Source organism: Mya arenaria, chromosome 4, assembly GCF_026914265.1.
Source record: "Mya arenaria isolate MELC-2E11 chromosome 4, ASM2691426v1".
NCBI classification, from domain to species: Eukaryota; Metazoa; Mollusca; class Bivalvia; order Myida; family Myidae; genus Mya; species Mya arenaria.
The window spans coordinates 64148169-64713874 of NC_069125.1; the positions used below are offsets into that span (position 1 = coordinate 64148169).

Here is a 565706-nt window from a genome sequence, read left to right on the forward strand (position 1 = left end):
TGTTGGCAAACGATTTACGAAATAATCACGCAAAATATGCTTCTTTAGACTGTACAATGCAATCGGCTTTATTCATATGTCTGTGCAATGTCAATATAAAGAATGGATGCCAAAATCATCAAATTACAGTCTAGGGAAGTGATAAGCTTAAATAATAACTTAAGGTGAGGAATGATGATGCTTTTTAACCAAAATGTCGTAACATACGTAATAGTAATTAATAAGATGATTTAATATCGGCCGAGTTATTTGCCCTCGGTCAGCAGTATTGGCCTTCGACAAGACCAATATGAAATCACCTAATTAATATTATAACATTATAGTTTTAAATTAAGTTATAAAAAATGCGCCTAAATCTCAAACACAATGAGATAACCAAACATAAAAGAATCTCAATAAAGTTAAAACTATATATACTTGTTATTTTAAGGATGAGTTTTAATTGCATCTAACATGAGATTATTGATAAAATAAATGTCCTTCCGGAGAATATATGAACATGTTATAAAAGCAAATAAAATGGATGGATATGTATATAGAACAAAAATGAAAAAGCACCTAAACATGGACCTTTATGGTACTGTTCGTTTCAAACTCAACAAATTGTTGACATTTGGATTATGAGAATTACCTAGGTATGTTTGCACAGTACAGAACTAGGGTCAGCAAAAGACTGCACGTTTTGCTACTGAACTTGCTTGATTGGTTGTCAATTAAGAAGAGGATAAGGAAGAAAGGTAAATGCTTAAATTGCATTTGAATATTGTCACATACATATTTTAATTGTATACTGAAAAGTTATCATTACGATTTGATAGCTATTTACATATCCATGTACAATTCTTTTTCATTTACCACTCTTTAGCACTCACCAATCATTCACTATGTGTGCGTTTTCAGCTTTTAAATACACGGTTACAATCTTGTTATCAGTTATTAATAGTTTCAATAAATGTACTCTTTAGTAAGTTTTTAAAGGTTTATCACGCAAAATTCATGTCTGTTATACATGTATTTATATTGATACGAGTATCACTTTAAATTATTTCCTGAAAGTGTAAGTATAAACGAATTCTACACAATATTATATTGCAAACTGTTTCAGTCTAACGTGCACTATCCATAATTTGGTGGTCCTGTTTCAAAATCGTTCAAACTTGGTATTTTGATGCAATGGCACCGATGGCACGAATCAACTGGCTAGTATAAAGGCCCCATTTTATAAGGTCTGGTCGCCATACTGAACTTTGTATGTGTTCTATCTATAAATAGCAATGATTTCTATTCACTACTGGCGTTTACTTGTTATTTATACAGTTTTATACTGTTAAACCACTTTATTCATTGATACAAACGCACTTGCATCCTAGAACTCGCTGCACTCTATGAATTGTCAGTGTAATGCTATCCCTATAACTATAGCTGCTCTTTTATATCGCCATATTAATAATACGTATAAATATATATACTACTGTCATAAGTGTTTCTCTTGCATGGCACATTTCATACTTCAAATATTCCGTCTAAAATACGTTGTTTTAAACATATAAACATAGACACCGAAAATTTCTATTTTACATCGTGATTTCCATATCACAAAGTTGCATGGGAAATTCTACTTGTTCAATGCTACGCCAAAGAACTAGGACGTTTGTCGTCGAATTGAAATGTTTTTGTAATGAAACTTTAGTGTGTTATTGTTGGTTTTTAGACTTATATTGTGTGGAATTAATGAATTGTATTACTTCTCATTGTTTGCGTAAACATACTTTTGCGATATGGACTTTACACTAGCAACTATCAAAGTTATATAACCCCGGAGAGCAACCGACTAACGTAATATCCCTGTAGTCTCCCTGCTAAGTGTATTTTACATGCACATTTTGATTACTATCTATATCAAAATATTCTGACATGAATAACAAACAAACATACATAACAAAACAATACATAACAATGAATTGGTGACCTGGTATTAAAACATACAGTTTTATATTACATTAAAAAGAAAGAAAGTTTATACAAGGAAATATTACACACAATATATATTTGAAAATTGATCAAATCCATATAGAATAAAATTGCTTACGTTAACAAACTACGAGCATGTATACTATAAACAAGTATATGAGATTTTGTATCATAGTATTAACAATTGTATTTATAGAATTCGATATACAAATCATAAGTTATAAATGAATTATACTATAAACAAGTATACTTATATAAAAGCATAAACAACTGTATCTATTGTATTTGATCAACATATCATAAGTGACTCATGTGCACTATATATATGCACTGAATAACTTAAGGACAATATTTCGATGGTTTTCAGTGATAATAAGTATTTTAAACGAAGTTAATATTATACACGTCATGCAAAACAACTTAAATTAGTAATGATATCTCACATATTGTGACTTAACAATTCTGTCAACATTATACAATAACATAGCCATGCAATGAATGTGATATATTTTCTTCTTTTAAAAAAAATACTACTAATGGGCTATCTTACTAGAATTACATACTTGACTTACCTTTCTAAGCTTGTCACATTCCCTAAATGCGAAAACGAAAAATTAGAAGGGTTTAGCAGTGTTGTTTTGGGTACCATTTTTTATGCATGGCTGTATTTTTAAGAAACTTTTTACATACGATTGCACACAGCTTTTTAACTCGCTAGATATCTATGCTGAAACATTTGGTTTTCTTATTTCAAATGCATTAAATGTATATACAGCTATTTTTATGATGTTAGCATTGCAGAGAAACTCCTTTAAACATGCCCCCTTTAGTAGTTCTTATAATGATATGTAATATATTTAAATCGTATGTTTTTATACAAAAGACATTCAAATAATTTGTGGTACTCATCTTCTTACTTATTGCATGCTCCGCATAAACGTTCTTCTCTTGTAATATTCGTCCATCTTCCGGCATCAACCGAGAGTCGGTATGATGGTAGTTGTAATTATGTTAATGCTATTTTATATCTCTTCATGCTGACATTCTTCAGATATGCCTGCATTTCAAAATTTGCAAAAACTCTATAAAAGACAGAGTTATATAATCCAGTAATCAAGTTTTGGATAAAAATATCCTTAACTCGAGCCTAAAAAAAAATAAACTCCTTGGGCAATCCAGACTTCATGAAAACCATAATTCATAATAAATATTTTTTAAACATTTACTGCCCAGTTGTTTTTTCTTGGGTTATAGCTTCATTTGACATCGTTTTAAACATAATCATTGAATTATTTCTTTCATTGCAATGTAATATTTTGAACTAATATTTTAAAATATATGTCATTCCTATAGACTACAAATCTATTCTTCCTAGTTCACCATATTCAAAATTAATTGTGTCGAGGTTTTAACCCTAATAAATTGTTACAAAACACTGTACGTATTATTTCTATATTGCTAGCACGGAAACAAACAACCTCACAAAAGATCGGCTTAACTAATCAAATAGATCTAGCACATGTTCCGTTGATATGTTTACAAAAATTTGAAGATACTTTTTTCAGTTGAAAAAGAGCGTTACTTGCCTAACCTGATAGTGTTTTATAATATAGTTAAATTGCAAACTGGAAAAAATATTTAACAAAAAAAATCTAATTATATTCATGCAGACAATTACAAAAAGTAAGATGAAATAGAGCCCTGTTTGAAATTTGAAATGATAACATCAACTAATGTTCACGCTTGTGCGGCAATTCCACACAAGCACGGTTCCACTTGATTACACACTCCTGGGAATTTGGTTGTTCCTCCAAGAGAATAAACAGTATACATTTAAGCAGCAAAGTTGTGAGTAACAGTATGTACATGAGAATTACAGCATGGTATACTAATGTGTAGTTGGTAAATAAATGTAAGTAAAGATTTTATTTGTTTACGTTAGCTTGCTGGAACAAAGTGTACAAAGACATGGTTGCTTCTATGGTTAGGTCAATCCCTACCTCCAGTTAACCATCCCTACCCGGCCACTGTCCTGACAATATCAGCACTTACCACAGTGTAAAAATGTTATTAAAAACTAGCCAAAAACACACTGTGAGTTGTATGCGTCCGATAGATGTTTATGCTATATAAATTTGAAACAAAACAAAAAATTAACATTACCTCTTGTTATTTAATTTTGATAAGTATTATTTATATTCAAAATGTCCGCTGCAATCCTTTCTAATATTTCATACCACTTCTTCGTCCAGGGGATGTAAGCTATCCTACTGAAAACAGAACTCCTTTTCCGATATTAAAGATAAAGGATAAGAGATATTTTGTGATATACCTCATAATTCTCAGGCTTAACTTATTTGTATGCTTATTGGCAAACACATACTACTATTGATGTATAATTAAGTTAGCTTTCAATGGTCTTATTTATTATATAATGATTATTTTAAGTACTAGAAGTAGTTGTAGTTGTGAATTTTTATAAACACAAAAGTCAATTAAAAGTTGTCACTTGACATATGGCATTAATCATTTAGACGAAGGCACTAAGCAATAAATTGAAGGCAATTAAAAGTTGTGCACATAGACAGATGCGGTAGTCAATGACGAATATGCACAAAGCAATTGCATGTAGGCACTTACCATTTAGACAATATGCAAACAAAGATGAGAAGCATGCCATTAAGAAGCATGCATTAACTGGTGGATAACCCCTTCCATGCATGTAACAAAAATGGCATTTTGGATTAAGTGCATATCCTGTATAGAATGATAAAGAGCACATATTAAGGATTATACGGATTTTCAACTTGTTATATCAGACGCGAGCTCATTGATTAGTGGGGGAATTGAGTTGTCAGTGTGGTTTTTTTGAGAAAAAAACGTAATTGTAGAAGGTTGTTTGTCTGCTTGAGACAAAAAAAACAAACAAATGTTTTGATATTTCCTTTCTTGACTGGAATGGAATTTAAAAAAGACCTAGCAATGCTACTTGATTTCACTTGCAAGTTGTATATTGTCTGTCCTTCTTGATATCGTACTTTATGAGAACATTCAGAAAAGAACGGCAATGCAGACGACAACACATTTTGTATATCTTGCAAAAACAATTATTTAACGGCTAATTGCAACTTGATCTTTGCGAAAATCAAATATAAAAAGCAAATATCAAAACAACGACCTGCTAATAATCTTGAATGGCCTTAATGTTATAACACATTATAACACATCATTGCGGCATTATATTTGGGGCGATATCTTATTAATTGTTTTCGTGTCTGAAATTTACCTGTTCATCGTTTCGCATGTTGCTGACGTCACTGACTTGCTATTATAATACGCAATCAATTGAAAATGAATCATAACCTGATGGAATCATATCAACGTTTGGACTTTTATAGACACGAGAAGTGTCAATACTTTAGTCAAATTTTACGATCCTTTTCATTTTAGATTGTTTCAATTTAATTTCAATTTATAGCATGTATATATCGATATGATTTTGCTTGATCGAGATCCATTTTCTATAAGGCCTACAAAAAATACATTAGGTTCGGGTAACCCGACCCTACCTACGGAATAGGCGCCGACCCTACCGTTTAATAGTCAATTTGAAAAAAAAAGACTTAAAAAAAATAAAATAATAATAATAATAATAATAATAATAATAATAATAATAATAATAATAAAATGCTATTCAATATGTAGTTTAAAACCTTAAATGCTAATACAGAAGATAACTTTAACACCATTCTCCAATGATGAAAATTACATTCTTATATAAAGCCTTATAAAAAAGCCTACCTACCCTACCTTTTTTTGAAAAGGATGTTTCCCTAACCAAACAATTATTTTTTTAAGCCTAAACAACCTGATATATGACAACTTAGCTATCATTGAAGGTCCACATGAACAGTATTCTTATCAATACGCATATACATGGAACAACCTATGAATAAACTTCCTTTCTGAATTGTTATTATTGTCATTATTATTTATAACATTATTTCATTTCATAGAGCTTTTTAAGTATCTCTTAGTAGTTTTTACTAGCTCTTCAGTCTTGGGAGTTAGCTTTTATAATAATAGAAAATACTTAAACTTCACATATTTGTGATAAATCGTTGTGGTCTAATGGAATTGCATGTATCGAATCAGGGTTGTAGCAATATCCAATCCTACATTTTTTGCCATTAAGGTACATGACATCGTTTTAAAATTGGCCGATTTGACTAAGATAATTATCTTTGTGGAAGGGACGCAACTCTAATTTTGCACCGCCATATTTGGAGAATATCACGGAAATTGTCATAAATTCTCAATGTTTCCTTAAAGAATTCAGATATAATGGCAAACGTTCAAGACTTCGATCCAAATGACAAAACCAGGTAATACAAAGCAGTTTAAATATTGCTTAATTTGTCAATGCACCCGCTCTAAACTTCAATATTTTTCTAACTTCCTTTTCCTTTTCTGAACTACATTGAAGACCTAAATCACTATTTGACTCGTTCTGCCTGTTCATAGAGTTAAATAATTAGCATCTAAATATTTTCAATTTTAAACCACTTTGAAATAACTGCAAGTTTTTGTCAGAATCATCAAATTAAACCCTTGTGCTAAGAATCTTCACTTACACTTTGAGCGAAGAAGAGTCTTAAACATGTTAAAAGCATTGAATAATGAACTTGCAGATGTATGGTGTGACATGTATTATCGTTATAAGCTGGTGTGGTGCTAACACCCATGACTGACAAAACACAAGCACAGTGCTCTGAATCCGTGTCAACTCTGGTCGGCCCATTTACTTTTCTGTCTGGTCTTGTCAGCCCAATCACCATATATAGGCCTGGTCTTTTTCGGCCCAATTACCATATCTGCCTGGTCTATTTAGGCCTACTTTGGTAATATCATTATTAAAAATACCCAAAATTAACAGTGACATTTTTATCTTTATGTCACCATCGGTCCTATATGACATTGCCTCTTTATAGACTATTTTACAGACATCTTGTTTCATTGTTTTCAACCTACAGATTTGGATTGAAAAATCCAACATAGTTAATGATTTATTTATTTATTATACATCTTACTATGCCTATTGTACAGGGGCTTGGAAATCCCTGAAAAATATTGTTGTTTATACATGTATTACTATTAAAAATTACTTCTTAAAATACATACTGAACTCTAACATGGACTTTAGACTAAAAATACAAGTTGCTGCAGCAATATTGAAGTGAAATCCTGTTTCTGGAATGAAAGTAACTAAGCAACAATCTTGTTCAGGTATATAATGTTACTGTTTGCACAAATCGATGCTAGAGGTATCTTTTTTATAACAATATCAATTGATATTCAAGACAAAAAAGAATGCCAGAAAAGGTGATAATTTTATTGTTATTCGAAGAAAAGGTATATTAGCAAACATTTTTTTCAGCCCTCTCATCTACTTTTATAAATATATCGGGTGCTCATTAAAAACTGCCTACGAACAATTGCCTAAATGCATAATATTATTTTTTTAACCACATTTTTATATTGCGCATTATTTTTACTCATTATTCTATTTTATACTATATCCTTACAATCGGCAATAATTAGTTATTTGAATTTAAAAACAATTTTCATTACCTTTGAAAATTTTCAATTATCAAAAGTGTTTCTGTGCTGACTTTGAAAACTAACGGATCTGATTTATCCATGAATTAGGTGTAAACAACACAATACCAGCATCTGCATTCCACAGGCACAATTCCTTTCAGAAGTAGGCCAAAATGGACTAGGTCCAATTAGACCAAGTCTAAAGGGTAATTGGGCGGAGTTGACACCGAGCATGTGGCTTTAACCAACTAAGCTAACCTGGCAGCTTGTTCTTACCCACACACTCAACATGCCAAAGCAAAGATCTAGCCACCTTAATGAAGGTTAAGGGTGCAGATTAGGGGGAAATCATAGCGACTATAGGTCTGACTATGAAATATAATAAATCATTAACACAGGCAAAAATGCAAGTTGTTATTCAAGTGGCATGTTGAATGGCTGTCCTGCACCGGGATAATTCAATCAATGGAGGGATGCCACTAGTCTTCAAAAACAAACATTGGTAAAGACTCCTGGCATCTATTTTTATGTACTAGGCAACAATTGGGAATGAATCTGAAGCTGAAAAAATACCAAATAACAAGCACCAAAAGATAACTGCTTATAAATTAAGTGTTTTTACAGTGAGAGGGCATTATGTCCTTTGTTGAAAATGATTTTGTTCAATATTCCATGCTTTTTAGACTCTTCTTCGCTCATAAAGTTCAATTGTGACTCACTGGTAGGTTTAGTAGTGTAGTGTGTGTGGGTAAGTAATAGCTAACTGGTTAGCTCAACCAGTTAGAGTGCCTTGCAGGTGTTCCCAGATTATTTCACCTTCTTAAGCAGAGGCCGAAAATCGACTACTTTCCAATAGAAAGGTTTTTTATTTTCCCCAATTTTCGATATTTGTTTCCCAATATAAAAAAAACAAAGATGGAATTATTGTTCTCATGTTAAAGTTATTTCTGTTTGTTTCTAATATATGTCAGTCTTCCATTATTTTGAATGAATGAGCTTGAAGCATTTACAAGTTCATTTTTTTCCAATTTGAACAATTTGCATGTAAAAAATATAGAAAGGCCTCTTCGCATCTTTTGCTTAAAAAACCCTGTATACTGGTACTTGATTTCAATCCCAACCTGATGTGAGGAGTACCATAAAAGGCTAGTATGTCTGGATTAGCCTAAAAGTTAAATGGGGGAGGAGTGTAGTGTGTGTGCGTGCATGCGCGCCATGGACAGACCAAAGTAAAAGTGATTGAGTTTTCTTTAATAAGATAAAATTTACGCAAATTAATGTTTGGTTGTCCATTTATTTTTCTAAGGTTTCCTATATTGCATTTGAGAAAATATTCATGGTATCTTTCAGTTGGTACTTTGGTCCATTGAGCCGAGACGAATCGAATGCCAAACTTGATGATGTGAGAACAAATGGTGTATTTCTTGTTAGAGAAAGCCAGTCAATAAAAGGGGATTATGTTCTTGTAGTAAGGTAAGGACATTTAACCAAATTTCAATAAATATACAGTGCAAGTCTTACGTCAGCTTTTTTCCTTCATTTATTGACATTGTTAACACAAGAACATTATACTTGTATGTCTTTCATGTGTTTAAAATAACCATTAAAAACCTTCAATGTATTGTTTCTTTGGCCGAAACTCATTGTTACCAAATTTAAAAAGTAAGGTCCACTTGGTCTTTATTCACCTGTACGATTGATGATTTTCTGTTGTTATTGATGCTATTGTCATTTTCAAATCCAGTCTATTTATTGTATATATTATGTATATTTTTCAGGGAAGACAATAAAATAAGTCATTATATTATTAACCGTATTCAAGTTGGAGGCAATGAGATGTTCAGAATAGGCGACCAACAATTTCCAGATATTCCTGCACTCTTAAACTTCTACAAAACTCATTATCTGGATACCACAGCTTTAACCTTTCCAGTAAGTGATTGATTGTATAACAACTTTATATGTATAAAAATACCTTAGGCTTCGATTATTAACTTACATGTACATGTATACTAATCTATATGCATATTTTGACACCTTCTTTAAAAACTATGGAGGTCTTTTGCTTAGCCATCAAATTTATATTTGTATTATACATGTAACATTGTTTGCATGGTTAAACTTCATTATAATTTGTTTTGCTAAAGTGCTTTTAAAATTGCAATTTTTGGACACATGTTGTGGCAAATACTGTTATTATTGAAATACAAAATGTATGTATTTATGTACCAGTATGACAATCTTTTTTTCCATTATTTCAGGCACCAAGAGATAAAGTTATTGGAAAATATGCTTTCCCTGGAAACGTAAGATACTTTTTTATGAATGGACAGGGACAGTTTATGTTCAAATTAAGAGAAAACAGCTTGTTTGGTCTAGAATAGGACACCGATTAGTGATACCAAGTATGTATCAAAAATCGTTGCATTTTGTTCCGGTACTGTACCAGTACTGGTATTTCAAATACATTGTGTGTGGTAAAAAAATAAAACCAAAATTTGAACGTTAAAAGCTTTAAACTTTCACAAAATTATCTCTAATCACTTGTACGAGGTTTCTCCTTTTTATAAATATGTGAACATTTCTTCAGTACGATGATTTCTTAAGTGTGATATTGATTTCAATTTTACTGTCTCTTTGTTAAATAACAGTCTTTTTTTAATTAAACACAAACATCACACTTAAGTTGAATCATTAAGATCAAACTGTAACCTATGTTAATTTGCATATTCCAACTACTACTGAATTTGTTTCTAAATCACACAAAAAATGGCATCCATATTGTTTGGATTGTTTGTATATAAAATTCTTAATCAAAACATTTAGAAGTCATTAGTAAATGATGTTGCGCAAGTGCTTGGGGTTTTTTTCCAGGTTAATTTGAATTAATTCTGTGTGCATTTTTTGTCACCTCTGCATAGTTTTGAACAAGATAGAGTTCAAAGTATATTATTTGCAATAACAGCTAAAAGATGACTTTTTTGGTTGTTATCGTCTGCATAGGTCCTTAAATGGTTCACAGCCCTATGGCTTTGCACCCAGGCTGTAAATCATATTGCGGTCCTGTTCCTATGGTTAAGATCTCAATAAAAAGGTGTACTTACCATAGTTTAATCTCATTTATACATTGGAATGCATAATGACACTTTTTTACCCCAATGATCCCAATATTATCTACCGGTATTGAAAACAATATTTACAAGTTATTTGTATTGAGATGTAAAAATAAAAATTAAAAGGAACAGGTTTTGACAAGTATCATAAATTGTAACTATGATTTCCCTTCTTAAGGACCCTGAAGATTTACCATTCAAGAAGGGCGAGGTACTCGAGCTGATCTCTAAGGACGAGGACAAATGGTGGTGTGCCAAAAATAGTGCGGGACGCACGGGTCAGATCCCCGTTCCCTACATAGCACCTGTATGTATGGTTTATGAACATATGATTTCTTTCATAAAAATGTATGTACATTGTCAATTTAGCTGTACAATGGCACTTTAGTTGATGTGTATGAGAATGTAACATGGGCCCTGGGCTGTCTTGCAGCTTTAGGGGAATGCATGGGGCTTGAGCCCTTCCAAACTGGAAATTTTGCCAGGAAGAGGCGATTTGGAGTAAACACAAATAACTCATATTCTAGAGAGTGGATTGTTATGTCATATAGACAATCACTCTAAGAAATAGTAATACATTTGTAACTGAATACTATTTGGCATATTGCCAAAACCTGAATTGAAAAACTGCATAAGGTTGGCTATATTTGGACTGATTCTGATCAAACACAATTATTCATCAACAGGAAACCCAAAAGGGGAATTTTGAGACAACATTTAGGAAATATATATACTTTTTAAGGTGCGGAAGGGAGTTGGGGCTGATTTTCTACCCTAAAATCATTTGAAAAACAGCCTTTTGGCTGTAGGGTAAAAAAGGGTGGGAGTGAATATCTCACCTTGCATTATCACATTTGAAAGATATATAATTTTGGAGATTACAAGATGTTTTTGTTGTTTTCTGAGATTAATAATTGCATTGCTATGGATTGTAAGGTTATTCCTTTCCATGCAAATATTGTTTAGGTAATTGTTGCCCTGATGTTTCTAAACAGTTTAATCTTTAGCATTTGCCAGTGGTCTTGACAAAAAGTACATATTTTTTTCACTGTGTGTATTAATTAAGGTTTCTATGATTTGAAAATTCAAGTAGTAATGTTTTTAGGATTTAAAAACTTTGCTAGATACAGAACATGAAAAGTGTTGATAAATGATCATTTTCAGTATCCTGGCAAAATTCCTGAAGTACCAAAACCGGTAATTACATGCAGGGCTTCCATTAAGCATTTGCCACAGGAAGTGTAAACTTCCTAGTCATCAAGTTTTTCTCCCAAACATGGAAGTTCAAGTTCCTCAGAAACCAAATATTTCTGAACTAATGTTCAACTTTACTGATAAAATATGAAATAATTTTCGACTTAAAGTGTAGTTACATCCGTTTTTGATATTTTCAACTTCCAAGCTTTCATCTTTGGAAGTTTTGAAAATGATGGCAGTTTTAATACTTCCAAGTACTCTTTGGAAGTATTAAGCAATTTCTAGAGGGTTATATACATCCCTTTAATGGAAGTCCTGTACATGTGGATTACAGTATTTGTTACAAGAATATCATTGTCTATGTGTTAAGGTCTCAAAAATTCTTACTTATTTTACATTTAATGGTATGCTGCTGCATTATAAAAACTCTTAATGTAGGGATAGGTGCAAGCTTTTCATTAACACTTCATGTAATGGGCTGATTGTTTAGAATTTTGTTTAAGTTCACAACATTATTAACGACATCATTGTAAACATGAAATATTTGAAGATGTGCTAACACATTTTAAATTGAAAATAATCAAGAACAGCTGAAACAGTTCTTTCCAATCTTGTTAGGTATGCAGTAGATCACAAGTGTATCTATTATACATGTACTTTCAGAGTAGTTATGATTTGGAAGTTAACAACAATTACATTAACAATGTTGTTAACTTTCACAAAGTTCTGAACAATCGGCCAACTCCAGTACAAGTGATAACAAAATGAGACATGCTGGTTGAGAAGCAGTTTCCAACAAATCACTTTTTTGCGTACTTTCTTTAGGTCTTCATAAAAAAGGTACTGTAATATAATATCATAGTAATCATATGGTTACTTGGCAATCTGAAGTTGGAGTTCTTACCGAGACACGTAAGCAACTATTATTATTATTCAATGTTTATTTTTCATTTTGTACACAAATTCACAAGTGGGGGATCGTCATGTGCCGTGTATTGCGCATGCGTGTGAACCTAATTTGCATATCTATGAATAGCAACAAGGCTTTCCTAAGTTGCTTACAAAATGATGATCATTCATACTTGTAAACACTTTTGTCATAGTTTAACACCCACATGCACAAAAATGTAAACAAACACAAGTTAATACCAGAAATGTATCAAAAAATATCATCGTCTTGAGTGTCTGCCTGATTCGAGAATGAATTGACTGTTGTAAAGTTTAGAGTTTAAATTTTTGGTCAATGCTGAAAATAAAATATTTCTTATATTTAGTATATTAAATAAACATATAAAAAAACACACAAAAGGCACCTAAAATCTGTTGCGTATTTGACATTGTCGGAAACTGCTACTCATCACCAGCTAATCAGAACAGTGTAAGTACCCTCTTAGTGCCCCTTAGTTCACACATGTGAAAAAAATATCGAAACTAGCAACTTGAGCTGTAGTTATCTAAAATGTGAACAATTTTAGTAGGGATTTAAACTCTTTGAATAATTTAATAAAAACTTGTAAAAACTGTCGGAAACTGCTTCTCAACCAGTATACATGTAATTCTTTTTTAGCTCACCTGTCACTTTGTGACAAGGTGAGCTTTTGTGATCACCTTTTGTCCGGAGTCCGTCATGCGGCGTGCGGCGTCCGTCAACAATTTACTTAAAAGACATCTCCTCCTTAACCGCTGGGCCAATATTAATAAAACTTCATAGGGATGTTCCTTGGGTGGTCTTCTATCAAAGTTGTTCAAAGAATTCAATTCCATGCAGAACTCTGGTTGCCATGGCAACCAAAAGGAAAAACTTTAAAAATCTTCTTCTCCCAAACCACAAGGCTTAGGCCGTTGATATATGGTAGGTAGGATTACCAAATGGTCCTCTACCAAGAATGTTCAAATTATGGCCCTTGGGTCAAAATTGGCCCCGCCCCGGTGGGTCATGGGTTTTCTCTATATGTTTATAGTGAAAACTTCAAAAATCTTCCTCTCTGAACTTACTTGGACTAGAGCTTAGATATTTGGCATGATTCATCGTCTATTGGACCACTACAAAGTTTGTTCAAATTATGGCCTTGGGGTCAAAATTGGCCCCGGCCCGGGGGGTCATGGGTATTCTCTATATGTTTATAGTTAAAACTTCAAAAATCTTCTCCTCTGAACTTACTTGGACTAGAGCTTAGATATTTGGCATGATTCATCGTCTAGTGGACCTTTACAAAGATTGTTCAAATTATGGCCTTGGGGTCAAAATTGGCCCCGCCCCGGGGGGGTCATGGGTTTTCTCTGTATGTTTATAGTGAAAACTTGAAAAATCTTCTCCTTTGAACTTACTTGGACTAGAGCTTAGATATTTGGCATGATTCATCGTCTAGTGGACCTCTACAAAGATTGTTCAAATTATGGCCTTGGGGTCAAAATTTTTGAAGATTTTTGAAGTTTTAACTATAAACATATCAAGTATACCCATGACCCCCCGGGGCGGGGCCATGGGTATACTTGATATGTTTATAGTTAAAACTTCAAAAATCTTCTCCTCTTAACTTACTTGGACTAGAGCTTAGATATTTGGCATGATTCATCGTCTAGTGGACCTCTACAAAATTGGCCACACCCCAGGGCTGATGGGTTTTCTCTATATGTGTTATAGTGAAAACTTAAAAAATCTTCTCTGAACTCACAAAGACAAGTAACGTCTTAATTTAAACTGGATAACATATTTAGTACACATACCAATTTTCAATATGGGCCACATACAACAATTAATAACAAATATACATATACAGATACACCCGTAAAATCAAGTAGTGACAAGAGCTTAGATATTTGGCATGATATATCATCTAGTTGACTTGTACCAATATTGTTCAATCTTTGGCCCTGGGGTCAAAAAATGGCCCCACCCGGGCGGTCATGGGTTTCCTTATATATGTATATGATGAAAACTTAAAAAATCTTCTTCTCCGAAACCAAAAGGCGAAGGCCTTAGATATTTGGTATGAAGCATCGTTTATTGGACCACTATTAAGATTGTTCAAACTTTAGCCCTGGGGTCAAAATTGGCCACGTTCCGTGTTCATAGGCTTAGGTTTTCAATATTTATATATAGTAGAAGCATTAAAAAATTCTCTCCGAATTCACAAGGACTAGAGCTATTTGGCATAATACATCATTAAGTGGACCTCTACCTTTATTGTCCAAACTTTGGCATTGGGGTAAAAAATGACCCAGACTTCTAAAAAACCTTAACTACTTTGAACCATCCAGATTTCTTATCAAACCAATGTGCAATATATGACAGGTGAGCGATTCAGGGCCATTTGGCCCTCTTGTTAATATTTCTTGGCTGATGCTTTTTTATTTTATATTTACACCTCAACTTCCATTATTTAAATGAACTGCCTTTCTGCAATTGCGGTTATCATCCGATGAATGTTTGAAATATTCTAAGTTTAAAAGTGATATCAAGTGGTTGATCTTTTCCCGCGTTATTGTGACGTCATTTGATAAAATGTTTCGGGTTACAGTCGGGTCATTCCATTTACAGAATGTGTACGAAAGGATTAATGAATGGTTTTCGTAAATGAAATGAAGTATTGTTTTAACAATTCTTGAATGAAATAATGATCTAGTGGTGTAAATATAAGGAATGAATTGGGGGTTTGATGTCATTATTTGGATATGTATGCAGTTGTGCTGGTCAAAGTATGCGTTGGGTCCTGGGGACTCCACACACTTTGACCAGCCCAATTGTGTTCATACCCCGATTATGACATCAACCCCCCAATTCATTCCATAAATGGTTCACTATTTGCTTTAATTGTCAATATTGTATTAGTTCACACTTTGACAAATCATCTGATAAATCATCTGTATGATTTTCCATAAACTATATTTCAATCATAATCGTTACCATGAAATATCTGACGACAGAGGATAGAAGAAAAAAACTTACTATTTCTTGATATTGTATCTCTGCCATTTCCCATATGCTAGTATAGTGTCCAGTGTTGGTATCATGTTGTGTGTATTTTCAGTACAAGCCCGACCCAAGCCCGATAGCCAAGCTCGCTTCAAATGGAGGCTCTAACAGCACACAAGAGGAAAACCCACAGACTGTAGGCCAAAATAATTGTTTTTCGTACTATCTGATCCTGATATGGTTTATTTCGCAATTACAATTCTTATTGTATACGGTGGTTGTTCATGATTAAATATCTTGAGGCAGAATATCTTTCATTGAACATATGAAGTTTTAATATATATAACTTTCAACCATAGAGGCAAAATGATCAGATTTGCATCATTCAGGTTTGTTTCATACTGTGAAGAAAATTAGTTATATCAATGATTTTTATTCGCATGTCTTAAAAAAAGCTATAGTTAAACCTGCCAGACTGTTGGCAACCAGTTGTTGTCCACTCAATAACTAAAGAAGCCTTTGTCCAATCATCACCAAATCAAGTCAGATTGTGTATCGACATAATATCTTGGACAAGTTTGATAACCAGCCATATCGCTCTGGTCACTAGGGTGTTAACACCCTTTAGTTATAGAAATTACCTAAAACTGGTCTTGTACGCTCAGTTACTTTAGAAACCTTTGTCCAATCATTACGGTAATACCAAATTTTGTCAGAATGTGTATTAGAATAATATCTGGAACAGCTTTGTTAACCAGCCATATCCCTTTTATTACTCAAGGGTAATTGCCCTTTTATTATTGAAATTACCTGAAATCAGTCTTGTCCGATTAATACCTTCAGAAATCATTGTCCAATCATCAGCAAATTTAGTCAGAATGTGTATGGGCTTAATATCTCGGACACTTTGGATAACCAGCCAAAAGGCCACTCAAGAGATATTGTCCTTTAATAATAGAAATTATCTAAAATTGGTCTTGTCCGCTCATTAACTTAAGAAGCTTTTGTCTAATCCGACTTGGGTCAGAATATGTATTTGCATAATATCTCAGACAAGTTCAATAACCAGCCATATTATTAGTCAGTCAAGAGTCATTTTCGAATAACCTTAATTTGTTCTTGTCCTAAAAATAACTTTAGTAGCCTTTTTCCTATTTATAATTATATCTTGTTGCAAGTCATGTCCGGTCAGTCACTCAAGAGTTATGACCCTTTAATGGCAACCCTGTTTAAACTCATCGCTTCCCTCTCTAAATTTGGCTTTACAAACAACCACTAATTACCAAACCTGGGTGTCCTTAATTAAGGATGGGTGTTTTTTGTGACATTTGGCACTCTTGTTGTATATGACAGTAACACGCTTTATATTTATATGATATCACTCCCATCAAATGTGACAGGGTCGGAGCACATCGAAAGTGGGTGGTGATATCAACACACAGATCCACTTACCCCAGCTACCCGCTGAGGCGGTAGTTATAAAGGGTAGAGTGCCTAACTTGTTTGACAAAACTCAGTTGAAGTTGAATGTAAGTACAGTTGAATGAGGTGTACATGTAGACACATCACCATGTATGGTCTTGGTTGCATGCTGTACAGTAGATTTGGAAAATCATGACAAAGCTTGAAAATTCAGTTGGAAGTAGAACTAGTTTTGGTAAAAAATCCCGGAAAAAAAAAAGATAAAACTACAGGCCAGAGGAAATGGTTTTTACCTTTTCATCAATATTTTTAGCTCACCAAATCATGTAGTGCTTAGGGTCACAGTGAGCTTTTCCAATTGCCCAGCCTTCAACAATTGCTTCAAATGACATCTCCTGAACTGCCAGGCTAATTTAAATAAAACTTTACTTGGATGTTCCTAGGATGGTGCTCTTTCAAATTGTTCAAAGAAACAAATTCCATGTAGAACTCTGGTTGCCATGGCAACATAAAGGAAAAACTTATTGCTTAGATTTTCACAATGAATATTTAACCATGTGTAAAGTATTAAAAATAAATATGTGCTCGAATGGCCTTGACTGTGACCTTTTGTCCTTTCTTAATTTTTGAAGCTACAGCAATGACTTTTGGGCCATGGGTACAGTTTTGAAAACAAATATCAATGTTGTTGTCCTCTGATGAGCTATATTGTGACATTTTGACCTACTTTCTTATTTTTGAAGCTACAATATAAAGTTTGGACCATGTGTTCAATTTTGCAAATAAATAGCAATGTTGTGCTTGGGTGACCCTGGCCATTCCATGTTTGACAATACTTGATTTTAGTTTAATCCTAGTTGCTTTGCCATAAACCAATAAACTCATTTATTTTCATAAAAGAACAAAGGTCTAAAACTTTCACTCAGGTGAGCAATTTATGGTACACTCTTGTTTTAAATGGAGTGGAAGTCATTTGGTGAGTTAAAATTTTGGTGCAGTTTCCATGGTTTGAGACCATTTCTTTGAGGTCAAATTACTGCGCAAGTCCAATAAAAAAACAGGTTTTGTTCGACATGTGAGAAGCGGTGATGAGATTCTAAACAAATAGACTTTCTTTAGGTTAAACAAAAATCCTAGCTTTATGCCTTTGGCCTGATGAGTTTTGGGCATACTTTAATAGTTTAATAGATTGAAAAAAAAAATTCTGTCCTTGATTTTCCAAACTTGTGTGCACTAATATAGAAAACTTATTCTTGCACTTCACTTTATGTATACTGTCTATATTTTCAGGATCCCTTTCATCTGCCTAAGCAGCTGCCAGCCAAAGCCATTGTTATACAAACTCGTATACCAAGTCTTTATGACAAATCACAATTAAAACTAAGTGTGAGTACAGTCTCTGTTGAAAGAGCGATTTGTTTTCGTTTTAGATTTCACCTGAAAGCACAAACCTGATTGTAACTTTCGGTCAATGAGACTGTACTACGGTAACTAACAACACATTTATTAATTTGAAGATGTATGATTTATAAGGTACAGAGTAAAGACAGAGATTAAAATATTAACACTTATATTTAACCTTTTAAGAGGCATTCTTTTCTCTTATCATCCTAAATGTCAAAAGACTTATTTGCTAAAAAATGAATGATACATTTTTACACCGAACGTTTTCATTGGCTATGATGGCATCATATGACTAAACAAAGAAAGAGATATACATTGGATATAAGTGATTTTTTTTTTTTTAAAAACAGAATGCATAGACTTTCTTCAGCAATGGCATTATAAAGAATAAGGATTGTGTTAGAAAGTTTATAACAAAAAGCATATCATATAACATGCACTTATGATAGAGGTCAATCTGATGGAGCACAAACAGTTAACATGTAGTTGCCAAATGCTTTAATAACAGGACAGTTTGCATGTTGTATACATGTGGCAATGTTGATTATTATACGTCACAGGACTTGTCCATCTTAAATTCTCATAAACTGGTACCCATAATGGGCAATTTCATACTGCCACACACTTGAAGTACATTTTTGACCAGTTAACATGATATTGTCAAATAGCACTCGCAACAAAAAAATGGCATTTTTGGTTTCCGAAGACTGAGGTAGAAAGATTTTTTAGAATTTAGAATTTTTTAATCTGTAACTTCTTGTGTTTGCAACTTTCCCAAACTTTTTCAATAGCATTTGATGTGTATCAATTCTGTCTTTGTTACATTTTTAGACTTCTATCAATTGTTTCAGTAATAATTATTTGAAATTTGTGTAGTGGTGAAAGAAGTTCTTTCAAAGAACTAAATGTCATTGTTTTTGGTATAATAAAATAAATGTTGCATGTCTATCAGTGTGACAGTTACATATTGTCAACATTCGGGTAAATACTGATGCGCTCGGTTTCGCCTCGGATGACAGTATTCCCTCATGTTGACTATGTGTAATGTCGCACTGCAAATGCGATAATTATATAATGACACATGGTATACACAATTAGCAAATGTTGTATAGTAAACGACAGGTTTAGCCATTAACAACAAATGTTATATTGTAAATTACATGTTTAGCCATAAACAACAATTCTTGTATGGCAAATGACTAGTTTAACCATCAACAACAAATGTTGTATGGTAATCAAGAGGTTTAGCCATTAACAACAATTGTTGTATGGTAAATGACCGGTTGATCCATTAACAACAAATGTTGTATGGTAAATGACAGGTTTAGCCATGAACAAAAAAAGTTGTATGGTAAATGACAGGTTTAGCCATGAACAAAAAAGTTGTATGGAAAATGGCAGGTTTAGCCATGAACATAAAAAGTTGTATGGTAAATGGCAGGTTTAGCCATGAACAATAATTGTTATATTGTAAATGACAGCTTTAGCTATTTACTATTGGCACATTTTATCACCAGTATGAGCAAGTCTTAATTTATTTTTGTTGTTTTTATGTGGCAGTTTCATTTTAAGAAAGGTGATGAGGCATGTTTCTGAACAGTTGTCATCAAGAATATTTATATCTGAAATATGTTAAACATACTTTAAACTTAATGTAGAGACATGTACATTTATTGCATGGCTGATATCTTCGATGATGTAACTGATGTGAAAAGCCTAAGGAAGACTTAGGGCTGCTGATGTTTAATATCACTTGAAGACTTCCAAAAAAAATAAGAAATAAGAAATGCAAGATACCATTTACGTCTCACTGAACAGATAGATATTGAAATTATTTCAGAATTCAAAGTTTACTGCTAGCTCGAGACATGACACATTAACTAACCTATGGAAATTTTATAATAGGACGTCTGACATCATTTTTTATGTCGAGTTCAGTGTGTAAGCATGAATATTTATAAACCACACAAGACATGATACAGATTGTCAGAAGAGCATTCTATTATAATATTCCTTTTATTACATGTCAGATATGATTAATGGCTTGTAGTTAAAACCAACAAAACTTCAATAAGATTTTACAGAATTTCCATTCTGGAAATGATGTCAGATATCAAATTCAATTGCATTAATGATTTAGTGCACTTTCTTCAATAAACACAAAAAAGCAGTTGAATTATTTCAAGATATTTTCTAAGAAACTACAGTGCGTTCCTGAAAGTATATTTACTTTTGGATATGAAAACCAAAATTGATGGGCATATAATATATAAACATATTCTTCTGCTTTTTATTGTGAAAAAAACCTTTTAATGCTTCTTTAGAAAAACAGAATTGAAATACCGTTCAAAAGATCTGTTGGTATTGTGTAGTTCCACCTACCAGGTACTTTTTATCTTTAAAAAAACAGCATGTATGAACAATCATTACATTTAGTATGATAGTTTGTATCGCATGACCTATGCTTCATATTCAGGTGAACTCAAACTAAACATAAGTTCAAAATAAATTCTCTCTGGCTCTGGATCATGACATCATATTGCCTTTAAAATGCCATAAACATATGAAATAATCACAAAAATATCACAAAGACTTATAGCTCCTTTTAGTGTTTTTTGTCAAGATGAAAAGCTTACCCGGTACTAGCTTATTAAAATAAAACATATTTATGATTTCAGGAAGGCGATATAGTGACTGTTACAAGAATAAATGCAAATGGACAATGGGAAGGTCAAATTGGTGAAAAAAACGGGTTCTTCCCTTTTACACATGTTAAATTTTTGGACGACAATTCCTAGTTTATAGGAGAATCAAAGACATTCATATAGACAGAGGCTGTAATGGAGGAGTTACAGAAAATAATTGTGCTGAGTTCTAGATGTGAGCAGACATCATTATTTCACCACCTGCACATCCTTTCCTAGTGTACATGTTGCCAGAGTTGGTTGCCCAGGCTAGGAAGAATGAGAGTTGTATGTCAGTTCGTGTTCTGTTGTGCAAGGAGTCTCTCTCTACTCATCAACTTTTCTTCATACAAAAAGGAAGTGATCTGCAAAGATGTTGTCATGTTGTCTTAAGATTGAAATGAACATAATTGGTTTAATTATTATTAAAACTGAACTGTATAATTTTCTGTTTAACATTACGATTCATTTGGTATTGTTAACTATTCCCTATTTTTAAAGACAAAATAATTTTACATAAGTCATATTATTATAATTTGGACCCTTTGGTTAAACATGGGTCAAAACTAGGCAAAATTTTGTTGTTGGTCCTGCATCAGATCAATCTTCTCATCATTGCATTAGTTTCTCTGCTTAAAATGTTAATTGTCAATTTCATTTTGCATTAACAAAGAAAACTACCCATTGTAAATTGAATAATTATGCTATGAAAATTTCAACTTACACAATGTGAAACAGGCATAGTAGAGTAAATGATGGACTGATGTGGTTAAGAAAACACATAGTACTGCTAAATAAGTGTATTCATTTTTGTGTTGTTACTTTAGGAATTCACATACATTGTTATTCAAGTAGTTCATATAACTTTAATGATATTTATTAAATGAAGAGCAACTCAGTATTAGCATTTAAATATATATAAGTTATGTATTCAGTTTTTATAGTGCTATTGTTGAAGCTTATTTGCAGTAAAATGAGTTAAACTGATTAGACTCCGCTTTTCTCCCGGAATTGAAGGAACCGGAGACATACTGGAAATTCAGAGGTAGAAAGTTAGGCCCCTGTTCTAAAAATCAGTATGATACAATTAATGATGTATGCTTATTGGAAGAAGGAATTCATGTGCCAAACATTCAATTTTCTGAAATGGCATTGTACTGTACCAATATTTTGCCCACTCTAGAAAATTGACATTGACAAAATCTCAAAAAAAATGTTTGACAGCTAATTATTATATATATTTCTACTTTCTATCAAAAAGAACATGTTGCTATGTTTAACGAGTGTTCTGGAATGAAATACTTCCATGTTTTAGGGTGGTAAAAATCAAAAATCCCCTGATTTGCACATAATGCACTTAGTAAAAGATTCTTACCATAATATTTATTGAATACTGTGTAGATTTTCAACTGACTTAGTAAAAGATTCTTACCATAATATCTTTTTGAATACTGTGTAGATTTTCAACTGTATGTACTACTCAATTGTCTAGCAATTGTTGACAACATAATGATGTATTATTTTTGTAAACTGCTTAATGAATCTGTCAGGCAAGTGAAATTTAAAAGATTCTTCTGCACGTGCACTCACATTTTAAGTATTGATCAAATTGTCTTCCATTTGTTATCGCTTTTCATTGTCAGGAGATTTCTGTTGTTGATGTGCTTAAGCGAATGAAAAAATGGAATTTATATGTAAAGAGTGTTTCAGACTCTATCTTATCACTTATTTCCATACAGTTTAGGAAACTGCTTATTCTTGTTTGTTCGTAATTTCTATATAAAGAGCTTTATAGTGTTCACTTAATGGCTGTATGCATTATAAACTAAGCTGAGAAACTTGTTCAGTTTTTTTAACGTTGTACCTTTACGCTGTAGGGAGAGAATCTGTGTTTAACGAGGGTAAATTCATGGACCATTTGCGTTATAATTATTTTGATATACTGTTTTTGCAATAATATGTTTCAATGAAACTAAATATTCTAAGGATAATGCTAATAAAAGTGGGAGATTTGATGTCTTTTCGAAGCTTTACATGCAATCATATACCTCAAATGTGTTCACTGTGGGTTTTTTTTGCAGTAATTAGAAGATAATTCTATGTTGAGTAGTTCACCTACTGTAGAACCAAGGTCTTTCAGTGAAAAATATTTGTTTTACAATACTTCAAAATGAAATTTGGAGGAAATATTTAATGTTTATCTTGCACCGTACACAAAAAGAAATAATATATTTAAAAGCAAAAAATCATGCAAAGTCTCAATTAATAAAAAATCAAATAAAAAGGAAACCACTTATTGTCAATTATCCTAAAAGATTGAGACATTTTATCTTACTGTTTTGGAGAAATTTATATTTTTGTTATGTTTACGATGCAAAATGGTGGCTGGATTCCCTATTAAAATCAACTTTTGAGTTCCTCAAACAGAATATTTATCACCAGCTATCCTGGTTCTACAGTATGTGAAAGGCTCAACAGTTCTGTCTAAGAGGTTATTTATTTGCCTGCTTGCTGGTCTAACAGTTATGATTAAAAGACCAAGTGTTGGCAGTATATTCTGGTTTTCGTTGAATAATCAAACTCCAACTGACAAGATACATTTCAATCCTTCATGAACCCCACTTTTCTTTGTAATGTGACGAATGAACTGATTGCATGTTGTATAAATGCTTGTAGGCAATAGTGTAGTACAGAGGCAAAAATCACTAACCATGCAAGATGTGTTCAGTTATTTAATTTTACCATATTCCACTTTTCATTTAGCCTACATGTATGTGCACACGCTGTTATTAGACACATGCACAAAAGTACAGCTGGAGTGTGTATTTCCCTGTATATATCATTGTTGTGTAAATCAGGACCAGATTTTTGATGGTTTACTTTTTGATCATTTTGCTACCAAATGTGTGGAACACATTGATTTTATCAGACTTTATTCATCATGCATTTGTTGAAACTACACTGCTTGTGGCTTTTCTTTATGATTTTAATAATGGTTTTGTTTCATACTCATGTTTTGTTAGTATTTGTTATTGTGTAAATTGTTTTATTCAGCAAGAACTCTTTCACTAGTTTATTCAGTAATCAAAATCAATTGCTTCAGGCTTGGAACACAGAGATAAGCGATCAGAATTTATATTCAGTACATTGTAGCTATTCAGATATTTATCACTTGCTAGTATTGTCTTGTACATTTTCAGAATTAGATAATTTATCATACACTTGTATTATAGATGACAGTTAAATTAGACATTAAATGAATTTGAACTAAACTGCTTCCTATTTTATACCCACACCACTTGGTGGTGGGGGCAATATAGAAACCATCTTGTCCCGTCCACTTGTAGGTCAGTCAGTCCGTTTGTCCTGGGACATATTAAGTCTTCTTTTCTCCATAGCTCAAATTTATTTTGAGGTATTGACTTCAAACCTAATACACATATTGACTGAGTTGAAATGCTGTACAAAAGAAACAGTATTTAGTTTATGATATTTTTAGAGTTATCGCACTTAGATTATTTTTATACTTATCCTTTTACCATAATTCCATATGTTTGAGGTATTGACTTGTGTGCGTTGCAAAAAAATACAGTATTTTGTGTATATAATTTTTAAAGTTATTGCCCTTCAATTTTTTTCTTTTCATTTTTTTTACCCGTTTCCATAACTGGTATGTTTTTAAGATATTGACTTCAAACTTTATACAACATTGACTGTATTAAGGAGAAGTGCTGTGCAAAAGAAGAAATGTATGGTAGTTCAATTTAAATAGAATACCGGAGATATAAACTCAATGGCCAAACACTTTCACATGGCCTTTTGACAGAAGATGAACAACCAATACAAATAGTGTTGATCTACGACGTAATGTATGTTTCATATAATTTTAACCTGATCTCACTGCATATTGCAAAATAAATTAATGGTTAAACACAGAGGTTTGGAAAGTTCATTTTAATTTGGAATTTCCCTAAATTTGTAAAACCAGCCTCCATTTTGAATGGTTGAATTGCTTCAAGTGTATGAAAGAACTTACTTGAATTTTGAAATGCTGAAAGGGTATTTCCTCAAAACCATGGTCCTTGTGAAACATGATAATATTGCAGTTACAAATGTTTTAGACTAATACATTGGCCCGATGATTCTATGTGAGTTTGAGGACTTTTATATGCACACACTCAATAATACTTAGTTTAAACATATTTTATTCAGTTCGTATATGTATACAAAAATAACAGTACAGCAATAGTATGATGAAATGGATCGGAAAACAAGCAATGTAATTGCATATACCAATTCCTTTCCATGTAGCAGTGTACAGTTACGAATTGCATAGAAAAGTCAGTGTATGATATGAACAGTATGACGATATTAGTTTAATAACTGTTCAAACTATTTTTTACATTTAATTTGAATGTTTTGGAATAACAAGATAAATATAAAAAAGACAAATAAATAAAAAGAAAAAAAACGCAAAAATATTCTGTCACACACACTGTCGCGATGAAAAGCGATCGATACACCAATGGGGTCGACTGTTATGGAATCGAAACGCTTTGATGCTGCAATGAATCTCTGGACTTTTAAAAACAAGCTTGAATTGTCATCAAGGGTAAGGCGATCATTACCGAAAACAAGATTTTCTACAGTAGCAGCACAAGGTAAATCATGAATAAAACGGTCACGCATTAATTGATATCTAGGCTGAGTGAGATAATGTGACACAGTTTCAACGGCACCACAAGCATAAAGGGGAGAAGGAATAATATTTCTTCTGTGAAGGTCATAATTTAATGAGCTACTTCCTAATCGCAGACGAGCATGATTAACTTGATGTTGTCTGTTTCCTACATTATACAGGAGTTGTGATTTCTTTGGTTTCGTGTTAAGTTGTGATTTAAACTCGCTGAAAGTAGGTGTATGTCTGATATCTTCAGGAAGTGAGTTCCACTGGCGAATAGTCAAGTGTAGAAATTAAGTAGCATAGGCTTGAGTTTTACAAGTGATGACTGGAACTTCTGAGCGATTTCATAGGGCATATGGCTGAGCTCTCGGCTGAGGAATAAGATTTGTAAGATGCTCTAGAGAAAGACCATTTTTCATTTTAAAGAACATAATGAGGCGATGTTTGCGTCTCCTTTCCGCAAGTGTATCGCAGTTAACGTCAGCCGTAAGCCGCTCAATACTACAAAGTTTGGTAGTAACGGTTACAATTCTAGCCGCCTCGTGTTGGACAGCTTCGATATCATTTTTTAATTCATTACTACTATTGTCCCAGACAACATCGGCATACTCGAGTAAAGGTCTAATAAAAGTGACATACATTTTGTCCAAGGCTGCACGGGAAATTACAAACTTTAACGTTCTAAGAATACCAATTCTCTGCCATGCCTTGTTGACGTTTAAAGATATGTGGGATTGCCATTTGCCATCTGAAGAGAAGGTTACCCCAAGATGTTTATGAGTGCTGAATTGAGATATGGGTACATTGTCGAGATAAAGTGGGGGTTGATTTTGTTGTTGACGTTTACGAGAAAAGAGAACAGATTCTGTCTTGGATGGATTAAAAGTTACTAGCCATTTCTTCGACCAAGATGATATTTGAGATAGGTCATGGTTAAGGACAGCTGCAGAAGATACGGGGTCTTCGACAATAATGTAAAGACCGTTGTCATCTGCGAATAAGCGTATGTTTGCCTTAATGTCATCGACAATGTCATTAATGAAAATAAGGAAGAGCAAAGGTCCAATGATAGGTCCTTTAGGAACACCAGCGTTGATAGTGAGGATTCCTGATGCAGAGTTGGATAGGACTACCCGTTGTTTGCGGTCAGAAAGATAAAAGGAAGACCAATGAAGAAGTGAGCCACTTATACCGATGGATGACAGCTTATGAATAAGGCCATGATGTCAGACTCGGTCGAACGCCTTTGAAACGTCAAAAAGACAGCCCTTACTTCTTTCCCTTCATCTTAGGCTTTGCTGACGTCGTTGTAAAAGAAAGCTAACTGGTTGACGCTAGAATTGCCTTTGATGAAACCAGATGGGAAGGATGTAAGTATTTTATTCGAGATGACGTAGTTGTAGAGGTATTTGTGGATACAGTGCTCCATGAGTTTACCAATACAACTTAGAAGTGATATTGGTACATAATTGCAGGGACTAGATGGATCAGATTTTTTGAAAATGGGGCAGACGTTCGCCAACTTCCATGGATAAGGGAAGGTAGAGTTTGCCAACAATCTGTTAAAATATTTCGAGAAAGGTGCAGCAAGTTCGTCTTTGCCCTCTTTAATAAGTGTAGGCCTAATCGGGTCAGGACCACTGGCTTTACTAGGATCAATACAGAAAATCGCATCTCTAACGTCCTGGCTTGTCAATAATATTTTTGAGAGGAAAGTGGATGGAACGTTCTCAACTGTAAAAGGGGGATGTTGCTGGGGTTCTATGGTTGATTGTTTGCTGAAGTATGAGTTTAGAAGGTCTGCCTTTTCTTCATCGGAATCTGCCTTAATTGTTCCTCAATAAGAGTTGGAATTGGTGAAGATGTTTGTTTTTGAGTTAGTTGTTTAGCTAGTTTGAACCATACTTTAGTTGTTATGTTATCGGAGTTAATTTTGTTTATTATTTTATGTTCGTATACCTTTTTAAATTTTCGAATTATATTTTTTGTTTCGTTGCGATAGTTTGTGAATTATTCCCAAGCCAGTGCATTATTTGAAAGTTTAGCTTTTCGGTGTAATCCTTTCACAAGAAAACAGAGGCAGAATTGATAGACATTCGAATTTTTTTTTGATAAATGTTAGGGTTACCGTTATTCTCACACTTGTCCCAGCATTTACAGGGCATTTGATTAAAGCTGACTGTCTGTGATGCATGCACACTTTCATCTGGGTTTTGTTCCTGTATGTTAGAAATTTATCATCTGAACTTCAACAGTAAAGATCGGTTTAAGATAGCTGCTACATTTATTGTCAAAGTGCTATACATGTACATAAATATTGTCTGAGTCTCAAAGCATCGGAATAATTTTCTAATGGTATATGTTTAAGGCACTGATAAAGAATTATTTAAATTAAATTTTCTAAATCAAGAGAATACATGCGATTGTTAGGCATAATTTCATTTTACTTGAAATTACACCACGACCTTTTTTAATGGACAAGGGAATTATCATACATAAAACAGAAAAATGCCCTTTCTTAGTCATAATACTAAATACACATAATACGGTATAATACACTCCCTTCAACATTTTCAATATCTTAAACCATTTTTTTGCAGATCTACTTTATCATGCACCCAACATGAATGGTGCAACGTCATTGGTCCAGAACTATTCAAGTGGTGACCCAATATTTTACATAATGGGTCAATAATCTGTATTTCGTACCAAAATAGCGTCTATTTTTCGGTACTGATAAATAAATGAAACGTTTCCCGTAACTGAACTACAACGTGTTAGATGACAAGATGTATAATATATATGTTAGATGACCCAATCTTTGAAAATACGGGGTATATATCGGGTAACCTACTAACACTGAAACTTAAATAATTATCTTACGGCAACAAAATGCTTCACAGCCATATATTATTGTGGCCATCTTTTATACTTGATAGACCAGCTTTATACATGCAAAGTTCCATAAGTATCATTAACGAAGCTCCATTAACGTAAGTCAACTTCTTACGGACGTGTTTTAATTGACAGTGCAATTTGATTTTTAATTAGAAAAAAATGCCTCCTTCATTACACCATTTACCAGTCATATGGACAAAACTTGGCCACTACAGCACTTTAAGCGACCAGTTTATCATACACTGTCATTGCTTATTAGATTCGTACTCGTACTTTATGAATTGACAGAGCGTAGCAAAACTTACAAAAATACAAAATTCCTTAAAACATCGATCTCTGTTTATGGTAAAGGGAGTTAACCACTGTGTTGGGTTTGGCGTTCTCATCAAGCTTTAACTGTTGCCTGCAACCATCACAAAATGGCTGTCCCCCTATATGTTGTCAAATATTACATCCAAGAACACTCAAGATTTTCAATTTTTCTTTCTATATTGCTTCTTATTACACTTTTATTTTATAGGTAATGCATTTTGATTCATTTAATTTATCGTTACTAGTTTCAATGTTCTCTTAAATGCCTTTTGTTGGATATTATCGGATTCGGACTAATTAATTTCGGATGGAGTAGTTGCTATGTCTGCATGATTCACATTTTCATTGCTGATTTATATGATAATTAATGACATTTCGTTGGTTAGAATTGAATTTTGAATATGTGTGCTTCCTGTTCATGCTACAGGAGTAGGGTGTGTGATGATGCCACGCCCAACCCTCCCCTCATTATGAAAATTACGTACATATTAACCATATGTCTGTATCAAAATCACAAAAAATATACCTAGGTGTATAAAGAACCATGGGGAAACTGTATCTCATACTAAATAACATTCAGGAACTCCAATTTGAAGATATTATAAATATATGATTTATATTGAAATGGAAAGGGCTTGCCCCAATGTTTATCATAGACACAATTGTTCCAAACGCAAGACATTTCGCCTTAACTTGCTGAGTAACAACCAGTCTTTAAGATAATGTACAAGTTAACTGCACAGGTCTTGTAATAAAAAAATAGTCTTCGGTCACTTGCCCTGCACAGAAATTACTTGCCCTACTAATTTAACAAATTTTTAGTACAACATCAGGCTACATTGATTAAACATTAGGTAGTTAGTTTTGCAGCCACTCAAATTTACCTTTAAAGACGTGAAACTTTCATACGTCCGATTATAGTAACATGGTTCCTTGACCTAATCATCCGGCATCTTACTTGTGCCCAATTCAATGGAGACCAGATCATCTTTTACCAGCTGATAACCAATTGTCTTTTATTTAAAACATTTTAATAATTAATTTTATAGTAATGAGATATTTAACTTTTTATAGTTTATCATTAAGTTTCTTTCATTCCCTTAAAAATTATCTACAACATGCAACATACAATCATTTCAACAGTCTCCAACATGCAACATACAATCAATAAAACAGTCTCGTTTGACCATGTGCATTCGATCAAAAATGAGGTCACATTTTATATTTGACTATGTACATCTGGTGCTTGGTTGGCGGGCTTGTGCCAATGTGTTGGTAGTAACCATGTGATTTTGATAGTGATGTAAGAAGTTGTTTACAAACAGAAACCAATACATCAGTGTTGGCTATGTTTTTTACATAAAAACAACTGGAACAGCATTTTTGTCATATGAATTGTTCTATCTAAGATATTTTCTTACAGGTATATTTTATTTACCTTATTGGTATGGTCGTTTGTGCTGGGAATAATTACAGCTTATTCTGTGATCAGGTAGGAAGCTCCTAAGATAGTATTTACACTGCCATGATTTTAGAATCTGTTCATTGATAAATTTTAAACTTTTAACTTTTGATCCAGTAAAAGATTTGTAAAAGTAAAACAAATTACTTGTCATGATGAAGTTCAGAATAATCAAAAGAGTCATTGTTTACTATAACAGATAATGATGTAACAGTTTGTGATAAATTCTTTCAGCTTGATTGTGACAAAAGCTGATAGGTTATACTGTCATGCTGAGTAAAAACCAATACTGATGTCTCTTTTGAGAGCCCATGAGAAAGTTTCCGGTCTGGGGGTCAAACTTACACAATGATAACATTTTTCTTTTTCTTGCAGTAAGGACTTTATGCTGCCAAACTTGCTGCCATATTTGAAATTCATCAAGAAGTCAAAAGTATGCTTTGTGTATTATTAAATCATACAATTCAAAAATTATGATTGCTTATTACATGCATTTAAATTTAACTTGATGTTTACAGAATTTTCTGCAATGAGCTGATTGAAATTAAAAGTAAATGTGTTTGTAGATTAGATATACATGATATGGTGTCTTGGAATAAATTGCAGCTTGTGTTTATTCTAAATTATTAGTTTATAATTACAAGTAGAGAGTTTTACTTGCTGTCATATAAATAATATTTTTCGGATTAGTCTCTTAAAATTACAATTATGTTAAATGTGATTTGTATTAATTGAGGACGTAATTTACGATACTTATGCTAAATGTAATGTTTTTCTGGTTGTCATTTACCAGGATGGTGAGGGTGACGATGAGTTCACATTGCTCAAGTCTGTGTGCACAGTCTGTGGCCAGAGGCGATGTCCCCGCCACAGGTATCAAGTGTTGACAATTTTATCTCTTGATTTGTGGTTTGATGTGATAATCAGTATTTTATGTATATTTATGTAGTCCAAGTACAATTTTGGAACCAGACAGCTTAATTCAGGCATTGGTGTAGAGGTAAAAGAAACAAACAAAAATGTATTTTGATGAGCTTATTGTGTTTAGTGGATGATGGTTTACTTCAAACTGTTTTATACACCCGTCTGTGTGTATTTATTGCAGACCTGAGCTGAACATTCTTGCCTTCCAACCATGGACTGGACTGGACATTCATGAGTCTGTGGACCAGGCTTTTGAAGAGGTAAGCTCTACCTGCAACAATGTACTCAAAGATTTGTTGCCAAGTTATCATATAGATTTTGTCATTGCCTAATAAGAAAAAAATCTAATTTACATGTAGATACGTTTACAGAGTAGTTTGCCAGTTTATATTAATTTCTGTTAGCCTGATTGTAATGAAAGGCAATAGCTTATATAATCATGCTTGAGTCTGTATCCTGGGTAGGAACAAGTACTGATGGCATTAAGAAGATTGGCCCGCTGGGCATCAAACCAATGACCTTTATGTGAGCGGCAGCACCTAGTCGGGCAATATACCTAAAACCTCCTTGATGAGCAGCAACACCTATACCACAAGACCACTCTCATCCTCATTTAAAATATTAATCGCGCATCTTGAATATTTGTTTGAAAGATCAGATGAACTTGACTGCTAATTTATAAAAGCATCCATTTAGTATTGTAATGTACGGTAGTATTTTGCTTCTTTCTTGCAGTTCCTGAGTATAGTGCTGAATGAGTTTGTGTACACATGGTATAGGTTGGTACTTATGATTTTCTTACCTAACCCAAGTTTAACTATTATACTTATATCTAGTGCATGAATGCATTCCTTTGTCCAGTATAAGCTAAACATATAATGAAAATAAGCCTGATAGATATGTCGTAAAATGATATGATACTTGAAATTATAAAAAAATGGATGTACATGTATGTCTTATATTTCTTGTAATTAATTTGAGATATTTATAAATGTAAACCTTATTTGAACAAAGATGGTTGTCTTTATTGTCACAAATTACGTACCAATATGATAATGCCCTCTGCTACCATTTACAGGAAGGTAAGTCCAGATGAGGAGTTTGTGGATGAGCTGCGGACCTCCATACGGTTCCTCTTCTCTGTTCTGCTCAGGAGAGGGAAAAAGGTAGCAATGCATGCAACAGTCGTTTGTGACATTTTCATAAGAACTGTAAATTGAATTAGCTGAATAACTTCTATGATATATTTTGTAAATACAAATATCTTTTAGAATAAAGCATAATGATCTGTACATAAAAATGGAACAATTAACACCTCACCTGGTTTAAACTATTGTTTTCGTAATAGTATGAATCAAACAACAAAGTTTCTTTATAGACACAGTAATTGTTACAAATGCCACACTATTGTGCCTCTATCAGGTGGACGTTCCACGCCTGGTGACGGAGAAGTTGATGAGGGCTGGGCTGCAACACCTACATGCCTGTCTACAGGCCCGGGCTCAAGGTGGGAAGTCTTTAGTGAACTTGATCACTTTGTTTTATTTGTTCAGATTGCCATACCTTTTTGACATGAACAGTGTTTGAGGTATTTTTTGGCCTTCTTTTGACTTACATTTACATTATACACTACAATAAACGTGTATTACACAAGTATCAGATGAAATGATCATTTGATAAAGAATTTTTTTGACAACTTCATCAATAAATCTGTTTCATGTGTTTGGCAGCTAAGGAAGGGGAGGACCTTCAGGATGCCACATTAGCCTTTCTTGGCCCTAACCTTCATTATGCCATGTCATCACGCAAGGCTGAACAGGAATACATACGTAGACTCGTCGAGAAAATATTCCCATACGTGTTAAGACCTCAGGCCCTGCAGTCCAAGTATGCATGATCTGGGTTTTTTTTAATAATTGTGCTAGTTATTCATTTATACCTATAAATGTTTATCTTTCTATGAGTTCTTGGAATACTATCATGTTGTTTAGCATACACTCGAGACAAGAGAAATTACACATTTTGCAATAGACATTATATTGTCTTAATCACTGATTGATCGGGGTTGAAAATCAGAGAAAAATCATAATCGATCATCGATGATAGAAGGACAAGCTGTATTGATCAATCATTATAATATAATTTAAACTGAAAATAGTGAATTAATTGTAAAATGTATTCGTGGACATACTGATTTGATTCAAACATGATAAGTATATATTAATAATTTGATTTGCTCTTTGTATTATGTATGGTTAATCTTTTTAGATAAACTAGGAAGAGATTACTAACTACTGACAAAATAAATGTACAAAACTCTTACTAGAAAACTGTTTTTCAGGGGCCAACAACTTTTATTTTGCTATTATTACATGATTGTAGGGCTATGTGCGCATTACTGAGGGAGATCCTAGCGGCGTCTGTCATCATGCCAGCGATGGATGCTATTGCAAACCCAGTTAGTATTCTTGCAAACTGTAATTCAAAATAAATATAAAAAGTAATGAAATTTATCTGAAGGTCATACAATAACATATCATGTCCATTGCCATTAAATCTTTTAAGTTGTTTGTTTATCATACAATTAAATAGTAATCTGTTTGGTACTCTTTCAGGATATGGTGAACAATATGATCCTGATATTTTTGGATGACACCCCTGTAAGTGGTATTTTTTTCCAGTAAATATTTGTTTTATATAAATCCAGATTATACAAGCATTTCCAAGTGTGGACGACTTTTTTTAAAAACCAGCCGTTGTCAAAAACATTGTTTTGTGCGCTTTTTTCAAATATATGATATTTTAAAAGATAATAACTTTTAAAACAAATATAGCTAATTAATACTTAAATAATGTATAAAATCTGAAAACCATCTCTCTATCACATGTTATTTCAGCCTCCCCCACCCCCAGCTGTGCCCTCCCCGAAGGTCTCATTCCTGGCCAACTTCAGCAGGCAGTGCCGCTCCTTCAGTGACCCAGAACAACCACCCAAACTCAGCAAGTCTGTATGTACATAGCCAAGTGGAGAGTTGTATTCTTTATTAGTTTGGGCGAAAATATGTAATGGTCTGACTTTTAAAAATTAAAGATTCTGAGTAAGATCAATAGTGAGTAAATCGTGTATTATAGTGATATGTGCATCATAAAACAACATAAATACAGTTTGATAACATTTGAGACTTAAAGCCTAATAAGCTTGTACATATGTGTAGCTATGAATATAAGTATTGTTTATTCCAAATATCACTTCTCTTCTGAATTAGATTTACCAACCATTCTTAACCCTGTTGTTATCCGAGTCATACATGAATGTAAAATGACTTGATTCATTAAAATCAAGAACTATATAAAAAAGTATATTCAGAATGGCATATTTCCCCAAGTATTGATTGTAGCACATCATGAAATCCCTACCTGTGTGTTTTAGAGCCTGCGGTTTGTGCTTGGTGATGTGATGGACCCAGACCACCCGAAAATGCTCTACCCGTTCATGCAGTTCCTGAAGTCTGAGGCCGCCGTGAATGTCCTGCAGTTTGCACTTTCATGTGGTAAGATCTGTGTATCTTTTGCCTTCATGTACCATAGAATTTGATATTTTAATATTGTGTTCTGATTAAAGGTATTATTTAAATTCAATTTATATGTGTGTCAGGTTTGCCGCTCCATTAGTTTTAATGATTAAGCTTTCAAAAAATAGTTATAATATGTATACATTCAGAGTATACCATATACTTGTACCATATCACTGGTGTGTCAGCAGCACAAAACAAACACAAGTTCAGTGTAATGTTAGATATGACTTTCCAACAGTTTTTGATGTATACAAGAGGCATTGTGAAATGTTTACAATTCACATGTGTAGCCTCTTCCATCACTCTGGCTAAATATTTCTTGAGTTATACCCTTTACAGGGGAGAAAATATGCTGAGCCTTGGAATTATTATGCAGTCAACTGTCCATTTACTTTTATGTTCCCCTTAAACAGAGGATTTCAACAAGAAGATCCTGGACCCTGAGTTGAGCCAGCAGGACCTGGAGAAGTTGCATGCGTCTGTGCGTGAATTGTACAGGAACTACCTTGCCCCAAATGCCCCTGATAAAATCAAACTGGATGAGAGCATTGTTACAGAACTACAGGAGAGTAGGTTGCAAACATTTCTTGTATTGTTTTCTGGTGGTGGAATTATTAGTTCTGTATTGCTTCTAATATTTGTTCTGGATTGACTTGCTCATTTGATCCTTTTTCACTGGCAATGTCAGTATTGTTCTATTTAAAAAAAAAGAACATGTGCATCAAATACTATACTTTATGTATTACAGTCTAGTAAGGGTCACACATTCTAAGCTTAATATTAATTCTTTCAAGAACCTAGATTAATGCAATAACTTGATCCAGTTTCGCATTAAACTGTCAATATTAGAATGTTTCCTTCTGTTGTTTCAGTTGTGGACGGTGACCCAGAGGATGTGATCCAGCTGCGCCGCTCAACCCCCATGTTCCGGGCATATGAACATGTATATAACCTCCTCAACCATACATTCCTACCACTCTTCCATCAGAGCGAAGAGGTAAACATAACTATGGTAGATTACTGTGGCCAGATTCATTTCCGTACCTCATATAGAAGCTAGCTTATAATATCCAACTCACAAAATTACTTCCTAAGTTCCTATCACTGTGATTATTTCTAAGGGAAAATTTCCGTACAAATATTTCACTTTCTCTTTTCAAGATAACATTTTAGCCTAAAAGCCTTAATACATACATTAACAAAAAAATATAGTTACATTTGCATGGCAATACCGGTATATAAAATGACTTCATACAGGTAAGACATAGTCATATAAAAGTGCGCTAAAATTATTATTTTGTGAATATTTTAATAGTGGCCTTTGCATAAATGTCATGTAAAAGGGTGAAACTTCCACATAATTCCTACTGTTTCACCAGAGCACAGTTACTTGACATTCGTAATGGATTTTGTTAATTTTTGTTCTTAATGATATCAAACGTCTTTCCTCTGAAAGCTTAAAATAGATATATTCTAGTTTTTAGGTTAACACTTCAGTTGAATTTAATACTGATGAAGTGTCTATTGATCTTTTTGTGATACACAACACATTATATATATATATATATATATATTCTAGTACTACAAGATGATTATTGGAGACAGATTGGCCTCGCAGACATCAAAGGCTGCAACAAATACATCTTGGTATGTCTTCTTGTGATTCCCACAAAGTGATTCTGGGTATGGAGTCTACAAGAATTGCAAGATATTTATCCACGCTTGTATTTGGCTTCTCATGACCAAGTCCAATATTTCTAGGCTATTTTTTTAAGCCTACATGTTAATCTTTGTTCAAAGCTCCAGTTAAGAGGAAAAAAGAGTAAATGCTTTGCACACACATAAACATGGTAATGTCCACAATTATAAACATGGTAATGTACACAATTATAAACATGGTAATGTCCACAATTATAAACATGGTAATGTCCACAATTATAAACATGGTAATGTCCACAATTATAAACATGGTAATGTCCACAATTATAAACATGGTAATGTACACACTTATAAACATGGTAATGTCCACAATTATAAACATGGTAATGTCCACAATTATAAACATGGTAATGTACACAATTATAAACATGGTAATGTACACACTACTCCTCATTAAAAGAAAAATAATGTGCCGAACCCTTAAGAAGGATTCTTACACTCCAATTACATCGATTACTTTACCACATATATGGATAATCTTTCCTATTGGTCCTTTCATGCCTTTGTTGTTGTAAAAAAATGAATGGGAAATTTTATGTAAATATACGTTTCTTTCATCCAGTTCATTGAACGGGACATATTGTAATTTTACCTGCAGTGTATGAGCTAATGGGCAAGCAGCGTCCAGTATGATGTCAGACCATAAACTTAAGAAGCCTTTGTCCAAACATCACTGAATTTGTATGGGCATAAAAGCCATAATATTTTGGACTATTTGGATAACCAATGATATGTTTAATCAGTCAAGAGTTATTGTCCTTTAATTATAGAAATTACTTACTATACCTCATACCTGCAAGTTCAATTACCAGTGGTATTGCTTGAATCATTTGAGAGTTAATTGCTCTTTTATTTATAGAAATAACGTAAGATTGGTAATGTTTGATCATTTACCTCAAAAGCCTTTGTCCAATCATCACCAAATTTGGTCAGAATGTGAAATTTATCTTGGACAAGTTTGTTAACCAGCCATATTGCTTGAGTCCTTCAAGAGTCATCATCCTTTAATTATAGAAATTACCCAAAATCGGTCTCTTCCAATCAATCACTTTAGAATTCTTTGTCAAATCATCACTAAATTTTGTCAGAATGTTTTTAAGCAGAATATCTCAAGTCAAGTTTGATAACCACTCACTCTAGAGTTGTGAATCTTGAATAGGTGAAAACTGTACTTACAGTGTCCGTTCTCTAAATTTGGTTTGAGGTAAAACCACTTATCATCAAACTGGGTGTCCTAAATTAAAGTTTGGCATATTTTGTGAAAGTTGGCGCTTTTGTTTTATCTAAGTTGAGAAAGATTGAATTTTTCTTGGCCTTTCTTGGTTAATATTATGATATTATGGTTAATACTGTCTAACATGGGTAGAGATTTCAATTGTTTTTGCTAGCAGAATTATACACCATACTTGCACTTTCAACTTTGACTTCATTTAATTAAGCCAAAATTGGAAAGATTCGTTGTGCTGTTATTTTTCTAAATAAACCAATTATGTTTGTTTAACATTACAGGAAACAAAAGCCTGTGGGAATAGGTTCCAGAATCACCAAGGTCTTCAAACCTTCAGGTATCTCTTTGCTGTCACTTCTTACATATCTGTCCATAAAGAATTACCACTGAATTCAGTTGTAGAATAACATAAGCTGCATGTTTACTTTTTCTGTATTAAGCACCGACATGGATTATGATAGCATATTGTTATTTTAGTAGGATATGTTCTGTCGTTTTATTTTGTGGACACGGCATTTGAGTTTATAAGAAATAAAGTAAACAATTGCCTTCATTTATTTTAGTAGACAAATCTGACACTAAATCAGTATCATCACTGGATCTAGTGGACGGGGAGAACAATGATGAGGCCGACACAATCACTGTCCCTGTAAGTTTGGCAATTCTTATTATTTTGCATTTAACAGAGACCCCATTTTTATGGGTGCATATAGTCACTGCTTTGTCCATCTGTCTTTTCATCTTCTTTTAATTTCCATTCTTTTGTCACACCCTTGTCCGCAGAATAACTTAAAAACTACTAATGAGGATTGAAATGAAAAAAGGTTTATAAATGAATGGCAATGAGAGGATTTGCAGCACACATGAACCATAATTTTATCATCCTATTTAGTTTTCTCCCCTTAACCATTTTTTCATAATCGGTACTTGTCCTGGCTATGTCTTGGAAAGTGCAGAAATGAAACTTAAAAAATGGAAAGAAAGATGGTGAGAGGAAGTGCAGTGCACAAGAACCATTATCCTGCCCCACATATACTATTTAGTTATCTCCCTTCAACAAAAATTTGTTTCATGGGTGCTTGTTCAAGCCATATTTTGGAAAATAGTAAAGCCTAAAGGGATTAAAATGAATCTTGATTTGTAGATAACTTGATAATGCTGAAATCATTCACCTTCTACCAGCTCATTGTTTTACACTTTCTGCCTTTTCATAGTATAAGAGCATTTGTGGAGCATCTAGTGCCTCCAGCAATACTCCTGTTCCTCATTGGTTGGTTATGAAGACTGGTTGTGAAATGAATCATTTCAATTTTGACAAATTTACAATCAGGCACTTTTAGTATTTTAAGCCAATATTTGACAGAACGTTTTTAAGATTTTATATACCATGGCAACAATTGTATATAACACTTTTATTTGTTGTATATAACTTAGCACACTTGATGCATAGATATTCACTCTTTTGAGGTCATCATATCATCCTAGACCCCATAGCTCTGCACCATAAAGAAGCTGTTGCATATTTATGCATCAAACAATTTAAAAAAACATATTCAACATTTGGTCATTTATCAAGTGGACTTAACACTAGGGATGGAAACCGGATACCAAATCGGTATCCAGATATACGTATCAAGTATTCGAATACTATCCGGATACTCGTATCAAATTGTTTTCATAGTAAGTAAATTTCCTATTATATGTCACCCACCTTCTGTTATTTGACACAAGTGTCCACTTAATTTATAATTCGTCATATGGCAATTTCACTTTTTCATTCATTCTTTCTCAGTCTTAATAATTTATAATGTATTAATCAAAGCTAAACAACTCATTTTACATCATAAAACTCATGATGAATACCACATAAACACCTCGCGAATTTGATAGTCACTTCGGCCGAGGTTGTTGCTTGGTTACTGCCACGTGCTTTCGAGTTTGTTATTTATCAGCAGGTTTCATGTTAAATGACGCTTTGATTATTTGATTAGTCGATTGTAATTTTATTTCATTATATTGTTTGATTTAATGCAATACCTACAATTTCTGCGGTGTTTTTTGATGAAGGATATAATTGCGGAAAAGATAAGAAGACAAAAAGATGATCTGATTTTTCTTTATTTACCTGCGTGTACTTTTTTATTTATCAATAAACTAAACATGTTTACATATCGTATAAAAAAAAGAAAGAGTGGACATGGTGACGTCAAGAGTTGTCTGCCTCATGGTGGACTTTGAAGGCATAGTCGGTGGACTGCATACGGTGTGTTTTTTCATGTGATTTCTAAAATTTGAAGTTCCGCCACAATATACCAGTTTAACATTACACAGTTGACACACAACACTTTTACCATCCTCAGATTTTGTGAAATACTTCCAAAAACTTGAAGTCAATGTTGGAGGCATATTTCCGTTGTCATGATACAGGAATAACGATTAATAATTCAAAACACAATTACAAGATGCAAAATAATGGAAATTTGATTGAAAAGTGAAAAGATAAACAAATTTGTTTTTATATTTATTGTTCAGATAGCAATAATTTCTTTATGCATATTCATCAAAAATACGATTGGTCATTAATAGCTTTGATTGCACGACCCTTATCTTGTGATTGGACGATCAATTCCTGCGGATTAATGATCAATCCGTTTAATATCAACTAGTGCCAATTAGTGTCAATTAAGCACATCTGATATCATAAAACAACACTTGTCATTGTAAACAAGGTCATAGAACTTCACAGGGTGCTGCACAAGGACACAATATCACGCCTTGTACAAACACCAAATTAGCAGACGATTTGTGACACATACCCACTTCGCGACAGACACTGTTGATCACCTGAAATATTTCATCTGAAAAGTTTTATAACAATTGCTATGTCTCTGCTAAGCTATTTCATTGAAATTTTAATTCTTAACGAATATTCGAATACCCATTTTGGTATCCGAATACTTGCGTGCTATCCGGATATCCGGATACTCGGATATTCGCTTCCATCCCTACTTAACACTGATACTAAAACTCAGTCAACCTGTATACATGAGCCATACAATTAAGAGATAATTGCAGTTTTAACGTAAATCATAAAAACAAAGAGTATTTTCAACTTCTAATAGAGCAGTCTTCCACATTTTTAAAAATACTCTTTGTATGTATCACAAAATTCTGAAACTAAATATAGTTGTTAGCTCGACTATTCGAAGAATAAGGGGAGCTATACTACTCACCCAAGTATCGGCGTCGGCGTCACACCTTGGTTAAGGTTTTGCGTGCAAGCACAGATAGGTTAATATCTCAGCAACTACTTGAGGTATTGCATTGAGACTTGATACAATGGTACTCAACCAACCTACTTAATTAACCAAGTTAGATAACTCTAGTTCACATTTAATGCAAATAATTGCCCTTTATTATTCAACTTAGAAATTCTGGTTAAGGTTTTGCATGTTACCACATTTAAGTCAATATCTCAGCAAATATACCAAGTTAGATAACTGTATTTTGCCAATTATTGCCCTTTATTATTAGACTTAAAAATTCTGGTTAAAATTGTCCATGTAACCAAATTTATGTTAATATCTCAGCACATCATGTATTGCATTTAAATCTAATTTAACTTTTCAATCCTTACACTGAAAAGCGGCAGAAATGTCTCTGTGACAGCTGTTGTTTTTCTGACAATAATTGTATGTAATCTTCAAACATATCGATGGCCTCTTTTCCAAATGTCGAAGCTACAAAATCCCATGTTTTCAGTAGCAACTTTTTAGTATTTAATCTTGGTAAATTGATCACACATTTTTTTTCAAAATGCCGAAGATACAATTTTTGTAGTTACGGTACAATTTCTGAAGGTTCGGCTTTTTCATCTCTGTGAGATGTCCAATCATTGCTTGACATTTTGATCACATGATACAACACCATTTTCTCATTGGACTATTTACTCAGCATTTTGCAGTTGGATGTGTCTCGCCTTAATGATTTTAATGATACAAAAATTCCAAAACAGAAAAACAGCAGCTTCTCCATTTTGAAGTGAGGCCATCGCTATGTAAAAACAAACTACCGGTAACAGTACTTGGTGGTAACTATATGCCATTGACATTCTTTTCCAAAATAGTAACAACTTTGTCAATAAAAAAGGAAAATAATATTTGATTTGCAACAACCCTGCTTAAATCAGAGCTTATAAAATCACTACGACTATCGTTGCATTTTATACAATCATGTTTTATGAAATTTCACATACTGAGTAAATATTATTAAATTTATTTTGACTCCTTTGGGGCTAAATACATACATGCGAAAAGTGGCTTTTATCAATACACTGAAAACAATATTGGAAATCAACACTTCATACTTTATCTTTCCACTATTTCTTCACATATTCAGTCTGCAAGTTCGCTAGAGGGCGGGGAGAATGAGGTGACAGACCTGGATCTTGCCATGGAGACATTCCAGCCCCACGACCTCTCCACCTGGCGGGTCACAATCCCCCGCCTCGGCAACAGACCCGACCCAGAAAACAACAAGAAGAGCTTTTTTGTGTTCATTGTAGATGTCCGGAGGGTGGATGTGCCGGATGGTAAATGTTGTTGGACAATCCGTTGTACAATTTGTTTAAGATACATGTATAGAGCATAAAGGTTCTAAATGACATTAATCACAGAAACAGAGAACAATTCCTCCTTCTCCCTTTGAATTCTGTATAAATTTATACATTTATCAATTGTACTTGTAATTTTTGCTTGATAAAAAGGAAAAAAAATATATCTTAAATTGTTGACAAAATTAATGATCTCATATGTGCTCTTCCCAAAATAAACACATTATTGCAAATTCTCACATCCTAACTGCTCTTGAACATCCATGGTCACATTGGTGATTTACAGCATTTCTAAAACGAGTTGAGACAAACGTTTCAACTGTATTTGTTTTATTAAAATATGTGTATTTATGAGAATATCATTGATGCCGTAAATCATATTGTTAGCATAAACAATGTTCAAAGCAATCTGCCCTAGATCTGATAATAGACATGTGTGCAATATTTATTTTCAGAGGGGAGAGCCATGTGGGTTGTGGCGAGAAGATACCACGAGTTCTACATTCTGGAACAGAAACTGAAAGAGTTCCATGGTAATCACTTTTACATTGAAACAATGTGACCTTGAATATATATAATCAGATCTTGTCATCCATGATTGTGCACATGGGATGCTTGCAGCTTCTTGATTTTTTTACATAAATTCAAAACAAGCTCAGGCTAGCAATTACGATGCTTTATAGGCAATTATTATTCATTAAAGTATACTCTGAAGTTTAGACATGCCTTGTTATTATTCAGGTGAGTTGGAGAAGTGCAGCCTGCCAGAGAAGAAAATGTTTGGAACAAAAAACCAGGACTTCATAGATGGAAAAAGGGAACCATTTGAACAGTACCTACAGGTAAGAGAAAAATTGCACGATCTTGTGATATGTGACTTCAGTAGCATTCCTTTGTTAACAGCCTCAATAAAGTGGACCTTATTGGAATTGATAGAACGTTTGATTTATGCAAAACATTTCATCTTTGATCAAGAAATATTCAGTCTGATGCCAATGGCTTAAAATTAAATTCATTAACATTCTGATTTCTCTGTTTACTTCTTTTTCTTTGCAAGCGCTTGTGTACCTAAGACATATTATAACTAAAGCTGTCACTCTTACCTCTACCCTCAGCGACTGTTGACCCTGCCTCACCTGAAAGGCAGCCAGCTTCTCTACAACTTCCTCACATCAGAGAAGCCTTTTGAGTTTGGACTGGACATTAACATTGGTAGGATTGCATGTATACTTAAAGTTATTGCCATTCAGTCATTTTCTTAGAGCTGTTATTCTTTTAATATCTTAATTGGATTATTACCGGTAGCTTGATGTTGAACTGTTCAAGATTATTTGCGGATAGAGTTGCACATGTTATGTGTTTCTCCATACCCTTAGTTTTTGTGCTTTTATGTTTTAGGTCGAGCTTTGAACAAAATTCCCAGGAAACTTGTAAAAGAGGTAATGGTACTGATTCTGAGACGACTGACATATTTAGTTGTATTTTATAGTTTATATATTTTGAATGTCTTTGTGATAAGATAATTATTCTGAATTTGCCTATATATACTATTCATATTTCATTATACCCATACAGAGTACACATTGATACAAGTTATACTGTCTTGAATAATTGTAATTGAAAGGAGTATTTTTCATCTTTAGAAAGGGCAACATTTGGATTCTTTCCTGCACAACTTTGAAAAGAGTATTGAACCATCTAAACCATTGCCATGGTAAGAGAGAAATATTGTCCACACATAAGTGAACATTCACTACATTACTGTAGACACAGGATCCACATATGGAAACTGAACACAAATCAGATTACATCTTTAGAACAATAAACAACAACATAGTATATAATCTATGCATTGAAAATAATAAGTAAAAATGTAATCACCCATGGATGTGATTATTATGTCTCCCCCTCTCTGGGGGAGACATATTGTTTTTGCCCTGTCCGTCAGTCCGGTAGTCCGGTAGTCCGTCAGTCCGTCAGTCCGTCAGTCCGTCAGTCCGTCAGTCCGTCCGTACGTCACACTTCGTTTCCGATCGATAACTGGAAAACCGCATGACCTAGGATCACCAAACTTGGTAGGGAGGTTGGTCATGAGGTGTAGAAGATCCCTATTGTTTTTGGGGTCACTAGGTCAAAGGTCAAGGTCGCGGCGACCCCCAATGTAAAAAACATTTCCGCTCAATATCTTGACAATGGTTTGACCTAGGTTCACCAAACTTGGTAGGGAGGTTGGTCGTGAGGTGTAGAGGATCCCTATTGTTTTTGGGGTCACTAGGTCAAAGGTCAAGGTCGCGGCGACCCCCAATGTAAAAAACATTTCCGCTCAATTTCTTGAGAATGGTTTGACCTAGGTTCACCAAACTTGGTAGGGAGGTTGGTCGTGAGGTGTAGAGGATCCCTATTGTTTTTGGGGTCACTAGGTCAAAGGTCAAGGTCGCGGCGACCCCCAATGTAAAAAACATTTCCGCTCAATATCTTGAGAATGGTTTGACCTAGGTTCACCAAACTTGGTAAGGAGGTTGGTCGCGAGGTGTAGAGGATCCCTATTGTTTTTGGGGTCACTAGGTCAAAGGTCAAGGTCGCGGCGACCCCCAATGTAAAAAACATTTCCGCTCAATATCTTGAGAATGGTTTGACCTAGGTTCACCAAACTTGGTAGGGAGGTTGGTCGTGAGGTGTAGAGGATCCCTATTGTTTTTGGGGTCACTAGGTCAAAGGTCAAGGTCGCGGCGACCCCCAATGTAAAAAACATTTCCGCTCAATATCTTGAGAATGGTTTGACCTAGGTTCACCAAACTTGGTAGGGAGGTTGGTCGTGAGGTGTAGAGGATCCCTATTGTTTTTGGGGTCACTAGGTCAAAGGTCAAGGTCGCGGCGACCCCCAATATAAAAAACATTTCTGCTCAAAATCTTGAGAACGGTTTGACCTAGGTTCACCAAACTTGGTAGGGAGGTTGGTCATGAGGTGTAGAAGATCCCTATTGTTTTTGGGGTCACTAGGTCAAAGGTCAAGGTCGCGGCGACCCCCAATGTAAAAAACATTTCCGCTCAATATCTTGAGAATGGTTTGACCTAGGTTCACCAAACTTGGTAGGGAGGTTGATCATGAGGTTTAGAAAACTCCTATATTTTGGGGGGTCACAAGGTCAAAGGTCAACGTCGCTGTGACCTCTAATGTAAAAAAATATTTCCGTGCAATATCAGGAGAATGCTTTGATCTAGGTTCACCAAACTTTGAAGTGAGGTTGGTCATGATGTCTAGTTGATTTTGCAATCAGTTGGTCAAAGGTCAAGGTCACTGACCTTGAGGTGAAGAACCGGTTTCTGCTCAATAACTCAAGAACGTTTACACCCAGGAACTTCATACTTGGTATGCCAGTTAGTCATGACTAGTTGATGGCCCCTATTGATTTTGGGATCCATCATTGATTATTTCTCACCTACGACCACACAATGGGGGAGACATGCGCTTTTTCGAAAAAGCAATCTCTAGTTGTTTATTGACTATTAACCTTCATGGGTTTCTCCACAGTAAAATGGAGCGCAGGGATTCGTCAGCCTCACTGCTGTCAACCTCCAGTTTAAAGGTACAGTATGTCTTTATTCACACACTCTTCAAGTATGTATTATTTCCGTGAATATTGACAGAGAAACGCTTCACTGATGGTTATCAAATGAGTAAAATTGTTAGAAGAAAACTAAATATGAGTGACAGATTTACGATTCTATTACGGTACATATTTTAGTATTTGCCAAATGTCATTGAAGAAAGATTTGCATTAAAATACATAAATGAAGAAACCAAGTCCATGCTGTTAAATTTCTATGTTTATCATCTAGACACACCTTGGTTTTCAGGTATTCAAAGAAAAACAAACTTTTTCTTCATTGGAAAAAATTGTGTCATGCAATGCATTTTGACGTTGGATGTTGTTGTATTTTAAAATCATATTTAACATCCTAATACTCTAACTATATAAAAGTAAGTGTTTTTTTGGTAGCTAGGTGTTAAAATAAGTGTTGATGATGAATAAACATCTAACAGTGCGGCATAACAAAACCTTGGGTTGTTAAATGTCTTACCATGTTATTCAATAGTTGTCCCAGACGATATATGAGAACAATGCGAGTGGGCTGGAACAGCGTGACAGAGTACAGGGAGACCTGCTGACGGAGAGGAGAAACGTTGAGGGGGTCTATGATACAATCATCTATATAGGTATAGTGTTAATGTCCTCATCCTGTGCTGCAATCACCACTCTTATGATTGTACGGAGTATAAATTGGTCCATTGCTATAATAGCAATGTCCAATTTTAGAGAAAGTAGCCACATGATTATCAATGTCTGTTGTTCTTGTTGTTTTAAAAGTTGAGGTACTAGAACCATTTATTATATTTATATAAAACTTTGGATGTGTACATGTGTTACCATTGCAATGTATACAATACATGTAACTGTTGAGATATACCCTTAGTTAACTGAAAACTGAAACTGAAGTAGAGAAATGGACAAGCGTGTAAAATTCTTATTATATACTTGTGACAGTTATGATGTTGTAATCCAAAATTACTTGTAAGTTCTTTAATTGTAAGTTCTTTCTCATGAAGGGATGCCACTGTATAATCAACAGTAGGTTTGGAATAACCACATAGCTTTGTGTCTTTTCCACAGCCCGGTATGTGTTTGAGGTGCCGGTATGGCTACACCACTGCCTGTACACTGCCCGAATGTTCATGAAGGAGACGCTGGAGGGATATCTAGACTGGTACATTGAACACAAGGTCGCCATGGTTACCCAGGAACACAGGCTTGTCAGCCTCATACACCTGCTCAGAGGTAGGTGCATGGTGATTACAGTGTAGCTCTCACCTGGGACAACATGTGAAGTACTCTTATTCAGTTCAGTTCTTTTTACAAATAATTACTATGTACCTTTAAATTCAATTTGTTTAAATGCATTTTGTTGGTCTATCATGATAGCAGTCGCATTTTGGTTACAGTAAAAGAAATATGTTGATGTTTTATTCCACTGTAAAACATGAAAGCACTAAAAAGCATTGTGCCGAGTGAAGAGGGAGCATATTATGATGTCACTTTTTGTTTATCTTATACGTTACTACTGAGCAAAATCTAGTGCAAGATTGTTTTCGATGATTTTGGTGTGTTATCTTGTTTCTTTGTCCATTAAAACATAACTCCAGACTGTGTTTTATTGGAATACAAACACACTTACACCTCTATCATTTCAGTTTCAAAACTTCAGATGTTGGAGAGAAACATATATCAAATTATTTCTTTAATTACATCTACATTTGTACCGGTATGTAATATGTCTGGTAAATTTATACTTACCTGTAAACACCACTGAGTTATGACTATGATGTTGTTGTTTTTCAGATGTGCTGTTTTTTGACACTGATCCACCTAGGTAAGTATGTTAGCCTAGTCTTCTTGCTTGATATAGTATGTTTTTTAATAGTGTTTTAGCCAGGAATTAAAAAGGGCAGGGTGGGCCAAAAAAAGGGCAGGGTGGGCTAAAATAGGGGCATGGTGCTTTCTTAAATGGGAAAACAATGCGCACAATATTAGCTTTGCATTGTTGTAAAACGATCATGTACCTTATCAAAGCACATGCATGTTCATGCACACATTGTAGTAATATCCCTACTGAATACTCTTAATTCTTTTTTCTTGTTCATTTTCACTTCAGACACTTTCTTTACCATCTCGGGTTGTTGTCACCAGAGCTCTCACAAGGCTGATTTTTTGGGGAAGTCACTTCTCCCACCAGTCAAATTAGGGAGAAGTGGGGAGACGAGATACTTATCTTTAAACCTGAGATAAATATTGTACCATGCCACAAAACTTTAAATTCACATTTACTTTGATTGCTTTTACTAGATGGAATGTTAAAAAAAGTGTTCTTGTTTAGCCTATCAAAAGTGTACTTGTCTATAGTTTCCTTTTTGCAATGTAAAGTTTACCTCCAAAAAAGTGTATAAAAAAAACAAAGACAGTTAAAAAAAAATACCATTACAAAAAATCAGAATGGCCTTATATATGAGCTGTTAAAAACATTTAAGTGCAGGGGGCGAATCTTGTTTTGGTACGATCAGGATAGGGTACGAATGTCACATTCAGCTTTGCTGTTGTTTACTTGTCTTTGGTTAAATAAATTTTAATATGCTGACATTTTAAAACAAAATGACATTTAAAATCTCTATCCTTCATGAAAAACTCACTAATACTTAATAATAGAACTAGAAAATCGAAAAATAAACTCCGAAAAATGTTATGACAAAATGGCGGTGACTCGCCGAATCTTCTACTTTTAAACATCGTACAAATGAGGAAAATACTGTAAGTAAAAGCTATATAAACCAAATAAAAAAGTTTTGAGATATCAAAACAAATTTTCATTACGAACATTCAACACAAAAACTATCAAATATTGGTCATGAAGTCAAGTATTTGATTTTCTTAGGCTAATAGCGCCACCGTCTGTTTTTCAATGACCGTCTGCTTCAAACGAAACACTGTTCTAAAAAGTGTGCCTTGTTTTTACACTGCAAGTATCAATTGTTTACTAATACTTGACAGCATTTTTCATCCTTTCTTCGCGTTTTCTATCGCAATTTAACAAACTTTTAATCATTTGACCAGTGTCTTCTCTGATTGGTTAAAATGGGACGTTTCAATAATTGGATGATAGACGACCCAATTGTGTGATTAGGAGATTACCGATTATAAATTGCTAAATTAATTAAATTTGTAACAACATCGGCATCAAAGATCGACATTTAGAGGTATAACTTCGATGTCTCAGACAAGGAATAATGTGTCATAATGAACATCAATTAGCACCCTGATTATAAGCGCGAACTACCGTTAATCAGACCCGCGGTGATGACGGTCATGTGCCTTAGAACGCACTGATCTGTGACAGATTAGGAAACGGCGACATTGACCAATGAAATAGTTTTAGGGCGTAACTTTATGATAAACAACGATCTGAATGGCCAGAAGGGCGCAAGGGGGCGGGAAAAATATGACAGGGCGTGTAAAAAGGGGCAACGGGGCGGGGTCAAAAAAGGGCAGGGCGGGCCGCCCTTCCATTCCGCTTTAGCTAAAACACATTGTAAGTCAGAAACATTTGAGGATATTTTCAGATTTAATGGTTATATTTGAAATATTTTCACACACTTTTTTTCCTTTAATATACAGGATACCTAATAACAGTTCTCATTCCAATGTTGCTTGTTATTTCAGGACAGATGATGAGAAGAGACAGAGATACGATGAGGTTGTTCAAGGATGTCTCGATTTTCTGCCAAGTGAGTTACTATATTTCATTGCAAGATACGCCATTACTATTATGAAATTTTATATTAAATATGTTTTATGGTCAATCAATCTTTAGATTTAAAAAATCACAGTGCAGAGCATATATTAAGTAATTTCATGCATAATCAAAGGAGTAAAGCAATATGTTACAAAATAAATTATGCTCATCTTTGAGCAGTAAGACTTATACACTTTTTCAGATTGATAGTCGAATTTGGCTGAAGGATTTTCAATTTTTACTCTTGAACATCATAGACATATATATTACATTTGCAGAAACTGTATAGGCCTTGATCTGATTTACTGGATGTTATTTATCATCTGTATGGGGGATCTGTGGGAGCCTATATGTGTGTTTTACCATGAAGATGTGAGTTATATTTTGGATGTTTTGTAGAGGGCGCTGTGTTGGCGATGGGGGAGGAGAAACACCGGGCCGGCTCCCTGACTGTAGTCCACTGTCTACAGCAGCCCAAACTCAACAAACAGGTACCAAAGGCACCAATGATAAGATGCAATGAATTGTAATAATTGGCGAGATTTACTCCTTTTTGAAAAAAAGTTGGTATTGTAGATTTATTTGTCTAATGATTGGTCAGATTCAATGATTGGTCAGATTCAATGATTGGTCAGATTCTTAAACATGAAATTTTATCAAATTGAATAAAGTTTACAATACTAATGTACATTCCATTTCATTTACAGTTAAGTTATGTCTTCCTGGACATCCTGATGACAGAGCTGTTTCCCGAGATAACAAACAATAAGCCAATCAGCGTATGATATCCTGTCATTTATTATGAGGAGCAGGAGTGCAGTGATGTCATGAAATCATTAGATTTTAGAAAGAACATTCCAGCTTGATCTCATTATAAATACGCATATTAATATGTATTTTTATTAGCTGTGCAATATTTCTATGTATTTCAAACATTATTTGCGTTTTGACAATAATCAACAAGATAATCTAAATGCACTAGTGGAAACGAAATATTCATCTTTTACCTCTTCTGTTTTTTTTAAGAAAAAAAAATAAGTGGTATTGTCATAGACTTGGTGCCATCGTCTTTGTTATGCAAAAACTTAAATCTTGGACATAACTAATAATCATGTTGCCAGAAACAATACATACTTGTACTTACATATCGAGGCTGTGGCCCTGACTTTTTAAAAAATGTTGAGTTATGTCTTTAGTTTTTGACTGAAAAAAACAACAAAAACAGACCGACATGTGCATCAGCTCTGCACCACTCTTGTTATTTAAAAGATGATTATGTGATGTAATTACATATACGGTATTACATTCTGATAGATTTGGTTACTAAGTTATATATATATGCTTGTATGCTTTCATTATGACAATAATGTTATAATTAATCTGTTTATTAATGAGTTGCCTGTGATAGATTTTCATACTTAAATGTCTTAGAAGTTTTTTTAATAGCAGTCAACACAAAGTTGCACTACTTTCTAAACATTCTAAATGTGGTGGTTTGTTTCATATCACTGTCTAAAATATCTAATTGACACTTTTTATTGGATTATAGGAGATTACATGTTGTAATTGAGTTTTTGTCTGTTATACGAATTCAAGACAACATCTTTATATTAAATTTTACAAACTGCTTTGTGTTTTTGTGAACTCTAAAAAATAAATTCACTTTAAATGGCAAAATGAGAGCCTTTCAGACATAATGCTCTTCCATGCTAGTGCAACACAGAGTAACATGAAGTTGAACAATACATGAACCTGTGACACACCACTTCAGCATGGTGAACTTCCATGCAAGTTTTTTGAAAATTCTACTATGCTTGGTAAAGATACAGCCCGGATAAGTCACAGTCCAGACCAGAACTATCAACAGTACTTATCTTGACATTTAACATCGTGTGACCTGACATTTTTGAGGTACAAATCTTTGTCTTGTGTGAGACATGCCATCTGGTCATGGTGAATCTTCCAACGCAATTATTTTGCAAGCCTGACCTTGAACTTCATACACAGATCAATCATATTTAGAAGAGCAGTGCCCTTTGGTCTCTTTCATTCTTAATTTTTTGTCCAGAGCAGTCATAAAGGTATTGATATTAAACTTCATATTCAGATAGATCTTAACAAGAAGTTCACATGAACTGCAACTCTGGATTTTTTTTAATCATGTGGGTTTTTGTTTGTTTTGATCATTCGTGTCAAATTCCTTAAATATGATCATTCCTTAAAATTTTAAAAAAACACAAGAGGGCAGTGCCAACTGTCACAAAATAAGCTGGTCTTAATTTTAGGACATTAATTCGTTGACAAGTGGTTGTATGTTAAGCCAAATTAAGAGAGCGGACATTGTAAATACAGCTTTTGTCAATTCAATATATCAAACCTGACTGAAATATTCTGCCTATACACATTCTGACCTGATTTGGTGATGACTGGACAATGGTTTCTGTAAGTTATTGATCGGACATGACAGATTTTAGGTTAATTTCTATGATGAAGGGCAATAACGCCGAGTGACTAATGATATGGTTGGTTAATTAACTTGTACAAGATATTACTCCCATACACATTCTGACCAAATTTGGTGATGATTTTGACAAAGGCTTCATTAGCTCTTGATTGGACAAAATCAATTTTAGGTGGTGTATAATTGAATTCTTAAGTATTTGTTTTATTTAAACAATGAAATGACTCGAGCAATATGGCTCTGCTGGTTATCATTCTTGTCCCAAGATACAATGCCCAAACACATTCTGACCTAAACTGGTTATGATTGGACAAAGGCTTCTCTAGTTATTGATCAGACAAGACCGCTCTTTATGTTATGATTGGACAAAGGCTTCTCTAGTTATTGATCAGACAAGACCTCTCTTTATGTCTCCCCCATTCATGGGGAGACATTTTGTTTTTGCCCTGTCCGTCAGTCAGTCCATTAGTCCGTCAGTCAGTCTGTACATCACACTTCGTTTCCGCTCAATAACTATAGAACGCTTAGACCCAGGAACCTTACACTTGGTATGCTAGTTGGTCATGACTAGTATGGTCAAGGTCACCATGACCTTGAGGGCAAGGTCACCATGACCTTGAGGTGGAGAAACAGTTTCCGCTCAATAAGTAGAGATTCTTTGGGTCCAGGAACTTACTTGGTATGCTAGTTGTTCATGACTAGTAGATGACCCCAATTGAATTTAAGATCAAAAGGTCAAAGGTCAAGGTAACCTTCAGGTAAAACATGATATGTTGGCGGTGACCTTAAGCTTAAAAATGGTTTCTGCTCAATCACAAAAATGGTTTCTGCTCAATCACTAAAGAACACTTGCACCCAGGAACTTCATACTTTGTATGCTAGTTGGTCATGACTAGTAGATGACCCCTATTGATTTTGAGATCACTAGGTCAAAGGTCAAGGTCACTGTGACCTTGAGGTGAAAAAACGGTTTCCGCTCAATAACTAAAGATCCTTTGAGTCCAGGAACTTCATACTTGGTATGTTTGTTGTTCATGACGAGAAGATGACCCCTATTGATTTTGATATCAAAAGGTCATAGGTCAAGGTTACCTTCAGGTAAAAAAACGATATATGTTGGCAGCTTAACAAGAACTGTCATAAGACAGCGGGCTCGACTACGCCGCTTTGACTTAGAATACAATAACGATGTAATAATACCAAATTTGGTCTCTTGATGTCAAACGTGACTAAAATTATTCGATACATAAGGTGACTTTGATGCTGCCCTACCACCAGCCCGCCCAAACAATGACGCAAGTCATTCAAATAACTTGATTTCCCAATATGAAAATGTGGTTAAGAATATACAAATTAGGGATGCACCGATACGCTCAGTATCGATACAATATCGATACAGAGTGCTGGCGATACGTAATCGATACACAAGCCGAGCGTATCGATACGAAAACACGTGTTCGGCAAAAACGTTTACTGTCCCATTATTCAGTAAAACGCTCGCTGATTGGATGCTATAAACGGTGTAACCAATCAACTTGCGTAAAACAGATCGATGTTCGTCGTTAGTCGCAACATGGCGGACGGTGAAGAAGCATTTGTATCGGGAGGTGGAGAAATACCGCTCTGAGATTGCATCTCCATTGGACACTGACCCCCAGGTAAAGTTGTGCAAATAAATATGTGTATGTATGAACAGAAGTATATTGTAGATTACTTGCATGAATCAGGGTATAAATGAGTAAAGGTATTATTATAAAATTGTAGTGTTGTTATAAATTCAGTCAAAATGTCTGCAAAATAACATATTACTATTATACATTTTACTTGTGTTATTAAAATATTCTAAAAAATAATAATTCCAGGTATGGTGGAGGAGTCATGAGAATGACTATCCTAATCTGAGCAGACTGGCCAAGCACACCCTTCATATTCCAGCCACATCTGTTGCAAGCGAGAGGGTCTTCAGTGAAGCCGGTGATGTTGTGACTGCCACCCGAAACAGACTGGCCCCAGACATGGTGGACATACTAGTGTACCTAAAGCATAACTTGTGAAGTTTTGAACTTTCCTGTCATCACGCAGCACGTTTGGTTTAGTTATAATACAGTGTTTGGTTAATTAACATTATGACTTATAAAGTTATGGCAATGGTATGCCATTATGTGTTAGACTCTTGTAAAACAGAAGCATTTTAAGTGTTGTGACTTTTATTATAAAGTAACATGCCATGTTGAATTGTTGACAGTTAAACTAATGTATATAAGTTAATGTGCTAGATTGCTAGTAGCCTAGTTCCAGTAAATGAGACAGTGTACTGTGTAGTGTTTGCAAACTTTGCATAATATTTACATTTTAAATGATTAACCTTACAAAGATGTGCCACACTCTTAATGTGTTTTGTCTAGTCACTTGTAAGTTGATGTTTTCTAGTCATTTGTTTAAGTTTCTTACCTAATTAATATATTTGACAGTTAAAATAAATATAAACCCAAACAGTTTGCTTAGTAGTAGTGTATAATTAACTTTATTCAATATCACATTATGTATCGTATTGGAAAATATCGTATCGGCCACTCTTCGTATCGATACGTATCGTATCGCGTGATGGCCGTATCGGTGCAACCCTAATACAAATATGCCTTTCAAAGGAAATAAAAAAAAATGTATATAAAAAATCAAGGGCCATAATTTGAATTTAGGCTAAAAATGGAGTTATGTTTCTTGTTGTAAGATGGTCGTAAATAATTTTGAATTTTTAAGTGCATTTAATGAACGGTAGAAAAGTTTTTTTATTAAAACCCCAACTTGCCCTTAACTTTTACTTGCCTAAAACATTAACCTAAGTCAATCAGGGGCCATAACTTGTATTAAGGATATGGAGTTATGTAACCTCATTGGGTGATGGTCCTAAACAATTGTGTGAAGTATTAAGTCAATTGAATGAAGGGTATAGAAGTTATTAAACAATATCCCAACCTGCCTTAAAACTTTAACCTAAGTTCCATAGTCAATCAGGGGCCATAATTTGTATAAAAGATAATATGGAGTTATCTAACCTCATTATGTGATGGCTCTGAACATCTGTGTGAAGTATTAAGTCAATTGAATGAATGGTATTGGAGTTTTAAGTTAAAATCCCAACTTGCCCTAGAACTTATACCTGCCCTAAAACTTTAACCTAAGTCAATCAGGGGCCATAACTTGTATTTAGGATAATATGGAGTTCTGTAACCTCATTGTGTGATGGTCCTGAAAAACTGTGTGAAGTATTAAGTCAATTGAACAAAGGATATAGAAGTTATTAATAAATATTCCAACTTGCCCTAAAACTTTAACCTAAGTTCCATAGTCAACCAGGGGCCATAATCTGTGTAAAGAATAAAATGGAGTTATCTAACCTCATCATGTGATGGCCCTGAACAACTGCATGAAGTATTAAGTCAATTGAATGTAGGGTATTGGACTTATAAGTGAAAATCCCAACTTGCCCTAAAACTTAAAACGGCACCAACGCCGACGCGAGTAGTATAGCCCACCTATTCTTCGAATAGTCGAGCTAAAAATGGTTTCTGCTCAATAACTAAAGAACGCTTGTACCCAGGAACTAAATACTTGGTATGCTAGTTAGTCATGAATTGTAGATGACTCCTATTGATTTTGAGATCAGTAGGTCAAAGGTCAAGGTCACCATGACCTTGAGGTGAAGAAGCGGTTTCCGCTCAATAACTTAAGAACAATTGCACCCAGGAACTATATACGTTGTATGCTAGTTGGTCAGGACTAGTAGATGAACCTTATTGATTTTGAGATGACTAGTTCAAAGGTCAAGGTCGCCGTAACCTAGAGGTGAAGAAACGGTTACCGTTCAGTAACTTAAGAACACTTGCACCCAGGAACTTCATACTTGGTATGCAAGCTGGTCATGACTAGTGACTAGAAGATGACCCCATTGATTTTGTGATCAGTCTGTGAGTCAAGCAGACTGCACGTCACACTTCGTTTCCGCTCAATAGATAAAGAATGCTTGCACCCAGGAACTTTATACTTGGTATGCTAGTCATATGACTAGAAGATGACCCCTATTGATTTGATATCAGTAGGTCAAAGGTCAAGGTTGCTGTGACCTCGAGGTGAAAAAACGGTACCGCTAAGTAAATAAAGAACACTTGCACCCAAGAACTTAATACTCTGTATGCAAGTTGGTCATGTAAATGATCCCGAATGATTTTGAGACCAGTAGGTCAAAGGTCAAGATCACCGTGACCTTGAGGTGAAGAAACACTTACCGCTCAGTAACTAAAGAACACTTGCACCCAGAACTTAATACTTGATATGCAAGCTGGTCATGACTAGTAGATGACCCCTATTGATTTTGTGATCAGTCTGTTAAAGGTCAAGGTTGCCGTGACCTTGAGGTGAAGAATTGAATAATGCTTGCAAACAGGAACTTCATACAATGCACTTTTTTTTCTCTTCACTATTCAGTACGTCACACTTTTTTCCACTAGTCTTTCATCACTAGTAGATGACCCCTATTGATTTTGAGATCAGTAGGTCAAAGGTCAAGGTTGCCGTGACCTTGAGGTGAAGAATTGAATAATGCTTGCAAACAGGAACTTCATACAATGCACTTTTTTTCTCTTCACTATTTAATACAGGTGAATAAACCATTCTTTACTGTTGGTTTATCTCCAGTCCAAAATATGTAAATTACAAATTTTATGTAAATCATTTTTTTCTCAGCTACGACCACACAATAGGCGAGACCAGCGCTTTTTCAAAAAAAGCAATCTCTAGTTGGTAATTTATGTAATTAAAAGGTGACTACATGCAAGTTACTCCACCAATATGGCTGGTTATCAAACTTGTCAAAGGAACTATGTCCATACACATTATGACCAAATTTGGTGATGATTAAAAAGGCTTCTGAATTAATTGACCAGACATGCAAATTTAAGATCATAAATTAAAGGAAAATAACTCTCGAGTGACTAAAGCGATATGGCTGGTTACTGCAATTGTCAAAGATATCCTGCCCATACACTTTATGACCAAATTTGGTGATGATTGGACAAAGCCTTATAAGTTATAAATCGACCATCATATTGGACACTGCCTGCCCGAACACCACAGGTACAACTAAAATATGTCCCAGTCATTGAAATTGTGAAAAAAATAATTTTGCATCAACCATTCTTTTGTGCCTTAAAAATGTGTACAAACCTTAGAATAGTAATTAATCAACTTAACTTCTATATCAAACTTGTCCATGAGTCTTTTTTAATTGTACTAGAATTCTGCAAATCAGATCTGTTGCCTGACAGGAATACCCATCATTGTTTTACTGAAAATCACCTATATCCTCACTGACCAAACAGCAATGCTTTCAATATTATTCTTAAAAAGTGGAACAGTAAAAATACTTCAGATATTTTTTCTTTTATTTTTTCCCCCTCAAATACAGTCTATGCGACAAGAACACATGCGCCACCAGCCTGTCGGATCTTCTTCTGGGCAGACTGGCTGAAAAACTTGGCCTTGACAATCACAGGCTGCTTGGGGAGGTGGCCCTTGCCCAGAACCTTGTAGTAACCCTACAAAAAAGCCAATACAGTATAGGGGCTCAGCCAAATGACAACATTGAGGTATGTTCCTAGTGTCTGTTCAATAAGAAGTATATTTTTCTTCAATACCAAAGTGGCTGGATTGTTTTCAGCCACTGCTCAAGAAGGTAAAAAGGCCCGGAATATTGATACAATATAATGTCATAATGATGATGTAGAAGAGTTGCAGTAAGTTGCAAATAGGTGCCTAGAAAATATGATCCGGGGATGCAGGTTTTTACGTCAGGCGATTTCCCTGCATAATCTGCTCTTTGAGAGGATTTAATTGCAATAGTTGGGCCCATTGACTAACATGATCACAGGGACTTCTGATGAGAAAGTTATCAATATAATTGCATCAGAATAGGTTTTTATCACCATGTAACTGTATGACAGGGATAACTAGTCAACATCATTGCAATCTGGTATTGACAACTTTTTTAATTCTATTGTATATCAAAAGAGTATTTTTTTACTTGAGGGATTGCTATAGCAATATATCATATTAGCATCTTTAAATGATTCATGTCAACAACAGCAGCTTGTGCATTCTCTGTGTCGACAGTAAACTGTTTTGCTAACATACACTTCAACTTGGAAGTTGACCAAGGGACATGCCAAATAAGTATAAAAGCATGTATGATGCACTTGCAAGTTGTGTACATATGAATAATTGTTTTAAAATCCTTACAAAATTTCAACTTTAAAGTTATGGCCAACAGGGCAGTGTTTTGCCTGATGCCCAAAAGTCAACTATGGCTTATCATTATTTCACATTCAATTTCCAAAAAGCAGACAAGCTTAAAAAGGAAAAACAGATATGTGCAAAGCTCAGAGAAGGTACATCAAATGCAGTGTAAATACTAAAATAATCTATAAATCTTTCAATACAAATCAGTACATAAACTATTGCTTTAGAGGTAGGTTTTTGTCACCAGACTAACTGTATGACAGGAATAACTAGTCAACATCATAAGCAATCTGGAATTGGATTTCAAATACACATTTAAATAACTGCACAATAATGCCAATGAATCCACGGCTACTATAAAAATGTGAATATCTTAGAATTTTCTTTCTAAACATAAACAACACCACAATTTAAATAAATTGAAAAGCATTTACCATGCATAGCTTCAGACTTGAATATTAATTGGATATACATAATAAATTAGTAATAAGTCTTTAATTCTTCGTTATAATTGCTTCAGAGTAGGTTTCTGTCACCATGAAACTGTATGACAGGGATAACTATTTGACATCATAAGCAATCTGGTAATGGTCTCTCTTAATGATGTTAAAGTAATGCAAAATAACTAGTGCTTGACTTAAGTACGTACTGATCTGACTACATCAATGACGGGGGCCTTGTCTGTAGAATTGGCGTATTTCTCGCGGGTCTGTTCTGACACAAGGGACCAAAGTTTGTCCAGGTTCAGTGTAGGGCAGAAGAACTTGTTCTGTGTCTTGTGGAAATACCTCATACCAACTTTACCGAAGTATCCAGGATGGCTGAAATACATGGAAATATCTACATTTATTCAGTTTACACAATGAGTCCTTTTACGTTGTTTAAACTTTCAAAAATGTCTGGACGTAAGAGGTAGACTTAAGCAAGAGTGCCTAAACTCCGAAGACAATCCACATTGCTTTACCACTGCTTCATATGAATACAGAGTCAAAGGACCGAGCATCCCAAGCAAAGAAGTGGAATGTCAAGATCACTGCTTCTGCTTTTAAGTGTACAAACATTGCCTCAGCCTGACGTGCTGTTTTCACCATAGTATAGTATGACAGCAATAAATTGTTACATCAAAGGCAATACTTATACTTTATTTGACATTAACATGATGGCAATCACAGCATCACCACTCCATATTAAAACTTCATAGAATAAGATGTTGCATGCATTACCTTCCATGCACTACCAAAGATACTGCAGACATTCATCACAGATATTTTAACAGTGTTCGACACTAACAGGATCCAGAAAATCCCAAAGTTCAAGGAGGAACTACTTAGGCTAAACAGGAATTTCTATGGAATGCAACAGATATCCATTTAATGTATCTAAAACAATATTACTTCACATGGAAACTGGACAATTCTAACCACTAAGATAAAATAATAGGAAATGTCTGGACGTAAGAGGTAGACTTAAGCAAGAGAGCCTAAACTCCGAAGACAGTCCACATTGCTTTACCACTGCTTCATATGAATACAGAGTCAAAGGACCAAGCATCCCAAGCAAAGCAGGGAACACAATATGGACAAGAAGGTGATACCATTCTTTGAACATCTACAAGGTAAATCTTGATAATCGTTCTATTCCATGCCCCAGCCTGACGCGCTGTTTCCACCACATAACAATATGACAGAGTTAACTTGTTACATCATTGGCATTGAAATCCAACATCCACAGACTAACCAAGGACAGTTATGGTTGAATGAACAATGTCCTATTTTGTTCTGGTCACTAAAAATGAGTTTTAAAAAGACATTTATAAAATATTTCAGTACTATTTTTTAGTCCTTTTACCTGAATTTCCAAGAACTTGAGAAAAATATCCACTAAATGTATCTATAACAATATTTCCTATAACAGTGGGGAAACTGGACAATTCTAACAAAGTAGATCAAATAGAAGGAAATGTCTGGACATAAGAGGTAGACTTAAGCAAGAGTGCCTAAACTCCGAAGACAGTCCACATTGCTTTACCACTGCTTCATATGAATACAGAGTCAAAGGACCAAGCATCCCAAGCAAAGAAGTGGAATGTCAAGAGCAATTTTATGTGTACAAACATTGCCTCAGCCTGACGTGCTGTTTTCACCATAGTACAGTATGACAGCAATAAGTTGTTACATCAAAGGCAAACTTCACTGTATTTGACATTAACATGACCGCAAACACAGCATCACCACTCCATATTAAAACTTCATTAAAAGATGTTGCATGCATTTCCTTCCATGCACTACCAAAGATACTGCAGACATTCATCAGAGATATTTCAACAGTGTTCAACACTAAAAACAGGATCCAGAAAATCCCAAAGTTGAAGGAGGGACTCCTCGACGGGAATTCCTGTGGAGTGCAATCAATATCCATTCAAAGCATCTAAAACAATATTACGATAGTGTGGAAACTGGACAATTCTAACCACCAAGATAAAATAGAAGGAAATGTCTGGACTTAAAGAGGTAGACTTAAGAAGCAAGAGTCCCTAAACTCCGAAGACGGTCCACATTGCTTTACCACTGCTTCATATGAATACAGAGTCAAAGGACCAAGCATCCCAAGCAAAGCAGGGGACACAATATGGACATTGAAGAAGGTGATACCATTCTTTTAACATCTACAAGGTAAATCTTGATAATCGTTCTATTCCATGCCCCAGCCTGACGCGCTGTTTTCACCACATAACAATATGACAGAGTTTACTTGTTACATCATTGGCATTGAAATCCAACATCCACAGACTAACCAAGGACAGTTATGGTTGAATGAACAATGTCCTATTTTGTTTTGGTCACTTAAAATGAGTAAAAGACATTTATAAAATATTTTCACTACTATTTTTTATTCCTTTTACCTGAATTTCCAAGAACTTGAGAAAAATATCCACTAAATCTATGACAATATTTCCTATAAAAATGAGGAACCTGGACAATTCTAACAAAGTAGATCAAATAGAAGGAAATGTCTGGACATAAGAGGTAGACTTAAGCAAGAGTGCCTAAACTCCGAAGACAGTCCACATTGCTTTACCACTGCTTCATATGAATACAGAGTCAAAGGACCAAGCATCCCAAGCAAAGCAGTGGAATGTCAAGAGCAATTTTATGTGTACAAACATTGCCTCAGCCTGACGTGCTGTTTTCACCATAGTACAGTATGACAGCAATAAGTTGTTACATCAAAGGCAATACTTCACTGTATTTGACATTAACATGACCGCAAACACAGCATCACCACATTGTATTAAAACTTCATTATAAGATGTTGCATGCATTTCCTTCCATGCACTACCAAAGATACTGCAGACATTCATCAGAGATATTTCAACAGTGTTCAACACTAAAAACAGGATCCAGAAAATCCCAAAGTTGAAGGAGGGACTCCTCGACGGGAATTCCTGTGGAGTGCAATCAATATCCATTCAAAGCATCTAAAACAATATTACGATAGTGTGGAAACTGGACAATTCTAACCACCAAGATAAAATAGAAGGAAATGTCTGGACTTAAAGAGGTAGACTTAAGAAGCAAGAGTCCCTAAACTCCGAAGACGGTCCACATTGCTTTACCACTGCTTCATATGAATACAGAGTCAAAGGACCAAGCATCCCAAGCAAAGCAGGGGACACAATATGGACATTGAAGAAGGTGATACCATTCTTTTAACATCTACAAGGTAAATCTTGATAATCGTTCTATTCCATGCCCCAGCCTGACGCGCTGTTTTCACCACATAACAATATGACAGAGTTTACTTGTTACATCATTGGCATTGAAATCCAACATCCACAGACTAACCAAGGACAGTTATGGTTGAATGAACAATGTCCTATTTTGTTTTGGTCACTTAAAATGAGTAAAAGACATTTATAAAATATTTTCACTACTATTTTTTATTCCTTTTACCTGAATTTCCAAGAACTTGAGAAAAATATCCACTAAATCTATGACAATATTTCCTATAACAATGAGGAACCTGGACAATTCTAACAAAGTAGATCAAATAGAAGGAAATGTCTGGACATAAGAGGTAGACTTAAGCAAGAGTGCCTAAACTCCGAAGACAGTCCACATTGCTTTTCACTGCTTCATATGAATACAGAGTCAAAGGACCAAGCATCCCAAGCAAAGCAGTGGAATGTCAAGAGCAATTTTATGTGTACAAACATTGCCTCAGCCTGACGTGCTGTTTTCACCATAGTACAGTATGACAGCAATAAGTTGTTACATCAAAGGCAATACTTCACTGTATTTGACATTAACATGACGGCAAACACAGCATCACCACATTGTATTAAAACTTCATTATAAGATGTTGCATGCATTTCCTTCCATGCACTACCAAAGATACTGCAGACATTCATCACAGATATTTCAACAGTGTCCATCACTAAAAACAGGATCCAAAAAATCCCAAAGTTCAAGGAGGGACTCCTAGACGGGAATTCCTGTGGAATGCAATCAATATCCATTCAATGCATCTAAAACAATATTACGATAGTGTGGAAACTGGACAATTCTAACCACCAAGATAAAATAGAAGGAAATGTCTGGACGTAAGAGGTAGACTTAAGCAAGAGTGCCTAAACTCCGAAGACGGTCCACATTGCTTTACCACTGCTTCATATGAATACAGAGTCAAAGGACCAAGCATCCCAAGCAAAGCAGGGGACACAATATGGACAAGAAGGTGATACCATTCTTTTAACATCTACAAGGTAAATCTTGATAATCGTTCTATTCCATGCCTCAGCCTGACGTGCTGTTTTCACCACATAACAATATGACAGAGTTAACTTGTTACATCATTGGCATTAAATCCAACATCCACAGACTAACCAAGGACAGATATGGTTGAAGGAACAATGCCCTATTTTGTTCTGGTCAGTAAAAATGAAAAAGACAACATTTACAGTACAATTTTTTTATTCCTTTACCTTAATTTTCACAAACTTGTAAAAATATCCATTAAGTGCATCTATAACAATATTACCTGGACAGTGTGGAAACTGCACAGTTCTAACATCTTTGATAAAATAGAAGGAAATGTCTGGACATAAGAGGTAGACTTAAGCAAGAGTGCCTAAACTCCGAAGACAGTCCACATTGCTTTACCACTGCTTCATATGAATACAGAGTCAAAGGACCAAGCATCCCAAGCAAAGCAGGGGACACAATATGGACATTGAAGAAGGTGATACCATTCTTTTAACATCTACAAGGTAAATCTTGATAATCGTTCTATTCCATGCCTCAGCCTGACGTGCTGTTTTCACCACATAACAATATGACAGAGTTAACTTGTTACATCATTGGCATTAAATCCAACATCCACAGACTAACCAAGGACAGATATGGTTGAAGGAACAATGCCCTATTTTGTTCTGGTCAGCAAATATGAAAAAGACAACATTTACAGTACAATTTTTTATTCCTGTACCTTAATTTTCACAAACTTGTAAAAATATCCATTAAGTGCATCTATAACAATATTACCTGGACAGTGTGGAAACTGCACAGTTCTAACATCTTTGATAAAATAGAAGGAAATGTCTGGACATAAGAGGTAGACTTAAGCAAGAGTGCCTAAACTCCGAAGACAGTCCACATTGCTTTACCACTGCTTCATATGAATACAGAGTCAAAGGACCAAGCATCCCAAGCAAAGCAGTGGAAAGTCAAGAGCAATTTTATGTGTACAATTGCTTCAGCCTGACCTGCTGTTTTCACCATAGTACAGTATTAAGTTGCTACATTGCAAAGGCAATACTTCACTGTATTTGACAGCAACTTGATGGCTAGTTCTGGCTTCCATAACTTTAATGTTGATATTTATTTTTTTGATGTTTACAACACATTAAAGTTAAGGCGTAACCCCCATAGTAAAGTCAACCAGAATCAATTGTGTGTGATTATTCAATGCAATCACATGTACATGATGACGTCGATGGATTCTATTTATAGCATCGGATTCACATTGTTCATTTAGTTGAATCCAATTTCAGTAAGGCTGAAAATATCTTTTCATAAGTAAAAACAATTTATTTATTCCAAATTTGTTATTAGTTATTTACTTTATAACAGCAAAATAAACACTACATTTGTGAGGTCAAATATAGGTCACATGGGTATTTTCTGAAAATCTTGGGGTCACGTGATTAAATTTGAACACAACTATGACCTAGTTAAGGAATGCTTGTAATAGGATTTATTAAAATGCTAAATCAACTATCTTTAAAGCGTTTTTTGGTTTTGAAAATGTGTTTGTGAACTACATTTTACTTCATTTACCTGAGGATACAGTTATTTTGTCTGTACAATGCATACAAGTGAAATAACAGCGTGACATAAAAATGTCACGAATTCTGGGAGGGTTTGGATATGGCGTTCTCTTCAGCGAACACATCCAAAAAGGTAATATATAACGTGTTCGCTGAAGATTTTTAGCTACTTGATGGCCAAAACAACATTTTTTCTCCACATTAAAACTAAAAGCAAAAATGTTGCACATATTTCCTTCCATGCACTAAGTAAGTTACTTCAGACATCCAACACAAACATTTCATTTCCCAATGAATTATGCAATTAATATTAAATATGAAAAGATGACAGAATTACACAGCATCACTATGTGTTCACAGATATGTGCTGCACAACCAACTCATCTTTCCGTTGCATATTTTCCATAACGGCAAAAAAATGGCGCAGTTTACTCACTATTTATCAAAGTTGATTCTGTGATGGTGCTGGCCACCAGCGTTACCACGACCACCAGGATGTTTCCTGTGTTTACCTGTAAGTAACAATTCTTAGTTTTATATTTAATTTAAAGTAATTTTATTATTCTGTTTCGAAATAAATAAAGAAATGGTGCTTTTCACTCATAAAAGCACACCAATATTAATATAGCACAGACATCCTGTCCATCTTCACAATTAAACTGAAATGAAAATCAGTACCAACTTCATTTGAATGGCGGCTTTATTCCATTGACTAAACAGGCAACTTAGCATCGGCACTATATGTTGCATTTCAATTCTTCAGAGCAGTTAAAGAGCAAGTTTCAAGCCATGCTTGTAAAATGCACTACAAACTCGGGATAGGATCTCAAATAATCTATTCAATGAATTGTCCCAAGTATTAACAGTCGCTTATTTGTGAAATTACTGTTTACATGCTCATATTCAACATAAGGACGATGATGAATATTTTATCATTAATGCAGAACATTATTATAGAAACGCGCTTTCAGTATTTAATTTGTCCAACAATGATTAAAAATATGTCAACAGAAAAATGTATTTCATTGGAGGCTTTTCTTACAACGGGTAGAACAATTATAAATGTAGAAATCACATACCAATACGTCCGTGGCCATGACTTACATGACCACGAAGCTTTCTGGTCTTCTTTTTACTTGTGGTCTGAAAAAGAAACACTAGCTGTCACCTTTACAACACTGCACTGAAGGACCAAAATTCAAATACATTATATTAACATTTAAGATGTATAACAAGTACTATAACTTTAGAGGCAATATAGATTAATACAATGTGTGTCTTTAATTTGAATAAAATATAAAAAATATCATTAAATAAAGCAGATTCATATCGATTTTAGTCACGTTTAGTATTTTAGCAGCTCACCATTTTGTATACAGGAAGTAAGAGACCGGAAGTAGATGTGCCGGTGAACGAATAAATTTTGTCCCGTTAATTTATGTACTAGGAAGTGAATCACTCACCTAAATATTTTGTTTGTGTAACATTGATTGTACCCTTATAAACTATTAAGCAGTGTTTACCACTATTGATGACAAAGTTTGGCCTCGGACCTAAATGTTAATTGTTTGGCAAGAACTGCCACTGCCAAAGCATCTACCTTATCAGTAACTCGGTGAGTAAAAGTAAAAATAGTGAAATGAAAATCTTAAATCAATTTCTAATCATTTAAAAAAATAAAAATAAGAATGTATGCCATTTTAAGCGTGACTATACGAAGGATATGGAGAGCTATATTACTCACCCTGCACTGATGTAGGTGTCAAGCTTTTGCATGTAAGCGCACCTTTAAAGTTTTTACTTTTCTTTTCACTTTTGTCTCAGAATCAGCTGATTTGGGCACCAAATGCCTTCAGTTGAGTCATATAAGATACTTCGAAATAGAACAGATCTAAATTATTTGGGAAACTATCAAAAAACTAATGTTACCTTAAGCGTAAAGCTTTTAGCCATAAAACATCAATTTTTGAAAGTAAATTTATGTTAAAAATTGGGATTTGATCTTTTGTTAGCAGTCTTATACCACTGGTTTCCGGACACATAGGTTAATATCCTAGCAACAGTACTTTATGTATTGCATTGAGATGTTATACAAGGATACTCATTAACTTAACCATCAAACAGATTTGAATAACCTTGTATGATTACTCTCTTTTGCAGTTAATGTAAATTATTGGCCTTGATTGTCCAACTTAAAAAATCTGGTTAAGGTTTTGCATATATCCACATTTAGTCAATATCTCAGCAAGTTCATCATGTATTGCATTGAAACACACGTGTTCCCAACATTCAAACCTACTTAATTAATCATAGAAGATGTAAATTAATATCTTCCATGGCCGAGAGTATAAGATAGGTTCATCCCAACCCTCGCGCAGGGTTATTAAGACTTTATTTAGGTTATTTAGGGTCAGGTAGACCATGTTTCCACAAAACACCCTACACTCCGGTCGGGATGAACCTATCTTACACTTTCAGCCATGGTAGATGCTTTTTCTCCCACCTCAGTTAAACAAAATTAAGTAAAACAATATTTTTTGCTGGAGTTCTTTTGTGCTTATTGAAAAAAAAATGTGTATTGAAATGTGATAATTCATGGTTGTCATGGATATGCGCGCAGTGTTTCAGATAACGTTAATAGTCAAATCAGTGTTTAAAGCTGCACTCTCATAGATTTACCATTTTTACAACTTTTTTATTTTTTGTCTAGGAAAGAGCAAATTTTTGTGTAAATATCTGCAAACCAGTGATATAAGATTGCTGTCAAAAGATCAGCTTGCAGATTTTCATAATTCTGTTTGAAAATAAATGTTTTATGGCTTAAACAGTTACTATCAGTCTAAGAAAAATGCATAAAACATTAATTTTTGAACTTAAATATAAAAATCAGTGATCTAATTTTTTGTCAGCAGGCTTATATAACTGGTTTCCATGTATTTTCGCAAAATTTGGCTCATTTCAAGACAAAAAATTAAAAAATTGTCAAAACGTTTAATCTGTGAGAATACAGCTTTAAATAGTTCTAAGGAGTGTAAAGCATTATTTCTTGAAAGGTGCGTGAAAACTTTTTTATGGTGACATTTGAAGCGAGAAATGATTAATTAGCATTCTAAATATTGCCACAAGATAAGGTTTCTATGATGCTCAAGATGACAGTCTTCATCAAGGGAGGTAATTACAATGTGATGACCATTAAAAAGGAGTTTAATACGGGTACTTACTTTATCTTTGCCCGTGGGCAATATAAGAATTTCTAGCATGGTTGAATTTTTGGATCTTCTTATCTGAGGTGGGAGAAAACTCTATCTTACATTTCTATCAGAAATTTAGGTTGAAGTTTGCATGTAATCACACATATAGGTTAATACAGCAACTATGTGATATATTGCACTGAGACTTAATACAACGGTACTCAAACATCAAATGAACTTAAAAAATCTAGTAAGATAACTCTATTTTGCATATGATGCACTTTATTAATCGACTTAGAAAATCTGGTAAGGTTTTAAATGTAGGCACATATAAGTCAATAACTCAACAACTTCCTGGTGTATTGAATTGAAACTGTAAACAATCCAGTATGATAACTCTATCTTGTATTGAATGAAAAATGTGCACCTTTATTATTTGACTTCGAAATTCTGGTTAAGGCTTTACATGTAAGCACACATAAGCCAATACCTCAGCAACTTTTTCATGTATTGCATTCAAACTTTACACATGGGTTCTCAACCATCCACCTTTTTGATTAATTGTGTAAGATTACTCTTTTTTGCATGTAATGCAAAATAACGGCTGTGTATTATTCAACTAAGAAATTCTTGTTAAGGTTTTGCATGTAATATAATTTTTCAGTGATCTATGCATGTTTCATTAAAATTTTGCAATCCTTAAACTTTCAAGCGGAAGAATAGTCAAGCACACTGTTTCTGTGACAGCTCTTGTTATATATTCAAATGGATGATTTTAGAGAATCCATAGAATTCCTCACAAGTAAATTATTTTATATTAATTAATGCCACGCACATATAAATGATGATAGCTTATATTTCTGTGTCAATGATAAGGAAATGTTAGTTTAATTCTGGTTATATTTAATTTAAATGATTGGAATTAAATAAACCAAAATGTTACTGATTTAAACGTTGGATAAAAATAATTGTAACTTTAATAAATTATCTGACTTGTTCCCATTTATTTTCAGCAAAATAGTATCAAAAAGGTCAGAATGAACGTTTCTGCACATACTGAAATGGTGAAGTATGAACGACGATCTACCTAAAGGGAGTGTAAGAAGCCTTCCTAAGGGTAAGCTTCAAGAATTTAAAAGATTATTCAATCAAGCTGCTGAAAGTGGATCATGTGATCTTTTGCAGGAGGAGACAAAAAGTTCAAATGTAGATGACAATCAGGGTATGGCTTCCCCTATTAGAAGATGGCGAGAACCTTTAAAGCCCCCTGTCACAAAGCATACAGAAGTGACACCAGGCAGTGGCCTTTTACCAACTCCATCACCTAGAAACTCGATAAAAAAAGGACATGCTGCTCTTACTAGTGAAAACAGTTCAAATTTAACACCTGATATAAGTTCTACAAGTGACACAACCACTGCAGGTCAGGTCAGCAAAGTGAAAGATAGATTTGAACAACATCTTGTTGTAGGTGCTGGTAATAAGGATGGTGAACGTATTAGTGCCAAAGTTCATTTAAAGCCAAGAAATCCTAGTCCTAGAAAACAATCACCAAGCCCTGTACGAGAAGCATCCCCAAGGAGGTCTCCTTTGCTTGTGCGGAGGCAAAAGGAGTTTGAAGAAGTGAGAGATGAAAATACTTACTCATGTATATGGAAACATGATGAAAAACCAACCCCACCTAGTCAACAAGACAAACCCAGACCTGCCACAGTGTTTGAAAAATCAAAGCTTTTCGAGAATTTATCTCATTCCTCCAGTCCACCAGCAAAATCCCAATCAAAACCAGAAAAACCACCTCCACCAGCTAGACAAAGGTCTATTTCAGATGCAACTGGGTCTGAAATAAACTCTGCTGGGAAAACCAGGCCTCCAAGGCCACCTTTCAGACAGAGGTCCTTTATAGACAGAATAGTGAATAAGGCAAATGAATCAGAGAGTAAAAAAGAACCTTTAAGTAATCCAGTAAAGAAGCCACCTGGTCCACCGTCCAAGCCTCCACGAACAGGGGCCCATGATGATTATGTTCGAGTGAAACTAGAAAAAGAAACAGTTGAAAACAGAGTTAATTTGGAATGTGAACAAAATGGTAACAAAGCACAAGAAAGTCAAACAAACATTACTGAAGAAAAAACTAGAGAATTCTTAAAAAAACTTAAACCATTACGTCCACCACCACCTAGGAAAAAGGTACCTAGACCTTTTTCCATTGCTACAGACAGTATAAGTGACTTTAGTCCCTTAGCAAGTGACTCTTCTTCAGACTCTGATGAACTTGCAAGGTCATTAGATAATGATGATAATCCCTTTTATGAGAGTCTTCCCACTTTGGAAGAAGTACAAGATGCAAATGTGAGTTTAGACTCAGTGAAGCATTGGGACTTACCTAGAATGCTCCACCCCGAGCCAAAAACCATGCGGAGGAGTCGCAGTGCTGAATGTATCCAGAAGGCTGTGGATGATGAAGGTACGATTGTGCGCTAAGTTATGTATCTAGAGTACTAGCATTTGAAGTATGGAATCAATGAAACGGTAATGCATGCATAATATTACAATTGACATGTACATGGTATTTTCCAATTTATCAACAATTTCTTTTGAAGGAGTCATCTGGACTCCTCTGCAATTTTAAGAATGACTTCCTTTATTGCGCAATTAAATCCATTTGTTACATGTAATTATATAAGTATGATAGGGACCATAAGAAGCGTATGTCAAAATATCATAACATCAAGAATTTAAATTGGTATTACAACTACTCTGAAATTTTTATTTGAAAAAGCCAATATTATAACTTACAGGGTTAGTAGATGACCCGATATGAGATATATAGGGCAAAGGAAACCATATCAGGTGAGAGCAAACCCGAATATGGTTTCCTGCACCCATTTATCCCATATCAGGTCACCTACTAACTCTGTAACATTTTTATCACATCAACAAACAGTTTACTACATGTTTAAATGTTTCATTTATTTATCGGCAGCAGAAAATAGATGCCATTTTGGTATGATATAAATTTGGTGACCCAATATGGGAAAATATGGGGTCACCATGTGACCAGTCCTGGACCAATGGCGTTGTGTCATTTATGTTGGAGGAGTTATATACATATATATGTGTGTAGATAGGATGGTCCGTATGTGTTAAAATTTCTAAAATGTTATTTATTTATATGTAAACAAGTTTGAACTGAACAAATGTATGATGATTTATTGCTGGTATAAGTGGTTATGTAATTCTGCTTTTCTCTAGTTACATTGATGTTTTCCTGGTTACAGGCAATATGGTGTACATGGATCCAGATAACCTTCACATTAATGACAGCTCCCAGCCTGGCTATGATATTTACGTGGACGTCGAAGGATATGCTGTTCCCAATAGACTTGTTAAGCGCAATGCTTATGATGAATCAGAGGTAATGTAAAGAGCTTAAGATCTATCAAATTTGCTGTTTACGTGAAAATAATATGAACTTTTTTTTTACAATTCCTAGTTTGAGTAAAGTGGGTGGAGGATTTTCTGCATGAGCTAATGAGTCACTATAAATAGTTTTGACATATAGAGTACATTGTGTACATGCTACATACATACTACAAGCAAAACTGTTTTGCACTCAGCTTTATTCTTACACATGACATCCACATTTTAGCTTGCTTGCTGTCTTTAATGTTACAGAACAGCCGTCATATTGGTGATCGTTTCAAATCCAAGATGCGGAGGTTCAAGAACCTTTTCACAGACCAGGACAAGCCCAGCAAGCCCACCAGCCCGGTCACTAGGTGCAGCCAGAAAGAGAGGCTTAACAAGGTAACAGAGATAGAAGTTCACAACAAGATGGTGTTTATTGATTAAAGGATACAAAACTGATCTTAGCAACTATAATTTTTTTATTATAGTAAAAAAGGGAATAAAAGAATTAAAAAGCACGATAAAAGTTGCATAAACAAGTTTTTACAGGTTTATTTTATGCACACAATTGTAACTTTTATACATGGTAATTCTTCTTGTTAATCTTTGAATACTTGCATACTTGTATCACTTCCAAGCTTAAGTTACATGCCTCCACAATACACTTGCATTCATTCATACTTGTCAGATTCGTGCGAAGGTTGATCAGGCATATGAGGTTCTACATGACAGCTTTAGAAAGAAGGACATTGAAGACGTTGACACTCATGATATACTGGAAGAAAATCTCTCTAGTGAGTCATCTTTCATGCTGTTTATTGAATCAACTGTTGATTCGGCAGGTTTGTTGATGGTTGCTGATTTTGGTTCCACATGCTAATGCACATTTAAAAATGTACAGACTTTATTTTACAAAGTTTATATATTTCAGTTTATGTTGATATTGTGATAACTAATGATAATTGTTATAACATGTAGGCTGTATAATGCTAAGAATATAAGTATCTTTCATGTTTATGTAGGGCAGATCAAAATATCTGACATGAGGGCACAGCCAGAAGTTGTAAGTTGTAAGTGCGCTTTAAATCTCACCAGCAAGTGTGTACGCACTAAAACAAAAGTATATTGTTCAAAAATAATTTTGCATGCTTAATTTAAAATGCAATTTGTACTAAAAAGTGTTTTTATAAATATACTCAACAGTGTTTTTATAAATAATTCCCATATTAGATGACTCTGAGTCGCGGGTGGATGACCATGAGATACGCAAGAGGGTTGAGTACTCCCGCAGTGTCCGCATTAAAACGGTACCTTTTGTTTTAGTGATAAAGATCGGAACTTTAATTTCAAATAATTTATTTGCAATTTCAAATTCACGTGCAGGACTGCAATGCTTTTTCGATAGTGAATCAATGGGGTCTGACGATACTTAATTTATTTAATAATGTTTTATGTGTAATATGTACTATAACTGTAGAGTGATTTTATGTATTTCATTGAAAATTCTGAATGCTTGCATTATTTGTTGATTGGTCTTATCTTATATGGTTCTTGTTGATATATGATAAATTATCAGTGAAATAACCACAGTGAAAATACTTGAAATACCAAAAAGGTGTTCAATGGCATCGCACATGTAGTCATAAATTGTTCAAACAACTTCTTTGTAGAGAATTGTTAAAAGAAGACGGTTCTTAAATCGTCAAAATAAGAACTTATTCTTCAGTTAATAGACTATCCCATTGTTTGAAATAAAACTAGAATCAATTATGAACAAATACAATTGGAGAACTTTGTGGCATGTGTGACAAGTGATTTTCTGTTAGATATAGGTTTGGGTGGGAGGCTTAGAAACAAATATCCTCTATTTATTGTCTTTATCAATGATGAATTCTTACAGCAACAAAGTATTGGCCCCGTATACAAGCTGCAAAGAAGGATCTACCCTCAAATGTTCGAGCATGCCATGATAGTGGGCCTACATCTCAACACAGAGTCCAGCATCTACGAACCTTATGTCATCTATAAGTTCCCAGAAATTGTAAGTACATCTCAAGAAAAACTATTGTTATCTGTAGAAAAACATATTTGTTAATATACTCTTGTGGCCTGTGAAGATACACAGATGGTAATACACATTTGTGAACAGTGAAAGTAAACATTTGGTCAGTTGCATGTGAAGATACACATGTGGTAGTATACCTGTGAAGATACACATGTGGTTAAACATACTTATAACCTGTGAAAGTACACATTTGGTAATGTGCTTGTGAAGATTCACATGTAGTTAAATACTCTTGAGACCTGTGAAGATTAACATGTGGTTAAACACACTTATAATCAGTAAAAGTACACATTTGGTCATGTGCATGTGAAGATACACATTGGGTAATGTGCTTGCTAAGATACACAGGTGGTAATACACACTTGTGACCAGTGAAGGTACACATTTGGTCATGTGCATGTGAAGATACACATTGGGTCATGTGCATGTGAAGATACACATGTGGTAGTAAACCTGTGAAGATACACATGTGATAATGTGCATGTACAGATACTCATGTTGAAATGTGCATAAGAAGATACACATGTGGCAATGTGCATATGAAGGTAATGTGCATATGAATATACACATGTGGTAATGTGCATGTGAAGATACACATGTGGTAATGTGCATGTGAAGATACACATGTGGTAATGTGCATGTGAAGATAATACGAGATTATGACATTCAATTTTCAAACTGGACTAACAATCAGCTCAAATCCTAAGATTGATGAATCTGTTGACTCTCAATCTAATGTATACAAATTAATTTCACTTGCACTTTTAATTTAAGAGTGTGTTTTCTTGAAGTGTACCATGTAGACCCCTTTGTGTGAGTTTTCATTTTTTGCTTTTTAAAAAGATCTGCTTGTAATTTTTTATTATATCCAGGATTATATTTCAGAGAGGGAGAACATGTAAAAAAGCATATGTAGAATAACAAACTCATACTCACATATATTCATATTCATGACAACTCATATTTCATTGTAGCGCAATTATAAGCTTACAATGGAAGGGAAGCTTTATCCATGCTCTGAGTCGGTAAGGGATTTTAGCATGGTAGAAACATGCTCCTAGTGTAGTGCACCCTTTGTTGTTATGTATTGTTTCAACTTGTTTATCTGTTTTTGTGCATTCAGAAAATGTTCAGAATCCTTTTTCGCTGAATTTTTGATCAGAATGCTTTTCTCTTACAAATAAGACTTTATGAATCATCATTAATAGTATTAAATAAACAAAGTAGACCATATGTAATTGGTATACAAGGATGGTTGTACTTATTAGCTTGTTGGATTTTCAATGAAAGGTAAGGTAATGCTACAGGGGTTCTGTCATCGGCACAGGAAATAAAGAACATTGTGTTACAAAAAAAGGCTGATAACTCTGGTTTAAGTGGTTCCTGGCAAGTGAAAAAACAGACAAGCATTGACATTCACTTAATGTGCTCTTTGATTTTGTCTTATTTCATTTGGTATGTTTGCTTTTCTTTTGTTACAAGCACAAATCTATATTTTTGAAATATGAGTATTTAGGTGCAGCTTTTAGGAAAATAAATTGCTTAATGCTCTATTGTAACTTGTTAGCATACTTCCTCATACCATGGCCTCACTGCATTAAACTAAATCGCTATATGCATACTTAAAAAGCTTAAAGCTATGCAGTTAGTGATCCATCCTTGCTTAAGGCATGGCTTTGAGTTCATGCCATGTTTTACCTTAGGCAGTATGTGAATTGCATGTTGACTAACAGTCTAGTTTAAGATTATCTTATTCATGTATATCCTCTGCTAGATTACTACATATAGTTATTTGTCATTACAGTGAACTCTGTATGAATTCATAGAAACTGTTTTGTGTTTAATTTGTTTTATTTTGGTTATACATGTATACATATTTCATATCAACTTCCCCTTTCATGATCCACTTGTTCGTCAGTACTGGGATCTTGTGGGAATTTACAATACTTTTAATACTGTGAAATCATTAACATTTGTGGGCTTGAAATTTCGTGGTTTTGCGAAAAAGGACTATTTCATGGGTTCTTTAATTTGTGGATAAATTAAAATTGCAAGTGCAGATACCCATGTTAATTATCGCCTAATCTGTAAATTAAGGGTGATAAATAAAGATGCACCCATATAAGATTATCTGATAGTGAAGCTATTGAATTTCAATTACAGGTAAGTATTTTTGCAAACTGAAAATATAGTAAAAGTGTTTAATTTAATTGATTAAAAATTTGATCAAAGAAATAAAATCAAGTGGGAGGTTAATATTCAGCACGTTTTACATGTGACGCATAGGCGGTTGATAATCAGCTTGCTCTAATGTTGCGACAATTTCGTACAAAAAAAATGTATTCAAGATCTAATAATTGACTTTAATTTATTATCATACAGGTTAAGTTATATAAAAGTGAAATAAACAATGATTTGCTTACATGTACTTACAAGTTGTTAACCGCACCCATGTACAGTCGAAACTCGTTGGCTCGATATCTCATGGCTCGATATTCTCATTGGCTCGAACTAGATTGAAAGGACTGATTCTTTTTACTCTATGTTCATATAAAATTTGATCAGATGGCTTGATATCTTTAGGGTCGATGTTTCTCCACGCTCGATGTCATTTTCGCGGTCCCAAGTTCACACTTTGTTTTGTTTGCTTGGGTCGATGTCATTTTCATGGTAAGAATTCAATTTGTGTGCTTGGCTTCAATAAGTACAAGAAGCTAATCGATTAAAATTGCTTGATTCGTTTTATTATAATTATTTAAGGAATGAATTGCGGGGTTGATGTCATTATCGGGTATGAACGCAATTGGGTTGGTCAATGTGTGTGGAGTCCAAAGGACTCCACGCGTACTTTGACCAACCCAATTGCGTTCATATCCCCGATAATGACATCAACCCCGCAATTCATTCCTTATATTTACACCAATAGTTCATTATTTCATTCAAGAATTGTTAAAAAAAATCTTCATTTCATTTAAGAAAACCTTTAAGTAATCCGTTCTTACCCATTCTGTAAATAGAACGACCCGACTATAACCGGAAACATTTTTTTCAAATGACGTCACAATAATGCGGGAAAAGATCAACCACTTGAAATCACTTTAAAACGTAAAATTGAAACACTTCTGGTACCATTATATTTAAAATATAATAAACTAACACTTTTAAAAATGTGATCTATATTTTACGGGACCTGCAGACACAATACAACCAATAACAAGATCAATAGCTTTCATGTATATTGTTATGCAATGAATTACGATCCGAACATATCCGAAGATGTTGCGTTCATCGATTGATGAACGCAATTGCCGAAAGGCAGTTCATTTAAGGAATGGAAGTTGAGGTGTAAATATTGATTTATGATGAAATGGTTGAACAGTTTGAGCAAACATGCCATCTGACTATAATTGGTATCCATGTATAAAATTTTAATAAGGCGAAATACAACGTATGTATGGTATTTATGTCCAATAAATACAATAGATTGCATAGCAAATAACAATCGAGGTAAACAAGACTTTGTAATGTATCAAATAAAACATCACCTTCTGTGTGGAATCCCGCTTGGCTCGATATTCTCGAGGCTCGAAGTATTTTGGCAAGTCCCTAGAATATCGAGCCATCAAGTTTTGACTGTATATACATGTGAATACATGTATACCCTTTCAAATAGACAGTATGATTTCAGACTTAACAGTCAAATTTTCATTGGGATCTTGAATTCATGGAAAAGCCAACCCACGAAATGAAAATTAATGTCCCACAAATATTTATGATTTCACAGTATTTATTCAAGTATATTTATCAGCAGATCTTAACCGCTTTGAAATTAGAAATTTAAACTAATTAAAAACTTGTTTGATGGAAAAATGATACGTTTAGCTAATTGAAACTTGTAACATAATTACCACACCAAAACTTATATAAATATGAAATTAACTTGCATTGAATATAATGGTAGGAAACTGTATACATCATTACCTTATCTAGTGTGGATAACCCGTAGAACCCAACTGTTTAACAAGTCTACCCCTGCCTGTGGATATTTCAGAAAGACAGTAACGTGTCAGTGCCCCTGTTCTGTTTCCCCGACGCTGCCAACTTCAAAACCACTTCCTCATCCAGGACCAAAAGGTGTGTAAGCTCACATTGCTGCAGGTTGCACAGAAATCAGCCAAACAAGTTATCTTGATTATTCAACTTATTATTCATTGTGCTCTATCCTTTAGTTTGGTTTATTATAATTATTTTAGCTCCTTTGTCAGTTATAAGCTTACATGAATCACTCTTGAGTCGATTTCCTGGATAGAAACCAGTACTGGTGTTATTTTTGAGAGGGAAGGAAATGTACTCCTGGTGGGGCTCAAACCCACAACCTGTGAGTGAGAGGCAGACACCTTAACCACATGCACTAGACCAATCTCGCCCTTATCGACCCATTGTGATCAGTATAGTTCTTATCATATTCCTAAAAATGTTTCTTGTACGAAGTAGTTTATTTCTTAAATCTATTCATGTTTTCAGATTTTAAATCTGTAGTTTTCTCAATGAAATTTCATTTATTAATGATAATAGAATTACATCTCTTGCTGTCTAATTGACATGATATTAAAACTTCTGCTTTTGTTTTTATTGAGTGAGTGGTGTTTAGTAAATATGAAATGAAACAATAATTACTATCATGTATCATGAGTATCCTAGATTTTATGTTAGTTTACACATTACTGTCAGAGTTGTAAACCAGAGATGAGAGATATGGGTTTTTTTTCCTTTTTGTAGTCAATCATACAACTTTGTGCTGACCAATATAGATGGAGGCCGTGTGTACGGCTACTGTCGTAGGCTCGTGGTGAGTTTTTTATTAATATCTTGTATGTTCTTCATACTTTTTAGTTATAATAAATGCACTTACCGGGTAGTGATTATTGTAAATCATTAGTCATTATATCAGACATTCTTGCAATTTTGAAACAATTTTTCTTTTGCCTGACATTATTTTGTAATTCTGTCTTACTTCTGATATTTACAGTTTGCGTAGCCATATCGCTGGTCCCTTAACTCTGCATAAACAATTGTGTTATAATGTATCATATGCATGATTGAAGTGTCATTGCTTTTTCAGCCCCCTAAGTCCAAGATACCAGAAGTGATCTGTATCATCAGCCCAGTGGAAGCTTTCTCCATGTATAATGAGGTCAGTTAGTGGCAACATTCATTTACAGATTCAATAGAATTGTTTATGTTTGTACTTTAATAAATTACAGTTCAAGTGTTGCTATGTAAGCAGCTGCATATAAGCATAGAGTTTTTCAATGCTGATACTTAAAAAATGATGATCTAGTGTGTTATAACATTAATATAATGGAATTTGACCAATAAATAAGCTGGCTTTGTGATAGTTATTGATGTTAAATGTTGATGTTTGTTGACCATGTATACTTAAGTATCATATCATTGGAAAGGTGTGTGATGTCTGATTACTTATATGTAGTATGAATGACCAAAAGTACATTGTACATACAGATGTTACAGTTTTTGTATATTTGCTCTTTATTTCAATTAAAGTTTGATTTAAAATTAGCTTTTTATGATTCTTTGAAGGCCCCAAAAGCTTCTTAAATATTATATTTTTTGCTATTTTATATATTTTTCCTTTTTCTCGCTTAAATCCCTTTAAAATGATAGTAAAATAATAAGGGGTCACCAGGCATTAAAAATTCACATTTATGCCAGTTGGATTCCGTAAGTCTCAATGTATGTATGGTTGTTCTTGTTTTCAGCTTTTGAAGCACATTGAGGAGAAAAGACAAGAGTCCCTGGACTCTGCCCAGGAGCTGATTGCTGCTGCCTTTGGCCGGCCCCTTCCTCAACCCGGACAGACAGAGACCATCAGAACACTGGTACAATTACATTAACAAAAATTGAGAATACAGCTTACGCTGTACATTTGAGAATTTTGTTAATGTTAAATGATTTAACCCTTTAGCACCAAATATATGATTAAAAGTGCATACCATACTGTTTTATTCACAATTTTGCAACATAGATGGCTTCTTAGGCGGTCATATTATATTTGAGACTGCAGCGCAGAAAGTGTTAAATAAAATGTTTCTCCAAAAGCACATTTCATACCAGCGAGGAGGATTCATGGTGTTGTACAGCAGCCTTCGGCTCAATTTTTCAAGCAAAGGGTTAAGGAATGGCCATAACACGTAACTAAAGATTCCAAACAAGTAAACCAAAAAAGGCAAATGTTTCCATAAAATCAGTAACTTTATTTATGTTATTATATTTCCAGGATGAAGAAGGAGAGCTCGAGACATTATTCCTGACCAGAGATGCAGAAAACAGATTTGACAATGTAAGTCAATAATGTTCTTCTGTAAGTTTTACACTTATAAAAGAATTAACACCAAAATATAAATATAATTAATAACATGATGATTTTGTCTTTTCCATGCCCATAAATAAGTATGTTAAACCCTTTAAAGATTAATTTTAAACCTGATATACTTATATGAAATTGCTGCTAGCTTTGCTTGGCTTGGATATGCTGCTCAAAGCACATAGTATTACAAAAGCATTGTATGAAGTGTGAGTATCAAACACATTTATAACTGTACTTTTAAACTCCACAGACTAATGTTGAGTGCCTCCTACACCTGCTCGGCTCAGACAAACTGCTCAAAGTGTTCTCCACCATTCTGCTGGAGAGGAGCGTCCTCTTTTCTGCCAAACACCTCAGGTAAGGTGTTCTTGCATCACATCATTTGTCGTTGTTCACTCTCTTGAAGGTGTCATGGTCATGGTATATCCAGCAATACTGGTATATAACCATAATGAAGTGATACAAGTTTTAGTTTTAGTTTAGCATAATCACAGACCTATAAACCTGGTTTATAGGTCTGTGGTTTAAGTAATAAAATTATATTTAATCAAAACACAAAAACAATGAGGAGAACAGCACGTTATTTATGTAAATATGTTTCACAAATGTAAGTGTTTGTTCTTTTAGCACATTATCCTCAACAATCCATGCGATAGTGTCACTGCTGTACCCATTTTCCTGGCAGCACACATTCATACCTGTGTTGCCGGCGGCCATGGTGGATGTTGTGTGCTCCCCTACCCCGTATGTGATGGGCATCACAGCGCCTCTTGTCAGCCATGTTCTTACTTTACCACTGGATGAGGTAACCTGCAAATACTTACAATGACACAAAAAGGATTAAATGTATAGTTATGAAAATAAGTTTATGAGCTTATGATTGCTCTTCAAGCCACTGAGGTATCCCATACACAAATAGGTGAATTTTGAACCTCCATATTATTTTGGTATCATTTAAAAAAGTTAAATGTGCAAAAAGGGAAATAAAAAAATGACAAACAATTCCCTCAAACAAACTCTCTTTTTGATTGTTGCTCAAAGTCTCTTGGCGCAGATGTGTTAATCTAGCTGCTGGTTAAAACAGCATGCTGGTTGAAACGATCTTCCATCTCTCTTGGCGCAGATGTGTTAATCTAGCTGCTGGTTGAAACAGTATGCTGGTTGAAATGATCTCCCATCTCTCTTGACGCAGATATGTTTACTTAGCTGCAAGTAGAAACGTTTTCCCATCTCTCTTGACGCAGATGTGTTCACCTAGCTGCTGGTAGAAACATTATGCCATCTCCTTGACGCAGATGTGTTTACCTAGCTGCTGGTTAAAACGTTCTGCCATCTCTCTTGACACAGATGTGTCTACGTGGCTACTGTTAGAAATATTCTGCCATCTCTCTAGGCGCAGATGTGTCTACCTAACTGCGTTAAGAAATGTTCTGCCAGTCCTCTCTAGATCCATCTATCTTGGCGCAGATGTGTTTACCCTAGCTATTGGTTGAAACATTCTGCCATCTCTCTTAAAGCAGATGTTTTTACCTTACATGCTAGTAGAAATGTTCTGCCATCCCTTCTAAATGTTGTTTTCTGAGTTTGCTCTTCTTTGCTTGTTCTATTTTGTAGAGCACAAAGGCATGCATGACATCCATGTACTTGTCTACATACATGTACTAATATAGCTGTGTGTATATGTGGTTTATAACACTAGTAATGTGAAGCTTATTGTTTGTTTTCCCAGAATGTGTTGGTGATAGACATAGACAAGCGGACATTTGTTCGTTGCCAGGGCGATGAAGGAACTCTTCTCCCAAAAAAGATTGAAAAGGCCCTGAAAACCTCCCTCAATATGTGCAGAATTGATGCAGGTATGACATATAGCTGACACAGGTAAAATCTCAACATGTAGAATGAAAAATAATTTGTAAAAGGTGCAGCCGTTTATTGAAGGGCTGCAGCATTTTATTACCGTAGAATAAAAACATGCAAAGAAATAGATAAAGAAAATACCAGATAACTGAATTGTCAACTTCAAAATAGTCAGTTTAAAACCATTTGATAACTAAAACAAGGTTTAAACAGGTACCAGCCATCTGCTGTTTTTCCATATGATTGACGAGAAATTTGACAGAAGTCTTTGGAACAAAACATACTTTTATTTATCACTGTACTGTCAAATCATGTTCTGATGAGATGTATTGATGTTGTAAGATGTCTAATGACAATTCATTGCAGCCTAATACATACATTAGACCAGGAATGAAATATGATTAATTGCTTGATTTAAAAAAAAAGGAAATATAATTTAATGTGAAATTCTACTATTTTTTACTATAGATTAGAATATTTGTTAAAACAAAGTTGTAAAGTTCTAAATAGAATGTTTATATTTCTAACATGTTAAGACAACTGTAGCTAAATAGCAATGACTAAAAAAAACATTGCAAACAATTTAAACCAATGTCTACACCTTTGCATTGACTATCAAATTAAACAAAAAAAGGTAAAGTGGCAGCTAATGATTGCTACACCTTTATCTGTACTGATCTGCATTGTTATCATACAATGAGGCTTTATTCACTCCACGGCTTTATCACAACGCCTAGGGGAGAAAACCTGTATTCAACATGCCAAGTGCCATGTGGCGGTTATCTATAAACTATAAATAGAACCATACACGAAGAATGATCAAGTATCTATTAATAAATAGGAATAGCTACTTTATTTTATAAACCCATGAATTTCTTGTTAAGTGCTGTATGGAAAATATTTAAAAGTACACATTCATAAAATAAATTATAATTTACAAGTAAATCTTTAAATGAACTAAAAGATACCTGCATTGGGCATTTATTAATAATAAATATCTACTACTATAACCATTACATCGTATTGTCTCAACTAAAAACTTGGTTATACTGAGGTAGTATAAAGCCAGGAGCTAACCTGGCTTAAGCATACTTACCTGGTACAGGGGATACCGTGATCATGAAGGCGGTTCCCCCAGGAAGAGGCCCTCCCATTGCACTTCGGTTGGGCTGACGCCTGCGATAGCCACAAATGTTGGTTACTCGGGTACGTAATTTATTGGTGTGGGGACTGCGTTCGCGCTGTCCCTTAAAAATCTCAATCAACTCTCCTGTTTTGGAAAGGAATATTCAAAGCAGTTCTGTAGCCAAAATGATCAGTTTTAAGTTATTGAGCTTTTTGTTGCATTTTTATGTAAAGCATTAAAAGAAGTGAAAGCTCTTAGTTCAACTTAGACAAAGAGTTTTTCCTCAACAAGCATTATGCGTGTTGAAAAAAGAGTTGTAGCATTCAAAAAATAAAAATATCAAGTCAAATTCTTACCTCTTTTTTCCTTACATAAAAATGCTTCGTACATCAATTAATCAAAGCGCAAGGCGCTGAAAGACTATCTGCGGGCAAATATGTGAGAACTTCAGCAATAATTCCATTCAAGATGCACAGCTTATCACTTAAGGCGACATATCCCCATGTATTTAAAGTCACAATCAGAAGCGTAGCCAGACTTTACCGAATGTTACGCACTAAAGGGGGATGTGGGATGGGGATTATCCCTGTAGCCCGTTGGGGGTTCGGGGGGGGGGGGGTCTACCCAGTGGAAAACAATGGAAAATGGAACGAACATGTTGAGCTCTGAGTTGTATTTGGAGGTTTGGAGGGATAAATAGGTTCGAGGCCGCCAACTTTGTAGTTACCAAGTGATTGATTTCTGCTAAGAAAGCTATCTATCACAGGGAAGCAACGTTTACTTTGGCTGCTCTTCCTTTTATTCTGATATCAATTTTTAGCTTAGCCCTCGCCTTTCATTTTTCAAATTAATGTTACGCACATGCGTAAGTGCGTAATGATGGCTACGCCCCTGACAATGCATGCCCCTTTCAATCGCCTCTTAAGATTTTCAGTGCTTTGATGAGATATCATATGTTATGCAAGTTTTATGAACATACACGTTTTAATTAGTTAAGGACAATGATTTTATTTTTACAAATAACTTTAGCAATAATTCCTATCAAAATGCAGAGCTTATCAGATTGTCGTTTTCCCGCGATGAGGGCAAACATGTGGTCAGTTAATGTATGTAGAAACTATTTTTTGAAAATCAGTCAGTTAATGTAGTTGAAACTATTTCTAGATTATCGGAAATTGTCTGTTCTAAGAATGGGAATATGATTGTGCCTTTTCAAGTATTATTAATAAATAAAAGTTTTTTATGTTTTATGTAAGTATCTGTGTAGAAATAATACTAGTGCTGTTAAGAATGCTTCGCACGCTTTAATTGTGTGTTTTACAGGTTAAATACGAACTACTTTGCTTCATCAAAAGTATGCATAACTCACTGTCGTATCAGGGCAAGTGTGTTAGAATAAATTGAAAGGCTAATGTCCAAAACTACACACCGGAACGAAGCTTTTACGCAAAAAATGTAAACATCTTATTAGAAAAGTATACGCCTAAAAATCATAGAATGAATAGTATTTTGTTATTGTATAGCAGGCAAATCATAGTATTTGAAGCATTAGCAACGCGAAACCTGGGATACAACTATTTTGATTTTCAGACAATCATTTTAGTTTCTTAATTCATAAAAGTAATATCAGAAATACACCCTTACAAATGCGTGCTTCATGGCCACACCAGGTTTTAATAACAAACCCTGCAGGCGATGGTACACTTGCGGTTGGTAATAATTTCTAAAGCATCTTGGGCTGAACTCAGAGTTTATATCAATATGTTAACTTCCTACCAGAGCATCTATTATCTTGACCCACACTTATCTGATAAATATAACAATCTATAAATAGTAATATTCCACTAAAAATAAAACGCCGGAATACAGAAATACAGCGCGGAAATAGCCGAACAACCAAGAACTTGTACTCGGATAATCTATTTTTATGGTTTCGACGTCATTCTGCTACTAAACATAGAGCGCATTGAGACAAAAAATAGGTTAAAACGACATGAATAGAAGTAGTTCTTTGGAGTTTGCGGTCTTAAGACTACCTGTGCGCATACGCAGATAGTCTAAAAACCCTTTTATGAACAAATTAATGAAAGAAAGGCCTTAGTTAACCCAATACTCACAAAAAACATGTCATTTATATATTGAATAAAAAAAAATAGGACAAATGCACATTTTAACTCTTACATTTTTGTTCAATCACCTTTCTGCATAAAACTCTTGGAATTAATGTTTTGACTTATATAGCGTTCATACTATTGTTCTTTCAACGGCATCCTGTATCCAGTCAGAAAATCAAGCACAAATGATTTTGAGCTAAAGGTCATAAACAGTTGATGGTGATTTTAATTAAGCAGTTTTCATTTAAATCAAGAATAAGATTAAAAATTCTTTAGACATTATTATGGTTTCCTTTGTTATTTCTTTTTCACCATAAGAATTTACAAAGTAAGCAAAACATCATTATCTTTTACAGAAGCTAAGATGTCGGCCAACTTGATGATCTCGGAGGCGTTTCTTCGGTTCTTTGTTGAGGCCATCGGTCACTATGGCCAATACATTATCAACCAGGCTGATGGGACGAGAGTTTTCCAGAAAGAGCAGTTTATACATGGTAAGCCTAGAAATATTACAAGAGGAGTGCGCCCTGGAGGTCTATGCTGGATTTGTAAGTGCCTGCATTGATATTGAGGTAACACTGCTGGCCAGAATTTCTTGAACAGTCTAAAGCTCTTTATAACAGGAATTAACGTTTTGATATGAATTATGTAACTTTCTCGTATTAACGAGTTTTCTGACTTTTATAGGAACTTACTTAGATAATCATAATAAACTATGTTTTGGTTTATAAAATAATGTTGAGGCAAGTGATTCGTCCTAATGAGTTAAGTACTTATCCTGTTATGATTTTAAATTAAGATTTTTCGTGAAATTGAGGTTAGAATAAGAAAAAAATGTCATAAAGATGATAATACCAAACTGTTATTTCCATGCTTTGGAAAAGTGTATGTTGATGAAGTGCTGTTGACATTCTCCTATATCTTTTGACTAAATAAAAAAGTCATATTCTTCAATGTTTTTTTAAAGGGACAAAGTCGTCTAGCATGCAGCAATTGCTTGAATGGTTGGTGGAGACTCAGATGTTTGAAGTGTTCATGACCCGGCAACTGGAGAGGAAGGACGATGGTCATACCATAGGTGAGTGGGAAATGGGTAGGAAAGATTGTGGAATAGAAAAGTATCATTCAAATGTTTGGACCAGGAACATGTATTAAGTGACTGTCATTGGGGTTTATAGAGATCAAACAGGTGCAAAGATCTGTGATCATGATCCAACATGATACAAAGATTGGTGATCATGATCAAACAGGTGCAAAGATTGGTGATCATGATCCAGCAAAAATTGGCAATCATGATCCAACAAAGATTGATGATAAAATTTTGCTTCTACTCAAATCTGTGAACTTTTGAAACAATGGTATTCACTTTAAGTGTCTTTAATTATTTTAGAAATTTTTCAATTAATTGGAATGGATGTAAAGTCCCTCATGTGAAGTGTAAAATGGACAGGTACAGTACACAAATTCTCTTAGTCATATGGCATAAATATTTTGTATTTTTATGATAGTGAAAAGTTCAGGGTTTCATTTACACCATGCGATAGTCTGCAGTGTAAGTTGTAAGTATGAAGGTATTATTAATAATCAAATGGAAACCATGGTTTGATAGTTCCTGGGGAATGAGGTGCATGTTTTTAAATGATAATTAACGTTATACTCTCTATTAGATTGGAACGAATGAGAGAGTAATTTATTAATGGATGCAAAAACTGGTAGACATTGGTACAGGCTACACCTCTTCATTTGTCAAAGTTTTAAAACACATTCCTAGCCTTGGATAATGGAAAGTAAATATGTCATTATTGTAAGCTATTGTGCCACCCATTACCTAAAAATTGTAGTTTCATTGTTGGTTTTGTTAGAAAAAAAGTAAATAGAAAGGATGAGTTATTTAGCTTAATTATTTCTTATTAATCTTTCGAGTGATGGATTGTTTGGTGCAGGCTTTAAGTCATGTTGGTCTTTGCAATTCAGCAAAGCTTTAAATATTAAACCATTCTTACATAGGGACCTAGTCACCCTCAAATAATACTCACTACGGCAAACTTTGAGCAATCATAGAATGGTTTAGTTTGAGAGCAACACACAATTATCGATGATTTTCGGAAATAATCAATGCAGATCATTCAACCACCTTAACTTACAGTTGTAGGCTTAGTGTGACTTGAGCTGATTATGTCAAAGCTGTTTGTCATTAAAGAAATTCAATACTGGTATAAAACTATGGTTGCCAGTCCTAAGGTAACAAACAATCAATTTTATCAATTTTTAAACCAAACATTATAGTTGTGTTGTTGATGAAATTAATGTTCATGTATAACCAAACTGTTCCAGCATATTTTATAACCTTGCAGAAGAGTTCCAGAGCCTAGTACATGAGCAGCTGGGACTCAAGCGGAGGCTTGGCAAAAAATTATCTTGAACAATGTCAATAGAACTTAAAGGAATGACTGTGAGGCGTTCTTGCAACAGCCCTACAGCATTGTGTGAAATAAATGGAACATTGGCAGCTGGTAGCATAAGGATTTATATGAGAAAAGGTTCTCTCATACTACTGCATGCAATCAAAAGCTTCGGTATAAAATTGTTATAGGATTCTCTTTTATTTTAACTAACAAACATAAATGTCAAACCAAATAATGACAAAATTTAGACGATGCATGACACATGTATTTTCCCATGTATTTCCATGCATGTATATTCTCAACCCATCACACACACATGTGGATACTTGCTGTAGATAAAGACAAATGTAAGGCTATAATTACATCACAACATGTTCACCAAACATTATCTTTGATTACATTTGGATGTAAGTTTTCCTATGATATTGTCACATTTTAAGATCTTCCATGGATATTGTCTCAATAGTCAGATCTGTATATCAGGCCTATTTACCTAAATTTTGAAGTATGTGCAGTGAAAATTTTAGCCATGTTGTGTATTTTTTTATTTATGAATCATCTATTCCATTTCTGTGGCTCATATACATTATTGTTTCGTTTTGTGGAGGTATATCTTCTTGTGCAATAAATGTTTTGAATCATAATGCAAAAATTTCCCTCCTATATTTAGACATTTTTTGTGTCAACTAACAGAAAAAAAATGTAATACATGTAGTTAGTATGTAATTGAATTTTATTCAACATCTCTAGTATTGTTACGACATATGTGTATGACTAAGTATAAGTAAGCAAGTATGTTTTATAAATAATGCATGGCTTTGTATAATTTCTCTTTAAAACTGAATGAGGTTGGTTGTTTTATTCAGAAAATGTTAAGAAATCTCTTGAGAGCATTCACTGTTTGGTTTTAATTGTACAACTCTTTTAAAGTATGGTGATATTGACATGTACAGGTCTTAAAATTTCTTTGGCCAGCTTCAATAAAAGGATTTAAGTAGCAACTTTAATAATCTTGAAACTGTATAAACATTACAAATGGCAACATATTGATTTTGTTCCCTTAACTTATTGGTCATTTTTAATACTGACTTTAGTTAACATCTATTCACTTTTGTCGCAAAATAAAGAAAATATGAAGTTAATTTCAATTTACAACTAAAATTTACTAAGATTTTGATTGAACCAGGTCCTGGACTAAAATTTAATTAAAATCAATCTAGAAGAAGCGTCTCTTTATGGTATGGCTTACATCTAGTGTAGCGTCTCTTGATGGTAAGGCATACATCTAGTGTAGCGTCTCTTGATGGTAAGGCATACATCTAGTGTAGCGTCTCTTGATGGTAAGGCATACATCTAGTGTAGCGTCTCTTTATGGTATGGCATTCATCTAGTCTAGTGTCTCTTTATGGTATGGCATACATCATGTGTAGCGTCTCTTTATGGTATGGCATACATCATGTGTAGCGTTTCTTTATGGTATGGCATACATCTAGTGTAGCGTCTCTTTATGGTATGGCATACATCTAGTTTAGCGTCTTGTTATGGTATGGCATACATCTAGTGTTGTGTCTATGGTATGGCATACATCTAGTGTAGCGTCTCTTTATGGTATGGCATACATCTAGTGAAGCGTCTCTTTATGGTATGGCATACATCTGGTGTAGCGTCTCTTTATGGTATGGCATACATCTAGTGAAGCGTCTCTTTATGGTATGGCATACATCTAGTGAAGCGTCTCTTTATGGTATGGCATACATCTAGTGTTGTGTCTATGGTATGGCATACATCTAGTGTAGCGTCTCTTGATGGTATGGCATACATCTAGTGTAGCATCTAGTTATGGTATGGAATACATCTAGTGTAGCGTCTCTTTATGGTATGGCATACATCTAGTGTAGCGTCTTTTTATGGTATGGAATACATCTAGTGTAGCGTCTAGTTATGGTTTGGAATACATCTAGTGTAGCGTCTCTTTATGGTATGGAATACATCTAGTGTAGCATCTAGTTATGGTATGGCATACATGTAGTGTAGCGTCTCTTTATGGTATGGCATACATCTAGTGTAGCGTCTCTTTATGGTATGGCATACATCTAGTGTAGCGTCTCTTTATGGTATGGAATACATCTAGTGTAGCGTCTCTTTATGGTATGGCATACATCTAGTGTAGCGTCTTGTTATGATATGGAATTCATCTAGTGTAGAGTCTCCTTATGTATGGTTTTCATGACAGCTGTAGCGTCTGGATATGGTATCTTACACATCAGATGTAAGCATTCAAACTGATTTCAGATGAAATTACTGTGTTTGGACTCAATTCAATACATTGTTTAAATTCACTTGATGGTTTCATGAAGGAATGAATTTGAATTTTGTAGCATGTTGATGCTTTCAAATTATCATCATTCCATATCATTGTTTTGTTTCAAATTGAGACAATGAAATAATAAAGTAATTATATATTTATAGTTTTTAAGAATATATGTCTATATAGTGTTTTTGCCAATTTTGTTACCTCATTTACATTTTGTAGATATAACAATTCTATATTCTATATGTTTAATATCCAGGATATCCCCATTTGCTCACTATGAGCTACAATCTAGTTCATGCTTTTGACAAAAGATATATTTGTTGTAGTTTTTATCAATTTGATGCAAATAGGAGTGTTGCATATTTTTTAAAAAAAATTAGCTCATTATTTGCAGTGTATTTTTCTTTTGTCATTTTTTTATAATTCAAAGTGTAAACGATTATAAAACAAAGATGTCATATTTGATGTTATTCGTACACAATTGTACAGGCTTTCAAGCGGTGTCTACTTAAATAGGATATTTTCAGTGTGTTGGATAAAAAACCAAAGTGTGAAAGTAAGCCAATTAAAACAATCCTTTTTGTCAATTTTTTTTTTATTTCGTAGCTCTTTTTTTGCAGTGTATTTTTCTTTTGTCATTTTTTTATCATTCAAAGTGTACACAATTATAAAATTAAGATGTCATATTTGATGTTATTCTTTGTACAGGCTTTCAAGTGGAGGCTACTTTTCCCTCCTCTGTTTTCTTGGAAAGTCCTTATATCCCTATTTGTTTGTGAAAATAGTTTGAGAAATAATAGTGTTCTAAATGAAATAATAGTATACTATTCTAAAATGAACATAAGAATGGCATACAATGCAAGAAATAAAGTGCTCAATTTCAGGGTTGTGGATGGGGTCTTACCTAGCCAGTTACTTTCAGACTAAGACCAGTACTAGTTCAACAAGGTACGATAGTCATTATTTGCTCCTAAAGGTAAAGACCCTACAATCCCTACCTTTTGCCCTTAAAATCTCTACTTTTTCATTATAATGCTCCTACAAGTATCCCTTCTTATTTGTTAATGGTCACTTGAAGGCTACATGGGAAATTTCCATGTACTTGCATTGCATAACAGCTATGTATCATTGGTTGAATGTTTTGATACAAAATGGATGAATTTAGTATTGTGTTATGGTATTGTTGATATTGTTAGTATTATATATGTTACAGTAGCATAATTTTGTTAAATTTGTTGTTTATATCAGCATTTTATTACCTAATAAAGAAAAACAAAGCAAATGTAATTCAGTTTTATTTTGCAAGCCTATCTTAAAGACCTGTAATAATAAGTTATTTAACAAAATAATCTGATGAAACATTTATCATGGCTTTTCATTTACTTAGCCTTTGAAGTAAATTATTTATATTGTTACTGGTGAATTTGGCTGATAGTGATAATATATCTCCTCTATGTTCTCACCTATAAGGTCATTGATCAAGCCCTACAAGTGGCTTTTTAGCTTGCTTGTTCAATGAACAAGGAGGGTTTTTACACTCAATCCTTGGTGTCTGTGTTGCAGTCAGCATCCGGATAAAGTTTGAGGGCAAGTTTGGATTTTAACTCATGTCGAAAACTGTTTGATTGTTTTTTTGGGGGCATGTTTGCATTTTTTACCATACCTTAAAAAACATCATACAACCTTCATTCAATTGACTAGATACATGTTGGGTTCAAAAACTTTAGCATGTTGGGGCTGTTGATCATATCCCAAAACTCTTGTATCAAAGGGATATGATACTTCAAGTGTTTAAGGCTGCAAGACAATGGCATTAGTTAATTTCATATGATCCGCTATACAAGTTACCTGTAAAGCACCTATTTTTGACATGCACATGTCAAAAACAATGCATGCAAGTCAGTTATATCTCACAGACAAAAGTGGCATAAAGTCAAGCTGATGCCTTATAACAGCTCTTGTTACATGGCTGTTCACATTGGACACATGTTATGGTTTCACTTTACATCAGCTCTTGTTACATGGCTGTTCACATTGGACACATGCTATGGCTTCACCTTACACCAGCTCTTATTTCATGGCTGTTCACATTGGACACATGCTATGGCTTCACCTTACACCAGCTCTTGTTACATAGCTGTTCACATTGGACACATGTTATGGCTTCACCTTACACCAGCTCTTGTTACATAGCTGTTCACATTGGACACATGTTATGGTTCCACCTTACACCAGCTCTTGTTACATGGCAGTTCACATTGGACACATGTTATGGTTCCACCTTACACCAGCTCTTGTTACATGGCAGTTCACATTGGACACATGTTATGGTTCCACCTTACACCAGCTCTTGTTACATAGCTGTTCACATTGGACACATGTTATGGTTCCACCATACACCAGCTCTTGTTACATAGCTGTTCACATTGGACACATGTTATGGCTTCACCTTACACCAGCTCTTGTTACATAGCTGTTCACATTGGACACATGTTATGGCTTCACCTTACATCAGCTCTTGTTACATAGCTGTTCACATTGGACACATGTTATGGTTCCACCTTACACCAGCTCTTGTTACATAGCTGTTCACATTGGACACATGTTATGGTTTCACCTTACACCAGCTCTTGTTACATAGCTGTTCACATTGGACACATGTTATGGTTCCGCCTTACACCAGCTCTTGTTACATAGCTGTTCACATTGGACACATGTTATGGTTTCACCTTACACCAGCTCTTGTTACATAGCTGTTCACATTGGACACATGTTATGGTTTCACCTTACACCAGCTCTTGTTACATAGCTGTTCACATTGGACACATGTTATGGTTCCACCTTACACCAGCTCTTGTTACATAGCTGTTCACATTGGACACATGTTATGGTTCCACCTTACACCAGCTCTTGTTACATAGCTGTTCACATTGGACACATGTTATGGTTCACCTTACACCAGCTCTTGTTACATAGCTGTTCACATTGGACACATGTTATGGTTCCACCTTACACCAGCTCTTGTTACATAGCTGTTCACATTGGACACATGTTATGGTTCCACCTTACATCAGCTCTTGTTACATAGCTGTTCACATTGGACACATGTTATGGTTCCACCTAACATCAGCTCTTGTTACATAGCTGTTCACATTGGACACATGTTATGGTTCCACCTTACACCAGCTCTTGTTACATAGCTGTTCACATTGGACACATGTTATGGTTCCACCTTACACCAGCTCTTGTTATATAGCTGTTCACATTGGACACATGTTATGGTTCCACCTTACACCAGCTCTTGTTACATAGCTGTTCACATTGGACACATGTTATGGTTTTACCTTACACCAGCTCTTGTTACATAGCTGTTCACATTGGACACATGTTATGGTTCAACCTTACACCAGCTCTTGTTACATAGCTGTTCACATTGGACACATGTTATGGTTCCACCTTACATCAGCTCTTGTTACATGGCTGTTCACATTGGACACATGCTATGGCTTCACCTTACACCAGCTCTTATTTCATGGCTGTTCACATTGGACACATGTTATGGCTTCACCTTACACCAGCTCTTGTTACATAGCTGTTCACATTGGACACATGTTATGGTTCCACCTTACACCAGCTCTTGTTACATGGCTGTTCACATTGGACACATGTTATGGTTTCACCTTACACCAGCTCTTGTTACATGGCTGTTCACATTGGGCACATGCTATGGTTTCACCTTACACCAGCTCTTGTTACATGGCTGTTCACATTGGACACATGTTATGGTGGCTGTTCACATTGGACACATGTTATGGTTCCATCTTACACCAGCTCTTGTTACATGGCTGTTCACATTGGACACATGTTATGGTTCCACCTTACACCAGCTCTTGTTACATGGCTGTTCACATTGGACACATGTTATGGCTTCACCTTACACCAGCTCTTGTTACATAGCTGTTCACATTGGACACATGTTATGGTTCCACCTTACACCAGCTCTTGTTACATAGCTGTTCACATTGGACACATGTTATGGCTTCACCTTACACCAGCTCTTGTTACATAGCTGTTCACATTGGACACATGTTATGGCTTCACCTTACACCAGCTCTTGTTACATAGTTGTTCACATTGGACACATGTTATGGTTCCACCTTACACCAGCTCTTGTTACATAGCTGTTCACATTGGACACATGTTATGGCTTCACCTTACACCAGCTCTTGTTACATAGCTGTTCACATTGGACACATGTTATGGTTCCACCTTACACCAGCTCTTGTTACAAAGCTGTTCACATTGGACACATGTTATGGTTCCACCTTACATCAGCTCTTGTTACATAGCTGTTCACATTGGACACATGTTATGGTTCCACCTTACACCAGCTCTTGTTACATAGCTGTTCACATTGGACACATGTTATGGCTTCACCTTACACCAGCTCTTGTTACATAGCTGTTCACATTGGACACATGTTATGGTTCCACCTTACACCAGCTCTTGTTACATAGCTGTTCACATCGGACACATGTTATGGTTCCACCTTACACCAGCTCTTGTTACATGGCTGTTCACATTGGACACATGTTATGGCTTCACCTTACACCAGCTCTTGTTATATTGCTGTTCACGTTGGACCCGTTCACCTTTCAACAGCTCTGGTTACATGGCTGTTCACATTGGACACATGTTATGATTTCACTTTACTATAGCTCATGATCTTTTCTTTGCAATCAAGATGAAAAAATTAGTGTGACCATTTTGGACTTAAACAGTGTAAACCATTCAAGGTTGACTAATGAATACTGAATAACATTTCATCTCATTGTTTTGGCATATCATTATTACTGATTGGTTATACAAGACCAGCATACTAAACCACAGTGACTTTGGACTAACAAGAAAGTCATTAGATACAAAAAACAACAACATAGCTTTCATTATTACATTATTCCATTGCATAAACAAATGAATTCCTAAAGGAATGATTTAGACTTCTTATCTCTTTTTCATTGGTTAAATATACTTATAACAAAAGAAAGTTTTAATATTGGCTGTTGCTTTCATTATTATTTGGTTCTTGGAGTATTCTATGAAAGCTCTTCCTATGCGGTACTTGTCCCCGATATAAAAAAACAGTACAAAGTGACTTCCTTTCTTTTATTTTCCTAGATATACATCTGTATAAAGGGTTAAGCTCATCATGTATAAAATATAATTCTTTTAACAGTTAATGAATAAAACTGTAAATCGTAACATGAAAATACATACATAGAAACATTAAAATGGAATCAAAGATCTCCTTAAAGTAAATAATATCACCTGTACGACATTCTTTGCATAGCTCTTTTAATATTTACACTTGAAACATCAACATATGTCTGATGTCATGTTACAACATAATGTCTGATGTCATGTTACAACATAATGTCTGATGTCATGTTACAACATAATGTCTGATGTCATGTTACAACATAATGTCTGATGTCATGTTACAACATAATGTCTGATGTCATGTTACAACATAATGTCTGATGTCATGTTACAACATAGTTTACTAATGATCATGATGATCATTATAAGGATGAGGATGATAATGAACAACAGATCTCGTACAATTAATATGAAGAAATATAAATCTGATATTCATACAAATGATCCACATGTAAACAATGGAAACAGATATTGCCACAAAAAATATTTATAAATAACCAGTATCAAAATTATAACAATTACATGCTAGAGTTACTAATGAAAAAAAGGCTTTTTGTAAATGTTCGTTTTGTTTATCACATAAAAATCAAAATCATACATGTTATCAGAAGGGAGCCCAAATATATCGGGGCAATCTTATCAACGAGCATTAAACAGATTATTATTAGATCCAGATTTTCAGTTAAAATATCATATCATGTCCATGTTACAATTTAATTGAACATTTGAATTGCAAATGATATTAAAGTTTATCTGAACTGACAAAAACAAAACAAAAGAACATTATTACCAATCAGCAATAAATCATCAAAAAAGTGATCATACGCTAGATTTGTTGATAATATGGGGCATTGTCATGTAATGAAAGAAGTCTTATGAAGTACTAATTGAATACATAATTGTATGACGGGTTGAAAGGAGAGAACAAATCTTATTGAAGCTTACTTCCATTCTTAATGTTCATCTCAATATTTAGTTTCGACACTAAAGCTACATGTATAAAATAATCCTAAAATATACTGACCAACAAATGATATTAAAACTTTAATATATCAACCAAAAACAATAAAATACGAAATGATAAAAGCTCTTTAAAAGCTGTAAGCTTCTGTAAGCTTATTCAAGCTAAATAATGGCATTTAAATACATCATGTATAATATAAAACTGTTTTTATCAGACAATTATAATACACATGAGTTCAAATCCCAAAGTACAAATATATGATTGTATAAACAATCATATCCTATTTGTTCCAATCAGTGTTCATAAAATTTATAAAAGAACTATATCATATTAATGAAAAGAAATACATAAAATATAAAAAAAAAATACAACAAATAAAAAATATAATTTTTAGCCAAAGAACTCTTGGCATTCTAATACAATTTAATAACCTTTTCAGCACATTTATATTACAATTTCTTAATATCTACAAATGACCTGCTGCATAATATATATCTGATTAAATTTTGAAATTAGGTCTGTCTGCATATGAGGTAGAAGTGAACATGTTATGTGAATATCCGCTAGACTGACCACCACCTTCGTATCTATCCGAGTTATCTCCTCTTGAATACTCCTCCACACCTTCTCCACTATACTGATTATTGTATGGGTTGTCCTCCCTTGAGTACTCATTTCCATTGTAATGGCCACTCAAATTCTCATTACCATAACTATCAGCATAACTATTTTCATCTTTACGAGGGCTACTTTTGTCATAGTAACTATTTATAGGACTTGTATAGCTAATGTTGTTGGTGCTCAAGTAGCTGTTGCTGTTTGGTGTTGAGTTCTTGGGGTCGAGAGGGCTTCTGGTGTGTTTAGGGTTGGGGGACAGGAACGAGTTGTTGTTGTCGTCGCCCTGTTTCTCCGTGTCGCTCTCCGCGAGGTGCTCTGAGGTATTCATGTCTTGCTTGTTGGTTGAGCCTGACCACGTCTTCCTACGCTCAGCTGTAAGCAGATGGTCACATGTGGGTACAATATGTATGGTACATATATGTCTTAAAAATGTTGTTGTTGTACTTTGAAATGCAGATCCTTAATATCAATTCAACTACATCTGAACCTTTACTTAATGAATTTGACCCTATTTAAGTAAAAACAATTTTTTTTTAAAAATGTTATCGTTAATAAATACAGCAATTAAACTCAATATCATATCATCTGTATTAAAAAACATAATGTACTGCTTATAGCAGTTTTAATAATAAATTCAGTTACTGCGGTTAATAAAGATGATATTAAAGCATCTAAATTTGATTATTATCATTTTATATAATGTTCAGCTTTAGTGGTTGAAATTAAATTTTGTCCAATTTTCGAATTCATGTGACATTTATTTTGGTAATCAGCAGTCAGCCATTCTTGATTTAAACCAGATACACAAGTTGATTGAACCAGTCTGTGGCCCGGGAAGTAGACAAGATATAATTTCAAACACTACAGCAGTAAATGATTGTTAAAATGCATTTATCAACCAGCTGCACCATTAAATGCACATTAACAAACACTAACCTAAACTTAATGATTGTAAATAAATGGGTAAAGTGTTAAAGTACTCATTTAACTGGGATAGACCACCACATATTAACAAATGAGAAAAAAAATAATATTTAAAATCTATTAAAAATGTTGAATTTATTAATGTTATGTTAATAGGAAGTTTGAAAAGAGTAAATTAAAGCGGGTTGATCATGGTCCACACTACACACTTACTCCTGGCCAAAAGACACTAAATTCAAATCAAAGAAAATTGAAACATGTCACATAGAATGTTATACTTAGAAATACTACTGAAAGTTGAAAACTAGCCATAACAACACCTATCTGGCTATATACCTATACATGTGTTCACTGCAACAATTTCTCATTTCCTATGTAAAACATAGTCAAATAGTTATCAGATGTTTTAATAAAGTTTATTTCCAATCAGACATACATATTGATTCTATATATTTTCTGTAATGGAAAGTCACATTCCTATGTCATCAGAAACCTTAATATTTTTTAAGTGGCTTCTGATGTTCAAGTGCTCAGGAGCGTCAAAGAGTCAACGCCAAATGTTGTCTGTTATTGGTTTTTATCAGTCAAACAAACAAACAAACTTAACACTTATCAAAACCAGAGTTATGGACCTTGCTACACATGTGCATATTGTCTCTGGCAAACAAGTGCACTTGCCAAGAACAACATCTCTGCCACATAATAATCAATAATGCCTTTTATCCTATTGCATAAATAATTTATTATATCTGCCTACCTGCGTACTGCAGTGACTTGCGTTTGACCTGTTCTGCAAGCTCCTGGTTGATACCGAGCAGCAGCGCGCGCTTCTCTTTTTCGCGCTCCACTCTCTCGTGCACCTCCCCTGCCACCTTGCTCACGTCGGGCTGTGACAGGGAGTGAACGCTGAAATATACATATAACCGGAAGCTGGATTAACCGTGAACGTATACTTTGTCTTAGAAAGGTGCTTTACATTGCTTCTATTATACATGTAGCAATTAAGTGTGTTCAAGGTATAGCATATTGTGCAATGGATAATAGTTTTACTATCATTAATATAATTTTCCACATCATACTGAGATTGATTATTAGAAATAATAAGAATGACATTTATAGTTATACTTATATAAATTGCTATCATTTGTTTTAATTCATAATTTCATTGAAAACCGTTTAATCATTTATGCAGATAATTTTCTAATTAAGATGTATTTAAAACCATAATCTTTTAACTTTTAAGTGATATATTTTTGTGGTATATGGCCACTCTATAAAACAGGTAACAATACTGAATGTTTATCCTTAACCCAGCAAACTAATTTAACTCATGCAGTAACAGTATTAATGTGAAACTTGTTGAATTCCATCTTTATCAATGTTTATTTTAAAACATTGGTTTTTGATGCGATGCATAACATGCAGTTTGACTCAACATGCTTCAGTCCGCGCTGTGGGGAAACACAAGGACCATTCCAAGTTCTTCAGATATTTACTGCAATAAGTAATATAACCCTATGTTCATGTAAGATTATTTTACATCATTACTGAATAAAGCATTTCAATCATTAGTCAGGTGCCATTATGTTGAAAATATGCAAGCTTTTTATTATCTAAGTATTTGTTATTGCTTTTCTTTGCTTTTTTAAACCATGATAAGCTGGGCACAGCCCCACTGCTGAATTTCATGATCTGCTAAGTGTTGGCGCAAAAGTCTCTATTACTAGCCAGCGCGCAAGTGCAAACTGTTAAACTCAAATTATACAACCAATGAGCTCCTTAATGAAATTTGGTGGTTGTTCCTGTCAGAGGCTTTCTAATTTATGATCAAATCAGAATCCTTGCAAAGACACTAGTGTAAACACTGAAGTTAATTAATTGAAATGCAGTTAATCTTTTGACTAGAAGAAAGCTTGAAGACCAGTAGCTTTAGATGTATATACACATAAACTTTTACTGTTATACACTTTGATACAGAGAGACAAAGATGGAGAGAGAAGTAACTCTGATAACAAACAAGTGAAAACTGTGTAATCAAGTACAACACACATTCATAACAGTGACTCTGCCCTTGACCTTGGTTACCATAGCAACACATTGTACACACTTACCAGTTGCTAGAAATGAGGAATTGAGAAAGGAGTGTTATTGAATAAGTTGTCATTTACATTAAAACAGACATAGGGACTCTATATTTCCAATACAAAGATGAGAATTTATAGTAAATGTAGAAAAATTGTATCCAAGAGTGACCTAGAAATAATATATATGTATGGATGCAACATAATGAAACCAAAGTCCACAGCACTGTTAAAGGCACTTTAAATTTAGTTATGTTAGTAATTACAAATCAAATCAAAGATATTGTATAATAAGCATATCATTCAAACATTATTTACAAAATTATTACCGGTATGATATACAATTACAAATCACAACATTATAATATAAATAATACTAGATTTAATATTAATTAAATTTTGAATGAATCAACAACAATGTGGATGATTCAGTATGTAACTACAAACGTTCACTCCAATGGCATGTTTCTGACCCTGGTTTAATAGAAAGCATGGACATGGTATAGCATCACAAATCACAATAATGTAGCTCTACATAAAACTCCACCCGATTAACCATTTTGTCAACATTTTATTCTTTGTCTTGGAATCAGTCAATGTTTGCGTAAATGTCTGGAAACCAGTGATTTAAGACTGCTAACAAAAAATCAGATTCCGGCTTTTAATATTTATGTTGAAAAATTGATGTACATTTTCTAAAAGCATTTGTAATGCTTTTACCCATAAAACATTAAATTTCTACCATAAATATAATAACTGTAATGTAATCTTTTGTCAGCAGTCTTATATCACTGTTTTTTAGACATTTACGCAAAAATTGGTTCAATCCAAGACAAAAAATAGAAAAAAGTTGTAAAAACGATCAATCTGCGAGAGTGCAGCTTTAAAACACCAAAATGTTCCTCAACTAATATAAGCATGCAGTCATGTAAGTTATTTCAATGGAACGTTCAAACTAAATTTTGCATATATATCTTTGCACATCAACGTCAGAAACAGCCTCAGCTGCACCCTATGGACATGATGCAATACTGTGTTATATTGTTTCATCATACAGCATGCCAAACTTACCTCTAAAGGAGGGTAACGATAGTGACTTTGAGAAAGATGCATTCACAGTTCAATTACATGCTTATCACTAACTGTTATTATATAATTACAATAACATTACAACTTTTTAAAGGAAGTTCCATTCTACATTTATGACATAGCAATAAGAAGGGATACCATAGACTAATCAATTAAAAAATGAAGAGGTAGCAGCTTTAAACCATTCCCTTTAATAATAAGCAAGATAAAATCCTTTAATAGTGGATGTCTATAATAAAATCCCTTGAGAAAAATTACAAAAGCTACATACTGGACAGTAGTTTAAAAGAAATGACATTCTAAAGCAAGGTTCTACATAAATAAAATATACTAAACAAAAAGGGAAGGGATGGGGAATGGATTAAAAATCACACAGCTTCACCTCACATGGTGTATTATTTATAATTTTAAAGTACTGGTAAATCCTTTTCTGGTCACTATTACGTACATCTGAACACAAAACCACATGCTTTTGACAACTTAAGCGAGATAATCGAAGAAACTATGAGTGCAGGTGTGATTTTTCCTCCCATAACATGAATTATATATTCAAAACTTAATCCCTGCTCACCTCTGTTGAGTAAGGATGCGTTTGATCTTGTCAGCCTTTTCTCTCCTTGCGGCCTTCTCATCCTCAGTGACGCTCTCGTCATCCGAGTCTGGCATGTATCGCTCAGGAATCGTAACTTTCTCAGGGAAATACAACTGTAAAAATAGTTGCAGATTTGAATACTGTTATGAATACTTCAATCAAATTATAATATACCGCAATATGATTTCTGCCCACACCAAGGCTCCTGTAGGCTGCAGCAGGGTTCATACAGCCAGACCGGCAAAAATCAAATAATTTTCAAGGAGATTTTAAGAATCTTTACTCCATTTTCAAGGACTATCTTAAATAAAAATGTTTTAATATTTTCAAGACTATGTGGGATTTCAGGGCAGACTCGCCCATTAAGCTGATGGCAATAACTTTTATGTAATTTTGACACATTGCTTTGTGTTCATCTTCATGGTCAACCAGACAAGGATAAGCAAAAAAAACAAACAACTTTTTGTTGAAAACGCAAGACATTCACATCAAAAACAAAACTGGAAATGGAAATCCGAAATAGAGTAAAGCGATGCTCATGTATATTGTATCACTTGAGTCAAATTCCTGTACCACACGCACCCCTTAAGATTTGAATAGCAAAAAGTTACGGTACTAGCAAATCCTCCTAACTTTTTTTGTTAACATTGACCTTTTTTATTACAGACATTCTTTTGGACAAGAACAAGGAAATTTAAGGACTATTTCATGAAAATACAAGCATTTTTTAAGCAGTTTCCAGACAAATATATACTCAAGTAGTTTTAAGGATTCTTTTGCAAATGTAAGAACTTTTCATCCAGCAGTCTAAAATTCAAGTCCTTTTTAAGTCTGTGCAAACCCTGTGTAGTGTATTTTGCAACAAAGACAATAAGAACAGTGAATCTTCCATAGTTCAACAATGTGTTTTTATAGGCCAAACAGTTACAAAGACTAGAATAGTTTCAACAGTGTCTGTTTTAAATGTATGCAAAATTCACTGTTTTTCTGATGTGTATATTGGGACAATCCAATCATAAGGAAGACAAAGGCACTTACAATCTCTCTCTCAATGGTGCGCTCATCAATTTGTTCATCCCGTGCACGAGAGCTCTTCACAATGTCAGGAACATCCATCTGTAAAACACACAACACCATCTTAACTCATAATCCAAACAAGCTCTAGTGGTGTATACTCAAACACCTTGACATAGTGTTATTATTTTTTTGATAATATGTACATGATACAAAATAACTAAAATACCACATATTACATGACAAAAACATCACTAACATGGTTAAACATTACCACAGAAAGACAAAACAATTTCTATTATATGAATTAATTTGACAATATCAATATACTCCATTTTCTTTTTATCACTTACTGAAGAAATGAGATCCCCAGCCTGGCTGTGGAGTTTAGGTGACTGTGGTGAGCTCTTCTCTAGTTTCACTGGCTCTGAACTCGATATTGTCATATAGCGACCTTTGTTCAATGCTCGGTTGTTCTTGCCTTTCTTCAGTATAGAAGGTACAGGGGGGTCAAAGTTTCTGTTTGTAGGAGATTTTGCAAAAAGGTCCTGGAAACTCTGTGGATTCACCTCAGATGTTCTATATCTACTGGAGTCTCTCACTGGTGGAGGAGGTGGGGTCTTGTTTGTATGCTGCATTTTGATTGGCTCTGTGGGTTTATAAGTTGCGTTTGATTGGCTCTTTTCAAAATTCATAGTTTCAAATGAAGGCTGTGATTGGCTTAACTGAGTATTATGATTAAGTAAAGGTGCATCTGTTTGGGGAAGAATCTGGCTTGCAGTAGAGAAAGATGTATATACACTAGTGAAAGGAGTAGGTTTACTGTTCAAAGAAAAAGGTTTAGGAGTCATTAAGTGCAGATTAGATCTTCTTCTTTGAGTGCCGGAGGGGTTTGCCACATCTGTATTCACAGATGGTGCCCATGGCTTTTTCTCTTCTGTATCATCTGCAGGTGCTGTCTTCTGCTGGGGAAGGTTTTCATATACATGGTTGACGGAGTCACTATAATCTGAGGGAATAACGCCAACACGAAGCGGGGGTGGATCTACAATAAGAGGAACGGGCGATCGGGAATATGACATGATACACTGGTTAGATATATGTACACTGAAAGCATGCATTTAGCAGGAATGTCACTGTACAATAACATGATAACATACAAAACATTTAAAAACTAGTAAGATATTTTTATAGTCCTGACTGACATAAATATGACATTTCTGCATAGGATATCCTAACACATCACTGCATGCTTTGTTTACCACTTTCTGCTCCTAGCTGATTACATACAATAAGATTGAAGATGTTGAAGTGACAGTATATACTAATTAGCATCCTGTATGTATAGCTTATGAATTAGACAGGAGTCTTGTGAAGACACATGCAAAAGTGAGAGTTTGCAGAATATTTTCCAAGTTTAATTGATTTGTGTTTTAAACATAATAAACTGTTCAGTTTCTCTCTTTCCAAAGACAGATAATTTATGCCAAACTTGGAAAATAGATTTACATATCTTGTAACATGCTGCATTTTATGTACCAGATAGAGATTATACAAATAGTGTATACCAGTATGCTGACGACTATTTGAGAACATCACACTTTTCACATTGATATCATTGATATAAATGTTAAAATGTACAAGATTAACTTGATACTGTGTGGATATAGCGAATACCTAGGGCAATTTTCAAACCATGATTTCTATAAAAGAACAAATCACAGACTATATTACAGTCACTGATATCTTTTACTCAACTGAACAGCAATTCAGAGTGTAATTAAAACTAATGGCATTAAAATTATCTAATTATTAAAAGAAAGGAAAACAGTCCAACATATGACACAATGCACACAAAGCTCACAGCATTGACCACCTACCATCTTCCTTCTTTTTCCGGGCCTCAGCATTCCTCTTCACATCTCTCACAGTTTGCTGTTTTGGCAGATTCTTTGGTATCAACCCTAGAATGTCATTATTGTCATTAACATCTCTTACATTAGATGCTTACATTACAAGGAGTAGCTGTTATCACATACTTTCATCAGTATAAAGAAGCAACCTGCAATCATTATATATTCAGGTTCTTTATGGTTTTAAGCAGCATTTATGTAAAACACACACCTCAAGTCTAATATGCAACAATGTGAGTTTACCGAAGAATCTCTTGGTGTTGTCGTCGGCATCTCCGATGTCCCACTGGTTGGGGGAGCCATCCATCTCCACATTTGTCTGAAACACGAGGTTGTATAAAACACAGATGTGTCATCTAGGTATACTCATTTGTATGACCAAAACCAAAATCTATCCAAATCATCAAAAGTATCCAGAATGAAACATTTACTAGAGTATGCTCCTATTTATGATAGGATACAATTTCAGACAGCACTGCTTTTTATGGACTTCTTTTCAAACTTAAGGTAACTGAATGTGTTTTTACAAGCATTCAAATTTTCCTAATAAAATATAGAGATTAAAATATTGTTATTTGTAATTATCGTCTAAACAAACATCTGGAGGCTATACTGTACCTCTAGTTGTTGTTGGGTGGCTGCCTGAATGGTCGCCTGGACAGGGGAGGCTCGCACTGGGGAGGCATGGACAGGGGAGGCCTGGACAGGGGAGGCATGGAATGTTCTCTCAACATCTCGGCTTGATGGGCTCTATATCATACAAAATATTATACTTTTTATAAGACCATCATGTTTTCAGTGCTGCACTAATATTACCTGCTCTGAAATCATGATTCCCTATCAAGCTAAAACAGGATAATCTGCACAAGGGCAAATCCTTTTCAAAAATTAGATCGGATAAGATATTTTTTAAGTATTGTTGGGAAATAAAGGGCCCTAACTCCTAAATGATTAAAGCGATTTCCATGGCTATCGAACTTGATCAAGGTATTATGGTCACAAACATGTGTTAAAAGTTTGGTGAGGATTGGACAAACAGTTTTCAAGAATTAGATCGGAAACAATCTTCTGGGACGTATTTTTCAAGTCTTTTTTTGCAAATAAAGGGCCGTAACTCCTAAATGACAAAAGCGATTTCCATGGCTATCGAACTTGATCAAGATATTATGGTCACAATCATGTATGTAAAGTTTGGTGAGGATTGGACACATACTTTTCAAGAATTAGATTGGAAACATATATTTTTGAAGTATTTTTGGCAAAAAAGGGCCGTAACTCCTAAATGACCAAAGCGATTTCCATGACTATCGAACTTAATCAAGATATTATGGTCACAAACATGTGTTTAAAGTTTGGTGAGGATTGGACAAACGGTTTTCAAGAATTAGATCGGAAACAATCTTCGGGACGTACGTACGTACAGACAGACAGACGTACGTACGGACAAGGGCAACCCTATATGCCGCCACTTTGTGGGGGCATAAGAATAATCCATCAGAATTTCCTATTTACAGTACAACCAATATTTTATAATGAATGCTATGGAAACCAAAGTTATCAGTTCTCACCACTGTTCTGAATGCGCTGGTCCCCTGCTCAACACTGGAAGGTGGACTGCTGATGCCCGGGGACTGACCTGCCCGTGGAAATGAGGCAAGGAGGGCTGTTACCTGCCCAAGGTCCTTTGATTCCCCAGAGTCAAGGTCTGTCTCAAAGTATGTTGATCCCTCCCTGCCTTGTTGTCTCCCAGAGTCCTGCTGATCCTGTCCCTGTGCTACAATTAACATTCAGGCATTTCTTTCTTTGGTGTACAAGTTTAGACGAAAAGCCAACTTCTGTAATTACATTTACACACAACTGACAACTGCAGATAAGTTCCAATAATAAATGATTCAATTTATCAAAAATTTAAAAATAAAACAGAAATAAACAAATAAGAATTCTAAACATCTGACAAGCAGGATCCCCAAACCCACTCACATGAGGCTATGCCCGGTTCTCCGGGTCTGGGCTTCTTGAGTGTTGAGATCATCTCCTGAAGGCGGGCTCCTTCCTGGGAGAGCCCTGCCATGATGTTCTTCACCCGGGCAAGATCCTTCTCCATCTTCATCTTCGTACGCAGAGACTCGCTCGACTAGAATGGACAAAAAATAAGGTCATTAAAATGATGAATTATAACATCAGATATCATGCTAAAAATGTTTACAAAAAGTGCTACTTTTGAAGTTATATTGGAGTGCTATGTGTACATCTGTATACAATTGTTTAATCAAAAGCTTCTTTCCAGGAAAGGTGAGTAACTTGCCTTAATATTTTTCTATCTGAAATTTTAAACACTACACATGTAATCTTCCTTTACTATGGCTCTTATGCAGCTATGTTGCTTTATTATATTGATAACAATATACAATATAAGTACTAGCAGACTGTCAACTAAATGAAAGTGTCAGCATACCAGTGCAGGAGCACTCTTGCTGCGTGAGACGTTGCCGTGCACCTTGGACCTGAGCAAGGCAACTTCGTGTTCCAACTTGTTGTTCTCAGCCGTCGTCTCCTCCAGCTCCTGGAATACATAAGCAAGTGTGATAACCATTTGTGAAGGGAAATTGTTTACATTTATAAGCACAACAAAATTTCTGTTGTTGTTTTTCATTTGTTCTTATCATACTTTATTACCAACCAAATATTCAATCATTTTTATTGTCAACATTGCTTATGTATGCAGAACAAACCAAGGGATTAAAGTTCTATGGGCTTTCTAGCTTTAATATCTCCTGGACCTTTTTTGCATTCACCTCTAAAAAATGATAGTCACTTTGAAACCATAGAACTATGATCTAAAATCGATTTTATTGATAAACAGGCATATTGCGATACTAAACAGAAATGGTACTGCCATATACTGATGAAATTTCTAGATATACTTTGGGATGCACTGATAGAATATCATGATATTCATTGCGATACAATGATAAAATATCATGCTTCATCCCTCATAATAGTACCACAAAGAGAGTGTATGTTTTAACCTTGGAAGCCTCAGCCAGCTGTTGAAGGACACGGGAGAGTTCCCTCTCAATGGTTTTCTGCTGCTGTATAAGGACGTCCAGCTCACGAGGGTTCGTGCAGTGCTGGTCCTGCTTCTTCAACAGGCCGCCCAACGCCTTCTCTAGCATCTCCTGGGAATTCATAAAGGAGCTTTGTAAATTGAGGCAGAATTGCTGTACCCTATGTCTAAGCTCACCCAAAATATGGATTGATACTTCAAATATTTTTAAGCTGAACAAAACAGGATTACAAACATGCTGTAAAGTTACAAGAGTGCAATGGATAAAACACAAATGCTTGTCTAATTTTTTAGTGTAACTCAACAAAAATTAAAGCCTTCGGGGAGGTGACCTGAAATGATTGATCCTGCATCACTTGGTCAAGAATGTACAGATCCCCTCCTCCCTCGCCCACCCCCATAATATATAAGTGATAATGTTCTCACCCTGTCCTCCTTGAGGGAGGTGACCTGGAAGGATTGGTCCTGCATCACTCGGTCAAGACTGTACAGCCGCTCCAGCTTCTCCTGAACATACATGAACACATGAAATAAAATAATTGTATAATTTATCTAACACTATTTATCCTCTCAACTTCAATCCACAGAATTTGAATGCCAAATTACCATGTAATTGTTAATAACAGAAGTATCATTTCCTTTATCAGCATATCTAAGAACGCAAAAGAGATCATTAATGAGATATATTATTTCCTAACAATTCTTATAGCTAAGACATCTTAGTTATCTTATCATTATTTAACATGAAAAGTCTGTAGTTAAAAGCTCTGGTATAGGTATGATTCTCATAAGAAATGTGAAGAAAAATCATAATACTAGTAGTCAATTTTTTAGATTTAGAACAAATTGCCAAATTTAATATTATTAAACAAGATCAATATCAAAGGAAACAAAACACAGACCCAAAAGTAATGGCTAAAGTTGAACTGACCTGTATTTCATGGCATTTAACATGTGCACGGAAAATTATTTAAATGGATCAACACTTCCAGACACCGAGTTTTTACAAGTTGAAAAGGGCCATAACTCTGTCACAAATTGGTCGTTTGTAACAAAAGTCAACTTGATCTATATTTTACGGTGTTAAATATGTGAACCATTATTATTAAAATCCAACTTCCCTTTCATGAGTTCTCATTTGGACAAAACCAACAGACTAACAGACCAACATGCTCACTCCTGTATACCCTGCCAAGCTTTGTCTTGTGGGGGTATAATGAGGAAAATTAAAATCAATATGACTGTTCTACACCGTGTAAAAATAAAATGAAGAAAAGTAAAAAGACTGTTTTACCATTATACATGCCAACAAATAGTAATAGCACAACAATAATACAAAAAATATTACAGCTACAAAAATTCAATTCATTGCTAGCCTGAACCTTTTATGTGTCTGAACTTTCATTTCTTGAGCTTTTTGAACCTCTGCCTTCTTTTTTTATAAATAAATATTGTACGAATCTAGATTGTTCTTTTTTTAATTTCTAAATCAGCAGTTAATTCAAAAACAAACAGCATGAAACTCTGTCACAGCCAGGGAGCAGCTGCTGTATGGGTTATGGCACGAATAGCATGAAACTATGTCACAGTCAGGGAACCGCTGCTTTACGGGTTATGGCACGAATAGCATGAAACTATGTCACAGTCAGGGAACAGCTGCTGTACGGGTTATGGCACAAATAGCATGAAACTATGTCACAGTCAGGGAACAGCTGCTATACGGGTTATGACACAAATAGCATGAAACTATGTCACAGTCAGGGAACCGCTGCTTTAGGGGTTATGGCACAAATAGCATGAAACTATGTCACAGTCAGGGAACAGCTGCTGTACGGGTTATGGCACGAATAGCATGAAACTGTGTCACAGTCAGGGAACAGCTGCTGTTCGGGTTATGGCACGAATAGCATGAAACTGTGTCACAGTCAGGGAACAGATCCTGTATGGGTTATGGCACAAATAGCATGAAACAATGTCACAGTCAGGGAACAGCTGCTGTACGGGTTATGGCACGAATAGCATGAAACTATGTCATAGTCAGGGAACAGCTGCTGTATGGGTTATGGCACGAATAGCATGAAACTATTTCACAGTCAGGGAGCAGGTTATGGAAAATTATAAAGCATTAACATCCTTGTAAACAACAAAGAGACAAAGGTTATTTCTAGTGTTTAAATGAACACAAGTTACATCCAATTATACAATTTTGTTCTCACTCTTTAAGAGGAAATGAATTCATATAAATATTTTCTAAAAAAAGTATTACTCCTTAACTTATGAATCACACTTTATTGTGAAATGAGTTTTGGTGAAAAAGCTACATGAGGTGAACTAGAGTGAGGACAAACATATGATTTTAACATTAAGATTTTCTTTTTGTACGAACAGCACCTCTGTAACCTGACCTGCATTTATATATGTTCATGAATATGAAACAAACAGTTTACATTTATTATTTATTATATAATTTGTGGTCACCCTTGGACACATGTCCCTCCATCCACACCCCATTCCCTACCCAGCAGGTCAGGTCACAGGTGTATAAAACAAACCCATCACCCTCATTCTACGAGCTAACAGTTGAGATGTGTGAGCCAAGTCTATAACAAACCTCCAACTCTTTACTCTGCAATGTGAGTATGTAGTTTGAATAGGTATTGAGTGTTTTCTATTTTAAAATGAGTTTAATTTCAATAACAAGCTGCAATATGTCTACAATAGACATTTTTTGATGACCAACACATACATATTATATTGTATGCAATAAACTAAAAGTACTATCACTGATCGTTTATGGCAAACAAGACTTTTATGAACCTCTCTAACTGATGACAAGTAAAGAAATATGTGCCACAAAATTGCATTGAATGTGACATTAGACCCACTGTGTCCTTGTGCATGGTCTCACCTTCAGAGAAACCTTTGTTGCCTGTTTTATGTACAATAACATTAAGAGGTTAACACTTTAAACAACAGTCAGCCACCATCTATATGAACAGTTACCCACACCAGCAGGCAACATGTTTTAACACACTTTTAAACATGCAATAGTGTGTTTCTTCTTTGTAAGTCAACAATCATATTATGATATATAAATATATCTCACAGACAAATTCTGTCACCACAAATAAACATTATTTTCTTTATCCTTTTAATTTGGCATAAGAACACATATATTTTGAAATGTTTACATTTTGTTCTGTTAGCAATGCCCATATCCATTCATTACCATTAAAACAACAGATTATCTGACTAAACTAGTTACAAACCAATATAAAAGGGTGTTTGGGTATGTTTGCACCCCATGAGAATTGTCAATGTTGAAGTCCCCACCCCCTATTTGTACCTCTAAGTCAGCCTGTTCCTCGGTGAGGTGCCTCACATCTTCCTCTATCCCCTTAACGATCTGCTCCTCCTGGTTACGCCGTGAAAACTCTAGCATCTTCTTTGGAGGAGAGTACTGCTCCGGGGACAGCAAGTGCTGGTGAAGGATTGAGAAATTATGGGTAAAAATAAAGCGCAACATTGCTATGTACATTTTCTTCTTTTTGAAATAATATTGGAGCCTCTTTGTGATCAATCTTTGTTCAAAGAAATTTGTTGTTTTTGAGAGACATGTTTTTACGTTCAGATAAATATTATGATATTCGGTTAGATTTTCATATTTCAAGTGTTACTACATAAACAATTTAAAAATAAAGTAAGTGACCATTCATGTACATGTAAGTCTGCACAATACACCAATATATTTCCTTTTGCCTGTGCATAAAACTATCTCTCATTCAGCAGCCATCTTACCTTCCTGTATTCTGTTGCAAGCATGAAGTTGTCGCCACCGTACAGACTGCCCATGGTGACCATGTTACATACCAGGTTTACCAGTGGCTTGTACACCTCCAGCTACAACATACATCCATAATCTTATATATAGAGCAGAAATGAATGTAGTTTATATTAAATTTTATCTTCTTTGCAAAATATGAAGCATGCAGTAACTAATCAAGATTGTTTTTCTTATCACTGTATGTGTGTTCACTATTTTGACTAAAAGTAGAAGTATTTACATTTGTATGTGTAAAATAAATTATCAACATTTTAAGTTTTATAAAATAACCTCACAGAATTTTCTTTGTTGACTCTACCTTATATCATCAATATCCACCATCCGACCTCTATCCTACACCTACCATCAATATCCACCATCCGACCTCTATCCTACACCTACCATCAATATCCACCATCCGACCTCTATCCTACACCTACCATCAATATCCACCATCCGACCTCTATCCTACACCTACCATCAATATCCACCATCCGACCTCTATCCTACACCTACCATCAATATCCACCATCCGACCTCTATCCTACACCTACCATCAATATCCACCATCCGACCTCTATCCTACACCTACCATCAATATCCACCATCCGACCTCTATCCTACACCTACCATCAATATCCACCATCCGACCTCTATCCTACACCTACCATCAATATCCACCATCCGACCTCTATCCTACACCTACCATCAATATCCACCATCCGACCTCTATCCTACACCTACCTTATATCATCAATATCCACCATCCGACCGCTATCCTACACCTACCTTATATCATCAATATCCACCATCCGACCTCTATCCTACACCTACCTTTTTCTCAACATCCTCGAGTTTGTGTTTCGTATCCTGGTACTGCCGGTGCTGTGCCTCTTTCTCCCCATCCATAGCACGACCCTCCTCCAGCCTGCAACAACACATACAAATAGTACTGTTACCTTTCATGCAATTATTGCAAGTATTATCTAGTTATAAAACACTCCTGGGATTTATCTACTAAAGATCCTCTCCTTCACTTTTTATCGCAAATATAATGCTTCTTGAGTCATATCATATATAATCCTTCTTATTGCCGTATAATTGTTTATCTCAGGATATAACCCTTCTAATTACATATATCTTGTAGAAAAGAGTGTTTTATAAGTTAATGCACACATATAAAGCCTATAAATGCCACCCCCACTCACATCTTCCTGTAGTAGAACTCAGCAGGTCTGTTCTGCTCATTGATTTTCCTGATGGAATCACGCTGCTCGGTCAGGTCGGCCTTGTCACGGCGTAGCTGGATCAGTAGCAGTACCAGCTCATCATGCTGAAATACACAACCAGAAAGGAAAGATGGGTCATGGATGTACACTGTATTGTTTCGATATTTTTGTTAATATACAAGAACAGTATTTAAGCGGTAAAAGTACAGTATCAGTCTTTCTACAGAAAATTTCTTAAGTTTATCTCCAATACATGTCTATACAGACACAATGTGCCACAGGTTACAGTCCTCAAAATTAAACATATTCTTTTAAACTAAATGAATGATAAATATACTTTACAGACAAATTGCTGAACATTATCACTATTGTTTCGGAACTTACAGTTTTTCCCAGCAGGTCTGTTGCTGATATACTCATTCTTAGTCTTGGACCATCCAGCAGGAAGTTACGCTTCGGAAGATCTGTTTGCTGTAATAGAAAGATTCCAAAGCTGATCCAGAGTTTACTGCATAATCCTTATTCATGCATATGCATGGCTAGAGAATAGAAATGCTAATACAATCAAACAGTCTTTTTCTCATAAATTGTAAGCATCAGATATACTTTTTAAACCTTTTACACATATCATGATGTTTTACAAGTGCATACATCACTATTACTATCTAAATGACTTCTGTATGCTCTTGACAGGATGGTACAAACACAAGATAAGCATATCACACGTGAATGACGGCTCTTACGAGAATTTGTGAGTCGGGCATTTCTGCCCATGAAGTTGACCCCACTTATCAGAACCTGAGAGTCTGGCATATCTGTCCATGTAGTTGACCCCACATACCAGAACCTGTGAGTCTGGCATATCTGTCCATGTTGTTTACCCTACATACCAGAACCTGAGAGTCTGGCATATCTGTCCATGTAGTTGACCCCACTTACCAGAACCTGTGAGTCTGGCATATCTGTCCATGTAGTTGACCCCACTTACCAGAACCTGAGAGTCTGGCATATCTGTCCATGTTGTTGACCCCACTTACCAGAACCTGAGAGTCTGGCATATCTGCCCATGTTGTTGACCCCACTTACCAGAACCTGTGAGTCTGGCATATCTGCCCATGTTTTTGACCCCACTTATCAGAACCTGAGAGTCTGGCATATCTGTCCATGTAGTTGACCCCACTTACCAGAACTTGTGAGTCTGGCATATCTGCCCATGTTGTTGACCCCACATACCAGAACCTGTGAGTCTGGCATATCTGTCCATGTAGTTGACCCCACTTACCAGAACTTGTGAGTCTGGCATATCTGCCCATGTTGTTGACCCCACATACCAGAACCTGTGAGTCTGGCATATCTGCCCATGTATTTGACCCCACTTATCAGAACCTGAGAGTCTGGCATATCTGTCCATGTAGTTGACCCCGCTTACCAGAACTTGTGAGTCTGGCATATCTGTCCATGTAGTTGACCCCACATACCAGAACCTGTGAGTCTGGCATATCTGTCCATGTTGTTGACCCCAGATACTATAACCTGTGAGTCTGGCATATCTGTCCATGTTGTTGACCCCAGATACTAGAACCTGTGAGTCTGGCATATCTGCCCATGTTGTTGACCCCACTTAACAGAACCTGAGAGTCTGGCATATCTGTCCATGTAGTTGACCCCACTTATCAGAACCTGAGAGTCTGGCATATATGTCCATGTTGTTGACCCCACATACCAGAACCTGTGAGTCTGGCATATCTGTCCATGTTGTTGACCCCACATACCAGAACCTGTGAGTCTGGCATATCTGTCCATGTTGTTGACCCCACATACCAGAACCTGTGAGTCTGGCATATCTGTCCATGTAGTTGACCCCACTTACCAGAACCTGTGAGTCTGGCATATCTGCCCATGTTGTTGACCCCACATACCAGAACCTGTGAGTCTAACATATCTGTCCATGTAGTTGACCCCGCTTACCAGAACTTGTGAGTCTGGCATATCTGTCCATGTTGTTGACCCCACATACCAGAACCTGTGAGTCTGGCATATCTGCCCATGTTGTTGACCCCACTTACCAGAACCTGAGAGTCTGGCATATCTGTCCATGTAGTTGACCCCACATACCAGAACCTGTGAGTCTGGCATATCTGCCCATGTTGTTGACCCCACTTACCAGAACCTGAGAGTCTGGCATATCTGCCCATGTAGTTGACCCCGCTTACCAGAACTTGTGAGTCTGGCATTTCTGCCCATGAAGTTGACCCCACTTACCAGAACTTGTGAGTCTGGCATATCTGCCCATGTTTTTGACCCCACATACCAGAACCTGTGAGTCTGGCATATCTGTCCATGTAGTTGACCCCACTTACCAAAACTTGTGAGTCTGGCAAATCTGCCCATGTTGTTGACCCCGCTTATGAGTCTAGCATATATGCCCATGTTGTTGACCCCACTTATGAATCTGGCATATCTGCCAGTGTTGTTAACCCTACTTACCAGGACTTGTGAGTCTGGCATATCTGGCTCCTCCTTCACAGTCTGTATAGGAGCAGCTGATCGTTTACCCTTCTGACCTTGACCGCCCGTGAAGCCTGGTGCCACTGGGCCATTTGGCTTTCTTTGTTGTGTATCTACAGACAGACAAACTCACATTCTCATCAAGTACTGGAGTTAACTATGTTTCCATTTTTATCAGAATAATGCTGTAGGTATATCATACCTTTGCCTTTAAATCATTTCAACACTTTATTGATTTAGTTATATAATTATGCAGATCCATTTTATTAATTCTTGTACTTCCCTAAAGTTTTAATGTATTGCTTAGTTCTTGTTTCAGGGATTTCACTTTTGTGACTAAAATTGACTTTTGTTACTAGAGTGCTAAGCCTATTTCAGAAGTCAAACCAATCATTTTTTTAACTTGAACAGTTTAAACATAACAAACAGAACGATTTAAAAAAAACATAATTGGTCTGTTAACTCAGTTTTTGTATAACTAAAACTTCAAACAAAAATCTTCTAATCTATACTATACTAGGGTTACACAAGTTATTCTACAACCAATTAAAAACAGTTAGACACAGCAAATAAAAGAAAGGAGAATAATGCAGGAAGCAAACTGTTGCATTTGAGTTAAATGCCACTATGCCGTTAACCCAGTGCTGTGCTGTGCAATATAGTTAAACAGGGACAAAAGTGGACATTAACTTTACCTTGTTTCCATGGATATTTATTCTGAGACATCTGCGAGCTTGCAGGCATTGCCTTTTGAGGCTGTATGTATTCCTGATCAGGGTAGCGCTGTGATTTACTGTAATCTCCTGAGTGACCAAGACTAGGGTAGCCACTGGACATGGACCCCATGTCTCCACTGGGAATGCGCTGGAGAGAATTGCTGCCGGAGGAGGAAAGGCGTCGGAATGCAGACTTTCTCTCCGTATTCTCGTCAGATCTGCTCATAGATGGGTCCTCTGACACATGACTGGTGTTAGGGGTCAGGTTCATGTAACTGTTGATCACCTGGTTCCGGTCAGATACAACTATCGAAAGGGGCTGCTGCTCATGGTACAAAGCAGGCATGGACTGGACGTGGTCAGGTAGACTTCTGAGTCGGAAATCCTTCTCTCCTGTCACTCCTGATATTGGCTGAGATGGCAGAGTGTTCGCTCGCACATCCATGTCAGACATGAATCGATTCTTGTCTTTTCTATTGTCTGCATTCTTTGGATTGTACTTTCCTAAACCATAGAACTCACTGATTTTGTCATTACGTTCATCTTCATTTGTTAAAGTGGCATCACTTCCATCTAAGTGACCTGAGAGCATGGCACTATCTTTATGGTCATACATGTGGCTGTGTTGTGGTTTTATATAGGGGTCATTCACATTGTAGTGCCCTTGGTTTTCTGGCAAACTAGACACACCACCTAAATCTACAACAAAAACACAGCAAACCAGTTAAGTGACAGTCCAGCCTATGAAATCACCAAGAAATTCTGAATATGTTCCCAAACACCTACACATAAAGAACTAGCTACATTGTATGCATAGAACAGAGAAATCTGGTGAGAAATTTTCCATATTTTTTTTCTTGATAATAATTATTTGACATATACTGTTTTGGAAAAAAATATTGTCTGTATATATATTTAATTGTCTGTATATTTTTTCAATTTAAATTTACATTTGGATGTCAAAGACTGCTGTTGGACAAAGCTGAAACTGTCCACGCCCCTGTTTGTGTTATGGAAATTACACTGATAGTTAAGATGTTACACCAATCACCCTATGAAGCGTGCGTAATACATGTATCAAGCTGCAGAAAGTTTTGTTAGCACTAAAACTGAGATGGTTGCAGATATTTTTCAAGCTAGAATTCAAAAGTTTTGTTTTTTTTGCTAACTGCAATGATCAAAGTTAACTACTTGTATAAGATGTAAGAAAATGTCTCATCGTAATTTTAAATGAACACTTTGCACTTAATTTTAGAGGTATATGTAAATAAGAATGCGCAACAACTATACTGATCATATTGTAATTAAAAAAAATACCCACTTATATTAAGTTATAAGATACTGTTGTAATATAATTTTCAGCTCACTATTATGCACAGCTTCATAGGGTTTGTTAACATCAAACAACATTGTGGTATATAGTGGTTTATATAAAATTATATTGAGGTTTGGAATGTAAATGTTCATCCTGAAAAAACCATTCTACTTTGTATACTATAATTATGAACAAATTACATGTGTATTTATGAAACAATCACTGTGCAGAAACATCTATATATAGTGTCTTTAAATGACACTTTATCTACCAACAATGGGTGTATATTTTGGGTGTCTCATGCAGTATCTAGCCTAATCTATGATTCAGTATCTTTGCTTAAGTATGACATTCGAAAAGAAATTTTATTAACCAATGGAGTGAACAAACAAGTAGAAAACATGTTGAAAACGTTTATAATTTGAAAACCACTCAATCAGCAATAAGACAAAACCAATCAAACTGTTAACTTGTTTTTACTGACCTGGTCGCTGTGGCAATGAGGGCTGCTGTGACCTTTGCTCATTTGACCTCTGTGACCTTTGGGAATACTGGGACCGTGGACTGTCCTATAAGTTGCAAAATTAAAGACTAATATTAATGTGACAAAATTATTACAAAAAATATTAAAGAAAACAATCATTTATTTACTTTTGCATCTTTTTTTACAATCCTTTCTATTTTGAAATTAAATTAAGTGCATGTTTGAAGCATTAAGTATCAAGTATCCCACCTGGTTTTGCGGGAAAGCAGGGAGAGATTCACGAGTTGGTGTTGGGTAATTGAAGAATGATGGCTGTTGCATGCGGGTTTCCAGGTTGCGTTCTGCCATAAGCATCTCCTTCTGTGTGTTAGGAGAACGAGAACTGGCGATGTCTTCTACGAGTTTGGGTCTCATCTCTACAGGCAGGGGTGGGCGGGACGGCAGCTCAGGGGGCTGGTCTGAAAACACAACAGTCAGTTTTAGGCATGTGTTTGTGTATTATTAATGCCAGTGTTTAAAGGGTATTTCATCATGGTTGTGTATTCTGAAATAATATAAATATACAATAAACCATAATAAAACACTTCCCAAGCAAGTCAACAGCAATATACTTCATAAGCTGATATAGACCTAATGCCATTGACATCAAATTCTTATTCCAAGAAAAACATTGCACAAGTTTCTACAATCATTGGAAATGATAATCACATTATCAGAACCTGAATCCACAGCTTAAAAAGCAAAAAAAATAAATAAATAAATATGTTATAATACTAACCTCTGTTCCTGACTTGTGACTCGTCGTACACGTTGACGTACGTATGTGGGACGTCAACGTAAAGGTCAGGCCTCCTCTGCTGGGTTGGTGACAGTACAGGCTGGTCTTCCTCACGATCAATTGGGGCCTCAACACCTGGTCTGTCCGACAACTGCTGATCTAAACGTATATGGACAGTGTTGGAATGGTGAAAAAGCATAGAATGGTGAATGTTTCCTGTTAGCTGTATTGATCAACCAGGCTTATTTTGAATCTTGAGTAATACGCAATTTTGCACATTTTTCAGTGTATTCAGTAGCCAGCGTCAAGTATAAATATGCCTAATAAGAATATCTGCACAGGTCAAGCGTTTTCTTAACAAAATACCAGACACAGCTGTTCAATACTAATCTTCTTAACTTATGGAGACAAATCAAATACAGTGATTAGCAAACCATCAACAAACAGCTGTAATTCAATATAAATACTTTCTTCAGCACTGCAACAGCCTACGATTACAAAACTTATAAATCAATCTAGTCCAGTGGGGAACTTACTGGGCCATTTTTCTCTAATGCGTGTGAGACTTGCGTAGTCACCTCCCCCTGAACGTCCTTTTTCTTTTAACGGCTCCGGAGGTGGTTCCTGTGGTAGGGGTCGGTTACTGTGTTTAAGGGGGTCCATTTTCCTACAAAAGTAAAATGGCATTGTTGAATATCAAGTCATTTAGCCATACAATGCATTTTAGAACACAGAATCAGATATGTATTCAAATCCAAATTACTGAATGAGTGTCAGGTTCAATCTTATTCAAAACAAAAAACGCCACAATGCAAACAAAACAGGTTTTTATTATTGATAGTAAGATATGATTCAGTAGAAAACATGTTTATATTATACAGACAGTTACAAGGTTTAGCTATAATAAATTAACTGTAACTAAAGATATTCAGTTTTAACAGGAAGAACAGTTTTCTATTTTTAGTAACAGTGACATTGACCTTGACCCTAGGGTCTAGTCTCCATAAACTGTTATATACCAAGTTTGGTCACAATTTGTCAACCATAACTAGAGATATTCAGTTTCATAGGCGAGGTTGACGCGGAGTGCCCGCACATACAAACAACGATGTAGGTCATTCTAATAACCCAGTTTCACTATGTGAAAACCTGGTTCATGAAATTAAACCTACACAGTCATCCATTTATCATAACAGTTAATGATAAAGTGACAGTGTGGCAACTTGACTTTCAATAGTTTCTTCAGCCTACCTCTCATTTCTTTGTTGGCTATGAGGGGTCATCATCATGTAGGGGTTGTCTTCCTTCCCCTTCATGGCAGTTTGGTTTGGGGGTGGTTGTCTTGGTGATGAGTGCCCATATGGCCTGTCCTGACCCTCAATTGGAGGACCTAACTGTGACCTTGAGTCTCTAGGCAGGGAGTTGTAACCTTGACTTCTCTGTGACCCTACACTTCTCATACTCGAATCCAGCTGGTTTGGCCTCACACTATTATCAAACTGATTTGGCCTCATGTTCCGTGGCATTGTATTTGATGGGTATTGATTTGATCTTTGACTTGACATTGATCTTTGGTCATCGTGCACACTGTGACCTTGGCTAAGATTTGACCTCTGAGACCCTCTGTTTCTGTCCATTCTATCAGGAGGGTATCTCGGGTCACTTGGTCCATAACCATTAGTGGACCTGGGTCCTTGACCCTGCCCTCTATCGTTGCGTGGGAATGTCCCAAACCCATTACCAGGTCTGTAGTCATTTTGTTGGCCTTGACCTTGGTATGGGTCCCCATAATTCTGGAGGTTTAGGCTAGGCTGTAATGACTGCCTGTCCTGGAAGCTAGAGTCCATGTCTGGCCCCCTGCGTTTAGATGTCTCACCATGGTTACCAGAGAATGGGTACTGTTGCATATCTGGCGGGGAAATACCAGGACTGTCTACATCATCATCCCAGCTCATGATCGGTGATTTAGGGATCAGCTTTGGCAAGTGTCCTGACCTAAAAAAACAATAACTTTTCAAACATCAGAAGGAAACTGATAGTAATGTGCTGAATCAAAGATTGAAGATAATAAAAAGGAATAAAAAACAAACATTTAAACATTAATCTAAACACAGTTTATCCGAACTTTTTGATTTTATTCTTTGGTCCAGATTTTTCCAAAAGTTTAATAAAAGTTTCCATCATTACACTGATATTTGCTATTTCGATTTTATCACTTTTTCGAAGGCAAGTTACAGTCCCGATTCGATATTTCACACATATTTATCAATCATTTTTACAAATTCGAAACTGACCTCTTAAATAGTACCTATGTCATTTCATATTGTTCACACCATACTGTGGTAGCATGCTGGCTGAGGTGATAACACAGCACAATTAGTGCTTGTTAAAGAATGACAATGAGGATGCATGTTGACAAACATCAATGTTTTTTTTGGTGTTGTAGTTTGTATTTAATTTACGTTGTATTAATAAAAGTATAACAACAAATAATCAAATTTTATTTAACAACACTTTCTACATATATTATCGGAGGAGATAATGTAGCACAATTATTGATCATTCAAACAATAGGTAACAGGTAAATTTGTCTATCAAGAGTTTAAATAAATTGGAAAGAGTTTGATTCCCATATTATATAACAATGATTGTATAAAACATCACTTTATCAACAAGATCTACAATTCAAACTCTTACCCTGGGGCCCTCTGAACCAGTGAGGCCATTCTGAGAGCCTCAACCCATTTGTCCATTTCCACCTGGTTATCCGCAGCAAAGTAAAACGTCTTCATGTTTTCATGCTCGGCCTTGAAGGCGAATTTCTTGTTCACTTCGTTGGCCTTGCACTGTTTGATGTCATAGCTGGGCAGCAGGATAGAGCCTATACAGTTGGACTCACCCTCGTCCTTGTAGAAGAACAGGCCAAAGTCTGCTAACACACACCATTTCTTTTTCCACAGTTTTAAAGCTCCACTATCCTGTAAATGGGAGTTTAAAAATGGGGGCTGGTACACAGTGTTTAATGCAACAACTGATCATCCTGGTAAGCATTTATAATTGGCAAATTTGAATAATTTTTAACATTTTCTTGATATACGTGTACAAGTGCCTTGACAGCGAGTGCAAAAAATGACAATATTCCTTATTACCGGTATCATAAAAGAAAATCTATAGTAATTATACTATATTTGAATGCTTGAAAACTTATCAAAGGGCGTGAGAAATTATCTTTTTCTTTCCATGAATACATTACACATAATTATCAGAGAATGTCTGTTGTAAGTTCCCTTGCATAGTTTTCTGTCTGTCTGAATATAATTTGAAATAAAAGTGCTCATAAAAGTCTCCTATTGATGAGCATAATATCCCATGTGAAATAGAGATCATTGGAATTAATGCTCATCAAATTTTAAAGACGCTATTTCATATTGATTTAAACATGTTTTTGATTGCTTCAAGACCAAATTACAAGCACTTTTTATTGCTACTTACATCAATCAAATATGTTCCACTTTCCTACATTTGAAATAAATCCAGGAGAAAATTACTTAAACAGCACATCAATACATACACACTGTATCAGAAATCCATTCATTTTCATGTGGAAATAGAAGTTTTCAGTTTTGACAAACTACTGTAACATTTAAAATGTCTTCACATCAGAAGATTGTGTCTGAAACTATAATAAATCTTTTTTTAAGAAACATCAATTAGGAACTGTACAGTGTGACACTGGAAACATACTGTCCATCTCGCAGATCAGACCCAAGATGTCCCCAGAGGCTCAATGCCTCAATCCCTGTGGTCAAAGATAGCACAAGCCCAGTACAACCCCTATACTCGTTCTTTACTTTCTGCTGGATTTTATAAACCAGGGTTTGTTATTTTTTTTACATCAAGCTCTATAGTATATAAATTCGGGCATGTTAATCCAAATGTCAAATTTTGATTCAACAATTATACCTTGTCTAACAATGAACATAAAATAAGTATCTTTCCAAAACACTTAAGCTATTGGCTTGCATCAAAACTTATCGTAAAATGAATGAACAAATTCATGGAGACCACTGTTTGTACCTGTTTCTGGAGCCACCCTCGCAGAATGACCTTTGAGTTTTCACCGCGGGCTGCCGATGGGGTCTTAATGCCACGAGCCTTTCCACTCCCCTTGCGAGCAGGGCCACCCATTCCCGGGCTAATCAGAGTCCCAAACCTGTCCCCACTTTTCATGAGGGGCTGCCCTGTGATTGGGTGGTCAAATGTTGTTACACGCCGGTTGTGACTGAAAAATAACCAAACAAAAAAAAATAATTATGACTTTGATTTATTTTAACTCAAGAAAGTATAAGGTTCTCCACTGTTTTTCATAGCTGCCAACGTCAAAATTTTAACTCAAGAAAGTATAAGGTTCTCCACTGTTTTTCATAGCTGCCAACGTCATAAAGTAGAAATTTTCCTCATGTTCATGTTAACATTCCCGATGAATTGTTAATGAAACATTTTGCTAAAGATTGATCGGAATTAAAGCTTTCTCCTCATTCAATAAGAAATCAATTTTATACATAAAAGCAAGCTTTATTAAAATGTCAACATAATTTGCCATAAAAACCTACACTGTAAACATTGCGATGGTTATAATATAGCTTCGAGCCAGTGAGTGCTCGCTTATCAATTTCTGATGCAAAACTTAAGTATGTTGAATACTCAATCATATGAAAAGAATGTATAAAATGCAGTCCCGTTTCTTAAAAAGTAAATAAAGATAATAATTTTATCAAATTCAATGAAGTCATGGTTAATCTCACTTAAACAGTATCAAATTTTAGTGAAAGCAGGGCCTTTTGAATAATACTTTGAAACATTATAGTATGTCATAGGACATAAACATAATTTACATAATATTTGTAGTTAACTCAAACTACAAACATATGCATAATTAACTTGACACTGCATACAAATTATTTGTGCAAACTTTTTTCAATAGGCTTAAAAGTTGAATTTGTCAGTTCAATGAAATAAGATGAATAAATATTTTCTCTCGGCTACATGAAAGACATCGGCAGTGTTAAATTTCAACTACCAGTATTAATTTGTTACTTCCACAAAAGCAAACCATCCAATTTTCTCACGTTTTGGTTAAGAATGATAAAATCAAGAGTTTTTTTCCCACAAATAAATAGGTAAAGAGATCAATTTTGTCCAGAATAGTGATGTAGTGATGTATGTGGTTCACAGTGTAGATTTTCGATAAGCAGCAATTTGACAAAATGTACCGTAATCAATTTGTTTCAAATTATTCAAATACAGTAAAATAGAAAACTTAAGTGACCTCCTTACTAATAAGAATATACTTAAACATCAAGTAAGATAACAAAAAAATGTATATAAACCAGGGCCAGTATTCACCGATATTGTGCGTCTTAGTTTAAGACCAAATCACCAAAAGCAAAATCATAAATGTTGCAAAATATCTTTAGTGTCAATAATATTGACAAATGATGAATACAAAGTTTAAAACAAAGTTATTTGGAACAGATACTGTAACTTTTACTACTATTACTCTTCAAATAGCAATTTCACATTGAACTTCACCATTTTGAGTGTGGGTCACAAGTTTTATTCTAGACTCAGAGTCAGAAAAGCACCTTTATTTAATAAAACAAATCTTCTTTTTACCATTTGTTTTTCAAAAATAAAGGTAAGTTATCTAAAATAGTAATAAAATTCATCAAACTTTCTCATAAATAAAATGTACTCAACTAGAAGGAAAGTTAAAATGAAATGAAGATTTGCAGTTTTGCCATGTGAGTCTGAACTCAGACTCGAGAGTCGAGACTGTTCGTAACCATGGCTTCTGGGGCCTGTTTATGAACAGTCTCAATTCCAAGTCTAGACTCAGACTCTGAAAAGCACATTTATCAAATTGCAAAGAATCATCTTTATTCTATTTGTTTTACAATGATAAATGTGATTTATTGTACAGTTTCGAATAATAATATCTTTTTAGGAAATTTCATCATCAAAACTCAACTAGTAAAAAAGTTACAACGTATTAAAGATTTGCAGTTTTGTCACTTTAGTCTGAACTCAGACTGTTTGTTATCATGGCCCCTGGAGTGTAAAACTCATACTCAATATGTTTGTGAAAATGGGCAGACTTTTTTATAAATATTATATTTCTCCTGGTACAAGAGAACTGAGGAAATGATACTAATATGGAAACATTTATTTTATGCTTGCCTGTACTTCAAAGACATAGGACATTTACTTATATAAAGTAAATTGGTATGCTTTTGGACAAATGAACTCAAAAAAAATGAATTGACAAGGTGCATAAACTGAGTCTTGTAATGTAACCATTACAGAATATTACAAGCGACAGACTAAATTAACGCTTAACATTTCAGGCATTTTAGTGAAACACAATCAGCAAATCAAATCTGCGCGAAAATTTACAACAATATCCTGAAGGAATAGACACTATTATTGAACATCATTACTGTACAGTTACAGAAATGTTTAAATAGATTCATTAAGGTAAATTAAGGCAATTCAAATATCTTCAGGGCAAATAATACACACGCATCATTTACCCAGGCATAATGGACATGGCAACATGAAACTCATGTACAAGTGTCTCTGTATATTATAATTACCATCATTTCCGTACGAGCTATTGTATTCCAAACATAATAAAACTTGAAAAATATATAAAAAATGAGAACAATGCTGCAAAAGACATACAATGTGTTTTATAATGCATCCTCAAAGCAATAAATATAGGAAATCACATTATCTCATGATAGTAACAGTATAATTTATAATTCTTATAGCATAAGACTTGCAAACCCCATCCATTTTAATTTAGCCAGACCTAACTAAAACAGAAAGAAGCCATTAGGCATGAACAGAATGTTGGAAATATGTGCCCCTTGACAAAATCTATAGTTTATGAATGAAGGAAAGAAATACTGTACTTTACAATGTAATCATCCTGTTGAATCCTATCTGATGCTCACGGGATTCATGCTTTAGTTCAAATGGTTAACTTTTCGATACAATCAAGCACATGGAACTTGAGATGCAATAAATTATGGATGTTTGTGTCCGTTTGGCAACTAAATATGTACTTTTGAACTTTAACTACTTTTCAGAACCATTGACCAAAAACAAACAGACCATGCCCTCTTAATTGCCAATTTCAGCTTTTGATCAGTGGCGTGTTGATCGATTCATCATGGACTACAAAACATAAGGGGTTTTATAAGTAATCATTAGCGAAATGAACATTATAAATAAATGAGAAACATTGTAAATACTGTTAAGCTTCTGTAATTGGCAGTGTTTGCATGACCGCATAAGGCAATTACTGCATGCAATCATTAAATTTTTATTAGAAACCTAACCTAGTGAAATTGTATACAAACTGAACACAGTAAATTTAAAGAAAAAAAAATGTCACCAAAGACTGTCATTGATATTGTATTGAACCGCAGTTAAAATGACAAAGCAATAACATCGATTGATCACTTTGTCAAGTTTTTGATTAAAAATAAATAAATAATATATATATATTTTTTAAGTTTTAAATACAAACTGGTAAATAATTAAAATATAAATTGCTGTCAACACATACCTTGCCATTAATAAATGAATGCACGATTACATAACTTTATGTCTCCTTTCATAATGTTCAACATGCATAAAGTTTGTCAACAGAAGAATAGACATTCAAATTGGACTGATAAATGCATATCTGAAATGCCAAGTGCCAAATTCCCTGTTTCACAGTCATCCAACAATGTTTTGCTAGCATTTATATCAAGTCTGGCAACATAACATCTCTGGGTCTAGTTAAATCATTCATGATATTCACAATTTACATTTATGTGGACATCCTTAGCAAGTTTCATCTAGATTGAAAAAAACACATAGCTCACACCTTAAATAAATAAAAAAAATAAGTTGTTACTAAATTGTACATACAAAAAAAATTAATGCCTTTAATTAAAATGACTGGTATTGTAAAATGAGTTTTGATTGGGAGTTTATGTGGTGTGTTGTTATGTTGAACCCATGAACATGTTACTGTAATCCCACTGTAAACATGATCAAAATCATTCCTTTTCATCCTACAAGAGGTTTCAAAGTTTACTTTCTGGATATGTAAATTATTTATCAGACAGATACTTGTGAGCAGTGTCCATCACTGCTGTATTCCATACACTGGAATTTGTACAATTAATCTCTAACAATGTTATCTCACTTTCTGGTCTGGTAAAAGTTCGAAGACAATAATATGATAGCCATCATGATCAGGATGAACCTGTATTTTGGATCTAGCCAATTTTAACAGACAAGAAGTGGCTTTCAACTTTGCCCTTTTTATTCTTTTTTAATTGTCTTTTAAACCCATATTTCTATGACCATAAAGAAAACCATGAAAATTCTTTTCAACCAAACAATCAATGCAGCTCATGGGGTCATTTTCAAAATGCCTTTCATAAAATCATAAAGAGCAAAATACAAAAAAGAACTAATTGTTTTTCAATTGACAGCACTTACTCTAGGTAATACACTGTACCATCGATGGTAAGCGCCTGCTCCCAGCCAGCTGGTAGATCTGAAAATATATAAAACATTATGATGAAACACAACAAAACAACAACCTTGCAATGCTGTGAGATATTAGAATGATACGAATCCAAAAGAACTTATGACACTCAAAATGGACACACAACTGATATCTATCCATGATACAACGACTGCATGGTTTCAATATCCACAAAACAACGACTGCTTTCTATCTACAAAACAACGACTGCTTTCTATCCACAAAACAACGACTGCTTTCTATCTACAAAACAACGACTGCTTTCTATCCACAAAACAACGACTGCTTTCTATCAACAAAACAACGACTGCTTTCTATCTACAAAACAACGACTGCTTTCTATCCACAAAACAACGACTGCTTTCTATCCACAAAACAACGACTACTTTCTATCTACAAAACAACGACTGCTTTCTATCCACAAAACAACGACTGCTTTCTATCTACAAAACAACGACTGCTTTCTATCTACAAAACACATCTGCTTTCTATCCACAAAACAACGACTGCTTTCTATCTACAAAACAACGACTGCTTTCTATCTACAAAACAACGACTGCTTTCTATCTACAAAACAACGACTGCTTTCTATCTACAAAACACATCTGCTTTCTATCCACAAAACAACGACTGCTTTCTATCTACAAAACAACGACTGCTTTCTATCCACAAAACAACGACTACTTTCTATCTACAAAACAACGACTGCTTTCTATCCACAAAACAACGACTGCTTTCTATCCACAAAACAACGACTGCTTTCTATCCACAAAACAACGACTGCTTTCTATCTACAAAACAACGACTGCATGGTTTCAATATCCACAAAACAACGACTGCATGGTTTCAATATCCACAAAACGAACACTGCTTTCTACCCAAGATACAACAACTGCTTTCTATTCAAGAAACCAAGACTGCTTTCAATTCAAGAAACAATGACTGCACGGTTTCTATCCAAGATGGACCGACTGCTAATTTCTATCCAGGAATCAACGACTGCTTTCTATCCAAGATGCAAACATTACTTGCAACGCCTGCTTTCCATCAAAAATGCAACAACCGCTTTCTTATAATCCAAAAAACAACCAAAATGCAATGCCTGGTCTCTATCCAAGAAATAACGATTGGTTTCTTTCCAAGAAACAAACTAGAGATCAGTTTTTGTCACAATCCACCTAAATAAAGTCAACAAACATTCCATCCAACCAAAGTTTCTAAACATACATAAAGCTTCCTTTATGCCGGTTTTCCATTTGTGTAGCATAAATGCTTCTTAAAAAATGTATCTATGTATTATAGTGGTAATTATATATAGTAAACTTACAGTCTATTCTTTTCTAGAATGTCATCAGTATGTACATGTTCAGTAAATGCTATTATTCAATGTGCAACATAATTATATGTACAACATTGTGAAAATGTAACTGAGTGTGGTTTTGAAGTAATAAATATGGTTAACGTCACGGTAAAACAATACCACTCCCTTTATTTAACAAAGCCAGCTGTGTGAATCATATTCCATAATTTTACATTATGATGTAAGTCTCCTTTGATGATATAAACAATAGTCCATTCACACTCTTGTTTCATAGGTATGATTATAGCAAATCCAAAATCATAATACCTTTTGTAAATTAAGGCAAAATTCCAATGATTTTCACAAAGCCTAACACCAACTGTAAACAAATTGAGACTAAAAAGACAATGTTTTCAGTCTGTCCAGCAATAAAATGCACAAAATAACAGTATAAATCACTTAAAACTCCAACACAAATTGATAAGAAGTTGCATGTATCTTATACTTGTTATAGACCCGTAGATCTGTAATCGCACTTGTCTATTTAACAACTCTCAGAATGAATAACGTATATAGATGTCATTTGTATATCTAAACTCATCTGCTGACCTTTCAAAGTGTTCAATGACTTGGACTCGTGTACGAGGCTAATACCGTTACTTCTCAATAGTTTTTGGTTAAATCTGCAGATAGGAGTATTTAATGATGAAAATACGAAGATCTAAATATAGTGATAAATTTGGTTCAATACCGGTCTATGTGTTGGCTTTTTACAATAAAATTTATATCTTTATTGCTTTTAATCAACATACATTTATGCCCCATGATCTGTGTTTTACATGCGGGCGTGTTATTTGCAATATGAATTCTAAATTGGCCTTATTTTACAACCACAAATATTTTGTTAATTTAGTCAATTTAAATGCCATAGTAAAGGCTTATATACCGGTACATGTATGTATATATTATCAAATATTTCAAAACTGTAATTGGCTATATTAAGTGTGTTAATCAATGAAGTTGTTATCAAAACTAATGATTAATACCTATACACCAACTGAAATAGATCTGGCAAAAAACAAGGATGAAAAAAGAGCTTTAAACTTGAAAAATAAAACAAACAAACACAATACAAATTCAAAACCCTGTTGAGTGTGTATGTAATCTATGAATTTATAATTCTCTAAGAAAAAGGTTCTCATTTTCATATTTTCCAAGTTAGTTGCTATGATACTTTTCTTTATTATGATAATGATGAACACTATTGAGGTTTAGTATAAATAAACTGTCAAATCCTAAATTGTTCATGCATTTAACTATGGTGCACTTGTCTATCAGACATTAAAAGGGTTCAAACTCACATAAATGGCCCACAAACCTGACAAGCCTTAAACCTGGGCAAGAGCCTGTACAGTGACTATAGGTGGTCGCCAATATGACTAGTAGTGAAATTATGACCATAATATGGTCATCACGACTCTACCTGTGTCCCCTTACCCCCAGGCCATGGTCTTGTCATATAGTGAAATCATCAAACTGTGTGTATCTGATGAATTTTCAAATAATGCCCCCTGTCTTTATCTCTGTTGTCTCCCTTTATATGTTTACATAATAGTGTATTGCGCTCTTTCATGTGCGTTTTAAGTATGGGCAGGGGATTTTTCAACTACCACCAGCATCATCAGCTTTTTTTTTGCCTGAAATATGCAGTTTAGACTCTCTGGATTAGGTATAAACAACATTCTAGAGTGGCCTCTATGATGACCTCACCCCTATTGTCAATATTTTAGTTACATGTCATGACAACCATTCAGTAAGAACCACTTACTAGTATTCCGTAACATTTTGACCTCCAACAGTTCAAGGTCATGAGGAAGGTCATCAAGGTCACTGTCTTCATCCTCATCATCAGGAAACACAATGTCCTTAGGCTTAATATCATAGTAACTGGTTAGCTCTTTTGACTGGCTGAACCCCATTTTCAGAAAGTCGAGCACAGCAATCAAGTTACAATCATTAATAATCCTCACATGATTTATATAAATCCATGTGAAATTTCTATGTTTTTTGGTCAATAATGTTCAATTCCAGCACAAAACTTCACTGTGACCTTCTAGAAAGTATTTTATCCTGATAAATGGGTTATTTATATAATTCTCAGCACAGATCTCAGCAAAAACTTCACAGGAAAGGTAAATTAGATTCCTGAAATGGCACACACACCCTATAACTACGAACAAAAGAAAGCCTGTCTTCATGAATGTATCATAATTCTGATACAAGTGTTCACCTGGTTTTATAAGACATCAGCGCTGCTTTAAGATAATAGTGAGTTTTATGATAATAGGATACTATTGTTACAGATATGCCAAAAAATAAACAATTTAGAAGTGGCCTACTTGCATGTAACAACATGATAGATCTGGCCAACTCAGGATATTTTTTTTATCAATTTCCTACTATCTTCATCTTAAAAATATTCAAGTACCTTAACTACCTGTATGTTTTCATAACATGTTACTATAGTTTAATATGTCACCATTAGTACTGTAGTCACCATTACTACCATTTTTTCATTATCCCTGTCATAAGTATCATAAGCTACAGAAGCACAAGCCCTTTAAATCACCAACACCATTACAAACAGACTCACTTTTGGAGATGTCAGATCAAATGTAACAACTGTTTTTTGTCTCTGATAAAAAGCAGCTATCAGGCGAAATGGCAAGGAAGGAGGATGGCAGAAGGAAATGAATTGTTGCTTGATACTTTCCACTAAACAGTTCAAAACTCAAAATCAATAGAAAGTCTCCAAGATGCTCTACCCATCTGTCAGTACCATGGAAATAGTTTAGTGAGCTTCGGACAGTGCTTCCATAAAGTGCTGACAGCACTAGCACTCATCTGTTTAAAAAATGTTACAGGTAAACTTGTGCATATTGAACCTGACAGCATTTCAATAGTTAGCAGATTTTAATTATTCAGAACAAATTGTATAGATTTTTATTATTGATAATGCCTGTCACAATGCAGTACTTAAATTGCATCTTTATTTGATATGCACAGAAAAAGTACATTTGACTATCACAAAAGTGCAATAGAAGTATTCATATATAAAATCAAAATGCCCTGATGCATGAGGGCTCCTTCTTAACACCCATGACATTTCTAGAGACTTACCAGGAAGTGTTGAGTAGCCAGTCTGGACTGGTTCTCCAGTTAAAGGGTGAACCCAGGTTGTCTGTCGGGACTGGTCACTGAAAAACAGGGAAAACATTCACTAATGTATGCCTGACACTGAAGGCTTCTGTCATAAAACTTGATGGTGAAAAGTGCACAGCAGCAGGGAATAATTTAAGATTTCAAAACTTCATTTGTTATGATACCACAGTAATCGTCTGGCAATATGCATACAGTCTTGTGCACAGTGGTCAGAAATTGTCTCAGGGAGAGCAATATTTGATATGCATATAGAGAGCTGACTTTTCTACATTTTGTACCATGTGCAGAGGAATGCATGTACAAATTTTAAAGCAAGATTCAAGGGCCTTTTTCCATGTACATATTGTCATACTCTCACTGATACCACATTTATTGTTTAATGTATGTGTTTTAGTTATGACCAGGATACGGCAACCTTAGTTCTACAAAATATTAACTTATTGATTTGCATTATTGAAATAATTGTGAAAAACTACCAAAATTTGGCAAAGTTATGGAATTTTTAATATCTCCTGCAGAAGGCGAGCATTTAAAGTGGTTATGAGTCGCAGCCTCTCTACTAAATATGCATCAATTAAATGTCTCTTCATTAGTTAACAATGTTAAATATCAACATTTCTCTGTGATAAAAGCATTCCATTTAAGGAATGAATTGTGGGGTTGATGTCATTATCGGGGTATGAACGCAATTGGGTTGGTCAATGTGTGTGGAGTCCTTCGGACTCCACACATACTTTGACCAACCCAATTGCGTTCATATCCCCGATAATGACATCAACCCCGCAATTCATTCCTTATATTTACACCAATAGTTCATTATTTCATTCAAGAATTGTTAAAAAAATACTTTATTTCATTTAAGAAAACCTTTCAGTAGTCTGTTCTTACCCATTCTGTAAATAGAATGACCCGATTATAACCGGAAACATTTTTTTCAAATGACGTCACAATAATGCGGGAAAAGATCAACCACTTGAAATCACTTTAAAACGTAAAATTGAAACACTTCTGGTACCAATATATTTAAAATATAATAAACTAACACTTTTAAAAATGTTGATCTATATTTTACCGGACCTGCCGACACAATACAACCAATAACAAGATCAACGGCTTTCATGTATATTGTTAAGCAATGAATTATGATCCGAACATATCCGAAGATGTTGCATTCATCGATTGATGAACGCAATTGCCGAAAGGCAGTTCATTTAAGGAATGGAAGTTGAGGTGTAAATATATACTATTAAATAATGAGGTTTAGAGTGCAAACAAGTATATTTCAGTAATATTATTATACTATAAGACTTTATTCTTTATTTTATTTTTCATGAACCACCAACATCCACTGCCAAATTAGGAGGGGGAAAAAAATAATTGAAAACAGCATTTTATTTTTTTCTGCAGCAGGCATCACCTTCTTATTCCTCTTCACTTTTGCTGTGGTACAGAATATTTTAAAAGAAACGTTAAAATCAGCAAAAAACAGTGACATTATAATTAGATTCATAAATTTTCGCAATGAGGGTGTTAGATACTCACCTATAGCCTCACCAACTGTAACATGAGGTCTATTTCACTTGAATAAAACTAAAAAAATTGCTAGGGACAGAGGGTCCTGGAATCTCCTGGAATGAAGCTTTCTACAACCTGTGAGTAGGATATGCTATTGATCCCAGTTATAACACATTTCTAAGCATCTCCTGACATTAGTTTTAACGGTTTCAAAGGCTGTTGGATATTTTATGCTCTGGTAGGTTAGAAAAAATCCACAAAACATATCAGCAAATGCAAGAATCAGAGGATATTAAAGACTTTGCTCATATTTCTGTCAATATATTATAAAAATTATGTCCAATGAATGTTGCATCAACATCATGGAATACTTATTGATTTGATTTTAGCAGGCTGTTCATGCTGATCATTACCTACTGGTAGGAATTTTATTGATAAATAAATGATTTACAAAAACTAACACCCATCACTTTCTTATTTTTGATGGATTTGAAAAAGTATTTCAGCTTTTGAAGATCAGAACAAATCAGGATTGCAGTTTCCTTCAATGTTTTTGCGCCATGCGTCTCATCAAAGATGTGTCAAAATGTCAAAAAAACAAAAGCTTTAAATGAAGTTATTTTTCTATATCAAAGAAATCTTACAAGAACTTAATTACATGTCTCAAAAAAATCAAATTTTACTTTGGCCCTTTTCCCACAGTGTGTGTTTCCATTAACTTGAGGAAGCTTGAATATTCCTATTCGTGGATGGGTGTCATCGTTGGCACCAACAGGCAACAGTCCACATTCTGTTTACACTGCATAAGTACTGTTTAATTGACTCACAGTTTCTGATTTTGGTGAGATTCAAACCTACCACACAAAATTCTTTGTGCTCCTCAGACAGTAGCGCTATCGAGGACTTGAAAAGTTTGCGCTACAGCGCAAGATGTTAAATTCCACAGAGATGACTAAATTTTACCAGTCAATTGTTCAAATGTACATGGTAAAATGCAAAGCGTAATTGAGTACCAGCACAGGTTTTTGTCCAAATGCTTTAGTTTTGTCAGTATTTGGTTTAAAATGAATTTAATACATCATTTCCGACCAAACAATGAGTCAAATACCAGGGGTAACTGATGATGGTACAGTATATTACTTCTGGACAGAATTGAAGTTACATATGATCACCATTGATGTTGTAATGTTTTTATCATAATATTATATAGATCTGTCATGTAAAAAAGGCACACAAAAGCACCATTGCAATTTTATATACGTAATATTCGTATGCATTTAAATGTAATACAGGTGGGGTTTTCTATACACAGTCAAATAAAATTGTCGACTTGAATGAAAGACAATTTCATTATACAGTTGAAATACACACTATCACATCATGATATATCTAACAGTCACAATCCGACTGTCACTGTCAGTATGTATGAACATTTTTTTAATGTTACACATGCATGATGCAACGTAAACATAAAATAATACTAAAACATCTAGATCTTTAGTACAGCAAAATAACTCACTCAATAAAGAATATTCTTCCATCTCTTGTTACTCCATAACTCCATTGAGGAGGAAGGCGCTCCCCTAATAATTTGGCAGCCATTTTGTGGATATTCAATTACTGTCAACTTAACTGTCCCAACACAGAATTTCAACAAAATGCATGCTACCAGCTTCTAAAACTGTGTTTGTTCTGTACAATAAAATCACATTGAATACACTTTAAAAGTAAATCACACATGATCCATTATTAATTAAAGTTTAAAACTTGATTAAAGTCGACGTTCCGCTTCACCTGTGCGAGAAATTTCACAGGTAGGTTTTAGCCGTCACACAGTGTAAACAATTATAGTCTGTTTCAAGTATAGCCAATGCATTCCTGTGCTATTTAACTATAGTCTTTTTCAACGTTTGTTAGTGTAATTACCTTGTTGTTTTTAAATTGTCATAATAACACAGCTTGTCATTTTTTAACAAACATTCTCAAATACTACGGGTTTTTTTTTACTTTTGTAATTTATGTACTTAGTGAACCAAACGAAAGAAATCGTGAAATGCACGAGAAATGCGTGTTTTATTTAAAACGGCAAAAATCAAAACGGCAAACGAGCGTTTGAGGTGTTGACCGTGTTGCACTCCTCCTAGTGGGCGCACACAAAGGGGATTTAAACAAGCTACACATGTTGGTGTCTAAATCCCATCCATGGAGCATGGAGATTGAAAACGATCATCGATCCTGAGAAGTTTAAGACATCACAAATTAACATTATTCAACTTACAAACCATTCGCCTATTATTCCATATGAATAAAATTATCGTATCAAGGGGCGGTTCCAGGATTTGACGTTAGATAGGGCGAAGCATAGGGGCGCATGCCCCCATCCCTTCAAGCTTCACTCTCACAGATTTGCCGTTTTTACAACTTTTTTTGTCTTGGAATGAGCAATTTTTGCGTAATTATCTGCAAACTAATGATAAAGACTGCTGACAAAAGATCAGATCTCATATTTTCATATTTATGTTCGAAAATTAATGTTTCATGGATTAAACCGTTACTAACGGTTTATGAAAAATGCATAAAACATCAATTTTTGAACTTAAATATAAAAATCTGCGATCTATTTTTTTTGTCAGCAGTAATATATAACTTGTTTCAATGGATTTTCCCAAAAATTAGCTCGTTCCAAGACAAAAAAATAAAGTAGTTGTCAAAACGTTAAATATGTGAGAGTGCAGCTTTAAAACCGAAGAATTTATATTGCTTAAAACTTTAAATGTGTATAGGGATGGGGTTTTTGGTTCTCCACCAAGAAAACTCTGGCTTCTTTTGGTCTGAAATGGTGTATTTTTGTATATTTAATTAAAATCTCGTATATTCATAAATTGCTTAAAATATACTTGGACAATTCCTTAGTCCGCTGGAGAGATCAAAATTGGATTTACATGGAATAACATACATATGCATGTTAAAGTTTAATCGTGTAACGTAATCAATAGTGGGATGAACAGTTTGTCCACAAGACTGACAAGCCCAGCTGCCAAATAGTTCTACAAAAACAACAACAACTACGAAAACAAACTTTTGGAACAACTACAAGACACACACACACGCCCGCACTCAATTTACACGTATATATATAATATGCATGTGCAGATTGATTCGTTTATAAACCGTTGGGAATTGCGCGCTGAAGCAGAGATATTTGAGGGAGGGAAATGTTGACCGCATTTGGGGCACTAATCCTCACTCGTGTTCCAACATTAATGAACATATGCTCAAAGAGCACGCACCACATATATTGTATATCACAGGCAAGAACAAGAACATTACAGCGACAGGAACTCTTGAATATCTGGCAGGTAAATTGTAGTTCATTTTGTTATAACTCTTATGTTGAATAAGTGGTTGAAACACTTAGAACATTACGGCATGGGTAATAACTAATAAACCGATTGTTGGCACTCAGTCTCACACTCTAATATTTATCTATCCAAATAGTGTATGGTGGTCATATTTCGGGAATTAGTGTTCACTCATGTACACCAACAGCAACTTCACGGTGGACACTCTCTGAAAACCATTTCAACAGGATTCTTCAATGAGAAGGGTCTGTGATTAGCAGCCTGTATTCCTTTATACGTTGAGCGCAAGAGGGCGTCCAAACTACCATACCGGTATGTACATGTATCTATTCGCCGTATTACTTCTCTATGGGATATTCTGCAAAGTCTTCAATTCTATACTTTGAGCATGCAAGCTACTGGTCCAAGACGAGCCTTCCAAAAGGGTCTGACGGTTCCCTTTTTAATTGTTTGAGGGGAAAAGACGAATGTAAATCACAGTTACATTATTTTTTTCACCACTGAAGCTAAAAATCTGTTTTTCAAAAGCTCTCGAAAACAAAACTTTGTATTTATATATAAAGTCGGGCTAGTTGCTAGTTGGAAATAAATTATGTCGTCGCAAACCTTAGTTGCTTCCGTCTCTTCCCAGCCCTATACCCTACGGTGTACAACCAAAAGAAATCAACTGTGTTGGATATCAGGTAGAACTAGCGATGTCGAATGCCGCTATTAAACAGAAACGTGGCATAGTTTGATAGAGGGCTAAATGACATCTTTACAATGTGAAATAAAGGACAAACCCAATACTGAAAACCTACTAAAATTTTGTGGGTTGTATCATGTTTTGGAACTCCCGCCATCCCACTGGACTGATCTACATATACACATATGTAGGTTTCCATTCATATGACAACTTTGTTGCAGAATAAAAATGCTGCCACCTGAGACCCTATGAAAAACTGCCATGCGTGCGGTCACAGTGTTGCATTGTGACAAAGGCAATCTCTTCTTAATAGATAATTCTGTTTAATAAACTAAACTTTTTTTTAACTTATGCATTTGTTTCAGGATTTATTCCTATTCTGTGTGTGCAGAATGCAAGCATAAGCATTCAAATAAATGTACGTTATACTGTTTTACAAGGATATTACCTGCATGGGTGGGATTGAAACTCACGGAACATCAATGAGACGTTATTTTTATTTCAACAATGAGAATCCTTAATGACGTTGATGTGCCGGTAGAATCATTTCAGAGGTTGTACCAAACAATAAACATCGTCAGAGAAAATGATTAACGTTATCCAAATGGGGCCAGTTAATCATATGTTAAAAATCTAAATCAGTCATCTTTCATGCAGTCTTATAACTATATGGAAATGTTAGCCCAATTGTTAGGTGGTAATCCAAATTGTTTGATTTTGCAACGGTCGCGGAAAAGCGTGTGTATTATCAAAATTTTAAAAACAAAAACGCTTAAGATTGATTGGAAATGCTAAAAAAAATAAGCAATGTGATGAAAAAGAATGATGATGTGGCGAATAAGAGGCATGCTACGTCAAAAACACGTGAGATATTTGCTTTGATCCAGCGTATAAGAGATATATCGGTTGCTATTTTAGGACTTACTCTTACTGTACTCAAAGACAAATCACCGGAACCGTAGTTGAATGTGCTATTTCTTTCATAACGCACAAGACCACGAGATCGGACGATCTCGGACAACGAGTCCGATACATTGAAAAATGAAACTCAGTTAAAGACCTGTGTACAATCACGGCAATTGCGTCCATTAAAAATAAAGTGGGAATCTGTCCGTTGGAGAATGCGAAGCATCATCATCGAGCACAATCTACAGGTCAAGGACCTTGTAATTTTTATTTTGTGACAGCTACAGCACCATTGCATTTTTATGTCCGATTTTTATTTTTTGTTTATGTTGATAATCAGTAAAATTTAGGCCGATTGAAATTTAAAGGAGTGCAATAATGTTATCAATTACATAAATTACCTTCATTGCGTAGACGATCAAAATGTCGCAACAGCAATATAATTGCTGCAAACTTGGCACTCCCGCCTTGTTTGTATTTTTTCATGGTAAAACCGATGTATTTATTTGAGGCGAAGAATACATCAAGAGTCGCTTCATAAAATTTAATAATAGTTGTTAACGTTTAAAAAGAATTAAGAAGAAAACCAGAAAATTGCAATTGATACTTTGAGGACTTTAAATTGTTCAGCTTTTTCAACAGCATATTTATCATTGTGAATAAAAGACACATGCTCAACATTGGACAACTCTTGTGTTATTAAGTATGTGTTCGTGCGTCAGTTATATGCGTCAATGGTATCCAAGTGGATTAAAAAAAAGATTGTCCACTCGGTTCTGGTTATCTAACATAACGAAGTAAAAACGATCTTCTTTAAAATCGCTTTATATTTCTTTAATTATATCTGTGTGTAAACAAAATATTTGCTTTTATATTACTGTTGTGGAACAAGAAGGGGAACTGCATGGGTTCCCTCTCAAGATCAATGTTAGAGTGACGACAATGGAAACACACTAGTTTCCGTTGTTCCGCTATTAAATGAGTATTGGGAAATTATCAGGCATTCCAAAATGGTAAAATTAGCAATTACATGAACACTATAAGGCCCTATTTGCAGACAATTATTTATGAATTATTGTGCATATACCAATTAGAGCATGTTGTGTGTTTATCAACACTTACAGGAAATAAAACATTAAGATACACAGTGTGTTGCTCACAAGTATTAGATATATATCAGCGGATACTGCTTAAGTGGATGTTGTATTCCTTAACCGGATTTAAATATAACACTGTAGTAATAATACTGGAATTTCGTTACGTAACAGTTCTAAACTTGGCACAGTACTGTCTTTCGTGGAAGTTAAATGTGATCATGGATCAGTATTCGACTGAACAGAGACGTAACATACCGAAACACCATCTCAAGTGGCTTAATCAAAGTGTCTGAATAGTGATTAATTACGTGCTTTGTAAGTATTTTACTGTACCTTTTCCTATAACGCATTTGCTTCAGCTACATCGTAGTTAAATTAATTATTACCATCTTTATAAAAACGTATTCAAAATACATAATAAAGCTTTTAATATCAATATTCTCTAACATGTGGTATTGAACATATTGCTTTTAAATATTGATGTTTGATGTTTATTAATCTTACGTTGAACGAATATATTAATATTAATTACCGTATGTATCTATTTGTACATAGTTTATCGTGTTTGTTTTTCTCTTCAGGTATCGAACAGCACCATGGATCCCTTTTACAAGAAAGTTCTCCAGCGAAACCACACATTGCTAATAAACGATGTTAACCTCCGGAGCACCAATATCCTCGACCTGTTGAGAGAAGATAGTCTACTCAGTTCCAACGAGGAAGAGACTATCATGTCAGAAAGAAACACTCGAACCCAGAATACAAAACTTCTCAACATTCTTAAAAAGCGGGATCCTTCATTGAAACCTTACGATAGATTTAAGCAAGCTTTGCAAAATGATTATGACTTTATTGTATGCAGACTTGAAAAAAGTGAAACTGATTTGATAGACGCCATATCCTCCTCTGAAGTAGAAAATGTTTGTATCCACTGCCAGCTTACAAAGAATCTCATGCCCTCGGACATATCGCATACTCTCTATGAAAGTGAAGTGCTTACAGATGATGATTTGGATGATCTCAATAATGAAAATGTGCCTAGAATAGAACGAGTAAATAGATTACTTCGAGTGCTGCAAGGAAAGAGGGACCAATACGGAACACTGGTGCACTTAAAGCGAAGTTTGTCGTCGAAATATAAATACTTGGTACGAGATAGCGATTCGATGGATTTAAATACATACACTCTCTGCAAGTGCCCTAAAACAATTAATCAGCCAAATCTTATTCCTCACCAAACAAACGTATGTACTCGCACAGACTTACAGTTTCCATCAGTGCATCACAACGTATTTGCTCAGAATCTGAATGATTTGAGCAGGACTAGATTCAGCGTACAGAAAACGCACAGTTCTGGCGAGCAACGTAATATATCACTTGAAATTAATACTCCTGTTATAAGAACGGAATGCTTGGAGAACACAGAAATTGATATTGCCAATTCAAGTCTTACTGACAACGTACCTCCATTTTCGGACATACAAAGTTTGGTCACAATGGAGGATTCTGTACGGCAACGCCTGATAACACGTAAGTCAATTGCGCATGAACAGTGCTGTTGTGAAATCATATGTGGTAATACAATCGTCTCTAGAGGAACCGCTGCCGATCGTGCTTGTGAATGCAGTTGGATCGGGCAATTTCCTGATGAAAATAAGTCGATTACAAATGAAGAATCTGTCAAGTTTATAAACATGTTTAGGGAGGCTTGTAATAATGAACCTTCAAAAAATGCGTTCGTCGAAAAACAATGTCCTCTTGATAAAGTAAAACAGCCTTGCAGTAATTTTAAAGTATTCTGTAAAGATAATAGAGAACACAAAAAGGTGAAACGAAAGAGGTCGAAAACCCAAGCGCAGGCTCTTGATTTTGTGGATGGAAATCCTGATGAAACTAAACCAAACGATAGCGGGTCCGAAAAAAAATCACCGACACATGAACTCCATTTAAATAACCAGAAACGGTTAGGTGAACTATCTATTGCTCAACATGTTGTGAGAGCTCTTCCGAACAATAAACGGCTTTTGAAAAAATGTTCAAAGCTATGGGACCAATTATTCTTTCTCCGAGAAAAAGGGGAATGGTCAACATTTAATCTTGTGACTAAAAAAGCATTTGAAAAGTTTAGTGACAATCCAGATATTGTGGTCTTATTATTTCGCAGTGAAATGTGTATTTCAACATTTTATAAAAATGATCAAACAAAAGCTTTGGAGATGTTTGAAAAAGCTATGGAACATTTGCCAAAAACCGAAATGCCGAACTGGCATTTAACCCGGATTTTGCCCTTAAAAGTGGAACTTTGCACACGTTCAAATAAGTTTGAAGAAGCCTCAAGCTTGTTAGAAGACGCAAAGCAAGCCATGCAGTCATTAGGGCCATGTCTCTCTACGGGGGCCGTGTACTTTTTCGAGGCCATTTATTTGGGAAGCATTCTCCAGTGTACAAGAAGTGACACAAAGGCAGCCGCCGGCATAACCCAGCAGGTGAAGCAATGTTTCCTCACAGCAATAGAGCATTACCAACAGGAGGAGGTGTTTGCAATTAAATCATTTTTGAACCAGGTGTATTTGTTTCTAGCACTGTTTTCACTTGGGGTAGACTTTCGAAAGATTAAATATATCCAGTTACTTGACGTCAAAAGGGAAGACATTTCACTTGCTGAACATTACTTGAATATCTTTGAGAACAATTGTTGGGAGAACTCCACGACCTGGTCACGAATGTTGTTTTACATTGGTCGTGGGGAACAACATAAGCAGCTCACTAACCTAGAAAGAAGTGTCGACTACTTTAAGCAAGCTAAGGCCTGCTCAGAAAATGGAAAGTTCGGCGAACATGTGAGGTTTATAGAAACAAACATTGATGCATTGGGTGCAAAATTAGAAGAACGCGTCCAGTTGCAAACCCTTCTGGCGGGATCCATGACTGCCGATGAAATTTTGCAAAGATTGCTTGAAAGTTCAAGCGATTCCGGGACGTCGTCTTAATTTCTGTACTGAAGTGTATGCTGGATTTGCACAGCAATTGCTTAAACAGGTGGATACCGTTTACGTGCCAACACACTTGTTTGGTTGCAAATCAACTGTTACCTGCTGTCTTCATTGCTGCAGTTATACTTACTTAACATTTTGTGCGCACTATAGCTTTTATGTGGTTAAAATGTGATCTCAATACCGTGTATCTGTCAGCATTTTGTGATATATAGACATGCATGACAGTTTTGCACTGCTGTACTTTAATATTTCTAGTAACAACAAGTTATGTGTATGACTACAGAAATTCATTTTTTTTAATTCTATATTTAAAACATTTCTCTGAACGATTAAGAAATTCAAGTTTCTGAAAACAACAACAGTTTCTATCTAATTTAACGCGTTCCAGGAAGAGTATAAACAGCGTCTGTTTACACCGGATAATAAGTTTTTTGGCATTGCGTACCAAGGCGGCTTTGCAGACCAATGTATGTCCTTTTTGTTAAATTTATTGTTATCAATAAATATGGAAAAAAAGGTCGTAAATCGGTATAATACACACGTAACTACCGTATTTCCCCGACTAAAAGGCGGTTTGCTTATAAGACGACCCTCTAACCTTGACCCTTAAGTCTGGTCGATTTTTAAAGCAAACCCGGCACTAATTTCTCCAAATCTGTGATAATGTTCAAGCTGAGTATGTTTTGGCCAGACGATTCCAGGGCAGGACCCCATATATAAATTATAGCGTTTAAAGTATTTATCTATTATGTGCCTGTTGTCTCGGTGAGCGTCTTTTGGGCATTGATCATCGTCTCTTCAGCTAATTGCATTCTCTGTAAAAGCTAACACACGTGGAGTTTGTGTCTGCAGGCCATTGGGTCTTATTTCTTGGAAGTCAAAAGAAAAACTACTGTATACGTGTATAGTTTGTGCATCTTATATTGATTATTTATATATAATATTATCTTTGTCTATTTTCAATTTGTTTATGTTGATTGTTTATATTTGTCATCATTTTTATCTATTCGTAATGTGTTCAATTGTTTTAATTATATATCAAATAGTGTAGACCTGCGAAAAGCAAAAGTAAGTCTTTTTTTAGTATTATAAGTCCGATATAATAGTATGTTTCTGAGGAGTTTTAGGAGCATGTCCCAATTTTATTAGATTTATTCCAGAATTTTTAATTTCTGGAGTAGACTAGTCAGTGGTAAACAAGACGAAGTACGTACAATTGTATATCGAACTATGTTTAATTTACTTGATAAAGGTATAGCATTTAATGTTGTCATTATTTCCAGTTTTACAGAGACAGAGAACGGTAGTCTTTAGTTTAGATAATCTTAGACCCAGTGCCATTAAACCGGGTTTATGTTTAAACTTTTTGATACTGAGCTTGTTTCTGTAGTTTTTCGCATAAATAATGCCAAGAAAAAAATATGTACAATTTTTTCAGAGTATTTGATAATGCAGAATATACATTTTTTTTTAATTTTAATACTAAAATGAAATCATCATTGTATGATCAGTATGTTAAAAATTGGAGAAGTAATGTTTATGAATCAGTAAAGGGTTTTGATTATATAGACTTAATACGGCTGAATTGAAACTAGAGTATTATTAATTATGTTTACTTAAACACTTGGCTGTTGTTCTTTGCTTTTAGATGTCTTAATTCTAGTTTACGAATAGAAAGCGGTCGTAAGTGTTCTGTTGACAGATAAATTAGACTGTGGACATTGGGCAATAGGCAAGATATAGGTGATTGGTTTCAATACCTTTAAATTGTAGTCATTCTATAAATGAAAGACTTAGATATTTAAATCATACTTTGTAATTTTAATCGTTATCAGAAAAAATCTGAAAACAAAACAAAAATTGTATATGCAGATTATATGAATATTACTGCAACAGCAACAATGTATTGATATACAATTGTGTTGGGCCACAAATTATAAGCAACGTTTGAAATCGGCCCACCTCGCAGTTTCCATAAAAATGTATGGATTGAAACGTTACGATAATTATTGCATACGCATAAATAGAATACAGTTGAAACAGTACAGCATAATTAATGAAAAAATATAGTGTAGTGCTGATAAAACGTAATGCGGATTGTTAATTGAGTCGTGTTCTGTAACTTCTGTTTCATTTGTGTTATCTATTGATCAAGTTGTGCATATGTTGTAATCTTTCTTAAACGTTCTATATCATTATAAGTATTGATTAAGCTGTATATACGTTAACTTATATTTTGTTTGATTTTGCTGTTGATAAGTTGAACATACATGTTTTATTATATTCCCTGTTTTACGATAAGCTGTTGTTGTCGTTTTTATCTCTCATACACATGTGAGCCACAACTATAAATAAAACTTGAATACATGAATCTTAATTTATCATGAAAATACTCACGACCTTTAAAACATATCAAGCTATGGATGCCGTCATTCTACTCAACTTTACTCAACTCAAAAGTCGTGATATTACTATTGTATTATTCAGGCAACGTAGATATCCAACATCATGAATATGATATATATAGAACACATGTTAATTAATGCCAATCGGGTCAAGTAATCTTGAACATTCATCAGAGATAAGAAGTGTTCAAACGTAAAAAATAACCTCTTATATGCAGTAATAAAAAGGTTAGCAGGACCTCCGTTATTTTATGCTGTTTTTAAAGTGGAGCAGTATTGCAGGGCACCAACTGCAGAAAAAAGCGGTATTAGACACCAGAGGCTCTGTTTGGTCAAGGTAAAGTTTCAAATATATGTCTAGTACACTAGCGCCTCTCGGGATGGGGGGGGGGGGGGGGGGGGGGGGGGCAAACTGCAATGGCCGTATAATAAAACCTAAACAATCTGTTAAATATCTTGGAAGTATACTGGGCAATGATCTCAGTGCTGCATCTATTGTTAACAATATTGTCAGTAAAGTTAATTCTAGGTTAATTTTTTATATAGACAAAATCGTTTTTTAGAATCTAAGAAGATTGTTATGTAACTCCTTAATACAATGTCATTTTGACTTCATCGACATCTTGGTACAGTGGTATATCTAAACAATTCAAGAACAGATTACAAGTGTCATATGGTTTTAACAGTCGGTTGCATTATAACTGTAAAAGAAGTTCGATCACAAACATTTAATCATTCTTTAACTGGTCAAGGGTACATGCATGTTATTTTTGTATAAGAAAACCCAATTTAAACAGCTTACAACTAAGATCTTGGCAAATAATTATATTTGTCATAAGGACCCCATTGGAAATAAGTTGAATAACTTTAATGGGTTATCCTGTGTTATATATTTGTCACATTGAATTAAATCTTTATTAACGCACGTATGTATCCAAAGCATTCTAATGATGTTGTGCTTTAGCATAAATATCACCACTAATACTTAGTTAATCAGTCTGTGTTATAACTTTATGAGATAATTGGTTTGTTACTATGACATATATATATATATATATATATATATATATATATATATATATATATATATATATATATATATATATATATATATATATACACGAATAAATCTATCTATCTAACCGACCCCTCACAACACACAAGTTTAATTTTTATTTTAATATAAGAGGGGGGGGGGGGGGGTAATAAAGTACACCCATATTGCACCATTTCGGATTACACATTATTAAAACTGCTTAGGGAGTGCACTAAAAAAACTCCCTTTAAATGAATTCGGTTCTACGAGAAGGGGCGCAAGTCCGAAAAGGTTACACACCTAGGTTTCGCCCATCGAACGTCAGTACGTTATTTCACTGAATATTGATATACGACGTAACAAATATAAGCTATTCTTTGATATAAACGTATGTTGTCGGTTACATTTTTTTTTAAGCTAATTTACAGAAGTTACTAATTTTTAATCATAATGAATACTTATTTAAAATGTAAATCATAAGTATTGATCGCATTTTTTCTTGCGTGTATGCGGTATGAACTCAGTGAGGCAAGCGAGCAAATCACCAAGAAGTGCTAGCGCACTTTATTAAATTTGATCGCGTGCCTTACTGTGTTCAAAAAGTATACACGCAAGAAAAAATGCGATCAACGATCAATCTTTAATTTAAAAAAATATTTCATAAAGGGAGATAACTGCGTTTAAATACCCGTTTCCCTTACTCACCGTTTTGAACATATTCACTAAGGACGGATTACTCCCCCTTTTCACCTGGGCAAGGTAGCGTTTCCGGTAGCGCTCGGGCCAAATACAGTAATTGGAATAGCCTGTTTAGAACCTTTAATTTTGACAATAAAACGAAAACCAGTAATCTCAAATTTCATTCATCGTTTGAAATATATTTGATATTATTCATTTTTTTGTATATATATATGTTTTATATTCGTACATAACGTTATAAATTGAAATCAAACATGAAATATAGTTGTAAATACGATCGATGGAATAGCCAAAATTCGCCGGATGTTGTGTTTACTAATCAAAAATTGTGATTTCTTCACCTGATAGGTAAAACCTTTACGGTCTCTGTTTAGTTTGAGATCCTATATATATCTGTTAGACACTCCCTGCCATTTAAACCTTAAATGATATTCTTCTGAGTCTTAGTCCCAAGTTAAAAAAAAAACCGAACTATTTTTGGAATTTCGTGATTAATTTATCTTATGCCAAGTTATGGGGGTCGGTGGAATTACCGAAAACCCGAAAATCCCCGTAAATACCGAAAATCCCTTCCATTCTCTGAGGTATATAGCGTTTTCTTTAATACGCCCGGATATACTACTTTATTGTGTTCGAATGTTGTATGCCGTAATTGTTGGAGGTTGGAGAGGGGTGGGGAAGCCTAGGGAGGGTGGGGATGGGGGTCGTGGTGACTAAAACCCGGGACCCCCTTTCATTTTACATCGAGTGTGCGAGGTGGTTTGTACGCCGGGAGTAATTACTTATTATTAGTGTCATCGCTTGTATGCCATAGTTGGTTGTAGAGAGGGGAAGGGGAGTCGGTGGAGGGGTGTTGGGGTGACTTAAACGTAATCAAAACCAACGAACTATGATAACAAGATTTATTCATTCAGTTTCGTTTATGAAAATTGTACTGTATTGGATGACACCGCACAGCAAGACACTTAAATGTGTGATCTGATAAGACAGCAGACGGTAATAAAGATACACAGAAGTTGTGTACTTTACATGGGGGGAGTTATTTTGTTATCGTAGATATTGATATTTAATGTTTCAACTTCAAACTAGTAATTCAATTGATATCACATTATATTTTTTTTATTGATTTTCTGATTTTTAATATGTCGTACATTGATTGTTTAATAGCTTTTGTATTGATATTGCTTGTAATTAGTTTATATTGTTGAAAGCGCCTTTGAACGTGTATATAGAAATGGTGCTGTATAAGTTAATCAATAAATAATAATTAATTGTGTATTGTGAACAAGTTGTGTGTCGAGAAAGGTGAATAACTGGTATCAAGCGGGAGTTGATTATACAATTGTCCTTATGTGTATCATAACGAATTGTATGTGTCTCAACTGTTATGTGGAATCGCTTGGTATGTTTCATTGCACAATCTCGTGAAGAAAGAAATGCAAATTGTACAATTTCACTTAAATACCATCACTGCACCTAAATACGAATCATCAACATCATATTAACATTGGTCATGATAGGAAAGTGTTATTAATGAATAAAAGCATAATCTAATATTTTATATCGTAAAGCATACCGTTTAAATACTTACATGCAATACTCGTCTCAATATCGATATGGACATGCCATTGTGAGATATTGGTCCATGTCTGATATCTATCAGTAATGACACCCCGCTGTGACAGATTTTTATCGTGCGGTCAGTACCTGGAACCATGCTGTCACTGATGACTATAATACGATGTGTATTGAACCCCAATCAATGGCGTTCTGGTTCAAAACGGAATGCTCCTGTGAACCAGAAATTAAATCTTGTATTTACACGGAGGTAACAAGTAAGAGTACGCGGTGTATGAAATAAACATCGGAAGTCTGAATATTTATTTCTTAGTGTAATGCAGTTCAAGAGTACGTTGCACGTCAGTGTTTACGATATTAAAGAAATTTAATATAATACACCACTGAGGGCCATATGACATAATAAGGACAGGCCATTTACCCATCGAAAGTGTATATGGACCGAGGCGTAAGCCGAGGTCTGTTCACCTTCGGGGGCTGAGTAGGCGGTTATTATAATGCCATATGTCCCGAAGAGGTATATTATATGAAAGAGGATGATCTTAAGCGAAGTGATATTGCTAATTTTCGACCATATGAGAGCGTTCAGTTATGGCAGGATGAATGTGGACTTGAATTGGACCAAAGATTTGTATTATATATATATTTTTTTCTAATTTAGATGAAAAACAGATTGTTCATTCACCGTGCCATATTCAGGCAACACCACGAGGAGGCGCTCTCGTCATGGCCCATCCCCCACCCCCACCCAAAACCTACCCTCATTTAGTTGAAGAAGTTTCAACACATTCCTAATTTGTTACGTACTACAGCTTCAGAGAACATTGAAATGCAACAGCATTTTCAAAAAATCATAAAAAATTGGTCTTATTGCAAATAACCTCCCTCCCTTATGGACTTTTATTTCGTATTATTTTAAGACGGACTGCTTATGCAATGTTAAAAATATTCATCAATTAATCCCGAAAGAAATCGATACTTATTTTGAAATAATCATCCTATTCTGCGAAAACAGTTAGGTTGCCGAAACATTCACGGGAATGACCGTAAAGTGATATGTTCGAATTGAAGGTAATTAACAACCGTCTTGCCACTATGACAGTACTCGTGAACTGTACCTTGTTTGTTATATAGACCTATCTAGCTCACAAACATTTTTCTATAAACCTTAATATCCCGTTTTAGAACTATTCACATAAAGGCATACCAGCATTTAAATGGGTTAGTAATCATACAGAAATGCAATGTTTTAAGTCCACGTAAGAGAGCTATGTAATGGCTCTCTTCAGCAGCAATGTAGCACTAACGCGCAAGGGTTGTGGCAAATGTAAAGCATGTATAATAATAGAAGTTAAATACACATATGATAGCCTGAACAGTCAGTGTATAAAACAAAATAAATAAAACATATGTACAAGATGTAAAACTGAGTTGACAAAACAGTTGTATAATGACTGTCAATTATCAATCAAAGCATACAAAGAACCCATGGCTAGAAAGATAGGTATAATGGTGTGACATTGTTGGCAGTACTGTTGAATGTCACGTCAATGCATATGTCTCAGCTTTCCCTAAAGGGGGACATAAACTGAAAACATATGCACCCTTTTTTCATTTTTTAAGTACAGTTGTTACTTCATGCGTACCTCAAAGACTCGAAAGCGAAACGCGAGGAAAATATGCCTGTAACATGTCATGTTGTCGAGCAAGTTCGAACTCTTCATGAACTTTTCCTGAACTATTTTTATTTATTTGTTGTTGATGCGATATAGAGAAATATTTTATCATAAAGCGATGATTAAGGAATAATCCATCCCAGTAAATGTAGTCGACATCAGCTAACCGTATTTATTGCTGGCCGTTTACAAAAGGAGTAATTGCATTTGCGACGTGAGTTGCGCTGAGAGATATGCCACCTCAGTGAGACTGAAGTTTCCCTACAATGGGATTCACGGCGGGTCTCTGCAGCAACAAACTCACGAGCTTAAATGGGTTTCACCGATTGTCTAGCTCTGACATAAATGGTACACCCCAAAATTGAATTTACCATGTATATCGTTTGACATAAAAGTGCATGTTGACATCAGCTAGCCGCTATTATTGCTTATTATTGGCGGATGGTTTTCGACGACGACAAAAGGTTAACGCAATTTGGAAAAAGGAGTAGTTGCACTTGCGACGCGAGTTGCGCTGAGAGATATGCCACCTCAGTGCGACTGAAGTTTCCCTACAATGGGATTCACGGCGGGTCTCTGTAGCAACAAACTCACGCGCAAGCACTTCAAAGGGTATGACATGTTTTCCAGAGTAGACACAGCATGGCACGAGCAAAAATGATACAAAATGTTACACAATTCAAAAACACATTATATGAACAAAAAGACATACAATAAAACACATAACATCTAAAATGACATTTTTTTTTGTACCGGACAATGGCGCACAGTAAATCCACAACAAACAATTGAATGCGCCTATGCATGAATTTGATGTTACTCCATATAATGGGAAATTTTCGTTTGGTAATTTTCAAGCTGGACATGATGAAGGCAACGACATCAGCATTTACGTAGTTTCAATTAATCTAGATGTTCCTGTACATAACGAATGTTCTGGTCTTACCGAGCGCCATATCCGGTGATCTTATATATATATCGAAACAATTAACACACATAATTACAACACAACTGAGAAGCACAATTAAGGCGTTTTCGAAGCACAGCTAGACAAACTGATACATGACATAGGTCTTTAATATATTTAAATGTCCGCTGACTGGATTGAAATGTATGTTTTTTTAATTTCTTTGCCATTTTGCTTTCATCTATATTTGTTTTAATCGGTGGTAGCTGTGTGAATTATTTTGTTGTATTATTTTCATTTTAAAGAAGGATTTTGAAAAGTTATCTGCATTTCATACAGCGCCCTTAACTGACTGTGAACACAAGTGGAGGTTACACAATTTCTACAAACAGTAAAAAACGGGGACCAAGTGACAGTTGAAAAGATGGAAATAAACTGGGCAAAAGAAACGCGAAATTATACACCAATAGATTAAGTTTGGTAAAATGTGGCAAATATCACAACAACACAAGCATGACATGGACATAAATAATGGTTGCATAGAAGTATTCATGATGAGCTCCATTTTTTCGAGAACAACCTCAGTTAAGAAGGTCCGTAAATTCTACATTATATAATGAAAAAAATGTGTAGATTTAAGTTGAAAATAGTTGCCCGTTAATTTTATAAAATTGCAAACATAAGTACAGCTGCTTAATTCAAAGTGTACCGATTTCTTACTTTGTAAACCGTTCATAGACATTTGAGGTTGTTTTCGTAGGAAATGGCCAAGGTGCTCCGAATGAAAACATCGGCGTACATGCATAAATAGATTGCATAGATTATAAATATAACAAAGTGACCACGAAAAAAATATTCCACGCTCCCCAATCTCCAACACCAGGATGGTAGATACACCACTGTCAAGGAAGTCCTGGGCAATGTGAAGTACGGCCGCCACTATGTCCTTCGGTACGGATGTAGTTGTGATATCATTGCCGCCCAAACTCACTACCACCAAGTCCGCCCCGTACATCTTCACCTGTTTCAAAAGTCCTGGTTTGGGTTTGAAAGCTTTCATCCCGCCCGCACCAAAGAAACGCACCTCCATAGGCACCTAAAAGAATACATTTAATATTGTAAATGGCTTCACAGTCGTTGCCTTTGTAATATTCTTTTCAATTATCACCTCATTGCAACATTGTTGTAATAATTGTCATCCGTATATATTCAATTGAAGTAAAACATAATATATACAAAACAGAATATATATGCGGCCTTTCAATTATAGAATTACTACACAACTTATGACTGTAACATTTCACAGTGTGCAAAGTGCTTAAACATCACATATGAATACATAATATATCATTGTACATTCAGACCTAATATTTAGTACGCTTAATTAGGTTGAGTCATTAAATCGTGACAGTAGGTGTTTACAAAAAGTCTACAAGCTGCACTCTCACAGATTGACCATCCTAAAACTTTTTAGTACGAGTATATTGGCATGTCGTTATATGACAACTAGAAACAAACACGTATAAATCGCCGATGTAAGCTAACTAAATAGGAAGTTAGGTTTTACTGTACATAGTGAGTGAACATGAAAAAACAACGCACCTTGAGGTCCTCATTGCAGAATGCGTCTAGTCGCCAGACGTGACTGACCCCGAAAATTGCAACTTTCTTCATTTTTAATAACAAGAGTGAACACAACATACATGCAATATATTTGAACACACCTTTATATATACTGACAATCTGACGATTGTGCTCAAGCCGTGCCAAGGTGTTAATTCTGCTACAAACACTCATTACACGGTTCTAACTTTGATATATCAACAAGAGCTTTCATTAGGTACTGCGAATTCACACCCTTTTACCAAACACGTGAAATTTAACATATCACGTTCTCAAGGTGTTCCGACTTTAATTAGCCAATTTTAAAATCCATATTCGCTTTCAACTATTCCCCAAATATTCCTCGCCTTTCTTTTTAAAAGCAAATGCTTACAACGCTTTTCCTAAAATGTATTCACTAAATCTATATTGTACTATTATTATACCAAGAACAATACGAATATAATTGATAAAACATACATATATATATAAATAGAAACACTGACGTGCAATGTACTCTTGAACTGCATTGCATTAAGAAATAAATATTCCGACTTCAGATGTTTCTCTCATACACCGTGTACTCTTACTTGTTACCTTCGTGTAAATAAAACAGAACAGATATTTTATTAAGACTTGTACAACGTACATCATCTTCTTAACCACAAATGAATAATAAATAAACAAACACATGGTATGACATAGGTTATACATAATATGAAATAGAATCATAAATACATTCCAAAAAATATTCACATCAGGTGAGGATGAACAAAACTATTATAATTATAAGTGAATATTTAAAGTTTATCTTCAAATACTCCTTTGTGTAAATACAAGATTTAATTTCTGGTTCACAGGAGCATCCCGTTTTGAACCTGACCGCCATTGGGGTTCAATACACATCGTATTATAGTCATCAGTGACAGCATGGTTCCAAGTACTGACCGCACGATAAGAATCTGTCACAGCGGGGTGTCATTACTGATAGGTATCAGACATGGACCAATATCTCACAATGACATGTCCATATCGATATTGAGACGAATATTTCATGTATGAATTTAAATAGTATGCTTTATGATATTAAATCTTATATTAAGCCTTTATTCATTAAATACACTTTCCTATCATTGTCATTACAAATGTTAAAATATGTTGATGATTCTTATTTAGGTACAGTGATGGTATTTATGTGAAATTGTGCAATTTGCATTTCTTTCTTCGCGAGATTGTGCAATGAAACATACCAAGCGATTCCACATAACAGTTGAGACACATACAAATCGTTATGATACACATAAGAACAATTGTATAAATTAGGCACACAATTGTTAGATATTCTTTTTCTTATGTACAAGTGATTCAAAGGTAATATTTCTACTATTGATACAACCTTATTCATTGTGATTTGACTATAATGTTTTCTGGCTTCATGTAAATGACCGTCCGATACTCGTATTGGGTATCATATGAATTGTAGTTAGAAATTTACATTATATCTGCCGCCATGTATATATGTTTTGTATAGGACCTCATTTGCCATGTTTATGGTATGAGAGAATAAACCGTGTTTGACTTTGACTTGGAATATAATCAACTCCCGCTTGATACCAATTATTCACCTTTCTCGACACACAACTTGTTCACAATACGCAATTATTATTTATCGATTAACTTATACAGCACCATTTTTAACCACACGTTCAAAGGCGCTTTACAACGAAATAAACGGATAACTTATTACAGGAAATATCAATAACAAATAATACACCTTTAAAACATTCAATATACGATATACTTAAAATACGAATAGCAACCAAACACAATGAAATGTGATATTGAACTAGTCGTTAAAACATTAACATATATGAAATTAAAAGGACTTCCCGGGATTTAGCCATCCCCCTCGTCCGACTTCCACACACCCCTCCACCCACCAACAACTTTGGCATACAGGACGACCAAAATGAAGTATTAAATATCGGCGTACACACCCTCGCATACTTTTTTGTATACGGTAAGGTACGACCCTACCCTCCCTTACCTCTACAATTTGAAATGAGATATGTGAAAGTAGTATTTGAGACTTCTTCGTAGCCACCACCCCCTCCTCCGACTCCCCCACCACTCTCCAACCAACCTCAACCACGACATACAACCCACTTAAACACAATACAGTTTTAAACCATACTGCATACTCTTGTGTATGTACTTAGAAATATGAATGGGGTTCCCGGGGTTTAATCACTCCCTGCCCCACCCCAACTACTCCGACGACCCCACCCCTCTCCAACCACCAAGATATACAGCATACAACCCACTAAAACACAATGCAGTTTTGAAGGAACGGCGTAAGAACCTCCTCGCATACTCTTCTTTTGTACGAACTTTTGAAAATGAAAGGGGGTCCCGGGTTTTAGTCCCCACGACCCCCATCCCCACCCTCCCCAGGCTTCCCCACCCCTCTCCAACCTCCAACAATTACGGCATACAACATTCGAACACAATAAAGTAGTAAATCCGGGCGTATTAAAGAAAACGCTATATACCTCAGAGAATGGAAGGGATTTTCGGTATTTACGGGGATTTTCGGTATTTACGGGGATTTTCGGGTTTTCGGTAATTCCACCGACCGAAGTTATGGTTCATAAATAGCTACAATACTGACCGATCAGGGATACTTTTTTTATTATTTTGACATTTCTTGTTTATCCCAGTAACGCTACAACTCCACCATTTATCACTCTGCATAAGAATATATAGTAATATTATGAATCGATGTTGAAATAATCACAAAATTGCTCAATATATACCTGACAGTGATCTAAACTGGTTTGAATTTGTCATTAGAGTTGTTATTTAACATAAACCAATGATATTTTTGTAAACATTTGAATTCTTAACGGAGATAATTTCAAAATTGTGGCCGCGATGATTCTGTGCCCAAGGACTGTTCGTTACTTTTTGCTGGGATGGTGGAAGTCACGAGTTTGCCATAGTAAAAAAATCGTCAATAGACTTGTTGACAGCCATTTTGGTTGACTAGGTTCATAAACAGTTCAATTTTAGTCTTATTGAAGACATTCTTCCGGGAAAGGTTCAAAGGGTTCATTTGTACCAAAGATAAAACAATAAATGCAAGTTCGGAACGGTACCTATTAGCGATGTTCAATGATACTGTATTAGAAAATAGATGGTTGGCCTGAAATTGGTGACAATTAATTGTGTACATCACATAAAGGTTTTGGGTGGTCTGGGGGTATTGATACCCATTTGGCCAATTTTCTCTTAGTTCAGTCATGCATTCAGAAGTGTTTAGTTGTTATCGTTATGTTTATGAACCATAACTCATTCAAAAGTGTTTAGTTGTTAACATTATGTTTATTAACCATAACTCTGTGCGTAAAGGCGATATGTCTGGTGCAAGACTCACGTCCCTACCTCAAAGGTCAAAGTCTTGTCATACTTACAGGTTTATCATTATGTAATGGTTTAAGGCTGTAAATTTGTCATGCAGGGGGGAATTTTGAGATTACTTGGCACTTGTATTTGTATTAAGACGACATGCCTCATACTGATTTTTTATTTTTGGTTTTGGACACCAGGATTGTTTTTTACATTGACACCTTTCATGTAATAAACAGTTGTATTAAATGTGAAGTCTGCAGATGCTTGGAAACAAAAAGATCATGTTTAATTGGACTATGTAGATCATGCGGTCATATTAGTTTACGAAGGTGTCGTTAAATTATGTGATTGGGAATGTAGTAAATTTTGTCAATGCTAGTTATTTATAGTAATTAAATAGTAATTTGTTCGTATTTCTGTTTTAAATTTAATTTTTTTTTTTTATAAAGAATAAACATAACTTTTGGCTAAAAAATAAAAATACCATACTTACGGTATCTTATATAATGGCATCGAAGGATGACATTATGAATATGATCATTATGTAGCATTTTTGTTTATTTTCAAAATATATTGTTGGGCACTGAAAAAAATCAAGTTGCAGTAAATTTTTGGTTATATGTCTCATTGATTTATAGAAAAATGAAGTTTCTATTTAAAATGTTTTTACACTTACTCACTCAGATGATTTTGGGAGGTGATAGAATTTCGATTGTGATTGGATGATATGCCATCATGAAAGCAGCAAAGCTTATAATTATCAATGTCGATAAGAGTTTTGATAGGGCTTGTAACACTAACAGTTCGGACACAAATGATTATATTAGAAATTAATTTGTTTTGCAAATCTTATTTCCATACACCCATATAAGGTTCATATACATATTAGTGAATTCAAAGTTTTTGGCCATGATTTAAAGGTTCTCAGACAACGATTATGAATTATTATTTTTCCGATCCTCTGGAATTGTCAAACCAGCCTAGACACAAACGGGTAAAAAATGATAGTTTGTTAAGGTTGACCTTAAAGATGCACTCTTACTCCCAAATAAGATTTACTACAATTGATGATATTGTTTTAATATTCCAAAAAGGATGAATAAATGTCAAACACAATGGTTCTTATGAGGGATACCAAGTTTAGTTTGAAAGAAAATAAGCATAAAACACTGTATTTCTACCTTATGAGACTATAGTAGACCACAGTAAATCATTTAGCATACACCAATCATCTCATATTTTTGCGCTTTCTGATATTAAATATACAGTTACAATCTTGTTTTCAGTAAGTATTATTTTCCATTAATGCATTATTTAGTAAGTAGTTAAAGGATTATCAGTCAAAATTTATGTTTGTTATACATGTGTATGTATTGATTTTGAATAAGAGTGTCATTTTAATTTAATAATGAATTGGATTCTTTTTCCTTATTTTCAGACTGATTTTCTTCACGGAGAATGATAAGCTTGGAGTTCTGATTTTCGCATCATGGAATTGTGAATATCTAGAATATGCAAAGTGACATTACATATGAACGATACAATGATTACTTCAAACAAGGCCAATCGAATGGAACAGATTTCAACTACAATATCAAGGATAATATTTTGAAGTCAGTCAGAGAACAGGTACAGATAAATCTCTTTTTGTCATTAATTACTTCAATCAAGCCAATTAGAGTGAAGTATTTCGTGCACTCTATCTTGGTGATCGGTGTACAGGATTGAGTTTGGGCAACAATGAACTACTTAGTAATCTACTTACCTGAGTGTCAATGATTCAATGATGAACTTAAGTCTGTGATAGATCACATATTATATAAAAATAAACTTATTCATTTGGTGACTGTCACTCCCTTGTTTACAAATTTGTTTAGGTTGTGATACACAAACTCTAACTTATATACTTAAAATAGATATAATTTTGGTGCGTTACGTGCATTCAATATAAATGCTTGCAGTTGAAAATGAATATAAAATCCTTCTGATTAAAAAAGATCATAAATTTGGTTTCTGGTTTCATGACATTATAGACAGACAGTCGTTCTGTAGGACCTGCAGCCTCTAGTAAAATAAAGATGGATTTTGACTCATCTATTGTACAACAGTACAGGAAATATATCCTTAAAGCTATAGAGGTACATTTCAAAGTATGAACGTTACACATAACTAACATATGTCATTCATATCATCACGACGATTTGAGCGATATTGCACAGGCAAGACAACTCATGGATTTAAAGGCTGGTTCACTTAGCCTTTGACATAGTCATTTAATTGTACCGAAAATAATTGAAATTTGTTTGATGTCACTTGTCTAATAGCCAGTTAATGTAAAATTACGTGGACCCTACGGTATGTCACTTATTGACATATGGCACTTGTATTGTGTATCATCATCAAGTTCACGCACCTGGCATTAGGGGCCAACCATTGGCAAAAGGTTTATTATTTCATTTATTCTACAAAAAATATTGTGTATCATCATCAAGTTCACGCATCTGGCAATGGTTGGCAAAAGATTTATTATTTCATTTATTCACCAAAGAATATCAAATATTCAAATAACGCTTTGAATACCACATGTTTGATCGAATATTCGGATATTCCTTTGCATCCTTAAGTTTTACAAATTTCCAATGTCTGCACTAGAACATTCCCAATTTGAAGTTATGGGTTATCTTCCCAACATTGTCAGAAAAAGACTGTTTAACTTTAGGTAATGATGAATTTTGCATCATTTAAGCTTATGTGGCGTACGCTTTATATAACTGGTATCATGTTTGTGCTACCTGTTTTCTAGGAAGCCCAGTTTGAGAGACTGACCCGTGAGCTGGAAGAGGAAAGAGCTAAAGTTGCACACAGAGTAAAACAGGTAAAAATGTTAAAAGCCAGCGGAAAATTTAACACAAGAACGTATACACCCTGTCCTTCCACCACCACAGGCAGGAAATGTTCATTATTTACACTATACAGACAATAATGATAACAAGCTAATCATATCATACTATCAAACAGTTTTTGTTTGTCCTATTCTATTTTCAACTATTTTTTTAAAACGTATGTCCTTGCTTTTGAACATACTAATGATTACCTAGAATAATATAATAGAATGGTTTATTATTTAATAATAAACCATTCTATTATATTATTCTAGGTAATCATATTTGTTGTTACGTCATGTTATTGATTTTCTTAGCGCCACCTTGCCGATGGCCCGAGATGGCTATGACCGTCTGCTTCAAAAACAACAATGTTTAAAATGTCTTGCATTGTTTGTTCAATACATATATCAATTACTTTTTAACTTCTTTAATGCTTGACAAGATTTTTCATAATTATGTTGCCTTATCAATCTGATTAAGACGAACTTATATCATTTGATCAGGGACTTTTCAATGTACATTCTGATTGGTTGACCATCAATAGCTCCGCCTACTGGCAATGTTTTGTAATTGGATGGCACGGCCCAATTATCGGATTAGGAGATCACCTAATTTTATGAATGGCTAATTGGGGTGTTTTGACTAATGTGACAGTGGTCAAATACTCGCTGATTGACAGATTTACAATGTGTTAATTTTTTCGGCGAAGTCAATGTCGCTTTGATGATACAAAAGGGCAAAGTCTTGGGATTTTAGGCGACAACTTCGCCCAAGTCGCTCCCTCGCCAGAGCCCTGTATTATAGCAGTTCGCATTAATTTTGTAAGCACAAAGTCTTCATAATGCACAAAAGCATGTTGCCTGTTTGCAGTCTTTCATCAAGTTTGACTTACTAACAACCCAGTTGCCAGCACAGAGTCCCACTATGTAAAGTTTGCATCTATTTGGCTGCTGTAAGGTAAATGTGATAATCTCTGGCATATATCATGTTGCTGTTTTTTTTACAAATTCAGTGTCAGAGAGCAGCACATGTATCTTTCATGGAACACAATTGAAAAATAAATTAATTCCCACTAAAAGCTGGAATATCTTTTATTTATATGTAAAAACTGAGGTTTTTATAGAGTCTGCTGAAACTTTTCAATTCTAAATTCTAAAATTGAGTCCAATAACATTGCAAATTATGCATTTAATTTTTTGGGGGCCTAAAACAGTACCTATATAGACTAATTTAACAATCAAAGTCTTTAAACAAATATTTTTACTTAAGTAGACTGCATGGAGCTTAAAGATCAATTCAATGATCATACTTTAGAATTTGTCTGATAAGGCAATTATTAATCTCATTATACGTTAATGCTGACTTCGAGTGGTGTTAAAACCTTTTTATGCCTCCGAAGGTGGGCATATTAAAATCGCACCGTCTGTCCGTCCGTCCGTCCGTCCATCCGTCCTTCCGTCCGTCCGTGTGTCCGGCCGGCTCAATAACTCGTGTCCGGGCTGTAACTTTCCCTGGTATGGACAGATTTTAAAATAACTTGCCACATGTGTTCCACATACCAAGACGACGTGTCGCGTGCAAGACCCGTGCCCCTACCTCTAAGGTCAAGGTCAAACTTGGGTCTATATTCACAATGGAGTACTGCATATAGGACATAGAGTATAAGTTGTCATGTCCGGGCTGTAACTTTCCCTTGTATGGACAGATTTTAAAATAACTTGCCACATGTGTTCCACATACCAAGACGAGGTGTCTCGTGCAAGACCCGTGCTCCTACCTCTAAGGTCAAGGTCACACTTAGTGTTTATTCACAATGGAGTGCTGCATATAGGACATAGAGTATAGGTTGTCATGTCAGGGCTGTTACTTTCCCATGTATTGACAGATTTTAAAATAACTTGCCACATGTGTTCCACATACCAAGACGACGTGTCACGTGCACGACCCGTGTCCCTACCTCTAAGGTCAAGGTCACACTTAGTCTTTATTCACAATGGAGTGCTGCATATAAGGACATAGAGTATAGGTGGTTGTGTCCGGGCTGTAACTTTCCCTTGTATGGACAGATTTTTAAATAACTTGCCACATGTGTTCCACATACCAAGACGACGTGTGGCGTGCAAGAACCGTGTCCCTATCTCTAAGGTCAGGGTCACACTTGGGTGTTTATTCACAATGGAATGCTGCATATATAAGGACTTAACAGTGTCGGTTGTCAAGTATGGGTGGTATTTTTTATGTTTAGAGGCAATTTAAAATAACTTGCCATATGTATTTGACATGTAAAGGCAAGATCAACTTTTCATGTACTGACCTTGTTCATAGGTCAATGTCACAATCGGGGGCATTCGTCACATACTGTGACAGCTCTTGTTTGATTAAATGCAATTGCAGTTAACATTTAAAAATGCATTGTAGTCAATTTTATTACACAGTAGTTTTGATTTGATTTTCAACACATAAACTTGAACACCAGAACAAAGTTATTCAGTGGATTTGTACCCTTTAAAGTCTTGCTGAAGAGCCATATTATCTAAGATCTGAAACAATTTGTTACGCATAACATACCAAACCTTAAACCTAACGTGCCTGAATGTTTTGTATGTGGGCTGTACTATGAAATACAAGCATTTTTCAATGGGCATAATTAAGTTGTAGAGTATTTCAATCAATCTTTATGTTGACAATTACGTATCGGGCTTTGCGCATGCTTTTGAAGTATTGAATTGAGCTATGCTAGTGACTTGAGTATATAGTGTTTCAATTATCTCTGTTGTGGGCTCAAATGTATAAAATGTATTTTAAATCAAGGAGATAGTCCGGCTGATAGGTGTTGCCATTTTTTCAATTTAAATAGCAGTATTTTGTGATTATGAACTGTCCATATTAGGTTTCAACCCTTTATGATAGTCAGTTATTTCTACAAATTCCATACATACATGTATTGTTAGATTGAAATGTTTCAAGACAATGCATTTTCTTTAAATTTTGATATTTATTTAAAATGTTTTAAAGGCATAGTATGCTAAATGCTTCAAATGTTTTTCATATTGCCACTGTCGTCCATGTGTTACTGTGCTTGTATATATGTTTGTGAAGGTCATGTTTTTACTGGAAGTAAAATGATTATACTCTCTTTCCAAGCAAGAACCTCAATATCGATCGTGTGTGTTTTGTTTTCATGTTTGAAATTCTTTAAATGTGGATTATCATTTCCTTTTTAAAAGAAAAGAATTGAGCTTTATATCCGACCTTGCACAACATCATATCTCTTGGATCCAAGACAAGTCATTGGACATCAGTTATGCTGAGGAAAGGTAGCAAGAGTTCCAGCCTGGCCAGCATCCATGGGAAGATTCAGGCCTCCCTAATTGATCATAAGATCGGGCAGCTCACTGACTGTCTGTATGCTGAAGAGTACAAACTGATCAAAGCTGGACAGGTACTGGACAATAGGCTGTGTTCAAGCACTACAAGGCTACTTGTTGTATGCTCATCTGGAATGTTGGAAATGTGTTTCATTATGTTGGTGAAACTTGGAATATGTATGAAATGATAACATGTTGAAGTTGTTGATATAATTGGATGGCAAATGGGTCTAATAATACTTGATGTTTTGCTCTTTTGCTGATGCAGAAATGTATTTGTTGTGTTTCATTGTTATCAGTACTAAAACATCTTCTGTGATCAATGTCACAACCATCTATCTGTGATGTGTTAATCTTCAGGGATTTTGTTGTCAGAGTAAATGGTATTTAAACTCTTCATGATGGCATGGACCTGAAAAATGTTTTATCTCTATCTCCACTGGCATTCTCTGCAAAATAAAGAGAGATGAAGAAATTCTTTCCTTTTGTCATGGCTCAAGTTTTGTTCTTTGACTCTTTGAACAGAGCGATTATTTTCCATTGAAATAAACTGTTTTTAAAATGTTTTGATACTATGTTGTGAGCTCTTTTTGATTTTAAACCATAATACGACTTTGTAACTGGGCTAGTCCCTGTAGTTTTTCATTGTATTATTGATACAAGTGGTATGTTAATGGGGTTTCTTGCTCATTCCATAGGCAATTGGCCCATGGAGGCGTGTGGCTGAGCTTATCAGTAACCCTGTCGATAAAATGAAGTGAAAACAGTTCCTATCATGAATGTTGATAGGTTTAATTGCATGATTTCTGGATGAGTAACATCTGTAAATATAAAATATAATTCGTTTAAAGCCTGTATCCACAGAGAACCACAAAAGTTTCTTTCTTTGTGAAATTGTGTTCTGGTATACCAGCTTCAGGTAATGGTATTTAAGTGCTGTGCATTCTCATAATTGTCCCTGGTTCTTGGAAAAATTGCATGGCCATTAGTGTGCTGCAGTGGACAGACTCATTCCTTTGACCAATTGGCCACTGCATTGATTATTGACTTAGCCCTCAAGCTGCTGCTGAAATTGAGAGTGTGAAATCACTGCTAATTTTATCCTAATTTCCAAAGGATTTTATGGACGTGCCAGAATTTGGAGAATTTGCAGTTTTTTATTCTGTAGGAATTATTTGTTCAGTGTTCACAGTCTTGAGCGGTTTGTTTACTTGAATCTTTATTTTAACCAATACAGGCATTATGGTTAAATTGGATGTCACTTTAGATACCCAGATATGGAGATTGTTTGTTGAAAGCCTTAATGTACATAAGTCTTTCACAGTTGTAAAGAAGTGTAAATAATGTACACACTTTCCTAACATGTTTTGGTCAATAAAACTTAAGATTTAAAGGTAGATTAAACTTGTTTGCATTCTCACTAGAGTTTAAAAAGATATACATGTTTTTGTGACTCAGCCGTGTGCAATTTCTTAAATATAGAGTTTTTACCCATCTTTTGTATCATGCATTGTATACCAGTACCTTGCATTATTGTAAAGTTGGGTAGAATTTCACTTCAAGAATCACAGCAGTGCATTGTCATAGTGTTTCTCCTTTCAACGTAAACATCAGACATCATCTCTGTATTGCTGGTTTCCATGCTGAATGTAATGCAGGTGTTTTCTGTTTTAATGACTAATATATTTAATGATTAGCAATTATGAATTGATATATATATGTAAGATTTTATGCGGCTTAATAAAAGACAAATGTTTATGATTTTGACATTCTCCTTTTTTGTATGATCACTTATGTCTGTAAACAAGTTTACATCATAAAGACAAATGTTTATGATTTTGACATTCTCCTTTTTTGTATGATCACTTATGTCTGTAAACAAGTTTACATCATAAATGGTATTTCATTATTTAATGGGCAAAGAATTGAATGACATGCATGGTTGGACGGTGTGTAATTAGCCTGCAGCAGAATTTGTATGTGTAGCCTCTCGCCTCATTACTTTGAATGCTCACTCAACCGTTATGTTGTTGATATGTTTTGCATCATATATTTGGGCTTGTAATAATCCACATACATTGTACGTCTTTATGCACCAGTTTTAGTTCCATTGGTTGATTTGATGCTGGCCTATCGGGAACCTGTTCTTAATTTTGAAAATCTTGTCAATTTTGTTTTTCAATACATACACTGAAAAAGTTTGACCTGTGTTACTATAAAAAAAATGTACCCTGTTTTTTTATATTTAAACTTTTTTTTATCCGAAAAAAATGTTTGTTTCAAATAAGTTTTTATTTGACATATTTTGACAGATCAGTGGTCCATAGTAACTGTTGTAATGATAGTTGACAAGTTTGACTTATATCCATTTTAACTGAAACTTGCCTTCAGGGTCATGGCTGTCGAAATCTAAATAATATTTTTCCCATGTCTCATAATGTGGAGTATACTGTAGGATTGACCATTTCAATACACTCATGTTTGTAGTTTGTTCATTGTGGTGGACTGGATATTACTAATTTTGTGTCTGTTCAGTCAGAGGATAATTTGTATTGTATTGTCAAAAGATTGGATTTATTGAAAGCTGAAATGTTTTATACTTAGGGAAAAAAAATAAGGTATGTTTCTCCTAAAAAACCTAATGTTCATGAGGTTGGTGTAATGTTCTTGGTTTAGGGCGTATAGGGTTATTGTAACAGAAACAAAACAGCCATTTCAGTGTTGTGTTTTATGTTTATGGTTCTTTCTTTATACGGCTATGGGTTGTTTTGTGGTGTCATAAAATGCAAGCATGGAATGTAAATGCTTCATGGCTCTTGTAAATTGTCTTCTTTCCAGGACAAAAACAACTAAAAAGCTTAAATAAGCTTTTATTATGCCAAACAGAACTTATTGTTATGTTGCTGGTTTAGTATATTCAAAGTATCTTGCAATGCAAATGAATTTTATTTGGACAATGGCGTAAGCATGTTTGAGTGCATGAGAACATTGGTACCTCATACTTTCATAATAATCATTATATCTATGGTTGTGGCTAGAACCTCTTCCTTTCGCATTAATAACAAGCCTACCATATTATTACTGTATTAATCCTATTATTCTCTATTCATATTGGCCCAATTGTTCAGAATGTTGTAGTTAAAGTTAAAAAATATTGTTAACATCATCGTTGTTAACTTTCAAATCTTGACTGCGGTGAAAGTTTTATACAGTAGATACGCTTGTGATCAGCTGTATTTTCACAACATTTGAGACAACTGTTGCAGCTGTACTTGATTTATTTAAATATATTAGCACGTCATAAAACATTTTACCTTTAAATGTTAACAACGATGTTGTTAATTATGTTGCTAACTTTAACAAAGTTCTGAATAATTGTCTCATTGTGTGCTTTTTTTCAATCACGATAGTGTCATTTTCCATGTTTCACTTTATACATTGCAGTATAGAATAGGGTCAGAGACTGAAAGCATGAATAGCATAAGTAGTACAGATGATACATTCCAATGGGGTGGTCCCCAGGATGAGTCTCTCCGATACGGAGACGAGTCACACGGGCTCGTGGACTCCTGTCTGTGAGTATCTACTCGGAAAACTAACCCTCTAACCACCCATGTACCCGGTGCCTAACTAGCTTAATTTGGCTGCTTCTTGTGTACCTGTTCACATAATGAGTGGCACTACATGACTGTAGTATGTCTTGCTTGTGTATGACAGACGCTGTTGCTAACAATCATGTCTTTTAGCTGCTGGTAACATAGCTGTTGCTAACAACCATGCCTTTTAGCTGCTGGTAACATAGCTGTTGCTAACAACCATGTCTTTTAGCTGCTGGTAACATAGCTGTTGCTAACAACCATGCCTTTTAGCTGCTGGTAACATAGCTGTTGCTAACAACCATGCCTTTTAGCTGCTGGTAATATAGCTGTTGCTAACAACCATGCCTTCTAGCTGCTGGTAACATAGCTGTTGCTAACAATCATGTCTTTTAGCTGCTGGTAACATAGCTGTTGCTTACAATTATGTCTTAGGTTGTAGTGTGTGTTTAGTTTGTACCAATTGAAATTAGAATGATGTACAGGCCGTGGCTGACAGTGACTTCAAAGAGCTACAGCAGTGGCTTCAAATGTGCCAGTTCTTGTTTGTTATTGCTGAACGTTGAAACACAAACTTACAATTTCATAAATTAATCTAATGATCAAGGAAATTAAAATCCGAAATTTGGCTGTAAAGTTCATTGTTTCATTCATGTTAGGAATAAACAGTTAATAATTCTTCAACATTTCCGTATTATATATTGATCATGTTAGTGTTTAGACAAAAATAAATACCCTGTGAGTTTATCTTAGATAGTGAAATACCTTGTGCTCAAACTTTCATGGCATTGTTTACTTTTCGTGACCTTTAAAGGTGTCGAGTGAAAATGACTACATTTGGACGCATGATTAACAGCGTGGTATTTTGATTGGCAGCTTATTAATTACCTCCATAGAGAGTTATTTACTGTAAATAATGAGACAAAAGATTAAGTTTGAATTAATTATATATTGTGTGCGCTTTAAATACACAAACTCACAAGAACAAGAAAGTGTTGATAATTTCAATCAAGTGAATATAACATTATTTGCAATTTTGTGGTTTTATTGACTTTTGTTATTCGGAGTGTTTAACTATCCCAGATAACCCATGGAATGCATACATTCAATTATTTTGACTTCAGTCTTAATATATACCAGCAAGATTATAAGTTTAGCTGCAGTTCTGCTTTGTGTTTTGATCTAAATTTAGCACTGGCTTCGGATGAATGCATGAGAAAACTGTCTGGTTTAGTCCATATACAGTTGCAATATATTACCTGTGCTGACATATTGAGTGGAGAAAGACTGTAAAAAGTCGGGCCTTAAGTGTTTATTGTGTTTCAGGATTACATGAACTTGTTTCGTATGAAACTAGTGTTTTAGTACTTTTATGTTGACGGAATATAACATCAGTTTTGTGTGTGGTAATCAAATTGAATTGGTGAATAACATTTCATTCTATGTGAAACTGTGGCCTTATTTCGATCAAAATGGTAAGCAAATGGTTATCTTCAGCAAAAATCATTTAATCTTGGCAGTGTGTTCATGTTCGGTTTGTCCCACTTGTAAACGATGACCCAAATTCCAGATGTATTGGGCTTTCAAGACCAAGTGTAGATTGAGTTGTAGTGCTTATATTCATTGCAGGATTTACAGAAATGCAATTTTGCTAAGTTATTTTACATTTTGTTTTAAATGTAATCTTGGTTCAAAAAGTGTAGGATTAAATGTTACTTGGGTCATAAGCTCAATGACTAATAGTTATTGTGTAAGTAGAACTAAAGAATATTTAAGTATTTTGTCTACAGAATTTGTTAAGCACTCTAAACATAAAACGCCAATAGTTATCAATTTATGTCATTTATGCCACTGTTGTTTTAAGACAGAGTGCTTTCTGTTTGAGTTTCCACTGCGCTTTTCATTTCTTCAATAAACGAGAAATAAATTATAAAGTATTTCAATAAAAAACTATATCACATAGATGTAGCAGACTGATGAATGATACCTCTTATTGTATTGAGTATCCCCCATAATTCATTCTATTTTCTGCATAACTGTCTGGTATTGACATTTCTGGGAAAAGATGAGTTTCTGCAGCAGCCCTTCATGTGTTATTATTTCCATTTTTTTTTTTTATAAGAAACCAGTTTTATGTATAGGAATGTTTACCCTCAAGGTGGTGGATTAAAAGTGTTTTTGTTATCAGAGAGAGTGGAAGAGAACAATGAACAACACACCTTGTGGTATTATTTTGTAGGTAGAACCATCATCATACTTGATGAAATCATTTGATCTCAACTTCACAATAAAACAAAGAATCTTGTTTTCGAAATGGACAAAGGAGTTAGTGTAGGATACATGAAACTAGAGATAGCTGGAGGATGTCTGGATATATAAGGCGAAGACTGATTTTTCATTGCTTTCATTATTGTTGTCAGAGTACTTTCTCTTGATAATGTCTACTTGAGTATTATCTGGGTAGAGTCACAACTGTAATTACATCCAACATGACCATAGCTGCTTCAGAATTGCCCTTGTACTGGGGGGCGTCACTTCTGTTAGTGTTCACGTAGTTTGATTGAACAGAGTTTTGGGGATTATAATCCACACACTGCTTCGCTTTACAAGTTAACTGTTGACCAAAACTTTGATCTTAAATTAAAGTGAAGCACTAGGTATTTGCCCTTCTTTATGGTACTCATCCTCAATATATAAGGTATAAGGAGCTAGATATATATTGTTTACTTTCTTTCTCTACACACTAAGGAAAATTGTTCAGTTCATCTTCACAAAGCCTGTACAGTCATTCTTTCGACATGGCTTGATGCATGTCACCTTGTTCAAAACCAGCCTTTGTGGTTTTACTTTCTTTGATTGTGTGCAAAGTTGGTAATTCTATATCATTTAGAGGTTATTTAATTTTTGATGAATCATTTTCACTGGTTCACTGCAGATTTTGATTTGGATTGTTTTGTTTTGGTTTTGACACCAAAGGCTGTTTGCAATTTATCATGGGCAATATATTGAAAATGTCAAATCATTTTTTCAATCTTGTTTTGAAATTATGTTTTATTGCAAATAGAACATTACATGTCTGTTTGTAATGTTATAACATGTCTGTTAATAATGTTGCACTTGATCGACTTGAATCACTCAGCTCTTTGATGAGTATTTCAAAGATATTGTAGGAATTATTATATACAATTCATACAACTTTGATTGTGGTCTGATTGTTTTGACATACCGGTAATAAAACTATTCTGTGACAAGTGCTTTTTTTTTTGTACTAGTCAATTTCTATGGAGATTTTTCAAATTCAAGCTGGAATCATTTATCTATGGTTGTTTGGTTGCTTAAGATGTCTCTGGTATTTATTCATTGGAGACATTCTAGAGATTACCATGCAATAACACAGAACACCAATAGCCTCATTGCTGGACCAATAATTATTACAAAAAGCTTTTTCTTGTCTCCTATTGTGGTTTTAGGGGTCGATACTAATGGTATATTTGCCCATTGTCTAGAAAAGTGTGGTTGTTGGACTGTTGATTTCAGATTATTTATGGAGTAAATATTGAAACAATTAGTACAGGTATGCTAAGAGCTTTTGTTTGAATATTTAATATTGCCATTTCTAGACTCAGTTCGGCTAGGTGAGCAGACTTGTCAACTTCCTAGGAACTATATTGCAGTGTTTTGTAGGTATTGGCCAATTCTGCCCGCATTTATTTTGCAGTAAAAAACATTGTTTATTAACTTTCAAGAATATTGAACTCTGTTTAATATAATGAATTAGCTACATTTGAAAGCAATCCATAGGCAATATTGATGAGCCATTGATAGGTATGTCACATACAGGTATTATGAGGAAGTGAATTATTGATGACCTTTCATTGCTTGTATTGTCCCATTGGCAACTCCAGTAGCTTCAGCAGCAGCCAATGTTATGAGAAGGTAACTCATTTAAGACTTGAAATGGTCCTAAATTGCTTAAGATGAATACTGCATAACTCTTGACAGATGTAGTACCTATTTGTGTCATTTATTATGATTATTCAGGTAGATTCTGCTGATGTTTATGCTGTAAATATTGCAAAACCTTTTTATTCTGTAGAAATTCAGGTTTTATCTGACAGTTTAATGTCTGTAGAAAATAACGTTTCCAGTAACCTATTTTTTCATTAGTGTTTTCATTAATGTCTTTCATCTTTGCCAAGTTTGGTACTTATTGATACATCATCATTAGATTAATGACTAATGTTACGGACAGAAGTGAACATAGTCATGAGGATCAAGGCAAGGGTGCAAGAGTTTGTGCAGTAGCTGCTTTGTGTTTTTTCCCCCTATAAAATTGCTGACTTTAATATATGGATGCATATTAAATTTATTTAATTACCATGTGTGCATGATTTGAAATGAATTTTAATTTATGTCATAAACTTATCTTGAAGACATCATGAATGCTGCTTGGTGAAGCAAAAATGGTAAACAGTTGGCAAAAAATAAGTTTCTCTGAGTTGAAATGGTATTGATTTTGTGGGAGAGAAATGTTACTTAAGTAATCCAGAAGGGTGCACATGGTTATTTACATTATTAACTACTATTGGAAATATCGGAGTTATAAATATTTCAAATATTGAATCTTGCAGATTTGAAAAGAAGTGTAGATTTATGGGATAAAAATGTGATTGTCATGTTATCGCTTAAGCCTGGTTGTGGGAAAGTTTACAAGTGATAGTGGAATGCAATGGTTGTGACCGGCTGTGAATATTTTAGCCAGCGTGGAATGTAAATGGATACCTAGTCATCTTTTTGCCAGGAGATATTTTTGGTTGAAAATTGGTGATTTCTATTTATTCTGGATCTTTTTTTCTGAAACAGGATCGTTTAAACTGAAACAGTGAAAATATATATGATGCAGGTAAAAGACAAATCAAATTATTTTTTTCATATAATGCTTTATGAGCCTTCAATTATTCAAATTTTTTATTACTTGAGAGAAATATATTTTGTCAGGGAATGGTATGGTATGTATTGACATGACTTAGATGCTAATTTTATCTTAATCTTAAAAGCTTAATCAGATTTTAATTGTCTGCATCAGGAATATTGTTCAGCTCCAGGAATTTCTGTCATCTCAAGGATTTTCTGTCAGCTCCAGGAATATCTGTCAGCTCCAGGAATATCTGTCAGCTCCAGGAATACCTGTCAGTGCCAGGAATATCTATCAGCGCCATGAATATCTGTCAGCTCCAGGAATTTCTGTCAGCTCTTGTTACTGATGTCATGTCAATTATTTTTTATCAGCTCATGGAATTTCTGTCAGCTCAAGATATAGTCAGCTTCTGGATTTTCTGTCAGCTCAAGAAATTTCTGTCAGATCATGTTTTTCCTGTCAGCTCATGGTTTTTCTGTCGGCTCATGGAATTTATAGTCAGCTCATGGACTATCTGTCTGCTCAAGGAATATATTGTTTGCGCGTTAACTTTCTTACAGTTTTAGGAATTTCTGTTGGCTCATGGACTTCTTGTCAAATTACTGTATGTTTAGAAAAATCTAGTGTCTACCCTGTAGCAACATTCCTTACAATGCTAGTCATTTTGTATGTTATCGGAACACTCAACATAATGATTATTAATGTGTATTATGTTATCTATATTTATTGATTGTTAGATAAGTGGACACATTCTTATTTACAAACTGATCAATCAGGTTTGTTTGACAAGTCATATATAGCCAGGCCAAGCTCAGGTTATACCCAAAGCTTTTCAAGTAGTCACTACTTAGGTTTCAGTGGTAAGTGGTATTCTGCTTTCTCTGTAAACCCTTCCTGTTTGTACTGTCCTGCTGGGTTGACAGCAGTTGACCTCATGACTTCAGTAGTGTTGTGAACAAAGGCTTCCTAGTCAAATAGCCCCCAAGTCAAATAGCCCCCATTTTGGTCAAATAGCCCCCACTCACATTTTAAAATTGGTCAAATAGCCCCCAAAAAACGCCCCCACTTTTAAAAAAAAATTATATGTAGGTATGCATGCTTATTTTATTCCAAAATATTTTTAAACCTTTATTTTACAGAATGAAGTGCAATTAACATTATTTGTATATTAATAAATCTGACAATTTTACCAAGTAAAATCAAACGTTTTAAAATATTACTTATAAATAATATATTAATATATAAAATCTACATTTAAACTACAGTTTTTTGTGTTTTTTTCTTGATTTTAATATTTATTACGCATCGAAATTAAGTAACAACAAGAAATTTTATAATTAAACTTTTTTAACCAGGTTTTCACATAGTGAAACCTGGTTATTAGAATGGCGAACATCGTTGTTCGGGCGGGCGGCCGGGCGGCATCAAACTCACCTATGAAACTGAATAACTTGAGTAAGGGTTGACATATCTTGACCAAACTTGGTCTTTAGAAAGAGTTTATGGGTACCTTTCATGTGATTGCGTCTGTGGTACCTACGGTCAAGGTCAAGGTCACTGTTACTAAAGTTAGAAAAACGGTTGAAACTGAATAACTTTAGTTAGAGATGACATATCTTGATAGCTCTAGTTATGTATTCTTTTGAAATTATTGCACCATGTTCTTTTTAAAGTAAATTAATAATTGTTATTTCCAGGTTGTTTGTTGTTGTTTTTTGTCATTTTTGTGAGTAAAATTTGATGATTGAAGTAAAATACAGGCTGTACCAGTATGCAGTGATTGTGGCAAGCATAAAGTCTTACAAGCACGTGCCATGTTTTGACATTTGAACATGAGAAACTTTAAATGATAGCAGTATTTGAAATACTTACCGGAGAATTGTGTTCTTTGGAACTTGTATCTAAGGCAAGCGTCTGTATTAATTAAACTCGTAAATAAACTGATCTTGATCGAAAAAAACAACACTTTTATAATGGGTGTTCCATAATAAGTTACTGTTCCAATTTAGGTACTCACCCAGTATGTATGTCTTGTAATACTCAATAACAATCCATAGATCTTTTTTCCAATTTACATCCTGGAAAACAATGTTCCATTTGGCCAAACAGGTTGGAGTATCCTTATTTTTTATCAATTCATTATAAACTTTTTACTTACTTTGGTTTCAAGCAAAATATCCTAATTTGAACATTTGATAAAATATCCTAATTTGGGGCGTTTTGACCAAATTGGGGGCGTTTTGACCAATTTTTTCCAAGTGGGGGCTATTTGACCAAAAGTGTGGGGGCTATTTGACCAAAATGGGGGCTATTTGACTTGGGGGCTATTTGACTGCAGAGCTTCTGTCCCTCTGAATGTGTTATGAACATAAGCCATTTTTTCAAGATCATTATCGTTTAAATTCAAACACTGTCAAAGAGTTTGCTGATGCAAAAGATGGGAAAAGGAAAATTAGATAATAATTATTTATATAAGAAATAATCTTTTTGTGTTATCAATTATGCCCATTTTATGAGGATCTAAAAAAAGAGTCGTGCTTTGTAAACAAATTATAGTTGTATAGTATTTGCTGTGTAGCATAAATGAAATAGAGATTATGCTTGTTGGACTGCAGGGGCTGTATCCACTTATGTCTAGAGTCTGAGTTGGAGACTTGAGACTCGCTGCTGCAAATCTTTATTTCATTGAAAAATAGCTGCTTGAAAAGCAATATTGGTAAAAATTGCTGCATATGTTTCAAATGACAGTTTATAATTTCAACATATTTTGTCAAGAATAATTGCATAAAAGATGTTTTGTAACACTATATGGGCCAGCGTCAGGAGACTTGGAAATGCACATTTTCATTTTATTGTAAAATTACTCTTAGACAAGAGCAATAATTCTAAAAAAATTGTTTATCTTTTTAAAATAAACTGTTCTACAATTAGGCTCCCATCTTTTGTTAAAAAAATGGTTATATTAACAACTTTTTGAAACATTTTCGAATTCATTTTTCTGAGCCTTCTATATGGGCTCTCAGTGAGTAGATGTGTGCTGGATCGTGATGATGGGAGTCTGTTCTTCTCCTTGAAAGATCTCATGATGAATTATTTTGTTATTCTAATTATCATATCACTTAAATTCTGTGCAAAACTCAAATATTTACACTCAAATTCCCACATAGGAGCTATACATTATCTTTCAAACTGTATATTGACTGAAGTAATATTGAGAGAAGATTCCCTTCTTTTGAAATGTGCCAGCTTTTCAAAAAAGAAACTTAATACTAAAATTGACAACAAGTGGCGAGAAGTGTAGGGCACACTGATAGAATAATTACAGGACTTATTTTCTTCTCTCAAATGAGAAGTTTAAATAGCTGATAATCTACATTCAAATTAGAAAATGAATGCATTGGGAAAAAGTTTTAAGATTTATTATCAAGATTATAAGTTATATTTTATTTTATAAACCAAGAAATTTGAAAATTAACAAGCAAATTAAAATTTTATAAAATTGCTGATTCATTTCGGTATCGAATAAATAATGATTTATTTTAGTGTTCAAATTTACCAAACTATTGTCTGCTGGTAGTCAGTAATGTATTGCTATAAAAAAACAGCATATTTCTCCATGAAGTGTTCTCAATTTCACAATGAAAAATAGAACATAACATTATATCTGGATTATTTACAGTTTTGCTACCCGTAATTACGAACATGTGCTGTTGTTGGAAGGTGCAACATTGGCTTGAACACTGCCGGATTTCATACATATTGAATGGAAAATGAATCTAGCACACAATTCAGGTTGAAATATTCCAATGTGTGTTGAAAGTAAATCTGGTGTTTTGGTTAGCTGGTTGAGCTTAGTATGTTAGAATGGAAAAAATCTGTGTTTTAGCGTGGGTAGGGATTGATAATGGATCATGTAAGATTTTGACTTAAGTGGTTTACCTTTTTAAAAGTGTTTTCATTCTGTATTTTCAGACACGAATTAGAAAACCGTGGTACAATGCAATTTGGGTAAGTTTGTAAATGTGTTAATTTTAACTTATTACATAACAACGATTGTGAAACAGTTGTTACAATATTATATAAATCACTCTTGTTGGCACGATGTTCTGGGAGAGTGTGGTCTTGTGTTGTGGGGGAAACCAGAGTACCCAGAGAAAACAACCCACTTCCTGGCTTGGTGACCACAAACCAAACTCACATGTTAATGTGTTGTCTACTATTATGTTCATTATGTGCATTGGAAACCAATCATGGCATTAAGAATTCAACTAAAAAATAATTTGGGGTGCAATATTTTCGTAATCTTAGAGACAACTCTGGAAAAGTAAATACACCTGAAAATATCAAATTCTACGTTCCATGCCAGAACCTTGGTCTGTTTTATAACAAAAACAATTTGAACATGCATGATTCATTGTTAAATTATGTACAGCTATGTTTAATTGAGGTATATATTTAATGACGATTACGTAATTGAAATGGCATCCTGGTTGACAAATTTTCGGGAGATAAGATTGAAAGCTTTATTAACAAATATAATCTTCTAGTCTGGATTTTTAATAAAACTAAATTTGAAAATGCCTAAAAAGGGTAGGGTATTGCAGAGAAGGAACGGAATTATAAGGGCACATTGTATTACTTGAATTTTTATGGATGTGTCAATAATGTTAAAACTGAGTTTAATTGTATTTGTTTTGGGTTTTAACAGTCAGACAAAGTTTGTATGTATTTATTATCGTATAATGTGATATCATTTAAGTTTTTGGCATGAAATTTCATTGTTTTTTAAATAAAGGACAATTTCGTTGTAACTTCAGTTCATACATTTTCATTTTTTAAATAAAAAAAAATAAAAACTGCAATCCCTTATTGTTTAAAATAAACCGTGCGCCGATCTCGTGCTATCTGTCAACTAGCTTTATAACACTTGCTACTGTGGTACATTATGCCAATTCGGTTAGCGCGCTATGTTAATTATTGATTGATTGGTAAATCAAGGGGCATAAATGCACCCACTTCAAGGATATAAAATAGTGAAGCCATTGAATTTCAATTAAGCATTTTTGCAAACTGTGAAAACACAGAAAGGGAGTAGCTCGAAAATAATCGACTAAATATATACCATAGAACAAAGTCAAGTGCCGTAGCTCAAATACAGGAGGTTAATAATAAGCATGTTTTACATGTTCCTGCACAGGAGGTTAATAATCAGCTCTTTTTAATGTTCCTGCAATGTCATACAAAAAATCTTCGATTGCAAGTATACAATATTTGTGTGGATCTTGAATCCGTCGATTACCGAACCCATGGAAACCATGAAAATGTTAGTCCAATGAATAATAACGATTTTACAGTAATAATTTTATAAATAAAACGGAGGCAATATCTACTCATAAGCTTTAACCTAAATGTACGAGTATTATAATATATGGGCAGATTTTAACATTCAGGAAACTAACAGGCACTGATGTATATAAACAGGACATGCTGTGTTCACAAATCACAAATTCTAAATAACGCTCTCTTTCTCTCCCTGCACAGTGAAGTAAATATGAACTACATGGATGACCAGTACGGAGAAGGGCGGGGCGGGCCATATAGCGGAGACTACAACTCGTACAATGGGGGCCCTCACCATGATCCCTATCCTGGCGCCCCCCAACATGACACCTCCATGCACTCTTCACATGTCTCCCTACAGAGCACAGGCAGCAACAGAAACAACCCTCGCGCTCAGGTAGGCATTGGGATAAAATTTGTCAGTGCCCAGTCTTCATGTTAACTACTGACCAGCTCCTATGTTTGTGCCCAATCTTCATGTTAACTACTGACCAGCTGTGATGTATGTGCCCAGTCTTCATGTTAAGTACTGACCAGCTCTTATGTTTGTGCCCAGACTTCATGTTAAGTACTGACCAGCTCTTATGTTTGTGCCCAGTCCTCATGTTAACTACTGACCAGCTCCTATGTTTGTGCCCAGTCTTCATGTTAACTACTGACCAGCTCTTATGTTTGTGCCCAGTCTTCATGTTAACTACTGACCAGCTCTTATGTTTGTGCCCAGTCTTCATGTTAACTACTGACCAGCTCCTATGTCTGGGCCCAGTCTTCATGTTAACTACTGACCAGCTCTTATGTTTGTGCCCAGTCTTCATGTTAACTACTGACCAGCTCTTATGTTTGTGCCCAGTCTTCATGTTAACTACTGACCAGCTCCTATGTCTGGGCCCAGTCTTCGTGTTAACGACTGACCAGCTCCTATGTCTGGGCCCAGTCTTCATGTTAACCACTGACCAGCTGTTATGTGAGTGCCCAGTCTTCATGTTAACTACTGACCAGCTGTTATATTTGTGCCCAGTCTTCATGTTAACTACTGATCAGCTCTTATGTTTGTGCCCAGTCTTCATGTTAACTACTGATCAGCTCCTAAATAATGTTCTCAAGAGGCAGAATGGTGGAAAGGCTGTAAAACAAGTATCACCAATGTAGAAGCATTTCATATTACAGTTGAACACTTATTCCGAAATCGTAGGGACCCAACAAATTATTTCGGAATAGCGATGTTTTGGATTATCAATTATCTGCAAATGACAGCGTTTGCAAATTATAGATGACGTGAAATACTAAGTGGTGAAGATTGCAATGTTGGTTACACTGACTAATACGATTCACTCGGTTTGAGTTATCTTTCGTATACAAAAATATATGTTGATTTAATGTTTAATAATTGTCAAATAATTTGTTATTATACTTCTTTATTAAAACAACATAAAACATTTAAAACAAAGATTTTGCTGTCATTTGTTGATGAACAACTTCAAAACTGCTGATTCTACTTCCGGAAACTTGGCACCGCGAGATTTTTTGCGTGCAGGTTCAATACCTCAGGAGAGATATAGCGACTTTAAGTCTCTCTTTGTTTGAGCCATGTGGAAAGTGTGCTCATCGGTATGCCAAATGCTTCGGCGATTTTTGTTTTGGATTTCATTCCACCCTCCACTTCTTTTATTGCGTCATACTTCTCCTAGTAGCTTTTCGAATTGTGGCGCCGTTTGGAACCCTTCCCTTTTATTACCGATCCAGATATCCTCCCAGGTTAGTTACCAGGCCCTTCTCGATAGCGGGTCAAGTGAGCAATGGGGTGATCAAATTTGATGAGATAGACATTTTCGAATGATATTCAGATTGTGATACTCAGCAATTATATACACACTACATCACCCAAATGAATCCCCTTTTTATGACATCGATGTTTGTAACATACGCATGCTCAATGTCATTCTTTAACAAGCGCTTATTGTGCTCCATTGTCACCTTAAGCCGATACCTGAGTGCATTCGCAGTATGGTGTGAAAAACTAAGACATGATCGAGTTCGAAATAAGAATGGATAAATAGGTGTGAAATACCAAATCGGGACCGTTATTTTAACTTCAGAATAGAGATTATTTCGGACTAGCGATTTCGGATTAAAGACCAAAATTTAAGTTAAACAAAGAAGGTGTAAAATCGGGACCGAAAAATATTTTCGAAATAGCGATAATTTCGGATAGACGGTGTTCGGAATAGCGGTGTTCAACTGTATAATATCTTTATATTATTATCTTTCCATGAATGTTTTCTAATGTATGAACTCAGCTTATGAATAAGTATAGACTAAACAATTGAAGTGAAAAATAAAAGTATGTGTATTTGTTTCTTGCAGCTGAAGTTAAGCAATCAGAATCTTGGCAGTCGATCATCAATTCCCCTTGACCAACACAATGACAACTATGCGCCCTACTCAAGTCTTCCGCAGCGTAACTACGAGGAGTATCCGGGCGCCACAATCCCCTCTAATGGTTCCCCGCGGGGTCCAGGCACCCCCACAAGGTTCAATAACAACAACTATTACGATGATTATGGTAGCAATTATCGTAATAGTCCCCTAGCTTTTGAACCTAACACGCCAGTCGGTTATGGTGAGCCTGAGGGCTATGGTGAGCCTGAAGGCTATGGTGAGCCTGAGGGCTATGGTGAGCCAGGTCCCATGCAGCAGTTTCAACAGCCAGACACCTCATTTCACAATGATTCATTTTCTAGGTACACACATTTTGATTCTAGATCTGAATTAAAGTCCGCATTTGTGCACTTGTTCTTTCGAATTATGAAATTTTTGAGAGACACTTAGTTGATTGTTTAGCCTGGAGTTTCTAATTGCAATTTAACTGTTTGTTTGCAAAAGTCCATTATATCTGTTACCTGCTAAATTACACCTGTTCTGTACATGTAGGTAGAATATTAACAATGTTTTGAGAAGAATGTGTCTGGTTGAATGAGAGAGAAAGGTAGGGTAAGCTTTGCTGCATTGGATTCTGTGGACACATTTGTCAAGCATTTGCATAACAAAAATAAAACTATGAATATTGGATGATAGTATTAATGGTTGAATAAATGCCTTGAAGTCAATTTGTAGAAATATTTGACCTAATCAATGAAATCTCTTTTGATCTTTAAAATATGTTATAATTTACTTTGGTTATTACAAGCTAATGTTGTTTTTTTCTCAAATTTATGTGAAAATGTTTACTTTTCACTGTTTATTTTATTTTCTATAAAAAATAAAGGCATGTGAGAAAAATGTGTCCATATATGCTGTCTTCATGCATGCATGCATAATAGTATATGTTCTCAGAGATGGTGTAAAACTGGGAAACAATCCAGAGGTGCTTTTTTACTAACATTCTAAATTACAAGATTTGATGAATAACAATCTGGGAGGAACATTATTTCATATCATGTTTGCACTAAAAGAACCTGATTGGATTAAAATGTCAATACAATAAATGATGTACTCTTGGCATGGATAAATGTTAAAAATTGAAATGCCCTTTTGGAAAAGGAGCCTAATTATATAAAAGTTGGTGGAATGTATGTGTGTAGCAGAATGGCGTAGTTGTGTATGTCTAAATCTGGTAATGATTATTATATTTTATGATATAAGTCATAGTTAGAATGATGCTTTACTAACTAGAGGTAATGTGTGTTTGCACTTAATGTATGGAATGTGCAAGTAGAAGCCTCATCAAGATGGAATGCCTATTAATGACTTAATTTGCAATTTATGAAATAATTTTCATGATCAATGAAAAAAACTTGTCTTGGAAAATTAAATGATACATTTGATTTTCTTGATGAGGTTTCAAGCATTAATGCTAGGGTTAGTTGGAATGCACAGACATATATTTTTGTTGTTGATGTTCTTGTTGTTTTGACAAAGATTTATGTTTTTCATTTTTGATATTTTATTTATCAAGTTCTATATAACTTTATACGTACTTGTAGGACTATTTATTAATAAATATAGCCTATGCCACATACATGTAGTCTTCATTCACGAATTTATTTACATGTAGCTATAAAATAGCCAATACTAAAAAAGTTTAGTTTTTGTTTAATAAAGTAGAACTTTAATTACCCCCAGTATTTTATTTATCATAAGAAAGCTTTTATTTGAGCACATTGATCACCTATGAACATCCCCAATCAGGGCTCCACCTGTAGATGACCGGTACGGAGGTGGGCCGGTAGAGGACAGTTTCTACAGGCAGTCCCCGATGTTGGAACGTCAGTATGCGGGAGGGGCACCTCCACAGGAGGGCAACTACATGGACAGTCCCCTGGGTGGGGTAAAGCCCCCCTACGCGGATGATAGCTTCCAGGGTGAACCAGACAGTTTCCATGCTCAGCCGGACGGCTACCAGGGTCAACCCAATGGTTACCAAGTTCAACCTAATTACTCTGGCTCTCAACAGATGATTGACAGGTACATTTATATAACATTTTGCAGAACTTCCTTCTGAAAATGGTCTATTAAATACTGTTTGATGGAGAGAATCTAGTTAAGTTTATGTTTGTCATCTTTTCTTGAAATGTTCTTACAGTGAACAGTACAGTCAAACCTATATTAAGTAGCCACCTTTGAGAAAATGTCAGACTGGCTGCTTAAGACAGGTGGCCACTTAATCCATTTAGGAAAGTGCTGCCGCTTAAGCTTTGTTCAAACTGAGGTCTATTATATATTATTTAAATGAAAAATGACTGGATCTTCAACCACCCCCACCACCCCACACCACCACCATTAGCACCATCATTAAAGGGAACAAACACCAGATGGTCCAAAAAACGGCAAATACAGTATTTCCTCAAAACAAGCCTAGACATGGCAAAACGAGCTAGTATGTGGCCGATGATGCATCATTTTACATGATTTAAAGAATAAACAACTGAGTTTCCCTGTTTAAAAATAGCATGGAATGGCCTTCCGATTTAGAAAAGCGGTGAATATTTTTTCCGAACACCATGCATTGTTTCACACACTAGCCTGTCAATAAATGTTTAAGCCAACTTGGTCATTTTCAGCAGTGTTAATCTCTTTCAAAAGTTTCCATCAAGCAATTTTATCACTGCTGTTCATCTGTCAGGCTCTGTGTCTACATTGTTTTGCAGCAGTTTCTGCTTCCTTGTATGTGATGAGTGCTAATACATATACGAGGGCTGTCCAGAAAGTCCGTGCACACGATCTATAAATATGCCTGCTATGCTAATTGTGAAACATGATCTACATGGTTTAAAACAACAAATATATTTGCACCAATCAAGAAAATTTTATTTATTTTCGTTGATAAGCATAGAAATAACACTGTAACAAAGTCACCAATAAACGCATGGACGGCGCACTTTGATCATAACATTGACGTCACGCGACGTGAAGAAGGCGTTTTATATATTGCTCGTGTTCATTCCTTCTCGAAATATTCGCCCCTATGTGCGATACATTTCCTATGCCTCTCAACCAACTTGCTGAAAATACTCCAGTACCAGGTTTGATCGTATGATCTTACAATAGATTTTCATATCTGTTTCCGCGTAAGTCTGCTTTAAGCCTAGGGAAGACTGCAAAGTCCATGGGTGCAAGATCCGGATTGTATGGAGCGTGTTGAAGTCTGTTAAAACCCAGAAAATTGATTGTGAGTAGAGTTTCCGGACAGCGGTGCGCTGGTGCATTATCTTGGTGAAATAACATAGCATCCAAATTCATCTAGGACCTTTTCTTTCAAAGTGCATCCATCAAATCCGCAAAAGAAACTGTTCGCCTTCACACTGAAACTGGCGCAGAAATTCACCCGACAAATACACTCGCTTTTCTTTTTCTTCAGGTTTTAGCAAACGTGGCATCCACTTTACACACACTTTGTTTATTTGAAGTTCAGATATTAGAATATTGTGAATCACAGAACGCCCTAAACCCAGTATGTCACTTATTTCGCATACTGTGCGCCAATGGTCGTCGTTAATAAGGGTAGCGACCTGCTGTACAGTGGCGGCATCAGTAGATTTAGGCCGTCCGCTTCTTGGCATATCAGCAACGTTCGTCTCACCGTGTCTCAACGGTCGTGCCACTTAAATACAAGGCGTCGGCTACAGGTACTGCCTGTATTTCCACTGCAAATTAACTTCCATGTGTCAGTAGGAGTCATTCCGGCGTTTACACAGATCTTTATGACACTACGCTACTCCGTACGATCATTCGTTACTGCAAAAAAACAAAGTAGTAGTAGGAAGGGTGGGGTTGTGATGCCAACAGAAATATAGCAACTAATTTTAATTCATAATTTTATTTTGGTTTGACTTTAAGGGTAGATTTTAAATTATTTATAGGTGAATTTTTAAGACGATCACTACAATATGATTATCATATTTATCCTTGTGCACGGACTTTTCGGACAGCCCTTGTAAGAACACTTTTTTTAAACTTACTGGGAATACTACCTGGTAGATTTTTGAATTTTAAAAATACACAAAAAATAAGTTGATCGCAAAAATGATAATGGCAAAAACAAAAATATTTCTCCAAATATATATCCATGAATGCATACATAACTACATTAACTAGTTCAATTTTTAAAGAAACAAAATTAGATTGAAAGCACGCATAATACCAAGGAGCTGTAAAACAAGTGGTTCATGGGTCTGTGACAATGAATGGTAAATGTTCATTTGAAAATAATAGAAATCTGTGCACTTTGAAAATCAAAATTAAAATGAATACAAATCTTAACTTATTTTTTCCCTTTAAGTAACAATGCAAACTGTAAATCAATAATAACTGATGTTCTTTGTTGGTATTTGATCATACATTTGTAATAAATAATGTTTATTTAAGTACCTATTCATTAATTTTGTTAATTATGATCAAAACATTCCCCAATGTCTTTTCAACATGCTTCCTCAATGAGTAAGCACGAGGGCCAAGCATGTGATGTGATATGCATTTTGATTTGATGATGGAAATATCGGAGGCTGTTATACTTTTTCTTCAACGTCGGTATATAATTATAGCTGTGTATTGGACAATTTATTAGTGGAAGTGTCAATGACAGGGGATAAGTGGCCAATAACAAGTGTTTATATGGCTTCAGGGGATCAAAAATTAATGACTTGGGCCACGATAGTCAATTGGCTGCTTAATGCATGTACGTGAACTTTATTTAGAAAAAATGTACAGGATTAATTTGGAGTGGCGGGATAATACAGGTGGTCTATTAAAACAGGTGGCCATACAACTAGGTTTGACTTTATCAAGCAACATGTGATGTCTGTGTTCAGGTATGCTGAACCAGTAAACGACAGTTACCAGGATGAACCGCCGAGAGAGCTGCGTCACCCTGACGATGGCAGGTACCCGGAGGATGACAGTTACCAGGGACAAGATGACAGCTTCAGAGGACCAGCTCCACAAGAGGACAGGTACACTGATGTTGACAGTGGCTTATAAATATGTGTGATAACATTACCATTAAAAGTGTATAATAATACTTTTACCAACCTTGTTTTTTAATTAATGTAGAATGTAATAAATATTACATATTTGATGTTTGTATTAATTATTTTATAAATCACTCTCCAGATACAGAGGGTATCCAGATGACAGCTACAGAGGTGACCCAAATGATCGCTATGACGACCAACCAACCAATCAGAGCTTCCAGCAAAACCATCCAGGCAACATGCCATATGGTGATGAATTTTATCCAGAAGAGGTAGGTGCATGATTTTTCGTGTTTTCCCAATCTCTTTATCTTTTGTTGAAACTTTTAGTATGTCAAATAGATTATTTTGTAGCGTTAGATTAAAATCACTTGGTTCTTGTGATGTATAATAAAAAAACAAAGAAGACATAACTTGTATCTCTTATGTACTTGTTACAAACTTTCATAAAATCTGTCATTAAATTAAACTACAGGACACAAGGCGACACGAGGGCCTGCCACAAGTTCAGGATGACCCATTTGCGGATGATCCCTTCCGACAGAAGCAGCGGAGCCTTCAGCACCTTCAACAGGCGGAGGACCCTTACCCCCGCGGCCCCTCCCCTGGGGCAGGTAGTGACCGCATGGGTAAGGGCAGCATCCTGATGCCTTAATACTGTTGTTAAAAAGGCTCATGCAACAATTATCACTTATTTTTATGCCTAAATGCTGAACAGAAAAGTCTTTCATAAAAATTATGTGGGCTGTTGATGACTTAAATCTTGTAAAACTGATAATCTACTTAAGTCTATTGATTTCTTTAGAAACAAGTATGGTTTTGTTCCACTTCATTGGGGTTTTCCATTTATATGTACAGGTCCAAGCAGTTTACATGACAGGCCACCTGGCTATGACCATATGGACAATCCGGAGCCCCCTGGTCGCTACTTTGATGATGGTCTGGGTCAGCCACAGATGAATGGATACCCTGAGGATGAACAGGGGCCACCATCAATCAATGATGGATGTAAGTGAAAAGACAGAAAATTGAAATGTTGTATAAATGTGATATTCAGTCATATTTACTTGATGCTGACATTAAACTTATATTTAAAAATCTACTATTAATTTACATTTTTCCTGTCCTGTGATCCAGCAATGCGTTGGCGATCCCCAGACCTTCAGGAGGTGATTGACTACTTGAGTCACCCGAGTGATGCAATAAAGTCCAACGCTGCAGGGTACCTGACCCACCTGAGCTACATGGATGACACCGTCAAAAAGAAGATACGGGGACTCGACGGAATTCCGCTCCTGGTGGACCTATTGAACAGCGAGTACCATGAGGTTCATAAAAATGCCTGTGGGGCCCTGAAGAACCTCTCCTACGGTAGACTGAATGATGAAAACAAGGTAAACTTATCAAGTAGAGAATGTGTTCACCTTGTAAAGACATATCACAAGTTTAACAACATATTTATGCTTTATAAACATAACTGAATGATATTTAGGCTCGAACTTGAAATATGTAGTAAATTCAATGCTGCCGGTTTGTAAAATAGAAGCCTATTTAAGAGCTATTCATGTGTTTCAAGTTTACCACATATTCTAATGTATTTTGGACTTCAGAGGGCAGTGAGGAATGCGGGAGGAATCCCGGCGCTGGTGCGACTACTGAGGAAGACGCAGGATGAGGATGTGAAGGATTCTGTCTCGGGAGTACTCTGGAACCTGTCATCATGTGATGTAGGTGATCATTAATACATAAAAATTGTAGAAGATTTCACCAATGATTTTTGCGTGCAGAATTATTAAAAGAATATGTATAAGTCTTAGGTAACTATTAAATATTATTGATTCATTACCCATTGTCCCACTATTTGAAATGTTGAAATATTTTACTCATAAAAAGGTTCAATAAAGTTAATGCTGTATTGTATAATTGGAAAATGGTGTTATTGAAGGCAATCTGTGTTCTTTCTCATTTCGACCAAGAGCAATCAACTTCAACATTTTAAAATGTTATATGTTTGTTAAAGAAGGCCCAAATGTATATCAGCCACTGTTATTTCGCAGGAGCTGAAGAAGCCTATAATTGACGATGGTCTGGCGGTGCTGGTGAACGTGGTGATCATCCCGCAGTCAGGCTGGGAGAAGCGCGGTCTGTCCCCCTACCAGGCACAGGACTCCTGGACAACCACCTTCAGAAACGCCACAGGTGTTCTCAGGTATTCGGAGTTCATATACATTTCTGTAAGATTATTGTCCAAGATCAACAAGGGTTTCGTTGATTTGGATCAATGTTTACATGGGTTTGAAATAATCCCTGGGATGTGATGTGCTTCACAGTTTAAGTCCACTTGACTAAATTCTACAAACTCCTCGGTTTAGATCAGTGGTGCATTTAGCTTATACAGTTAGAACTTATTTCTTGAAACAAAAGCTGCTAATTTAAAGTCAAAATTTGTTCACTAATTGATGTGATTATTTAAATAAAAAAATTCAATATTTGTACTTTTACAATTACTTGATTGTTGTAAATGCTTTACAGGAATGTGAGTTCTGCAGGGGAGGAAGCGCGAAGAAAATTACGCGAGTGTCAAGGACTTGTTGATTCATTAGTTCACACATTACGGACTGCTATAGATCAAAACAATGTGGACACTAAACCAGTGCAGAATTGTGTGTGTACATTACGGAATTTAGCATTCAGAATACAGGAAGTCGAGGACCCAGACTTTTACAAAAAGCGTGACGCAACATTGAGAAGACAGAAGAAACAAGAAAAAGGCAGTATGTGCGATTTCTATGCCTTGTTGGGTTAAATGATTCCTCATATAGAAATGGTTGCAGATTCAGGCATGGTTGGAGAGTGAATTTATTGGAAGAATTATTCCATTTTATGAATCTTGTCTGTATTGCATTGAAACTTACTCTTCAAATCTTCAAGGGGCATTATGTTAAAAAAAAGCTCAATTGTTTAGTGTGCTTTTAAGGAAAAGAGTTTCAAGTTGTGTCAAAACTGTGTGGTGGTGGTTGTTGTTGCATTATCATGGAATCTCTTGTACACAGAGTCACAATAGCCTCATGTATATGTGAATCAAGTCCCATCACTGTCACTAAATAACCTTGATTTATTTTTCTTGGTAAACTAAGAAAAATGGATGAAAGGCATCCGCTGCAGAGCACTTTTGAAGAACATAGAACTTGTGGCGGTGTAAGGGTTTGTAATTATAGTAGATATAATTGAATATAGTTTTGAGCATATTTTATTATTTTTCAGCAACGACAGGGTGCTTTGGTGGAGGAGGAAAGAAAAAAGCAGGACAGAAAAACAAACCAATCATTGATGACATGTAAGTTTCAATAACTTCCCTGTGTATTTTTCTTAGAAGCATGTGTTTATCATCTGATAATGAGTGTAAGGATACTTTCTGAATGAATCATGAAACTGGCTTTAAGGAAATTGCAAACCTTACTTAGCTAACCTAACTTTTAAAAGGTCTTTTGTTAAACCTCGCCATTACTTACGTGTAGGGACCAACCAAAGCTGCCACCAACAGCGAACAACTACCGTGGTCTGTGGGGTGTAGATGCCGTGCGCTACTTCCTGCAGCTTCTCACAGGCTCCAACCCCACCATGTTAGAGGCTGCGTGTGGAGCCATACAGAACCTCGCTGCTTGTGACTGGAAGGTAAGCATTTGTATGTGATAGGTTGAACTGTAGTGTTGTGGTATTAGGTATCTAGTAACATGCCATGTATGGTACTTGTCACACTCTTGTAAATGCAGCTTTGGATTTAATTCAGGCTGTGAAATACCAATGTGTTAGATATGTAGTTTAATAAATTAATCAAGTATGCTACCTTTCCTCTCATTTCAGAAACTTTTGGCATACAACAGGGTCCTTTCCCAAAAATAATACAAAGAGTCAATCTGATTTTGAAATACAGAGTTACAATATTTGTTTTATACTGCAGCCTGCGACAGAGATCCGGGCCCTGGTTCGTAAGGAGAAGGGACTTCCCAGCCTTGTGGATCTACTTACTTTCGAGGAGGAGCGTGTTGTGGGAGCCGCGGCAACCGCACTAAGGAACCTCTCCATAGACGAGCGGAACAAGGAACTTGTTGGTGAGTACATCAGTAGTGTTATATAATTATCCTTAATGTTATAGAATGGATCCTGTTTTGTATAAGATTTATAAGAGTTGATGTTGTTAAGGCTGAGTTTATTACATGCATGTTTATAACTGTTTCGTGTTAATTAGTTATACATAATTGGTTTCTGGTTATATATACCAATGTGAATATGATCATTGGTTTGAAATTATTGAAATTTTGTTGGCATTACTTTGTAAACTATCTATGTACCAGTGTATGGTCACTATCTAAGCTTAAGTGTATGGCAGATCATGTGTTCATATCAGAAGTGCCAAAAACCAGGTGATACGTGATACATTTACGTGATGCTTGCAGGCAAATATGCCATGAAGCAGTTGATCAGCAACCTTCCCCAGGCGAACAAGCCACGAGAGGTGACTGATGAAACTGTGGCTGCTGTTCTCGCGTGCCTTGATGAGGTCATACAGCATAATGTAGACTTTGCCAGGTAAGTCATAGCTCAATTTGTGTCATTAAGTTTCATCTTGTTGAAAATCTTGCTTCACTTCTTATTTCTAAAGTGATTGTCATTGACTGGGTAACTGATTATTGCTTAACATTGGGGGCCAAAGAATAGAATGGTGAATTTTGAATATCAGAAAATTGATCATTTACATTATAACATCACTAATGTGTTTGTGTTTATGTATATTGTAGTACGCCAAAAAAGCGATAAGTTACAGTTATTTAAACGGCATTTTATTGATAATTAGTCTTAATAATGTGTCCCCTACAGGTCATTCTGCATAGAGGCAGGCCTACCCAGGTTGATGTTCTTGTTACGAAACCAAGAAGCATTCCAACCCAGGCCGAGGAAGTTTGCCATTGCTGTTAGTATACCGTTTTCTTGTGTTTAGCAAAATGTAACTTCCAATTTTTGTGTATTCTTAATAGAAGTACAATATAATTTATTTAAGTTTTTTCTAAACAACATTATGGTAAGCAGGCAAAAAATATACATGTTAATTTATTGACATTATGCTCAGTATTTTAGTGTTAAAACCATTATGTTGCCATTTCTTTAACAGTCACAGTTGTTACTTGTTAAATGGGGAATCACAAACACAGAAACATTAATGTAAATCATCTTTGTTTCAGGTTGCAAAGACACTTTGGAAGTTTAAGGTGTTACATTCAGAGTACCAGCAGAAGGGTTACTCAGAGAAGGACTTCAACCCAACCCCCATTACTGGCTCCCAGCCTGTGAGTAACTACAGCACTTTTAACAGGCAAAACCAGGGCTACGATGACACCACAATGACGTCACGCAGGGGGAATGGTTACCCTACCAACCATATGGCTGGTAGCAACCAGAGACTCCACCAGGGACACAGCAACCAAGCACTCGATCAAAGAGGTAAAGACATGTTTCTTTGAATATATACATGTATTTATTGAAAAAATTACACATAGGCAAAGATCTTAATGAATAACAGTATAATTTTGTTTATCTGGTGAGGTTTTTTTAGCTCTTCTGGCCTTTTTTATGCGATGGTAATGTGTACGTAGTATGTGCGTTTGTGCGTCCATGCGTCTGTAAACAATTGCTTGTGAACACGAAATAGTCTTCAGTTTTGATTGTATCTCGATGAAACGTGTACAGTATTTAGATATCCATTAGAGCTGGTTCCTTTCGAAAACCAGCCAGATCCGCCCATGCATGCCTAGATTATGGGCCTTGAAAGTATAAAAAAATGCTATTGTGTAAGCAATCGCTTGTGAACACGATACAGTTTTCAGTTTTGATTGTATCTCGATGAAACTTGTACAGTATTTAGATATCCATTAAAGCTTGGTTCCTTTTGAAACTAGCAAGACCCGCCCATGCATGCCTATATTATGGGTCTTGAAAGTATAAAAAACATCCTATTTTTAGCTAAGTCTATTTTTAGCCAAGTCTACATGAGCGCAGTCTATTTTTAGGGATTTTTGGGAAATGTTGAAAACCTTTTTGTCTGAAACAGCTATGCAGATCCTTGCTATTTTGAACAAGGCTTAATTTAGTGGTCCACTACTATGGTTGTTTGTGTTTTCAAAATCTTCTTGTTTCACACCACAAGGCCCATACCTTTGATATTTGTTGTGGAGCATCATATGATGACCGTCTAGCAAAACATTTGAAATAATGCCCCTTGGGCAAAAGCTGGCCACACCCCTTTTGACTTACTTTTTAATTTTTAAAGCTACAGCAATGAAATTTTGACAGTGTGTTCAGTTTTGCAAACGAGCATCAATGTTGTCCTCGGATGTCCTTGACTTTGACCTTTTGACTTTTTTATTTTTAAAGCTACAGAAATTAAATTTTGACATTGAGTACAGTTTTGAAAGCCAATAGCCAATATGTTTTACCCTCAGATTACCTTTACTTGGCACATATTCAAATAATTTATGCACCTAATCTGCTTACAACACTTTCTGTTTTCAGATGTTGAACATACAGCGTTTTCAGCTAACCCAAACACAAAAAGTGAACTATATATTTGTTGCGTATTACTCATACGTACATGCTCTGGATTGAAAATGACCACAAGAGCCATGCCAGTAGAGCATAGGCCCTCTTGGACCTCTTGTTTCTAGAATGAGAAACAATTTATTTTCAGCTGAAGTTTATTTACCGGTAACATTTGGCAGAATATTTTACAGCAAACCGTATGTGTTTAATTTATGAACTTTTCAAACTGAATTTATACAAGTGGTAAATTTTTTCTAATTTTCTCCTTTGTAGACATGTATGGCAGTAAGCAGGCAATTCCAATGAATGACATCAGCCCGCCAGTTGGATATGCACCGATAGATGAACAGGACCACCGGAGAAAACCACCGGCCGGAGCAGTTCCACTCTTCCCCAATATGATGCCGGTCAGTGAACCTTAGGTTATTATTCAAACATTGAATGGAATAATGATAAAATCATTGTTGAAAATAGTCAGATGAAAACCATGATAAACAATTGAGCTATGTGAGCTACTGTCACAAAATATATAGATGATAATATTTATTGTTTGTTTCAGTGTAAGATAACAATATTTTACAAAATAAGCACCAAAAGTTATATTTCATGATGGATATTGCTACAAGTGAAATATTTACTTTTAGTGTTTACGATTTGAAATATATTGCAATCTTACACTGAAACCATTTTTATTTCTTTTTCATGCTTATACTTGATTGATATTAAATTGGAAATCATGTTGAGTTTAAGCCAAATTATTTTGTATCGGAAAATTCCAATATGACATCATTGAATGAGTGAAACAGTGCAATGATATGCCGATAAACTCACTGTTTCAAATGGCAAGTTTTTTAAAAGGCATTAAATAATTCAAAATTATCGAATTGTTCACTTACATGAATATACAAATGCTACTAAAGTGCATAGCCTCTAACAAGCAAACAATCCTGTTCTTTCAGGGTGAGCAGTCTGAACCTCTCTATGCAAAGGTGGTGAAGAATCGAGGCCATGACGACATGGGGGGTCCCCCGAGCCCCAACCACATGATGGGGCAGCAGGACGGGGGTCCAGAAGGGGCTGACTCCTGGGTATAGCAGAAGCCCAGGGGCCTCCAGGGGGCCATACTGAGGAGGACAGCAGTTGTGATCTAGTGATTCATAAATGGAATAACTCACTGACATTGTACACAAAACACTTTTGCTGGAATACTTCTTGGATTGTGATAGCAATTTTTACAAAACCATGTAGTTTGTATGTATGCGCTTGGTGCCAAAGTTGCCATCTTTGCATGAAAAAACTCTGTGCATTCATTTAAAAAAATGCCGTAGAATCTTTTATGTGAAGCCACCATAAAAAGGGTTAAAAGTTGCTGATGAAGCACATGTGTCTCATTTTATCAAACATAAAATTGCTAACAAAGAAAACTCTGATATTACAAGAGATTGATCTGTTGAAAATTATGAGCAGAAATAGCTTGTGTTGGCCAAGAGAACCGCAAAGGACAGTAGAGAGATGATAATAGCCATATCAGGCTTCGCTCTGGCCGCAAGGATTCAAGGTGTGCAATGCTGAGTTAACGACATAGCTCAAAATCATGGTGAAAATTACATAGATTTTGTTTAGTACATAATAACTGTATAGATTCTTACATTCTGATTTCATTGTATACATGGAAATATATATATATGTATATTCTCAGACCATTTTGTAACCCATACATCAAAACATTACTCTCTTGAAAAAGAAATTCATTTTGTTTAGCATTTTTTTCTATTTCGGTTGTGTTGTGAAAAAGTTATATGTTACCAATCTTTACAATGGCTTTGAATGTATATTAGTAGCTTAGAGGGCTATTTAGGCTGTGTTTACCATAAATGTGGCTTTAAATAACTGCTGCATTGTACTGTCACACATATTTATTGCTAAATGTTTGTTAAGCAGCTAGAACTATGAGTATACAGTGTATAGAGTGAACAAAGACAGGACATAGCTTTATCCTGTGCTCTATTTCACCCATGTAGAAACACTTTTGAGAGTGTTTTTCTTTGTTTTTGTCTATACATTAACTTCCATATCAAAACAGTACAAAGTATGCAGAGCTTTACCATGCTATAACAATAGTGCGCTATTCACTTATACCTCAGGTTAGTTATTAAAAGAAGTCCTTGACATCAACAGTCGCCCGATACCCTCACGTCAGATTGAAATAATACTCACAAGCTATAGCTCTCTGACTTGTGTTGAATTTCAAAAATTCGGGTAATTGATGCAGTATTACAAATTTGAAAATATTTTGGTAAATGATAAATGTGTAATCAGAATGCATATCTATTGTGCATGTATTCAGAACATTTTGTCTTACATTTTGGCTAATATCAAAACAAATTTGTAATCTCTGCTGTCTTGAATGCCTTTAAACATAGGTTAGTGGTAAAATGTTTGGCTTTTATTTCGAAGATTACTGCTAACAACTCCAAAATAGTGAAGAAATAAATAGCAGATAAAGTTTATTTTAGTATGTTAGTATTCAAATACATTCCATTTGCTTGATTTTATATTAAGTGTTAATACTACTTTATTCATAAAGGAAGTTCTGTGTTTGTATAGTACTAAAATTAAACCCAAATGAGAATCTCATTTTGCATGGGAAATTACTGGCCTAAAGATTAGTCTTCTAAGATTGTCCATTGATGTTCTTCACAGATTATGGAGAAGCAATCATTTTTGTGATTTAAGACATCATTATGCAAGTATAAGTATTTTATTGTTTCATTGTGTATGTTTGTACATAAATGTATATCAGATCAGAATTTTAGTTTTCATAGATAAGATTTATTGGTGTTTGTATATTTTTCTATGTAAAGCTAAGCATGTAGAAAAAATTGTATACAAAAATAAAATAATAACCTTTCTTCTTCATAATTTATGCTTGTAATATGTCATATCATACATACATTTTGATAAAACATTGTCTATTATACACCATGTTTTAAACAATAAAAGAGAGGCAAATATAGTCCTGTTGGTTTTATAGATGATGTAGAGAAGATTGGGTCTTCCAATTCTCCAGTATTGTACTCACTACTGCATGAATAGTGCAATCACCATGTGCCTTTATGTTCACACGTTTTGTATGCACAGTATTCACTCAATAAGCTTGCAGAAATTTGTTACACCAAGTACAAACAAATCTGTAGAGGGTATGTGTGACGGGCAAAACTTGATTTTCCATCTCAATAGTCCGCCATGCTTGATATGTGGGGTATCAGACTGAGCCCACAGATTCATTTGTCTCTTATCTACAAAGCCTATTCAGATCCCCCCCCCCCCCAAAAAAAAAAGCCCCACTTGTATTAAGGCTTGAATATGCTACAAAAAAGGAATAAAGATGTGCATATTAAGATTGTTTCTTGGACCCAATCCCCTAAGACCGGTATTTCATATGCACGCTGTCCAGTTCCATCATACCCATCTTCATTTTGAATGGAAATCACATTCCATGTGTCCATGAATGGAATACTGATATGGTGTTTGAATGTAGAAATAACATCTGATAATTGAAGTGAGTTCATTTAAATAATTGCAATTGTTTTTCACATTAACAGATACAAACGTTTGATATTCAATAATATAATGGGCTTTATTAAGATGTTCCATTTCCAAGAAAAATATAAATATTCAAAAGTTTCGTCTCCCAATATTTTGCTTTATGAAACGTTTATATGCATTCAAGTTTTTCATTTAGCATGAAATAGAGTTTAGCCATGGCCGTTAATGTGTCCGGCCAGATTCAGGTAATCGTTGAATATTAGTAAAAAAAAAATGTCATCAGTTTTTCGCCATTTGTAAAAAATCTGCCCGCATACAAATCTTTTTGCTTAATGTTAAAAAAATCTCAGGAAACTAGTGATGTATTAAAAGTAACTTGTAAATCATCTTTCTTAATCTTAGGTCGCTTTTCATCATGCTAGGGTAACTTTATTTGCAATTCACTCGGTACAATTCTAAAATTGCGCTATTTATTATACCCCTGACAAACGGACTCACCTTGTGGTTGGTCGGTTGGTCGTCTGTTGCAATTTTCTTTGTCCGGAGGATAAATTGACTTCTCGATGGAATTTAATTCAACTTCAAACACGTAATCAGAGGAATTGCAACTTTATTTCAGCTAATTACAGAGTTATTGCCCTTGTTACTTTTTTCTTGACCGCAGCATAACTTCAAAACTATGAAGTGGAATTTAATTAAACTGCATGCAATGCTAAAGGACAATGAGTGCAATTTATAAGAACCAAAACTCTTATTTACCCTATTACATAGTTATTGCTCTTTGTAACTTTTCCTTGTCCAGACCATAACTTGACGTCTAATAAATGGAATTAAATTAAACTTCATTAAACGATCATGCACAATGAATGAAGGCTTAGTGCTGTGTACACAAACAATAACTTTATTTTAGCTAATTATAGAGTTATTGCCCTTTTTTATTTTTTCTTGGCAGCAGCGTACCTTCTCAATTACTCAATGGATTTTAATTAAACAACATACTTTGGTCAAGCATGATGAGTGGAAATGCAGCGTACAATAACCACAGAGTTCTGGATACTTTTCAAAGAAACAATTCGCCATTCCTGTGTCCAGGCGTCATTCGGGTGTATTTGTCACTCCTGTGACAGCTCTAGTTTAACCTGATCTTATCATACTACAGTTAAAGATGTTTGTTTATATAATATTTTAGGCTCAAATTATATATTAATCAAACAAGTGCATTATCACTTTAATAAATTGGCCTTAATCGTATGTTCCATTGTCGCCAAGTTATATTATTCCTCACAAAATGGTGTCCTTTGCGCTACAGAAAACACATTTAAGCTTTCTCTTAGACCTTGAAGTAAATGCCGTGACAACAAAATGAAAAAAATACCCTAAACTTGTCAACATAACATGTATGTTTTGTTTTCTTACTGCATTAAACACATTTTGTCCCATTTTCTGATGTTACTACTAAATGCTATTTTTCTTTGATGTTTTGGACATACAGATGTATGTAATGAACGAATATAAAAAGGGTACAGGTAATCAAAAATATCTAACTAATTAGTTCTGCAAATTCTCAGTGTGACGGTCAGCTACAAGAATAAGTTAATAAAAAAGAGAGATTGAACAATAAGCATTGTTTTCTGTAGCATTCACCGCAATGATTGTTACAGTCATGGACCTATAAACCATGGTTTATTGGTCCGTGTTACAGTATATTGCATTCCATGTTTCACATTTAGTTTGTGATAGCCATACTTTTCAAACAATAATTGCGTTAACATGAACAGCATGTGTTAACATGAACAGCATGTGTTAACATGAACAGCATGTGTTAACATGAACAGCATGTGTTAACATGAACAGCATGTGTTAACATGAACAGCATGTTATCGAGTCTCAAAAATTCGAGCCAAACGGAATTGCTTACATTCAGTATAAAGAAATCAGTCCTTTAAATTAAGACCGAGCCAACGAGGAATTCGAGCCAACGAGGTTAGACTGTTAGCCCAATAATACAATTATGAAATCCCGTTGAATTTATAAAGAAAACAATTTGACATATTTTGAAATACATATATTAATCAGAGGCGGCAGTTATGTTGACAGGACCCAGCTATGGCCATCCCTCCACCCACAAAAAATGAGTCTTTTTTAAACACCCAACATGATTAGAACATAATCATTTATCACAAAAACCTATATTTCAACCAAAAATTCCAAGAAACAACAACAACAACAACCACTTTTACAATTATAACATAGTTAAGGTTAACACGTGACGGTCCTCGTATGGACGATGGTGTTTCTGTAACGCTCGTAACTTACTTATTTTTCAAACAATTGTCACCAAATAACTTGCATTCGTCATAAAACATAATAAAGTTTCAGAAAATGCATAACTTCAATACAATTTTATTATCTACACGGACATTTTTAGCCCAAATTTCGAGAAAGCCCGACGGGCAAGCAATTTATAATGACCATCAGAATCTGTGTTTTCAACATTAATTTGCTCGTTTCGTCAAATAAAACTAATGAGAGACTACTGGGATTTGTTGATTGATATTAGTTTTTGTGATAAATGCCCATGTGCCAGTCAGTTCTTGTGTTCATGAAAATATTTTATTTTTTAGGGTCACGGGAGCGGGCGTAGCCATAGGGTGTGTCCTATAGACGTAACTGCCGCCTGTGATATTAATTGATAAAAAGTTGTGCAGAACTCAGAACAAAAACAGGTTTTGGTTAATAACACGAGAGAAGGACATGAATCACATATATGTAATATAAATTGTTAAACAATGATAAGGATAGACCGGCTTCACACGTAGACGATATAACTATATCTCTGGTTGATTGTAATTTTCACAAAGTATTTTTGACTAACCCGGAAGTAATTACCTGCGTTACCTGTGAAATCAATAAAGATTATGTTTTGACTTACCTTGGTCGTACATATCAATGACAAGGCCTAACAATGTTATTTTTTAGTTATATGTTTCCATCTTTCATTTTTCTAGTCAGTTTTATTGAAAGAATATCAAGCGACGGAATTGAATGCCCATGCCAACAAAAATGTGGACAAGTAACTGGTCAGTTGACGGACCACGGGACGAAAAAAGAGGTAACATTTCGTACAGTTTATGTATCAAGTCAAGACAAGTCAAGTTGTGTTAGTTACATGTCGTTACATAACAAGTAAAATCTCGACTGAGCTTTTTACACCGACTCTTTTAATGTAGAGTGATATTATTTTATATGCCAAGGTGTACATGTCAGACACAGGTCATAGAAAAATTATTCTGTTTATCAATCATTACGAGTCTCTTTAGTCTCTGTTAGGAGTCATTTACCTGGTCTGCTCTGAACTTGACCATTTTTGTGTTGTCTGCGTTGATGGAGTCACACTTCTATTTCATTATTTTTTTTAACAAAACTCAAATGTTTTGAGAATATGTCAGACATGAAGAACCTTGCTATGATCACCTGCATTTTTTTTTTTTAAAGGTCCGGTCAAACTCCTACCAAAATTTAATGTGACTTAATGAGAAACTTTATGCAGTTTGTTTCTTGATTTACATATTGAAATACAGTGGTCGAAATTAGCCCAAGCCCGTAAGCGCAGCAATGGTAAAATGTCTTCCAATATTGCTTGAATTTAGAATTTATATTGCAGGGCTTGTTCAAGAATTTGATGCTAAGCAATATTATAAGAATTCAGTCTTTTTCATCCAAAAGTCTAATTTTGATGACTAGAAATATAAATAATAAATTTACAAACGTTCAACATTTATGTTGAAATAAAAAATATTGAATGAAAATAAATAATAATCACAAATATAAACAAAACTTATGTCTATCATGTTATTTCTCAAACAGGTAATGATCATTGGGGACAGCGACAATGATGTAAATACAGTCGGGATGTGGAAGTGGCAGTCCTTCTCCCATCTGCTCGACACAAACCCTGAAATTGACATCAACAGCACCTCTGTCATGTGTACAACACATCAAAAAAACAAGAAATATGGCTTCTATGGTAGGCACTTGTGTGTGTTTTGTTCATTGAGATTATATTAACTTAGGTATTTTGAAAGTTGACTATACAGAGGCAACTTGCATAGCAGAAAAAATATATTGTTTGGAGGGTTTACTTGATAAGCAAGTTATTACTCTATAGACTGTCATTTTTAGTTTGACTATTCAAAGAATAAGGAGACTGTACAACTCACCCTGGCTTTGGCATCTGGTTCAAGTTGGCATTTTCATTTATAACTCCAATACCCTTCATTATAACCTTCAATTAATTCACTTAATTCTTCACACATTTGTTCAGGACCATCAAACAATGAGATAACATAACTCTGTATTACCCTTAATACAAATTATGGCTGTTGATTAACTTAAAAAGTTTGGTTAAAGTTTTTTTGCAACTTTGGGTTTTAACTCAGATCTCAAATACTGTTCATTAAATGGCCTTCATAATTTACACAGTAGCTCATCCACCCTCCACAAAGAAACATTTTTTTAAACTTTTTTATTGATTTTGACTGGCACATTTTTTAAATTTTAGATTAGATTTTTATATTATCAGAATGAAGTAGTCAATGCTTGTGCGGGCTGCCATGAGGGTGGCATCAAACTCACCTATGGTATCGAATAATTTTAGTTTTGACATATAGTGACCAAACTTGTTATATAGGAAGATTTTATGAAGACCTTTCATTGGATTGCATTTGGGGCCCTTAGAGTAAAGGTCAAGGTATTAAACTGTTACTAATTTTTTTTTTTTATTGGTACTGAATAATTTTAGCTAGAGATGACATATTTTGACCAAACATGGTACATAAGAAGAGTTCATATGGACAATTTATGGGATTATGTTTGGGACCCCTAGAGACATGGTCAAGGTCAAGGTATCTGTTTCTAAAAATAGAAAAATGGTTAGTACTGAATAACTTTCGATACGATTTTCATATTGTGACCAAACTTGGTATACTGGAAGAGTTTATGGACACCTTTCACAGGTTTGCATTCAGGGCTCCTAGGGTCAAGGTCACTGTTACCTAAAATAGATAAGCGATTGGTACTAAATAACTTAAGTTAGGGTTGACATATTGTGACCAAATTTGGTTTGTAGGAGGAGTTTATGGAGGACTTCCAATGAATTGCTTTTGGGACCCCTAGGGTCAAGGTCACTTTCTCTAAAAATGGAAAAAAAGAGATTAAACGGAATCTCATAATGAAGTTAACATGAAGTTGTGACATTTTTTGTTTAGTTTTCAATTGCTTTTGACAGGAACATACTTCATCATTACTGTACTCAATTCTAAGACAAAGCAGGGTATAGTCAAACAGCTGTCCTACGACAGCTCTTGTTATATAATCTGTTTTATATTCAGTCTCATTCTGTGTATATTTGATATGGCTTCAACCTGTCCTCTTTCAATACTTCCCTTGTTGTGGTTGTTTTATATTTCAGGATATCAAATTACATACAAAGAAATGCTATCAAAGTAACAAATGAATTTTATTACTTATTTATTATATGTACTTTATCAAAGTATAACACAGCCAAGGTAGTTACCGGTATACTGTTTGAATATAAACACAAATATCAGCACAAGTTCACATGAATGGATTTTTCAGTCATACACTCTGATTAATATCAGCAGGGTTTAAATGAATTTGTCAATTTATTTGGGGTTAATAGTATTACTGTGTTCCTCATTGAATGATTATTGCCACTGCTTCTGACTGAACACCATTTCTAATGCATCAATGGATAACAGTTATGTGAAGAAGCCAAGATGAGCAATACAGAAACCTCTCAGTGCTCTTAGACCATTTACCATTTTTCCAGCCTACAATAACATTTTCGCCTACTTTTTGTTATAAAATGACTGTTCAATAATCTATAACTGGTTTACATACTTTTATCAACATTTGTTTTATTAGGAACACGGAGATCTCTTTTGATTATTATTTATTTGTCTTACCAAGTCAAAAGTTGACAACAACTTTGAAAATTTGACCTGTCTTGTAGAATTATTAATGAAACACTATGGTGTGATTTTTCAGTGGATTTTCCAACAACGTATGATGAAAAGTCTTCAGAGCTGTCTGAGTTTGTTACCAAGATACAAAACGTAAGCTTAAATCTTCACCACTTTTATACCTACACCACTTGGTGGCATGGACTATATTGGAATCTTGTCCCGCTGGTCCGTCCATCCATCTGTCTGTCTTGGTACAAATTAAAAAAATTCAAGTTCGTATTGTTTTGAGGTATTGACTGCAAACTTTATAAACATATATATTGACTATATTGGTGTAAAGAGTTATTTGAACGAATCATATTTTTTTTATGATATTTTAGAGTTATTGCCCTTTGATTATTTTTACATTTATCTTTGTATCTTCTTTCCTTAAGTATGCGGCTGTATCTTGAATGTGCCATACATGCCATATCCCCCGGAGGGGGATAAAATCCCCCGGAATTTCGACCCATCCCCCGGTCTCCCGGAGGGGGATGAAAATCCCCCGGAATTAAAGTGTTTAAAATTACGCAAATTTATCACAGGGTTTAATTATATATGCCTGTTTACAGTTATAATGCCCTTCCTGTCTTGAAGCTTAATTGGATTATCAACTGATGGTGTGTTTTAACAACACCTTTTGGGTGACACTAATAAATCAGCAGGGCACATTTCATGTATTGTTTTGATTGAAACTGACAGAATTTGCGTAAGAAATGTCAATTAGACTGGTCAGATAAAAGGACGATTTTCATTGGTTAAAACTATAATTTTATCCAATCAGAGAGGATGTAACAAATTAAAGCGTTCTTCATAACATGTGTCATTGTCATCAAAAGGATTGATAATTAAAATGTGACAGTAAATTATTCATTAAAGAAAAGGATTAAAATAACTAATAGACAATGCTGTTCTTTGTTATGCCTCACTAATATGTTTACATACATGACATTGACATATGTTTACACACATGACATTGACCTTCATCGCAAATATCGGAAAATAACAGAACTTCCAGAAGAGAAACTGAAAGTAGACAATTCGGATGAAATGACTTTTATTTATTTATTATGGTGGTGATGTATTTATTTTTTGATCAATGCCAAAAGAAGATATGTTTATGAACTTAAACAATAAATTATGCATTTGCTTTTTATCAGAAGCAAACAAATCTGACTATTTGGGAATTGAAATGAAAAATATTGATAATTCATTCCATTCTCTCTATTAGTCTGAAAGTCATCATTTATGATCATAGGCAGCAGATTTTGTATCCAATTTTAGAGGAAGGTAAGCCCATTAAATCGTCTCTGAAACATATTTTTCTGTGAAGTATTCTATTTTGCAAGTGAGTGATTTTATTATGCAATATGGTTGTGTCTCATAAAAATATAGATGAAGTGCTGGAAAAAGGGGTAAACAAGGTGAATTGGCATGTGTGTCATGCCCGTAATGCTACATGGCGATGATGAAAATCCCCTGGTATGTGACCAAAATCCCCTTAAATTCTGGACATAATCCCCTCAGGAGCCTTTCAAAATTATGGCAATTTGTTTTTTTTCGTACTTGCGTCTTAAAATACTTTGAAATTTTGCTGAATTAGACCTGCTAAAAAATCCCCCTGAATACTACCAAAATCCCCCTGAATTTTCAGACTTTTGAACAAATCCCCCTGAATGGTCTGCAGAAAATATGGCATGTATGATGTGCATTTTAGGATTTTCAAAAAACTTGCCATGAAGGTGCACCATGATAAGGTGGCATGTCACCAACAAGGGCCAGGTCTGTACCTCTTAGGACAAGGTCACATTTAGAGGTCAAAGATTGAAATGAACCTTGTCCAGGCTCAAATCTTGACAATACAGATTTGAAAAAAATAAAAAATGCCATGAAGGTTCACCAGGATGTGGTGGCATGTTGCGCAATGTTGACCCATGTCTGTACCTCAAAGGTCAAGGTCACAAGGTCAAAGGTTGGAATGATCCTTGTCTGGGCTGTATCTTAACCATGCAATGTAGGATTTCCAAGAAAACTTGTCATTAAGGTTCACCATGATGAGGTGGTGTGTCACACACAAGACACAGGTCTGTACCTCAAAAGGTCATGGTTACTCTTTCAGATCATAGGTTGAAATAATCCTTGTCTGGGCTATATCTTGACAATGCAATGCTGGATTTCAAAGAACTAGCCTTGAAGGTTCACCAGGTAGGCTGTCTTGCACAAGACAGACTGTTGATAGGACTGTACCTTGTCAGGGCTGCCTCTTCACCAATCATTATAGAAATTCCTGGAAACTTTACATGAATAAGGTGGCGTTTCACATACAAGTCCCAGGTCTGTATCTTTAGGTGAAAGTCACACTAAATGTAATTTCTCTATCTCGCATATAGTGCATATATTGCCCTTTCCTATTTGACTAAGAAATTCTGGTTAAGGTTTTGCATGTAGAAACACATAGGTTAATATCTCAGCAACTACGTGATGTATTGCATTGAGGCTTTATACAACGGTGCTCAACCATCCAACTTACCTAAATAATAATTGCATGTAAGCACATAAAAGTCATATAATAACTACTTGATGTATTGCAAATTTGCATTGAAACTTTAAATATTGTATGATATAACTCTATCTTTTATATAATCAAATTTTGCCACTTAGAAATTCTGGTTAAGGTAATCTTAATTTTACAGTGATCCATGCATGACAGCTCTTGTTATTATAACACAACCTGTAAATAGAGTTTATATCACTAAACTTGTGTGAAAATGAACATCTAATCAGTTTAAAGCAAATTCATTTTATAACAACACATTTGCCTGTGTTCTCCAGAGAGCAGCCCGGCATTATGCAGACTTTGTAGCTGTGGATATGCTGCAGTTGCTGGGACCATGCAACTTTACAACGGACCACATCACCAACATCATCAAAGTCACCAACAACACCTTCCCGAAAATTAAAAACATCTCTAACCTAGTGGTATGTAAAATAATGATTAGGTCATTTCAAATCTAGAAAATGGCTGTTCAATGCATTCAAATTCATCCAACAAAGAAATGCTTGTACATGCACAAATGTGTTACTGGACTGTGCTTTTTACAAATATGATAAAAAAAATCATAAAAAAATATTTGTTTGTACAATTCTAAGAGTTGATCCAGTAGTTTCGCTTGAAATCTATTTGAGGATAAAAAAAAATTCAGTAAACTTATTGCCTTTTAACAGTGATAAAATTATTGGTTATTACTAAAAAAGAAAGCAAACATCTCAATAACAGTATTCCTCCACAGGTTTACTGTGTATTGCCATGGAAACCCCCGTGTATCAAGTCAGACTGTCAGTTAACTCCGTACCTCTCAAATCTCTGTGATGCCATGATTCTCTCCCCTGACAGCTACTTCGACTACTGTGACGATTCATGTATCGCTAAAGCAACGGTCCAGGCATCTAAAATATACTTTGGTGAATAATTGTCATTGGTATAAAATTTGATGAAGGTATTCCACCAATAAGTAAACCAAATATTGATGGTTCTGTTTACTATAATGTTAAAGTTTAAAGTTAAAATATAATACTGATATTGTTTGAAAAAGTTTTATTGCCTAATAAGAATATGTTAACATCTTCCAAAAAGACATGGCAAAAAAAATAAAATAATAATAATTTAAAAAATAATAATTTTGTTCTGTATTTCACTTAAGTAGAAATGGAAGAGCTTTTTTTCTAGTTTTCAAGGTACAAAAAAATGACTTTGTCAAATGTTACTCTTCATGTTTTTCTTCATATGAAATGCTTTAAGATGGTGCTGAAATATTTCAGGGTAGCCGTGATTGACCTGTTGTGGGTCAAATACCTTAAATCCACTTCCTTCTATCATGTTTCCAGGAGTCACTGAGTATGAAGCATATGGATTTCAAGGGCTAAACATCCTGATGGGGATCCCATGGTATGGGTACAACTATACATGCGAACAATACGCCAATGCTGTAAGTGGACAGTCTGTCTGTGATACACAAATATCTAGATGCATGTTAAAAATTTTATCAGTACTTTTCATAAAGAGGTCCTGCAATCAGATTTGGTCAAAATTAATTACTGTAACAGTTTTGCTCCAACTTTCATGACAACTAAAATATGCAAAATCCACAAAAGTTATTTTAATTCAAGACTTATTGAAAATGTTGAAATTGTTTTTAAAATATTTTAATGCAAAAGAACGTAATCATGTAGTTATGTATAATAATCAAAAGCACAAAGATTTTTGTCATTGTGTCTACTTGAACTTAATTCATCCATTTTTTATCTCCAGTCAGCTCATCCCATGTGTAAACTGAAGACGAAGCAAGTGACCCAGGCTGACAACACAACCCACACAGTGTGCGACATCGCTGGCTCACGTACCAAGTTCCGACTGGGGGGCATAAATGGAATCCAAGATATGGTCTTAGAAACTAAGAACTACAGCTTGTCAGACCAAACCCCATACCATGTTTACAATGTTACGCCAGTGAGTTGCTTTTGATATTTTGATATCATATGTTTACGGATTTTTGGTTTGTATGTTTAATATTCAGATCTAGGATAGCTCATTAATGTACAATGTACATATATTAATAATGAGATCCTTTGGTTGTAGCAGAAGACACATCAGCGCAAAAGAGATACTATGAGATACGAAGGGGTTCGGGTAAATCACCCTAGCTCTTATTACTTGCTCTAGATCACTTGGTTCTTTAATGTTCCGGGTGTCCAAAATGTTTGATATGATTATCACTATGAAACTTGTTGGTTAACCTGGTTTGTGTATTAATAATTTTACAATCCTTGCATTCATACAAACATTTGTAAAATTTAACATTTAAATAAAAGTAATTTTTCATTCAACAAAAGTCTTGATACAAATAGAACGTAATGTATGGTCCACATATTCCCGAAAACTACAGACATTAAAGATTGAACAACTTCCTGAGGAGCATGCTCTCGAACAAGCAGGACAGGCTGCTATTTGAATAATGGTCCGCCCAGGACTACACAAACTTTCCTGTGTTTCTTTCAGGAAGGTTCAAATGACCTTAAGTTTCAAATGGCCTGGTTTGAGAATATAGGCAGTCTATGGTTCAAGTATGATCTTGTCAGAAAACTTCAACTCAGAGGTAATACATTCTCTTCTGCTGTAGGGATAGGTGGGTTTTAAAGTTCATGTCTACCTGTAAATTTAATTGTATAATTTACATATTATCAGTTTCACATATCAATTACAAATACAGATCATTATAGCAAAACAAACATCAACAACTTTAAAATTCATGCAAGACTGAGCGTTGTGTTGTCAATATAATTACAGTGTTCATACTCTTAAGGGACAGGCACTATTCTGACATGGGCAATATACACTAGATTTCTGTTGAGTGACAACATTTTTAAAACCTTTTTTTTTCTAGAATACTTTGATTAAGAACTTCTTTACCATGTGATGTATTGTCAGGTACCGTGATCTACACTGGGGATGACCTGACATACACCTCAACGGGGGAGGACTCTGGAGGGTTTGACGGAAAGATGTGGTCCTGGATTCACCACTACCTCTTTTCCACTTCTGATGGGTCAGAAGTCTCCAAGGAGAAAAACCTGGCAGGTTGGTGCAATATACATTTGGAGTTTTCTGCCTTTTTGAAAAAATTATGTTCTTTAAAACAAAAGCAGATTTTCTTTCAATAACTTGATATTGAGAGACATTACAGTATTATGCTTATAAATATATTTGCATACTTTTTGGGTGTGTGACTGTACATGTATTTTCTTTGATTTAGGAGCATGAGCATCTTCTACCCTAGCTTAAAGCTTTACAAAAGTAGCTTATTTCTATGATAAAAGTCTCCATTTGTTTACAGTACCACTAGTAGGTTACACAACACCAATATTCTTATCAACAATTGTGGATCATAGTCAAGACATTAATGTCCATTGTGTCTAATGCCTATAAGGAAAATAGGAAAGCATGATCGTTATGGACTATGTTAGGCTTATAAAGAAGACAAGATTTGGGAAATGTATGCAGTTGCTCACTATCTCTTTTACCAAGACTAAGAAAAAGAAGTTTTTAAGATATTTAAAACAATCCTTTGTGTTATTTCAGGTATGATGGCAGGTATTGGTATTGGTCTGTTTGTGCTGGGCTGTGTTCTTGGTCTTATTCTCGCCTGTATCGCCCTGCGCAAAACCAAGAAACCCCTGCGCGTGCCCTTCAGCAGCGACCCCGTTGTAGAAGACTACTATGACGAAGACAACAGATTGTAACAGAGGCCAACTTTTGTGATAACTGCAAGAGGACTGTGATGACTACGAAAGAAGTGCAGATTCCAGTTACAAACTGTCCATAGTTTGTTGGCGTGGAATAACCCAAATATGAAAAATTAAGTTAACACCTCCTTGTTGTTGAAACAGTTTTAAAGGTATCAAAATTTAGGAAGACAAATCATGCACAAAACAGGAATTACTCAGTTTTATATAAATGCTCATTAATTATTCATTCAAAAGGTTAATAATTTATGAGTTTAAACCCTTTATCCAAAAATGACGTAGAAATAGAGGTCATTGTAAAATGTTTACAAACAAAATCATAATTCTGGCCACTGCAAGGACCTCAGACACTATCTACCGGTACATGCAATAGCCTTTTTTTTTAAATATTCATTTTTTAAAGAGCTTATGATTTTACTTCTCCTTCATAAATGGGAAAACATATTGCTTTTGTGTCTGTCTATCACAAATCATGTCTGCTCCATATCTCTTGAACTGCTTAAAGGAATTTGATATAACTAACCACAAATGTTCACCATATCGAAACAATGTACAGAGGGGGAGACATCATCAATCGTCAGTTGTTGTTTATATTACCACCGTAGTTAGGGTACCTTTCATCATTCCTGTGCATTTGTCTGTATTGCAATATTTGCTTCTGTGAACAACTTCATTAAAACACACTGTTGCATATTTCATATATCCCTAGAATTAATATTTCTACATGAATAACACTTGCTCTTGATGATATACTGACACTGCATGGATTTCACTGGTGTAAAACAGAGTCTAATCCCACTATACATTACCCAGTTTCTAGCTTGAGCAACTCAGTAAAGTATGACTATGAACAGTTTCATTTGGTAAAGTTACCGTTACAAAGTAACAGATTTTTTTTCACAAAAAATGCCTTTTGATATAATACATGTAAATGATGTAAATAAAAAATAATTTCTTGATTCATTAGGGGAATTTTATAGACCTGGTAGTGTTTGATTACCTTACATGTACTTTAAAAGTAGTAATGTTCGACCATGAAACAGTTTTCATGTTGATTTAATTGATTTTCTCTTTGTTTATTATTATTCTATTCAAGGTTTCGAGAATTAAAAGCTTTAGTACTATTTATTTTGTATTCAGATTGTCAAGTTATATTATAAAACCAGAGGCAGAGGTTTGGGACTTTATACTCCGTACATGTATCTGTATGGGTACATTGTTGTCGATAAGAAGGTGAAAATGAACAAGAATGTGTCCGTATTTAATATACTTTTAATATCACTAAACACACAGTTTTCCAATGTTGAAAACAATCCATTGAAATAAAATTTTAACCCCTCTCGCATGTTTTACTGTCTTAGATTGTTTTATAACTAGGAGTATATACATTTATATGGATGTACTTGTGTAATGGTGTGTGTAAAATGTGCAACAACTGATATATCTAAGACAAGGCAATATAACTCTGAACAGAAGTTTGAACTGGACCTGTATAGACAAGGGGTATATTTAACTGAAATGTGAACTATACCCTTCAAGACAATATGAGCGGGGCAGGGGGGTAATTTAACAGCAAGGTGAACTATGTGTTTTATTCTTGATTTTGTGCATATTATTCTAGTTTGTGCAATGTAGATCTGATGTAGTACATAGTTTCAAGTTAATGCCTTTTAGTTCAATCCATTCCATGTCATGATGCCATTTTTCTGTAGTGAAGTGAGGTAGTGTTTGTTAATATTTTGCTTTACATTTTTGTCTGGTGAACGTGCTTAAGTCCCCTGAATTAAATCAAATATTGTTGCATATACTGAAACAAAAACTGTGTGACATACCGAAACATAACATATACACAGGCACTCTTCAATGTTACAGTTAGATTTGTGCATCTCAAGTTGCCAAATCCCTTTAACAGTCATGCTTTTATATTGTACACATATCCATCATGTTCATAGATTTGTCGTTATTTTTCTTGTGTATTTACATGTATTTGTTTTTAAACATATCAGGGGGTGCTTTCCGAGCACTTATGTTGGCATTTGACTGCCTTTTGTTCAAGTTTAAACTTTTCATACCGATGTTATTAAAAATAACTATACAAGGTTGAACCCTTCATACAGATGTTATTGAAAATAACTACATGTAGTTTTAATAGCCTTTACTGTTTTGATTTGAGCACAATTCTGGAAAACAAACCATTGGTTGCTTAATCAAGAACTGATCACAGTTTTGCAATGACAGTGAAAACACCAAGATGGTCAAAGATTGTGTGGCTAAATCATTTAGATTATTCTATGCAAATGTAAATATATATAAACAAAATTCACTCATTAAAACATGTTTAGAATGTACAAGGTCTCAGGTTTGAAGTTAAATTAATGATTCTTCTAGTAAATGTTAGATCAAAGGAAGTAAAAATGTTTATTTTTTTATGTATGCGCGCAAAGTAATTGGTTTTAAAATTAAAAAAATGTCCATTAAAAACAAGGACATTTTTTTCAGTGGAACATCCAGTTGCTAATACTTTAACAGAGCATGGACCTTTAACTCACACTTACATGTATCTTCTGTAGATAGGAATGCTTCAATTCTCCTTGAAATGAACCTCAATATTTGTTTCCACTAACAATTTCAGAACATCACAAAAAAGGCACATAAAAATGATAAATTGTGCATCTCTCCTGTTTGTGGGGAATCACCATGTTGTGATTAATACCTAAATTTTAATATATACATGTAATAGTATTTAAACTGTACCATGAATATAATATGTATCTGATACATACAGTTGAACACCGCTATTCCGAACACCGTTTATTCAAAATAATCGCTATTTCAAAATTCATTTTTCTGTCCCGATTTTACTCCTTTGTTTAACTAAATTTTTAATCTTTAATCCGAAATCGCTAGTCCAAAATTATCGCTATTCCGAAATAGAAATTACGGTCCCGATTTGGTATTTCATACCTATTTATCAATTCTTATTTCAACAATCATGTAAAAGTTTTTCACACCATACTGCGAATGCACTCGGGTATCAGCTTGAGGTGACAATGGAGCAAAATTAGCGCTTATTAAAGAATGACATTGAGCATGCGTATGTTACAAACATCAGTGTCAGAAAATGAGCCATTCATTTGGGTGATGTTGTGTGTATATAATTGCTGGTTAACACAACCAGAATGTCATTCGAAAATGTCTTTCTCATCAGATTTGATTGTTGCCTTGCTCACTCGACCTGCTACCGAACAATCCTTGCTATGTTCCGAATGCATACATGTGCTGTCATTTTGTTTAAATTTTTAATGTTGTTTTAATAAAGAAGTATAATAACAAATTATTTGTCATTTATTAAACAATAAATCAATCAATATTTTTGTATACGAAAGATGACTAAAACCGAATGTATCGCATTGGTAACATGTAACCAATACTTACTCACGACTTAATATTCAAGTTAGCTATACCGTATTTCCTCGACTATAAGACGGGGAAATTGGGTCCTGATTTTAAACCTCAAAGTAGGGGGCCCGTCTTACAGGCGAGTGTATAAGAAATTTAGAAAGAGTAGTCAGAATCAGTAATATTCAACATACGGTATTCAACTGACTCATTTATTGTCTGCTGATGAGACCCCAATTAAAGTGACAAGATCACACTCATCGGATTAAGACAACCATCTGATAATTCGCAAACGCTGTCATATTTTGAAAATTGTTAATCCGAAAGATCGCTGTTCCGAAATAAATGTTTGGGTCCTTACGATTTTGGATTACGGTGTTCAAGTGTATGTCTTAATTGTACTATTTTTCTTACATTCATTGTGTGCTCACTTATTGATAGCTGTGTCTTGGATTTGTATATAGTTATTACACAATAAAGATTTTTATATTGTGACAAATTTTTAACTCTTTCTTGTCAAGCCATGATTATTGTATTTTTTCCTGAAAATATTGATATCTAGAAACAAAAACAACCCCAAACAAGAGCTGTCACAGTATGTGGCGAATGCCCCCGAATGTGACATTGACCTATGAACAAGGTTAGTACATGAAAAGTTGATCTTGCCTTTACATGTCAAATACATTTTAAAATCTGTCTATACAGATAGATACATAGAGAAAGTTACAGCCCGGACATGAGTTATTGAGCCGCACACACAGACTTTTTTAAGTGAGGATAATGAAACATACTTAAACATTGCATTAGTTCTGACCAGCGCATAAATACACTGTAACATTTAAGGGCCCAAGGTTTAGGTCTTTTATAATTTTGATGAAAAAGCAAAATCAATGATATCAGATGCACAAGTTTTAGACATAGTTTTCCTAGAAGGTATGGCCCATAACGCTGTCACAGGCACCATCCTGCTGTATGATAGGACCATAACGAGTCCTTACAGATTTTACAGAGTCTTATGTTTTGTCTTCTGCAGGAATTATTTACTTACATTTTTTATAATATTAGAAGTTATCTTTTCATATGCCCCAGAAACAGGGCAAATGTGATCAACCATGCTGGGCGGCATCACCTGAAGTTGTCCACTCGCTAACTTGACTATTTTCTTCATCCAATTTACCATACTTGAATACATTATTTAATGGAATACCTCAAATGAGTTCTTTAACCAGCCTGCATGCTTAAGTTTCTGCAGAGTTACAAACCTTTAATAGTTATGTTATTGTCATTTTTTACCAAATTGTCCTCGATTTCCCTTTCTATCTTGACCATTTTTTTAACAATGTATTTTGAAGGATTCGTTTGAAAGTCAGATCCACCAGAGTGTAAGATACATACCTTGCAATACATTCGATAATGTGAAAATAACCTTGCCTGCTATGATCAAGTATTTTTACCAGTTGATATCCCTTGAGTGGTAAAGCTTCAATACTTTAAGATAAAAAAAGTTCAATGCTTTAGGAAAAAAAAAGGATAGAAAGTTGGCCAAAAGGTATCGGTAAGGTAACTGTAATGATGTAGCTTCAAGAATTAGGTCAATAGGTCATTGTAAAGGTTGTTGAAGGACAATACATTCTATTATTATCAGTAAAGGAGATGATTTTTTTAAGTTTCCAAAATATTCCTTTCCATTACTGTAGCATCCAGAGTTCTTCATGTAGTAGCATTATTTTAGAAATTTGGTAGAGGCTCATCCAAGAACATTTACTGAGAAGTTTCATGAAACTTGGCATTCTAGTTTCAGATATGTTGTTTGAAGCAATTGTTCAAGGATGGATGGCAGAGTTACCTTGGAGCACAAAGTTGAAATCTGCGAATTGAGTTTGTCGCCTGCTTGAAGTGCCCCCTTTTTAAATGGAAAATAGCAACTGTCTATTTTGAGTTACCACAACAATTGTTTCACTATTGAACATGATGAAGTACAAACATGCAGAGGTCATCAAATTTGACAATTCAAGGCCACTAACTCTAAAGTGATTGTTGCAATCTTGCAGGATTTCAAGGTTGCACAATGTATAATGCCTACAGACATCGCCAACAACTTTGATATCAATTGATAAAAAAATTAGGTTAAAAAAGGGTTATGAAAATCAAATCTTGAAAATTGAATTAAAATCAATCAGGAATTTATGATTGATCAAAATGGCATCTCCGATTATATCCTTTCTATAGTAATCATGGTTTTTGTCAGATTTTCAATCCCTAATATACAGTATGACCTTATCTGGTATGGGTTGGATAAGGAATGAAGAGGTCGCACAAAGTGAGTTTGGTCTAACTCCGTTGATTTATTATGTCCATAAACACTGTAGCCAAGTAAGTTAAAGATTTGAAAAGAAATGCTCACATAAGGGGTTGAACAAACTGAATTTAGTCATCATTACATATAAAGGGCCATAACTCAAATATTTATTATGTGATTTGAATGTTGGAGATAATATCTTCTTAAGCTTAACAACCAAGTTTGGATAATAAGTCAAAAAGAGTTGACAAAGTAAATTTGGTATAATATTGACCATTCAAGGGCCATAACACTGGGGTTAGTAGTGCAATCTATTTGTTTGTCAAGTCCAGATATTATGCCAATAAACTTTGAGGATAATTTAAGATTAGGTTACAACTTGAGCATTTTTTATCCAATTTTACCAAATTTGTTAACAATGTTTTTAAATAATTTTTTGACAACCAGATGGCTCAAATTTAGAAAATAAGACCAAATTCAATGGTCCTCCCTCTTTAAGTAACCTTTTTAACTATTCTCATACAAAATCTGACAGTTTGAATTCATTACAACTGTCACTACCTGTCCTGCAAAAATAATTTATATTAAGACCTTATACTAAATGTTCATGTATGCAAAAAGATACCACGGTTTCAAACGGGTAGTCTAGATCTCACACAGCAAAATTAGTAATCCCTCTCCACTTTATGTTGACATAATAAACAAATAACGACTCTGTCAGCTCAATGAACTAACATTTATTTCAGCCATAACAGATTTTTTTTTCCACATGACTGTATTATATGAACAATTACAACTACTGCACAGCCCGACATTACTCTAGAACTCCTTGCTGACATATTCATTACCGGATATTCTCTGCCACAACATTACAGGCTATAGTGTACATGTATTCTCATTGCGTAACTGTCAGATAATTCTTCAATGCCCATGAGTGCATACAGTCTATTCGTTCACAGTTTTGTTATGTTATCTGGTGGCCTCGGCCTCTGTGTTGCTGGCAGACTGTAACAGACCCAGAAGCTCAACTGTGTAGTTGTACTCTTCCTGAAATGGCCACACAAATATGTCAGATTTATTATTGAAGTATAAGAATTTATGTTTGCACTTCTATTAGATGTTACACGAGTGTTTTTTTTTCATGTTCTTGTGAATTGAGGCAGGGCTCTTCGAATTGTGAAAATAGTGGAATGATGCACTTAATTGTGAAATAGAATCATTCTAAAACAATAACTTATTTGGGCAAATATCATTGATGACTATGAATTCTATGCTAAAAGGTATATGTATTATATAGCTTGCAATTGCAAACAAAGAAACGACAATAGAAAATAGTAAAAGGTGCCTAATTTTGGTCCCGTTTTAGGAATGAGAAGAAACCCTGAAGACACTCTATAGAGTTTTGAAGTAAATGTGATATACACTTGAAATAAATGAACATGTCAGCTGATGCTTATATGAGTCTCACATCTATACTGTTCAGTTATCTTCAAAGAAGAGACTACAATATGTGACAGATAACACTTAGAGGAAATAGTAACACAATTACATGCAACATTCATCTATTTGAAATTCATCTGTTTTCAAATATAATACTGAAAATGACCATGTAGGGCAATGTTTCTGACACACATATTTTATTCAAAGTGGTAGGAGTAAGAGACTTGTTGCACATCCAAACTCATAGATTTTTAAGTGATAACATCTGTACCTGTAAAGGTATTCTGTTATGGCCAATATGAAAGTCATCTCATTTCATACAACAAAAAGGCTTTGGCAATAATTTGACTTGATACTTCAAACAAGGGAAAGATCATATTTATTAAAAGCCAAATTAATAATGAAACATAATATACTGATGTAAAGTGATGTTCAATGTCATACCAAGAACTCTTCTGTTCCCTTCAAGTCAGCCTGTTTTTGCTGAAGTGTGGATACAAGGTCTAGTTCCGGTCGACAGCACTCACGAAGACTGCGAGGGTGGTTGCGCACAAGGTTAAGGATGGCGGACATTACATGTTCATGAAACATTGAGTGCTCCTCTGAGAGGTGTCCCACTAGCTGGTCGATCATCCCGATGTCACACAGTGTGTCTGAAAAATGAAAAAAAATCGGGTTGGACACTGCCAGGTGGAAGCTTGACACTTCTAAATATCATTTAATTTAAGTTTTCACTTTTAATTTGACAACAATTACATGCAATAAAATAAAATTAGAGCTTTTAACAAGATTAGCTCATGGCACTGCTATACATCATGGTTGCGAAGTGTGTACCAAGTATAAGAATGAAACATCTAAAGCTTTGGGAGTAATTTGCTGCACAAGCTTAAGTATAAAATAATATTGAAGGGCACCTAACTCTAAGACTAAATGGCCGTACATCACAAACATCGGCCAGACATTACTACCAACCATTATGGTAGTGTGAACCAAGTATCAGAGTGAAACATCTTAAATTGTGGGAGAAGTTTGATCCACAAACTCAATAATTTGCCTAAAATGCAACATCATATTCAAGAGAAAATGACAAAACATCTGTACGTCATGAAAGTTGTTGATGGATGACAGTGACAAATCACAATAGCTCATAGCTTACTACAAGTTTATAATGGGTCAATTTCAGGTCATTTACAATTTTCTGATGCTCAAAATCCGGGGTTCGGGTCAATTGAAAGCCCTAGCTTGAGCACCATTGGGCACTTTGTGCTCAAGTGAGCTAAAAAATATGTGCATGTGGATTATAACATTTGTCAAGGACTTCCAAAGTTCAGATAAAAACATACAGTGAAATGAGAACAAATAATTAAATTTTGTTTCCTTACTTTTGCATCTGTCATTGTCAGTACATATGGAGGACAGCATAAATGCGGATTTGATCTTGAGTTTCTCTACATCTGACTGCATCGCCCTCATAACATATGAGAACCCATCGTGCTGGATGAACGCATCCAAAGCCTGCTGGTTATCACGAGTCAAACCTGCTCATGAAATATATTTAAAAGTGATACTGTTATCAGTATGATCAAAACAAGAGCGCCACAGAATAATGCACATGAAACACATTTTAAACAAGAGCTGTTAAGGATATAATGCACTCGGCTATAACGCCACTTTAAATTTAAGGATTGCAAACTTTTGGTGAAACATGCATGTATCACTGTAAAATAAGATTACATACAAAATCTTAACAAGTATTTCTGAGTCAAATAATATATAATTTGCAAATTTGAGTTAACATACTTGATTGTATAAAGTTTCAATACAATACATCAAGCAGTTACTAAGTTATTGACTTGTATTTCCTTAGATGTAAACCTTAACCAAAATGTCTAAGCCTTGGTTCATTGTCAAAAGCTTGTAAAAACTTTTGGCCATAACTAAAAAAATGTTAAATGAAAACTTGAAGCTGGAGACATGTTGCCAAAGACATTGTGCATTTGATTGTACAGAAAACGGCATATCTCTGGCTTAAATAACACTGTATTGTTGATATAATGCAATAATAAAGGGGCAAAATTGATGTAATTGCTGTGAGAGATATTGGGCCATTATTTGCATTATATCAACAATGCAGTGTTATTTAAGCCAAAGATATGCCGTTTTCTGTACAATCAAATGCACAATGTCTTTGGCAACATGTCTCCAGCTTCATTTTTTCTTTTAACATTTTTTTAGTTATGGCCAAAAGTTTTTACAAGCTTTTGACAATGAACCAAGGTTGTCATAATATTACTCTATTGTTTTTTCAACGAAAAAATAGACAAAACAGACAAAGTAAAACCTGTCAGCACTTCAGAGAACAACTGTATATTTGTGCATCAAAAAAGGGCTTACAGGACATGGCATAAAGTGCCTTGGTCTTCACAGTGGGGTCAGGATCGTTATCCATCAAGTCCAGCATGGTTGGTAGGAGCCCGGCCTCCAGAGTGGCGGTCTGGCAGTATGGGTTGTTTTGTACCATGGTGGCTACCAGATCAAGACACTGCCAGCGCAGCTCCCCTTCTTCATTACTCAGACACACAGGAAATATATCAAACCCTCCAATCTTGTGAAAATCTGAAAAAGACCATAAATTATAAAAAAAAATGTTTACTTTATTTAAAGAAGCAACAACAGCTGATTTAAAAAAAATCAATTAAGTTTAATTGTACTGTTGAAACTTGTTAATTTCAATGCAATATTCCGTTGGATTTTTCACAACTTATGATTCATTACCTATGGCCAAGTCTATTTGATCACACCATTCATTGATAGTTTCTACTGCTGCAATTCTGTCATCAATATCTCGGCTTTCATCTTTGACAATATCCCGAGCTTTCCTGATTTCTTCTATGGGGCTGACTGTCATATTGTTCAAGGCTTGTTCAAGCCATTCTTTTCTCTGAAGGAAAATGTTAACAAATTATACACAAGTGAATAAATAAAAAACATTGAATTCATTATTTAAATATTTTAAGATTATAGATACTAAACATAAGTAGTTGTTTCTTCATAATCATCTAGTCTAAAATAATAGACATTCAAAACTGGATTCTTATCCTGATATCTAATTGGTTTGGTGAATAAACAGGGGGTGTTTTGTATTGATGTTCCAATGATCAATAATAATCGAAAATTGATTGGTAGGGTCTGAAATCGGCGACAATGGTTTGCATTCGGTCATAATCGATCATCGATTCAAACGGCGAGTTGTTTCTTTCCTCTGAGGTTTTGTACAAGAAAAAAATGCAATTTAGGTATTGTTAAAAAAATAATTGTACTATCGATAATTGGTTACTTCAGTGGAATGGATTATCAATAGTCAAACTTGAACTGATTCCCTACAGTGGTGTTTTGAAATATTTTAAAATTGTATTTAAAGAAGTATCTGATGTTTGAGATAGATTATAAAGGGTTATATTCATATTTTACCATGAAACAGGTCACTGAAATTAGTCTTTTGGATTAACAAGCCCGGATTCTTATACTAATGCTTGACATTACATTTTTGAATTAGCTCTGCTATATAAAATCCAGAATTTGCTTGTGCTAATTTCAACCACTGTGTAACTGTAATAATATTATGCACAAAACAAGCATTAAACACAAAAAAATCTGGCCTTACCTTTTTCATCAAGTTTAGGTATATATATAGTAGTGTTTTCTTAATTGTTCCTGAGATATTGACTTTTCATGCATGGATCTAATATGAAATACATAAAATGGAAATATGGCTTGGAAATTTGTATATCAAGTATTTACAATAAAATAAAATATGTCCACTGTGGCATTAATCTAAAATAATAGACATGTTATTCGGATTCTTCCAATCCCTAATGATTAAACGGGTTTGTGCAAAAAAGGGGGGGGGGGGTAATTGTATTAAGAGAAGTATTTTATGTTTGAAATAGTCAATAAAGGTTTATATTCATATTTTACTGTGTAAGTGCAAAGATATTTTGCACCAAACAAGCATTAAATGCATAATTTGTTGGATATTTATTTTTGTGTACAGAACTAATATAAAATAAAATAACATTATCTGGTAATATTTCTTGTTATTATGTTATTTTATAGGTGCAATGTGCTTTTACCCGGAATCCCCATCAGAATGACTACCCACTTTTGGTACAAAACAATTTGTTCGTGAAGGATTTGCCATATATCAAAAATTATAAAAAAAAATCTGTCAACATACAATTATTTGGACTACTGTGGCACATACAATTATTTAGAATACATTATCATCATTATGAATATGATCATAAAATGTATGATTCAACAGAAGAATTTAACCTTTCTTTTTCATCGGTGCATAACCAATTTACAAATGATTTGAGACCACAAACTGTCCCACTCAGTTCAAAAATAATTGTATGTTGCGAAATTTTTTTTACGATTTTTGATCGTTTTTGCACAAACTGGTTTAGACGTTAGGGATTGGAAGAATCCAGTATAACATGTCTATTATTTTAGACTACACTATGTTAAGCTTACCGCTGGATCCATCTGCGAGAAGTTGACAGTCTCACTATCCTGTCCAGATCCGGTGCTGGACTCGGCGCACAGCCGCAACAACCCCTTTATGTCTTTCGGCACTCGGCCTCCCTGGTCGGAGTTTTCGTTAGGATCACCGCTTGCCATTATATCTTCTGGTACTGTCTTCTTAGTTTAATCTGTTATTACAGTTTAACTCAGTTCTACTTAAGAGGTTAACTGTAAGTAGATCACTCACTGTCACTGGGAAAGCAAATTTATGAAGAATGAACTGTTATTTACCAGTAAAAAACCACTCACCGAAATGAAACAACATCTATGACGCGATTTAAATGTAATCAGCGCAATAATGAGTTTCCCGAACTTTCTGGCAATGTCCTAAAAATGTTAGTTAATAAAAATAGCAATTCCGGTTAACATAAACTATTAGTTTGTTTCAAATACCTCGATTACTTCCCCTTTCACCTTCAAATGAGGACAGAATCATACTTAAGTAGTTATCATAAACAATGAGTTGTACTCAATTTCGTTCTTCGCTGTGCATTTAAATTTCTTTGGAAATTTGACAAGTTTTTAATCAACATATTACATATGTGGATGCACTTTAGGTGTGTCAATATAGAACATTTTCAAAACACTTCTCTGATGTTATGTGGTAAAATGGGTCGAGTCAAGATTGAGATTTGACTTAAATTGTTCGTGATATTGGGCCCTGTTCAGTCCAGACCACCACCATAAAGAGACTTAACATGTATGTATATTTTGCAGTACACGTTTATGACCAATTATTTTGAAGATTCAGGAGGGTATGTGCAATAATTTTAGAGCAACAAGTGAAACTATTTATCAGATCATTCTTCACCTTGTCAAGGGCCATAATTTTTGTAAGAGGGATTGAAATGTCACACAAATCGCAGATGCATAATTCCTCATACTGCCAACATTCTTTTGAAGTTTCATGAATGTAGGTGCAATTCTATACGAGTAACATACAATTTTTAGTGACATTAAATAACCCAACATGACGGACCCAACTCCATGTCTAGCTGATGGTCTCATAAAGAAATACCCAACGAACTTCACCATACCTTTTTATCAGGCCATGTTTTACATTTATGAAGAGAAAGTGAAACAAAGCTTTTGATAAACATTTTATTAACTTTGCCACTTTTTTGACACATGTAAACCATTTTAAAAGTAAAAGCTTAAAATACAAATTTCAATATATTAAAGATAAAACCTAACATACACTATGATTGAGAAACATGCAAAATCAATACATTCAACCTGTACATCAATTAATATATGAAATAGTTCCTGCAACGATATGATACTGAAATACAAATATATATGAAAATTATACGTACGTGCTTCAGCACGAGTTAATAATTTCAATTATGATGGTAGAAGGTGATGTTAACTGTTTTATATCATGTTGTCATGGAAAATGTTCAATAACTATCATGAGGTAAAAGTGAATGGCTTTTTGATTTATCTGCACACTAGTTAATAACCAGTATCTGATAAGCTCTGCATCCTTGATACCATTCTGATATGGGGATTAATGTATAGATGAAAAACAAAGGACAAACATAGTACAAAAACAGGTACAGGAATATCATATAAACTTTACTTTCTTGTTGAAAGGCAATATCAAATACCTTCAGATGTGAGTTTACATAAGTCACTAACGTGTGTACAAGATTTTCAAATACTATAAAGCAAGTGATAAAAAATATATAACTCTGATACTTTACTTTTGAATTTCAAAACCACTTAAATTCAATAACTTGTGCTATTGTGTCATAAATCAAGAATGAATACAATACGACTCCCAGACAACTTATACAATATTGAGATCTATAACTTGTCTTTCTTGACAAAAATAACCTTAAAATCTCTTCACAATGCTTTTTTATTACTCAGAACACTGTTGTGAATTAAACAATCCTGCAAATTGATTCTCTCCATGATGTTGATGATGATGATAACATTGATCATGATGATGTTGACAACAACAATCATGATGATGATGATGATGATGATGATCAATAGCTGTCTGCTGCATTGCAGTGTCTTTTTCCCCTCACCTGAAAAAAAACATGCACAACATGTCAGAAATACAACATGTCAGAAACACAACATGTCAGAAATACAACATGTCAGAAATACAACATGTCAGAAATACAACATGTCAGAAATACAACATGTCAGAAATACAACTTGTCATAAAGCATTTGACTAAGAAAACATAATAAATAACAAATAAATAAATTTCTAGTTAGACACTGAAAAATTAAAACAAGAGCACCACAGAGTTTTACTTGTGTGAGAACACAAGTGAAGACACTTGTATTATTACTTTAGTCAAACAAGAGGCCCATGAGGGCCTATGCCCTACTGACATGGCTCTTGTGGTCATTTTTAATCCAGAGCATATACATATGAGTAATAGGCATCAAATATATAGCTCACTTTTTGTGTTTGGGTTAGCTGAAAATGCTGTATGTTCAACATCTGAGAACAGAAAGTGTTGTAAGCAGATTAGGTGCATGAATTATTTGAATATGAGCCAAGTCAAGGACATCTGAGGACAACATTGATGCTCGTTTGCAAAACTGTATCAGGGCTTTTTCTGCCCATTTTGGGAAAAAGACCCTAGACAATTTGGGAAATTTTGCGTCGTGAAAATGCGGAAATTGGGAAATTTTACAGTGAAAAGAAAAAACTGTCTAGTCTCCTGTGAATTAGGAAATGATTTAATATTAGTTTATTTTCCCTATAAAGGACCCACAATGGCTGAAATATCAATCCTTGGGGTGTAAATATCTATTGCAATAAATCATGACAGATAATATTTCATATCTCTGAATGTGATGAAAATCAATGATTTCTGAGTTCAATTACCAAAAAAACTTCACATCACATAATTTATTAGGATGTTGAAAATGAACCAGTACAGGTAAAAAGAATTTCTAAAAAAATAATAAAAAAAAATAAAAAAATTTGGGATTGGGATTTTTTTCTGAAGATTGGGAAAAATATCTTATATTTTGCTTTGGGAACGGGTCCGATAGTCGGACCCGTGGGTACTATAGAAAAAGCCCTGTGTATACATGTAAAAATTAAAAAGTAAGTCAAAAGCGGTGGTGCCAGGGGCATAATTTGAAATGTTTTGCTAGACAGTCATCATACCATGCTCCACAACAAATATCAATGTATGGGCCTTGTGGTTTGAAACAAGAAGATTTTGAAAATATTTCTTAAATAAGTCTCTAGGAAACTTGTGACCCCCTGGGCAGTGCCAGTTTTGACCCAAGGGGCATAATTTGAACAACCATGGTAGTGGACCACTAAATAAAGGCTTGTTCAAAATAGCAAGGATCTGCATACTGTTTTAGACAAAAAGGTTTTTAACATATCCCAATTTAAGTATACAGATCCCGGGGGCGTGGCCAGTAATGGCTCCAGGGCATAATTTAAACAAACATTTTCAAGCAATTGTGACTTTACATGTAAACTTGGCTAAAAATAGACTTCGCTAATGAAGACTTGGCTAAAAATGGCATTTATTTTTACTTTCAAGACCCATAATCTAGGCATGCATGAGCATCTGGCTGTTTTGTATAAGCAACCAAGCTTTAATGGATATCTAAATACTGTACACATGTTTCATCGAGATACAATTAAAACTGAAGACTGTATTGTGTTCTCAAGCAATTTTTTACAAAGGCACCATTTTTTTAATACTTTCAAGGCCTATAATCTAGGCATGCATGGGCGGATCTGGCTGGTTTTCAAAAGGAGCCGAGCTCTAATGGATATCTAAATACTGTACAAGTGTCTTTGAGATACAAACAAAACTGAAGACTGTATCGTGTTCACAAGCAATTGTTAACAGATGCAGGGACGCACATACTACGTACACATTACCATCGCATAAGCTAAAAAGGGGCATAACAAGGTTAGTTTCTGCACGACAATGCTAACCAAAAGTAGTGAAAAACTTGCCACCAGGAAAACACTATTTCCCCAGAGTATAGCTCACCTACAAATCTACTCAGTCATCTTTGCTTTAAGGGGAACGAGAAAGGGACTTGTCCCGCGAGGCAGGTGACTTGCCAACAGAGCTTCGGTCCCTAGGGGTGCTTGAGCGACGACGAGACCTACAATAAACAACACCTATTTAATTATCTCATATTCAGCACATGACATTAAACAATCATATTAACCAAATCATGACAATATTCCCTTACCCTTTTAAGCCTCATCATAACATTTTTTTTTGAAGAATCTCCATATTTTTCCCCCTTGCAATATACTCAACATACTAAGTTTCATGAACATATCTAATACTTTTTTACTTAGCAAGGTATTGTTGTTGCCATAGCAACAATATTTTTTTTATGTTCAATGGAAACATTGAAATGATATGAATATCTTCTAACTGTCCCCCTAACCAACCAAGTTTCATTAAACTAGCTTGCACACTTTTTTGAGATATTGCAGGATCCAATTCTGGATTGACTGACATAAGTAAACCCTTAGTCACATTTGGTGTCACAAATGAAGTATAAAACACCATTGAGTTCAGGCTGAATGATTAACCAGATAAGCTACTTTTTTGGCATAGGGAAGTCTGAGCAAACTAGCCTGGACATCTGGTATGGGAGCCCACCTATCATCTTTTTTTAGCCTATTACAGGAAACAGACATATTTTTGTGGCCTATAAAGTCTACTGTATCAGTAACACAAGAAATTGTGCATTAACTGTTACTGACCTATCCCTGCTGGTGGATCGTCTTGGTCTCCTGGGTGATGGAGATCGACGTCTCACTGATGGCGACGGTGACCTTCGTCTGGAGTATGGTGACCTTGACCTTGACCTGCCAACATCCAATCAATATTTATGAACTTGATCATTGTGATTCATATCAAGCATGACTTTCTTTAAGTTACATGAAAATGACATTTCAGATACTTGGTATGAGATTTAGATACTAAAAATGGTGGCATTCATTTGAAACCTTAAAAGCCATGCTTGAGCAGGGTAAATGTATAAGATTAGTTTATATGAATGAAATTTTATGTAAAAAAATTTGTTTCGGCTATAACAATATACATGTAGCAGGTTTGTTGTCAAATTTCTTAAAAATGAAGATTTTGAAAAATATCTGAACAATAGTTCACACAACACGTAACTTTAAAACAAATCCATTTTTATGCTATTACAGTTATACTGGAAGGAGACCCCTTATTGCCCAGAAGTGGAGGTTTTCCTTGAAAAACAGAATATTATTGAATGAAAATTTGGGCTCCTCATTTTAGATATGTATGATTATAGATCATGTATGATTATATATGATAAATCCACTGAAATTAGTCAATCAAATTAGACTTTTGGATGAACAAGCCCGAATTCTTATTCTATTGCTTGGCATCAAATATTTTAACAAGCCCTGCTACATAAAATTCAGAATTTAAACAAGCCGGGAAGACATTTTTAACTTGTGAAGGAATTGCAGGCTTGTGTTAATTTCGACCACTGGGAAATGACAGTGTACTGTACCAATAACTGGCCCACTTCAGAAAAATCTGATTTCTTAAAAAGTTCAAACAATATTCCTGATTGATAACATTTGTTTCTTTCTATATTCTATCAAATCTAACATAATACTCTGTTTACACAGGAATTTAAAGGTGAAATATGTTCGTTATTGTTGAATGGTAAAAATCGAATATCCCACACTGGGAAAAATATAGTGCAATTTCAATATTGCTGATGAATAGCTTATTTTCCGAGGAAAAATATTAGTTTCCTATTTTGAAGCTTCATCTGAGTACAAAGTATTATTTGTATGAAAAAAATCATACTGGAATTGCTTAACAACCATTTTATTAATAACAGGATGGGCGAATAGATGGCACGGGCAAAACATTGGACCCTTACCAACTTCCAAATTACTTCTTTATTCTGACAAGGACTTGTCTGGAATTATATCAGCACTTATCTAAATACATGTCTATTTAACTTTTTCAGATGAATAGGTGATCAGATAAAACAAACATGACCATATCACAGGCTTCAAACCCAGGCCCCAATATCACGAAATTCTCTAGTCATGTTTCAAACTCAATTAAATTTTCCGCTTTAAAGCATGGCATGATTCAAAATAACCAATGATTTAGTCTTTCAAAAGGCACAATCTCTCACGTATTATGTTGATAAACATCATTACTCAATAACCTAAAAAAAAAATTCTAGAACACAAAATGCACTTGAACAATAACTACAAAATAAAGAATTTTTGCTCCAGAATTATTTTCCTGTTAAATATTGACTTTTATCAACAAAACCTATGAGAGAATGCGCTTTTAAAAACAGTAAAACATACCACATTTTGAATCATTCTGTGCAGTTCTGTGGTAAAATGAGTAGAGATTGAGAATTGCCTTCAGAAGTCTTACAATATTGCGGCCAGGGGTATTATAAAGTCTATTATTTTATATTACATATAATTGTCTGAGCTTCAAACAAAACCACATAGCACTGAAATAGTAAAAAAACTTTACTCAATTTAAATATGAATCATAGAAAACACAAAATGTAATTAAGAAAGTCAATCAAAATACATTACTTATCATTATAACAGTCAACCATTTTTACAACAATGCTATAAAAGTTTGCCAAATTTAAAAAAAGACCATACCAGTGCTCCAGCCAGGATTTCAAAAAAGGACAGGGTGGAGGATTCAGAGGTCAGGCACTTATGACTTTTTAACCCAAATTAATGCAGTTTCCTTTCCTTCCTGGCTTCAACATAATGCTGTTGTTTTGCATTTGTTAGGTGGGTCTATACATCTCAAAATTGAATGGAACTTCCCATCTCAAAACATGTGGCAAAAACTTTACCTATCTGATGCAGACTATAATTTCTTTTCATTTAATTTTGATATTCTATCACATAACGAATTCTTTTCAACAAAATTGATCTAGATACTGGGTTTCCCTCGGTCCTTTTGCAATGTAATCTATATTTTTTCCAATCACCAAAAATCCCCATTTATTGTATTTTATATTTTACCGTCCAGAAAAAGGGGCAGGGTGTTAGAAAAAGGTCATGGGCAGAGCGTCCACAAAGAGAACAGGCATGCTGGAGCACTGCATATGTTTAAACCTTTCAACTACAGCCATACACTACGTATTACCATCTTTGCAGTTAAGTTGTTTTAAAGTTGGTATATTTTGGCTGCATAATTTTTCTATGGTTGAAAGGTTGTTAATAGTTGTGCTGATCAATGTCAACAAAGGTCAATAGGTCGTTGTTTTGACGACAGACGTTGCTAAGCGCTGCAGCTGACCCAACCCAATCGAGATGAGAGATTTTAAGTTGAATGGCAGATCGTTGATTGGGGATGAGTATCAAGGGGAGATAATGTTGTTTGTTGAGACGGATGACTGAGTGGAGTGACTTGACCCTGATATACAGAATACAAACATTATTATCAAAAAACCAACATGAACAGTTCAGCATTTATATGCCTTCAAGGAAAGCTAAAATCAGCTCATAAAACACTAGTTCTGTGAAATCATACTTAAGAAGAAGTTAAAAAAGTATACATTTAAAATAGTCTGAATACAAATGTTTTAATATCATAGGATTATCAATTAGTAAGCCATTATTTAAAAGTTGTTTATAAAAGGAATATTTTTTTGTCACACATTGTTCATGTTCACTCAACAAGGTTCATATGAACACAACATGAAACATATTTTTAAATGCACATGTACAATAACTCCATGTACATCAATGACAATAGCCTGGGGGGCTTAATTGCAATTACGATTTTATAAAACACTTGGCAAGATTCCACAGAAAGAATGCTTCTGTGCTCCACATACAGACTACCAAAGATGAAGGCAATGGAGGTAAAACTAGCAGATGTAGATTGATTGTATCCCATGCATGCTCTGAACACAATGAAAATGGTGAAGAACATCAATTACACATAATCATAATTCTTATCTTGTTTCCGCCTTTATATACATGTTTAAGAACATTTTGTAGGAAGTGTCTTAAGAATATTAAAATCATGAATAAGAATTGCACAATGTTTGACACAGATTAAGCACTATTTTATCACAGAGAAATCAGATGGGCAAATCATTCAGGGTTGCCACCATTCCTAGCGATGTAACATTTAAATGAAGGCAAAGGCCCAATTATGTGTGTAACTCAAATTCTTAACAAAATGACAACTGAAAATAAGAAATTGAATATTTTAATGACATGTTTTCCAGATTCCATGCAAATTCAATAAGTCCCTTTTAACCCTTTACTTCATAGATACGCAATTTTACTTATCTATCCATAGCTTCATAGATACGGATCTTAACGTTTTATCCATAGCTTCATAGATACGTAATCCTACGTATTCGTAATGTAGGGGCATTTATTTTCATACCTGATGCTTGTTTATGCGCTATAAATTCATATTCATGAAGTATAAACATCGATAAATACAATGCACTAAAAAAAACACTATGTTACTATTTAAAGAATTTCGGAAAATCGGGAAATAAGGTCACTGGTATCAAACATGCGTAAAACGTTGACTGCGCAGGTTTGTGGGCATTCCTGTCTCGTTTTCCTCGTGGAAATTTACACAATACTGCAAGTTATAATTAACTACCAATAATACAACTATATTTTATTGATCACGCGCCTGACGTCACAGGTCATGGTTCGAAAACGTGTCAAAATGTCGGCCATGTTGGATAAACAAAAAATCATCTGGCTTGTATAAACAAAGGCCATAAATCATTATATGGGACATATGTGTCACTTCTGTTTCACTAATCCGGTCATAAAAATGCGCATCTGCTTCTACAAATTGAAAGTAAGTACAAATGTGTTATAAAATAATGACTATCCCTATTGTTAAACTTTGACATGACCCAATTTAACATCGATCAGCTGTTGAAACACGTGTTTTCGAATACACAAGAATGCAATGTAGAGCTAATTTCTGCCCTTGTTAACTTCAGTTTAAAACAACATTCCTGAATAATGTCATTTATATTTCAGTGTTTGTCTGACGAATCGGAACATTCTGGCTTCGATTAAAATGAGTTTGAGACATTGAGTACGACGTCGAGAATTCAGGCCTCGGCGTCACGCACACAAGGATACGAGAAATGAGGATTTTTAAAATCAAACCCAAATGACAATACATGGACATGCAATAAACGATATAAATTTAGTAAACAACAACATGCAGTCCTCATTTAGTAGTTGAATAATAACTTTATTTGTTCATTGTAGTGTTAAATAACCGAAAGTTATACATACTGTGACTGTTGATCAACTTTTTTTTTTCTTCTGTATCATATATATATAAATATACCGTGCTTCTTTGTTGTGAACTATTTTTTAATTCTGTCCATCTTTGTTTCAATTCAGGTTGCATTAAATGAATTATAAAAATATGTTGTTTATATAATATTTTGTGTTATGTTTGATAAATAAAAGTGTAATAAAAATTAATTTTCATCAAATTTGACATATTTTTCTGTTTATTTATGAATATCATGCGGAAATAATTTAGATAACAAAATAAAATTTATATGACTGGATTGGAAATTTAATTCTCTATAAACTTTACATTGATGACTTATTGATTAAACCAAAAGAAATACTAAGAAAATAGGTTTGTAATACATTAGGGTTAAAATTCCAATAATATCAATAATCTCCTATGAAGTAGGGGTACTGATATGAACTGATAAGCCATGAACTGGCAGCCTGAAATGGCTTAGGTTTACATGAAGTAAAGGGTTAATAACACATTTTATTGGCTTCCCATGCTTGGTGGCAACCTTGATTTTATGGACGCTATCTTTAACTTAACTAGGTTCTCAAAAAGAGAAAAAAAACTCAAATATTTAACAAGCATTCCAGCAGGTAGGATTCAGTTAGTACTGAGCATTATTGTATTAATTTGTATTTATAGCTTAGCTAGGCAGTACAACACCCACACCAAAGCTTTCATTTAAAACAATATATCTTAAGTTTTTCAAAATTTGTTTTCAAATGACAAACAAATAGTATTAAAACATATACATATATAAAAACATCGAATGTTCTTTGAATTCAAGAGATATGACATGACACAACACAGTAACATATAGATGTGTACAAGCGGTCTAGGGTACATGTGCATTATGGGTAGCTGCCCTGTGGGGTTAATACCTGGATCTGCGACGGTCCCCGCCTCCATATCGAGGCCCTCTTCTTGGTGGTGGACCCTGGCTGCCCCAGCGCGACTTCCCAGACGACATCTCTACCCGCGCTCGTCTACCATTTATACGCCTATAATTCAATAATTTAAATGTTTTTCAATGAATCATCACATGACAAAATATGAATATTCCCATTATTCTGCCTTCTACATCATTTCAATATGCCCATATCATATCATATAGTAACTGTTCTTAATTTGAATATTATGCTCAATAATGGTTATAAATATTTAAGATATCCATGGATACGCAAGTGATTCCAGTACATTTTTATTTTTTTTCAATTAGGTAATAAAAGCCCCAAATATTATTAGAATATCGTTAAGCTGTAGTATTTATAATTGTAACTCACGTTCCATCTAGGGCGTCCACAGCATCTTTTGCATCTCGGTAATCTTCAAACTCAACAAATGCGAAGCCTGGAGGGTTGCGGGCCACCCACACATTTTTCAGAGGGCCATACTCGGAGAAAACATCTTCCAAGTCTTGTTTAACTGTACCATAACCTATCTCCCCCACATACACTTTGCAATCAAGATTCCAATCTCGAGTGGCTGACATTCTAAAAATTAAAAACAAAGTCAATCATAAATTTATACAGCAAATTATATACAAGTAGAATAGTTAATACATTTGTTTACCAATTGTGGTAAATAAAGCACATTTTATTTTTATTTTATTATAACCTGGTAATATTCTTGAAGCTGCACTCTCACAGATAAACTGTTTTGACAACTTTTTTATTTTTTGTCTTTAAATATACATGATTTGATTTTTCTATTTTTAAGGGAATTGTGTAAACATGCATGTAGATTAATTAAAGAATGGTATTCAGGTTACACAGGATTTTTTCCACCTATTTCGAGAAAAAAGACCCTAGACATTTTGGGAAAACTTGCGTCGTGAAATATGCTGAAATTGGGAAATTTTACAGTTAAAAGAACAAGCTTTCCAGTCTCCTGTGAATGAGGAAATTATTCAATATTTTTCTTTTCCCTTTCAACAGACTTGAAAATGCTGAAACATCATTTGCAATAAATAATGACAGATAATATTTCATACTAATCCAGTGCTCCAGCTAGCCCGTTTTTCAATGGCGCAGCGCCCGTGCCCCTTTTCTTACCGCCCTGCCCCCTTTTTGAGTAGTGCCCTTTTCAAAATGCTCTATTAGCCCCAAATATCCCGTTTGTGCCCTTTTACTATTGAAATGATTATAAAAAGATTGACAGCCCTTAATCCGCTGTCATAATTGAGACAAATTACGTAATACTTATGATAATAGTGTTCCCGCTAGGTGTCACCATGCCCCCATTGATTGCTTAAAATATGCCGTACTGCCCTTTCATCTTTCCATGTGCCTTGACCAAGTCATATGACAGCTAATTGTGTATTTGTGTAGTGAGCAGACGACCTGTGTATTCATAATCGGTCATCTACTAATCTGATAATTAGGAAGAGCCAAATAGGGAAACATCGGCAGGAGGCGTGCCTATTGAATGTCAGCCAATCAGAATATACATTGAGAACTCGTTCAACCAATGATGAAAGTTCGTAAAATGCGATAGAAAATGCGAAGGGATGGTGAAAAATGTTGTGAAGCACAATTAAATCTTTTAAAATAATTGTTTATTGTACTGTACAGACGAGACTTGCCATTTTCAACATTGTTGATTTGAAGCAGACGGCACTGCCGATATGTAAACATAAGAAAGGTGGCGCTAATACAATCAAATACATCACCTTTTCAGTAAATGTTTTGAAAGTTTATTTATAAAATATTCATGATGAAAATTTCTTTGTAATCCACAAAATTATGTTGATGCTTTATTTAGTATTTACTTATCATGTCCACGATCTTGTCAAAATTCGCCGAAAACGCCATTTTATCAGAACGATTTTCGGAGTTATTTTATCAATGTTCTATGTGTAATAAGTGATTTTTTAAACCAGGGTAGTGATTTTTATTGTCATTTTATTCTAAAACATCAGCATATTAAACATGATTTTACCAAAGACAATTAAATAACAAACAGGCTGAATGTAACATTCGTACCCAAACCCGATCGTACCAAGCTAAGATTCGTCCCCTACATTTATTTTTTTTGTGTGTATCTATTTATTTGATGTTTAACTGTGTTTGTTTTTGTCTTTCATCTTACAAACTTTTAAAAGAAATATGTGACATTGCACTAAAGAAGATGCCAAACAAGTACAATCATACTACCACAGACAAAAAGACAAATTTTAATTTTGATATTAAAACACACCCTTCTAAATTTTGAGAAAAAACAACAACACCATTTTGTATAAGTCTGAAAATCATGGAAAATGATTTAAATTGATTATAAAAACAAAACAAATTCTAGGGGGGGGGACCCCCCCCACAAAAAAACAAACACCTTGTGACAAGGGTGGACCCCCCCCCCCCCACAACCACCCCAACCTCTACACGACTCATGTAGCTTGCCCTTTTCAAAACTCCACCCTGCCCTTTTCAAATCCTGGCTGGAGCACTGTAATCTCTGAATGTGATGAAACTGATGATTTCTGATTTCAGTTACAATTTACTGTTTGACGGTACATTTCCGAACAGGGCACGAATCCTGAACACCGGCTAAAACATGTGTTTGTATACCGTGATCGATTATTCGATGATCTAAATCTATACAGAGGCTTGGTCACACTTGCAAAGTTTCATCTTGTTTTGTTAAGTATTTTTCTTAAAAAACGCCATTCAATGTTTATACGATTATAAAGATCAAAATGAAGCACACGGGGGAATGATATCAGAGGGTGCACGCACATCTTTAGGTTTTGCAGTTATGTTGACCTACATTCAAGATATTTATAAGTTATAGAAATCATGCTTTACACTTGAATTGCATGTTTTAAAAAACATCGGAAACAATAAGTAAATTTGCAGCCATGTATTTATTTAATGTAACACACTTATTAATTATAATTGTATGACCAAGTATTTTCGCTTTGCAATTGTTCTGAATTTGTGCCCTCCATAGCATAAATTTAAGGGTAATTTACTGTCCATAAAATGAAAGATTTTCGACATTAAATTGATGAGATCGTGAATCTGTACTTAGACAGATGTTGTCACATTAACCAAAGATGCGTCATATGCAGTTTTAACTTACAACAAAAACTCTCCAAGAAAATTGTGAAAAACCTCAAAAAGTGTTTGGATTTGTGACCTTAGCCAGTACACCTCAAACTTTACATCCAATAATTTTATGATGTTGAATGAGCTAGTACCAGAAAACAGCCATTCATAGAAAAAACAAAATCTTTTGATTGGGATTTTTTTCTTAAGATTGGGAAAATATCTTATAAAATATCCTATAATTTTGCTTTAAGAATGGGTCTAATAGTCGGACCTGTGGGCACTACAGAAAAAGCCCTGTTTCAGTTTAAAATTTACGGTGTATATGCAGTAACCATTTAGCCACCAGAAGCTATACTTGAGTAGGTTTTTCAATTATTAGTCTTTAAAATTTGTAATTAGATAATCGACAGTCAGTCACTATGATTCTCGATTAACTGTAATGGTTTTAAGGTTGTATGTAACCTGTTTACACTTCAGAAAAACGTGAGAAATTATAGTCAAATACACGTAACAGATTACATATTATGGACGCATATACAATGGTATGATAAACGTATCATCTATTTAACATTAATATTGGATTTCATTATCAATTCCTTCGGCGTAAACTGAAAGAAAATCCATACTTTGAGAATATTACGTTTCAATTCCTCCTGACCCTTTTTTATATTTTGACTGGTTACTGTCTGTTTTTGATGCAATCACCGGAAAGAAAATAAATCAGACAGAAAGTAGAGTTGACATGACCACAGTTAAATTTCACAAAATCGTAAAACGTACATTTAAACCGTGCTTGTAATTTAAGTGCAAAACTTTTGTATTTCCTTTTCAATAATAGTTCACACGTGTTTAGGGTTATTTGGAGAGTTGCGTGATTATTCAAGCGTTCACTAATATACAATCAAGTATTCAAAAGAATCACGGAAATCAAGTTTCAATGGTCATAAAAACAATTAAAATGATAAAATACTAACAAATGTTATACAGTAGTATTTTTCATTGACGGCAAAACATTATTATATAGCGTATGCTTGTTTCAATGCAATTAAAACGTCAGTGCAAAAGTATTTTCACAACAGCATGGTTTGTTCGTAGTTTATTTCTGATACATTTATAAAATACATGCATGTGTTCAACACAAATGACGTCAAATTCCGCATATAATTATGAAATGAAGTCAAAATCGATCAGATACTTAAACATACAGTACACTTCTACCAAAAGTTTGAAGAAAGTAATTGCATATTCATATCATTTTCGTAGAGCTCTCCTTTCTGTTTGCATCTTAATTGGCTTATTAAAAATGTTGCTTTCAACACAGTATCCTTCATAAGAACAATTGTTTTTGACATTTATTTACCCTTTTTGGAATATCAAAACAATATCATTAATTGAGGTAAATCTTATCTGGGAGTAAGAGTGCATCTTTAAGGTAAATACTAATAAATGGTTAAAGCACACTTCATAATGCTATTTCTGTCTCAAAACAAGACATACAAACGCTAAAATATACATATGCGGCATTGAAATATATTTGCTTTTCGCCACTAAACGTCGGGATGAATAATTATTGCCAAACCAGACAGGATTTTCTTGCACATCGGACAGGCATCATCCTTGTATACCAGAGTAATGGTGCTATATACGTACCACATGCGTTCGATTTGTCATTATGAAACTGGCATCTGGTGAATGCCAATGACAGGCATTGGAAAATCGGGCGTCTGGCGCCTCGACCATTCGACATGATCTAGTGATGTACATCATCGAGTCTTATTTCTTTTAGTGTGTAGTTTATGTTAACTTAAGTAATAACCCTTTCTAATTCAATTTTTAGGTATGCACGGAAAAAAATATTGTTGCCTCATTATAATCTTTGCAACCTCCAGAGAATATCAATAATAATGTTTGATAGAATATAGCTCTTGTATTGAATATATCATATATTAAATTTAATATTATATATTTAGTTCAACTTCATAACAGAATGCGCAACATTCACTAGTATTTTTTTTTTTACATTTTGATTTCAGTATTTTTTGTAAAAAATCTTATTTTCGCCAAAAACATTTTCCATATTTTAGCGTACAAGACGTGGCGTATTTTCGTATACAGTGAAAATATAATGGTATTTTTTCTGAAACTAAAATCTTAAACAGCCCCTTTTTGCATGGTGTTCGGCGAACTGCATGGCATACATTTCTCCATTATCTATCCAAGCAAAATACAGAATGCTATGCTTGTAATAACAAAATCTCCATAAAAATGCACAATAACTTATTATTTTTTACTACTACTACTACTACTACTACTACTACTACTACTACTACTACTACTACTACTACTACTACTACTACTACTACTACTACTACAACTACTACTACTGCTGCTGCTGCTGCTGCTGCTGCTGCTGCTGCTGCTGCTGCTGCTAACTTATTATTTTTTACTACTACTACTGCTACTGCTGCTGCTGCTGCTGCTGCTAACTTATTATTTTTTACTACTACTACTACTACTACTACTACTACTACTACTACTACTACTACTACTACTACTACTACTACTACTACTACTACTACTACTACTACTACTACTACTACTAATTAATGTCATTGGTGATCGAGTGATGAATATGACCATTTCATGATATACGAAACAGCTTTGTAGCTCAAATTATATTACTATACCCATCTAAATTTGTTAAAACTTAAACCTATGAACGATAAGAACTTACTTGTTAAACTAGCTAATTTTGTAGAAAAAAAATGTTTAATTTTCGTTATTTAACTTCATCATATTTTTTTTAATTTATTAATTCTTCGTACCAATAATACTATCTTGGATTCATTTCTCTTTCATATCACCACTAAATTTGGTCATAAAACATTTAAATCATTACTACAGTACATTTGTTTACCTTAAATGGTAAATGATTAATTTACTAAGTCGAGTATAATGCACCAGTCAATTATAATCTCGCCCCCTCCCTCAGGACCGGGGGTATACCGGGGATAGCGGGGGAAATGGGCCGTGTTTTTTTACCTTTCAGGTGGCCCCGCAGTGCCGGGTGAATGCGGTGGTTTTGTCTTTGCGCAAAAAATAGCTGGGAATGGTCCTTACCTAGGGTCCCTGGGGTGCGGGGGCATTTGGCGGGGATTTTACCAGCAGTTCGTCCCCGCAGGTCAGGGATTTTACCCGGGCTTGGCTGGACCGAAAGTCAAAGTCCCCGAACCTGGGAGAGGCGTGGTTACAATTGACTGGTGCATAACTGGATTAAAAGGAATGCGGGCAAAAAGGCCCACTTCCAGAAAGGCCCTGTACCAGAAAGGCCCTGGGCCTTTTTGACCCGACTCCATTAAAACTTATGAGTACCGTAATTTCTTGTTGTTAATTAATCTGAACCAGTCATCTTCAAGCATGGCGAGTCTTCGAGAGGAAATATTTCAATTGACAAATCCGACTCCTGTCTTTAGAGACCCTGAAGATAATTTAGATGATGGTAAAACTCCTATTATATAGTGTTTAATTAATGTGAAAATGTACGCATCTGAATTCAAATTAAGGTAAACCAACACGATTGTCATATTAATTCGCGATGTAAACAGGTAAACATTGGATACCAGACAATTCGGCCCCTGAACCAAATCGGCCTCTAGTTGGAACGGTGACGTTTTCAGCCCCTTACCAAATCGGCCCCTGACTACGGAAACATTTCAGCCCTTATTTTTTATTTATATTACAGGTTATATAAATATGTATTTGAATTACGGACACTACGGACCATGGACATTACGGACCAGACATTACGGACCAGATTTAGGGACACTACGGACCAGATTTAGGGACATTACGGACCATCTTCGGAATCTTACGGACCATGATTTAAACATTTTTTTTTTTTAAATTAATCACTCATTAGTTTATAATTTGTTAATAAATACTTGAATATGAGTGCTCAGTATGACGTTATATCTTCCATAAAACTGAAAAATCCCGTGAAGTTCGAATAGATCTCAATATAAAATCTTGTGAAATTCCAAAAGGTGTTAAAGAACTATGCATTTATAACAATTATGTGAACAATAATGAACGAAATTTGAAAGATCGGCAGTTAAATCAGTTAAAAGCAACAGAAGAAATATTTTCCAAAACAGTTTATTTCCCAAAATAAATCGAGCAGAAGTATTTTCCAAAACAGTTTATTTACCAAAATAAATCGAGCATATTAAATAAACAATATACATAATTATAGATATAACGTTGATTTTCGGCTCGAGTCGAGCGTTTTGGTGACGCCATCTTGCACTGAAACCAACCATTTGGTCACGTGGATTCCCCGCCTTGACTGAACCTTTCAATTAAAACAGTTGAAACGGAAAACAAACAAATATGACGATTCAAAGTTTATTTCAGAAAGCAATCGATCACATATGAAAACATTAATATTCACATTTACAATTATAGGATAAACACATATTTCGTTCATTATTATTCAAATTATTATAATATTTTATTAAAAAAACATTGATGTTTAACATTGGAATTTCCTGGATTTTTCAGTTACATTAAAGATAATTTTCATACTGAGCACTAATATTCAAGTATTTATTAACAAATTTAAGACCAATGAGTGAATAAATTAAAAAAAAAATGTTTAAAAACATTATAAATGATGGTCCGTAAGTTTCTGAAGATGGTCCGTAATGTACCTAAATCTGGTCCGTAGTGTCCCTAAATCTGGTCCGTAGTGTCTGGTCCGTAATGTCCATGGTCCGTAGTGTCCGTGACCCATGTATTTAGTTAAACTGTGAAATAGATAGTGGCTAAGCCAGAAATCCAAACACTTTTGGACGTTTTTAACTATTATCTGGAGAGTTTTTGTTGTAGTAAGCGAAAATGTTGTATGAAACATATTTGGTTAATTTGACAACATCTGTCAAAGTACAGATTCATGATTTTATCAATTTTATGTCGAAAATCTTTCATTTTATGGACAGTAATCATCCTTAAATTTTTGCTATGGAGGGCATAGATACCAACACTTGAAAAGTACTTGAAAATTGAAAATACATGGTCATACGATAATAATTAATAAGTATGCTATTAAATAAACACTTTGCTTCAACGTTATTTATTCCGCTGTTAACCGCTCATAATGTGCTATTTAAATGTTAAGCGTTATTTCTATTTATAAATTTCTTGAATGTGGGTCAACATAACTGCAAGGCCTCAAAGATGTGCATGCGCCCTCTGAATGATTCCCCCATGTGCTACATTTCATTCTTTAAGCATATTAGAACATTTATAGAAAAATACTTAACACAACAAGATGAAACTTCGCAAGTGTGACCAAGGCAAGCCTCTGTATTGATATTGTCTAAATAGATCCTCGAATAATAATCACAGTAATTAAACGTGTGCTTTAACAGCTGTTCAGGATTTGTGCCCTGATCGGAAAAAAAGAAAAATTGTCTTTACAGGTACACTACTGTCCTTTGGGTGTGAACAAGATGTTCAAAGACGTATGAATGAATTACTGTCCTTAATATCTTAATGTGTTTGACAGGTAACTGAAGATGATTTGATTTGATAGACATCGTGTTAATGGTCATTATTTTTTTTATGTCTTTTCAATCTCAATTCAAGTATATATTTTAGATGGGGTAAGTGTATATTTTATTCTATGAAGTAGGTTACCAATTCTTTCTACAAGATAAAGCTATATAAGGCAACCAGCTCATCCGCAAACAGCAAGCTTTCCAATAATGGTAACCACATTGACTTTCAATTTTAGATTTATGGTATATATGATACTAAAACAATATGAGGTATCATGAAAGCTGTTGTCATTGACATTTTCAAAATATGAAAAATATTTACAACTGTTAGCCCCTACGGCATGTTGTGGTCATAAAAGATGCTTCTGTAGGTGAATGTGGTAGCCATCTACAGCGGCAGATAGGTGTTGATATATAGTTTTGACTGTTGGTACAGTGAATTTAATGTAATTTAATTATACATTATTTCTTTTGAGTGGTAAATTTATTTTTATCGTATTCTTGTTATATTTATTTATATTCAATTTAACATACAAATGAATTAAATATATAACCTTTTTTGTTTTGATATTTTATCAATATTTTCATTTATATATGTCTCCGTTGAAAATCAGTAAGGGGCTGAAATGTCTCGATTCAATATTTTTAAGGGGCTGAAATGGCAGGGCCAGAATGTCTCAGGGTCCGTTTTGGTAGTAGGCCGATCTGGTAAGGGGCCAATTTGTCGCACTCCTTAAATATTGACCTGTCAAAATCTCACATCTGAAATTTACATCATATGTGAATTAAGATGTGTGATCCATTTGCACAGTATAAGTATATTTAATGTTTTATCGTTGTTTTTATGACAGAAACAGCAGCGAAATTAGCAGAACATGGTGAAGAAGATGTTGTTGATGTCAGCCATGCAAGCGCTCTACGTAAACGAAATGCTCTCCTTCTCAGTGATACGGACAAACGCTATGCTGGTCAAAGGACGTCCAGAAAAAATATTGATGGTATGTCTGCAATTTTGATAGATTGCGATTTTTGTCACCGAAAGTGATATATTTAATTGTATTTTTGATTTGACTGCGTGAAGTTAACATATGATAACACAATAAACACTTACTGTAAACTTTAATCTATGAAAACACTATCTATACAGAATACTAGCATAAAGCTAATACATTGATGCACAGTAGAACACAAACACACTCAATGTTAAGATCAACTAGCCTAAACTTCCCTAGAAGACACAAGGAAGGTAGTTAACAAATTTTTGTGCTCTCCTTTTATACTTTAAAAAAACCCAGCTAAACTTTGTTTATGCTGAAGTGAAAAAAACATTTGTAAGACCATCACCAGGTTGCTCTCTAATGTCCAAGGATACTGACTTTAATTGAGCTTGAAATTGAAAACGTGTGATCATTCACTTCTTTTTGGCACTCTTCAAAGGAACACACAAGAGCTTCTATAGTTTATTTCTTTATTTGCATAACTTTTCCGCCCGTTTGGTAGAGAAAGCAATCAAATATTCTAAAGCAGTTTATGATGCACTAACATTAAAAACACATACCATTTTCAATCATAAGGGATATTTCAATCATAAGGGTTACTTTTTACGTTTGCAACCATGTTCCACATTTACTCTCCATGGAATTTTGTCATATTACATACACTATGATGGCTTTTCAAGGTAATATTTCCCTTCAATAACAATCTTAATTCATCTACAATAAATATCACTAATATTTGAAACATGAAGTGCAATATGACAGTTTTGAAAACATTGTTACAGATTTATGGAAAATTAACATTCTAATCATTTCAATTCAATCGTTTTCAAAAGTATTGAAATTGAGCTAATTTAGGTCTTTTTCAAAGTAATGATACACACAAAAGAAATGCTTAAATCACCTACACCACAATAACTATGAAACATAGAATGTATGCTTTCTTATAAACTTTATTTTTAAAAGTTATTTTAACAAAAAAAAAAATGGTTTTCCAGATTACTGTCCAGTGGCATACTTAACTATGTATTTTAAGTCTCGGTATAACTTGATGGTTCTCTTTTAGATTATGAAAGTGATGATCAGAGCAAAATGAGCGAGGATGATGAAGACCAAGATGAGGATGATGATAGTGATATTGAAGGAGAAAGTGAAGACAGTGATGCACAGATAGAGGATAATCAGTCAGATGGTGACAATGAAAATGACAACATCACCGCTTTCAAAAGAGCAATTGGAAAAGCAGATAAAGAATTTAGGTGAGTTGTTTAAGTGTTTATTACTTTACTCTTCATTTTTATAAGCCCCTTCATAGAACAGAAGTATTATAGTTTTACCTGTGGCATACAGGTTGGTGTTTGGCGGGCTTTCAGTATGTTTCCAATCAATTATTTTAGAAGCCTTTGTCCAATCACCAAATTTGATCAGAATGTGAATGGGTATAATATCTTGCACAAAATCGATAATAAGCCATATCTCTGTAGTCATCCTGATATTATTACCCTTTAATTATAGAAATTACTTAAAATCGGTCTTGTCTGATCAATAAATTTAGGAGCTTTCGTCCAAATTTGTCAATATCTCGGCAAATACATAATTAATGTATTGCATTGAAACTTTTGACATGTGTTCCTTACTGTCCTACTTACTTGATTATAACTCTTAGCTTGCATATAATGCAATTTATTGCCCTCGATTAAGTATTGTTCAAATTACCGTAGAAATTCTGATTTAGGTATGGCATGTACCCACAATTAAGTCAATATTTCAGCAAATAAATCATGTATTTCATTGAACCCCAATACAATCAAGTATGATATATCTGTTTGGCATATAATGCAAGTTTTGTTCGCTATTTTTACATAGAAATCCTGGTTAAGGTTTTCCATGTAATCTTACTTTACAGTTATCCATACATGTTGACCCAAACTGATTTAATTACAGTTTTGAGGATGATGGTGACTACAGTAAATATGCCGATGATTATAGCAATGAAAGCAGTCATGATGATGACAATGATATAGATGACGATGACAGTGATGTTGATAATGAAGATGATGATGTTGATGATGATGATGAAGGAAACAATGATGAGGATGATAGTGATGAAGATGAAGGTAAATTAATAACACCAATAACTCTTAAATTCAAATTGAAAAATAAGGACAAGCCGAATGGCAAAAATCGTGCTGAAGTATACTCAAATGCGCAATGTTTTTGACCATTTGGCCATCAGACCCAGACAAAAAATGTTGACCAAACAAAACAGCACACAATCAGTTCACGACATATGTTGTGAAGTGATAGGTTAACAGCACAGCAGGGAATTATTGCAGTCACAACATTTCATGTGTTGAAAGGGCTTAAATGCCATAATACTTTTCTTAAGAACCAGATTTAAACATTGTCAACATCAAGCTCTAGCAAGTTACCTGGTATGCATTCATTTTATATTTGTTCAGTACGTTACATTTAGCACAACACATATTCAGTTCTATATGGAATCACATTACCCAGATTTGATTTTATGCGTAGGAACACAACAGACCATACTCATCGTTCATTCCGGTTCAGCTAATTTGCACCACAAAAGAAGTTTTAATAGTTCTGTGTAAAGGCTTTATTTTTTACCAGTTTTCAATCCTAACGTTTCAATGATTTATTTAAAAATGTTAAGCACATTTGCAAAAGCACAGTTATTATCTACATGGATTTATATGTATTCACTAATAAAATTTCCAACGTACTTTAGTATGACTTTCTTTGTGCTGTTCCAGAAGAGGGTATACAACAGTTTTCAAGCAGTTCCAAGGATGAGATGGCCAAAGGATTAGCAGCTAAACAGCAGCTTGGTACAGCATTTTCACAATTTATGGGACCTTATATGTCTATCTGTTAAAATTGGTCGATGCAATTACCACTTTTTTTACTTGCTCTTGGCGTAACTCAAGTAGACTTAAAGATAAAAAGCTACATTCATGACTTTGTGAATAGAGCGCCATTAGGGGAATATGAATTTTTTTGTTAGATAACAATTGTGGTTTCTATGGCACCAAAAACCATCTGTTTGACTCGATCTTGGCAGAACAAAAAAAAAGTATAAAAGCTACATTCATGAAACTTGTTATGCAGAGAGAAGGCCAGTAGAAGATTTTTGTTAGAAAAACAAGTGGCTAGGGGCAAATTTAAAGTATGCATGTCTTTTTAAAAAAATGTTGCTATGGCAAAAGTTCAATTAGGGGAGTATTATTTTGCTAGCAATACTCCGTGACTTTTTGTTTGTTATGTTTTCATTTCAAATAAAAGATAAAGCTTTAAGGTTGATACAAATTAGTAATTGCATTTTATCAACAGATTTAAGCAATTGAAATAGATATTCCTTTCAGTAATATGTACCTGAAAATTCCTCTGATTGTAACATCTATTTAATTCTCCTGACCCTGTCTGTTATAGGCCTGTGGGACAGTCTACTGGAAGGGCGTATCAAGGTACAGAAGGCCGTCTCCCTGGTTAACCAGCTTCCACAAACGGACACGTGGACACAGTTTACCAACACATCACAGCAGTTTGCAAATGAGGCTAGCAAAAGTAAGTCACATAGGTGTAACATAATTATACCCCCCAAAACAAAGTTTGGGGGGGGTATACTGGAATCGGGTTGTCCGTCTGTCCGTCTGTCTGTCCGTCCGTTTTTTTTTTGTCCGGGATTCATCTTTGTCGTTATTGAACAAATCTTTTTCAAACTTTCAAATATTAATGACCATGATGTAAACCTGTGCCTCCGTGGATTTGGTCAGAGTCGCATGATCCTGAGTGGAGTTGTGGCCCCTTAATGAGTTAAATTGGGCAAAATTAGCTTTGTCCAGGATTCTTCTTTGAAGCTATTGAGCAAATCTTTTTCAAACTTTCAAATATTAATGGCCATGATGTAAACCTTTGCCTCCATGAATTTGGTGGGAGTCACATGATCCTGAGTGGAGTTGTGGCCCCTTAATGAGTTAAATTGGGTAAAATTAGTTTTGTTCGTCCTACTCCTTCGTCATTTTTGAATGAATCTTTTTCAAACTTTTAGCCATGGTGAGAACATTTGCCCCTGTGATTGTGGTTGGAATCACATGATCATGTCTCCAATTATGGCCCCTGAATAAGTTAAAATAGGCAAAAATTATACAGCTTTGTCTAGTTTGAGACGGTTCGTGCTCTTGTTTCATTATGCGATTATTTCATACCTCTGCCATTGTAAAAAAATATAAAAACAATTGTGACTGTTTGTCAGATATCCTTGAACCTTGGTTCATCTTGCTCTTCATGTACATGTTTACTCCGGCCACAGATTCCTAACTCTTTTTGACAATAACAAGCTCAGACAAGTTCATGACATTTTTATGCATGATGTGACAAATTAAGTGGACTAGAAAGTAAATATATTGTGGCAACCTGTAACTGAGCTGGACAGGTACCATTCATCTTAAGGAAGCTAAAATGTTCATGTTTACCATAAATATTATTTTAACATAATGAACAGAGCAGCATCCATTACACTACTATTGAAGCTAGTGTAATGAAATTATTTTTTAACATTTCATATTTGAGGCCAATGCTAATAACTTATCTAGAGCACACAAAGTGAAACCTGGTTATTAGAATGACGAATGTCGCTGTTTGGGTGGGCGGCCGGGCGGCGTCAAACTCATCTATGAAACTGAATAATTATACCCCCACAAACGAAGTTTGAGGGGGTATGTAGGAGTGAGCTTGTCGGTCTGTCGGTCGGTCGGTCTGTCAGTCGGTCTGTCTGTCGGTTTTCATGGTTTCCGGACGATAACTCATGAAAGGCTAGACAGATTTGAACAATTTTTGGTACACAGGTGTAACATCAGAAGATACAGGTCAAGTTCGATATTGGGGCTGGTGGGTCCAAGGTCAAGGTCACTGTTACTAAAAATAGAAAAACGGTTTCCGGACGATAACTCATGAAAGGCTTGACAGATTTGAACAAATTTTGGTACACAGGTGTAACATCAGAAGATACAGGTCAAGTTCGATATTGGGGCTGGTGGGGCCAAGGTCAAGGTCACTGTTACTAAAAAAAAAAAGAAAAGCGGTTTCCGGCCGATAACTCATGAAAGGCTAGTTTTTCTTGTCAGCAGTGTAACTTCTAAATTACTCAACAGATTTAAATAAAACAATACATGCATGATAAAAGAAGATGCAGTGTGTAGTAACCTTGGAGTTATGGCCTCTTTTCAAAGGAATGGTTTGCCATTCCTGTGTCCAGGCGGCATTTGAGGGTATTCGTCACTCCTGTGACAGCTCTAGTTATACTTGTATTTAAGATCTAACCATCCTGCTTATGGAAAGTAATTTAACTGTTTGTGTTTAAATATTATCGTAAATAACTCTGAGTTGATGTTGTGCTGTAAGGTGGTTTTGCAAAATGTGTGTTTTTATTTCAGCGGAGCAGGTGTTGCAACATGTGCTGGAGAGCCTCGTCCACCTGCAAGAGCTGCTACAGGCCCAGAACACAGACACAAGAAAATTTGTTACCGGCCAGGATAACAGGTACTGCTCATCTTGTCTTTGGCAGGGGAAATATGATTGTCAGTTGTTGATTTTCCGTGGGTGTGGGAGGGTAGTAGGATAACTTTTTTATTGTCTTTATACTATGATGTTTAAAGTCATTTCATAATATAATGGTTGAAATTTCAGGACCCTTAAGATGTTTGTAATAGGAGGCATATATAGAGATGCTCTTGTCTGTCTCTCTGTTCCGAAATCTTGTGTGTGACAAACTCTTACACCAAAAGTATTTGCTTCATACTTTTATAGATTATCAGGTATCGTGTATATGACCAGAAAATAAGCATTTTTTTCTCAGTCCTTATATTTATCGGAATGTTTGCGCTTTTTATGACCTCTATATAAACTATAAACTTCTTGTGTGTCAATTTCTCATCTTTATCTTTTGGATCTTCAGAAGAAGAAAGTTTATTTTTAGCTCCTCTTAAGGAAAATACCGGTAATGGTCCTTTAGTTTTTAAATGCCAATGTTGTTTTTTTTTAAACTAGACGTATTAAAGTTTAACCTGTACCGTATGGGAGGGCGGGCAGCGTTCAGAATGTTGTCTGCTCAATACCTTTAGAAGCCTTTGTTCAATTATCACCAAATTTGGTCACAATGTGTATTGGAATAATATCTTGAACAACTTTGATAACTAGCTATACTTGTTAAGTCAATCAAGAGTTATTGCCCTTTAATTATAGAAATTACCTAGAAATGCTATTGTCCGCTCAATCATTTTGAAAAACTTTCTCCGATCACGCCCTAATTTGGTCAGAATTTGTATTGGCATTATATCTTGAACAACTTCGATAACCAGTGATATCGCTCTAGTCACTCAAGAGTTTTCATCTTTGAATTATAGAAATTAGCTTAAATTGGTCTTTATAAAATATTTGATCAATTAATTTTGAAGCCTTTGTCAAAGCATTACCAAATATTGTCAGAATGTGTATGGGCATATTATCTCGTACAAGTTCAATAACAAGCCATATCGTTCTAGTCACTCAAGAGTAATTGGCCTTTAATTATGGAAATAACCTAATATTGGTCTTGTCTGCTCAGTTACTTCAGAAGGCATTGTCCAATCATCATCACATTTTGTCAGAATGTGTATGGTCTTGAATCAAAATATTTGGACAATTTTGATAAGTGACATGTTTTTGTATCCGTTGGGGCAAAAGCAAGGACATACCATGAGATTGTGTTTAATGGTAGGCCTCATTAATGTCTATTTATACTTACTCATTACTGGATGTACATTTACCCCTATTTCTCCAGCAATGAGCAAGCTCACCTTCCAAGGCCAGAAGAGGACTCGGATGAGGAAATACCCAGTGATTCGGACGAGGAAATGACAGAGAAACCAACACCAGCTCCTCCGATACAGCTGGGGAAACGCAAACTGAAGATGAACGATTATCCTGGCTTCCTCAAGAAACACCATGAGCAGTTCAAGTCTTACAGGTGTGTGGTCAATATCAGATAAACAACCAAGGGCTCTGTGTGCTCAGTTGTAAATATTTGCTGTTTTGCGCAAACTTTATTATTTGAATTGTCAACATTTTATTCCAGAGGATTTTATTTTATTTGCATTCCTTTAGTTTATAAAATTTAATAAAAGAATGCCTTCTGTGCTATGTAGTTTTTTACTGTGATAACACATACCTCAGTCAGCAATATTAAGAACAAATACTATAACTTTATTGTGGGTTATGGCGCTAAATAAATTGGACATTTCTCTGTTGAATTGTTCTATACACTAAGATTACAGTGATTGAATACATTATAACAATGTTTCAAATAGGGATAACACGATACAGAAGTGGTACGACAAGACGAGACTGGCCTCAGGCAAGGTGAAAGGGAAGTCATTTAGCGCGTTTGATCAGTCTGCACTTGTACAGATTAACCAGGTATTTTATAACCAAACATTGTTTAGGTCAAGAAAATAATATACTTACCTTATACCTTATACTTACATATGTAGCAATGAATTTTAGAAGGTATATGTTGTGTTTATAATATCTAAACTTGTGGTTCTTACTACAGCTCAGGTGTGGTATTCATATAACATCTAAAATCATTTCCTAACTTAAGTCAAGTTCCTAAAATATAAATAGTCTAAAAAAACAAGAGAAATAGTGTTTTATTATAACAAATAAAGAAATATAAATATAAAAGTATTTCAGAAATTATCAAATCTTTATATCATATCACAAATGTGATACTAATGGAGATAAGGAAAATCTCTTAAGCTAGCAAAAACTTAACATGTATTATGAACACCAACCCAGACCTTGTTGTTCCATTTGATTAACTATCTTCAGGAGTTTTCTTACAATACAAAATCTAAATATGTATGATCTCATCATTTAAAACATATCTGACATTGAAATCGCTTCCTACCCTATAGATACTAGGAGACAAGGATCGTCTGGTTCGCCGCTCCCAGCTGAAGAGATCTGCGTATCGAGTCCTGGGGATGGTGCCCAAACCACAGCAGCCTGAAATTACACCTACGGAAGAGGTTTGTGTAGTGAACTGGAATATATATATATTATATTTACTAGTTTGTATGTTGTTTTCAAAATTTATCAGTTTCAATCACTTTATGTCTGTCTTGTATAAAAATGTTATTCCTGCCAGATGGAAGATGAGCCTGTTCTGCCCTCTGCGGACGAAGAGAAGGACTATGATGTGGAGATATTTGATGATGATGACTTCTACCACCAGATGCTCAGAGAGCTCATTGAGAAAAAGACGACTGATGTCAATGACCCTGTAGCCCTTAGCAGGTTGGTGATAAGTTTATAAGATATTTCATGTATAACTTAAACAGACAAAAGTCCTACATTTTTAGAATATAACTCAAGTACATTTTCTATAGTACAATGTGTATCATTTCTAAATATATAAACAAATGACCTCCTCAAAGCTGCGAATGCCCTTTTAGTAAATGGCCTATTTTTCAAGACTCTATAAAGTAGCAAAATATTATTTTTTTAATGGAAGTATTAAGGCATATACATGTGTGGCTTATCAGCTGAGTACTGTTACAGGCAGTGGTTGGAGATACAGCGACTGCGGTCAAAGAACAAGAAGAAGGTGGACACAAAGGCCAGCAAGGGCAGGAAAGTCAGGTGAGGGGGCTCACACTTTATATATTATGCAATAATAGAAAAAAAAAACATTTTGAATAAAGATAGTCTGGAGGAAACAATGAGAAGCTTTGGTATTGTGTTAAGCCTTGAATGAATGATTGCCATTTGCAATCAGAAGAGAAAGCAGTTCCTAAAAATAGTTTTGTGAAACTTATTTCTGTTATGTATCACATCAATCAGTGTTGTAGCTATAGTATATTTCATGTCATTTCACCTATCAGCTATGGAATATGTTGACAGTAAAACTGATGTTTAGCCCATGCTTATGTAGATACCTCTGACTATGTCCCTCAATTGTCTGTACTTTCTCCAATGGAGAAAGCTTAGATGAAGTCTGTGTGACTCTACAATGTGTTTTTGACTGCAGGTACAACGTTCACAAGAAGCTGGTGAACTTCATGGCGCCAGTGGACAACTGTGAGTGGACAGATGAGGCCAGGTATTCAATCATAACTGCATTTACCTATAGAGTGTGCTCCTTACACACATGAAAAACAATTTATGTTATTAAACAGTAAAGCATCTGCATGCTCTTCACAAGAAAATATAATAAAAGTGGATTTCAAACTCCCCAAACAGTGAATATACTCATAAGTTCATAGAAAGTGGGATATTTCCACTATTACAGTCTTCATCTTAATTTGTTCAGAGCATTAGTCTGTTCAGGCTGGTAACGGAGCAAAACCACTAGCCTGAAAGCCTTTTCACTAGCCCCAAAATGAACCACTATTTCAACCCCTTGAGGTATATACTTTTCCATGTTGCTTTTAAAAAATTAAAAATAATTGTTTTCATTAACATCGATGTCACATCAAAATTAGGAATCCAGTCTTTCCATTTTCTGAAGGACAAAATGATGGGAACAAATAATCATCAGACATGTCCATGTCCCCATCATCATTATCTGAATCGCTTTCTTTAACATCTTTTCCCTTCTTAAGATGCATCATCTTTTTTTCGCACAAGATACACATGTAATTCTTTGCTATATTGATGAACCTTTATTATGATTTAAATAAGCATTTAAGTGATTCAGATGATTCAAACTGTAAATGCGTTATTGTTTTGTTCATAGATATTAAATAACGGACATTTTAAAAGTTATTTTTCGGATTAAACTCTTCGATTTTTGCAAATTTTAATTTTGAAAAAATACTTTTTTGTCAATACTTACATTGAACAAGCACTAGCACGATCGGGCTAGTTTCAAGGAATTTTTGCTAGCACGAAACCAAAATCTAGTTAAGCATATGATGGTATAATTATTTTACTCTCTTATAGAGATAGTCCAATGTGAAACTATGCTGAGTATTTGCTGCCTTAATTTTTTCAGTATTAAGTTCCATAAACGTAAACGATTTGTTTGTCTATTTTCAGGGATGATCTGTTCAAGTCTTTGTTTGGAAAGCGATTTGGTAATGGAACAGGAGCCTAATGGTTGAAGTGGATTGTACATTTAGAAATTCAATAAATATGAAAAATGCTAGTCTTCTTCTATGGAAATTACAAGGGCAAATGATGTGCATGTACCTGGTATTGTAAAATAGTAATATCTTACTGATATTTGGTCTACTACTATTTATAGCAACCACCCTTGACAGTTATTTTAACGTTCCCAAATGTGAAAATAAAAATGCGTGTGTGTTATTTGTCCATTGATCAACATTTCCTGTCCACTCCAAAACTTGCTTACTGATTGAAGTATTTTAAATAACTTGGCATATAAAAGTAAATGTTAACCACTGAAGCTGACAATTTTCAAGTTCAAGGTGACGTGTAGGGATCAAAGGTTAGATAGCCATTTTGTGTGATCAATAAAAATCCTTAACAGCTTGAAAATGGTAAACTAAGGGGTGTTTAAGAACAATGGTAAACTAAGGGGTGTTTAAGAACAATGGTAAACTAAGGGGTGTTTAAGAACAATGGTAAACTAAGGGGTGTTTAAGAACAATGGTAAATTAAGGGGTGTTTAAGAACAATGATAAACTAAGGGGTGTTTAAGAACAATGGTAAACTAAGGGGTGTTTAACTAAGTGGTGTTTAAGAACAATGGTAAACTAAGTAGTGTTTAAAATCATTGGTAAACTAAGGGGTGTTTAAGAACAATTGTAAACTAAGGGGTGTTTAAGAACAATGGTAAACTAAGGGGAGTTTAAAAACAATGGTAAACTAAGGGGTGTTTAAGAACAATGGTAAACTAAGGGGTGTTTAAGAACAATGGTAAACTAAGGGGTGTTTAAGAACAAAGGTAAACTAAGGGGTGTTTAAGAACAATGGTAAACTAAGTGGTGTTTAAGAACAATGGTAAACTAAGGGGTGTTTAAGAACAATGGTAAACTAAGTGGTGTTTAAGAACAATGGTAAACCAAGTGGTGTTTAAGAACAATGGTAAACCAAGTGGTGTTTAAGAACAATGGTAAACCAAGTGGTGTTTAAGAACAATGGTAAACCAAGTGGTGTTTAAGAACAATGGTAAACCAAGTGGTGTTTAAGAACAATGGTAAACCAAGTGGTGTTTAAGAACAATGGTAAACCAAGTGGTGTTTAAGAACAATGGTAAACTAAGTGGTGTTTAAGAACAATGGTAAACCAAGTGGTGTTTAAGAACAATGGTAAACTAAGGGGTGTTTAAGAACAATGGTAAACTAAGTGGTGTTTAAGAACAATGGTAAACTAAGGGGTGTTTAAGAACAATGGTAAACTAAGTGGTGTTTAAGAACAATGGTAAACCAAGTGGTGTTTAAGAACAATGGTAAACTAAGGGGTGTTTAAGAACAATGGTAAACTAAGGTGTGTTTAAGAACAATGGTAAACTAAGGGGTGTTTAAGAACAATGGTAAACCAAGTGGTGTTTAAGAACAATGGTAAACTAAGGGGTGTTTAAGAACAATGGTAAACCAAGTGGTGTTTAAGAACAATGGTAAACCAAGGGGTGTTTTAGAACAATGGTAAACCAAGTGGTGTTTAAGAACAATGGTAAACTAAGGGGTGTTTAAGAACAATGGTAAACCAAGGGGTGTTTAAGAACAATGGTAAACCAAGTGGTGTTTAAGAACAATGGTAAACTAAGTGGTGTTTAAGAACAATGGTAGATTAAGGGGTGTTTAAGAACAATGGTAAACTAAAGGGTGTTTAAGATCAATGGAAGACTTTGGGGCGCAGTTTGACTGACTTATGACATAAGAGCACAATTGTATGTGCACAAAAACATGGTGCTCCTCTACAATTTTGATTTCTCCTTAATAGATATAATGGGTGAGACATAGTATTGCGAAGAAGTATATGTCATGAAATATTGACCATAAGAGACAAAAATGTGTGACACGCCTACCCATTGTGCTCTATAATTCAGTGAAGTTTGATTGAAATCCCATTTATAATTTAAATTTGTAAGTCCAAACACATGGATGAGACAAGGTTTTAATTGGCAGGCTGATGGAGGAACAGTGTGATAACTATGGTACAACTATAATGCCGCTAATTGGATGTTATACTAATTTAAATGTTGTGACATTAATTTTGACCTGCCGTTCAAGTCATTCAAATGATATTTGGTACACATATTGCCAGAGACATCACACACATAAATAGCAATGCTGATAACTATGACTTTAATATTTTTATAATTATGCTCATGTTTGACTGAGAGAAAAGACAAAAACTGACCTTGGCCAAAACTGAAAAAAAAACAATTTGCATGAAACTTGGTACACAGACGCATATTTACAGCAATGCCCATTACTCTAGTTATGCCCCCATTTAAAGAAGTGTTTGCACATGTCAGTTGGTCAAAAAAATCTTGTTTGAATGATTACTAGAGCACACTTGAGCATAATGTCCTCAAACTTGGCAGGGAGGTTGGTCATGACCAGGAGATTGAGTTTTTGATTCTGCCGTCAGTAGGTCAAAGGTCACGTCATATTGACCATAAAAACAAGAAGCTTGTCTGATTGATATCTAGAGTATGTTTGGTCCTCTGGAGTTCAAACTAGGCTAGGAGGTTGGTCATGACCAGAGTATGACTTCTTTTTATCTTGAAATCAGTATGTCAAGGGTCATGTTGAACTAGACACAAAAAGTTTGTCCAAGAGTATACTTGTTCCAGCAGTTTTCATACTTGATACGAGTTTTTATCAGGCCAGTTAGATGACCACTATTGATTTTTGAGGTCATGGTCACGGTGCCTTGAACACAAAAACTTGTCCGATTCCAAACCATTTAAAAAGTATTCAAAATATGTCCCTGGGGTCAAAACTTACCCAGCCCAAGGGGACACCAGGCTATAGACTTATTACCGGTATTATAGGGGAACCCATGAAACTCTTCTGGTCTGAAGCACCACTAGAAAATATAACACACCAATTATCTAAGCCTTTTAGTATATTTCAAAAAGATTTTTCTTTTGGCTGTCATGGCAACCAGAAATCTGCATGGAATTCATTTCTTTGAACACATTTTAAAGGGCACCGTCCATGGAACATCTCTGAAACTTCATCAAAATTGGCTAGGCTGTTAAGAAAGAGATGTTGTTTAAAGCAATTGTTGAAGAGGGACAACAGACATCAGACATGGACTGATCACAATAGCTCAACTTGAGCATGAAGTGGAAATTAGCTAAAAACCCTAGACATGGGTCCATGTTATCAGATGAAAACTTACATACAAGATATCGTAACACTCTGTTTATGTAGCATTGAATAAGAAAAGACAAATGCCATAAAATGCTTTAATAAGTAAGTATCAACTTTGTACAAATAACACTTATCAAGTAATTACAGTAACAATGGAGGAACATTCTTATCATGATATGAATGGGACAAAAAGTAACAAGATAATGAATTCATTGCTAACAATATGTATGAATATATAAATGAACTGAGTTCCCACGAAACAAAAAAATTAAGGGCACCTGAAGAGTAAGACATGATACAAACTCCCATGCACATTCAGTGAACGAAATAACATTGTTTTGATAATGAAATGCAGATGAATGTCCTTTGTGATTTTGGAATAGCTTGTTAACATTCTGAAAGCTATTTCAAGCACTTTCAAAATATGAGAAACTTATTGCTGACCATTCTCTGTATAATTTCACATGACCCTAGTTAACTATACAAACATAAATGTATGTACACATCATCTAACAATAAATGAAGTTCATGAAACCTAGTAACATGAATAATATTTACACTTTATACAAATTTTAGATTTCATGCCCAATAAAATATTACTTTCGTTGGAAATTATGTATGCACCCTGACAGGGTACTAATAGTGACAGTGCAAATAGGAAACTAGTACCTATTAAGTTGTTCTTTAAAACTACCTGTTTTACAAATGGCAAAAGTAGAGATTTGTGTCAAGCAATTTTGAAACTATTTATTTCATTTGCGGAATAAAAGAGCAGACACAGAAAATTTTGAAGAAAAGGGCAAACTAGACAAGCAGTCACAGAATGCCATTGAAGAATTTGAAGTGTTGATTTAAAAGCAAGGGAAGACATAAGAATATGCTCCTCACCAAAACAGTATAAAAATGAGCAATGGGTAATTATTGTTAAAACACTAAAACAAAAATAATTATAGTTCTTGTGCACTGATCTGTATATAAAAACTGAAGTTAATACCTTAAAGACATTTTTGGAGTTATGCTCTGGCCAAACATTAAGTACAGAAATGAACAAATGACAATAACTCTGAAGACAAGAGAGACAGTTACGGTTCCTGTACAATGTACTTCTCCTCAGTATGATCTATAAGTATATTGAGTTTGGAATCAATACCATAAAGACTTGATTAGTGCTCGGGACAAAAATTAAGTATAAAAAAGTGGTTACGGGGAGAGAAATCAGTATGTTTAATGTAGGATTACACTTATTGGGGGCTGCACTTCCTTTTATTACTTTCTATTCAAGTTTCATTTCAATTCCTTCAGTACTTTTTGTGTTATGGACCGGACATGCAGTTTATCTATTAATGCATACTGTAAAAGTTAGAGGGATAAATACACCTAAGATAAAATTTCTTGTGCACTGCACTTGTGCATATTTGACTTTGTCAATGTTTCAAGTTTCATTGAAATCCCATCAAAAGTTAAAAAGTAATTCTTTGCACAAGGGTGTGACGGATGATGGAACGACAAAAGCGTCGACCATTTGCTCTCCCTTCGCAGAGCATAATAAAATAGAACAATCTCCTATAAATACTATGATATTTACAGACAGAATTCAAAACAGATGCAATAAAATCTCAAAAAAGAATATCTGAATGGTTTACTATAAGTATCATTTTATATATTATATATGCAGATTTAAAACCCAACTTTCGATAAATTATAGTTTCCAGTAGGGAGAAAACTTTAAAATTATGGAAAGAAAACAGAGATGTATTTGTTGTCCATTTCAATAAAGGGGGCACTGTTTCATCAACATTGCTCTGATAACCACAACATTAAGGATCAACAGGATTTTAAAGAAACCAACACTTGATAGGGACTTAATGACAGCACAAACTACCGGTACATGTACATAAAACAGAATAAAAATAACGTAACACATAAAATTCTGATAAGGTAAAACTAGCACATTGCCTGGTTTAATGCCCCACCTCACTTCCAATAAAACAACTTGCCTTGGCTCTAGAAACTCTAGAAACATGCTCATTTTGATACGTTGCTGTTTTATAATAACATCTTGTTTCAGTCAGTTTGGTGAATGATGAAGTGTTAAAAAACACTTCTGCCTATAAGGCAGATAGTAAATAATGACGACATTGTGGAGTTAATAAATATCACTTGCTGCATGTAAATAATTTCATTCAGAGACGTAAACAATGAATCATAAATAAACAAAAGCATGAAAAACCATATAAGTAGTTCTAGATGAAATACATGCATTAAAGAGGGTGAAAGATGATGTGATGCAAAATGTGAGATCCTTCAAATCCTGAACATGCTGCTGATAGCGTACTGAACCAGTTGAAATCCCAGAAAAAAATGAATATAATTACCCTTGAAGATATGCTTATTTCATGACAAGAAATAGAACTTGGGTGTCATGTCATTAAATAAATCTTAACTCAATTTCTGGCAAAAAATTCATTAACTCTTTAACAGTGTCGGAAGTACATGTTACTAGAAGTAGTATGACAATGGTTGCATGCTACTATATGTTCCAATGTTCTGTTGGTTTTTCAACAATTCAAAAATATATCTGTCAATAAACAATGATAGAAAAATACATGCAGATGCTGCAAGTATAAGTATTCCCAGAGTAACAATGCACCAAATAACACAAAGTTAACAATGGAGTCAATCTGGAAAGGCTTCATTCCAGATTGGATACCAGGATGATCAGACATAACCTGATTGGATACCACCAGGTCTGATGCTGGTTAGACAATTACTAAAAATAGTATTAAATACAGATATTGTATTGTCAAAGAAGACCTGATCATGTCCAATTCTGGTAGAATCCAATTCTGGTACATAGCTAGCAGTTGACAAAGTAACATAAGAAATGGTAATGATAATATATGTATATGAGTCTCTATGTTAAAATTTCAAAGTCTCTTGCTATACAGTGATCCGCTTATTTTCTATTCTCACACGACTTGACTTCCTGGATTTGAATTGTTTCTCTTTGCACAAATTGCACACAAAAGTGTCTGGTATGTTGGTTTTGCGAATCTTTGCACAAGACAGGTGGATCCAAGTGTTGCACTCGGAGCATTCGATCATTGGCCTCCCAGCGTATGGTTTCATACAGAAACAGGTGATCAACTCGAAACTCTCATCCTCTGTAAGAATCATATACAAACATGTAGTAATTGTAATGTATTTTGGAAAAAATCCGAGGGTTCTGTGATGAATTATATTTGAAATTAATTTGTTACAATTTTCATAATAGAATCTTTATTCAGCATCAACTTCAGTGTGATTGACCTAAGTAGGAGAATGGTCTAAACAAACTGTGGAAAACAGTGACATCCTCTTTATGAATGCTTAAACTATCACTATTTTTTTTCAAATCCGCTTACTTGTGGCACATACCAACAGACCGTGTTTTCACATTTTTAAACAACAACTGCAATGTTGACATTGACAACATATTGACCTTTTTTTAAGAAAGACAGCCAAGCTTAAAAAAAAAGAATGCTGAACATTCATACCAGAGTCGTGAAGATCCAGGTTTGGTGAGTTGTCTTCCTTACTGCTGGTGGACAGGGTGGACTCTGATGAATAGCTCCCTGCCGTGCTTGATGCGCTGTCAAGCGGACTGGTGTTGTCTCTGGACCGGATTTCCTATATAGACAGAGAGGACCAGTTGTTCAAAAACACATACACAAGTGTAGATTGCAATCTTTCAATAACAATGAACAAATAAGGAGAAATCAAAACTTGCTAAACTTCTTAAAATACACGCTTCTGAAAGACAAACAACTTCCCAAGGTGTCTCATGGTAATTACTTTAATTTCTAACAGTAACACAATGTTAAAACAATGTTTTTTGTTTGTTTATGTTTTATGCTTTACATGTAAAAACCTATATGATGACTTACGTCTTGTTTCCACTGTTCATATTGAGTGTATGTGAGGACCCAGGAACAGAAAGTGTAGAAGTCATCTTTAGTGCGTCCTTTCTTTGGAGGGGAAACACCACCAGGCTGGAAAATGGTAATGGCATGCATTAAGTTTAATACAAACATATATATATTACTGCAAATCTTCAGCAAACAACTTCTTGTTGTAACCTTTCAAATATCATCAGACGAAAGAACAGGCTTATAAAGACATCTGTGAGCTACACTACCATTGGCAAGTTCAGGGGGGATGGGAAACATTTCATTTTAATGTTCTTGCACCAACCATGTGCCAAAATCAATTCCTTAGAGGGTGTTTTAAATTTATGCAGAGCCCCACTTTTTTTTATAAAGCTCATTCATCGTCTCATACGGCCATTTGCCCAAACTTTGATTCAACCACCTGGACTCAACAAGATTAAGGTAAGTTAAAAATTATGATTATTTTTTCTTGCCTTGAAAGTTTAAAGTTATGATTATTGTTTCTTGCCTTGCTGACTTTATTTTTTTATTTTAATCTTTAAGATGCAGACAAACGTCCACTGATTGACAAAGCTATGTATCTATGCAGACCAATAAATGAATTGTGAACCATTTTAAGACTCAAGCTTGATCTCAACTTCACTTTTTGAAATATACAGAACATGAAGATGTTCAGGTCCAACTACTTCAAACTAAAGTAACCCTGGGCTCAAACCCATGACAGCTGGAACACTAGCATGGCGCTCTACCGTATGAGCTTACCTGGCAGCTGGTTCTTTAACACACACACACACATTACAGTTAGTTTGTTTCAAAAACCAAAGGACCTATCTAGTCTTCCTACAGTTTGGGTTACTCTGCAAAGTAATGACCAATGTGTGTAATTAACAATAATAACTAAAATGGCTGACTAGTAAAATCCGCCATGTTGGATTACAAACTCGACGGAAATAAATAAAGTACCTACCTCTATATCTCGTTTGCCAGGCATTCTTTTAGTCCTTGGAGCTGAAACACAAAATGAATTTAATGTAATTAACAAAAAAAACAACACATTCGTTGTTAAAATGATCCGACTGCCATTGAATAATAAACCGATCGCAGAGAACAGAAAAACAACGGAATATTTTGACATTTCCATTACCAAAACATAAACATAGACTGAGGCCTCAAAGAAAAAAAGAAGGCGATGTCATAAAATGATTTCGGAATAAAAGTAGAAAACATTTCACAGTAGTTCAATAATTTTCATCATACACATCTTTTAAAGACTTTTGTCACCGCTTTGAAAGTTTGAGCCGCACACTTATTCCTGAAGGAAAACCACTGCACACTGAAAAAGTAGGAAAGGAAAGACATAGAAGACTACAAAACATAAAACACAAACCTTTAAAGATATCATCCGTCATATTCACATTAGTTTTTATTTGTTTGATTTTTAGTTATCCGATTTTTTTCGAAGCACCTTCCATGAAATTTTGTATGCAGTACGACGCTTTCTTTCCGAATATCCGGGCAGGGGTCATGAACTGTTTGATTAGCATAACCTTACTTCCGATTTTGTTGGTCACGTGACTGTCGTTTTTTATATAAAAAGTCCACATTTAAGTGTTTTTTTATGATTATACAAAACTATATGTTTTAAGGTAAATCAGATCATAAATGACATTTTACCGGACTAAACTTATTGTATTACCTTTTTAATTATAGTGATGGTTACACACAACCATATTTTTCTGGCAACGCCCTCTGCAGTACTTCATGAGATCCGCTTTCAATTCAGTTAAACACTCTGAGTATAATAAGATTTCTTGTACAAGAATGGAAAGTCGACGTTTTTTGTTTTTAATTTAATCGTTTTATTTTAAATAAACAGATTGAAAACTAAGTGATTATAAATATAGACTAAATAAATAACAATCATAGATCTATCTATCTCTGTTTAATGTCCACTCCTCTTCCGAGTGTTACTGACATGAACGGTGCGCGCCGGCTTAACATCATACCTAGAATGATACTTCCCGGAGAGAATAACTTGAGGGAGAAAGGTTGAGGTGGTGACTTAATCAAAGGTCAGTAATCAAACAACCGTCGACATACCCAGTGCACACAAGAATGTGGCAAACGTTCGTGTAATCATGAAATAAATGGTCCCGTTCACTACGAAAAAAGAGAACATTCGCATTGCCCAGTATGTTTTTGGGGGGAACTAGTCATTTCGTACCCTAACCATCTCGTACCCTCCGATTTTTGGTCATTTCGTAACCTTTAGATAGCCTGACCAATTTTGTTTGTGTCATTCTTAAACCATAAGTTGAGGTTGAGTGAGAACAATAATCAAGATAGTCGTCAATATGATTCTTTTAAAAAGGCAGTCTCTCTTTGATGCGCACCCACCCACTCGGAATGGACTCAACGTAAACGTTATCGACTACATGATGCGTGAGCTTGGGCTAAGATCGGCCTGGAGAATGGACAGCAATTATCAGGATGTATCAATTGATGTACCTTTTGACAAACTTGACGTAGCACTAAGCTACAGTTCCGATGAAATTTTAGTTTCCAATGTGGGAGCAAGCTGTTAGTTGCAATACTACTTCATGCTGAGGCCAGTTGATATTGAACATATGTCAGAAGGGTTAATTCGGGTGAACGAGTTCACATTTTTTTTTTTTTTTTGGAATTGCCAGTTCATGACAACCCGTTTATTTTATTTATTTTATAAAACGAACATTACATACAATATATATAAGTATATATATCGAAGTGGAACAATATCATTTAACAATTGAGGTAAATATTAAACATTTTGAAAATGCCTTAACATTATATTGTAATTTTATTAACAAAATCGTTTAAAAAACGTTTAGAAATGCTTTTATTGTTCAAGTGTGTTTGAAGAACTTTCAAATCATTATATAAATGGTACATAATATTTATCGGTTTGGATCTCCTTTCACAAATAAAGTAGGTCTTATAGATGCAATAGGCAATCTGACTTAAAACAATGTTTACAATATTATACTCTTTTTGGTTGATTTTGTAACCTATTACTATATATCTTAAATTCTTAATTTCTTTCTGTATTCCGCATCTTTTAAAGATATCATGTATAGCATTCCAGAAAGTTGTCAAAAATGGACATTTAATAAAGAAGTGTTCGTAGTCTTCTACTTCATTACAATAAATACATAAAGGGTAATCCTTCAATTTCCAAGTAAATAAATTTAAATTCGTTGCTACAAGATTATGCAATAACTTTATTTTAAATTGTTTTACTTTATTATCCACAATGGACTTATGACCAATATAGTACCAAGAGTTCCAGCAAATATGCTCTTGCAACCGCCGATCCCAATAACCATGAATGTAAGGCTTTTCATAAAATTGCTTTATATATATTTGATATATTTGCTTATTCGTCATATCTTTAAAAGGTTTATTTTGGATACTTATTAGTAATTTTGGATTGACGTTTGTTTTTGTAGGTATATCCGATGTAAGAGTTTCTTTCCAAGTGTTAGAAATTGCTTGTTTTAAAATATTTACTTCTGCAATCCAATTTTGTTTATTTTTTAGCTTATCAAGAATACAATTAGCGTCTAAGTTGCCCGAATTCGAAAGAATATCGTTTATGTATAGTATGTTGGAATCAATCCAGTTCTTAAATAGAAGACTTTTATTTTTTATTTTTATGAGTTTATTACCCCATATTATTTCTTTTCTAATATTGAAGTAACTTTTGGGTGTTTTCGTTTGATTACTAGTAACTGGAAGTTGCTTAAACTGAATCCATATTAATAACAAATGCTTATAGAACAGTGTGATTTTGTTTGTTTTAATAGGTAAAGACTTAATGGAGTCTAAATTCATATGAAAAATAAGAAAATTCTTTCCAAATTGGTCTAATATTACTGATGGTATAATTTTCCAATTTGCATCAACTGTATTAGTCAGATTAATCACCCATTTTAATGTCATTGTTTTAGAATAATATTCAAAATCTGGCATCTCTAAACCACCTTCAAGTCTGTTTCCCATAACTGTTTTACGCTTGATTTTATCTTTTTTTCCACTCCAAAGAAATTCAAAAACCATGGAGTTTATAGTCTTTATAATTGAATCAGACGTTACTATATTTTGAGCAAGATATACAAGTTTTGGAAAAAGTAAAGATTTTATAACAGTTATTTTGCCAAAGACAGTTAGATTTCTTTTACTCCAATTATTTATCAATTGTTTACATTTATCTATTTTTTCATTCCAGCTTAAATTTATACATTCATGTTTATCATTTCCAAAATATACTCCAAGTGATTTAACGTATCTTGACGTAAACTTTATGTTATTCATAATATTACTTATATTATTTTTTGATTTGCCAATCCAAAGGCCTTGGGTTTTTTCCCTATTTAGTTTCAGTCCAGAATAATTTCCAAACTGATCGATTATATCAAGAACAATTGGTATTTCATTGTGATTTTTTAAAAAGACAGTTGTGTCATCAGCGAGTTGAGTAACTTTAAGATGTTTCCCTTGAACTTTTATACCTTCATATTTTTCACATTTTCTTAACTGTGTTGATAAGACTTCAGCTACTATAATAAAAAGCAACACAGAAAGAGGACAACCTTGCCGTACACCACGTTGTAGTCTAAATGAGTTTGTGATCAATCCGTTGTTTGCAATTTTTGATGTTATGTTACAATACAGAGTTTTCACCCAATTAAGAAAGGAGGGTTTAAATCCATATTTATTCAAAATTTCGAACAGGAAAGGCCACTCGACTGTATCAAAAGCTTTTTTAAAATCTAAAAATAGAATAGCACCGTCTAAATCAGTTAAATCCGTATAATCAAATATATCATCTATTTGCCTAATGTTAAAACATATATTTCTATTTTTTATGTATCCTTGTTGGTCTTGACTTATGATGCTTGGTAAAACGGATTGAAGTCGTTTTGCTAATACCTTTGCTGCTAACTTATAATCAATATTTAAGAGAGAAATAGGTCGCCAGTTTTCAAGATTTTCTGGGTCTCCTTTTTTATATAATAGCGAAAATACACTTTTTTTTGAGTAAAAGATAATTCACCTTTTTCATAACTCTCATTTAAGGCTGAAATAACTAGGTCTCCAATTAAATGCCAAAACGTTTGATAAAACTCTACCGTAAGACCATCGAGTCCAGGACTTTTGTTAAGTTTCATATCATTAAGTGCTCTTGTAGCTTCTTCATAAGAAATTTCTCCCTCACAATTATCGGCTAATTTTGAATCCAATGTTAAATCTAATTCGATATCATTTAAATACTGGTTATAATGTTCGTCGTTTTTAAAGTTTGATGTGTATAAATTCTTATTATAAGTTCACAATTTGTTAATGAAAGCCCATGCTATATATTTCAAGTCAACACATTAATTAAATTACTAATGCAATAGTGCTATGAATGCTACCTTTTAAATTCGCGTACGAAAATGTTTATGGTCTGTGTTTCAAGTTATCTTTTCAGAATGAATCAGAAGAACAAATAAAATGTCTTTATAGACTTTGTTTAACAGTATGATGTCGTGCATTTAGAGAAAACCAAATTGGATTCGTTTGATGATCCGTCATTGATGTTTAAACATGTAAAAGACAACACCTTGAGAAGTTGCAAAGTAAATCAGGGAGTGTCGTTATTTCCATAAAAAAAATAAAGTGTTGTCTAAATTGGAAATCTTAGACCTTAGTCATGATACTTGCTTGTGACATTTTACGATATCTGATAGTTTTTACATTGTTTATGTCTTCCAGTAAGATCACGTTAACGTTATGATAACATTGACATTTTCGATGTTGTTTATGTCCATCAGAAGGATTTTGTTATAGGAACTTCTCTAGAGAATAATATTATTGATATTTCATCACACAATAATTATAGTTGTGCATCTTATAATTGATGGTGATTTTAATGCCAGGAAAGGGAAGTTACCAGATATACTTAATTTAGATCCATATACATTTGATATTACTGGTGGTGAATACCCATAATGATCCCTCTCAGCGGTTTCCTGAGGAAAATAATGCAACGAATAATTACGAAGTTCGATTTATAGAAATGTGTACATCTATGGAATTGTGTATTGCAAATGGAACATGTGTTAATGATGCTTATGTTGGTGTACTACTTGTTACATCGAAAGTTTTAGTGTATCCTTACGAATACAGTCTTTCAAATTTGTGTGAGTTTAAAGTCATTGACGTTGATCCATTTACATTGCTCTACCACATAATCTGAGTTCATTTATGTGACAAGAAACGCGAACAGCTATTGAATTGAAAAGGACTGGTGCATTTACACTAGCCAATATTTATTGTATGCACATATTAAAAAAAAAACTCTTATTAAAATGACATAATAATTACAGGTCCAACTAAGCTGTGCCAAACCAAGTCCCATTATATTGTGATGTACATTCTTGTATAACAATGAGCTTTGTGCTACGGTAATGACGTATTGTTTTTGAATGTACATAATGATAATAACACAAAAAAACTCAGAAATTTTATAAGACATAATTTCAGTGCGTATTTAATGAGTAGGTTATGCTAAATCTCGAGCTCGAGTTGGATGATACATTTTGAGAATAAGTCTTACTCTGATGTTCGTATTAATAATCAAACACGAAAGGTGTCTTATGTCGTCTTTGAAGCTGCAGATAGTTGTAACTTTGTCGTTAATAAAAAGAAATATACAGCTCAGGATATTTTAAAACGAGAATCCATAGATTAATAATGACCGTCATAAGGTACTACAGAACCATATGCATGATAAAAACTATTTTAGAATAGTGAAATCCACAAAACACACACATTAAGATGGTTTCTAGAAGTAGGCATAATAAAAGAAGTTTTGAACAGTAGTTAAGTCGTTTAAAGGTGATAATACAATGTAGTTAGAAACTCTTGAATTTACGTTCAAAAGACTTGAGGTTTTCTGCAATCTGTTAAATGAAATATTCTGAGGATATATAAGATGTTATGGGAACAAAATATTCGGAGCGGAGGTATTTATGATCATTTCAAGAAGCTGGACCAGACCATGAGTTAGAATGTTGATACTGATGATGACATTGATGTTGGCCATTTGCATAGTAACAAGGATATGTTAATGCTTGACTTATTGGAGAAAAATGTGAAAATAAAAAATAATAATGGTGCATGCACATTTCATAATATTTTGAATGAGTACTTTGAATATGCAAATAATGATAATTTGAAAGAATGATAGTACCATAGCTGATATACAAGTTATTTGTTGATTTTATCTTGGTGCTAATAAGTGATTATTCTGTGCATTTGTGGACTATAGGAAAGCATTTGATTTTGATAACCGTGTGGTAGAAACTATTGTGCAAACTATAAATTGTAAATGCATAAAAATAAGATATAACATGTATTATAAAGCCAAGTCGTGTGTTAAAATAAGTAACTCATTGGGTAACTTCTTAAGTAGACATATTGGTGTACGTCAGCGTGAAAACTTGTCTCCTTTCTAGTTTCCGATATTTCTGAATGATTTATCTCAGTTTGTGTCAGCAAAGATTAAAGGTTTAGCTCCTGTGTCTATCTATCTTTAATTGCCATTGTAATAATAACATTATTTTATGAGTATCATATTATATTTTCTTCTGTTCAATGCAGAAGAAACAATTTATTAGCTGAAAATCAAGTTGAATCACAGCACTAAATACAGTGTATGATTATTGTTGTATGTGTGTAACAACCTGATCATTTCATAAATTCATTATATTTATTAATAAAGCGCGATCATGTTCTGCCCGTAGTGAATGTTCTGTCAGTGTCTTGTTATGTATGTTACATGTATGTAAATGTTTAAGTTTGTGACGTATGAAAGTAGTTGGTTCAGTATGAGTGATTTACCTATTTATAGATTTATAGAGGGCGCTTTTACTAATCAATTTACCCGTGCTAACTTTCCCGGTCACTCATTCCTGTACTGAACACCGCAACCAACGGACCACTATTCATTGTTTACGTAAAGTGTTTAATATTCTTGCAAAAGAGTATTTTGCTGCCGGTAGGTTAGATTGTTATTTCATATTAGATCGAGTGTATTGTTTTACTATTATTCATTATATATATGCATATATTGTGTAATTATCATTAATTATTGTGTTATTATTAAATACTACTGCAAAAAGGTGACGAATCATCTTTTATATTGCAGGCTTCATCTTCAACATCTACAATAAATATATATTCAAGACCTACAAAGGCGTTATATTATACCCCCGGTTACATGTGTGATCTGACTGTTAACGACGCTATAGCAAAAGTTATTGTATTTTGAAAACGTAAACCAAATCATGTTGTTTTATTTTTTTATAATCATATACTGATTTCGGCATTATTAGCTTTTGTTAAAAAATACATTAGAAGGTCTTAATCAGTTCTTTTATCTGACCAATAGGGGATGGCCGATTTCTAACGTTGTAACACAAACTTGTGGCCAAACTCTATTGTATAATAATCCTATTTAGCTATAATTTTCGTGTTCGAAAATATTTAAAAGTAAACTTGTTTATATGCAATAAAACATTTAAACCAATTGCTAATTTTAATAATTTGCAGATTATTTATAGTTGAACCCGCTTCGGTTAAAAATAAATTTAAAACAATAGGAAACCACGACAATAGCAAGACGACAATAGCCTTGGGCTCGAACCAAGACTGTGGAAATAGTGCTGCATGCAAACATTTTTGTAAAACATACATTTTTTAACGCTTAAACACATACCAGTATATCATAACTATAATTTCGAAAGTTCTGCATCGTTGAAATTGATATACATACTGTACTCTCTCTCAACATTGGAAGGAAAAATCTACGTTTTTTTTCATAACCTTCATGTAACAATAGTATTAAGCACCTTTTACAATATTATATGTCATAGATGGAGGTTACTTGTATTTGTCATAAAGTCGTCCAAAAGGCACATTATTGTGTATGTACATTGTTTCTGTTCTATATTTAATCAGTAAATATCAATACCGGTATGTCTTCCGATATTTATTACTTTTTATTAAATATAATTTCCCCAATAAGGGCATGGAAATGAGAATCACAATGTTAAGCCTCTCTACAATTATCCTGGTGACCAGTTGGCGTATTTGTGGTCGGAGGTGCGGTCGCCATGCGTTCTTTGGGCGGCAACCATGGTCGCCTTGAACAGTGACCCGGTCCAGCAGTTTGGAAGCCAAGTTTGAGTGGTCATCCGCTATGCCATGATGCTCGACCGGGTCCACTGTTATATTTGCATTTAAATTGTACTATACTATTTTACTTGTGTCCAAATATAGCAATATTTTGCATTTTTAGAGAAGTCCTTTGCTAGCATTTGATACATTCAATACTTCAGGGATTTATAATAAGATGCTCAACTAAATATGATTGTGACAAACGTTGTAGTTGGTACATGATTACGCTCGACCGAAAAAACATAAATGTCGGCCGATTTTCATGAAACTTGGTACAAAAAAAATCGTCGATGACTGGTTTTCACTTGTTGAATAAATTTGTTTAATGATCCTGTTATTTGTTGAGTCCAAAGCGGACACATGCGTTTTGGCGCTAATTTTCATCATGAAAACCACGCTCTCTCTCATCATACGAACACTTTTGTTTTAACCAATTTAATAACAATAAACTCATACACGTTCAGAATGATTGTTAGTCATAATAACTTTAAAAAAAAGACAAATGTATATCGATACTTTTTATTGGTAAAGCTGCACTCTTTTACAGATTAAAATTACGAGCAAGGTATAACAATTAGCGTTGAAACCCAAGAATAGACAAGGGTACAACATTTTTTTTTTATCGTAACAAGCATGCTTTTTGAAACAAAACATGTAAACATATTGTTAAATTATGGTGAGTGAAGCCCACAAACCTGCGCCCGATGATGTAATACTGCTTCAAAGGCACACATCAACGTTAATTCCTATATATTTTACACGCACGCATGGTCCTTCTTTTCAGAATTTAAACATTCCATTAATAAAAATCATATTGCAAAAAGTAGCATGTTCATTTCAGGCAATGAGTTTTTTTTGTTTTTGTTTAATTATCTCTTATTCAAATCCTCCACACGAATCATTTTCCGACGTCACCGATAGCATTATCACATACTTGCCCGAGATATAAGTGTTTTTGCCCGTACTGACATGACTTGTGTTGCAGTTGTGTGAAGTTTGAAAAACATATCACATTCGACATTCAACAATTAAAAAAGAATGCCGTGCTGGCACGACATTGACAATTCAATATTGAATTTCATGTTGGTATAATCTTTTAATCATAATATTCTTGCATTCATGTAGAGGAGCTGATGTTGTTAACTAACAATGGTGAATAATGTCAAATATCATCAACAGACTCTTATTCTGGAATATGGATAGAGCATCAATAGAAAAAGATTGTTAAGGTCTTCTATAAATATGCTAAAGTCTCTCATAGTGTCCACTTCAACGAGAAATCTATTCAATGTAGCTGGAAATAGTAAAGCCTCAATCCTGAAAACCTAACTGTTTCTTAAATATAAACTAAACTTATCATATGTGAGCTCACAGCAGATTCGACTAATTTAATCCACAAATTAATTCTTACTTACAATGCTAAACGCTTTTTCAAAATCAACGAATGTAAATCCAATTTAATTCTCCTCAAAATGGTAGAATCATGTAGGATAAAAAATAAAATCAGAGTTAATACAATATTTACTAAATCCAAACTGTAATTCATTGTATTCGTTATTATTTATGCACTTTTACTAATTCTAGCGCTCAAAGAAATGAAACAAATATGGCAACTCGATGAACAAAAGTTATTCACCTAAGATAAGAAGGATCTGGACGGTCTCCTGTTTGTGAAAACAGGGACAATAACCCGTTTACATCTTGCCTTAGGACAGACACAATTTCAGTTGGGAATGTGTTATTAAATATCTTCGTCAGATATGGAGCGATACATGATTTGAAGGTATTAAAACTCGTACGAGTGTTTGATACTACATGTGTACTTACAATTACAGTACCATGCTAAATTATAAGTACGAAGATCCCCCCCCCATCATCAAAAAATCATTCTTCCAAAAAACCATCGTTACACAGCACTTTTGATAATTGCCAATTGTCAGATCGTACGCATAATCACATGTCAATATTGTTTTACTATTTAACTTAACAATACTCGATTGCAATAACACAAGCACATTTTAGATTGAACACAACAAAAAAGTTGTAGAAATATAGTGTACACTATCCGGTATTCAGCACTGTCAGTTAGCACACGTTCACTTTGCACGTGCACAATTTCCCCCGGTACACAAGGTGTCTGTTTACTTCGCACTCGACTGGAACCCAGCTCTTGCACTGGTAACCGAACGTTCGAGGAGGACACTTGTCTAATTGGAATCCAAAATCCACAAACGCAAGTCCTGGATGAACACTCTGGCCGCCAAGGATCTTTCGATCGCGCCCGTAGACAGGCCCGCCCTCCACGATGGTGCCGGCGAGCACGAGGCCGTCCACGAGCGTGCTGCCCTGGGTGTACTGCAGCAACTGGAGCTGGATGAGGCGGTCCATCCCTCCGTTCGTGCTCACGGAAATGCCTGTATAAGATCAGATCACTGTATGAATCATTGTGTGAGATATCTACATGTAGTAGTAAAATTTAATCGTATCAATGGCTGGCAATCAAACCAATCACATGTAAAGAAAGAGAATTATAAAAAAATCTACTTGCGAAAAGCGAATCTTTATCTAAAATGTTTAATATTTTTGAAATGAATTATTGATTTCGACTTTATAGTTTATACACTTCCGTCATTAGGGTTCAGGTGTCCAAGACCTTGCTTGGCAATATTTCTTGCGTCGAAGTTGTTATTTCTATGCCAACCGTTTTGTATTTTCTGTTTCAAATACCGATGGCGTTTTGGAGTGTGTTTTTTAAACAAAAAAATAAACTGTTTTTTTTAGATAAACTCATTCACCCAATATCACACTAATACCATCTGTATATATTGATAGAGACTGAAATACGCTTAATTTTCGGAAAAAATAGTGAAGAAAACGAAGTATTGACACGTTACGAACGAACTTCTGACATATTACGAACGGAATACTTACCGTTTTTTTTTTTAAATAAACAATTCATGTTTGTAACGTTTAAGCAACTTAATCATCATAATTCAATCCATAACAATTTATAATCAAATCTTCAGCACATTGAAATTGAATACAAGTTCGCATAAAATTATGAAATGCTATAGCCGAACACGTTTCAAAAAAGAACCATTCCGAACATGTTGAGACACATGAATGATTTGCATTGCTAAAGACTAAAATGATGATAAACCATTTCCCTATAACATGTGTTTTATGGGAGGTCCCTTTTCCCGTCCAGATTTATCAAATAACAACTAGACCGAGTCGTTGATCGTTCTGAGAACTAATCAGTTAAACATTTGGACGGAGTTTTGCCGCTGAGCATTCGCGTCTTCTAAAGTGCATGCTTATATTTCAAACACCAAGGTTTTAAAATTCAATTCGTCTATATTTCTTCGAAACATAGACGAACTAATGCACATAATGTTGGAGAAAATATATAATTACCTGTACAAAGAGAGATCTGTAATATCAACACAGTGACAAGAAGATCAGAAAGTTCCATTTGGAAGAAAGGTACCGTCCATGAAATGTCACAGCAAGATATCCAATGTTTTATGAACAAGTCAACGTAACAAGATATATGTGATTATGATTCTATTAAAATGATATGAAAATGTCATCGCTAATACATCACGTAATTAAAAGCCATTATATTTCAAACTGTCATATTTGTTTTTCACTTTGTACAAATTCAAAAGCCATTTAGAATAACATAAAGGGATGACACTCAGTCCAGACAACATCGCCTAATGTTATGTTTACAAGCTGACAGTTCACACGCATCCGACTTACAACAATTTTCGTCTGATTGTGCTCGTACACTCACACATTCCTGGCTGCATTCTTACAATGTTGACCGATGTGTTTCCATGCATTGATGCACGATGTCCTAGGAACAAGAACATTGTTTTCCTTGGTCCGCATGGTCCGTCCCCTCAGCATCAGAGCTGTAAATCGAGGGGACTCAGGTTACTGCATGTATGGTCGTCCTGAGACTTTGCAAGTGCGCAAACCTCTAACATGTGCAACCCTAGAACAATTCCTTTGTTCGCCGTATTGTAGTTTGTTTAATTAAACGTATTATTAGTTCCGTAAAGGGTATCGACTGTATATGTCGTATCAATTTGAATCTTTATGAGTTTAATACAGTAGAGTAAATTTCCATCGTCATCGAAAAAAACATCGTTACACTTTTAGCGATTTGTACGTTATTCTTTCAAGCAAATTTCTTATGAAGTGGTTGTTTTTCAATGACTGCGTATACGCTTAAATATAAAATCATGAGGTAATTTTGAACATAGACATTATTTAAATAAGGTTACAAGCTTCCTATATATCTTTTACCAGTACTATGACGGAGGTTCACTCTACAATCTGTTCATTACCTGCTTCAATGATATAATTGGTACACAAACTATTAAATGCACGGCCATGTCCTATCTTTGTAAATGGCAAAAACAAAGTGTTTTTATTGTGTCAATTAGTCAATAACCATAATTACGTCAATGTGGCTGTTTTTGCGAGATTTACGGCATGTACCAGGATGTTCAATGTTTAGCCGGAACAGCGATTTTACACTAAAAGTTTGGCCAAGCTTGTAACATTAAAACGCGCACACGTGTTCGTTAAATGAAGTTGCGTGTTCTTTTTGTAAATTTTGTTTTACATTACTTAATTCATAGACACAAGATGAAGGGCCTTATTAGGTTGTCGTTACAGGTGGCGCATTTACACCGAACCAAAGTGTTACTCTAAACACTCTATTAAATGGTATTTTCGGATTCTAGTTTTTCTATTAGCAAGTTTGCATTCATGCGTTAGTGTTTAGTAAACCTTACCAGCCTACAGTTCTTCTTCAGATTTCCCGTGACGAGCTGGTTAACATACCAAGCTGGCCAATGTCGGGACCCTCGTGACATTTCTGTATCATGACTTGTGCAACAAACAAACTTCGCTTAATAAGGGTCCGACGATGCACATTGACGACACAACCTAAGATACAGGTACATGGCTTGATCTAGAAAGCGTTTTTGTAAATAGCAGCGATGTCTCCATTCCCCCCAAAAATACTTGTTACATAAAAATGAACATTATTTAAAGAGCTAACGTGTGCGCAATAAATATTTAATGTCAGTTGTCAAGGGCATGAATGTCAAGAAAATCGGTCGAAAGCTAATTGACCATCAATACGGTATGCTAACAACGCAGTTTCAAGATTTACGGCTGTTTCTAGAGGGGATCTTGTTTCCGGGATGGTGTCACCCAAAAAAACACCAGGTTTACCGTTAGGCTTGTTCGCATCATTCCAGGGACAGACTTGGGAAGCTTAAAAGGTAAAACACCTTTCAGCACACACGAGAAGCACTAGTTAGTCTAGGCTCGCCTGTTATTGGACAATACGTTATACGTTTTAGTTTGGCATATACTAAGCGATTTTTTTCAGTCGGCTTCTGTAAAAGTCGACGCGACATCAATTATGTTATGTCAGTTGCTTTATAAGTCAATTGGCAAATATTAAACAGCAATTGTCCATAACATGTACCTTCAGCCATATGTTATGTTTGAGTTGTTTTAGTTGTGCGGACTGAGTAGCAAACGGTTCCGACCCTTTTACTACATTGATTTGCCAACGTAAAAGTTGATCTTTCAAACATTCTGAAGGCTATGATATAAATGGAACAGACTAAAATCTTTGTTATTTCCATAATTGGTCAGTTATCAAAAAGAGACAAAGATTGTTTTTATTGCTATCACATTTTTTTTTATTCATAACAGACAACTTCATATCCTATAACCCCATATTTCAATGGTGAAGAACATGGTAACAGCATGGATTGGTAGACTCACAATTACAATAAAACTGTAATAATGAACACACTGTGACAGAGTGACAAACTCTCTATGATCATTTCTTAACTAAATCATACCTGGTACAGTGATATGACTTATACAGAAAATATACAAGTACCTATAAATAAACTAAAAATAATTATAATAAATACATGTACAAAGGTATAGCACCGGAAAAGGCAATGTAGTTTAATCTAATTATGAAGGAAAAGATCCTTAAGTAGTATTTTAATACATTGTATTATGCATCAGATTATTGAAAGAAGGTCAATTCTGTGGTGGATAAATTATTTAATTTCACATCTTTTCATCAAGCTTGAACGAATTATTCCTTTGAATCCAGTACAGAATAACTGAACTTGTGAACACAATATTATCAATAAATAAATGACCAGCATTTACAAAGCAGGAACTTCAACAAAAACTAAGTCAGGAATGTTAAACCTAATAAACTAAGCCCATCTACTACTTGCTACTTAACACGAAACACTACACTGACTACAGTATACAATGTGAAATAGAACAGCATGCCATAAAGGGTTGTACAGTCGAAACCGGATGGCTCAGTATAGCTTGGCTCCATTTCCTCATTGAACTTGATGAAAAGGACCATATTTTTCACTCTATGTAAGCACTTGGCTTGATATTTGCGAGGCTTGAAGTATTCAGCTGGTCCCTGGGATATCAAGCCAATGGTTTCGACTGTATGTGCTAAAACATGAGATGTCACAGTATCTGTGTCCCCCTTCTCGGCACTCATAAACAAGTGTTAACTAAAAATGAATATCACAGTTGAACAGCTGTTAAGCAGTGGTATTTTCATTTCAAGTTGTAAAATACATGAAAAAGAGTTTCTTTGAACATTCAGATTTCCATTTACATGGTTAATTCATGGTTAGTATCATTAAATATCTAGCAAAAAGTTTCACACTTAAACTCGAAAAAGTAGCAAGAATTATTCGAGAGATGATAGAACCACAATCTGAAAATGATCAAGGACACCTTTATGCAAACAGAGACGATACTTTGTTCTTTCAGAGCCATGTTTTCATAGCATATAATTTAAGATAAGCTTGCCATCCATTAGGAATAATTGAATTTCTTAGTTTTAAGTTTATCCATTACGCAATCATAAAAAAACTTCTATTGCATGCAAAAATTTAAAAATATTCATAAAAGCAGCAAATTAAACGGCAGTGTCTTACACAATTTTGCAATAAGTTAAAACTTAAGAATGAAGACTGTTCAAAACATAATGATGTCATCTTAAAATTTCACCTTCTCTCACAACTGGAGAGAAGATTACGAAAGAAACCACAGGAGCCAGTAGCTGATTCATCTGAAACCCAACTCCTGTGGGGAAACACAACTTCAGAGGTGGTCCTATCAAACTGCAAAGCATGCATGTGACTAAAATGGCAAAACAAGGATCTGAAAAATGGAGTCTGGGGATTGTCTTTTTAAAAGGTCCTACCTTGGGCAGTATTAAAACCTTATTATATTGCTTTACTAGGAAACGTAGGGGTATCATCATTATTCTAAGACAATCTTGTTAAAACATTGTCACATTCTTGAGTTGTTTGGCTTCCAGTTCCACAGAGTGTTTAATGGACCATACTCATATATTCTATGTGCTTGGCCACTGTCAGGTTGTTTGGCTTCCAGTTCCACAGAGTGTTTAATGGACCATATTGGTATATTCTATGTGCTTGGCCACTGTCGGTTTGCTTGTGACAAACAACTATTATGCAGCCAGCTTTAAATTGGAATCTACACACAACTTAAAAATATTTTGGTCAGTATATCACAGCACTGGGACATTGTAATGTCTGTCATCTTCAGCAATCAGGGTGACGCAGTGCCAGGAGTCTGTTCCATCCTCTGGGAAATAGGCCACAAAGTCCTCCTCGTGGAATTGGTGAAGACGTAACACCCGGATACGCACACCCAGGCTGTATCCCAGCAGGCACATCTCCACCTGACAAACACCAAATGTTGTTTTTTTCACATATTTATAACAGAAAAAATTAAATTAAAGAATACAGCAAATACTATATTGATAAGTAAATATTTCATTTTTGATATGAAAAATGCATTATGTTTTATTTTCTTATGCTCCCAAGTTCTTTTAAAAATATAATGCATCTTCAAAATATTTGAACAAGAATTACATATTTCTTAAAGACTTTGCCAGTTGCAAATAATATGAACAACAATATTTATTTAATTTTCAACTTTGACCAATTCCATATGGCATATACATATTGATACCGCTACCAAGTAATTTTCATCAGTCACTATACCTGTTCGAGCCCTCCTGATTGTCCAACCAGGTTCAGATGGTTCCTCACAAAGCCCGCCACATTCTGGGAGCTGTCCCTCGCAAACAGCAGCCATGCGAACACAGGCACGTTGTCCCCCTGCTCCATGTTGCCATGGAGTTGGAGGGCACTGAGCGCCATCAGCAGTTTGGCCCCCTCCATTAGGCGAAGGTCAAGGTCAGGGTCAGAGTTTAGCAAGGTGACCAACTCCTGTGCCCGTGATGTGTATGTGGAATGTTCCCCCAGGGTCTCCATCTAGCAATGTACACATAAGCAATTGTTAATTGTTTGAACTGTGATAATTGAAACATACTTTCTAAGTGAGCATCTGAGTATCCCTGCCTTAAACAAAACTACCAGTAACCAATTACCAATCAATAAAGGATGAGGCCACACATTGGCCTTGCAGGCTCTTAAGTTAACACCTTGGACTATGAAACCACTGGAATCTATCTATTAACAAATGTACAATCTTGTTATCTATCCTCTGATTATCAATCTGGTAGATAACTAAGCAGTTTATAGAACAAGCTTTCACCAGGGAACATACCATTGCATATAGTGTTGACAAACAGTTTTGCATAATGTGCAGTTTGTTTTCCTTTGTGTATGAGATTCGTTTTGCAAAGGTCCATTTGCGTATCCCTGATGATTTGTTGTGGTAGGCCGAGGTGAGCTGCTGTAGTGTCGAGTCCTTGGAAGCCCAAAGGTGCAGGGGAGGTAATGCATTGGTGAGAGTCTGGAAGAGTGTGCCACGAACACCACAGTAGTTGTCCCCCCTGATACGCCTCAAGTAGCAACACTTGCAGTGGTCTGGGATCGCTCGGTATGCCTGATGTGTAGTACATGTTCGGTAACAGTTACGGTACATGTGTGGTATTTTACAATATCATGAACTATGAATAGCACAGCAAATTGTATGACTGATATAAGTGATATTATTTCATTGATTTTTGAGACAAAGTAATCATATTCTAAAGATGTAAGGAAGTTGTTCTCCTATTCACCGATGAATCTATTATTTTGCATGAGTGAAATTATTAATACAATACAATTTTAAAATTAAGCTCAAGTTCAAACTGTATTTGTAGGAATCAACTCTAAACAATATTATTTGGCTATGAATACAAAGTAAAAAGATGAGAATGATACCTGACACAAAACACAATATGGTGTCTTGTACACCTACCTGTCTGAGGGTATTAGCCTTCTGCGTATCACCGCGCCACTCACTGTCTGCGTACTGCTTGATCTCCACTCGCTCTCCAACATTATTCAATGATGGGGATTGCTGTGGAACAGTGACCTCCTCTTGGCCATCATTGGAGTCATTGGAGTCAGTTGTGCACTGTAGAATATAATGCAATTATGTTAATGCAATAGTTATGGTCTGCCTGAAGTGTCCATATATAATATAACCAGGAAGGGAAAATGTGAGGTACAGATGTTATCACCTTGCAACTGCCTTAACAAATAGTTCCACTATTGATAAATATCAATCAATAGTTTGCCAATTACAAAATGTAGAGTAGGTTTAATATAATGATGTGTCAATGACATCAAAGGTGGTAATGACTTTTATCTGGTTTCATTAAGTAATTTAACAGTAATTGAGTATCTCACCATAGCCGAGGGTAAGCTGTTTGTGTGTGTAGACAGTGCAGTGGTGTCACTGATGGGGGAGGCAAGAGGGGCGGTACTGAATGTGTCACTGCTCTCACTGGTAACATCCCTGTTCTGAACCTCATTCACGGCAGCCTTGTTGTTGTCTGCCTCTTGCAGGGCCTCAGTTACATGGTGTTGATCGTAATTATACTCTTCAAGGACCTCACTACCATCCAGGAAGGACTCATTGCAAACTGTTTTCAAACTTGTGGTGGAGTCTATCATTTGTACACTTGTGTTGGAGTCTATGGTTTGTAAACTTGTGGTGGAGTCCATGGATTGTGCACATATAGTTGCATCATTGAGCTGTGCATTAAAGTCGGAGCTTCCATTCAATGACTGGGGCTCACTGAGCTGTTCCTCTATTTTTGAGAGAGTTGATGTTCCTGGAAAATAGTTAATATTCACTCTGAATCATTCTGTTTACTTTTTAGGATTGTAGAATAAATGGGGACATTCCATAACGAAAGCAGAACTGTCAGTAAGTTAGTCTTTGTTACTTTAATGTTAAGTGAAACCATAAAGAAATTACGTATTCAAAGTTATGCAATTTAAGAACAATAATTTGTTTTGACATTTAACTCAAATATCACAACTACCCAGACAGAACTAACAAGACCATTTTCAAAACTATAAAAAACAGGAACAAAATGATAATGGCTTGTAACGAAACGACATGAGTGATACATTTATGACCGTTTTTGAAACTATACCTTTGAGCTTCAAAATCTTATTGTTGCAATGTTAATGATGTCATGTTGCTTTATGTTTTTTGACGTTAAATTTGTCATTGTCTAGCCTTATGACACCTTGAGTGAACATGCCATCCTCTATTTATCCAGTGTAAAAGGGCATCAAGTGGCGCAGGAAGTTATGTTCTGCTATTGTTCTTTTCATTTTCTCATTTGATAGAAATTACACAACAACTGTATACTTTCATAATGACGTCAAAGGTACTAGGTTCTAGCTTGGAAAGGGAATCAATTCAATGAATACAATCCAGTTTATTAGATCAGGGTTCCTACAATCATGTCTACTCTAAAATGTAACATTGGTATTTGAAGACTGCGATGAGTTATTGATTGCCATATTTAGATTGGCAGGCACAAGATTGCTCCTGATGTTGACCCACACTCATCCAATAGGCAAGGAGACATTCACCAGGGAATGTTCCCGTTATAGAGGGCTCAATATAATGAATGACTTGGGACATAAAAATTGTTTTTTGAATACTAAGGTGAAGTGGTTTTATATGTACAAGAATCGTCTAATCTACCGGTAACAAATCATCTAGCATGCATGATCTGCTGCAAGAAATACCTTGGAAAACAGAACTGTACTTACTGAGTTCTACATCCATAAATGTACTATAAAATCTACTATACCACTGTATTTTATAACTAGTTTGTTTCAATACACAATTTACACACTAAAAAATATCCAGCAGTGATCACTTGAACAGCTTTCAAGATTTATCATCCTCATTTAGCCTGATTTCTATTCATATGAGGACTGTGATTACACAGGCTGATAGAAGGCCGTCATAATTGATGCATTATCTGTATCTTCACTTATTTATATATTCAAAGGCTGTAGAGTATTACAAAGCTACACAGAAACAATTACAAAGCTACACAGAAACAATACTATCAGTAAGCCATTGAATGTAAGGTTTAGCCAACACATAATACATGACTGTGTGTATTTGGCAGTGGTTCATGGATAAGAATTCAAGCATTAATCTTGAGATTAAGTATACCGGTACATTGTATGGGCAAGTGAATTTTGGCCATATTGCCTGAACTCAATATTTGCTTCATGAAACACATTTTTTAAGTTTGGACCTGGGAGGCCAAGTAATTAATTTAATTCGCATAAAATTTGTTTAATTAATTGTACATTTGTTTTTGTTAAAGATTAATGATGACATTTTTTGGAAGATGACAAGAACATTGTAAAGAAAGAAAATAAATATTTGTCGTTCCTTAGCATGCTTAAAAATAACACACAAACGATTTTATGATACATATTTAACAGTTTGTCACCTTGTTGTAAATTTATCTTTGAAACATGACAACATAATTTATTTATAGAGAAGTTTACAACATTTTTGGCAATCTGGTGTTACCGATATGGTTGACTACACGTCAGTTATTCCCCTTTGAATATACTTTATTGTGTTCCCCAAAAAGCGATGCCAGACATGATGCAAATAAAACGTAAAAATAATTTAAGCCAAAACATCATTCTAGCACAAGCAGAAGTTTAAGAGTTTTTTTTATAATGCATCATTCCTTTTAAAGCATGATCCTGTTTAACTATAAACTTGATATTACTTGAATGTAACATTGAATACCGGTAAGTTTGGTATTGTTTCACTGTTTGCAACAAATGAATAATAATATTGTTAAAAATCCATGCAACTGTAATAAAAAATCTTAAATAAGATAACAGATAAATAAGTAAACAGTTTTATCATGTTAATAAAATTAAAAAATTTGAGCCTTGAGTCAAGATTACCTACGATTATGGAATTACATGAATATTGCATTAACAAATATAAATGCATTGCAATGTATACATTGACTGGATGAGCATAATCACATGGTGTTTTTAATTGATACTGTTAAAAGAATACATATTGCATTATATCATGATACAGATCTAGCGCATCGCAAAATACAATGCGATCTGTATTTTGGCGTATCGTTACACCCCTTTATATTGTACACATTGACTGGACTGATAAAAGAATATTTAAACAAGAGCTGTCACAGTATGTGACGAATGCCCCCGAATGTGACATTGACCTATGAACAAGGTCAGTACATGAAAAGTTGATCTTGCCTTTACATGTCAAATACATATGGCAAGTTATTTTAAAATGCCTCTGAACATAAAAAAATACCACCCATACTTGACAACCAACACTGTTATGTCCTTATATTCAGAATTCCCTTGTGAATAAACACTTAGTGTATCTTTCACTTTAGAGGTAGGGACATGGGTCTTGCACACGACACGTCGTCTTGGTATGTGGAACACATGTAGCAAGTGATTTTAAAATCTGTCCATACAAGGAAAAGTAACAGCCCGGACACGACAACATATACTCTATGTCCTTATATGCAGCACTTCATTGTGAATAAACTCTAAGTGTGACCTTGACCTTTGAGGTAGAGACACGAGTCTTGCACGCGACACGTCGTCTTGGTATGTGGAACACATGTGGCAAGTTATTTTAAAATCTGTCCATACAAGGGAAAGTTACAGCACGGACACGACAACCTATACTCTATGTCCTTATATGCAGCACTCCATTATGAATAAACACTAAGTGTGACCTTGACCTTTAAGGCAGGGACACCGGTCTTGCACGCGACACGTTGTCTTGGTATGTGGAACACATGTGGCAAGTTATTTTAAAATCTGTCCATACAAGAGAAAGTTACAGCCCGGACACGACAACCTATACTCTATGTCCTTATATGCAGCACTCCATTGTGAATAAACACTAAGTGTGACCTTGACCTTTGAGGTAGGGACACAGGTCTTGCACGCGACACGTCGTCTTGGTATGTGGAACACATGTGGCAAGTTATTTTAAAATCTGTCTATACAAGAGAAAGTTACAGCCCGGACACGACAACCTATACTCTATGTCCTTATATGCAGCACTCCATTGTGAATAAACACTAAGTGTGACCTTGACCTTTGAGGTAGGGACACTGGTCTTGCACGCGACACGTCGTCTTGGTATGTGGAACACATGTGGCAAGTTATTTTAAAATCTGTCCATACAAGAGAAAGTTACAGCCCGGACACGACAACCTATACTCTATGTCCTTATATGCAGCACTCCATTGTGAATAAACACTAAGTGTGACCTTGACCTTTGAGGTAGGGACACGAGTCTTGCACGCGACACGTTGTCTTGGTATGTGGAACACATGTGGCAAGTTATTTTAAAATCTGTCCATACAAGGGAAAGTTACAGAGCCGGACGCACGGACGGACGGTGCGATTTTAATATGCCCATCTTTAGGGGCATAAAAAACAAAACAACTACATGTATATTTATAATTTGTTTGTCATTCATTCCCAACTAATTTGTTAACTTAACAAACTAATCCATGGCACCCATTGATGCTTTGCTTTGTCTTTCTTGTATTGGAAAATAATGTATATTGGTTTTGTTTGCATCAGTTGACGATTTTTTTACAACAATAATGCACGCTTTTTTGTACCTTTAAACTTGTATCATGTACTATAATTATCATTATCAATATTTCTTTTTGTAAAAATCATATCAATACTCCAACTTATATTTTACAATGTCATGAACTCTATCCCTTTATTCATCAGAAAGAGTTCAAAATCCTGCAACGTTTTCTGCCTTTGAGTATACACTCATTGAATGGCTTGCCAGTCAATAGTCGAATATCGGCCTCGGGCAATAGTTTACTTGGGTTTCGGGCAATAGTTCACTGGTCCTTCGCTAACCTCAAGCAAATTTTTTGACTATTGACCAGAAAGCCATTTAAAAAGTGCTTTATTACATTAGAAAATACATTTTTTAAGTATTCACAATAATATTTCATGTACCGGTAAGAAGTTGATGGTTGTTGATGATGTGAATAAAAGTGCACCAGGCAACAGATTTTAGAACTGAACTTTATATTTCCACTAAAGATATCCCTTGTTCAATAGACAAACACTAGTTGAATAACCTTACAAGTACAAAACACATAACTTTGAAAGAGATTGATTTTAAATTATTAAGAGTTTTAACATGAACAGTTTTCATACTTTTTACTTATATTTCAAAAGTAATTAAATACAATTTGTCAAAAGTAATCTTTCAAACTCCATTCCACTTAGCAAGAGTAATTGTTTATGTCATCTAACTGTGTGTACCTACCCAGGTGTAGATGGAACTCATCCTCGTACAGGCTACCATCCAATTCCACGCTGCAGTTGATTGAGCTAGTGTTGAAGGAGGTCGTCCCTATCCCGCCATTTGTTCCTGGGGGCAGGCTGCAGTTCCCAGTGGGGATTGGTGCCCCTTGGTCAGACCCCTCTGTGTACACCAGGTCCATCATGTTCTCAACGTCCCATGACAGGTCTATACTACCATCACCCATCTCACTGGTCGCCCTTGACTCACTCTTGTTTCTCGACTCACTCTGACTTCTTGACTCACTAGTACTGTGCGAGTCTTGTGAAGGGTCGTTATCATAGAAGACTCCATGCTCAAATTGTCTGACACGGATGGATGGATATCTTTGAAAAATTTCTTTTAAAATATCTTGTCCTGGGTCAGTTTGTAATGTAGAGTATTTGTTAGATAAAGCTTGAATTTCTTTACTGATGGTATCAAACTCATCTTCAACACCGTGAATTTCATTCTCAATTGTGTTGAATGTACTTGCATATACAACAGGACCCTCACTATGTTCAGAATTAAGCAATTCCAGTTCCGGCGAGCTGATCCCAGATATACTGTTTCTATCACTTCCTGACCCAGTCCTTTTATGACCTTGGGAGAAAGACTCTGGTGAAGACCGTGAACTAGAATTTAATGACACACTTTTACTTTGTGAAGCTATCTCACTCAGCTTCAGTTTCAACTTTTGTGGACACACACTTCGTTCAGGTGACTTATTTACTGGCTTATCATATGGCAAGGGGGATAACTGTTCCCTTTCCTCATCAGTCCCTGTTGGGTCAGCAACTTCACTATGTAAATCAGACACATCTGACTTGGTCGACTGATCATTGACTTTACCTTTGGATGGCACAAACTGATTGCTGGAGGATGTAAACTCATCTTCCGATGGAGGAGTTAGTAGGGCACTGCTAGTGCCAATATGTGGGTCCACAAACAGGTGATCTGGCACGCTTTTGGCACTGTGATTGTCATTAACCGCACTAGAATTGAAATGATTTTCGGAATCTGTGTATAGTTTGAAATTCTTCTCGCACAGGGAGGTAGGGCTGAAGTTGCCTTTCAGGGAATTGCTGAGCCTATCACCCCCATCCTCACCCCCATCGTCTTCTACATAACCACTCTCATCAATCTCGATTCTGAGCTGCCCGAGGTCCCTGACCCTTATTCCGCCATCTTTACCTTGCTGTTCCCCAGGCAGCCCCTCCCTGATCTGACCCCCTAACAGCGTCTGTGTCTCTGTGAGACCATTCTTCCCACGAGTGAGATTCCCTTTGATGTGTTCAGTGTTGTGTGATGTAAGCTTGGTGGGGTGGGTCTTACGGTTGCGCAGACTGGGGGAGTGTGGGGGCTGGTAGAGAGAAACCCCGATGCCGGCTCGGTAGTAGACAGGGATGTCCGCCAGTGAGGACTCCTGGTTCCCCATCTCAGCCTCACTCTCCTGCAATAACACAACAGTGTCAACATAATGGCTTTGTTTTTGTTCATTACAATGTGTCTAGATACTCTTTAGCAGCCAATTGAATACAACTACCAGTAGCCATATTGTTTATTGATTGGTCAATATTTATCCAATAATAATAAGCTGGACATAATAAGTATAAGTAAGAAAATTTTAGTTTAATGGAATTTATAATACATATTGTATGCATTATTTTACTGTAAGGAGTTTTGATAGTTTACAGAATTGATGAACCATCAATTAATCAACATGTACCAAACAATACTTTAGTCTGGACTGTGAAATAATCTATAAACTGGTATGAATCACACTGGAGTCCAATCACAGTCCAGTCTGTTTCCAGGGTAGAAACCAGTCATTGAAATTAGTCTTTTGGATGAACAAGCCTGAATTCCTCCTGCTTGGCATTAAGTTATTCTCCTGCTATATAAAATCAAAAAATTGAGCAAGCCAGCATTTTTCCAGTGCAGGGTTGGGTGTTTGTGCTATTAAATTTAGACCAGTAAGAAACCATAACTATTTTTCATTTAGGCAAACAGATCAAATGGGATTATGTTTTAGTGTAGATGATGAAATGTACTGCATTGTCACAGATGTAATATTTCACGTAATTGCTGTAAATATGTATCAAGAGGTTTTAACTGTCCTTTAATTATGATATAATCTTACTGTTGCCTGCGGAAGATAAGCTTTTTTTCTACAAATTGAAGTTTTAAGCAAAATTAATATTGATGTGTTTTGCAGTGGAGACATTTTTGGGAAGCTGATGGGCACCCATTAGCCATGACAACCTGATACTATCAGACACCTGCAATCTGGCTACAAAAATATTAGTTTTTGAATTTTTTGTGTCATTTGATAAATTACTTGTCACTATCCTAGACAGGATAATTGTTGAAGAGATACCTGTGTCAAATTACTCTTATATATCCATTGTAAATTATATTGCCATGAAATAGTCAAACTTTGTCCCTCAACTTTTGTAACAAAAATGTAAACTATGTCATGTTCTCATACAAATGGAAGTCATTACTTAAAAAGTCATATTTTGTTACTTACTTAAGGGTAAAACATGATAACAAATGCCTTTCATTCTGGTGTAAATTTGTCATAAATAGGAAATAATTTGTAATATAAGTCAACTGGATTTCAAGTTGCTCACTTTTTGTCTACATTTACTTAGTGATCAGACTCACGCCTCTGCCAATGGGATCGGACAACCAAACATTCATACAGCATATCAAAACTGACAAATTTCTACATAGTAACGAAAACAACCACCAACTTTCCATTTAGTCATTAATTGGTTTTATTAAGTGAGTGCTTTTGCATGTGGACTAGCTAGTATAGAGACATTCGATAGACATTTCACGCTAAACACAGAATTTATTTTTTAGTTTCGAAACAACCAGGCCTGCTGACTTAATTGTTTAGGAGACCAAAAATAAATACTATAACCAATCATGTAAAATCTGGAATTTTTAGAAATAAAAACACACACTGAATTTCTGACTAACAATATTATCTGGTCAGAAATATAGAGGTTAATAATTATATACATCATATTAAAAAAACAAATGGTAACTTTAACCCACCTTTAACGTCCAATTTAAAACAGATACATTCATAATTAGTTTTCAGGATCAAACATATTCAAACAACCTATTCTCTAAACTTAACTTAACTTAAATACATACAACCATTCAGGAAGTAAAGTTACCTTCTTTGTAATTCTCCAACATGCACACGAAAATACACTGTTACAATTTCCCATGTTTAATTTCCTATTTTATCATACATTTAACATTACTCTAAACACTAAAAGTCACACGAATCACCTATGAGCTGTTTCAAAAACAAAATTTTGAGATAAGGGTTTTCCCTAAGTTTCTGTTTTGTATCCAGTTTTGAAATCCATTTTGCAATACAATATAAATAGTTTTAAACAATGACATTCAATAAATAAGAATCCAAAGATTTTTTTATAACACCCAGCCTCAGTAGATAGAAAAACAGTGTTTATAGGGTGCATGTTTTTGTAAGACAATCCGGTTATCCAGAGGCACTGAAGCTTGAAGCATTTAGGTGACCAAGATCCATAACAAAAGATGTCAACCAACCACAATCCTTCCCAACCTTTCCCTTCGTAACATACTTCAAACGTTTGAATATCTAATTGCAAGTATATCATTTTAATAAATCCATTTAACATTACTATCATTATTAGATGAAAGAAAAAAGATAAAATGTTTATTAAATATTAATAACACAAACCTGGATTATCCTATTGTTTTCTTAAACAGTGTCTGTTTTTGTATATACAGATTTAGCATTGCAGGATTTTCAAAGATTGGGCCTATTATATAAAACTTATCTAATACAATTATAAATAATCAATATCTATAGAATAATAATGGTCTTATATCAAAGACAAAATTGATTGCCTTGTAAAACATGTTCTAGCACAGAGAAGACTAACTGACATAACCAAATCATACGAGAAAGGAAATCATTTTTTATGAATTTTAACACAATTATACCAATAAGCTTTGGAAAGAACTAATTATACATTTATTAGTTGGAAATCCAATTGATTTGTTTGTGCAATGTGTTCATGAAGCTCCAATATACATGCCATCAACAGCTTTAGACACTTGATTTAAACAACAAAAAAGTATTATTCACAAAATTTCATGGAACTAGAATGGACACAAAATTTCATGGAACTAGAATGTATACAAAATTTCATGGAACTAGAATGTACACAAAATTTCATGGAACTAGAATGTACACAAAATTTCATGGAACTAGAATGTATACAAAATTTCATGGGACTAGAATGTACACAAAATTTCATGGAACTAGAATGGACACAAAATTTCATGGAACTAGAATGGACACAAAATTCATGGAACTAGAATGTATACACATTTTAATGGAACTAGAATGGACTCAAAATTAATGGAAATTGAATGTCACCTTAGCAGGATTTTCATATATATTCTAATTAAAGTAATATAAAAGTCCTGAACAGGCTTCCCAAGAAATAACAATGTGCCTTAACTATTGCCTTATTTGTCTCGTTACAGAAATAATTCATGCCTAGAATATTAACAGACTGTAATAAATGAAGCCTTTTCCTGGGCTAGAAATATTGGTAAAATAATTGTTGGTGGGATAATTTAATTCCAGTGTATGATGGCATAATGGCAAAAACTATTGATTGTCATAGTGTTCAGAAAATTGGCCTCATATAAACAGATAAGTCAATGTAGTGAGACCCTTGGAAAACAATAACAACTTCAGTTATGGCTAACAATGAGTATGGTGATTACCATGAAGACTTAAAGACAATGGTGCTTCGTCAATACCTCCTATTTACATAATTATTGCTTCTCCAAATGAGTTTTAAATAATTGATTGTGTGAAAGACATTCAGTATATATTCCACATTCATATTAAAGAATCAAGGAAACATGTACCAAACTATATGACAGTATGTTTCACTTATATATCAATATACTGTGAAATCATTAATGTTCGTGGGGCATTAATATTCGTGGTTTTCGTGGGTTAGGTGATCCACGAATTCAAGATCCCACGAAATACAAACCCTTTATTCACTTTTCCAATTGCCTTGTTACGTACATACTCTAGTATATTATTTACAGAAGTCGCAGTATACAGTGTTAAAACCTGTCTCACTGTATAACTTACGATCATTATTTTGTTAATATATTATAACTGCCTTTAACAAATAATGAACCAAATCAATTAAATGTGTTTTATGCAGCAAATGACAGTTATAAGCACGTGTTTAAACATGTGCTGTTAATGAAAATCTCCAAGTTTACAAGATGTGCGTGATGAGTGTCTGTACTCGATTTTTTTATTTAATGAAATAATTAATCGATTACTAGTACATTGAAGGTTACTAAGCACCGAACGTGACAATATACGCACCTTTTCGGTGTTTTCACAGTTTGCAAAATTCTTAATTGGCATTAAATGGCTTCCCCTATCTGTATTTATGATCAGGGTACATCTTCTTTTATTACCTTTATTCCCAATTAAATCGACATGGGTATATGCACTAATTGGCATGTCGTACCACATTAGCGAGTGTCATAAACCGAGTGACGTAGAAGACGGAAATCACGGGCCAGCGCGTGGATATTATGCAGACGATCTAGGACGATCGCATCTTCGATTTTTTTTTCAAAAATGAAAATCCACGAATTTAAGTACCCACGAAATTGGTTTTTTTTCGGCAAACCACGAAATTTCATGCCCACGAACATTAATGATTTCACAGTAGTATAATTGCTTAATTATGGCTATAATTCATGGTACTTAAAACCCTGATTACAGGAAAAGTCAATTGACTATTGCATACTGAATACAGAACAATAGATCTCAACTAGATTAGAAACAAGTTTTGGATATAGTGAACATTAATATCATGATACACAGTAATGGAACTACAGAAATAAACACTCAATCTGACTTCCTTGAATTATTTTGATATTAAAAGTACACTTAAGCAATTTTTAAAACTCATACAAGTTAAACATTAAAATGTAATACATGCAGTTTCATAATGTGCTATGTCATGTTCTCTGGTATGGTGTTATTCATCTTCACTTAAGTGTAAGCAAAAATGGAGGTTGTCTTCGCCAAACACTGCACCAGAGAACATGACATAGCACATTATGACCCTGCAGCACTCTCAAAAGTCATATATTACTATTTGTTCACTTTGAAGATGCTTCTCATTGCTAGAATGCCTTTTGCAACATTGCATCTGTTTACAGAGTTGAGCAGTGGTTTTTAATTAATAAAATGCAAATGTAACTGAACATACATGTTGATATACATGTAATATTGAAATACTGAAACTCAAATGCATTGAAAACACTGTAAGGTTTAAACATGTTGAAAAGAAACCTTACCTAAATCATGTATTTGTATAATCCCATCATTTCATCCATTATCCAGCGGTTTAACCATCATTATATGTTTGTTGTAGTCTTAAATCTATAGTCAAGTACCCATTATATGCTTTCAATTGCACCAATTTCATGATGACACATAATCAGCTGATAAAACCTCATTGTCACATTTTACACACAGCATTTACAATACAACCCAAACAGTATTAATGAAGTATTTGTGTTGAAACAAAATCGAATATATTTGCACTGAAATAACAAAGAAGCTCTAAAAGAACTACCTCATTGATCGATGTATGACCTGCTAGCTATACTTGGTCAATAAATTCAGGGGATCTCACTCCTCCATCACAATCAATACAGACAAGGGAGGCAATTTAAAGCTCCCTATGAATCATGGAATCATCAAAGCCTCATGGATTAACTGTATATCATCCTGTCACTGATTTCGATATTGAGGCTCTCAAAGTTGATTCATCAAGATCTGATAATATTTTATTACTAAAAACAATTATTATTGCCAATGATGTTCAGACAGGTTAATCTTTAAATAGATATTATTAGAGCGTCACGAAGTGTGTCACAATTATGGTCATGCAACTCATATATCATCAGCGAAAGCTATGTATAAACTGTTTCACTAGTATAGAAAAAAACCCAATCCCCTTCGCTTGATATCAGAAAAACATATCATTTGTAATATAAATTTGAGCATAGCTCTGTTCCTCAAAAAGAATAACTTTCCTCAGTTGTTTTTGTTCTTCGGACTTCAGCAGTAAAGTTGAAGATTGAAGCAACCACAAAGTTGATTTCCTTATTTACAAAAGGATGAAAAAAAGCCTTCTTTATTACAAGCAGGAAGCAGTGGGAAGGCAGATAGCAGCAAGGTGAAAAACCAGGACCAAGAAAGCATCTGGAGGACATGCAGGCTCTCCATGTTCCTCATTGAGATCTCACATTCAAGAAGCACCTGTTTTATTTTAGCAATTGATGTTACAGATTTTCTTCCATGTTTGCATGCGCAGGTTTTTGTATAACATGTTTGTATACACCATACAGTTAAATATGGTGATGAATGTTGACACATTAACAAGAAGAGCAACAATACAAGCGTAATTTAATTAATCATGGTTAGTTGGACATAACAATTTCTCATATGATATTTTTCTGTATAGGGTTTCCAAATGAAGTTATTTTGTTTTTGATTCAAACAGCAGTATTATAGTTCACATTGTAAAGAAACTTATTAAGTCATTAGTAAACAGAAATTTTGCACAAATGGTAAATTCAGGATAGATTCTTATTTTTTGTGCGTTCATGCAGTATGAACGCTCGGCCTTAATTTTGTAAATCAAAAGAAGCACGCTAGAACTTCTTGGAAATTTTGAAAAAATGCAGCTGAGTATTCATACTGAATGAATGTTTGTATTGCTGGCACAAGCTCCCAAAAATCACCATCCCCAGGGCTATCAACTACCTTGACCTTTACCTTGATAATGTCGTCATCGCTTCGGGGCGGGGGCTTGCGTCGGAACTTAGGTCGGAAGAAACGGTCATAGATTTTGTAGAGAACGTATGTACCAATTCCAAAACTGATGCCGAGTACACACAACACCCCTGCGGCTTTCACTGAAAATGTACACAGGCAGTTTAATAAATATGAACAAAATTCCAGTTGTCTGAAAATGTGCACAGAGAGTAGCTCATATTTATAAAAAAATATTGGTATTACATGTATATATAATGTGGTTGAGTAAGTTGAACCAGTTGAGCGATCATAATCTTATGTCTTATGTTTTTATAAACTACCTTAAGGCTATAAAAATATGAGAGTAAATATATCTTTGTCATTTTCATGCCTGGTTAAAACCATACATAACAATGCATGTACATGTAGTTCATGCATTGGTAGAGAAATTTGTACAAATATGTGGGGTATAAATTTGTACAGTACAAAGATTAGTTTCTGAGGGAGAACATTAATACCCACCTGTGGATTCATCAAGAGATATATATTCACTTGTATTATTTAAGTAAGGTGGCATTTTATAAATTCCAAAAAAATCTTTGATGTAACTTAAATATTTCTATATTTCCTCCAACTTTTTCTTGTCAGTAAATGTAGTGATTTTCATGAAAGTAGCCACGATAAACAAACTAAACATCTTAAATAGATAGTCCAATTTCAATTTTCTTAGAATCCCCAACAAGTCATGTACGTTAGGTAACATGTGCTGGTTATATCAAAAGTTTATTGGCTCAATGGAAACACATGGCCTTTGGAACAAGCAACAGGCTGTAGGAATATTTATAATTCCTTGAGATCAATCTTTAAAGTAAATAAATGCACATTCACATATAACAAGAAGCCTTGGATTGCAAAAAAATCAGTATACACATCTGTAACAAGAAACAGCAATATTTCCAGTTAAAATAGATTCTCTGATTGAGCAACAACCTGTTCCACATGTACACCATTCACAGCAAACTAAGGTATATGCAATAGTACTTACAGAATTCCAAACTGGAATCAAGAAACATTTCACAGAAAACACTTCCATGACCTGATTTATGCAATCTGCATTTCATAAAGTGGAATTTTGTTAGGAAACATGCCAATATAGAACAACAACATAGCTACAAGTATTGCTCTTAGCTTCAGTCCCATGGATCCACTTTATGAGACTTAATTCACAGTATCTGGTATATTATACCTCATAATTGATTATCACAGAATACTCATGTCATTTACAGGAATCCATGTTAATAAACAGCTACCATGAAAGCATTTTCACACATTTATAATACACATGTCCCCATGTTCTATTGTGAAACATGCACAGCAGTACAGACTTTGAAGCATGAATCATACATTACAGAACATGCCGAGGTTGCTTCAATCAGGTGAACTTCTATTGATCAGGCTTGTAATAGAACTTCGTGAGCAACAGCTCCATGATTTGTATATGTGTTGGTGACTCAGAACTGAACAAATGATTTTCCATGTTTTATTAACTGAATGAGTTATACAACAGAGAGGGAATCCACTTTATGCAGAAAGAACAAGAGTACATGTGTTAATGTGTTACAGTGCAGAGAATAGGATGTCACAGAATACATGAACACGTCACAAAGTACAACATACATTTCATAGCATACAAAATAAACTGAATATAAGATAAATAAAACAGATATGGTTGGATATGGCACAAGACAGAAATAAAGGATAGCAAATACTACAAGCTTTAATGCAAAGCCATGCTGTGACAATACCAGTCTTTCTTACCATTGTCAATGTCAATGCGGACATGCGTGGAACAAGGCAAGGAAAGCTGTATGACGAGCCTCTGGTCCGCAGATCCCGGGGTGTTCAAGCACCGCCAGATATCGTGACACGCATCACCCAAGCTCTCCCAGGATGCCGGGCTCGGGGAAACATTTACCCACTTCCCAACACAACTACAGGGGCAGTAACCCTTTAAAATGGGCTTTTCCATCCCAGACTGGTTACCTTTTGCCATAAATGTTCACTGACAGACACACACCTTTGAAAACCAGTCTATGAGTGGTCATCATTAAAACCACTATCACAACGCACAACCAAGGTCACACTGAAAAGCAAACGGACACATAAGAGTACAACCATCAAAAAGACCCTTTTGCTTCAGAAACACCAGTTCTCTAAAATAACAAAACAAGAGTGATACTTTACTTAATGATATTCTATAATACATACAGTAAATTGCTCCGTACCTCCATTTATCCAGCACAACAGTTTCTGTCGTATTTTCCATCATAAACAATAAACATTAGATAAGTTTGCTCAACATTTCCTTGAAAGTATACATAATGCTATGTAATAAATTTAAATATTTTTATATACTGCTGACTTGTATTTCCCATTAGGTAAGCAATTGCACTTCAACAAAAATTAAACTGTCAAAACACCAACCAAATGATATTAACTGAAAATAGTGAAAGTATCAGCTTCTTTATAATTATGGAAAGTGGATAGACCAGGAAAAGGTTTATATTTTACCTTTAAAGGTCATACTTCAATTAAAAAACCCTTCTTATCTGACAATTTGGACATGCATATTCCCCCCTATCTGTGTTAGGACAAGCATGGATTCAAGATATACTGCACGTACAGCTGGATCATACTGCCCAGTACTCACGTGCTACGCTGTCAAAATCCAAACAAGCTTTCTAATATTAAACAAATGCAACCTCTTATTTAAACAAGACGTAAAACAGCTCATTGACTTTTTGTTGACAGACGAACATACAAATATTTGCGTTCTAAAAACCTTGTTCTTGGAGACATACACAGACAAACGTTTTAAATGTCTGGCCCGATTTCAATTCCATGCAAGTGTAATTTGTACAAATATATGACACAGTTTTCTACCAAATTTTCAAGACTTTGAAAAGTATAAAATATTATTCTCATTCAGAAAATTAAAAAAAAGAAGTTTGTTTTGATATGACTTCTATTTGTACCATTTCTCACACTCTTGGCACAAGACTCTTATTCAAACCATCAATGTAAACACTAGCCTTATAAGAAGATGTAGATTCTTGCAACATATTAATATGATATCACTCCAATGTCACCTTTAAATCTGGCTTTCACGATTTTTTTTTATCTTAAAGCAGTCAGGATTTAAAATCTTATATCAGTTTATTTTTACTTGATATGCCTAAGTAGGTGTAACAGGTACACATGAATTGCAAGATTTAAATCCCGATCTTGTGCTGGATCTTTATAATCATGCTGCTAGATGGAAAAAACATGTTATAATTTCATCAGTATCTGTTATTGAGTGTAGATTTCGTTGACACTGAAGGCAAGGCTGGATCTTTATAATCATGCTGCTAGATGGAAAAAACATGTTATAATTTCATCAGTATCTGTTATTGAGTGTAGATTTCATTGTCACTGAAGGCAAGGCTCAAAGGCCTAACCTACATAATTGTGTTGAGTCTCTTGACCTACGGGCAGCATTATAATCCTTGCATGAAATTTGGAGAAAAGTATGAACAATTAAAAAGTAAAACATCAAATGTTGAAGTATAGTTGTTATGCCTTTTCAAGGTCGTTCACGCAAACCACACATTGTTCGTAAACCATACAATGTTTCGGTCAAGGGATATAATCCAATCGTGGTCCACTCTTACATGTGTGGCCGGTGCACTCTTACATGTGTGGCCGGTGCACTCATACATGTGTGGCCGGTGCACTCTTACATGTGTGGCCGGTGCACTCTTACATGTGTGGCCGGTGCACTCTTACATGTGTGGTCGGTGCACTCTTACATGTGTGGCCGGTGCACTCATACATGTGTGGCCGGTGCACTCTTACATGTGTGGCCGGTGCACTCATACATGTGTGGCCGGTGCACTCTTACATGTGTGGCCGGTGCACTCATACATGTGTGGCCGGTGCACTCTTACATGTGTGGCCGGTGCACTCTTACATGTGTGGCCGGTGCACTCTTACATGTGTGGCCGGTGCACTCATACATGTGTGGCCGGTGCACTCTTACATGTGTGGCCGGTGCACTCTTACATGTGTGGCCGGTGCACTCTTACATGTGTGGTGGCTGTACAATGTACATGATGGAAGTTCACTTCATTATCAATTAACAATATTCATTTTTTTTGCATAAGTTCATTGAAAAGTAAATCTACATGTTTGATCATGACTATTGAAATCATATCAAACTATATGACCAAGAGTAAAACCTTAGAGAAATGTTGTTTGGATAATGAAGATGTGCAACAGGGGTTTTGTTTCTTAATGCACTTAGTAAAATCAGAGTTATGACCCTTGAATTAGCAAAGATTTGCCTTCATGGGCTTGTGTCCATCAAAACACCCAAACTATTTCACCTCGAGTGATGAAACTTGATGCTTAGGTAATACAGTTGTACATCTGGGGTTATGTTTGTTGTTGCACATAGTAAACCAAGAGTTATGGCCCTTAAGTAAGCAAACTTGGCATTTTTGGACTTGTGCTGCTCAAAACTACAAATCATTTTACATAGAGTCATATATCCTTGGAGGACAGTTGTTCAGGTGAAGAAGTTGTGCACCTTTTGTTTCCTGCTGCACAAGTACAACAAGAGTTTGGCCTGTGAATTAGCAGAAATTTGCATTTTTTAGCTCGTTGAACTTTTTTGTAACTCATAACTTCAAAATTATAAGTCATATACTTATGAGATCTTTCAGGAAAGGTATTTGATAGTATTAATTTGTGGCACTCATAATTCTGATGCACATTCATGTAGAATGGACAAAATAATGGCCCTTGCTTAAGTGACAAATGCTGCATACGGGGGCATCTGTGTCCTACATGTATGGACACACACATATCTAGTTGAACTTGAAATGTAAGAGATATATAATGAACACGATAATTATGTCAATAGCAAATATTTTCAGCAAACAATGTACCCTTAACAGTGATAACAATCAAGAAGACCATGAAGATACATTACATACTGCCCATCATAGAATATGATCTAATAATATTAAAATGGAGACCTTACATAAGTTTCCTCCACTACATGTACATGGGTATTCCATCTTATACAAAAATCCATTGAATGGTATCGAATCTTCCATCACAGAGCTGCAAACATTCACTATACAGTTATTCCCACTGTATTCTGAACCTTTACTTAGCCATATTGGAAATCAAAGTAGGAAATCATCCTATTCATTAGTCCGTTGTTAACTCAAGATAGGAGTTGTTTCTTTAATTCTCTCTGAAAGGCAGCATTTGTGCACACTCAGCAGGAACACTGACAATGCCAGGAAATTAATTGCTATAACAGATTTGGAATGCATGGGTAATCAGACTAGGAAGCTTGAGTGTTGTTTACCATGTGCATCATCTTGCATACTTTTAAATGTTATATCATAAATATTATAATAAAGCTTAATAAATAATGACAATTAAGCATCCACAAAATCACTTAAATGAAAAAGTTACGTTCATAAAACATTTTGAAGTAATTATATTGAATACACAAAAGTATGAACCGAGCCAGGCAAACTGTTGCCAGCATTCATCTATTTGTCTACGTTCATAACAATCATTAGTCAGAGATATCGACCTTGCTTCACACATGTATGCGTATATTGTCACTGGTAACATGTACACTATGTTTCATATGAATATCTCTGACACTTTTTAATGATGGCTATGTTGCCGACTTCTAGAGTTAGGTTATACTGCAGCTAAAGATCAACCAGAAAACCCAAAAAGCAAAAACACTTAAAAGACTAATACATACAATAATTTGTTTGAGCATGGAATGAGGTAAGACAATAAATGGATGAGCAGCATTAACTGCTTCTGTAGTAGAAGTACCATTAATTACAAAGGTACATAGCAATAACAAAAAAATAAACATTACACAACCTTCTGTTTCTATATTTTTTCTGCTCCCACAACATGATGATCATTAAGATTCTGTCAAGATAAGATACCCGCTATGATAAAACAACAATAATATGTGTACAAAAATGTCGCATAGTATACAATGTACCAAAATAAAAATTATACATTAGTAACATGAACAAAAGATGAGGCAAGAAAACTTTGGTATCGATTAAAAAACTAGAGCTATGCCGAATGTGATTAATACCCCCAATAGCCACTCTTATAGGAAATGGCAGTGAAATATTTAGAAGTCCTACCTAAATTGACAATGCTGAGGATTCAGTACTGGTTCTTGTTCCCAGCACTTCCTTTCATTGTGCTTTTAAATACCAATGTATTAATTTCAATTAAATTCAATCCATTAGTTTTCAAGTTAAACTGATCCAGACAATATAAAGTAACAAAGGACAATTACACTCAAATAGAGTTATGTTTCTTGTATACTGCACTTCCTCACATTGTGCTTAACCATTGTTTGAAGTTTAATTAAATTCCAATAAGTAGTTTTCAGGTTATGCTCTGGATAAGGAAAATTGCAATGGACCATCCTATTAAAAGACATCAAGGTGACTCAAATATAAACCCCTAAAACTCCGTCAGGAATATAAAAAACAACAACAAGGGGTTAATGTGGAAATCATATTAAAGTCAGTTTTTTCCTTTTGATAAATGCGATTTTGCAGTAGGATGAATGTTTATAGAGCAAAAAGAATATGCTGCTGATCCATATTCACACTGGTCAGACAAAGTTTTTGACCCAGGATGATCCATTTTCATACTGGTCCAAAACATCCAGCTGAGAAATATACTGACTAATTAATGGATGCAACTTTTTTCTAGATTTGACCTACTTCCTGGTGACATACTTTTGGACCCGGAAATTATCCATATTCACACTGGACTTGTATTACACTGATATATATAAATATTCTGACCAAGTTTCATGAAGATCAGATAAAAATGTTTGTATTTATGACCCCAAAAATTACTTTCACGTCAATTTGTTTAATCTACATATATTCAGCATACATATATACATACATGTATAAAAAATATCTATGATGTTACTCCCAATTCATATTACAGGTAACGTTAACATACTCCCAAATTCTCAATACTCATCCAGTATATTCCAAAAATCTAAACAATATCATCCAAGAAAGCAACTGATAAGCCCTTAGGCAGGTGCACATTCTTCCATATTTCCAGTCTAAACACACCCAGCCTTTGCACAAACCTACTAGGAGCAAGTTTTCCAGTTCCTTCGGTTATTACCTGGTGTTATCAATCATTATCATTGAGAAAATATCAAAGAGAAACACGTCATTCAAGGTTGATTTTCTGGGGAAGAGCAGGTGGGTGGAAACAGCCGAGAAGCCGCCATTGTTCTTATAATGTAGATGTCATTAATAAGGATATTATTACTAATATATTTTTTTACAGTTTCAAAAAGAACATTAATGTTATTAAACTGTAACACAAAGCTCCATGCTCTATTTTGTAAATACATTCAAACGCCATTAATTTAAACTGTGGTCATGGGGGCCCAGATAAAAAGTCCAGATAAAAGATCATTTGGATTAACAACTATCAGAAAATGCAGCATTTGCAAATTATTGGTGACTTTAAATATCAATACTAATGAATACTTAAAAAACTGACAACAAAACCACACGTAATGCAAGACTCATATTTAAGGGTAACTTAACCATGCATCAAGTCTTTGTTGGAAAGCTTCACTAATGCTCTTAAAAATAGTGGACTTCAAAGACAAAATTTGAGCATATATCAACATTTGTGGAAGGTTTCCAGCCGTCAGTATCTTAGTTTTAACACTCCTAATGATTGCCACTCTTAATTTCGTGCATTTTACACAAACATGAGCGACAGCGCCAGTCCCTTTAAACTTAAAAAAACCTTTAAATATTGTCCAAATACGCTTAGTGAGTTTAAAATATGTTATGGTGTCATAATTTTACCAATATACACCAAGTAACTTCGTAGAGTATTGTCATGTCACGTTAGCGCCCCTATTATGTTGGCCCAGCATTTGCAGGATACTGCAAGCTTATGCACCAGTCATTTGTAGCCATGCCCCCCCCCCCAGGTCCAGGGAATAGCGGGGACTTTGACATTCGGTCCAGCCAATCATGGGCAAAGCCCCCGCCCTGCGGGGCCGAACTGCTCGTGAACCCCCCGCCAAAAGCCCCCACACCTAAGGGCCTCTAGGTAAGGCCCTTTCCCCTCTATATTTGGCGGGAAGACAAGACCACCGCATTCACCCGGCACTGGAAGGTAAAAACATGGCCCATTTCCCCAGCTATCCCAGGTATACCCCCGGACCTGGGGGGGGGGGGGGGGGGGGGGGGCGTGATTACAGTTGACAAGTTGACTGGTGCACTACTATCCGGCCGACAGTCTTTAAGTGCCTTCTGTTGTGATTGAGGTATGGCCAAGGTTAAAAGTATTGCATGATTACGAGCATAAGGAAATAAGCCATTTTGATCATGTTTGTATAATGTGGAAACTCCCCTGCACTGATGGGTAAAAAAACAAACAGTCATGTGATACTCAACATTATTATAATAGTATAATACAGTAGAGTATTAAGATTTACCTTTAGTGAATGTATACTTTTAAGTAGTGATGGGCAATCGGCTGATTTTCATAATCCATTAATCGGACAGACTTAATTAATGGATTAACCAATAATTATAAGAAAATTTAAAAGAATACATCTTGTGTCATTTTGCAACCTCTTAGGTAGTATGTTCTGGTAAATAAAATCAAACTTAATGCATGGTTTAAGAATAAAATGAAATAAAGAAGTAAAATATTTAAGAAGTTTGTAACTTCTTCCAATTGACAACAAGCACATTTATGTTTGATTGTCAACAAAAAAAACAAAAAACAGCAACAACATTATTTGATTAATTATTGTATACCAACAAAACATTGTCGCTGACTGTTGACTTCAGCTCGCAGCAGCAATTAATGGACTACTGCCTCAATACTTTAAAGGAGACTCAAAAACAGCTTCCATTTATACAAAAAAAACCACCTCAAAACATGTTCAAATTGGGTTATGTTATTCCTTAATTTGAAATCAATAAATCAAACAGCAAAATTGTGAGAGTCACATAACTGGTAAAATATTTCAAGGCATATCAATGGCCAACCTACCTGGTAGTGACAAGGCAGTCTTGGCTGTAGATAACAACTTCTTTCTAATTCTTTGACACAGTCTGCATGCCCCCATCATACTGTAAACAAATTATGATCCTGTGACTTTACATTTCAAATCCTCGATTCATAACCATGTTTTCATGTTAACACTATCAAATTAGTTCATTCTTTTTGAGTGAGACTGCTATACTGATAAATTGTACCTAAACTCCCTACAGTAGAGGAAATAAACATAAATATCATTGCAACAGATAATACAGATTGACATGAAGATATGAATGAGGTTACCATAACACTTATCTTTTAATTCAATAAAATAAGTACTTAGAAAATCATCCCTTTGTTTGGATATTACCCTCAGGCATGATCTACTACTTTAAAGGTTCAGTGTTATTTGACAGAAAGAGATACATGTTTATTTTGATTACTTGGCAAAAGGTAAAGTCAGCTTTATAGTAACATAAACAATGGTCGCAATTAGCACAAGCTCGCAAGCTCTGCACTGGTTGCAAGAATTCCAGCTTGTTCATCCAAAAGCTTGATTCTAAAGACTGATTTCTTCAACAAGGCTAAAAATTGTAAGATCACGAACCAAAAAGAAAATTTTACTAGCAAAATCAAACAAAATTCACTTAAACTCTCCAATAAAGCTCTAAAATCCATATTGTAACATCTCATTTCATCAAAACAATCATATGACACATGTGTTGATATGGTTTTATGAGGAGTCTTTTCTGTCAAAATGAATGTAACTAAGACGTTTCACCCTGCACTAGTCTGTATGAGAGTCTTTGATACTAACAAAATTCAAGGAAGTCCTTAATTGCTCACCGTTTCTCAACTTTTATTCTCTAGCTGGATAACCAACAGTAAGAGGCAACAAATAATTAGCACACAAAATTGATTGTTCACAAATATTAAGTTTTCAGAAAAATGTTTTCATAGGAGGTCCTAACAACACCCATTCAAGACTGATAAAAAACAGTAACAAGTAAAACAACAAAGCTATAGAACAAACAAGGAACTACCAAAGTGCAAATTACTGTAACAACATATTGTAAGACATTTTCAAAAGGTATACATATAGAGCAACAGATGTCCATTGATAAACAATCCATCATTGAATTTAATAGGATTACAGAAGGCTTTAGTATAAACTTCATTTTGTTATAAAAACATGGAGTCAATATCTGTGCCACATTTATTTTGCCTTCATGCATTTGTTTCATTTTAATAGGATTATATTCATGAGTAAATGCTAGGAAAAGAATCAGAAACAAAAGTAATCCTAGTTCCAGAACATAAATCACTATGTAATACATTGAATGTTCACCCACTGTAGATGCATTAAGCAAATAAATCATAATACTGTTTCACCTTTTGTCTTCTGACCGCTTTACGATCGCAGCCGTTCTTATTAAAAACGCTGCAGAACTCGATGCGAATCTCATTTGAATTAAGCTTGTATCAATGACTATCTGAATCCGCTATGCGGCTCAAGAACCCGCTTAGGAATTGTGACATCGCGTAAAAATATTGCCAGAAAAGACGTCGCGAAAATGTGTGACATTTCTACGTAATCAGACTTTTGAACAGGTCTTTTTTTTTTTGGGGGGGGGGGGGGGGGGTGTCGCCGGGTCCAGACCGATTGAGGTTCCAAAGTTTTAGAAGCCCTGCTATGTATGTAACCTAAAGTTTTTTGTAAAAAACATATCTTTAACAAAAGTCAAAACAGAAATGACAAGTGATTGAATGGATTTACGGCATATTTTAAATATAAAAACATTAATTCTGGTTTGCAAATCTAGTTTCACTTTGGATCTTCAAGTTTTGCAGTAAATATAATCATAGTTTTTCTTTGGATGAGATTTTGATTGGCTGTTCTATCTTGCTTATGAAATTGCTCGGGGAAAATGTCTATGCGGTTATTTCTTTCAATCATTGTTTGTCGCGACTATCTGTTGACTTCATTTGGGTTATTCCATAAATTAAAATAGCTGAATTTTAGTTTTGTAACATAAGAAATTCCCACATGTCAAACAGTTCCCTTCACATGCATATTGAAAATTTAAACTGTTATTTGTCTTTAAACTTTATCTATGGTACACTTGAATGTCTGAGAGATCATAGCCGATGTTGAGAAATTTGCTACATGGGCATGCTTGCTCATTGAAATGATTCCTTTAAATTCATTGTTTTTTTATTTATTTTTATAACTTTGACACTACTATTCAAATACACATATGCTACCCTTATTACAGCTATGGGCTCATGTTTACAAATTACAAATTCATGGATAAGCAGCCTTATCTGACCCTAAAATTTGGTGTGTAGTCGGAAGTAACAATAATGCATGTATAGGGAACTTTTTTTTCAACATTTGGATTTTCACTTTGTTCTCTAATTATCTAATTACCAAGTTGACTGATTCATACCAATGTAAAATATACTCTTCAATTGTAATTCCACGATATTTAACACTGCATTGTTAAATAAAAACACAAAAGTTACACATAAATTATTTTTAGCAAATACCTTTCTCTTATTACACTTAGTGTTTCATGAAAGACGAATTCATATCGATCTGTCAACAAAGCATCGCCATTTTTTTAATCATTTAGCAGGTGCCATTTATCTTTCCGCTCAATATACTTAGTGCTGGGATCTATCATTCTTGGCTAGGAAAACAACAAAAATGTTAACGCACATTATTGTGGCTCAGTCATGTAATTATAATATAATAATTATATGCAGATGCTTTCAATGCTTAGCTTTAACCTATCCATACGAACAGGAAACAAAACTACAGAACTTACTTTGGACAAACCATGTAATCTGAATATAATATTATTATTTATTATCTCTGACATGATGTTTAACGTCACAATATATAAATGTTACAAAGAAGTGTTTCTTTAAAGAAAACTAAAGAGAGACAAAAACTACACATTAAAAATAAATTAATAACAGTTTTACCTGATAAAAAATCATCATTTATCAGTTTATTTGTCAAACTGAAATTATGATAAATTTTCATCACAATCACTCCAACGCTTGACTCATTAGTAAATCAACCACCATAAAGACACGGAGTAGATTGCACTTAGAAGCTTTATATACATAAATAAGTTTCCCGCCAAAAGGGACGGTTCTATGGTGTAATGGTTAGCACTCTGGACTTTGAATCCAGCGATCCGAGTTCAAATCTCGGTAGAACCTCGGAATTTTCCACCTCTTTTTTTATGACATTTTGCTGTGCAACACAAACAGTCTATTGGTGACCCTCGAAGTTTAAGTATTGGTAAGCTGTGCATCTCCATTTTATTGCACTGGTGTCACATTAGGTGCAAATTTCCTGTGTATTTTCTTATTGGCTCAGGGCCATATAAGGTTGATACTTATGGTGTAGCTCATCTCAATGTCTCACAAATACATATAAACAATACGCATAGCTAATGTGTTAATAAGAAACAAATAAGAGTGATAAGCTTTTAAATAGTTATAGATCTATAACATATATATATTTAAATCCACTTTAAATGCATGGTCACCATTGTTATTTCCAAATTGTGAAGCATCACGGTTAAATCAAATAAACAGGTTTTTAGCTCGACTATTCGAAGAATAAGGAGGGCTATACTACTCGCCCCAGAATCGGCGTTGGTGTCCGGTTAAAGCTTTAGGGCAAGTTGGGATTTTCACTTATAACTCCAATACCCTTCATTTTATTGACTTAAAACTTCACTCAGTTTTATCCTTAATACAAGTTATGGCCCCTGATTGACTTAGGTTAAAGTTTTAGGGCAGGTTAAAGTTTTAGGGCAAGTTGAGATTTTCACTTAGATGTCCAATACCCTTAATTTAATTGACTTAATACTTCACACAGTTGTTCAGGGCCATCACATAATGAGGTTAGATAACTCCATATTATCTTTTATACAAATTATGGACCCTGATTGACTATGGAACAAAGGTTAAAGTTTTAGGGCAGGTTGGGATATTTATTGATAACATTTATTCCCTTCATTCAATTGACTTAATACTTCACACAATTGTTCAGGACCATCACACAATGAGGTTACATAACTCCATTATTATCCTTATTAGGTTAAAATTTTAGGGCAGGTTTAAGTCTTAGGGCAAGTTGGGATTTTAATAAAAAAACTTCTATTCCCTTCATTCAATACACTTAATACTTCGCAGAATTATTGACTAACATCTTACAACAAGGAACATAACTCCATTTTAACCCTAAATACATATTATGGCCCTTGAATGATTTTTTTTAATTTTTCTTTTAATTTGTTTTGAAGTGCACATTTTTATATTCTTAACCACATTTTCATAAAGGGAAAACAAGTTATTTGAATGACTTGCTTCATTGTTCGGGCGGGCTGGTGGGAGGGCAGCGTCAAAGTCACCTTATGTATTGAATAATTTTAGCTAGGTTTGACCTGAAGATACCAAACTTGGTATATATGAAGAATTAATGGAGACCTTTTATGGGAATGCGTTTGAGGCCCCTAGGATCAAGGTCAAGGTTACTATTTATAGAAAATGGGTTGGTATTGAATAAGTTAGGGTCTACATATTGTGACCAGACTTGGTATATAGGAAGAGTTTATAGAGACCTTTCCTGAGATTGTGTTTTGGGCCCCGAGAGTTATGGTCTAGGTCAAGGTCACTGTTGCTATAAATAGAAAAATGGTTAGTACTGAATTACTCAAGTAAGGGTTGACATAGTGTGACCAAACTTGGTATTTAGGACAAGTTTATGCAGAGCTTTCATGGATTGCCTTTTGGCCCCCTTGGGTTAAAGTCACTGTTACTAAAAATAAATTACTGTTTCAATTATGGTTGACATACTGTGATCAAACTTGATATGTAGGAAGAGTTTATGGAGGACTTCCATGGGATTGTGTTTGGGGCCCTTAGAATCAAGGTCACTGCATGTTACAAAAAATAGAAGAAAGCAGTTGAAACTGAATCTCTTCTGCCAATCATTAAAAACCTGGTTTTGTCACATTGCGATTCTTGTTCACTTTTTAATTTGATTGTTTTATTGCTTTTGACAGGCACATATTACATCGTTATTGTATTCACTTCTAAGTCAAATCAGCGTAGTCGAGTGCGCTGTCTTACGACAGCTCTTGTTATATATGCTATTACTCTTATTCTAAGGTATTATAATAATAATATTATTTGAAAAAAGCAACAGATACTAAAAGACAAGATGTATCATTCATTACTATATTACACATTTAGCACTGCACAGCATGACACTCAGATTGGAGATCAAAAAAATAAAAACATAAAATATTTAAAATCAATACGCAATAAGTTGTGTACTATACACAGATTTTAGGTGTGGGTGTGGAAGGGGGTGGGAGTCACTTATAGAAGGCTTAAACTAGGTCTTTAAGTATATGTAATCTGCATTTGTATATATATTGTAAGTCTCTAGTTGATTGTCTAATGGGCCTTGAACCATTTACCTCTAAATAGGGTCTTTGTTGAATATCTGGTCCCTGGGCATGGTAGTGTACAACTTGCTGCATCATGATGACTCCCTGTACCTGATCTTCTCTTCCAGAAGACACTGAATACTGTTGAACAGGAACATACCATCCATGCCATTGCATGATTGTTTTTACCATACATAAAACATTATTATTTCACAGTATTCAGGATACATGTATTTTGAACTTACTTTTTGTAACAGTTGCGCATAAAATGTAGACTATCTCTTGTTCTTGACCTTGAACTAACACATTCTAATACACATCACATTATGTAATTTTCATTGTGTAGTTTTTTTTGTTTTTATTTTTCATATTAATAATTCAAATAGTGCTTGTGAACATCAAATGGTACCTACTCAATTTGATTGCAAGTTTCACACATCAGTATTTACTTGTTAAGTCTCAAACTTTCATAGTTAGTTGTCATCTCTTGTTGAAGCTGTTTTAAAAGAAACATTCTCTTGTTTAATAACAGTGACCTTGACCTTAAAGGGACTGTACACCTGTAACGAATCTCAGGACAATTATTTAATAGAATGTGTTACACTTTGATATCATAATGTGTTACACTTTTGATATCATATTTGTAAAAAAAAGTACCAAAATGTAAAAAAAAAATTGTGTCCGAGACTGGATTCGAACCCGTGTCACCAAAATTGCAGTCCAGCGTCGTATCCACTGAGCTATGACGGCTTACTCTAATTGGGTGACATAATTAAGCTATACACCTTACTCTGTAATATCACGTGATAACACCGACTAGCCAATCATGCATAAGGAATGAATTCTACTAGGCAGACATACCCAGTAATCTTTAATGGAAAAATACGAAATAACTGCTATTAAAACTTAAATAAATTGTAAACTATGTGGTACTTCAGTTAGTAAGTTTAAAAAAGTACCAAAATGTAAAAAAAAAATTGTGTCCGGGACTGGATTCGAACCCGTGTCGCCAAAATTGCAGTCCAGCGTCGTATCCACTGAGCTATGACGGCTTACTCTAATTGGGTGACATAATTAAGGTATACACCTTACTCTGTAATATCACGTGATAACACCGACTAGCCAATCATGCATAAGGAATGAATTCTACTAGGCAGACATACCCAGTAATCTTTAATGGAAAAATACGAAATAACTGCTATTAAAACTTAAATAAATTGTAAACTATGTGGTACTTCAGTTAGTAAGTTTCAATGCATTGTACACATTAATACCAAGTTTATGACAGTTTTCGACAATTTTCTTTTTTTCTTGCAAATTGATCATCTGGTGCACAGTTGCTTTAACATTGACCATGGCAAGCATTTGATAAATAGATAATAAAATGTTATAAACATTATACTTATATACAAACATATAACTTTTGATTTAAAACACTGTTGTGCCCTTTGTACAGAAAGAAGGTACCAATCAGAAAGCATTTTTCTATATTTTGTCACAGTGATCTTGACCTTTAATACAAGCCATGCCTGTTTCAATGGAAAAGCAAGATGTATAAACACATCGCATACTATGTCCTCCCGAGCCAAAGATATTGAACAGAAAAAAATAAATAATTTGACATTGACCTTATCTAACAAATCAAATCAAGTATCCCTATAAGAGTATGTTTTAGTAAATATGATCTTGACTATTATTTAGACAGTGACCTTGACACAACTTGCCCCAGTACATTGTATGCTTGAAGCTACATGTATATTGAAAGTTCAATCAAAGTTTTTCCTTGTTGTTGGTCTCAAATCTGTTTATTGCATGAATTTGATTTTGTAGGGTCACAGTTTTGGTTGTTCTAATCTTCTGCTACATGTACAAATGCATTTCAGAATAAAAAATTGATTTGTTAAATAATTTTACAAAATTTCTTAGTGCAATTTACATAATTATATACAGCTTATCATGCTAATCCAGCATGACACTGGCAAAACCGCATGTTGATGTATGATATGATCTAATGTGTTTTGGGGAGATTTGCTGTTTTCTGAACTTCATTGTTGTTATAAAAAAGACAAGGACAGTTAAAAGTATTCATTTGATATATTATGAAATAAATAACATTAATGTCAATATACAAATGAATCAGTGTTACAGTAATAGAACTGAGTAATTAAAATCAAAAATGTAAATAGTAAACTAAATTTGTACTAGAAATTATTTGATTATACCAGTATTTAACTCAAAGTTGTTTTTTTCTGGGATATGGAGAGAATTGTAGGTGTTGTGTTGAAGGGGTGAACATTGGAAATCTGTGAAGGCTTGTAAGAGAAACAAAGCAGATATGGCAGTGTAACAGACCAACGATTTCAAGAAAATCTTTCAGGGGGCTGCAGGGATACACAGCTGACATAAAATCCATGGCTTGAACACCCATGACTTTGAAATGTGACATTGGCTTTGAGTCTGCAAGCCTTGAAGGCAAATAGTGCACTTGGTCTAGGCTTGGTGAATATTTGACCCAAGTTTTATGAAAATCCTTCACAGGTGTAACAGATACAGATGCAGACTGGACACAAAGGTATACTCAAAATCTATGGCAAGAACCTTTGACCTTTAACTGTGACCTTGACATTGAGCTAGCATGTTTTGATGAGGTGAGCAATTAACCCAAGTTTCATGAAAATCTTTATAGGAGTTAAGGAGTTAAGGAGAAATGGAGCAGATATGAAATCTACCACTCAAACCTTTGACCTTAAACTGAAGCTGGCGGGCCTGGAATGTGTGCTCTGCATGCTTTTTTTGATGTGGTGAGCATTTGACCCAAGTTTTAGGAAAATCCTTCCATTGGGTTAGGAGATACAGAGCGGACACACAAGTGTGACATACAGACACCGGCTATATAAACAATATATCTCCTCCTGAACAAAACTACATTTAAAAATATTTCCTAAACATCAATGAACAATTTCTTCATGTAAATCAATTAAAACAGCCCATAATCAATGTTTTGCAGTTTGAGGCACAGCAAGATTATCCAGTTCTCTTTTATGGCCGGACTCTGACAACCAGATGTGGAAGCGACTCTCCACAAGCCCCTGAAACTCCTTCCTCTGTTCCCGTGTCAGCCCCGCCTCCTTCACTGTCTTCTGCCATGAGTCAATCTGCCGGTTTCTTTGGGCAATTGCCCTCTGGTACTTGCTTGGTAGGCCCCCAGGAATGGCGCGTGTGGGCCCCTCCATCTCAAAAGGCATGTTGAATGTGAAGAAGTCGGTGATTGGCATAAGTTCCCACACTGGAGTGTCCTCCTTGTGGTCTGGCCCAATACACAATGGCTGGTCCCACATGTTCCTCTGTACACCTGCAATACAAAAGGTTCGTTGTGAAAAATGAAATACATATGTAAACCTATTTTAAATACAATACAGATGTACCTGAGTTAAATGCAATACAGATGTTTGTCTGTGTTTAATGCAATACAGATGTAGTATTGTTATCAATGCAAAATGCAGATTTATTCCAGTGGTTTATACAGTACAGATGTATCTCTGTGTTTAAAAATACAATACAGATACAGTTAACTTTGTTGTCTTGCTAACATATTACTCAGCTGACATAGGTAATTTTAGAATTTTAGAATTGATAATATGCTTTCTATTACACACCCACATCTAACTATCCTGTACATCTATGCATGGCACACATTAGCACTTGATCAACTAGAAATGTGTCCATAGGACACGGATGCCCCCACTTCGATTTTTTGTCACAGAAAATAAGCCATAATGATTATTCAGGATAATCTCAAGTCTTTTTTTGCAAATAAAGGGCCGTAACTCCTAAATGACAAAAGCGATTTCCATGGCTATCGAACTTGATCAAGATATTATGGTCACAATCATGTATGTAAAGTTTGGTGAGGATTGGACACATACTTTTCAAGAATTAGATTGGAAACATATATTTTTGAAGTATTTTTGGCAAAAAAGGGCCGTAACTCCTAAATGACTAAAGCGATTTCCATGACTATCGAACTTGATCAAGATATTATGGTCACAAACATGTGTTTAAAGTTTGGTGAGGATTGGACAAACAGTTTTCAAGAATTAGATCGGAAACAATCTTCGGGACGTACGTACGTACAGACAGACAGACGTACGTACGGACAAGGGCAACCCTATATGCCGCCACTTTGTGGGGGCATAAAAAGCTGAATACAAAGCCTTACCGATGCCGGCCTCTGCCATGTGCTCCTCCAGTTTTGGGTAGTGTGTGTGGTAGGGGGCCAGCTGTATGGAGTCATTACCGCTCAGGATCACAGGGGGGTTGGGCGTTAACACATGCAGGGTACACAATGTGCATGAGCTGAAATGTAATGCTCTTCTGTACAACTGCAATCAATACATCATTTGAATAGGTTTCCCCATGTTTAATTAAACAGTAATTACACAGAATCATTTTTACCATTTTGGGTAACTAAGTATCTGAAATTAATTGGCATACAGAAAGAACATTAATGGAAAAAACAAAATATGGTATTTAAAATATGCCACAGTAACAGATTTGAATCTGCTTTGAAACGGACACAATTTGTGCTGTGTATAACCTGTTATAATCCTGAGAACAGTTTCATCTTTGAGAAAACAGATGTGTGACTAACCTGACAGTGACAATCCTGGCTGTGGCTATCAGCGTGACTGACTCGCAGTGGCTCAAGTACACATGTGTTTCCACCGGACCCAGTATCACAGTCGTGTTATGGCACTTCTCTATCGTAACTGACCTGTGATATTGATCAATAGTGTAAAAAGTAATCAGTTTCCTTATAACACAGTGATAAGAGTGTATCAATGATCAATACTGATGGTAAACAAAACCATAATTATGAAGTCAAAGTACCATAAATAAAATATTTTTCGAAACATATTATATTATGACCACATCTGAAAGTAAAAAGATCTGTTAAAAATTCTTAACAATAATCAAAGGCTTAAGTTCAGAGGTGCATTTGTACTATACCACTGAGAGACCTACCTGAGGGGAGAGAGTAGGTAAAGGAAGGCAGAGTGGCAGCGGTGGATCTTCACACTGCTGTTCTCCAGGGTACCGGAACTCTGGAATACAAACATCCATCATTTGCAGCTTGCTGATTTTAAAATATGCACCAAACACACATGAAAAGGAAGCTTAGGATCAAGCTCTTCTACCACATTTAACATTTTAAGGTAAGTGTCTACTTTCTGAACTTCCTTTGTGATTAACTAATAGTAAAAATATATTTTGATGAATTCATTTTAATACTGTTTAAGAAAACAATATCTTTCATATAAAAACCAGAGATGATTTATTTTGAAAAAGCACTTGTCTCCCCAATTGTGTGATTGCAGGTGAGAAATAATCAATGATTGACATGAAATTTGTACATTTGGACTGGAGTTGAACAAACATAGAGGTCATCTACTGGTCATGACCAACCTGCTTACCAAGTATGAAGTTCTTGGATCCAAGTATGAAATTTCTGGGTCCAAGCATTCTTTAGACATTCAGCAGAAACAAAGAGTGACGAATGGACTGGTGACCAACAAATTGTTTCTCACCTGAAGGTCACTGTGACCTTGACCTCAAACTCAAAAGGGATCATCTGCTGTCATGACCAACTGGCATACCATGTATGAAGATCATGGGTGCAAGTGTTCTTTAGTTGTTGAGCAGAAACTGTTCTTTCACCTCAACCTTGACATTTGACCTTCTGGCCTCAAAAAGGTGTCATCAACTAGTCATGACCAGCTGGCATAAAAGCGTACAAAATTCCTTGGTTCAAGTGTTATTTAGATATTGAGCGGAAAACTGTATCTCAAAGTTACCACAACTTGACCTTTGACCCTCTGGCCTCAAAATCAACAGGGTTCATCTACTAGTCATGACCAACTGGCATACCAATGATTAAGTTCCTGGGTGCAAGCGTTCTTTAGTAATTGAGAGCATACAATTTTTTTACACCTCAAGGCCACCACAACTTTAACCTTTGACCTTTTGATTCCAAAATCAAAAGAGGTTGTCTACTAGGCATGACCAACTGGCATAACATGTATTAAATTCCTTGGTGCAAGCATTCTGAAGTTATTGAGCAGAAACAAAGACTGACTGACGGGGCAAAAACAATATGTCTCCCCAGAAGAAGGGAGACATAAAAAAGTGAGAAAATTACCCTAGATATGGTCTGTTTCCCTACTTGGCTCATTATAATGATCTTGTTCCTGAAAAACAAATTGCATTTTTATGTTAAGTATTTTGTCTTTTACTTATTATGGAACAAGTATGGTATATTGAATTAGACATGTTATTTGATGTTTTAAAAACTGACATATTCTAAAACACATTTCCAAAACATAACTAATCCTTATTTTTTTTGTTAAATTTCCTAATTGTAACTACATGCACTTTTAATTGTGCTCATTAACGCGTAAGTTTGTACCCTTTGATGTGTTCCTTTGGCACAGTGTGAGCGTTGGTGGCTATTCTCCCCCTTTTGGTCTGGGTCTCCTTCCCCTCCTTGAGGTCATCACCTGCCACTGAAAACACAAGTTTTAGATATGTGAACATCACCACATCCACATAGTACAGAAAACAACAGTTTTACATGTGTATAGCACCACATTAACAGCCCTTTCTTCAGGAAACACAAATGCAGCATGATAAGTGTGGCTGTCATCTGGCACAGAAAAACAAACTTTATATATGTGAACGGTACCACATTAACATTCCCTCCTGGTAGTCACCCAGCACAGGAAAAACTTGCATATGTGAACACCCCACATAAACAGCCGGGCCAGGTGACAAATGCCTTCATTTACAGCCTCCAAATTAATTAAAAACATTAATTCTATTTTTAACTTTATAAATTAACCGTTAATTTGTTGCAATTATGTAAATTACTTAACAGCAGAAAATTCAAATTTAAAACAATATCTGAGACCGCGCACTCGACAATTCCCCCCTCCCTACAAGATAATTACCTGACTTGACTAGTAAGAGGTTAGATGGGAGCCCTTGTATAAACTTTCAATGCAATACTTCCAGTAGTATCTGAGTTATTGACTTATGTTATCTAACTTGTTTAATTAAGTAAGTTGTATAGTTGAAAACACATGTCTTAATTTTCAATGCCAAACATGATGCATTTGCTGGTATATCTACTTAAATGTGGTTACCATCAATACCTTAACCAGATTTTACACCAGTAAGTCAAATAAATAAGGGCCAACATTTGCATCTTATGCAAAATAGACTTATTTTAATTTGATACTATATCTAAGTTGGTTGTAAAGTTAGGAACACGTGTTTGAAGGTTTTCATGATGGTTATGCTGAAACATAAACTTAAATGTGGTTACATGCAAAACCTTTACCAGAATTTCTAAGTTGAATAATAAAGATATCATGTGTATATATTCAAGAGAGCGTTATGTCACATGAATAATTGAGTAAATTGGATGGTTAGGAACACTTGTGTTCAAATGCAGTACATTAAGTATTTGCTGATATATCATATATTAAATAAAATGTGCTTGCATACAAAACCTTAACCAAGTAGTGACGCAGCAGACACCAGGGTGAATAGTATAACTCTCCTTATTCTTAAAATAGTCAAGCTAAAAATGACAGAAAGCCCCCCAAAAAGCTAAAATACTGAATCAACTGTAACATCATATAATGTTAAGTATTTTTAACCATAGGGAAATGATAATAATCATCAAAGTTCAAATTCTGACCTCCCATTGGCCAAGAGAGGCGTCGGCCACTGGCAATACATGCCGATATTCCGAACGGGTTCTGTACAAGCGAGTCCTTGATCCAATTCTGCAGCAGCCGCAGGGAAAAACTCCGCATCAACTGAAATCATGAGTGCACTGTTTTACTATTTAACAATATTAACAAATTTACTTACCCCGGGTTACCTATCTTTATTCCTCATTAACAATTACTATAGCTGCAAATGAATATTAAGATTTCGTGATTAAATCAGTATCAAATCTTACAGTATATGCAAATCTATTTTTATTAGGGATGGCAACGAGTAGTAAAATTAATACTAGAGTACTCGGACGATTGTTCGATCGAGTACTCGGGTACTCGATTACTCGGAAAAATTGAGTATGTGTTCGCAAAGACAAGATTGTGTCACGGACCTATAAACCATAGGTCCGTGATTGTGTATACATGTATCGTTAATGACGTATATTGTGCGTTGGCCGTATTATTGGTCATTTTCACCTTTAAAGTAAACTTTCATTACGTATTTTAACAAAAAATGATATAAAATGAAAACAAATGTTGTTTCAGGCTTTTAATTTGTCTTATTCGTTTCATTTTATACAAGTATGCACTGCAGAAATGAACAACAATCAGAATTACAATGAAAGAAAATTAATAGCATACATAAAAATAGTGAACGAAATTCAATACGAAGTTCAGTTGTTTACTCTACAATTATTTTTTTTACTGCGTAATTGTTGTTTACCTCATTAATATTCATAATTCTTGATTTAAAATATCAACCAATCAATTGTGATAATCATTGCAAATTTTTTTTATTCATATTTTATCATCTTTACATGAAATAGTTAAGATATATTTTAAGCATGGTCCCATCAAAGATGCTCTTTTTTGTACCTTTGAGTATCCACTTTTGTGCTGGACTGTTTGCAGCATGGCAATGTCCAGAAGGGGTTGAAGTGTCCTAGAAAATGATATAAATTGTATGTTTTGTCTTTCTTTTATCAGACACCCATATTGCTGTTGATAATCACACTACAGCCATGCTGAGGATCTGTGAGCAACAGAAATCCTGTTAAAACCATGGGACGAGTCCATACTTAGCAACATTAAACTGATATGAAAACAAAATAATATCTCAATGCTTTTAATTTTTAATATCAAGGAAAAGCATAAACAAGAAACTATTGTCAGCACATACTTGCATCTGTCTATGGATCCCGCTATCACAAACCCCAGGGCATCTACCGCACCCAGGGTCAAGCTAAGATCTCCCTGGGTTGTACCGTAGGTGTCTGAAACAGGCAAAACAGGAATAGGCTTCAATATCATCAAAAGGGTAAGAAAATGATGGTGAACATCTGAACTCGAATAACAATTGGTCAGTTTTAGTTCCAAAACAAAACGAAGAACAATCAAGCAGTTGCCAATGTTTTTAAATTTTATCCCGTTGGAGAAGGGGCATTACTCCAAAATATTTTAAATTGATGGACCTTGCTAGACATGTATTTAATGTCATTGGTAACATGTTGACTGACTTTTTGTAAATATATTGGAACTGTTTTTGATTTATGGCTCAAGGTTATAGTTTTCGCATGCCACAGCTGCCAAAGATACCACAGCTATGAAAGTATCTGGACTATTGAGAAAACCATACCATATTCAATGAGAAGCTCAAGAACTTCATGGATGTTGTTCTGCAGAAACACCATATGGCTATGGTCATCCAACACCTGAAGCGATCATCACAATTAATAACAACCTAACTCTTATAAATGACAAGATCATGCTGTAATATCTTGAAATAGAGATATATGATAGTTTAACTTTAAATACAGGTCTAGTGGATACAGCCATTGACTATTTATAAGCAATGAAGCTACATGTACAATTGTACATCATGAAAGTTTCAAATTAAGAAAAACTGTACTTTACAGAAAATATACCACAATAGATCAAGACTATTTTATGTACATGTACATGTATGTACTTAAGACATGTAGACAATGACCTTGTTGTTGCTGCGAGGTGTTGACCTGCCGCTGGAATCAAGGTCGGGGGAGGAACACCGCGTTGGCCATCTGGGGGATAGGTCAAGGACAACCAAATGATCAAAAGGTTTACCACAGCATTTGTTTCATTGTTTTCTCTCTATAACTGCTTCAAGAACTAAAAACCTCAATGCCTAAACATACTTCAAAGCATAGCCCACAGTAACATGTAAGTGTTAATTTGTGAACATACTTGAGGCAATAAATGTGTATGCCGTAAAGTTTGGAAGGATACTCATCACCTGCCACAAGGGAGGCTTTCAGTGAGACTTTGTTGAGCTGCTGGATGTAGAGAAACAACACAAACTTTAGGGTCCCCACTCTCACTTTGTTCTTCAATGCATCTGCAAGAGACATCACATCAGTCTGTAATAATTTATAATTATAGACTCACTTTTAGGGGATTTCATAAGCATTGCTTCATTAATATTTTAAACAATTGTTTTGTAAATTTTATTGTGTTAAAAATGCAACCTATGTAGAGGTTATACACCCGCCAAGAACCTAAGATGAAATTAAAAAGTATGACTACCAGTATTAACAATCAAATTATTGTCTGCAGAAATAAATCATCACAATTGAAAACAATCAACAGTGGAAACAAAATATGTCCTTAAGGATCAGTTTTATGATTTCTAAGTAGGGATATAAAAGAACTATGCTTGAAGTACCTTGGACCACCTCACTGCCCTCAGCAAACTTCTGGTCCCACTCGAGCCTCTCAGCTGGTGATGTATTCTCACTTAGAAGGTGACAGGTCGCAAAATACCTGCCAAATTAAACTAATCATCATATTTGTTTCCTATTTTTCTTACATTTATTAGTTTCACGGTTATTCAAAGTAAAAACAAGAGATTAGAGGTCTAGAAAAAGATGAGAGTTGTCTAGTGGTATAGGTGTCCACCTCTTACCCAGGAGTTTGTGGGTTTGATTCCCACCAGGGTGAGATTGGGTGAGTATAGATGTCCGCCAAAAGTACATTCATGTCACAGAAATGGATATTTTGCTCATATAGGCTAATTTAAACTAAAGCTTAAAGATGGAATAGGCCTGACAGGGTAAGCTTACTTACAACCATGCAAGTTCTTCAGAGAGGTGGAGTTTGTTGCACGCTATATGTCTCCACACTGAGTAACTGTGAATAAAAACAATGAGACATTACCATGATATAAAGTACAAAATAAGAAAATAAACAATCTCTGCATTACGCCAATTAAATAATGCTTCATTTATAGCAGTTTTAGTACCGTAAAATAAGGGACCATGTCCATAATTTTCAGTGATATTTAATCATGGATATTTTTATCTTGAAAACTTGAATATAATTCACCTTAGTTTTGGGAATCCAGTTTCACCTTTGTTTTTGGCATATATTACAATCTTCTTGATATTCTGAAACAAAAGGATACCTGTTAATAGGTGATGGTATTTGACTACTCTTCAGACACAGAGTACCAGTTATCATTAAGAAACTTTAAAGACTGGATAGAAATGAGTAGCCCAAAATCAACATGGGTATCCTAATAATCTAAAATATTCAGCTACAAGTTTTCTTGTTTCTATTAATTTTATGTCCAAATAAAATAACTTTGAACAGTAAAGATCAACTGAGGTCGTGTGTGACCCATCTGCATCATTCACTTTCTGTACTTCAATTCAATAGTGTCAGTAAAATAATTTCCTTACCTCATACAAATATCTGACATGTATACATGTATATTCGAACAAAGAAGATTTAACTCCCTATATTTTTGCGTGAAAACCTTATCTAGAGATTATAGCCTTACATTGAAGTTGAGTCTTGGGTGTGGAGCAATATGCAAGGCGCCATAACTGAATGGTTCTGCTCTCACCCACAAACTGACATTGGTCTCTCCAGCCATTGCATATCACGATATTCCCTGGAAATTACAATGCTTTATTTAACAGAAACAAAAATTGCAGCATAAAAAATATTATGCATAATAGTAAACTGTATAGTTATCTGTTAAAAGAAAGGTGTCAACACATCAACACACATTCCATCAACACCTCATGTACCATGGGTTATCGACTGAAAAAGTTTGTGTTTAATTATTTTTCAGAATTTGGTAGTTTAGTTAGACATGAATAAATGAATTACTATGACACATTATTCTTTAAAGTCAACAGTCAGGATTGCTACAGATTGTTATGGATTACATGATTTGATCTTGAAAAGCTTCAATTCATAACGCTAAATCATAAAATCATAGGATTGCAGAGAAAACAACATAATGCTAGTCCAAGTGAGTTGTCCTTATGAGTACCTAAAGGTATGAAACGTAATAGGGTACAGGAGATAACCAGCTGTAAGGTATCACAGGCAGACATAAAATAGCAAGATCATTGGTAACCTGCTACTGATAGTTGTATATTGTCTATATGTTTACAACAATATTGGAGGCCTGCTACAGAAATGAAATTAATGGAAATTGATTGTGATTGGCAGATTTTGTCTCAAACAGCTTCAGCTGTCATTGGTCACTAGTTATAATAACTTTTATTGAATATTTGAAATACTATATTTTCATTGATTTTGTTGAATATACATACCTACTTTTTAAATATGTTAAATCTTTCAATATGGCTTTGAACATTTTAGAAATCTGACTAATGACAGTTAAGAAATGACTGAAGAAATTTAATAAATATGGCTCCTGTGTTACAAACCAACTCTGTCCTGAGAAGATAGCACTCAGTCCTTGTCTTCGATCACTTATTGTTTCGAACCATACCCAGAACACTCTTTTCCCACTGGGTTTACTTAACTGAATTTCTAGGGTAGCCACAATAATGCGCGTTAAGAGAATTTTTTAACATTTGGATATTCATTTTGTTCCCTAAACGCCACAAGTGGACTATTTCATATCAATGTAAAATATATTCTTCAACTGTAACTTACTCCACAATACTTAACACTTTACTGTTAAATAAAAACACAAAAGTTACACTTTAATTATTTTAGCCAATTCCTTTACTTATTATGGATACACATAAGTTTTTAATGAAACACAAATAATTAGTTTAATTTAGATCGACTTTGTCAATAAAGCATCGCCATTTTGAAACCATCTAGCAAGTGCCAGTTATCTTTCCGCTCAATGTACAATTAACTAGACTTTTAAGTGTAGGTATCACTTTTTAAATTTATTTTGTGTCACACCAAATACCTTACCTTCTAAAATCATTTTAAACTTATGGCTTTTATCGAATTACTTAAGCAAATCATTATAGGAGTACCAGTAAGGCACTAAATCATACAACTATGTTCAAGACACTGTGCCTGTAACTGAACAGTATTAGCATATGAGAGATAAATAATGGTGCGAAACAATGTGTGTACAAAATAAAATGACTCCCAACTGTCAAAATCGAGTTCACTGACATGTTAAACCGCATTTACTATCTAGACAAAATGTAGGGACGTGGATCGATTGAACAGTTTTTAACTCCAAAAAATCATATATTAGTATTTTAACCTGTAACCATACCAGTATCGTGTGAGAATTGAGGAAATGTTGGCGCTGAATGTGTTTCATCAAGAATTTGTTTATACGGAAGTGCTAAGCCGGGAAACACTCCAACAGGGTCCCTAGACTTACCGAAATACGATTATTTACCGAAAGACGGATAAAATTACCGAAATACGCATGAAAGTTACCGAAAGACGCCTTCTAATGCATTTATTTTTAAATAATCTTGTATATATAATGATTATACGCATTGTAGCCAAAAATTACAAAATAATATTTAGAAATAATGACTTTATTGACAAAAGAATTTCCCTTTTTTAGTCAAATAGAGTTATCTCCCGTCGTAAAGTAAACCTGGGAGGAAAAGTGCGCCCGGTGTGGGGCTCGAACCCACGACCGCCGGAACACTAGCACGGCGCTCCAACCAACTGAGCTAACCGGGCGGCTGGTTCTTACCCACACACACTACACTCCTCCCCCAATTAACCTTTTAGGCCGACGGAGGCACTCCTGCCGTTTACCGCTGCCACCAGTAAAGTAAACCTGGGAGGAAAAGTGCGCCCGGTGTGGGGCTCGAACCCACGACCGCCGGAACACTAGCACGGCGCTCCAACCAACTGAGCTAACCGGGCGGCTGGTTCTTACCCACACACACTACAGTCGTCAACCGAAATACGATTTATGGATATGGTTAAACTGGAGTAAACATGATAGAAATTTACCGAAAGACGCTTGCTATTGTATCTATTTTTAATATTCATATATATTTGATGATTTTACACATTGTAGCCAAAAATTATAAAATGATATCTAGAAATAATGAGTTTTTTGACAAAAGAATTTCCTTTATTTAGCCAATAAGAGTATTCTCCTGTTCTCAACCGAAATACGATTTATTGATATGTTAAAGGTTAAGTAAGAACATGACAAAAATATACAGTTAACTTTATTTTTCATCATTTCTCTACATACATGACACATACATTTGATAAACATCGAACATGGAAGGCTGCATAAAACATAAGTCATACACATAATAAAATTACATGAAATATTGAACGCTGCAAATACAAAATAAAATGATTAACTTACAATATGTATTTAAATCATTGACAAAGACATATACATGTTAATGACAAAAGCTATGGTAAATGTACATTGAAAATTCACCTTGTGTTACAAACAAATGTGTCAGACATACAAACAATAATGTTTTATTATTATGTGCAATATTTATTATTAACTATGTAGATATCTTCATCGTTGAAATCAAACAGTTAAAGTTAAAATACTTTATTTTTTTATGGTTTAGCATGGTGCATTAGAAATAATAGCCTGCATTTCCAGTGTCTGCAATGGATTTGGACTAGTCTTCTGACGTACGTGTCCCTACAATGGCAGACCTTAACTCTTTGAATTGACCTTCAACTAGCTCATTGGACAGGTGAACAAACTTTGTGAATGGTTGTGACCTCCAATCCACAGTTTGTTTTAGGACATTGTTAATGGACTCGCAATTGTTGTTTGTCCAGTTTCAGTTCCAATGACCAATTTGTCGGAACTGACTCCTAACTTGACATGAACCCAATTCCTACAATTAGAACAATGTATGCACTGATCACTACTACAGTCAACAACACATATTGCACAAGGAAACTCATCCATCATTAATGATTTCAGAGTGTAAAGTTCTATTAATTTGGACTTCTTTAATACTCACAGCAATAACTTACGTTTTTACTCGCGATTGTTATTTATGAATCTTCAAATGAAGCCGTCAATTTGTGTGAAAATCACCCGCAATTATAAATGTACACGTAATGCGGTCCTTTAATGCGTAATTATTATGGTATTTACTCAACACGTGTCACAGAGCCGAAAAGGGTTTACCCAAATTAACACACTTTCAATAATACCAAACTGTCCCCCAAAAACCGTGCCGCTACTTTGTGGGGTGTCATATACCGGGTGATAATTATGTTGTTTTAAACATCGCCTGATTTTGTGTATTTGGTGTGGTCTGGTTATTAGTGTCCATAAGTAAGCTAATTTATCTGAAGATGAACAAAAATTAAAATTTGAAAGCCCTGAACTATACTGTAGATCTAAGTTAATTTAAAAGAAAATGATTTGAGCGACATTTTCGACCTATTTCAAAGGCAATGTTTCAAGTATATTCCAAAATACTTTCAAATGCTGTTTATTGATCTAACATTTCCATAAGAATATAAATTCTATTATTTGAATCCAAATTCATAATCATTTTCATAATACAACAACTAATAAGTTATTTTTTACCTGCGTTAAATCGTCTTTCTGTTGGCGAAGGGAGACAACTATTTCACTGACATATTGTCTTTATTCAATTGAACAATAATTAAATATTTTCATGAACTTTTTCATTTTTATGAGTGTGTTTTAGTTATATGAATATTATGAGATCATCATTAATTGGAATAATTGATTATTTTGGAAGCTTTTATCTGTCTTTCGGTTGGCGAGTCGGCACGCGGAATTCGATCTCGAACACTGAAATTTCAACTGCCTATTACATCATTATATTTTAATATTTTTCTCTAAAATTTTGTTTGGTAATGTATTTGTATAATATTAATATAAAAACAATAAAATAAATGCATTAGAAGGCGTCTTTCGGTAACTTTCATGCGTCTTTCGGTAATTTTATCCGTCTTTCGGTAAATAATCGTATTTCGGTAAGTCTAGGGACCGACTCCAACAAAATGAACCAATCAACACTTCAGTAACAAACCTACAGCAGACAAAAACTTCCGGTAAAAACAACTCCTGATTTTCATTGGTCCACATCATCAAAATAGAAAGCAGCATGTTTTGGAAGATGACAATGTTGTTAATTTTGGCAATTTTTGCCTTTTTTAGCGCAGTTAGTGCTGATGTCGTGAAAGGAGCAGTTCAACTCAATTCCGGCGTTTTTGACAAGGTAATTGCACCAAGCACATCAAAATGTAATCAAATGATTTGTGCAATAAAATCTGAAATTGAAAATAAAGAAATGTCAAACTCAAAACCTAAAAAAGAACAAAGAATAACCGCTGGGGTTTGAATGGATAAACATTCAGAACAGAAGTTCCCCATTAATGCATGATGGACATTATATTGTCCGAAAGCTCACTCAAGTTCATGTTGTACTACTGTATAAATCTTATCTTTTGATATATAACTGATAACAATAAATGCTTAATAAAGAGTAATATATTTAGGGCACTTGCATAATGTATAGAGTTTTCATGTTTTGACTTTTAGAACTATGGCGATTGGGTACAATTGGCTTTCTTTTACAAAAATTAAATTCAATAAATGTTATTGTTTTTGAAAAAAGCTCATCTCACCACTGGGAACAAAGATGGACTTTATGTAGAATATCATTGCGTAAATATGAAAATAAGGTTATCTTTGTGAAAATATAGGTAATTTTTGTGAAAATAAGATATTTAATAGCAAGTTTTTTTATAAACTAGATTTCAAATTTAGGTGATAGTTAAAACAGGCCTTTTTCTATAGTAAAATATATGATGTTTTTCCCTAACTGTCATGATTTATTGCGATGGATATTTACACACCAAGGATTGATATTTCAGACTTTTCAGGTTTTTTGAAAGGGAGAAGAAACTAATATTTTAATAATTTCCTCATTGCAGAAGACGGAAAAGCTTGTTCTTTTGACTGTTAAATTTCCTGATTTTTTATGTAAAGCAATGATTTTTTCTCATAATGGCATATTTTGCAATGCAAATTTTCCCAAAATTTCTAGGTTTTTTTTTCTCAAATTTGGTAGAAAAAAGCCTGTTATAAACCCTTTCCCTTTAGCAAATATGCAAGTGGCTAGATAAGACCTCCCAGTCAATTGCCAACTTTCTGATGAGCAGTCCTTATTACGAATATTTGGAAAGTGCAAATACCTGGTATACTGGTATGGCAGATTTCACGTTTTGGTGACCAAAAAGTTCCCGGCGAATATTGATTTTTAAAATTTATTGCAGATTTGTGATTTCAACATAATCTTTTACAGCAATATCTTATCTATCATATTTTAGAACATTTGCAATGATTTATTCATGCATTTTTATAAAAAAAAGAATTTTGTATCACCATACCATTTGTGCTAGTGTTACAATATTGCCGGTAAAAACTTGTTTTTTTTTATATTTTGATCCAAAGAAGTATTTTGTCTTGCACTAAATGGTTCATTTATCTATAAAACAGATTGTACAGACAAAAAATAAAGATTGTTTCGTTTTTCTCAAATAAATTTATTGAAACAAACCCTAATTGGACAACAAGACAGAAAATGCTTTCTGCAAACATAGGTTTTCTTTTTATATCAGATCAGATAAGCTATAAACATAAATGTTTTGTTGTGGTAATATAAATGTCTCTAGTATGGTGCAATTATCATTACCTTTGATATTAAACATATATATTATAAATTGCTAATTGCAGTATGTGCTAGTGTTACCACAAAACAGAATGAGTAACATTAGCAGTATGTCACATTAGCAGTTGGACAGAATGTTTCACAACAAATTAAAATACAGACCTACCACAGACTGTTTGAGCTTGATACAGTATAAAACAAACTATATAAATGATTGATAAACACGGTCAATTGATAATCACAAAAATTCTTAATTCTGTCCAATAAATAACGATATCAAACACAAAAGCGGTATGAATTCAATATAAACTACGTACCTAATGAATGAATACTTACAAACGATACTTTACAGACGACATTGTTATGTTGGAATAATTGACTCTGGGAAAGTCATCAAATTTCAACGATTTTCTTGCTTTATTAAGCGCTTGTCTTAATGCTAGCGTGACATAATGTTAACGTTACATTGAAGGACAGAATGAGCCAAACTTGGATTAAGTTTTTATCAACGGTATTCACCACTTTTTTTATCATTTCAATGTCAACTGTGAACCAGTCCAATATAAAAGTAATCGCTACCCGGATGTTAACCCTCAGTCGGTGTAAATTATTCACGAATAGAAAAGGTGCTATCGTCATGCTAAAATGGGACAGAATCGATTTTGAGTAACATTAACACATTTTTAGACCTAAAAAACTTTATGATCGGGAATGACCAATTTCTTGTTACGTGCAATACTGTTTTTATCCGACACGTAGTCTTTGTTTTCAGTGATTTAATAAAGGTGTGTTTAGGCTTAAAACAGTTAGCAGTGGATCATGTCTGCTAATGTTACACAACAATTCGAGGACAGATTACCGTAACGTTATCACCATGCGCAATTACCGAAAATTTAAGTATATTTGAACGAAATGCAATCATTTTAGATATATTATTGTTTTAATTAACATTTCTTGCAAACATTATTCAACAGACAAGAATAAAATACTTACCAGATGTTACTGAAAAGCATCCTCAAAAAAGTGGTATATTGGTACCGGGAAGATTTTCTGTCTTTTTTGTCCTAAATATCGGCATATTTTTACATTTTTTTACCTTATTTAACACAATATTTTCATTATTTTAATACAAATCACTTCTATTAGGTGTTCTTATTGGGTTGGGAAAGGCAATTGCTGTATATATGACGTTGACATGCAATAACAATAAATGAAAGCAAATGGGCTAAATAATTGCCTTTTTTGTGAAATCTGCCGTATGGCCTTTAGATCAATATTTCTCACAATATGTGCCCAATTCTTTTTTTAAAAAAAGGACTCTTATATAAGCCATGACAGACAGACATAACACAGTAGTGGCACATTTTAGAGTGATTTTTAGCTCTACTGGCCAAAGCCCAGAAGAGCTTATGTGATGGTAATGTGTACTTGATATGTGTGTCTGTAAACAATTGCTTGTGAACACGATACAGTCTTCAGTTTTGATTGTATCTCAATGAAACTTGTACAGTATTTAGATGTCCATCAGAGCTTGGTTCCTTTCGAAAACCAGCCAGATCAGCCCATGCATGCCTACATTATGGGCCTTGAAAGTTTATAAAAATGCTATTTTTAGCTAAGTCTATTTATTGCCAAGTCTACATGAGCGAAGTCTATTTTAAGCCAAGTTTACAAGTCAAATCTAGGATTAAAGGGAGACAACTTGCTTTTTGGTTCTGCAGTTGAGATTTCAAATTACTCTCCCTTGTTCTTGTTGAAAGGCCAGAGGCCATTTTTAGCTCTATTGGCCAAAGTGTCTGTCGTTCACGCATCCATATAAACACAATTGCTTGTGAATGTTTGTTCAAATTATGCTCCTGGGATCATAACTGGCCATCCCCCGGGGTTCACAGGTTTGGTATACTTAAATTGGGAATGTTTAAAAATCTTTTTGTCTGAACAGCTATGCAGACCCTTTCTATTTTGAATAAGGCATAATTTAGTGGTCCGCTACCATGGTTGTTTAAATTATGCCCCTGGGGTCAAAACTGGCACTGCCCCGGCGGTCACAAGGTTCCTAGAGACTTATTTTAAGAAATATTTTCAAAATCTTGTTTCAAACCACAAGGCTCATACCTTTGATATTTGTTGTGGAGCATCATATGATGACCATCTAGCAAAACAGTTGAAATTATGCCCCTGTGGCCAAAGCCGCCCCAACCCCTTTTGACCTACTTTTTTTATTTTTAAAGCTACAGCAATGAAATTTTGACCATGTGTACAGTTTTGCAAATGAGCATCAATGTTGTCCTCGAATGACCTTGACTTTGACATCTTGATCCAACTTTTTTTATTTTCAAAGCTTCAGAAATGAAATTTTGACCATGAGTACAGTTTTGAAAGCAAATAATTTTTTTCGTCAGATGACCTTTACTTAGCACATTTTAAAATAGGTCATGCAACTAATCTGCTTACAACACTTTCTGTCCTCAGAAGTTGAACGTGCAACGTTTTCAGCTTACCCAAACACAAAACGTGAACTATATGTTTGTTACCTATTACCCATACACACAAGAGCCATGCCAGTAGAGCCCTCATGGGCCTCTTGTTTAATTTAACTATGATAATTAGTCTCCGGTGAAAGAATTTATAAAGTACTTTTTATATCTTTAAAAAATACATGTTTTATTTCGCTATTTTTAACTCAAGTTGGAACACATGAAACGTACATTCGTAAATGTTTTCAAATATAATTAGTAAGATTTAGTAACAGAAGTAAGTATATTTCCAGGTGAATTTAAATTGTTGATTTTAAGCTCATTTGAATTAAATTGCCAAATTTATAAATACAATATCCTCCAATCTGTTTATAATTCATTCAGCTGTGCAAAGTATAACATATGCAGTGTCACGACTATAAAGAAATTGCTCGTTCAATGCCAGGACTTTTCTCAAAAAAATTAATTAAAAAATCACGTACATCATATTTTTTGCGTAATAACCTTATTTTCATCTTTTGCTTATAACTTTGCAAAGTTTTGAAGTCCTTTTTTGCTAGAAAGTAACTTTATTTTCTTATTTTGGAAAAAATCCTATTTTCACCAAAAAATGACTTCATTTGAGAAAAAACCCTTATTTTTGCGGAAATTACCTTATTTTTGTATTTCACTCATATGTTACATTGGAGTTAAGTTGGGTATAGAATGCTCCAAAGCTAATCACTGAGATAATACCCCATGTCTGTTTTTCAGTAAAAAGGTCAAGGTATTGTTATACAATATGTAGCTTGGTGTGGTCATCAGATGAATCGCTTATTTAAGATAAATAAACAATGTGGAAATTAAAAATAATTGCCATGCTTTGAAAACATTGTTAGCATCAATATCTTAGACACTAAATTGAATGAACTTAAAAAATATACGTTTTATGTTCTAGATTGTTGATAAACACAAAGCAGTGCTGGTGAAGTTTGATGAGACTTATCCATATGGGGATAAACAGGATGCATTTAAGAAAGTTGCAGAGGCCTGTATAAGCCAGAGTGACCTGCTTATTGCTGAGGTCCAAGTTGCAGGTTAGCTTATTGAATAAGCATTACTTTATAATTATTGAAATGATGCTGAGTAACCTGATTTTAATATTTATTACTGATAAACCAACAAGGAGTGTGAAACAAAATGGCGCATGGCCTTAGATTCTTAAACAAAGTACTGTCTTCAGCATCATTTCAATAATTCAATTCATAAGAACAAAACCATTATTATTCAAAAACTGTTGAATACATCATACTTATTTACTATACTTTCTATAGTCCAGGTCCTTATAATGAACTCTTTAGTTGTGAACTGTAATAAATGATTATTTTCTTCATTTTATATTATGAACCTTTCAGTAGTTGATTGTAGGTTTAGACCTGTCCTCCTATTTGGATTTTTCTCGTTTTGCTCTTATCATGTTTAATAGGTAAATAGTAGTTGCATTAAAGCTAAGGTGAAAAACCTGAAAGGCGCATTTAGAAACAGTATTAAAGTCATAAACATTTTATTTTTAGTCAGAATTGGATGAAATGTTTACCAAAAATGTGCATATTTCTATCAGATCAAGTGCTGGGGGAAAATGTAAAGAATAAACCACAAAGCATTTCATGACAAGGTTTTACCATTTATGCTGTTCTGCAACACTTTAATCCTAAATGCATTGCTTTCAAGCAATAAACACCATCTTATACTAACAGTTTCACTACTTAACAGATTATGGTGAGAAGGACAACATGGATCTTGCTGAGAGGTTTAAGGTGCCAACAAACAAGGATGCACACCCGACCTACTTACTTTTCCTGCAGGGCAGAGATGAACCAGTCAAGTATGAAGGCGATAAGCTTCAAGCTGACGACATCAAGAAGTTTATCATGAAAGAATCAGGTTTGTATTTTGATTAACTATTAAACTGCTGTGGATTTTTAAATAACTATTTTAATTAAAATGAATTTATTGAAAAACCTGTCCTGTTTGAATTTAATTTTAGTCCTGTATTGTGGTACATAATTATACAAGTAAAAATCAAAGATGAATCTTACAAGTTCAGTAATTGGATAAGTTGCTTAAACCTGAAACAATTCTCAGACATTATAAACTGTTGTTGCTCTAACAACTTTTGTTCTTTTTTTCAGGTTTGTGGATTGGACTGCCTGGCTGCCTTGAGCAGTTTGACGTCCTCGTAAAGCAGTTTTTCTTGCCCTCGGCCAACAGGGATGAGCTCATCGCACGTGGAGAAGAGCAGGCAAAACTCCTCTCAAAGGACGTAGAGAAAACATCATCTGACATGTACATTAAAATCATGAAGAGAGTTGCTGAAAAGGGCACAGGTTTTGTAGACTCGGAGATTGAAAGGCTGGAAAAACTACGCTCTGGAAAATTGAGTGATAAGAAAAAGGAGCAGTTAGCGGATAGGCTCAATATTTTGGCTACATTTAGTGTTAGTTTGGCTCAATCTGGAAAAAAAGATGAATTGTAACAGAAAAGAAAACATGATTTTTAAAATTGTTTTGTGCAAATCTACGAAGATCTTCATAATCAAAATCCTAGATTTGGTTTGGTATCCTAATTGTTAATTTGTACATCAGGTTCTTTTGGGGGAATATACTTCTTCCAATTGGAAACATTTGATAATATTGTTTATACAAGGTGAAAACCACTATGTTATGGTATTTTTCAATACATTTCATCAATTGTTATTTAATCTTTTTCATGTTTTTATGCAGTAGACAGCTTTTTATATATTTTGTTTGTATAGAGTTATGGGTCTATAAATCAGCATTTGTCTTACACAGGAAGTGCTCAAGATTATCTTGTTTTAAGCATAGTCTAATCAAGTTCTACTAGTATTTGAATTGTCTGAGTAATTATTGATACACTATTATAACTATAAATGTTTAAATTGCATGTTTGTGTACTAGTAATTGAAATGTTATGAATGGATGGATGAAATGGTGTTTTAAAATGTGTGTAAATTTGTTCAAAACTGATTCCAATCCACAGCCAGATTGATTTTAATGTTGTTTGTTAATGAATCTTGTCATGTCTTGTAAAGAGGGCATAATTCAATCAATAAAGCATGTATGGAAATGTTATTTCCCTTTGTTAATCTTTTTAACCAATGAGGTTTTCAGTGAAACCAGCTTAATGAATCAATAATTGGTTTCCACCCAATTACTTAGCAAGTCCAATTACTTAGCAAATTAACATTGATTGACAGTGAATAAATTTGATGTGTAGGTTGCATATGTGAAGAGCTCGCTTGGGATTGCTTTTGAGGGTCAAGGGTCATTGTTACTAAATAGAAAAATGGTTTGCACCCATTAACTTTACTTAGCAACATTGATAGTGATGAAACTTGGTAAGTAGGTAGTTTATGCGAAGAGCTTGCTTGGATTGCTTTTATGGGGGATGGGTCAAGGTCAAGGTCACTGTTTATAAAATGGTTTCTGCCCAATAACTTGAGTTAGCATTGGTGGATAGTGATGAAATTTGATTTGTATGTAGCTTATGTAGAGCTAGCTTGGGATTCATTTTGAGGAGGTCACTGTTACTAAAAATGAAAATTGGTTTCTGCCCCAAAACTTTAGTTGGGGATAAAATCGATAGTGATGAAAATTGGTGAGTAGGTAGCTTTTGTGAAGAATTAGCTTTATATTGGGTTGGGTCAAGGTTACTAAAAATAGAAAAAAAGTTTTCCAACCAATAGAAATTAAGTTAGGATTGATGGAAGATGAATAAACTTGGTGTGTAAGGTAGCTTATGTGATTGGATTTGATGGAAGTTGGGTCAAGGTTACTAAAGTTAGATAAACTGTTTCCGCCAAATACCTTTAGTCAGGATTGATGGATTGTGAACAAACTTGGAGTGTAGGTAGCTTATGTAAAGATCTAGCTTTGGATTACTTTTGAGGGAAAAAAATAGAATAACTTTAGTCAGGATTGATAGATAGTGAATTAACTTGGCATGATATATGTAATAGTTTTGTATCTTAATTTACTTTTTATTTTAATCAAGATTTTCAAGATTTTATTTAGATCATGGGTTATTACAACCATGTGATCAGAACAATAGCACTTTAACAAACAATTAATTAAACATATAAATATAAACAAAGTAGACATATAGGAAATACTAAGACAAATAAGTCGTATTGTTTTGAAGGAGAATGACTATTTGACATTAGATAAAAGGGACTTACAAAATATAGCCAATTTAATAAGTTCTTTTTTGCTTTTACTGTTCATTAATTGATCTGACTTGATACAATTAGAGTTACGACAAAAGTACAATTTAATATTTTTCTTTCTATCGTCTGAAAAATGTTGACATTCAAACAAGTAATGAAATTCATCACCTAAACGATTACTACTACACAAATGACATGTTCTACGAAATCTCTCAACATTTTGACCACACCCTACTTCAATAGGAAATTTGTGATTCATAATTCTAAATTTAAGCAAATACAATGAAAGATTCTTCGGTACTCGGTAGTATATCAATATTGCTTTCAAACCCAAAATCTTTTTTGTATACTTAATACATTTGACATTTTGGTGAATTTGAAACAATACTATACCAATTTTGAATAAATTGGTCAGATAATCTGTTTTTAACATATTCTTAAAAAACAATAACACTATTAACCTGTTGTTAATCAAGGTACATACTTAATCCTAAATCATTTAAAGTATTCTTAACAAAGGAAGCCCATGGGAACTTCAAGCCAGAGGTAACATCATTGTGCAAAGAATATGCAGTATTATACAATAAGTGACTAATTTTGCTGCTGCTCACATCAGCAGAATTTACTATTTTACTCCAAAAGGTCAAAAGCCTAGTTTTAGCTGGTAAAGAAATTGGTTTTAAACCAAGTTCACCATAAATCATACAATTAGGGGTACACTGTTTTAAATTTGAAATGAGTTTACAATATTTTAACTGAACTTGGTCTAATATCTTAAGATCCTCCATAGCCCATACCTCTGAACCATATAATAATATTGGTACAATCATTGAATTAAACAAATACAATTGTAAAGAGTTGCTAAGTTAAGTTTACGAGATTTCTTTATAAGTGCAAACATTGCTTTACAAGCTTGATCTACCAAAAGTTTTTTAGGTTTAGTAAATTTACCACTGTAGCTAAACATAACACCAAGATACACAAACTCATCGACAATATCTACTTTAGCGCCATCATAGTAGAAATCCTGTTCTTTCAGTTATGTTCTTTTAGACTTACAAAAAAAAAACACTTTAGTTTTACTAGGATTAACTTTTAAATCCCACATATTAGAATATTCTAGCATGGCATTCAATGCCGCTTGCAAGTCGGCGTGAGATTCGGCGAGAACAACTGTGTCATCAGCAAAAAGTAATATATAAAGACGTAGGTAAACATCTACATCATCCTCACTTAAACATTCAAAGGTACTTTTAGAAAAGGTTTCAAGCCCTTCAAACCTACTTGACATAAACTGAGTCAAATCATTAAGAAACAGAGAAAATAGTATCGAGGAAAGGTTCTCACCTTGCCTAACACCAGCTTGACTACTAAAAAACTCTGATAATGAATTACCAACTTTAACACATGACTTAGCAATATCATACATACTATTAATTATCTTAATACATTTACCATCTATATTATTTTCTAAGAGTTTATGCCACAAAGCTATTCTATTAACACTATCAAATGCTTTCTTGTAATCAATAAAGGCACAGTAAAGTTTTCTACCTTTCATTAAATAAAAATCAATCAAGATTTTCAAAGAAAAACATGATCAATGGTACTATAATTTTTCCTGAAACCAGCTTGCTCCTCACAGAGCAAATTGGGTTAACCAGGAAAGAGTTTAATCTGTTATTTAGGACAGTCGTAAATAATTTTCCCATGCAACTTAAAATTGTAATGCCTCTATAATTATCCGGGTCATTGATGCTACCCTTGTTTTTATAAATTGGGAAAATGATGCCTCTACTCCAAACCTCTGGAAATACTCCAGAATCAAAAATGATATTAAATAGTTTGCAAACCAGTAATAAGAAAGACTCACTTCCACTATACTTAAGATATTCGTTTAAAATATTATCAAATGAAGAAGGACATTTATTGTTTTCAAGCTGTGTACCGCTTTTCTAATTTCATCAATACTAAATACCATATTTAATTCCTCATTATTGCCCGAGATTGAATCAAAATCAATTTCTGAATACATACGGGTATCTGCATCATTGGTTGACGAAGTTTGATTTAACTTGACAAAGTGTTCATAAAATACATCTTTAGAAATGCTAGACAATGTTTTCTTCTTTTCATCACAATATTTATTTAATAATCTCCAAAAAGCTTTGGGATTAGAATTACGAAGATTTTTTAAACTTTTTATTTACACTCCCTTTGAAAGAATTCATTTTCTTATTCATTAATTTCTTATAAGACTTACTATTGTTAACTAAGGAAGCAAAATTTTCATTTGTTCTATTAAATCTGTACTTATTTTTACTTTTTATATAATTAGCTCTAGCATCTTTACAATCATTATCATACCATTCTTTCTTAAAGTGTTTACGAACAGGTGTTTAATTAACAATTTTCTTTTCTAACAACAATTGAGATTTATCAGCAGCATTAGTTAAAATATTAGAAACACTATTTGTCAAATGATTAACAACATCAACAGTATACTGTTTACTAATACTTAAGCTATCTAGCTATTTCATCTGCCAAAGCAGTGATCTTTAACTCATCAATGTGACTTACAAATTGAATTTTTGCATTATTATCCCATATTGGTCTTTTTACAACATCATCAGTGGAATCAACAACATTTTTAGCATAGTCAGAACTTAAATATAATGACATATTAATACTTATTTCTACACAAGAGTGAACATCAGAAAACAATGGATCATATGTTTCTGCACCTCAAAATGTATAGTTCTGGGAAATAATTCCGGCGATAACAAAACATAATCTATAAGAGTGCTGCTTATACATGTGCTCTGACCAATATCAATATCTTTGCCTAACCTTCCATTAGCTATGTATAGGTTAGCAGACTTACATAGATCTATCAAACGATAACCATAACCGTTAGTTTGCGAAGGGAGATAATTCTTACTGGCTCATTATCGAAATTTAAATGTCAATAAATTCATTATTTTTGAATATTTTTGTATAAGTTTGGCTGAAAGGCATGTTATTAATATAGGAATAGAATAATTAAAAACAATGACTTGAAAGCGTGTTTCGGTACTTGTTTTCGTAATTCGGTAATAAATCGATGTGAGGATAGATCGATTAAGGGCCTTAATGTTACTTTTGGCTTGAACCAATGACAAATCCTACTCCCAGCTTTTGGATAAAGCCAAAAATATACACTGACACATAAAGCATACAAGAATTCATTCTCAGAGACAAAATATGTTATTTGATTTATTTATTTTTACATTAATATGTTCATTTATGGCACATTCTCGTAAACCAGGGCTATGGCCTAGCTGCAACAATATTACAACTCTCTACCATTTAACACTGGGCGAAAGAATATATAGTAATATTATGCATCGATGTTGAATAATAACGACAAAATTGTTTAATATATACTCAACAGTGATCTAAACTGGATTTAATTTGTCAATAGAGTCGCTATTTTTACATAAATATATTCTCAGTAACGAATACCGTTGTACGTGAACACAACCTGTCAGATTTGTCCCAGATTTACAGATATCAGAATACTTGATAAACAATCGACACATGTATATATTTGACAGGGGCGAAGCCAGCGTAACTACGCACTTACGCATGTGCGTAACATCAATTTGAAAAATAAATATGGCAAAAATGGCATATTAGTCGAGGGCTAAGCTAATTATTGATATCAGAATAGAGGAAAGATCAGCTATAGTAAGCATTGTTTCTCTGTGCTATATACGGCTTACTGAGCCTAAATCAATCACTTGGTAACTACAAAGTCGGCGGCCTCGAACCTATAAATCCCTCCTAATACACATCAGTGCTCAACTTGTTAGTTTCATTGTCCTTTTTTTCCCCCTGGATATTCTTCTATAAGGTGGCCGAGGGTTTGCCCAGCACTACCACCTAATGAGTTCCTACAGCCAGCTAGGCAAATGAGGCAAATTAGAGCTACCAAATTTCAAGACTGAATTACAACAAATATTATTGACAAACAAGTGATCAATCATGACAGAGGATTTATAATTCAACAGTGTAAAACTGAGCAGTTAAAACATTCATACTTCGTCTAAACGTGTGAGGATTGGAACCATCTGGAGAATAGTATAGTCCACGCAAAGACAGTGGCATTCGGAACTCCTCGGCCATTTTTTCAAAAACAACCTCGGATGTATGCCGGTACATCTGTTGAAGTAGTCCGTATTTTTTTTAATAAAAGCATTAATTAAATGTAGTGTTTAAGAGTTCTATTCATTGCTCTCAGTTTAAATTGATTGCCAGTGAAGTGTATTATTGCAAACATAATTACGATTCCCAAGAGTTAAGTCATAAATTTTAACTACTAAATAAGATTACTACGCGATCTATTTGCAGCGGACTTAAACGTACCACTTTTTAAGTATGTAAACCGTCCATATACATCCGAGGTTGTTTTTGAAAAAAATGGCCGAGGAGCTCCTAATGAGACAGTGGAGGGCTTTAAGGGCCGCCCTCCATTTTGACTAAACGCCTCCCCCGGTGTACTACGCCGTGACAGGCCCTGTACCGCATCTAAGCAGACGCAGAAGCAGAAGTATAGTTCAAGTCTATTATTTTAGACTAATGAGGAGCCATCCAAAATAAGTGAATTTAGTCAAAACAAGTCGACGTTATTTTCAAATCATATGCTATTCTTCACTTAGTAGCATAAGTTATTAAACTGTATGTTCCATCAGGATAAACATGGTAAAACTACCGTTATTGTTGAACTTCACCTTACAATACACTGCCTGTTCTGGTAAAGTGAAACCGAAAGTAAATCATTACACAGAAGACATCACGCACGGAAAATGCCGATGGTCTAAATATAACTTCGATGTTTTAAAAATAGAATCGACATGTGCTCTATAGCGTATGAATATCTATTTCTTTACCATACATAAATCCATACGGCCCTGTGGCGCAACGGTAGCGCGTCTGACTCCAGATCAGAAGGTTGCGTGTTCAAATCACGTCGGGGTCACTTTTTTATTGTTTCTTTTGGAAACAGTCGGCTCTAAGACTATAACAGTTATATGGAAATTTATAATAAATGGAATGGTAAACGATACAAAAGAGATAACTTACGTTTTTTTTATCTGGACATTGCTTGAGAATTGAACATTTTACTGTACCTGCAGGAAGGTTAAACCTAACTTTTTGTACTTATTAAAAGGAGAACGATATGGGTTGGATGCCAAAAAAATATTTTTGTTTTCATTTTAATGCATTTTCATGTTTAACCGTCATTTGCCTTTAATGATCAAAACAAAAACAAAAACCCACATGATCTAGAAACAGAAAAGAATAGCGATATTTTGGTCTATAATTGGGAGTTATAGTTTTAACCTGTACCTATACCATGTTGTTGTTAAATAATTGAAAAGAAATGAGTTTGAACATTTTGACATTATTGTTTTTTTTGTCTTGGAACGAGCCATTTTTGCGAAAATCCATGAAAACAAGTGATATAAGACTGCTGACAAAAAATAAATCGCAGACTTTTATGTTGCAGTTCAAAAATCAATGTTTTATGCAGTTTTCTTGAACCGTTAGTAACAGTTTAAGCCATTAAACATTAATTTTCGAACGGAAATATGCAAATCTGCGATCTGATTTTTTGTCAGCATTCTTTTATCATTGGTTTGCAGATATTTACGCAAAAAATGCCCTTTCCAAGATGAAAAATAAAACAAGCTGTAAACAATGTAAATCTGTGAGAGTGCAGCTTTAAACAAGAAAATGCATTAAAATAAAAAAAATGTTTTTGGTACCAACCAACCAACCAATATTGTGCTTCTTTAATATATAGTTTGAAATGATAAAACTATAAATAGTAGTATTTGTTATGCAGGATTCGAGTAGAAAATACAGGAGTTTTCGGCACGCAAGTTGGTCCTGGGACCAATAACAAATCCTAGTCCCAGGTGGAACGATTAGCTTTCGACACCGAATGCCGAGACAATTATGCAAAACATAGTCAATGTTTTCATCGACTAAAATTATTTTTCAACAATTGATTTCTTTGTACAATTTTCAACTTTGCATTATAACATTATTTACCATCTGCATAATTAATGAGTGGTCACACCGGTCAGTGACTGTTTACTCCGTACCTTAGGACTATTTCCAAATAGTATGAAGCTGCAGTTGTTGGCCTATCATCTTCCGTTGAATATCAAGGTAATTTGATATGCATTTTTACGTCTGAAAATAAGTTAACTATACTATTTCTAAGACCAGATGAGTGTAAATTCATTCTTTGAATGTTTATATACATAAAAAGGAACATTTTAATAGTGGTTATCATGGTAGTGATTCTTAGCATAGTGAGCTAGGAATTCACACGTGCATTTGTAAACTGCGTTATGCATGCAATTCAGTTATATTAAACAAGTTATACGATTTGTCATGATTCATGGATTTGATTATCAAAACTGAAAACTTCAAATTTCCAAAATGAATGACCCGTTACAGTTTTCCACAAGCGGACAGACGTAAGAGACACAACCATGAGCGGAGTGAGCGGGGAGATCGATATGCGTGCCGGCTCCAGGATGAGCAACGGACCGGCCATCATGTATGTTGGACCTTTCATGTAAAAGTTATATACGCCTGTTTGATCCTTCGTTGCGGGTATTTTTTTATAATATATCAAAAAGTGTGATGGCTTAAGAAAGTTATAAATAAAAAACAGAATACTTAAAATGGTTCATCCATTTTTATGCCTACGAATGTCGTTTATTGTACATATACATGTATGTTGTATCTCCCTCGGAACGTGTTAATTTTGTAATATCAATGTATATTTTAATAATAAACATTTACGGAGTCCAATGTTGCATTGGTTATTCATTTTATGAAAGTTCGATAACCTTTATCATAAGCATGTTCCGCTCTCCATCCCCAGAGATAGGGAGGAGGTTGAGTACTGTTTCGTAGACCCGCTGGAGAAGGACTACAAGTGCCCTGTATGCTTGGATGTGCTAAGGTTTCCCGTGTTGTTCGAGGAGTGCGGCCACCGCTGCTGTGCCAACTGCCTCCCGGAACTCCTGCGCACTACTTCGAGGTGCCCCATCGACGACACCATCGTCGACCGCAACAGGAAGGTAAGACATTTTAGCGTCCGGTCAGGGGCAACAAGGTACCCACAGAGTCCCAAAAATGCAAACATAACGAATATATTGTGTTTACTGCACTGATCCATCAAACATCGTATGCATGTTATACCAAAAGACCAATGCAAGTTTTATTCGTTTGTTATAGTTTTACAAGTTTGCTTTAAATGAAAATCGAAATGTTTACAAACGTGAGCGTTTTTTTAATTGAATCGTTCCACGCGAACCTTAGAAAAAACAACTTCTGACGTGCATATTCCCGCCCCCAGGTGATCGTGGACAAGGACTTCCAGGCGGAGATTGACAATCTGGCCGTCAACTGCTCATTCGTCGCTAAGGGATGTGCCTGGTCAGGATGCCTCAAGGATCTTCATGTAAGTAACTGTATTGGCATTTGACAAGGACTATACAGTAAAATGTTAAGACTAGTTAACATTTCACTACGTCCTAATTAAAACAACGAAATTAGGAGTGGTTGCGTTGACATGATAACATATTCTTATTTACCAAAAAAAATCAACATCATAATATATTACATAGTATTTTATTTTTTCCTTTGAACAGCTCCATCTCACGGACTGCCGGTTCAAGCTGTTCCGGTGCCCGAATGGATGCGGCCGGAAGCTGGAGAAGGTGGTTCTGCGACACCATATGATGGAAGAATGTGACCGCCGCTTCATCAAGTGCGAGTTCTGCGGCGTCAGGTAAGTTGCTGGTTGTAGGTGCCGCAATAATTTCGGCGAATTGTGCGTTGTATTTATATGTATGACACGTAGAAGGGAAAATCAATTATGATAGGCATGATCATTTTCGAACATCTTTTGTGAGAGGACAAATCAATATATTTGATACAGCACTGTATGCGTGTGAATAGATCTACATACAGGCGTAAATATGATAAAAACATAACAAAATACAGGCTAATGGCTCTGGACGAGGTCAATCACCTGGGTATATGCGGGAAGTTCAAGCTGCCCTGCCCCAATAAGTGCAACACGGATGACATGGATCTGCGGCGCGAGGACCTACAGGATCACCTTGACAACGACTGTCCAAGACAGAAGATCAAGTGTCCCTTCTGGGACGGCGGTTGCAACTATATGGTATGCTCGTGGCATATAAAATATACGTGTTTTATACGTTCCATTTCAGATCGTGTGTAGTTCACTTTGGTCAATGATATGGATTTGCAGACATCTTAGTCTTTTTATTTGTTTATTTTCTCTGACTGTTTGCATGTTGGTTTTTGTCTATGTAGTAAAGCGTTGGGCTAAATTACATAAGAGTACTTCCGGCATGACGGCAGTATCATGCTATCAAAGGTATTCATCAGTCGTATTAGTTTCATTACCAAGTTTGACCTTGAGTATTCGTCACTGTGTTTCCATGTGGTCAGTGTAAGCGAAAGCACATGGACAAGCACATCAAGGAGGACCCGATCGTGCATCTGGGTATGGCCTGTGACACCGTCATCCTCCATCGCCGGGAACTCGAGTTACACGCCAAGGCACTCGATTCACAGCTGCAGAAGGTTTGTGTGATAAATAATGGTGGTCAATTTTACATACATCCGACTCTAACGTAATAAGTGTGCTTTCTACCCGAACGTTTCAGTCTTTAAGACCATATATGAGTCGAAATGCACGTTGTAAAAAACACCATGTTAATAATATTCGTACATTTCAATACACCGTCGACCACACCACAGCCTTTAGGGAAAGGTGTTCGTTAATAACATTGCTCAATATATTTCCTGAACAGATCACGGTGTTGGAGCGGAAGGTTGACGGACTGGAGAAGCTGTACGGCTGTCAGCTCGTGTGGAAGATCGAGAGTTGGGAGGACAAAGTGCACGAGGCAAAACTCGGCCGCAAGGCCACTATCTTCAGCCCGCCCTTCCTCACCAGCAGGCACGGGTACAAGATGGCGCTCTCACTATGTCCATACGGCGACGGGAAAGGTTAGCATGGCTTGGAGGCTGTTATTTTCTGCTTTTCATTGAGATTCTCGTGTTTGATAATGAGCAGGTCGTCGTTGGTAACGATTTATAACCGGGGCAGTAAGTATACAACATTTCTGAAACCTTTTTCAAAATAGTCTTCTGATAAACAATTAGGCAGTAAAAAAGTTATGTCTTAATGTTGTTTGCAGCTCGTGGGAAGTTCCTATCGATCTTCGTGTGTATCTGCAAGGGCGAGTACGACCCTCTGCTGCTGTGGCCGTTCAGACACCGAGTAAACTTCACCATGGTCGACCAGTGTCAAGACCCGGACGCCCGCCGTAACGTCAGCTACGTCATACAGGTGCGACAGGCTTTACGGCGTTCTACTGGTCATTTTAACATTTATAAAACAGCTAGGCGGTAGTTAAAATTATTATATTGTTTTGGGAATGTTTATTAGTTGACAATTTAAGCAAGGCCAAGACACTTACTAGTACTCTACATTCCCTTGATACTACTTTGTACTTAGTTTGAAAACGTATGATTGTAAAAACTGGACTTAAACCTTAAGCTCGTGCACTGATGATATTTTATTTTTATTGTACTAAAACAGAATGTTCAACAGTCAAACTAACGCTTTCATTCTTTCATTGTTCCAGCCGAATACGATCAAGGACAACAAACCGTTCCTGGGGCGACCGGTGGGTGAAAGGAACGCGTCGTTTGGCGCGCAGAAGTTTGTGGAGCTTGCTGTGCTCGACACATTCGATTATGTCCGAGATGATTCGATCTTCATAAAGGTCGAGATCGACAGCGAGTTCATGATGCTGCTGTAGACAATTTCTTAAAATAAGTATGTGTGAATATGGGGGAAGTAAGATCATGCACTGGTTGAGTGCAGACCTCAGATTTTAAAAACAATTTGTCTGCGCCACGGATGTTTAAGGTCACAGGCGACTTTGTATAAAGTTTAAACTGTTGTAAAAATGTACAGTAAAGCCAACTTTTGATTTCTTCATCAAGTTCTTATTTATAATTCCAAATCAGTGATATTTTAATTTATAATCATATATCTCATACTAGTGTTTTAATAACCATTAAAACCATTTAAGTTCTGACAGTGATACTTATATTTAAGTATAATATATCACTCTTTAACATGGAAGAGAAACGGAAACGTATGGATTTATATTTTATTACCATGTCTTAGCATATAGATGCATATCCTAAAAACACACATGGTATCACAAGGCAACATCAACATGTTTGCCTAGCAAAGCACGCCCCAACCAAGGTGTTTACAAAGTCTACATAAAGTCTGAAGGAGGCAACTAGGCATGTTGAAGCCATTTTATACTGGATATTTGAAGACATGTACAATACAATAAGATGACATACAGTGCAACATGATGAACACTGACCACAAACTCCTTGGATGAAAATACTATAATGGCCTTCAATGTTTAAATACATGTACATAAGGTGGTGGTTTGTTTGTTCACCTTCCCTGTACATGAATAATGAGAAAAATAATTAAAAGACACAAATTCCACTTAACATCAAAACTTTGACAATGACATATATGTCAGTAGCCTGATTGTTCAGAACTGAATCGTTGTTAACTTTCAAATATTTACTGCTCTGGGAGTTTCATGTGTGATAATTTTTCTAAGAAGATTTAAGACAACTTAATTTAAATATATGGATGGCACCAAATGAAAACCGGTACCTGATAGATCCATTTTGGCGTAAAAACTTTATATCATTCCAATAATTTATAAAGCACAATAGTTTACCTTTAAAAGTTAACAATGATCTGGTGATGAAGATGCTGTTGAATTGACTGTTAGCTTAAACAAGTTCTGAACAATTGGCTAAAAATAAGCAGAAACTGCCCTTACATGGACATGTTATTAATAGTTTCCTGTAAAATGAAAAAGGAGATAATTTACATACCTGGATGGGTAGTCATAAAACAACTTATTTACATCTTAAAAAGTCATTTCTTAATTTCAGTTGATTCCTAAAATGTTCACAGTCAAATTTAAACAGAAGGACACGTGTTTTAATTTAAAGTAAGTATATTACATAGAGGTAATGCAACTAAATAATTTAGATATTATTTAGTTATATTATCAAATGACAAGTAAGATGCTTAAATCCAGCATATGTCTTTAGCTAGGAAATGACTCAAGATATCATATGAATACCGAATGCCTAGATCAAAAGTAACAATAACGTCTCATACACTAAAATACCAATAACAGATTGCAACTAGAACTAGGTACTGACCAATAGCATAACAGATTTACACAAACTGATATCACAGAAAATACTTAAGCCTATCCAAATCAAAGCAGACACACAACAAGGTGTCAAATCTGTAAACTATCAAAACAACATAAGTTACAAAATCCACACAGGAGCGATATTGAAAAAAGCATTTGAAGATTGAATTTCCTACGATATTGAACATCAGTTACAACAAACTGCTATTTCTTAGAACAATCATGTTAAAGTTACCTGTTACAGAATATCTTTTACAGTTTTTTACTGATAGTTTAAAGAATAAAATGAAAACTTTCAACAGCATCTATATCATTGATTCAAGAAAAGCTTACTTCATTTAGGTAAATAAAATGAGTTCATAAACTGTCTAAATTATCAGTACAGTTTGTAAAAGCTGTCACATTAAGTGAAGAATGCCCCCGAAACTCAATCCAATTCCATTCAGGAAGAGCTATCATAAACTATAAGCACATGTTGGCCCCCATGATGGTTGATGTCAACTGTGGAAGAAAAATGCAGAAAGAGGAAGGGACACAGTTCTTGTAATGTAATTTTAAAACATCTCCATGCATCAAAGATATAGCCGGGACACAACCAACTGTTCCCTATCTATGGGCATCTGTGGGGACGTTCATCTTGAACACAACACATCATGTACCGAACATATGTACCAAGTAATTTTAAAATCCCGTTGTTCATGACAAAGTTACACCATGGCCAAAACCAAGTATACTGTATCATCATGCAGCACTCCATAATGATAAACCTGTAAGTGCGACCTTGACCTTTAAGGTAGGGACTTTGGCCTTGCATGTGACAAGTAGTCATTATGTAGCAATCACATGTGCCCATTAATTTTAAAATCCCTAAGTGCATGAAAAAGATAATGCAATGACATGACTGCCTATACTCTCTGTGCATTATTGTAGCATTCCATAATGATGTATCTCTAAGTGTGTCCTCAGTCTTTGTGTTAGAGTCGTTATGTACTCAACAGTTCAATACAATTTTAGTTTAAAATCCCTCCGTGCATGACAAAGTAACAGCCTGGACATGACTAACTTTACTGTATATGCACATTCAAAAATGATAAACCTTTAATAGGGACATGAGTCTTGCACATGACACATTGTCTTTATGTACCAAAGACATGTGCCAAGTAATTCAAAATCCCTCCGGTCATGACAAAGTGAAAGCCCGGAGGCTAAGGCTTCGATAAAGGGTTGTAGGTCTTGCACACATAACATGATGGGGCCATCCCCTTTTTGAACCGAACATTTGTACCAATCTATTTTAAAATTCCTTGGTGCATGACAAAGTAACTGCTGGAAATGACCGACTGTACTGTATATGCATATCAATAGCATTCCATAATGATAAACCTGTAAGTGTGACCTTGACCTTTGAGGTAGGGACCCGGTCTTGCAAGCGACATATTGTCTTTACCCTGTATGTACAGAACAAATGTGCCAAGTAATTTTAAAATCACTCCCAGCATGACAAAGTGACAGATGGATGGATGCAGGGATGGACAATGCGATTTTAACATGCCCTTCTTCGGGGCCATCTAACTAAAACTTCAGGGGCCGGCTCGGAAAAAACTAACAAAACAAATATAAAGAAATAAATATCAATGGTACTAAAACGATTCATTGATAAAACAGCCAACAGACACATGACCAAAACAGTGTACAACAAGACACTATAACACAATGACAGTAACATCCACATATAAAATTATAATATAATAATAAGAAATAAATCTATAAAAAAATATTCATTTTTGCAAATAATTGTATCAACATTGTAACTTAAATGACCTTCACATAGATATACCATAGTCTAAAAATCCAATGAACTCGATTTACAGTAGAAAATCTAGTTAAGATTATGCTTAATGATGACTATCCAGACATTTAAGAAAAGAATGCTTCTTTTTTTTAAATTATTAAAATGATATATATTTCTTTTTACTAAATGATGAACCTTGATCAATCACATTATACGAGTGTGGGAGAGGATCAGTCCTTATATATTTAAAAGCAAAAGCATTTGGTAATCAATCTAAAATGGATTTTTTTTTATCAAAATGAGAGCAATCAAGACCAGAAAAGTTTGTATTGTACAAGAAATGGCATTTAGATTATGAACCATACATGATAAACTAAACACATGTACAAACACAAAACACAGTACACATTGGTATTTATCATAGATTAACTGATTTAATCATCAAAAGCAAACAAATTTGTTCAATATACCAGTATCAAAATGCCATCACTGAACACAAGCACATGGTGCGTAAAAGCATGATCTCAATGGTATTTTGTAACCATTATCTTATAGCAGAATGCTGATCTAGGCCTATAGTAGCAGTTTCTGTTAAGATTTTACAGAAGTCCATTTGTTCTCAAAAATCGAACAAGTCTTTTCAACAACAATGATGACATGGCCACAGCATGTATACCATCATTTAGGCATGGCCGTCATTTCCTGTTGTTTGACGTCCTCATGCGATCAAGCATTTCCTCAATTTCCTCATCACTCTGCGAAGCTGAAGCCCCGCTGCCCATCCTTGTTGCCTCCATGAGCTCCAGGTCAGGACGCGAGTGGCGATTCTCGTACAACAGGCAGTTTAATGCCTCCTCAAATATCTTTGCTTCCGGAAACTCAACCTGCAGGGGCAAAAGTTAACCCAATGGCTGATATGTGCAACATTACATATACTAAGATATAAATTACATTACCAATTTTAAGAAATGATATGGATTTATACAGAATAAGATCTGTTCTTACTTTAAGAACATACATGTTATACTAGCATATTAAAAACTTCAAAACAGATCACAAACATTAAAATATAGAAGTGTTTCTAAACTAACGTTGTTGAAACAAATAAAGACAAAAACTTATTGCATTAATTTAAATAAAATAGAATTTCTTAACAAGAGCACTAACTGTCACAAAATACACCTGTCCTAATTTTAGAAAGTAGTGGTATAAATGAGAAGTAACGTACCGGACATGTTAAGCCAAAGGTAATTTCTACAGTATAACTCAAGTGCAAAAACTAGTTATATGACTGGTTATCAAACTTGTCCAAGATAATGCCCAGATAAATTTGGCGATGATTGGACAAAGGCTTTAAAAGTTATTGATCAAAACGATTTGAGGTAATTTCTATAATTAAATGGCAATAAATCTAGAATGACTAAAGCAATAATGAATATGATTGGCTATCAAGCTTGTCCGAGATATTATTATGCCACTACACATTTTGATCAAATTTGGTGATGATTGGACAAAGGCTTCTGAGGTTTTTTAGCAGACAACACACTGGATGTGGCCCGCCCGTACACCGCAAGTAAAACTATTATATGTCCCTTTTTTAGTGGCTAGTAATATGACATTGTGTAAAAAAAAAGAGAAATTACCAAACAATAAGTCCTCATGGTTCATGATAAACTTGCAGATCTTGCAGTATCAGAATCTTGTAATGCTAATCAAACTTTAGATAGCTTAATTCTATATGTATGATTACCTTTGTGTGTTTCTTTTGTTCTCCGTACACAATGGAAGTGCAACAGACTTCTGCTATTTTCTGATTATGTCCATAAAATGACCAGCAGCAGATTTCGCTGCTCCCTAACACATCCTTTAAGAACAGGACACGCCCACTAAATCGCAGAGCCAATCTGTCAAACAGCTCAATATTTCGCAAGAAATTTTCATCCGAATTTCTGAAAAAACAACATTATTGCAATTGTTTAAATGATCATGAAGTCATAACAAAAATACTATGCAAATTGTAATGTTCTAATCTATCAAGTGATTCTCCATCACATGGAACGCAATATCTAGGAAGTTATGTTATGTTTACATAATTATATCAGGTCTCAGACTTGCATGTTGAATATGTGTTTATGCTCTTCTTTATTCATAAGGGACCATATACATGTTTCTAGACCAACCACAAACTCGATTGGAACATTTCCATCATGTGATTGTTATACATTGTCACTGTAGGTATGAATAAACGCTGTTCGGAGACAGTACTGATACACAAATACAGACCCTAGTTCAACATTTTAATTTGAGTCGGTAAAATTTAAGGGGCCACAGTAAAACAATGAGCCAGTTCCTCACACTTTATACTTACGGGGTGTAGGAATACTTGTTGTTGTGTCTGTTGCAGATAAGCTTGATGACAGGCTAAAATAAAAAAATATTTTAAAAATAGTACACACAGTTTACCCGACTTTGTTGTTCAAGTATTATTGAAAATAATGATGTGGTATCTAATTCGTTTGTTGATGATTTAAGTATTTTAATACATGCAGGGTTTAGTATTCAATAAAAAAATGAAAATGAGACATAATATCTGTGATTTGTACCTTGTACTTGGCATCTAAACAATGCAGTAACCATGTGATGAAATGAATTTTTTAATCTGACTTGACTTCATAGAGGTACAAGTTTGAGTTTTCCAACTCCTGTACCCCTTTTATACTACTATGTTGTGGTAACTGAGTCATACCCTAACAGTTGTAGCAATGAGACTCTGTTCCTCCCTCTGAGAGGTGATTAGTGGAATGCGACACTTAGGCTCCACATCATCTTTCCCGAGCCTTTTAAGGTGAGCCTCAACAAGCTTGACAAGGTCTTGCACGAGAAAATATTTCGCTTCCTGCAACAGGTCAAGTAACTCTCGACGGCTCTCTGGAAGGGCAACTGTTCCGTCTCTCAAAAAATTCAATAGATATCCGAAATATTGACCATTTCTGTCAATCAGAATCCATCCTGAAACACACAAATGATTATTATTATTAGGACAATTATGCATCAAAAGATGCTTTGTACACATAAATGATATAACATTGACATTTTGAATCTTTTTGAGGTAATACCTAGCTCTTTTTCGAAGAGACCCCTTGGTCCTTTACACGCTAGGTGTAAAGCACCAATACACTGTGCATATTCTAACTGTGGACGTTAAGCTCTATTAGTAAGAGCGTTGTGCTGGTGTTCTGGCCATTGCGGGTGAGATCCCCATACCAGGCACACCTTACCTACCAGGTATAATTTAAAACAAACAAAATGACATTTATTCCGTGGCGAGTTTTGACTATTAAATTCAATAAGAATAAGTAATTGAATATTGCCTTCCATACCTTCTGAATCAGTGAGCACTTCCATTCTACCACTAAACATTGCTCTAAGCATAGTGTCCTGCTTGGTAAGGGTCCCAATAGTGGTATAATGTAGGGAACCCCCAACATTGAGTTTGACATATTTGGAAGAATTTCCTTTAATCACAGTTTTATGTTCACCAGACATTTTTAAGCACTCTCACCAACACCACCTAGCCCTTGTAGTCTTCAACTGAATATCTTCTCATGTAATTTCTCATTTTGAGAGGATAAATGGCATAAAAATAGAATTTTGTGACTAAAATTTTATTTGACAGTCTATTTATACCACACCTAGACTGTTACTAAACATAGTATCACACATGAATCGATGACGTTTTTCTACTTCCTGTATACTCGATTTGTGGTTATAATACACTATTAAAATTGCAAAGCACAGCACTTTGTCATCATGTATGCAGTGGGCTCCCTTTTCCATCGACATTAAGATTTTAGACCCGGTTATCTGTCAATCAAAGCATATACTGATTGTTAAAACACGTTCAGTTATTGATTTATGAAAAACATCGTTCTTTTACTGAATTCATAATAAGAGAATACTTATTTTGCCCACATTGATTGTTCACATCCTAGGATAATGTAAATTTGGCATAATCATGAAGATCTATAAGTTTTATTTAGAAAAAACTTACTATTTCAATATAAGAAAAGGATATTATTGAAGCAAAATCATGGATACTTATCCGTATGACATATTAACACTATCCCACTCAGCAGGGTTCCCCCTGGGTTCTAAAAAGTTGTCGCCACTTTTTCGCGGGGGGGTTAAGGGGGCCGCGATAGGCCCCCTTACGGGTCCAGGGCAGCGCCCTTGTGGGGGCCAAGGGGGCGAAGCCCCCTGAAGCTCATGGGGTTTAAGCATTTTAAGAGCCTTAAATTGCATTTAATTAGCACATTGTCGTGCAAATCATAACATTTTGTTGTACATGAAGCACAAGATATTAATAGCAAATTGTTATTCTGTTGACAAAATTCATTGTATTCTTGGACTAGTATATATGGACTAGTATATAAATAAAAAAAATATTGCAAAAAATGTGACATAAACATCAATATGTTGATTTCAGTCTAATGCCTGCATACAATAAAAGAATACATTTGTGAAATTATTAGATAAATTTAAAATAAATGGAAACTCAAAGAAATATACATTGTCAAACTAGGGCCATAACTTTCCTAATAGAAATTTGTCTACCTACTCTTTACTCCAGCCAACATATTAGAAGCCTTATCAAATGGGGTTTAATCCTATTTATTTGATTTCTGTTAATCTTTTTGACACTTTTTGAACTCTTTGAATGCTGCATTTATAGCAATTACAAATTGCGACAAAACCGAAAGCAAGTCTATTTTTAGCGCGTAAACGTCATTACGAAATTTGCATATCACGTGACTTTCCGACAACATAAAATTCTACGATTTGCATATTTAAAACTAACACGATAATTACGCAACAACAAGGCTGTTGAGCTAAATATTAAAATTGTTTGCTAAGAAGAGACATAACAGTTAAAGGATGTCATTGTTTATCCGTGAAAGCAATAAAATTCTGCAATAATTAGCGAGGTGTTGACTGGGCCGTGACTGCTTGCCCTAATTATCGGATTAATTTTTGTTGTCGCACCAGCAGATGCGCTTGATTTATGACAGTGACAGAATCGATTATCATGCAGGCCGCATGGTCACCACTTACGTCATTTTAAGAAAATATTTTAGAAAAAAATCGTTGTCGCCATAAATTCGCCAAATTTGAAAAGTTGTCGCCACTTTTGCGATTTTGTCGCAAATGGCGACAATGGCGATCGCCAGCGGGAACCCTTGTTCATGTAAAAAAACTACGTACAGTGCATGCGAAGTCGTACGTGTTGAATGGATATGTCTCTGGTTCCAACATAAAATTGGTCTGAAACGACCGGGTTATTTTTATTGAGTGCATGCTTAAAAGAACAAAGCGATTGTGATTCGGTAGTTGAATCTGACAGAGAGTTCAATAACGTTATGGTTGAAGGATGAAAGGATGAGGCGAATTGTTGAGAGTTACACTAAAATATTGCCTATATTGCGAACGTTTCTTAATCTGTATGGCCGTACATCACCAACAAATGATGGCAACATGTCGTTTAAATAAGAAGGTGCAAGTGAATGGTGCATTTTAAAGAGTAGACAAAGTTTGTGTTTTTCGCGTCTAGATTTTAAGGGGTTCGAGAGCAGTTTCCCTGTAAAATTGTTTAGCGACACCAACTGCGTTGCTCCTGATATTGGCCTTTCAATGCCATTCTCAATAGCTATTTATCCCTGCTCCAAACAACTGAAATATCGTCCCGGGACTAAGCCCAGCAGGTAGCCAGGTCACAAAATATAGTGGAGAACCTGGGTCGATTCGGCCTGGAACACGGTTGGTGCAAATAGTGTGAAGGACAATTAAGTCTTGTTTAACCGAGACATGTAAACCTGTGAACAACTAGCGTGTTCAAAGACAAATCGAATGCACACTAAATTTTAACATTATTGCCAACGGCTCGATGAATGACAGGCTAATTGATATGACCCGGCCTGCCAGTCAAACCAGCCGTTCTATAACCGTCTGACCAATCAACGTCAAGACAAGGCGGGGCTTATCAGTTACACGTTGCTATTCACTAGTAGTGTAATACGATGTATTCTGTATATTTATTGACTTTACTTAGATAAATTATTAAATTAACCGCATAAAATCACAAAATGTGTTCGTCACTACTGCGGGAAAGTTTAGACAAATAAGAAAAGCCGAACTAGTCTCTGAATGATGCATCTTTTAATTATGCATTTTTAGTATTCGTTTGAAACAAAAGTGACCTTTAGTGGAATACTTTAACCATCCAAATGTTCTAATCGTTTAATGTAACATAACATAACAACATTTATTCAGCATTAAACAGTTACAACATTCATAGCCAACATAAATGATATCACTTTGTCGTAAAAAGCAATGGCATGGTCAATAGAGGGATGATGCATAATACCAAACATATTGTATCAATGGTTTTAGTTATCACATCATGTTAATTTTGTGATCGTAATATAAATGCAAAGTACATAAATTTACTAATGTTTCGTAAAGTTTTTCTTGAATCTGATGACATCAAAGTTATAAACTTTTGTTTTGTAGGCCATTGGCAAAACTTGATAAGGTTTAAAGTATTCTTTCCTTACATTATTATAATATGGATAAACCAAAAGAAAATGATATTCGTTTTCAATGACATTCATGTTGCAGTAAGTACAAATTCTATCTGCCTTCGGTATATAACGATGTCTACCCGTTTCATGTAACCGTACACACTCTACCCACGAACAGTAGATGTCGAGTATGTACAGTTACATTAAACGGTACAAGTACATGAGTGTATAATATTGACGATATTTTGTGTTTATTTTTTTCCGAAGCATGTTCATAAAAATGTACAAGTTTATTTAGACCTATTTTTAGGGAAAAAGACAACTCAATTTACTATAAATTGAATTTAAATATCTAAAAAAATAATGGTCAAAAATAGAAATATATATATACTGATTGCGACTATGATCATGTCCAACCTATTTGTTGCCTGTCATAGTTTTGCATTTCATTTACTTTGGATTTTAGTACATAGCAAAGAAACATAAAATAATACTACTACATTAAAAAAGGTACAAACATGGAGAAAAGAAGAACAACAGAGATCCCATTGAGATTGGACATTTTTCTATAAACGTCTTTGTTTTTTTTTTGTTGAATTTCAAAATTAATACAAGTTTTGTTTTACAAATTTTGGGGTTTAAAAAAGAGGGTCGTTTTTTTGTAACAACGTTTCGGTGTTATTCAGCAATACATTATTTTAACGTTTATATACATGTATATCTACCTAAATCATATGTTGCATTCCTCTAATTTAATGAGGGGTAATTTCCAGTTCTTAATATTCAAGGCTTATTCCAAACATTTTCGTCTGATTTCTAGGGTTAGGAAAACACAGACCTGAGTGGGGCATTGCGGTCGGGCAAATGCTATATATAGCATTAAACACAACTATCCACAATTGCACTCTTAATTCTAATTCTGGTGTGTTGCCACCGAATAATGTAGTCGTCGCTACCAAGTCATTACAATAAAATATAATGTACATTCCGCATAAATTAAATAGGCCCTTCCACGCGACTCTTGAGGAGAATTTTTGAATGGCGGTAAGCAATATTTTCATTGTTTGATTGCTATAATTGGATTCGTATGAATGTACTTATTGAAAGTATTTTTCTTTCGGGTCACGGCATTTTCAGAATATTATCATCTAATTAGCATATTTAGTGTTTGGCGAGCAATTAAGGGTGGGTCACCCTGAATAAACCGCTTCGCGTTCGGAGATGTAAATATTAAAAAAACAAAACTGTTGTTGGATATGTGTTGTTAGAACGTAGGATTTTAAATTGAGTATCTGTATTTTAATGTATGTGTCGTTTTCTTTTACTAATTGATTAAATTGATATTATTGTTGTTAATGTAACCAGGATATATATAGAAACAATTGTAATATACAATAATTGCCTTCACAGATGAAGCGGCGTGATGGTGCCTGTTTTGTTGGTGTTGTTGCTGACACGGGTATTCTCCCTCTCGAATGCACAGTTCAACCCCTCTGGTAAGTGACTTATATTGATAGCTCTAATCCAAAGTCAACATTAGTGCATTTTTATTAGATAATAAATAGCCAAAAAAATCCACGAACAACACCAACAACAACAATAACATTTCAGTATCGGTTACGTGCGCCGTGGGCCCCTCGTACACGGTGACGCTAGAGTCCGGGGGTTCGCGGACGGGTATCGTGTACATCTCAGGTCTTTGTGAGCCCCAGGCCACCACCCGGACCGGCACGTACATCTTCGACGATTCCACGTGCACCCTAACCAGCGCCGGCGCCCCGGACATCGTATGTACATTGTATTTGTTAGGTGGTATCGTAGTTCTACGACTGTGGTGCGCTATACTTATGCATCTTTGTTTTTGTCGTGTTGCAATCACTAGACGACCAAAACCAATTTATATTATTTTCGGTTGTAAAGAGAAAGATCTAAGATTTCGAGTTCATGGTGTAACTCCATAAGAAAACGGTCAACTCTTAATGGTACTCGCTCATGTGTTTGTACCAAGGATTAGTTTTCCCATGAATGCATCCGAAACACTTATTTTATCATTATTTTACTCTATGATAACACAATTGCAGAAACCGCCCCCCCCCCCCCCCCCTTCCCCGAACTTCTTCAGCGATGATTTATTCTTGGCGAATATCAACATTTGCTGAAGGGTTTCAGCTTTTGCTCACTCCTGATTTGCAACACCTTATTTCGTCATGCAAAAAGTGCATTTTACAAAAACCAGTACCTTCAAGACAATCAAAGACAATTATATATCTTCATAATATTCAAACCAAATTGATAAAACTCCTTGATATTTCTCGAATGTCCATTTCAATTAGTATAAAAACTTACTTTCTTGACTTCTCTCGGTCGTAGGTGGCAGTGTCAGTTAGAAAGGTTGATTTGTCATATCCATACATTTTTATATTAATCATTAGCTACAAAACGGATGTACTCCATGTGTTTTTTTTTCAGGGCGCAGTGTTCCATCTGGTGGTGCTGGAGAATGACGGCCCCCTCCTGCCTAGCGACCTCGTCATCCGGGTGACGTGCATGGTGCACAACGGCACTCAGACGCAGCTCATGGACTTCTCTGTCGCGTGAGTTACCGCGGAACAATCACCCATTTCAAGTCCGAAATTATACATCTGTATTGAATATTTCAGAAGCCATTAAAAGATCAACTATGAAACTATATTTAAAGTCTCTTTAAAGCCTGAAATCCTATGGATCCTCGATCTTTATGTATAATACCAACACCAAGTATACAGACTTTCTTTTATTTGTGTGTTAACTATGAATACAACTTAATATACTTATACGCAATCGTTGCGTTCTTCGTAAGTTCGCCAGAAACAGTCTCCTGAATGACAATACATGTACTTCGTTAAATTGCTCTGATGATACTTTTACACATTTAACAAGCTATACTTAAACACTATGTCTACACATCTAAACATCACTTTATCTGGAATGTCTTTTAGTTAAATATTCATTCATAGGTTAAAACAAATTTGTTTTGGCACTAAAACACTAAATCTGGAGTCAGATCTATTGTCTATACATATATACCAACGGGATTATAAAAACAAAACAGTTAGCTTTATAATGATATAAACATACTGAAAACGCACAGTTTAAATTCACGTTTTTTAAATCCGTATTTTGCTGAAGACTCTCCCTGTCGTATAAAGCACGGCCGGGTATTTGTATGTGGACACTAGTTTTGGCGAAAATATATATTTTCAGAACAATATGACTGCAGTACTGGTTTCTATTCAGTGTGATTCTGTAAGCTTTCGCCCGATCAAACTTTAAAGAAATTAGTATAACCTAAGAGATTGGTTAGTTGAAAGCTATCATTTTTGCAAAAATACTGGTTACACAACAAACTTCATGGTGCCATTTTCTCAGGGGGGAGGACTACGATGAGGAGGATGTGGCTATACTGGTACCAAACTTCCGGAAAAGGTTTCGGGACAGCAACAACAATATCATCAAATCCGCAAGCGTTGGTGACAATGTCCGGATCGACATCAACATCCCAAACTCAGAAGCGAGTAAGTAAAACGATCACGTTTCTTGACTGGACACGTAAATAGTCAAATACCCGAACATATACACAAATCGTTTATGTAATTTTTATTTACTTTGAGAAGTTCAGTAACTTTGTTGGATTTAGAACTACACTAACGTCTGTTACACTAATTTTGCCCCATGTATTCTCAACATACTTTTGAGATACAATAAGGTTACAAGAAACAAACTGATGCATAGCTTCAAATCGGCGCGATAAAAATAGAAGAGAAATATGCACACGGTGGATCACCGTACACCGGATATAGTAGCCCTAGCGAGACGTAAACAACGCAATATCCCAATAGTTTGCTCAAAATTTACACACTTGTTCAATATATCTCTGATTTTAAGTTGAAATGAACAATAACATAAATTTCTGAAATGTGCGAATTATAATATTTTTGAAAAGTTAGTTATATGCCTAATATTGTCTGTGAAAAGTTGCTTCTTATTAAGGTACAACCTTGAATTGTTCATATTACATGGACCGGTACAGTGTTTTTGTTGACTGGGCAAAGCCTTATACTAGAAAATAGTATCCGATCAGGGCAAATTGTGGCGAAAACTGTAGACATAGTCAGTAAAGTGAAGCCATACTCCTATTTCAGACGTAGAGCACATGTATATGCATCAATTCCACATCTTCAGCGTGATGATTGTGTCACTATATTCCTTTCTGCTCATTAGAACACAGTAATCACAAAACACTGTGGTACAAATACGTTCTTTAACCTATAATCTTTAACTAAGAATGCCAAATATCAACACTGTGATTAAAATAGTACTAGAATGCATGCCAATGCCACAACTATCCCAAGTACATAGAAATGCTATACTCAATAAAGTAGCTGCGTTAAAATATCTATACTCAGTACATAACCACCGCGAAATTAAACAAGAAATTCTCAGATATTACTAAGAAGTTCTTAAAATGCTTTGAAACAGATACACTTGACTAACAATAAAAGGAACTCCTCGATTCATTTTTGTTTGTAAATTGACTTTTACAAGCTAAATTATTAAAATGGTTTAGTTAAAACCCTGCCCTTGCCCGTGAGACATGTACTTTACCACCAGTTTACCTGTTTACTAATGTTTTAAAGCCAAGCGCAACAGTTGTGTTGATGTCTGTAGACCTGGACATGTCTATACTCGTTAAACTGATACATTTTTGGATGCTTTGTGACCCCATATACTTTTGAAATCATTTGAAAGGTATCTGCTTGCTATGCAAAATAAATGACAAAATATGTTATTTTTTTGTTTTTGTTCTCTTCTACAAATGATTCGAATTAATATGGCATGGTGTCTACAGGCATCCACAATTCACATAGTTGAGGGTCGGTTTCTTAACTTGCTGAAGTCATATTATCATTTATTAGGTGATTGTTTTATTGCAATCTCGGTCAAACTCAGCTTTTACAAACGCTCATCAGCATCCGTATATGCACCCGTTCCCGTAAAACATTACACCACTCAGAAAATCAAGTTAGAATTTTCCATGCGTCCGTACCGCATCCGCACCCCAGCTTTTCTTCATGCGTCCGTACCGTATCCGCACCCCAGCTTTTCTTCATGCGTCCGTACCGTATCCGCACCCCAGCTTTTCTTCATGCGTCCGTACCGTATCCGCACCCCAGCTTTTCTTCATGCGTCCGTACCGTATCCGCACCCCAGCTTTTCTTCATGCGTCCGTACCGTATCCGCACCCCAGCTTTTCTTTATGCGTCCGTACCGTATCCGCACCCCAGCTTTTCTTCATGCGTCCGTACCGTATCCGCACCCCAGCTTATCTTCATGCGTCCGTACCGTATCCGCACCCCAGCTTTTCTTCATGCGTCCGTACCGTATCCGCACCCCTTTCCTCGTCCCTAACCGACCGCCTAATGAGCGATATTTGACAGATGCATACCATCGGCAGTCGAATCGCTGTGTTGACAGGATGCCGAAAACTTCGACTTTACAGAAAATTGCGAAAAACTGATCGAGGGAAAACCCTGTTTTTAAAGCTAATTTGCCTAAAAACACTCTCGTACACCACGATGCTTTCGTTAATGTAGCCTGTTAAGGAATAGAATCTGCATTTGTGCAAGCCTCGTGCGGACGGTTTTTAAGGAAATGCGGCCAAATGTTCTACACCTTAAATAGAATATCACTTTTATAAACTACTTTTACTGTCATGTTTGAATATCGAGCTTATAATTGTTTTATCTGGGTTTCAGGCACATTTGATAATCTGTACTTTCAAGTAGCAAACGTGTACATTTCGAACGCAGACTTCACGGTGGCCGTAGTTGAAAACGGGTAAGTGATTTATTTTCGTTTGGAATTGTTCCTATAAATGCTTCTATTTAACACATTTATAAGCTTTCAACTCCAAAATGATTAAAATATTTTTTTATTAATTCATAGTTGTAAGCTTTTAAAGTTGAAATACATCTAAGGTAATGGCATGTAGGAGTATAAAATATTTTGTTTGCAGATGTTCGAACTACCCTGACCTATTTGCCGACCCGCCTTCCGCCGCAAAGGACAAAATCAAACTTCCGCACACGGTGTTTATCCCTAAGGACACCTCGACCAATCCCTCCCTCCCGGGCATGGCGGACACAGACCTCGCGTACGCGCTTGACATCAACCTCTGTGTTGGCGGGTGCTCACCGGTAGGTGACTGGTATTTTGTCCTGATCTCTCTCTCTCTCTCTCTCTCTCTCTCTCTCTCTCTCTCTCTCTCTCTCTCTCTCTCTCTATATATATATATATATATATATATATATATATATATATATATATATATATATATATATATATATATATATCAGGCCGAACGGGGTTGTTTCTAATATAATGCCCATAAACACATTACATTGTTCTACATGTTTGTAAAGATTGTCTAAGAAATGCGCAAGGTAGAAAGAGGCAAAGGTTACTTTGGTCAGTTTTTGGTAATCTAAGAACCATAACTCCAGAGAATGTAGTGAGATGCGGCTGTCGATACACAGTGTTTCAAAGCTTGGTAAAAAATAGAAATAAAACTGCTCAGGCTAGAAGGCGGACAAAAGGAAATAAACTGCGCTGTGAAATATGAGATCTGGCTGGATTTAAATCTAGGCCGAGGTATGGTGCTCAATAACATTGCAATCTTTCTGTAAATGGACATGGCGTGCTTAACATTGAAACACAAAAGCTATGTGTCGCGCGCAAAACCCACAAAAATACCTCAATGATCAATATTGAACGTGTTTTCTATTTCAACACATTTTTTATGTGTTTAATTGTAAAGCTATAAAAAAATGGAGTGTTTATGCACTACAAACTATTCTCTGGCTATTATCTGTCGATCTAGCAGCTCAGCGGACTGGCGGCCTGGGGGCCTAGCGATGGCTACTTAACGGCCAGCCAGCCTAGCGACCATATACTGTATTGATTTATGTGTCTTATTGAAAACAAATAAAAAAAAAAATTTCGTATGCACAAATAAACATCCTCTAGTGATCATCAGCTTTTTTTCTCAAAAAAGAAGATCTAGCAGACCAGCGGCCTTGTGGCCTAGTGGTGTGATGTAAGCAGTCTGGCAGCCTTGCAGCATAGTCTTGTTTTCCATTTAAATTGATTTTTATGTGTCCCAAACCATGATAATGCACAATCTTTAGCGAGTATTAGCAAAAAGGAGAAAAACTGTCCTTTTACAGGCCCTAATCGGCCTAAAATTATTTTCTATTTCAAATCGTGTTTTTGATGCGTTATCTCCAAATAAACCTGATAAATTAAAGTTTTTATATGCATAAATAAACATCCTGTAGCGATACGTAACTTCATCACTCCTCTGCAATCAAGGTTAACCATGTATGCATATGGTTAACATATTTGCTCTTCTTGGATGTAGACAGGTTACATATTGCAAAATCCATTGACCTTGATGGCATTTCGGGGACATTCGTCAGTAACATGTCTAATGGTATTCTTCGCAAAACTTCGTAGAATACATATCTAACCCCTACTTCCGTGTAGATTAGTTCATACCTCAAGCGACACCACATGTCATGATGCTCATTTGTATACAAATGATATATCCTGCGCTTTAACTGCTACCGAACTTTCTTCCACAAGCTTTCCTGTGTGGCGGGTCGACGAAAACGAGACAAAGCTCCATCGACGGAGAAGGTGAAGATACAGACACTTCTCATGATCAAACAGAACGGTTAGTTATCAGTAAATATGCCCTGAACATCAAAACGAAAACGAACGACATGAAAAAATCTAAATTTCATTAGAGATGGATAATCAGAATTTACTGTTCTGTATTATTTAACATATTATGACGTTCGTAAGTGCACGCACCATGATTTCAAGGGACATATGGAAATGATATTTTTCTCGAAATTTTGCTTTGTTTGAACTTTCAGAGAAGCAAGTTCAGTTTACTTCCAGAAAAAGGTCATTGGACAATGAGAGCGGCGTGGACGTTCCTGTCGCCTGCTTCCCCCGCTGGTCCCTAGCCCTCGTGTCCGTTCTGTGTGCCATCACAATGTGGCTCTGGATCGTGGTCGCCCTCTGGATGGTCAGGAAAATCGTTAATCAGAACCCGGTTGCTCAAAGGAATTTAACAGACTGCTTAACGTAGGCTTAAAGCAGCTGGGATCAGATATACATGAAGCACACTTTGATGCGTTTGATTGTACTACGAATACAGTCTTCATTTATCATTGTGAACCTTTGTCAGAGGTCAATGATTTGGACAAAAAGCCTGATATTCCAGGTCTTCGGATTTGTTTTTTCATTTTTGTATCAACAAATAGACTAGAAAAGTCGTATACGAGCCCATGTTTAGTAACACACAACTGCAAATGTATTGATATGTTAAAAGTAGTTAATATTTTGTTTATTATACGATTTACATGAATTCATTTATTTGCGATTTCAAAACAAAATCAACCAAGATTCTGTTAATGTTCAGCTGTTTAGTTTTTTTTAGTCAAAACACTTAATCCACCTGTATGATTAAAAGTAATAAATGAAAAAAAGCCTGACTTATTGTACTTAAAATAATTCCCAAGACACACTCGTCTGTTTTCTTATGGATGGGTATTTAAACGTACATTACATCTAGTGTTCTGACATGTACATTTTGCTTTCTGACATTTACTTTCTTGATTTCTGATATTATGACTTGCATCTTGCTTTGTGAGCTTGCATCCTTAATTCGTCATCTGAGCAACTGTAGGATTATAAGTTATATTTGTCATCTTACTTGAGGCTACATTCCATTCAGTTTATTTTCAAAGTTAACACCGGTGGTGTGATAATGTGTTACAAATCTTTCAGAAACTTCACATTCTCCTGAAAGCACATGTAAGCAAGCATTTTGTAACATGTCACGAAGCAGAATATAAAACAGCTCCGTTTTTTGACACTAGAGGGAGCAAGTTCGTAAAATAATACGGAGCTGGACGGAAACTCTTGACCTGAAACGTCCCGTATCTAAAATCTATTCTTTTAAAAAATACGAAAACTACCGCCATTATAAGCGCAATGCCAAATGGAGTTTTATATGGAACACTCGTATTATGTATTGCATCATGCTTGCTACTAAATTCGGCTTGTTGACTTTTGTCGAAAACTAAGCCAGGAAAGGAAGTAGATATGAAACTGACAAGAGTTAAACGCTAGCTAAATTAAGAATATTTACCACGATTATATCTGAGATTAATGAATAAATTGAGAAACGAAAGCGTATTATTAGGCAAAAGTTGAATGTCAATTAAGGACCAGCCAAGTTACACGAAAGAACTTTAACGAAGCTAGCAATACACATGCCCCAAAGGAATTAAGGCAATAAAGCAAGATGTTCAAGTCAGAATGCAAGATGTACAAGTTAGAATGCAAGATGTACAAGTCAGAATGCAAGATGTACAAGTTAGAATGCAAGATGTACAGGTCGAAATGCAAGATGTAATGTTTGCCTTAATACGTTTCCATGTGCACCCATAGTTGTATATATGAGATAACGAGGTAGACACACAGTCTGACATGTACATTTGAATTATTCATTATTGATGACTTGGTTGATCCACTCATAGAAGTGAGAAACCTTGGTGTAGAGACCAGGAAATTTCCCCGTGCCACACCCCTTCCCGGCGGAGACCACGCCCGCCACCTCGAAGCTGCCTTCCGGTCCAGTCGGGCAAATTAGCGGTGATCCAGAGTCACCCTGCAAACAATTCAAGACTTACAATGAGCGATATTCGTGTTAAAATATCGAGATTTTAGTTAAACAAAAGTTTAAAAAAGTTAGCCTTTCTAATTATTAAACTCATATAATAATTGACGCCGATAAAACAAATAAAACGGATACCGTGATTAAAACATTCTGAAAACCAATAAGGAGCCAACGACACACATACGTTGCATGCATCGTTATATCCGTCTTCGTCAAGGTAGACACCGGTCCGCGCGGCGTCGGGAATGCCGGCGCAGATGACGCTGTCATCTACGACCATCCGGATGCCACCCTCCTCGTATTCTACTTCGCCATATATAAGGCTGCAAGTGGCGTTGTTGAGGACGAACAGTGTTGTCTTCAACGGGATGTACATCCCGTAACCGTACGGCTCTGGCGATACAATCATAGAACATTCACTTGTATTATATAGCATGAAGCCTTATCCAAGGCTGATTGTTGGTGTTGGTCCTAAATATGTCCAAATAAATGACAACGCAATGAAAATAAATGTCTGTCTTCTGATTTTGAGGCTACTATTTGAACAACTTAAAGAAGCACATCCTCTATAACAATAACCTATTTACATATTCAGATGTTAATGAATGTTATTAACGTCTAAAACGTCATTATGGAAACAGTATACGTCTCCGTGCGATTATCGAACACCAACGAGCAGCCAATCATGGACCTCGAAGTTGTGGTCAAGGGGCCTCGGCGACATATTCAAATCAGTCTTTAATGCACAATAACTACTTTGTTCGTACCGTTGGAGACCTGCCCCCAGCCACCTATCTGGCACTTGGTGAGCTCTTCAACCTTCTGTGAGGTCACCGGAATCTCGCGTACGTATGTCGTACTAACGTTCGCCGCACGTGACAGCTTAATCAGTGCTATGTCGTTGAGCAGGGTGTCTGAAACCAGTTGTTCATCTTGTAAACCGTAACCATTTTCTGATCGCACATTAGTTTGTATACTACAACCAGCGCTAAGCATCAGTACTTAAGACGAAGACTAAAAAACGTTATTTTATAAGGATTGATAACAAACTAATTCGGATTTATACCTTGATTTAGTTACATATATAGTAATAATAGTATAAACAAAGGCCTTTTTATATTGAACATAATTTCCACGCGATTCTAAGCAGCTATTGCAAGCCCATGTACGACCCTGCAGTGTACGGCGAACGCACGGAGCGCGGCTCTTGCGCTCCGGCATTCATATTGTATCTGTACATACGTGTGTCGTGAGGTTGGAAGTCCGGGTGGACGACGAACTTCTCAGGGTCGACTGTCTGCTCCCCGGGGTCTTTCAGGTACTGATTGTGTTCACCAAGCACTACTTTCCAATTGCCAACGTCGGACAGCTCCTCAAAAAACCTGCACACACAGGAGCATATATGACAGCCGGAGACACACCTACTGTGTTAGCAAAAGCTGCAAACCCTTATAATGCTATGGCAGGCAGTCTTTCAACAAACTTCCATTAACAATTCGCTTCTATACGACAATTTACATGTACACAATAACCGCATAGTGAACTGATATAAATGTCCATAAGGGTAGAGTAGTGATTGCTGACTCGTATATAATATAATTACCCGACGCAATGTCCAGCCGTTAGGACCCATTCGGGGTGAATAAGCGTCCCGCCACACAAATGTTTCATATGGGTGTTCCGAGTGAACGGGAACGGTTTCAGGTAGTGCAGGGACACCAGAAAGGGCCACTCAGAGCGCCGGATCGTACGTCCATTCACCACACGCGTTTCTCGCACCATGGGCTCCTGGTCCCCGTGACACAAAGCAGCGAGGGTCGCAAATACTGACAGAAACAGGTGGGTGGTTTTATTTACACGTATTTATATTTCCGTCAATACATCTCCAGCATCTATTAATATTGAAGTTAATGTTTCCTGATAAATAAATAGTAAAATAATGCCCGGTCACCATCCCCTGTCCCTCAGATTTCTTTGTATTCCTTTGTATTCATATTATATTACTATTATCATTATTATTATTATTATTATTATTATTATTATTATTATTATTACTATTATTATTATTATTATTATTATTATTATTAGTTAGTTAAATATATTTATGCAACTGTCCGCGTACATTAAAATCGAATCCCTTAAATACTGTTGAGTCCATATAACCGCGTCTGCACGCGAGTTCGATCCGCGAAAAATGAGCGATTTTAGAGAATGCGGATACATTATTTGGCTTGAACAAAGTGGCAAAAAGTACATATCATGAACAAGTAATACACTAGATTACATAAAAACATTTCGGAAAGCTAAACGTGCGGAGAACAAATCATTGAAATCTATGTTCAATTTGATTTTTTTTTCTACATAGAAATGAAATATTCAACTAATAAAGCTTATTTTATGAAAGCCCATCAAATATTTGTAAATTTGAAAAACAATTGCCACTATTGAAATTTGATGTGTGTATAGTAATCAGATTTTATTTCTACACAAAATCCGTTTTCATGTATGCTTTTTGAGTACACCTGAATATGATTTCCGTTTTAAAATGCTGATGCTGACAACGGATGCGAACGATGGAATCAGGTACATCTCATACTGCCCTAAAACGTCATCCTTATTTCTTATCAATATAAATTTTGATTAATTAATTTTGCGGGTTTTTAATATTTCATAAAAACTTACTGTAAAAAATAATATGTATGTCCATTGTTGTTCCAGATGACACTGCTTCCAAAGACTGGGCGATTCTGTTATTTTCTACATTTAACGATGGTCATAACCGCCACAGACGATTATCATTATTATTGTTAATAGATGCTACACTGCACATAGTTAATTTCGCAGCGAACTAGCCTCATACGAAACGTATTTTGGCTGTTTTTAAAATTGCTGTCATACCCTATAGAAAGTCATGTTTTAGAAATTCCTATTAACGTACTGGTGCATACGTGTGGTATCGGAATTGAACCTCTCGGGGTCGACTGTCTGCTCACCGGAGTCGCGCAGGTACTAATTTTTTGCTCCCACAGCACTACATTCCAGGACAGCTCCTCCAAAAACGTGCAAACACAGGAGCATATATGGCAGCGGGAGACACACCTATTGTGGTCGCAAAAGCTACAACGCCTTATAAAGCTAGGACAGCTAGTCAATAAAAAATTGCTATTTTCCTCTTCATAAGGATCTTAGAAAGTAACCGGAATTTGCTGCATATAAATCATACTAATATATTTCTGAGGATAACAATACAATTGGAAATATTTCAATAAAATATATATCTGTCACAGCATGCATTAAGTCGCTGGAAGGATTCTTTTTTACCCAGTATAACTACTGTATTGTAATTAGACGCCTGACTAAGAGATAATAAGCTGCAATAATTTGCTTCCAGTAAATGTCCATATTTGTAATTACCCATAATAGAGTGTAAAATGACCTAGTAATTATGAAACATAATCGTCTAATACCTATGTTATTATCGAAACGCAGCATATACCAGACAAACCTGAAGACTTTATTGATTAAAACATAAGCTGTCACTGGAACGTGGTAAAAGCCCACTAGAAGACAAGAAGGTAACATAATATTTATCGAGACCATTTATGTACTCCTTTATCGTACGCAATACATGAACGTGCACAATCCAATGTTACTTTATTCAGGTGTAAAATATGGCTTAGAGGTCTAGTTTAAGCCTTCTATTAATGACCCCCCCCCCCCCAAAAAAAAAAACAAAAAAAACAACAAAAAACAAACAACAACAACAAAAAACAACAACAAACAAACAAACAAAACGTGTATTTGTACACAACCACTGTTAATTGATCTTAATCTTATTACCTGTTTGTCTTATCAGATTCTCCGATCTGAGTAACCTGCTGTGCAGTTTGGGATATTTTAAGATAGAAAGTGACCCTAAATGGCCCTAAGCCAATAAACGAATACACAGGAAATTGGCCCCTACTGTGACTCCAGTGCAATTAGCAGGATATGCACAGCTGGTAATTATCATGCCAAACATTCCTTATACTTAAACGGGGACATAGGACGTGTTCGAGACAGAAAGGAACGGTTGCCATGGCGCTTATATAGGGCTTTAAAACATGATAACACAGACGATTTAAACCGATTTAAGCCAGTAGTGATGATCACTGCATTTTTTGATGCGCGGCCATGTCGTATAATTTTAATGATGTTAAAATTGAAAACGAAACAAACACATCCACAGACATTTTTGTTTTTTGCAACTCGCAAAAGGGCCGTTTAGGTATTGTCTAAACTTGTCCGTATTTGCTCTTACAAGTTCCAGAGTAACACTAAGAGTAGTGGTAGCATTTTTTGACCGGATCACAAACTGATTTCCAGAAATGACTATTGTCAAGAACGTAAATAAAACGAAGGTATTAAATAAATGGACTTCGGTGCAATATAAGGTTCACGGATGCTTCAGCGATAAAGTCTCTCCACCAACAGCTGTTGTTTATAAATCACATTTCTTATCTATTTCTTTTGCATGTTAAGGAACAATGAACGAGGTTATTTTTAATGGGGTCTATATAGCCTTGAAGATATTAACCGTGCTTACTACCTTACATGCCTTTTCACTGTTTCAAAGAGAATATATAAACTAGGCCTTTCAAAAGGGATCGTCTATCATATCTTGACTGACTGACTGTTTGAAATTTAGGAAAATTTGTTCTGTATGTATCCCCGAATTGTTGACACGAAACCAATAGGACAAGCGTTCCGATGGAGCTAAAACTAAATCGAAATAATAGAAAATGTAACCCAGGCAAATTTTCTGAGTTGCTTTTTGACTATGGAACTTGGGTTATTATTTTGAGCCCATGTGACGCATAAATAACAATCATTGGCTTAGTAAAAGGTCAGGCAAAGCAGGTCATTGCAAATAGGACAAGAAGTGCCAAGAAAGGTTAAATATGCCAAATCAAGTTGTACAAAAATAAAGTACAAACATCTGTCAAAGAAATTGTACCACAATTATAATTCAAGTAAAGGTTTGGACAGCAAACAGCTTATTCACGACAATGCTTCAGCCCACTAAAGCAAAATTGTACAATCTTTCTTAGAACAAGACATGTATTTCAGGTTGAACACCCACCTTATCCTCCTCCCTAAGCCCTGTGACTTTTCCCTATTTCCATTGCTTAAACAATCCCCGTGTCTAATCGTTACGAGGAGATTGGTGGAAGTAACGTTGGTTAGTGTTCGAATAACGCGTTTTTCGTGAAGAACAAGACCACAGGTAAGAAATTTAATTTAAGTAATCGAGAAAATTAGATATGTTATCACAAGGGTAGGTGCAAGATGACCTCATGTTATAATTGCGTGTATACATACGTGTTTGGTATCCTCCAAAATGTCGGCGGTTCACCAACCGTTCGGAAAACCCAACATGGAAAGTATGATCCGCGAGCTTTAAAATATCTCTTCTGTAGTGTATAATTATGAATTTTGCTATTATAGACGTTAAGATTATCATTGCGGTTGTATTTAAAATATATTATATTAATCTACTAATATGTACACTGTATATTAATAAAATATATTGTAACGCTGTATGTGTTAGACCTGTCATAGTCGCCAGGTAATGCTGGTTGCACGTTTTATTGTTTAAATTATGTTTTAAAAAGCAAGGGGAGTCTACTTTGCAGCATTAAAAAGCCGTGGATAGCATGAGTTTGTAAGTGCTTACCTGTTATAAGTGTGTGTTGGTGCAGGGGGAATACTTTGAAGGGTTGACGAGAACGTTTTAAACATACGAATGTCACAAACGTAATTCATTGAACTCCCCTCGTACAACGATACACAAAACCAACTTCCTGATGGCATTACTAGAAAGACTGAAGAAGTCATGAATATGAAATAAGACTGAGAAGAAAGTGGTGAGTTGCTCAGTAATGAAAGCTTAGCGTGTATTGAGCGTATGTTGAAATCGGAGGAAATGATAGTTTTTTTGTACCTCACGGTACACTTAAATAAGCACAAAAAGAATCGAAAGGACACCATTACTATTTGAACGAAGATATATTGCAATGATTTTAACTAGTCTTAGTGTTAATTAGGGATTTTCATTGTTAAAAAGTTCTGGTTTACATTACTAACTTCTGACGGACATTATCAATAGACATTTATTAGCTGACGCACGCAAGGGTCGATGGGTGTCCGTCGTCCACAATTACTTGAAACGATTTTCCTACCAAAGTTTGCAATAACAACATATTTTTATCATAAATATTTACATCACTATCAAGGTTATGTCAATACAAACGTAATTATTCAAAATAAAAATCCATTAAATATTGAGTTATGGCTCTTTTGTTATTTTCATTTTTTTTTCTGCCAAATTGGCCATGCAACGTGTCTAAATTTAACCAAACATTTTCAAGAAGAGAGTGCCTTCTATGGCACACAATACGCTCACATGGCATGAAAGCAGTAGATTCGATTTGATTTAAAGCTTCACAGAATTCACCATTTTACGATCATTTGTCAACACTTTTGCAATTGCATTCCATAGAATTTTGAGTGTCGTAGCAGTTTGTTTATTTGAGTTTATCAAAGTCTGCCCGCGCCCATTGGCTGCATTATGGCTTGACCCCACCGTGACGCCATCACGACTTAAATTGTGTTTAAATGCCATAAGTGACATAAGATAGAAGTGACAGCAATTCGCAGTCAAATCCAGACATTGGAAGACTTGAAGAAACAGAGTGAGATACAAGAGATCCGGTTGCGATACCATAGCTCTTTGCGAAGAGACCTCTTGGTTCTTTAACGTGCTCGATGTAAAGCACCGATACACGGGATACAACTTTCCTGGGTTGAACCAGTACTGAGTACACCATTTTTCCAAGCACCACCCTTTCAATGCCGAGCGCCAGGCAAGGGAGCTACTTGTACCAGCTTTTAACGTCTTTCGATATGACGCGGCCCGGGATCGAACCCACGACCTCCCGCTCCGTAGGAGGAGTGCCGTAGCAGTTGTTGTTGTTGTTGAGTTTATAAAGGTCTGCCCGCGCCCTATAATGGCTGCATTATGGCTTGACCCCGTCACATCCCCAAGTGTGACTTAAACAGAATTTTGAATCCAAAGGGGGAATTTTACCCCCATTGGTTGATGGATATTCGTAAAAGGAGTAATTTTGTACCCAAAATGCCGCGAAACCTGCGATGAATGACATCTAGAGTGGCCCCACAGCTCTGAATATTGGATATGGTTTCATTTCTCTAGTCTTAACTACAGTTGTAATTTAGATATTGCGTTGTATCTTAAAAAACATTGTAAGAATGGTATTTTTTCGAGGATGGGCAAGACTCGCGATCAGTTCATTGACAAGAAAGTGTTGTGAGAACAGGACTTTTCGCCCACTATATGAATTTATATTTCTGAGTTTGCAGGTGACCGAGTGCTTTGTTCGCGGTTCGTGCACGTTAGTTCGTGCCTTCTCATATGTGCCATGGCTCTTCGCCATTTAATTCAAACTTCACAAAGTGTATACAAACTAGATAAAATGTTGACTGTTATCTATGTTGTTGTTTATAGTTATACAAGTGTTAAGGTCACGGATGACACGCTAGTAGGAACAAAAAAGCAAACAGCTTCAACCATCCTTATAAATTAATGATTTACAGATAACAGATTATACAGCGAAATGAACGATATAATCTTCCAAAACAATCTCACAAGTTTTGATATTTACTTTGTAGTTATGTTGTTGTTTTTGTCATGTTTTTACCTGGTGATATACAATTTTGGTGTAAGACTATTTCCTCAGACAATATTATTATAAATAAGCTATACAATGATATATTAGGCAGTCTTTCTAACCGTAATAATTGGGCTAATGATGTAAAAAAAATGTTGTTAACATATTTGCATATCTTCTGTATAGGAGGAAATAAAGATTTGTTTGATTGATTGGTTTGAAAATGTTAATACCCTATGTACTATAAATACCTTAAGGGATACTTTGGAATTGAATTTTATCTGGATGTTTTACAAAAAAATAATAAGAATGGCTTTGTCTAAGCTAAGATTGTCGTCACATAAATTACAAATTGTAACAAGACGATATGGCCATAATAGAATTGGGCTGATCGTGATTGTATTTTGTCTAACGATATAGAAGACGGATACCACTTTGTCATAATATGCCCTGTGTATAACAACATCAGAAAGGAGTTGATAAAAAAACAATCTATATTAGAAACCCAAGTATGTACAAATTTGTTGAATTAATGAAATCTCAAAATATTGTCGAAACAAGAAATCTAAGTAAATTAATAAACCAAGCATTTCTTTTAAGAAATTCTGTAATCAATAATAAGATCTAGTCTATATAGTAATATATGACATTAGCCTCCCAAATCCCTATTATCCTGGTAGTGCATATATTAAGCATTTACATTTAATTTAGACATTTACCATTTGTATAAAATAATAATCAATATTATGTTTTATCTGTCTATATTTTTTTCTCTTTTCCTTCTTATTTTGCCATGTATCATGTGACCATAATTATTATTAGATATATCACGTTTTGTCAAGAAACTGTAATTTACATGTTAACGACAATAAACAACTCTCTCAGTCTGTGTTATTAAGCCATTTAAAGGTTGAACCCCTCGAGCCAAACAGTGACGATTCTCCCCTTTTCGTATTCGTATTTACTTGACATGATTTGCTATTTTCCCAAAGTGTGACTTGTTCTTTGCATGTATGGCACAGGTGGTGAGCAAACGTTTCCACTGTAAAAACGTTTTTGCTATTTTCAGTTGGCAAAAAATAATGGCCTTTTAAAACGTATTAGTTTTTAATAAAACTGATAACCTTTCTTTAACCCTTTAAGCGTTTTATTAGAATTATTATTTTTAGTTTTATTATAAGTATGGTAAAACAGTTGAGTAAAACGTTAAAAGAGACCAGTTTTGTCTTGACCACTTTATGTTAAATACTCACTCGATAAGTATATGTTAATGTGTAAGCTGCAACTATGGATCACTGTCGAAAATGATAGATGGGAAAAGAAGTCTGTAACTGCCACATATATTCTTTACCACGATGGAGTTGAATATATCATTATCTGAACGTTTAAATTTCAGTTTCATATCACGGTGTCCGCTTCATCCATGTGAAATTCTTATAATTGTTTTTATTAGTGAAAAACCCTGACACAGGCTAGAAAGATTCTAAAGATATTTTCATTCGCAAATACATTAAGCGAATAATTTTAAAAACAATGGTCACGGGTCAGTACAAACACTACCTTTTACCCTATCGTTTCGCAACTTCATTGGCATGAAACATATAACAAGAAGACAAAAGCTTACACACTGAAGAGGACGTGGCATTTGAACATTCAACAACATTAGTTTTCTCTTGAGGAAGGCGGCTTTTCGTCATAATATACTACTAACGTGCACGGTGACTCTTTAATTTTCAACGGTTGTTTTTAGTTTGGGAATCTGCGATCAAAAGATGGAGTGGCTACGGCTTGTGTGTGTGCTTGTTCTGGTTTCTGCGGCCTTTGGACAGTTCACTCCTGCAGGTAAGTGGCATTTCGTAAAGATATTTTCCGAAAATAAAAATTATTACATACAGGGTTTTCTACGATATCGAGGTTCCGCCAAACGAGCACAAAATTTAAAGTTTCATGTTTACATTTCGCGCTGGTAATTTTTCACGAAAAAGATAAAGATTCAATATTTATTTAAAGAATATCCAGAAGGCCATAGCCCATGTGGACAAACAAATATACAATATAGTGTTTTCAGGTGATTCCATGACTACAAATTACAAATCTAAACAACCAAAAATATAAAATACGCAAATACAACAAATTCATAAGTTCAGTTAAACAAAATATTGTGTAATGCAATCTATTAATTAAATTAACATGTCAATAAAGTTATATGTTTAATCACAGATTAGTGGAAATAAAGGGTATACATGTACATATATACAATAGTTGTTCTATGATGAGAGTTATGTTTGCAAATATCTGTAACTCCCTATATCGGACAAATCTATACAAAAAAAGAAAAAAGATAAATACTGGCTTTGGAGTCGATAAGTATCGCGAAAATTGGCAACTCGTCGAACCGTAATGTAGTGCATAAAGGCTAATTTCATCTTGTCCCGCTAAGAAATTTCAACACCAAGTGGAAGAGTAAAACGATTCGTTCGATAATTACCGCGTCTACACAAAACAATATAGACCAGGACAGGGGCGGCAGCAGGAATTGACGTTAGAGGAGTTGTTACATAGGGGTGCATAATCTTTTCATAACATAAATGCAAATGGTGGCATGGGTGTTTGTGTGCCCTAGCCCCTCCCCCACCCCAGATTTTCTTAACACTTTTTAGACTGAAATGGTACATTTTTCAGTGTAACTATTACGTTTTTTCGCCGATATAAACATATCAAGTAAACATGGACGATTGAAGGCGTGGGGTGTGGGGGGGGGGGTAAAGGTTTACGGTTTACCCTAAAGGAAACAATTAATAGATATGCATGATATGATTATGGTTCTTGTGCACTGCACTTCCTCTCATTGTCATCTTCCAAGGGGAAGATCAGTTGGCATTTCTTTAGTATGTCCTTTAGACAACAGAGTATACTTGATTGTTTCAACATTTTAAGGTATACATTTTTAGACATCATGTACCATATGCTCATTTGAGTCTAAATGTTGTATAGTTCCATCAACTCCAAAAAATGGATGTTGAAATTATTGAACAAATATTTTGTTTTTCGTTCGTATATTTTTATTGAATAAATATATTTGACATAGAAAATATTGCAACTTTTGTCATGACATTAGAGTTTCTATACACTGTTTTACTTTTGGTAATCTCGGTTGCACGACAAGTCCTAATTCCGACTTGTTCCGGTAATATGTGCAACAAATTTTTGAACTGTAAACAAGTCACGCATAGACATTTCACATGCGGGAAGAGTTTTCAGATAGTAATTAGTAATTACCAACTAAGTGGAAAACCGTTTCACATTTAGGATGGCAGACACTTAAACTGGACATATGTATCACAGCCATTTAATAATTTCGATGACTGTCCATGATAAAGGTCGGTATGATACATAAATAATTACATTTTAATTGTTTTTCAAGTACAAAATGGATAAAAAATAGCTTGCAGCAAAAACGGGACAATATATAATGACCCAAACCTGCTAACCGCTGATGTCTACATCTAGTATAATCTGAAATCATTTTGCATGTTTATTATCTGTTTGATTTTATTCACGAATCCTTTTTAAAAATAATATTTATACCCCCGACAAACGGAAGTTGAAGAAGTATATTGGAGTCTGTGGGTCGGTTCGTCTGTCGTTCAGTAAGTTGCATTTTTCTTGACTCGTTCATACCTTGAAAACAACAGGATCGTTTTAAATTAAACTTCATATAATTAAAGAACATACGAGTACTGATAGAAAGTGTAGTGTACAGAAACCATTACTCTATTTAAGCTAATTACAGAGCTATTGCCCTTTGTCTGAGCATAACATAACAAACTACTTGAAATAATTTAGTAAAACATTATACAATAGTAAAGCACAATGAAAAGAAATGCAGTGTACAAGAAACATAACTCTTTACCAGCTTATTACAGAGTTATAACAATCTGTTTCTTTTTATCTTTTCTGCAGCATAACCTCTAAAGTCCTCAATGTATTTTAACAATACTTCATACTTTGGTTAAGCATGATAAGTGGAAATGCAGTGTAATAGAACCTTAAATATATATTGACTAATTACAGAGTAATAGCTCTTTGTTACCTTTTATAATTAGTGAACGAGTTTAAATGTTCATGGAAGTTGATGAATACATGGAGATAGAGCAAGTTTCTAGTGCTCTTTTGTTTACTTTAATCAAAATGTTTCCCTCGAACAGGCCGGCGTGTTTGAAATATTAATCACATTCAGTGATTGCTCTACAAAACAACAAATTAAAACATCAAACACTAACAAAAACACAACCTTTAACAAATCAGAAATGTAATACTTAATTAATGAAGTGCTTTTATGTTTATATATAGCTAACCTAAAAAAGAGAAATGGTACCAAACCAACTACTCTATGCCAAACTCTCAAGACCTGTATGATATGCCAACATATCAAACCCAGTACAATATATCAAACCCAGTACAATATCAAACCAGTACAATACAACCTCTCAAACCCTGTACAATATACCACATCTCAAACCCAGTACAATATGCCAGCCTCTCAAACCCTGTACAATATGCCAGCCTCTCAAACCCTGTACAATATGCCAACACCTCCAACCCTGTACAATATGCCACTCTCAAACCCTACAATATGCCAGCCTCTCAAACCCTGTACAATATGCCAACATCTCAAACCCAGTACAATATGCCAGCCTCTCAAACCCAGTACAATATACCAGCCTCTCAAACCCAGTACAATATGCCAACTCTCAAACCCAGTACAATATGCCAGCCTCTCAAACCCTGTACAATATACCAGCCTCTCAACACTGTACAATATGCCAACTCTCAAACCCAGTACAATATGCCAGCCTCTCAAACCCAGTACAATATGCCAGCCTCTCAAACCCTGTACAATATGCCAACACCTCAAACCCAGTACAATATGCCATCTCAAACCCAGTACAATATGCCAGCCTCTCAAACCCTGTACAATATGCCACCTCAAACCCAGTACAATATGCCAACATCTCAAACCCAGTACAATATGCCAGCCTCTCAAACCCAGTACAATATACCAGCCTCTCAAACCCAGTACAATATGCCAACTCTCAAACCCAGTACAATATGCCAGCCTCTCAAACCCTGTACAATATGCCAACTCTCAAACCCAGTACAATATGCCACCTCTCAAACCCTGTACAATATGCCACACTCTCAAACCCTGTAAATATGCCACTCTCAAACCCAGTACAATAGCACCTCTCAAACCCTGTACAATATGCCAACACCTCAAACCCAGTAAATATGCCAGCCTCTCAAACCCAGTACAATATGCCAACCTCTCAAACCCTGTACAATATGCCAACATCTCAAACCCTGTACAATATGCCAGCCTCTCAAACCCAGTACAATATGCCAGCCTCTCAAACCCAGTACAATATGCCAACCTCTCAAACCCTGTACAATATGCCAACACCTCAAACCCTGTACAATATGCCAGCCTCTCAAACCCAGTACAATATGCCAGCCTCTCAAACCTGTACAATATGCCAACACCTCAAACCCTGTACAATATGCCAACATCTCAAACCCTGTACAATATGCCACCTCTCAAACCCAGTACAATATGACAACCTCTCAAACCCTGTACAATATGCCAACCTCTCAAACCCTGTACAATATGCCAGCCTCTCAAACCCAGTACAATATGCCAGCCTCTCAAACCCAGTAGAATATGCCAACATCTCAAACCCTGTACAATATGCCAGCCTCTCAAACCCAGTACAATATGCCAACATCTCAAACCCAGTACAATATACCAACATCTCAAACCCAGTACAATATGCCAACATCTCAAACCCAGTACAATATGCCACTATATCAAACCCAGTACAATATGTCACCATATCAAACCCAGTACAATATACCAATCTCTCAAACCCTGTACAATATGCCAACATCTCAAACCCTGTACAATATGCCAACATCTCAAACCCAGTACAATATGCCACCATATAAACCCAGTACAATATGCCAACATCTCAAACCCAGTACAATATGCCAGCCTCTCAAACCCAGTACAATATGCCAACATCTCAAACCCAGTACAATATGCCAACCTCTCAAACCCAGTACAATATGCCAACATCTCAAACCCAGTACAATATACCAACATCTCAAACCCAGTACAATATACCAACATCTCAAACCCTGTACAATATGCCAACATCTCAAACCCAGTACAATATACCAACATCTCAAACCCAGTACAATATACCAACATCTCAAACCCAGTACAATATGCCAACATCTCAAACCCAGTACAATATGCCAGCCTCTCAAACCCAGTACAATATACCAACATCGCAAACCCAGTACAATATGCCAAAATCTCAAACCCAGTACAATATGCCAGCCTCTCAAACCCAGTACAATATGCCAACATATCAAACCCTGTACAATATGCCAACATCTCAAACCCTGTACAACATACCAACATCTCAAACCCTGTACAATATGCCAACCCCTCAAACCCAGTACAATATACCAACATCTCAAACCCTGTATAATATACCAACATCTCAAACCCTGTACAATATACCAACCTCTCAAACCCTGTATAATATACCAACATCTCAAACCCTGTACAATATACCAACCTCTCAAACCCTGTACAATATGCCAGCATCTCAAACCCAGTACAATATACCAACATCTCAAACCCTGTACAATATACCAACATCTCAAACCCAGTACAATATACCAACATCTCAAACCCTGTACAATATGCCAACATCTCAAACCCTGTACAATATGCCAGCCTCTCAAACCCTGTACAATATACCAACATCTCAAACCCAGTACAATATGCCAACCTCTCAAACCCAGTACAATATACCAGCCTCTCAAACCCAGTACAATATACCAACATCGCAAACCCAGTAAAATATGCCAGCCTCTCAAACCCTGTACAATATGCCAGCTTCTCAAACCCAGTACAATATACCAACATCTCAAACCCAGTACAATATACCAACATCTCAAACCCAGTACAATATACCAACATCTCAAACCCAGTACAATATGCCAAAATCTCAAACCCTGTACAATATGCCAGCCTCTCAAACCCTGTACAATATACCAACATCTCAAACCCAGTACAATATGCCAACCTCTCAAACCCAGTACAATATACCAGCCTCTCAAACCCAGTACAATATACCAACATCGCAAACCCAGTAAAATATGCCAGCCTCTCAAACCCTGTACAATATGCCAGCCTCTCAAACCCAGTACAATATGCCAGCCTCTCAAACCCAGTACAATATGCCAGCCTCTCAAACCCTGTACAATATGCCAACCTCTCAAACCCAGTACAATATGCCAACATCTCAAACCCAGTACAATATGCCAACATCTCAAACCCTGTACAATATACCAACATCTCAAACCCTGTACAATATGCCAACATCTCAAACCCAGTACAATATACCAACATCTCAAACCCAGTACAATATGCCAGCCTCTCAAACCCAGTACAATATGCCAGCCTCTCAAACCCAGTACAATATGCCAGCCTCTCAAACCCAGTACAATATGCCAGCCTCTCAAACCCAGTACAATATGCCAGCCTCTCAAACCCTGTACAATATGCCAACATCTCAAACCCAGTACAATATGCCAGCCTCTCAAACCCAGTACAATATGCCAACCTCTCAAACCCTGTACAATATGCCAGCCTCTCAAACCCTGTACAATATGCCAACATCTCAAACCCAGTACAATATGCCAACATCTCAAACCCAGTACAATATGCCAGCCTCTCAAACCCAGTACAATATGCCAGCCTCTCAAACCCTGTACAATATGCCAGCCTCTCAAACCCAGTACAATATGCCAGCCTCTCAAACCCAGTACAATATGCCAGCCTCTCAAACCCAGTACAATATGCCAACATCTCAAACCCAGTACAATATGCCAACATCTCAAACCCTGTACAATATGCCAACCTCTCAAACCCAGTACAATATGCCAACATCTCAAACCCAGTACAATATGCCAACATCTCAAACCCAGTACAATATCCCAACATCTCAAACCCAGTACAATATGCCAACATCTCAAACCCAGTACAATATGCCAGCCTCTCAAACCCAGTACAATATGCCAACATCTCAAACCCAGTACAATATGCCAACATCTCAAACCCTGTACAATATGCCAGCCTCTCAAACCCAGTACAATATGCCAACATCTCAAACCCAGTACAATATGCCAACATCTCAAACCCTGTACAATATGCCAACCTCTCAAACCCAGTACAATATGCCAACATCTCAAACCCTGTACAATATGCCAACATCTCAAACCCAGTACAATATGCCAGCCTCTCAAACCCAGTACAATATGCCAACATCTCAAACCCTGTACAATATGCCAACCTCTCAAACCCTGTACAATATGCCAACCTCTCAAACCCTGTACAATATGCCAGCCTCTCAAACCCTGTACAATATGCCAGCCTCTCAAACCCTGTACAATATGCCAGCCTCTCAAACCCTGTACAACATGCCAGCCTCTCAAACCCTGTACAATATGCCAGCCTCTCAAACCCTGTACAATATGCCAGCCTCTCAAACCCTGTACAATATGCCAGCCTCTCAAACCCAGTACAATATGCCAACATCTCAAACCCAGTACAATATGCCAACATCTCAAACCCTGTACAATATGCCAACCTCTCAAACCCAGTACAATATGCCAACCTCTCAAACCCAGTACAATATGCCAACCTCTCAAACCCTGTACAATATGCCAGCCTCTCAAACCCTGTACAATATGCCAGCCTCTCAAACCCTGTACAATATGCCAGCCTCTCAAACCCAGTACAATATGCCAACCCTCAAACCCTGTACAATATACCAGCCTCTCAAACCCTGTACATATGCCAGCCTCTCAAACCCAGTACAATATGCCAACATCTCCAAACCCAGTACAATATGCCAACATCTCAAACCTGTACAATATGCAACCTCTCAAACCCTATACAATATGCCAGCCTCTCAAACCCAGTACAATATGCCAACCTCTCAAACCCTGTACAATATGCCAGCCTCTCAAACCCAGAGAATATGCCAGCCTCTCAAACCCAGTACATATGCCAACCTCTCAAACCCTGTACAATATGCCAGCCTCTCAAACCCTGTACAATATGCCAACATCTCAAACCCAGTACAATATGCCAACCTCTCAAACCCAGTACAATATGCCAACCTCTCAAACCCAGTACAATATGCCAACATCTCAACCCCTGTACAATATGCCAGCCTCTCAAACCCTGTACAATATGCCAACATCTCAAACCCAGTAGAATATGCCAACCTCTCAAACCCAGTACAATAGCCACCTCTCAAACCCAGTACAATATGCCAACATCTCACCCAGTACAATATGCCAACCTCTCAAACCCTGTACAATATGCCAACCTCTCAAACCCTGTACAATATGTCAGCCTCTCAAACCCTGTACAATATGCCAGCCTCTCAAACCCAGTAGAATATGCCAACATCTCAAACCCAGTACAATATGCCAACCTCTCAAACCCTGTACAATATGCCAGCATCTCAAACCCAGTACAATATACCAACATCTCAAACCCTGTACAATATGCCAACATCTAAAACCTAGTACAATATACCAACATCTCAAACCCAGTACAATATGCCAGACTCTCAAACCCAGTACAATATGCCAAACTCTCAAACCCTGTACATATGCAACATCTCAAACCAAGTACAATATACCAACATCTCAAACCCAGTACAATATGCCAACCTCTAAAACCCTGTACAATATGCCAGCTCTCAAACCTGTACAATATGCCAACATCTCAAACCCAGTACAATATACCAACATCTCAAACCCAGTACAATATGCCAGCCTCTCAAACCCAGAACAATATGCCAACGTCTCAAACCCTGTACAATATGCCAACATCTTAAACCCTGTACAATATGCCAACATCGCAAACCCAGTACAATATGCCAAGATCTCAAACCAGTACAATATGCCAACATCTCAAACCCTGTACAATATGCCAACATCGCAAACCCAGTACAATATGCCAGCCTCTCAAACCCTGTACAATATGCCAACATCTCAAACCCAGTACAATATACAACATCTCAAACCCTGTACAATATGCCAACATCTCAAACCCAGTACAATATGCCAACCTCTCAAACCCTGTACAATATGCCAAACATCTCAAACCCAGTACAATATGCCAGCCTCTCAAACCCAGTACATATACCAACATCTCAAACCCTGTACAATATGCCAAATCTCAAACCTAGTACAATTGCCAACCTCTCAAACCCTGTACATATGTCAGCCTCTCAAACCCTGTACAATATGCCAACCTCTCAAACCAGTACAATATGCCAACATCTCAAACCCAGTACAATATACCAACATCTCAAACCCTGTACAATATGCCAACATCTCAAACCCAGTACAATATGCCAACCTCTCAAACCCTGTACAATAGTCAGCCTCTCAAACCCTGTACAATATGCCAATCTCAAACCCAGTACAATACCAACATCTCAAACCCTGTACAATATGCCAACCCTCAAACCCTGTACAATATGCCAACATCTCAAACCCAGTACAATATGCCAACCTCTCAAACCCAGTACAATATGCCAACCTCTCAAACCCAGTACAATATGCCAACATCTCAAACCCTGTACAATATGCCAGCCTCTCAAACCCTGTACAATATGCCAACCTCTCAAACCCTGTACAATATGTCAGCCTCTCAAACCCTGTACAATATGCCAGCCTCTCAAACCCAGTACAATATGCCAACTCTCAAACCCAGTACAATATGCCAACTCTCAACCCTGTACAATATGCCAACCTCTCAAACCCAGTACAATATGCCAACATCTCAACCCCTGTACAATATGCCAGCCTCTCAAACCCTGTACAATATGCCAACCTCTCAAACCCTGTACAGTATGTCAGCCTCTCAAACCTGTACAATATGCCAGCCTCTCAAACCCAGTACAATATGCCAACCTCTCAAACCCAGTACAATATGCCAACATCTCAACCCCTGTACAATATGCCAGCCTCTCAAACCCTGTACAATATGCCAACATCTCAAACCCTGTACAATATGCCAGCCTCTCAAACCCTGTACAATATGCCAGCCTCTCAAACCCAGTTCAATATGCCAACTCTCAAACCCAGTACAATATGCCAACATCTCAAACCCTGTACAATATGTCAGCCTCTCAAACCCAGTACAATATGCCAACCTCTCAAACCCAGTACAATATGCCAACATCTCAAACCCAGTACAATATGCCAACCTCTCAAACCCTGTACAATATGCCAACATCTCAAACCCTGTACAATATGCCAACATCTCAAACCCTGTACAATATGCCAACCTCTCAAACCCAGTACAATATGCCAGCCTCTCAAACCCTGTACAATATGCCAGCCTCTCAAACCTGTACAATATGCCAACATCTCAAACCCAGTACAATATGCCAACCTCTCAAACCCAGTACAATATGCCAACATCTCAAACCCAGTACAATATGCCAACATCTCAAACCCTGTACAATATGCCAGCCTCTCAAACCCTGTACAATATGCCAGCCTCTCAAACCCAGTACAATATGCCAACATCTCAAACCCAGTACAATATGCCAACATCTCAAACCCTGTACAATATGCCAACATCTCAAACCCTGTACAATATGCCAGCCTCTCAAACCCTGTACAATATGCCAACATCTCAAACCCAGTACAATATGCCAACATCTCAAACCCAGTACAATATGCCAACATCTCAAACCCTGTACAATATGCCAGCCTCTCAAACCCTGTACAATATGCCAGCCTCTCAAACCCAGTACAATATGCCAACATCTCAAACCCAGTACAATATGCCAACCTCTCAAACCCTGTACGATATGCCAGCCTCCCAAACCCTGTACAATATGCCAACATCTCAAATCATGTACAATATGCCAACCTCTCAAACCCTGTACAATATGCAAGCCTCTCAAACCCAGTACAATATACCAACATCTCAAACCTTGTACACTATGCCAACATCTCAAACCCAGTACAATATGCCAATATCTCAAACCCTGTACAATTTACCAACATCTCAAACCCAGTACAATATGCCAACCTCTCAAACCCTGTACAATATGCCAGCCTCTCAAACCCAGTACAATATGCCAACATCTCAAACCCTGTACAATATGCCAACACCTCAAACCCAGTACAATATACCAACATCTCAAACCCTGTACAATATGCCAACATCTCAAACCCTGTACAATATGCCAACATCTCAAACCCTGTACAATATGCCAACCTCTCAAACCCTGTACAATATGCCAACATCTCAAACCCTGTACAATATGCCAACCTCTCAAACCCTGTACAATATGCCAACATCTCAAACCCAGTACAATATGCCAACCTCTCAAACCCTGTACAATATGCCAACATCTCAAACCCAGTACAATATGCCAACATCTCAACCCAGTACAATATGCCAGCCTCTCAAACCCAGTACAATATGCCAACATCTCAAACCCAGTACAATATGCCAACCTCTCAAACCCAGTACAATATGCCAACATCTCAAACCCAGTACAATATGCCAACATCTCAAACCCTGTACAATATGCCAACCTCTCAAACCCAGTACAATATGCCAACCTCTCAAACCCAGTACAATATGCCAACATCTCAAACCCTGTACAATATGCCAACCTCTCAAACCCAGTACAATATGCCAACCTCTCAAACCCAGTACAATATGCCAACACCTCAAACCCTGTACAATATGCCAACCTCTCAAACCCTGTACAATATGCCAACCTCTCAAACCCTGTACAATATGCCAACATCTCACACCCAGTACAATATGCCAACCTCTCAAACCCTGTACAATATGCCAACCTCTCAAACCCAGTACAATATGCCAACCTCTCAAACCCAGTACAATATGCCAACATCTCAAACCCAGTACAATATGCCAACCTCTCAAACCCAGTACAATATGCCAGCCTCTCAAACCCAGTACAATATGCCAACCTCTCAAACCCTGTACAATATGCCAACATCTCAAACCCAGTACAATATGCCAACATCTCACACCCAGTACAATATGCCAACCTCTCAAACCCTGTACAATATGCCAACCTCTCAAACCCAGTACAATATGCCAACCTCTCAAACCCAGTACAATATACCAGCCTCTCAAACCCAGTACAATATGCCAACCTCTCAAACCCTGTACAATATGCCAACATCTCAAACCCTGTACAATATGCCAACCTCTCAAACCCTGTACAATATGCTTACATCTCAAACCCTGTACAATATGCCAACCTCTCAAACCCTGTACAATATGCCAACATCTCAAACCCAGTACAATATGCCAACACCTCAAACCCTGTACAATATGCATACATCTCAAACCCTGTACAATATGCCAACACCTCAAACCCTGTACAATATACCAACATCTCAAACCCTGTACAATATGCCAACATCTCAAACCCAGTACAATATACCAACATCTCAAACCCTGTACAATATGCCAACATCTCAAACCCTGTACAATATGCCAACATCTCAAACCCAGTACAATATACCAACATCTCATACCCTGTACAATATGCCAACATCTCAAACCCTGTACAATATGCCAACATCTCAAACCCAGTACAATATGCCAACACCTCAAACCCTGTACAATATGCCAACATCTCAAACCCTGTACAATATGCCAACCTCTCAAACCCAGTACAATATGCCAACACCTCAAACCCAGTACAATATACCAACACCTCAAACCCTGTACAATATGCCAACATCTCAAACCCTATACAATATGCCAACATCTCAAACCCTGTACAATATACCAACATCTCAAACCCTGTACAATATGCCAACATCTCAAACCCAGTACAATATACCAACATCTCAAACCCAGTACAATATGCCAACATCTCAAACCCTGTACAATATGCCAACATCTCAAACCCAGTACAATATGCCAACACCTCAAACCCTGTACAATATGCCAACATCTCAAACCCTGGACAATATGCCAACATCTCAAACCCAGTACAATATGCCAACACCTCAAACCCAGTACAATATACCAACACCTCAAACCCTGTACAGTATGCCAACATCTCAAACCCTGTACAATATGCCAACCTCTCAAACCCTGTACAATATGCCAACATCTCAAACCCAGTACAATATGCCAACCTCTCAAACCCAGTATAATATACCAGCCTCTCAAACCCAGTACAATATGCCTACCTCTCAAACCCTGTACAATATGCCAACATCTCAAACCTTGTACAATATGCCAACCTCTCCAACCCTGTACAATATACCAACCTCTCAAACCCTGTACAATATGCCAACATCTCAAACCCAGTACAATATGCCAACCTCTCAAACCCAGTACAATATACCAGCCTCTCAAACCCAGTACAATATGCCAACCTCTCAAACCCTGTACAATATGCCAACATCTCAAACCTTGTACAATATACCAGCCTCTCAAACCCAGTACAATATGCCAACATCTCAAACCCTGTACAATATGCCAACATCTCAAACCCAGTACAATATGCCAATATCTCAAACCCTGTACAATATGCCAACATCTCACACCCAGTACAATATGCCAACCTCTCAAACCCTGTACAATATGCCAACCTCTCAAACCCAGTACAATATGCCAACATCTCAAACCCTGTACAATATGCCAACATCTCAAACCCTGTACAATATGCCAACCTCTCAAACCCAGTACAATATGCCAACATCTCAAACCCAGTACAATATGCCAGCCTCTCAAACCCTGTACAATATGCCAACATCTCAAACACTGTACAATATGCCAACATCTCAATCCCTGTACAATATGCCAACCTCTCAAACCCAGTACAATATGCCAACATCTCAAACCCTGTACAATATACCAACCTCTCAAATCCAGTACAATATGCCAACCTCTCAAACCCAGTACAATATGCCAACATCTCAAACCCTGTACAATATGCCAACATCTCAAACCCAGTACAATATGCCAACATCTCAAACCCAGTACAATATGCCAACATCTCAAACCCTGTACAATATGCCAACATCTCAAACCCTGTACACTATGTCAGCCTCTCAAACCCTGTACAATATGCCAACTCTCAAACCCAGTACAATATGCCAACATCTCAAACCCAGTACAATATGCCAACATCTCAAACCCTGTACAATATGCCAGCCTCTCAAACCCTGTACAATATGCCAACCTCTCAAACCCAGTACAATATGCCAACATCTCAAACCCTGTACAATATGCCAACCCCTCAAACCCAGTACAATATGCCAGCCTCTCAAACCCAGTACAATATGCCAACATCTCAAACCCTGTACAATATGCCAACATCTCAAACCCAGTACAATATGCCAACCTCTCAAACCCAGTACAATATGCCAGCCTCTCAAACCCAGTACAATATGCCAACATCTCAAACCCAGTACAATATGCCAACCTCTCAAACCCAGTACAATATGCCAACATCTCAAACCCAGTACAATATGCCAGCCTCTCAAACCCAGTACAATATGCCAACACCTCAAACCCAGTACAATATGCCAACACCTCAAACCCAGTACAATATGCCAACACCTCAAACCCAGTACAATATGCCAACATTGCAAACTCAGTACAATATGCCAACATTGCAAACCCAGTACAAAACAAACATATTTAAAAACAAATAAGCATAATTTTCATATTAGGCGAGTTTCGACACAGGCGCGTAGGAGCTGGGGCCGCAGGGGCCACGTCGGCGGCCCCAATATTCTGGCTAGTAACGGCAATGTGGCCGCGAATATTTGTTACCGATTTTCTTAATACTCGTATATTTAAATAATGCTACGCGCATATAGATCAATACCAGTCTGACACGATATTGAAAAACAGGTCACCATGTCATAATTAAAGTTGTGACCATCTAGCATATTGGCGTGTGAATGGCGTGAAAACAGGCGGCAGTTTATTAAAGACGGGTAAGTGGAAGAAGAGGCAATAAGACAGTAATTATTTGTATCGTTTTTGATGTTTCAAAAACTGTAGTTGATTATAATAATTGCAATTACTCGTTAAAATAGAACTGTCATTAAATAGCCAGCAATATGTATGGGGGGGGGGGGGGGGGGCATTCAAAGAAGTAAACTTCGCTAATTTGTTATTTAACATACATTGTGAGACTGCGCAAATATGAATATTTAAAAGTAAATAAATACTGGTGTTTATAATAATTTAAGATTGCGCAATAATTAACATGTCGCTGTTGCTCATAATGTTGTTTTAACCGAAAAAAGGTTAAGATTAAACATGAAAATAAAACCTGAACTCACTTGAAATCGAGTCATTCAATGCTTAAAATTGAAAAAAAATCTCGACGGGAGGGGACACCCCTCCCCATCCCACCCCTTTCGCGGCCCCAAGGTCAATGGCCTTCCTACGCGCCTGCGACAGCCAATGAAAATGGTCCATTTTTCAAATCATACATTTGGCAAGTTTTATAGCCAATCAAAACGGCCGAGTTCGGTTGATATTGGCCACGTTTGGTCGATATTGGCCGAGTTTTGGCATATATTGTCTTCAATTGTCTGATATTGGTACCGAAATTGTCCCCGTATCGCGTCAAATACGTACTAGTTGATTAATAATATGAAACGCAAAATTTCGCTTGATTTGTTTCAGTTGTTGTAACATGCGCGGTTGGTCCCGAATACACAGTCTCGCTGACGGGGGGGAGTACGACAGGCGTCATCTACATCGACGGTGTCTGCGGCACCAAGGCAACCGCCGCAACTGGAACATATACGTTTGCCGACGCCGACTGCACAATCGGCAGCGGCGCTCCTGCACTGGTTGGCATCCTTTCTAGATAATAATAACATTGAAAATGAGAGTAATCGAATTCAGCAATCTACTGATATCTATATTTATTGTTTTTTAAAATTTAAAAAGCAATTTTTGAAAGATGGTGAACTATATATATCAATCAATAATGATAATTGTTTGTCTCATAGCTAGATGGTAATGTAATATGTTTTACGTAACGAGGGAGCATCAAAAGTTATATTTTAGGAGTGGCTTTGTCACGAGTGAAATATTTCATTTGGTGTTCACGAGGTAAAATGATTTGAAACAAATACAAATGCTTTTAAAATATATTAATCAATACTTCATTGGTATTTAATCGAAAAACGGTGAAAACCTTTATAGCGACATGACATTATTGAGAAAGGAATTGATGTAATTGATTTTCTTTCTCAGCAATGTGTCCGATAACATTCGTTTTTTCGTGAAATGGGGGAAAAGGAGTTAAACGGAGAGATTATCTGATAAACTCAGTTTTCAAACGCTATGTTCACGAGGATATAATTCCACCGTTTAAATATTTTTTTAATAACCCCTCGAAAAGCATATGTTTGTCCTTTACAGTGTCGTGAGAAGTGCGATATTGTTATTCTTAATTTAGTGAGAAGTACGATATTGTTTTGGCTATAAATGTAACTATTGACATAAAACATATGACAAAAGAAACTTTGTTTTCTTTCCCACGTAGTCTTCAACCTGAGTCATGAGTCATGCAATCTCTCGTTAAATGTCAATATACCAAACATGTGATTATTTAAAGTTTTAAACATAATTTGTTCGCTTTGTCTATTGTCATGGGTTGAATTCATGGTACATATATGAAATCATGAAATAAAACATGACTCAAGATGAAACAAGTTTCTTGCACAAAGTTTCCACAGCCTGCAAAGCCTGCAAGCCAATACACTGTAGCTTGTTGCCCCGTTTGTTTGCAGGAGTCAACGTTCAAGTTGGTGGTGCAAGAGTACGCGTCCATCAACCAGGTGACGGACCTGGTCGTCCAGGTGACATGCTCCCTCACAACAGGGTCCCTAACCGAGACTGTCACCGCAAGCGCCACGTAAGTCAACTGTTCTTGGGGAAATGATTTGCAAATAAGTCTTCTTGTAAATTTAAACGAATGCTCGCATACTTATAGATGGAAGAGATACTTTATTAGTGTTTCTATTGATATGCCGTTTAAAACCTTTCTCTTTCTCATAAGTTCAAGTTCGCCTGGGCCTAACCCTAACGCAATGGTAAATGGGGCTACCGGTGGTTCACACTAATTAATCGCCTCTTGTCTAATTGAACTCGTCTAGCTATCTTTCATCGATGTTATATTTCATAAGTGGCTAGTTTAAATATTTGAACTTTAAATCAACGATTGTTTTCGGACAGCCACTCATTTTATCATCCATCTTACAGGAAAAATGGAGTGTCTTAGAAAGTCATACTAGTAATACAAGCAGAAAATGTGCCTGCATTGTGCATATAAACTCTTTTTTCTTTTCTGAATATTGATTTCTGAGCGGTGGTTTCGTTAAACGAGGCGACACACGCAATGGCATAAGAACAATAACTGGACGCCAACAGGCGCAATAGAGGGCCTTTAAACTTGACATTTTAGGTACAGATTGGGTCTTGTGCGCGACAAGCAAACGCACCATGGTGAACATTCATGGCCAGTTTTTTATCTGTCATACGGGCGCACGTACATACAGTGATCCGCATTTGTAACAATTATGTCTCGCTTGTGGGCTCGACAAAAGATGAGAACGTATTCTTGCAATATAGTGTTTCACAATATTGCCAACTGTACTGCTGTGTGAAATGAATGTACTCCTCTCCGAGTAAACTGCTTTCATGTTCCATTATCTGACACGGCATGACTATATATAAGTCCCGGTCCCTTATGGCGTGTAAGTCCCGAATGTATGACAGTTGTCCAGTACTGTATTTACGGCTTGTAAGCTCGATTGTCCGATATACCGAGAAAACCCAGTTGGCCGAAACGACGTGTAAAATTGTTGTCTGATAAGACGTATAAAACTGTTGTCTGATACGGCGTGTATGGCCTGTTATCCGATACGGCGTCTGTGCCCTGTTGCCCATTAAGCTTGAACACCCGGTTGGTAAAAACAAAAATATAAAAATATAATGCTGTTTACAAATCGCGCCATCCCGCGGAGCAGGCAACAAGTTTACTTTGCCGATACGGCGTGTAAAACTATTGTCCGATACGGCGTATGTGACCTGTTGTCCGATTCGGCCTGTGTGCCCTGCTGGCCGATACGGCGTGTAAAACAATTGTTCGATACGGCGTGTAAAACTGTTGTCCGATACGGCGTGTAAAACTGTTGTCCGATACGACGTATGTGACCTGTTGTCCGATACGGCCTGTGTGCCCTGCTGGCCGATACAGTGTGTAAAACTGTTGTCCGATTCGGCGTGAAAAAACTGTTGTCCGATTCGACGTGTGCAGTGCAGTGTTGTCCCTTACAGCCTGTAAGCCCCGTTGTTCGGTATGACATATTCGTCCTGTTGTCAGATAGGGCGTTTAAGTCCCACAGTCCGATACGATATTCGCCCTGTTGTCAGAGGGCGTTTAAGTCCCACAGTCCGATACGATATTCGCCCTGTTGTCATATACGGCTTGGAAGTTCCGCTGTCCGATACGAAATATTCGTCCACTTGTCATATATGGAGTGGAAGTTCCGCTCTTCGATACAACATATTCGCCCTGTTGTCAGATACGGTGTGGGTGTCCCGCTTTTCAAGACAACATATTCGCCCTGTTTTCATATCAGCTTGGAAGTTCCGTTTTTATATACAACATATTCGCCCTATTGTCAGATACGGCCTGGGATTCAGGCTGTCCGATGCGGAGTGTAAGGTTCGTTGTCCTATACGGCATGTTATTCTACGTGTACGCCGCTTCGTGTTTCAGTGGCGAGGACTATGACGTGACAGCCAGTCCAGCCCTGGCGCCAACGTTCTCCAGCGACTTCCAACAGCAATCAGATGGCAGTGCCATTACTGCCGGCAACATCGGAGATGCTGTGCAATTGCAGCTCTCCATCCCAAGTACTGAAGCAGGTGCGTATTTGGCGGGGTGGGAAACAAAAACATATAGGAGTTAAATAATACGAGTGAGTCCTATTATTTTACCAGGAAATAATGTTGGTATATTCCGTAATTTTCAAAAACAGTATTTAGATACGCCCGAACGGTACCGGTTTTGCTTCTGGTCGAGAGTTTCCATCTGGTTCCGCATAACTGTCCAAACTCGCACCCTCTCATATAACAAACGAAGCTGCTTTACATTTTTTTCTTTGTGGCATTTTACAAGTGCATGCTTACATGTGCTCTCAGTAGAATGTGAAGTTTCTGAAAGATTTGTAACACATTATCACATCACCGGTGTTAACTTTGAAAATAAACTGAGTGGAATGTAGCCTCAAGTAAGATGCCAAATAAACCTTAAAACCCTACAGTTTTGTCAGATGACGATTAAGGATGCAATTAGGTAAGTTCACATTGCAAGATGTAAGCCAAAATGACAGAAACCAAGAAGTAAATATCAGAAAGCAAAATGCACATTTCAGAACGCAAGATTTACTTTAAGCTGCAATACGTCCCTTCATATTTCCCGCCCACTTTCTTCATAATTGTAGATCTGGTACAAATATGTGTTATACCTTATGAAAAATGGGTAAAAAACGGAACGCTAATATGAAGAATGTGTTCAAATTTTACAGATCGCTTACAGATTTTAAAAATGACCCAGTTATGTAAACAATCATGACATCTCTGGTATTTACTGAATAGTCCGTTCTTGATTTTTGTAGTAACATACACAAAGTGAAGTTCATGGTGTAAAGTGCTCTGACCGCCTCTATTTGTGAACACCAGATTGAGAAAGACCTAGAGCGGTATTCATAAAACATCTTAAATCATTTCCTTACATAAGTCATTTTCCATAGATTTAAGCATATTTCTATTTATATCGAAAATACTTTATTTCATTAATGTTAAAGCAGTTGTACTCTCTTTAGATTTGATTATGAAAGTTTTAGAAATTCGATTTAAGTTAAGAAATGACTTCGCATGTTATGTTCTATGAATAGTTGAATACCGGCCCAAGTTACTCTCTATGCATATTACTGTACGGTGTTCCGTAAGGGTCATTGTGTTCTTATCCCTATGCGAAGGAGCGAAGACGCAAGGAAAAAAGAAAGAGTACTTTCAACCATCACACGAGTTGAAAAAACATAAGTTCATATAAATGAAATGAGGAGTTGTTGTGTACACAATCTATTTAGGATAAATTTTATAAGCAATGGTCCCAAACTGGGTTACATATGCGATTAGCTGATAAATCTATATAGTATATGTTTTCCAGTGGTTTCTAGAGATTTTTCAGCTAAATAAACTTGATATTTTACTGTTTCAAAAATATCGTTTTTGTTATTTTTCACTGTTTTGTAATGCATGCTCGCTCTCTGTTCAAATCAAACGTCAGCTTGCACAGAGCTGGGACACAATTTCAACCACGTCATATCCAAAATGACGTTACGTATACATATATGCGCGATTTTCTAAAATAGTGTAATGATTTTCACTCCAGTTTAAGGCCATTTTTGTGGTGCCACTCATGGAAATACATTACAATCGTACACTGAAACAAACAATTATCTTATATTTATTCTAATATGGCCATAGTTTGATGATATTTTCTTTCCAGTTCCGTATGTAGTAAGCATTCTTTATTTCAGCTGTATTTGATTTCCAAGTGAGCGGTCTTACTGTCACTTCTGGATCTACAACCGTTTCTCTGATAACCAACGGGTAAATGATGTTTTCTTTCTAATCGTGGCATTACCCTATGACAGTTTACAGTACTTCGATTTTGAATATATTCGTATATACAGACTAATTTCGCCATCAACATTATCTCCCGAATGATTCGTGTTACGCGCGTATTTTCAGGTGCCCGGATTACTCAAGTCTATTCGCTCAGCCTGGGACGCCGACATCTGGCGTATTGGTTATGACCTTCGACCTGTTCGTACCCAAGGAGACGTCTACGGACCCGTCTCTGCCTGGCACGAGCGCCACCGCTCTCAGCTTCGCATTCACATTGAACATCTGCAGCGGTTCCTGCACTGCCGTTAGTTAAAGCACAAAGTTACTTCTGCTCACCAGTTTGAATTGACCTTCTCAAAGATTTACAAACAGCAATTATTAATAATTATAATACTTAATGTGCTGCCAGCAGACGTTAATAGCATTGCTATAACGCTGCTGGCGATATTTCAGAACAAATCTGATATATAGGGTTTTGCTATGCTATATATAAGTATATTTATACACCACTCTAAGAGTACCGAGTACTCATTTAAAAGACCATTACCTACCGCGTACCACCCACTTGAGTACCGAGTACTCATTTAAAAAGATCATTGACCTCGTACCACCCCCGTAAGTCCCGAGTACTAATTTAAAAGACCACTGACTACCGCGTACCACCCTCTTGAGTATCGAGTACTCAGTTAAAAAAATCAATCGTCTCGTACCACGCCCGTAAGTCCCGAGTACTCATTGAAAAGACCTGTGACTACCGCGCACCTACCTCTTGAGTACCGAGTACTCATTAAAAAAAAATCAATCATCTCGTACCACGCCCGTTAGTCCCGAGTACTCATTGAAAAGACCTGTGACTACCGCGTACCACCCTCTTGGGTACCGAGTACTCACTTAAAAGCCCATTGACTACCGCGTTTCACCCCCCCCCCCCCCACGTTAGTCGCGATCACTCATTTAAAAGACCATTGACTACCGCGTCACCTTCTTGAGTACCGAGTACTCATTTAAACAATCAATGACCTCGTACCACCCCCGTTAGTCCCGAGTTCTCATTTAAAAGACCATTGACTTCCGCGTAACACCCTCTTGGGTACCGAGTCAAATGAGCCCCGAAAAGCATTTAAAAGCCCCTTGACCTACGCTTAGCGAAAATTGGGGTGACATACTTACAGCCTCGTTGTTCTTTATTATTAATACAAACTGATTAATGCTACTGGGGTATCTTTTTTACAATAGTGGGAATTTTGATGCCTGGGGACCCAATATTAAATCGAATTTGAAGAATTTATAAGCAGAAAATCAATATGTCAACATAAACAACAAAAAACTAATTCGAAAATATCTATTATGGCCTTAGAAGACGGCAAGATTGGCCACTTCACGTCTGATTTCAGTTAAAAAGAACACAAATTAAATTTAAATAACGTTTTAGTAAAAAAAAATTTAAGAAATTTATTTTACATTCAAACAATCAATGTTCAATACCCCTTCGAACGAATAAAACATTATATTGGTCACCGGTCTTCAATATTATACATTATGTCAACGGCTAGATTAATTTGGTTAGTTAAACTCTTCATAAAACACCTTGAATAATGTATCAATTCAATGAGCAATGTTAGACAATGGGTATTTTAAATTGACAATAAAATCACCAGGTTCGTTGAAAATGTTTGAATTGACCGAGCGTGCTCCGACTGATAATCCCACAGAAACTATACATTGGTTATTGAATAGTAAATGTTGCGTATTCTTCAGTACAACTGCGGTGAAAGGAAGAGAAGATCGGCGGGAGATGATTCCAGTTCCCGGACGGTGAACCTCGCCACCTCTGTGCTCGTGTATCCGGAAGGTTAGCTTACACTCAAGTAAAAAGTTGTACCTCTCTTTCTGTGTAATCGCAACATGTGTTTAACGCATGAACATTGATCAATGACTCTTTTATAATGTGGGCCAAGGATGTTAAAATTCTTTTTTTCTGCTGTTGTCATAATGCACACATATTTAGAGTATGAACTAATGCACGAACGAAGTTAATGTTGGAAACAAGGTATACTCGCCGACCGGGCTCATCGAGCCGGAACGCGCATATCCTCTTGTCACTAAAACTTCCTCAAATATTTTAAATTTAAGCAGGTAGTTGCTGAGAAATAGCGCGGACAAAATGCTCATCTCCATATATATCTCAGTATCTAGAAAATAAAGGGCCACAACTCAATGAAAAACATTGAACCGGAATGTCCCCTTAGTGAGCAAAGTTTCTCATAAACTTTCATTGTATTCAAGCTGGTAATTGCTGAGAAATAGCCCAAACACGAATAGTGGGACGGACTGGTCCTATATAATACAAAGTATTAATCAAAAGAACAATAATAATGTGAAAATCACCTAGTTTGAATATGCTGATAATAATTATGGGCATATCCTCTTGTGTGTGAAGCTTCCCATAAAGGTTCATTGATTACTAGTAGTTGCCGGTAGTTACTATTAAATTGCCCTGACATGAATAGTAGGGCGAATGGGCGGACGGACGAACGGAAGGACGCACGGACAGACTGAACTCGGGGAGCACAATAAACGAGTTTATTTTGGGGAGCGTTTGGAATACCTGACGGTGAGGTATAACAGATTCACAAAGTAACGCAGCCTGATGAATTAAATGTATCTTTATGCAGTGCGTGACTGCGCCGTAGAGCGACGTTGACTACAAATGAAGGTAGCAAACAAAGTCTGCATATTTCACCTTTCTCTTTCAGGGGTCGAAATCCCAGGGAGTGGAAATAATGGGGCCGGGTGTAAAGAGCCCCAGAACCAGAACGTCTGTATCGCCACCCCCGCCCTGATCGGCGTCACCGCGCCACTTGTTCTCGTGCTGGTCGTCCTCCTCGTGGTTACCACGTGTTTGTTTTATCGTCTGCGTCGCTCGTATCAGGATAAGCAGGAAGTCGCCTTCAGGAAGCATAAATGTTAAAGCATGATGTTTGCCTCCTCGTTGTTATATTGACCAGTATCATAGAACCTATTGCAATATCACGGACAGTAGGAATGACATGTGGAGTTTTAACTTTTTTAAATCGCCTTTTTCTTATTCGAAAAAGTACTAACAGCTGTTCATTAACCAGGAAATTGTTATTGTCATTTATTTGATGATATGCATGCTAGATTATTGCTTTGTATTTTAAAGGATCATCTCAGTTTGTATGTACATTGAAACGAGAGAAACTGGAAGTTTCGATATTCAAATACAGAAATAAATAACTTATACACCATCCCCATTCAGTTCATATCCAGGGTATTCTAAACTTAGTTAATATGGACGAGGCTAGACGGGTTTGTAAATGTATGAACACATTCAGTTTCTCGGAGGGTGGTGGAGCAGGCCGTTATACATTGCTTTTATATCTGTACCTAAATCATATGCATTCAGTTTGTTTTCATCCATAAAGTAAAATGAGTTTGTTTACCATACTGTGACTTCTGGCAGCAAATGCGGGTTGGCTAAGACTAGTGGAAAACCGTTTTGTTTTCATATCCTATTTAGAACCCATTAAGGACTTGTTCCATAACAGTCATCAAATGCGACATGTAAAGACAAGTTTCCGCCGAGTTTCGCGTTAAAGAAAACGCCAACCCAGTGTCCTGTGAATCTTTTTAAATATGATGTACATATTTATGTAAATTGAATCCGGAAATCCACTTGATCAAGAATGTAAGCTGTAATTTTCACAAATATTTCTAAACACACTGTTGGCAGGCGCGTAGCTGACTGTACGCAAATACGCAGTTGCGCAATGAAATTTTGACGGGTCGAAGTTCTTGCCATACCATAAACACCTATTTTTAAAATAAAAATCGAAGGGGGGAAGCTATGACACTAGCTACGATTTGTTGGGCCTATTTGCAAAACTTAAACTGCATTTGTTTTCATACCAATTAATATTATTTCGCCACAGCAGACCTATTTAATTTGGTAAATGCATACTAGTAAGGCGATCATAAACAAATGACTCGATTATTTTCCTTGCCGCCCCTTAATTTTTATTGACGTAAACATGTAAAACTAGGGTCTGTATTTGTGTATCGGTTCTGTACTGTCCGGGAACGGCGTTCATTCATACCTACGTTGTCGATGTACAACATTCACATGTCAAAAGGAGAACTGTTTCATGGTCGTGGCTCGTCGAGAAGCACGTAGTATGGTCCCTTATTCTTTATGAAATGTCATGAACTCACATTCAACAGTAAAACAGTCATCTAAGAAAAAAACCCCATAAAATGTCATTTTAAAACCAAAATGGATGAAAATCTAGCAATTAATTTATATAAGCCTAACATTTAGCCATTACTTATTTCACGTTTAAAATTAAGAAACCATTCGAATGTACTTGCTGATGTCAAGGTTATTACTATGTCAACATATTACTCCAGGTGAATGAGCGTCCGATATGATTGAGAGTTTCTATTCTAAATCCTGTATAATTATTTTACGGGCTAAATCAAGCTTTTTTGATGGTAATTGGATGAACATATATGTACCATTCACCCTGAATATGCCTGAACGATAAGCTTTGAATATTCAAAGTCCTTTCTCTGTAAACGTATCTTTTGAACGCCCTTCATTTTTCGAAAACGTATGTGCCACTGATTTTGAATGAAACAAAATTTTGCGATGCCATTAAACGTTATGGTTTAATGGTATCCTTTTTAGAAAAAACACCAATGTCATCCCCATTATGACCACAGGCACGAATTCCATTGAAATCTTTTAATAATCTTCTCAACAGAAGATACTTAACTTTTTAAATATAATCGGCATTAATTCAAAGCTTATTCATAAGGAATAAGCCATTTTACCGCTATTCAGCGCTATTACCGTGAATAGAAATAAAAATTAAATTCACATAATTATGCAAGCAAAACGTATACGAAAATGATCTGCTCGCCACAACAGTTACTTCCAATGCGTAATTTGATATTATTACAGTAAAATTTTGTTTTTCATCATATTTAAATTAAAACATCAGAAATCCGTCATTTACAAAACTGCAAGAATTAAGAAAACCCCAGCTATTTAAGCCTGTATATCACAGAATTGATTATGCTATTTTTGTGTAAGAAATTGTAAAAATAAAAAGAGACACAACTTCTTGCCAAAACTATTGATGCATTTCATTTTAAAGTTCAATCAATGTTTCAAACCCAAAACAGCAAATACCCAGGCACAAAACTGAGAAACGCGCCATTGTCACTGTACAGCACGTTAGTTTGAAGTAACAACATTCAGCATTCGATATAGGGTTTAAACTGGTTCAAAAACACGACGAATTTTTAATGTCTAGTTTGCCAATCTACTTCACAATACATACATTTGCCATTCTACTTTAGAAAAAAAATGTGGAAATTGGGTTTGTTTTCCGCATAATTAAGAAAATTACGTTACATATTATACTGGTTTTTTTTAACTTGGTAATTTTATAATTTTTTTTTTTTTTGTGCGAGGTCCGCTTCTTCGGACTCTGCAGACAGAGCAGTAATAACACGGCCAATATAAAATCAACTCATTCAGGAGTATAACGTTTAAGAATATTTTTTTTTATTTCATACTACAAATATAATTAATAATACTAGAGTGAGAGTGAGGTAAACGCGAGCGCAGTATTATATCGGTCACTGGTAACGATAAAACAAAACAGAGTGTGAAATTTGATAACGAGATATTAAAGATGCAATCTTACTCCCAAGTAAGGTTTATCGCAATCAATACAATTGTTTTAATATACCAAAACGGAAGACTAAATGTTGAAAACAATGGTTCTGATGAAGGATTCCAAGTTTATTTTGAAGGAAAGGTGCACTAAACACGGTATTTAAACCTTATGAGCCGATATAAGATAAGAGAAAATCTTTTAGCATTCACCAATCATTTAACATTTTTGCGTTTCAGCTATTAAATACACAATTACATTTTTGTTATCAGTAATTAATATTTTCCATAAATGCATTACTTAGTAAGTAGTTAGAGGTTTATCAGTCAAAAATTATGCTTGTGGTACGTGTGTATGTGTCAATTTTGAATAAGTGTGTCACTTTAAGAAGACAGCGTGAGTTCACGAAAGTTAAATGATGTTAATTGTTGAAAAATAATTAAAAAATTGACATATACTACAGCGAACAAATTCAACTTTTAAGATTTCTTTTTATTAAATCGAATGTGTAAATGAAAAACAACTCGAAAAACTCCTTCAAGACTGGTCGGAATTGAAATGATGATATTGACTGTACAGATGGCGCTGTGACGGGATATTCCCTAAATACTTTGCGCTCTGAACTAGCAAAATTAATTATAGATTTATTCGGGTCAAATTGAAAACCCACACATAAATTACGCATGAAATCATACCATTTTTTTCGGATTTTTTTATATAATATATGATCTCTTTCGTATATGAGCATCATTTGACATCATTTACTTGCAAAAATGCATGTCAACAAATCAATTGTTAAAATTTAGTTGCCGTTTTCCAACCCGGCATCAGAGTACTACAGTTTCGTTATTTCGGATATAACTTAGCCGGAGATTGTTTGGTTTGCTAGGCTGTCCCTGTCCGAGTTTTATGGGATTCAGATTATCCAAATCAGTAATTTATTATCTTGAAAGAAAAGTATATATAATAGCTTCTGAGACTCTGGCGAAGATCAAAGATTCTCTGCTTGTAAAAATGCTATGCTTGACATAGAATTATGAATGTATAAACAACAAATTAAATATCTTATTTATTCATCATGACTGAGTTTGGGAGTGAGTGTTTGATAAATTTGGATTTTTTCTCATGTTAAATAATGTTATTGCATTACGCCGGAAAGGCGTTAATAAACTACAGGGATTTCAATAATATGAAGAATATAACATAGTCATTAAAAGTAGGTTAGACACCTGATATAAACATACTTATATAGTGCTTAAACTTGCCTTTGTGTGTTTGTTATCGATGTGTCAACTGGGCGTTTAAAATGTATTAACATTGAATAAATCTTAAAGGGATTAAATTTGTAAACATCTTCTGATAAAAAACTGTTAAAGTCGATGAATTTGATTCAAAATCAAATTTCATTATTTTTCAAATGATGGCGTATTCTGTATTCATGAAAGCCATATTGGAATTGTAACAGCTTAGTATAATTTTCATACTGAGTTTTTAAATTATGAGGGATCAATCGTAATGCCAAATGGTTTAGCATATCAATGAAAATCCAGAGCTATCCAGCGAGGTAACATCTCCCCACCCACATGCAATCGTGACATTCTTGACGTAAGAACAATATGTGTATACATTTTTTTTAAATACATTAAGGAATACGATAAAAGAACACGGTATATCATTTTATACTGATAAAAATGGCATGATAGTCTGACAACAGAAACAATGCAATTAAATAGCTTAGATACTGCCTCCAACCCAAGATAACGAAATGGAACTTCCAGTATCATACACCACGTCATATAACTAGTTCTTGATTATTGTGGCTTTTTAACTATTCAGTCGGCATGAGCCGGGCGAAATCGGAACAATAATCATTAACTATGTAAGTGTTGTCGCAACCGTTACTACTCTGGCTTATGCACATGCGCGAACCCCTGAATAACCCACTAACAAGTAGTCAATGGAAATCTGACGGTCATTTACGTCACATGCTTTCTGAATGATTACTTCAGATTCTGTCCGGTTAGTCAATTAGTGAGACATTACTCATAACACCAAATCGGTTCGGACTTTATACTCCGATTGTATATTATGTTTATTATATGTTTGCCACATTGTGATCATACTGTTGCAGTGATTCTTAGAAAACAACTTTCTAATTTATAAGTACCACCGTCTGATTGAAATATTACTGTAATAAATTCATAAGCATATTTTAATCCTAACAAGCTAAGAATGACCAAGTTTATAAACACCTTCAAAAAGTGCCGGAAAAGGCAAAACATAAACATAATTACGATATCGTATATGTGAATGAAGTATAGTCCGCCTTGAAACCAAAACTGCTATCAATTTCCCCGGACAGCCATTACACTGGACCCCGTGTGTATATGCTGGAAATTGACACGAGCTAAAGCAGCAGGTGACGTGTAACCAGGGTTGAATACTGCATGTACAAAATGCCTCCAAAACTTCACAAGATTGGTACTCTCACACTGGATCTGACGCCCATGAATATTCCGATGACGTCGTAATAAACGAGGGTCGTTAAACATACGTAGGAATTTTACATAATAATTATTAGGTAACAATTGCATTATTTTATACATTTCACAGAAATATTCAGAACATTGTTATGGTATGATTTAACATTTGTCCGAAATGCATGTCCGAAATTTGTGTAACCCGTAAATCAATATACCTGTATGAAGTAAGTAGTTGGAGTTTCCACTGCTGCATCACGCTTTTATAATTCTAACTAATTGTATGAAATGTCTAGCAAATGTTTTCTCCATAACTCTACCAGATTAACTCGTAGTTTTGAGTGCCAGCATTGAGTCGAACACTGTTTCACTTGTCAAACTTGTCCGCCATTTGCATTTTATAGGTTACGGCGTAGTAAATTAAGCATACAAGTAAATCTAGTCATTTCCTACATTTCAATGTGATGTTCTATTGTATTTATGTATAATTTATTGTATTGTGTTTAAGTCATATTACTATGTCGTTTGTGATTTAAGGTTTCACCTCAGATCTCCAATGCTGGAGAGCACTGTTTCACTAATGTTCTTGCGGAATGCTGGTGTAATGCTGGGCTCACTTTCCTTATAAGCATCACTCTTTTACTTCCAAAGAGTTAATGCTGAATTGTATTGTTAAAGAATATATGTTCATTTCTCTTATTCAAGACCATATATACACGTTTTAAGTGAATATTATATAAATTATGTTCCATACAAACTATGAGCCGCATTACTCAGTAAGCTGGTGAAATTCTGATTGGTTGCCAGCAGAGCCAGCACCAGCAACCATTTTATAAGGCGATGCATTTTGCAATGATGTCAGTCAGTCCGCCCGGTTAGCTCAGTCGGTAGAGCGTTGGACAACTAGGGTTCGATTCCCGGGCGGACCAGGTCACTTCTGTTGTGATTGGTTATGAAATTCTTTCTACGACCATTTGCACTGTACCACTGCCTCTGGCATGTACAGAAGTTGTCAGTTCCTTGCAGAAGTGAAAGCACCTAGTACTGGTTCACCGCCCAGGATAGGTGTGCGGTGGTTGAACTGTCACTCTGGGACCCTTCAATGTGCTCACGCCGGGACCCGGAGTATAAACTGCTAACACCACCAATGATGTCAGTCACTGTCTGCGTGGCCTTGTGGTTTAGGCGTCCGCCTACGGAGCGTGGGTTCGATCCCGGGCCGCATCATACCGAAAGACGTTAAAAGTTGGTACAAGTAGCTCCCTGGCCTGTTGCTCGGCATTTATATGATTGTGTTTGGAAACGTGGTGTACTCAGTACTGGTTCAACCCAGGAAAGTTGTATTCCGTGTATCGGTGCTTTACACCGAGTACGTTAAAGAATCAAGAGGTCTCTTTGCAAAAAGCTAGGGTATCTTAGGGTATCTTGCTGTCACTTCTATCTTATGTCACTTATGGCATTTAAAGACAATTTTAGTCGCGATGACGTCACGGCGGGGTTAACTTAAGCCATAATGCAGCCAATGGGCGCGGGCAGACCATGATAAACTCAAATAAACAATGGAGTCAGTAGTCAGTCGTCAGTAGGCAGTCGTCAGAAGTCAGTCATCAAAATAAGGTTCAGTCAAACTAAACCGGCCATGAAAAGGAGCAATGCTGGTAATTTTTACATTATATAAATGTGACCTCTAACCGATTTTGATGAGATTTTTTCTTTTATTTTCATAATGTTTAAAAGGTTTTCTATCATGGTACATGTGCACGTTTAAATTACGCTTCCCAGGCTATAAGTGGTACGAGCAACCTCCATAGTTAATAAACAACAATTTCGTGTAAATTTCGTTTTGATAATCTAAAAATATGACCTTTTTCTTCTTCTCCATCTTGTACTTATATCGGTCAAGTGCTGTACTGGCCACCAAGTGGTCAAGGTACAATATTATTTTCCCCTTGTACCTTAATTATAAATGTAGCCATATTTGCTTACTTGTTTCAATAAGTAAGAAAGATATTGACTTATTTTACAAATGCAAATTATACATAAACTCTCTATTAGTGGAGGAAATAAAAGATATTACTACCAAAAAGCAACGGCACTGTCGTATTTGCTCATTAATATGTAAAGTTGCGTTACAGCAGCTTGCTGATAACCGACGCGTAGTGATTAAAGTTGTCAATGACCATATTCGTATTAAACCACCAATCTGGGAATAGCACACACCTAGTAGGTTGACTTAAACATTAACTTTTTGTGAAAGGAACAAGTTCTGAATGGCGCGCCACGCCCGCTTAGTGATGGGTATAAAACAGGCTGAAGACGACTTTTATCTACTTCTGTGACTTGTTTTTAATCGCAAGAGTAAGTGATCATATAATGTTTCGACAAATATCTGCAATTATTTTCTTAGATATCATTTAATATTTTGAGTTAAATCTATTCAAAAAGAGTGTTACAGTTTAGAAAAACAAATATATCAAAATTGTCAGTTCTTTCGAGGACAGATGATATGTGGTTTTAAATCTTTATTTGAGAATGTATATTTGCTAAAGTGGGTTTAAACAAATGTATTATGACTCTTTTAAAGACAAATGTTGATAGCATTAACACATTAAGTGCATAAGAGAGCTTGCAAGTATTAACCGAATTGGCTAGCTGCGAGAATGTTTTGTTTTCGTATTTGATAAAAACAAACAAACAACTCTACATGAATGCACTTGTCTTTCATAGAAAGTATTAATTAAGTTTAAATAAATGAAAACAAGAATGATGAAATGCTTAACGAAAATTATGTTGTTGTTTTTTCAGCGGAAAACAGCAACATGTTTCTTGTATTGGTCCTCGCGGGTCTACTTGTCCAAGGAAGCCATGCTGTTATCACAGGTAAGTATTTAAAACTAATATACGTACGTGAAGTTAGCGGCCTAGAGGCCTAGCGGCGTGAAGTTGGCGGCCTAGCGGCGTGAAGTTAACGGCCTAGCGGCCTAGCGGCGTGAAGTTAACGGCCTAGCGGCGTGAAGTTAACGGCCTAGCGGCGTGAAGTTAGCGGCCTAGCGGCGTGAAGTTAGCGGCCTAGCGGCGTGAAGTTAGCGGCCTAGCGGCCTAATATGGTATTTTATTTCAAAACATGAATACATGCCTTTTCTTCTTAATTAATGATATATTAACTAGTTTAATGCACAAAATATCAATTTGAAGCAATTTTCAACATTTTTTTTTCAAAAAGGTTGATCAAACATCTATCTATTTTAAAGCATGCAAACATGCCTGCTCTTATAAAACAATGATATATATGCTGTTTATATGCACAAATTATCAATCTGAAGCGAGTTTAAACATTTTTTCAAAAAAGTCGATCAAGCGATTCAGCGGCCAAGCGGCCTAGCGAGGTGAAGTTAGCAGCCTAGCGGCCTAATATGTTATCTTATTTCATTGTAAATGCACAAAATATCAATTTGAAGCGATTTTCAACTTTTTTGAAAAAAAAACCCAGTTAATATATCATTGTTTAAGAAAAAAGGCATGTTTTCATGCTTTGAGATAAGATACCATATTAGGCCGTTAAGCCGCTAGGCCGCTAACTTCACGCTGCTTGGCCGCTAGGCCGCTAACTTCACGCCGCTAGGCCGCGCGGCCGCTAACTTCAAGCCGCTAGGCCGCGTTACTGCTCAAACGAACCTTAGAATAGCCGAGTTGTGTCTTCAACGAAAATATACACACCAATATATATTTGAAATATGTAACCTATGGTTAAACATTGTATTTCTATTTTTTATTTGACACCTTCAATACTATTCCGTCTTGCAAACGACGCGTTATTTCATACATTTGTGCTGATTCACTTTTTATCTTCTGTCTTTGCGATGTTTCAATTACTTTTTAACATATTTAAACCTTTAGTGGAGTGAGCTTTGTCTATTTTTATATTTCACCAAAGAAGGATCTCATGCGCAAAGTCTCATGCCTCTTTGGGCGCTTTCAGTTATTTTTTGTTATCGAGATTGTTTTAATGTGATGTAAAATATATGTTTTGGTAGAAAGCAGCATTTATCAAATCGACTTATTTGAAACCCATAGTTTCAAGCATTTTTTCCGCTGATCGAACGGCATCGCTCGTATGATTTTGATTTGGAATGTGTAATGGTGTTGTTCATCTTGCTATACGCACATGTACGTTTTGTCACACTTTTTCTCGACAATGTACCATAAAAAGCAATAGCGCAACGAACAACTCTCTATATCTATTGTATACACGGTGATGATTCATTTCTGAAAGTACTTCTTTGTATAAAGTTGAAAATGGAATATTTTTTTCTAAATGGGTTTCACTGCGGACAGAATTATATTTCTTGAGTTAAGCTCAACTAAAACGATATGTTTATGTATTTGAGGCGGCACGATCTCGCTAAAATGAATATTTTGGAATAATTGTAGGACTGTTAACACTCAATATCTGTATAAAACAGCCCGATTGTCGGAACTGATTCCACGCTGACGTGAGATACCAGGTGGACGTCATTTTATACATATATCATAGCATAATGTGTGTTGCGTTTACAATGAAGGTTGGGATATTTCAATTTCCCATTTGTGATGAATTCGTTTACTTTACATGCCGCGTGACGCACGTTCCTGCCAATGGTCCTACGACATCTCTTGTTTTTGTAGTTGTTGTTGTAATAAACATTTTATCTACATAACGTAGTAAGACCGTGCATACATCTCCTCCTAAACTTTATCAAATAAATAAATTTCATTCAAATTTTGGTTGCTATGGCAACCAAAAGGATTATTGTCCAGAAGTCCATTATTAAGAATGTTTAAATTATGACCCGGCGGGATCAAATTGGCTGCGTTTTATCTCAAATACTGATTATTTTATTTCCTAGGGTTATTTCTTCCCTTAGATGTGAAGAGTCTAAATTGTAAAATTTACAATATAAAAATTCAGATATAACAAATTGTCTCTAGGGTCTAACCAATCTAATTTAAGACTAAATTTTATTTCATGAGAAAGATTAAAAGCAAAAATCAAAAGTCAACGAAACAGAAAATTCGCTTTATATTTTCGAATATCGAGATACGATTCTGTCCAGCTGGAAATTGCAGCTCGACAATTAAAATGTATTGTAAAAAAAACGAATGATGCTTGGATTCCGTCCAGCTCGACAATAAAAATCACTATAAAAGATCGAACGTGGTTCAGCTCGACATTCCAGCTCGACATTTAAAAATCACTATGTTTTATCGAATGTCGAGCTAAGATTCCATCCAGCTGGACATTGAAGCTCGTCAATGAAAATTTACTGTTTTATTCCGAATCTTGAGCAAGGATTCCGTCAAGCTCGACACTCTAGCTTGACATTCCAAATCACCATAAAACATTGAATGTCAAACATGAATTGGAATACTTTGGAGCTAGGAATACGTCCAGCTCGACAGTGCAGTATGACATTGAAATTTTATTGTATAAACCCGAATGTAGAGCTAGGATTGCATTTAGCTCGATATTGATGCTCGACATTGAAATGTTACCTTTTAATACCTAATATTGAGCTAGTAATCCGTCGCTCGACATTACAGCTCGTTACTGGATATTCACCATATACTATTTAATGTTGAGCTACGATTCTGTCCAGCTCGACATTAAAAAAATAATTCATACATCCGAATGTCGTATAAAAAATATAGTATTATACCGAATTTCGAGCTTATATTCCGTCTTGCTCGACATTGCAATTCGGCTTTATATATTTACTTTATAGTACTGAATGCTGATCTAGGATTTCGTCCAGCTTTACATTTAAGCTAATCATTGATAGTTTACGGTAAAATATCGAATGTCGAGTTATGATTACGATTACGTCGACATTCAACATCGACATTAAAAACGTACTGTATACTATCGAATTACGACCTATGATTCCGTCAAACTCAACATTCCAGCTCAACATTGAAACATCACTATATATTATTGGATGTCGAACTAGGTTTCCGTCCAGCTTGGCATTGAAGACGACATTGAAATATAACTGTTTAATGCCGAATATCGAGCTAAGATTCCGCCCAGCTCAACATTGCAGCCCGTTATTAAACTTTGACTTACTCATATAGAATGTCGAGCTAGGATTGCGTTCCGCTAAACATTGCAGCCCGTTATTAAACTTTGACTTACTCATATAGAATGTCGAGATAGGATTGCGTTCCGCTAAACATTGCAGCCCGTTATTAAACTTTGACTTAATCATATAGAATGTCGAGCTAGGATTGCGTTCCGCTAAACATTGCAGCCCGTTATTAAACTTTGACTTAATCATATAGAATGTCGAGATAGGATTGCGTTCCGCTAAACATTGCAGCCCGTTATTAAACTTTGACTTACTCATATAGAATGTCGAGCTAGGATTGCGTTCCGCTAAACATTGCAGCCCGTTATTAAACTTTGACTTACTCATATAGAATGTCGAGCTAGGATTGCGTTCCGCTAAACATTGCAGCCCGTTATTAAACTTTGACTTACTCATATAGAATGTCGAGCTAGGATTGCGTTCCGCTAAACATTGCAGCCCGTTATTAAACTTTGACTTACTCATATAGAATGTCGAGCTAGGATTGCGTTCCGCTAAACATTGCAGCCCGTTATTAAACTTTGACTTAATCATATAGAATGTCGAGCTAGGATTGCGTTCCGCTAAACATTGCAGCCCGTTTTTAAACTTTGACTTACTCATATAGAATGTCGAGCTAGGATTGCGTTCCGCTAAACATTGCAGCCCGTTATTAAACTTTGACTTAATCATATAGAATGTCGAGCTAGGATTGCGTTCCGCTAAACATTGCAGCTCGAAATTGAAATTCCACAATACAATATTGAATGTCAAGCTCGACATTATACTTTTACTATATAATTACGAATGTCGAATGCCGATTGCCGATAGCTGAGTCAACTTCGCATGCAAACATTTGAATTGTTTTATGACTATCTCTAGCCTAGATTGTTTTTACTAAATATCTTTTAGGTATTGTAATTTAGTACGTTACATGTTTTTACCAAAACAAAAGTTCTAGGGGTTAAAATGTATTTTTATTCCTTAAATTTTAGTAACCATTGATTGCGCAGCGGGCCCTGAATACACTGTGTCGGTAACTGGAGACTCGACTAGTGGTACGTTTTACTTGAACGGCTATACTTGCACCGGAATGCCTAATACTCAGGTTGGAGTCGCCGTCACTCACACTTTCACCGCGGCAACCTGTGGTGGCACTATACCCGCCCTGGTAAGTCATATTCATTGATGATTGATGATTTTTTTATTTTTATTTATTAACGTACGTGAATGTTCATGTTTGTTTTGCTTGGTTATTTTAGGGAACCGAGTTAGCCGTGGTGGCCCTGAATAATCCACAGTTGAACATTGATACTGATGTGGTGGTTACCCAGACCTGTAACCCCGACCTAAGCGTAAAAAGTGTAAGCGTCGGTAGCATAACCTCCGCGTAAGTATTATACACAGACCTGTACGGTAGACATACTTTCCATGAACACACTTCATATCTAACTTAAAAAAGAAACACAACAACTCAGAACGCCAATATCATTTCAAGCATTTCAGATTTAATACTGGTTTAAGCACTTGGACAACCAACTGTACATGAACACATAAAATCATACACAATGATATATTCAAACTGAATAAATCAGGATATTTTCTTAATCATATTAACATCATACATAGTTAATAACTGATGTACATGCTAAACACGTATTTCTACAAATCCATTAGTAACGTTAAACACAAGATTTCAAACTTTGATAAATAGAAAAGTTATTGAAGTTAACACGTCGACTGTCCAAAGCTGAATGGCAGTTACACTTAATTCCTCGTGCACGAAACCTTCTATTATCCGCCACCTAGCGGATAGTACGCTACATTCAAACGGAAATTAATTTTCTACTAATTTATATACATTCAAACTTAGAAAATTATATAGTTCAACATTTAATCATCGATATGATTGTCTCCAAGTAAGACATAACCATAATTAGGGCTCAATTTGATTTTAATATCAAATATATTTAATGTACTCAAATATAATTAGACACCTGTTTTATCGCGTATCGTTTTGTTAATATTAATATACAAATATATTGTATGAAAGAAGTATTCAATCAAGGACCATAACATTCTGTCTTCAGTAAAGTGTCACTGTCAATTATCATACGGTATAGAGTTTAAGTGTAGTTTTAGTTATGTAGTTATATGTAGTACCCATTATTTTATACACAGTACAGAATGGGAGAATGGGATATATATATATATATATATTTGTATAATGGTTTAAAGTAATGTTATTTTGCTGTCTTTACATGAACAAATGTGGTTCTAAGACTTTCAGGAATGGAAAAGAGGAGAAAACAATTCGTTAACTTTTATTTGTTCTTTTAGAAAAGACTTACAACGATCATATCTAAGCATGTAATGTCAGTAACGATAGCATTTACGATACTTTGAATGTGAAAAATCTAATTAAAGTTCCTTTTAAGTACGATAATTTTGATCGTTCATTTGCGTAAATGTCAATGATTCGCAAATGGTGCATTGTAGGGATTTAAAAATCGTATTACTTGATCTGAAAGACAATAATCTTTTCTGTTTTATCTCCAGTGAATTCATACCAGTAGTAGTTATGACTTTTTATCTCTTTGGTTTTCGGTAAAATATTACAAGGCTTGATTGTATCATTACTGATTGTCTACTCCATTCTTCAGACTCGGTGGAGCAGATAGCAACTCCGTCAACACCCTTGTTCCAAGCTTTACATTAGCTCTCAAGAACCCTGCCGATGATAGCGCTCTAACGTCCGTGACACTAGGTGATAATGCCAGACTTGAAGTCGCGATAGATGCTTCATATTCAGGTGCTATGTTATTTTCTTTCACAAGTGTTGATTGCTAATGAGCCATTGTTTTAATTTGAATGCTTTATTCTGTTCAACTCATTTGACTTTAATGATACAAAAAAAGCATATGTTTAAGGTACAGATAAAAAATGTAAGCCTTTATAAAAGTGTGTTTTTTTAATTAAAAGCTTCGTTGCCATAATTTCCCCATTTTAAATAGTGCCAAATTATAGTTAATATTGTCTTTGGCTAATTTACTAACATGTGTTCTGGACGAGTTGGATCATAGTGTGTATTTTATGATGACGAGTGTCACATTATTTTCATCAAATACTTTTCCAGTAAAAAAGGCTTAAACTTTCTACCTGTTTTTCCTGCTTAAGTGATGAGCCAAATTACACAAAGCAATCCCAATTCTCTTGCTTGTACCCGGAATAATATAAAACCACAGAAACATCCGATCATTTTATTTCTGAGTGCACACTTAGACGACATCAAATAAGAACAGAACAGAACAGATAAGATGACGTAATTATTTGTTACATGATCATGACGTTATATCCTATTTAAATAAGTGAATAGTGACCGTCTTTACTTTTGGGAAAACTGCTACTAATTAAATCTTCATAATAATTACAAAAGGAGAATAAAGCGTATTATTGCTAGAATACTGCCTTTATAGCAATTATTTCAGCCAATCTATTTGTCAACAAAGTAAATCATGCGGGGTGATATGATTTCTTACCAATTGTCAGTCATTGAAATAGGACTTTTAGATGATCAAGCCCGAATTCTTATACAATTGATGGGCATCATATCTTTTCACAAGCCTTGCTTTATAAAATAAAGAATTTGAGCAAGCCCGGAAGACATTTTGCCAGTGCAGGGCTTGCTGGCTTAAGTTAATTTTGACCACTGAATTGTGGTAAAACCATTAATTTAATGAACGTGTGTTTCTTATTTTACATTTACAGCGCACTTCGGCTTTTATGTCACCACCCTGGAATTCACAGCTACGGAAAGTGGAGGCACATCTGTCGCCAAGGACGTGGTATCTGGGAGGTTGTACAATTTATATGTTATTTCATAATGATTCTCGTTACCTTTGGCGTTTTCATAATGCCTATTTGTGTTCCTCCTTACACCATCACCATCCGATACGTTCACATCTTTTTTTCACTGTTAAGAACACTTACAAATCAAAACTCCATCTATAAGAATATTCTATAACCACCAAATTTTAATAAAGTATCGAATTTCCATTTTGTCATTGAAAAATAATTGGTTTTATTGAATGAGTTGTTTAGAGGCTCACGCATGCGCATTGATTATATAAAGGCGTTTGCGCGGCATTTTCAACTGAGCGCTAAGAAAGTTAGCAATATTTGGTATTCTAAACGATTAGTCAGCGCCGCGCTGGGCGCGGCCTGTCGACTTATCGTCTAGAAGAACAAAACTTAACAATAACTACTACACATAAACAGATCTCTTCACCTATTAGTTAATAGTGATTATACCATTTTAAACTCTACACACTAAGACACATCGACACACAGTATTGCATCAGGTATTCCTTTTGTAATATATCATAGTTCGTGATATAAAAATAAGATACTAGTTTTTTCCGACATATGTATATAATTATACAATATTTTTGGTTTTTAAATAATAACAGCTATCAATTGACTTTCGTCTTCCATTACTGAAGTAACTACACTCTTTACAAGTAATGAATTTCGACATTACGCTCACAGATACTTTCTTTCTTGTAATTACGTTTATATGCATTCAACTATGTTATCAGAACTACTGTTAAGTGGTTAATTCTTGTTCAAAATATTATAACACAACTAAACATGTTGCGGGTGTTTTAGAAAAAACTATTCAAAGTCAAAACCTATCAGATTGAATTTGTATCATTAAAGAAAACTGATATCTAAGAAGCCTTGCTTGGTTTTCAGGCTGCCAAAAGCACTATTTGCCCATGTGTGACCAGAATATTCTGTATAAACGAGCCCTCTTTAACCTTTTTGTTTCGATATGGTTTCTTGGTTCGGGTAGATAAATAGTTCATTGAAAATACATCGTTGCGGAAATTCCGATGACCAAGACATCCGTTTGTTATTACCTCAGTGAAATAGAATATTATAAATTCTGGAATGTTATTGTTAAATAAAAAATCAAAGCTTTTTAGAGAACAAAATTGGCCTTTGCGATACATATATAAAGTGCATTTCTGATATCAAATAATCGACATACATATTGTTATACAAAAAACAACAATGTTTTACTTATTTCGAATATACTAAATACACTTGTTCTGTTATTTATTGTATATTATCCCAGCTATGCAAAATATACCGACCCGTTTTTCGACACTTTTTGAAAACATGTGTTTTTCCTGTTTTTATCATCTGGTGACCACGGTCTGGTCGTGCTTCCTATAAACTCTTTAAACATTACTATATTAAATTTGAATTTACAAAAACACAATGTTTCATCATGATCTTGTTAATTAAAACTTACTTTAACCAGCGCTCCGTTTAGACTTTACATACAGGTTGAAATAAACACATTTAGCTCTAGCTTCAAACAATGCTAAGGCATAATGTCGAAATAAAACAACTTTATTTTGATTTTCAGAAAATAGTTTTAATATACAAAAGAAGTGAACGAAAGATCGAAATGCACGCAACATTAGTTTAGGGTGACTCTAAAGTGGCGCTAAATGTTACTGTATTCAAAGTGGAAGTTGATTTGCATTCTTATCAAATATTGATACTATTTTCAATATCCAAGTACATTCCAATAATACCTAAAACAAAATATGATATTGAGAAATAGGTCAGAGAAAACCCCCCAGAAACTTCAAAATCGGAATGAAAACAAAAATAAATAAATTACAATTTCATCATTACAAGAGGATTATTTATAGATATTTAACCCATCTATATACCTAGGTTATTTCATCGTTTACCGTTTCACGAAAAAATTAGCATAGACTCATTGTTGGGTTGTAGTCTGAACAAAACCTTTTGTGTAATTTAGTAAAAACAACCAATATAATTTTGTCTCCAATAACCACCGGACTCCAACTCAATATGTTCTAGCATCCTGTGTATTTAAGTGACGTAGACATTATGGAATGTGTTACGAATTCGTGAAGAATATTTCTACAGATGTTTTCTAGTTTTTTGACATTTGACGTATACGATTTTTTGCTTTCAGAAGGGGAGGGGGAATCGGGGGGTGGGGGGGGGGGTGGCTAGAGGTACACAACGGAATTTTCACGTGTAACATATTTGTATGAGTGAAATGCGTGAACATTCAACAAGGGTATCTTGAACGTATCATTTGTGAAAATAATTTGACATTATATGGGCATAACTTGAGGTAGCAAAATTTATATTTACTGCAGAGTATGGAGTTTTAAATATTCACTAAGCCCTTAAAGTCACTTGACTCGTGTTTAGATTGTTAATCAACACTCGACAATACACTTATGGATTGTTTTATGAAGTATTAAATTTCAGTTGTCCAATGTTTGCCGCATACTTCGGCCAACCCGCAGTGGCTGCCCCCAACACACAGACAATCACCATGGATTTTAATATGTTTCTTCCTGCATTCACAAACAAGCGGTACTACGGCCAAACAGTCACGCTGTCAATCTCGGTTACTGTCCAGCCATGCGACGGCGTTTGTACTGGAATGGTAAGCATAGCTTAGCCTGCCTGTCGTTCAACCGCCCTTTGAGAGATGTTTCATATGTTTTTTTTATTATACCCAAAACATACGCAATTTTTATAAAATCACCAATCTTCAAAATATGAATTGCGTATCTCTTAAACAGTTTTGAAAAAAATGCCTTTAAATGTATTCTTTATACAAGTATTTTAAACAGAGATTAAGATACACTTAACATACACGACATCTCCCAATTCAATAAAGTTTAAATGACTTGTTATTTGCGACAATATAATTTCAAAATTACAATGCAGATATTTATACTTTAACGCCCGCTGTTACCATTAATTCAAAACCTCGAGAATAAACGCGTGTGTATGAGGTTGAGTTCGTCTTTAAAATAATGATAACAAAATAATTTACCTTTTATTTTTAGGTATATACTTTTGAATAACACCACAAATGAGTGGTCATCAACAATGGGTGTTTCGATCGGAATTTTGTACTAGAATTCTATCTTTATTGGGTAGCACTGTAACGACGCATAACAGCATCGTCGCATAAACGAAATCGACCACATATAAACAGGACTTTCTTATGTGGCAAAAAGGCACACATTCGCCGCCTAAAAAAACAATAAAAACTCATACTAGTACAATAGTGGTTGATAAAGTTTCATCAAAATCGGACTTAGTTTTTTGTGTCCCCTTAACCAAGCTTTGAACTAGACTTTTAGAGACGTCAATTCTGACAAAGATTTAGAAAGATCGGTTTAAATGTGAATCAAACCAATTGATCTATCTGCTAGAACGTTTAAAATGACGTTTGGCCCGACTAAAGGCGGGAATTTATGTTACGAAAACGCACAGTACCGTCATTTCGGACAATCAGAAAATTGAATCGTCGTATGACGGAACATCGTATATTCTCGCCTTTGTGTCAGACTGACGGGCATGTACCCTTGGCAATGCGCACTTTCAACGTCATTTCAAACGTTTCTAGAAAAGTCAATTGTTAACGACGGACGAACAACAGAAATCCAACAATCCTCACAGCTCCACATGTGCTCTTTGTGCTCAGATGAGCTATGAATTATTTCCTTGTCAAGAACCACTGGTAATTGTGCGATTGTGAAATTTATTCGCGTCTAGGTCATCAGCGTATATCTCTGGTTACCAGGGCAACGAAAGGTAAACTTTTAAAGATTACATTGTTTCCAAAATTTTCAACACGACATTAGTTTTGGGCACTTGAACAAGAGGACTCAGATGACTGATATAGGGTGACCATGGACGTCTTTTCTTCATTGATTGTGTTTTTATGCAATAGTCATTTGTAACCAAGAAAATGTAGATGTGAACACTCCAAGAGGAGTAATAATTTATTTTCCACTTTCAATTTTGGCTAAACTTTAAAATATCTACCTACTTTTTCCGTATTTTTTTCAAAATATGCCACGCCCTAATAGTATCATCATCACAACCACCATCATCATAACCACAATCACAACCACCACCGCCATCATCAGTACCACAACCATCATCATCATCATCATCATCATCATCATCATCATCATCATCATCATCATCATCATCATCTTCATCATCCCAATATATTTTCAAAATGACAGTAATATGCTACGCACTAATCTTAATCATCATCATAATCAACATCATCATCACAACCACCACCATCATCTCCACAATCACAACCACCACCATCATCTCCACAATCACAACCGCCAATCATCATCATCATCATTATCATCATCATCATCACCACCACCATCATCATCATCGTCATCACCATCTTTTTTGTTTAAATATTAGAACTATATTTTTAGCATTATAATAAATGGTTAAGTTCATCGTCTTTATGTGCCAAAAAGGCACAGTTGCGCCCTATATAAGCAGTGATTCGGCGATGCTGTTATGCGTCGTTACAGTTGAATCAACGTAATAGATGACAGGTCTGATCCATACTTATTGCTAATATATTTTCACAAGATGGAAACAACATCGGTGTTGCAAGGTCAACAATATTACATTTGAAACATTCCCTCGTGCATCCATGTGTTTCTTAGTAAACACTCCTCGTTCACCCATGTGTTTCTCAGTTAACATCCTCTCGTACATCCATGTGTTTCTTAGTAAACACCCGTCGTACATCCATGTGTTTCTTAGTAAACACCCCCTCGTACATCCATGTGTTTCTTAGTAAACACTCCCTCGTGCATCCATGTGTTTTTTAGTAAACACTCCCTCGTACATCCATGTGTTTCTTAGTAAACACCCCCTCGTACATCCATGTGTTTCTTAGTAAACACCCCCTCGTACATCCATGTGTTTCTCAGTTAACAACCCCTCGTATATCCATGTGTTTCTCAGTAAACACCCCCCTCGTACATCCATGTGTTTCTTAGTAAACACCCCCTCGTACATCCATGTGTTTCTTAGTAAACACCCCCTCGTACATCCATGTGTTTCTTAGTAAACACTCCCTCATTCATCCATGTGTTTCTTAGTAAACACTCCTCGTACATCCATGTGTTTCTTAGTAAACACCCCCTCGTACATCCATGTGTTTCTTAGTAAACACCCCCTCGTACATCCATGTGGTTCTCAGTTAACACCCCCTCGTACATCCGTGTGTTTCTCAGTTAACACCCCCTCGTACATCCATGTGTTTCTCAGTTAACACCCCCTCGTACATCCATGTGTTTCTTAGTAAACACCCCCTCGTACATTCATGTGTTTCTTAGTAAACACTCCCTCGTACATCCATGTGTTTCTCAGTAAACACTCCTCGTACATCCATGTGTTTCTTAGTAAACACCCCCTCGTACATCCATGTGTTTCTTAGTAAACACTCGCTCGTATATCCATGTGTTTCTTAGTAAACATCCCCTCGTACATCCATGTGTTTCTCTGTTAACACCCCCTCGTACATCCATGTGTTTCTCAGTTAACACCCCCTCGTACATCCATGTGTTTCTCAGTAAACACCCCCTCGTACATTCATGTGTTTCTTAGTAAACACTTCTCGTACATCCTTGTGTTTCTTAGCAAACACCCCCTCGTACATCCATGTGTTTCTTAGATAACACCTCCTCGTACATTCATGTGTTTCTTAGTAAACACTCCCTCGTACATCCATGTGTTTCTTAGTAAACACTCCTCGTACATCCATGTGTTTCTTAGTAAACACCCCCTCGTACATCTATGTGTTTCTTAGTAAACACTCCCTCGTATATCCATGTGTTTCTTAGTAAACACCCCCTCGTACATCCATGTGTTTCTCAGTTAACACCCCCTCGTACATCCATGTGTTTCTCAGTTAACACCCCCTCGTACATCTATGTGTTTCTTAGTAAACACCCCCTCGTACATCCATGTGTTTCTTAGTAAACACTCCTCGTACATCCATGTGTTTCTTAGTAAACACCCCCTCGTACATCCATGTGTTTCTTAGATAACACCCCCTCGTACATCCATGTGTTTCTTAGTAAACACTCCCTCGTACATCCATGTGTTTCTTAGTAAACACTCCCTCGTACATCCATGTGTTTCTTAGTAAACACTCCCTCGTACATCCATGTGTTTCTTAGTAAACACTCCCTCGTACATTCATGTGTTTCTTAGTAAACACCCCCTCGTACATCCATGTGTTTCTTAGTAAACACCCCCTCGTACATCCATGTGTTTCTTAGTAAACACCCCCTCGTACATCCATGTGTTTCTTTAACACCCCCTCGTACATCCATGTGTTTCTCAGTTAACACCCCCTCGTACATCCATGTGTTTCTTTAACACCCCCTCGTACATCCATGTGTTTCTCAGTTAACACCCCCTCGTACATCCATGTGTTTTAGTAAACACCCCTCCTACATCCATGTGTTTCTAAGTAAACACTCCCTCGTACATTCATGTGTTTCTTAGTAAACACCCCCTCGTACATCCATGTGTTTCTTAGTAAACACCCCCTCGTACATCCATGTGTTTCTTAGTAAACACTCCCTCATTCATCCATGTGTTTCTTAGTAAACACTCCTCGTACATCCATGTGTTTCTTAGTAAACACCCCCTCGTACATCAATGTGTTTCTTAGTAAACACCCGTCGTACATCCATGTGTTTCTTAGTAAACACCCCCTCGTACATCCATGTGTTTCTCAGTTAACACCCCCTCGTGCATCCATGTGTTTTAGTAAACACCCCCTCGTACATCCATGTGTTTCTAAGTAAACACTCCTACTACATTCATGTGTTTCTTAGTAAACACTCCCTCGTACATCCATGTGTTTCTTCGTTAACACCCCCTCGTACATCCATGTGTTTCTTAGTTAACACCCCCTCGTACATCCATGTGTTTCTTAGTAAACACCCACTCGTACATCCATGTGTTTCTTAGTTAACACCCCCTCGTACATCCATGTGTTTCTTAGTTAACACCCCCTCGTACATCCATGTGTTTCTTAGTTAACACCCCCTCGTACATCCATGTGTTTCTCAGTTAACACCCCCTCGTACATCCATGTGTTTCTCAGTAAACACCCCCTCGTACATTCATGTGTTTCTTAGTAAACACCCCCTCGTACATTCATGTGTTTCTTAGTAAACACTCCCTCGTACATCCATGACTCCCTCGTACATCCATGTGTTTCTTAGTAAACACTCCTTCGTACATCCATGTGTTTCATAGTAAACACTCCCTCGTACATCCATGTGTTTCTTAGTAAACATTCCATCGTACATCCATGTGTTTCTTAGTAAACACTCCCTCGTACATCCATGTGTTTCTTAGTAAACACCCCCTCGTACATCAGTGTGTTTTTTAATAAACACTCCCTCGTACATCCATGTGTTTCTTAGTAAACACCCCCTCGTACATCAATGTGTTTCTCAGTTAACACTCCCTCGTACATCCATGTGTTTCTTAGTAAACACTCCCTCGTACATTCCTGTGTTTCTTAGTAAACACCCAATCGTACATCCATGTGTTTCTTAGTAAACACTCCCTCGTACATTCATGTGTTTCTTAGTTTAAAAACCGTTCGTTCACCCATGTGTTTCTCAGTTAACACCCCCTCGTACATCCATGTGTTTCTTAGTAAACACCCCCTCGTACATCCATGTGTTTCTTAGTAAACACTCCCTCGTACATTCATGTGTTTCTTAGTAAACACTCCCTCGTACACCCATGTGTTTCTTAGTAAACACTCCCTCGTACACCCATGTGTTTCTTAGTAAACACTCCCTCGTACATCCATGTGTTTCTTAGTAAACACTCCCTCGTACATCCATGTGTTTCTTAGTAAACACTCCCTCGTACATCCATGTGTTTCTTAGTAAACACCCCCTCGTACATTCATGTGTTTCTTAGTAAACACTCCCTCGTACATTCATGTGTTTCTTAGTAAACACTCCCTCGTACATCCATGTGTTTCTTAGTAAACACTCCCTCGTACATCCATGTGTTTCTTAGTAAACACTCCCTCTTACATCCATGTGTTTCTTAGTAAACACTCCCTCGTACACCCATGTGTTTCTTAGTAAACACTCCCTCGTACACCCATGTGTTTCTTAGTAAACACTCCCTCGTACATCCATGTGTTTCTTAGCAAACACTCCCTCGTACATCCATGTGTTTCTTAGCAAACACTCCCTCGTACATCCATGTGTTTCTTAGTAAACACTCCCTCGTACATCCATGTGTTTCTTAGTAAACACTCCCTCGTACATCCATGTGTTTCTTAGTAAACACTCCCTCGTACATCCATGTGTTTCTTAGTAAACACTCCCTCGTACACCCATGTGTTTCTTAGTAAACACTCCCTCGTACACCCATGTGTTTCTCAGTAAACACTCCCTCGTACATCCATGTGTTTCTCAGTAAACACCCCCTCGTACATTCATGTGTTTCTTAGTAAACACTCCCTCGTACACCCATGTGTTTCTCAGTAAACACCCCCTCGTACACCCATGTGCTTCTTAGTTTAAAAACCCTTCGTTCACCCATGTGTTTTAGTAAACACCCCTAAAATATGTGCGTGTTTCTTAGTAAACAACTCTCGTACATTCACGTTTTTTTTTAGAAAACAACACCCGTACATCCACGTGTTTCTTAGTATACACCCCTTTCACATCCACATGTTTCTTAGTAAACAACCCTCGTATTTCCACGTGTTTTCTGGAAAACAACTCGCGTAAATCCATGTGTTTCTTAGTTAACACCCCTCTCACATCATCATGTTTCTTAGTATACATCCCTCGTCCATCCTTTTGTTTCCATTCATGGGTTTCATTGTAAACAACCCTCGTAGATCCATTAGTGTCTATCCATGTGTTTCTTAGTAAACACTCCAAGTACTTCCATCGTGTATCCCTCGTACATCAATGTGTTTCTTCGTAAACACCCCTTGTACATCAATGTAGTTTTATTCATGTGTTTCTTTGTAAACACTCCTCATACACACATGTGTTTCTACGTTAACTTCCTTCGTATAACCCTCGTACATCACTTGTACATCCCTCATACATTCACGTGTTTTTACGTTGACTTTCCTCGTACAACCCTCGTACATCCCTCATACATTCACGTGTTTCTACTTGACTTCCCTCGTACAACCCTCGTACATCCCTTGTACATCCCTCATACACACAATGTCTTTGTACGTTGACTTCCCTCGTACATCCCTTGTACATCCCTCATACATTCACGTGTTTCTACGTTATCTTCAATCATACACCCCTCGAACATCCATTGTACACCCCTCGTACATACACGTGTTTCTACGTAAACTTCCCTCGTACACCCCTCGTACATACCTTGTACACCCCTCGTACATACACGTGTTTCTACGTAAACTTCCCTCGTACACCCCTCGTACATCCCTTGTACACCCCTCGTACATACACCTGTTTCTACGTAAACTTCCCTCTTACACCCCTCGTACATCCCTTGTACACCCCTCGTACATTCACGTGTTTCTACGTAAACTTCCCTCCTACACCCCTTGTACACCCCTCATACATGCAGGTGTTTCTTAGTCATCTTTACGTTTCTGTCATTATTGCACTTTGAGAAATTTGTGTTTGTGAAAAGTTGACTGTTATGCACTTCTTTCGACGAAAGGTTTGCTGTTGAAAATGGAGCTCCAGTCTTGCAAACATCTGATATATATATCTGATCTGTCACGAGTCATCACTCATCATTATTACACAAATTTATTCCCGTTGGTAGTATGTTAGTAGGCGAGCTTACTAACGTTTTTATCCTGGACGAATTGAATAAAACTGTGTATTATATGATGATGAGTGTCAGATGTTTTTATCAAGTCTCTGTGGTTTTTATCACATGCTTTTATCAGTAAAATATGGCTGAAACGAACTACCTGTTGCACCTGCTCTAGTGATGAGCCGGGTGCCACAAATCAATCTTCCCCGCGATTACTTTAAATCACAGATACATCCCGATCGTTTCAATTCTGTTTATAAGTAGAATGCGTACTTAGAAACAAAAAATACTATTCTTTTGACGAAACTTGCTTTATTTTAAATTGTGAAGTCATATTCTGTAAGATGATGTCATTGTTTGTGATATGTTCATTACGTCATTTCAAGTTTCAAAACATTTACTACCGACCGTCTTTAAAACTGTTTTTCACAAAATCAAGACAAAATACCACAATATTTGGATGAACAGTGTAACAAGTTTTCAAATAATTCTTTAATATCATTTACAAACTGAGAAATAAACGTACGATTTGCTTGAACATTGTCAATTAAACTAATGTTTTTGCCAAATCATTTGTTTACAAACATGCGAAGGGATTATTATGTTAACGGACAAATATAAATAGAGCGATGTTATATATGACATGTGAAATGAAGAAAAATAGGATATGACTATATTTAACCGGAAACAAGGTATAGCATGTGATATATAAGTTTACGCTTTTTCAGCCAGTATGTACGAGAAGAAAGCGCCGTGCAGCAGACAACAGCACCAACATGTACGATAAAGTGACGCTGGCTACATCCGTACTAGTTTTCTCCGGTAGGCGGCACTGACTTGTTTTAAAGTTGTTTTGTTTGTAAATGTAAGTGTACAGTGAAATGATAAGAGTTTTAAATCAATTGACATTATTTTTTGAATAGTTCTTCACTTCTTGGAGAATTTGTAAGCCTATTACAAACTATTCACAGAAGTCAGATATTATAGTCATATCGTACATAATTCTTTAGACATTTTCGCGAGCAACCGACATTATGAGCATTAGTGAGTGGATAATCGTACCATAATAACATTTGTAAATACATAACAATCATTAACTATTACATGATGGTTATGAATGTAGGAACTGCCTATACCGTCAGTTGGTAGGATTCTTTATCCATTAGGTGTTTACCAATCACAGTAATATTTGATCAAAATATCATAAACAAATACCAAAATGAATTCGATATTTGTGTACGCCTCCCACCAAAGAGGTCGCCAGCTGAATCCCAAAAAGGAACCTTATCTTTGCCTTTGAAAATTAACATAATACTGCTGTTCTGTTTTGGAAACGGACTTGAGATGAGTGATTCATCCCAGCGTTCGACTGTCTTCACACTCGAGCTAAATTAAATGGGTTTCAATAAAAATGTAATCAACAATAACTTGTATGTCCTTACTTCAGACGAGGACGCCATGAAACTGTTCAACCAGAAAGCAGCCGATGATGATCTGTGCAGCAGCATTTCCGTTCCACTGATCGTGGTCCTGGCTGTGCTTGGGCTGGCGTTGCTGTTGAGTATGATGGCCGTCGGCTTCATGTTCTGTCGCATGAAGAAAAGGCGCGAAGAGAGATACCCTACTTTCCCACCAGGCTACGAAAACAAGTCGTACAAACCGTAGATGACTTCGATGATGCGAGACTGTGTATTGTCGTGTGTGTCAAGCTGTAATCACCATACGTATTATAAAATAAAAAATGTAAAATTATTCAATTATTTACTTATTAACCGTGAAATACGCTGTCACATTAACCAATAAATCTTTATTGACCGAGGCGATAGCATATTTCACAGCTAATAAGTAAATACCTGTTTTATGACATGATACCACATGATTCATTATGACGTCGTATGCTAAACTGTTTCCGGATTTTAAACAGACCGTTTATGGCGTCTGTAAGTGATTTTTCAACCGTTACGACGTCACATAATAAACTTTTTCCGGTCTTTTAAACGACAGGTAAATATTACGTTTTATTTTGTCTACAAAAATGCTTTTCGCCTCGTCATGAAATACAACCTAATGAAAATCATGAATAAAACAAAGTTGATAGTGATGGATGAATGATATTAAAGGCATTAAAAAGTAAAAAAAAATGGCTACACTTATTATATGGGTTCAATATTTTACTGCACACAACAAAATTTTCGCAAGTGAGAGAAAGACTGACGCTATTGACTTACACACGTTATTTAATCTTAAACTACATCTTATGACCGATGTTCAGCACAAGATAAGAATCTTAATGTTCTCCAATTCTCTCACATTTTCCTTAAACACATATAGTCATCGAACATTTTCTTTAACCATTATATATTTTACAACGATTGTGAAATAAGCTATGATAGCTTATACTAAGTCACTCTCGTTGGCACGATGTTGCGCGAGAGTGTGGTCTTGTGTTGTGGGGGAAACCGGAGAACCCGGAGAAAACCCACTTGTCCGGCTTGGTGACCACTAACCAAACTCACATGCACATCGAACATTTGAGTATCCATACTACACAGTTCATATCTTCCGTTCAGAAAACTGCTTTTTATGAAATGTGAACCAATTGTTTCTTTGGAATATTAAAAGTGCACAATATTAGCAACCTGTTCAATTCTTTGTGCCCAGATGATAGTGACGAGGCGTAGTCCATAGTCCATAGTTCGAGTGCAATCGAGATTGCTAAAGACACTAAAGTTTTGATTAAGAAAGACTGAAATAATAGTGCCACATCGCTGCACTTACACAGTCAAATGAAATCCCACTTTCGTACCCCACAATTACAGTTTTAGCGCTATTGTGTCTTTACTTTAATAATATTGTACACTTAAACATTGTGTGCTCGCCGAAAATGGCTGTGTTACATATACATATATTAGATTAATTTATTGACAAAGACTTTCTATTATATTCGAAATTCGAATTTAAAGTTCAGCTGAGGTATTTCTAACTGCGTGCGTCATGAGATATACCTGGTAGGACGTCGCGGATTTCAAGTGGAAATACGAATATACAAGTTGTGTATGATCAGAAAGGCACTTTAAAACAAAAAATTGGATTGAGGGAATGAATAAGTAAAATTGTGACCGACTTCGGAAAGAGCTCGAGAATCGGCCGACCACGAAGACGATGGGTGTCTTTCCTTCCTCAAAACTTTTGTAGATCCAAGGTATTTGCTTAAAAAAAATGAACATTCATTTTTCATTTTCCACATCACAGGATGTAAATGTATTCCAGTGGCGGCACTAAAGTCCTGCGTAAACATTGAATTAAACTTATTTTGCAGTGCTACCAAAAATAATGTTCTTTGTGTTTTACAATTATTGCTTCGAAAACCTTACAACTCTCGTAGCGCTAGTCTCTTTTCGATAATTCTACACTATGTACTTTTTATTATTTTGCGCTCATATTTATTGTTAAAACTCGGTTCAAAAGTTCGCGTTTGATGAGCTTTTCGTTTCCGATACAACAACGTTTTTGCATCCTTACCCAAGAAGAGAGGTTGCAAATTTAAGAATTGAACATTGTTTCTCAGATTAATTCAGAATACAGCACACGTCGTTACCGCCTATTCAATATTTAATAACAACTCAGATACTAGGTACAAGGCCTGCCACAATGAATTAAGGGCAGAAATTAGAGTCCCACCCCTGAGATTATGCAAGAGATTTTGTGTTTTCGCTGTGGACGGATTCAGGTTGATACTAAACGCACAATGAGTGTTGACATTTCGTGAGCGAATGTCCTAGAAGTAGAACGAATAATGGTATCTCGAATCAAACAAATAAAGTAGGCAACAGCATCGAAATTGTGACGGAAATATTTCCGTTAAGGGTTAAAATCTTGATTTAAAATAAGAGACGAAGGATACATGTAAAATAGAAAATAAACTCTTAACCTGCGATTCACATCCAAGCGCTAAATTTGGATGAAACTCGAGAACAATTCTGCTTGTAGGCTTTCCGTGTGGGCTTGAACACTTAAATGATCTATCAGAATAAATGTTAAAATCTTAATTTAATACAGACATATATGTTTTTTTGCGATAAAGAATAAGGCAAAATACAGTAAACAGAAAGTTTCTGATTTTGTCGAAAATATGTACTTAGGAAAAGAGGTAATGCTATTCTATGTACCATCGAGGAACCTGTTTGTACAAGGGCTGTATGATAAGTTCGCGGACTACGTTTATTGAAGGTAAAAACAACTGAATATTGTTATGAAATTTATATAGGGATGATTATCAACATCAATAAAATATAATACAGAAAACAAATTAAAGTTACATCAAATGGTTTACAAATAACACTGGAATTAATACAGTACATAAACGACACCGGAGCACGACGTCGGAAAAAACATCTCGTATATAATATTTTCACACAAACCTGTAGAAATAATTGCCTAAAAACATGTTCAACATAACCACGACATTTGTTTGTTACATTTTCACATTCTTTTATTTAAATTTTGTAGTACTATGTTTATGAAAACTATTGTATTTTCATTTGAAATTCGATAAAAAAATGCGATATTTGACATTTATTTCGGTGCATCTTTTTCGAAAAGGAGAAAAAAACGCAATATTAACTACAGTCAACCTTTCTTCCAGGTTTTACTAAAGAAAGTACTGTACAAATTGAAAAAAGAAGCGCGTTTGACAATTACTTTGGCGCATCTTTTTAATTAGGCTGTGTGTACAGAAAAAAACGTGATCTTTATTGTTGCTTCAACGCATCTTTTTTCATTGACTATCTAAAGTTTAACTTCATAAAATACTGTACAAATTGAAAGAAATGCGAATTTCTAGCTAAAATATATCGCGTATTTTTCTTGATTATTTTCAATAGACTAGGGGGAGGATTGCGATGGCCCTGATAGGATTCCGTAGTTTATGGCTGTACATGAAGTAACTAACACTTAACATAACACGCACGTTGCATATCCTGACAACGCTGGTGTTCACAGATTCCACAATCAATACCACATTTTAAGATTGCCATATTAATATTTCGGCCTTTATTTTAGCACGAATCACTCCATTGTATCCGAACATAACGCTTGGTGGCACTATTCACAGACAACGTCTTACGGTTAGTAATAATGATTCACTTCTTAGTGTCTGAAATGTAAATAGTTGTAGTATAAGAAGAATCAGTATAAAATCTTTTCAGTATGTTTATTAAATAATGTGTTACGTATAAATTGCTTTGATATTGTACAATTTTGCATATGTCGTCTGTTTTGATTATATATATCTAAATTATGTTGTTTACCGTAAAAATCCGGCCGCCAAACTGAACAAACCACTAATACTACGACCAATATAAATAAATATTAATAAAAAGTTACTGCATTGTAACAAAATTGTATGATAAAGCTTATCGTGGTATCCTTACAGCTAGTATGACAGAAGAGGTTTTGAGTTGTTACCTTTAGACGTATGTACAGGGAACTGTACTTACCGTTTGATCTTTGGTAAGTGGGCTGAAAGAATGGTTAGCAGGGAGTGTTTCCATCCACGGGTTAATGTCACCTGCTTCTGGCAAATTCCTGTTATTAAAATACATAAACTTCCAATGTGAATACTGTACATTTGAAGGAGATTCGAGTTATTTTAAATTTATAGCATCATGATGATATAACTACGTTAGCATGTATATATATAAATTGTGTAACATCAGGATTAATTCACTACACTTCATACAACATATTCGAATAAGCTTTTTCATCACTTCGCTTTTGTTTCTTTTCTTGAACTCAATTTTGAATCTTATTTATACACGCTAAAAATACTTTTTGGGCAAAGTAATCTTAAATTTTATTTATGCAAAAATACGATTACACCTTCAAAAGATAATGCGTTTCAGATTCCTCTTTATATAATACATTCGATGCAATTATTGAATGTAAAAACAATGAAGAACAAATGATACGGTCACAGAAATAAAGGGCCCAGAACGTGTTTGATTTTTGGTGACCGATGCAGAAATTCTCAAAATCTTATTATATATTCTCTATACTTAAACACCTTGGAGTCTGCTGTTGTGAGGAGGAGTTTCCAGGGTGTATTTATATATTAAGTAAGTATATACGATATAACACATATAAGGGCTTACCGGACTCGTCTCTTGGTAGGTCGAGGCCGGCCCCTTTTATAATCTCGATATGGGAGTTGTTTTCTCGGCGCCTATAAGGGTCAAACATTTCCTAAATAAGTGTACATTTAATACTAACAGGACCAGCGTTTACTCAACGCCGTTTGAGTGTATAAACGGAATGTGTAAGTAGATGTCAAAGATGTGCATACATACTGTCATGCTTTCATTGTTGTTATATATTTTTATGAAGTGGGAAGAAAATTCAAATTATTTTGTATTTCGCGTCACAGTGTTTAAATGTAGAACCACACAATATGCTCTGTTATTCGAAATTTCAGCAATATTTAAAGATATACCTGCTCAAACTTTACAGTTTTACTTCCGCTGCGTTTACCGTCTGGTCCTGGCCTTATAGTCTGATTACCTTTCGAAGGCTGAAACAATGCCACACATGTGCTCATTTGGTTAATTCACCACCACACGAATTTACAGAATATACAGGACTATAAATGCTTTAATCAATTTGCAAATAACATGTGTTTCATCGGATTTTCTGTATGAAAACATTCGCTTTGTTGTATTTACATTTTAAAATTCGTTAACGTAATGACAAGCGTGTTAATTCTTGTTATTCGTATACAATTCGGCACCCACTATTCCCTACATCAGAATAAACATATTTCAACGCACGAATAATACAATAAACAGTAACAATTCTCAGCGACTGAGTATCCTTTGTTTTAACACTATAATTAACGATGTGCTGAAGTAAGGCTTACCAATTTTCGCGGGGCACTTGTTGTAGTTCCCATGTTCTCATAACCATACATGCTCCATTTCAAAATAAAATCTAAATTCCAAAACCTTTATTAAAATGTAATGATAATACCCGCAATGTAAACCCGATGCTATTAACTAAACTATTCTTAATGGAGATATCATTTTTCATCTACGATTTTCTATTGTGAAGACAGATCGAGCAATGTGTCGATAGTCCATGTACAATAAATAGCTTTTCATATGTCAATACTTCTCTTAAAACGAATGATCTTTTTTGGTCTTGGATCACTATATTATGATAACGTAAGGTTTAAAATGAGGTACTAGTGTGTTAAAACAGGTCGTCTGTTCCATGAACTGTGATATACATAATTTTATACATGTAAAACAGTTGAAAAGAGGTTACAACATCTTATAATTAACATTTTACGCTTTATATGAAAGATGGTTAGCCTAAGCACTCTTTAAACAAACATCACTATTAATGTATAAACAATAGGGAAAGAAACATGGCGGGCAGATCAAAATTAGTGGTACTACGGAATGAAATGCATGAGTATGTCATGTGTCATTGTCACGGCTAGATCTTATAGCAGCCGGGCAATATGTTCACAAAGAATGGAAGTCCTAGGTCAGATAATTCAAGACCGCTTTTCTTAATGTAACCCCTCGTATATTTTCAGTTTAATGCAAATAAAAGAAACATAATTATAATTTAAACAGAAATAAAGTCGAACTCCTCAATTTTCAGAGTTGGCAATGAATCATTGCTGTGTTAGACTTTTGTAAAATTTCCATCCTTTTTGACGGTAAATGTTTGTGTTTATAATTTCGAATGACGTATTATCAACAACCATTAGGGACAAGGAAGTCATACTCCCCCCCCCCCCCCCCCACTCCCGTAGCCAATCTTAATGACTTTCAGGACGTCTCACTTACACTCGTAACGACTTTGTACCTTATACTGGCTTCCTCAGTAGCCAGTAGATTATTGTAAGTTTCGTCCATGATAAATCATATACAGTCGAAACTCGTTATGTCGACTTTGTCGGGACCTAGGAAAAAAAGTCGAGATAACGAACATTCGACACATCCGAATTACAAAAAATATCCATTTAGTTCGATTTATGTCCCATGTTTAGATCCACAATTGAACGGTATTATTACATATTACCGTTGTGAAAACAGCAAACGTATTGTTGAAAAATGAAATGAATTTTTCATGTCGTATGTGTAAAACTATTTAATAAGTTTTGAAAAAGGGCAGCCTGTGATGTTCCCGTTCGATTATACTGTAATAGTTCAATGTTACCGTTTGCTGTCACTGTCGACCAAGACCTTTTGTAATTGAAAGCGAAGCCTTAAAAACAAAATATCTAACAGTTTTAGGATGAAAGTTTCCTTGAACGCTCGTTATTGTTCTCAATGATGTGCTTTATGTAAATAGTAATGAAAACAGTACTACATCCACAAATTAGTGACCCTAGATGATATTGAAATACACCCGAGAAGATTTCATGAGCAGTATCCAGATTTTTTCTTCGTAAAACATCAGTTCCAGCATTATATCTGTTTCTTCAAGGGCTTTAATTCACTCTCACCAATCTTTCTTCTATCTTTCTTTGCCTCCCTTTCCTCTTTTATCCTGTCGTCAGCTTCCTCAAACATCGCAGGTTTCAGACATGGACTTTGCAAATAATAAAGCATTAGATGTCATTTTAACAAATAAAAACAACTTATGAACGATATGAAATGCACAATTTTTGCTACTGGGATCAGTGTCATAACCAATTAATTTGTGTATACTGAATACTGACAATTCAATAACACAGGCACTGATTCCCTGATCAGCCTTAACATGGTGAATGGCTCAATGTTCCTATACACAGTGATGAATGCTTCTGCATTGTAGTAATGATTAGAATCAATGCCACCCACAACCCTCTACACGAATAAACTCCCATTTGTACCTTGGTAACACAAACAATAGCAAACTGATATAAATAAACGTAAATAACATAGAAAAAACATCAATTTGTATTTTATATTACATTTTTTTTTAGATAAAACACGCTATTAGTTTACATTGCGACTATCTTCACTGTACCCCACTTGCTTACCCAACATCAGTACATAGCCCAATACTTGTTATTTCCTCGAGAAAAAAAATCCACTAATAAACACATTATACATTGATCTGATGAAAATTGATTTTCAAACTTCTGATGATATCAACACTGTGTATAATCGTTTGAACAACCATGACATTCATAAGAAACAAATGCACAAGCAAAATATATACATCGTATAGGCAAAAAACAACAACTACCTGTTATGAATAGATCCCTACGTAAGGCTATATTACAGAAGAAAATGTATTATCACAAGTATCTAATATATCGAAACAAAAAACAACTGGGATTATAATAGGTCAGCAAGATTCTTTATAAATTGTGTGACAAAAAACCCCAATGAACATGTACTTTCAGAGATAGGTCGGCGGAAGTTAATGAAATGTTTTTTAGGAAATAACAAACCAAATTTTTTCTTAGTATTTTTTTATGTTACCGAAAACTATAGATCTATTAATGCTGTAGAACAACACAGTATTATCGTCGCTGGTATTGTAAAAAGCCGAAAAAGGAAAACATATATTTATTAAGGCGGTATTGGGTTGGTCTAAAAATAAAGTTAGTTCGGAAATCGTAAACAAACATTTATTTACGCATAAATGATAAAAAAATATTTAACCCGATAAAAATAGTGTTACATAGATTTTTTAATGATTTTTTACAATTGTTGCAAACTTATCTAAATTTCAAGACATGATTAGTGCTATAGGTTTTACACACCTTGATTTTAAATATACAGATGAGAACATCATTTCAACAATATTTCAACAATAATAATAACATTAAACTTGAAGATGGCAATTGGGGCAGATAAGATAACTGTTAAATTTTTGAAATACATCAATAAGTCCTGAGAACTTCAAAAAGGTTACTAAATAAATATAAACAAATGTCTGTTTTTTAGTAAGATTTTTCTAATTTGATTTTTGGTTGCCAAACTACATTGATGAGACTCCTTGTGGTCTGGAAACTTAATTTGTGTTAGAAAATGAAAATGTTGCTGCCATCCGCATTTGCTTGTCTAAAGCATTTGGCCGACTGCCTATCTCATTTGTACTTCAAAAACTGGCTGCATTTGAACTTTCTGACAGCTGAACCAAATTGCTGAGTCTCAATTGTCTGTCAAAATCAACAAATTAATGTAGGTAGTATTGTTAGTTCATAAGCAGACATTCAAAACAGTGTTCGTAAAGGATCTATCTTAGGGCCACTGCTTGTTTTATTGGTGATTATTTTTCGATTTTATCCAGCGGGGCTTCCTATACAACTATGCAGATGATGACAACATATCATTCCATCCTCTCCTCCTCAGTTTGGCGAACGTATGAAGGTGCTACACAATGAAAGCAGCGTCGTTATTGACTGGTTCCAATATGACTGTATGCAGACCAACGCTGACAATTTCCAGGCTATTTCTGTGGGCAAGAAAACTGCCAGCAGATCTCTATTTTTCAGTCATTGAAGCAAACATCTTGTGATTAAGTTGTCAAAATGTTGGGAGTGGACATTGACTGCAAGTTCGATAATCATATCAGTATTAATATTAGTAAGGAAAAGAAAAGGTCACAATCTAAAAGATGAAATAGACTTACTTTATTGTATACTTTTGTATACTTTTGTCAAAAAAATATCTTTTGTTTATTAGCTGGGCATTTGTGTACGTTGAAAAACACTAAGATAATGAAGAAGATGCATGAGATAATTATCAGATTTGTATATGATGCTTATTTATTCAACCACACTGCAATACTTGTCAAATTTAACTTATAAATAATACACAATGCAGACTATGGCTCTAGAAAATATTAGAATTGTAAACAGTATTGATCCACTGATATCACTGACACTGTTGTCAAAATATCAACACATACAAACTTTAGATATTCAAATATATATACCAACCGCATACGGCAATATGCTACACCGGTGTTCTTGAATTCACGGCCAGCCCACTCCAAGACCTGCTCTAGCGTCAACCAATTTAGAATCCTAATCTCGGAGTGGAAAGGACTGCAAGTGCAATGCTTGTGAGTATGTTTAGTCGGTTGAGTTTAGTTTAGTTTAGCACCGGTGAAGTATTAATGCATACTTGTGCTTGCTCTGTGTGTTTTATTACTATTTGTGTCTGTGTGTTTATGTTTGTATGCTAAAATGTCTTTGTAAAGCGATAATTTGTGTATCCTCTTGTGTGTAGTTGTTTGTAGCTAGTTGCTTATTATTGGATGATTCAAATGCTTTGACCTTATGCTTCTCATTATTGTTGTTGTTGATACTGTTGTTAATGTTTAGCTGAAACTTGGAGTCAATTGGTGCTTTTCTGGTTTGACTTTTTAGAAGTTCTGTGCTTCTGTCATAATTAGTATTTTATGTATGTTGCACATATATATCAATCAATTTGTGATATGTCACAATATATGCAATATCAACTTTATAACTGTGATAGCTGCCAACCTTGTGCACTACAACAAATTTAAATCATTATATTGTTACTCTTTTGCGGTTAAACTAACTTATTTAAGTGTTTTAATTGACACCTTAGCTTGGCACCTATCATTCACGCTACTATTATATATTTAAGAAGAATATCACATAGCAGTGCTACTACACTGTTTTTACACTGTTCTTATTATCATCAATTCCATCAATGAAATTGTCGTGTACTCTAATTTCGAATTATCAGATTATTTTCAGCATCGCATATTTGCCATTGCAGTTTTCAAACATTTGTTAAAACCTTATTCTGTATGTTAAATTATAGTCTGTTCAAAAGCTCACTCGAGCTTATGGTGTACATGTACTTGCTATCTTGCCAACTTATATTCTGTTTGTTATCTTATTATCTTATTGTCGTCTAAGCTGACACTGTAAAATATAGAAGCAGAGACATCCTACTTTTATTAAAACCAAATCACTACTCTAGTCTTAGGGTGTGCAGTAAAAATCGGGTTCTTCCATATTCCATGTCAGTGAGACTGTCACAATTGCATATGAAAACTGAATATGTTTATACGTAGTGATTACTTGGAGACGTACTTCATTAAGAGGTGAGATGGGCCAAATGGTTTAACAAACAGCGGGATGAGTGTAAATCTATTCACTTTATGATCGTATTTTTTTAAAACTACATGGACACTACCTGGACACTAAATATACCCCTTTAACACTGTCGGAGTTCACATGATTGAGGTTTCATTTAGCCAATAAATCATGGTTTTGTTACACACAATAAGTTCAGAAAACATTAGCATTGCATACCCTACTCCAGACCTGAAGAGCTAAGACAGAATGACTATTGTATCTTACATAAATCAAATATACCCTTGATGAGATATAACTCATTCAACTTCGTGCCCTTACATTGATTCATAAACCACCTTGTTATTGGTTTCGCTTCTGTTTCTGCTTCCGGATCGTTTTCTGGCTTTCCAACGGCTAGATGCTATTGTATGTATAACATTAGCATGGTCAAATGATGTCGACATAATATGTCATTAAAAAAAAATAATGACAGTTGACTCCTCACCATATCAAATGGGTACAAGACCAGGCGATAAGAGGGACGAGGGTGTGGGAAAGCTGAAAGCTGAAATCTGCAACGAGGTTTGCTATATTCAAACACATTTTATTCAACATTATATATAAAGTATTCACAAAGACATTTGAAATAAAAATATGTATTGAAATGGATTGAAAGGATGCAAAAATTTAATAGAGTACGAAGTAACGTTGGTATGTGTGTGGTGATCATTTGCAGATTCGGATTTCACGAGGCGCCAACAACCTCCTAGGCGTATAACCGTAATATCTTGAAATGAATTGAACGACAGCATGACGTATAGAGTTCCTCTCGATATGTTGTTTAGAGTTACATGATATGTTATATAGGTATGAAATAGTTTGCGTTATCTTTCACATTTGAATTACCGAGAAAGAACTTAAACATTTACTTGATCGAAAGCAGTTCTGAATCATGATTAAAAGGATGAACAATTCCAAATATACCACAATATATACAAATCACGTGTAACGGGTGCTCGAATGTCCGACGTTTACACGCAATGCAAGAATGCAATGCTTCTGTAAGTCGGACAGAGTTAATCCTCTTCTTAGTTTAATTGTTATTAGTATTTTAGTGTCGATTTTATTTTTCAATATATGTTTCAAAAGTTTAATCAACATCGTTTTCAAGTTAGTAGCCAACTTTCTACTACAGTTTGCTTTATTTTACTTAAACATTACGTAAGTATACTGCATCAAACTAATATGGGACTACATTAACTCTTAGACTGTAATTGTCGCAGTGAAGGCTTTAAGGTTTCACATTCGTGTAGACTGTTGGATAGGTGAGGAATATTGTTTTTTTTCCTCAGCCGACTTCCATATTTGAGCGAGAATATACATGAACAATCCAAGAAATATTGACGCTGCTGAGCAGTACAGAGGCACCGTATACGTCTTTGTCTGGTCTCGAATGTAACCTGCAACAAAAGCGTATTAAAATGCTAATATATTATATGGATATTTAGTTCATACGTCTTTTTGTAGGGTCTCCTTTGCAACACTTAACCGTACAATACATTTCATTACATGTTCGTACAAATATCAAAGTGTACGATTTAAGCGTCACATGTTAAACCAGCGATAAAGACGAACGGCGTGAAAATAATTCCGAATGAAAAGCTAGACAGACAGAGACGGAGTGACATAAATCGTCTGCAACACACAAAACGTCAAAATGTTGCCAGAATGCTATATAATTGAACAAAAAAAAAAACGAAATACTCTTATAGAAAATAATCTGACATTAAAGTATTGAAGGCAAAGTATATACACGATTTTTAACACTAGCTTGTACAGCAGGGATATATATTTGGACTTGTACAAAGCCAGGAAAACCATATTTGGCTGGCTTACGGCACGTTTAATATGGTTTTCTCAGCTGTGAACGAGTCAAAATATATAACCGTATTGGAATCGTATCAGAATAATGTTAAATGACTACATAGTAAAAGTGCATATAAACTAAAGATAAATTGATAACACTACAAATACACTCGCAGACGTGTTGTTTGGATTGCAAAAGGAAGGGTAATACATACCGCTGATAGGTCCTGCAATGATATTTCCAGGTGCATTTGATACGAACGACAACCCTATCGCATTTGGAAGATGTTTCACTCCTACCAGATCAACTGTCGTAACGCTCCAGGCAGTATCCATTAAACCAATGCTAAGACCAATGGCACAGAGAGATACGATAGATAACTCCAGAGATTCGGAGTAGATTGCTGTAAGCATTCCAAAAATGCCGGCGACATTTGCAACCATTGGCAATCCAAGCGGTTTAATCATTGGAATCTTTAAAAGGAAACCAGCAGAGAGTCTTGCAATAGAGCTTATGATGTTGGAGAGGGTGAGTCCTAGAGTTGCATTACTTTCAGACAACCCTTTGTCAGTAAATATATCAACAACAAATATCATGTATATAAATAAAGCCGGGTATGAAAAACATAACCCAGCATTATATGCCATAAAGACTTTACTCCGAACAAGATGTTTGAGACTTTCACAAACAGTTATCCCGTCACTGTCGCTTTGTGACATTGGCATCTTGTTAACTGTACTGTTTTGTTCGACTTTTATTAAGCTGCTGCGTAAACTTCTTTTTCTATTTTCAAATGGCAAAGTATATTCAAATTTTGTGATACTCCAAATATTATTGCCATTGTTCGTATTGTTTAGTTTTGATTCAGTGTTCTCAGAATCAATCACATCGTTGTTATGTGTGTCGTCCTTAATTGCGTCGATGGTATTAATTCTTTGCAATATCCGGTTAGGTCGCCTCCAGAGGAGAACGATAGCAAATGTGTTGGCAAATATTCCAGCAAACAAGGAACACTCCTGGAAGTCCATAGTTTTCCCTTTAATGTCAAATGTAACATATTGCATTTAATTAGTAAAGCAATCAAGGAGTTATAGCAGATGCGCATCAAATACTACATGTGTGATAATCTAATATTATTTACATCTTTATATCATATGCCCTAAATAAGTTGCGATATTTTTGCAGTAAGACGTATGTTTGCATGTAAAAATCCGAATAGCAATCCTTCGTGTGCACGTATTATATTCAAGGTATGAACATTATAGTGAAACACCGTCAACTTGAACTCCGACACAGGCTTAAGAAGTGCTAATTTTGTCAAGAATTGATTATGTTAAAGCATTCCGATGAACAGAGATGAATAATTGCACTATGTTTTAACTAAGTCTTTACATATTATGGCATCAACAAAATATTTAACACGGACAAGACGTACTTCAAAGTGGTTATCAAATACAGATATATTGTCCCTCCGAGTCCGCTTCCCGCTGATATCAAGGAAAGAACGATGGGTCTGTGAGAATTACCCTCCCAGTGTTGGCCAGCCGCTGTCATGGCCGTCAGGAGCAACGCAGAGGTTCCGATACCTTTATAACAATATACAAATATTGGCTTTATATTGTTTCTTTTCATTTGACACAATACAGTATTAACCATTACATATAAATATATATATAGTAATTTGCTTATAGAAGATGTAACTATTGGTGCCACAAAGGTGACCACCAGATGAGTGACCGATTTAGCGAATACCGAAGCGATCATGCCGACCACCATGACGAACCCTCCCCACAATCCTACCATTAGAGGGCCATACTTATGGGCAGCTATACCATGCAATAAACCTGAAATGATATAGACGAACATGTCACATTGGAGTTGAGCTCTCTGAACGTCTGACACATCGTACGTCTGCAAGAATCAGTAATGGTGAATTTTACTACGTATCAAGTATGTTTTTACCAGTCATGACTTTGGTAACACGTAGGCGGTATGCGTTGACCGCTTAAGCACGAGTATATGTATATTTCTCGCATATACAAAGCAGTGCTCAGAGTGACCGGTATTTTTAAATGGCGTTTGTATTCTGTTGAACAGAGCGCTTCTCTTTAGTTTAAGTTGTTTCATAGAATATGACACAATTGCAAGGGAACTCACTCTAGTGATCATAATATTTTCAGAATTAGGTGAACGTCTGTAATACGTTTACATATAAATTTTACATGTAAACATAATTATGTACGGAGAATAAGTGACACAAGGCGAAATTAAGCAACTATTTTTTCAAGGATCAAAGATCTCTTCAAGGCGGCTGTGCCATGTCTTTCCTGTAGCCAGATTAGGCACAAATATCAATCGTCTCGTCTGAGGATTCACTTGTTACTCAGGTTTGGGCATTTTGGAACTGGTTGAAATTAGTTGATGTAAATATGGCCAGTGTTGAATACATAATAACACAGTGCAGGGAAATTGCCTCCCAAACTCCTCATTTTGAGTAAAGGGCTTATCAGTCCATGAAATTAAACCAGTCAATAAATCACCACTTAGCATGTCATCCCGCTGGGCTATTTACTGTGTGTATTCTTAGATGTTTCTTGTACTGACCAATTTCACTATGTTAGCATTGAGTTTGTCATAAATAAAGTGCATGTATAATCAAAGCACTGATGGTGCTGAACGGTTTGAGCGATGATTCCTTTATGTGATAATAAGAAAACAACAACATATAAATGATGGCATGGCACTCGCTCGCTCACTCTCACGCCTGCCCGCCCATCCATCCAACTGGCCGACACACCCGCCCATCCACTCACTCACTCACCACTCTAAACCGACTCACAACCCAACCCACCTCAATACATATTCTTAAAACGGGCATCATAGCAAAAGGTTATATTCAGATGCAACTAAACTTTTATACTTGTGTGTTATTCTATTATGCATATCAACTACAATTTTAAGAGAATGTGAACACAATAATTGTAGTATAGAAAATATATTTTCAATTGATTCATAGCTTTTAAAAGAGAGTTTAACAAATTATTTACTAATGTACATATTCAAACCAATTATCCATAACAGCCTTATATGGAAATAAGAGTCTTTAGAATGTTCAGAAGTATATGATTGACAAGCGCAAGGCTAGATATTGTTTGAACTTACACACAAAAACATATATGTACAGAGAAAAATGACCCACCTTACCAAGAAGTTGGAGTATTAACACCGATATATGTCTGTGAAATTATTAGAGTTATATATTAATGGATAAGATAAAGGATAAATGTTATTCCATCTTACATACAATGCTTCTTGGTATATTTATCTTGATCCACTTCTAGAACAGTGCAGGCAGAAGGGAGAAACTCGCACTGTATGAATTATGGATTGTACACCTGAATGTCCTTCCCTGTAGTATATTATTTATAGAATTATAAAATACAGTTACAATTAGCTCAACACCAGACCTTCAAGATCCGTGCCCCTAACTTCAAGATCAAGGTCACAGCAGCCTTCTAATCTAAGTATGTGTCTGTCAGTCTGTCTCGTTTTTGTCAAGTCCATATTTTGATGGTCGAATTTGAAAAAAAAGTGACCAGCATAGAATGAGGAAGTGTCGCCATTAAAACCCTACCTTCAATTCAAAGGTCAAAGCAATCGTCTGAACTTAGTATGCTTTGCTATAAAAGCCTTACTGATATGGTGTATTAGGCACTGAAAATGCTTAATGAAAGCTGCACATGAGCTTGTTTGGGTTTAAATTGGCATTGTGGTTGCCAAAATGTGGTCAATGTAGCATGAGTAGGCTTTACTAGAGCTACACATGCGTTTGTTTGGCTCTGAATAATAGAGAACTGGACTAGCTTATGATTAGACCCTCTGAAGTTTGTTTATCTATGGATATGCTTGGCTGTATCCATAAAAGGAATCGTCAGACCCCGGAACGATTCGTGTAGAAGCCTTCTGTAGTTAAGAATACCGATTGTTATGCTGCATTGCTGTTTGCTTGACACATGATGGACTTAAATGTAGCTGCATTTATGTTTTGTTTTACCTGAGTTGGATGTAAAAGAGCCTTACTGTGGTATGTTTGACACTAGATAAACCTCATTGCAGCAGAATTTAGATTTACAGGGCATGTAATTGACGTGATTTCTTTACACTAAATGGTCTCAAGTACTTGCATTACAAAACTATTGTCAATTGGGCACTTCATATATAGAGCTTTATAGAGCCCCTTATTGTTTGTTTGGCACAAAATGTTTATTGGACCACAGTGGATTTGAGAACAGTCTGTCTGTGGTGACTGTATGGTAGATAGGGGTTGATGGTAGCCATAATGAGGTTGAATGAGCTCTGGCTTGACTATTTAGAGCCCGTCTCGGGTTTGTTTGATCATGAGTCGGCTTGTCTGTGACCACAATAAGGATGCAGAGGGCCGCTGGAGACCTTTTTTGTCTACAAGACACAATTTGAAATTGTGGCCTCATGGGGTTTGAGTGATTCAGTGGACTTATAGAAACACAGATTTGCTTTCTTACAACTGCTTCGACCTGGGGAAAGATGTTTATTGGGTTGTTTGATACTAGAATATTAACACATTATGTTGGTAAACACAAAATTGACATAAAAGGTCATACCTTCGGCTGAATGGGCTTACATGAGACTCATAAAACATTTCAGGTTGTTTAGCACTGGATGCGCTTAAGTAGGGACATTGTATGGTTGACTTGACTTTTAATATGGGAAAGGAGATATGTGTATTAGCTATTTTGTGATTGTATTTATGTTATGACTTCAAACAAAACGAAGATTTTATCAAAACAGCGCTGTCGATATTGACCATATTTGCATTTTCACACTCAAATGATTTTGACCTTCATTTTGAAATGCGTAGTATTGTATGTCCGTATGAAGTACATTATGAAGCAGTTATGTCATCTAATCATTACGATATGTTGCGTTTTTATGCCAAGTATGCAACTTTGCGTTTATATGGTAATTGATAACATTGACTTTTTTAATAAAATGCCATTAGTTTTTGTTGAAAAGAACATTAGACATAATGATGAAGCTAATTTTATTCACATACGATATCAATATCAATATTTATTACAACTGTTTTTCACTATTATGTTGCAGTAATTTAAAAGAAATAAAAAATGTTATCCTGTCAGAAAACATTTAAACTGCACATATTCACGATTGTTTTGCATTCTTAAAATAATAAGAATCAAGAATGTGTTAACTTTCAAAGTATCAGCTGAAATAAGAGTGTGATAGCTTTTCATGAAAATTTAATGTATTTGAAATTTTAGTAATCCATGTTTATAGCATATGAGTCTCAAAGAAAGTACAAATAGATAAATGAACTTAAGAAAAGAATATTGAAAAATGCCCCTACTCTGGCCTTGAAATGATCATTCCATGTACATTGAAGTGTTCAATGTTGTATGCAAATTTTGATTGTCTTATTGTTTTAAAGAAATGCAATAAAATTAATTCTTCCACTTAAAAATTTAAGTATACTAGATCTGTTCTGAAATGTTCTGAACGACAAAAACAAGTGAAAATACAATGTACAGCTCGGTTCTCAGAAACATGTGGGTTAGAAATTTAATACCAGCTGGGCAGTCAGTATTTATAACTCTTTGCTTTGCTTTAGATCATTATCACCAGGGGCGTAGCTGGGCCTATTATGAAGTATAGGCCCACTTGGTAGGGGGGTTTGGGGGACCTCCCCCGAGATTTTTTTAAACGATAGATCCGATATGGTGCAATTTGGCGTGTATCTGGAGCCGTTTTAGTCATCAAAAATAGCTTCATAATGCACTTTACTAAAATTTATTTTTGTCTTACGTGTGATGTACAATTACAGAACTGAAATACAAAACTTTGATACTAATTATTTTGAAGAATAGGCCCACTTGGGGGTTTGGGGGACCTCCCCCGAGATTTTTTTAAACTATAGATCCGATATGGTGCAATTTGGCGTGTATCTGGAGCCGTTTTAGTCATCAAAAATAGCTTCATAATGCACTTTACTAAAATTTATTTTTGTCTTACGTGTGATGTACAATTACAGAACTGAAATACAAAACTTTGATACTAATTATTTTGAAGAATAGGCCCACTTGGGGGTTTGGGGGACCTCCCCCGAGATTTTTTTAAACTATAGATCCGATATGGTGCAATTTGGCGTGTATCTGGAGCCGTTTTAATCATCAAAAATAGCTTCATAATGCACTTTACTAAAATTTATTTTTGTCTTACGTGTGATGTACAGTTACAGAACTGAAATACAAAACTTTGATACTAATTTGTCAAACAAGCTTCAAAATGGAAAATATGTAATGGTTAAACACGCGTGTCCAGTTGGTTTTATTTACGATGATAAATCGAGGGTCTTTAAATGAAATACAAGTTCCCGCATTTGACTGAAGCAAAAGTGTTTATGATTTTATTTATGTCTATCTCAACATCGCGATGAATATGGAGGACGCCAAGTGAGAATAGCCTCTCCGGTCATTGTAGAACGAAGGTATGTCTCGATACGCCTCATGGAACTGAAGGAGCGCTAACATGAGGCGGATGTGGCAGGCATGGTCAGCAGTATCTGCAGTGTAATGTATGTGCAGGGATAAGCTGCCTCCGATGTCTTGTTGAGTGTCGCCAGCAGTGTCAAAAGCAACATTCACCTGCTATCGCAGAATCCACCTCCTTCCTTCATCGCTGAACTCTTGCTGAGTCTTGGGTAGGTCTGGTTCATAGGCCTCGTAGATCCTGTCCACATTGGCCGGCTGGAAACCTTCAAATTTGGTCGGAATTAACCATTGAGCCTGGAAGCGCTCTTCATTCTTCAGGATACGAGTATCCATTTCTTGAAGCCGGTGGTCAACAAAAACGTAGAAGACGGAAACCTTCCAATACCGACTCGGGTCCTGTACACCATAGTTCGCCCTGTTTCTCTGTCTGGTTGCTTGTCGTGGCACTGTTGGGTAAATATAGGTAAAACAAAAATATAACATTCGATCGATATCGTTAATGGCCGAATCGATTAAACCATTCGGTAAAAGAATGCAAAGTACCTAATAGAAGTTTACCGCGTATATCTAAATACGGATCTCATTAAATGTATATCGAAATATCAAAGCAGCTAGCACATTTTTTTAAATTATCAGTCTGCAGTCTGGCAAAAACACGATGCATTTTCACGACTGTTACAAATACGTTTTTATCATTTGTGTTCCGTTGAATTGTTAATTATTGCGTTAAGAAGCTTTGCTATATGCACCAATGGATCAATACATATATTTATCGGCAACCACATGCAATCAACATGCAAATACATGTAGTATGTACCTGGTACTCGTCAGCTAAGGTCACAGCTTCCTGATAAAGGGCATGGAAGACAACGCGGTAGGCATTCTTGAATGTACGAAGCGCATCTGCCCTGCTCGTCCACCTTGTTTCACACAAGGTCTTCAACTTTTGTCGGCCTTCCATCGCTTGCTTTGTAACAACGTCTTTTGCCAATTCATCTGCAAATGCTGTGAGGCGTTTTGCAGAATAGTCAAACGCAAAGGCATTGCACTGTAGACATCATGGTTCTGACGCATAGAAGTTTGGAGCTATGAACCAATGACAGCTTTTGGCAATGCGACTTGCAATGGGTGTAGTTAGTGAGTGGTAATCCGGATGAGTGCTTGAACACAATAGCACTTGTCCACCATGCTTCTGCGCCATCATAACAATGGCCCCGAATGTCCAAAATATCTAAGCCAGAGCCTTGCAGATATTCGAGTATGCATTGTGCCAAATATACTCCCTTTATTGACAAGTGCAAGTGACAAACCCTAAAAACTGTTCACGAACGACATGCTTCTCTTCTACCTTTGAAACAAAACGAAATCAAACAGAAAGTTGTTCCTTTGTTAAACAGTCAGTTGCCTCATCAGCCATAATAGAGAAGAAACCAGACAGTTTACAGTCAGATATAATTGTACTGACAACTTGATCGGCGCAGATACCCAACAGTGCGTTTTGAATATCCGACGAAGTGTAATTTGCGTTTGATTGAACATTTGCAAGATAATTTGCAAGAATTTCGTCATTCCTTCCAAGCCTGTTTTAAGTATTTAGACATTTATTAAGCGCTCTCTGACGTCACACATTTCCCATAATTCTCTGATAGGTGGCGTTGTTTTTAGCGCTTAAATCATTGTTAAGCGCGCCCCCAGCCGAGCGGTTAAGATATTAAATTTGTAGATATAAGATATTAAATTTGAAAAATGGCGTCTGGTGGTGCGAGATTGAAGAACGCGGTGGATGTTGAGGGTTCCATCCGCGACCTAGAGGAAAAGGGTGAGCTATTGTCTCGGGAATTGCTAGAACTTACTCCAAGAGCAAAATCGACAAGGAAATCGAACGAATTTGACTTCGACGAACTGCTGAAAGAGAGGGACATTTTACGACGGCAAGTTGAAGAGAAAAGGGCCCATGGAGATGAGAAGCGTCTTTTTAGCGAGATAGATGCGTTGAAACAGCAGCTGGCTTCTAAAGGCGTTTTAGTCTTATGATATCTATTTTACCAAACTGAAAGTATTGCGAATAGTAACTAGATAGCTAGATAATTAACGCGAAAGTTAAATGGTTAACACGAAACAATTCGCAAACACTATCAGGTTATCTTACGGCAGTAATATGCCACCAAAGAATATAGACAAAATAACTGTAAATCTTTTGATATTGTATTAACGGGCATGTATTGACAGATTAATGGACGGAGTAAAGACGGACTGTTGGGTAGATTGGTTTGCGTACGGGTGGATGGAAGAGGGGATGGTGGGAGGAATGAAATCACGACAGGAACGGAGAGATGGGCGGAAGGACAATTGGATGGATATACTAATGGGTCGATGGAAGGATGAACGGACGGATTGTGTTAGGACGGTCGTTCTTACGAGACGAGACATATATTCTGGGTTCTTGTATTTTTATCTTTTTAATCCCACAATATTTTTTAACCCCACAATCCAGTTGTATGGTTTTATCCAACAATGACAGACTGAACAATTAAATGAAACCCTAAAATCCTATCCCTGACCATAGCCCATTTACGTGTGTACAGACGTATGCATAATTGGATATATGGGTGAACGAACGGACGATCTGACGGACGAACGGAAGGGCAAAGTAACAGTAAAACATAGTACTAAGCAGTATATATTTATACATTTTTCTTGACGGATGAAAAGGTGAATAGGCCATTGTGATAAAAGGAAAGGAGGGATTGATTATTAATGAGCTGTAGAACTGTAGTGTAGCGTTATTGTTTACATAAATGGGTGTAAGTTTATTAAACTAAAAAGTAACTACGAACATAATATATCCATACAGCAGGATAATGCAAACTATAAAATATTAAGGTTATAATGTAATTCCTTACTACAATTTGTTTTATTATTTTTGTCCGAAATTTCCGAAACTTTTCCATTTAAACATTTGTCAGCCACACGTACCTCGATGGAAATTTGAAATCACTGACCAACTTCCACTTCTGTGATAAAGGTCTGAGTTTGAAGTCATCATTCCACGATCCATCGGAATCTCCAGGGTCGGAGTAAGGGGAATACATGTTGAATGACATTCAAAATATACTCCCGCTTCGCAACTTATATTCGTAAACAAAACCGAGTTAAACACACGCTCATTAAAATCATGCGATTGCAGGTTGCTGTAAAATTATTATCGAATCGATTTGTTAAACGGTTCGACTGTCTTCAAAATAAGGCACTAAACTTTTTTGAAAAAACAAACTTAGTCAACCTCGAGTGTTAACTTGAATGTCAAGTAGGCATAATCTGTCACCCCCTTACCTTTCAGTTTTTATAGCAGATTTGGACGTTTTGTATTTTTCATTTTTGGAAACGATGTGTAGGCCCGGGCCTACCGTGCCTATTGGAGCTACGCCGATGATCACATAGGTGTTAATAAACACTGACCCTTGGTAACCTTTATCAAACTGATAAGTTTGGAGGGCAAAAACTCTGGACTGAACAATTATACCGTGTATTTGACAACCGATAGTCAAATTCTAACAATTAGTAACTCCATGAGTAGTCACGAGAAGCAAAGACGTAGAAACAATTTTACACTATTAATTTTATATTATGGCCAGCATTATATTGCCCCCTGAACTTACCCCACTAAAATCTTTGATTGCTTATTAAAACCAAAGTAAAATATAACCTTGACCACATAAGTACCAAAACAGAATTAAAAACCTAAAATCGATATGCAGAACTGTAATATTACTCTTTTTTGTTGTATTTGATACCTGCTGACCCAGATAGGAAGCGTATTTAAATTATTATCCAGCACTTAGTTATTTAATAAGTACGAACTACCATTAAGATAAATTAGGCGCCAGATGTTCACTAATTATTAGAACGGGGCTTTATATTGCAAGGTCCCGTAGAAAACGACAAGTTTGAATGGTACTCGAATGCATTTCTTGATAAAAGCTTAGTGCGTTTCAATTAACGTGTGGGAATGGGCCAGTATGTGTTCGCTGCCTGTATTCAGAATTACTGAGCCAACCTGTTGCAAAGAGGACAGCGATGAGCGTTGACTGTATAACGGCTGTCTGAGCCCTGTTGCTGTTGAACCTATCCATGACGGCAACGAAGATCTGGCCGGTGTTGTGGGTTAATGAGATATCAACCGACATCACCATCACTGCCGATAGGAGCACGAGCCACTTATGCAAGGGCGAGTCCATCTTCCTGTTGAGGAAGAGGCGAATATAGATGTTATCATTTCTTTATTTATTATGTGTTTTTTACGAACATCAGAGAAAGCAGAGAAAGAGAAATAAGCAACAAACTTTATTCTACAAAATACCATTAACCTCATGTTTCTTAAAAGTTATTTTAGTACTACCTGGAATAATCAGTAAAGTTCGAAGTACTTCATTGATATTTTTGAATGTCAACAGAATTTTATCATAGTGAAATAATAAACGTTCAATACTTATATCTAATAATAATTTCAGAATAATTCAAAAAGAGGATTGAAATACTAATTCTCACCCAAAGATATAATCATACCCGAACGTTTTAGAAATGTTCTAGCATTTTTTCAGCCATTTAAAGATATCACAACTTTATTAAAGCCCCCACTTTATATACAAACAAAAAATGTTCCCGTATAATCAAATCACCGGAAACTTTCTCTCAAATCCTATACATATATTGTTTATTCTAGAAAAAAACCCTAAAACATTCTAAACAAATGTTGACAAATGCATACAATAGGATGTCATAAGGGTAATCAACACTTGTTTTGATGAGCATGCAGACGTAATTAAATTAAAAACAATCAACAGTACAAAGAACTGATTTTGAAATACCTGTACATTCAGCATTCTGGTATACGTTTAATGTGCTATATGTTTTACAAAGAGCTCTTTTTAATCTTAACGATTCTGTCTTTAAACTGTGTCGTCTATATATTTTGACAATATTTGGCTATGCGGCTGCTGTGTTGCTAATGCCCCTGTCCATACTCAACACATTGCCACTGTCCGTGAAATATTACGTTACTAAACTACCAAATGTTGCTTAACAGCATTTATTTCATAAATAACGCTATGCAAATGTACTGATCATATTAAATAACAGTGTGAGTATTAAGGTACAGCAATCATACTATTAGAAATCCCGGTTCAGATTAACGGCAGACAGTGATTTATAGATATGTTAAATATAATGTATTTTATTCGTCAAACTTTCCAAAGATGTGGGTACGTCGTGTGGCCGAGCGTGCGTAAGGGCGTCAAGTCAAACAGATGTTCGAGGTCGATGCTACCAAACAGGAAAATGTTTCTAGCTTAATAACTCGAGTGAGGAATTACATAATTATATTGATGAAATTTGTTGTTAAGCAAATGGGACAACAAACCTTTAAATCGTTTTTGGGCAGTAGTCTCAAGGCCGCGGCCGCTGTAACGAACTACAGAAAACTAGGTTTTGCGCAATGACTTAAAATAGAAATGATGTATGGGTTGATTATGTGATTACCTACATTGGGAGCCATGAGATAAAGATCAAGGTCGCTGCTACTACAAATATATTTTCTCCGAATAGCTGTCGTACAAGGCTTGTTATACAAATATATTGACAGTATTAATTGAAAGGGGCAAACAAGATATATATTTTTTACAGGAGAACCATCATTTAAAAGCAAGAGATTTACTGTATTTCACCGGGAATGTGCCACGGCATTGTAACTATGAGCCCGCTACAAAAAAGGCTTGAAGACGAAGCACGAAAATTTGTTTGATAGTTGGGCAAGACTTGGAAGCCTGTTGCAAGGTCGGATGTCCAGAAGACTAAAGTAATCAGAGACATGATTGACATTCTGTGGCCTAAGGGAAGGAAACCTCTCCCAGTTGACAAGAACTGAACTATTAATCTACATTCCCCATTAGGACATTAGGTTACATTATTTAATTGAACAATTCATTTACAGAAACGCTTACCTCTGAACATTAATATTCATTCCAAGTTTTTATAACCTATATAGTCCAATTGTGTAAACGCTAGAATTTAGCGAAGTTTATTCTATAAACACATAATCTTTCACAGGAGTACTTGACATGTATAATACAAAGGACTAAATTCACATTAATGTGCTTATTATACAAACTTGATAAACCATGTGAGCAGTCGGTTGCATCGTCTTCGTAGTTTAAATTCGTTAATACTTTGTTGACATTGTATCAAGGTGATTGAATTTCGTATCTGTTAAAAAACGCCAGTAACCAAATAGTTTTACTCTAAAAAATAAGCAATTGTTTGACGGCCTGTATTTTACGGTTATTTTATATTTATTTCAAAGAACTTGGTGCATTTTTGCTACCCATTTTTACAATATGGATTTATTGCAAATTTTCTTTCCACTTCATTGACTAGAAGCAATGCTATTTTCACTTCATGAACTTATTTCAATGACGTTTTTACTTCTTGCAAATGTATTTTCCGGCGTTTGAATGTAATGAATTACACCAACACAACCTAAACTGTATGTTTATATTTGATAGTGACATGGGTCTTGTGCGGAGCACATCGACTTTGTATGCTGACCGCATGTGATGTATTTGTTTATACTCAGGTGCATCATGAAAATAGAGCTCGGACACGACGGCCTATACAGATATACAGTATTATACTTTGTATGGTGCATTTCAATTGCATGCCGAAATATATATAATTAACTATATTATTAAAACAAGAGCGGTCACAGACAGCTATATCCCCCGCCTCATGGGGCATTTTTTGTAACGAAAGCCAATCAATGGTAAGGGTAGTTTCTCAGGAACATAAGAAATGCGTAAAATTAGGAAAGGGCAATAACTCTTTCAAAAAAGGTCAAATTGCAAAAGCCTGACAATATTCACTGCTTCACTTTATAGTCATAAACGTAAGAGGAGTTGCGAAGAAACCAATTTTAAATGCAAAATAAGCAAAGGGCAAAAACTCTTTCAAAAATGGTCAAATCAGGAAAGCCCGACAATATGCGCTGCTTCACTTTATGATCATCAATCTGTGAAAGTTTGGTAAAAATTGCATGAAAAACGTACGAGGAGTTGCGAAGAAACCAATTTTAAATGTAAAAAAGGGCATTAACTCTTTCAAAAATGGCCGAATCGCGAAAGCCCGACAATATGCGCTGCGTCACTATATAGTCATTAATCCGTGAAAGTTTGGTAGAAATCGAATGAAAAACGTACGAGGAGTTGCAAAGAAACCAATTTTAAATGTAAAATAAGCAAAGGGCAATAACTCTTTAAAAAATAGTCGAATCGGGAAAGCCCGACAATATGCGCTGCTTCACTTTATGATCATCAATCTGTGAAAGTTTGGTAGAAATCGAATGAAAAACGTAAGAAGAGTTGCGAAGAAACCAATTTTAAATGTAAAATAAGCAAAGGGCATTAATCTTTCAAAAATGGTCAAATCAGGAAAGCCCGACAATATGTGCTGCTTCACTTTATGATCATCAATCTGTGAAAGTTTGGTAAAAATCACATGAAAAACGTAAGAGCAGTTGCGAAGAAACCAATTTTAAATGTAAAATAAACAAAGGGCTATAATTCTTTCAAAAATGGTCGAATCCTAAAAGCCCGACAATATGCGCTGCTTCACTTTATGATAATCAATCTGTGAAAGTTTGGTAGAAATCGCATGAAAAACGTAAGAGGAGTTGCGAAGAAACCAATTTTAAATGTAAAATAAGCAAAGGGCAATAACTCTTTCAAAAATGGCCAAAGCAGAAAAGCCCGACAATATGCACTGCTTCACTTTATGATCATCAATCTGTGGAAGTTTGGTAGAAATCGAATGAAAAACGTAAGAGCAGTTGCGAAGAAACCAATTTTAAATGTAAAATAAGCAAAGGGCAATGACTCTTTCAAAAATGGTCGAATCGGGAAAACCCGACAATATGCGCTGCTTCACTTCATGATCATCAATCTGTGAAAGTTTTGTAGAAACCGCATGAAAAACGTAAGAGGAGTTGCGAAGAAACCAATTTTGAATGTAAAATAAGCAAAGGGCAATAACTCTTTCAAAAATGGTCATCAATCTGTGATAGTTTGGTAGAAATCGCATGAGAAATGTAAGAGGAGATGCAAAGAAATGAATGTGGGCCGGACGGACGCACACACACACACACACATACGCACGCACGCACGCACGCACGCACGGACGCACGCACACACACACACACACACACACACACACACGGAATCGCGCCTACCATTACTATATCCCCTCGCCTTTTCAAGAGAGAAATATGGCAAAATATGTGTATAAAGCGTGTATGTAGCATTCCATTAATTTTAAGGTCTAATGTAGGGATGTGGGTATATTACACGAAATGTCTTCTTTACGTAAATAACATGTGCCATGTTATCTCCTTGTGCATGACAAAGTTAAAGCCCGGTCACAACCGCCTGTTCGCTATATGCATGTGTGCAGCATACCATAATAATTAACATCTTAAGATTGATCTTGACCTTCAGTGTGGGGGAGTGGGTCTAGCGCGCGAGACGTCGCCTTTGTTTGCCAGACATCTGTGATAGGTTAATTCAAAATCGTACCGTGCATAACATGATTCCAGCCCGGAAACCAAAACAAAAACACAAAAACGACCGGACGGAAGGACTTGCTTTTGGGCCGCACGGACGTACCGACGGAGAGTACGATTTTAATATGCTAACCTTCGGGGTCATAAAATGTTAGAAAGTATTCCTAATGTACAAACAATTTTTGCAATTTGACAATATGAATATGTTAACATGTATGATAAACACGTGACTTTATATGTTTCCGAAGGCTCTAGCCAATGGTTCTCTCATATCTGTATTAAATGTACTTGAGCTCAAAAGCCTCTATAAACATAAAAATGACTCCTCTTTCTTAAGTTCTTGTATGGGTGGTATTTGGCAGATTACGAATTCTTCTTTTTGTTATTCTTCTTAAATTTGCGTTGCATTGGTACCCATAAGATACCTTTTTAAAAGTTTCATAAACCCAGTTTCAGTAATGAAAAGCAAACTAAGTTATAATAAAACGTATTAAAGCGTGAACAAAGAAGATTATTGTGTGTTTATGTGTTAGATCGTAATAGTATTATTACAACGAGTGAGCATTAAAATCTGTATGTTTCATGAACTGTATAGACACAAGTAAACTATTTACTTTCATATGAAAGTTCACGATGTGAAATTCATTAAGATCCAAATAAACGATTTATTGTAAATTTAGGCAAAGCGCCAGAAATTAAATGCGAACATGAGGTTGTTTCGGAAATGACATCGTTGAAATTGTGTCAAAGACCGATACGCGTCGATCTGACAGCGGGCTCAAATGTCAAAACAGTGAAAATATCAACACTAATTGAAACAGTTAAATAAACTTTTTATATCCCTATAAACACCGAAAAGCATATAAGCAAAGACCAAATACATAAGATGTTATGTAAGGGGGCCCTTGGTCTCATAAAATGTTTATAATTGGTTTTATACTTTTATTTCGTCGAAGACCGTAAAAACTGAAATTTACAATAAATCTACATCAATGCACAAGAAAAATATGTGTAAAAAGGGAAGACAAACAACATAAAGTGCTAGTTTTCAGACAGCTGTCATACTATGCCTTTAACCACAATGAAATATGGTAAACATACTTAACAGTCCTTCTTAATAGTTTGAATCTTAGTCTTTAGGACAGTAAATCATTTAAGAAATAGATACATGTACTTGCGAATGCATAATTTTATAATAAACAAACAACCGCCTTTTAAACGATTAATTTTGAACAGAAATGTCAATTTAAGAAAACAGAAGTAAAGCCTTCGTTCAATGCGTTAATATAGAAAGCATCAATATACCAGGTACTTCTACCCAAAGGTCCTTACGTTATTGAATTATTATGAATAAAAGAAAGAAAAATAGTCAAAGCCATTTGTTCGTTAGGAAAACATTGTATCAGTGTCGTTGAACGCATAAACAAAGCGCTTAGTCGACAATGATAACGATCACAGTACACTATATTTCCAAAATTTCTCACAGCGGTTACTTTCCTTGGACGTTAAAGAAGCATAGCCAATGCAAGAAGTGTGTATATTTACAAGCTCTGAGAACTTAATAAACTTAGACATTTATATGTTATGTTTGATAATTAGAATACGTTTTTTAATAATACACAGACGCGTCGGGGCCGTAGCCGCGGCCCCAATAGTTTGATAAATTGCTGCCCCGCACAAACACATTATACATATAACAATATATAACAATATCGCAGATTTTGTAGGACTGCCTTAGGGCGATGATAATTGTGCTCAAGAAGATAGGGTACATGCTATATGAACAGCGAAATCGAAAGCATTTTAAGCAAATATTTCACGATTCATAGAGACAGAATAATTAAACAAAGTAATTAATCTAGAATCAAGGAATGGATAAATGATTTATTACAGCGACTATCAAAGCTAGATTTTTTATTTAGTTTTACAACATAACAAGAATTTTACTTCTAAATGACTTCCATTGAACGGCATTGTCTGCTTCTCCAGGGGTCCAAGTATAAGCCTGCTTCTTCGGGTCGGAAATATAATTTTTAAGCCAATTCCCGATAAAGCACTTTCCTAACTTCCTAAAACTTCATTTAAACGACAATGTCTGCCTTTTCGGATAAATTGCATACCTTTCCACCCCTCCATTGCCGACTGTAGTTGTTTCTTCAGGTTCAAGGTTGTCTCCCAATAGCCTTCATTAAACTACTATATCTGCTTCTTGTGGTCCAATGTCTTCCTTCCTGTAGATACCATTAAACGAGTAAGTTTGCTTCTTCGCATTGAGCAACTACCTTTCTATAGCTGTCATTGACTGCTTCTCGTGGTCAAATGTCTAGATCAATTCTGCAACCTGGTAGTTATCTCAATATGAGCCTTCATGTAAAATATTGACTTTGACCTAGCTTTTGGATCTAATGTTGTACATTACACGTACTGAACAAAATGATTGGTTCATATTTCAAGTGAAGAGTGACAAAATGGTTGTGATTAGAACTTTATCTTCCGAGCTAGCCGCAGACCATCAGGCCGAGTTGCTATTTTATGAGTGTTTTAACAACGCGAAAGAGTCCAAACTACTAGAATTTTTGCATTTGTTTGTAATGGTACATTATTCATAAAAATCAATATTAAAACAGTTTTCTAGAGGATTTTGTTTTCATATCGTAGCGCATTTTGACTTTGCTGTCAAAGTCTATGCATGTATTTGCTTAATAACTAGTGGCATGCCTTATCGTTCATGTATTTGTTTAATTACCAGTGGCATGCCTTATCGTTCGTGTATTTGCTTAATTACCAGTGGCATGCCTTATCGTTCACGTATTTGCTTAATTACCAGTGGCATGCCTTATCGTACGCGTATTTGCTTAATTACCAGTGGCATGCCTTATCGTTCACGTATTTGCTTAATTACCAGTGGCACGCCTTATCGTACGTGTATTTGCTTAATTACCAGTGGCACGCCTTATCGTTCACGTATTTGCTTAATTACCAGTGGCACGCCTTATCGTTCACGTATTTGCTTAATTACCAGTGGCATGCCTTATCGTTCACGTATTTGCTTAATTACCAGTGACATGCCTTAGCCTTATCGTTCGTGTATTTGCTTAATTACTAGTGGAATGCCTTATCGTTCGTGTATTTGTTTAATTACCAGTGGCATGCCTTATCGTTCGTGTATTTGCTTAATTACCAGTGGCATGCCTTATCGTTCGTGTATTTGCTTAATTACCAGTGGCATGCCTTATCGTTCGTGTATTTGCTTAATTACCAGTGGCATGCCTTATCGTTCGTGTATTTGTTTAATTACCAGTGGCATACCTTATCGTTCGTGTATTTGCTTAATTACCAGTGGCATGCCTTATCGTTCGTGTATTTGTTTAATTACCAGTGGCATACCTTATCGTTCACGTATTTGCTTAATTACCAGTGGCATGCCTTATCGTTCGTGTATTTGTTTAATTACCAGTGGCATGCCTTATCGTTCGTGTATTTGCTTAATTACCAGTGGCATGCCTTATCGTTCACGTATTTGCTTAATTACCAGTGGCATGCCTTATCGTTCGTGTATTTGCTTAATTACCAGTGGCATGCCTTATCGTTCGTGTATTTGCTTAATTACCAGTGGCATGCCTTATCGTTCGTGTATTTGCTTAATTACCAGTGGCATGCCTTATCGTTCACGTATTTGTTTAATTACCAGTGGCATGGCTTATCGTTCGTGTATTTGCTTAATTACCAGTGGCATGCCTTATCGTACGTGTATTTGCTTAATTACCAGTGGCATGCCTTATCGTTCATGTATTTGCTTAATTACCAGTGGCATGCCTTATCGTTCATGTATTTGCTTAATTACCAGTGGCATGCCTTATCGTTTACGTATTTGCTTAATTACCAGTGGCATGCCTTATCGTTCGTGTATTTGCTTAATTACCAGTGGCATGCCTTATCGTTCATGTATTTGCTTAATTACCAGTGGCATGCCTTATCGTTCGTGTATTTGCTTAATTACCAGTGACATGCCTTATCGTTCATGTATTTGCTTAATTACCAGTGGCATGCCTTATCGTTCATGTATTTTCTAACCGGGTATACTAATAAACGTGTTTAGAGTTGATATGCAATTTTGTTTATTTTTTTCCATACATCTCGACTTGACGCCAATGTGTTATTTTTCATTTAGTAGCAAATGTAGTGTCTCTTTATTACAATTGGACAATATGCAGAGAGAAGGGAGGAATGCTTGATAAACTTCTGCTGCGCTGTTATGAGATTTTATTTCTATTTATCACACCAAAAACATAATTACTTAAACGCCGTTTTATCTATTTTTAAAGATATATCTTGTTTACGCATACTGTATTTATAATACATCTGTGATAACATTAATGTTCTTTTGCAAATGAAGATCACCTCTGAGCTTATGTATTACAATGCATGGGTAGCTACCATGAAGGACTAACATGTATATCAATGTTCAATTGTGTGATAGGATTAGAAAATCCTCGTGTATAAACAAATTATGATAGCCTAATGGGGACACCCGAATGTCCATAATGTGTTCTCGAAATTGTTTCGTTCCACATGTATGTCAGCAGACTATCATATAACACAAAGTTATAAAAGCGTTGCGATATGCAACATCATATGCTTATCGGAATAAATGGTTAACAAAACATTCACAAAACTGAGCTTGACAAAATAGACTATATTAACGAGCACACAATGCAGAGGATGAGAAAAGTGTGTTCGGCGACACGAAAGGGTAAATAAACTCTGGCATGCTTGTTTCACGTAACTATTCGACCTTTAACATGTCAATTATTCAACGTCCCCATAGTTTAGTTAACTTAAAAGGCTTTGCACTGCTTTTTTCCGAAACACGTGTCTTTCTATTCTAAAAGATAAACGAATGTTTTGTTTCCTCAGAAAGAAAATGCTTTCTTAAAATATAAAAAAAATGTTATTTTTCCTGAAGAACCTAAACACGAGCATATTCTTTGTTATCAAAGTTTTGCGATATAGCACGATTTGTTTCGATACCAGGTAATTAATGTTTATCACAAAATGTTAACAATGTCGAATGACCCAATGTTTCCGCATTATGATAAGAACATGCATTTTTAAGAAAGCGATATCTCTTAATGCAGGATAAACACATTTAGAAGGCACACTAAAAGAATGGTATTAGTGTGTCCATAATCTCAATGATAAATCGCAGAACATTAAAACACACTCAAGGTGACCACATATGTTCATGTCATTGATCTTTATCTACTCCAACTATTTGTATTACGGTTTTGTGTAAACGCGTACTTTTGTAGAGGACGTTTGCCCGGAAAATGTTCTTAACAGTAACCATTCTAAAGAATAATGCATTAGTCTGAGTGTACTTCCGCAGACGTGAACTATCTATTTATTATTAATTATTATTATCTTTTTGTATGGATATTTCAATAAAGCTAGTACTGAAAATGATGCGTAATCTATGGAATGTGTGTCATATATCGCCTGTTTCATGTTTTATATAAACTTCTTCTCGAGCTTTCATATTTGCATGGTTTCCTGCTTACTGATATTCTATACAGTGCCGATAACGATATGTAAGGGGGAGGATCTCCAGAATACTGTCATGGCCTGAGACCTGAGTTTTTTTACTATATGTTGGCTTTTCACTTTAAAACAGACCCAATTGAAAAACAAGTAACCGGCTGCTGTAGAACAATCCAAGACACAAAATTTAATCTCAATAAAGCATAGGGTTGACCAATGCGTTGTCTCACAAAGTAGTTAAACATGACCCTGAGGTCAAGACGGAAACGGGCTACAGACCACCAATTTACATAGTTCCACAGGCAATTATTTTTCCATTTTTTGCCCTGAAAACTATCATTTGTTTGCATACAGTGTCAAATTATGTTAAGCTCTTTGCAAAAGAGCCACCCGTTCCTTCTCTTTCAATCAACATTAATAAAATATTGATACTTGAACACAAGCACTCTTTTTTCTGTATTCACACACGGTCAACAGGGGGCAGCTAACTGTGGTCTTGAGCTATGTAGTAAACTACACAAACATGAAACAATGCTGATCAAAATATTTACTGCATTGAATACATTCGGCTAAGATGTTCACACACAACATGATGTTAACCATCCAAAAAAGGTATATCTTTAAATGCACCAGTTTAGCTATAGATAGTGTTTGTCTTGATAAAAGAACGTTGATATGTGACAGAAGTAAATATTACCAACACGTGTTTGGTAATACAATATTTAATTTAAGTCGCTATTTTTGGAATTTGATTATACATATTCCAGTATAGTATCAGAATACATGTGTACAATCGTTATTAATGAAAGAGAAAACACGTTACCGTTCGTGTTTAATTATATTAAATTAATCATTCTATTGATTTATATTTTGTAATTAAAGTGTTTCAAGTAGTGCCTTATCGTCATGTATGTTTACCATTTGACTTATCATGGCATTTTATTTAATACTCGTATTGATGTGCATTGTCTTGTGTGAGTCTCGTCGTATTTGTGCCTTTACGTTTGACCTTTGCGATACAAAGCGCACGATCGTCTGGCGGCAGGACTGTCTTATTTGTCCTTAATATCTAATATGTATTTTTTCGCTACATTGCCAAACCATATGGATTGGGCTTACGACAACGAAACAACTAAACTCTTCAAACCTTTAGAGAGTTAATATAGTGGACTATTTGCTTTCCGCAGTTTCACTACAGTATGCACCTAAATAATAACGTATTGAAATACGAACAACTTGAAACAGAATTCAATTTCATCGTTTATTCATGATTTTGAAATAAATAATTGCACTTAAAACAAAGCAAAATCGGAATCCTCTTACGTATACAACAAGATTTCCCGTATTACAACCCAAGTTCTAAGTTTACGTTTTACTCTAAGCCTCAAGCACTTAACGTTGTTTGGGATTGCTGTCCCTGTGGCCAGCGTGTCTGCATCCCCGTCAGCCAAGCCAGTCAATTTGATAAACATTGTCCCACACTCGTCCGTCTCCGAAGAACCAAACTGGAACGTTGAACATTCTAAATCTGTATACAGAAGGTTGTCATTCCGGGTCTCCTTTTTACCTGTCAACACTACGATCCTCGTGAGATTCTGTGGCATGGCTAAAACCAGCGTAAAGGTGTCACCCTTCTTTGGTGTTTTGCCCCAGAAGAATGAAGAGGCATTATTGTCATAGGCAAATTCTGTTGTGAAGTTTAAGTAAGTTTCAAATGTCGTTTGAAAAGATGCTTCTGGGTCGTCTGCAGCTGGGTAGTTGTACAAATCAAAAGTCACGTTCGCATTATCTTTAAACTTATTGTCAATAGATGGCATCAGCTTGTTTTTCAGCGATGAAAATCTCCCAATATGCTGGAATAAGCTTTGTTTGGAATGAATTGATTTCTTCTGCCCCAGATCCATTCGTATCGGGCTAAGGAGAAGGTCACATGGAGCCTCGTCGTATCTTAACATTAACTTTGATGCTACATATTCCAAGTCAGAAGATTTAAACATTTTCCCGATAAAACCCAATCTTGAAAACTCCAAAACAGCCCAAGCAGTTGAAATCGAAAGATGAGATTTGATGCTATTTACAAAATCGGAAGCAACGATTACATCGTCTTCGAGCTGGATATAGTACTCGGATATATTGATACTATAATGCATAAGGAAAGAAAAATCAACATTCTGTTTCGCCCTCCATTTTAAACGATCTTTCGTATCGTTAAACGTTGGTTTAACATGTTCAAGGTCCGGATAAATTGACCTTTGTGTGTGAATTATTTGAATAAAACCACTTTCGACGTGTTGTTGATATGTGTTATAAACGTTTACCGATATGTGTGTGTTATAGGTAGAGTTTAAATCACAGAGCATTATAACCAACGTCACTTCCTCTTTCTCGCTTTCAGTTGTTTTATCGATAATTGAGTCCACAGTGTCGAACAAATATATTCTATCGGTATTCGGACGTTGGGCTGAGGGAATTCCAATCGTAAATAAACCTAAAATATAAGAAATGCAATTTAAAAAGGGAGATCATGATATCTTAAAAATAGTCATTAGGATAGATCTTCACCATCTGAATGTCTTCAATTTAGTTATTTAAGGATTTACTTTTGAAATATTGGCAGTTGTTGCATATAACATTACAGATGTTGAAAACAAATTATACAGGGCGGAGTGAATAAATCTTACAAACAATAGGTACTTTATGTACTTAAAAGGTACATCTTATGATTTCAGTAAAGCGAAAAGGGTCAAAGGCCCACATAATATCAATCTCTGATTGAAATTAAACGCTGTTTGAGTGCATTAGTGTTCTGCCCTCGCCCCTTACACCCAATGACAGAGAAAATTAAAAATAAAAATAATCATTTTTCCTGAAGGCTCAATTTATTTGAATCAGGTTAAAATGCGCATTATCAACAAAGCGCTTGCCAGGAGAGTAAATATGTTAAAAGACTAGGCTGACATCTTCACCGGAGCTAAATGACATCCAATCTTACCCTTGTGTCCTCTCGGTTGTCCATACATCAAAACCTTGAAGGGCGGATTAATGATCTGCCCAACGTCTACACGCTTGGAGGGGGACATGGGCCTTGTCGCCATGGACTCGCCAGTCTGTATGGAAACACCACATGTCAGTATAAAGGCCGTATATGTGAATATTTTGCATACAACAAGTTTGTACGTGTCTTAACAAAACAATACACGTATGTAAAACGCGCGAGCTGTCTAAACCGAAACTGAGTTAAACATGATTTGACCCCCATCTTCCCTATTCATTCATACAATTGGAGCAACTAATGAAGTTTTATTTTTGCTTATCGTATAAACATGGACCTTAGAGGTCCGTGGTATACTTTTGATATTTGGTCATTAAAATTAATTAATTAATGTACCCCTTGTAAAAACTAGTTCAGCTTAAAATATGAAGTTATTTATGAATTACCCCATTTGATGTAGACAATGATCCTTGTGAAAAAGGCGGAACTGAAAAGATAATGGTATGATTTATGGGTCAAAGACTCTTGAAACCACAAACAAAACAAACTTAACACTTGAAATGGGAGGTTCACTTTAATATTTATCTAATGTGTTCAATGTGAACTTGAATTTACCATTCTGTATAAAAATTGTAGCTTTTAAAAATGCCAAATAAAATATGCAGTTATCGGCTTGCTTACGCCACCTTTTGTAGTACTAAGAAAGGCAATCTGTGCGGCTATATAGACGATGCACAGGACGGCGACCATTTTGCCGATTCTTCCACGGAACTTCCGGTACAACGACCAACATAACATGACTTTGATGTTTCGTTATGTATCTCACTACGCTGAAACGGATACATTTGATAAATTCATGAAGAATACCGCAAAAACAGCCGTTTTCTGTCAATTATTTAACAATGCTAAGAATAATCTGTGCGATATGAAAACGTAATTTAAAATAGAATAACGACAGGTGCCAGATTTAAAAAATAAAAATATTTTCAATGCGGATGGTTGTAACGTATGTCTCGTGTGTAAATATTTTAACAGTGATAAAACTCGTGACCTAATAGATAAATGATAACAAGTTGCGTTCTCACAACGACAAATTTCAATTAATCATTAAGTCTTTATTTGTTTTAAAAAATCCACGTTCAATCAATATTGAGATATTACATCAAACCATATAGTATAACGTTAAACAAGAATACAAACATCTCGATACCTTCATGCAGACTTCCAATACATGTCACAGAACAGTGTCCCTCAATCCATGGTGGACCTGCAGCGACATTCCCAGTATTCAAATATATGAAGAAAATATGAAAAATATCAGAAATATATCACTTTTAGGCGTTCTTGGGCCTATGGTACTGCCAAAATGTGATCTGTATCAGCAATGTATTTGTAATATATGAACTATTTGCTTATTTAAAGGTTCAAGGAGTAACACAGTAACAAATAAATCAGAAAAAAACTAATCACATGTGGAATTTCTGTAAGTAAAGTCATATATGCCGTTTATTACTACAAGCACGCTGCGTCCAGATAGGGTATTACTGTATTTAATTACTTTCCAACTGAAGTTCAACATAATACGTATCTAATTCAGATGTACACCAATATAACTTTTTATACCAAATTAAAGTACAAACATACCTTTTTTCTTCCTTTTCAACAATCCAAACTTTTCTTTATAACGGGTTATATCAATGCGAGTGTTATCTCATAATGGCAAACATAATTTAGCTTCGGTATCAGAGTTGTACTACTGATTAGAGCAAGTAAATATGTGTACCCATTTATTCACCATCCTTCTTCTGTGTGACATTTACAAGGCCATATAAAGTCGACAGGTTTTGCGTCATAGAGCTTAAAAGGCATAGTTTACCTTTTTTTATCGAAAATCAAAATATTAAATAAAAATGACACAGCTAGTAATTCAGTCTCTTCGATGGATATAGATATGGTGTACCAAGTGGCTCGGTCACATAATTATTAACTACATGCTAAGCAAGAACAGCCAAACGAAAACAATTATGCAATACAACTATGTCACACATAAATACGACAAGAGCTATGCAATACAGCAATACAAAAAAAGCTATGGCATACAGCTGTACAAAATAGCTATGCAATACAGCAATACACAAACAGCTATGCCATACAGTTGTACAAAATAGCCATGTCATACAGCTGTACAAAATAGCCATGTAATACAGCAATACACAAACAGCTATGCCATACAGCCGTACAAAATAGCCATGCAATACAGCAATACAAAAACAGCTATGTCATACAGCTGTACAAAATAGCCATGTAAAACAGCAATACACAAACAGCTATGTCATACAGCTGTATAAAATAGCCATGCAATACAGCAATACACAAACAGCTATACCATACAGCTGTACAAAATAGCCCTGCAATACAGCAATACACAAACAGCTATGTCATACAGCTGTACAAAATAGCCATGCAATACAGCAATACACAAGAAGCTATGTCATAGTACAGCTGTACAAAATAGCTATGCAAAACAGCAATACACGAACAGCTATGTCATACAGCTGTACAAAATAGCCATGCAATACAGCAATACACAAACAGCTATGTCATACAGCTGTACAAAATAGCTATGCAAAACAGCAATACACAAACAGCTATGTCATACAGCTGTACAAAATAGCCATGCAATACAGCAATACACAAACAGCTACGTCATACAGCTGTACAAAATAGCCATGCAATACAGCAATACACAAACAGCTATGCCATACAGCTGTACAAAATAGCCATGCAATACAGCAATACACAAACAGCTATGTCATACAGCTGTACAAAATAGCCATGCAATACAGCAATACACAAAACAGCTACGTCATACCGCTGTACAAAATAGCCATGAAATACAGCAATACACAAACAGCTATGCCATACAGCTGTACAAAATAGCCGTGCAATACAGCAATACACAAACAGCTACTAGTATGTAATACAACTATAGACAGCAGCTATGCAATGAAGCTGTACAGCGAAAGCTATGTAATACAGCTGTACAAAATAGCCATGCAATACAGCAATGCAAAAACAGCTATGAAAAACAGCATATATATGCACGCAACAAAGACATATTTTTTGCTTAGTATATATCTGTCATTTTTATTGGTTCAGATGTTGTCACGTGACAAGACATAGAAACGCAATACGTGATACGTTTGTAATCAAGCGTTACCGGACATGACGATATTCCCGTTGCATGTTATAATAAAGAAATATAATTAACGTCAGTAACGTTATTTTCTAAGCATATCGCATATTTTTAGGTCAGTGTCTTAAATTACCGTCCCGCATAGCCCAGTGGTGTATACAGTCTAAACTCTAAAGGATGCGTGTTCGATTCCGTCAATTATCAGGAGTGTTTTGGAATATGTTTTTAAATTAGATTGTTATCAATCGAAAAATTTGTTATGCATAATTGACAGAGCAACACAGAAAATAGTACGATGACAAATAAAAACATAATATTGAAACCATACAAAAAATTCATCGCGGGACTCTTACTCGCAACATCCAACATGTGAGCCTTTTGATAACACTATAAATCTATCCACTACTTTTGATTCGTGACATTAAGTCGCAATTCATGTAATGATATTTTGATTTCGGGTCGAGGGTGATAATAAGGCTGCCTTATAAGGGATACATGTTAACTATTTACAATGGTCAATGGTCTATGGATATATGGTGAAATGTAGCAATAACACATTTCATTCAACTCTCCTAAATCTATGTTGCTAAGGAACCGTTTTTAGCATTGAGCTTGAAAAACTTTTTCACGTATAAACTCAAATGCAAACAAAAATGGCAAAGAAATACGGCTTACAAGATAACCCTTTTCATATTACATCCGTTCGAAGTCGAGCTGGTAAAGCACTGTCCATTAAACCGTTAAACATACAGAATTCACTTTATGACAGGGATTTTCTACTGTTATCAATCTCCACAAGCAATTGAACCATGTGCTGCGTGGCAGACACAAATAATCGCTCGGACTTGCGCACTTCATTGCGAACTTGTGACTGGACAAGCCCTCTTTACTGCACCCCGTGTGTTTAATTTGCAATCGCGTTTTCTTTGACAAGATTGCATTTATTTTAGTATCAGAAGCGCGATTCAGCAATAACCTTAAAATCAAAAGTTCGTATTTGATTAAAGTAATCTAATATTTCGTTATTAAAATTGCATAAATCTGCGATAAAATCCTCGCGTTCAACAAAATCCTTAACATTTGAAGTATAGCCAATAGTACCATCACATGGTATAAAATTGTCATGGTTACTGCACATATCAATAATGCCATTTTCAAAAATATGCTTTTCATCATTGTAAAATAATCTGGAATATTTTTGAGTTATGAACATGTAAATAATACCAAATATTACATCTTTATTTATGGACAAAGATCCCTTTTTGCCCTCACCCGTATGATATAATCAGACTGTGTTTCTATCAATTCGAAGTGCTTAACAAGTTTGCTTTTATAAAACAACAAATACCTATTTTTAAAAAACATCGTTTATCATTTTATGATAAAAATAATCATAATTTTAAAAGTAAATCATGTCTTAATCTAATAAGATATTTCTGTACAACAAAATATATCATACATATTATACAAATTCTTTGTAATTCGATATTGATTTGATTCCGCACACATTTAGGTAGTTATTAAACATTGAAGTTTGCAATGTGCAAAGTGCATTAAGTGTTTAATTGGATTACGATGGCAACTGGTTCGATACGTGACGTCGACGTCTCTGAAGACGGCAGTTATAAGAGAGCGGCGATCGACGGTGAACAGCCAAATCGTGAAATAGCTAGGAATTCGGCTCTGTAAGCCAAGCAGTACAAAACTGCAGAGCTACTTATGGTGAGCGAGAACGTGTCAAATTACACCTCGATCGCTAATTGGCATACAGAAAGATATACGAGAACAATACGAGGTTCTGGCCGTTACCTATGAGAGGCTTATCAGCTCGTAAAGTGGGCAGGGTAAAGATGAACTAGTAGATTCGTTTAAAAGGTCACAAATGGAATTTGTGGAAAAGAACAACATGATTATAGACTGGTGCCGGAGCGTGAGACAAGAATATGAAACTGGCTCATCAGTCTCGTCAAAAAGTGAAAGGGATATTTCTATACAGAGAAAACTGTCTGAACTTAAAATTTCGCAATTAAAGAAAAAGACAAAAACTTGAGTTACAACATAAGGAGTTAAACATAAAACTAGAAGAACAAGAACTTATCAATGAAATAGAACGTTCAAAAATTGAGGAAACTTTATGTGAGGAAGATGATTTGCGCAATTTGGCAGACATTAAACCTGTTTTTCAATTGCCTATATTCACGAGGCAACACGATCACACCGATGAGAAGAACCACTCCTTTGCAGCGTAACCTAGCTGTCATTGAACAACCATTAGAGGGGCTAACGTTTGGTGACGTTGTTGAGCAGCAGAACGGCGTTGCTGACGAACTGACGGCTAGGCGGGAAAGCGGGAACGCACCTCATGGAGACGGCGGGGGTGGAGGCATTTTATAGGGATTACAAGCGATGGCCAATACCATCCAGGAGAGTTTTAATTTACCGAGACCTGACATTTTCAATAATGATAACGCTAGGGTGTTGATCAAATTACTTTAGATTAAATGTGTTCTTCATAAATTTACTTATTCTTTTTAAAAGAAGAGAGACGTTGCATTCTTAATCTTAATGTATCTAAGGGACACTAGTCTTGATTTACTAAAGCATATTTTTCTATTGTAGTTTTTCATACTGAATACTATGTTTCATATATAGCTTTGCCTGTAGTATTGTATTTCACATGATGCTTGGGTATGAATGAATAAACATGTAACTCCATTTGAGATCTTATGAAACTAACCCATTCCGCATGTTGTTGTAAGAACTAAACCAACAACGCAACACTTTTGCGTAAGTTTTATTGTTTTTATCATTTATCACTGGATCCTGTCCCTACCAGTCGGAATCGTTTCCGGAGTACGTGCTGGACATGTGGTTTTGTAGCCGTCTGCCCGGGAGGTAAATTTCTGCACTGTATACGGGCGAGGTGCCATGGTGACAGGCTCGCTTATGGGGCAGCTACCGCCCTGTCATTCTGTTGTGACGTTGGGTTATGGGCGCCCGATCTCTCCACTGGACTGATATACTGTACCGGGGGCTTTTTTTTCTTTTGGTCATGGTGTTACGCTTGGATATGGGCGGGTTCCGTACCGTGTTGGTATCAGTTTGAAGCCTCTGGTGGTCTGTGGAAGTGTTCTGGTGGGAGCAGGCGTCTCGTGGTGTAGGTTGGACTGCCTTATTTCGTATGCGGACATCACACGTCTTTGTTGGTTCTTGAGACCAATTTATTATTTTCGAGTTCATTTTGTGCTCTAACAACATTTTAGTTTGACCTGGGAGTAAGATTACATGTATTACATGTATAAGTATTTTCGTCATATTGAGGTCACTGGTCTTCTAAAAGACACCAGTAGTTGAAACTGTATAGCTCACACGTCGGCCTCCGGCGTGCAGACATAGCGAAACAATGACAGGCGACATAACCATTCATGTCATTTCCGAATGTGTTAATTCCAGTTAAGCTAGAAACAATATAATATAATTGTATTAAACTGCAAACACATGGACTGCACGAACAACTGAGAAAAATATAGTATGTCTTTTAAATGTAAAATCTGAAGAAGATTCAGTCCGACATCAGTCGAAGGTACGTGTCTGGCGTATTTCCACATGGGAGGTCACTGCGTTAAATTTGGAATAGTTTGATTTTATCAAAATGTTTAGTTGTATGTAACCTATTCATCATGGTCAGTGCAGCGCTCTGCGCCAAGCGTTTGCTGATTGTTTTCATGACGTGTTCGAAGAACTTAGTAAATTTGTTGGAATCTTGAAGTAATTTATCAATATGATGCAAATATCAGATTTTCAAAGTGAGTGGAAGTGAATATTTTTTTAGTTGATTCAATATGTTCGATTTATTTGGCTTACTCAGACTTAATATCATGTTTTCAAGTCATTTGAAATCCACTGTTAGTAACAGACTTGTTGACGTAGTCGTGGAAGGCCAACCAATTATGATATTTCTCCGGTGACCTGACCGACCCTATTTAAAATTGTTGACTTTAATTATATTTTGTGTAAAGATATTGTTTGAAATATATAAGTATACATGATGTGCAAGGTGGCTCTAAGAAAATCTAATGCATTACTCATTGACGAATGTCTGATAGTTTATTTGTGAAATATTTAAATTATGATGAAATTTGCTTTGTAACCAAAGTTATACTTTGATGTTTTTCTTGGCATTTACTAACATGTCTACAATGTCACAAAATGAAAGAATTGTCAAGTTTTTCAACCAGGATATTAATTTCAAAATTTTTAAAATTGCTCAATAAGGAAAAATGGTTCTTAATTGTTCAGTGCACAGAGTCTTAACAAAGCATGTGACTAGTGCATTTTCTAGAAAATTTACAGTATTTGATCAATGCCTGTATGCCAACAGGTTTTTGACAAAAAAGTAGTCATAATGCACCAGTCAATTGTAACCACGGCCCCCCCCCCAGGTCTCAGGGTATACTGGGGATAGCCGGGGAAATGGGCCGTGTTTTTACCTTTCAGGTGACCACGCAGTGCCTGGTGAATGCAGTGATTTTGTTTATACACAAAATATAGCGTGGAATGGGCCTTACCTAGGGTCCCTTGGGTGCAGGGGCATTTGGCGGGGTTTTTACCATCAGTTCGTTCCAGCAGGGCGGGGATTTTACCCGGGGTTGGCTTGACTGAAAGTCAAAGTCCTTACTATTCCCCGGACCTGGGGAGGCTGTGGTCACAATTGACTCGTGCATAAAGGCATAAAAATAACTGCTATATTGTCTTGTTTGTGAAGTTAACTCAACATTTTTTACTATTTTTAGAATCTAATTAGCTCTACTGCCAAGGGCTAGAAAAGCTAATGCTGTGGCCCGGTGTATATCATGTGTTCATATGACCTTTTGGCAAGGCTTTCAATTGACTGATGGCGCAGTACCATTGTTTGTGCGTCGATCTGAACACAATTGCTTGTGAATGTTTGTTCAAATTATGCCCCTGGGGTCATTACTGGCCATGCCCCTGGGTTCACAATGTTTGTATACCTATATAGGGAAATATTTGAAAATCTTCTTGTCTGAAACAGCTAGGCTCAAACCCTTGATATTTTGTTTGAATATGAACTACTGTCACTGGCACATATTAAAATAGTTCATCCAACTAATCTGCTTACTATATTTTCTGTCCTCACATGTTGAACATGCAGCGTTTTTATCTTACTGTAACGCAAAATGTTCAAAGTGATTTATATATTGCCTATTACACAAATATACATGCTCTGGATTGAAAATGACCACAATAGCCATGCCAGAAGAGCATTTGCCCTCATGGGCCTCTTGTTATATAGAATAAGATTCATTTTTGTATTTTAAGCTCAAAGTGCTTAGGTTGACCTATTGTGATAGGGTGATCCGTCGTCTGTCTGTTGTCAACATTTTTCTTCAAATAACATTTCTTCCTAAGCCCTGGGACAACAAACTTCACAGGAATGTTCCTTAGGTGGTCCTATTCCTGATTTCTTCAATAAAAGTGGTTCCATGCAGAAATCTGGTTGCCATGGCAACAGAAAGGAAAAATTTCAAAATTTTCTTCACAGAAACTGCTGGCCCGATTTCAACATGATATCGGGGAAATGTTCCTTAGATGAACCTATATCAATTTCCTTCAACTCATGTTTATTGTTAACAAAACATGGCTGCTAAGGATCAGGGCCACCTTTCACTATATGTCTTGAAAATAAATCTCTTCAGAAACCATATTGCCAATTTCAAAATATTTTCACAGGAGTCTTATATATATATATATATATATATATATATAATTTAAAAAACGGGACGCTTGATAGTTTAACCTTTAGCAATCAGGTGAATGATCTTGTCCCTCTTGTTTAAACAAATATTCACTTAAATGTGAAAATATGCAGTTCATCCTGTCTAGTATAGAAAACATCTTGTTTTACATGGAGAAATACATGTACAGATATGTCCATTTTAGAATGTTAATTTTTATTTTATAGTAACTTATCTTCAAGTATGACATAAATCAGGCGCATAGTTAACAAATAGTTAACAAATTGTTTATCGCTTTAAATTATTTTGAGGTCAGCTTTCTTTCATCATTTGATCTTGGTGATAAATTAACTATTTCAGAAATTGGTGTTGGTTTGGCGGGGTTCGGCATTGCCTTTCTCTTCCTTGGCATTCTTTTCTTCTTTGATAAAGGACTACTCGCCATCGGCAATGTAAGTAAATTCTTGTGTAATAATTCTAATGACAGAAAAGCACACATGTATGCAAATCACTTGTACGGTTATAGACAGGTTTGAGAAAAGGGATAGGGTACTTATGGTGAAACACACTGTGACACATTGTATTAAGCTTTGAACTACTTAAATATTTTGAATTTGACAGAAAAGTGTCAGCAATGTATGTAATTGAAATAGTTATAGGTTTCATAATCACATAATACAATTGTTAACAAACTAAGAAGTATTTGATTTACATTTCACCTCATTTTAAAACTGAATTGCATCATGTGTCAACAACTAGGCAACTTAATCAAATCCTAGCGAAATATTGCAAATAAACTTGAGGCAATATGTCAGGGCCAATATTTATGAAACTTAATCAGAATGTTTTCTTTGATGGTATTATTGAAACTGGGTCACATGAGGTTAGGAACTAGGTCACTTGGTCAAATCTTTGAAAAATCATGTCTAAAAATATTGGTATTGATTGGTCAGACTTTTTTCAAACTGTGTTCAGAATGTTCTCTGATAATCTTTTAAAGATGCACTCTTACTCCCAAGTAAGGTTTATCACAATGAATACAATTGTTTTTATATACCAAAACGGAAGACTAAATGTTGAAAACAATGGTTCTTATGAAGGATTCCAAGTTTATTTTGATGGAAAAGTGCACTAAACACGGTATTTAAACCTTATGAGACGATATAAGATAAGAGAAAATCTTTTAGCATTTACCAATCATTTAATCTTTTTGCGTTTTCAGCTGTTAAATACACAGTTACATTTTTGTTATCAGTAATCAATATTTTCCATAAACCCATTTCTTAGTAAGAAGTTAAAGGTTTATCAGTCAAAAATTATGTTTGTGATATATGTGTATGTGTCGATTTTGAATAAGTGTGTCACTTTAAAGAAGGTAACCTGTGATCAAAATTGGGCTACTAGGACAAATCTTAATGCTACACTATGAACAATATTTTTTTCTTTCAAACAATTGCAAACAAAGCTATATGTCATATCTCATATTCACTTTGCAATGGTACTGCATGATTTGTTTGAAATATTTCCCCAACACTTCATTTCCAATCAGATTGAATCTGTTTTGCCTAATCAAGCAGAGGATATCAATTCAACTTAATAGCTTGTTAATTTTTTGGGTTGTTTGCGTCACTGTGGTGCAGAATAGCCATCAACTTTCTATCAAATACTGTTATACATACATTTAAGGTTAAATAGCAAAATCACCTTGACATTTATAATTACCAAAAAACATGTAGTATACATAAAGCAACAGGGCAATTAAAATATATAAGATCATTGACAGTTTCACTGCATGAAAAAACTATAAAACAATACCAAAAAGCATACGCGAAAGAATCATTTGTTTTTTTACAGATTTTATTCGTTTGTGGACTTGCTTTTGTGATTGGACTAGAAAGGACGTTCCGGTTTTTCTTTCAACGCCACAAAGTGAAAGCAACAGGGTTCTTCATGGGAGGCATGTTTGTTGTGCTTCTTGGTTGGCCCGTCATTGGAATGGTCTTAGAAATTTATGGATTTTTCTTATTATTTAGGTAAGTAAAAAAATAATCAAAAACTATATTTTACCTTATTACAGAGTTATTGCCCTTTGCCATTTTTTCTTGTTTGTAGCATTACTTCAATACTACTGGATGGAATTTAATTAAGCTGCATACAGAGGTACAGCACAATAAGAGGAAGTGCAGTGTACAAGAATTATAACTGTATTTAGTTACAAATGAACTGACCTTTATTATTGATTCTTTGTTATATTATAAAAAAGGTATTTTATGAGTCTGAGTCGAGACTCCCATTTGAGACAGGTCAGTAATCATGGGCCCAGGTTTTCAATATAACACTTCCTTCCCTGTCTGCCAGTGTGGACCTTAAATTTTGATCAAGACATGCAAGTGGGTAGCCGAATGTGAAGAAAACTTGATAAGTTTGACTTTCACTTTGACACGAGATTGTGTGCTTTATTCATTATAAATTACTCCTCATTTTTTTTCTTTAAAACTACAATTTGTCAACTTTTATTTCAGTGGATTTTTCCCAGTAGCTGTTAACTTTTTACGAAGAGTACCTGTCATAGGAACCTTATTAAATTTACCAGGAATCAGATCTGTAAGATTTTTGACATGTTCAGTGTCACTGCCTTGAAAAAAATAATCTAAGTAATGGTTGAATGTTGTTACTGTTAGTAATTACTTGCAAAATAACTGGATTGATACGGCGCAGTCGCATAACTATTTATTTTGTATAAGTACATACTAACTACCTTTAATGTTTTTAAAGGTCTGCAATTTATGGTGTAAACTACCTACTATCATGAGCAAGCCACTGATTATGTCTATCTCTTTGCATGATTTAAATCAATAATGACTGACTGCTGGAAATACTGCCTTTTGATTGATAAAAAAAACTGTTGGCCACTAAATTTTCTTTAAAAAATAATACAGATGTTGTATGGTTAAATGATTATAACATGATTTGAATTGTTTTGATTGTTTGGATATTAAAGTTTAAATCTATTAATTTTGGGACAACCTAATTTAATGTCAAAAATATGCTTTTTGAGCAAATGGATGTTACATCTTTTATTTAACTTAATTATAAATCCATTACTTAATTATTAATCCAGGAATGTTCACTAATTCATTTTGCTTATCCCTCTTACAGATTGCAGACAAAGTCGGAGAGTCCAATTCAATGGTATAGTTGCCTCACATTTTGTACTTTCATGCATGCCAGCTAGAACAAAATAACCGGTTACTGTATTTAAGTGCCAAATTTCGTTGTACAAGTTCCACAATCATTGTACAAGTTCCACAAACATGGTCAATTTGGAAGCTTTTTAGCTCGACTATTCGAAGAATATGTAGAGCTATACTACTCACTCAAGCGTCGGCGTTGGCGTCACACCTTGGTTAAGGTTTTGCATGCAAGCACACATAGGTTAATATCACAGCAACTACTTGAGGTATTGCATTGAGACTTGATACAATGGTACTCAACCATCCAACCTACTTAATTAACCAAGTAAGATAACTCTTGTTTGCATTTAATGCAAATAATAGGCCTTTATTGTTCGACTTAGAAATTCTGGTTAAGGTTTTGCGTGCAAGCACACATTGGTTAATATCTCAGGAACTACTTGAGGTATTGCATTGAGACTTGATACACTGGTACTCAACCTTCCAACCTACTTAATTAACCAAGTAAGATAATTCTTGTTTGCATTTAATGCAAATAATAGGCCTTTATTATTCGACTTAAAAATTCTGGTTAAGGTTTTGCGTGCAAGCACAGATAGGTTAATATCTCAGCAACTACTTGAGGTATTGCATTGATACTTGATACAATGGTACTCAACCATCCAACCTTCTTAATTAACCAAGTTAGATAACTCTTGTTTGCATTTAATGCAAAAAATTGCTCTTTATTATTCGACTTAAAAATTCTGAATAAGGTTTTGCGTGCAAGCACACATAGGTTAATATCTCAGCAACTACTTGAGGTATTGCATTGAGACTTGATACAATGGTACTCAACCATCCAACCTACTTAATAAACCAAGTAAAATAACTCTAGTTTGCTTTAAATGCAAATAATAATCCTTTATTATTCGACTTAGAAATTCTGGTTAAGGTTTTGCGTGCAAGCACACATAGGTTAATATTTCAGTAACTTCTTGAGGTTTTGCATTGAGACTTGATACAATGGTACTCAAGAATCCAACCTTCTTAATTAACCAAGTTAGATAACTCTTGTTTGCATTTAATGCAAATAATTGCTCTTTATTATTCGACTTAAAAATTCCGGTTAAGGTTTATAGGTATAGGTTAATATCACAGCAACTACTTGAGGTATTGCATTGAGACTTTATACAATGGTACTCAACCATCCAACCTACTTAATTAACCAAGTTAGATAACTCTAGTTTGCATTAAATGCAAATAATTGCTCTTTATTATTCAACTTAAAAATTCTGGTTAAGGTTGTGCGTGCAAACACACATAGGTTAATATATCAGCAACTTCTTGAGGTATTGCATTGAGACTTGATACAATGGTACTCAACCATCCAACCTACTTAATTAATCAAGTAAGATAACTCTAGTTTGCATTTAATGCAAAAATAGACCTTTATTATTCGACTTTAAAATTCTGGTTAAGGTTTTGCATGCAAGCACACATAGGTTAATATCTCAGCAACTACTTGAGGTATTGCATTGAGACTTGATACAATGGTACTCAACCATCCAACCTACTTAATAAACCAAGTAAGATAACTCTAGTTTGCTTTTAATGCAAATAATAATCCTTTATTATTCGACTTAGAAATTCTGGTTAAGGTTTTGCGTGCAAGCACACATAGGTTAATATTTCAGCAACTTCTTGAGGTTTTGCATTGAGACTTGATACAATGGTACTCAAGAATCCAACCTTCTTAATGAACAAAGTTAGATAACTCTTGTTTGCATTTAATGCAAATAATTGCTCTTTATTATTCGACTTAAAAATTCTGGTTAAGGTTTTGCGTGCAAGCACACATAGGTTAATATCTCAGCCACTACTTGAGTTATTGCATTGAAACTTTATACTATGGTACTCAACCATCCAACCTACTTAATTAATCAAGTTAGATAACTCTAGTTTGCATTAAATGCAAATAATTGCTCTTTGTTATTCGACTTAAAAATTCTGGTTAAGGTTGTGCGTGCAAGCACACATAGGTTAATATCTCAGCAACTTCTTGAGGTATTGCATTGAGACTTGATACAATGGTACTCAACCATCCAACCTACTTAATTAACCAAGTATGATAACTCTAGTTTGCATTTAATGCAAAAAATAGACCTTTATTATTCGACTTTAAAATTCTGGTTAAGGTTTTGCGTGCAAGCACACATAGGTTAATATCTCAGCAACTACTTGAGGTATTGCATTGAGACTTGATACAATGGTACTCAAGAATCCAACCTTCTTAATTAACCAAGTAAGATCACTCTAGTTTGCAATTAATGAAAATATTTGCCCTTTTTTTATTCAACTAAGATATTCTGGTTAAGGTTTTGCATGCAAGCACACAAAGGTTAATATCTCAACAACTTCTTGAGGTATTGCATTAAGACTTTATACAATGGTACTCAACCATCCAACCTACTTAATTAACCAAGTTAGATAACTCTAGTTTGGATTATATTCAAATAATGGCCCCTTTTTTAGACATAGAAATTCTGATTAAGGTTTTGCTTGTTACCACTTTTAAGTCAATACCTCAGCGAATACATCATATATTGCATTGAAACCTTACACACATGCTCCCAACCATTTAACCTTCTTCTTTAATCAAGTAAGATAACTCTATCTTTCATATTTTATAATTTTAGCCTCTTTATTATGCAACTAAATTCTGGTTAAGGTCTTGCATGTTAGCATACATAGGATAATATCTCAGCAATTACTTGATGTATTGCATTGAGACTTTATACAATGATATTCAACCACCCAACTTAATTGAATAACCAAGTAAGATAACTGTATTTTGCAAATAATGGCCCTTTATTATTAGACTAAAAAATTCTGGTTAAAATGTTCCATGTAAAAACATTTATGTTAATATCTCAGCACTACATGTATTGCATTCAAATTATCTAACAGTGATCCATGCATGTTTTGCCAAAACTTTTCAATCCTTACACTGAAAAGTGGTGGAATAGTCGAGCGCGCTGTCTCTGTGACAGCTCTTGTTTATGTATAGTGTCATGTTTGAATAACAAGAGCACATTTGTCATTAAATTAGTCATTTGTAGAATGGATTGATATACCGTCCTCCGCAATAATCATTACTTTCAAATTATCCTCACTTTTACTAGATTTGAAGTGAAAATCATTGCAGAAATGTTACACATTGAAAACCTACTTGTAGACAATTTGTTTTTCTCTTACAGAAAAAGCATTCTGCATAACTCGTCACTAGCTTCCTTGTGATATAATTTTATGAAAGGTCAGAATTCCTTCTGGTACATTCAGAAGCCCCTTTTGCTTTGAATATGTGTATATCTTTTATTTGCCTGAAGGTTGTTTATTTGCCTGAAGGTTGCTATATATATCTTTGATGTGCCCTTTGTATCTCTTTGATATGCCCAGTGTATATCTCTGATGTGCGCTGTGTATGTCTTTGATGTGCCCTGTGTATATCTTTGATATGCCCTATTTATATCTTTGATATGCCCAGTGTATATCTCTGATGTGCGCTGTGTATGTCTTTGATGTGCCCTGTGTATATCTTTGATATGCCCTGTGTATATCTTTGATATGCCATGTGTATATCTTTGATATGCCCTGTGTATATCTTTGATATGCCATGTGTATATCTTTGATATGCCCTGTGTATATCTTTGATATGCCCTGTGTATATCTTTGATATGCCCTGTGTATATCTTTGATATGCCATGTGTATATCTTTGATATGCCATGTGTATATCTTTGATATGCCCTGTGTATATCTTTGATATGCCCTGTGTATATCTTTGATATGCCATGTGTATATCTCAGATGTGCCCTGTATATATCTCTGATGCGCCCTGTGTATATCTCTGATGCGCCCTGTGTATATCTTTGATGTGCCCTGGGGGTATATCTCTGATATTCCCTGTTTGTATCTCTGATGTACCCTGTGTATATCTCTGGAAGTGCCCTGTTTGTATCTCTGATGTGCCCTGTGTGATATGCTGGTGATGGAATATTTGTATACTGAACCATTTAGGCCTGACCAGTGATGACCTTGTGTTGGACAGAGAGCACAGACTTGTGAGTGGAGAATACTGTACAAAGACAGTTGGGATGCTCAATGCTTTATGGACATGGTGATCAGTAAAGACATACACATGAGGTTGTCCAAAGTGTGAGATTTAATACATGTGTTTCAGATATGCCAGTGATAATGCTAAGAACATTGTCCATGTATAAAATATTAAAAAAGTGTTCACATAGGAAATCTAATATTTTGTCTTTACAACGTTAAATTTGTCTTTTGTTTATGTTGATGATTGTTTATGAATTACCATAGAATATTTTCATTTTGTTACCTTGTCTTGTGTGCTAGACATTTAAGAGAAGTCCATTATGGTTGTTGTATTTCAGTGTGACATTATACATTGGTAAGTAATAGTTATGTGAAATATGTCCATTTTTTTTAAGCTCACCTGAGCATGTAGTGTTCAAGGTGGGCTGTTGTGATCGTTTTTTCTCTGATGTCTGATGTCCATCGTAAACAATTTCTATAAACAACATTTCACCCTAAACAGGTTGGACAATTTTGATGAAACTTCACAGGGATGTTCCTTTTTGTGGTGTCCTTTGAAAACTAATTCCATCAGAACCCATGGCAACTAAAAAGAAAACGTTTAAAAATCTTATTAACAAAATCGTAAGGCACAGAGCTTAGATACTTGGTGTATAACATTGTCTAGTGGTCCTCTACCAATTTGATACTTGGTGTATAACATTGTTTAGTGGTCCTCTACCAATTTGATACTTGGTGTATAACATTGTCTAGTGGTCTTCTACCAATTTGATACTTGGTGTATAACATTGTCTAGTGGTCCTCTACCAATTTGATACTTGGTGTATAACATTGTCTAGTGGTCCTCTACCAATTTGATACTTGGTGTATAACATTGTCTAGTGGTCCTCTACCAATTTGATACTTGGTGTATAACATTGTCTAGTGGTCCTTTACCAATAAGGGTCAAAAGCTGCCTCACCTCTTTTGACCTACTTTCTTTTCTCTGTAGCTACAGCACTGATATTTGGACCATGTGTATAGTTTTGAATACAAATATCAATGTTGTCTTTGGTGACCTTGATTGTGATAATTTGACCTACTTTCTATTTTTTTAAGCTACAGTATTGGAATTTGGATCATGTGTACAGTGTTGCAATCAAATATAAATGTTTTCTTTGGATGACCTTGACTCTGACCTTTTGACCTATTTTCTTGTTTATGAAGCTACAGCAATGACTGTGTGTACAGTTTTATTATATGCATATCAATGTTGAGCTTGGATTACTTTGATTGTGACCTTTTGATGTACTTCCTTATTTTTGAAGCTACTTTAATGAAATTTGGAACATGTGTACATGTGCACAGTTTTGAAAACAGACATCAAGCTTAGAAATTTAGTGTGTAACATTGTCCAATTGTCCTGTACCAATTTTGTTCAAATTATGCCATGGGTTCAAAAATGGCCCCACCCTTGGTCACCTATGGTACATAGAGATATAAAAGAAAACAACCTTAAAACTCTACCGCTAAGATATTTGGTGCATACATTGTTGAGTGGTACCAAAGGTCTTAAACCTTTAATCAGTCGAGCGATTTAGAGCCATCATGGCCCTCTTGTTTATTTAGTTTTATGTTTGAAATGAATGTTTATTGCATGATTTATTTATTTGTACAAGTGCAAATATACCTGAAAGTTAGCAAACAATGTAATACTGTTTATGCAACAGTTACATCTTCATTGTTTTTAGCTTCCACATTACTTTAATGTATCTGTTGTTTCAGAAAATCATGTCAGGGTGTGATGCTTAAGGCTCAAGACAAAGTGCACATTAATTTATCTATAAGTTTTAATATTTTCTTTAATGAAATTGATACACTAGCATATATACCATTTTTTCATCTTTAATGTTTTATGTTTTTCATATACATGTTTGTTTTATTGCAAATGAAAGACCTATGACTAATATTTCAGAATTAACAGAAACATTTTATGAATTGCCTTCATGGTTTTACTGCTAAATAGTTCATGCTGTTCTTTTCCTTTCATTAGATTCCGCCAATAAGTCCCATATTTGAAATAAATTGTGTTGTATAAGAAATATTACCTGGGCGTTATTTTATGGAAATAGGACTTCTGAAATACTTTCTTTGTGACATAACAGTTGTATTGTTTTGCCAGGACGTTCTTCTACCCTGAATTCAGCTACTGAGACAAATCTACAAGCATTTTAATCCACATTATGTATCTTCAAAAACATTAGTTTTCAATTTCTATCTGTTCATCCCATAAGTATTTTGTTTTATTTGGATTTAAAATGTATGTATTCGATTATAATGTCTTAATTACATTGGTGAACAAATAATTTTGCACCAAACTCTGCATATAAAATCAGTCAACAAATGTGTTGAACAAAATGATTTTGTTGTACTTCCATTGTTTCGCCAAATTTTGTAACTAAATTCATGACAACAATTGTTCTGAATATGTGTAAATTTTATTAATAAAATTTGTAAACAAATGTCTGTATGTCTGTATTTTATAAGTGGGAATGGGTAATGGCTGTTCAGTTATTTCTTTCTTAACAATAATGTTAATGGGTTTTAACATGATTTGTTATCGATTTCCAGGATATGGCGTAATGCATGTGAGTAAGGTTTTCTTAACATTTTTGCTCTGGTTTAGGTTTGCATCCCTTTGTGTATTTGGCTGTCTATCAAAACATGCAGTGGTTCGTCTACTTTAAACTTTGGTCAATCATTTTTATTATATACCCATCATAAATCCATAGGCAATACATATCACAAAATACGGTAGTCCGTATTCCACTCCAGTGCAATACGGTCGTATTCCACTCTTGTGACGTCACGTCATAACAAGTATCGTTGCGCAACGTCATAAAACAAAATACTGCGTCGTTAAAATGACATTTATTATGAAAACATGTGGCTTTTAAGTGATCTAACCAGTGATATATATAATAAAAGCGTTATTAGTACTGCGTTTTTATCCGGAATGTCGTATTCGACTCTCGTGGATTTTTGCAGATTTTTCGGCTTGCGCCTCGTGAAATCCGAATCTGCAAAAATCCACTCGAGTCGAATACAACCTCCCGAATTAAAACGCAGCACTAATAACCCTATTATATACAACCTTTGTCAGTGGCAATGTGGCTTATATTTAAGATATTTTAGATAACATATAATTTAACAAATACTTGAATTGCATTGGACCCAACTAGATGTGTGGTTTGACAGTACTTATATACAGCCTTGCAGATAATTTTGGTGTGGGGTTAGAGCTAGTAGATATTTTCCACCATTCCTATATATTGAAGTATCAATTCTTTTATACAGTTTTAAGACAACCGTTCAAAGTTCCAGTGCTAAAATATTATTGTTAATACATGTACGGCATTATTACTAAATAATACGCACAGCACTGTCAATGCTATTACTTAAATGACGCAGTTTGATGCAGAGCCTGATAAGAAAAAAAATGATCTGGTATTATTTTCTGAGAGTGCACTGTCCATAATACATTGCTTAGTAAACATAATTTTCTATCTAATCACCAATTTGAACAAGGAACACGCACAATATATTGTTTATTAACGGTAACACTAAATTCTTCGGTTGTCTCCAGCGCACCCTCATAGACATTTTGCAAAATATATTTTAAGTATGCGCCTTTAAGATTGTATCCTGCAGCTAAACTGTGAGTTGTACACAAACTATGCCTCCCGTATTAATATTGCAGTTTATATTTCCCCTCGTGTAGAATATGTTGCCCAATAGAATTTTCATTTCGAGCAGTGTACATTTATGGACCTGTTTAGCAACAGCTGGTACCTTTCTAGTGTGCTTGCTAATTCAGTCAATGCATCCTTTGTTCAAGCACAGAACAAGATGTAGATGTGTTCGAATTTTTTAAATATATGTTAATATTTCTTGAACTGTTTTAAATCCTCCGCCGGAAACGCTTTGTCATTTTTTTTCGGAACTTTGCCTGTAGCGTTCAAGCCCCTCGTCTCGCATGAACTGTGTTTTAATCTCATCTGTTATTTAAACTTCCATTTGGTAAACGTGTTAAAACTTTTAACCCTGGGTTCCAGTAATTCAATGGCGAGGTAAATGGAGCTTTAACGTTTTATTAAAAACTGTTTAAGCCTTAGATATATAGACTACAGCATAAGTCGGAGTTCGTACGTGTGTCTAATGCGTTGAAACCATTCCCCAATGATTAATTAAGGATCAATGTTTATTTTTAATTTAGCCTAAAATCACCACCTGGGGAATAGTTTCTAAGCACATGAACACACCAAACACATTTTTTGCGATATTTTGCATGAACAAATGCTTTGTGGACCTCTACCAAATATGTTGACATCCTCCAAATAGTGCCCAGTTACATTTAAATTCTTTGTATAAATTTCCATAACAAATGCATTTCATTAGACCTCCACCACTTCAGTGTTGGGCTATATAGGAATCACCTTGTCCCATTTTTCTGTCTGTTCGTCCCGAAACATCAGACAAGTCTACCTCTCTCCACATATGTTGAGACATTGACTTAAAACTGCAAACACATATTGACTCTGCTGTGCGAAAAACAATTTTGTGTGTGGTATTTTAAGAGTTATTTCCCTTTGATTATTGTTATACTTATTTTTTATGGTGACAAGTCTACTTTTCTCCATAACTCCACGTTTTTGAGGTATTGACTTCAAATTTCATAAACATATTAACTTTGTTGATGAGAAATTATGTGCATAAGTAATTTTCATGTTGTGTGTGGTATTTTTGAGGTTATTTCCCTTTCATTGTTTATACGCCCGTTTTAAAATAGGGACGTAAAATAGTTTTACCTGCAGCGTTTGGACGGACGGGCGGCATCCAGTATGTTGTCCACTCAACAAATTTACGAGCCTTTGTCCATTCACCACCAATTTGGTGAGAATGTGTAATGACATAATATCTTGGACCGGTTCGATAACCAGTGATATTGATATAGTCGTTCAAGAGTAATCGCCCTTTAAATGTAGAAATTACATAAATTGGTCTTGTCCGGACAATACCTTGCTATTTTGTGTGATAGAAACCTTTGTCAAATCATCACCAAATTTGGTCAGAATATGTATGGGCAAACTATCATGGTCAGGTTCGATAACCAGCCATGTTGCCTCAGTCACTCTGAGTTATGACCCTTGAATTGGCAACAACTGTTATAACAGTGTCCGCTCTCTAAATGCCTTAAAGTACAACCACTTCACCAAACTTGGTGTCCTAGAACAGAGCCAGGCGTATTTTGTGACAGCGCTTTTGTTATACCTTTTTTCGCCATAACTCGATATGTTTTTGTGTTTTCAAAGATGTTACAGTCCTTATTTCGGTATAGGAGTATACACTCATGACCATTAAATTTAGTGATGCTTTCTCACTGATATAGTGAATTCAAGGAGCATACATCACTCCCAGTGATACTTCTTATAACAAGGTGGTGTGGTTTGGGGTATTTATCACATCCAGTGAAAGCTCTATTTTTCCCGTCTGAAACAAGGGGGCCTTTGCCTCGACTATTGGCACAATACATTGACCATATGCAGTGGGTTTTCTTCAATTCATGTCCTATCTCTCGGATGAGCAAGTGATCAATCGATAGTCTAGAGTTTGGCAATGTATGCTTTAAATATGTATATTATATTATATATATATATGTTATATAAACCAATATAAGACGAAGCCTGTTAATATGAAATGGGTTCTCATTGGCAACATTTGACAATATAGTTGTCATTTTGTATATTTTCAGGTCATATCATATACGCCTTTTCTCTGATCAGCGGCTCATATGGACAGCATATGTATTTATGTTCATGGACACAAACTGCCAACGTGTATGAAATAGTATTGTGTTATTTAATAATAATTCAAGCATAATATGGATCAAGTATACATATAAACAAGAGGGAAAACACTTCATTGTGATAAGTTTATTTCCTTAATAACTCAATGATACTAGGTAAACGCACTTGTCTTCATACTGCATCCACTTCAAATGTTATGAGCAGTTGCGATAGTATGGCGTTCATCGCGGGTTACCGTCGCCCGGAATGCAAGATAACAATCACCGGATGAACAGCTTTACTGGGCAGGCCTCAGTGTCATGTTTATTATTCTTGTTATCGTGTATGAATTCACACGGTATATTTTTCAACCCTATTTCTTACATAAGCGATATATACACAGACGTTATGCATAGACCATTATAATATATGATATGGAATTTAAAGGAATTGTATTTGCATTACCCCGAACAAGACGAGAATCGCATGTGAACATACTGATTGACGTTTTATACATAAAAAAGCAAACAAATCGAGGATAAACGCCGAGTCTCCTCATTTGGGAGCCGCTCGAGCAGTTTATGTAAAATGGAAGCGTCATGGTATATACACTGCTCTTTAAGAGTTTTACTTTACTCCCATTGTAAATCGTAACGGTTCTTAGGTAGACATCACACACGCACGCACGCACACACGAACACACACACGCTGGCATACACACAGACACTACTAACAACCGTTACTCAATAACAGCAATGTCTCCAAATTCACCATCGTCGTCATCGTCTGTAAATGTAAGCAGATGCCTGCGAAGAGCGACCCCCGCCACGACAGAAGTGATGGCACAAACCGCGCACGCCAGAAACCCAATAACGAACGGGTATTGGATGGAACCTGAACCCTCGAGGTCAGCGTTTAATTGCTTTTGGCAACCCAGAAATATAAGCAGTCCCAGAAGGATAAAAAGGGCTGAAAACATAGAACGAAATTGACATTGTTAACATATCCCTAATACACAAGGCATAAAGTAAACCTGATATCTATAGCAATATAAGCAGACCATTTTTGTATCAGAGTTATATTTTTAAAAGCTTTTCCGTTTGCAGCAGCAATTGGTTGTAAGATTGACCCCATACAAAATATCAATTGGCTGAAAGAGAAATTAAGAAATGTTAACACATTTTTCAATCTAAATTCAATGGTTTAGTTTGAACATTTAAAACGCCTTCTACTTCTATTTAAAAAAAAACCCACTGGCGGGCAGTGATCCAACATGTGTGTTGAAACACCATTTAGTTAAAACAGATGGCAAGCAGCCATCTGCGGTATCATTGTTTTGAAGAAATTTAGAAATAATGGCTACATGCAGAAGCTCCATCATGTCGTTAAAGATGTACACACAACCATGCATTTGTTACTTCAAGCTTAACTGAAGTTACTTTCGAAACAGGTTTCCTAACCCTTGAAACCAAAAATGAAACTAGTTTGTTATCGACAAAAACAACCTTAGACTTAAATCCCTCTAATCATTTTACGAAATACCAAACCTCAATTTATTGCACAACGGCTGTGTTTGATTCTGTAATACCACTTATTTTCGTTGATTTCACTGCAAACAAACAACAACAAAAAGTAGACCAGCTTTTGTATATTTTCGTTAGTTTGCAGCGCCGAAAATTAAATGCTAACCCATAATGCTGAACATAGGAATGTTTTGGAGCAGTTTTGTAAAATAAGACCCTATAGAAGTTGAAAAATAAATAAAACATTGGCCTATTTTTAATTTTAATGTCACTTTCAAAGCCGCGTTTCATTGCGTTTCTGGTTCAAATAACGCTGACGATTTGTTTATCGATTGAATTCAATGTAATGTCACTATTTCTACTCACTATGGAATGAAACATTTATATATTAAGTCACCTTTTTAAGTTTTATTAAATTCAGTAATAAAGTGCATAAAATCATGCTAATATGATAAATATTACGGTTAAAGTAATTCCGAAATACTACTACTTTAAAATTTCATACCGCTTCTAGAAGTTGAGTGTCATTACCTGCGGCCCCATGAAGGTAGACGACAGCCGTGTGTATGGGTCGGGTACGGATGGTGATGGCCAACACCGCCATCACAAGCGCCAGCAGAATAAACACCAGACCAAACACCTCCGATACCCGCACACTCAGGATCCACTCTGGGTAGGAACAGAACAGGACAATTGTATTTTGGTACAATATGCACCAATAAACAAGGAGCTCAGAATCTCAGTGATCTTGCTTAAAGAGCCAGTTGTCGATCCAAGGTAAACAAAGGTAGAACACCAAACAAAATCATCTCAAATCAACTGCAATAATCCCGCTATTATTGAGCCCAAAAATGCTTATTTAGATTCGCCTGCTAAATTATCTTTGGAAAGCGAGTGAAATGATAAGGAAATGCTAAATATTTAGTTGTTTTTAATTTGTCAAATATCTGGGGAAAGAAAACTAACAAAACAGTATTAATTCTCACTATGAATAATCAACTACTACATTTGAAACCTAGACATACGTAGACACATTACCTAAGCCTCCCTCTATGACAAGCACCGTCTTGGACACACAGGAAAACTGGCACGTCTGTAGCCCCGTCATGCTGAAGTAGCTTCGTCCCACTTTCCCGTCGTGGATCCACCATGGCCCATCCCCGAACGCTACCCCCTGTAGGATTAGGGCCAAAACCGTCAAGCCCAAAGTCACATAGTCGAGGGCGATATTCTTGAATTTGCCCGCCATATTCAAGTTAAGATAATTCCGTTCTTTTTAATACACATGGGTGGTAACAATTCATACATTACACTTCCATATTAATGTATTTATTAATAAAACTAGTTTAAAACTTGGGTAAAAACAAACAATCGCACTAGTTAATACTTATAAGATGTCATCGTTGATAACAGTAGGAGTCATTATACATCCAATGTTAACGGTGAGTATACACAGACGGTCCATTGAAATGTGAGCGTCGCTGGTAACAATAGCGTGATTGTATTCAGGAAGTGAGAAATCGTGGGCCGGGACCGCTGGATGCTACAAACAATCTCCACCATCAGGAAGCTGATTCAAGTACTTACAATGTGAAATTTATATGCTCTGATGTGCGCAATGACAGATTAATTTTAAATCAAATCCCACTTAATGAAACTTTAAAACAGTGAGAGGCAATACGAATAATATACAAGGACGTGTTATGACATAAACATTTATTAGCCATTACATAACTTAAACCTGTCATATAAAAGGAGAACCCCCTAATTTCACGGCCGGGAAATTCCCCGAGAGGTTGTTGACAAATGATTTCCTTATGTGTTTAAGGACCTTAGTTCCGCGCATGAGAATATTTAGGTTAAAACTATCACTAAACATAGTATCACGCTAAAGAGGTTTCCTACCACAGTCACGCGTTCCTAGGGACCCTACCACAGTCACGCGTTCCTAGGGACCCTACCACAGTCACGCGTTCCTAGGGACCCTACCACAGTCGCGCGTTCCTAGGGACCCTACCACAGTCACGCGTTCCTAGGGACCCTACCACAGTCACGCGTTCCTAGGGACCCTACCACAGTCACGCGTTCCTAGGGACCGTACCACAGTCACGCGTTCCTAGGGACCGTACCACAGTCACGCGTTCCTAGGGACCGTACCACAGTCACGCGTTCCTAGGGACCGTACCACAGTCACGCGTTCCTAGGGACCGTACCACAGTCACGCGTTCCTAGGGACCCTACCACAGTCACGCGTTCCTAGGGACCGTACCACAGTCACGCGTTCCTAGGGACCCTACCACAGTCGCGCGTTCCTAGGGACCCTACCACAGTCGCGCGTTCCTAGGGACCCTACCACAGTCACGCGTTCCTAGGGACCGTACCACAGTCACGCGTTCCTAGGGACCGTACCACAGTCACGCGTTCCTAGGGACCCTACCACAGTCACGCGTTCCTAGGGACCCTACCACAGTCACGCGTTCCTAGGGTGCCTACCACAGTCACGCGTTCCTAGGGACCCTACCACAGTCACGCGTTCCTAGGGACCCTACCACAGTCGCGCGTTCCTAGGGACCCTACCACATTGACGCGTTCCTAGGGTGCCTACTACAGTCACGCGTTCCTAGGGGGCCTACCACATTGACGCGTTCCTAGGGGGCCTACCACATTGACGCGTTCCTAGGGTGCCTACCACATTGACGCGTTCCTAGGGGGCCTACCACATTGACGCGTTCCTAGGGTGCCTACCACAGTCACGCGTTCCTAGGGGGCCTACCACATTGACGCGTTCCTAGGGGGCCTACCACATTGACGCGTTCCAAGGGGGCCTACCACAGTCACGCGTTCCAAGGGGGCCTACCACAGTCACGCGTTCCAAGGGGGCCTACCACAGTCACGCGTTCCAAGGGGGCCTACCACAGTCAAGCGTTCCTAGGGGGCCTACCACATTAACGCGTTCCTAGGGGGCCTACCACAGTCACGCGTTCCAAGGGGACCTACCAAAGTTAGGGCTTCAGACGTGCATTTTGGGGTTGTATAATGTCCTACGGCATCTGTTCACAAAAAAGAAACCAACTGCAATAAATAAAGTGAGCTGCTTGACAATAATGGCTTCAATTTCAAGATTGGAAGATATGTTTGTGCATTCAACTTATATGTATACTTCATTGTGAACAACTTTCCAGTTCTGAAGTGAAAATATTGTTTTATCTAATGTGCATCCACTTCATAAAAGAGGAATATACTGAAGATACAATACATGTTTGATTTTATTGAAATGGATTATTCCGCATATGCTTTATATATACTTGTTTTGGACCTGTAGAAGACATTGAACCTTTAGACGACAGTCAACTATATTAAAACATGTACATGACTTAGTATCAGTCAGAATTTAGATAGGAAAAGCAAACGCATTTAACCAATACAATTTCTTCCTTAATGCTCACATCGTAATTGGCAATTAACAATCAGAAAATTTGTTGTTTACTTTGAAAAAAATAAAACTCATAATGGTTTGTTTAACGCCATGGACAATAGACATATAACCTTAATCTGGCTTATCCCACAACATTTCATGATTAGTCCCGGTGGCATCTGATCACCTGTACAATCAACTAAAAGGGAGACAACACATTTGCCTTCGAATGTGAATCTGATAGATAGTTGTCATTTGGTTATCCAAATATACTATTAGTTGTAACAGAATAAACACATGTCAGGTTTAACAAAACTTATCATTTACAGATTTCATGTTTTTAATAATATTTTTTTATAAAAACTATGGTTAATAAAGGGGTTTTGCATTTGGCTGGACCATGACGTACTGCTATGCAAAATGAACATATATGCAATGCTATTTTTGACACCTAGTGTGATAATACCGCAAACTCGCGGGTTGACAAATCCCTGCGCAAGCATAGATAATATGATGTTATTTTTTTCTATTTTTGAAAATAAATGTGATGTGTGGAATATAATTTATTCACTTATTTGTCCCTTCTGTACAGTAGTCACTGCCTCCACAACAAACCCCACGTGGCGCTACTTGTCATTTTTGTACAGTGTCCACTGTCTCCGCAGAAAATACATGTAGCGTTACGTGCCCTTTCTGTACAGTGTCCACTGCCTCAACTGCCCCCACAACAAACTCCACGAAGCGTTACGTGCCCTTTCTGTACAGTGTCCACTGCCCCCACAACAAACTCCACGAAGCGTTACGTGCCCTTTCTGTACAGTGTCCACTGCCCCCACAACAAACTCCACGAAGCGTTACGTGCCCTTTCTGTACAGTGTCCACTGCCTCCACAACAAACTCCACGAAGCGTTACGTGCCCTATCTGTACAGTGTCCACTGCCTCCACAACAAACTCCACGAAGCGTTACGTGCCCTTTCTGTACAGTGTCCACTGCCCCCACAACAAACTCCACGAAGCGTTACGTGCCCTTTCTGTACAGTGTCCACTGCCCCCACAACAAACTCCACGAAGCGTTACGTGCCCTATCTGTACAGTGTCCACTGCCCCCACAACAAACTCCACGAAGCGTTACGTGCCCTATCTGTACAGTGTCCTCTGCCCCCACAACAAACTCCACGAAGCGTTACGTGCCCTATCTGTACAGTGTCCACTGCCCCCACAACAAACTCCACGAAGCGTTACGTGCCCTATCTGTACAGTGTCCACTGCCTCCACAACAAACTCCACGTAGCGTTACGTGCCCTTTCTGTACAGTGTCCACTGCCTCCACAACAAACTCTACGAAGCGTTACGTGCCCATTTTGTACAGTGTCCACTGCCTCCACAACAAACTCCAAGAAGCGTTACGTGCCCATTCTGTACAGTGTCCTCTGCCTCCACAACAAACTCCACGTAGTGTGACGTGCCCTTTCTGTACAGTGTCCACTGCCACCACAACAAATTCCACGTAGCGTTACTTGCCCTATCTGTACAGTGTCCACTGCCACCACAACAAACTCCACGAAGCGTTACTTGCCCTTTCTGTACAGTGTCCACTGCCTCCACAACAAACTCCACGAAGCGTTACGTGCTCTATATGTACAGTGTCCACTGCCTCCACAACAAACTCCACGAAGCGTTACGTGCCCTATATGTACAGTAATCAATGTTCCACAACAAACTCCACGTAGCGTTACGCACCCTATTTGTACAGTAATCACTGCCTTCACAACAAACTATACGAAGCGCTACGTGCCCTATCTGTACAGTAATCACAGCCTCCACAACAAACTCCACGAAGCGTTACGTGCCCTATCTGTACAGTAATCACTGCCTTCACAAAAAACTCCACGTAGCGTTACTTGCCCTTTTTGTACAGTGTCCACTGCCTCCACAACAAACTCAACGTAGCGTTACTTGACCTTTCTGTACAGTGTCCACTGCCTCCACAATAAACTCCACGTAGCGTTACTTGACCTATCTGTACAGTGTCCACTGCCTCCACAACAAACTCCACGTAGCGTTACGTGCCCTTTCTGTACAGTGTCCACTGCCTCCACAATAAACTCCACGAAGCGTTACTTGCCCTTTTTGTACAGTGTCCTCTGCCTCCACAACAAACTCCACGTAGCGTTACGTGCCCTTTCTGTACAGTGTCCACTGCCTCCACAACAAACTCCACGAAGCGTTACGTGCCCTTTCTGTACAGTGTCCACTGCCTCCACAACAAACTCCACGAAGCGTTACGTGCCCTATCTGTACAGTGTCCACTGCCTCCACAACAAACTCCACGAAGCGTTACGTGCCCTTTCTGTACAGTGTCCACTGCCCCCACAACAAACTCCACGTAGCGTTACGTGCCCTTTCTGTACAGTGTCCACTGCCTTCACAACAAACTCCACGAAGCGTTACGTGCCCTTTCTGTACAGTGTCCACTGCCTTCACAACATACTCCACGTAGCATTACGTGCCCTATCTGTACAGTGTCCTCTGCCCCCACAATAAAACTCCACGAAGCGTTACTTGCCCTATCTGTACAGTGTCCACTGCCTCCACAACAAACTCCACGAAGCATTACTTGCCCTATCTGTACAGTGTTCACTGCCCCCACAACAAACTCCACGAAGCGTTACTTGACCTATCTGTACAGTGTCCACTGCCTTTACAACAAACTCCACGTAGCGTTACGTGCCCTTTCTGTACAGTGTCCACTGCCTTCACAACAAACTTCACGAAGCGTTACGTGCCCTTTCTGTACAGTGTTCACTGCCCCCACAACAAACTCCACGAAGCGTTACTTGACCTATCTGTACAGTGTCCACTGCCTTCACAACAAACTCCACGAAGCGTTACGTGCCCTTTCTGTACAGTGTCCACTGCCTTCACAACAAACTCCACGTAGCGTTACTTGCCCTATCTGTACAGTGTCCACTGCCTCCACAACAAACTCCACGAAGCGTTACTTGCCCTTTCTGTACAGTGTCCACTGCCTCCACAACAAACTCCACGAAGCGTTACGTGCCCTTTCTGTACAGTGTCCACTGCCTCCACAACAAACTCCACGAAGCGTTACTTGCCCTTTCTGTACAGTGTCCACTGCCTCCACAACAAACTCCACGAAGCGTTACGTGCCCTTTCTGTACAGTGTCCACTGCCTCCACAACAAACTCCACGAAGCGTTACGTGCCCTTTCTGTACAGTGTCCACTGCCTCCACAACAAACTCCACGTAGCGTTACTTGCCCTTTCTGTACAGTGTCCTCTGTCCCCACAACAAACTCCACGTAGCGTTACGTGCCCTATCTGTACAGTGTCCACTGCCTCCACAAAAAAACTCCACGTAGCGTTACTTGCCCTTTCTGTACAGTGTCCACTGCCTCCACAACAAACTCCACGTAGCGTTACTTGCCCTTTCTGTACAGTGTCCACTGCCTCCACAAAAAAACTCCACGTAGCGTTACTTGCCCTTTCTGTACAGTGTCCACTGCCTCCACAACAAACTCCACGTAGCGTTACGTGCCCTATCTGTACAGTGTCCACTGCCTCCACAAAAAAACTCCACGTAGCGTTACTTGCCCTTTCTGTACAGTGTTCTCTGCCCCCACAACAAACTCCACGTAGCGTTACGTGCCCTATCTGTACAGTGTCCACTGCCTCCACAAAAAAACTCCACGTAGCGTTACTTGCCCTTTCTGTACAGTGTCCACTGCCTCCACAACAAACTCCACGTAGCGTTACTTGACCTTTCTGTACAGTGTCCACTGCCTCCACAACAAACTCCACGAAGCGTTACGTGCCCTTTCTGTACAGTGTCCACTGCCTCCACAACAAACTCCACGTAGCGTTACTTGCCCTTTCTGTACAGTGTCCTCTGCCCCCACAACAAACTCCACGTAGCGTTACGTGCCCTTTCTGTACAGTGTCAACTGCCTCCACAAAAAACTCCACGTAGCGTTACTTGCCCTTTCTGTACAGTGTCCACTGCCTCCACAACAAACTCCACGAAGCGTTACTTGCCCTTTCTCTACAGTGTCCACTGCCTCCGCAACAAACTCCACGAAGCGTTACGTGCCCTTTCTGTACAGTGTCCACTGCCTTCACAACAAACTCCACGTAGCGTTAGTTGCCCTTTTTGTACAGTGTCCTCTGCCTCCACAACAAACTCCACGAAGCGTTACGTGCCCTATCTGTACAGTGTCCTCTGCCCCCACAACAAACTCCACGAGGCGTTACGTGCCCTATCTGTACAGTGTCCTCTGCCCCCACAACAAACTCCACGAAGCGTTACGTGCCCTATCTGTACAGTGTCCACTGCCTCCACAAAAACTCCACGTAGCGTTACGTGCCCTTTCTGTACAGTGTCCACTGCCTTCACAACAAACTCCACGTAGCGTTACTTGCCCTTTTTGTACAGTGTCCACTGCCTCCAGAACAAACTCCACGAAGCGTTACGTGCCCTTTCTGTACAGTGTCCACTGCCTCCACAACAAACTCCACGAAGCGTTACGTGCTCTTTCTGTACAATGTCCACTGACACCACAACAAACTCCACGTAGCGTTACGTGCCCTTTTTGTACAGTGTCCACTGTCCACTGCCTCCACAACAAACTCTACATAGCGTAACGTGCCCTTTCTGTACAGTGTTCACTGCCCCCACAACAAACTCCATGAAGTGTTACTTGCCCTTTCTGTACAGTGTCCACTGCCTCCATAACAAACTCCACGTAGCGTTACGTGCCCTATCTGTACAGTGTCCTCTGCCCCCACAACAAACTTCACGAAGCGTTACTTGCCCTTTCTGTACAGTGTCCTCTGCCCCCACAACAAACTCCACGAAGCGTTACTTGCCCTTTCTGTACAGTGTCCACTGCCTCCACAACAAACTCCACGTAGCGTTACTTGCCTGTTGGCACGGTAACCACTTCACTCACAACATTTCAAGTTTGTGTGTTTTAATTGTAAAGAAGTTAAACTTGTTTGCTTTAAAAATGTTCTGATGTCTAACTTTCTGAGCCTGACTATACGTTACATTTCTTAACGAAATATGTGTTGTATAGTCGTAATAGAGTCTTTATAACATATTCAACAATTGTCACCGTCATTGTTATTCTCAAGACTTTGGTATGTTCATGCAGTCGTAAACCAGAATCATGACGTAAGTAAATAATTACCCATGCCCCCTACACCACAAAATAACTTATGACAATTTTAAATCTCAATTTTAATTCAATTCACAACATAAGCGCTTAGCATGATTTAGTTTTTATACGGTTTAATTCTTTTCAAAAGCGCACTATTTAAAGGTCATGGTATCGTGCCTCTACATATGTTAAGAAGGTGTGTAATCGGTACGGTGGGAAACTCACCCTTTCAACGAGGGGTCCCGGGTTCGAGCCCTGTCAACGAGGGGTCCCGGGTTCGAGCCCTGTCTGGAAATCCGTGATGCACAACGAAACTGTCAAATAAAACGCGCAATTGTCATGACCGCCTGATAACGCGTGGGAATGCCAACGGGACTCCTCGGCCATTTTTATAGAAAACAACCTCGGATGTATTTGGACGGTTTACATACTCAGAAATTGATATGTTTAGTCCGCTGCAAGTAGATGGCGTAGTAATTTAATGTTGCAGTAAAAAGTTATGACTTAACTCTTGGTAATCTTAATTATGTTTGCAATAAAACACTTGACTGGCAATCAATTTAAACTTAGATCAACAAATATAAGCTAAACAACTACATTTGATTAATGATTTAATTCAAAATTTCAAGAACTACTTCTACTGATGTACCGGCAAACATCCGAGGTTGTTTTCGATAAAAATTGCCGAGGAGATCCGAATGATGGGAATGCATGGGTGTAGAGAGTAAACGTAGAGCGTAAACTGTTCCGTTGTCGTAACCATCGTTGAGAAGCTAAACCCATAGCAACGAATCTAGTGGACATCATGTTGTCGAGTCCTGTGGTATGGTGTGTACTTGACGAAAAATGTAAAATTTAAATTTCTCTTTTTGACTTATCACTCATGTACATTTTTTGCAACATAAGTTATTTTTAATCATGCCATTCTGAAATGTGGAAAAATGACTTAATTGAGGTTGAGAAATGACTTGAATACTTTCGTTATATTGTAGCATGATGTCTAAATACTTTATGAACGTGTGTAAAAAGTAGGGCTGGTCAGGGTACTAAAAGCGTAGAGCTTGTTTGTGCCTGATGATATTAAACTTTACGTTGACATTAATCATTTTAAAAGCTTTCGTACATGTATCATATGAGTGAACATATAGGCTCCAACAGAAACTGAACCATTTAATCTTCTTTATATTTTTACACTCACGTTCTTAATTTGATTCGACACAACCACAAGCGGCTTAAGAGGGGGTGGGGGCGGGGCGCACCCGGCGTGCGCTCTTTCTAAAATCCTCTAAGTTTACCTTTTATTTTTATTTGGAAGAAAATAGTTATGACATACGCAAAAATGGACCATTTCTGAATAAAAATGTTAACATTTGCTTGAGGGGGTAAACCCAATCCCCAATGCAAACAGTTTATGCCATATACATTCAATTCTGAGGGAGGGGCGCATGTCAAAGTGTTGCGCCCCTAAGTAACGTCCCCTCTTGCGTTTTATTCCATGATCCGCTCCTGATAAGATTTTAAAAAAAAGTTCCGACGGTATTTTCTAACTTATTTTAACACCGTCTCGTAAATGGAGCCTCTTTTGATATTGTACACTTTATTTCACACATGCTCATCCCATCAGCCTAACACATACTTGTGAAATGTTTCTCTCGCCAAACTAATAAATACTGTTCTAGTTTCCCATCGACATTTCTCTTTAAAGATAATATCTGAAACCCGCTCCTTAAATTGGCAAACATATTTTTATTGTTTAGTAATTTCAGTCCTTTAAATGATTGAATTGAAGTTTGATATATAGAAATTGTGATTTTCTTTGTGTGTTTTACGTTTATTTCTAAATTAGTTGTTCCATTCTTTGCGATTCATAGGTTGTCAATTTAGAATTATATTTCCAAATGTTACCTTATCATAATTATTTACTAAACAAGGCAATACATAGACGCTTTTGATTGAATGTCGTTAGATGGTTTAGTTAGTATTAACTTATACATTTTACAACGATTATGAAACAAGTTATTACATCGTTATATTTATCACTCTCGTTGGCACGATTTAACACGAGAGCATGATCTTATGTTGTGGGGGAAACCGGAGTACGCGGACGAAACCCACTTGTCCGGCTTGGTGACCACGAATTAAACTCACATGCGCCCTGGCCGGGAATCGAACCTGGGGTCGCTTAACTGAGAAGCGAGTGCGCTAACTACTGCGCTAACCGGACAACAAAAAAGTTTTTTAATTACTCTGATGCATAAAATGTAGATAACTAAAAGCACTAAGTAGTTTATCACAACTCATCGATGCAAAATTGAAATTGACAGATGCGCCTTCGTTTTTAACCATTTTAGTTAGAATTGAAAGGACATTGGATGTTTTTTATCCCACACTTCAATGATAACAAAAAATAAGTTAAGTGCTACGCTGATGGAGTTTTTCTATCATATTCCTTGAAAGACGAATCTTATTTTATTGATGAAAATACAAGTTACCACGTGCGAGGGGTTATTCATGTTAATCTTTTCCCACTGTCTGTACCGATCGAACCCACCCCAGGAGCTCACCTGATACACACATCAACAACAGTCAACAGATTTGTATTGCATTTTTATCGCACTGTTTTTAAAGCAGATTAGTGATGACCAGTGCATAAATCTAAAATTAAATAATGTACCTTCTATGTACGTTTATTTTGCCTTTTACAGCTCAATGCATTACTATCTTGATATCAAATTGGATGACCAGTTTAACAAAATAATTGAATAATTCAAAGTTTCGTTCACAAAGTGAAAACAAAATGTTCTGAAGGCATAACCATTCCATTTGAACATTTTGCTTAAAATAGTGAAATGCACATATGCGTCAATTTGTAAACGTCTGGGTCATCAGCGTAATGGGAATGGACAGATTGGTTTAATGTGATTCAATGGGTGTAATTAAATACGCTGATATTATTTCTTAAACTCCTTTTAAAGTTCCGTTTGTTTAATTGACTACATTTACCCCCTTAAATACCTGATCGTCGATGAAAAAGATAACTTTCACTTGATTTAATTCTCAACGATATTTGCAAAGTTTAAGGCTTTCAGCTTTTGAATATTGCCTGATTTTGAGAATAAACAACAATGCCCCTATATTTATTGCTTTTTTACACGCAAACATTTTCGTCTTCTTAATTTTACTGCCACTGTCCATTTTTTGGATTGTTTCTTCACTATTTATATCAATACAAAGCGTGAAAATTCCATTTAGGAATATAGTTTATGGCATCTTTGAATAGAACTTCAATACACTTTAAGAAGCGCATGATAATGGCGATACATGCGACCAAAATGTCGTGAAAATCCTTCAGCATAGTTTGAACAATGATCTGTAGTCATGAAACAAATATGCTTAAAAGTCCAGCCAAAGAAAATACGACATCGTGTAAATTTGTCACATTGAAAGCTAGGAAACAGACATTTATAGTTACGATCAGGCAAATATGTGTGTCTTCGTCTGAGTAAAGACTTTACTACCAACACTCCTTTGCAAATAGAAAAAGTTTGTGATGATGACGATCTTTTATTAGCTTCGCAGACAGATCATGAAGTCACGCGACGGATTTTAAATGAATTTAAATTACAGTGATGTGATGTTCAGAAATGTGTCCATGAGAATACATGACAAACACCGCAAGAGGGGATTGAAAGGGAAGGCGGAGAAAGATCTAAAGAATTTAAAAAGAAAGCACTTCGAAGCAGTTAAATCAGCTATACAGAACGGCTTTAAACTATGACCATGTCATGCCTTGTTAATTTGCGTAATGCGTATTCAATGATATAGGTGCACGGCCGAGTTGGAGAACGGCACATATGGCTATAAAACAAGAACAGATCTGCTGGTCTGGGGAAGAGCTTAGGAGAAGAATAATTAATAATGTATAATTTATGCCCATTGAATACACAAACGTCTGGTGCCCGTGAAATGCGTTGTTGAGGTATCTGCTATGCCGTCCATAATTAACCTTGGTTGGGGACCCTCAAAGGAACGTGCAAAATGGACTTACACAAGTGCACGCTGGTGTTTTTAGGTACGTAACCTTTATATCTACGTTCATTTTAAAATTTATTTCCATTTTTAAGTGTGTGTTTTTATTTTACTTATGTTTCATGGCAAAACATAATTTTATTGTTAGTTTTATTTTAGCAGGGAATTGGTTGTGCAGTGTGTTGGGTATATAACATTTCACATAAAAAATAATATCTCTAATACTGAAACAGATTTTGTACAAAACACACATGAAAAACATCATCTCAAGAATTTCCTTTTCTAAATCGGAGTCTAGATTCTGACTTGAGAGCTCTCGTAAATATCAACCAAGAAGGCATACAATGAGTTATTATTACATCTATTTGTCTTGACTTAGAACTAAAAATATTGGAGTTATAATTGTAAAATTGTAACTAATAAAACTATACAATAAATGTGCGTGCGCGAACTGGACTTATTACCCGGACTGACAAGAATACTTATATGCTTACACACGGAATATAGACGTTCGTGTGGAAAACTATTACGGAATCTGTTATACAAACAATTCTACGTAAATAAATTGCCAAGCCAATATTATAAGTGAATATAAACAGTTTTAAGGTAGATAGATAGATTCTTTTATTCCTCAAATGCCAATGTCACCTTAAATATACAACACAACTTTAGTAAAATAGTATAACTATTAACCGCAGTTAACACAATTAAAAGAACTAATCATTTAGATTTAAAGATTTGCAAATAAAGTACTTTTAAAAATGTATATAATAGTTCTTATTAATATACAAGGGTGATTTGAACCTTGTAATTATGCTAGTAGCAAAAAACAACAAAACATTTTTATTAATAAAAGAGTGATGGTTCCTATAGCCTGCGATTTATACAGTTTTATTTTTTTAAATATTTCTGGGTAACATTTGTATTTCATTCGATAACAATATACCGCAATAACAGTTCTTAAATAATAAACTGCAAACATGGCAACCATTGAACAAGATTATAACTACAAATGTGCCGTTTCTTGCCAAAATCAACTTACTGATTTGGTACAAAATATTACTAAACAGCAACCATATAAACACTGTGATACTTTGTAAAGTGACCTCAAATTGATTAGTTTTATAGAGGATCAACCGCTAGCTTCTATGAACATATTGAACATTTTATTTCCATTTTTCATTTTCTTAGAATATTTTTAATTAACTGCACTCTCTCAGACCTAGCTATCCGCGTGCCAGACTCGTAAACTTGTTTCGAAGTATTGTAAGTCTATTGTCGACAATCTAGACCGATCATGTCATAATTCAATGTATTATTCAGAATTTAATATTTAAATTTCAAAGTATGGCTGCACATGGCCTCATGTTACTCTGAAATAAAATTATAAAAACATTGACAAAATTTGTACGTGGAATTTCTAGTTGTATGAAATCGGTTCCAAAAAAATACCTTTAATATTCATTATTCAATTGCATTCAGCTAGAGGAAAACGATACTTAATTGTTTCTGTCGATTCTGTTTTCTTAGGCAAAAGATGACTGTACATTTGGCAACTTTTGGTCTTGTTATGTTGATAAAAGAAACACAACACCATTTTTTAAAACGAATTCACAACAAATATCATCATTCTATTTTCTTTTCATTAAGCATTTCTATGCGGAAATTGCAAGCTTTGAAACAAGGTACATGTGTAGTTGGATAGTCTGCAGTATTGTATATAACGTGTTTGATTTCTTAGATGTTTTAGCGGATTACGCATGTCGTAATCCAAGGTCCTATAGAGACTGGCGTTGCTTAGGAAAGGCTCCGCTCAGCTCAGCTTAGCTCAGCTCAGCTCAGCTCAGCTTAGGATATGATTTTAAGGTATCCGATGGACAAATGAACGTGTCATTCCATCAAGCCTTGGCAATAACTATGAATGCGTGTTAAACCCATGTAATTTTTCGGATACCCTAATTTGTTTGACTCTGCGGTAATATGGGCGATAACACGCATACTATCAAAGACGATTATGACGATCGCCCGAAGCTTGTAGTAAAATTAGAATTATTACGATGACCCTACGATAAGCCAAGCTATCTCACAATTCTGTACGCTTTCTGACACATGTAACTTCGCGATTCTTCGGGCATTATCGTAGCAGGATCGTATACAAACGTCGAGCGGTCGTATCATTGTACACGTACCTTCGTCGTGTGAATTCCTGTTTCAATTATAGAAAAACTTAATATTCGACACGGCATTTCTCACAATAAAAACGGAATATGATCATTATCTTGCGCTCAAACGATACTCGCATTGTGTCGCATTGATATCAGCACTACTCGAAGAAATGACGTAAAGCTACTTCGCACAATATATCCAAATGGGTTCCGCCAATACTTCGCACAATATGTCCCAGAGATTCCGCCAATACTTCGCTCAATATGTCCCAGAGATTCCGCCACTACTTCGCTCAATATGTCCCAGAGATTCCACCACTACCTCGCTCAATATGTCCCAGAGATTAAGCCACTACTTCGCTCAATATGTCCAAGAGATTCCGCCATTACTTCGCTCAATATGTCACAGAGATTCCGCCACTACTTCGCTCAATATGTCTCAGAGATTACGCCACTACTTCGCTCAATATGTCCAAGAGATTACGCCACTACTTCGCTCAATATGTCCCAGAGATTACGCGACTACTTCGCTCAATATGTCCCAGAGATTCCGCGACTACTTCGCTAAATATGTCCCAGAGATATCGCCACTACTTCACACAAAATGCCGTAGAGATTCCGCTACTACTTCGCTCAATATGTTCCAGAGATTACGCCACTACTTCGCTCAATATGTCCCAGAGATCCCGCAACTACTTTGCACAATATATCCCAGAGATAACGCCAATACTTCGCACAGTATGTCCCAGAGATTAAGCCACTACTTCGCTCAATATGTCCAAGAGATTCCGCCACTACTTCGCTCAATATGTCTCAGAGATTACGCCACTACTTCGCTCAATATGACCAAGAGATTACGCCACTACTTCGCTCAATATGTCCCAGAGATTACGCCACTACTTCGCTCAATATGTCCCAGAGATTCCGAGACTACTTCGCTCAATATGTCCCAGAGATTACGCCACTACTTCGCTCAATATGTCCCAGAGATTACGCCATTACTTCGCTCAATATGTCCCACAGATTCCGCTACTACTTCGCACAATATGTCCCAGAGATATCGCCACTACTTCACACAAAATGCCGTAGAGATTCCGCCACTACTTCGATCTATATGTTCCAGAGATTACGCCACTACTTCGCTCAATATGTCCCAGAGATTCCGCTACTACTTCGCACAATATGTCCCAGAGATATCGCCACTACTTCTCACAATATGTCGTAGAGATTCCGCCACTACTTCGCTCAATATGTCGTAGAGATTCAGCCGCTACTTCGCTCAATATGTCGTAGAGATTCAGCCGCTACTTCGCTCAATATGTCGTAGAGTATCCCCTACTACTTCTCACAATATGCCGAAGAGATTCCGCCACTACTTCGCTCTATATGTCCCAGAGATTCCGCGACTATTCGCACAATATGTCGTGGAGATTCAGCCTCTACTTCACACAAAATGCCGTAGAGATTCCACCAATACATCGCACAATATGCCGTAGAGATTCCGCCACTACTTCGCATAAAAATGCCGTAAAGATTTCGCCACTACTTCGCTAAATATATTGAAGAGATTCCGCTGCTACTTCGCTCAATATGTCGTAGGGATTCCACCACTACTTCGCTTCATATGTCGTAGGGATTCCGCTACTACTTCGCTCAATATGTCGTAGAGATTCAGCCGCTACTTCGCTCAATATGTCGTAGAGTATCCTCTACTACTTCTCACAATATGTTGTAGAGATTCCGCCACTACTTCGCTCAATATGTCGTAGAGATTCAGCCGCTACTTCGCTCAATATGTCGTAGAGATTCAGCCGCTACTTCGCTCAATATGTCGTAGAGTATCCCCTACTACTTCTCACAATATGTCGTAGAGATTCCGCCACTACTTCACACAAAATGCCGTAGAGATTCCGCCACTACTTCGCTCTATATGTCCCAGAGATTCCGCGACTATTCGCATAATATGTCGTGGAGATTCAGCCTCTACTTCGCACAAAATGCCGTAGAGATTCCACCACTTCATCGCACAATATGCCGTAGAGATTCCGCCACTACTTCGCAGAAAATGCCGTAAAGATTTCGCCACTACTTCACTGAATATATTGAAGAGATTCCACTGCTACTTCGCTCAATATGTCGTAGGGATTCCGTTACTACTTCACTCAATATGTCGTAGGGATTCCACCACTACTTCGCTTCATATGTCGTAGGGATTCCGCTACTACTTCGCTCAATATGTCGTAGAGATTCCGCTGCTACTTCGCTGAATATGTCGTAGGGATTCCGCCACTACTTCGCTAAATATGTCCCAGAGATTCCACCACTACTTCGCTGTAAATGCCGTAGAGATTCCGTCGCTACTTCGCTTAATATGTCGTAGAGATTCAGCCACTACTTCGCACAATATGGCGTAGAGATTCAGCCTCTACTTCGCTCAATATGTCGTAGAGATTCCGCCACTACTTCGCTCAATATGTCGTAGAGATTCAGCCACTACTTCGCTCAATATGTCGTAGTGATTCAGCCGCTACTTCGCTCAATATGTCGTAGAGTATCCCCTACTACCTCTCACAATATGTCGTAGAGATTCCGCCACTACTTCGCTCAATATGTCGTAGAGATTCAGCCGCTACTTCGCTCAATATGTCGTAGAGATTCAGCCACTACTTCGCTCAATATGTCGTAGAGTATCCCCTACTACTTCTCACAATATGTCGTAGAGATTTCGCCACTACTTCTCACAATATGTCGTAGAGATTCCGCTGATACTTCGCTCAATATGTCGTAGAGATTCAGCCACTACTTCGCACAATATGCCGTAGAGATTCCGCCACTACTTTGCTCAATATGTCGTAGAGATTCAGCCGCTACTTCGCTCAATATGTCGTAGATATTCCGCTGATACTTCGCTCAATATGTCGTAGAGTTTCCCAAACTACTTCTCACAATATGTCGTAGAGATTCCACCACTACTTCGCTCAATATGTCGTAAAGTTTCCCCTACTACTTCGCTATAAATGCCGTAGAGATTCCGCCGCTACTTCGCTCAATATGTCGTAGAGTTTCCCCTACTACTTCGCTATAAATGCAGTAGAGATTCCGCCGCTACTTCGCTCAATATGTCGTAGAGTTTCCCTTACTACTTCGCTATAAATGCCGTAGAGATTCCGCCGCTACTTCGCTCAATATGTCGTAGAGTTTCCCCTACTACTTCGCTATAAATGCCGTAGAGATTCCGCCGCTACTTCGCTCAATATGTCGTAGAGTTTCCCCCTACTACTTCGCTATAAATGCCGTAGAGATTCCGCCACTACTTCGCTCAATATGTCGTAGAGTTTCCCCTACTACTTCGCTATAAATGCCGTACAGATTCCGCCGCTACTTCGCTCAATATGTCGTAGAGATTCAGCCACTACTTCGCACAATATGTCGTAGAGATTCAGCCACTACTTCGCACAATATGGCGTAGAGATTCAGCCACTACTTCGCACAATATGTCGTAGAGATTTAGCCGCTACTCCGCACAATATGGCGTAGAGGTTCAGCCGCTACTTCGCACAATATGTCGTAGAGATTCAGCCACTACTTTTCACAATATGTCGTAGAGATTCAGCCACTACTTCGCACAATATGTCGTAGAGATTCAGCCACTACTTCGCACAATATGTCGTAGAGGTTCAGCCGCTACTTCGCTCAATATGTCGTAGGGATTCCGCTGCTACTTCGCTCAATATGTCGTAGAGATTCCGCTGCTACTTCGCTGAATATGTCGTAGGGATTCCGCCACTACTTCGCTAAATATGTCCCAGAGATTCCACCACTACTTCGCTGTAAATGCCGTAGAGATTCCGTCGCTACTTCGCTTAATATGTCGTAGAGATTCAGCCACTACTTCGCACAATATGGCGTAGAGATTCAGCCTCTACTTCGCTCAATATGTCGTAGAGATTCCGCCACTACTTCGCTAAATATGTCGTAGAGATTCAGCCACTACTTCGCTCAATATGTCGTAGAGATTTAGCCGCTACTTCGCTCAATATATCGTAGAGTATCCCCTACTACCTCTCACAATATGTCGTAGAGATTCCGCCACTACTTCGCTCAATATGTCGTAGAGATTCAGCCGCTACTTCGCTCAATATGTCGTAGAGATTCAGCCACTACTTCGCTCAATATGTCGTAGAGTATCCCCTACTACTTCTCACAATATGTCGTAGAGATTTCGCCACTACTTCTCACAATATGTCGTAGAGATTCCGCTGATACTTCGCTCAATATGTCGTAGAGATTCAGCCACTACTTCGCACAATATGCCGTAGAGATTCCGCCACTACTTTGCTCAATATGTCGTAGAGATTCAGCCGCTACTTCGCTCAATATGTCGTAGATATTCCGCTGATACTTCGCTCAATATGTCGTAGAGTTTCCCAAACTACTTCTCACAATATGTCGTAGAGATTCCACCACTACTTCGCTCAATATGTCGTAAAGTTTCCCCTACTACTTCGCTATAAATGCCGTAGAGATTCCGCCGCTACTTCGCTCAATATGTCGTAGAGTTTCCCCTACTACTTCGCTATAAATGCAGTAGAGATTCCGCCGCTACTTCGCTCAATATGTCGTAGAGTTTCCCTTACTACTTCGCTATAAATGCCGTAGAGATTCCGCCGCTACTTCGCTCAATATGTCGTAGAGTTTCCCCTACTACTTCGCTATAAATGCCGTAGAGATTCCGCCGCTACTTCGCTCAATATGTCGTAGAGTTTCCCCCTACTACTTCGCTATAAATGCCGTAGAGATTCCGCCACTACTTCGCTCAATATGTCGTAGAGTTTCCCCTACTACTTCGCTATAAATGCCGTACAGATTCCGCCGCTACTTCGCTCAATATGTCGTAGAGATTCAGCCACTACTTCGCACAATATGTCGTAGAGATTCAGCCACTACTTCGCACAATATGGCGTAGAGATTCAGCCACTACTTCGCACAATATGTCGTAGAGATTTAGCCGCTACTCCGCACAATATGGCGTAGAGGTTCAGCCGCTACTTCGCACAATATGTCGTAGAGATTCAGCCACTACTTTTCACAATATGTCGTAGAGATTCAGCCACTACTTCGCACAATATGTCGTAGAGATTCAGCCACTACTTCGCACAATATGGCGTAGAGGTTCAGCCGCTACTTCGCTCAATATGTCGTAGAGATTCAGCCACTACTTCGCACAATATGTCGTAGAGATTCAGCCACTACTTCGCACAATATGGCGTAGAGGTTCAGCCGCTACTTCGCTCAATATGTCGTAGAGATTCCGCCACTACTTCGCACAATATGCCGTAGAGTTTCCCCTACTACTTCGCTCAATATGTCGTAGAGATTCAGCCACTACCTCGCTGAATATGTCGTAGAGATTCAGCCGCTACTTCGCTGAATATGTCGTAGAGATTCAGCCACTACATCGCTGAATATGTCGTAGAGATTCCGCCGCTACTTCGCTCAATATGTCGTAGAGATTCCGCCGCTACTTCGCTCAAAATGTCGTTGAGATTCCGCTGCTACTTCGCTCAATATGTCGTAGAGATTCCGCTGCTACTTCGCTCAATATGTCGTAGAGATTCCGCTGCTACTTCGCTCAATATGTCGTAGAGATTCCGCTGCTACTGCGCTCAATATGTCCCAGAGATTCCGCTGCTACTTCGCTGAATATGTCGTAGGGATTCCGCTGCTACTTCGCTCAATATGTCGTAGAGATTCCGCCACTACTTCGCTCAATATGTCGTAGAGATTCCGCTGCTACTTCGCTCAATATGTCGTAGGGATTCCGCCACTACTTCGCTCAATGTCGTAAAGATTCTGCGACTACTTTGCGCATATTACGCATCAGGTTACACACCACCATTGTCATTTCCTCCATAATTTAATGTGAAATGATTATTTTTAGACCACATTTAAAGGCATTTCGAGCGAACGCAGACTATGATAAACATATATAGTTTTAAAGTACAAGCTTTAAATTACCTTTTAAGCCAATAAAAAAGGGGCGTCAAGTTATTCCTAAGAAAAATCTCTCCAAACTCTCAAAATTACACAGTCCGCCATGGCAGTTCTTCCAAAATGACCTTTCAACTATAGGGCAGCAGTTTATGCTTAAATCTCTATTCTAAATGATAAATCAAGCAATAATAGATACTTAAGGTATAACAGTTTCAGGAATAAGGATATTTTTGATTTATAGTGTATTGAGCATGTGAAAACATGTCTATCAGTCATAAAAACATTATTTTTTATTGAGAATTTTCCACACAACGGAAGTACATATGACGCAATGGTGACGTCATACCTATCATACCTCCTTGAAAGTGGCTTTTTTGATTGCGAAAACATGCGTGAACATTCTAAATGGGGGGAAACTCCGACAACATGCGAGAACACACGACATTAGACTGAAATGTGTACGACACTACGAGGAATTTGCGGTATTTCTTAAGAGTTGAATCTGGACGACCAGAATCTCAAACCGTTCAATATTCTCGTAGGAACTCCCAAACAATAAAAGGGAAACGGCGACTCTAGTTTGACTTAACATGAGGAAAAGCAACATCTCTATTACCACGACTTCACCACGACACGAAGCGCAACTCGCCAGTGCTTCCAGTGAATAACAAAGAAGCAGCAACTGCTTCCTACATAAAACCGCTAATGAGTTGAAGATGGGTAAACGAACATGCCAAATCGACGACGCTAAAACGGCTCTATAGTTCGGTATCATGACTGCACCATGGCAGTTTTGAACAGTAACACTCGTGGTCCTAGCCAATCTATATGGATTGCTCATTATTCTTCAATCTTAGTGCAGATGTGGTCACGTATGTCACGTATGTATCCGCGTTTTGAAACGTTTCACCACGATTTTGTGAGTCTGGGTCAATCGTGGCAAAGATCGTGACAGTAAAAGCCAGGTTTAAGCAAAACATCAGAATGTATTGCTCCTAACATCTATTTATAATTGAAATTATCGAGTTTCTGTAATTTGTCAATAACCACAGCAAGATTAAGTTACTCAGCAAAGTCGTTTAACATTTCATGCAGAAATAAATATATTAATTAAACATTAATCATGTGAAATATTTTGTCACATTGGCGATCAACACTGGCATTATCCACTCCCGATCTAATCCCTGCAGCGAACCGATCACAAATAATAACGTGCTATGAAACGCTGCGCCGATTTTTTTTATCTTTGCGACTGTTTTTATTACGCCGCGATATTCAGTCATTATTCAGCAAATATGTCATTTAGTACTAAATTACGTCGCTATTAGACTTATTTACTAAACATTTTGAACAATATCCATCAAACTACAAACGAGCAGGCACAAAAGTTGCACCCAAATATGTCACCAAGACCTTTATGAATACATTTTTGAATCATTATAAAATTTATTCAATTTGCATGCAGTCAAGGAAACATAACAAGCAGATGAAATAAACAACAAATGAACAATGGAAAACGGCTTACTTTTTCAACAACATTGTAGAAGTTACTTTATGCTGAAAGAATATTGTGTAAATGTCCACCCTAGTTTAGTTTAAAACAATTTGGAAGCATTATTGAAACATGATAAAACGAAGAGGGCGTAGAATAGAAAAGGTTTAGAGTTGCTCCATTAACAACAAATTCATGCACAACATAACTTCAGTAGGAAATAGAAACTCAATATATTGCCAAGGGACAGTGGAAGCAGTCCACATATCAATATACAACATACAAACAAACACATAAAGAATCTACACAGGGCAAAGCAAAACCAATCAACACGACTGCACGTGTTCAGCACGGGTTGGTGAAGAGGAAAATAAATATGCCGAAAAGAATGTGCACTGTTTGGCGAGTTTGTCCTTTCATGTCCATTTTATTATCACTGTTATTATTATTATTAATGATAATAATAATAATAATAATAATAATAATAATAATAATAATAATAATAATATTATTATTATTATTATTATTATTATTATTATTATTATTATTATTATTATCATCATCATTTTTGTTATACTTTTATTATTATTATTATAATTATTATTATTATTATTATTATTATTATTATTATTATTATCATTTTTATTTTTATTTTTGTTATTCTTTCATTATTATTTTTATTATTATAATTGATGCTAATGATTATTATTATTATTACTATTATTATTATTATTATTATTATTATTATTATTATTATTTTTATTATTATTATACTACTTATTATTGTTATTATACTACTACTACTACTACTACTACTACTACTACTACTACTACTAATAATAATAATAATAATAATAATTATTATTATTATTATTATTATTATATTATTATTATTATTATTATTATTACCATTACTATTGTTATTTTTACTATTATTATTATTATTACTATTATTACTATTATTATTATAATCGTTATCGATTTCGTTATTATTATTATTATAATAATTATTATTATTATTTTAGTTTTATTATTATTATTATTATTATTATTATTATTATTATTATTATTATTATTATTATTATTATTACCATGATTATTATTATTATTATTATTATTACCATGGTTATTATTATTATTATTATTATTATTATTATTATTATTATTATTATTATTATTATTATTATTATGTTTATTATTATTATGTTTATTATTATTATTATTATTATTATTAGTAGTAGTAGTAGTAGTAGTAGTAGTAGTAGTAGTAGTAGTAGTAGTAGTAGAAGTAGTAGTAGTAGTAGTAGTAGTAGTAGTAGTAGTAGTAGTAGTATTTGTATTAGTATGAGTATTATTAGTATTATTAGTATTGTTTTACATGTATATTGTGGGTGTATGTATATAAAGTACATAATTATATAGAGTTTATATAATATATTGAATAATGGAGGTCAGTATGCACGAGGTATGTAGTGTCAGGTGTGGCAATGATCGGATACTAGGCAAACACGTTTCTGCCGACAACTGTTTCCTGTCAGGCTTTAAGGACACAGAAATGAAAATAACTTACAAAAGAACAATATATATATTTAGAACTGTTGAAGTGTGTCAAATATTACACCCTTCTGCAAGTCAAACATATCCACCCGTAAATAAACATAACAATTACGATATTAATAGAGTAAGTGCCACGCCTATGTTGAAATGTATCCTATCTAAAGACAAAAGAAATTGAATCACAGCACTTGGTGATTCCTACGAGCACACACCTGCGTTTCTGCGTTCAAGTCTGGAAGTTCAATTTGGCAACACCTGTAGGATTACGTGTCCTGTTCTCGGGTGGGCTGATAATTCGCGAAAGTGTTTCCTAACGATCTCTGGCATGGAGTCGCATGATTTGACGTCTGTAAATCATTTAACAAATTGTTCTCTTTAATAGGAAAGCTTTTGTCGTGCGCTACCCAATTCCAAAGACATGGTGGCCCTGGCTAATGACTTTTCCACAGTTGCACATTGGCTCAAAATTAATTGCAATTAGGTATTATTCATATATAAAGATACCTTTCCATACACTTATTTGCACCTTATATATAGACACTGGGCAACAACTTGTCTGAGGTTGCCGTCTGTTTGTGTCTGAGAGCTGCTTTAAACAAACGTTTGACCAGTCTAGAAGACATCCCTTCATCCTATGTTTTAGTACTGCTATGTTTGCTCTTCAAAGTATGTAAAAGCCGTATCAATCAACGTCCAGTTGAAAGAGAAGACTACTGGTAATTAAGAAAATAATATTCAGGATAATTATCATAGATTGACGTTTGCCAATGTAAAGAAATTATGTGTAACAAAAATAAAATAAAATTAGTATTGTTTTAATGAAGAACCACTTTAACAACTAAAGATGTTTAAGCCCTCGCCATTTAACGATTAGTAAGTTCCGATGTAGCTTCCTGAGCAATTCTTCTGACCTGCCAAATCCAACCATATACGCCATTGACTTGCCAAATCCAGCCATAAACACCACTGACCTACCAAATCCAACCATACATGTATACGCCACTGACTCGCCAAATCCAACCATATACGCCACTGACCTGCCAAATCCAACCATATACGCCACTGACCTGCCAAATCCAACCATATACACCACTGACCTACCAAATCCAACCATATACGCCACTGACTCGCCAAATCCAACCATATACACCACTGACTTGCAAAATCCAGCCATATACACCACTGACTCCCCAAATCCAACCATATACGCCACTGACTTGCCAAATCCAGCCATAAACACCACTAACCTACCAAATCCAACCATATACGCCACTGACTCGCCAAATCCAACCATATACGCCACTGACTCGCCAAATCCAGCCATAAACACCACTAACCTACCAAATCCAACCATATACGCCACTGACTTGCCAAATATAGCCATAAACGCCACTGACTCGCCGACTCCAGCCATAAACGCCACTGACTCGCCAAATCCAGCCATATACACCACTGACTCGCCAAATCCAGCCATATACACCACTGACTCGCCAACTCCAGCCATATACACCACTGACTTGCCAAATCCAGCCATATACACCACTAACATGTCAAATCCAGCCATATACACCACTGACTTGCCAAATCCAGCCATATACAGCACTGACTCGCCAAATCCAGCCATTTACAGCACTGACTCGCCAAATCCAGCCATACACACCACTGTTAAATGCAGACTTATAGGGTCTCAAAGCCAAAGAAAGTCATAGAACAAAGTTTATCAAATTTGTTAAACGTAGGTAATTCATAACTTTTTGTTTTAATTATTTATTTATTTGTTAAATGCATAGTTTTGGGGGTAATAGAAATGGTCCTTATTTTGATAGCAAATCCACATTACAATTTTAATGTTTTTTCAATCTATAAAAAAACTGACAGACAGCTTTTCTTCAAGCAAAAGGGAATTGTGTATATTGACATAAAGCTTAAAACAGAAAATAAAAAACACATTTGTTTCATAATATTCACAATTATTGCTTAATCAGGTGGTAAGCTCTAACCGCGATGTTATCAAAAATAGCATATAGTGTGTCACTGCGTGGGGACGGAATGAATTACAGTTTCTAGTTTAGATGACAGTTTCGACAACCGCGTCATCTTTGTTTTAAGTATCTGGCTTCTTACAGACTCATTATCTCTCAAGGGCCTTGAAAATCTTCCTAAAATCCATTAAGACACTTTATCCGTGTTAAAACACAAATTGCCCAGACTACTTAATGTTTGCATTATTCTGGAGTGATCCCGTGTCCTAGCAACGGGAGCAGAATAAACCCTCTTCAGGTGTTAACCGACGTCAAGAGTTAGGCGGGATAAGTGTTTGAGAATTTGGAGAAAAAAATGTTGAAAATTGAATAATTATTGTTTACTCCCTCATCATTTGTATTTATATTTCTGAAAAATAAACGATGTTGGTGTTTGCTTTACGGTTTAAATATATATAAAACTGCAGATGGCAAAACTATTACACATGTATATTACACATTATGACATGTTATAAATAGAACTGAAGGGGGGGGGGGCAAAATTACTACAAATGTACATTACACATAATGAAAATTATAAAACTGCAGGGGGCAAAATTACCACGCGTGTGCATTACACATTATGCAATATATAAAACTGTAGGGGGCAAAACTACCACGCGTGTACATTACACAGTATGCAATATATAAAACTGCAGGGGGAGGGGGGGAGGGCAAACCTACCACGCATGTACATTACACATTATGATCTATATAAAACTGCAGGGGGCAAAACTACCACGCATGTACATTACACATTGTGATATAAATATAATTGCAGGGGGCAAAACTACCACACATGTTTATTACACATGTTGAAATATATTAAATAACAGGGGGCAAAACTATCACGCATGTACATTACACATTGTGATATATATATATATAATTGCAGGGGACAAAACTACCACGCATGTACATTTCACATTTCAAACATATAAATCTGCAGGGGGCAAAACCACCACACATCTATATTAAATATTTGAAATATATACAACTATTAGAACCATCATGTTAATCTTTAAAATGTCATAAAATGAAATAGAAAATTATAGAAGTAACTTATCATACTGTCCACATCAACATATATTCTTTTTATACAGGTATTGTCCAGCTGGTTTCTGGCCGTGATGAGAACATTGTTCATATCGATCTACAAAGAGCAATAGTGAAGGGTTACAGCCCGTACATACACTTTCTGCAAACGCCCACAAACGTGCAAACCTGGTCCAAGGGTGCTTGTGACAGTCAAGCAGTCGTCAAGGTGGACTTTTCTGGACCATTCAAAGGAGCTGAGCTCCACCTTGACTATGCAAAGAGCCCTCGTCTGTGGACCCTGGATATTTCAGACTCTGCTACAGGGGATGGATATGGAGGGGACGACGGCACGACCAGCAATATGGCCGAGCTGCAAATACACAACCGGCAGATGCGCATCTACGGCAACAGTCTACCAGGCTTTATGGACGCCACTAGTGACGGTGGACTTCTTATACGTACAATAGACGACTTTGCAGCGAAAGGATCCAAGGCGAAAATAAAAATCAGTGACGAGAGAGTTGATTGGTCAAGGGGTAAATTAAAAGACTTTTTGTCGTCAAAGTTTCTATATACTTTAAATGGCCAGCAGCCAGTGTATGGCACCAAGGACTACGACGTTTACTTTGGATTTAATAGGGTTGTTGCAGGGAATTTCAGAAATGGATCTGGGCTGTGTTCTGTGTCTCTCAAATTGATATCATATCCAGGTAAGTTGCGCGTTTTTTTTCTAGTGTAAAGATATATTTTCTTTGTAAAGCAAACTGTAATAACTAAAAGTAAGTAAAGGGTAATTCGTGCACTAGGGTAGACTCGGGTCACTTGTTTGGCATGCCTCGCAAATCTTCAAAGCCAATTAAATTCCAAATTTCCAAAGCCATAGTCACACCAATTGAAGTGCAAGAATGATCGTTGAATATTGCCAAAACGACAAATAATGCATATGTTTCCACATTCAATTTTGAATGTTTCTTTAAAAAATGAAACCTCATTTTGGAAGTTTATCTTCTTGTTAGATGTTCATTGCCAAAATAAACTTTCCTCACTAAAATAAACATAATGCATCCGATAAGGTTCTCTTTGTTGCCATCTGCTGCAAATATATTAAATTGATTTTCTTTTTATAACCATGAATATATACTTTTATCATTTTCCGGATAATCTCAAATTTCTGAACGTGTTTTTCATGTTTCAACTTGTTGGTGTTATTTTTTTTATTCATCAAAGTAGAGCGTCAATCATTTCTGTTCATTCCTAAAATCAATGTTGTGGTCTTCCAATTATTCCTCGTTTAAACCCCGGGGGCCTGCGTCTGGAGTTTCCACTGCACTCAAACATTGCAAAGAGTGTTCTTGCAAACATAACATTTCTCGGGACAATTTGCAGCTAGTAACTAAGCTCTCAGAGAAGAGGACAACTAGGGTAATGAGCACAGTCAACATCTGAATTGTTCTGTGCTTACGGTCTACATAAACCACGTAAATCAAAATACAAGAGAATTTACGAAGCTACAAGTACATGTGAAATCTCCAGATGAATGAAAAAGTCGTTTACGAAATTCCACTGTAAACTTGTCTTTAATTGAAGTCTCGCTGATACTCGCATAAATCACTGTGTTTGTTCTACAGAACATAACATTCTATATGTGTACAGTGTGGACATCCCTGGATGACGCAGCGTATTCATAGAAGTACACGTACCCGTACACGTGGTGTTTCGCGCACAGACTCTCTATTTTGAACATACCTAGTGGTCAAATGAAAAGCAGGTTTACAAATTTGATTGAGAATTAAGTACTTAATGAATGCTTGTCATTGGCAGATATTGAGTCATCACCTGTACTGCACGAGGGACCTACACGTCAACACAATATCAGAGATGCAGTCTCAACAAATTAGGCTCTAATTATCTTTGCATTTGTTATATATTTCTTTTCTGATTATTTTTGAGAATATTCACACACATTTGTTGTTCTGAAAACGTTCAATACCACCCAATGTGAGCATTCCTTAAACCAATTTCTTCGTTTTGAATCGGCATGCTATCTGAGTGAATGAAATTCTTTTTTCATCAGGATTACACTCGCTCACCTCCTACGTTTTTATATCAATCACGTAACAGGCATTTAATTAAGATTCGGTTATTATAGAAAAATATCTGCAATTTAATTTCATCTTTACCTTTCTGTTATATTTTACGATATCATAAAACGATATAACCAGCGTTCACGAGGGAAATATTAACATTCACGGTTAGATAGCTATCTATGTATAATTTACACCCGTTTTAGCTGAACAAAATATTATGAGTCGTTTACCATCTATATGAAATCATTTTATAGTAGTTTACAAGTCGCGATATGTGTGATTATTCTTTATGTGTGGTCCGTCGGATGTGATAGGCCGCATCTATTTGGTTTTGTGGTTCCAGTTCACTGTCATATTAAATAAAATGAAATTTTAATAACATCGTCCGACTGATAGGTTATCACTTTCGAAAAAGTCAAATATGAGTATGCTGGTTTTAAATATATTGTCAGTATCGGCTATAAACTATGACAGTAACTATTCTAATAAGGACATAACTCCTCATTTATAAGCTTCGCAAGCCTTACATTAAAAATGCATTAATTTACGTGTTGCGTTTTTTTTTAATCTGGTAAAACACTTGCAGTTATGTTATCAACTCTGCACTGAATAAAATATAGCATTCTAATTAATAGCAATTCTCGTGTTAGCAAATCTTGCAGAAAAATGATGTATTAACAAACTTTGTTAATTTTGCATTTCTAGTTTACACTTTGAGCGTGGTTTATTAATGGTGTGACTTCAGTAAAATTGGTAAAACAGCGGTATATACAAGAACATGAGCCCTTGCCTTGGGGAACTGATATACTTGAACAGCTCAATGTGACAATCAGATGGGGGTTCCAACTGTGATCAAGGCATATCTGCCCCCTTGTGACGCCAAACGTGAGGTCGAAATGATGAGTCACATCGGCATTTATGTTTTATCTATAACCAAAAGTCTACTGTTAATCTTTTATATCAATACAATCATGTTCTGAAGGCTGAAATGCACAGCATTAATGATATGTGTTCTAATTTCGTCACAAACAGGAACACAATGTAAAACTGCATCTAAATGAGCTATACTTTTAATTTCACCACACACACACACACACGCACACACGCACACACAAACACACGCGCGCACGCGCACAAGCACGCACGCACGTACGCATGCAGACAGGCACGCACGCGTGCACACTCACCCACATATATATATACCTTACTCACACAATGCCATGTATTTCAAGGCAATCCATCCTCGGAAATATACTACAAAACGCAGCTTCATGAAACCAAACCCATCCTATCAGCGTACCGTACGATCACTTTATCACATGTTAATACTATAAATTCCAAAATAATGCTTTTATTGTTCGCTTAAATTTATTTCAGATTGCATGTTAATTTACTTTGTGAACCTTAAACTGAAAGTCTTGATTGTACCTGATTGTCGAAGGCTCGTCAACACCAGAAACCTCGCTCACTTGCGCGTCCTAATCAACATGACTAGTGAAAATATTTAATAAGTAATTTGCATTTTGATCACAAAATAATTAGTTTTGACGTTATATGACAGGTCTCGTTCAGAGATCAGACATCATGAAAATACAAGCAAAACAAAGCATACACGCCAACGAGTACAAGTTTGTGGTTCTGTGTGGTGGGTATCAGGTGGGTTGAGTAAAGACACAAACTATACTTTTCTTATATATAATATATCTAAAACACCTTAAACGTATATATTACACGTTCTAATCGACTCTATTGTGCCCATCCTATACTTCGTACATACAAATCATCGTTGCTGCAAATGCTAAGTTTTCTTGAAGATATACTGATGATTTCTGTGTTATATAGGACCGTGTTAGGGAATTTAGTCAACTTTCAAATTTGGGACATTTTTTTTTCAAAACATTGACAATATTATCCATTATCGACTTATTCGAAAATTTAGTAATTTCAGGCGGAACATTCTTCAAAAGTGCTTATAACCTAAACAATGAACGTTTCACAGTTAATACCAAAACCCTTATTTATTTACTGCTTAACTATCATCGCCAACATATTAAACTTATATAACATATAAAACGAGATAAGTCAAACCAACAGCCCAGGACTTGTGGATATGTATGATGGCGTCTTCAGTAACATAAACCATAAACGATTATTTTGTAGAATTAGGCATTTTTTTTAAGAAATATGATTCATTTTTTTTTTAATGAATGTGAATAAATGTATTTTCTCTTGCATTTACTCGCACACAACGACACTTCTTTGATGTCTCGAACCCTGAAATATGAGTGAATGAAAAATATTGCCTAAAGAAAATCTAGGGTCCCGACACCTGGCAAATGTGCAGACAGCCAGGGTGTTGGGTGTTCGTCGCCCATCACGGTGTACATTTCATGCACACAGCTTCAACCTTACCGTAAACTGACAACCATTGTTATACAGGTAAAGAGTGATACAATACCTGCATGGTTTTAACACATTCAGGAATAATTAATTTTGATCAGTAACTCGAGATTGTATTTTGCTCGGGGTCGCATACATTCTGCATCTACTATGCAACACGACTCTGCTGATAATAGCTGTTGGCAAGGTACAAAGCGAACGATTTAAAAAGTACTGAAAGTTGGTTTCTTTGTCAATATAGCGACATCAATGTCGAAATTGCGCAGTTTCATATATCTGACTGATTACATCTGTATTAATCGTTATTGCATAGTTTCGCCATTAACATGTTATACTTATTAACATTTCTTCGTTAGTTTAATGAATGAAACAATGGCTGAATAAGTATATTTCACTATGTATGAGAATCATGGCGAATTTTCAATATATTTCCATTTTAAATACATGCATCAGTGGGTCTATAAATTTATCTGCGCTCCCTATGAACCGAACGTATCAGGCTAATCTTGTATAGATACAGAGAAATGAACCTCTCGTGCTCGTATGAATGAGTTTAAAAAAGGAATGAATGTCGGCGATGACTCTAAGAATGTAAGACTTTGTATGACTTTTAATACTTTTTGGATGAACGTATCTTTGCTAATAAATGTCACATAGTATATCGGATCACAAAGACGGCTTTTATGTGCGACAGGATTAAAAGCTGGGATTTTATTTTTATATTTTGAAAACCGCATGACGAAAAGGACAGGAAGTATTTGAAAGAGCAAGGAGTGTGGGCCTGTTTTTGCTTCATCATCTGATCTTTATTCATATTTTTGATAAGTAAAACACGAATGAAAACGACGTTTTAAAACAATGCGTGAAACGAGACATGGGTTTAAATTCAGTTTCCATGTTTGGCAACACGAATGATCACAGCGATGAAGAATATCAAAAACTCGGATGTAGGTAATTGGACGCACTAACATTGTCACTCGTCCGCCATCCGTCCATACAACATCAACAGGCGCTTGATATCCAGGACCGCTGTGGTACAAAGGTCCAAATTGAACATGATTTATCCATTTATTAACAAACACTCATGCAGGAAAAAACTCGCCGGTACAAATCAAATTCTCATTTAAATGGGCGTGCGGCAAAGATGAAGTTAAATGTGTGCAACTGTATCTCAAAACAAACAATTCGAAAGGCATAACCTTCCACAAAATTAATATACCCGATAAATTGAGTGAATATCCAGTTTAACAATAGCAGAATTTCATTGGCAGACAACGACTTTCAAATATTCTGCCAAGTAAAATTCTGGAAAATTTACAGAAGGAACGCGATATAAGAAAAGCTGATATACGAAGTGTGTTTGTGAAGTATGAAACAATATATATGTGTTTTTATTTTTCCTGAAATGAAATGAATGTTATGTTTCGGAGTGCTCCTGGAGAGTTTATTTCACATATGCCAGGATGTGATGAATTTATGGCGACTTGAGACTTTTTTCAAGAGAAACCGGTTGAATAAAAATGAGGATCGATTATGTGACTTTATTCCATGTTTGTACATTTGTCGCACTATTTCTCCCGGGGACTATGAACGACTACACGGGCAACAGGCACACACGAGGGGTGAAAGGTAAATGCCAAATACACGTCGAGAACTTTGCAATGTCGTACAACTTTCTGTTTTGTTAATGTATTTCACTAAAACTTTTTTTTTTCATCTGAAATCAGTAATCATAAGTGTTTCTGTAATTAAAAAGAAAATTCATTTTACGAATGAATTTAGATTTCAAGCAATAATCTCGCAATTACAAAAACCTTAAATAATTATAGTTTAAAGAGCAATAAAACTCACATACCAACATCTCATCTTTCTTGATTACAGTCTCTGGCAAGACCTTGTTCAGGAAATGAATTTCAATGATATTTTTTTATTGCTGTAGCCTCAAAAGCTGAATCAGGTATTGTCGGCAAACATGTCTGTTTTGAAAACAATCAATGTCAACGAATAGAAAAAGAGATATTGTTATATGTACAAAAATAACAAACAATTATCTTTGCTGCTAACTCAAAAACTAGTTAATGTCACTGTGTAGTGTCAACTGATATTTATTTGTGTACAGTGAATGTCAGAATGTAACAAATAACTTGATTTAATTGCCGTTATCATATTTAAGAAATGTCTGATGGTTGGTTTTAATACCTGTTACGTTTCAGGATATCGGTGCCTTTTAGGACATTTTCAGATGTGTTTACTGTGGATGGGGGGATGCATATTTGATGCCCGAATAATTTTCTCATTTTTTTCCGAAATCTTGGCAGACACCAGAAATATGATACACATATTAAGAACAAAATTATTCGATAAGAAAATGATAGGTGTTTTGTCTGAGTAATTTATATTGACGTGTGGGGCATAAATAAACACTCACCAAATTACAGCAGGATGGAAGCCCACCTGGAAGTATGATCGCTCTTCTACACCTAACTGTTGGCCCACCAATGTGCCAAGACTGGCTAAACAATCTGAAAGTCGTCTACCCCAGCGGCTAGACAGCATGTTTCCCCAGTATCGTCGGCATCATCTGGCACTCTGACATTTCTGATGATTTTATTATAGTCATAAACTTGTAAAACATGGTTTCTGCGCTGTACTTGTTTCGTCTCGATCACCTTTGGCTTTCCATTTTATGGAAAAACAATTTACCGTCTATCACATTAAATGTTTGTTTTATGCAGCGAAATACCTACGATGTGCGGAATAGATATCACACATGTAGGCGTAATGAATATGAAACTGAATTAAAATTCGTTGTGTCAATTATGAACATAACGGGGAACATAAAAGAGATTGACAAATATTTTCAGTAACATTGTTCATATGTGTCATTCATATATCTATATATATATATATAAATGTTCACATATATAGCATTGTGCCACTAACCAACTTCATTTAGGTGTTAGGATCCTGGACTGTTTCTGTGAGGAAAGTGTTGTTGCCTTGTTTTAGAAGTAGCTAACATGTTTAGGTGTTTTCCTAACTTACAAAATAAGTTGTAGCTTAGTAAGTGGCCGGTGAGGTCACGTCAGGTCATAGTAATTGACTAGTGGACGTGAACGACTCGTCAGATCGTTATCGACTGTATGGGTTTTCCGGGTGACATTAACGACCACGTTGCAACAACGAAAACTGTCTCATGATAGTGGATGACGCGGCAAAAATGATTGTGCTATGACTCAAACATACTTAGTGTTGCGTTCGTACTTTAAATTAATGAAAATATAATCATCGGGATTATGATACAGTAAGTATCAAATAAGAGTCAAGTAAAAAATATATATTCATTTTGGCCATACGATTGCCAATAGGTATTTCTGAAACTGCTATTAATTAAACATAATTATCTTGGATGGCCATATAGCAATGCCTTTGTGTAAAGAACCTTAAACAATGTATTAAATTGCATAAAAATTATAGTCGCTAGAGTGAATATTCGACAAGTTTGGAGGGTTATGTTGACCACCGAAAATACATGTTTGCCTTGTCCTATTGAGGTTGTAGACGAAAGTATATGCGCAGTCTTATAATGCATCGTTAGAACAATGGGGCCATTGAATGTCTGGCAGGTGTTCTTCTGTGTGTATAAACGACATATACGGTTTTTCCACGTATAAGAGGGCCTCATCTCAATATGTTAACTGGCCAGTTTGGTCTTAACGTTTATGAAGACCGTAACAAGGTTAATTTATTGGTGACGTTAGTTTCTTTCTATCCTAAAAAGCCTAACCGTATCCGAATGTTGTGCCTTCCTGATAAAAGGATCTTCGGCAGATAGTCTCACCGTTGATATGGGTGATTGTAACGTCAGTACAGTACATGTTACCTGACTGGGCCGTGTCGTCGACAACCCTGGACTTTCCCCAATTGCATGATTCGCCATCCACTATCAGTAAATCGAACTGTTTTTAGCAATATAGGCTAAAAAAAAGTCCAGTCGGACATATTGTATGGTATATTTCTGTACAAGATTTTTAAAAATTTCGCGATGTCGCATTTTTGACCTAGTAAAACGAATGCGCATACATACACTTTGTTGGTATTGAACAATCGACCCTTCTTGATAGGTTAGGATATCTAGATACTGGTGCTGTTCCATAACGCCAAGTAGATTAAAATATCATAACAAACCAGTTGGCCACCTGTTGCTCTTTTGCTCTCCATGCACAATCAACGCGTAGAAGCCAGCAGAACGACGAACATGTTGGCATCATGCTAAGTTTGAATACATTCAAATAGTTATGATTGGTACCTTAAGTCTAAGTGCTTGTTATTTACAGGCAATGAATGTGAAAAGGGGACGTTAACATGTCACAAGGACGCAACTTGTATCGACGCCGTGCGGACGTCGAGGTGTAGATGTCAGGATGGCTTCTATGGTGACGGCCATATTAAATGTTACGGTAATATTGGTTTGATTATATTTCTACACCGTAAAGTTAATGAAAATTGTCCCGTAGTCTCATGCGTCCGCCTTTTTCTTCAAATGAACGCGCTTGCGTTGCTATCTAAAAGTTTAACTGGTCACCTAAGATTAATATCTTGCTTTAATATGGCGGGAAAACTCTGTTATTCTATGTGCATGTCTTTAGATTGTAGTGTTCAATACATTAAATAAATGTTTAAAATGCTTAAATAAATGGTGTTAACCCGTTGCCACGCAGTAGGAGCGCCACATCAACCACAAACCATTGTTGTCTCATGGTAACATTGGTGAGGTTGGGTTAGATTTGTGGTATCTTGATTTTATTTTGGCATTTTGTCAGATCTTTCTCATTTATCAGACATTTTCAAAATGGACCACCAGAACTTGATAACAAATCATAGGGACTGATATTAAATTTGAGTAGGTGTTTGAACAAAATATATTTTAACTTGATTAAATTCAGCACCTGAAAATGTGCGTAAAAGCTGATGCAAGACACGTTTTTAAATTTCGTTTTCTCAAAATAAATCACTAAAAACTGTAAAACTAATGTTAATTTAGATGAAGACATTGAGTTACCGAGAAAAACAAAAATCTGTTGATTTTGACTTGACTTGATAAGTAACTGATAGCTCAAGCATACACCTATCATTGTATAATTTCTGCCTTTGTTTCAGACATTAACGAGTGTCAGAACAACAATGGGGGTTGTGTGCACTTCTGCGAGAATACCCAGGGCAACTACACATGCCGTTGCCGGGAGGGCTTCCAGGTCGACAGAGACCGCAAGGACTGCATAGGTACACCCCAAAAACCAGTGTCTTCAACGTACATGTAATTCTATTGGGTAGTACACGTACATATAGTCTTCTTGGATAATACACGTACATGAAGTCCCCTTGGGTAGTACACGTACATATAGTCCTCTTGGGTAGTACACGTACATGAAGTCCCCTTGGGTAGTACACGTACATATAGTCCTCTTGGGTAGTACACGTACATGAAGTCCCCTTGGGTAGTACACGTACATATAGTCTTCTTGGATAATACACGTACATGAAGTCCCCTTGGGTAGTACACGTACATATAGTCCTCTTGGATAGTACACGTACATGTAGTCTTCTTGGATAATACACGTACATGAAGTCCCCTTGGGTAGTACACGTACATATAGTCCTCTTGGGTAGTACACGTACATGAAGTCCCCTTGGGTAGTACGCTTACATGTAATCCTCTTGGGTAGTACACGAACATATAGTCCTCTTGGGTAGTACACGTACATATAGTCCTCTTGGATAGTACACGTACATGTAGTCTTCTTGGGTAATACACGTACATGAAGTCCCCTTGGGTAGTACGCTTACATGTAATCCTCTTGGGTAGTACACGTACAAGAAGTCCCCTTGGGTAGTACGCTTGCATGTAATCCTCTTGGTTAGTACACGTACATAAAGTCTTCTTGGATAATACACGTACATGAAGTCCCCTTGGGTAGTACACGTACATATAGTCCTCTTGGATAGTACACGTACATGTAGTCTTCTTGGGTAGTACACGTACATGAAGTCCCCTTGGGTAGTACGCTTACATGTAATCCTCTTGGGTAGTACACGTACATGAAGTCCCCTTGGGTAGTACGCTTACATGTAATCCTCTTGGGTAATACACGTACATGTAGTCTTCTTGGATAATACACGTACATGTAATCCTCTTGGGTAGTACGCTTACATGTAATCCTCTTGGGTAGTACACGTACATGTAGTCTTCTTGGGTAGTACACATACATGTAGTCTTCTTGGATAGTACACGTACATATAGTCCTCTTGGATAGTACGCTTACATGTAGTCTTCTTGGGTAGTACACGTACATGTAGTCTTCTTGGGTAGTACGCTTACATGTAATCTTCTTGGGTAGTACACGTACATATAGTCCTCTTGGGTAGTACACATACATGTAGTCTTCTTGGGTAGTACATTTACATGTAGTCTTCTTAGATAGTACACGTACATATAGTCCTCTTGGATAGTACGCTCACATGTAGTCTTCTTGGGTAGTACACATACATGTAGTCTTCTTGGGTAGTACGCTTACATGTAATCTTTTTGGGTAGTACGCTTACATGTAATCTTCTTGGGTAGTACACATACATATATTCCTCTTTGGTAGTACACATACATGTAGTCTTCTTGGATAATACACGTACATGTAATCCTCTTGGGTAGTACGCTTACATGTAATCCTCTTGGGTAGTACACGTACATGTAGTCTTCTTGGATAGTACACGTACATATAGTCCTCTTGGGTAGTACACGTACATGTAGTCTTCTTGGGTAGTACACACACATGTAGTCTTTTTGGGTAGTACGCTTACATGTAATCTTCTTGGGTAATACACGTACATATAGTCCTCTTGGGTAGTACGCTTACATGTAATCTTCTTGGGTAATACACGTACATATAGTCCTCTTGGGTAGTACGCTTACATATAGTCCCCTTGGGTAGTACACGTACATGAAGTTCTCTTGGGTAGTACACGTACATATAGTCCTCTTTGGTAGTACACGTACATATAGTCCTCTTGGATAATACACGTACTTATAGTCCTCTTGGGTAGTACACGTACATGAAGTTCTCTTGGGTAGTACACGTACATATAGTCCTCTTGGGTAGTACGCTTACATGTAATCTTCTTGGGTAATACATGTACATATAGTCCTCTTGGGTAGTACGCTTACATGTAATCTTCTTGGGTAATACACGTACATATAATCCTCTTGGGTAGTACGCTTACATATAGTCCCCTTGGGTAGTACACGTACATGAAGTTCTCTTGGGTAGTACACGTACATATAGTCCTCTTGGGTAGTACACGTACATATAGTCCTCTTGGATAATACACGTACATGTAGTCCTCTTGGGTAGTACACGTACATGAAGTTCTCTTGGGTAGTACACGTACTTATTGTCCTCTTGGGTAGTACGCTTACATGTAATCCTCTTGGGTAGTACACGTACATATAGTCCTCTTGGGTAGTACACGTACATGGAATTTCACTGGTTAGTACACGTACATGAAGTTCTCTTGGAAAGTACACGTACATAAAGTTCTCTTGGGTAGAACTCGTGCATTGAGTTTTACTGGGTAGTACACGTACATGAAGTTCTCTTGAGTAGTATACGTACATGTGGTTCTCTTGGGTAGTACACGTACATGTAGACCTTTTGATAAGTTCACGAACATGTAATCCTCTTGGGTAGTATACATACTTGGGGTCCTCTTTGTCAGTACACGTACATGTTATTATTTATGGTAATATACTTTCATGCAGTCAGTTTTGATAGTACACGTACATGTAGTCCTCTTGTGTAGTACACGTTTATGTAGTGCGATTGGGTAGTACACGTGCATGTAGTCCTCTTGTGTAGTACACATACATGTGGTGCTCTTTTGTAGTACACGTTAATGTAGTGTTCTTGTGTAGTACACATACATGTAGTTTCCTTTGGTAGTACACGTTCATGACGTCCTCTCGTGTAGTACACGTGCATGTAGCGCTTTTGGATAGTAAACGTAGAATGAGAATTATTGGGACGCGCTCGTACCTGATTCCTATTGGTATTTTACGAACATGTATTCATCCTGGGTAGTACACATACATGTAGTAAGATTGGGTAGTTAACGTATATGTAGTTCTCTTGGGAAGTACACGTACATGTAGTCATCATTGTTATTACGCGTACATGTTTCCTTTGGGTAGTACTTATACATTAAGTTCACTTGGGTAATAGACGTGCATGAAGTTTTCTGAGTAGTACCCGTATATGTAGTCTTTTTGGTTAATACACGTGCTCAAAGTTTTCTTGGGTAGTACACGTACATGAAAAATTCTTACGTAGTACACTTATATGAAGTCTTCTTGGGTAATACACCTGCATAAAGTATTCTTGAGTAGTACACGAACATGAGGTCATTTTGTGTAGTACACGTGTATGAAGTTGTTTTTTTAGAAAGTTCACGTACATGTAGTCTTTTTGTCTAGTACACACGCACGAAGTTCCCTTGGGTAATAACGTGCATTTGGGCAGTACACGTACATGTAGTCATCATTGGTAGTAAACGTGCATGAAGTCATCATTGGTAGAACAAGTACATGTAGTCATCGTTGGTAGTAGCATGAAGTCATCATTAGTAGAACAAGTACATGTAGTCATCGTTGGTAGTACACGTGCATGAAGTCATCATTGGTAGTACACGTGCATGAAGTCATCATTGGTAGTACACGTACATGTATTCATCATTGGTAGTACACATACATCAAGTTATCATTGGTAGTACACGTACATGAATTATCATTGGTAGTACACGTACATGAAGTCATTGTTGGTAGTACACGTACATGTAGTCATAATTGGTAGTACACGTACATGAAGTCATCATTGGTAGTACACGTACATGAAGTCATCATTGGTAGTACACGTACATGTAGTCATCATTGGTAGTACACGTACATGTATTCATCATTGGTAGTACACGTACATGAAGTTATCATTGGTAGTACACGTACATGAAGTTATCATTGGTAGTACACGTACATGTATTCATCATTAGTAGTACACGTACATGAAGTTATCATTGGTAGTACACGTACATGAAGTTATCATTGGTAGTACACGTACATGAAGTTATTATTGGTAGTACACGTAAATGTATTCATCATTGGAAGTACACGTTGATGTATTCATCATTGGTAGTTCACGTAAATGTATTCATCATTGGTAGTACACGTTGATGTATTCATCATTGGTAGTACACGTAGATGTATTCATCATTGGTAGTACACGTTGATGTATTCATCATTGGTAGTTCACGTAAATGTATTCATCATTGGTAGTACACGTTGATGTATTCATCATTGGTAGTACACGTTGATGTATTCATCATTGGTAGTACACGTTGATGTATTCATCATTGGTAGTACACGTTGATGTATTCATCATTGGTAGTACACGTAAATGTATTCATCATTGGTAGTACACGTTGATGTATTCATCATTGGTAGTACACGTTGATGTATTCATCATTGGTAGTACACGTTGATGTATTTATCATTGGTAGTACACGTAAATGTATTCATCATTGGTAGTACACGTAAATGTATTCATCATTGGTAGTACACGTTGATGTATTCATCATTGGTAGTACACGTTGATGTATTCATCAATTGTAGTACACGTTGATGTATTCATCATTGGTAGTACACGTAAATGTATTCATCATTGATAGTACACGTAAATGTATTCATCATTGGTAGTACACGTTGATGTATTCATCATTGGTAGTACACGTAAATGTATTCATCATTGGTAGTACACGTAAATGTATTCATCATTGGTAGTACACGTTGATGTATTCATCATTGGTAGTACACGTTGATGTATTCATCATTGGTAGTTCACGTAGGTGTATTCATCATTGGTAGTACACGCAGATGTAGTCATAATGGGTAGTAAACGGACAGGTAGTCATTTTGGGAGGAGTACGTGTTAAAATACGATTGCATCTGTTGACTAATTTTTATAAATTATTCGTTTTTGTAGTACCAAAACAGTTTTATGGGCATCCTGTGTTTACCTGAAAACATTCTTCTCCTACTTTACAAAGGCCTCATATTTCGCTACCCTCACGTAATATTTATGGCTTTTAATTATGAATTAAGGCGATCTTATAGCTTGTGCATTACGCCATGTGTTACATTTAAGTAGCATTTATGAATGTCGCTCTCTATATACAATTGCAGTATCAAATGTTACACATAGGATTGAATTTCAAAGATAATTTACATTTTAACAATTACGGTATTCTTTGTTACTAATATATGTGTTAACAGTGACGTTGCTGGGTCTAAAATATAGATTCAGAGTCCAACTTTTGAAATTCTACGTATGCTTGCCGAACGTGTGCAATGTTGATCAATTCAATTATATCCAATAGGGCAAAGGATTAAAAAGCCAAACAGAAAAACCCTTGGACAAAACACACTGTCTACATCAATATCAAGCTAATAGTATCTATCAAATCGTTTTGGAGCGAACAGCGAAAACAATGAGAAAATCACATAAGGAATTGGGAAACTCCACCCAGTACACACAAATGAAACTAATCTTTTAGACGACACCAAAAAGCTAACTGTCCTAGTGTTCAGAGCTAAATGCTTATTTAAGGCCTCTTTAATAGACAGTGCGAATTTGTGCGCTTCTAAAAAAGTCACTTAATAAAACCATTTAATGACTAAATGGAATGCTGGCGGTTGTTTCGTTACAAAATGGAAAGTCGGCGGTTATAATCTGCTTATTGGAGTTTTGGTTGACGGAGCTCTTCTTAATGATTAAATGCAAATCTGTCCTACGATCCAAAAGGCGGACGCATGAGCCTGACCACTATGTAGGCATTCCAATACTGATGTTGATATAAGGGAGGTGGCGAAACACTATATGTACGTTGATGTTGGTATTAGGGAGGTGGCGAAACACAAAATGTACGTGTAGGCATTCCAACACTGATGTTGGTATTAGGGAGGTGGCGAAACACAATATGTACGTGTAGGCATTCCAACACTGATGTTGGTATTAGGGAGGTGGCGAAACACAATATGTACGTGTAGGCATTCCAAGACTGATATTGATATTAGGGCGGTGGTGAAACACAATATTTACGTGTAGGCATTCTAACACTGATGTTGATATTAGGGAGGTGGCGAAATACAATATGTACGTGTAGGCATTCCAACACTGATGTTGATATTAGGGAGGTGGTGAAACACAATATGTACGTGTAGGCATTCCAACACTGATGTTGATATTAGGGAGGCGGCGAAACACAATATGTACGTGTAGGCATTCCAACACTGATGTTTATATCCGGGAGGTGGCGAAACACAATATGTACGTGTAGGCATTCCAACACTGATGTTGATATCCGGGAGGTGGCGAAACACAATATGTACGTGTAGGCATTCCAACACTGATGTTGATATTAGGGAGGTGGTGAAACACACTATGATATCAGGGAGGTGGCAAAACACAATATGTACGTGTAGGAATTCCAACACTGATGTTGATATTAGGGAGGTGTTGAAACACAATATGTACGTGTAGGCATTCCAACACTGATGTTCATATAAGGGAGGTGGCAAAACACAATATGTACGTGTAGGCATTCCAACACTGATGTTAATATCCGGGAGGTGGCGAAACACAATATGTACGTGTAGGCATTCCAACACTGATGTTGATATCAGGGAGGTGGCGAAACACAATATGTACGTGTAGGCATTCCAACACTGATGTTGATATTAGGGAGGTGGTGAAACACAATATGATATCAGGGAGGTGGCGAAATACAATATGTACGTGTAGGCATTCTAAAACTGATGTTGGTATTAGGGAGGTGGCGAAACACAATATGTACGTGTAGGCATTATAAGACTGATGTTGATATCAGGGAGATGGCGAAACACAATATGTACGTGTAGGCATTCTAACACTGATGTTGATATTAGGGAGATGGCGAAACACAATATGTACGTGTAGGCATTCTAACACTGATGTTGATATTAGGGAGGTGGCGAAATACAATATGTACGTGTATGCATTCTAATACTAATGTTGATATTAGGGAGGTGGCGAAATACAATATGTACGTGTATGCATTCTAATACTAATGTTGATATTAGGGAGGTGGCGAAACACAATATGTACGTGTAGGCATTCTAACACTGATGTTGGTATTAGGGAGGTGGCGAAACACAAAATGTACGTGTAGGCATTCCAACACTGATGTTGGTATTAGGGAGGTGGCGAAACACAATATGTACGTGTAGGCATTCCAACACTGATGTTGGTTTTAGGGAGGTGGCGAAACACAAAATGTACGTGTAGGCATTCCAAGACTGATATTGATATTAGGGAGGTGGTGAAACACAATATGTACGTGTAGGCATTCTAAAACTGATGTTGATATTAGGGAGGTGGCGAAATACAATATGTACGTGTAGGCATTCCAACACTGATGTTGATATTAGGGAGGTGGTGAAACACAATATGTACGTGTAGGCATTCCAACACTGATGTTGATATTAGGGAGGCGGCAAAACACAATATGTACGTGTAGGCATTCCAACACTGATGTTAATATCCGGGAGGTGGCGAAACACAATATGTACGTGTAGGCATTCCAACACTGATGTTGATATCAGGGAGGTGGCGAAACACAATATGTACGTGTAGGCATTCCAACACTGATGTTGATATTAGGGAGGTGGTGAAACACACTATGATATCAGGGAGGTGGCAAAACACAATATGTACGTGTAGGAATTCCAACACTGATGTTGATATTAGGGAGGTGTTGAAACACATTATGTACGTGTAGGCATTCCAACACTGATGTTCATATAAGGGAGGTGGCAAAACACAATATGTACGTGTAGGCATTCCAACACTGATGTTAATATCCGGGAGGTGGCGAAACACAATATGTACGTGTAGGCATTCCAACACTGATGTTGATATCAGGGAGGTGGCGAAACACAATATGTACGTGTAGGCATTCCAACACTGATGTTGATATTAGGGAGGTGGTGAACCACACTATGATATCAGGGAGGTGGCGAAATACAATATGTACGTGTAGGCATTCTAAAACTGATGTTGGTATTAGGGAGGTGGCGAAACACAATATGTACGTGTAGGCATTATAAGACTGATGTTGATATCAGGGAGATGGCGAAACACAATATGTACGTGTAGGCATTCTAACACTGATGTTGATATTAGGGAGATGGCGAAACACAATATGTACGTGTATGCATTCTAATACTAATGTTGATATTAGGGAGGTGGCGAAATACAATATGTACGTGTATGCATTCTAATACTAATGTTGATATTAGGGAGGTGGCGAAATACAATATGTACGTGTATGCATTCTAATACTAATGTTGATATTAGGGAGGTGGCGAAATACAATATGTACGTGTATGCATTCTAATACTAATGTTGATATTAGGGAGGTGGCGAAATACAATATGTACGTGTAGGCATTCTAAAACTGATGTTGATATTAGGGAGATGCCGAAATACAATATGTACGTGTAGGCATTATAAGACTGATGTTGATATTAGGGAGGTGGCGAAATACAATATATACGTGTAGGCATTCTAACACTGATGTTGATATTAGGGAGATGGCGAAACACAATATGTACGTGGACGTGTACATGTTTAAAGTTGAAGTTGAGTGGAAAGTTGTTTTATTTTTATCGTGTACTTGTATTCCCGCTGATACTCATATAAATCACCTTCCCTGTGCTGTCGCACATGTCGTTCTCAACTTGTACAATGTAAACACACCTGAATGACGTGGTGCTCCAAAAGTACCCGTACAAGTAATGTTTCGCAACCCCCCTAACAGTTGTGCCTTTTGTCACACGAATTAATTTAGTACTAAATCAAACTTGAATGCTGTCTTTATTGGTAAACATTACTGAATCGGGGTTTTGTTTCTACAGACCTGAACGAGTGCTTTGAGGAGAAGGGTGGCTGCCAACACCAGTGTGTCAACACCATGGGCGGGTACGAATGTCGCTGTAACCAAGGCTACTCGCTCGAATCTAATGGCAAATCCTGTAAATGTAAGTGCATAATACTAGCGACATTACTTAACAGCGTCTGTCACGCCAAAACATTTTTATATGTTCGGGAGTACACTCAAATATGTATTGCAATGTAATACGATAATTTCAATAACATATTGATCATCATAACATATTGATTTAACCTACCTGTAGAGCGGATTTAATATTAACGCTTTAAATATATATTTAGTGGGGACGTATTGTCAGAGGCGACAGGGCTGCGAACATTCCTGCACAACTACACAGCAGGGCAGTGTTGTTTGCACGTGCAGGCACGGGTACAACCTACATTCCAACGGCAAAAACTGTGTTCGTACGTACGTAGCCCGCCATATGGGGACATTATCAATCACTCTTTTAAACGTCCTCTGATACTTCTACATCGTATTGTATGGTCCAACGTATCCCTGAAATGTCCAAATACATGTATCAGAGCAGTGCAATGTAAATCGCCAGATCTTTTATGGAGACTGGTTTTTCGATTATATCGTCAGACATGTGGTGCTTCGACTAACATAGTTTTTAATTTGTTAATGCTTGTTTACTACAGAGACGTGTATGGTGGGGAACGGCGGATGCCAGCACAACTGTACGGATGCGGGGAGCGGGGTGCGGTGTAGCTGTGCCAACCACTACTTACTCACCAGTGATAACCACACGTGCATAGGTAGAGACTCTATCTGAACTTCACGAGCAGTCGTAATATGTATATGTACTTTGAATGAGTGGATTACAATTGAAAATAATTCCCCACGCGTTATAGCTATTTGTATGTTAAACCAGTCACACCATCGTCGGCTCTCGCGCTACATATTTTGTTCATACTACCCACATTCAGTACAGGGCGTTATCGAGCCATAGGGGTATCCGACTTGGCAATAGCACAAATATCTAGTTTGTACCTTATTGTTTCCGAAGAGTGCGAAAATCATTTTACAAAGCGTCAAGCAAATGTTGATTCCTTTCAGCGACGTGTATGGTGAACAATGGTGGGTGCGAGCGGAAGTGTAAAGACACGCCGAGCGGTCCGATCTGCTCGTGTCCGGACGGCTTTGAGCTTCACCAGGATGGCAAGAGCTGTCTAGGTATGGACTGACACTGTCAAGACCACTCTTTTAGGGCTGTTTGTAATATATCTGCAAAGAAATGAATACTCTAGCAAATGACAGGAGTATGTCTATTAAACTTTGTGTTGTTAAATTATTTCGTAAATCTGTTTTTGTATTTATCACGGCTGGTATATGTAACATTTGGCATCTGTGTGACAATACATCACCTCAAGTGTCATCCTGTTCGTCTTGTCACACATAATTCCGTCATTGTTTTGAAAAAATAACAAGCAACATATTTTCGTCGACAAGGTTGAAATGACGAAATTGTTGGGTTTTTTGACGTCTGATTGCGTTTTCGACAGACGACAAAACGAAATGACAAAACCTTTTGGCGTCTTTTATTTTTTGAAACCGTTGAAAGCACGAAACGTAGTAATTACGGCAGAAATTTCACATAAAGGTCGAGAAACAAACAGTGGACATTTGACGTTATCTTTGTCGCAATGCTGCGCGCTGACGTCCCTTCCTCTGAGCGTGTTGTCATGGTAAAACACGACAAGATATCACTGTCGCCCTTTTGCTAGGACATCACGAAAGCACTCCACTTTTTCACTTATTCTATTAGATTTTGTAAGAAAACATATTGATATGTGTCCATTTTGTAACCTTTACATCCTCGTCTTGATGTACTTTTGTGTCATATTGTTACCAGATATTGACGAGTGTGCGTCTGAGAACGGAGGCTGCAGTCACGAGTGTGTGAACCTAGAGGGCGGTTACGAGTGCGTCTGTCCACCCGGATACAAGGTCCAGCCGCACGACAAAACCTGCAAAGGTACTACTTGCTATCAATAACAGTTGCTTTATCCGTAGTGCTACCGTTAAAAACCTACTGGCAGGTCTGTTACATGTTGTATAACTTCGTATAGCAATTGCCCAATTCTTTACCCGTGCTACAGGAATTATCAAGCTCTGATTTTATCGTGTATGTGTGTCTTGTGTTGTACTTTCATTCAATTCAAAATATGAACTATGCTACACTTCATACAGACATAGACGAGTGTGATGCCCGGGGCACATGTGACCACCTGTGCCTGAACACGCCGGGCAGCTATCTGTGTGCCTGTAATGACGGCTACGAGCGGTACGGGATATCGCATTGTGCAGGTATATCGTCCATTTCTGCAATCAGTTCCGGTATACGGCATAACCTTACCACTTTTTCCGATGCAAAGTACGCATTAACTTTGATATTGAACAAATTGTCTAACACATATTAGCAGCCTCACTCCTCTTTCAATCTGTACGTTCGTCCTGGCTACGTTTGATTTTTGCTTCAGACAAGGACGAGTGCTCTGACAACAACGGTGGTTGTGCGCACAGCTGTGTGAATACGAACGGGAGCCACATCTGCTCGTGTAACGAGGGCTATACACTTTTCTCAAACAGCAGGGACTGTGTCCGTAAGTATGGTACAAAGATACGCCGTCGTAACTCTGGACCTTGAGTAAGGATTTTAACTTCTTTGCAACAGTTAGTGTCGTTATCGTGCGAGTAAAAGTATTATACAATGTATCAATGTATGAGAACTTGAAATCACACATAAACATGACCCTATACAGGCCTTGCACGCCTTCAAAACATAAACGAGCTATATGAGTCAAATACATACATGACTTGCAATAACGTTTATTTATTTTGATAGCGGACAACAAGTGCTACATGATCCAGGAGCCCCCAGGGGGCTCGATAACGTGTAAGGATCGCGGGAAGAGCTTGGTCTGCACTTACAAATGTTCCCGGAAGGGCCGTTTCGTCAGTGACACGAACTTTACAGAGATCACAACATTCTGCGGCCCTGAAACCAAGTATAAGTGGGACCACGAAACAAAAAATACTACTCTGCCGCCGTGTTCGTGTAAGGGAAATGTTCTTCTCTATAATAAATTTTATGAAAGACTGCGTTTTAAATGGAATAGCGATATGAAATAGCGTCTATAGATTTCGTATTGAGTGCACCACAGCATATTTTTCTTTCCTTTTCAGCTAAACTACAGTCCCCGAATGTTGGGAAGACTGTTGTATTTCAGTTTCCATCTAAACGATGTAAAAGACGAAATAAGGTGAAAATGAAGCTCTCCGAAACTTTGACTGAAATTTTAAATGGTAAGTTTTAAAAAGTAAATCTAAACTACCTGTGTTTAAAAGGTTCATAGTGCATGCACACAGCCATAGTACACCACACAGTACTTATAAGATTTGCCCATTCCCCACGGGCCGTCTCAAAAATTGGCCAAGTCGATTTTAGTTTTTAATTTTAGTTTTTTTACATTGAAATGATCTCGGTGTCATAGTTTCGTTATTTTGCTACACATTTGAGTGCATTATACTTAATCCAGTATTTAAACTGAACACAAAGCTGAGAAAATGATAAACAAGCAACGTGTTGCCATTTGTGGCGTGTATACAGATTTAAGATAATTGAAGTTACGACCAAAATATGTTTCGAAATGGCCCCAAACCAAGAATCACTACCTTTATTGAAATGTATCTGTTCGTCATATCAAAACTTTGCAAAGATAACAAACGATTTTTTGGTTTTACATTTCAGGTGATAAAAGATACAAGTGCGACGGCAAATGTCGGGTTTCTGAAATGCCTGTCTTGAAATGCAGGCGTCTTCGGGCCACGACGCGTCCGTACTCGCCGTATGTCGTCACCGTCGGGTTTGACATCTCCTTCAGAGGGAGGGCCAAACTGAAAAGTAAGCAATATAAATTGTCTCAATTAAAACTCAAAGTTTAGAAATTTGACACAAAGTATCATAAACGTAATAATTTGTTTCAATTTAAACTAAGAACTAATGTGTCTTGATTTAAACCCCAATTTAAAATCAAAGGCAGGAATTACTCGAAGTAAGAAATGCATCTTACTTAAGTGTAATCTTTGGTTGGGAATTGTGCATACTCTTGATAACAAGTCTGAATATTGGGCTTAATGTTTGTATTATAACCGAACTATATTTAAGATGATCTGTTTTGTTTATAAACAAGCTTGCATGTTGTTATTGCAGAAAATTGTGATGTTAAATGTGTGATGAAAAAAACTGAGAGGAAACTGAAACGAGTCATCAAAAAGTTAAGACGCGTTATAAAGAAGGATGAATTCAAATTAACGTAAGTTTTCTAACCTGATATCGGCAAGTGTTAATTGAATTGTGAAATCCAGCCATGTATTACATTAATGTTGCCATACCCATTTTAAAAATTGAACTTGTAGATAAAATATCTTCGGAGTGAATATGTACAACACTCTGTTGACTTGATTTAACTATTATGGTTAAATCTTCTACTCACTATGTACAAATACTCATATATTGTTATAGTTATTCCGGTAGCGAATACACGGCGCTAAAAAAGAAGTTCAAGAGTCCCCGCGGCAGTACCCTCTCCTGTGAGCCCAACAGCATCCTCTTCGCGGACACATGTGGTACATACATAAGATACATTTGCTGCAGGATAACTGTTCCATTAGAAAACATTCATCAAGGCATTAATCTGTTTTAATTATGGTCATTTATTTATATTTTGTTCATATTAAAGGTGACAAAACCATAGCAATATTAAGTACAAGAGCAAGGGGCGCATTCTTGTGAGGCAGCAACATTCGTTAAAATAGGATTTTTTTTTATATGTGCATTTTAACATGTTACTCTTTTTTTTAACAAACTTGCTTTAGTTGGTTGCGCCCTCGGCCACTATTATGACCGGAAGATGCGTAAGTGTGCGCCCTGTCGACCGGGGTTCTACCAGGACGAAGAAGGGATGTACGCCTGCAAGCCCTGTTCACAAGACCCACAGAACGCTGGCATACACGCAGCCGTCAGTGAGGAACAATGCACTGGTAGGTGTAACTTAGTCTCAGTCAAAGCAAGCTATTATTTGCATACTTTACAGGTTGCATGGTGTGTTAATTATATATTTTCTGAAAAAAACCCCAACTACTTACCTTATTGATTGCATCCAGTTCAGTGCGAGCCAGGCCAGTACTCTGAGAGCGGGTTCAAACCGTGCAAGCCATGTCCCGTGGGGACATACCAGCCAGGGTACGGGCGCCTCACCTGCCAGGCATGTGACGGTGGGATCGATACCAAGGGCCCAGGAGCCGTCACGTTCGAGAGCTGTCTTGCTAAAGGTAATTTTGTTTTGCTGTCAAGATGCGATCTCTCCCATTGTTTATTTCTAGATAGAGCAATCGATCCTCAGTCATAGGCATTGATAAATGTGTATGGTGTGTTTTGTTTCTAATTCTACACTATATCAAATCCGGAGAGTGTGTAATAAAAGCCTTGTCATGTGTATTGTTCTCGACACTTGTGAAACTGTAATTGATATTTCATTATCTATATGACCAGAAATATGTCGCCCTGGTCACTACTTTCGGTCATCGAGGGACTCGTGTGTGTCATGTGAGCGGGGCTTCTATCAGCCGAACAGCGGTCAAAACTATTGCATCCGGTGTCCAGGCCGCACCACCACTGACACAGACGCGGCGACGGATGTCGCCCAGTGCAAAAGTAAATTATATGTGATTTTTATAATTGGTTGTAACATAAAATAAACGATTACAAAGATTACTATTCCTTTAACCATGATTTTGTAATGAGCAATGTGGCTGTTTAACGTAATTTGAGATTTTAGATGACCTGTCTTCTTGTCATGGTGATAACTAAATAACAATTGTTTCCAAGCATTTTCACTTTATTAGGCGGTTCAATTTTCCACATACCAAAATCGTTATTTTCAGGTCACGAGTGTGGGGCGGTGTTCAGCAAGGACGGATTCGAGGGTGTCATAGAGTCGCCAAACTACCCCGGTGACTACCCTACCAACGTGACGTGCGTATGGAAAATTCGGCCCGCCAAGGACCGTCGCATCCTTGTCATTATACCACAGGTTTCCCTGCCTAAGGCCGACAAGTGCGGGGATAAACTCGTCATGAGGAAGTCCAGTAACCGCCCTTTATATTTTATGCATTTTAGATAGTAGTTGAGGATACTACAGAGTATCATCAATGTGAAATTTTGAATAGAGTACTTTAATTTTAATCATCACTGTATCTGATAAGTACCCCGGCAGAAAACAAATACTGACTCTGATTCCTACTCTATGTTATAATTGTTGTTTTCTAAATCGCTATATAAAGGCTTCCAGTATTTCCCTAAATCCTCTACTCGTATTTTCTCCACAGAGAACGAATTCAGTACGGTATCGTGGGAGACGTGTGAGACGGACCAGCGGCCCATCGCGTTCACGGCTCGCTCGAAGCGTCTGTGGGTCCAGTTCACCTCTGACGGACAGAACACCGCCCGCGGATTCTCAATACCATTTGTCACCTACAACTGTATGTGAACATTAAAAACTCTTCTTGTTCTGTTTCTAAAGCAGAAAGCGGAGTCTATATAATTATATTGTTTTAATTGCTTGATCGCATTATTTGGAATTTGTGTTTCATGTTAAGTACAGAGATTATCAGTATCTTCTATAGCCCAGATTATACGATAGATTCATCCTAACCCGAGCGTAGGGTGTTTTGTGGAAACGAGGTTTACCGAGTTTCCACAGAACACCCTGCGCGAGGTTTGGAATGAACCTATCTTACACGAGCGACTATGGTAGATGCTTTTTCTCCCATCTCAGTTAAACAAAATAAGTAAAAAGTGTATTTTTTTTTGCTAGAACTCTTTTGGGCGTAGTGAAAATAAATGCGTATGGTTATGTGATAATTCGTGCTTGTCATGGATATTCGCGCAGTGATTCAGATTATGATAATAGTCAAATCGTTCTTTAAATAGTTATGAGGAGAGTAAAGCATTATTTCTTGAAAGGTGCGTGAAAACTTTTTTATGGTGACATTTTAAGCGAGAAATAATTAATGAGCATTCTAAATATTGCCACAAGACAAGGTTTCTACGATGCTACAGACGATCTTCAATAAGGGAGGTAATTACAATGTGATGACCATTCAAAAGGAGTTCCATACGGGTACTTGTTTTATCTTTGCCTGTGGGCAAGATAAGAATTTCTAGCATGGTTAAATTTTGGGATCTACTTTTCTCCCACCTCAGATGAGTAGATCCAAAAATTTAACCTTGCTAGAAATTATTATCTTGATAAACCTCGTTTCCACAAAACACCCTACGCTCGGGTCGGGATGAATCTATCTTACAATCTCGGTCATGGAAGATACTTATAATCTGAGATGGGAGAACTGTTACTCGTTGAGTGTCTGTTAGGTCTGGATCATTGTATCCTTATACATGCATATGGTGAAATTTTGGCTTACAATGGTTGTCCTCTTGTTTCACCGTATTGTTAATAAAAACTGATTCTTGAAGAAGTATGTGTGAAATAAAAAATAATGGCAATTGTGTGTGCTTGGAATACCTCGTTTCAAACAGGCAGATATATTGAGGTTATAGGCACAATGCAATACGTGCTGCAGTTTTACGGAAAAAATGATTTATTCGTACTTACCGTGTAAAATAGGTATGGAATATTGCTCGCATTCGCGTTGACATTTATATGTACGGAAACACGAACATGATTAATCATTCATTACAAAGCTCATGACATGTTCTTGATTTTTTTTTAAAAGCTTTTACTTTTAAAGTTGAAGCTTGGCAGACATGTTGAAGTTTGTGTATACAGTCTTCGTTTTATCGGGAAATATAGTGACTACAATCAACTTGAATGGAATTACATTTCAGACTCACTAACTTGTCATATAAGCAACATAAAAAATGTATAAAATCATTATTAATTCTCTGTAAGCATCGTGTTAGTGTTTTCATTACAATTTCAAATCCAATGGCTTTATGTTTCAGACGACTATGAGCGTTTGATAGAAAGCATTGTACAAGACGGTCGCCTGTATGAGTCGTTCCAGCACCAATCAGTTCTAAAGGTGAGGTTTCTTCATGTGCAATGTTTAAGTTAGTAAACTGTTAGCTAAGGGAAAGGTGGGTGCCCCTTTCTTTATTTTTAATTATGCAGTGTTTGCAGAGTCCGAACGCGTTCTTGAAGAATCATAATCACTTATCTATAGCGTCTGGAAAGAACGTAAAAATGAAATAAAGCTATATCACGCCTCCAACATGAATGACGCAACGCCATTGGTCCAGGACTGGTCACGCGGTGATCCCATATGTTTCCATATTGGGTCATCAAATTTATATCGTACCAAAATGGCGTCTATTTTCCGATTCCGATGAATAATTGAAACATTTAAACATGTAAACAGGTGTCGACGTGATATATACGTTAAGGATATATACGTCCATACCGGTCATCTACTAACCCCGTAACTTATAATATTTGATCTAAACAATGAGATAAAACATATTGATGATTGAAGAAAAACGTGACACTGACCTTACCACAGTCATCTGATAGGAATGAACTCATGCTTTGGTGTCATATGACCTGAACTACATGTAGTGACATTTAACCAAAAAAGTATATTCCAGTCTATTTAGGCCTTTCGAGATTTTCTGACATTTTTAAAATTCACAGTTATTTATACTAGATCGTTGTTAGGAGTGACGCCTATGATAAATTGGACGAAAAAAAATAAATAATTTTAGGTTAAATGTCACTAAATGTAGTTGAGGTGATATGACACAAAAGCATTTCATTCCTATCAAACAACTGTGGCTTTACCGCTCTCCTTAAGCTCATTTCACATAAAACTTTTCAGGACCGGAAACTGCTGACAGAGCTGATGCGCGTGATCGCCAAGCCGGAGAAATATTTCCAGTACGACCGGAACATGACGGAGTCCCTACTGCCAAGGTCGTTCATTAAGCTACTCCGACGCAAGGTCATACGATTTTTCAGTCCGTAAACGTCTGGGAAGGTTATACTTCAGAAAACGTTGAATATGCGAAGCTGTGATGAAAATAGACGAAAGATGTGAAGATAATGAAGTACTCTTGCGTGATTCAACTCGTCATTGGGAGTTGTACAGATCAAACACTGACCAATACATTGTTGCCATGTGTTTTAAACATATGTGTGTATATGTTTACCTTTAAGGCTGAAAAATGAAGGTGTGATGATGACGTATTAATGACGTATTGATGAGGTGTTGATGACGTGTATTAAGGGGCATAATGGAGCCACGAAGTGAATTGTGTACTATATTATTAAGTAATTTACAAAACCATACTGACTATTGACTGCTTTGGCTTTGTGTTATCTTGACTGTATCATGAAAAAATGGCGATTGCGAAATATTTAAACTTACTTGTAACATTTTAGTTATATTTGTTGCTGTTTACGTGATTTACAAACATTTGTTTTCCCCTACTCTTTTAGCAAAACAATCCCTTAAACATGATAACACAACTACAAAAAGTCAACAATAGAACGCGATTAATGCACTAATAAGTTTTCTAATTGGTGCAGTTTTGTATTTTATTACCTTGAAAATGTCGAAGAGTCATTTTAAGTAGGTTCATTCAAAGGTGTTATCTTTAAAGTTGAAACATAATGATATCTATCAAATGCTTATCGTGCTACGCTGCGTAACAAACCTTAGAACAATAATTGAATTTCTAGTCAAGAAATAACATAAAACGAACACATCGAGACCGATCCGAATATCTTATTTTGATCAACAAAGTACTCTAAGTGCATTATAAAGCAAATAAGTGCAACTAGTTCTCCATGGAAGCGATAGCTGCTCCAGCTTACAACTAGTTCTCCATGGAAGCGATAGCTGCTCCAGCTTACAACTAGTTCTCCATGGAAGCGATAGCTGCTCCAGCTTACAACTAGTTCTCCATGGAAGCGATAGCTGCTCCAGCTTACAACTAGTTCTCCATGGAAGCGATAGCTGCTCCAGCTTACAACTAGTTCTCCATGGAAGCGATAGCTGCTCCAGCTTACAACTAGTTCTCCATGGAAGCGATAGCTGCTCCAGCTTACAACTAGTTCTCCATGGAAGCGATGGCTGCTCCAGCTTACAACTAGTTCTCCATGGAAGCGATAGCTGCTCCAGCTTACAGTTATTATAGTACATCCCTTTTGTTTTCAAGTCAAACTGATGAACACATATACGGTATATAAACAATACAATATCATACAGTCATAAGCAATGGATATTTTGTATGTAAATATGTTTTAAAAGCTACTTCCGGCATATAAGAATATAAATGTAAAATAAACCATTTTCTTCAACTTTAACTTTATTAAAAAACATATGCAAAGTCCTTCATGCAATACAGGGTACATAAGCAGATCGAATAGACAACAAATAAACAGTGGAAAACGGCTAACAATAACTTACTTAATGCTAAAAAAGATGAAAAAAGTATCATTTGGTTTACAACAATAAAGTAGCATTATTGGAAAAGATTCGGTTTTCTCCCACCTGAGATAAGTAGATCCAACAATTTAACTATGTTAGAAATTCTTATCTTGCCCACGGGCAAAGATAAAACAAGTACCCGTATGGAACTCCTTTTTAATAGTCATCACATTGTAATTACCTCCTTTGTTGAAGACTGCCGTCTGTAGCATCATGGAAACCTTGTCTTGTGGCAATATTTAGAACACTTATTAATAATTTCTCGCTTTAAATGTCACCATAAAACAGTTTTCACGCACCTTTCAAGAAATAATGTTTCACTCTCCTTAGAACTATTTATAGACCGATTTGAATAAACATAAGCTGAATCACTGGCCGCATAACCATGACCACCACGAATTATCGCATATCAATACGCAATTATTTTCGATAAGCACAAAAGTGTTCCAGCAAAAAATACATTTTTACTTAAATTTGTTTAACTGAGGTGGGAGAAAAAGCATCTACCAACGCTGCTCGTGTAAGATAGGTTCATCCCGACCCTCGCGCAGGGTGTTTTGCGGAAACTCGGTAAACCTCGTTTCCGCAGAACACGCTACGCTCGGGTTGGAATGAATCTTTCTCCCACCTCAGATAAGTAGATCCAATAATTTAACCATGCTAGATTATAAGTATCTTCCATGGCCGAGAGTGTAAGATAGGTTCATCCCGACCCTCGCGCAGGGTGTTTTGCGGAAACTCGGTAAACCTCGTTTCCGCAAAACACCCTACGCTCGGGTCGGAATGAACTCATCTTACACTCTCTGCCATGGAAGATACTTATAATCCCAACCCTTGCGCAGGGTGCTCTGTGAAAACTCGGCATAACTCGTTTCCGCAGAACACGCTACGCTCGGGTTGGGATCAACCTATCTTACACGAGCGGCCATGGAAGCTACTTATAATCTTAACAAGACGATTTTTTTAAGTAAGATGTATTTTGGAATGCATAAATTGAATGAAAGTAATCTTCAAATACTTCCCCTCGTTTAGATTTGTAACAGTGTGTATGTATAATCAACTTACTAACAGTATAAAAACGAAAAAGGCATAGATTAAGACATGAAAAGGCTTAGAATTGCACTATTATCATCATGTACTTGAGCAGAAAATTTCGACCATGGTTTAGTAGTAAACCATTTAATACCATTATTGGAAGCGATTGGATAATCTTAACATGGTCAATATATTGACAGTCTAATCTTGAATGCATCATTTACTGTAAGGTAACTTCTAATGTTATTAATAACAGTAAAATTGTTACTGTAAATATGCATAGTGAGCTTATTAACAGTAATCACAAGCCATAAAAGGAACAGAACAAGATATACAATTATAATACAATAAAAAATACAGGGACAAGCCAGGTAGTCGATAATTTAACATCATGATACATAATGGCGATAGGAAAACACCAAGGGTTAGAATTATACTATTAAGAGCATCAAGTGAAATGTTTCATAATCATTTTGCGAAAAATACTAAAATTTTAAAGTTGAGACTTGTTGCTGGTACAGAACAGTCTTTCAAGCTTAATCATGTTGGCGTTTTTGTAGTAACGCTTCAAGTATCTTTTTCTTTCATTATCAAATAAAGCACATACAAAAAGAAAGCGAAATTCATCACCTATAATATCTGAACAAATTGGACATTTTCTTTCATGAAGATGCAACTTCTGCCATCGATCAAGTTGCAAAAAGGTTTTGTGATATGATAAGTATGATATGTTTTGTTAAATGAGACGGTAATGTCTGAATGTAGTTTGAATGAGGAAAATTCACTCTAATACACTTATACAAGTTGATAACAGATGAGACTCCTAAGGTAGAATACCATTGTTGAGTATATACATGTTTTAGTTGTTGATGTGAAGCCATAATTAACCAGTTACTATTAAGAAAGCTCTGACTTTATCATATGCCAGAAAACCCAAGTTCACATCAAGTAGACTCAATATTTTCAATCCAGACAGATGTTAGCAAACTTTTTTGAAACCAAGTCATTTCAAACATTAAACAGCGAGTTGGTCAACGATATTGCATTGTATTTGTGACGCGTTTGCCGTAAAAGACATCTCAGAGTGTTTGGGATACAATTTCCGTTATTTTACAAAAGAAACTAACATGTTTCGAGCCGTAGTCTGCGCATATTGTCTTGAAATATCTGGATGTGAAGCATGTATGATACTTTGACGAATGTTTTGTCTTTGCTTAGGCTGCGAAAGGCATTTGTAGATTATGCGTTGTCTCCATGTTTTCTCAATGGAAGCAATACAGGACATGTGCGGAACATATTTGAAGCACAAAGAATGTTATCATTAAAAATAATTTACAGCTAGGAATACCACACGATACTGGATGCACTTGTTCAATCTGCAGATTTCCGCATACCTTATTTCCAACAATCAAATATAGTATATTTCCTTTACATTTTCCTTCTGTTTAACTTTATTATATTGAACGGCAAATGGCAAGTAGACATTTTCTATTGATTTCGTGCATTGATGTAATCACACTACTCATAAACCAATATGTTGTATATAATTATAAGAATTGCACACGTCTTGTCCTTACACACACGATAAAAAACCCAAACACATCATCGTTGGCATCGTTTTGCTTAAGATTTTTCTAACACTAACAGCCACCGACAAAATTAATCTGTAATGTCCAAACTTTGAATATAGCTTTACATCTGAAGAATCATACTCCCAAAGTCTTCGGGAATTATTGTATTATAATTATACTGTTTGATGCCGCTGTCTATTTCTAGGGTTCGTTCATCAAGAGCTTCACTTAAACTTTGCCAGATAGACAGAACCCTGTGCAATAATCTTATTTTGAGAATCCGGGATTCAGTACAGCATTGAGTAATTCCTAATACAGTCGATGTCCATGTAATACACGCCGGGTAATCATTGGAGCCATAACATTTTGTAATGTGTTGAAAATGCTCAAACGTGTCTTCCGTTAAACCTAAGGTACGAGAACAATTCTTACGAAAATCCAGATTTTTACGTTGTCAACACTAACGTCTAGCAAGTTATGCAAGTTCTAGACGATCAGATATTAAATTTTATTTAGAACTTTTACATTTAGAACAACTCATGGCCATTCCTATATAGAACTACATTCTCCATTTTTTAAAATTTACTCGTATAAACCTCTAAAAAAGAAAAATAAGAAACCATACTCACTGTTTACATCCACATTCCACTCATTGGCACTATAACGGAAGACGCGTTGGAGCATTTTCAACACATAACAAAATGTTATGGCTCCAATGATTACCGGCGTGTAATATGAATTCAATGATGCAATATATTTCTTAAAGTGATGGGGGGTCTGGTCAAACAAAACATTATACATTTACAGCAACCGTGAGCTTTAGCTTATGGTACATGACACATTTGAAGAGGTGACATTAAATAATGTAATGTTTGGTGGCGTTGTTCGTTGAACTGTTGACGGAATGAGTGTCAGTTGAGAAAACACGTGACTTCAAAGGTCACAAAGGGTCACAACCGATGTAAACAAATAAGTAAATGATGCTAATTTCTAAATTACTTTTTTGAAAGAAAATATATATTTTTAAGCCTATAGAAAGACTGCTATGTTCTGCTTTTACCCGCGTGAAATGTTTAAGATTTGCTTGTTAGCTCGACTATTCGAAGAATAGGTGGGCTATACTACTCGCCCCGGCGTCGGCGTCGGCGTCGGCGTCCGGTTAAAGTTTTAGGGCAAGCACAATGAGGTTTCATAACTCCATATTATCCTAAATACAAGTTATGGCCCCTGATTGACTTAGGTTAAAGTTTTAGGGCAGGTTAAAGTTTTAGGGCAAGTTGGGGTTTTCACTTAAAACTCCAATACCATTCATTCAATTGACTTAATACTTTACACAGATGTTCAGAGCCATCACATAATGAGGTTAGATAACTCCATATTATCTTTTATACAAATAATGGCCCCTGATTGACTATGGAACTTAGGTTAAAGTTTTAGGGCAGGTTGGGATATTGTTTAATAACTTCTATACCCTTCATTCAATTGACTTAATACTTCACACAATTGTTCAGGACCATCACCCAATGAGGTTACATAACTCCATGTCCTTAATACAAGTTATGGCCCCTGATTGACTTAGGTTTTAGGCAAGTAAAAGTTAAGGGCAAGTTGGGATTTTAATAAAAAAAACTTCTATACCGTTCATTAAATGCACTTAATAAAATTTAAAATTATTAACGACCATCTTACAACAAGAAACATAACTCCGTTTTAAGCCTGAATATAAGTTATGGCCCTTGAAAATTTTTTTTATTTATTTTTTTTTATTTTTTTTTTTTATTTTTTTTTTAATTTCCTTTGAAAGGCATATTTGTATATTCTTAACCACATTTTCATAATGGGAAATCAAGTTATTTGAATGACTTGCGTCATTGTTTGGGCGGGCTGGTAGGAGGGCAGCATCAAAGTCACCTTATGTATCAAATAATTTTAGTTAGGTTTGACATAAAGGGACCAAACTTGGTATTATTACATCGTTATTGTATTCTAAGTCAAAGCGGCGTAGTCGAGCTGTCTTACGACGGCTCTTGTATTTTTATGATGCAATCACTGGCCAAAATTTCAACTCAAACGATGGAATTTTGAACGATGCCACTTGTTTGTTTACATCGGTTATGACCCGTGGTGACCAATATGAGGACCCCTTTCAAGTCACGTGAATTCCCACCCTGTTGTGACAGAAGACATTTCCAATACGTGTAAGGGGATATAATTGCGAGGAAGATTAAGTAGTGATATTAAATTTGAGCACGTGTAAAACAGCCTAAGAATTATTAAGCATTCATAAGCCTATCGTAAATATCTTAATTAATTTTTACTACACTCATTGACAGAGAAATGGTAATATTCAGTGGTCAACTGTTATCATATTTCTGGCGTTATTGTAGAACGTTCTTTCCTAAACCACATTTAGAACGTAGCAGATTGCTACTTATATCCTTAATAAATCTGATAGTAATGAGAGTATCGGTGTTGTTGATAGTGGTATGTTCGTCGTAAAGTACCCATCGCGTCCCTTGGAAGATAGCATCGCGACCATATACATCCAATGGCTTACGATAAGCACGTTCACGGAACTAAATCGTCACAAGAAGTGCTAAGTGAAAAGGATAACAAGGTAAGGCCGATCAACCCGTTCTCATTCTGCCATTTGCTCTGATTTGTTTTATCGATGATATAACACTAAAAATAATGAACCGTTCTGAATTCAACATTTATCAATGAGCAAAACTACTGTGTGGTGTAAGATGCATATGTGTAGTCCTGAATGGTCCTTTCTTCTCCAGTCGCTTTGCATAATGCCAGGTTTTTAGACTTTCAACCCACGGTGAACATTTCGTACCATTCGTTCAGGCTTTATACGTTTTAACCTGTATAGTTTTATTAATGAAGAGTGCTGATAGAATCGAGCATTGAGCATGACTAATGACCCTCTGACGTCTTGTCTGGTACCCTGCTTACTGTTATTCCATACGGCTCAATACCAAAGCTATCTGGCCCCGTCGACCGGATCCGGATGTTAAAATAGGAAAAAAGTGCACGTGTTAAAGTTTCGATATTTTATTGAAGTTGAATGAAAGAGAAGAAACGGGCGGTCTTTTTGCATAAAACTTAATATGATTTGACACTGTATTGTAAAAATTGGAAAAATGATTGCCTGTGGCACTGTGTTAATTGGTTGTTTGGAGCCTTATTCCGTCTTGACCTCAGGGTCATGTATTTCTACTCAATTTTGTGAGACACTGCATTGATCTCCCTTATGTTTTCTTGTGATTAATTGTTGTGTCTTGGTTTTTCTACAGCCCCGGTAACTTGTTTTTTTTCAATTGGGACTGTTTTAAAGTTTAAAGCCAGGTTAGTGACTATATGAAACATACAGTAAAACTAACCTAGGTTTTACGCCATACAGTACGATAAGGCCAAATAAAAAATAGGTGCGTTTCAGGTAACGCTGCCAAAAAAAATAGGGTAGGTAGGTCGGAATATTTTTTTATTTTTTTTTATATTTTTTTTTATATATTGATTTCAGTAACTGTTGACTCAGAAAGTAACAAAAATAAAAGTCATCAATTTCCAGGTGTATCAGTAGTTTTTAAACATGTTCCATGCTTCAAAGGAAACATTCTTTATTTGTCTTGTTAAATACTTTGACAACGATGGTTGGATTTCAACTAAGTTATGGTACACCTTGCTATTATTTAAGACTTTTTAGGAACGGTTTTACTTTTCTTTATGCACCCTTTTGCTTTCAATCACACTCTGTAGAATACTAACCTTTCTGTAACATAATTACATGAAAAGTGGGACAGCAAATTTACCATATTAGCCATCAGCCAAGGAAAATTCAATGCTGTCAAGAGGACCTGGGGGTTCAGGTTTGAAGAACAAGTAACATGCTGGTTTTATTGCCAAAATTGCACACTTAAGTCTGACATATCAATCCGAAAGTCAGTATCTGACACATTTGTATCTGACAAGAAGATATAGTTCAAGAATTGAAATATACCTGCCACACAAGCACAAACTACCCGTAATTCACCTTAGAGTTCGGACAATCTAAAAATCCGGACATCCATTATTATTTTCAAAAATAATTTATTTTAGGTACCTAATTTTCGGACACCCAAAGGACATCGATTGTAACGTTTACAGTTACTAAGTCTCACAGACAAAAATTATTGATCTTTATCGTTACAATGGCTAGATTACCTAAGGTTTCGTATACATCACTGTGATATGTTAGTTACTACCCATCCTTAACGATTTATTGCCTGTTGAAAAGGATGTGTGATATATTTAATGGAGGATTAAAGAAACAACAAGGGCAATCAAGAGATTAAGAAAACACAGACATGACATGTTTGTAAAACGATCCGCCAATAAACTTTGAAACTTGTACCACACTTTTAATATAGACTTTATGAAGCAATAATCGTACAGTAATACTCATTGTGACATCAATAGAATAATAAAAGTCAACACATTCAATGCTACAGGTAACTATTTAATGTGATGAATTAAAGTTAGAAATGCAATACTTAAGTTACAATCGAAAACACCACTCAGAAACATAAATCCTGCATAGCAATATCCATTCTCTCCATGAGATCCTCGTGGGTATAACTGAGAGTTATGTGACGTCACACAATGTGACTGTTTGATCTGAAGCCGATGAAAGGGGTTTATTCATTTCAATACATGTATAAAATGGTGTTGAATGGGATTTTAATTAACTTGATGAAGGAGTTACACTTATAGGCGTAATAACCATTGATAACTACAGATACATTAATAAGTGGTAAAATGCAGACATGAAGAAAAAAGGCAGGTTAACCATACATGTAGATAAAATGTAAAAATGGTTATTTTCTATGAATTCGGAGAGCGAAAAATTAATTATTTTAAGGTGTCGGAACTCTAATGTGAAGTACGTTAAATACATTCAGAAATCCAACTCTAATATTGTCAACTTTACGTACATACATTTCGTAACAAATGCTTTTCGTACCCAAATCACATTTTTTCAGGGAAAAATAGGTTGGGGTCGGCGGGAAAAAATAGGGTCGGTCGGGTAACCTGAAACAGACCTATTTTTTTTATTTGGCCTAACGATAGTGTAAGGGGAAAGCACTCCAGACTAATGACGTCATGTTTGTTTCCAGGGCAATGTTGCGTGACAGGGAATCGCATGGACGTGGTGTGTAATAAACATGCCGCCCATAAGACAGCTATTAATTATCAGATAGTGAACCATAATTATCTCTCGAGTGAGATCCTACTTAGGATCTATTATATTCCCAATAATGGGATATGACTTGTTTTAGAAATCTATGTTTTCTGCATTTGTCCCTCCTGGGAGAATAAAACACACATTTGGGGAGCTGAATGGATGGTGTTGGTGTATTGGTAATTCCGTAATGCGTTGTCTAAAGGTTGGTTAGATTTACGTGATTTATGGGCAGAATGACAGATAAACTTTTTTGTCGAACTTCTCTTTTTTCGAAATTTTCAAGAAAGAATATGCTTAATGAACGTTCGCCATTTGCATAATGAAATATAAACAGTTTAACCTTGTGCGCGAAATGGCATAATCGGCTGTGTCGTGGTATTATAGTATTGCGTGATAACCAAACGTAGATTCTCAACAATATAATGTTGCCATACCATTGCATATGTTGTGTGTGTGTGTTGTTTGTATGTGTGATGGATTTTTTAATCATTGTTTTGCTAAGGTTATTTCATGTGTATGTTATCTGTGCAAACGATATTTTCGAAAGTATTAACATACAGAACAGTAACGGGTTGATTTAGAATGTTCATTGGCAGTATTTGTTGATGCAACATTGTCTACGCCCCGCTGTAGCGATATTCTATTCGCTAGAATGACTATGTCAGGTTAAGACCAGAAATAATAAACTATTGTATTAATTTCTACGTCTATAAGTTACTATTGTTTTGATTACTATGTCTAAAAGCAACACAACTCGTTGTGCCATTTAATCGTCTACAGTTCAATGTATTTAATATACAGTTTTACCCAAGTTATATTGTGAATCGGATAAGTTAAATATTGAAATATTTTTCTGTGGTAATGTTCGCCTAATAAATGTTGTAAAGGCATCAGCTCTATTTTCCAACTAGAGAAAACTAGGTTAATAACAGGCATTTCCTCTCAAATCTTCACTACCAATTTTAAAACATCTCAAAGTAGAAGTAGTTTATTTAATGATTGAACGTTCTAATCTGCAGAAAATGAAAACATTTTTAAACCTTACTTAATTTCATTAAAGACTTAGGAAATTATGTTGCTACATTTTTTTGCTTCTAAATAAACAGTGTAATTGCAACTAACATAATTATTTACAGATGGTTTTACGAACGTATTTTTTCGAATACATTTACATCCCATGTCTTGGTTATTTCAATTTCACCGATTACTGTCAGTTCTGATAAAAAAAAGTATGTACATTCGCTTTTACAAACCTTTACGGCCTCTTTTATGTCTTTGGAATAATGCTTGATATAATGTGATAATTTGGAATTTATCTTAATTTTTTCTGCGTAAATTAAATGTTGAATCTAATTGAGGCCACAGAAACAAGTAATATTCCTATTTTTTTTCCAGAATAACGTTTGTTCAGTTACTCACGCTCATCTGATGCAGAATGTGCTAAACATGTTTCTTATATCAATGCAGAAATTGCTAAACATGTTTCTTATATCAACCCATTCACTCAAAAATTACGCTCATCAACATCAAGTTATATATTTGCTTAATCGGGATCTGTGATTTTATTAGAAAACGTCATGACCATGGAAGTGGGTTGTAATTGAAGTTAAAGAGTTCATTAGAAAACAAAACAGAACAAAGTTTATTACATTTGTAATACGTACACATAAGACGTACGTGAAGTTAGCGGCCTAGCGGCGTAAAGTTAGCGGCCTGGCGGCCTGGCGGCCTAGCGGCGTGAAGTTGGCGGCCTAGCGGCCTAGCGGCGTGAAGTTAGCGGCCTGGCGGCCTGGCGGCGTGAAGTTGGCGGCCTAGCGGCGTGAAGTTAGCGGCCTGGCGGCGTGAAGTTAGCGGCCTGGCGGCCTAGCGGCATAGCGGTGTGAAGTTTGCGGCCTGGCGGCCTAGCGGCGTGAAGTTGGCGGCATAGCGGCCTAATCATTTTTTTGTTCCCAAGATAAACAATGAGTAATCAAAGTTTTTTATTCAAATAGTTACATAGCGGCCTTAAATTGTTTTCTATTCAGAACATTTTTCTTTACCTTTTATTCTAAAACAATTTTAAATTAACTGTTTCATGCACAAATTATCACTCTGAAGCGTTTTTCGACTTTTTTTTCAAAAAGTCGATCAAGCACTTCAGCGACCTAGCGGCCTAGCGGTGTGAAATGAGCGGCCTAGCGGCCTAGCGGCCTAAATTGAATTCTATTTCAAAGAATGTATTCATGCATTTTCTTCTAAAACAATGACATATTAACTGTTTTTATGCACACATTAACACATTGAAGCGATTATCAACATTATTTTTCAAAAACGTCGATTAAGCAGTCAGCTAATTCAAAGCATTATCACTCTGAAGCGTTTTTCAATTTTTTTTCCAAAAAAGTCGATCGAGCACTTCAGCAGCCTAGCGGCCTAGCGGCGTGAAGTTAGCGGCCTGGCGGCCTAGCGGCCTAGCGGCCTAAAATGGTTTCCTATTTTAAAGCATGTATACATGCATTTTCTTCTAAAACAATGACATATTAACTGTTTGAATGCACATATTAACACTTTGAAGCTTATAGCGATAATCAACATATTTTTTCAAAAAAGTCGATTAAGCAGTCAGCTATTTCAAAGCATTAAACATGCCTGATCTTCTAATACAATGATATATTTACTGATTTATGCACAAATTATCCCTCTGAAGCGTTTTTCATTCTTTTTTCAAAAAAGTCGATCGAGCACTTCAGCGGCCTAGCGGCCTAGCGGCGTGAAGTTAGCGGCCTGGCGGCCTAGCGGCCTAAAATGGTTTCCTATTTCAAAGCATGTTTACATGCATTTTCTTCTAAAACAATGATATATTAACTGTTTGAATGCACAAATTAACACTTTGAAGCTTATAGCGATAATCAACATATTTTTTCAAAAAAGTCTATTAAGCAGTCAGCTATATCAAAGCATTAAACATGCCTGATCTTCTAATACAATGATATATTTACTGTTTTTATGCACAAATTATCACTCTGAAGCTTTTTTCATTTTTTTGGTCAACAAAGTCGATCGAGCACTTCAGCGGCCTAGCTGCCTAGCGGCGTGAAGTTAGCGGCCTGGCGGCCTAGCGGCCGAAGTGCTCGATCGACATTTTTGAAAAAAAGTTGAAAAACGCCTCAGAGTGATAATTTGTGCATAAAAACAGTAAATATATCATTGTTTTAGAAAAACAGGCATGTTTAACGTTTGAAATAGCTGACTGCTTTATCGACGTTTTTGAAAAAAAACACACTTTGATAATCGCTAATCGCTTCAAAGTGTTAATTTGTGCATAAAAACAGTTAATATGTCATTGTTTTAGAAGAAAATGCATGTATACATGCTTTGAAATAGGATTAAATTTTAGGCCGCCAGGCCGCTAACTTCACGCCGCTAGGCCGCTGAAGTGCTCGATCGACTTTTTTTAAAAAAAATTGAAAAACGCTTCTGAATGATAATTTGTGCATAAAAACAGTAAACACATCATTGTTTTAGAAGATCAGGCATGTTTAATGCTTTGAAATAGCTGACTGCTTAATCGACGTTTTTGAAAAAAAATATGTTGTTAATCGCTTCAATGTGTTAATGTGTGCATAAACACCAGTTACTATGTCATTGTTTTAGGAGAAAATGCATGTATACATGCTTTGAAATAGGATTCAATTTTTGGCCGCCAGGCCGCTAATTTCACACCGCTAGGCCGCTAGGCCGCTGAAGTGCTTGATCGACGTTTTTGAAAAAAAATGTGCATAAAACAGTTAATTTATAATTGTTTTAGAATAAAACGTATAGAAAAATGTTCTGAATAGAAAACAATTTATGGCCGCTATGTAACTGTATGAATAAAAAACTTTGATTTATCATTGTTTTATAAAAAAAAAAACGCATCAACAATTGCTTGGAAATAGAGAAAAAATTAGGCCACCAGGCCGCTAGGCCGCCAACTTCACGCCGCTAGGCCGCCAGGCCGCTAGGCCGCTAACTTCACGCCGCTAGGCCGCTAGGCCGATAGGCCGCTAACTTCACGTACATACACATAAGTGTATCGTCTTAGCATATATATGATCATCTTAATTATGGCAGGTGTTTGTACGTGGTAAGGACGACAATAAGTATAAGCTTCCCTTTAGAACCTTTCAGATTGATAAACAAAAACAGTTGTATCTTCGGTTTTATTAATAACTAATTTTAAATCGAATGTTAAGTCATAATGAGCAGTTATCATCATTATTTAAACTTTCTAGGATTCAAACAGTAAATTGTCTTGCATGATCGAAGCAGTTGTCATCTTTATTTCATTTTTCAAAGAGTAAATAATCAAACTCAAAATAAAGCATGGAAAGAAATCCTTTGATGCGAATCAACGTTTGGCTCTAAAACGCAATCTTCTGTCCGGTAATAAATACAGTAAGATGATTGGCAATTGTTGATATGAAACGTTTTCTTGTAAGCAAAATTTCCCCTTCAAGTACACTTAGTAAATGCTGGTTTGGAATAGTTTTAAGTTGTCATTCTGCCTGTTCTGTTGTGCCTGTTTCGCCCTTTACCGCCACAAAAACATCGTTTTTATTCTCATCGACGACGGGTGTGTTGTCATCAAGAACAGTCTTTCCGATTCTAACAAAAGCACTGGGACGTTTAACCTGCTGAAATCCATCTACATTTTTGCCTATCCGAACGAATGAACTCATGCGTTTAAAAGGCGGTTCGTAACCATATCGTTTTTGTTCGTTGTTATAATCTAGGGAACGAGTATCTTTTCCAATTCGAACAAATGAACTCATTCTTTTGTCAGCTTCTAAAGCGTCACCTTGTTTCCCGATACGTACAAACGCGCTACTACGCTTTGTTGAGTCGGCTCCAATGTTGTTTGATCCGTCCTGGTCAAGCATAAGGTCCAATGGGTTTCTCCCGATACGTACGAAAGAGCTCATTCGCTTTTTGATGGTGTTCCTCAGCTGTTCGAGTGCTTTACCGATACGAACAAACGAGTTTGGTCTTTTCGACATTCCAAATGGATTAAGATCTGGAAAAGAAACCACACAATTAATTAAAAAAAAACACAGTGGGATAATTAATACCCTTCTGTTAAACCGTGATTGCTCTAAACAAGAGATTGATTAAAAGAATTGAGAGTAACTTTGTAGTTGGTCGAAAAGTGATCGTAAAGTATTTTGGATTCATCACATGAAAATTAAAGAAATTACAAAAACGAGAGCTTTTTTCTAAAATAACAAACCGCTTTAAACACTTAACACGCCATCATTAAAGAGGCTACAAATACGTGTTCTTAAGAACTAGTTTACAGTGCTACGTAATCCAAGTATTTGCACACGTTTAAAGCGTAGACACGTGCAAGGTCAGTGGTACATTATAAACATGTCACGAGGAAATCGCCTTATTCTACGTTTTGTGGTTAAGTAGTTCACATGGAAAGTAAATTTTTGTTAACAATGTTTATGGCCGAGTTCAACTTCGTTATGCATAGAAGTACAAGTATAATTAGAGTTTTGCTTCTTAATTGAGATATAACACTAAGAAAATGGGTGATATTATTTCATTCACATGAAATTTCAGGGATTAGCCAATGAAGCAAAAACAAAACAACATCGATGTTTCATGTTACAACACTGAGACAAAGCAAAACACCCAATCTAACTATCATGGCCATTACATCAATGGGAGGAAACACTCTACATTTTGTTAACAACACCTATATCATTTCAAAGTTTTAAGATGGACAGTACCTGTGTTTTCATACATTTGACCAGGTTCTCGACCGATGCGTACAAAACTGCTCATGCGTTTATCTGGTAAATCTCCCATGGGAATGTAATCGTATCGGTTTCCGTGTTCATCGCCATCCAAGTCTTTACCGAGTCGAATATATCGCCTTTGTTCATTACCATCATTAACAATTTGCTGTCCGTCATAATAAGAAGGTTTGCCTTGATCATCGCCTACATTTGATATCTCGTTTTGATTTTCAAATTCTGCTTTTCTGAGTGCTTCAGTTGTATCCCTTTTACCTATGCGTATAAAAGACGAATGTCCGATTCTACCAGTTCGACGGTAGTACGGTTGTCTGGAAATGCTGTTGATTCTTCCACCATTTCTATGGAGGAATGCAGAGGAGGGAAATTTTCCCATACGTATGAATGCTCCTGCCCTCTTCTCCGGTTCTTCATAAATGTCAGGTTCATCACTCTCAAAGTTTTTGCCAATTCTAACGAACGAGCTCATTCTTTTGTCTTGTTGTCTGTAATCGTCTGGTATAACGTCCGAGAAGGCACTGTAATCTGTTACGTCATCCGAATCCCCAAAGTCATCATCCCCATCATCCAAACCCTGGTAAATGTTTTCACTTGGTTTGTTTCTACCTATTCTTATAAACGAGCTTAGTCCTCTCCCTATTCGTACGAATTTACTTAATCTTTTGTCTGGTATTCCGTACGCAAGTTGTGTGAAATCCATGTTGTGTGAGTCCTCAGCTGATACCAATGTGCATAGGTCGGCAGTTAGCATTACCAAGATCATTTGAAGTAGCCATTGCTCTCCCATGTTTTCTGAAAAGAAAGGAAACATGTATATGGTTCCTTTTATAGATTAATTTTCGATTTTCTTTTAATAGATTAATGCCATTACGTAATAATGGACCAGCCTTCCAAATGGTAGTGGAACTCGAATAACTTAACTTGACGAACTGTTGGATTGGCTTATAATGCACTACTTCCATCAGACAAAATATTCCATATCATCTTTTTCATCTGACAAGCAGTAAACTGTTTGGTTGCGATTATTTTATGATAAATGTTTTATGTTTTGGTAAGTGCATGGATGGAGCAATTTATGTTCTGGTTACAATGCCATGGGATATGACTTAATGCACAGTGTTTGGCTTCTTTTCTGTGATTATATTTTACAAAAAAGGATAAGTGCTTGTATGCGATACCGTCTAAAGCATAAGAATATAATTTAGTATCAAGGCAAACTCCATTTGTTATATTTCATGCACATTGCCTCCGAAACACGATATCAATTTTGGACACATTGGTATAAACAGAGGCATTATTGATAACAACTTTAACGTAATCGGTCAGCGAAATCTTTAATCGGTGTAAAAGGGATGTAAATAAAATAAGAGCAGACACTTTTATTGCAACTTTCAGAGAGGGTGAATGGTAGTGCGTATTTAGATTACTTTTACATGAATTGTTTGGAGTCAACGTGCTCTGTCTCAGGCATGTGCCACGAATATGACACTGTAAATGAAAAAAATGTGTGTACATTTTCCTAATCTTTATATAGTTCAATTATTCATTTGCATCTTAAGCTTCAACGTTCTGACACAGATTTTTGTGTGTTTACCAAATTTAAAATATATCATTATTAGTTTATTTTTTTTATATTTTTACGTGTCGTTTTCTCCACTTTGGGTGACTGAACAAAATTTTACGGAACACAGATCGATCATTGTTTGTGTCAAATATGTCTCTATAGACTTTTATTACTGCCAGAACGGGCAATACACTAAGAAAAGGCTATTTATGATACACTGAAACGCAACAGTGCTAATTCACATTAATACGGCTTAATATCCCTTAGGGAAATTTACCGATCGCAGAATTTTATACTGCATATATTAATCATACTTTTAATTTTGCCTCCCCCAAAGAAGTCTATTCCGACTAAATATCTTTATGTCCAAAATGGCTAATTGCCTCCATTGATAGAAGGAAAAAACAGTTTACAGCTTTACAAATTATTTTGTACTTTCGCGCATTTTTACCTTCGTAATTTAAAGTTTCCGATTGAAAGAAAAAAGAAGCAGTGACAGCTTAACAAATGATTTCTGTATTTCTCGGGCATGTTCACTTTCCCAAATGAAAGCTTAGACGTCACGTTTGTAGTAACAGTTTTTTCAGGACGAATATGTATATATCTGTTTTAAAAAATAAAAAGGGAACACATAATTATATAAAACAACATAAATTATCTGCTTTGAAAAATTGGACTTGTTTGATAATTACTACATATATTGTGATTTTATTAATAGGTTTATGATACACTTTAAGAAAAAAGGGCTTAACCAAGAAAGTCTTTGCAATGATAGTGATCGCCCGGACGTCACAATGATAGTGATTGCCCGGAATGATGTCATCACAACGTGAATTTGTTCTTGCGGTTTGAAAGCGCTCATTGGCAGCATTTAAGAAAAAAACGAAACATTTAGTGTTTTTCGAGAATCAAACAATATTGAATCACCTAGAAACGAGTAGGAAATGAGACAGTGATCGATCAGAAGAGGTCGGTCAGGCTCTGCGAGTATCGCCTTTGTTCAACTTGTATCGTTACAACAAGACTTCCTCAAGGTTGGCGTAAAGCCCAAGGTTTATAAAATATCACGTTTGTCCTCTGTCTGGATGAATAGAATGCAGCAACGTGATCTTCCATCGATATGCATGACATTCATTGGCCATAATCAATGGCTTAATAGCAAATTATAGCCCTGTAAAACAGGAACCATTCCTAATTGCCGAGTTAATAATCCTATCAAATCTCGAATTGGCCAATCAACTATCGAAACACAATAGCATTTTATTCAGTAACGTACTGATAAGAACTAAATAAGATTGTTTTCAAAGCAAGTATGTTTAGCGACAATTAAGTATCTAATTTGAACATTTAAGCTAAATTTGGAAAACAGAGCTCTAGATCAAATAGCATTCTTTCTGTATAAAAGGTGTTAGATAAGTAACAGAGAGTTTATTGTCCAATAAAATCATTTTAATTATATTCTTTTGGGTGCGGAATCATTCTTATCTGGCTCAAGCATTTCTTATCCAAACTAGGTTTTAACTATAATACTTAACGCTAAAATTGCAATGGGTATAATCATTTTAATACTGGAAGTAATAGTTAGATGATATGATTTGAAATCTTAAGATCTTAATTCAGGTCATCTAACTGACTTAGAATACAACCTCATTGGCTGACACATTGGCAACGCAAACTCTGACGCATGGATTGATTGGCAGTGGTTGGAACTTTAAACACCCGCGGAAATTGAAACTCTTAATGATTAAGCCTAGTACTTGATGATTGCATATCTGCCATTTCATTGGCTGTAAATTATGGATGAATTGAAAACTCGGTTAGACTAAAACCTACTTAAAAAGCCAATAAAATAACAAATAGGCAACTATTAAGTTATTAAATCATCGCCAATGTGTCTATTATAGCTGCAGGTGATTATAATGAACGAGTAAATGTTTTTTTTAGATTATATTGCAAACGATGACGTTCACCATATATAATGTGCGGCTACAGATTACCCGGGATATAACTTTTCAATGCCAAGAAAAAAATAAAGACATGTTTTTAAACAAATTTACACTAGCCCCTTCACGCCGGTTAATCATTGGAGCCATAACATTTTGTTATGTGTTGAGAATGCTCCAACGCGTCTTCCGTTATAGTGCCAATGAGTGGAATATGGATGTAAACAGTGAGTATGGTTTCTTATTTTTCATTTTTAGAGGTTTATTCGAGTAAATTTAAAAAATTGGAGAATGTAGTTCTACATAGGAATGGCCATGAGTTGTTCTAAATGTAAAAGTTCTGAATAAAAATTAATATCTGATACTTGTTTTGCGAATGGTGACAAGAGCGTAGTAGACTACATACTTGTGAGGACTGACCTTTCAGTCGTGTCACAGATTTTGGTGTTGACGATTAATATTTCTTAGACCATTTTTCGCGATATTGTAGAGTAAAAGCAAGCCAACAATGATGGTTATGAAGGCACTACACATTATAGATATGAATGGAATAATCAATACGCGGATGCATTCATCCAAAACGTTACTAGCTAGTAACTCTGAAAGGTTGTTTATTAATGTACAAGAAGAAAATTTATTAATGCAATAGACGATTTCCTGACTTTATTTAAAGACGCGGGCGCGGCTTTGTTTGTTATTAAAACACTTAAAGCAAAATGTCAGAGACTGCGATGATACAAAGCGAGATAAATATGGAATACTGCGTGTATTCAGACCAAGAAATAGTGACTTGCAACTTGATACCGACAAATCTAAAATAATGGTTTTCAGACATGGTAGACCATTGCGGAACAACGAACGTTGGGTTTATAATAATAAACAGATCGAAGTACTTTCATTTTTCAAATATCTGGGAGCAATATTTACTCCTAAACTCACATGGACTAGAACACAACAAGTTCTTGAACAGCAAGCGTTAAAAGCTATTTTTAACATTTTTAACATGCAAAAACGATAAGGTTACTTTACTATCAGACAAGCTTTCAAACTCTGTGATGCCATAGTTCATCATATTTTATGTTATTCTGCGGAATTGTGGGGATTTCGTTCATCTAAAATTATCGAAAACGTTCATAAATACTTTTGTGAACGTGTTGCATGTCTTAATAGAAACGTTGCGAACTTTTTTGCTTTAAGTGAATGTGGTGAATTTTTAATATATGACCCAGTGTGCAAAGTATTGGATTTAACTTACAAGAGTGGAAAGCTGAAATCTTTAGATGAGGCGGAAAATGTTATTTGAGTATTTGGGTATGCATGGATTTATGGTGGTGTTGGAGATATTTCAAATTCATGATTTTGTTTTAAACTAGACACAAAGACTCTGCCATTCAAAGGGTTACATGTGAAATAAATGATTCTCCAAAATCAATTCATTACAAACAATTCAAAAGTTTGCTAAATCCGGAGAAATTTTTGTCTATGAATTTGTCGTATATATGTATAAGAGAACATTTTCAAACTTTCGTTGTTCTAGTCATGATCTAGCAATTGAAAAGGGCAGACATCACGGTATAACTAGGTAGGGAATATATATTTTGTCCTGTATGTCTTAAGAAAAAAATTGTACATACAATTGAAGATGAATTTCATGTCATGTTTGTTTGCCCTCTATGTAATTACATTAGAGGTTTGGTTAAAAAACATTATTGTATAAACGGACATTCTTATCATATTATATTCTATGCGTTAATGTCAAATATAAGCCAACACTGTGTATTTGATATATCAAACTATATGTTGAATGCTTTTGTAATCAGAAAGAGTTTTTGTTAAGCAGCTTAAACCTTCCGACATAAAAGTTTCCTCGATTTTGCTATTGTTCGATGTCATTACATCTTAACTGTTCGGTTGAACTAAGTTTTTACTGTATGATAAAAAATGTCATTTGTTTTCTCATATGCACTATATCACTATACAATTAAATTTGTATTTGTCATTAAATTATCATTGGAACTTTATCGCTATACAATTTATATGGTAACTTGCATATCACTGTTTGATGTAAATTGTGATTTGACTTATTCTTGTACTATATCGCTATACAATATATTGTGTAGTCTGCATTTTGGGCTGGATGCCTTTCACTGCAATAAAGATTTATTATGTTTTGTTATGTTATGTTAACAATTAATTTTAGATTTCAATACAGTTTTAGAAATATATCAATCGAAAGACTGATGGGTTTCTAAGCAATACATGTATTTTAAATATTGTTTTGTGGATACACTTTGATACGCATTGGACAATTCTTGAAATAAACGGCTTCAAAACTGCAGTAGAACTTCAAATGTATTGCTACTATAGAGATGGATTTGCATTAAATACAGAACGTTCACAAGAGCATCTTAGTTTTTATGAAAAATAATCCATCGGCTCACGAATAATAACAAAAATAAACATTGAAGTCCTTTCAAATTGTTCATTCAGGTAACAAATATTTAGTGTAAATGAAAATTGTACTTAATTACAGATGGCCATATATATCATGCGGCCAGGCATATGCGTACTCAAGTTCAGATGGCTATATCACGAGTCCAGCCATATGCGTACTCAAGTTCAGATGGCTATATCACGAGTCCAGGCATATGCGTACTCAAGTTCAGATGGCTATATCACGAGTCCAGGCATATGCGTACTCAAGTTCAGATGGCTATATCTATATCATGAGGCCAGGCATATGTGTACTCAAGTTCAGATAGCTATATCTATATCATGAGGCCAGGCATATGTGTACTCAAGTTCAGATAGCTATATCTATATCATGAGGCCAGGCATATGTGTACTCAAGTTCAGATAGCTATATCTATATCATGAGGCCAGGCATATGTGTACTCAAGTTCAGATAGCTATATCTATATCATGAGGCCAGGCATCTGCGTACTCAAGTTCAGATGGCTATATCATGAGGCCAGGCATATGTGTACTCAAGTTCAGATAGCTATATCTATATCATGAGGCCAGGCATATGTGTACTCAAGTTCAGATGGCTATATCATGAGGCCAGGCATATGCGTACTCAAGTTCAGCTGGCTATATCATGAGGTCAGGCATATGTGTACTCAAGTTCAGCTGGCTATATCATGAGGCCAGGCATATGTGTACTCAAGTTCAGATAGCTATATCTATATCATGAGGCCAGGCATATGTGTACTCAAGTTCAGCTGGCTATATCATGAGGCCAGGCATCTGTGTACTCAAGTTCAGATAGCTATATCTATATCATGAGGCCAGGCATCTGCGTACTCAAGTTCAGATGGCTATATCATGAGGCCAGGCATCTGCGTACTCAAGTTCAGATGGCTATATCACGAGTCCAGGCATATGTGTACTCAAGTTCAGATAGCTATATCTATATCATGAGGCCAGGCATATGTGTACTCAAGTTCAGATAGCTATATCTATATCATGAGGCCAGGCATCTGTGTACTCAAGTTCAGATAGCTATATCTATATCATGAGGCCAGGCATATGCGTACTCAAGTTCAGATAGCTATATCTATATCATGAGGCCAGGCATATGTGTACTCAAGTTCAGATGGCTATATCATGAGGCCAGGCATCTGTGTACTCAAGTTCAGATAGCTATATCTATATCATGAGGCCAGGCATATGTGTACTCAAGTTCAGCTGGCTATATCATGAGGCCAGGCATCTGCGTACTCAAGTTCAGATGGCTACACATGAGGCCAGGCATCTGCGTACTTAAGTTCAGATGGCTATATCATGAGGCCAGGCATATGCGTACTTAAGTTCAGATGGCTATATCATGAGGCCAGGCATCTGCGTACTCAAGTTCAGATAGCTATATCTATATCATGAGGCCAGGCATCTGCGTACTCAAGTTCAGATGGCTACACATGAGGCCAGGCATCTGCGTACTTAAGTTCAGATGGCTATATCATGAGGCCAGGCATATGCGTACTTAAGTTCAGATGGCTATATCATGATGCCAGGCATATGCGTACTCAAGTTCAGATGGCTATATCATGAGGCCAGGCATATGCGTACTCAAGTTCAGATGGCTATAACATGAGGTCAGGCATATACGTACTCAAGTTCGGATGGCAGGCAAAAGTAGTTTTGTTAAATTGGTTAATAAGACACTTATTTTCTTAATGCATTTTTCATGTTTCATAATTATATATTTCTTTCCGTTTCTTTTCATATGTTTAAGATGCATATGTATTGTTTTCTAAGTAAGCAAATTACGTCTTAATGACAAATTGTTTACTGACAGATACTAGTTTTAATAAGTTCTTACAATTAATTATCTTATATATCAAAGCACGTTTGAATATTTGATAAAATTATCTTTGAAAGCATATATATATATTGTCTTTATGAAGAGATAAAAGGACAAGTTTTATATGAGAAAATGATGTGGTTCCAAAGTTATATATTTTAAATGCTTAGATCGAATTGTTGCAGAACCCGACAAGAGAATAAAGGTGAACTTGTTGTACCCTTTCATTCGAAACTTGTATTGAAGTTTAAACTATTGGAATATATTATCAACAAAATTAGGGAATGTGAAAGATCTTGAAATATTAAGGCAAATTACCCTCGACTACACGTTGACAGAAGAGCACCTCGTATAAAATCCCAAAGGAACTTTGCGTTGCAAATCATGAAATTCAGTTTGTGATTGAATTGTTGAAAATCGACTCCTCAGATAGACGAGCATTTGAATGATTGCAACAACTAGCTCCGACTGGTGTCTAGAATTACCCACACGCCAATACAAAAGTTATAACAAAAAGGTATTGACCAATAAACATTTATAGGAAAACAAAAATAAATATTCATGGGGGCAAGTCTCCGAACATCTCAAATTTATTTTATTGGTTTGCCCATGATCAGAAGTATGTTTCATGTTTTCCGGACCCTTTTAACCCCAACGTCAAATCTAGGAACCACCTGAATGCTTATAACAAATGAATAGCGAGTATAATTCAATTCAATGTTTATTTTTTAAAAAGCGAGTAATAACAGATTGACAGCGTAAACAGATCTCTTAAAAAAACGAAAATAAGACGAAGAAATACGCGGCCTATAACTGATGTTGCTTGTGTTTCCATGTACCCCTTTGACGTAGCTATAACAGTGTGTGTATACCAACCACGCGATAAATTGCGTCATAAAAGCTACGTCAGAAGGCAATATTTTGCTTCGAATGTAGACTTTAAACAAAGATAACATCACTATTTCTTCACCATTTTAAAAGAAAAATAGAGCAGCCTTTTTTACCAGAGTTTGATTGAGAGTGTAGTTTCTTAAAGCACTTCGTCAAACCTCATCACGATACGGCCGTCTGTCGGGGCACTGTCAAACCATCATTTTGGAAACAGGTTCGTCGAAGTGTTTGATGAAACTTAGCACCTTATCAAACTTCGGTAATAAAACGAAGGCGGTGCTCTTTAAGCGACACAGACTGCCCTTTGTTTAATTTAAAATGATTTAGTAAAATAAAAGTTATCTTTATTTCAAGTTTTCATTTTAAGCAAAATGTTGCCTTTCGACGTTGCATATATGACGTGTTTTATCACGTGGTATACACACACATTGTATAATTGTGTAGCTTAGTTTGGTATGTATGCCCGAGCAATCATAAGATCGGACTAAGTTGAGTCTGAAGTGGGTACAAAACACTATTATATATGTTAGGATGTGCATGTGTTCTCACTCGTTCGTCAAATATACATAGTGTACACATCTTACAATAAATATTAGTTCTTGCTTGCAATAGATTAAAATTCAATGTGGGTATTCACTTAAAATAAATATGTGTTACGTTTTGTCTTATTTATTTAAGAAAAACGCTCGTTACGCATCCAGAAATATATAAATATAAAGTTTCTCGGAAACGGACAATAACGGACCTACACATGTAGGTGTGGCTCGCTATACGTGCATTATAGATGATTATTGCGTGAAATTACCAGAGAAGCCAAGTTTATAAACCTCTACAATACTGGGACATTGTAAACCATGTTTAAACTAAATGGTATTCCGGATTCCAGTTCAAAATTAAGCGATATCACGAATTATAGTGTCGTAACATAAAATACAGTGAAACATGAGCATTTTTCCGATGACTGAAATAGCTTCGAAACATTTCTAAACAGTAAACGTTACACCATCACATTAAATGAAAGTTTAAGGGAATGTCTTCTTGTTCAAAAAGCATATTCTCTTGTTTCGTATTCTGCTATTATTTTCAGCAATGTTTTGGCCTTGGTAGCAGATCCAAACTCATCCAGGAAATCGTGAGATTGAAGAGATTGAAAATATTTTACAAACTATTGTTTGAATGAATAAAAACAAGAGGGTACAAAGGTCATAAATTGTATATGCTGCTCGGAGTCATTGCTGTCTACCCGGTATGATTGGGACAGAGTCATGGTAGTGAACCATCGCAGGTCAAACGCTTAATACATCAATTTGCAGGCATCTATTTAAGTGTCCAAAATCCGATGCATATCTTTAAAAAATGTATTTAATGTATACATATATATATATATATATATATATATATATATATATATATATATATATATATATATATATATATATATATATATATATATTCAACACGAGAAGGTCGTCTATTGACCTAACTCGCCATTCTAAACGAGTTGAGCAACAATATATCACTTTCGTCTAATCTGGTAGTGCTAAAAAAGTCACCGGCTTACACAAACAGGAACATCCTGTTATTTGGTATACAACGAAAAAAAAATGGTTTTGTTTCTTTTTCGTTGCAAAAAATACAAATCTAAAATATGACAACAAAAATCATACGCGCACCCTGTTACTCATTTGGCTATGCTTTCCAAAACATTGTGTTATCAAAGCTCTATGTTCCACGTATCTTACCAGACCCCCTTCGATAGTTTGTTTTTGATATTGTTCCATGTGTTTTCCAGCAAATGAGCAATGACTTCTATAATTATTGTGGGTCGAGGAGATGCGTCTTTAATAACGAACCAAGCTGATTTAATTACGGTGTAACGCGTGGTTATATCGATGATTCTTTCACTACTTTCTGATATGTTATCGTACATATCGGCGCTTACATGCAAAGGCTTATGCCTACCAGAGTCGCGCCAATGACAGCCGTAGTCGAGCAAAAATAACTTTGTATCATTTAAAAAAATAAATTAAAATGCAACAGAATAAAGGAATAAGGCTAGCAATGACGCCATCGATATGTAAAGCGTAACTTAGACAGACCCACCCCCAAACGCGTACGCGTTATTTTGGGTCGTCTTAACGAGTTAGGGGGAATGCGACATGCAGTCATTTAAATTTGACATTATGTGATACGCAGAATGGCAAAATTATGAAAGGATATTTCGTTTGCAGGGTTGGTGAAGAAAATAAAGGACTATTAGAGGCGCATTTTTGGGAGGAGATTATACCTTCCTGATCACTGGTTTTTGCAACAAATAACTTCAATAAATACATTTGGTGAACAGTACAACGGGCGAAATTGGTCCCAGTGCACATTGATCAACTGAAATAAACCACATTCTTATGATTACATAAATTTGATAGTTCAACTTGTAAAATACAGTTAAAGTTCATTTCACCAACTATTGCTTAATTTCAGAAATGTGGTATCGATGGCAATGCCCTAGAGAATCTGAGATATCTGCCTTACATTTCTAGATCAACTTTTTAATTTTGTTAAACGCCTTAATTAAAACGACGCCAGTAAACCCGTTCATGATTGAAGATAATGGCAAAAATTTGCAATTTGTTTAGTCTTCCAGATGAACGTTGCAAAAACACACACACTAAGACTACACAAGTATAATTTAGATTCAAATATATCAAAGGATACAGTTCCGAGATTTATGATTTAACACTTAAGTTCACGTACTTATGAAATTATGTTTTGAAATATCTTATTAAATGTATGAATAAAATACAGGTTTATTTCGATTGAAGAATAGTATCAATTATTTTGCTTCCGTTTGCTTTGATGACTGGTTACCCATGTGACAGGATTATGTGCTAAATGTTAGCTACAATTTACCATGGAAAACATGTAATAGAACGTGCTACACGGCTTAAAGATGCACTCTCACTCCCAGATAAGATTTACCAGAATTATTAATATTGTTTTAATATTCAAAAAAAATAAATGAATAAACAATGGTTCTTAAGAAGGATACCGAGTTTAATTTAAAAGAAATGAGCATTAAACACGGTATTTCTACCTTATGAGACTAAAGTAGACCACAGTAAATCTTTAAGCATTCACCAATCATTTAATATGTTTGCGCTTTCTTCTATTAAATACACGGCTACAATCATGTTATCTGTAATTTATATTTTTAAAAATGCATTATTTAGCAAGTAGTTAAAGGTTTATGAGTAAAATTGATGTTTGTGATACATGTGTATGTATTGATTTTGAATAAGAGTGTCTCTTTAATATTACGTTCGAACCAATTACGACTAAAAAAATGGAATATATTCCTCGTCGATTAAAAGAGCATGTGTTTTTGGCACGCTGGTAAAGTGATCTTTGGAGCGTATATAACATACGCATGAACAATGTTAAGGCACGATAACCAGGTAAAAAAATATAAGCAAAGCTTTTAAAATATTAAGTAACATAACAAGATCATCTTTTGATGGTAATGTGTCTGCCTGGAGGGTAAGTTACATGTCTCCAAGGAGTTAGGAGTTGCTTTCTAATGCGTTAGGTTATCGGTCCCAGATACGAAAGGTGGCTATAACTGCAGTTGTATATTTGAGGTCACATACATTATTTAGGGAAACTATATATTCTCTAAATGATATTGATGCGTTTTAGTCCCTACTTACTTTCGGGGATATAAATTTACGCTGGTATGAATGTTCTGCATTGTGTCAAGGTAACTGTATATTAAGAGCGTTTATTCCAGCCTAGCACCACTTTTTATGTTCTATTGTTTCCGGAGTAATGGACAACCTGGTTTCACTATGTATGGAAATAATAACAACAATTATTTGAATTGAAATTTTATTTATTCTAGAATGCCGTATTTTAAGTTATTTTTCCATCGTTACATGAACATGTTTTTGTCACTACCTCTGAATTATGTACACGTAAGAAACTGAGGCAATATGAATAAATGTGGTGTTTTTTCTTCTTTTCTGTTAAGTTGAAGTATTTTACTTTCCCGTTTTGTTTTGTGCGTTTTATTTTCTGTTATATTTCATTTCTTAAACATCTGCCCAGCTTTCGTGCATGACATCCACAGTGGCGTTGGGCATTGTCGCCATAGTAATAATATTTAAACTAAGTTCCACAACAAAACAGTTGTGAAATTAGCAGAACCGCAAATATCCGCGCACTTCTTTGAACATTGTTACAGAAGTATAACGCTTACGTCAACTTGGCCGTGAAGGGCCAAATCTATATGAACTTCAATCAATAAGTTCGGCACATAAAACTTCGAACAATATGGAATTTTAAAGCCGTTTTTTTTTTTAAATTATACTGCCATTCCATTGGTTCAAAATTGACTTCAACCATTATTGTTACATATTGAACCGATCGAAAACATATTTGTTAACAGTTTGCGTCATAATTTCGTTTCAATGGTTCTTACTTCTCATGGTGGAGTGTGATAAAAGATTCTATACACTGTTATATTACGTTATATTATTTTCTAATGTTTAACAGGCAAGTGGTGTCAATCCTGGCTAATTTTATATCATGCCCTCACAAAATAGATGTTCACAGTTATTGTGCAAAAAATCAAGTATGGTATCTAAGGTTGCTGAAAGTAATGTAGAAACAATTCCTTTCAAATCAAAGGTACAAAACACATACAATTCTTTAAAAATGAACTTATAGTTTGTAACATACGTGTGATTACAACACCTATATCTCGCTTTCTTAAACAAAAATAGATTTCAACAATGTACCACCAGTTCGCTTGTAGTTTATTTTCGATAGAAAAAAAAAGTACCAAGTGTATGAGGCGGCTTATGTCCATGCCTTATTTTAGCAGCAGCAATTTGTCTGAACTTTTATAAGACAATGAAAACTACAGAGATGCAGAAGCCTGAACTTTAATCAAGATTCTGTATCAAAACCACATATACACTTAACAATAGTCAACAATATTACACAACTATCAATATATCGTCATTGATAAATGTTGAGTCTACCGCTTTGACACTTTTCATTTGTGTCATGTTCGGCCACTTTGTCATCTCGACCATTCTTAATCCACTTTAAATTAATTCAGAAATTTTCAACCACAGCCGTGCAGGCAACACTTCCAGACGATGATTTTATTTCAGCTCAGCGCGACATGACGACACGAAACCATTCTTTTTTATTTTAATTCATTTGATAAAGTAAAATGTAGCTTTATGATCGCATTGTTTCAAATATATAAATTGTCTGGACCCAGGTGCACACATTTTTCATTGCGCTCCAGCCCTAGGAACAAAAAATTAATAGAATCCCGTAGTTATGATTCAAGTTTAAATTAGTTTAAATTAAAATATTTTAGAAAGAAAAAAATAAATACGACATAATGGCAACCAGCATTTTCTTAACTGAACGGCAATGGTAATTATCATATTTCTACGAATATGAATAAAGCATTTGACAGAAAATAATTTCTATAACTGGTAAAAAATGTTGGAACTATTTCCACAACTGTTAATTGCCCGAGCGTTGTATCTGAGCTTGAAGAAATCCGACCCAGGCTAGTTCCATTAAGCGTAATGTTAAAAAGTGATGTCTGGTGACCGTGTATAATTATGGTATCGTTTGAAAAGCATTTGCTTGCAGATTACTCAAGTGTTCAATACATGACCAAGATAACATTTATATAGTTAATACATTTTTTTATAATTGCTAGATTTTTTAACTGTCGTCGGACGTTAATTGTCATATTCAGCGATCATTGAAGTCTCTAAACCATCGTTTCTATATAAGTTTTAGTATTGTTTTACATTCTCTTTTTCTTCACACAACATATTTTAGATAATACAAAACAAAAAGGTGTCACCAAAAGTTACTTTAACGGATACCTTAAATTATAAGTTTCCGGATGCCTTTCCTCTATCCGTATATTAAAAGTTACTTTTCTAATCAAAATGTATTCACCGGACTTATAATTGCCATTGGTCTAATTAGCGATGCCAACATTTTCAGAATACACAAATAGTATTAAGTTTAAACTACTCGTGAGCTCTTTAATTTTAAGGGGAAAGCCGTTCGAACGAGATTTCTTGTCCCTAAAATATAGCTACAACGGCAGCTGTGGGTTGCTCTTGTTCGAGCAGTTGAAGCCTATTACAGAATGTTTGTTAGAAGTGATTTCCGAATTCATACAATTATTATAGTAGATAGTTATATGAAAAACTTAAGAAACAAGCTCAGTTGTCAAACGTTGAAACATTAAACCCGTTTAATGGCACATTTGAAATAAACACAAAATAAACAATTTAGTTAAAAATTAAATTAATTCATTATGAAATCAAACAAATATTATGGTCAACTGTTATTTATAAAGGTAACTTACCATGCAAATCGTGTGCAGGTTTGTTCTGTAAAACTTATGAAGTCTAAAATTATTTAAGTAAGTACGTAAGCTATTTTCCAAAACGTTTATACGTAAGATTCTAAGTTCCACATCTGTTAACTGTCTTTATATTTAATAATCAATGTTAATTTTCAAAGTTTAATGGTTAACCTTAACCGAGTGTTTACAATAGTTTCCGATCTCCCGGATTCTCGTTCACTCCTGTGTCCATATATACCGATCGGTTATAATGTATGCCCCGTGGCAGATACGAACGAATGGGCTGCTGCTCTAAACACGGCGGTATCAACGCTACGCAGAATCATGCTGCGGTCGCTGAGTGATAAATGGGCAAAATGGTCACATGAGAATTATGAAAACATATCACCTACGGACTGTTGTTGTTGTTTTTTTTCTTTCTAACATCGTCATTTTTATACTCGTAACATTTAAAAGAACGCACTTTTGCGAATAAATAAACAAGTCAGAGTATGAACGATTGGAGGCTTTCCCTGCGTGCAATTCAACAAAGGAGCGTAGGTGAATTATAACTATTAATATTTTGTAAAACGAGTGTTTGTTCTCTTCAATCGTCATGTGTATTAGCAATTTGTATAACAAAATGCAGACGGCTGTTGTCAAATTGCAGGTTTTACTTCTCGATAGTAATGCTAATGAAGTGCTAAGCGAAAATGCCTAGAAACGCTAATGTTCTTTTATGGAAAAGACATTCGAAAAGGAGTGAAGCATTTGAATATCATTAACTCGGCTCCTGGATCAAAATTTGTAGAATTTACATTGATTAGATTGAATCATAAAAAATGTTGGAAAAATTTTTTTTTCAAAGGGGCACTTCTAAAAACTATGTTTAGATGTATCTGTTCAGCAATGTGTTGTCCTGAATGATTCGTACTTATGTTATCATTGTTAGAAACCAAGACATAGGCAGGGTCTGCTGCTTGTTGGATTGTGCTATTTGCCTGGTCCTTCAGAAATATCCGTTTTAACATAAACCATAACTCTTCAATGATTTTGAAAACTCTTTTCATTGTAATGAACATCTGCTCGCCTTCGAATGCACTGCAACATTCTCAATGAACATCTCTTATTTAAGAATATCGTAGAAAGTCCCCCGTGTACATGTGGAGCAATAGAAGTTACTTACCATATTTCACATGTCCATGGTATTCTTACCATAGAAGGGTCTTGTTTGGACATCTATCTCAGTACCCTTCACACGGTTACTATACAGCTTTTATTGTTTGCAGACAAATCTTACACCTCAAGTATCAACAAGCATATATTCGACCAAGTACAATCGAACATACCCGCCGTCTCGGACTCGACTAAGCTCATTTCCTTAAATCTCTCGTACCGTTCTGTTCCCTTCACTACTTTTCTATTTTCTACACTACACAATGTCTCATTTTTTGTTTTAATTATATATATTATAACTACATATATATTAATTTCTTTGTTATCTATCGATTACGCCACCTATTGTGAAAAATATCAATATTTGTTTAGTGCATTGTTGTGAATCATGATTCAAAAATGTCAATTCTGGTATTTTATACCACATGTTAATTCTTAAAATTATACAGAAGAGATACTGAGAAAAACGCGTTCATGCTTACGTGTCAATTCTGTAAATTTCTCTTTTTTGTCCCCCGCTGAATCGATCGAAGGTTACGGGAGGGTGATATTGTTTTGGCGTTGTCCATCATTCCCGTCCGTCCGCCCTTCCGTCCGTCTTTCCGTCACATTTTTTTCTGTCCATATCGTGCTACGTGTGTCAGACAATGATAAAACTTTGTCAGGATATCCCCCTTCATTAAATCTCGATCACTTTTAAATGTGGGTCACATGGGGTAAAAAACTAGATCAGTAGGTCAAATCTTTGGAACACACTAGAGGCATTATATTTGTTCCAACTTAATCAGAACGTTTTCCTTGATCAACTCTTGGATTAATTTGAAATTCATGTACAGGTCACTAGGTCAAATCTAAGAAAAACAATAAATGGGTTATATTTATGTTTGGATAACATTAGATAAATTATATTTGGTCCAGTATTCATGAAACTGTGAAAGACTGTTTTCCATGACCAACTCTAGGAGCACTTTGAAACTAGATCATCTGCTGTCAAAAGGAAGGTCACGAGATCAAATTTAAGAAAAAAATAATATTTGAGGCAATACGTCTGGTTCTATGTTTATGAAACTTAATCCGAATGTTTTCTTTGATAAAATCAATGACTAGTTTGAAACTTGGTCGCATGAGATCAGAAACTATGGCACTAGGTAAAATCTATTAAAAATCATGTCCGAAACAAAATGTTGGTATTGATTGGTCAAACGTAGTTCAAACTATGGACAGAATGTTCCCCGTTATCTAGGTAGACTTTAGCGTGGGTCAAATGGGGTCAAAAACTAGGTGATTAGGTGAACTCGTAAAGAAAACTTGTGAACAAAAGAGGCAATATACCCGCTCCATTTTTCCTGCAACTTATATCAGAATTTGCCTCGATGAAATCTTGGCTTACTTTGAAACTGTGTCAAATGAGGAAATAATTTAGGTCAGTATGTCAAATCTTGGAGAAAAAAACTTGGAAACACTCTAGAGGTTACATTTTTGCAATATTTCATTGGTCAAATATGGCCTTGATGAAACATTTTTATTAGTTTGAAGCTGGGTAATGTGGGGTCAAATGAAGGGTAAATGCTACGCTATAAATGATATTCTTTTATTTCGAGCATTTGCAACCAACACTCTGGAAGCTATATTTCTGTAATATTTCGGGACCAATCTGTGAAATCTTCTATTAGTTGCAATCGGTCAAAATCTAGGCTACTATGTCAAACCTAAATATTACATTATATACAATATTCCTTTATTTCAAACAGTTGAAAACAAATTTATATCTCATATCCAATATTCATGAGTCGGTCACTCTGCAGCCGCATTGCAAGTTTTGATTGGAATATTTCACCAACACATGATTTCCATGCCATCTACTTTGCCTAATCTGGCGGGTGATATCAATTCAACGAATTTGCTTGTTAATTAAGGCATTCCGTACTGTACGGTTATTTGTTCTTCTCTTACACAATGCAATACTTTGATTAAATAACACGGTACGAGTGCATTGAACTTTTGACCAATTAACATCAGTGTTCAGATAATTGGTAGTCTGTTCTTTACATTTTAAGGGGGTGATAATGCTTTGTTTTCCGGAAAGAGATATTGCATCTGTCAAGTTTTACGTTAATGTCAAGGAACACCGCCGTGTACCCATCGACGTTGAAAGATATCAACGACTGACGGGTTTCTTCCGAATTACACGTTAGCTTCAACGTAATTGACATGCTGTCATCTCGGATTTCTCGTATTTAAAGATTCTTTTGAAGTCATTCAAATGACATCTTTAATTTAAAATTGTTCAACTGCAATGTTATTAAAAATCGGTGCGACTCTTCTAAAAAGTATTGCCTTTTCGGGCCGCCGCAGCTCGGCGAAAGCCCGGGCCAGCCAAAGTGCAATTTAAATGAAGACGTTAACAAACTGAATTTGTTTAATATACATTGTAGACACGAGTTAAATTGTAGTAAAGTTTCGATATGTTCAATACGAAAGGGACATATTACAGGTGTACACTTAATATGTGCATATATATTTTAAACGCATGATATATGTTCAACCCATTTGACTTTTTTTTAACTAATTTGATAATTAACCACATGATAATGCATTTTAAGTGAAGAGTTGTTTTGCATTTATCAAGTGAAACTTTGTATTGTTACCCTTGAAAGGGGATTTTTTTTATATGACGAAATAAAGTTTGGCAAATCATTAGGAGTGTTAAAACAAAGATACTGTCGGATGTTTAATAATAGTCGATATATTGATTGTATCAGCTTGAGTTTGCACCAAACTAAAACCAGTACACTTTAAATATATAAATTTTTTTTGTACGATTTCGGTACCGAAGAGTAAAAAAAACAGGATTGGGTCGTTAAAATTCGAGTTGAATCAACATATAACATTGTGTCTCTGTACGCGTATTTTCTGCGTGATGCCAGTAATCGATATTCAATACATATAAAGTATCTTATGATCCAAAAAGTCATTTTGATTTAATATCCGGAGTTTCTTTAAGATTTCGAAAACTATTTGAACGATTGTTTGCTATGGGTTAGCTTAGTTTGGTTTTAGGATCTAAGATAAATGTAAAAAAATATTAAGTAATGATTTTGGAATTCTATAGCATTAGGTTTATCGCCAAAGTCAAATTCGAGGTCAAGGAAACCTTAATTATATTTAAAGATAGAATGGAAGCTACCGAGCGAAGCCTAGAAACCAAACAGATCCTAACTTGCTCAGTATCCATGGTAGGATCATTACGATATATCTAATTCAGTGTAGCCACATATGACAACGACCTCCTGCCGCTTACGATATATCTAATTCAGTGTAGCCACATATGACCTCGACCTCCTGCCACTTACGATATATCTAATTCAGTGTAGCCACATATGACCTCGACCTCATGCCACTTACGATATATCTAATTCAGTATAGCCACATATGACATCGACCTCCTGCCGCTTACAATATATCTAATTCAGTGTAGCCACATATGACCTCGACCTCCTGCCACTAACAATATATCTAATTCAGTGTAGCCACATATGACCTCGACCTCCTGCCACTAACAATATATCTAATTCAGTATAGCCACATATGACCTCGACCTCCTGCCGCATACAATATATCTAATTCAGTGTAGCCACATATGACCTCGACCTCCTGCCACTAACAATATATCTAATTCAGTGTAGCCATATATGACCTCGACCTTCTGCCGCATACAATATATCTAATTCGGTATAGCCACATATGACCTCGACCTCCTACCACTTACAATATATCTAATTCAGTGTAGCCACATATGACCTCGACCTCCTACCACTAACAATATATCTAATTCAGTGTAGCCACATATGACCTCGACCTCCTGCCGCTTACGATATATCTAATTCAGTGTAGCCACATATGACCTCGACCTCCTGCAACTTACAATATATCTAATTCAGTGTAGCCACATATGATCTCGACCTCCTGCAACTTACAATATATCTAATTCAGTGTAGCCACATATGACCTCGACCTCCTGCCACTAACAATATATCTAATTCAGTATAGCCACATATGACCTCGACCTCCTGCCACTAACAATATATCTAATTCAGTGTAGCCACATATGACCTCGACCTCCTGCCACTAACAATATATCTAATTCAGTGTAGCCACATATGACCTCGACCTCCTGCCACATACAATATATCTAATTCAGTGTAGCCACATATGACCTCGACCTCCTGCCACTAACAATATATCTAATTCAGTATAGCCACATATGACCTCGACCTCCTGCCACTAACAATATATCTAATTCAGTGTAGCCACATATGACCTCGACCCCCTGCCACTAACAATATATCTAATTCAGTGTAGCCACATATGACCTCGACCTCCTGCCACATACAATATATCTAATTCAGTATAGCCACATATGACCTCGACCTCCTGCCACTTACAATATATCTAATTCAGTATAGCCACATATGACCTCGACCTCCTGCCACTTACAATATATCTAATTCAGTGTAGCCACATATGACCTCGACCTCCTGCCGCATACAATATATCTAATTCAGTGTAGCCACATATGACCTCGACCTCCTGCCGCATACAATATATCTAATTCAGTATAGCCACATATGACCTCGACCTCCTGCCACTTACAATATATCTAATTCAGTGTAGCCACATATGACCTCGACCTCCTGCCACTAACAATATATCTAATTCAGTGTAGCCACATATGACCTCGACCTCCTGCCACTTACAATATATCTAATTCAGTATAGGCACATATGACCTCGACCGCCTGCCGCTTACAATATATCTAATTCAGTATAGCCACATATGACCTCGACCTCCTGCCACTAACAATATATCTAATTCAGTGTAGCCACATATGACCTCGACCTCCTGCCGCTTACGATATATCTAATTCAGTGTAGCCACATATGACCTCGACCTCCTGCCGCTTACGATATATCTAATTCAGTGTAGCCACATATGACATCGACCTCCTGCCACTTACAATATATCTAATTCAGTGTAGCCACATATGACCTCGACCTCCTGCCACTTACAATATATCTAATTCAGTATAGCCACATATGACCTCGACCTCCTGCCGCTTACGATATATCTAATTCAGTATAGCCACATATGACCTCGACCTCCTGCCGCATACAATATATCTAATTCAGTATAGCCACATATGACCTCGACCTCCTGCCGCTTACGATATATCTAATTCAGTATAGCCACATATGACCTCGACCTCCTGCCACATACAATATATCTAATTCAGTATAGCCACATATGACCTCGACCTCCTGCCACTTACAATATATCTAATTCAGTATAGCCACATATGACCTCGACCTCCTGCCGCTTACAATATATCTAATTCAGTATAGCCACATATGACCTCGACCTCCTGCCACTAACAATATATCTAATTCAGTGTAGCCACATATGACCTCGACCTCCTGCCGCTTACGATATATCTAATTCAGTGTAGCCACATATGACCTCGACCTCCTGCCGCTTACAATATATCTAATTCAGTGTAGCCACATATGACCTCGACCTCCTGCCACTAACAATATATCTAATTCAGTGTAGCCACATATGACCTCGACCTCCTGCCGCTTACGATATATCTAATTCAGTGTAGCCACATATGACCTCGACCTCCTGCCGCTTACGATATATCTAATTCAGTGTAGCCACATATGACCTCGACCGCCTGCCGCTTACGATATATCTAATTCAGTGTAGCCACATATGACCTCGACCTCCTGCCGCTTACGATATATCTAATTCAGTGTAGCCACATATGACATCGACCTCCTGCCGCTTACGATATATCTATATTATAAGTACCTATCATGTGTTTCCAGTACGGATAGAAAATCCGACCCGAGGGCACGCGCGTAAGCCGGAAACGAGGCTTGCCGAGTTACCGGTCACGGAGCGTGCCCGTGGGTCGTATTTTTCGATCCTGACCGGAAAAACATGATTGATATTTTTTCTTGCATACCTTTAATTATGAATTTGTGGAAAAATTGACGTTGAAAACGAACTTTTGTACAATTACACCAAAATGCGCGTGCGACGTTGTTCACCGACGCAATAGAGCGCAGTAATTTTAATAACTAAAAATAGCGATTTTTAACGATAATTTATGTTCAATTT

At 35.7% G+C, this 565706-nt stretch overlaps 27 protein-coding genes and 3 non-coding genes across 72 annotated transcripts; 15 read left to right on the forward strand and 15 right to left on the reverse strand.

The window, feature by feature from the left end:
• The first annotated feature begins 6216 nt into the window (after positions 1-6216).
• On the forward strand, positions 6217-24580 carry LOC128231260 (adapter molecule Crk-like). Of its 4 annotated transcripts, none has more exons than XM_052943847.1 (9): positions 6217-6356; positions 8923-9045; positions 9351-9504; positions 9834-9878; positions 10864-10992; positions 11850-11882; positions 15914-15994; positions 17199-17327; positions 21303-24580. In XM_052943847.1, exons 1-9 carry the CDS (start codon positions 6316-6318, stop codon positions 21420-21422), a joined length of 855 nt encoding a protein of 284 aa, XP_052799807.1. In that variant the 5' UTR covers positions 6217-6315; the 3' UTR covers positions 21423-24580. The 4 variants fall into 4 exon arrangements, with proteins under 4 accessions (XP_052799807.1, XP_052799808.1, XP_052799809.1 ...); XM_052943848.1 differs by lacking the exon at positions 17199-17327 and adding an exon at positions 18511-18606; XM_052943849.1 differs by lacking the exon at positions 11850-11882.
• Positions 24581-29299: 4719 nt separating this feature from the next.
• LOC128231583 (sorting nexin-14-like) lies at positions 29300-51693 on the forward strand. Its single transcript, XM_052944596.1, has 31 exons — positions 29300-29410; positions 30626-30694; positions 31040-31097; positions 31458-31537; positions 31770-31848; positions 32324-32367; positions 32667-32754; positions 33011-33095; positions 33319-33475; positions 33971-34046; positions 34204-34248; positions 34486-34596; positions 35019-35139; positions 35577-35732; positions 36036-36160; positions 36743-36810; positions 38392-38447; positions 38674-38759; positions 42509-42701; positions 43178-43255; positions 43464-43564; positions 43838-43934; positions 44121-44161; positions 44366-44436; positions 46255-46309; positions 46821-46941; positions 47396-47560; positions 48122-48152; positions 49994-50058; positions 50466-50557; positions 50774-51693. Exons 1-31 carry the CDS (start codon positions 29310-29312, stop codon positions 50849-50851), a joined length of 2793 nt encoding a protein of 930 aa, XP_052800556.1. The 5' UTR covers positions 29300-29309; the 3' UTR covers positions 50852-51693.
• Positions 51694-57954: 6261 nt separating this feature from the next.
• On the reverse strand, positions 57955-66358 carry LOC128232485 (60S ribosomal protein L27a-like). Its single transcript, XM_052946059.1, has 4 exons — positions 66229-66358; positions 65586-65661; positions 59471-59642; positions 57955-58121 (listed from the first exon to the last, which is right to left on the reverse strand). The coding sequence occupies exons 3-4, from the start codon at positions 59612-59614 to the stop codon at positions 57993-57995; spliced, it is 273 nt and encodes a 90-aa protein (XP_052802019.1). The 5' UTR covers positions 59615-59642; positions 65586-65661; positions 66229-66358; the 3' UTR covers positions 57955-57992.
• Positions 66359-66599: 241 nt separating this feature from the next.
• Positions 66600-91297, forward strand: LOC128231196 (DENN domain-containing protein 2B-like). Of its 3 annotated transcripts, XM_052943690.1 has the most exons (20): positions 66600-66764; positions 69354-70807; positions 71622-71758; positions 72019-72150; positions 72440-72545; positions 72774-72821; positions 72982-73058; positions 73652-73792; positions 74791-74841; positions 77868-77950; positions 78596-78665; positions 78939-79010; positions 79597-79716; positions 80115-80177; positions 80455-80561; positions 80832-81009; positions 81934-82060; positions 85658-85795; positions 86269-86379; positions 87656-91297. In XM_052943690.1, the coding sequence occupies exons 2-20, from the start codon at positions 69412-69414 to the stop codon at positions 87721-87723; spliced, it is 3225 nt and encodes a 1074-aa protein (XP_052799650.1). In that variant the 5' UTR covers positions 66600-66764; positions 69354-69411; the 3' UTR covers positions 87724-91297. The 3 variants fall into 3 exon arrangements, with proteins under 3 accessions (XP_052799650.1, XP_052799652.1, XP_052799651.1); XM_052943692.1 differs by lacking the exon at positions 74791-74841; XM_052943691.1 differs by lacking the exon at positions 72774-72821.
• LOC128233164 (U1 spliceosomal RNA) lies at positions 83150-83311 on the forward strand. Its single transcript, XR_008260659.1, has one exon. It is a non-coding gene; the product is annotated as a U1 spliceosomal RNA (small nuclear RNA).
• A 3875-nt stretch (positions 91298-95172) lies between the features above and the next one.
• LOC128230418 (uncharacterized) lies at positions 95173-134825 on the reverse strand. 12 transcript variants are annotated; one of them, XM_052942666.1, is made up of 33 exons: positions 134526-134825; positions 131450-131526; positions 126921-126978; positions 122433-122637; positions 121053-121333; positions 119607-120350; positions 118892-119022; positions 118356-118514; positions 117827-118035; positions 117578-117662; positions 115758-116477; positions 115042-115175; positions 112939-113025; positions 112534-112658; positions 112160-112253; positions 111301-111402; positions 110849-110983; positions 110114-110128; positions 107929-108009; positions 107465-107614; positions 106891-106998; positions 106416-106569; positions 106004-106209; positions 105054-105185; positions 104679-104754; positions 104403-104486; positions 102876-103567; positions 102547-102624; positions 101488-101621; positions 100899-100923; positions 98504-98652; positions 97960-97975; positions 97014-97194 (listed from the first exon to the last, which is right to left on the reverse strand). In XM_052942666.1, exons 1-33 carry the CDS (start codon positions 134606-134608, stop codon positions 97147-97149), a joined length of 5577 nt encoding a protein of 1858 aa, XP_052798626.1. In that variant the 5' UTR covers positions 134609-134825; the 3' UTR covers positions 97014-97146. The 12 variants fall into 12 exon arrangements, with proteins under 12 accessions (XP_052798624.1, XP_052798621.1, XP_052798632.1 ...); XM_052942668.1 differs by lacking the exon at positions 100899-100923 and having other exon boundaries at positions 97054-97194; XM_052942667.1 differs by lacking the exon at positions 97960-97975 and having other exon boundaries at positions 97056-97194.
• Positions 134826-138995: 4170 nt separating this feature from the next.
• LOC128232677 (uncharacterized) lies at positions 138996-144423 on the forward strand. Its single transcript, XM_052946376.1, has 2 exons — positions 138996-139371; positions 139638-144423. Exon 2 carries the CDS (start codon positions 139653-139655, stop codon positions 142044-142046), a length of 2394 nt encoding a protein of 797 aa, XP_052802336.1. The 5' UTR covers positions 138996-139371; positions 139638-139652; the 3' UTR covers positions 142047-144423.
• A 1844-nt stretch (positions 144424-146267) lies between these two features.
• Positions 146268-192552, forward strand: LOC128231219 (splicing regulator ARVCF-like). 6 transcript variants are annotated; one of them, XM_052943750.1, is made up of 24 exons: positions 146268-146285; positions 156805-156995; positions 158170-158241; positions 165064-165194; positions 174106-174141; positions 175675-175870; positions 177838-178214; positions 179662-179937; positions 182781-182921; positions 183082-183214; positions 183418-183571; positions 183801-183950; positions 184080-184336; positions 184553-184669; positions 185000-185151; positions 185475-185716; positions 186207-186279; positions 186461-186617; positions 186904-187054; positions 187400-187532; positions 187821-187914; positions 188183-188441; positions 189810-189943; positions 190496-192552. In XM_052943750.1, the coding sequence occupies exons 2-24, from the start codon at positions 156879-156881 to the stop codon at positions 190628-190630; spliced, it is 3687 nt and encodes a 1228-aa protein (XP_052799710.1). In that variant the 5' UTR covers positions 146268-146285; positions 156805-156878; the 3' UTR covers positions 190631-192552. The 6 variants fall into 6 exon arrangements, with proteins under 6 accessions (XP_052799710.1, XP_052799709.1, XP_052799712.1 ...); XM_052943749.1 differs by lacking the exon at positions 146268-146285 and adding an exon at positions 146319-146540; XM_052943752.1 differs by lacking the exon at positions 146268-146285 and adding an exon at positions 146321-146540 and having other exon boundaries at positions 177838-178004.
• A 3403-nt stretch (positions 192553-195955) lies between these two features.
• On the forward strand, positions 195956-206344 carry LOC128231689 (di-N-acetylchitobiase-like). Its single transcript, XM_052944766.1, has 10 exons — positions 195956-196197; positions 196953-197112; positions 199155-199222; positions 201944-202090; positions 202402-202573; positions 202997-203097; positions 203421-203618; positions 204168-204264; positions 204597-204746; positions 205248-206344. Exons 1-10 carry the CDS (start codon positions 196051-196053, stop codon positions 205406-205408), a joined length of 1401 nt encoding a protein of 466 aa, XP_052800726.1. The 5' UTR covers positions 195956-196050; the 3' UTR covers positions 205409-206344.
• Positions 206345-211826: 5482 nt separating this feature from the next.
• Positions 211827-217468, reverse strand: LOC128229830 (hsp70-binding protein 1-like). Its single transcript, XM_052941658.1, has 6 exons — positions 217086-217468; positions 215325-215490; positions 214944-215165; positions 213932-214087; positions 212994-213202; positions 211827-212156 (listed from the first exon to the last, which is right to left on the reverse strand). The coding sequence occupies exons 1-6, from the start codon at positions 217230-217232 to the stop codon at positions 212079-212081; spliced, it is 978 nt and encodes a 325-aa protein (XP_052797618.1). The 5' UTR covers positions 217233-217468; the 3' UTR covers positions 211827-212078.
• A 760-nt stretch (positions 217469-218228) lies between these two features.
• LOC128231680 (serine/arginine-rich splicing factor 3-like) lies at positions 218229-231202 on the reverse strand. 3 transcript variants are annotated; one of them, XM_052944752.1, is made up of 6 exons: positions 231134-231202; positions 227742-227951; positions 227340-227459; positions 221868-221972; positions 221134-221251; positions 218229-219175 (listed from the first exon to the last, which is right to left on the reverse strand). In XM_052944752.1, the coding sequence occupies exons 2-5, from the start codon at positions 227948-227950 to the stop codon at positions 221161-221163; spliced, it is 525 nt and encodes a 174-aa protein (XP_052800712.1). In that variant the 5' UTR covers position 227951; positions 231134-231202; the 3' UTR covers positions 218229-219175; positions 221134-221160. The 3 variants fall into 3 exon arrangements, 1 of the variants encoding a protein (XP_052800712.1); XR_008260415.1 differs by lacking the exon at positions 218229-219175 and adding an exon at positions 224296-224565 and having other exon boundaries at positions 221220-221251; XR_008260416.1 differs by lacking the exons at positions 218229-219175; positions 221134-221251; positions 221868-221972 and adding exons at positions 221979-223636; positions 224296-224565.
• Positions 231203-233890: 2688 nt separating this feature from the next.
• Positions 233891-247267, forward strand: LOC128231843 (protein AATF-like). Its single transcript, XM_052945070.1, has 14 exons — positions 233891-234006; positions 236917-237063; positions 238127-238319; positions 239005-239177; positions 239838-239912; positions 240514-240648; positions 242517-242622; positions 243902-244087; positions 244428-244536; positions 245037-245150; positions 245270-245418; positions 245683-245763; positions 246152-246223; positions 247162-247267. The coding sequence occupies exons 1-14, from the start codon at positions 233925-233927 to the stop codon at positions 247217-247219; spliced, it is 1680 nt and encodes a 559-aa protein (XP_052801030.1). The 5' UTR covers positions 233891-233924; the 3' UTR covers positions 247220-247267.
• A 3229-nt stretch (positions 247268-250496) lies between these two features.
• Positions 250497-255878, reverse strand: LOC128232724 (PHD finger protein 23-like). The gene is made up of 5 exons (XM_052946436.1): positions 255732-255878; positions 255312-255352; positions 254342-254446; positions 253952-254084; positions 250497-253579 (listed from the first exon to the last, which is right to left on the reverse strand). The coding sequence occupies exons 1-5, from the start codon at positions 255751-255753 to the stop codon at positions 253356-253358; spliced, it is 525 nt and encodes a 174-aa protein (XP_052802396.1). The 5' UTR covers positions 255754-255878; the 3' UTR covers positions 250497-253355.
• An 8267-nt stretch (positions 255879-264145) lies between these two features.
• LOC128232605 (uncharacterized) lies at positions 264146-267745 on the reverse strand. The gene is made up of 2 exons (XM_052946266.1): positions 267026-267745; positions 264146-266022 (listed from the first exon to the last, which is right to left on the reverse strand). The coding sequence occupies exons 1-2, from the start codon at positions 267081-267083 to the stop codon at positions 265694-265696; spliced, it is 387 nt and encodes a 128-aa protein (XP_052802226.1). The 5' UTR covers positions 267084-267745; the 3' UTR covers positions 264146-265693.
• A 1571-nt stretch (positions 267746-269316) lies between these two features.
• On the reverse strand, positions 269317-298470 carry LOC128231476 (dentin sialophosphoprotein-like). 8 transcript variants are annotated; one of them, XM_052944351.1, is made up of 10 exons: positions 298395-298453; positions 295416-295495; positions 288066-288390; positions 286269-286408; positions 278339-279806; positions 273376-273803; positions 272942-273100; positions 272303-272584; positions 271735-272007; positions 269317-271409 (listed from the first exon to the last, which is right to left on the reverse strand). In XM_052944351.1, exons 3-10 carry the CDS (start codon positions 288298-288300, stop codon positions 271236-271238), a joined length of 3159 nt encoding a protein of 1052 aa, XP_052800311.1. In that variant the 5' UTR covers positions 288301-288390; positions 295416-295495; positions 298395-298453; the 3' UTR covers positions 269317-271235. The 8 variants fall into 8 exon arrangements, with proteins under 8 accessions (XP_052800311.1, XP_052800314.1, XP_052800312.1 ...); XM_052944354.1 differs by lacking the exon at positions 288066-288390 and having other exon boundaries at positions 298395-298470; XM_052944352.1 differs by lacking the exons at positions 295416-295495; positions 298395-298453 and adding an exon at positions 293334-293461.
• Positions 298471-298565: 95 nt separating this feature from the next.
• Positions 298566-298637, forward strand: Trnaq-uug (transfer RNA glutamine (anticodon UUG)). Its single transcript has one exon. It is a non-coding gene; the product is annotated as a tRNA-Gln (tRNA).
• Positions 298638-302940: 4303 nt separating this feature from the next.
• LOC128229659 (TBCC domain-containing protein 1-like) lies at positions 302941-314316 on the reverse strand. The gene is made up of 17 exons (XM_052941436.1): positions 314213-314316; positions 312488-312601; positions 312031-312092; positions 311773-311835; positions 311372-311469; positions 310936-311044; positions 310661-310730; positions 310307-310382; positions 309851-309944; positions 309547-309613; positions 308646-308766; positions 307350-307446; positions 307083-307131; positions 305909-305988; positions 305535-305657; positions 305103-305239; positions 302941-304235 (listed from the first exon to the last, which is right to left on the reverse strand). Exons 2-17 carry the CDS (start codon positions 312581-312583, stop codon positions 303877-303879), a joined length of 1701 nt encoding a protein of 566 aa, XP_052797396.1. The 5' UTR covers positions 312584-312601; positions 314213-314316; the 3' UTR covers positions 302941-303876.
• A 2679-nt stretch (positions 314317-316995) lies between these two features.
• On the forward strand, positions 316996-324216 carry LOC128229899 (endoplasmic reticulum resident protein 29-like). The gene is made up of 4 exons (XM_052941801.1): positions 316996-317153; positions 322023-322161; positions 322838-323008; positions 323257-324216. Exons 1-4 carry the CDS (start codon positions 317040-317042, stop codon positions 323598-323600), a joined length of 768 nt encoding a protein of 255 aa, XP_052797761.1. The 5' UTR covers positions 316996-317039; the 3' UTR covers positions 323601-324216.
• Positions 324217-330258: 6042 nt separating this feature from the next.
• On the forward strand, positions 330259-330330 carry Trnaw-cca (transfer RNA tryptophan (anticodon CCA)). The gene has a single exon. It is a non-coding gene; the product is annotated as a tRNA-Trp (tRNA).
• A 1528-nt stretch (positions 330331-331858) lies between these two features.
• LOC128230986 (TNF receptor-associated factor 4-like) lies at positions 331859-335242 on the forward strand. The gene is made up of 9 exons (XM_052943409.1): positions 331859-331926; positions 332257-332455; positions 332734-332838; positions 333029-333168; positions 333384-333567; positions 333861-334001; positions 334226-334424; positions 334616-334767; positions 335066-335242. Exons 1-9 carry the CDS (start codon positions 331859-331861, stop codon positions 335240-335242), a joined length of 1365 nt encoding a protein of 454 aa, XP_052799369.1.
• Positions 335243-335585: 343 nt separating this feature from the next.
• LOC128231793 (BTB/POZ domain-containing adapter for CUL3-mediated RhoA degradation protein 3-like) lies at positions 335586-342178 on the reverse strand. Its single transcript, XM_052944989.1, has 5 exons — positions 341867-342178; positions 341233-341495; positions 340855-340907; positions 340237-340435; positions 335586-339370 (listed from the first exon to the last, which is right to left on the reverse strand). The coding sequence occupies exons 1-5, from the start codon at positions 342030-342032 to the stop codon at positions 339182-339184; spliced, it is 870 nt and encodes a 289-aa protein (XP_052800949.1). The 5' UTR covers positions 342033-342178; the 3' UTR covers positions 335586-339181.
• An 11295-nt stretch (positions 342179-353473) lies between these two features.
• On the reverse strand, positions 353474-357643 carry LOC128232376 (tryptase beta-2-like). The gene is made up of 6 exons (XM_052945891.1): positions 357540-357643; positions 356461-356683; positions 356100-356239; positions 355625-355771; positions 355042-355250; positions 353474-354848 (listed from the first exon to the last, which is right to left on the reverse strand). Exons 1-6 carry the CDS (start codon positions 357562-357564, stop codon positions 354681-354683), a joined length of 912 nt encoding a protein of 303 aa, XP_052801851.1. The 5' UTR covers positions 357565-357643; the 3' UTR covers positions 353474-354680.
• Positions 357644-416729: 59086 nt separating this feature from the next.
• Positions 416730-419489, reverse strand: LOC128233089 (uncharacterized). The gene is made up of 5 exons (XM_052946970.1): positions 419362-419489; positions 418939-419016; positions 418601-418671; positions 417947-418034; positions 416730-417603 (listed from the first exon to the last, which is right to left on the reverse strand). The coding sequence occupies exons 1-5, from the start codon at positions 419410-419412 to the stop codon at positions 417556-417558; spliced, it is 336 nt and encodes a 111-aa protein (XP_052802930.1). The 5' UTR covers positions 419413-419489; the 3' UTR covers positions 416730-417555.
• A 5656-nt stretch (positions 419490-425145) lies between these two features.
• LOC128232848 (monocarboxylate transporter 14-like) lies at positions 425146-439087 on the reverse strand. 6 transcript variants are annotated; one of them, XM_052946619.1, is made up of 5 exons: positions 438924-439087; positions 436982-437166; positions 427815-427965; positions 426594-427395; positions 425146-425972 (listed from the first exon to the last, which is right to left on the reverse strand). In XM_052946619.1, exons 1-4 carry the CDS (start codon positions 438941-438943, stop codon positions 427263-427265), a joined length of 489 nt encoding a protein of 162 aa, XP_052802579.1. In that variant the 5' UTR covers positions 438944-439087; the 3' UTR covers positions 425146-425972; positions 426594-427262. The 6 variants fall into 6 exon arrangements, with proteins under 6 accessions (XP_052802579.1, XP_052802573.1, XP_052802577.1 ...); XM_052946613.1 differs by having other exon boundaries at positions 426594-427415; XM_052946617.1 differs by having other exon boundaries at positions 427815-428223.
• A 9251-nt stretch (positions 439088-448338) lies between these two features.
• Positions 448339-451836, reverse strand: LOC128232592 (alpha-1,3-mannosyl-glycoprotein 4-beta-N-acetylglucosaminyltransferase C-like). Of its 4 annotated transcripts, none has more exons than XM_052946246.1 (6): positions 451710-451836; positions 451276-451332; positions 450752-450890; positions 450512-450552; positions 450066-450180; positions 448339-449561 (listed from the first exon to the last, which is right to left on the reverse strand). In XM_052946246.1, the coding sequence occupies exons 3-6, from the start codon at positions 450861-450863 to the stop codon at positions 448393-448395; spliced, it is 1437 nt and encodes a 478-aa protein (XP_052802206.1). In that variant the 5' UTR covers positions 450864-450890; positions 451276-451332; positions 451710-451836; the 3' UTR covers positions 448339-448392. The 4 variants fall into 4 exon arrangements, with proteins under 4 accessions (XP_052802206.1, XP_052802204.1, XP_052802205.1 ...); XM_052946244.1 differs by having other exon boundaries at positions 450752-450895; XM_052946245.1 differs by having other exon boundaries at positions 450752-450895; positions 451266-451332.
• A 5113-nt stretch (positions 451837-456949) lies between these two features.
• LOC128231393 (vesicle transport protein GOT1B-like) lies at positions 456950-472226 on the forward strand. Of its 4 annotated transcripts, XM_052944167.1 has the most exons (7): positions 456950-457067; positions 459378-459469; positions 460872-461050; positions 461540-461621; positions 462177-462209; positions 468918-468934; positions 472099-472226. In XM_052944167.1, exons 1-6 carry the CDS (start codon positions 457043-457045, stop codon positions 468927-468929), a joined length of 423 nt encoding a protein of 140 aa, XP_052800127.1. In that variant the 5' UTR covers positions 456950-457042; the 3' UTR covers positions 468930-468934; positions 472099-472226. The 4 variants fall into 4 exon arrangements, with proteins under 4 accessions (XP_052800127.1, XP_052800125.1, XP_052800126.1 ...); XM_052944165.1 differs by lacking the exon at positions 468918-468934 and having other exon boundaries at positions 472099-472219; XM_052944166.1 differs by lacking the exons at positions 468918-468934; positions 472099-472226 and adding an exon at positions 465451-468809.
• A 38-nt stretch (positions 472227-472264) lies between these two features.
• On the reverse strand, positions 472265-475193 carry LOC128231392 (uncharacterized). Its single transcript, XM_052944164.1, has 3 exons — positions 474694-475193; positions 474187-474324; positions 472265-473101 (listed from the first exon to the last, which is right to left on the reverse strand). Exons 1-3 carry the CDS (start codon positions 474902-474904, stop codon positions 472872-472874), a joined length of 579 nt encoding a protein of 192 aa, XP_052800124.1. The 5' UTR covers positions 474905-475193; the 3' UTR covers positions 472265-472871.
• Positions 475194-477367: 2174 nt separating this feature from the next.
• On the forward strand, positions 477368-481500 carry LOC128230987 (uncharacterized). Its single transcript, XM_052943410.1, has 5 exons — positions 477368-477374; positions 477772-478489; positions 479210-479457; positions 479926-480837; positions 481085-481500. Exons 1-5 carry the CDS (start codon positions 477368-477370, stop codon positions 481498-481500), a joined length of 2301 nt encoding a protein of 766 aa, XP_052799370.1.
• A 4234-nt stretch (positions 481501-485734) lies between these two features.
• On the forward strand, positions 485735-528560 carry LOC128232405 (signal peptide, CUB and EGF-like domain-containing protein 1). Of its 2 annotated transcripts, XM_052945929.1 has the most exons (23): positions 485735-486322; positions 500612-501256; positions 509371-509493; positions 510194-510316; positions 519087-519209; positions 519403-519525; positions 519763-519879; positions 520181-520297; positions 520977-521099; positions 521315-521431; positions 521605-521727; positions 521970-522182; positions 522311-522430; positions 522876-523028; positions 523338-523440; positions 523650-523753; positions 524003-524167; positions 524291-524458; positions 524679-524840; positions 525071-525274; positions 525515-525667; positions 527151-527230; positions 528023-528560. In XM_052945929.1, exons 1-23 carry the CDS (start codon positions 486289-486291, stop codon positions 528167-528169), a joined length of 3540 nt encoding a protein of 1179 aa, XP_052801889.1. In that variant the 5' UTR covers positions 485735-486288; the 3' UTR covers positions 528170-528560. The 2 variants fall into 2 exon arrangements, with proteins under 2 accessions (XP_052801889.1, XP_052801890.1); XM_052945930.1 differs by lacking the exons at positions 485735-486322; positions 500612-501256 and adding an exon at positions 505545-506662.
• A 13091-nt stretch (positions 528561-541651) lies between these two features.
• Positions 541652-558576, reverse strand: LOC128231932 (FMRFamide-related neuropeptides-like). The gene is made up of 3 exons (XM_052945189.1): positions 558369-558576; positions 543229-544047; positions 541652-542507 (listed from the first exon to the last, which is right to left on the reverse strand). Exons 2-3 carry the CDS (start codon positions 544040-544042, stop codon positions 541990-541992), a joined length of 1332 nt encoding a protein of 443 aa, XP_052801149.1. The 5' UTR covers positions 544043-544047; positions 558369-558576; the 3' UTR covers positions 541652-541989.
• Positions 558577-565706: the final 7130 nt, after the last annotated feature.

Excerpts from the sequence above, each read along its gene's own strand:
- LOC128231260 (XM_052943847.1), top strand. The coding sequence starts at position 6,316 with ATGGCAAACGTTCAAGACTTCGATCCAAATGACAAAACCAG. Across the intron at positions 9,046-9,350 it reads GATTATGTTCTTGTAGTAAG|GGAAGACAATAAAATAAGTC; the intron begins GTAAGGACATTT and ends TATATTTTTCAG. Across the intron at positions 9,505-9,833 it reads CCACAGCTTTAACCTTTCCA|GCACCAAGAGATAAAGTTAT; the intron begins GTAAGTGATTGA and ends CCATTATTTCAG.
- LOC128231583 (XM_052944596.1), top strand. The coding sequence starts at position 29,310 with ATGGCTGTCCCCCTATATGTTGTCAAATATTACATCCAAGAACACTCA. Across the intron at positions 31,538-31,769 it reads AGGCGATGTCCCCGCCACAG|ACCTGAGCTGAACATTCTTG; the intron begins GTATCAAGTGTT and ends TATTTATTGCAG. Across the intron at positions 33,476-33,970 it reads CCTCAGGCCCTGCAGTCCAA|GGCTATGTGCGCATTACTGA; the intron begins GTATGCATGATC and ends ACATGATTGTAG.
- LOC128232485 (XM_052946059.1), bottom strand. The coding sequence starts at position 59,614 with ATGAGGTATTTCCACAAGACACAGAACAAGTTCTTCTGCCCTACACTG. Across the intron at positions 58,122-59,470 it reads TCATTGATGTAGTCAGATCA|GGTTACTACAAGGTTCTGGG; the intron begins GTACGTACTTAA and ends GCTTTTTTGTAG.
- LOC128231196 (XM_052943690.1), top strand. The coding sequence starts at position 69,412 with ATGAACGACGATCTACCTAAAGGGAGTGTAAGAAGCCTTCCTAAGGGT. Across the intron at positions 79,717-80,114 it reads CAGAGACCATCAGAACACTG|GATGAAGAAGGAGAGCTCGA; the intron begins GTACAATTACAT and ends TTATATTTCCAG. Across the intron at positions 81,010-81,933 it reads TTACTTTACCACTGGATGAG|AATGTGTTGGTGATAGACAT; the intron begins GTAACCTGCAAA and ends TTGTTTTCCCAG.
- LOC128230418 (XM_052942661.1), bottom strand. The coding sequence starts at position 134,608 with ATGGCTGCCAAATTATTAGGGGAGCGCCTTCCTCCTCAATGGAGTTAT. Across the intron at positions 131,527-134,525 it reads GGAAGAATATTCTTTATTGA|TGACCAGTCCCGACAGACAA; the intron begins GTGAGTTATTTT and ends CCTGTTTTTCAG. Across the intron at positions 116,478-117,577 it reads CTCATTGCCACAGCGACCAG|ATTTAGGTGGTGTGTCTAGT; the intron begins GTCAGTAAAAAC and ends TTTTTGTTGTAG.
- LOC128232677 (XM_052946376.1), top strand. The coding sequence starts at position 139,653 with ATGGATCCCTTTTACAAGAAAGTTCTCCAGCGAAACCACACATTGCTA.
- LOC128231219 (XM_052943750.1), top strand. The coding sequence starts at position 156,879 with ATGCAAAGTGACATTACATATGAACGATACAATGATTACTTCAAACAA. Across the intron at positions 183,572-183,800 it reads GGCAGGTAGTGACCGCATGG|GTCCAAGCAGTTTACATGAC; the intron begins GTAAGGGCAGCA and ends TTATATGTACAG. Across the intron at positions 187,915-188,182 it reads CGAGGAAGTTTGCCATTGCT|GTTGCAAAGACACTTTGGAA; the intron begins GTTAGTATACCG and ends TCTTTGTTTCAG.
- LOC128231689 (XM_052944766.1), top strand. The coding sequence starts at position 196,051 with ATGTTATTTTTTAGTTATATGTTTCCATCTTTCATTTTTCTAGTCAGT. Across the intron at positions 199,223-201,943 it reads TTGTTACCAAGATACAAAAC|AGAGCAGCCCGGCATTATGC; the intron begins GTAAGCTTAAAT and ends TGTGTTCTCCAG. Across the intron at positions 202,091-202,401 it reads AAAACATCTCTAACCTAGTG|GTTTACTGTGTATTGCCATG; the intron begins GTATGTAAAATA and ends ATTCCTCCACAG.
- LOC128229830 (XM_052941658.1), bottom strand. The coding sequence starts at position 217,232 with ATGGCAAGCGGTGATCCTAACGAAAACTCCGACCAGGGAGGCCGAGTG. Across the intron at positions 215,166-215,324 it reads TCAAATAGACTTGGCCATAG|ATTTTCACAAGATTGGAGGG; the intron begins GTAATGAATCAT and ends GGTCTTTTTCAG. Across the intron at positions 214,088-214,943 it reads GGCACTTTATGCCATGTCCT|GTTTGACTCGTGATAACCAG; the intron begins GTAAGCCCTTTT and ends TTTCATGAGCAG.
- LOC128231680 (XM_052944752.1), bottom strand. The coding sequence starts at position 227,950 with ATGTCAGCCACTCGAGATTGGAATCTTGATTGCAAAGTGTATGTGGGG. Across the intron at positions 227,460-227,741 it reads GTGGACGCCCTAGATGGAAC|GCGTATAAATGGTAGACGAG; the intron begins GTGAGTTACAAT and ends ATTGAATTATAG. Across the intron at positions 221,973-227,339 it reads GGGGACCGTCGCAGATCCAG|GTCAAGGTCAAGGTCACCAT; the intron begins GTATTAACCCCA and ends GGATGTTGGCAG.
- LOC128231843 (XM_052945070.1), top strand. The coding sequence starts at position 233,925 with ATGGCGAGTCTTCGAGAGGAAATATTTCAATTGACAAATCCGACTCCT. Across the intron at positions 234,007-236,916 it reads TGAAGATAATTTAGATGATG|AAACAGCAGCGAAATTAGCA; the intron begins GTAAAACTCCTA and ends TTTTTATGACAG. Across the intron at positions 245,151-245,269 it reads AAATTACACCTACGGAAGAG|ATGGAAGATGAGCCTGTTCT; the intron begins GTTTGTGTAGTG and ends TATTCCTGCCAG.
- LOC128232724 (XM_052946436.1), bottom strand. The coding sequence starts at position 255,753 with ATGACGGATGATATCTTTAAAG. Across the intron at positions 254,447-255,311 it reads CTGGCAAACGAGATATAGAG|CCTGGTGGTGTTTCCCCTCC; the intron begins GTAGGTACTTTA and ends ACCATTTTCCAG. Across the intron at positions 254,085-254,341 it reads ATGAACAGTGGAAACAAGAC|GAAATCCGGTCCAGAGACAA; the intron begins GTAAGTCATCAT and ends CTGTCTATATAG.
- LOC128232605 (XM_052946266.1), bottom strand. The coding sequence starts at position 267,083 with ATGGAACTTTCTGATCTTCTTGTCACTGTGTTGATATTACAGATCTCT. Across the intron at positions 266,023-267,025 it reads ACAGATCTCTCTTTGTACAG|GCATTTCCGTGAGCACGAAC; the intron begins GTAATTATATAT and ends GATCTTATACAG.
- LOC128231476 (XM_052944351.1), bottom strand. The coding sequence starts at position 288,300 with ATGGCAAAAGGTAACCAGTCTGGGATGGAAAAGCCCATTTTAAAGGGT. Across the intron at positions 279,807-286,268 it reads GCGATGACGACATTATCAAG|GAGAGTGAGGCTGAGATGGG; the intron begins GTAAAGGTCAAG and ends GTGTTATTGCAG. Across the intron at positions 272,008-272,302 it reads TGTCAACACTATATGCAATG|ATGGAGACCCTGGGGGAACA; the intron begins GTATGTTCCCTG and ends GTACATTGCTAG.
- LOC128229659 (XM_052941436.1), bottom strand. The coding sequence starts at position 312,583 with ATGGCTGGAGAGACCAATGTCAGTTTGTGGGTGAGAGCAGAACCATTC. Across the intron at positions 309,945-310,306 it reads TGAGCTTCTCATTGAATATG|ACACCTACGGTACAACCCAG; the intron begins GTATGGTTTTCT and ends TGCCTGTTTCAG. Across the intron at positions 305,658-305,908 it reads TACCTACTCTCTCCCCTCAG|GTCAGTTACGATAGAGAAGT; the intron begins GTAGGTCTCTCA and ends TCAATATCACAG.
- LOC128229899 (XM_052941801.1), top strand. The coding sequence starts at position 317,040 with ATGTTTTGGAAGATGACAATGTTGTTAATTTTGGCAATTTTTGCCTTT. Across the intron at positions 317,154-322,022 it reads ATTCCGGCGTTTTTGACAAG|ATTGTTGATAAACACAAAGC; the intron begins GTAATTGCACCA and ends TTTATGTTCTAG. Across the intron at positions 322,162-322,837 it reads TGCTGAGGTCCAAGTTGCAG|ATTATGGTGAGAAGGACAAC; the intron begins GTTAGCTTATTG and ends ACTACTTAACAG.
- LOC128230986 (XM_052943409.1), top strand. The coding sequence starts at position 331,859 with ATGAGCGGAGTGAGCGGGGAGATCGATATGCGTGCCGGCTCCAGGATG. Across the intron at positions 332,456-332,733 it reads TCGTCGACCGCAACAGGAAG|GTGATCGTGGACAAGGACTT; the intron begins GTAAGACATTTT and ends TCCCGCCCCCAG. Across the intron at positions 333,169-333,383 it reads TGCGAGTTCTGCGGCGTCAG|GCTAATGGCTCTGGACGAGG; the intron begins GTAAGTTGCTGG and ends AACAAAATACAG.
- LOC128231793 (XM_052944989.1), bottom strand. The coding sequence starts at position 342,032 with ATGTCTGGTGAACATAAAACTGTGATTAAAGGAAATTCTTCCAAATAT. Across the intron at positions 341,496-341,866 it reads AGTGCTCACTGATTCAGAAG|GATGGATTCTGATTGACAGA; the intron begins GTATGGAAGGCA and ends TGTGTGTTTCAG. Across the intron at positions 339,371-340,236 it reads AACAAAAGAAACACACAAAG|GTTGAGTTTCCGGAAGCAAA; the intron begins GTAATCATACAT and ends TTGCCCCTGCAG.
- LOC128232376 (XM_052945891.1), bottom strand. The coding sequence starts at position 357,564 with ATGGACATACATATTATTTTTTACA. Across the intron at positions 356,684-357,539 it reads CATACATATTATTTTTTACA|TATTTGCGACCCTCGCTGCT; the intron begins GTAAGTTTTTAT and ends TGTTTCTGTCAG. Across the intron at positions 354,849-355,041 it reads GATATAACGATGCATGCAAC|GGTGACTCTGGATCACCGCT; the intron begins GTATGTGTGTCG and ends AATTGTTTGCAG.
- LOC128233089 (XM_052946970.1), bottom strand. The coding sequence starts at position 419,412 with ATGTATGGTTATGAGAACATGGGAACTACAACAAGTGCCCCGCGAAAA. Across the intron at positions 419,017-419,361 it reads CAAGTGCCCCGCGAAAATTG|CCTTCGAAAGGTAATCAGAC; the intron begins GTAAGCCTTACT and ends GCATTGTTTCAG. Across the intron at positions 418,035-418,600 it reads CCTACCAAGAGACGAGTCCG|GAATTTGCCAGAAGCAGGTG; the intron begins GTAAGCCCTTAT and ends TTTTAATAACAG.
- LOC128232848 (XM_052946616.1), bottom strand. The coding sequence starts at position 427,407 with ATGGACTTCCAGGAGTGTTCCTTGTTTGCTGGAATATTTGCCAACACA. Across the intron at positions 425,973-426,593 it reads CATTGCAGGACCTATCAGCG|GTTACATTCGAGACCAGACA; the intron begins GTATGTATTACC and ends CTTTTGTTGCAG.
- LOC128232592 (XM_052946246.1), bottom strand. The coding sequence starts at position 450,863 with ATGTTATGTTGGTCGTTGTACCGGAAGTTCCGTGGAAGAATCGGCAAA. Across the intron at positions 450,181-450,511 it reads CATTGTCTACATCAAATGGG|ACTGGCGAGTCCATGGCGAC; the intron begins GTAATTCATAAA and ends GTTTCCATACAG. Across the intron at positions 449,562-450,065 it reads ACAACCGAGAGGACACAAGG|GTTTATTTACGATTGGAATT; the intron begins GTAAGATTGGAT and ends CTTATATTTTAG.
- LOC128231393 (XM_052944165.1), top strand. The coding sequence starts at position 457,043 with ATGATGCAAATATCAGATTTTCAAA. Across the intron at positions 459,470-460,871 it reads GACTACTCGCCATCGGCAAT|ATTTTATTCGTTTGTGGACT; the intron begins GTAAGTAAATTC and ends GTTTTTTTACAG. Across the intron at positions 462,210-472,098 it reads TCGGAGAGTCCAATTCAATG|GTCATATCATATACGCCTTT; the intron begins GTATAGTTGCCT and ends GTATATTTTCAG.
- LOC128231392 (XM_052944164.1), bottom strand. The coding sequence starts at position 474,904 with ATGGCGGGCAAATTCAAGAATATCGCCCTCGACTATGTGACTTTGGGC. Across the intron at positions 474,325-474,693 it reads TGTCATAGAGGGAGGCTTAG|AGTGGATCCTGAGTGTGCGG; the intron begins GTAATGTGTCTA and ends GTTCCTACCCAG. Across the intron at positions 473,102-474,186 it reads CTACCTTCATGGGGCCGCAG|CCCTTTTTATCCTTCTGGGA; the intron begins GTAATGACACTC and ends CTATGTTTTCAG.
- LOC128230987 (XM_052943410.1), top strand. Across the intron at positions 479,458-479,925 it reads GCCCCCACAACAAACTCCAC|TGTCCACTGCCTTCACAACA; the intron begins GTAGCGTTACGT and ends CTATCTGTACAG. Across the intron at positions 480,838-481,084 it reads GCCTCCACAACAAACTCCAC|TGTCCACTGCCTCCACAACA; the intron begins GTAGCGTTACTT and ends CTTTCTGTACAG.
- LOC128232405 (XM_052945929.1), top strand. The coding sequence starts at position 486,289 with ATGGACTTACACAAGTGCACGCTGGTGTTTTTAG. Across the intron at positions 501,257-509,370 it reads CAAATTGATATCATATCCAG|GCAATGAATGTGAAAAGGGG; the intron begins GTAAGTTGCGCG and ends TGTTATTTACAG. Across the intron at positions 521,728-521,969 it reads AAACAGCAGGGACTGTGTCC|CGGACAACAAGTGCTACATG; the intron begins GTAAGTATGGTA and ends TTATTTTGATAG.
- LOC128231932 (XM_052945189.1), bottom strand. The coding sequence starts at position 544,042 with ATGGGAGAGCAATGGCTACTTCAAATGATCTTGGTAATGCTAACTGCC. Across the intron at positions 542,508-543,228 it reads TCAAATGTATGAAAACACAG|ATCTTAATCCATTTGGAATG; the intron begins GTACTGTCCATC and ends TTTCTTTTCCAG.